The following is a 576,716-nucleotide window of genomic DNA, read 5'->3' as shown; positions in this document are numbered from 1 at the left end:
TAAAAAAGGGTTCTACTGAAATGGCAGAAAAGACACAGGCTCTCTAACAAGAGCATCAATGCTTTTCTCTAGATGCGGGTCCTATCAATTTATCTTGACTTGGGTCTTGCCGCTGTAACTTCCATGCTTTTTATGCAGCAGTCCATATATATCAAAAGATGTGCACTTGCACATGCACTTATTTTATTTATTATTATTAATCATGTTTATTACAGTAGTGCCTGAGGACCAAATAAGAATGGGGACCCAGTGTGCTAGGCAAACCTAAAGTAGTAGACAGTCCCTGAATCCAAGAGTTTACAATCTAAACACGTTATCTACAGAATTGTCTATTTTGCTGCTGACTGCTTTTTCTGTTTAAGTTTAACCAACACCTTCATACAATTTTAGGTATGATTTCATTATTATGACAGTAATTGCCAAAATGAGGGAAATTGGATACTTATATGGCTGTATGGTGACTGGCACAATGGGACCTGGATGTTCGCTGGACACCTAGGTGCAGTTGTAAAACCAATAATAAGGACAGCAGTGCTCTAGGAAACATGGAACAAATAGACTAAAACATTAATTAAGAAATATCTATTTTATTTGACTAAAATCCACAGAATTCCAAAATCCCATCAGAGCATCTTCTATAAAGCTCAACTTAACCCAACGGTGTGCATCTTTCAATACCGCAGGACTTGGGAAGAATGAACTTTTCCGAGCCAGGGGGTCTGAGAGAGTGTTTGTTTGTTGCAAGGAGACACCTGATTGAGATTATGATCTGCATATTTACAAGTGACTGATTCTGGGTGCCTCCATTTTTGTGTGACTAACTTGCCACACTTTAAAGGGATCTGATTTTCATCAGTGCTGTGCAAACTTGGGCCCCTTAAGTCTTTCATGTGGGGCACCCAAAATCACTCGCAATTTTAGGAAATGTCAGTGTATGTATATATACACACAATAAAACGTATGAATTGAACTGGCAAACAGAAAATAATACAAGAAGAAATAATGCTGGAAACATTCATATAAAGGCAAATGGTTAGATACAGGGCACCATGAGATAGTCACAAATGCTTTATTTTAGTTGTTTTGTTTGTTGTTGCCGAATGACTGAGCTTGAGAGTGAACACATTTTCATGCCTTCATTCCATAGCTAAAATGTTGGAGAGGATTTTTCCTCCATGTCCCCCTACTGCCCTCTCCCACACTTAGACATATTAGCAGATTGCTGTTGTGGCAGAGTTCCCCTCTCTGTGTGGAAGAGTCTCACAGCTTCTCCTAAAGCTACTGGTAAGTAGATCTATTGGCAGGAGTGCTGTAAGGACCATGTGGTTGGCAATCTTTTCCACAGATGTAGTCTGTCACCTGTCTATCCCATCCTAATTTTAGTCAGCATGGGAAACAGAATTTTAGGAGTTCACACTCTTCTGTTCACCAGCACTTCACTTGTACAATGTGGCTTAGCTAAAATAGAAATGCATGCCACATTCATCTTCCACAGGGTACAGATACCTGTCACAGGATGTTAAGGTAGGGTCTTTAATCTCTCAAACTGTGCTGAGCAAGGAAAGGAGTAGAACTTAAATGTTTTTAAAGCTTATAGTTTATATAAGTCCTCACTCAGACCACAAAGTAAATGCTTTGAAGGATGATCAATGCATCCAGAAATAGTCTTTTGAGAAGGTAGGTTATCTGAAAGTCAAGCTATTTTCTACAACAAGAAAGAGTACTTGTGGCACCTTAGAGACTAACACTTATTTGAGCATAAGCTTTCGTGAGTTACAGCTCACTTCATCAGATGCATACAGTGGGGAGATGACTTATATACACAGATAACATGAAACAATGGGTGTTACCATACACCCTGTAACGAGAGTGATCAGGTAAGGTGAGCTATTATCAGCAGGAGAGTTGGGGGGGGGGGTTGGAACCTTTTGTAGTGATAATCAGGGTGGGCCATTTCCAGCAGTTGACAAGAACATTTGAGGAACAGTTGGGGGGGGGGAATAGTTTTACTTTGTGTAATGACCCATCCACTCCCAGTCTTTATTCAAGCCTAAATTAATTATATCCAGTTTGCAAATTAATTCCAATTCAGCAGTCTCTCGTTGGAGTCTGTTCTTGAAGTTTTTTTTTGTTGAAGAATTGCCACTTTTAGGTCTGTAATCGAGTGAACAAAGAGATTGAAGTGTTCTCCGACTGGTTTTAGAATGTTATAATTCTTGACGTCTGATTTGTGTCCATTCATTCTTTTACGTAGAGACTGTCCAGTTTGACCAATGTACGTGGCAGAGGGGCATTGCTGGCACATGATGGCGCATATCACATTGGTAGATACGCAGGTGAATGAGTCTCGGATAATGTGGCTGATGTGATTAGGCCCTATGATGGTGTCCCCTGAATAGATATGTGGACAGAGTTGGCAACGGGCTTTGTTGCAAGGATAGGTTCCTGGGTTAGTGGTTCTGTTGTGTGGTGTGTGGTTGCTGGTGAGTATTTGCTTCAGGTTGGGGGACTGTCTGTAAGCAAGGACTGGCCTGTCTCCCAAGATCTGTGAGAATGATGGGTCGTCCTTCAGGATAGGTTGTAGATTCTCGATGCGTTGGAGAAGTTTTAGCTGGGGGCTGAAGGGGATGGCTAGTGGCGTTCTGTTACTTTCTTTGTTGGGCCTGTCCTGTAGTAGGTAACTTCTGGGTACTCTTCTGGCTCTGTCAGTCTGTTTCTTCACTTCAGCAGGTGGGTATTGTAGTTGTAAGAACGCTTGATAGAGATCTTGTAGGTGTTTGTCTCTGTCTGAGGGATTGGAGCAAATGCGGTTGTATCGTAGAGCTTGGCTGTAGACAATGGATTGTGTGGTGTGGTTTGGATGAAAGCTAGAGGCATGTAGGTAGGAATAGTGGTCAGTAGGTTTCCAGTATAGGGTGGTGTTTATGTGAACATCTATTATTAGCACCTTAGTGTCCAGGAAGTGGATCTCTTGTGTGGACTGGTCCAGGCTGAGGTTGATGGTGGGATGGAAATTGTTGAAATCATGGTGGAATTCCTCAAGGGCTTCTTTTCCATGGGTCCAGATGATGATGTCAATGTAGCGCAAGTAGAGTAGGGGCATTAGGGGACGAGAGCTGAGGAAGTGTTGTTCTAAGTCAGCCATAAAAATGTTTGCATACTGTGTGTCCATGCGGGTACCCATAGCAGTGCCACTGATTTGAAGGTATACACTGTCCCCAAATGTGAAATAGTTATGGGTGAGGACAATGTCAAAGTTCAGCCACTAGGTTTGCCATGACATTATCAGGGATAGCGTTCCTGACAGCTTGTAGTCCATCTTTGTGTGGAATGTTGGTGTAGAGGGCTTCTACATCCATAGTGACTAGGATGGTGTTTTCAGGAAGAACTACAATCCATCGGTGATTTCTCAGGAAGTCAGTGGTGTCTCGAAGATAGCTGGGATTGCTGGTAGCGTAGGGCCTGAGGAGGGAGTCTACATAGCCAGTCAATCCTGCTGTCAGGGTGCCAATGCCTGAGATGATGGGGCGTCCAGGATTTCCAGGTTTATGGATCTTGGGTAGCAGACAGAATATCCCTGGTCGAGGTTCTAGGGGTGCGTCTGTGCGGATTTGTGCTTGTGCTTTTTCAGGGAGTTTCTTGAGCAAATGGTGTAGTTTTTGGTAGCCCTCAGTGGGATCAGAGGGAACAGCTTGTAGAAAGTGGTGTTGGAAAGCTTCCTAGCAGCCTCTTGTTCATATTCCGACCTAGTCATGATGATGACAGCACCTCCTTTGTCAGCCTTTTTGATTATGATGTCAGAGTTTTTCTGAGGCTGTGGATGGCGTTGTGCTCTGCACAGCTGAGGTTTGTGGAGCAAGTGATGCTGCTTTTCCATAATTTCAGCCTGTGCACGTCGGCGGAAGCACTCTATGTAAAGTCCAGTCTGTTTTGACCTTCAGGAGGAGTCCACCCAGAATCCTTCTTTTTGTAGTCTTGGTAGGAAGCTCTCTGTGGGTTAGTATGCTGTTCAGAGGTCTGTTGGAAATATTCCTTGAGTCGGAGACGTCAAATAGAATTGTATCATGTTTGTGGGGGTGGAGGCGGCAGAAGGAGAGGTCCCGAGATAGGACAGAATCTTCTGCTGTCCGGAATCTAAAGGACTGATCCAAAACCTGACTTTGACAGGTTTGGATTAGGCTCCGAGGCCTAGGGGTTTTTTGTTTTGTTTTGTTTTTTTTAAAGAGGTATTTAAGAGTTGCTCCATTCAACATTGCAAGGCCTCAATTCCATTTACAAAAGTTACATAGGGCTAGATCCACAAAGGGCCTTAGGCACTTAACTCTAGGAAATGATTCATCGCTGTGAATCCTGAGTGAAGATTGGATCATAGGGAGATGCCTGAGTTAGGTACCTAACTACCTTTTTAAGCAGCTGGACTTAGGCCCTATCCCTGCCTTTCCCCTTCCCCCACCCCCCAACCCTTGGCTAGTTTAGGCAATTTCCCACTCAGCTTCCTGGTTCTATAAATCCCTTTCTTAGGTGCCTAATTCTCCCTGTGGATTGTATAGGGAACCTGGGCACTCAACTCAAGGCTGTAGATTACACTGTGTGGCAAAGCACCTAAATGTTAGGTATTGCAATGCAAGTCCTTTGTGGGCTTAACCTCTAGGACCCTAAGTTTCAATGAAAGTCAACTAGATTTAGGCTCCTCAGTGCCAAAGTCACTTCTGAAAATGGTTCTTAAGTCTTGAAATGCAAAGAGCAATGCCTAAATACCTTCTAAAAATCTGGCCATCTATATATTCATGTATCAGTTTGCCTCAATAATAAACAACTATTCTATTATCTCACACTATTCCAGAGTAATGGAACATGAATGACATCACTGAGGGCAGAGACCTAATTAAGCTGGTATTTTACTATTGCAGCTGCCATCTTGTGATCCAAGATTTCTTCTTAAAATAACAATGTATTTAGTCCTCATGCTTCCAAAGATGACTTTCAAATGGCAAAATTAATGTAAGCCACTGCAGTGACATCTGCCTGAGTCTGCAGATAATATAGCTGGCCCCAAGGTGTGAGCTATCCTAACTTATCTGAATGGGCTGTTAACCCTAAAACCTAAATATTATCATTTAAATATGAATATTCTATTACTGTTGACCAATGCACAAAAAGTATGATCATGTTAAGAATATCTGCACAGTCTCCATGGAGTAGAATTTCATTCTGGTATTGTGAATAGGCAGAGCGTGGACAAGCACCCCCATTTCCTTCCCCCCACCCCAGGCTAAACCCTGCTGTAGGGAACTACAACTTGACACAACTCAGTTTTCACAGATGTTGCATGCTGAGCCTCACTTTATCTTAACATGAAATTAAATGAAAGCATAAACAAAAAATGATTTTTATACCAGACTTTTCTAATAAGTTGGAAGCAATTAATGGTCCCTATTTATCCATGGTAAGTACAAATTAGTGAAATGAGGAAGTTTTCCAGTACTAGAATCTCCTTGCCATCCATGGTGTCCTCCCCCATTAATAATGTCAGAGAAGGATGCATTCTAGGATAGTCTGAGTGAATTTTGGAGAAGAAAATAGTTTTTTAAGCTTAAAACGCTTCTGTGCTCAGCATGATAATGCAAACACTCAGCACCTACCTGTGTACTTATCTCAATTTCAGTTTAGTTTTGCAATTTATCTTTAATGTGGCAGCTATAGTATGCACCTAGCATCCAAGCATAATGTATTTACCTAGTAAAAATATGTTTTTGAAAGGTTGCCATTATCACTTATCTAACTCCTTTGGTGCACATGGCTCTAAGCACTAGGGGCTAGATCAAAGGGTCATTGAAGACCATGGAAAGACTCCCACTGACTTAAACGGGCTACCTCCTAGTGTGAATTTTACCATTGACTTCTATGGGACAAACTTCCACAAGACCAGGATTTTCTCCCAGAAGAATTGTTACAAACTAATAAAAAAAAAAAAACTTGCAGGCCCAGGGGATGAGGGGGTGCAATCTGGTATGATACCCTAACAAACTCAACCTGTCAAATGACCACTGTAGTCAATGGCTCCTCAGTGGGTGGATGATTACTCAATGCAAGTCTCTAAATAGAGATTATTTTTAAAACTGATATAATCAAATGCATTTGACGATTTGATTTATTTTCTGTGGACGCATACATAATAAGTGTGCCAAATTGCCAGTACGATTATGATGGGTCCTGCGCTTTGTTGTTGTGGGGGGGAGAGGGAGGGTTTGGGGCACAGTTTTCTGCCCCTGAACTAGGGTATCTACTGACCCACAAGTAACCCAGAGAAAGATAGTGGAGAGGGAGAGACCCGGGCCCGCCCTCTACTCCGGGTCCCAGCCCAGGGGCCCTAGGGATAGTGGTAAACCACTTGAACTGGTGCTTCCTTCCCCTGGGCTACTTTCCTCTCCTGCTCTTCAGCTTGTGGGGCTTCCCGCTCGCGCGCGCTCTCTCCACAAGCCAGGTGTCTCTTTACCTAGGGTCTTGGTCTTCTAGCCAGCCATGGCACTCCTTCAAACTGCTCTCTGCTCTAACTCCTTTCTCTGGCTGATTGAAGCAGGGGGGTTTTATCGGGTGACTAGCTTCAGGTGCTCTAATTGGCTTCAGGTGCTTTTAATTAATCTATAGAAACCTTTCTTCCCTCTACAGTGAATAAGGCTTCTCATCCTGGGACTTGCATATCTCTCCTATATCACTCTCCTGCCGCCTTCTGGCCTTGCTGTATATCATATCCTCCACCCCCCGGCTCAACACCATGGGGTTGGGCTACTTGGGATGAAAGGCAATGCTTTCGTGACAAGCCATCTGCATTGCCGTGTTGGCTTCCGGCCCTATGCTGTACTTGGAAATGAAAGGGTTGCAGAGATGGGAACCATCTAGTCACTCTTGCATTCTTCTCCTTGTTTCTGTGCATCCACTGGAGCAGGGCGTGGTCTGTCACAAGGGTAAATCGCCGCCCCAGTAGGTAGTAGCAGAGAGTTTCCATGGCCCATTTTATCACCAGACATTCCTTTTCAACCACAGCATACTTTTGTTCTCTGGGGAGGAGCTTCCAGCTGAGGTACAAGATCAGGTGTTCCTCCTCCCCTACCATTTGCAAAAGGATGGGTCCTAGCCCTACTTCTGAGGCATCTGTTTGTAGGAAAAATTCTTTCTTGAAGTCTGGGGCTATGAGTACTGGATGGCAGCAAAGGGCTATCCTTAAATCTGAGAATGCTGCATCAGACCATTTCACTATTTTGGGGCCCCAAACCTTTATCAGGTCCATCAAAGGCCCCGCTCTTGTGGCAAAATGAGAGATGAATCTCCAATAGTACCCTACTAACCCAAGAAATGCTCTGACCTGCTTTTTACAGACTGGCCGAAGTCAATCTTGTATTGCCTCCACTTTGTTCCGTTAAGGTTTTACCAAACCTCTCCCTACTACATACCCGAGGTGTATGGCCTCAGCTAGTCCTAACCCACTTGAGAGGGTTGGCAGTGAGGCTGGCCTTCCACAGGGCATTTAGTACCGCTTCTACTTTACCTAGGTGCATTTCCCAGGCAGGGCTATGGATGACTGTCTAAATAGGCGGCAGCATACCTGGCATGGGGTGGCAGCAATTTATCCATAAGTCATTGGAATGTTGCAGGGGCCCCATGGAGTCTGAAAGGGAGGACAGTGTATTGGAACAGGCCAGCAGGTGTAGAGAAAGCAGTCTTCTCCTTGGCGTTGTTGGCTAGGGGAATTTGCCAATATCCTTTGGTCAGGTCCAGAGTTGTTAAGTATCAGTCCTTGCCTAACTGATCAAATAGCTCATCGACCCATGGTATTGGATAGGCATCAAATTGGGATACTTCATTCAACTTCTGGAAGTCATTGCAAAACCTCAGGGTGCCATCAGGCTTGGGTACTAGGATGATAGGGCTGGACCACCGGCTGTGGGATTCTTCAATAACCCCAAGTTCCAACATCATCTTCATTTCTGTCCTAATTTCCTCTCTCTTAGCTTCTGGTATCCAATATGGTCTTATCGTCACCCTTATTCCAGGCCTGGTGACGATGTGATGTTGGACCAATGTCGTACTGCCCAGCTGCATACAAAACACATCTTGGTTCCATTGGATCATATCAATGACCTCTGTTTGTTGTTCTGGGGCTAACTCGGGGGATATCCTCTCCTGCTCCTGTGGGTTGTCCGTCTGATATGGGGTTCTCTGAATGACCAGACACATCTCTCGGTCACGCCAGGGCTTCAGTAAGTTTACGTGGTAGATCTGCTCTAGTCTTTGGCAGTCTGGTTGTCTGGCCTTAGTCCACTTCCCCAATGGCTTCTACTATCTCATATGGCCCATGCCAGCTGGCCAGGAGTTTTCTTTCCGCTGTCGGCACTAGCACCATCACCTGTTCTCCCGGCTGAAATTTCCATACTTTTGCCCAGAGATTGTAAGATGTCCGCTGGATCTCTTATGCTTTTTTCCAAATGTTCTCATACTATAGGGGTTACTTGAACTATTCGTGCTCTAATCAGTGTCATGTGCTCAATGACATTCTTTCCTGGGTTGGGTTGTTCTTCCCAGTCCTCCTTGGTGATATCTAATATTCCACATGGGTGGCGGCCGTATAGTATCTCAAAGGGAGAGAAACCAGTGGATCCCTGGGGGACTTCCTATATTGCAAACATTAGGTATGGTAGAAAGGTATCCCAGTCTTTTCTGTCCTATGCTACCACCTTCCAGATCATACTTTTAAGGGTGCAGTTAAACCACTTGACCAGCCCATCTGTTTGTGGATGGTAGACTGAGGTCCGAATGGCATGGATGCGGAGCAGGTTACATAAGTCCTTCATTAATTTCAACATGAAAGGGGTTCCTTGATCAGTCAGGATCTCCTTAAAGATGCCCATTCTGGCAAAAGTAGTTCTTTTGCTATTGCCTTGGATGTGGGGTTTCTTAAAGGAATGGCTTCTGGATACTGTGTGGCGTAGTCAAGGATGACTAATATATTTGGGTGGCCCCGTGCTGATCTTTCCAGTGGGCCCACTAGGTCCATGGCTATCCTTTCAAAAGGGACTTCAATAACAGGCAAAGGTACTAATGGAGCCCAAGTGAGGTCAGGGGCTATGCAACTGGCATTCTGGGAAGGAGGTACAAGACCATTGTATGTCCACGCGTATTCCTGGCCAATAAAATCTTCTTAGGATTCTATCAAGTGTCTTGTCTACTCCTAGTTGTCCCCCAAATAAATGACTGTGAGCTAACTCTAGTACTGCCCTTGTATGTTGCCATGGAACTAAGAGCTGCTCTACTTTCTCCCCCTCGAATTTGCACTATTCGGTACAAGAGCTCACATTTGATCACATAATACAGCCTTTGGTCTTTCCTTCTATGGGTATGCCATTTACTTCTTCTACCTCCTCCCTCACATTTTCATATAGTGGATCATTGGCTTGGTCCTGCCCAAAATTCTCATGTGCGGTACCAATTTGACCTAACTCCATGGGACCTACTTCTTCTCCACCCCTTAGGTTGGCCCTACTTGGGGTAGGAATTACCTCTGAGTCCTCACTGGCCTGAATTGTCTCCTGGCCTCCTGAATGGATTTGCTTACCAACAAGGGCAGCTTTCTGGTTCTCTGCTAGAATCCTGGTCCCTAGCCTTTTATCTGCCTAGACTTTTTCGGGGTTTCCCAGGGGATGAAAATAGCTCTGCTGCAAATTCAGCAAAAATTGAGGTGAGGCTATCTGTAGGAGCCTCCGTCTCAGCCTGAGGGTTGCTACGCTCTACGGGTGGGAGTAAGTTCTCAAACCCAGGGAAGTCTCTACCAACTAAGACCGGGTAGGGGAGCCTAGGGATCACCCCTGCAGGTACCCTGGTAGTGCTTCCCTGGATCTCAGTCCATACTGGGAGTGTGGGGTAGAAATTTACAGTGCCATGAACACACATTACCCCTGTGGTTTTGGCCCAGGTTAGGTAGTCTTGCCCCACCAAGTTTCCTGAGACTAGTGTGACGGCACTCCTGGAATCTACTAATGCTTTGGTCGCAATACCATTCATCTTTACTGACCTTGTATACCCATGTGAGGTCATTACAACCCCTACCAGGCAGATTAAGCCACGTTGTTCCCCAGGATCCCCCAGATTGCACTGCATAGGCTCTTCCCTGTTTGGGGCATTGGGCTGCTATATGCCCCAATTCCCCACACTCGTAATACCGACCCCTTATCCCGGTTACCGCCCTCTGCCTGAGGCTATTTGGTCTTCCCCCCCAGTCCTCTCTTCCCAAACCCCCAGGTCCCTTAGTGGCCTTGGGCCATTCCTCAGAGTCTTTTCTCCCAGTTATGGTTCTTCCGTAGTTCTCAACAATCCAGGGACTTGGGTTTGGGGCTGTCTTCCTGGTTTGCCATGACTTACCCCCTGGATCTAGAACAGTTCACAGGCTGCCAGCTGTCTTTCCACGAGGAAGACCAACTCATCGTAGGTAGAGGGGGTCATTCTGGCCAACCCAAGCCCGAAGGCCTGGTGGTATCCCCCTCATATACTGGTCAGAGCTGAGGGCCTCAGGGCACAGTCATTTCTGGGTCAGGTGGATCAAGTCAAATTGCGATCGAGGTGTCTTGTCCTCTGTATACTACCATTCATGAAACCTCTGGGCTCGCAACGCTGTGGTCACTCCAGATCTGGCCAGGATCTCTGCCTTCAGCTGGGGGTAATCCTCAGCAGTTTCTGCAGCCATATTGTAGTAGACCTTCTGGGCCTCTCCACACAGGAACGGGATGAGGATACCAGACCACTGACCTTGGGGCCAGGCCTCCCTCAGGGCTGCTCTCTCAAATGCCAGGAGGTACACCTCTACCTCATCCTCCCATGTCTTTTTTTTTTTTTTTTTTTTTTTTTGGTAGGAAGCGGCTGGCCCGTATAGTCCGGGTTCTGGCTCCATTGTGGTTCCGCTCCATTAGGGCCTTCATCTGGTTTGCCAGCTCCTGTAACAGAGCTCTGTCCTGGGCAGCCTGATTCATCAACAGCTGATTAGTCTCTTCCTGCACCTAAGTCTCCTCCTGTTGGGCGGTTGCTTGGACCCAGGTAGCCTCCTACTGGGCTGTGGTGGCTTGTATTAGAGCTTTGACCACATCATCCATCTTGGGGATGGGATGGTTTTGGTTAACCCTGGTTTAAGTCCCCAGCGCAGAGATCCCACTTCTCACACCACGTGTGGCAAATTGCCGGTACGATTATGATGGGTCCCACGCTTCCTCTTCTTGGGGGGAGGTTCAGGGCACAGTTTCCTGCCCCTCAACTAGGGTAACTACTGTCCCACTACTAACCCAGAGAAGGGTAGTGGAGAGGGAGGGACCCAGGCCCGCCCTCTACTCTGGGTCCCAGCCCAGGGGCCCTAGGGATAGTGGTAAACCGCTTGAACTAATGCTTCCTTCCCTGTGCTACTTCCCCCTCCTGCTCTTCAGCTTGTGGGGCTTCCTGCCCTCTCTCTTCACAAGCCAGGTGTCTCTTTATCTAGGGTCTTGGTCTTCTAGCCAGCCATAGCACTTCTCCAAACTCTCCTTTACTCCAACTCCTTCAAACTGCTCTCTGCTCTAACTCCTTTCCCTGGCTGATTGAAGCAGGGGGGTTTTATCAGGTGACTAGCTTCAGGTGCTCTAATTGGCTTCAGGTGCTTTTAATTAAACTGCTTTCTTCCCTCTACAGGGCATAAGGCTTCTCCTCATCCTGGGACTTGCATATCTCTCCTATATCACTCTCCTGCTGCCTTCTGGCCATGCGTATCACAGAGGGGATGTACTTATGTATTTCTCCTCCTCTTCTCTCACTTCACTTGATTTCCTTCTCCCATGTGTGTCTCCCCATATATAACCTCCCATTGCAAATTCACTGAGTCCTTTATTGCCTCCAATATAGACTAATATGTAGTAGATTCACCTCCCATAACAATAAGGTGAATCCTATTACACTGTAATATTTCAAAGATCCAAAGCAACCCAGTACCAATCGACTCCAGACTCTATGGTACAAATTCAATGGCTCTACATGTTTAGAGGTGACCTATGCTAGACTGACTAAACTCTCATTGATGAGGTAGAGTCCTTCTTGTTTGCTAGTGTAGGCATCCTTCCTCAACTTTTCTTTTGTTCAGCTCAGTGGGAAGGGAATGAAGACAACTAAACACTAGTGTTCAACGTCCAATTGAGCACAGTACACTGCAGAGCGACTCGTAAAGCTGAAAATCATCAGCACTGTCAAGAGGTTCTGAGTATTGCACAAGGTCCATGTGAATGTTTTGTTACTGAATATGATGTATATGGCACGGCTATATTGAGAAGCTAGAAATATGAAACTTAAGCAAAATGGAGCCACAAGATTCATATTCTTGCCCAAAACATTATGGGCTCAGTGTAGCTGTCTATATCTTGTGGGTTTTTATATATATGACAAATATTGAGCTAATATGGTGGCTCATTTTGGTCTTTGTTCTTTTAAAGCAGCACTGTGTTCTTTTCAGTGTGTTTCACATGTGTGCACAGAATGTCAGTGTTTGATCCAAAATATGTTTTATTACTTGCTTCCTTTTCCTTAGCATATTAGTAGCTTTTCTGTCAAGTACTGACTCCCTTTAAAGGCTATCAGAACAAAGATTCTAATCTTTACTTCAGGCATGTATACTGTAGTATGCTGGCCCTACCTTTCCATGATGAGCATTTGATCTTTGTTTATAAGCCTTCACAGAGAAGGAAAGGACAGATCCACAAAAGCCTACCTTTAGGCAGCTGGGTCCACTATCTAGGTATCATTGATCTTCTCAAAACCACCATGCAGCTGCTACTGAACCTAATAGGTTCCAAGTCCCCTATGCATCTTAGTTTCTGCTGGCCAAGAGGTGCAAAGCCACCTAAGAGCTGCTGCCACCCCACAACTAACAAGCTGCACTGAGCCGTCGCTGCAGCTCCAAAGCAGATTTCTCAAACTAGACTTTCCCCTCCCTATCTTAGGGCTTAAAGGGGAGAAGGGGTCTTCACAAGGGACTGCAGACTGGGAAAAATAATAATTCAATAAAAATCAAGTAGATTTACACTGAGGAGTTTGCTTTAAGCACTATCTTACCAAAACTGTTGCTTCCAGATTATGACAGGTCCCACCACACACACACATGCACACACTTTTTTTTTTCAGACCACTTTAAGCACTAGCCTATTTCACCTGTTGGGCCTGATCCTGTAGGAGCTCTTGGAGCATGCCTAATAGCTGCAACAGAAGACAGCCAGGTTCAAACAAAGTAGGGATTTTTTTGTGTGTGTGCCTAGTGGTTAGAGCACTGATCTGGGGTGCAGGAGACCCAGGTTTGAATCCCTGCTCTGCCTGACTTGGAGCAGGGGCTTGAACCTAGCTCTCCTACATATTAGTCCTTGCACCACTAAATGTTTGTTCAAAATGAAGCAGTTCCAACAGGAGTGCTTATGAGGGACCCCTAACAGATACCAAATAACATGGTGGTTAGGCCCTCACCCAGGCTATGGAAGAGTGGGGTTCAAGTCCTCACCACTAGGAATCCTGAACAGGGTGAGGTGTGTCCCTCTGACCAATGAGTCAGGTGCCTAGCAGCCTAAATAAATATGAATTAGGTGCCTAAGTAACCTCGAGGGTGGGGCCAAAGCCCCACTTCATTCCCCTGGATTGTACTCCTGGCTAGTTTAGGTGTCTCCCTGCTCAGTTTCCTGGCTGTTAAGGACCCCTTCCTTAGGTGCCTAATTGTCCCTATGCATTGTATAGGTGCTCAGGATCACCAACTCGAGCTGAGGATTTCACTAAGTGGCACAGTGCCTAGGGGTTAGGTGTTGCAAGCCTAAGCATCTTTGTGGAGCTGTCACGTCCATTACAGATGGCAAAGATCTATCAAGCAGACCAGTCCACCTTGTTGTGCTTGCTCTGTGACCACCTCCTTTTATAGATCATATTCATGCCTGTGTATCATGCAGAGAGAATAAGTGGCTGCATAAGCTTGCAAAATATCAGGGATGGAAAAAAGTTTGTGGATCTGTGGATTCCAAAAGGCTTAAATTCTATTGGGAGTGGGAAGTGTGATGGTTCTCAAGGTACCCAGGCCTGTGTCACCTTGTTACTCCCTGCCTCCAGCATAAGTCAGTCTTGCCTGTGTTTAGCTGGGTATCCACTCTCTCTAACATCACCAGTCTGTTAGCCACTCAAGCATTCTCCTCTGGGCTATGCCAGGCTTATTTTACCTTTCAGCTTAACAGTAAGTACACCCAAGTCCTTTGAAGCATTCCCCTGTAATATCCAGCCCCTGATACTGGCTAGTCTCAGAAATACCAGGCCTGCTGTTCCCAAAGGATCAGTATTTTGCTTAACACTACAGAACTTGGGTATATTTTTAGTGAAAACAAAACCAAGTTTTATTATCAAAGGCTAGAGATTCAGGATATAGTGAATATGGATATAAGAAACAAATGGTTGCATATAAAACCTAAATCATAACACACTTTCTAGAGACTAAACTTAACTGATTACCCTCCTATCTAAAGAAGCTTTATCTCACCCAAAGTCCTCTTCTGTGTTTCAACATATGTTGGCTGAGATCCCACTTTCATAAATGCAAACACATGGCCCATTTGCTGTTTTGGTGCAGGGCCTGCCTTCTAGAAATACCCCCAACACTCATTGTTGCTGCTCTTAGACAGGGTATCCACCCAGGGCTCTTCCCCCCCCCACCTCTGTGGGCTGCCTCCCATGTCTTAATTAACAGTTGATTTCATATGTAAATAGGCATTCATTCGTTAGCCTACCCTGTTAATTTGCATCCCAAAAGAGGGTTGGGGTTTTTTTAACACCTAGCTGAAAGAAAAGCTGTTTTTCACCTTTGCTGCTGACTAATGCCTTCAGCGAGACTTTAAAAACATATTTCATGTGAAGAGGGAGCAGCAGAAGAAATCACCCTGCTCCCCACTATGTCACCTGGCACAGAGGGGCAAGGTCCTGGGGTGTTTCTGAATATATATATAATACACGCACACATGCATAATTTCTTATTGTAGCTGTAGATACAGTTCACAACAATATTAATGACTAGTGTGACACTAGCTTTCATTTGAGACAACATATACCAGAATCAGGATGTTCCCATAACCCCCTTGCCAGTGGGCATTAAGAGATTCTTGGGTCACAGGAGGTGCTTATTGGAACCAGCATCAGCTAGACTATTGCAGATCCAAGTGTCAACTGGTGCATATACAACTGGTAGCAGAATATTTCATCTAGTTGTCTAAACAGTGTTATGGGGTGGTGCTAAGTATGTTTGATTTACTTACTGTGCTGCAGAAATCTCTCAGCTTGTGCTTCTGATCAGCAAATCCTTTTCACAGTATACAAGGGCACTAAAAATTTACAAACCCTTGTGTCTTAACTGAATATCTTCAAACTTGATATCTGGTGACTTTTTCTGTCAGATTGAGTCATTCTTTAACAGCTTTCTGACTTTCAAATATGAGTTCAGCAGCTGTGAATGTTGCCCTTGAATTAAGGCATAATAGCACAATACTAGCTGATCAGTTCTCTCTCCATGGATAAAGTGTGGGAAAGCTTTTTTTAATATATCTTTCAGCAGATGGCATAGCAGCAGTAATGTTGAATAATAACCCCTATTTCCTAGGTCCAGGTCCCCTGCAATGGTAGGAATTGATTTAGTGAGAGTTACTCAAATGATCCTAGCAAGTGACCTCTGGGCCACACTGCAGAGAGAGGTGAAAACTCCAAAGGTCGCTGCCAATCTGACCTGAGGGAAATTCCAAATATGGTGATCAGTTAGACCCTGGGCACATCCAGTGTCCCATCTTCAGCAATGGCCATATCTGATGCTTCAGAAGTAGGAGACAAAAAAAAATTACTTGAGATGGTGGGGGGAATCCCTTCCTAATCCCTGCAGGTAACTGCCTAAAGCCCTGAGGCATGAGATTTTAGGAACACAAGACATGAGCTGGAAGGTGTGATGGGTTGGGTCACAGAGACCCCTTGGGACTGTCATTTGATGTGCTGAGATTACCCCTGAGCCTGTTTTCTCTGCCAGTTTGGGCCTTCAGAACCCTGCCTTGTTGAGCCAGACATGCCGGTCTGCTCCAACACAGACCCAGGGTCTGAACCACACCCCCAATGCTGCAGGCTTAACTGAAAACAGCTTAAGAAATGCTCCTGTCTCCAGCACCCAGACACCCAACTCCTAATGAAATCCAAACCCCAAATAAATCTGTTTTACTTAAGCTTATACAGGGTAAACTCATAAATTGTCCACTATAACATTGATAGAGAGATATGCACAGCTGTTTGCTCCCCCAGGTATTAATCACTTTGGGTTAATTAATAAGCAAAAGTGATTTTATTAAATATAAAAAGTAGGATTTAAGTGGTTCCAAGTAATAACAGAAAGAACAAAGTAAGTTACCAAGCAAAATCAAACAAAACATGCAAGTCTAAGCCTAATACATTAAGAAACTGACTACAGATGAAATCTCACCCCCAGAGATGTTCCAATAAGCTTCTTTCACAGACTGGACTCCTTCCTAGTCTGGGTCCAGCAATCACTCACACCCCCATAGTTATTGTCCTTTGTTCCAGTTTCTTTCAGACATCTGTTGGGGGTGGAGAGGTCATCTCTTGAGCCAGATGAAGACAAAATGGAGAGGCTTCTAGGGCCTTTTATATTCTCTCTTTTGTGAGCAGAAACCCCTTTGTTCTTCTGTGCAAAGTCACAGCAACAAGATGGAGTTTGTAGCCACCTGGGAAAGTCGCATGTCCATGAGTGATTCCGCTTTTTGCAGGCCTACACCATTGTTTACATGTTAGTTTGAACATTCCCAGGAAAGCTCAGATGTGGATTGGCGTCTCCCAAAGTCCATTGTCAGTTAAGTGTTTCTTGATAGGACTATTCTCAGTAAGTGCCCATTCTCAAGAAGCTGACCAAATGCTTCACTGAGGCTACTTAGAATCATACACATTAAGATACAAGTACATAGCCAATATTCATAACTTCAAATTCAAAAATGATACACACATGGAGACAACATAATCATAACCAGCAAACTACAATCTTTTCATAGACACCCCACTTGGCCTCCTCTGTACAAGACCTGATGTAACCATAGGACCCTGGTTGCAACAATGATCTATACGGTCACAGTTCATGTCAATAATGTAACAGAAGGGACTCCCAGGGCTGCTGAGCCCTGTTCCACCCCGCTTCCCATCACAAGAATACAGTCCCACTCATAAATTTATATCAAGATGTAACTAATGAAGTTGTTTGCCCCCACCGACCCCTGTTGCAGTGGTCTCCAAAATGGGGTGCGCAAGACCATCCTTGGGGGTGCGTAGCAGAAGGACCACTGCCAAAGGAGCACCGCCAGCACGGCGGCAGCAGCAGCACTCCTGGACCTTTGATTCTTTGGTGGCACGCCAGCGGCAGCTCTTCTTTTTCTTTTTTTGCTTCCCTAGAGCTGGCCCTGGGGGTGCACGATCCAAAAGTTTGGAGACCACTGCCCTGTTGGATGGCTGTTCCAGAATCTCACTCCTCTGATGGTTAGAAACCTTCCAGTTTTTAGACTAAATTTATTTATGACCATTTTATACCAGTTTGTTTGTGTGACAACATTGTCCGTTAGCATACAATTCTTCTAGCTTCTTGGTATGTTTCTAGAGAGCGATAGTATCCCCTCTCAGCCTTTGTTTTGCTAGGCTCAGCTATGTGACGGTTTGGCCAGAATTTTCAAAAGTGATTTTTGGCTGCCCAACTTGAGATGACATAAAGGGTCTTGCTAATGGTCATAAATCTGAGGAACAAACAATGGACATGCTTTTCAATCAAGGAGTGTGAAATAATTTCTGCTTTTTTTTTTCCTTCTGGTTTGCATCCGATAAGCTGCATATATAACCACTTAGGCTAAGTCTTAGCCAAATCAGTTTCATTCCAGCCCTGGCCAGACACTGGGTAAGTTGCTCATCTTGCACACTCATCGCCTCTCTGACACTGAAGTCTCCCAGAAGTATCCGCCTTAGACAGTTCAGCACCACTGCATAAAGAAACTCAGTCAGCTCAACTGATTGCTCAGAGATGCAGTATAAAACTGCAAAAGCATCTATGAAGCCTAAATCCTATTTTTATAAGTACTTAAGAAACTAGGAGTCTAAATCCCATTGAAAATGGGACTTAGTTTCTAAGTCGCATAGGCTTTATAGATGGAAGATAGAAAATTTTACCTACAAACTTTAGTCCCATTTTGAATATGAACATTAGATGGACATACTCTCTTACATCTGCTTATGGAGTTGAAGATACAACGACGGTATCAAACCAAATCATGCTCTTTGGTGGATTTTTCCAATCAATGTTTTAGTTTATCCATTACTAATGACAACTCCTAGTAGAATGTAACTCGTATCTCAAAACTATTCTTGGAGGTGCTTGGATTTTTTTTTTTTTGAGTAAGCTAGAAAATTTGTGTACTCATATCTAGCAATCTTTGCTCAAAAAGTACCCCTGAGGTCATGTTGGAGGGAGAGTGAGAGAGAGAGGCAGGTGGATGTCTTCCTTCTTTCCTTCCTTCATCTATCAAAGGTATTTCAAAAATTCGTTTAATTAAAAAAAGGAAATAAAATCCTTTATATAATAGAGGGTTTTTTTTAAATTTCCAATTATTGAATGTTCTGTAAGGATTTTTCTTTAATTTTTAAAAAGATCAACCCAAACACCACTTTTAAGAACAAAAGGTGAGAACTCATGTACCATACCACCGATATATGTTGCCATGATAAGAAAGCAGGATGCAAAGCAATAATAAAAATTAGAATAAAAAGTTGAAGATACAGTTTTATTTGGCTTCGTTCTAAAAGAGACATCCTATAACATACCTGCACAGTAAAAAGGTACTGCTGATCTTTCAGTGCTGAAGTTCCAACATTCTGAGCTTCAGTAAATCTTATTGCCACCTTCAACTTCAGAGTTCCATTATCCCTTTATCTTCCAGCTGTAGGAGAAATGATAAAATCACTATCACACAACCATGCCTTCTGTTTGAGATAAAAAGACATTGTCTTGAAGCTACACATATGTGCTGATGCATGCTAGCACGCTTCTATTCTGTTGTATCAGAATTTATATACCACCATACATTTTTGGTACCTGAATTGTTAGGTTGAATAGTTTTTGTCAGAATAACCCAACACTTAGATTTACAAGTGAAACATGTAGGGTCCTCTGTGACATTTGTCCAAGGTTGACTGAGGATATTTTGCCTGGCATGGGATTATATTAAACTCTTATAGCTGTAACATTTGTTGCCCTTTAAAATCTCATGCATCCATTTCCTGGAAAACTGGATTGTCTTTCTCAGTATCGCAAACTCACTTTCTGACTTGTACTGTGAACACAAATGAATTCCAGCTCAATTATTATTTCTCAATTATATAGTCCCATGCGGTGAATAACATATTACAAATATAAAAGAAGTAAACGTCCCTTCCCTGAGGTGCTTGCATACTAGTATCTGAACTGCCTTGCAAATGCTGAAATAGCACAAGGAAAAGGGTTTGGTAGTTTTTGGTTGGTTTTTCTACTTCCTCTTTTTCAGCAATATAACACCATCCTTGTATGTAGGAAAGGAATCTGTTAAATTATCACTACCACAATGCAGACAAGTAATGAAATATCAGAGAAAGGGCTACTACTCGTCAAAAAAGAATCTGGTAATTAAAGGCCATTAGGAGCCTAAAAGTGAAGTTTGCAAGGTCAGTTATCTTTTCAATTTAAGCTTAGTCATTGTGCAGGGCCATATTTTTCATATGTAAAATGCTTAGTTACCAAGAGAAAGTGGCAAGTTCACTGAAAACAAACTTGAATTCTTCCACCTCAGAGTTTTAAATGAATCCATATACGGTTTGTACATTACATAAGTCGGGCTATATGCAATATTTAGTTAGAACTAAGGATGATTTTCCAATGCATGAGGGTTAGGAATACTTAATGTTCCAATTTTTCTTTAATTCAGTGTTCCAAGACAGCGTATCAATATAACTCTGTTGTAGAATAAATAACCAGTGAACACCAACCAGTTACTGGTATCTTCACATTTGCTTCTCAAAATTCGATAAAGGGAAATATCTGTATGCTCTCCTACTGCGCATCATGTTCATTCAAGAAGATGGAACGTAACAATTCAATTGGTTTGACCTCAAGGTTCTGTAATACAGAAGAATTTTAATAAACTTAAGATGCTGTGAAAGTTCAATTGCTAACTGGACTGGAAATGGAGGAATATGGCTGGTCAATAATCAGTGCAAGCAAAACATAATTCCCTGGTCAAAGATTAGATGCAAATCTTGAATATTTTTAAAATGCATTCTGAATGTAAGCTAATCTTACTTGAATAGCCATGTGTGGAAATGATCTCTAACAGCATAAATTAGTTGTAACTGTAATTTTAAACTACCATTATTATTACTAGGTACCACCCAAACTGTCCATTTATTTCAGCTGTACCTACTTATCCAGCATACTCCAACATATTTACAACCACCAACAATGAAATCTTCAACACACAATTCATCAACAATAAAATCAGCAGCAGCCAAACAAATGCTAAGGAACCAAAATACTGAAACTCAATCAAGCAAAAAGCATCAAACCCCTTTAAAGAAACCCCTCAGGAAAAGCCTGGATTAAGACCTCTGTCTTTGAGCGCTCCCTGAAGGGCAAAAAATGCAGGTTCTTTCAGGATGGAGTAATGGTGACTAGTGAGTTCCAGAGTTTAGGGCCCTCATTAAGAGTGCCTTCCCATTACTTCAGAGATCTACCAGTCTAGGGAGTGTTTTTGCTTTTACATCCCAGCTGATCTCATCACAGGGAGCAAGTCCTCATTTACAAAGGAGTAAATCAGGAATAACTCTAGTGAAGTCAATGGAGGTAAATTACAGTAGTGTAAAATCAGTGTGAGGAAAATTAGGTCCTCAGTCTCCAATATGTGCATGATGCAAATCCTAAAGGGCTTTGCATATTTAAACCAACAGCTTGAATTGCATCCAGAGATGAATTAGAAGCCTTCGCAGTGTATTGTGTAAGGTACCTCCTGCCAGAAGCATCACTGTGTAAGAGGGCAGCTATGATCTGTACAACTTACTCATTGATTACCAATCAGAAATGTAATCGGTCTGGGGCACACAAATCTGCACCACTCAATCTCAGAGGCATCAAAAGTGTGGGTAGTAGTGAGGAGGTCCACATCTAGAAATGAAGATTTAAACTTCCTCGCTAAATGTGAATTTTCAAATCCACTGCTGGTCATGACTCACTGTTATGATCACATCCAGAATCAGCTGAGAATTTAAGACTCTCTTATGGAAGGAAAAGCAGAGCACAAAAGTTGTTCCCATATTACTTAAACTAATTATTTGGTAAGGTGAAAGTAAACAAATAAAAACCTGTGTATAATGTATGCAATACCCTGACAGGGATTTGCGCAGTTCATATAACAGACATGTATAGGAACAATTTTATAGAAAGTCATAAATCCTTGAAAAATTCCGAATGTATTCATGCACACAGAAAAGAGCAGTGGGCTTTGTTTTGTTGTTTAGGACTATGATTTGCTACTTCGGGGGTACACAAACTTTATAACATTGAGGTCTGCTTCGGCAACCTGCCAGGAGTCTACTGGTTGACCCTAATTAGCATAATTTTTATTAAATTTGGTTATATCTGTATCATCATTGATATGGAGGGGCCAAATCCTGAGCTGGTGTAAATTGAGGTAGCTCTGAAGTCAATGGAGCTCCAGCAATTTACACTAGCTCAGCGTCCAGTCTGGTGTTTTTAATAAAAAGGAATTTTGTAGTTTGGAGCCACAATGCAAATAGATGTCAGTGTGTCTGATATGAAGTACATTCATAACAAAGAAGGAAGTTCTTTTCCTTTAACAGTGTGACCTGATGAGAGAGCTCCAGGTTATAAAATCTAGCCTTGCCAAAGGCATTGTATTCTGATGCAGCTTGCAGTGTGGAGCTCCCAGAGCGCTTGTGGAAAAGCTGAGTGAGGGGTTTGTTTTTTTTTTATCATCTTTGGACAAAAGGGGGTGGGGGAACTTCTCTAGACTTTTTTTCTTCTTCTTCTTTAATAAGCCATCCTCATTTGGCAACTTCAATCTGATTTCAGGGCTCTGTTGTAACCCAAGTCATGATAAGGATGATAGCGGTCCCGGATTTTGAATTAAGTGAGGCAGATCCTGTAAATATTTAAGAAATTGCAAGACCATGTTCTTTTTAACTTACAATAGGTCCAAATACTGTCAGACTTTGAACTAACAACTGTGATTACTTTGTGGATATCAGAGCTATGTGCACAATATGGAATTTATAATTGATTTAATTATTTTAATTTCTTTTCCTGCTCAGTGAATATCCACAAGTAGATTGCAACTTCCGTGCATGTATTTGTTCTTCGGATTTATTTGACTAATTCCATTCAGAATTTTTGACTTTATGGACTGATTAGCAATTGAACTTTTGTGCTTGGTGGTTGTGACAGGTGAGAAGAAAAAGGGTTTTATTTCTGTCCCTGGATTGAGAGACCACACAAGCACTTGGTGTCATTGCTTGCATTGATGAATTTAAAAGTTGGTTTCTACAAATACTCATACATGTGGCTTTCATATATACTTTCCATGAATTGTTGTGCCAGTAAAATTCTATGGTTTAAATATTCAAGAAAACTGACCATAAAATCTTGCAAGCAGGTTTCAAGTGACTTCATTTAAAAAGATCAGCAAATAATTGCAGATTTAAAAATATTTTCCTAGCTCAACAGACCACACAGCCTGACAAAATCTGAATGGTGATGTCAGCCATGCTTCAAAAGTTAAAAGTTTATATCAAGAGCCAGCAGAATCATTTATAGTCCGACCTGCCAAAGTGCAAGAAAGATTAATGAGAACTGTTGTCTAGTTTCCTATCTTACAAGTTTTCACCCAATGAATCCTCTTTGCATTGCTCTTCCTTTGTGCAGGCCACTACTGTGCTAGCAATGCCATTTTATCCCAGAAAATGTGTATCTCTTTGTAAAGCACTCAAAGCTTGGCAGGGGGAAATGTTGCTGTGGTGGGCTTTTTCTCTGAAACTAATCACTCCTGATTCTCTTTTTTCTTTCTGTGTCAGGGGGCTTGCATCAGAGCTAAACTCCTTGAGAATGAGAAATAATGCCTCCTTTTCTCTTTGCCATCTATAAAACTGTGCCTTTATCAAGATAATTTAAGAGTGGAAAGTGGTGTTTCCTCAACCCCATTACCTCAAGGGGTTGGGCGGGAGGGGGAGCTGACCAGGTTCCTATAACAACTCCCCATGTATACTGGGTCAAATTGTGTTATGCCTGAGATATAGGGTCACACTCTGATTAACTTACACTGAATAGCACCTGACTCCATGAATAGTTCCATTTACTTCAGTGTGACTTCTCATAGAGTAAGTAATTACTCAGTGCATGTCAGAGAAGCAGAACTGTCCCTCTATAAATATTTTTCACTAAAAAAAGCCTTGTTTAATCTGATCAATTTTATAATCATCTTATTTTATCATAGGGGGAGTAAAAGTGAGTCACAGACTAAGGTTGTCTAAAACTTCCCATTATAAAAAAAAAAAAAAAGTGTGAGTGTGTAACAGGGACAGCTGGAAGGGGCCCCTGCAGTTTGGTAGCCTAACACTTTCCATTACAAAGGAACCTTGCAACCTTGCCTTTGACAAGCTTTCACACCTTCATTGTTTGCACCAGGTCTTTGATATTCAGCGGGGGGCGGGAATCCCCGCAGGCTATAGAAATGCCTTTTATTAGAATATTTGGCTGAGCTATGAAATGCTTAGAAATACTTTTCCTTTTCTGAGTTGTATATTTCAGGAAAATTTCCCCCATTTTGAGGCTGGGCTCACACTGCTGCCAAAGCAGCAGCAGCTGCTGCAGCATATCCTGCACTGGGAACACCAGGAAGCTGCCAGAGCAGCTGGGGGTAGGGAGGAGCTGGGCTGGGCTCCCCCAACATCCTGCCAGAGCCTGCATGTTGCATCAACAACCAATCCCCTCTCTGGAAAACACACATGTGCTAGGAGGTTCCCCCAGTTTCTGGGCGGGAAGAGGTGGGCTTCCACTCCAGCCACCTTCTGGATCCAAAAAGAAAAGGAGTACTTGTGGCACCTTAGAGACTAAGGTGCCACAAGTACTCCTTTTCTTTTTGTGAATACAGGCTAACACAGCTGCTACTCTGAAACCTTCTGGGTCCAGCAACCCATCCACCCCCTCTCTTGGAAAATAGCCTTCTGCTATTAGTGCCTTGGAATATCTCCATATTAGAAACTTTTGCCAACATATGTTACATCGGCATAAAGCTCTTGCAGTTAATACCTCACTTGTGCATGTGCATACTTGGCTGCTTGCATCAGCGCTGCGTGTCCTCACCAGGAGTGCTTGTGTTGATGCACAGTGTGGTGTGCCATGGGTATGCATCCCAACTTGCAACTCGCCACTGTCTAGTGCACTGTCTTTTGGGAAGTTTCAGTAATGCCTGGTGGGGCAGAAATGAGTCATGCAGGGGTGACTGGGAACCAAGGGGTCAACTTCCCAGCATGCAACCTTTGCCATCCCATAATGTCATCTCTATCCCATCATTTCTGTGCCTTTTTAAAAAAAAAATCCCATTAGCCTGGACAGCACTTTTCGCTGTCCGCAATCTGACAGAAACATGGAGCATGCACTATTGTTATGATCGCTGCAAGCACGGGACGCACGATCCTTGGGTATTTGTGGCACCACAAGAAGAACCAAATCAGCATGGAACATGACAATTTCTTGGAGGACAGATTGCTGTGGGACATAGCGAGCACCAGTTCAGGGTTGGTGGAGGTGGTCATGGAGCAGCTGCAGATGATGGAGTGCTGCTTCCGGGCCCAAGAAAAGAACACTGACTGGTGGGATCCCATCATAATCAGTGGCATTGAAACAATTTTTAAAGTGGAGGTGCTGAGAGCCATTGAACAAAACTGTAAGCCCTGTGTATGATGGAAACCACTTCAAGCCGAGGGTGCTGCTTCACTCCTTGTTCCTACACCACTGGTCATAATGCAGGTTTGGAATGATGAGCAGTGGCTGCAGAATTTTCCTGGATCTGTGTGCCAAGTTCACCCCAACCCTCCAGCGTGGAAAGACCAAAATAAGAGAGGCACTGGCAACGGAAAAGCGAATGGCAATCGCACTGTAGCAACTTGCAACACCAGATTGCTACTGGTCAGTGGGAAATCATTTTGGAGTTGGAAAATCCACTGTGGGGACCCTTATCATGCAAGTGTGCAGGGCCACTAATCATCTTCTGTTATGCAGGACACTGACTCTCAGCAATGTGCAGGACATAGTGGATGGCTTTGCAGCAGTGGGGTTCCCCCATTGCAGTAGGGTGATACATGCCACTCATATCCCTATTTTGGCACCAGACCACTTTGCCACAGAGTACCTCAACAGAAAGGACTACTTGTCTAGGGTTATGCAGAACGTTGACTGGTGAAGGAAGATGCAAGATGCTTGCATCTTTAAGAACACAGGACTGTTCAGAAAGCAACAAGCAGAGACATTCTTTCCCAACCAGAGGATTACCACTGGTGATGTTGAATTGCCAACAGTGATTCTGGGTGACCCAGCCGCCACTTATTCTTATATGGCTCATGAAGCTGTACACCAACATCACCCAGGTCAACAGCACCAAGGAAAGATTCAGCTACTAGCTCAGCAGAGGCAGAATGATGATTGAATGTGCTTTTGGTAGATGGAAGAATCATTGGTGATTTTTACTCACAAGATTGGATCTCAAGGGGGGAGGGAACCAATGGTTATAACTGCCTCTTATGTCCTGAGTAATATCTGTGAAGCAAAAGGGGGAAAGTTGCTGCTGGAGCAGAGGTGGAGTGGCTGTCTGCTGAGTTTGAACAGCCAGACACAAGAACTATTGGAGCTCAGCGCAAAGCTATGCAGCTCATGGAGGCTCTGAAAGTGCACTTGAACTGTGAGCCACAGTAATGCAGTGTGGTATACTGTGCTCTACCTGGCCTGCTGTTTTGGGGCTTGTTAGGAATTGTGTGATGCATCATGCACATCTCTGAATATAACGCTGTCCATGTGCCTATTTTTGTGGTGCTTGCTGTACCTGTATGATTATTACACTGTCACTGATCCTATGAGTTGTCACGCTGTACAACAACAAGGAAATGGCTGCTTTCAGTACCACTAGGCATTCTGCAGCATAGGGTGAGACTTAATAAAGATGAATTATTTTGCAAATAGAATTTTTATTGAGTAATGAAAATGCTGCAAAAAAAATTATGCACAAGTTAAAATCAAATACATCAAAAACTTCTGGAACAGAGCTTAAGAAGGGGAAAGAACAGGCATGTCCATTTCTGGCTACCCATACAGAAACCCTGGCTCTCACTAGTCAATGTATGTGAAGCTGTGGTTGTCCTTAATGTCCTCCAGGATGGAGTGGTAAGGGCAGGGATACAGTCCCTGATGCCAAGGGGAATGTTGATTTTGGGGGGAGGGGTTGTTGGGAGATGCTGTAACAGAGTTCTCCATGGACTGCAAAGGGAGGCGAGCCTGCAGTCGTTCAGTCTGTAGGTCTACCCAAGTCTTCAGCATCTGTGTTTGCTACTGGAGAAGCCCCATTATGTCCTGGTGCATCTGCCTCTTCTTTTCCTGCTGGGAGTCCTGGGCTTTTCTCCTGTCTGCTCCTTCCTTCTCCACACAGCCTGCAGTGTTCATCCTCCAGCCCCTCTGCCCACAAATGGATGCAGCACTGGCTGGCAGGATCTCACTGAACATGTCACCCCAAGGGCTCTTCTTTCTCCTTGTTATCTGGCTCAGCTGTGGAGGGGACAACTCTCAAGATTGCAACAACAGCAGCTACAGATAAAACACAGAGGTACCACTGTCAGTATGGTCGCAATGGAAAGCAAAAGTTAAGCTCTGGAACTACACTCCCGCACTACCCTAAAGTTGTAAACAAGACATGCGCATTGACAATTCTGCTTTGGGGTGCTTGTGCATGGCGCCATTCATAGCACCAGCCATGGTGAGTATGGCCCCACAGAGCTGAAGGAAATGAGGGAATTGCTCAGTTGTATGACTCTATTAGAGTATAGGGCAATGGTGCTGAAAACTGGCCCTATTTTCCATATAGGGTGGTGATTTCTAGCTGATACCTCACTCCTGAGGGTGACAAAGGCACAGGAAGCACAGCTGCAGCTGGTGTCCCCAAGCTGCCCAGGCCTGCATGCTGCTAATCTGTTTACTGCAACGGTGATTGTTGAAGTTATTGCCAACTGGCATGGGGAAGTGTACTACCGTGGAGGAAGAAGGCAGCCCTCCCCATGAAAACTTTGGGAGAGATTGCAGAGTACCTCCATGAATGTTTCATCGGGAGATCTCTGGAGGGTCCAAGGAACAGCCCTGTGTACATAAACAAACTACTCTACCTGGTCTCTTCCCCCCACCTCGTCCCACTAACTGACAGGAAAAGCAGATCGCACCTCTACCTCTCATTGTTGAACCACTACCTCTTCTAGTATGAGTAAATTTAATTAAAAGTCAATAGCTGTGTGCAGCACTGGAATGGGAAATACATTTACACGCTTACCCAAAATTCCTTCCCCTCGCCCATGCTTGACTGCCGGGACTGAGTGGACTGGGGTGGAATTTCAAACAGGCTTTGGATCACAGCATAGCTGGACACACACACACCCCCTCCCCAGTCACATGTCCCCCATACTTGTCCTTGCTGTTTAGGGCAGGAATCTGTGTCCCAGGCTCCCAGGCACTATCCACGGTGGTGTGTGGAGTGCTGGTGAGGGTCTCTGCCAACTATGGCATTCAGCTCTTTGTAAAAGCAGCAGGTCTGCAGCTCAGCACCAGTTTGATTGTTGGCCTTCTGGTATGCCTGCCCCAGTTCCTTTGCTTTTGCACAGCACTGCTACTGATTCCTGTCAGACCCCTCCTCTGGCATCCACCATGTAATCTGCTCATAGATGTCCACATTTCTACAACTGATCATTAGCTGTGCCTGCAAAGCCTCTTCTCCATACAGGCCCAGGGGATCCAATATCTCCTGTCTATTCTAGGCTGGAGCACATCTACATCATGTAGCCAGCATCGTCAGCTAGGCAACGGTACATAACAATGGAGAGCTGCTAGGTGGGCTCACTAAGATGGACAACTAGAAAAAAGCATTTCAAAAATTTGTGGGGCTTTAAAGGAGGGGGAATGGGAGCTTCCAGTCTCCATGACCCCTAGGCAATGGAGTTGACAGCTGTGAGCAAAGCGGTCAGTGTCAAGCATTGTGGGATAGCTGCTGGAGGACTGTTAGCGTCAACATAGATAATGCAGTGTCCACACTTGCGCTGCCTCAACCTCTGAGGTTCTACTGCACTGAGTTACAAACGCCTCAGGAATGGAGGTTGTCCATAACTCTAAAGAAGAGGTTACAGACTTCAGCCACATGGAGGTTGGGGCTGCTGCCTTCAGGATGGGGGGAAGGGGTCTGAATGGGGGCAGAGTCAGGTCTTCTAACCCTTAGGGCTCCAGGGCTCTGGGCAGGGGGCTCAGGGCTTCTGCCTTGCAGGATCACTGGGGCTCAGCACTTGAGACTTAGGGGGAGTGCTGGGGTTTGGGGGAGGCACTGGGGCTCAGGGCTCCACCCACAGCTCCACTCTCAGCTTCAACTTGTGGGGGGGTGCCAAGGCTTGGGGGCTTTAGCTATGGGGGAGCACTGGGGCTGAAACCAGCACTCCCCTCATAGCTAAAGTCCCAAGCCCCAGTGCCCTTCATGAAGCTGAAACTGGGAGTGGAGTTGCGGGGCTGAAGTCCCAAGCCCCAGCACTCCTCCAAGGTTTAAAGCCCTGAGCCCCGGTGCTCCCACAGGGCAGAAGCCCTGACCATTACTGCTGGTGACAGCAGCCCCAACTCCCCTGTGGCTGAAGCCACAAGGCAGTACAGTATTTGCTTTTGTTGTTTTTTGTCTGTGCTGTTGCCACAGGATGTCTGGTTGACCGGTAAGTCCATAACTGGTGTTTGTATCTTTGAGGTTCTACTGTACATCAACCATAGGTCGATGCTGCTCGGAGAGGTGGTGTTACTGTGTCTCCATAAAGGGGCGCTTAAATTGGTGGGAGGCCAATTCAATGGTAGACATATGCACAACTATGTAGACACAAGGTGATTTATGTCGTTATAACTTTGTAGTATAGATCAGGCCAAATACAGTTAGTCCTGTAGCTGAAGCAGTAGCAGGCTTTGCTGTAGTGCTAACAGTTCAGGGCTCAAACTTTGCTGTGATGACGCATGATGTGAGGGGAGGGTTGTCACATTTGCACATACTAGAATGTTTTTTACGTTTTTTTCTTTATAAAAACAAAATACAGCTCTGTTTAGATTGAAAAATCAAGCACAGGCATGTTAGGAAAAAATAGATTTACAGTTTCCTGTGCAGCCTTAATTCTCCCCTCCCCCTCCCCTGTGCATATGCATTATGATTGTGAAAATGAAAATTAATTTTAAAATAGGACCTTCAAGACATTTTCAGCATCTTAGCTTTTTCAGACCCCTTTGGCTAAGAAATGGATTTTTTTTGTCCTTCAAACTTTCCATGTAGTTAACATGCCCTGCCAGTGAATTTGAGCCAATATTTGAATATTTGAAGAAATTCGGTTATAACTAAGAGTTATTAACAATACTTTTTCCTAGCTTCCCCATTATAGGTACAGTTTTCCCTTACTCAGAATGGCCACAATTTTCCATAACTTGCAATGGAACTGAAGCTGCTCAATAGGATTGAAACTGCTCATGCCCTCAGTAAAGATCTCCACTACTTAACTAGTTGGAGGTACCCATGGCCATTGCACCAAAGAGACTGATGTCACAGTGTGACATTCCCCTCTGGTTTTATCTGGACCAGTGATCTGCTAGGTCACTCCAATCCTTGACTCTTGGAGCCAGCGTTATTCTGCTCTGCTGTGAGAACCTCCACTCCTGGGCTGTTCACACACAGTCTCCGGCATGTAACCTGCTCCCAGCTACTTTCAAGCGAATGACACTAACTAATATCTCCAGTCCCAGAAACAACCCTAGGAACCTCTGTCTTGCAGTGTCCAGTTATGCCCACTGGATGCTGGACACTTATGAGTGTCAATTTAACAAAGAAATTGATTTGTACCAGGCTTGTTATCCCAAGAGGAGTCTCTGACACACTTCAAACCAAACGCACTGCTTCAGGTAGAATAAACAAACAGATTTATTAACTATAAAGATAGATTTTAAGTGATTATAAGTCAAAGCATAACAAGTCTGATTTGGTCAAATGAAATAAAAGCAAAATGCATTCTAAGCTGATCTTAACACTTTCAGTCCCTTACAAACTTAGATGCGTCTCACCACAGACTGGCTGATTGCTCTTCAGCCAGGCTCTCCCCTTTGATCAGCACTTCAGTCACTTGGTGTGGTGTCTGTAGATGTAGGTGGGGGGGAGAGAGAGAGAGAGAGAGCATAGCAAATGTCTCTCCCTTTTTTATCATGTTCTTTCTTCCCTCTTGGCTTTGCCCCTACCCCTTCAGCAATAGAGTCAGGTGAGCATTATCTCATTGTAGCCCCAAACTGGCCAAAGGACTCACTCGAGAGTCCAACAGACTCTTTTATTGCTGCCTAGGCCAGCGTCCTTTGTTCCTGTGAGGCTGGCCTGGGTTTGTTCCATACCTTCCCTGATGAGATGTGAACTGCCTCTCTGCTCTTGGAGAGTTTTTGCCTGGGCTTATTTAAAGCCACGAGGATACATTTTTGGCCTCTTAACTACATACCTGAAATTATAACCTAGAACATTACTATAACATTACAGTAACAACAATGCTCAGTGCATCATGAGCTTTCCGAAGACACCCGATATGACAAACTTTGCATTGGATACCACACCATCATTTTACAAGGATGAACATGGAAGCGTAGAGTGTTCCCCGAGGTATAGGCATCACACACAGGCTCCTCTCAAGGCAGATAACACTGACTTTAGTGCACTGGAGGCTATCATACCTCTCAACTTTTAAACAGTGTGTGTGTGACAGAAGCAATTGAAATGTGTGACCCATGACAAAAGACTAGGCCATCTGTGTTTTGTTGAGCATCATGCCATAATTGACAATTTGAATGTTTTATCACAATAAACTCCTTTTAAAAGAATATTTTCTTACTGTATGACTAAACAAATTACTTTGTTTTGTGTGGGGGTTTCTTTGTTTTTAGAAAATGTGAAAAATGGGAACTCTGTCCTGTGCCCCTCCAGCCCCTCCCCTCAATCAGGTCCTCAACAGAGTATGAAAAGTGGATCTTCATCTCCTTCAGCCAGAATACTGCTCCAGTTGCTGGAATAACTCTTATCCTTTATTTGGACTGGAAGGAGGCATGGCACATTTGGCTAGTGGTAACAGGTGTTTGCAAGACAGCAGCAGAATACTGGGAATCAGAACTGAGTTATATATGCTCTGGAAAAGGAGTGGGGTCTAATGGCTAGTGCAGGAGGACAAGGAGATGGGACACTGAGTTATATTTCTGGCTTTGGGAGGAAGTAGGCATTCATTGATGTTCAAACAGAGAGCTTCCTTTTTTTCCCCCTTTTCCACCAACTGGGTTTATCCCTCCAAAGCTGTCTTCATTTTTAAAATCACCTTATTACCGATGAGACAGCTAAAATAGCTTCTTACAGTAGGTGTCTCCAGTCAATGACTGATTTGCATTGAGAGAGATATGACAGCAAGTGTGAAGAGGCAAGAATGATCATTTAATATTAGAAAAATTCCACATTCATTTCAGAAATGATTAGTAAGCAGAGTGTGTGTTCATACATAAATTATTTCTAAAAATGGGAAAAGATTAAAATGCTAAACATTTTCATATCGCAGGAGTAGGCAGGCTCTAGCCCAGAAGCTGCATGTGGCTCAGTCATGAAAATGGTGGGGCTTTGTCCACACTCTAATGAGAAAGGCAGACAAGTAGGAAAGGTGCATTCCTTGGCTCAGGGCACTTCTATGCAGAGCCAGCCCAAGCTGGCTGCATCACTAGTGGGTCCTGTTGTGCTCAGGAAGTGAGGGGGGAGAACACTGCAAGAATAGAGCCAGTGATGGGAGGGAGGGAACCCCTTAGGTGCCCCTCACCTCCAAGCAAGAGCCTGATAGGTATGAGGTCCCTTCTGGAATGGAATAGGGAAGCAGAGAAAATGGCATCTTTATGCTGTTATAGAACCTGTAAAAATACAGTGGTTTTGGTAGTAAGATGAAAGTTATTGGGTCAAATTCAGCCTTGGTGTAAGCAGGTACAACTCCTTTGACTTCAATAGAGGTGTGCGCACACATGCTATGCCCCAATAACTTTAAGGGAATTCCCTCTTCAGGTATTTTACAAAGAGGAGGCAAGCTTTTCACTCTGACCAAACAGGCTAACTTTGTACATGGTGTTGGGCATTGCGCATGTCTCCTTGGACACTCGTGGGGCATGTGTTTAGGAAATAAATAATAAAATAAAGTTCCAAAATAAATAGATTCAAGAGCACAAGGCAGCCAATCATCATTGTTGCTATTAGCAACCCAGAGGCAACTGCACATAACACACCACAACTGTCAGAGGGATGTGCCAAAGGCCCAGATGCCAGGTCCTGAAATGAGTTCCACAGCTTGGCAACTGAGAAAGATTAGCAATGATTCAGTGGGCTGGGGCCTGGCATCAATAAAAGGCCAGTTTTTTAACAATGTACTGTCTTGTTTATTTTAATAGGACAACAAAGGACAGACTGATCTCTCCTCTCATTATGCAAGCTGAGAAATATGGATCTGCGAAGCAACAGAAACTAAGGCCCCAATCTATCCTGCAGTCTATCCTGCAATAAACTCCTGCACCCATGTGAAGCCTCACTGAAGTCAATGCGGCTCTGGGCAGACACTGGGGCTGTCCATGCAGGGCTCTTTGCAGGATGAGGGTCTAGGAAGGGAAACAGTCAAGTGACAACAAACATAGGTATTTTTTATTATAGGATCATTAAAGCATATTTTCAGGAGTTTTACATTTTGCATATGATCTCTACATGCCAATAAGTGACACAGAACTCCTATGTTACAGACACTCATTTAGGCAATGTCTTGACCTTTGTTTCTATCCCCAGTTTTATTTCCAAGCAGACATTGCAAGGAAATTCTAAAAGAATATACTATTAATCACTGAAAATTTCCACATTTTTACACGATTTAAACTTTCCAGACACATTTGCCCTCAGGTAGAAGACAGTCCCTTACTAATCGCTTAGCTCAATGCATCAGAATGTGTGTTTGTTTGGGAGCATTTAATATGTAGTATAAATTTTGATTTGTCAGTCTAGGTTGGTAGGGAGCAGGGGTCAGGTCAGCTATGATCTTAAAATGTTAAGGATTTTATTTATAAAGAAGCTAAGTTCATAGCTAATAAATAAAGAGAGGCTCTTGCATGAAGATTTCTTTCAAACACTACAACTTGTGTTATCTGACATTTTAATTAGCCTTGCCTCATTGCCTAGGAAACATCCTGTCTGCCTTCATTAGTGGTCCCAGAAGTGTTTGACACACTTCTGCTTCAAAGCATACTAGAAAGACAGCTAGCCTTTATTGAGCTTGACTTTCTTGTTGTGCACTAGAACGCCACTACTTGACATATTTGTTCCACACCTTGCCTAACTTCCCTCAAACCTAATATGAAGCTTGTTCCTGGCTTCAGTTTGAGGAGCAGCAGATTGTTGTGTAAGCAACCATCTCCATGTACCGATGAGGTCATCTTAGTGGATTTTGTGCTTCTAAAAGGTGCCAGGTGAAATGTTGATGTTAACACCTCTAGGACTCAGAGCTGGGGCCCTAGGTATGCACCTGTTGTGTGTATGCCTTAATCCAGCTCTGTCATGGATGTATGTATCTGAAATCCCCTGATGAGGAATGAAGCCTGAAGAGGCCCATCAGAGCTCAGTCTACTGTGAGTGGCCTCTCATTATGAAGTCTCAGGTGGGCAGAGTTTAGAAGAGTACCACTACTTTTATTTTTCCCAGTTTGAGGCCTGATCTTTTCTCCTAAATTTGGCTGCGCTGCAGCTACACTGTACCAGTTAGTGAACCCATTAAACAAGGAAAGATTAAAATGGTTCTCTTCCTGTTTTCTTTCCAGTTCAGAAGATAAAACACTGCAGCTATTTAATTAAATACCTCCGATACCCTATCTAGCAGCGTAGCATCTGAGCACCTCGCAGTCCATGATGTATTTATCCTCACAATACCTCGGTAAGCTAAAGAAGTGCTATTACTCCATTTTACAGATGGAGAACATAGGCACAGAGAGACTAGGGACCAGATTTCCAAAGGTATTTAGACACCTAAAGATAGAGATAGGCACCTAGGAGAACTTGTCAAAAGTGCGTGAGCACATTAGACATCTAACTCCTATTGCAATTAGTGCTGCTTAGGCACTTCTGTAAATCCCACTTGGTGCCTATCTGCATCTTTAGGCACCTAAATACCTGTGAAAATCTGTCCCTAGGGCCATCTCCACTACAAATTTTGGTCTACGCAAGCTATGTCAGCGTACAGCTACTGCAGTTAGTATATTGCTTGTGCAGATGGTTACTTGGCTGCTTGCTTCACATGTTTACCAGGCATGCTTGTGTTGATGCAAAGTGCAGTGTACCATAGGTAGGTATCCCAGTGTGCCACACACCACCATCCAGAGCACTTCTGGGAAGTTTTGGCAATGTGTTATGGGATAGATATGAGCTGTGCAGGGACCTCTGAGAGCTAGGAGTCAAGTTCCCATCATGCAGATTCCTCCATCCCCTAATGCTATCCCTATTCCACAATTTTCATGCTTTTTTTAAGATCCTACAAACTCATGTGACACTCAGTGTCTGCCATCTCTGACAGAAGCATGGAGCTTTCACAGCTCTATACTAATGTCATGAATGTTGCAGCATATGATTGTCCAGTATTATCAGAGCTTCAGAAAGAACTGCAACAGTGGAGGACATGGCGATTTCTTCAAGGTCCAGGTGCTGAGGGACATAGTAAAAAACAATTCAAGCTTGGTGGTGGTGGTCATGGAGCAGCTGCAGATGGTGGAGTGCTGCTTCTGGGTCTGAGAAACGAGCACTGATGGGACTGCATTGTAATGTAGGTTTGAGACAATGAACAGATTTAAAAAGCCATGTTCCTGGATCTGTGGGCTGAGCTCAACCCAGCCCAACAGTGCAGGGTCACCAGAATGAGAGCTGCGTTGACAGTTGAGAAAGAAGAGGCTAGGAGCTCAATTCTTGTAAAAATAATGAGACAGCTAGAGAGTCTTAATAGAGATAAATTCCCAGACAAAACTAAACTGAATTTAAGGATTGAAAACCCATTTCAGTTAGTTAAAGGTTACATTTTTTACAGTGACATAATTATTTAATAATTTAGAATTAAGAAATAAATGTAAACAAAATCTAAACATTTGAAAATAAAAAAATATTCAGTTTAGGCACCCAGCCACATCATTCTCTGAAAGGCACTACACAGCACCCATGAAAATGGGTGTAAACCAGGGATTTAACAATATAGATCAACATTAGTTTGGGCCTTTCCTACCTGTTTCTTCCTGTGGTTTAATTTTATTTGCTAGAACTAAATGCTACAGTGACTTGCATGCATTTAAACTCATGGAGATTGGATGGGTTACAAACAATGCAGAATTTAGCCCTTGTGCTTGGAAAGGAATTTCTAATCACTTATTTTGCTATGTGTAATCTTGGGCAAATCACTTAACCCACATGTGTCACAGTTTCCCCATCTGCAATCTGGAACTAATACCTATCCACAAGGTGACAGAGGATTAATTAGTTAATGTTAATCATTTGTAATACTGTTAAATTATTTTTACTGAAAGAGGTGAATAAATGTCTGTGTTAAAAATAAGTAAATTGTAATTTGTATGGCATATTTCCATGTATGCTGAGTAGGTAACTAAGCTCTGGAGAAACAAAGTAGAAAACTGATCCTGTTCTACAGACAATGCCCTGCACCCAGCAAGTCAAGGAAGAGTTAAACTCAATCTCTGTAGGAAGGGACAAAGGCTATGCTTCATAAAATCAAAAAAATGTAGGGCTGGAAGAGACCTAGAGGGGTTATTTAGTCCAGCTCCCTATTCTGAGGCAGGACCAAGTAAACCTAGACCATTCCTGAGAGGTGCTTGTATAACCTGTTAAAAACCTTCAATGAGGGGGATTCCACAACCCTCAGAAGCCTATTCCAATGCTTAACTATCTTTATAGTTAGAAAGATTTTCCTATTATCTAACCAAAATCTCCCTTGCTGCAGATTAAGCCCGTTACTTCTTGTCCCACCTTCAGTGGACATCCTCCTTGTAACAGCCCTTCACATATTTGAAGACTGTTATCAGATTCCCACTCAGTCTTCTTTTCTCATGCCTAAAGATGCCCAGGTTTTTTACCATTTCCTCTTTGGTCAGGTTTTGTAAACCTTTCATCATTTTTGTTGCTCTCCGCTGGACTCTTTCCAATTTGTCCATATTTTCCTAAAGTGTGGCACCAAGAATTGGACATAGGACTCCAGCTGAGGCCCCATGCATGCCAAGCAGGGAAAGACAATTATCCCCCATTTTTTATACAGCACTCCCGATAGTAACCCAGAAGGATATTAGCCTTTTTCACAATTGTATCACGTTATTGACACTCATTCCATTTGTGATCCACTCCCAGATCCTTTTCAGCAGTACTACCGCCTAGCCAGTTATTCCCCATTTTGTATCATGCATTTGATTTGCCTTCCTAAGCGTAGCGCTTTGCCCTTGTGTTTAATGAATTTCATCTTGCAGATTTTCAGATCTTTCCTAGGATCTGCCAAGCATGTAGGGAAGATCCTCTAGCCGAGTTCCTTGGGGACCAAATATTAAAGAGGAGGCAGTGTCTGACCAGCTTTTTTACAGTGGGGAGAAGCTGAATCTCTCTCTATACTGATTGGAGAAAGCAGTTTAGGGGCCTGATGCCAAAGGACAGAACATGACCTAATTAGGTCAGAAAGGTTGACGCACTGTTTATTTTGAATCTGACCAAACCAGGCACTTCCCTGAGAGAAAAGGGACGGCTGTTTATACTTGCAATGTAGATCTACGGGATCAGCCAAGTTTATTTTTCCCAGCAGACAAGGAACTGTTCTACTTACATTCCTTGGACCAACAAACCAGGTCTGTTTATTTTCACTACTCTGAAGGAAGTGGTTCTGTTTTGCTTTATTATTCTGAAGCCAGGGACCAGTTTGTATTTCTTACCCAGAAACAAGGGCAAAACTGGTTATGGCCTTTAAGTGCTGCCACAATAGAAATGTTGATTATAATAATAAATGGATTTGTATAAAGCACTATGGAGTAGGACACTCTTCAACAAAAACATTTTCCAGAAGGTGTAAGAAATCTGTCAAATCTCCCAGCTGGATGGTGTCCAACCTTGGGATGTGGAGCAGGTCATACCCACATCACCCACAACATGTCTCACCTGGACCTTGCAGCTACAGAGTCAAGAGTTTGAAAGTCCTTTTTTTCAGCATAGTCCATTGCTGCTCCATAGTCCTTGCATCATCCTGTGATTTGTAAGGGCATATGAAAGCTACAGCACTGCAAAATGGGGCCCTATATGGAAAGATAAGAGGAAAGTATTCAAGAGTCATCACATGCACCATTTATTCAGATCAATGGCAGCCAGTCAAAAATAGGATTAATTTCTTTGTAGTATATACTAATAAACTGCTTATTAGTAGCACCCTGGTCACTGATGTTGCTTCAGCATGAAGAAGGCAGCAGACCTAGTTATGAGCAATTAAACGCTTTCTGTTGGGGGATTATGAGCACCTGGATGGTAATCACTGGGCTAACGATGTAATTGGGAGAATATAAATGGAAGGACAGGAAAACCAGGAGAGTTCAGAAGGAAAATTCAGAGGATGAGTCTGGGCTGATGAGTGAAGGCTGCAGGGAAGCCTTCCCTTGCTGTAAGCCTGCATTACACTGATAATTTTTAAGAAAAGAATAAATACTCACTTGGTGAAAGGATAACAACCTGCTGTGTGTTGTGATGGTGTGAACTGGCCAGGCAGTGAAGTATATTGAATAGCAGTGGAGATTTCCAGTGACATGCACTTAGCCAAAAGTTTCCCTGCAACACCACTTCAGCCTTTCCAAACATTTGCTTGAGCTGGCTTTATATTTAATTATATAACAATGTCAAATCCCCTTTTGCTAGAGATTTATTAACAGGATTTGTTTGCATGCTTTGAATTTTTTTTTAATTATCTCGGATGTTCACAAAGCCTTTTGGTAAGATTTTTTGCTGATAAAAAGGCTCAATTATGAAAGATGACTACTTAGTGACAACATATTTGAGAGAGAGAGATTCTCTGAAGCAAAGTTGTTTTCAATGGTCTATTAAATTATTTGGATAGTGGTTTATTTATTTTACCTTAAACCTAAATTAAGAGTGTTTTCCAATTACCTGACCTTAAAAATTCTACAGAATCCAGGCAACTGCAAATAACATGTATATTCTAATTATTGACTAAATTCAGCAGAAGAAACACTGCGGAATGCACTGAGCACCAGATAGAATGATGACTGAAATGTAGGACAACAAATGCTGAAGATGTGTAACAACAAAGGTACAATGTTTTCTATACGTTATGGCACTGCCAAAATAAGCCATTTTAGGGTGTATAATCGTAATTTGGAATATTGATCATACTCCTCTCATACTCATCATAACCATATCCCTGTTATCTTGCGATTCTCATTAGTTTGTTGAATTCACTTGTGTCTTGTCTTATAGTTAGATTGTAAGCTGCTCAAGACCCGGTGTTCATACAGTCCCTATCAGAGTGAAGCAGGGATCTCTAGGCACTACTTCAATGCAAATAATAATAAGACTGCATAATAGACACTGTCTTCTCTAGGCTACTGTAACTCCATTGAATCCCATCTCATATAAAAATGAACAAACCTCTCCTTTTAAACATGCTACTTACTACCAAAAGACTGATCCTCTACAAATGGAAATTCCTCCCCATAATAGGGAAGATAATCCTCTGGTTCTGTGGTTTTAAGTAAGGCTGCCAGTCTCGAAAGATTACTTTTCAGCGTAATGATGGATTAGATGCTTTCCAAGATATCTGGTCAGACTTCTTGAAGGTTTAAGTGTAGCTAATAGAAGACAAATTATACAATGGTGTTCACTGATAGCATCCGATGAAGTGAACTGTAGCTCACGAAAGCTTATGCTCAAGTAAATTTGTTAGTCTCTAAGGTGCCACAAGTCCTCCTTTTCTTTTTGCGAATACAGACTAACACGGCTGCTACTCTGAAACCTGTCGTTATAACTTCTGTATACTTCCCATTTCTTGCGAAATTTCTTGCATTTTGGAATCATCATCAACATTTCTGACAGAGTAATTTAATTGATGTGCACAATTCTCTTTTATTATTAGAAATTTGTCTATTGATTTTTAAGACTTTTTTTTTTCCTTCCCTCTTCTGTTTTCAGTAGTGCTTTTTATTTGTAATCAGCCAGCTTTGTTGACAAGGAAAAAAACACCTAAGGAAAGATAATTTCCTTTGCAGAATTTTCTCATATAGAAAACCGGACAGTCCATAAAATTATACTCTTAGACTTTCCACTTACATGTTCCAATAGGCTGGCTGCATTGTTTGCGTCTCCCTCCCTCTCTCTCCTAGCAGCAGCCCCAGGGAGGGGCAATCTAATGCAGTGATAGCCAGCATTATCTTACACATTAAGGCCCTGTTATACTGAAGTCTATTGCAAAATTCTGAGGCTTGTGCAGGGAAGGGGTGGGGAACAATTTTGTGGAAGCAGCATTCATACTACTCCTCCCTCCTCAAGTCAGAGTCCCCTTTGCTCTCAGAAGGAAAAAGGATGAACTGGTCTCATAGGCATATTTTAACTAAATTAAATACAATTCTTGTAAACAGTTGGTTTTTTTATATTGTAGTCTGAGCATATGATTGAACCCTCCCACACGTAGATCTGAGTAGACCTGTTTCTTTTAAAAGTCATAATATTTATTCTGAAGTGTATTTTTTTGCCCTTCTTAACAATGATGAATAGCTAAATACCTGGTCAATTCTGCCACCAGACCTACAAGACATCAGGCAATATGAGGGAGGCAGAGGGACGGCAGAGGAAAGCTGATAGAAATATCATTACAAAACAAAAATAGCAAATGCAAATAACAATTGAATAGATTTGATTGAAGGATAGAGCAGAGGGAAACCAGTCCAGACCAGTGATAGGCTGTGTCACCACCTGCCCTGCAACCTGGGGTACCTCACAGTGCTTTGCTCCAGTGGCTCCCAACCTGGGCACTTCACAAACAGCCAGGCAGCATGTAGGTCACACCCTGAATGTCTATGTATAGCCACAGCCCTGGTCCAGCAATTCTGACCCCAGCAGCCTGTCAGCAAACACCAACCACACTCTGGCATCCAGCAGCCTTGATTACTACATGTAGGGTGACCCCAATGCATTGTCCTGGACTTTTCCCCGAAACCATGTGTTCTGTACTGTCCAGCCCTTTCCTGGACAGTCCAGATATATTAGGTCCATTGCTACTTTAAGGGGATCAAGATACAACAGCTTGCCACCTTAAGTGGAGTTACCCAAACAATTCACAACACTGGATTAGTTTTGATTAGATAAATTTATATTATTCTTTAACTACAAAGAGAGGTTTTAAGTGAGTACAGGTATTAAGGCATTAAGGTCAGAAATGGTTGCAAGATCAAACACTTTTTAGTACTAAACTTAACAAACTAGAGTTGGTTCAAGGTGAAATTCTTATCACAGGTTTTCATTAGCATTGCTACTGAAGTTTCAGGACAGGATCTGCTCTCAAGGTCCAATAGCTATTTCTTTTGTCCTCTTATGTGAAAAGAGAGAGATGGGTAGGGAAAGATAACTTGGGGCAGTTTTGCCCCCTCACTTTTATAGTTCATTCACCCTTTGAAAAGCATTTTCTTGAGCATGATCCCTCATTAAATTTCTTTCCAGCTGAGAGCAAGGAGACTGGGAGCCTAGTGTAAAAAGGAGGCTTCATGCAGTTTCTTTTCACCTGTGTATGCTGAAATGCAGACTCTTTTCTTCCCCATCTAGCTGTCTGAGGACTGTGTGTACAACCTATTTGCAAATTGAGGTAAGAACATATCCCTTTCTTTAAGACAAGCCTTCTTGACCAGTTCTATCTAATTGTGACTACATGAGTTTGAACATGTACCTTTAACATCATACAAGGGAATTTCATAACTTTACACACGTTGGTACATACATTTCACCATGATATTATTCACCAGTGAGTTATTTGTTTTCAAATGATACTTCACAAGGCATATTTTGTGCAAAGATTATTACAATAGTGTGTAGGGTGTGAATGTACCTCTATATTCAGTCTCACATATTGATTGCCATCGTAAATGACAAGCACTTTGGTGCAGGAACCAGCCCTATCTTTGTTTCTACAGCAGAGCAACCCCTATGCACTTACCACAAACAGGTCCCAATTCTGACTGGGGTATCTTTGTATGCTGGGCCCATACGGCTACATTCCAGATCACTGTGTTGTATAAATTTAATTGCATTTTTTTTAAACCAAGGAAAAATCTTGCCAATATATTTTCACTTTCCAAGAAACAATCATTCCACTGGGTGGTTGCATTACTGTAGGACCTAGAGGCTCCAACTGAGCATGAAGCCCCATTGCTGTGGGGGGGGGGAGAGAGGGGGAGAGAGAGAGAGACTACCCTAAAGAGATTACAGTTTAAATAGACTAGATAAAATGGGTGAGAAAACAAGGGCACAGAAAGGTGAAGTGACTTGCCCAAGATCACAAAACAAGTCATTGACAGAGTCAGGATGAGAACCCTGGTCCCCTAACTCCAGTGCAGTATGCACTGGACCACACTGACTCTCTTCGTATGGTCTAATTGTGTTTTTTAGATTATTTATAATATGTTGGAGTCCAGGTAACAAAAAAGTATCTTGCAAGCTAGAAGATAGAAGTGTGGTGAGGATTAATTAGTTAATGTCAGTACAGTGCTTTGAACATATAAAGAGCTATTATTAATGATCTTTGGATTTATTTTTTAAACACCTCGTAGAAGGCAAAAAGAGCAAAAAAGTGAGAGAATATAAATTTTCATTGATTTGAGAGGAAATAAGCTATGTATAGCCACTTTTTTTTTTAAAGAACATCCCAGGAAATTAGTATAAATTTGACATTCAAACGTTTTAACAGCAACAGAGGAATCCATTTTTGATATAGCAAAAATCCCGTACACGAACAGGAAGGAATACAGGACTATGATTAAACTCATGGTATCGCAATATAGTGACATCTGTGGCAACTAGTAACACTGCATTCTGCAATTCTTTGGCACTTTTTTTTTTATTTCATTTATTTTATTGGGAATGGGTCCAACCTTGGAAAATGTAATGACGATTCAAGCTAAGGGTATCTTTAGAACACTTTCCACTTTACTGCATGCTGTTGCGTCTTTTAGTGTTTTTGCTGTTCTGCTGTTTGTGCTTTAATGACCTTGCTCATGTCCAAACTCAAAGCAGCTTCGTGTCAGAACTATCAGCTTTTGCTGTCAGCTTTTTACTTACACGATATACCGCCTTGAAAACTGTCTTGTTTCTAGAAGGCTGTTTGGAAAACAGGCTAGAAAACATACATCATAATAGAAAGATGAGAATAAGCATAATAGAGCTTTTCATGACTCTGAAGACCTTTTCAATGAAAGTGCCTGCCTAGGTTTTTAGTACAAAACCTCTTTCAGTGGTGATGTCATTAAAAATGTCTCAGTCTTTTGTGGCTGGCTATGCTGCTGTGGATTGTGAGAATAAACACAGGACACCTCTTTCCAGAGCTAGTGGAGGTCAGAGAAGTGCAGAGATACAGTAGCTGGCTTGGATTCCAAAAGTGAATATTCTCAGCGGGCTGTTTCAAAGCCTTGACAGCTACTTCACGTTGCCTTCCTCTGCTGAAACACACTGCCCATGTGCAAAACACCACAAGTTCATTCAAGTGAGTTTTAGTTGATGGAACATTAACATTCTTCAATAGGCAGTCTGTTTTGTTTTGTTTTTTTCAAACATAGGCTCCTATCTGTTAGCTCACAAATTTGAGAACAAAGCCAAGGCTGAGCTAATGAAGACCATTATCCTATGTGTATGTATTCAGAATGAGTAGATGAACACCTAGTTCAGAGGACCATCTGAACTCTATCTCAGCATGTTCGAGTTTCAAAACTGGATAGGGATTCCATGAGGATGGGCTCTTTTTTGTGAATTTTCCAGCTCCCTCTGCTTCCAGGTGAGCCAAAAATACTGGGAGAGCACATTTCAGTCTGGTATTTCAGCAATTTCATGTCCAGATCCTGCCTGAAGTGCAGCAATCTGCACAAATAAGAAGCATGGGGAAAAGTTGAATGATCTTTTTAATGGCCAAAGAATGGGAGGGGTCAAGTTTAGTTTCCAGGGTGATTGAAAGATCAGGAGTTCACCCAAATATACACCATATACGCTACTAGTAAATATGCTTAGTCAGAAAACCTAATATTTACAAATTAACCAATGATTTCTGACAAATTGAAACTGAGGGGAGAGAGGAGTACTCTATAGCTGGGTATGTTTATCTACCAGAGATTAGGTACCTGTTTTCTAATAAGACGTAATTTCATGGCATTGTTCAACTGAAAAGTGTTTCAGTGCTTGGAATTAGCAGTGCCACTATGTGAAGTATCTAATATGCTGCAAAACATCTTGTTCTCTCTGACTCATCAATATTCTGATTTTGCTGCTAAGGGAAAAAGTAAACACACTAAGCTAAGGCAAAATCTTCTCCTATAATAAAACATAATTATGGGATAATGATACTGAACCATCAGTTGAGGTTTTCAGATAGTTTGTTATAAGCCTGATGTCATCAGCATTCCTCATCTGTCCAAGAAGCACCCTTTTACTAAAATTTATCAAGGTATAGTTCCTAACCAGAAAATAATTATTTCAAAGTTTGAGGTTTATAAGATGAGCCACTTTTGAGTAGTGCAAGGCTGGGGGAAAGTGGTGGGTTTTGCTTTTTGAAAGTTGTTCTAACTTTTAGCCCATCACGTCAGACGCTGCCTAGTGGAGCAAAGGTCTAAGCTAGATGTAGGATTAGGACTGGGCCAAGGGTGGTGCTGGAATTGAGATCTGTAGACAAGCAAGAATCAGCACCGTGGCTGAAGTCTCGGTGCAAACTGGGGTCAAAACCAGGTGGTCAGAGTCCAGACACAAGCCAAGTCAGTACCGCAGCTGGGGTCCAGATACAGGCCAAAGACTGAAGCCAGGTGGTCAGTCTGATGGTCAAGAAGTGGAGGCAAGGCTGGAGTAGGTCAGTACAGCTGGAGTGAGGCCAGAGTAGGGCAAGGACAAGAGTGGAAGAGGGCTCGGGCCAGGCTGAGGCAGGAGCAGGCTAGGAGTCTCAAGACGAGTCTGATGCACTGTGACACAGCAGGAAGGTTCCTGGCCAAGTAGGGTTGTTGCAAAGACTGATCTACAGTTCTGATGAGATTGGGGAAATACCTAAGCCTGGAGGTCATCTGACCCAGGCTCAGTTCAGGGACAGACTGCTGCCTCATGCCTGAGGGGTGAATCACTGCAGTCTCTGTTAGAAAGGTAAGTCAGTGCAGCAGGGTAGTTCCTGCATGCCTGAGTGGTGACTCACCTCAGCTCCATTGGGGGAAACCTATTGAGCATCTGAGCATGGGCGGGCATGAACCTGGCCACATCTAAAGGCCCTTCTCCCCAGCCTAAGGGGAGGAGCTACTGGACCAAAATTTCAAGCAATTTCAGGGAGCAACAACTGATAAAACAAGGATGGGAGTGAGGGTCACAGGGTCAAAAGCAGGGAGCCAGAAGAGGACACTGAGCAGAGAACCCCAGACAGTGCCCACTGTTCCTCAAAGGTGTCTAGGGAGCCTGTGGACATGGCCCAGAGGCACTCTGCCTGGATACATGACTAAAGAGAGAAGTGGCAATAGCTCCCACAGTCGCAGAGCACCTCCCCGTGCAGTATCCTCCTCCTGTTATGGTGGATGGCCACCTTGGCCAGCACCAGGAAGAGGTTGACGAGGTGGTTTCGTGACTTCATGGGGCCGCAGGCAGGGTGTTCAAATATCAGGAGGTGCAAGGAGAAATTCAGCCAGAACCTGAGGAGAAGGTTCTGGAGGAGTCAGAAAAGGAACTTCAACCTGGCACACTCCATGTAAATGTGCACAAGGATGTCCCTCATGCCACAGAAGAGGCAAGTATTGAGAAGGGGTGAACTGCACTAGGTACATGCCTGTGCTCATGGCTCTGTGTAGGAGATGCCAATTAATATCCCTGGAGGGCCAGAGGACTCCATTTGAGGGGGGGGTCAGATGAGAGGCCAGCCCTGGTATGGCTGTGGGTTTGCCTCACATGTCGTAACTGAAAAATGACTTGAAAATTTCCAGAAACTTCTTCACTAATCATAATTAATAACTAGCGCGTAGGGACTACATTTACCAATTAGACTATAAAAAGTTTCATTACTAGCGGTGATCTCTACTTTTGTTATAGCTTCCTTGAGAGTTCTGGGAAATGTTGTAAGCTCATCTCCACCTAATTTGAGCTTTCAGTCATCCACTGTGCCTGGAGACTTCAATTAAATTAATCCTCCTTCCTTGCTCTTTTTCTCTTTCAGATAGAGAGTAAAGTCTTCACTATCTAAAGAGAGTTCAGAAATCCACCTTTAACCTGTCCACTTCACATGTTGTTTGCAGACACTAGCACTCAATACACCCAAAAGGGGCTTTATTTCTGCCACTCTCTACATGGAAGGAATGTGATTTATCCTTTACTTGTAGCTTCCAGTCTCATTCAGTGTCCCTCAGCTACCATTTTCAGTCTGTTACTTCAAATCTCTTTGAGTCCTGTCCTGAAGGGATCACTTCTAGAGCTTGCAGGAGCTAGAATTCCCATGAAATATTTGAGACTTCAAAATTTGTTTTTGTTCTGAATAGGAACAATTTTTTTTAACTTTCAGATAAATGGATTTTTTGTTTTAAAAAATCAACATGGGTTTATCAAAGTTCTGTTTTGATAAAATTGAAACATTTAATTCTGATTTTGATTTTTTTAATTGAAAACAAAGTTCTTTTCAAATGAAAAATATAAAACATTCCATTCTGACAATGTCAAAACAGAATAATTCTACAGCATTGAAATGCTTCATTCCATGTTTTTTCCTAAAATGAAATTTAATCAAAATCAACATGTTCCCATGGAAAGTTTTGATTCTGATGAAATAACAGTTTCCAATTGGAAAAAATTCCACTGGAAAATTTTCAGCCTGCTCTAATCAAAATACATCCAGTGCATCTTCTGTTCGTTTGCCTACTCATTTTTATGTCCTGCATGTTGCACATACAGAGACAGTTGGTTATCACCAATCAGCTGTTCACTGTCTGAAAAATGTGGGGGCCCTCTGGAACAGAAGTCCTGGATCCCGAAGATTCAAGGCTCCACTCTTTGGCCCCAGGAAAGAAAAGCATTTAAGAATGTGTTTAAATGTTTTGCTGAATCAGAGCTTTTTATCAGTCCAGACCTTCCTTCCTTTTCTTAATTAATTACCATAGGGCCTAGGAGACCTAGTCATGGACCAACACCCCATTGTGCTAGGGCACTGTACAAACACAGATGAAAAAAACAATCCCTGCCCCAAGGAGCTTCTACTTGATACATAATGGACTGTAGGGCTCAGGGTGTATTATGCTATCATACAAAATAAAAATGGGATGTATATGCTCAATAGGGCAGGCTTAAGTTTCATGTGGCTAGAGTCTTCAGCTGCATTCTTACTGTTTGGTTCACTTTTATTAAGCTATCAGTTTCTAATAACATTGTTTTAAAGAGCTGAACATTCTCACTCCCAATTCTGTTCTAAAGCATTTTGTCTGGGAATTTCTTTGTGGGCTACAACTTACTCTTGTCCCTCCCCGCTCACCTCCCCCGAGATTGAACTAATTGCAAAATCACTGTTACCTACAAGGTGAAATTATGTTCAGTGATGTACGTGCAAATAAATTGTGAATTTTCAACAAATGTTGAAAGCCTTATCAGACAGCTCATTTTTTATTTCATTTAGATATACCTGTTAATTTGGCATTATTCTAGCACAGAACTAAAATTTGCCACTTTGATAACCCAAAGAAAAGAGAGCAGGAATATACTCACTAAGATTTGATGTAAAATGTACAGGGTACCATAAAACAACATTGCACTAGCATTAGTTCGTAATGCTGGCAAAGAACAAAACTTTTAAATTTCAGTGGCTGCTGGTGATCCTAGTCTTGCAAATGTAATTATGATATTATGGCATGTCCCTTAGCATCTTTATTCTGATGAGAGATTAATTTACTGTTTCTTCCTTCTTAAATTAGAGTTTAGCACATATTATTATAGTCATCATAGTTCAGTATATCACCAGATTCTCCAGTCCACGAAATTCATTTCCCATTATATAAGTGATGTAAACCAATCCAATGCCCCCTGGTGAATTTCCCCAATGAAGGGGTGTCATAAATATAAAGGGAAGGGTAAACACCTTTAAAATCCCTCCTGGCCAAAGGAAAAACCCTTTCACCTGTAAAGGGTTAGGAAGCTAGGATAACCTCGCTGGCACCTGACCAAAATGACCAATGAGGAGACAAGATACTTTCAAAAGCTGGGGGAGGTGGAAACAAAGCCTCTCTCTCTGGCTGTGTGATGCTTTTGCCAGGGACAGAACAGGAATGGAGTCTTAAAATTTAGTAAGTAATCTAGCTAGATATGCGTTAGATTATGATTTCTTTAAATGGCTGAGAAAATAAGCTGTGCTGACTAGAATGGATATTCCTGTTTTTGTGTCTTTTTGTAACTTAAGGTTTTGCCTAGAGGGATTCTCTATGTTTTGAATCTAATTACCCTCTAAGATATTTACCATCCTGATTTTACAGAGGTGATTTTTTTTCTTTTTTCTTTTATTCTTTTAAGAAACTGAATGCTTTTTCATTGTTCTTAAGATTCAAGCGTTTGGGTCTGTGATCACCTATGCAAATTGGTGAGGATTTTTATCAAAACTTCCCCAGAAAAGGGGGGGGGTAACATTTGGGAGGATTTTGGGGGGGGAAAGAAGTTTCCAAACGGACTCTTTCCTAATAATAATAATACCGGTTAGACGTTTGGTGGTGGCAGCGAAAGTCCAAGGGCAAAAGGTAAAATAGTTTGTACCTTGGGGAAATTTTAACCTAAGCTGGTAAAAGTAAGCTTAAAAGGTTTTCATGCAGGTCCCAACATCTGTACCCTAGAGTTCAGAGTGGGGAAGGAACCTTGGCATGGTGGCAGAGTGGTGGGATTAACTTGAAATAATTTTGAGATCAATTTGAGATTTTTTTAAACCAAAAGCATCACACAGCCACAGAGAGAGGCTTTGTTTCTCCCTCCCCCCAGCTTTTGAAAGTATCTTGTCTCCTCATTGGTCATTTTGGTCAGGTGCCAGCGAGGTTATCCTAGCTTCTTAACCCTTTACAGGTGAAAGGGTTTTTTCCTCTGGCCTGGAGGGATTTTAAAGGTGTTTACCCTTCCCTTTATATTTATGACAAGGGGAAACCTCTGTCTAGGTAAAGCTGCTGAAAGCAGCATAACCACCTCCTACTCCAGCTTCCCTCGGTGTAAGCAGGAGAAAGGAATGTGTCAGGGGCTTGGTGGATCTGAGCTCCACCACACCTGACCCTTGGTCCATAATCTCCAGAGTTTATGGCAGCAGGAGGCCTCCTACTCCTGCCCCAGTGGAGGCTAGACAGGGATCAGGGAGTCATAGCTGGGTTCCTGTAGTGACTCCTGTTCCCCATAATGGGGAACTGGAAACAGAATCTTTATCTGGATAGAACTTGTAGTCAGATAAAATAGCATAAAGCCATTGTAGATTCATGGTCACCCAGACTTTAACAAAAAAGAAGTTTCTTTGCTTAGTGCTCACTTCTGCTATACTCAGCTGAATAGTTACCTTACTATGAACACAGTCCTATAGATTTCAATGGCACTACACATGTAGTAAAGGTTTGGCCTTGTTCCCATTGAAGTCAATGGAAAAAGTTCCATTGATTTCCATGATGCAGGATCAGTGTATCAGGTACTACTCGATGTCAGTAACAATGGCAAAACATGACCCTGAATGATCTATAGCAGTATAGATTCTCAGTCTTTGGAAACTCTGAATAGGTTACAACAGGATTAATTGGAGGTCTCTGAATCACAACATTTAAATGAGTATGATTTTGCTAAGAAGGCACCTTGGAAAAGAACATTAGTACTCCTTTTTGCTTATGTTTTGGCTGCTTAAAAATAGCCATTGCTAGTGTCAAAGGACTGCTGCCCTCTTTCCCTCTGCTGAATTACTGGAATTGGTTAATTGTGAAGACAGTTATGAAACACTGAGGGAGAAAGTGGAATAAAACTGCAATAGCCTCTTACACCAACATTGATAGAAACAAGATGGCAGGTGTCACATTAGATAGACTTAAGCTATGATAGCATTCCACTAGGTCACTTCATTAAAAAAATGAACAAATTTAAGCCCATGGAGTAATATAATTGACCTCATTTTGTTTTTATAACGCTGCCTAAAAAATTCAGAGCATATCTGAGGAACATGAATTCAAAAATAAGACTGGATATAAGTTCTATTTTTTTCCTATACCATAGTCATAAATGAAATAGACCCTAGGTTGAAAATCAGAAATCCCATCAAGCTGTTAAACATTTAATTAGAAAATAATCCATTTTATTTTGAGCTTGAGAGAGAAGGCATAATTAAGTGAAGGAGTACAATTTACCTTGTGTCTTCTGTTCAGCTGATGTTGCTATATTTTAAGAGATCATTTGTGAAGAACACTACCAGTTCTTAAAAGCCTGGGATTTTGAACTACAACCCACCAATCTGCCCTGGATTTCTCAGGATGGTAGATAGTCTAATCAATTTTCTTAAGGAAAACTCAAAGGATTTTTTAAAATCTCCAATAATTTCTTAGGCCAGGTCTACATTTAGAAGGCATACTATACCAGCAAAGTGCTCCTAGTGTGAACAGTTTGTCACCAAAATTGTGCTTTTGCTGGTATAGCTTGTACCAGCCCCTCCCTGAACAAAATAAGCTTATACCCTTAAACACATACTGATGTCTGTATTACTGTGTCTACACTAGGGGCTCTTACTGGCACAGCTATGTTGGTCACAAATCACAACTTATCACTGACTGACATAGTGATGCCAGCAAAAGTTTTTAGTGTAGACCTGGACTTGATTAACTTGTCTCTTATGCAGACATAAAGAAAATCTTTTCAGTCATATCATCAGATAAGAGACTTCATTGTTAAACATTATCAAGGTCTTTTAACTCCACAACTGACAACCATAGAATAACTCTTAATATTAACAACAGAAATCAATGTATATTCAAATTGTAGGCAACCCTAATAGCTTTATTAGATGAAAAATATAAAGGGTGAAATCCTGGCCCCCTTGAAGTCACTGACAAAATTGCGCTTGACATCATCCAGCCAGGATTTCAACTCAAGTGTCTCCAAAAGCAGGGAACAGACATTTGGCAAGATTGACTGGAGAAAAGTTCTATGCACATTACACAAAATCAACCTTCAATTGATATGCTTGGATTCAATATTTTATTGCCCATAGATTATTATAACTCTTACAATTGTTAATAAAGTAGCCAAAGTTCCTTCCACTAGCCCTAAATATTTATTTCTAAGGATGCATTTTATCACTGCTGAGGGGAGCATCTTGATATCATAACTCTTCATGCTCAGAGTGACACATTATATTCAGACATAACCAGAGACTTTCTAGCTTTAACCTCACTAATATTTCTGTTAAGCATAAACATGTGATGTGGCATATAGTAAGGAAGGCTGATCGTTAATACTATTTCACAGCTTGCCAAGAAATAAAGTATTAAAACCAAGCACAGAAAATTGGAAATGAGTTAACTAATTATTTACAATTAGTGAATATGACACACATGCTAAAGGGCAAGCCTAATAAATTTTATGAAACCCTTGAATCTGGAAGGCTAGAATTATAAGGCAACATCAGGAATATAAGGAACTTTCAACAAAAATGAACTGCCCTTTAGAAAATTATTCTTTCTTTTACTGAAATGTCCTTTTGTGCTCATATGGTCTTATCTGAAGGTTTGTTTTCACTGCCTGGCAGTTCAGACTATGGAGGTGTAAATAGCAGTGCACACCAAAGTGCTGCACTGCAACCCCCGCCCCCCTCACTGCGGTTGCTTCAGGTCCAAACTAAAAAGTTCCTAGTTCATGCTAATGTAATCATCTTCAGAACAGGATTATGTTAATGTGAACCGGGAACATTTTAGTTTGTACCAACAGCATCTACACAGGAGAGTGCAGCACTTTGGTGTGCACTGCTGTTCACACTCCTGTAGTCAGAACTATAGGGCAGCTAGACATAGCCTTAGATGCACAGTCCATCGCAGGATGAAACGTGGTTCCTCTACCTAGAACTCTTGCATTAGGCAATATGGATAGAGCTATGTCTGTAATGAGGATCCGGGAAGGTGCAGCTCTCAGTCTGCATACATTCCATTGCAAGAGCGGGCCCTAAGGTGTTACACCGAAGTGGTGTGTTTGACTCAGATATAGTTGTTAAACTTTGCATTAAAACTTGCAATGCTTTACCCAATAGGAAACAATGAACATTTTTTTTGTTTTTAGGTAATATTTTCTTTATTATAAGTGAAAGGATTATACCAAAAAATCCTTGGGAATCAAACAGGCAGCAGACAAACAATTTTAACAAAATATAAATTCAAACAAAATCTAATTGAAATATTATTGTGACAATCATAGAAAAATATCTCATACTAATTTTATCAAAAGTGTCAAAACAGTGTTACAATACTCTTCACAAGGATAATTTCCTTAAAAACTTATCATTAAACATGATCTGCACTGGAAGAAATTTTAAAAACCTTAAACAGTCTCTCACACAGCATCTCTTCAACGTCAGTAAAACAGACAAACTTCAGCGCTAGTAAATTAGTTACCACAAATTAAATCAATCCTTAGAAAAATTAAAAGAAGCAGCTGCAAAATAAAAATTTTAAAACCACAGAGAAATAGTCTGAAAAATATGAAGGCCAGTAAAGCAGCTGCATAATAAAAATTAATAGAGCCAGGGCAGCCAGTCCTAAGGTTTCAGCCCTTGCAAATACAAGCCAAAAAGGAAAAATGTCATATCTTTGAATCCTAGGTTAAAGTGCCAGCAGATGTTATTGAAAACACCTGGTTTTGGTGCAACTGAAATACTGAAGTCTTAGCACACCATAGATCCTGTAATGCCACCATTCTATTCCAGGTATAACAGCTGGTACCTGTAGAGTTTTAATGGAGATTACTATGTGATTTTGACATATTTTTAACTTCAAGATTTGACTATTACAAAACACTTTACTGACGACTACCCCTGAAATACACACACACAAACCTCAGCTGGTTCAGGAAGTAGAGTGCAATGAACTACTCTATACTCTGTACTCTGCCTTTGCTTCTGTGTGCTTCTATGGTTATCATCTTAAATCCTTTTGTGGTATGGAACCCTGTTATCTTCAAAGTCTCACCTTTTCTCCCCAAGTCCTATCACAGTGGTTGCAGTATATTGGCTCACTTTTGCTGTATTTCCTGGGATTGAACCTCCAGACCTTAGTAGCCAGTTTTCCTCAGGGGACGGGTCATGGCCCACATTCACAAAAGTACTCAGGAACCAAAGTACCTTTGTGAATCTGGGCCAATGTCTCTAGCATCTGCTCCCTCTGGCCAGGATGGATTAAGGCTCTATAGATCCACAACTCTAGCTCCAGCTCCTGGAATCATGAGCTTATGTCAGTCGCAGCTTTCCTTTTGTATTTTTTAATGGTTCTAGTCCTCATGGTTGCAAAGAAAACCTTGAGAAGATGACCAGAGTGTAACGATGCAGTGATGTCTGCCAGTCTGGAGATGGCCTGAAACACAGTCTGTGAGAGTGGGGAACTGCCTCATGCATCTCAATCGGCTGTTAAATACAAGACTCACTCTTTCTGGAGGGTCCTGCTAACACCAGTCTAAAAAAGGGCTCTGTGTGTGGCAGGAGACCAGTACAGTGGACCCAATCCACCCACAGTGACTGTTCTAAGGTAAACAGGAAGTGGTTTGTACTCTCTGGATGAAAACTATTATATATGTTTACAGAGCAAAAATGCTTGTACTCTCTGCTAAAACGCAGCTACACACCTGTGCCTGTGTTCTGGCAGGTAAGTGGATGGAGTATCAGTATGCAGAGATGGAATATCTTTGGCTTGTTCTTAACTCCTTCGGCCTGTGAAACAGAGAACATAGTGGTAGAGCATGTCCTCCGCATGAACCATCCGGTCTGCCGCAGCAAGGCAGAATCTCTTCTCCATCAACTGGCTTCTTTCCTTATCTCCCTACACCACACCCAAGCACTTGCTAGTACTGATGGAGGCACTCTTTGACCACCTTCTCTTTCCACCAGTTGGCTGGCAGGATGGAGACATGAAGCTCTGGAAAACCAATAGGCTGGCAGACAACAGAGGCTCTGAAAAACTGCAAAGACTTACTCCTGCACGCCCACACCCCTGCTGATACATTCCCTTCCAGGTTCCCCCATATCAAGTGCCCTGATCTTGTAACCAGTTGTGAAAACTTCCCCTAAATGTGCTATGTGAGTTACTGACCTGGGGCCCCACACAAATGACTTTGCACAAGATGATACAAAAACAGGGCCAGCTCTGATTAAAAATAATAATCATTGTAAAGTGATCTTCCCCCAACCCTTCAATGGTGTAGCTAGGGGAAGTGGACAAAAAGTTAAAATATAATCAAAATATTAAACAAATTTTCTAACTTTTCAAAATTAATAAACATTTGAAACAAAAATGAACAACTAAAAAGCAAAAATGAATGCTACCTTTAGAAGGGATAGAAAACACGGCTTGTAAATGAACTCCATCATTTGCTGAGGCTGCCTCATAAAGAAGACAGCTACAGGATATGCCCCCTTCCTCAGTCAGCTAGGAAAATCTATCTTTAGTAAAGTTACAGAATTTAAAGACAAGCTTTGCCAGCTTGCCCATAGCATAAATTAAAGAAGATACCTGTGTATATCCAGTTTCTTTGGGTGATTCATCTGCAATTCAAAATCTTGCAAAATGTTGCTTCCAGTCTGTCCATTGTGAAGATTTGTCAAAGCTGAATTTCTCTGGGGCATTGAAGAGAGGCGTATTCGTGAGATCATGCAATCTTTGTTGCTTTGTTCCTTGTGGCTGCAACCTGTGTTGCTGTTTTCCTTCTGTTTCTATTCTTCGTTTACTCCTGACACCATGTGACATTCGTAAAGTACTTCTGTACCAGATATGGACTGGCTACAGACTTGTTCATACTCACCCATTCATCATAAGATCCTTTAATGTTCTGCCAGTTACAGCTGAGGTTCATTTAAATCCGGTATTTTATATAGAGTGCCACATACAGGTTGAAAAATATTATGCAATTTAGCATTCCATTACAGCAGTTGGTGATAGCCTGGATTTACACCTTGCGCTACCCAAGTGAAAGTAGTGGGGATGAACAAAGTCTAAGTCAGGACAGCATTGGACCCACTGCTTCCACCTATCAAAGATGTAGAGTGAATCCTGGTAAGTTGCCCATGAATGCTTAAGAGTTTAGTTGAAATGTCAGAAATAAATCTCGAGATAACGTAACAAGTGTTGATCTCAGTCACATTTGTATAAATCCAGTGTACTTTTTTCAAGTCAATGAAGTTACTCTAGATTTATACCATTGTAACAGAAGTTAGAATCTGGCCCAGTAGGTCCCATTTTGCCCTTTGTTGCATCCATGCAAGACCCTTAAAGGCAGGAGTTTGTCACTGAAATCCAATTGGTTGCATAAGTATAATGGATGACATAATATTGCCCCTTGCGTAAAGTGCAAGAGACATTAAAATGTGAAGTGGATAATACTACATCTTAAAACAATAGAGAACAATATTACAGCCAAGAATCTTTTTGGTACTAGGTGTAAATCAGATATGATATTAAATCCATATGGCTAGGGTCAGCTTGTAAGACCTATTGCACATTGATTGCAGCATTTCAGCACTGGCCCATTTTTTCATTCGTATTTTATTGACTTCTATAGAGGTAACAGTAGTGAATATACAGTACTGAAAAATGAACTCCAGCACCAACTGATAATGCAAGTTTAATAAAAAACCTTACTGCTGTACACTTTTAATAAAAATACACAGCAGAGTTCCCAAACAACAAAACTAATCCCCCTTTCACACACACAAGAGGGAAATTATCATGGCAAAAAGAATCAGGGCAGATCTAGCAGTAAACTCATAAAGCTGGTAGTAAAATAATGTAGCTACGAAGAGGAGAGCAAAATCAATAGCAAAAATGTACATTACGTATCTTCTCCATGCCCCTGTCTCCAGTGCTGGCAAAAGCAGGGAATCTTTCTGTTTCTGGCTCCATTTTCTGGAATTCAGCTTTCTCTGACTGACGCAGTTGCCCCCAAATCCTGGTGCTACTACAGTAGATTAGGTGGGGGAAGCAGGAAAAGTGTTTTAAAAAAATCCAAGGACTCAGTCAAAGGGATTCTGGGTCTAAGAGCAGACATCTCTTGGTGCCGCCCTCCCTGAAGCCATAATGACCTATTTTTCCCCTTATCACAATGTAATAATATACCAGACCTCCACAAAGAGGCTTCCCATCATGGGAGAGCCAAAAGCCCAGTAAACTGAAGCTGAGATTGACCTTGGGTAAGTCACTGCCCCTTTCTGCACCTCAGTTTCCCCACCTGTAAAATGGAGATGCTGATACTGGCCACCATGTAAAATGCTCTGTGATCCACTGATGAAGCATTATATAAGAACTAGGTATTATTATTTTATTTATTATATTTGTGATGCTGAAATGTGGTGTCACATAGTGTAGACTATGCAGATTGTCAGGATATCATCCTTCTTTCCTGCATGTTTCTTCTGTCAGCTGTGAAACAGTTAATGAGGTTGATTTTGAATTGGCACCACTAGGCTTCAGAGTATTTCTTGAAATAAAGAGGAACAATTTGTAACTCTCAGAGCTAGTGATTCAGGCTAATGTCATACTCAGGAGAAATCTCTGCATTGATCCACATGTGGTTCACATTTTGGAGATTTTCTTCTCAAGCTGAAGACTTACTTTAAAAAAAATAAATAAGTGAAAGTAAATTGGAGTCTGGAGCACAAGATGCAGCCATCAAGGGGAAAGTATCAGTGAGGCCAGTTTGACCCAAGAACAATCTGACTAGTTCCTCATTCAACAGGAATGGTCGCAGGCTTCTGGCCCTATGAAAATAGTAAGAGGCTTTTTTGGCTACTGATATTTGTGTATCCAGGAGCAGCAAAGAGTCTGGAATACTCCAATACTCTGAACCACCTCAATGATTGGGGAGTAGATACAATCAAGCATGAGAGATGTGATTGTTTTGGCTAGTTCTTCAAAACGTATTCTTTGTCCCACAAATATCACTTCTGCCAAACAATCACTCTACTGTATTTTGTGAGTGTGCCCACTTCGATTAATTAAGGTTAATTGTGTATAACAAATTGCCATTCGATTTATTCATGATGCTAATGAGTCTTCCTTTTCAGGGGATTTATTATTTGAAAATGTGAACTTTGATCACTTGTCTTTTAACTGAGCAAGGTAATGTGCTTGAAATTAGAAGATGCATTAATTCGGAGGAGAAATGACAGAAGAGAACTTTAGAAAATAGCTAGAGCAAATTGGCTGGTTGGCCCTTTTGGAATTCCCTGAGCAAAAAATATGCGGAGAGACTGATACAGCTATTTTCATATAAATTAATTTATCACCTGCTTTACGACCTTGAATATAAATCTCAACTCATTATATATTTGCAATTAGAATACTGCAGCTGTATCCACTTGTTATATAGAGTTTGTAATATTTACAGGAATACTAAACTAGTCAAACTAATCTGCATTTATCTCCCATGGACTGCCATCATATGACTTAATCTAATTTATGAGAGCATGTGACAGGGCATATCAGACCCTCGGAGTCCCTCTGCTGGAGGCCTCGTGGCCCTGCCATACCCTGCTCCCAAAAAGGCTGTGTCGCACACAGCCAATCAGGACCCAGCAGGTCAGTCAGTATAAGAAGAGCTGCAGGGCCAGTAAGTCCAGTTCCTTGCTAGAGTTGGAGGAGTGTGGATGGTGTGTGGCTGACTGAGGGAGCTGCAATGCCTCAGATGGGGTGGTGTTGCCAGAAGCTGAGGAAAGCAAGAAGAAGCCCTGAGCTTGTTGCTGGGACTCCATGAGAACAAGGCCCTGAGGTAAGGGTGAAGACAGCGCAGGGAAGTGGCCCAGGGAATTAGAGCAACTGTGCAACTTAGATAAAGGGACCCAGCGGATGGCTGCTATCTACAGGGTCCCTGGGCTGGGACCTGGAGCAGTGGATGAGCGTGGGTCCTCCCCACCCACCATTAGTCATTGAGGGAAGTGGCCTGGACATTGAGGCACCCCAGAGGGTGAATTGAACTGCAGAAAGGCCCTAAGAGGGTGAAGACTTTGTCACCATAGCGGGAGCCCTGGTGCACTGCTCTATCCTGGAGAAGGGACAAATTGAGGGACATGTTACAGAGGGCACTGAGAGAGACCCCCTGTTGGACTTGTATCCTGGAAGGGATTTTACTTTGTTTTTATCTCACAGATAGACTGTGTGTGACTTGGGCAGAGGGCTGAGTCAGCGAAGGCACTCCAAAGAAAGAGAGTGCAGGCACACGCGCGCCCTTAGCTGAGTGCTTCCGAGAGGTGAGTGCAACCCCATTACACAGTACTATCATGGAAGACTGTTGTCAGCAGTGGTAAGCCACTTTCCATTCTGGTGTGTGACAGTTTTGCCAGTTAAAATAATTTGGTGGTTTAAATATTGTACATTAAAGTTAAAAACGCACCATCAATGTGAAAATTGCTTTGCTTGTGAAAATGTTTTACCTAGTATTGTTCTAGAATGAGGAACAGGCACAGGTGCCGACTTGTGGGTGCTCCAGGGCTGGAGTACCCCTGGGGGGAAATCATGGGTGCGGAGCACCCACTGGCAGCCCCCCTATCAGCTCCTGCACATACATCCCGGTGCCTCCCACCCATCAGCAGCCCCACAGATCAGCACCTCCCGCTCTGTCCCCTTGCCTCCCACCCACCACAAACAGCTGTTTCGCAGTGTGCAGGGAGGCTGGGAGGGAGGGGGGAGGAGAGGGGATGCGGTGCACTGGGGGGAGGGAGTGGAACTGGGCAGGAAGGAACAGGGGCGGGGTGGGGCCATGAGGAAGGGGTGGGTGGGGGCAGGGCTAGGGGCAGAGCGTGGGGTCGAGCACCCCCCAGCAGTTTGAAAAGTCGGCGCCTGTGGGAACAGATAAGATTTTTAAATTATTAACAGATAAGATTATTAAAACTGAATAGTTAGCAGAGAAAAAAATGTTTTTTTCCATTTGTTTGCTTTGTACATATGACAACATTTTGTGTGTAGTCAGATTCCCTGAACACAGCTATCCACGGAGAAACTGGCTAATGGAAAGGACCCTTAATAACATTAACAGGGAAGCAGAAAGACCCTTAAAACATTTTAAAGATTTTTTATTATTATTATTTAGGACCTACATCTTACAGGGCACTATCAGAAAATGGGTTTTTTTAAAAATCTTTTTACTCTTCTGATTTTTAGAGTATGATAGCATTCGAGTAAGAAGAAAATGAATCTGACATTGAGCCCCATTCTCGTAAGTGATGTCACTTTTCAGCAGTAGAGTGTCTGCCAGAAGATTCTGAAATGCCAGTTCAAGTCAAAAACTTTAACATTGACTTTAACATAAACTTTGACAGCTTACACCCAGTGAGATGTTTTCAAGAAGTGAACTTTAAAGGGTAGTCTGAGCAAAATGCATTCAGTTTTCTCAACTCTATTGACATTCTTTACTATCAGAATTCTTTGTAATTCAGGCATGTTCCATTTTGGTTCAGCTTCATACAAGTCTTTAGCAAACAGTTTTTCAATGGCCTCATGCATCAGAGAAATTCTTTATTTATTATGTAAAAACAAGGTATCCTCCTGCACTGCTGTAAAGTGGAGAGGGCAATGTGATAGACAAGATCTGAGATGTAGATCAGGGCAGATTTGTACAGGGGCTTGAATGTGAGAATTGAGACGCTTAAACTTGATATGCTGAGCAAGAGAACATCAGTAGAGTGATCCAAAGAGGAGACTGACATGGTTTGACTTTGAACAACATTTTAGTGGTAGCACTTTGGTTCATCTTGCAGGAATGGCAATGATATTACCAAGGACACTAAAGAGGAGATGGTTACAATATGAGCAAATGATTTACTCAGGGGAACATACTGGAAGAGTCTGCTTTTTTTATCTATTCTGTGGCATTCTTTCTTACCAATTGGTGATTTGCTCTAATTTAATATTTTGATGGACTGCCTTAATATTTAAAATAAAGCAAGCAAAGAATTTACTAAATAGGAATGGAATGACTCACCCTAGTTTTCTAATAAATAGGCCTCCTAAGAACTTACAAATACATTTTAAAAGCACTTCAGAAGAAAAAAATGTATAAAGGTAAATATTAATAAACTGGGGTTTTTTTTAATACGTAAGAAAGTATGTCAGCTGGGATATCTCCTTCACACACACTTGCAATAGAATCCATGGCATTTTCCCATTCCAGGAAGATTTTTGTAACTGGCATTTTTCTTCTACAGCATTTAAGATTATTATTTATTAATCATTTGTGTTGCAGTAGCACCTAGGGCCCTATAAGGATCAGGGCCCCACTGTGTGAGGTGCTATACAAACATATGTAAAGATACAATTCATGCCTAGAAGAGTTTACAGTCTCAGAAGTGAATAAAATAAGTCATGAATACAGTGGAAACACACTTGGTTCTTATACAGATGCTTTTGCATGGTGTTTACCGTACCCTTGTTTAGGCTGGACTGGCACATGTGATCTCAGCCAAATTCTGCCCTAACACAAGTGTATGCTGAATAAGGCTGTACAAGTGTACGTGAGGACAGAATATAGCTCTGACGATAGCCAGCACTTTTTAAAGATATATTAAAGGTACCTGATGCTTTATGAGAAATGAGCTATGTGGCACTTTCAACAATTTGAGTCTGATTGTTAAAAGGGGATGTACATTTTGTGGCTCAGAAGGGGGAGAAAGGGAAAAGAAAAGATCCCAGAAAGGCACATTAAAGCCTTCAAATACTGTATCCTGCCAATAACCCTCTGATTCTTCTAAGTCACTCCCACAGAGCCAAATCTTGCCTACCTTATTCATCTAGATACTGCTTTTGCTTTCAGAGGGACTGTTTACCATGACTAATGAGAGCAGGATTAGACTCAGTCAGTTCTAGATGTTTAGATGAGTATCCATTTTTTTTTAAAAAAGCCATTTTTGTTTTCTCCTACTTAGGCCCTCTTCTAGTCTTAGTCTGAAAATACCTCCCTGTTGTGTGTGAAGCAATAGTAATTAAGAACACACAGATGAGTTCATAAAATAATTATTGCATTTAATAAAATGCTAAACTGAACTATGCATGGTGGGGGGAAAACTTCTCTGGGCACCCACAGAATTCCACCCCCTTTATATTTTGACTAAAAAATACGAGTGTAGGAGGAAGAATAGTGCAGTGCTTAGACCACTAGTCTGAGCGCTTGTGTACACTACCGCTTAAGTTGATGTAACTTGCATCACATGGGGGTGTGAAAAAGCTCCCCCCAAGCGACGCAAGTTACATCAGTTTAAAGCGGTGTCCACACCACACTACGTTGGTGAGAGATGCTCTCCTGTCAACATAGCTTCTGCCTTTTGTTGTGATGGAGTAATTATGCCAATAGGAGAGAGCTCTCCTGTCAGCATAGCACGTCTTCAATAGATGTGCTACAGCTGTGCAGTTGCATTGGTGCAGCTGCACCAACATAGCGCGATAGTGTAGACTAGCCCTGGCAGACCTAGGTTAAATTCCCTGCTCTACCACAGACTTGCAGTGGCAAATCACTTAGCCTTTCTGTGGCTCAGTTCCCCATCTGTGAAATGGGGATAATTTGGTTTTCCTATGCCATACGGGTGTTGGGAGGATAAATACGTTAAAAATAGTTATGTGCTTTGAGATCTAGTGACAAAAAGTGCTATATAAGAGTTATTAAAGTGGATTATTTTATTCAAGCAAAATCATGCAAAAAATGCAGTGACCACAGCCATCTTGTTTCCCTTCTCCCAACTCCACGCATGTAAGTTCCCTCTAGCGTTCTCAAGACTGTATTGTAGTTATTCTGTCCCACTTTATTTACCTAGCAATAGATGTAATCCACACCTCAACCTCCCATCCCAATGCTCTCTGGCAAGTAGTAATACACACAGCCAACAAAACAAGCTAGAAGCATTACATCACCAGAACAGGTTTCAGAGTAGCAGCCGTGTTAGTCTGTATTCGCAAAAAGAAAAGGAGTACTTGTGGCACCTTAGAGACTAACAAATTTATTAGAGCATAAGCTTTCATGAGCTAAATGCATCCGATGAAGTGAGCTGTAGCTCACGAAAGCTTATGCTCTAATAAATTTGTTAGTCTCTAAGGTGCCACAAGTACTCCTTTTCTTATCACCAGAACAGGTTTCAGAGTAGCAGCCGTGTTAGTCTGTATCCGCAGAACAAACTCACATTAACTGATCAAACCCTGAGGGCATGACACTGCTTCCAGCAGCTTCTGAAAGCTAGCACTTTCAGACTAACCCTTTCATGTGTACCCTGTATATCACATATATACTGGATGAAAGAAGATAAATATCCTTTATTCATGTCATCTTAACAATAACATGAGTTGGAAGGTTGTGTTGCTAGTAAAGAACTAAGATACACCAAGAGCAAACTATATGCTGACAGTAAAGTATCAATGAAAGACCTACCTTGATTAAGTGGTTTCATTAATTACTATATTGCAGTCTTGTTCCAGGCTTAAAAGATTTTAGCTATGAAAATCACAAGAGCAAACTAAATCATCTAGCACTTATGCCATAACACCAGCAAGCAAATTTACTGTAATATAATATAGTTATAGAACAATTAAATTGTAAGATTAATGTTTGTAGGTAGTAAGTAATCAGTTATGCCTTATTCAAAATATTATTTGATAATTTGCAGCTCTTAACAGTATTTTCTAAGTCAGTCTGATACTGCAAGTCAGTCTTTTATGAAAGAGTCTCGCAGTCCTGACAGGAGTCTGCAGTGATTCTCACTAGCTCAGTAGAAATTAACCATGATGTGGTGGCTGGGACTCGTGCACTCCAGAAGAGAGAATCACTGATATTAATTTCAAGGAGTGGGTAACTACTGGAAGGATGACTAGGTATGCAGGATACAAATTGGTGGTCCATGAAAAAGGCACTTTAATCACTGACCTGGGAAACAAACGTTTGGTAATAAGAAATACATAACACTTCAAAGTCAGACACAGACCCTTGACAGTTGAGGAGAGGAGGAGGAGGAGGAGATTTAAGCAACTCCCAAGACTTTGACATCTCCTCTGAAGCATTGTCCCAGAAGATAAACTGTAGGTCTCTGTGATGACTGATCAATGACTCCACAGAGACAGTGACATGGACTTTATGGCTTGTTTCCTTTTAGGTTGTAAGTTTAGGGGGCAGGAACTGCTATTTACTATGTGTGTATACCCTGCCTAGCACAATGGGCTCCCAGACTGGTTGAGGCCTCTAGGTGCTATTGCAATAGAAATAATAAATATTATGCTATTGTTGGGACACAATTAAACAGTGTGACTATTTTGTTGCTAGGATTAGTTTCAATGGTGGAGGTATCCGTTTTGTTATTGGTTCTGGGCTAGGGCTTAACAGTCTGCAAGCTACTAGAGGTGCTGGAGGTGCTGTCGTACCCCCTGGCTTGAAGTAGAAATAACAACCCAAATACATGGTTTCCGCCTTCAGCACCCCTACTATAAAAATTGTTCCAGCACCACCGCAAGCTACACAGAGTGCCGTGGAGCTATAAGGTCCAGACATGTCCTTTGCAGGTGAAAAATCCCCTGTGTTTACACTGAGATTCTGAAATGCTGTCTCTTCTCTATCAAGAGGGACATTAGTGTTTTCGGTGCTACTTGTCAGTACTTTATGATCTGAGCTCGATGGCTTCACTTTTAATGAACATTGCTCCAAATTCCAAAATATATACATTGTAGCCACAGGATTATAACTTCTGTATGTACATATCTCTTGGTCATGAGATCCTTTGCCTTGTAATTTCAGCTCCTGCATTTTATTGTACAGTAAATAACTGAGATGCTTTGCAAAACTTAGCATCTAGCATTACTGGCTAAGATATGATTTTGCTTTTAAAAATGTGTTGGAGAGACTTTACGCTTCAGTGTCCTTGATGTTTACTATGTTTATGAATTGTTGCGGTGTTCCATAAAATACAATATTCTGTTTCTATTGTATCAGTAGAGTTCTCAGGCTCTGTTCCCATGACATCATTCTAATTAAGCATTCAAAAGTTGCTTAGCACTGCCCCATGGAACCCAGATTCTGAGCTATTAGTACCTCTGTCTAGCACAGAGAAAAATGCCACTCCTCTCGTATCTGGAAGGTGGCCCATTAACATGATGTAGTAATGAATAGCTCAGCTGAGCATGTTCACAGAGAATTATGCATGTATGCATAAATGGAGAGGAGACGGCCCCCTGAGATTAAGGATTGATTTCCTAGAGTTAAATCTTTTCCTGGTGTAATTCCATTGGCTTCAATAATTTGGATCTTTGTGTTAAGCCAAATACACATGGTTCTCTTATCCTTATCCTTATCTGTGCTTTAATAGAGCCAAATTCTACACTTAAGGGCCAGTTATGTAAGGAAATTGACCCATTTCTTGACAATGATTGTCAACAATGGAATCCTCCTGGGACCCTTTCACTGATGCTAAAAATTAGTTAGGCCCTTGTATAGAATGGACAAAAAACATTTTCAGCTCCATTATAGAAAGTATGATTGAGACCTGATGGAATATAGTGTCTATCATGCTTTTTATGGTGTGATTTAGTCCAACACATACTAGCAAATAAGTAATTGTAATACCGGTTGAATTATCACAACAAAGCATTTTCCATGGGCAAATGGACCCTCAGTTGCACAGGTGCAATCCCATTGACTTGAGTTGCATTGCACCGAGTACCTGAGAGAAACTTTTAACCGTTTTTTTCTTTTTCCTGACTGTGTCAATCCAGTTCTGTCTCTGGGCTGACAGGGGGCTATGAACTGTGTGTGGGGGAGGGAGGGGGGGGTAATTTCACCTCAGCAAACAACACTTTCCTCCTCAAAACGCACACATGTTCTTTCTGGCAGCTATTTGCCAAGATTTTATTTATATATATATTAAAGAACTAAAAATGATAACTTGAGCTGAGTGAATAGTCCAAAATAGTGCTCACAAACAGTTGGATTGAAAATCATGAGTTTGCTTTTATATTCACAGCCTTTTTGGTTCATTCATTGTAAATATATTCTTTGTATGAATGTTTGAAAAAGCCAATGTCTTTGTGAGGTCATCTTGAAATCTCTGATTTCTTTCCTACTGTTTATAAGAGATCCAGTCATATAATTAGGGAGCAGAAACAATACCATGGGATTTACATGACCACTTAGACATCAGGAATAATGAACAGCAAACAGAAGACAACACAGTATTATTCCATGTAGGGGATTGAGAATATAGTTCTGCTGTCACCTCCCCAATTCTGTGGATCTATATCCCAAATTCACTATTGTATTTTGAATTTTCATTTTTTAAAAATTGATTCTTTAACTTTCTGGAGCTAGTTTGAATAAAGAAGATGCCCTTTCCTACGAAATCGAGATGAAACTAAATAGGAGCCAGAGTAACTACAGTTTCAAAAAAGGACCCATCTGTGCCAGACGACTGATCTTAATATTTGGTAATCCCATGTATCCCTTAGTTTGCTGCTGTTCTTAATTTTTCAGTTTAACTCTGGGTCTTTTTTGTCCCGTTTGAAATTTTTTTATCATGTTCATCATTTTAAGTAGCTTGGAGGAATCTTTAACAGGAGCATATTGAACTGGCAGTTCAACGGAAGGCCTGCAAATATGAATACATGCCCATCCCAAGAACATAAATTAACTTTGTCTTTGTGTGAAAGTACTGTAAATCCCCCTTGGCTGGTGGCCTATTTCTTAGGAAACATGTATAAACCGTGTGTAAAACTCTGTTGCAGTCATAGTAGAATGTGACATGCATCAGTACTGGTAAGAGACTGATCTTTATTTCTTGGGCTTCAGTCAGGAAAACAAAAGATTACACACTATTCGTATGGCAGGAGTCTGTAACCATTAACTACAGTGACAGCTGTTACAAGCACTACACTGTGCATTCATTTGTTCCTTATTGCCCCTACCTGACATGGGGCTGGCTATGTCAAGCTATATTACAAACATTACTGTTCTGTTATATTCCTTTCCTATGCGCTCAGTGCTTTATAACCTTATTATTATCCAATTGGTCATATGCAGACAGTATAGGTGTCACTTGTTGTCGTGTCTCATGATAATCATATCAAGCCATAAAGCTTGAGACTCAATTTGGCAACTCTTACACAGTCCTGTGTCAGGGCTTGATCCAAGTTGTAGAATCCAAAGAGCTTCTCTTTCCTTACAATATGACATTCAAAAGCATGGGCAGCTGTTAAAGCCTGCTCCTGACTAAATTTGCAGAGTGGATCCCACTCCACTGGTTCCATCTCTATTGCTTTTCATTTCTGCAGTGTGCCCTGTCTGCAACCTCATGAATGTTGTTTTCCAAGATGCTTGATATTGATCAGAGGATCTTTAACCTTTCAACCATTTATTTCAGCTAATATTTTCCTTAATACGGTGTCAATATCATCGACTGTTGTCATTCCTACCTGTGTTTCTGACTTTCCAATTTTGTCCAGATCATCAGCTACCTCAATTCCGTATATACCAGTGTGTGATGGAATCCACTGAAAATGCAATGTATTTCCTCGCTTTCCATTCTTCTGAACCTCCTGATGAATTGCATTGTTGATAGCGTTCTGGTTTCTTCTAAAGGAACCAAGGATCGTGGCCTATGAGTCAACGAACATCATAACACCTGCCTCTATTTCTGCTCTGTTTATTTCTTGTAGCACAATGAGAATTGCTTTCATTTCAGTCATGTAACTCAAGCTGCTATATCTCTGACTAATGCTCTTTCTAGTTCTGTCTCTATAAGGCCACTGGATGAAGACACCACAAACACCATTCTTGAAGGATTTGTCTGAGGAACTATCACTGTACATAGCATCTGTTTGCATTGTGACTGATACTGTTAGATGTTCTTTTCTGCAATTTTCTTTGGTGTAGCCAAGTCCAAATATTCCTTTGAGCAAAGTTCCAAAAGGCAACTAAAGTAAATAGGTTAATGTGGAGGAATTACTGGGCATACAAGGTTTTTCATGCACTCTACCCTCGTAACATCATCAAATGCTTCCATTTATTCAGTAGTATTTATACACCTTTTGAAACGAGATGATAATTTCAGACTTGATTTGATTTTCCATTTCCTGAATAGATCGGAACAATGATGACATTCAGGTAGGGAATGAAGATGATTTTCAACCAAATTAGCTGTTCTTTTCTTTGTCTCCTAGATTCTAAGGCCAGAAGAAACCGTTGTGATCATCTAGTCTGGCATGTGTTTTATAGGAGGTCATAGAACTTCCCCCAAATAATTCCTAAAGAAGGTCTTTTAGAAAAACAGCCAATCTTTTGATTTTTGTCAAAGACGAATAATCCACTACAAACCTTGGTAAATTGTTCCAGTGGTTAATTATTCTTACCCTTAACACTTCACTCCTTCTATTCAGTTTGTATTTTTCTAGTTTCAACTTCCACCATTGGATCCTGCTATACCTTTTTCTGCTAGATTGAATAGCCCATTATTAAATATTTGTTCCCCATGTAGGTATTTATAGACTAATCAAGTCATCCCTTAACTTTCTCTTTGTTAAGCTAAAGAACTTGAGCTCTTTGAGTCTATCACTATAAGGCATGTTTTCCAATCCTTTAATCATTCTTGTGGCTCATCTCTGAACCCTCTCCAATTTATCAGTATCTTCCTTGAATTGTGAGCACCAGAACTGCACACAGTATTCTAGCAGCAATCCCACCAGTGCCAAATGCTGAGGTAAAATTACATCTCTGCTCCTACTCAAGATTCCCCTGTTATACATCCCAGGACTGTATTAGTGCTCTTGGCCATATGGGGCGCACATGTTCAGTTGATTATCCGCCATGATCCCCAAATCTTTTTTCAGAGTCACTGCTCCCTGGGATAAAGTCCCCCACCTTGTAAATATGGCCTTCTTTGTTCCCAGACTTGAGTCTAATGATCTGATATTTACATTTAGCCATATTAAAACACATTGTTTTCTTATGCCCAATTTACCAAGCAATCTATATCTTTCTGAATCAGTGACCTGTCTTTTTCACTATTTACCACTCCCTCAATTTTTCTGTCATCTGCAAACTTTATAGGTGATTTTATTTTTTCTTCCCGGTCACTGATAAAGATGTTAAATAGCATCAGGCCAAGCACCAATCCCTGTGAGAGCCCACTGGCAACAGGCCCGCTCGATAAAGATTCCCTGTTTACAGTTACATTTTCAAGAGGTTTAACATCAGACTTCTGTTAACAATTTGCTGTTGAAGTAGATTTTACAGCTCCAGTTATCGTGTGAACTGTGTACACCTGCAAAACGTTGATCTTGGCAAGATTACTGTGAGCACTATGTGACTAGACAGGTAAGGCATATTCACATACTGAGCAAACTATCAAGCAGTGTGCTGTTTTCAGTGTCCTAACACATGAACCCCAATTACTGCCTGTGATATATCCTAGAAGATTCAGTCTCTTTTTTATTTTGGCTGCTGGTCCAAACCTTAATTCTGTGTCAAAGGTAACTCCATGGTATACTGGATTCCCTTCAATGTCAATATCTTCTCCATTTTATGCCATTTTTCAGACTAGTTGAATGATCTCTTGTGGCTTGTAGTAAAACAGGTGGACTTTGTTTTTGCTGGATTCAGCTGGAATTTATGTTCCTTTGCTCACCTAGTTACATTTCTGAGTCCTCATTCAATTCATTTTTCAATATATCTGTTTCACGACCCATGATACGAAGCGCAGTATCATCTGCATATGTGTTTACAGATTTCAAGCAACCTGACAGTCCAGAGGATTACAGCAGAAAAAGAAGAAGACTTAAAACTGAGCCCTGAGGAGCTCTCACCCTGAGTGGCCTTGTCTTCGAAAAAATGTCATTTAGGCTTACTGTGTTTTTGCTATGTTGGTCCCAAGACATGGGAGAGACAAGGTGGGTGAGATAATATATTTTATTGCACCAGCTTCTGCTGGTGAAAGAGTGAAACTTTCAAACTCCACAGAGCTCTTCATCAGGACCTGATAAAGAGCTCTGTGGAATTTGAAAGTTTGTCTCTTTCACCAACTGAAGTTGGTCAAAGTCTTACCTCACTCACCTTATATGTATCATTTAGTTTTACTGTTGTGTTTTTCTTGTATAGTAGAAAAATCTCTTATCCAGAGGAACATTTTTTTCATGGATTCCCATCTCACTGAGTTTCACTAAGAATTTATCATGCCACACTCTATCAGATATTGCACTGAGATTTAAAAAAGACTCCTTTTGATGACTGTGGTAGCTTTTGTTGGAAATCATTGATATTAGGCTGACAGAAGACCACCAGTAGGTCTGTAGTTGAATGCAAAGGCCTGTATACCATTTGGGTAGCTTCTATCTTCTCTCTTTTTAGAAGTCCCCATAGAAGCCTTGATTGTACTATCCTTTCTATTATCTTACATAGGTGAACTGGTTAAAAAATACAGGCCTAGAGCTTCCCAGAGAAGAGGGATTTCTGCCAGTCTTAAGAAAAGGAACAATAACAACTGCCTTCCACTTTTTAGGTACCTTCCTTATTGTCCCATGACTCATTTATGATGTCCAACAACCTTACTTTAGTCTTCTAAAACTGGTCTATCATATAGCCATAAATGAGGTCCAGTCCAGGGGATTTTCTTCATCTGAGCTTCACGATTGCATCTTCTAGTTCATCTATGAGAGATCTTTCTGAAGCCAGATATTCAACTGGATCTGTACACACTTTTATATTCTTTCTTTCCTCCTGAGTAATCCATTTGTGTGTTTTGCAATGTCTCTATCCTCATCTTTTTGTGTGTGCGCCCTAGACTTGGCGTAATATTCAACCAGCATATTTACAGACTTTGTCACTGAATGCCTCTATAGCTCCATTTTTCAGGAGGTTGGTGTTCTTTAGAATGTAACCTTAGTCTGATTATTCTTGATTCACTTCAATATCATCCATAAATCTTTTTTTCTTGGAGAATCAAGACTTCCACAAGTCTCTTCCCAATGCCTTCTACATTCAGCTATTTTCATGGTGACTTCTTTCAAGACTTCATTCCATTTTCATCTGTCCTCTTGTGTCTCCCAAGTTCCATTCAACCACCAATCAAACTTGACTCCTTTCCTTAATAAGATCCATTGCCAGTATCGTTCCAATGTGGGACCCATTTCTTCCTCTTGGGATGCTCTTTTTTTGCTAATTTCTGCATGGCAGATTCAGAAAATGTAACATTTTCTGTGACATCCTGTGACATTTTGGAAACTACCCAGACCAGTAAGATGAGCTGCAGTCATGTATTGAGGGTCCTTAGATGAGACCAAAGACCAATTTCAGACCTGCAGCCCTGTCCACAAGTACCACAGATGAAGACAATTGTAGAGGAATGTGTGCTACTTTTAGCTTTACGTCCCATATGTCTCTTCTTGATTGCAGCAATCCATGATCTTTCAAAATCTTTCAGTCCGAGATGCCAGAGCTGGCACCATCAGATTTTGTCATGGGCTTAGAGCTCCCAGGTGTTGAGGTCAACTTGGAAGACTGGACATTGGCCTTGAAAGTATCTTTGTAATATTTTCTTGGTCTGCACCTAAAATGAGTTCCAGACTGCCATTCTCTGTCAAAGATGGCCTTCAGTATTCCATATCAAATATACAGACCGCATGACCACACCGTCTCAGCTGCGCTCTCACTATATAAATTTCAATTCCTGTGAGATTACAGCAGTCAAGTGCATTGGTGTTTGGCACCAAATCTTGCAATTTAAATCCCATTATCTTCTATAGATACTGTAGGTGAAATTGGTTCACGGTGTTTTATGTGGTGTTAATAAGTAATCCACATATTGCAGCTATAGAGGAATGTGGTGATGACAACGGCATGGTAAACAATTTTTGTTAGCAATCTGCCACCATGTTCATTCTAGAGATTATGCTGATTTTTTTTAAGGCATTGCTGGCTGCACCAATGTGCTTCGTAATGTCATTATCAATCATTGCACATCATGAAACCACACTGCCTGGGCAGCAAAATTTGGCAACAAGCTTGAGTGGTATATCATTGATGGACACAACTGGAGTAGTTGCAGTACATCCCAGTCAAGGCTGGACTATGACTTCTGTCCTCTTTAGGCTGATAAGTCAAAGTGCTTTGCTGCACATGCAAAGCAGTCACTAAGCACCTGAATGCCCCTGAGTTTGTGGGCCAATAAAACAAAATCATCAGCAAACAGTAATTCATGAATAATTGTCTTTGCATTACTTGTGTGAGAAAACAAAAGTTACAGATTCAAGACACCTCCATCCATACAGTACTGCATATAAATGCCACACTGTCTGAATGCATGTACTAGAACAGCTGCAACCATGATGCCAAATAATATCAGACCAAGAACACAGGCTTGTTTTACTCCATTGGTGACAACAAAGGGAGCTGAGAAGTAGCCGTAGTCAAGAACACGAACCTACATTCCTACATGAAAAGATTTAATAATGTTGACAAATGTATCAAGGCAACTGAACTTGCGGAAGACTGTCTGCAGGCCATGTCGATTTACAGAATAGGAGGAGATTTACGGATGTAGGAGAAGGCATGAACTTTTAAATACAGGTTAACTTATTGCCCATAGAAGCACAAGATGTTTAGGTTGCCCTGATACTCTTGCACTTTTCCCCCTTCTAATTCCTGGATGATATGAAATGGAAATACTAATTAACACAAATATCACTAACATATGATATACAAAACATTCATTATATCAGCTATACTTCTGATACCACATCTCAGATAAGAATCTGAATAGTAGCATCCTGTTGGATGTGGTATTGTGCAGTTACAGGGAGAGAAATCCAGCCTTTGGTTTTACCTCTCTATCCCAGAGGGAAGTGATAAAAATTGAAATTCTAGGAGGACTAGGAATAAGAGAGCTAGGAGGCTGAGGAAGTAGGCAGTCTTTGCTGCCTCTCCCTTCCAATGATATAATAATCAGTTACTGCTGTTATCCTAAGCACGTGTTGAGTGCCAGTGTATAGTCCTTGACACTGCACAGTTTGAAACAAACACTGCAATTTACCAGAGGGAAAGATACAAAGGCTAATGAAGTGGAAGGATTTTCCCTGCTTCCCATGTATATTTCCTCATACTTTATGAGGAAGTAAAGTAAATTCTGCAGATAAGAAATTAGCGTTTTTTGTATTGTCATAAGAAAGGAAATGTCCATGGACACATCAGAAACTTTGTTATGGTCACTTTACCTCAACAAAGATATAGCAGAAATAGAGGATTCAGAAATGGGTGACAAAATAGTTAACAACATGGAAAGATTTCTACATGAGGCAAGACTGAAAAGGTTAAGACTGTTTAGGTTAGAAAAGAGATGAACAAGAGAACATGCGAGAGATGCATAAAATAATGAAGAGAGAAGATGGATCAGGCACTCACTATTTACCCTTTCTCATAATACAAGAACAAGGAAACTTTCAATGAAATTCAAAGACAACATATTTAAACCTGATAAAAGAAAATTCTTTTCTACATAATATATAATTAACATGTGACATGCATTGCCGCAACATACTGAGGCCAAAAAATTAGGATTTTGAAAAGATTAGGCATTTATAAGGACAGTGAGCGCAGCTAAAGTGATAGTAAATAGTCTGAATGCTTAAAGGCATAAGCCAATCACTATACTAACTGATAGGGTTTAGGAAGAAATTTACTGTATGGTCAAGTTAGTCCGTAATTGTTTACTGCAGAGCATAGGTGCTGGAACTAGGGGTGCCGCACATCCTGGCTTCAAATAGTTTCCATTAAACACAGGGTTTACAGTTTGGTTCAATGGCTCTCAGCGCCTCACTGTAAAAATTGTTCCAGCCCCCCTGCTGCAGAGTTTCTTGTACCTTCCTCTGAGGCATCTCGTGCTGGCCACTGGCAGAGATAGGATACTGTATGAGCTACTGGTCTGATTGAGTAAAGCAATTCCTGTGATCATGGATAGTCACCATAATCACCCCATGAGGAGAGACAAGACATGAAACATATGTATGTTGCTGGAAATATCTAGAGATGACCTCTTACTGTGAACAGAGTTTTTCTTTATGCCTTATGTAGTTGTTCAGGAGTGATATTTTCAATATTATACTCTTTTACTTTATTATTTACATAATCTTTAAAGGTCTGAATGTGTTTTTCCTTTTTTGCTTGCATGTGGTGTTCAATTTCACTATCTGTTAGTACAGTAAATCTTTCTTCTGTAGACAGGGACTGCTCTGTTACAATTACCTCCTGTCATCTATGGTTCCAGGGAAGGCACTGCCAGCTGGAGAGAACTGTAAAGCAGCTTGAGTGAATTCCCCAGGTTTTAAGTTTTACAAAGATTAGGACACAATTATTTCTCCTTCCACATTAGGAGAATGATCATGTGATAGTGACCTACTGTAAGTCTGAGTATCGGGCAGTAAGAGCTTGGATGCTTACCAAACTTCTGAGGTTTGTTTGACCTTTTTATTGTGTATAAATACTAAATTTCATATAAACTGATAATCATATATATGAGGTGTAAAATGGAATATGAAAATATATTTCATCTGATACTTAGCCACAAAATAATAGGAGGAGAATCTATTAACATGTTTCAGCGTCGGACATGAAGGGCACTTCCCTCTAGGGATTCACACATACACTCTCTTTGTAAATACAATGGATAACTTGTGACATATGTACATTTGAAAATAGTGACAGCCACTGCATATTTCAGAATTCATTTTCACAAAGGTGACCTGAGTGAATTTTGTCACAACTGTATATAAAGGCCTTCTGCTTTTTTAATCTTGACAAAATAAAATCTTGCAACATAACCACACTGTTTCCAAAAGAGTTGATCTCAGACCAAAGGGCAAATATGAAATAACTGTGGCCAGATGATTAAATTCAGAAAAGACAACTGCAAAAAAAGAATCCCAGTAACTGAACTATTGTTATAATGTTAACAGGTGAGGTTCATCAAAGTTTATTCCTTTGGTCCATTCTGGCACTATAGGAACTAACCTTAGCCACACTGGGTATCTTTATCTGCCTTAGTAAGACACAGAAATTTGCTTTGTAAAGTTGTTTTCTCAAATTTTTAACCAGTTTCCAGTGAACTGATACAGTCCAAAAATGCTAAATCAATTTTAAAAACATTTAAATCAGTCTCTGCTTAATAGCCTGTTCCTTTTATATGTAGCTAGGTTAATTGACAGTAATAATCACAGTATTTGTTTTCTTGCTCAGACTACATCTATATACACACAATAATCGAGGAACTTTAGCTTTTGTGGAAACCTAAAAAGATCTCCATAGTTTCCTAATATTATGATTACCAAACATATCACTGTTGCAGATCATTGTAAGATTTATCCATTTTATCTCTCATTTACTTGTTACTGGTGGATAAGATGGCTTTGTGCCCCTCAGAAATATTAAGATTAAACTCCTACATGCACTTCAGCTTCATCATTTTGTGCTTGTGGCCATGACTGCTGTTAGCTGCAGTTGGGAACAATAGTCTGCCGCCTTAGAAAAAATCTGTATCCTTGCACATCTTCATTAGAATGAATAATCATCTGCATCAAATAGGGAAAAAGCATTAAAGATACGCAACCTAGAGCAATGAAAAAGAAAATTAATTAAACAGTAAGCAGACTATTTCTATCCAGCTTAGCTATAACTGTATTGTCTCCAAATAACAAACTGAAATTTACAAAGTTGGAGTAGAGCTCAATCTTTAACTTAAAAATTGAAAACCACACACTACAAGGTGGAATTCCTTTAACTTAATTATATATTAAAGAGAATGTTTTCAGAGGAGAAAAATGAGATTTCTCCAACAGTAGTTTATGTGCATTTTAAGGAACCTTGTGGTAATCTTCTGGAGTTGGGCTAGCAAAATGTTTTCAATTGGTCCTATATGTCCCACACTTGGGATAGTCATATATACCACTGCTAAGTGAGTGCAAAAATCTATCAAAGCAGTGGCATTTTATACCCACTTCCTGCTGGTGTAAATAACTACCTAGATGCAGGATAATGGTGAATGGAGTCTATCGTTCTGAAAGGGTGGGTTGTTGGGTTTTTTTAATTTAAGAGGGTATGTGGTAGCTTTTGTCAAATTAGTAGGATACAATGAATAGGTGCTGGGAGTGCTGCTGGACCCCCTGGTTTGAAGTGATTTCCATCATAGAGAGTTTACAGTTTGGTTCAATGGCTCTAAGCATCCCCACTATAAAAATTGTTCCAGGACTCCTGATATAAGGGATAAGGGGAGAGCTCCAGCAGCAATTCCTGGAGTCCATTTTGCGTGAGGATACAGACCGCTAGAATGCTTCTGGGGTCACAGGATGGGTAAAGCATGCAGGAGCAGCAATTGCTACATCTCTTGAAAGGTTGCAGATTATGCTCCAGAACCAATGCCACTAGCCAGTGCAAAAGGAAAAGTAGGGCTATAGTGGTGCTAAAATACACCCCTTCACATATTCACAAAGAGCAAGTAGAAAGATTCCATCTGCACCTATGCCCTGTCTCCTCAGCCCTGCACAAATCTGTAAGGGCAGCCAAAACCTGGCCATAAATATTTAGGAGCTCCATTTTCTAACTAATATTTTTATTATGTGATGAATCTGCTAAGCAGGAAGCTACCATTCCCCATCAATCTCTCTTTTCACTAATCTGTGGCATGCAGGCACATCCTCTTCCACTGGCCAAGCAAAAGAAGGGGGCAGAAATGCCATGGAAAGACCCTGACCCAGGAAGGAATCTGGACTTTGAGGAAGCTGTGGCAGCATGGCAAGCCAGAAGCAGCAGAGAAACTGGATGTAGGGGGAAACTGCTGAGGATCTGTGCACCAAGCAGGCTGCAGCAGAACCCAGGGAACCATGCCTGAACAGGGTGTGACTGTATGGCATTGTAGGCAGGTTCAGGTCTGTGTGGAATTTGTGGGGAAGCAGTAGAGACTGGGCAGGAACAAAGACACACCTCTAACTGAACCTGGCGTAGAAGCCTGAAAGCTCATATTTGTTTTAATAGAAGACTGGATAGAAGAGGGCACCCAATCACTAGGCCTGAAGAACCCTAATTCTCTGTTGGGCTGCCCCTAGGGACTCAAATAAGAACCATGAGTGGTGGGTAGGGGAGGCAGTGCCTCCCCAAACAGCCAGGCATGGCCTTGCCCACACTCTGCCCCCAGGGCCCCACTTCAGCGGAGCTGTGCTGGGCTCCAGTCCAGGGGGCTGGAGTCCCCTTGTTGCCAAGAAGGCTAACGGCATATTGGGCTGCATTAGTAGGAGCATTGCCAGCAGATCGAGGGAAGTGATTATTCCCCTCTATTCGGCACTGGTGAGGTCATACCTGGAGGTTGTATCCAGTTTGGGCCCCCCACTACAGAAAGGATGTGGACAAATTGGAGAGAGTCCAGCAGAGGGCAACAGAAATGATTAGGGGCCTGAGGCATATGACTTATGGGGAGAAGCTGAGGGACCTGGGCTTGTTTAGTCTGCAGAAGAGAAGAGTCGGGGGGATCTGATAGCAGCCTTCAACTACCCGAAAGGGGGTTCCAAAGAGGATGGTTCTAGACTGTTCTCAGTGGTGGCAGATGACAGAACAAGGAGTAATGGTCTCAAGTTCCAGTGGGGGAGGTCTCAGTTGGATATTAGGAAACACTATTTCATTAGAAGGGTGGTGGAGCACTGGAATGGGTTACCTAGGGAGGTGGTGGAATCTTCATCCTTAGAGGTTTTTAAGGTTCAGCTTGACAAAGCCCTGGCTGGGATGATTTAGATGAGGTTGGTCCTGCTTTGAGCAGGGGGTTGGACTAGATGACCTCCTGAGGTCTCTTCCAACCCTAATCTTCTATGATTCATGCCACCCGCCTTCCTGGGACTGGGGAGGCTGCAGCAGCAGTGCCACGTGCTCTCCCAACGGGCGCTGGGGAGGTTGCGCACTCTCCCTCCCACAGCGCTCTGGGGTTGAGGCGGAAGACTGAGTGCACTAGCCAGCCTGGGACGGAGGCCAGCGGCTGTGGTGGGGGGTTCTGGGGTGTGCGGAAGGGGCTGGGCAGGTGGCTTGCCTCCCCCAGCCAGCGGTTCACGTGCCGCCCATGATAAGAACTGGTATTGCTTCACTTTGAGTTGTAACAGTTATGCCTCTGTAGCTAGGGTATTTGCAGTCTTTCCCTTTCCTGCCAGCCTTAGTAAAATACCCCTTCACTGTAGCCACATATCTTAGTACAGTGGTCCCCAAACTTTTCAAGGTCATGCCCCCCCTTTACTCCTGTCCATGCCCTCCTGGAGCTGGGGCTGGGAGTGGGGCCACTGCTCTGCGGGGAGGGGAGTAGACAGAGGTAAGGGGGCTGAGGCTGGGCCCACAGCTGAGAACAGAGCTGTGCCTGGGGACCGAGGCTGGGAGTGGGGCTGGGGCCAGGAGCGGAGCTGCGGGCAGGAGTCGGGGCTGGAAAGGAGCTGAGGGCAGAGCATGGCTGGATGGCGCTCCCTCCACGCCCCCCAGGGGGCCTGGCCCAGGGCACGCCATGCCCCCTCAAACATTCCTCTGTGCCCCCTTATAGGGGTGGGCCGTGCCCATGGGTTGAAGACCTCTCTCATAGTGGTTATTGAGACCCACCAGGACTAGCAGCTTTGGGGCTTGCCTGTGAGTCCTAGTCCACTTGGTGCACTACTAGAACACTAGAGGTTTAGTGTACCACAGCATTGAGCAGGTATCAGAATGACAGTAGTAATCTTTAGATAGCACTTTTCAAAGTGGTGCCCAAATATTAACTGTAAACACAGCAGCAGACCTTGTCTTTAGAGGGGGATGAATGTACTTATTGGCAGGAAAGCTACAGCGTAAAAAATATTTAAAGAGCCAAGATCCAGTCCTCCTTTCTATACATGGGCAAAACCCCCCATTTATTTTCAATAAAATTTTACCTTAGTAAAGGTTTGACATCTCTTTAGTAAGAAAAGCCTTTTACAGTAGAACTTCTTTATTATGGGCCAATGATCTAGAGATCGGGGTTCAGTTACCAAGCTTATGTCCTAATATCCTGTGGAATGAGGAAGCATTGCCTTTCAGGCTGACTGAAGCAACAGCATTGATGGATTGAGAAGGAGTTATATCCAAGCATCCTTGGAATAGCAAAGTTCATAATAACGTAAGGCCATGATAGTGGAGCACCTTTAGGGAAAACATGGAACCTTTTATGATACCAAAATGTGGTATCAGTGTTCTGTTTATAATCTTCCTTTTTTGTTTCTTAAGGGTAATAAAAGAAATGACAGGAATATGTGTTTGTGTGTCTGTGTATATATATAAACAGGTGTTGCTAGACTGGTATAAAACCTAAGATACACCATTACTATTTTACAGTAATAATAAATATTCCTTTGTAGAAATTTATATCTCAGATTTATAATTGCAACTCTGTAAATAATTCTTTTGCCCCAATTGCAATTTCTGTTCCCAAAAGAAATTAACATTGCTTAAGAGCATGGCTCAGGCTTTTTTGAAAGTACTGTAGTTTTTAGTGAAAAAGTAGCTTATTTTTAAGTACATGTATACACATAGGATTCATTCCCACATGGGGATGTGCAGGGATATTCCTTGCATATCCCCTGTAGCAGCCTGCATGTACACCACCACCAACCAGGCTACTCTGTGTTGTACTACCAAACCCCTTCACAACTCTCTGACCTGCCACTATCTGCAAAGAAAGAAAAGGGGGCATATAGGAGGTAGAGACGCACACAGAAAACTTCTATACATAATTACTTCTGGTGGGGGTCCAAAGTCAGAGAATGTACAGCTCCTGAATACACATATCCACTAGAATGAGCTCTAAAAGCAGGTTGGAACAAGCTAACAAGTCTGCAGCCGAAGGGTACCTTATGCTGCAGGGAGATGTCTGCTTCAAGCAGTGGGGATTTTTTAACTGTTCCTATTACTTTAAGATTTATTGGTTTACCTGCTAGTTTGTAAAGTTGCCATTCTGGCAGTTGGTAATAATTCTCACTGGTGCTAGACAGGAAACTCCAAATTTAGTAGATAAATAAAAAAATTAAAAATAATATGAACACAAACCCCTCTACTTGGGCATCAACCTCTTCCTGCTGGCCACAGAAATAGGGTTGCCAACTGTCTAATCGCACAAACCCAAACACCCTTGCCCCACTCCTTCTGCCCTGCCCCTTTTCTGAGGCCCTGCCCCCACTCACTCCATCCCGCCTCCCTCTGTCACTCGCTCTCCCCCACCATCACTCACTTTCACCAGCCTGGGACAGGGAGTTGGGGTGTGGGAGGAGATGTGGGCACTGGGCTGGGCAGTGAGACTGAGGGGTTTGGAGTGTGGGAGGGAGGTGTGGGCTCTGGGAGGGAGTTTGGGTGTGGGAGGTGGCTCAGGACTGGGACAGGGGCTTGGGGTGCGGGAGAGGGTGAGAGGTGCAGGCTCCGGCCAGGTGGCACTTACCTTGGGCAGCTCCCAGGAAGCGGCGGGCATGTCTGGCTTCTAAGCTCAGGGGTGGCCAGGCAGCTCTGCGCGCTACCACCCCCACAGCTCCCATTGATTGTGGTTCCCGGACAGTGGGAGCTGCAGAGTCGACGCTCAGGGCAGGGGCAGTGCACAGAGACCCCATGGCCACCCCTGCACCTAAGAGCCCAGAGGGATGTGCTGGTCACTTCCAGGAGCCATGTGGAGCTAGGACAGGTAGGGAGCCTGCCTTAGCCCCACTGCACCACTGACCAGACTTTTAGCAGCCTATTAAAATCTCCCAGATAGGTTTCAGTAGCCATTGGGAGATCGATTCCGATTCCGGGAGACTCCTGGCCAATCTGGCAGGGTTGGCATCCCTACTTTGACAGAAATGAAGCTGGTGACTGGTACAGGATGTAACATGGGGGAAATGTACATACCTCCCATTATTTGGGCTACTGAGGCTTGTGGGTAGTCTTCCTAGCAAGCAGAGATAAACATATATCTGTCTGTATTTTTAGTTGTGGGAGGGAGTAGACTTTTTCCCATGCTCACAAATAAATATCTAGATTTTTTAAACACAGGATTTGGCCCATAAGGATTTTTCTAGACTTTTGTCAGTTTTGGTATTTGGCAATTAAATGCATGTTCACTAATCAGCACACTTTAATTTAAAAGGTTGTTTTACATGTTTAGTTACTTATATTTTTAAGTAAGAAATGCATAGGGGATATTCTGATATGAAATTTTAAATGAAATGTTTTTATAGTTATGTAAACAGGATTTCCCACTAAAATAAATTGGAATGCAACTCTCTTTACTTAAAGTAAAAATGACTGTGTAAAAATGGCAACTCCTTACTCAGTAGATCTGATCATTGCATGTATTTTGGTCATATAGTCTAACCGTACTGACAAATGTGAATACTGGCTATTTGTTACTCCTACTATATAGCCCACACAGTTCTGGAAGAGTGAGCAAAGGTCTCTTTCTCTTCATGAATCATGAATATTAACAACTGAATTCCAGTTGCAGAATCCTTATTACTGATTATTAGAGCTGAACAAATAAGTGAACTGAAGAATCTGGAAAAAAACAGTAGGCTAGTTCTGAACCAAAACTGAATTTTTTAACCAAAACAAAAAACAAAAACAAAAAAATTTTCTATGGGTCAAAACGAAACATTTCAAATGTTAATTTGAATTGACATTTGAAAATGAAATGTTGAATTGAAATAATATTATCAAAACCGAATGTTGAATCACAATGATATTCTTGACATTTTTCATTAAAAATGTCAATTTGAAATGACATTTTGTTTAGAAAAGTTTCATATTTTTCAAAACAAACCATTTTGACATTTCCAAAATTTTTATTTTCATTTTTTTTCAGACAAAACTGTTAATTGAATTTGACCCACATTCACAAATAGTTCCAGTGCCCTAGAAATGTATTTTTGACAAATTTATTATTCACCAAAATATTTTTACCCAGGTGTCTTGCTTATACAAAAGCCAGAAAAACAGCCTGACTTTCAGATCTCAAGTTGATTTTGCAGAGCTGACATCTGATAAATGGACAACATTGGATATGGAAATCTCTGAGGGACAATCACCATGGAACCCCATAGTGACATTTTTACAGTCACTTTTCAGATTAGAACATTAAAGTGACACTGACAGGAACTCCAAGTCCTTTGGGGCCCAAAGTTTTCCTACACAGGTGGACTCCAACAATCAGAGTTAGTGGTGTCCATCAGATTCAGGTCACTAGAACGGGGCTAAAAAAACAGTTGGCAATCCAGCAGAACATATAGAATTAAGATTTATATTTCCAAATCTCATATCCTTATCAAGTCAGGTGGGTTCGTGGGAGTGACGCTCATGAGTGGGGTTGGGCAGACAAACAGAAGTCCCTCCCTCCAAGCTGTGGGAAAAGCAGGTGAGTGCCTTGCTAAACCTGATTTAATCAGGACAAGTGAAACTCATTACCTAATCAGGAGCTCATTTAAAAAAAAGTTTGTGTAGAAAGAAAACCTCAGTATGAAGAACCTTCAAGAAGAAAATCTCCATGGCTCAAAAGAGGTTGGTATGTTCCTGGTATATCCCTAGCGAGACAATATATAATCCTTTTTGTTTGTAATTTTCTGTTTATAATATCTTTGTGATGTCTTGCTAACCTTCTGAGTTGAACTGCAACAAATATATAAGATTAATTACAGACAGAGATGCCCCACCTTATGCCAACCCCTCCTGACACCTTGACAAAATCTCTTATGCAGTATGTTGGATGGTTTCCAGGCCATAGGCAGCTTGTAACCCAAGATAGTTTTTATGTTTAGAAATCAATCATCTTAATAGTAAAGGGAAAATTTTATATACTACTGTTACAACTTTCATTATTTGTATTTTGTATTACTTCAGCTGTTAAAATCTAGAGATGTTATAGGGGGTTGTATTTTTTTTTTTTAAACCCCTACCATAAGTATGTAAATATGGTATAGGTAAAGAGGGTATAATGGTTCTTAGAAATGACTGCTCACAGGTAAACTAGGGCTATGTCTACACTGCACACTAAACCTGGGCTCTGTGACAGGTTTCAGCCCAAGTCCCACTTCCATCCAACAGAAAGTTGTCTGATTCAGGCCAGGAATTCCTCTGGATTCAGGCCAACAGATCATGCCAGAGGGGTGTATCAGAGCCCAAGTCCTGCTAAGATGCAGCTCCAAGCCGAAGCATTTTGCAGTGTGGAAGCCACCTGTTCACCAGACTTGGAACAGTGGTTCTTGGCCCATGGGCCGCTTGTGGCCATAGCAGCACACTGCTGCAGCCCATGTGACATCCTCAGGGCTATGCAGGCACTATTCATATAGTGTGGATGCGGCCCACATAACACAAAGAGAGCTACTTATGTGGCCCACAATGGTAAATAGGTTGAGAACCACTGGTCTGGAGAGTACACCAATGCTATCACACAATCCACTGGGGCTGTGTTTCCCAGCACTTCCATCCCAAATCTTCCCATTCACTTCCCAGGAACTGGAAGCAACATCTTGGTTCAAGAACAGCTGTAGGCATTGAGCAGTTCATGTGGAAATGAAGAATTAAACTGGAAACACAGTCAATGCTCACATGTATTAGCATGGCCAGCACTAAGAAGTTGCCCTGCCTCCAGCACACTGCTCTCTGGCCACACACAACAGGATTCTGGTTCAGCTCTGGGGTGAGGCAAGGAAGATGTTCCACTTCAGCAAGAGTACAGGAAGTAAATGTGTCTACAAAGGTATATCCAAGCTGCGGGTGGCATTGAGGAGTGACCAGACAACTGAACCACGGAGAGAGCAAATCAAGCGGCTGAGGACAGACCACTGTAAAGTTAAAGATTCTAACAGTGCTTCTGGGAACTGCCCATTTTTCTGCCTTTTTCACAAGAAATGGGAATTGTGGTGAGACTGCGCCCACAGTGATGCATGACAATATGCTTGGCAGCAATGGCACCCTTATAACTCCCCAGTCACAGACATCACCAGAGGAGAGTCAGCCACTTGATGAAGGGCAAGAAGAGACACTGGTGCTGAGGCTAGTAACCGAAGAGGCTATTCTGCTGGAGCAGGTTCAACCCATCCGGGTCTGTACTTGGAGAAGCTGTTTGGGAATAGCCCTGGGGAGCAGCCTACGGTAGAACTGGCACCAGAGCAAGCGCTGGAGCCAGAGCTGATGCCTGGGAAACTTCTGCCACCATAATTATAAATCTCTCCCATCCATATATTAACATCTTACGGCCCTAGTAAGTTCATAATACAAGCTGAGATTTTGGTGGGCTTCCTTTCAGGGCAGAACCCATGCCATTCCCCAATATCACACCCTCTCCATCCCTTCCCTCCTCCCCCCACCATATGGGATTCAAAATAGACACCATGAAATGGGGGGGAAAAGTTACACAAGCAACTGTCATGAAATTTTTACTAGTTACTCATTGATCGTTGTAAGTATGGGTTCAGGCACCACAATTAATAGCCTTGGGTACCCCACCCATCTAATAGAGTACATCTTATAAATTGGCCATGCCTGCACTGCGCCAGACCACCTGTAAACAGAGTCCCAAACAAACCTAGTTGTTACAAGTCCAAACAAAATTGGTTTGTGTATTTGGCTTAAATATGAGTCCAAATTATAGCAGAGGGTGGCTGTCTGTCTGTGTTAGGAGGCTGTACTGTGTCTCCATGCTAAAGCAGCATCATGTTGGGTTGTTTTTTGTTTTTGTTTTTTTTTACCATGAATTTTTACTCATTGCTTGGTCATGATGAAAGCAAACTTCTTACAGAGTAGCAGCTGCAGACAATCTGTTATATTCTGGGGCGGTGCATACTTATTAGTGTCATCTCTGTCACTAATGAGCCCGCTCCCTTCTAAGATTTGCTGGTCAGTCACAATCAACTAAATATCTCCTTAGCATAGATGGATGGCTCTTCTCCACTGGCCTGGAACAAAAGTTCATGCTTCCACTTGGGGACCTCCAGAATATCAGTGTTCTCCAGAGACTGCCCTGCCTGAAAGGATTGAAAAACCATAGCTAGTGACTAGACCCCTCATAACCCCCCTAAAATGAAAGAGACATAAAGTTATTTCAATTTGATTTCGTATGTTTCTTACCTTGATATGTGATGGCCTTCAGTGCTGCTCCAAAGGATATCTGAAGTGGACAGTAGTTTTTGTATGAATAAAATAAAGCCCATAGTTACTTTTTAATCTTTTTTTTTTTTTTTTTTACCTTGAATTAAAACAGTCCCTTTGAAAATGTAACTTGTTTTATCATGGCCAGACAATGTGCTGTTGCTTTTTTTCCTTTCAAGCCCCTTCCACCTCTAAAGGGTAAACACAAAGCAGCACGAGCAAGTTTTATTATATTTAATGTTAAAAGTGGCACAAACATTAATATGTGTCATCACATGCCCATTCTGAATACATTGATAATAAAAATTTTAAAAGTGCCATCACTCTAATCCATGAACTGTGAGTTGAAGTACATAGGCAGTAGAAACCCTGGGATATGATGGTATACACCAACAGAAACTAAAGTTCTGACTTGGGTCTGCCATCTGGATGCGCCAGCTCAGGTGCAAGGCGCATGGTTTCCAAAAAGTGTGGACGCTCAAGCACAGACTTGGAAACACCGATTCTGCAAGAGCAGGGCACCTAGATCCAGACTTAGTGTGCCGTGTAGACGTACCCCTGGTGACTCTGGGAAAATAAATTCTTTATTAAAGAGAGGGTTTAAACTTGGAGGCTAGTATAAAGAAATTAGAATTTGAAGAGTCAGTTGGATATAGACAGAGAGGCAGCACAGAAGGCATGTATGTTACCTAATCTGGAAATATTAGAAGGGTGGACAGAAAACTTGTAATGGAGGAGTGTGAGGAATGGGCTGCAGATCAGAAAAAAACAGACTGGAAAATACAGGGAAATGCATGAAGAGTATTAAAGTTTAGAGGGAGATTCTTGAACTGGCCTCTGAAATGGACAAAAAGCCAGTTAAAACTTGTGGATAAGGGTGGAATGTTCTCATTTATAGGTGTGAGTAAAAAGAGGATGCAAATCTTTGAACCAGCTTACGAGTTGGTCTTAGGGATACCATAAAACTGCAAATAACAATTGAGGATGTGTTTGTGTATTTAAAAGTGAAACAAAGACACAGGAATGTAAGAGTTGTCTCTCAAAAGAATACTGACTATTCAAATCCAGTATCCCTTCATATGAAAGTAGCTGGAACATTAGTGTTCCTCAACAAGAATTCTTATTACCATACTGTGAACCAAATTAAGGCTCCTAAAGCAAGAGCTGGAGTATGTGATGGAAGATGAAGACATGTGTCATGAAACTGTGTGTGTGTGTGTGTGTGTGTGTGTGTGTATCAGAAACTGCAATTATGCCTGAAGGGATTCTGGGAAAAGTATGATCACCAGCAGCCATTGCCATGTTTTTAGCAAAGAGGTAACATGTACCTATCCAGTGCAGCCCTTAATCTTCTTGCTGTTGTGCAGGGTCGAGAAGGGCATGGCCATGCCTTCACTTCATCCAAACATCCATTTCCTTCCTTCTCTTCCTCCTTTCCAAGACACAGTGTAGCAGGCAGCACTGTCGTCGGGCAGTGTGGACAGCCAAATTATGAATGTCTCTTGCATTGGAACACAGAAGGTAAAGAGGGGCTCTGAACCTTCTTTCCCTATGTCTTAGTTCACCTGGACTGGAGCAGCTGTTACATTGTTCCTAAATATACTTACTTATGCTACCTATTCATACATTCAGCAAAGGAAGGGGGAAAAAATCCCTGTAGAGGCCACTGGAGCCTTCGCTGCATTAGGGATCTCACCAGTCCTGCCAGCAGTCAAGCTGAACCAGAGGGGATTTTTTGGTAAAATTCCCTAATATAATCATGGTCTAACTACTCACAGAGTGCTGACTAACTGCCTAAAGTTCTGTTCCAGCATGCATTGGGCTTACTGAAAAGGATTCTGGGGGTAGATTTTTTTTTTCCTTGCTTGTTCCAAAGTTACGGTTAGGAGTCTGGACGGAATACTCACAGGATGTTAAAAGAAAAGGAGTACTTGTGGCACCTTAGAGACCAACAAATTTATTAGAGCATAAGCTTTCGTGAGCTACAGCTCACTTCATCGGATGCATTTGGTGGAAAAAACAGGAGAGATTTATACACACACACACACAGAGAACATGAAACAATGGGTTTATCATACACACTGTAAGGAGAGTGATCACTTAAAATAAGCCATCACCAGCAGCGGGGGGGGGGGGGGGGAAAGGAGGAAAACCTTTCATGGTGACAAGCAAGGTAGGCTAATTCCAGCAGTTAACAAGAATATCAGAGGAACAGTGGGGGGTGGGGTGGGGTGGGGGGGAGAAATACCATGGGGAAATAGTTTTACTTTGTGTAATGACTCATCCATTCCCAGTCTCTATTCAAGCCTAAGTTAATTGTATCCAGTTTGCAAATTAATTCCAATTCAGCAGTCTCTCGTTGGAGTCTGTTTTTGAAGCTTTTTTGTTGAAAGATAGCCACTCTTAGGTCTGTGATTGAGTGACCAGAGAGATTGAAGTGTTCTCCAACTGGTTTTTGAATGTTATAATTCTTGACGTCTGATTTGTGTCCATTCATTCTTTTGCGTAGAGACTGTCCAGTTTGGCCAATGTACATGGCAGAGGGGCATTGCTGGCACATGATGGCATATATCACATTGGTAGATGCGCAGGTGAACGAGCCTCTGATTGTGTGGCTGATGTGATTAGGCCCTATGATGGTATCCCCTGAATAGATATGTGGACAGAGTTGGCAACGGGCTTTGTTGCAAGGATAGGTTCCTGGGTTAGTGGTTCTGTTATGTGGTGTGTGGTTGCTGGTGAGTATTTGCTTCAGATTGGGGGGCTGTCTGTAAGCAAGGACTGGCCTGTCTCCCAAGATCTGTGAGAGTGATGGGTCGTCCTTCAGGATAGGTTGTAGATCCTTGATGATGCGTTGGAGAGGTTTTAGTTGGGGGCTGAAGGTGATGGCTAGTGGCGTTCTGTTGTTTTCTTTGTTGGGCCTGTCCTGTAGTAGGTGACTTCTGGGTACTCTTCTGGCTCTGTCAATCTGTTTCTTCACTTCAGCAGGTGGGTATTGTAGTTGTAGGAATGCATATAGAGATCTTGTAGGTGTTTGTCTCTGTCTGAGGGGTTGGAGCAAATGCGGTTATATCGTAGCGCTTGGCTGTAGACAATGGATCGAGTGGTATGATCTGGATGAAAGCTAGAGGCATGTAGGTAGGAATAGCGGTCAGTAGGTTTCCGATATAGGGTGGTGTTTATGTGACCATCGCTTATTAGCACCGTAGTGTCCAGGAAGTGGATCTCTTGTGTGGACTGGTCCAGGCTGAGGTTGATGGTGGGATGGAAATTGTTGAAATCATGGTGGAATTCCTCAAGAGCTTCTTTTCCATGGGTCCAGATGATGAAGATGTCATCAATGTAGCGCAAGTAGAGTAGGGGCATTAGGGGACGAGAGCTGAGGAAGCGTTGTTCTAAGTCAGCCATAAAAATGTTGGCATACTGTGGGGCCATGTGGGTACCCATCGCAGTGCCGCTGATTCACAGGATGTTGCATCCCTCTTTTTCCAATAATGTAAATTGGCTTCAGTTCATGGATTGTAGCCGTTTGAAATGAACTGGTGGCTTTCACTCTGTGTTGGGAGATATCACTGGATGTTACAGGACAGCTGAATGCAGGTAGAGGTCTTGTAGGTGTAGGCAAAAGAGAATATATCCCTTCAAGAACTGGATTGCAGTGAGGAACTAGTAGTACCTAAAGGAGGAAGGTATGGAAGGTGACCTTGCATCCATCTGTCCTAACGATCACTTCCATACACTGTTTCTAGAACTGGTATGAATCAGGTGATAGTGTGTGGATAGCTGATTGTGTATTTTGGGGAGGAGCCCCCATAATTGGCATTTTTGCTTTTGTGGATGGAAAAGTGCATACTTTCCCTTCCCTTCTCTTCACCCCTCCCCCCCACTAATTCTGCATCACAGCCTTAACTATGATGAGTCCATATGAATCTGTTTTATTCACAGGTATTTTTAGTAAAGATCACTAGCAGTAAACAAAATTCACGGCCTGTAACCTGTCCATGACTTTTACTATATACCCTGACTAAAACTTGGTGGGAGGCAGCTCAGGGGCATGGCATGGGGGGGTGGGGCGTGGGTGCTGGGGAGGCATGGCACAGGGGGTACCACGGGTGCTGGGAGGTCAAGGCCCGGGGGGGGGGCGGCCACCCTGGCTGTTCGGGGGGAGGGTTGGCAGGGCTGGGGCAGGCTCCCTACCTGGCTCCTGAGCTTCACACGCTGCCTCCCCTCTGCCCCAATCCCCGGTTCTGCAGCTCCCATTGGCTGGGAACCTTGTCTGAATATATAAAATAGAGACTTCAGAAAAACTTCCTACAAGTTGTCAGGGCTTACCTACCAAAAGTCATGTCCCATTGGCAGGACAAGGATGGCGGAGAGGAGGAGGAAACTGAAATGAGATCAGTGACAACAGCAGTGAGGGGAAGCTGGAGGGGGGCGTAAACAGAGCTGTGTCGGGGAAGAAAAAGTGAGGGCAGAAGGGAAAAAGAGCAAGAACAAAAGAAAAAACTAACAGATCCATGGGGGGTGGGGACGACAGGGGGAGAGAGACGGAAAGAAACAGACTGTGAAATCCTCCTGGAAAGATCAGAAAGATTCTGTCTTCCTGCTTTGAGTGGATGCAAGGGCTTGAAATGCTGCCTGGGGGACCCATCCTCCTTGTTTAAACATAAAAATGAAGACTTTTTCTCATTATAGAAAATAATCTAAAGCCCTGATCATGCAACCTGATCCATGCAGGCAAATCCCTGTCAACCATGTGGGCTCTTGTAAACTCAGTGAAGTTCTGCATAAGCTCAGGGGTATGACTGCATGGATCAGATTGAAGGATCAAGGTCTAAGCCAATTCTGCTGAGGTGTAAATGGTTTCATAAGAGCAATGACACTATTTATACTGAGATATTTGGGTAACATGGGGATTTGGAGTTACAACTACAACAACCAGAATAGGAAACAGTAGGTCATCTGTGTCTATTTATGGTATCTGGGTACAATCCCAGCCCTCCAGTAAAAGCACTCCTAGACTCTTCCTTAGATCTGCAACATCCTTGCAGTCTTGAGGATGTTTGGTCCAGTATAGGCTATAAAGTTTCTAAAATAAGCATAAAACTTGAATTTCCTGTATAAACTTCTACATAATTCCTTCCTTTACTCCATAATGTCAGAAAGTGAATGTCTTCTCCTGGGGGACTTATGTCCCCTATCTGACATTGCTCTGAATCCATCACAATGTAGAATAAACAGACAACAAACATCACGAGTCTTCTCTGAATGTGGACCTTTACATTGTTAGGGAAATGGAAAAATATAATCTTGGCAGTACAAAAGGGAGCAAGTCATGTGGTATGAGATCGCACAGATCCCAGGGCACTTCACACACACAAACACCCCCACCTCCACCCCCGATGGAGCAGCAAATCATTAAGGCAAATGAGGACAGGAAAACTTAAAAAGTTGGAGACAGGAGCCTGAGTGTTTCCACTGAGAAACATGTTAATTTGTAAAGTTTTATTGGGGTTTTTTAATGCAAAGATTTCTAATCTTTGGTTTGTCCAGTAGATAGGGCATTGATAGGGTGCCGGCAGCCTTTGTTCTGACCCTGGCTCTGCTATTGATTCACTTTGGGCTCTCTGGCTCTTGATAAAATAAAGATGATGATGCATACCTACTTTTCATCTCTACTTTGAAAATTGCTTCACAAGTGCTTATTATTAATGAAAACACTCGAAGGGGGAAAGTATTGTTTAAATTTTAAAACAAAGCTAATTAGCATGTTCAGTTTTATAAACCTCTATAGAAAAAACATTTTGTTTAATCAAGTTAACATCCAATGGACCAAAATATGAAGCAGTGAAAAACTGACATAGGTTTTGTTTATTCTTATGCTCAGAATCTTGACACTTGTAATTAGCATGGTTGCCTTCCAAACTATTATACAGGATTAGACCATTTAGTCCAGGATCCTGGCAATAGGAGGTGACCAGATAGCAAGTGTGAAAAATCGAGAGGGGTTGGGGAGTAAAAGGCATCTATATAAGACAAAGCCCAAAATATCAGGGACTGTCTCTATAAAATTGGGACATCTGGTCACCCTAGCTGGCACTAAGAGTAGCCAGTACCAGATGCTTCAGAGGAATAAGCTAGAATCTTCAGAACTGTGCTGTTTTGAAATTGGAGAAGTTTCTTCCTAATTACTGTTAGTTAATGTTTTTGATTTATGCCTGAAACATGAGGATTTGTATATCCCTCTTCTTTTAATATGTAAAAAGTTCTCACACACGTTCTCATTAAAGACATAAAATTTCGATCCTTGCCTGTATCTGGCTAAGTTTAGCTTCAACATTATATTGTAACGATGTATCCCAAAGATAAATTATGCATTGTGGGTTTTAAAAAAAAAAAAAAAATCTATAGGTTTTAAAATTTTTGCCTTTCAGTTTCATTGGATGTCACCTTGTTGTTTTATTTAATAAACAGGATAAATAGAAGCACTTGTGATACACCTTCTCTATATTATTTATTGCTATATATGCTCTTATGTCCTTTTTTTTATTCATCTTCTCTGTAAACAATCCTAATCTTCCACCTCAAATGGAGCCTTTCTATGCCATTTTCATCAGCTGTCTCTGATTTCCTTTCTCCGTTCTACCTTTCTTCAGATATGGTGACCCAAAAGGAATGCACTGTTCCAGATGAGACCATACCATTGCATTATTTAATAACTTTATATTTTCAGTATCTCTGTCTCAATCTTTGTACATCCTAACATGTTTCATTTTACCATTCCTGCACATTGAACAGAGGTTTATACCCAGTTTTTTTCTCAGTGATTACAGTTAACTTTGATCCCAGAGAGGTGCATGAGTAGTTCAAACAATTCTGTCCAGTATGCAATACATCGAATTTCATCTGCCACTGTACTGCCCAATCACCTAGCTTTGTTATCCCTCTGGATCTCCTCAGTCTTCTAGTCTTAATTATCCTAAATAATTTTCTCATCTGTAAACATTGATACTTCACTGCTCATCCCCTTCTCCAGCTTCTTAATTATATTAATCACTTGTCCTAGTACTCAACCTTGGGCCATCCCACTACTGATCTTTTGCCCAGTTAAAAACTAGTCACACGTCTACATTTCATTTTTCTTATTTAATTTCTGATTCATGACAAAACTTTACCTCTTGCCCCCCTGACTATTGAGATTCTTTCATAGCCACTCAAAACCTTTCAAAGGTTCTAAAGGAGAATCAAAGTTAGTTGGATTTTTATCTCCTATTTGGAAACACTCAAGTTTTCTTTTACAGAAACCACACTTTTGTCTTTATCAATCATATTCCCCTATGTCATGGTGTCTTTTATCTTTCTGATTGTTTCTTCTAGTTTACCTCATCGTGAAGTAAGGCTTAGAGGTATGTAATCACAAGATTGCCCTGAGCACTTGAATCTGCTTGGCTGTCTAAGCACAGAATTTGGAGTCAATACTGGATTCTAGTTCCAGTTCCACCATTTACTTGCAGTGTAACCTGAAGTAAATCACATAGCCTTTCTGCACCTCCCCACTGCAAAATGTGAATAATACTTAATTACCTCATAAGGATATTTGGAAGCTTAATTTATTAATGTTTTGTAAAATGCCTTGATCCTCATTGACTAAATGCCAAATGTCAGTTTTTGTAAATATTTTTCATTAATAACATAGTTTCTCAGTTTCAGTTGGACTGTCCTAATTGCAAGGGAATTTCCCCCAGAGAACCAACTTTGTCAAAGAATCCTTCATATTTACCACATTACAACTTTCTGCCTCAACTGCCTTCATCTTTTCTTGCTCTGATCTGTTCCTCTGAAGGGGCTTTAGAAACACAGGTAAAAAAGTTTTGTCAAACATGCATCTATTTTGTTAGGAACTTATCCACTTGTCAAATCCAGAGTGTTAGTTCTAGCATGAATGCACTGGTGTGTTAACAGTTTAAACTTCATATTTATAGAGAGACAAGGTGGGTGAAGTAATATCTTTTATTGGATCAACTTCTGTTGGTGAGATCAGGGATGCTGGAACAATTTTTATAGAAGGGGTGCTGAGAGCCACTGACTCAAACTGTAAACCCTGTATATAATGGAAATCACTTCAAGCAAGGGGGTGCAGTAGCACCCCCAGCATTCCTAGTTCCATCACCTATGGGTGAGAGAGTCAAGCTTTCTCACCAACAGAAGTTGGTCCAATAAAAGATTACATCATGCACTTTGTCTCCCCAATATCCTGGGATCAACATGGCTACAACAAAACTGCAACAAACAACAATACTACTTATTTATAGACTATTCAGAAGAATCTGAATAACTTAAACATTTTTTTTCTCTCTAGGCTTTGGCCCAGACTTTTTTTATATTGGTTTTGGGCTTCCACAGGCATAAACCAGTGCACGTAGCCCTGGAGGCAGAAGACCTGCTAAAGGAGGTTTCAGTAATACAAGGAAACCTCAGCCTTCTTGAGCCAGCATTAGGTATAAGCAGACTAAGCAATTGGTTAGGCCCATGAGCAGCTTGAGGGGATTCCCTATTAATTATTAGTATCTGTTGGGGGGGATATTTATGCTTAGGGCCCCCAATGGGTTAACTTTGGTTCCCTCATCTGGGAGAAGAACAGCCTGAAAGTATGACCATATCTAAAGAAAGGGCGTGGGCAGAGCAGCCAATGGATTTGTTGAATTGGTGCAATGACTCTGCAGCCTCCGCTGATTGAACTCCAAAGAAGTCCTGGATGGAAACTAATACCGTTCTCTTTGGTAGATCTCCCGAGAAAAGAAGGCAGTGGAAAAACAGGCTGTGCCCTGTGTTTGGGGGTGAATTTCACCTGTAGTACAGAAATTATCCTCCCTACACAAGCAGCATTGAATATGTCTCATGTCTTCATCAACATTACAAATCTTAACATTGAGGCTTACCGCACAGGAAAACGCAAGTCAATATTTCACAAGAAATAACCTCAGAAATACAACGTAAGATGTATGACCATCTGTAAAGATGCTAAAGGTGCCACATGCCAAGAAAATAGCTTCCACATAATTCTCCTTTTGCAGGGAGAAGTTAGCAAAGCCTAATGGAATTGTTTATGCTTACTCTTTTGAACCAGTTATCTTGCACATTTTGTAGTTAGTAAACGGATTGTGGTTTACATCAGTGAACACATGACCCAAGTCTTACAATGCCTATGAAACATCTTTCACTGCAATAGTACTTTACAAACTATGGGCTCCAATCTGCAAGATGCTGAGGATCCTAGCCTACTGGAGCTCCCAAGAAGGTGGTAAGCAAGGACACCATTTTAGAAAAATTCTGAGTGGGGTAAAGTTGTGTCACATATAGAACATTCTCTATCCTGAATAGCATCATGAAAGATAAAAATCTAGGCAATTATTATTTTCCTAATGACTGCATACAAAGTTGGGGGGGACGGGACATAGAAGACCTATGGCCCACCTTGATTATCACCATAAAAGGTTTTCCTCCCTTCCCCCCCCTCCCCCCCGCTGGTAATAGCTCATCTTAAGTGATCACTCTCCTTACAGTGTGTATGATAAACCCATTGTTTCATGTTCTCTGTGTGTGTGTGTGTGTGTGTGTGTGTGTATAAATCTCCCCACTGTATTTTCCACCGAATGAATCCAATGAAGTGAGCTGTAGCTCACGAAAGCTTATGCTCAAATAAATTTTAGTCTCTAAGGTGCCACAAGTCCTCCTTTTCTTTTTGTGAATACAGACTAACACGATGCATCGGATGCTCCTTTTTCTTTTTGCGAAAGGACTTTCAGTTCATCACCTAAATCACTCGCATGAATATCACGCATGTCATCACGTGTCAACATTGTCTCTGGTGCCCTGCATTGCTGGTGTAGGTCTTCTTCAGGTATAGTGAGGAGTTTTGGAATATCCTACAACATCCCAAATATACTACTGTGTTCCTTGAGCTGCATGAAACGTTCTTCAACTGACTGTATTGCACAATCTAGCACCTGGTTAAAGAATTCAATTTGAATTGTTGTTTGGGGTCTCCTATGGGATTATCCTGTGCCTCGTAATCAAAATGTCATCTTCTTCGGTGACTCTTGTATTCTTGAATGGGTGGGAAAATAGCTTCAGTGTGAAGTTCCTCTGCCAATTTCTGTGCACACTTCAGAACGTTTTGAAATCCCTCACCTGACCAGTAAGACTGTAGGTATGACTTTGCTTTGTCCAGTTGTTCCATTGCTCCAGATATATCAAGGTCAACACCTTGGAGTCTTTTGCTTACAACATTTATTTCAACCAGTATATCATGCCACAACACAGAAATTTGAAGCTATGTATGTTTCTGGTGATTCCATTTCCCTCTGCCACTGTTCTCCCACGAACAGTTCCTGTCATAGCATTATCCTCCATAATGGCAACTGTGGCATCATCTATCTTCCCAATTTGGTGTTTGATAGGCTTTATCACCACCATTCGACTTTCCCATCATGTGGCACTCAGTGGTTTCAGTGTCAGAGGATGTTCCCAGATGTTGCTTCAAAATTTGCCATTAATGAGTTGATGCAGAGAAAAATACATTAAAAAAAATTCAGCAGCTTCACTAGAAGCTGCTGCTGCATCACTGACCACCAAGTTCAATGAATGAGAACTGCATGGGACAAAAAAAGCTTGAGGACCCATGGCTGTGCTCCTTTGTTCTTGCCTCTCATGTTGGCACCATTATCGTAGCCCTGACCTCTCATGTCCGCTATTGCAATTCCCGTATCTTCCAGCTTTTTAAGAAGCACATTTGTCATACCACCTCCTGTAGTATCATCAATGTCAATAAATTCTAGAAAATACTCTGACAGTCACCTTTGCAGGGACATTTTCACGAGGTTCTGTTGATACAAAACGCACCATTAAAGTCATTTGTTCCGTATGGCTGATGTCAGGTGTGCAGTCCAGAATAACAGAGTAATATCTTGCTGACTTCAGATCTGCCACAATCTTCTGTTTGACTTTTGTTGCCAGTAACTATATGGTCTCATTTTGAATTGTTTTTCCAAGGTAGTGTTGTGTGTGTGTGTACATTTCTTGGGTGGTGACTCTTCTTAGATGCTCCTGGAGTACAGCATCAAACTCAGCCATCAGCTCCACAGTTTTAAGGAAGTTTCCATTGTTTGGCACATACAGCTGATCTGAAGTGCCACACAGTGCTAGGTTTTGGGTAGCAAGCATTCTCAAAATGGCAATGAGCCTTTTCAGAACATTTTGCCAGTAAAGAGACTCTGATGCAGTCTTCTCTTGATGCTGATCATCTATGGTGGCCTTTACCTTTAGTCTCATCTCAAGCTCTTTCTACCTATGGAATGCTCTCTGGTGACTTGCTGCCTTCTCATGGCATGCCAGATTTATAGCCAGATTTTTCCAGTTCTTTGTTCCTGTAGAACCCAATGTGGCTGGAACATTAGACTGGAAGTGTTTGCAACAAAAACAGTATGCAGCATTCTGGGTTTCTGAGTACATAAGCCATGGCCTCTCCACTTTTGTCACCATTGGGGATTTCACACCAGTAATGTGTTGGATGGAAACTTCTATTTTTCATTGTCTTTGAGAAACATGAAGTTTTTCACTTGCTGTGGCCCATGCAGTACAAGGAAGTCCCTCAGGCTACTGCTCAAGTGGGTCCACAGTCCTGGATCATCTAGATTTAAGGAACTAAACTCAGCAGCAGCTGTTTCTTGCGCCTCCACCACACTGTTCTCTGACCTACACTTTTCTTCAGGAATGTGCATGGTTACATCCATTTGAGATGGAGATATGGATGCTGCAGTGGCTGCCAGGTCCCCTGCACTCTGACTAACTGGAAGATCAGGCATCTCCTCACCACTCACATCCTCACTGGGGCTGGAAGGCTCACCGTGAACATTTGTATCTATGTATCTCAGGAGAGCTCCTTCCTGCTTAGATAGAAAAACTTCCTTTGCTTGCTTTCTTTTTCTGAATGCTGCCCCAGAGGGGTGTTTTCTTCTTTCACTCATGACTGCTGTTCTGTGCCAGCTATTGTGGCTCTCAGCACTCAGTTGAAGGGGACAAATAAGCAGGCTGGTAGCAGGGCCTGAGCGATGGAAGATATCAGCGTCTTAAGGGCCTAACTGGCTCCTACTACTTCAGTTTTTTATTTGAGCATAAGCTTTCGTGAGCTACAGCTCACTTTATGCTCAAATAAATGTTAGTTTCTAAGGTGCCACAAGTACTCCTTTTTTCTTTTTTGCGAATACAGACTAACACGGCTGCTACTCTGAAAACTACTTCAGTTGACTGCCTGTTCTCCTCAAGTGGGTTCAGGGAAGCAGCAGGAAACAGAAAGCTCTCTGAGAAGCTGGTGTTTAATCAGTCCAGGCTCCTGGACTTGGGGTGCTAGAGAGGTACATAAGAGGCTCCTCCTCCTCTCTCTCTCCCTTCAGCTCCTGCTGCTTTCTTTTATTCCCTCTCACCTTTTCTCCTGCCTGCCTGTTATGTCTCTTGTGCCCTCCTTCCTTCAGCACAGCACTCCACCATCTCTGTGCATCTAGAGCAGAGAGAATATATATGCCCCAGCACCAGACACAATTTTCTACGCTCTGGGTCCTAGCGCTGCCCCCCTCTCTCAGTCTGGCACCTGAGGCAGCCGGCTCAGTTCGCCTCATGGTAAGACCAGCCCTGGCCATCGTACAGTTCTACTACACTGAACTTAATTTCTCAATCATCAGTCTATAGTGACTGCTGTTACAGAGTTCAAAGGTGTAGTACTGTAGTGTGAATTACAGTTTTTTTGTAACTTTTAGTAGCTTTTCTTAAAACACTAGTAACTAACATCAAAATTAATAGAGTAATTCACTCCCTTTAGAATCAATCTGAATAACTCCGATGAGCAGTATGCAAAAGCGAAGTAAATAACTGCAGAAATGCAAGCTGGTGGCTGCTTAATCTTATAGACATCAGCCTATGCCAGTTAATACCCATGAGTCCTCTTCCAACTTTGAATGGTCCAACACCATATTTCTTGACTCCTGTGTATTAGCAGAGCCATTTATATTTCTTGCTTGCCAGAACAGACACATTACATGATTTAAGGGTGAAAATCTCTTTTTGTTTCCACAGACTGAGTCTCAAGTCAGAAAAGATAAGAATAGTTTTTTTGTTCAATCTCTCTTTATGGGCCACTGCCTGCACTTATCCTTTTCTTACAAGTCCAGTATACTGTGCCAAAGATTGAAGAATTAAAAGGTTTGGTCCTGCCTGCTGAACCAATGGCAAAAGGCCTTGGCAGTATAAAGTGCAACCCTTTTTGGGTCCCATTTCAAGAGTTCACTTAGCAACTCTTCCATAAACATATGGTACAGAGGAGAGCAAAAGCAGACTAGAATGGGTCAGGGAACAGAGAAGATGGGGAGTGACACCTCCTTTGCATGTTCTTAAGCTGTCTGTGGGACCTTTACAGCAGCCTCTCTCCTCCCATTCTAAGGTTTGGGACTCTGTACCATAGAGAAAGAGGGGAAGCAACAACTATCTTTGGCATGCTCACTACAGACCATAGTGGCTATTGGTGCAAGATTTATTGTTGCTTCTACCTGTGCCTCCCTTATGAGAGGGGCTATAGTATTATGTGGCCAGAAGAGGAGCCCAATAGGTGCAGATCATGCTGGCATGGAGTAATAGAAATTGGGAAGCATTATAAAAATGCGGATTCAGTTGGATACACCAGATGAAGGCCTCCAGTCCTGCAGACACTTAAGCACATGGTTAATTTTACATATGAGCATAGTCCCAGTGAGTTCCTTAGGGCTACTTTATGGGCTTGATCCTTCAAGGTGTTGAGTATATTGGCCCCAAGCCAACAAAGCACATACTTTAAGTACACGAATAGTCCCAATGATGTCAATGAGACTACTCACATGCTTCAAGTTAAGCACTTTGGTGGACTGGGGCCATCATGCTTAGCATGTTTCAGGATTGAACCTTATGTATTTAAATGTCTGCAGGATTGGGACCCAACTTGCTACTTGGCACTTTTACAGCCACTTCCCAGAAATGTTCCTTACCCCTCAAAGAATAGTAGAAGTGCTTAAAATTGACCTTGCATCAAATAAAGACCAAAAGGGAATATTTAATTTTTAGTCAAGAACTAATTTAAATCCTTCTTTTTCGTATGATTGCTCATGGGATTATTTCTTAAATTAATCTTATGCTATACTTAGGGCTACTGTGTCAATTGTGAAAAGAAAAATCAACGCACAAAGAGAAAAAGGTGAGGGGGAAATCAGACTGAGTTGTAGCATTATCTCTAGTAAGCAGAGCAAAAGAAGCTACCAACTTTCTATTATTTGTCACTTGAGGTTAAACCTGAAGAAAAAAGGCAGAAGGAGGTCTTTTGATACACTCCTTATCATAGAGAAAATTCTGGATTTGCTACAAAATTTTAGCAAATTAGACCTGAGGCATTAAATTTAAAAAGACTCGGTTTCACTCTATTAGAACAAGAGTATAAATTCTCTAGTGAAATTAGTTACATTTTCACACTTAGGTCTGGAACCTCGTCACTGTTAAACTTAGGCAAATATTTTTATTCTTTTTAAGTTAGAATGTAAATGGCAGTACTAATTATCTACCCATTATACCTGCAACAAATAATTTGTTGCAACATTAGTTTTTGGAGAATGAGCTTCAGCTTTGAATATTAATGGTAGCTATGTGATTGTAATTATTGTAGGTACAAGATTTGAGGCCACTTTCTTTTCCCTAATATGTCCTTAAGACAGCAGTCTCAAACGGTGAGGCTGGCCATTCCAGATACGCCCTTCCTGCTTGCAGGAGAGGTGCAAACAAGAGGTACAAGCAAGTCTAGGAAAAATGGAAACTTTTTCTTAAGTGAAATCTATTATGACTAAACAGGAAGACCATTTTCTTGAATACTGTAATTACATGCAAATGAATCTACATCTTTCATTACATGATCACATATTGGGTTTTTTCCTCTGCCTCACTCTTCACAGGATGGGTGGAACTCAGGGAACAAGGTAGCTATTCCAATATTTCTCTTTTATCTTCATCATTCAATGTGTGGCACTATGCCTTATTTGCTGCACATCATCCACGCGCTGTACCGAATAATAAATTATTCATTTTTCTCATGGTCTCTTCTAGGGTGCTTATCACCATAGCATGAGTGCCTCAAATGTTGGACTTCCTGGACACTACGGTGCTAATAAGCGATGGTCACATAAACACCACCCTATATCGGAAACCTACTGACCGTTATTCCTACCTACATGCCTCTAGCTTTCATCCAGATCATACCACTCGATCCATTGTCTACAGCCAAGCGCTATGATATAACCGCATTTGCTCCAACCCCTCAGACAGAGACAAACACCTACAAGATCTCTATATGCATTCCTACAACTACAATACCCACCTGCTGAAGTGAAGAAACAGATTGACAGAGCCAGAAGAGTACCCAGAAGTCACCTACTACAGGACAGGCCCAACAAAGAAAACAACAGAACACCACTAGCCATCACCTTCAGCCCCCAACTAAAACCTCTCCAACGCATCATCAAGGATCTACAACCTATCCTGAAGGACGACCCATCACTCTCACAGATCTTGGGAGACAGGCCAGTCCTTGCTTACAGACAGCCCCCCAATCTGAAGCAAATACTCACCAGCAACCACACACCACATAACAGAACCACTAACCCAGGAACCTATCCTTGCAACAAAGCCCGTTGCCAACTCTGTCCACATATCTATTCAGGGGATACCATCATAGGGCCTAATCACATCAGCCACACAATCAGAGGCTCGTTCACCTGCGCATCTACCAATGTGATATATGCCATCATGTGCCAGCAATGCCCCTCTGCCATGTACATTGGCCAAACTGGACAGTCTCTACGCAAAAGAATGAATGGACACAAATCAGACGTCAAGAATTATAACATTCAAAAACCAGTTGGAGAACACTTCAATCTCTCTGGTCACTCGATCACAGACCTAAGAGTGGCTATCCTTCAACAAAAAAGCTTCAAAAACAGACTCCAACGAGAGACTGCTGAATTGGAATTAATTTGCAAACTGGATACAATTAACTTAGGCTTGAATAGAGACTGGGAATGGATGAGTCATTACACAAAGTAAAACTATTTCCCCATGGTATTTCTCCCCCCCACCCCACCCCCCACTGTTCCTCAGATGTTCTTGTTAACTGCTGGAATTAGCCTACCTGCTTGTCACCATGGAAGGTTTTCCTCCTTCCCCCCCCCCTGCTGTGGGTGATGGCTTATCTTAAGTGATCACTCTCCTTACAGTGTGTATGATAAACCCATTGTTTCATGTTCTCTGTGTGTGTATAAATCTCTCCTCTGTTTTTTCCACCAAATGCATCCGATGAAGTGAGCTGTAGCTCACGAAAGCTTATGCTCTAATAAATTTGTTAGTCTCTAAGGTGCCACAAGTACTCCTTTTCTTTTCGCAAATGTTGGATGGTGTCTCCACATCTCCTCTATGACATCAGAGTGTTGTTCTCCCTATTTTACTAATGGGAAAACTGAGAAACTTGGCTGAGGCTACAAAATAAATTACTGGCAGACACAGGATTAGAAATTAGCACCTCCTGACTCTCAAATCTGTGCTCATTCCACTAAACCAAACTGCATTAGTGCCAGAGGTGCTGAGCATCCACTGATCCCATTGACTTTAATTATAGCACTTGGGCAAATTTAGGCACTCAGAATGAGGAACACAGAATTACTAGCCACCTGTCAAAATCTTGATTTAAATGACTTGTTCAGCATCACATAGAAGTCTGTGACAGAATAGAATTGTGTTTGTTTGTCCATATATATATAATATGCCACTTTTGGTGCACATGTTCCCCAGACACTTGAGTTTGGATTCTTTTGGCCAACAGTGTCTGTTTAGGATCTGTGCTTGTGCCCTGAGTGTCCTCATGCCTCCACCTCATGGTGGAGAGGGTGGAATGACCCCCGCTGACTCTGTCCCATAGCTACAAGTTGGAAGGTGGGGCGTCCAAGCCTTTTCACTCACAGTGTGGTGTATCAGTTGTTTTGTAAATAGATAGGTACTTAGTCATTAGTGTTAGTTCAGAGATCTTTTGTTGGACTGGGGCCAGCATGCTTAGCATTGCTTATTCAGGATTGAACCCTATGTATTTAAGTGTCTGCTGGATTGGGACCCAACTTGTTACCTGTTGCTTTTACAATCATTTCCCAGAAATGTTCCTTACCACTCTCAGAATAGTAGAATTGCTTAAAAATGACCTTGCATCACAAAAAGTAGCATGGTATAACCAGATCATTCTGATTTTTATTTATTTATTTATTTATTTTTGGTAGAAGGCCTTTTCCTCTGTAACAAGAGTAAAACCTGTTTTATTTTTGTGTGAGAATCTGCCCTTGTATCAAGACAAGTCATGACTGAATGCAAACCTCCAGGCTTTAAGAAATGCCTTTTATGTGAGCTGGTAATGCCTCTTAATGATGAACTCACCAGATCAGAGGTGGGCAAACTACAGCCCACAGGCCACATCCAGCCTGCGGGACCATCCTGCCCAGCACCTGAGCTCCCAGTCAGGGAGGCTAGCCCCTATCCCCTTCCCCGCTGTCACCCCTCCGCTACAGCCATTGCTCTGGCCTGCTGCTCCTGCTGGGCAGCACAGTGGGGGCATGGCTGGCTTTGGCCAGGTGGCGGGGCTTTGCTGCTCTGAACAACATGGTAAGGGGGGGTTGGATAAGGGGCAAGGGGTCCAGGGGGGGCAGTCAGGGCAGTTGGATGGGGCAGAGGTTTGGGGGGCAGGCAGTCAGGGAGCAGGGGGGTGTGGATAGGTGAGGGAGTCCCGGGGGGGCTGGGGTGTGAATAGGGGTCGGGGCAGTCAGGGGACAGGGAACAGGGGAGGTGGATAGGGAGTGGGGTCCTGGGGGGTGGTTAGGGGACAAGGAGCGTTGGATGGGTTGGGGCTTCTGAGGGGGGCAGGAAGCGGGAGAGGGCGGATAGGGAGTGGAGGCCAGGCTCCTTGTGGAGGCACAGACTTCCCTACCCGGCTCTCCATATAGTTTTGCAATGCCGATGTGGCCCTCAGGCCAAAAAGTTGGCCCACCCCTGCACCAAATGCTTATTGTGTTTGGGTGAGGGACTATAAGATGGGCTATTTGTAAATCTTTTTCAAAGAGCTGAAGATGTTCTTTTTGGAGAAGTCAATGCATTCCTCTTCAGCCTCTGGAGTAGCTAGTGCAGAAATTCCGAGTATTCATAATCAAAACGTGCTCCTGCTGGCTCCTCTGCTCACAGAATTGAAATAACCACTCTTAAGATTTGTCCTCCTTACCTGATAAAATCTCAGGAGCTAGGAACTAGCACAAAGCCCACAAAAGGAAGTTATTTGTTTCCTTCATGAGATCCTTCCTTAAGGAGCCACAAATCCTGACATATCTCAGCAGAAAATGATCCTAGATAGGTTCTTCTGGCAACCATTCAGGCACCAGTCACTATGCATCTAGACCAGTTTCCTCAGTATCATAGACATCCCCTGGTACCAATAGCCGTAGTACCAGAAATAAGTGGTGGAGACTACCCCAGTATTAACACCATCTAATCACTTGACTTATTTGATACCAAAATCCTACATGGCTTCAAAGGACCTATCCTATAGTTTCTTCAGTAGTGGGCTCCCTGCTGTTGGCAGTAGTGAAGTTACCTCTGGTATGGACTATTGTTCCTGCACTAGTACCAAGCACATCAGCAATACCAATCAGAGCACAGCCTTCTGGTTCTCCCAGTACTCCAGATGGAACTGCTCCTCCTCTCCAAGTTCATTCCTTGGCATCTAGACATTCAGGGCATTACACACCATTGAGAGTGTAGAGTAGAGCTAGGTGGGAAATGGTTTTTACATCCCCTGAAAATTTTCACCATATTGAAAAGCTTTCCCATCCTGAACTGGTACAACTAGTCTATCTCAAGTTTTCATGAATCAAAAATCGGGAGGGGGGTGGGGATTTTGGTTTGGGTCACTTGAAACATTTCATTTTTGGTTATAACCGCTTATTTCAACCATTTATTCCCAACTACAATTATCTTAAATTATTAAACAAAAAGTCTTTTTGAACAGGAGAACCCAAATTTGCTTAAAAAATGTTGAAATGAGAAGTGTTGATAACTTCAAAAAACCCAATACTTTCCCATGAAAAATTTTAGTTTAAATGAAAATTCATGATAAATTGATCCATTTATGAAAGGGATTATATGATTGGGTTGCCTGGAATACCAGGGGACTGGATTTGATGCCCCAGGTGGTCACATCCAATCCTATGAAGGTCAGACTAGAAAGCCAACATCTGCTTCCCAATCCAGGACTAGATCCATTTCTCTATCAGTTCAAAAAGGGCATTATAGCCAGAGAATCTGCCCCACTGCCAATTGAACAGAGTAGTCATGGCTTTGTTGAGGAGTCCTAGGCAGAGAATTATCCTGACCCAGTACCTATCTCTTTATCTCCTGGTGTGGCTGTGGAACCCATATTATCTATCTCAATCCAGCTGAGTACAAGACGTTCTAGACTTGCTGCATAGGAAGGCTGATCCACTGGCAATTCCAGTGGAAGATAACCAAGAGAAATTGCAAAAGGTTTTGGATATCTTTCACACCTCTGTGCCTGGATATCTTGCAGTGCCCATCAATGAGGGGGTTTTAGACCAGCTAAATTGCTCTGGCAGATGTCTGCTTCTCTGATGCAAACATCAAAAATTGCAGATCATTGCTATAAAGTGCTTTTCCAGGGCTTTGAGCAATTTTTTCACGACTGAGTCACTGGTTGTCACAGTGGCTAACAAGAGGTGTACATATAATCAACAGAAAGCTACGCCTCAAGACAAGGAGCTCAAAGAAGCTAGATTTATATGACTGGAAAAATATCTACATCAAGTCACCAATTACTAGGCCTTACTGATGAAGTACAATTTAAATTGGGACTTCACCTGTTCACTGGAAGACTTCTTCAATATATCAGAGAGGAGCTTAAGGCCTTGATTTTCAAAGGTCAACTTGAGGTGCATATATCCCTCCATGTGGCCCTGCATACTGTTTACACAGTTTCTAGATCCCTGGCAACCTCAGTTATCATAAGGAGACCCTCATGGCTCCAGTCATCAGGAGTTACAAGATACAACTGAGATTTTTCATCTGAAGGATCTAAACTTTTTTTGGCTTTACACTCTCTGAAAGACTCTCGGACAAGACTGAGGTCCATAGGGGTCTATGCCCCTACACAAAAAGCAGAAACACTTTACGCCTCAACCACAGCATAGGCAGTCATTCTATACCTGTGTAGACAACCTGAACCACTCAGGAAGCACCAGAAATCTCAGAGGAGGAAATAATCTGGCTTTACACCATGTCGTCACACCAGTCGCATCATCAAGGTAGCAGGTAGAAGATTTGACACCTTGGTCAAGAGCAACATACAAATTCTGTTGATCTTCCTGTTATATCCCTTCCATTATGAAATCATATTTTTCGTTTCTATAGGATTTGGAACACCACCACTGTAGAGATGTTGGAAAACACAGAGGTGGGCTATCCAAAGTCACACCCTCCCTAATACCTTCCCACCTTCCCCATCCCTTTTCAGGGACCCCTCTGACAAAACCATGTTACATCAGGAGGTGCAATCACTTCTAAATATTGGATCAGTGGAAGTAGTAACTCAAGAACATAGGGAAGGGTTTCTACTTTCTTTACTTTCTAATCCCCCCTCCCCCAAAAAGGGGGCTCATGCTCTGTTCTGGATAACTGAACATCTTCATTCACTGGCGCACTTATGATAGTAACTCTAGCCTCAGTAAATCCAACCCTACATCACCACACCCATTTGCTTCAAGTGTCTGGTTTCCAACTCATCAGCATTGTGCAACACAAGACTCTGCATAAAATAACTAATTCAAAATAATGTGGCAAAAGCCTCTTAAAGGAACAGTTCTCCACACCTTTCTTCCCCAGCCTAATAAAACAATTAACAATCATTATTAACAATATATGTATTTGAAATTCTGTATTACCAACCTGCTAACTAAACAATTGGTCTCTGAGGTGTCCTATACTGTTATATGAACCTGCAGATCTCCCCTGAGACATCACTGTTGGCAGGAGACAGTAAGACCATTAGTTATGCTTGTGTCATATGATGGGACTCAGCCCTCTGAACCCGCTATGGTTATTGTCTCTCTGAGACCTTCTCAGGCAAGATGGCCAACTTAGTGCCCTTTATCTCCCTCTCTTCTGCAATTTGTAGAAGATGTTACCTATTCATCTGCAGTATGTATTTGTCTGGGGTGACAACCTCATGATCATGGGGAAACCTCTTGTGACACCACTGCTATTTGCAACCATTGTTTCCCATAATAGACATGCACAGTGTAATTTTCATTAAGCAGCCCCCAGAACCCCAGTTTGTTTCTTTTGCCTCATCTGTCTCTTTATACATCTGCAAATCCAATGACTCTGGTATCAGTTTCTAACACTGCAGGCATCCTTGTTTTAAGGTTTCTGTTGAACAGAATGTCAGCAGGCGACAACCCATGTTTCCTTGGTGCCATTCTGTAATTTAATAGTACTAAATAAAGATCAGAGTCCAACTCCACAGCCCTTTTCAATAGGCTTTATTATTTTGACAGTTTTACACCAATGCATTGAGTTGGGAATAATAGGGACTGGGTCATTACCTATCTAAACCCATAGGTTTATGAAATATGCTTAAATTCATGCCCACTAAACTGTGGCCCATTGTCAAACATTACCATGTCAGGTATACTGAGCCTAGCAAAAATAGATTTTATATGTGCAATTGCCTAACTGTAGTTTCTTCTAGTAAGGTTACCTCAGGAAAGTGAGAAAACAAGCCTAGGACAAGAACATAGTTTTTTTCCAGCCAGTATAAACAAATGTATGCCTACTTTGCTCCTGGGTGTCAGTTTTTCCTACGTCATCAACATGGGCTCTTTTGCTTGACTTGGCCTATATTTTTGGCATATGTGACAAGTCTTAACAACATTCTCAATATGTCACTGTTTATTTGAGGCCCTTATATTATGTCTCAGGCCCTTCTTGTAGATTTTTTGTTTCTCAAATGACCTCCATGTGTCCTTTTTAACATTTTTCTGTGACATCTTAGGAATCATCATCCTGATGCCTTAAACAAAGTCTCATCTGGGACTGAGAGCTCCTCCTCTAACTGATGATAGAAGCTGGGAATATGCTGTTCCAGCCAGCCTGTGTGCTAATAGCCCTTATTACTTTCTGATGTACACCTCTTTCACATTCTGACCACTGCCTCCCCTTTGCATTTAAGTCAGGACACACTTCTGATGCCATCAGTGTACAGGGACCCATAAATTTTGTTTGCTCATGGAGTTTGCACCCTGACACTATACTGTGCAGTTTATGGCTCCCTATCAGTGACCTAATAGGCCATTAAGATTATTTCTTATCAACAATTCATATACAGATGAAATATACAAGTTGGAGAGCAAAGTATCAGTGGCACTGTTGTGCTCAGACAGAATCTGCATACCATGCATATGTTCAAGAGAAAAACATTCTGGGGATGTTGGTTCTCCACCATAGCATTTGCAATCTGCAGAAATGCTCTGGGAAGTGGATCACCTAGTAATCCAAGCATCTTGTGCCCAAAAACAGTTGGCTATTTCATGCTGCAAGGCATTTTCTACTATAAGGTCAGTTGGATTCAGATCAGATTGGCCCCCTTCCTTGTATGTGAACCATCGCAGAAGGGGACAAATGTAAACTCTTCTCAACCACTTTTATTAAACAAACTTTAGTGGGTTCTGCTGTCAAGATTCAACCAATAATTTTTAAGTTAGACCAGGTGATGCTGGTAGCTTGGGAAAGCATTTGTAGAATATGTTAAAGCATATATCCACTTTTTGTAAAGATTTTCTGTCTGAGGTACTTTTAGATCATCGATTGTTTTGAGTCACTTCTCATCATTACTTCATTTGCTTATTTCAAATGATGACTGATAAATTCTGCCTAGTGTGTAGTTATTCATCATTTGCAACCTCTTGACCATATTATTGCAAAGAGCTCTGCTTAAGGCCATTTGTGAAGACCACTCAGCTGCTTCTACTAGGGCAGAATTTGGAGGCTCACCTGCTTAGCAGTGTGAACTTTAGGGAACATAAAACCTCCTCATTAAAGGCTTTACTGGCTTCATTTTTGCTTCCAGATACAAGTCAAGATGCTGATTTTCATCTATAGTTTGGGCCCTAAATACATCGAGGTGTCTCACTCCATGTATTACCACAATGCTGGCGATGTAGTTGCTTTCACTGTTTCTTTTCTTTTAACTATCTGGGGACAGCAAGCAGGGTGTTCTTGGTGAAGGGTCCTCAGTTCTGCAACCTCCAGCAGCAGCCAAATCTGATTTTCAGAATATCGTGTGGGATGACTGTATGAAGGTCATCTTACTTAATGTTAATTAGTTTTAATATCTGCACATGTGTCTAGAGCTTTTTTAATAAGCTTTTTTTTTATAAACAATAATATTTTCCCTGGGGAAAAATCTCAGAACTCCCTTATAAATGCTTTAGCTTCCTTCTGAAAACTACCTTTTCAAACTCTGGGTAAAAAATACCTGTTAAGCAATTTAGAATATGCTTCTGCATAGGGGTTTTTAGACTTCCAAAAGGTTTATGGAACAGAATGTACCAGCCATTAGCTTTTTTTAAATTTGAAGCTCACTCCATACTTGACACCTTACTACTTTATAGGTTTCAGAGTAGCAGCCATGTTAGTCTGTATTCGCAAAAAGAAAAGGAGTACTTGTGGCACCTTAGAGACTAACAAATTTATTAGAGCATAAGCTTTCGTGAGCTACAGCTCACTTCATCGGATGCATTTGGTGGAAAAAACAGAGGAGAGATTTATATACACACACACACACACACACACACACAGAGAACATGAAACAATGGGTTTATCATACACACTGTAAGGAGAGTGATCACTTAAAATAAGCCATCACCAGCAGCAGGGGGGGGGGAAAGGAGGAAAACCTTTCATGGTGACAAGCAAGGTAGGCTAATTCCAGCAGTTAACTACTCTGAAACCTAAGAATATCAGAGGAACAGTGGGGGGTGGGGTGGGGGGGAGAAATACCATGGGGAAATAGTTTTACTTTGTGTAATGACTCATCCATTCCCAGTCCTCTCCAACACATCATCAAGGATCTACAACCTATCCTGAAGGATGACCCATCACTCTCACAGATCTTGGGAGACAGACCAGTCCTTGCTTACAGACAGCCCCCCAATCTGAAGCAAATACTCACCAGCAACCACACACCACACAACAGAACCACTAACCCAGGAACCTATCCTTGCAACAAAGCCCGTTGCCAACTCTGTCCACATATCTATTCAGGGGATACCATCATAGGGCCTAATCACATCAGCCACACCATCAGAGGCTCGTTCACCTGTGCATCTACCAATGTGATATATGCCATCATGTGCCAGCAATGCCCCTCTGCCATGTACATTGGCCAAACTGGACAGTCTCTACGTAAAAGAATGAATGGACACAAATCAGACGTCAAGAATTATAACATTCAAAAACCAGTTGGAGAACACTTCAATCTCTCTGGTCACTCGATCACAGACCTAAGAGTGGCTATACTTCAACAAAAAAGCTTCAAAAACAGACTCCAACGAGAGACTGCTGAATTGGAATTAATTTGCAAACTGGATACAATTAACTTAGGCTTGAATAGAGACTGGGAATGGATGAGTCATTACACAAAGTAAAACTATTTCCCCATGGTATTTCTCCCTCCCACCCCACCCCCCACTGTTCCTCTGATATTCTTGTTAACTGCTGGAATTAGCCTACCTGCTTGTCACCATGAAAGGTTTTCCTCCTTCCCCCCCCTGCTGTTGGTGATGGCTTATCTTAAGTGATCACTCTCCTTACAGTGTGTATGATAAACCCATTGTTTCATGTTCTCTGTGTGTGTGTATATAAATCTCTCCTCTGTTTTTTCCACCAAATGCATCCGATGAAGTGAGCTGTAGCTCACGAAAGCTTATGCTCTAATAAATTTGTTAGTCTCTAAGGTGCCACAAGTACTCCTTTTCTTTTTGCGAATACAGACTAACACGGCTGCTACTCTGAAACCTGGGATTATGCAAGGCACTGAATTTAGCCGTATAGAGTGGAAATCTGTCAACTTCATGAAAAAACTCGCACAGATACAGACAGACATCATCTTCCTCTCCAAATGCAAACAGATGGACATCATACCGAAAGGACTGAAGGTAAAAAATCCATTACAATCTACATACCACACAGACTATGCTGACAGCTTGTGCCACACACTCTCAAGGAAACTGCGGAACCACCTGATCAACATCCTCTACAGCAAACAGGGAAAGATTAAGAATGAGCTCTCAAAACTGGATACTCTCATAAAGAACCAACCTTCCACACAAACTTCCTCGTGGCTGGACTTTACAAAAACTAGACAAGCCATTTACAAAACACACTTTGATTCTCTACAAAAGAAAAAGGACACTAAGCTATCTAAACTACTATATGCCACAAGGGGCCACAACAATGGTTCCCGTAACCCACCCAGCAATATTGTTAATCTATCCAACTATACTCTTAGCCCAGCGGAAGAATCTGTCCTATCTCGGGGCCTCTCCTTTTGCCCCTCCACCCCCACGAACATGATACAGTTCTGTGGTGACCTAGAATCCTATTTTCGACGTCTCAGACTCAAGGAATATTTCCAACACACCTCTGACCAACATATTAACCCACAGAGACCTTCCTGCCAACACTACAAAAAGAAGGATTCTGGGAGGACTCCTCCTGAAGGTCGAAACAGCAGCCTGGATTTCTACATAGACTGCTTCCGCCGACGTGCACGAGCTGAAATTGTGGAAAAGCAGCATCGCTTACCCCATAACCTCAGCCATGCAGAACACAGTGCCATCCACAGCCTCAGAAACAACTCTGACATCATAATCAAAAAGGCTGACAAAGGAGGTGCTGTCGTCATCATGAATAGGTCAGAGTATGAACAAGAGGCTACTAGGCAGCTCTCCAACACCACTTTCTACAAGCCATTACCCTCTGATCCCACTGAGAGTTACCAAAAGAAACTACAGCATTTGCTCAAGAAACTCCCTGAAAAAGCACAAGAACAAATCCGCACAGACACACCCCTGGAGCCAGGACCTGGGGTATTCTATCTACTACCCAAGATCCATAAACCTGGAAATCCTGGACGCCCCATCATCTCAGGCATTGGCACCCTGACAGCAGGATTGTCTGGCTATGTAGACTCCCTCCTCAGGCCCTTCGTTACCAGCACTCCCAGCTATCTTCGAGACACCACCGATTTCCTGAGGAAACTACAGTCCATTGGTGATCTTCCTAAAAACACCATCCTAGCCACTATGGATGTAGAAGCCCTCTACACCAACATTCCACACAAAGATGGACTACAAGCCGTCAGGAACAGTATCCCCGTTACTGTCACGGCTAACCTGGTGGCAGAACTTTGTGACTTTGTCCTGACCCATAACTATTTCACATTTGGTGACAATGTATACCTTCAAATCAGCGGCACTGCGATGGGTACCCGCATGGCCCCACAGTATGCCAACATTTTTATGGCTGACTTAGAACAACGCTTCCTCAGCTCTCGTTCCCTAATGCCCCTACTCTACTTGCGCTACATTGATGACATCTTCATCATCTGGACCCATGGAAAAGAAGCTCTTGAGGAATTCCACCATGATTTCAACAATTTCCATCCCACCATCAACCTCAGCCTGGACCAGTCCACACAAGAGATCCACTTCCTGGACACTACGGTGCTAATAAGCGATGGTCACATAAACACCACCCTATATCGGAAACCTACTGACCGCTATTCCTACCTACATGCCTCTAGCTTTCATCCAGATCATACCACTCGATCCATTGTCTACAGCCAAGCGCTACGATATAACCGCATTTGCTCCAACCCCTCAGACAGAGACAAACACCTACAAGATCTCTATCATGCATTCCTACAACTACAGTACCCACCTGCTGAAGTGAAGAAACAGATTGACAGAGCCAGAAGAGTACCCAGAAGTCACCTACTACAGGACAGGCCCAACAAAGAAAACAACAGAACGCCACTAGCCATCACCTTCAGCCCCCAACTAAAACCCCTCCAACGCATCATCAAGGATCTACAACCTATCCTGAAGGACGAGCCATCGCTCTCTCAGATCTTGGGAGACAGACCAGTCCTTGCTTACAGACAGCCCCCCAATCTGAAGCAAATACTCACCAGCAACCACACACCACACAACAGAACCACTAACCCAGGAACCTATCCTTGCAACAAAGCCCGTTGCCAACTCTGTCCACATATCTATTCAGGGGATACCATCATAGGGCCTAATCACATCAGCCACACTATCAGAGGCTCGTTCACCTGCGCATCTACCAATGTGATATATGCCATCATGTGCCAGCAATGCCCCTCTGCCATGTACATTGGCCAAACTGGACAGTCTCTACGTAAAAGAATGAATGGACACAAATCAGATGTCAAGAATTATAACATTCAAAATCCAGTTGGAGAACACTTCAATCTCTCTGGTCACTCGATCACAGACCTAAGAGTGGCTATACTTCAACAAAAAAGCTTCAAAAACAGACTCCAACGAGAGACTGCTGAATTGGAATTAATTTGCAAACTGGATACAATTAACTTAGGCTTGAATAGAGACTGGGAATGGATGAGTCATTACACAAAGTAAAACTATTTCCCCACGTTATTTCTCCCCCCCACCCCACCCCCCACTGTTCCTCTGATATTCTTGTTAACTGCTGGAATTAGCCTACCTTGCTTGTCACCATGAAAGGTTTTCCTCCTTTCCCCCCCCTGCTGTGGGTGATGGCTTATCTTAAGTGATCACTCTCCTTACAGTGTGTATGATAAACCCATTGTTTCATGTTCTCTGTGTGTGTGTATATAAATCTCTCCTCTGTTTTTTCCACCAAATGCATCCGATGAAGTGAGCTGTAGCTCACGAAAGCTTATGCTCTAATAATTTTGTCTCTAAGGTGCCACAAGTACTCCTTTTCTTTTTGCGAATACAGACTAACACGGCTGCTACTCTGAAACCTACATTCCTTCTGAAACTGCTTGTGCGATTGCTACAGGAAACGATTTTGACCCTCCTGTGGAGTGGGCAATAAATGGCGCTTGAAATGGCCATTTCCCTGAACTAAGAGCAAAGCACCTGATAATGCGGCGGGAGGGCTGTCACCTTCGTTGCGATCCCACGTCTCTCTGAACCGCCTTCGCCTTGCCGTCTGGCAGCGGTCACGGCTACAAAGAGATCGGGGAGAGTTTCCTCTTTCCCCCTCATTTGTCCCCTCGGGCCGCTGCCAGCCCTTGCTGCACGGTCCGTCTTGGCCGGCTTCCCTGCCCTGCCCTGCCAGCTTCCTGGAGGCGCCTGTCAAACCCCAGCGCCGGGCCGAGGGACCAGCCGCTCTCAGCACCGCTGCGCTGCCCGTAGCGCTGAGGGCGAAGCCGCCCAGCCCCGCGGCTCCCATCCCCCTGCTTCTCAATGGGCCACACACAGCGCGCGCCTCGGAACCCGGGCAGGGAGCGGCCGCGGCCCCGCCCCTCCCGAGCTTCACATGGGAGCCGACTCCCTCCGCTTCCCATGACGTTATGTGGGACCGCGGCGCGCCTGCTCACAGGCCGCAACCCCAGTCTTCTGGAGTAGTGGGCGTGGCTCTGCGCGCGAGGAGCCCGCGTGCGTGCTCGCTGGGGGACGCGCGCCTGCTCGCTTGCTTGACGGACTGGGAAAGTGTCGGTGGTGGTGCGCGCGCCCGCCGGAGTGCGGGTCGGGCTCGCGCCTGCCAGCCTTCCCCCCCTCCCCCTCCCCCTCCAGCGCGTGCACCGCGAGGAACAAGGCGGCGCTGCCTGCTGACGCTACACCGGCCCCTGCATGGTGCCCGCTCCGCCCTGCTAGCCCGAGCCGCGGCCGGCGGAGGGAGGCGGGGTCGCGGAGCCCGCAGCCAGCGTGAGCCGCGCGGGGCGGCCGCGGCCCGCAGGAGGAGCGGGAATTCCCGGCGTGGCCGCGGGAGCCCCCGGGCGGCGGCTGGGATTGAAGGTGGTGCCCGGCGGGGAGCGCGGAGGGGATCGTGCCCGCGGGCCCCCCTCCCCCAGGCCGCCTCTCCGGCGGGTCCCCCCCTGCCTGGACCATGGCCGACGACGACGTGCTGTTCGAGGACGTGTACGAGCTCTGCGAGGTGATCGGCAAGTAAGTTCCGCGGCGGCGAGCGGCCCGGCCCGGCACGGCCCGGCACGGCCCGGCCCCTGCGCGCGGGGAGAGGGGATGCTCCGCTCGGCGCCCACCTGAGCCGCCGTGCCCGTGTGTCACCCGCGCCCTCCGCTGCGTGCGGCGGTGACTCCGCGGCGGCGCCCGCCTCTCGGGGCATGGGCGCGGAGGGGAGAAGCTCCCCGGGTGTCCGTGGTCCGCCAGCTCCCCTGCGCCCAGCCCGGCCGCAACAGCCGCCGCCGCCGCTGCTTTCCCCAGCCCGGGTCTGTGGCTGCCGGCTGGGCAGGGGTAGGGGCAGGCTCCTCGGCAGAGCCGCCTCTCCGTGGGGGTATCTGCGCGTTGGGGCGTCAGGTGCCTTTCTGTGCCTTGCTGCATAGTAACCGGCTCGTTAGTGGCAATGCCGGAGATACTCCGTCTCAGGTAATGCTCAGTTCCCGTGTGAAGCCCTGGCGGTGCCCGCCATCCGCTCGGAATAGCGACGCAGGAGGAGAACTTGGCCTTTTTGAGGCTTATTATGCAACTGCTCTTACACGGATGTTCAAGGCGTGCATCACGCCCAAGTTGGGATAGCTGTTAACGTGGCACCGCTGTTTTGGCTCACCAGTGTGGTAGGGTGTATGGAACTGACCGTCCGAGTCCCCCCACCTTTTTTATCTGTGTTGTGTCATTATACTAGGAAAAATGCAGAGAATCAGTCTGATCGGCACGTTGATGGAAAATTGAAGCTGAAGTTCCCCCTCTTCTGTGACTATCCAGTATTGAAACCCATTTTTATCAGCCTTCTCTCACATTTCACATCTTCAGGGCTTAGATGTTTTGGTTGCAGAATGGAAATGAAAGGGAGATGCACCATATTTGAAGAGACTTATAACTTCCTCATTTTATGCATATTTCTCATTCAAAAATTGATGTTGTAGGTGTTCAGTAGTGAAGCTGTTTTCCGTTTTTTGATGACAGTGTCTTGTGGAAGCCTGGTGTAAGGATGACTAGTTACAATATTCTCTTGATTTTAAGCAGAGTGGAATTTTATTTTTTTGATTTATTTTGCACAACATGACTGTTAGCTTAAATGTCAGTGGTTGTTTGACTTGAAAACCAGGGCTAAAATAATCATCTGTCTTAAATGACTGTGTTTCCTCAGAATTACACTAACATGTCAGTCTCAAGATCAGATTGCTTTGTTCTTAATTAAATACAAATATTTGGGCACTTTTCATTGTATTGTTTATTATAGGGCACCATTGTCCTAACATCTATTGCTTTTATAAAACACCTTGTCAACTATAAAGCTTTAAAGAGGCTTGTTGGTTTGCACAAGAAATGGTTTAACTGATGTTACTTAATGCTTGTCAAATGGAGAAAAGCTTCTATGGTTAAGAAATTCGACAAAACTGGCACTACCAGTAGGAAGAACAATTTCTTATGTTCATGTGATTTCTTCAGGTGGTGATATTGTGTGTGAATTTATAGTACCTAGTGTATTTTACTCAGATGTGGTTAGGGTTAGTAAAAAGGGCATAGTAAATGTGCCTATATTTATGAATACCTTTCAAAGGGGGTTGCTGTAAATATTTTGAAGTATAAAATGACTCTCTTATTTTGTATGCAAATGCTTCTGAAAAGATAGCACAATAAGCTGTAAATTACTTATAGAACTTCAAAGTGAATAGTTCAGTTGTTTCTGAATCATGTGATCTGTTAAAACTGTTCTTTGTGATGTAATAGGTTAATAGTGTAAGAGTAGTGCTAAGGTTACACAGCCTGTAGCAAGAAACAGGTTGGGTCTTTGCGCTGCTAGCACTGCTAACTAGTTATGCTTGCTTAAGCTGTGTTTACACTGCCATTCGGCGCTAAAACTTTAGTCGTTCAGAGGTGTGGAAAACATCCCCGAGCGACAAAAGTTTTAGCGCTGAAAAGCGCTAGTATAGATAGCGTTTTATTGCCGGTAGCGCTACTACCCCTTATTTGGGGTGGATTATTTTTTTATCGCCAGGGGATAGCTCTCCCAGTGATAAAGCATGACTGCGCTGCCGCACTACCCTTAGTTGCCTTCTTTTGTAGAGATCAGAAAGATGTCATTCCTCTTAAAAAGAAAAGGAGTACTTGTGGCACCTTCGAGACTAACAAATTTATTAGAGCATAAGCTTTCGTGAGCTACAGCTCACTTTCATGTAGTGAGCTGTAGCTCACGAAAGCTTATGCTCTAATAAATTTGTTAGTCTCGAAGGTGCCACAAGTACTCCTTTTCTTTTTGCGAATACAGACTAACACGGCTGCTACTCTGATTCCTCTTAAAGACCATTTTAATAAATTGGTGGTACCTTTTGGGGGCTATAGTTGAAGTTCTTACTATGTACCACCTCAGATCTATGAAACTTATTCATCTTTGAGCCCTCCGAGGAAGGCTAGTGTAAAACTGATTTGTATTGCTGCATATGCATCTTGCTGAACAGCTCTCAGTAAACCATCAACTAAGTGTCTATGTGTTCCTGTGACTTATTACTGATTGATACAGTAATTTAGCTCTTGCAAAACAGCACACCTGGCCTTGATTTGCATTTTAGACGCATGAAATAATTAAAATATGTATAATTTCTTTTTCCAAATAGATGGTTACCACTACCATCTTATGTAGTCTCCCTGAAAACATGTCTTTCTATGGAAAGGAGAATGGTAACATTAGTGTTACACATCTTCAGGGGTTGAACAAATCTAGAAGTATATCCTTATATTTCTCTTCTGTTGATCTGCAAACCTATTTTACTTGTGATTTAATCTCCCAGCTAACACACAAAAATGCAGTTTGCTGTTAGACTTCTTTTAAACTCTGAGTTAATACAATTTGAATGAACAAGTACACTGGTAAGAATAGTTGATTTTTATCTGAACAGACAAATACTTTTAGTAGCTTTTAGCCTGTTGGAATACGTTTCATTGCAATTTCATACTAATTAATTGGTTGAAATTAAGGTTGTGTTATAATAAACAGCCTTACCACCTCCTGCTTAAGTTCTGTTAGTAGGCATTGTTCATGTTGGGTGGATGTTGGAGGAAAGGAGTGTAAGGACAGTGGAGGAATAGATGCATTCATAAAAGTGTATCTACCAGAAAACACTTGAAGGGAGATTTTCACTTGTATACACCATATCATATGCTTCTTTATCCCTAAAAATAAAACAAGTATTACATAGACAGTCGGAACCATAAACTTTGTTGCCTTTAACTTAAAATTCAGTGGTGTCTTTTAGGAAACTAGCATTGGTCATGTTACTGTGCCAGTCCTAGGTTAAATCTTGGATTGTTGACAAACTTGTGCACATCCAGATGCACTCTGATTAGGGCTTGATTTAGAGTAAAGAATTAGGAAGTTTCTGTATGAGCCTTCACAGATGTGTTAATCTACCTCAAGTTAACTGGCAGTGAGATGAGTTTATAGACAAATCTTTAAGACTTTCTATGTAAAGCTTTACTTGGAAGCAACTCTCTTTTGCTATTGAGAGGGATATATACTAAAATATTTAAGTGTTTTCATTCTAATGGCAAGGCAGTGAATTAGATTCATAATTCATAGATAATTACGCTAAGTGCATATATATTTTTTTTTAACTTAAAACCTTAATTCTGATCGCAACATATGGTAGTCTGTATGCCACTTAAAGTGGGTGAAGAGGTTTTACCACATGAGGTGTTGCTATGAAAATCATTGAGCTCATTCTTTACTATATGCAATAGTTTTCTTTAGGCTGAAAATAATGCCTAGTTTCCTTTTAATGCAGAAGGGGGACTATGGGTACAGAACATACAAGACCAAAACATGTATTTTATGTTCAGTATAGTTTTGTTTTCAATCCTTGCTGTGTAAAGATTTTGTTTCAGCTTTGATTTTCTGGGCCTCTAAGATTCACATTGATTTATGGCACTCATTTAATGCTAACATGGAGACTACTTTGTTGGGAACATCACAGACAGACTACGGGTTGCTTTCATTGCAGTTACTTCTACTGTTGTCTATCAGAATGCATTAATTGTAAATATTTCAGTCTAATGCCTTGCACTGCAGTAAATTCATGTTAAATGGACATTTGTCAAGATTAAAATTGTATTTTTTAAAAATTCCTCTTGTGTTACTAATGGCTTAAACTATTCAGATCTGAGAATCTTTAAATAATGCAATTTAACCTCTGTCTTCAGTTTCTCATTTGTTTTTACTTACACAAGGCCAAGAATACTACTGGCTCTCAATATGCTTTCTGCTACTTATACCAGTTTATTTTCACATTTCACACACAAAAGGATGGTAAAGAAAACAATTAACTGTAATGACACTTTTTAACAAACAATGAAAGGAAAGCTAAAACCGAACAATAAACAAAGATATTCAACAACCCCCCCCCCCCCAAAGAAATTTAAAGTGTGAAAAAAGCAATTAGCAATTGCATCTTTCTGTCTAAAATACTAGTGCACTAATTCTGAGAACAATGGAGATATTTAACGATACTGACTGGCACACTGACGCTGATATGGAAGGGTTGGTAAAAGAAGGCTTGGATGTATGCTGCCTTAATACTAGCTCTGAGCAATGGCAAGATAGCTGATATTTTGGCACAGGTACCAAGCACCATCCCTTGTGGGGTGATAGTCTGTAAATACTTTAGCTGATTTCTCCTTATTACTCTTTCTCCAAAAGACATTAGTATTATGTATTAAAAAGGTGCATTGCATTTTGTACTTAAACAAAAGCCCCAGAAGTTGTTGATGACTTTTATAGTCCTGTAATATTTCATGTAGATGTCATGGTACAAGTTAAAGGTAATCAAGCCATATTAATCCTAATATGCTGTTAGCAAAGGTCAGTTCTTAATATCCAGTAGGCATGTCAAGTATAAATTTTGCTCTGAAAAACATTTCCTTTTTAATGTCCTTCATTTAACAACTTGCATATATTCAAGCATTACAATTTGTATCTCTGCTACTGATTGATATTTTCAAACTGTTTAATGTTTTACTGTATAGGTTGTACGTGTAGGCAACTGTTAATCCAATTAAGATTACAACTCAGTTTCCATTTTAAAATGAATTTTGGTACCCATCTAAAATCCACAAACTGATATTGTCTTCAAAGATAGGCTAGGTTTGAGGTGAAAGTAGGTATTTTGTGCCAAATGTTCAATTCATTTAAAGAATTTTCTTAATTTTGACACTAAAAATAGAGGTAATTGCCAGAGTTAGTCGTCTAAAAGTATCAATTTATAGCAAAAAAACTCACTTCTGTTCCCCACTCAACTGCATGAGTTATTGCACAAGGTCAAAGATTTAGTTGATTTGATTTTTAGAACAGTAACGTGAAAAGGGCTTATAGACCCTGAAGGCATTAAGTTAAGACATCAGAAAATTGTTGGAGACCTACTTTATTATATTTATTTTAAATTGTATCTTTCCTTGCAAATATAAATGTCCACCTGTGAACAGATCAGGAAGGAAGCTTGTCACTCAGGAAAGGGAATGGAACTTCCAGAAAATCTTAATGTAAACTTAAGTTATTGGTAAATCATGTCTCACTTTCAAGAGTGACAGTCATAAAAGTTTAAAAAAATTCTTCTAAAACTCTTTTTTGCAAGTTTGGGAATGGATTACGATGACACTTTTTGGACTTATTCATGTGACAGAAAGGAGCGCTTCCCTGGTCTGAAACTCAAGTTCAAAATATTTTGCTGGTGAGACAGCTATAAAAGTGTAACCCAAGTGTGTGTGTGACTGAGAAAACCAAAACTAAAACTCCTCCACCCAAACTGGAACTTTTTCCACAGAGTTTGGTGTAATTCTGGAAGTTATAATGATCAGATAAGGCCTTCACGTTGGGATCCCCTTTTCAGTTTGCCATTAATGTCTTTTGTTTATTCAGTAGTAGGTTATAGTGTAGCATTGTTCTTTCTCTTTTTCCCAGGTTTAGGATTTCCATTTGATAGTGTCAAGATTCTCACTGTTGTGGGCACCTGGAATAGAAAGTCTCCCTGCTGTAGGTTGGTTGTGTAGTTGTTTCCTCTGGATTTGAACTTTGCTCTGCTGCTCCACAAAGTCCTCTGTTAATCTTGATATACCCTTCTGCATAACTCCTAGTGTGCATTTCCTGTAGACTGTAAAGGTGGTTTACATGAGAGGTTGATTGGGGTGAATCTGAGGGCAGAGGAAAAAGGAAGTCTTGTGGTGGTAGACATTTTACCTCACCTGCAAACCTTCAGAATTACTGTCCTGAGAAGTTCAGCAGGGCCTTGTTCTCCAGGCCTTAGTCATGTGGAGACTCTTGCAGCATTCATTAGGAACCACATGAGATTAGGAAAATCATCAAGTCTAAATTGAGTGTTGTTGACACCCTGGAAAGATTTAGTCCTAATGTGAGGAGGAGTTGCTGACACCAAAGGTCATCCCCCATTCATTGCTTCCCTATTCTCCCCCTGTAGACCTCATCCTTCCCAGGAAGAGCTCCTCATTTCTACATGTTTCCTAAGGCCTGCAACAGTGGAGTTCCACTCCTGTGATCGTTGAAAGTTTGCAAGAAAGAGGAGATGAATACACCTTCCCACAGGTGCCATGTTAGGATTAGTTTAAAATAGGAATCCCAGAAAAAATCTAAGGTTCACTCACTTCTACATAAGAATTTAAGGGAAAAATCCTTACTGGATATTGTAGGTAGCTGAATTTATTTGCTATATTTTTTTCCTCAGTGTGAAGGTTAATTTTACATCTTAAAATCTAGAAGTTCAGTTGAAATAGCCAAGCTATACTCAGTCTTCCTGTATACCCTGAGAACATCAAAAACTCAAATTTGTATCATGTTTGATTTTGCTAGTGACCACAAAAAATAAAATCTTCCCCATAATCATACAATAAGATTCTAGTAAGTTAAACCTTAACTCTGAATTTCCTGCTTTTCAACTCTATGTATATTTTACCCCCTGCAACTTTCCTTTAGAATTTTATCTTTAAGTTATTACTGATATGTAGTTTTACTTTAACAAATGTTTTGTCAGAGAGCATCTGTTAGTGGCAGAGCATGCAGTTAACTACATATAGTAATACCATTATAACTACAATGGTTTAAATTCACACCATATCTTAAACTGGTATAACTTGTGTAGACGTGCCTTAAGGAATAAAGACAGAAGGGGACCTCTGTTTTCTCATTTAACCTTCAGGGGCAAGTTGGTATGTCCTCAGGTGAGAGAGATGTCCTTACCATGACAGCAGTTATGGTATGCTGTTGTTATAAGATACCTACATATCACTAATAGCTGTTAGTAAAGTGATATAGTTAAAGCAGTACAATCTGGTGTGAACACAGTGATTGCTGGTATAATGGACCTTAGATCAGTACAACTTAGGGCTTGGCTACACTTGCGAGTTAAAGCTCATTAAAGGAGCCCCAGGCGCACTAACTCACCCTACCTGTCCACACTGGCAAGGCACTAGAACCCTCTGACTCCGCGGCTAGAGTGCTCCTGGTACTCCACCTCGGTGAGTGGAATAGTGTTTTGTACGCCCCCGCTGGAGCACTGCGGCGCCAGTGTGGATACTCTGGTCTGTTAGTGTGCTCTGATCGGCCTCCAGAAGTGTCCCACAATGCCTGTGCTAGCCACTCTGGTCATTACTTTGAACTCTACTGCCCTGACCTCAGGTGACCAACCATCAGACCTGCCCTTTAAATTCTCTGGGAATTTTAAAAATCCCCTTCTTGTTCGCTCAGCCAGGTGTGGAGTGCTCTCAGTGAGTCTTTCCAGGTGACCATGCCTCCATGTGCCCCGTGATCCCCAGTATGGAGCAATGGCGAGGTGCTGGGCCTCATCAGTGTTTGGGGGGAGGAAGCTGTCCAGTCTCAGCTGCGTTCCAGCCATAGGAATTACGATACCTTTGGGCAGATATCAAGGGACATGATGAAAAGGGGCCATGACCAGGACGCACTGCATTGCAGGGTTAAAGTGAAGGAGCTGCGGAATGCCTACCACAAAGCCCACGAGGCAAACAGCCGCTCTGATGGTGCCCCCGCAACCTGTTGTTTCTACAAAGAGCTGGCCGTGATACTTGGTGGCAACCCCACCTCCTCTCCGAGTACCACTATGGACACTTCACAGCCCAGTTCAACAAGGCAGGAGGAAGAGGAGGAAAGCGGGAGCGAAGGTGCTGAGCCGGAGGAAGACACCCTGGAATCCCTAGATACATGCAGCCAGGAGCTGTTCTCAAGCCAGGAGGAAGGTAGCCAGTCGTGGCGGCCAGTGCTTTGTGAAGGACAAACACCAGAGAATGTTCCCGGTAAGCTGCTTTTATTTTGGGAAGGAAGTTATTTGGTGCGGGCTCTTGGGGCGAGGAGGGTTAGGGCTGCATGCATGCCAAGATGGGAATAGGGCGTTGAGGTGCTCTCTCACATCATGGCAATTGGCCTCAGTTATCTCTTCAAAGATCTCATCCAGAACTCGGGCAATGCGCTTGTGCAGGTTTCTCAGGACAGCCACTGTGGTCCTTGTCCCAGTCAGGCTAACTTGTCCGTGCCACTGTGCCATGAGGGGCGGGGGGACCATTGCTGCACACAGGCAAGCTGCATATGGGCCAGGGCAGAAGCCACATTGCAGTAGAAGACCCTCCCTTGCTTCCCAGGTCACCCTCAGCAGCAAGATATCTTCCAGGACGAACTCCTGTGGAAAATGTGGGGATAGTGTTCAGTATAGGGGCCCCCTGCCACTGTTGGCTCTCCCCAAGGCACAGAAACCCAGAGGACAGTACAGCCATGAAACAGTCATGTTTGACCCTGTACTTACTCACCGTTTTGGGGCTCCTGTGGGTTATGTGCGCTCGCTTTGGGACGGGCAAATTATGCTATTGTGTACACTGTGCTTGCCCTTATGTACGGGGGAATCACTGCTCTGCCTGGTGTGAACAATGCTGCCTCTGTTAAGTGTTACATTTTGCCTTTGCAGATGCAACCGTGAGACCTCAGCCGTTCATATTATCACTGGCTGAAAGACTCCAAAGAATCAGAAAGAGGCCACGTAGAAGCAAGGAAGACATGTTGCATGAAGTAATGCAGCATTCAAGTAATAAAAATCAAAGTGCAGGAGTGGTGGGACAGTGAAAGGAGGATCCACCAGCACAATGAGGAGCGCCAGCACAAAAGTGTGGTGCTCCGGCAGCAAAGCACTGATCAGCTGATAAGCATAATGGAGTGCCAAGCGGACTCTATCCTGGCGCTCGTAGCCATGCAGGCAGAGCACTACCTGTCCCTCCCCCCTGCAGCCCTTGTACCAAACTCTTTCCCTTGCACCCCCATGTCACCTCCAACCCACTTTCCCCAACATCCGGGTTCTTACCGCCACCAGCTGCCTCCAACACCTGTAGCTTCACCACCCAGCTCTGAAAACTACGGCCCTTACCCACTGCACTCAACCCCCATCACGATGCAGTATAGCCATCCTGAAGTGCAGCACTCCTTGCACAGCACTCCAAACAGGAAGGCTGAGTATGATAACAGGACATATGCAAACCTGTGATTGTACCGTTCCCCTCCCCACCCCCTTGCCCTCTGTGTTTCCCAAGCAGTTGTGTTTCTTTTCAATAAATGCATTTTCTTTTCATTTAAATGGATTTTTTTGCTTTGAAAACATTCTTTATTATTGCATAATGTAAAAGATACCTTAGCCCATGAAAGCAACAGGTACTGCAAGTCAGTGGATCATACATAGCAAACACAGATTCCTACTAACATTGAAACCACTGTACTTCACTCCTGTGCAGGGCACCAGACATTACTGGTGGCTTTCAGCCTCAGATTGCTCCCTCAAGGCATCCCTAATCCTTGCAGCCCTGCACTGGGCCCTTCTAATAGCCCTGCTCTCTGGCTGTTCAAATTCAGCCTCCAAGTGTTGAACCTCCTAGGTCCATGCCTGAGCGAATCGTTCACCCTTCCCTTCGCAAATGTTACGGAGGGTACAGCACGCGCATATAACAACAGGGATGTTGTCACTGGCCAGATCCAGCATCCCATACAGATAGCGCCAGCGACCTTTCAAACGGTCAGAAGCACATTCCACAGACATTCTGCACTGGGTCCGCCTGTTGTTGAACCGCTCCTTGCTGCTGTCAAGGCTCCCTGTGTAGTGTTTCATGAGCCATGGCATTAAAGGGTAAGCGGGGTCTCCAAGGATCACAATGTGCATTTCAACTTCCCCTATGGTGATCTTTTGGTCTGGGGGAAAAAAGTCCCGGCTTGCAGCTTCCTGAAGAGGCCAGTGTTCCGAAAGATGCGTGCATCATGCACCTTTCCAGACCAGCTTACGTTAATGTCAATGAAATGCCCATGGTGATCCCCAAGCACCTGGAGAACCATAGAGAAATAACTCTTCCAATTAATGTACTCAGAGGCTAGGTGGGCTGGTGCTAGAATTGGAATATGCGTGCCATCTATTGCCCCTCCATAGTTAGGGAAACCCATTTGTGCAAAGCCATCCACAGTGTCGTGCACATTACCCAGAGTCACGGTCCTTCTGAGCAGGATGCAATTAATGGTCTTGCAAACTTACATCAACACGATTCCAGTGGTCGACTTTCCCACTCCAAACTGGTTAGTGACCGATAGGTAGTTGTCTGGAGTTTCCAGCTTCCAGATTGCAATAGCCACCCGCTTCTCCACCATCAGGGTAGCTCTCAATCTTGCGCCGCAGGTTGGGGGCGAGCTCCTCACACAGTCCCATGAAAGTGGCCTTTCTCATCCGAAAGTTCTGCAGCCACTGCTCATCATCCCAGACTTGCATGACGACGTGATCCCACCACTCGGTGCTTGTTTCCCGAGCCCAAAAGTAGCGTTCCATGATGGTGAGCATGTCCGTGAATGCCACAAGCAAACTTGTGTCATATGCGTTTTGAGTCGATGTCGTCGTCGGAACCCTCGCTGTCACTTTGGATCATAAGGAATAACTCGACTGCCAAACGTGACGTGCTGGCGAGACTCGTCAGCATACTCCTCAGCAGTTCGGGCTCTATTCCCGAAGACCAAAAGGGAAGACAGCGTGTGCAGTACAAAAAAAAAGTTGAAAAATGGTGCCAAATGTGGACGGAACCACAGGGATTGCTGGGATGCAAACAGATGCATCACAGGGCCTTGGGACAGGAGCCAGAATGCCCCGCAACCCCTGCCCCCTTTCCACAAGCCACAGCACCAGAATGGGAAGAGGTGTTCTGTGGGATAGCTGCCCATAATGCACTGCTTCCAATGCCGCTGCACGTGCTGCAAATGTGGCCACGCCAGTGCGCTTGCAGCTGTCATTGTGGACAGACTGCAGCGCTTTTCCTACTGCGCTCTCCAAAGGTGGGTTTAACTCAAAGCGCTCTACATCTGCAAGTGTAGCCATGTCCTTATTCTTGTAAGTGATACTGGCATAAGGCACCTTTATACTGGTATAATTTTGTCCACCCCAGGGATTGCACTGGTATTACTAGTTTGGTACAATATGGAGATTTGACCTTAGGATATATATGATTTGGGAAGAGCTGGTAGTGGCCCCCTAATTTTGGTTGTTTAATGCTTTCTATTATTTCCTGTGACCTTTTCTTTGAGAGGCATTAACATCTCCATTATTTGCAGCAAACCTTTATGTTCAGCAAGGAAGAACCCTTCAAGCTACAGAAGTGCCTTATTTGTCCCATGAAATTCCATTTGGATTAATTTGAATCGAAATCCTTCCTGTGCTGTTAGACATCACTTAAGGCATGAACAAGGCTTTGCCATCCCTTTCTGTCCTAGGCTGCCCTTTACATGTCCTTTAGGTTGTTAAATCCCATAAATTTTCTCTTGTAGTGTTCAACAGAGGAATTCTACTGGTGTGTACCATTTGCATGATCCTCCAGCTGCCCAGTGCATGCTTGCCATGGCAGACTCCATGGCAGAGATAAATGATTGTTGAACGCTTTGCTGAATCTTAGCATTTGTTATAAATTCATTCTGTTTAACACTTAATATTTTTCTAAGGCATTTGAATTAAGAAAGTTATATGAGGCTTGTCTACATGGGAAAGTTTTATACTAGAGTAAGAGTATTTACATGGGAAGCTAACAGTAAAACTATAGCAGTTTTAATTATAGCAGCGGAAGATGTAATTTATTTATGTCACTTTGGAAGTGGAGTAAGATAAATGGAAAAAAGCTGTTCTTATTCCTGAGTAAGTGTGTCCACACATGGAGTTATACCAGTATAATTAACTATAGCCGTATCATTAAACTGCAATAAACTGTTATAGAGGTTTATAACTGGAAGAAATTCCCATGTAGACAGGTTCAAAGTGTTTAAAAATCATCATTACCCATCCTTCACTTGTGTGCCAAAATTTTCATGAGGAAATCTGCCCCAACAGCAAACATGCATAAAGATTTCCAAGGCCAGGTCCATAACACTGCCCAAAGCGCCAGCAGACATTGTGCGGGGAGTGCCTGGAAGATGCCAGAATACCTGTAGCTGGGGATTGAGGAGAGCCAGTCTGGGATTCCCCTAACAACCCCTTCCCTCATCCTGACCTAGCATGTGACTCTGGTATTCCACCTTCCGATGGGCCTGACATAGGACAGGAGCTCCCTCAACCTCCAGTGGGATGGGAGGGAAAGTCAAGCCACGCACCTGTAACCTGTATTCCCTTTAAGGTGTGCACCTGTGTGGCTCCACAGGAGGCCATGAAGGGCCATGCATGAGCCGTGAGTGCTCACACAGGTGAGCGTGGAGGATGTGTAGGGTGGGGTGAGGAGGTATGCAGGGCTCGGGAGGGTGGGGGGGAGAGGGCTCCCTCAGCAGCACTGTACACAATTTATTAAATATTGCAATTTATAGTAAGATCTGATCTTGGAGCTTACATTATTTACCAGCTTTGAAAACTGCTCCCTCTCCCACAACTGGACTATAGGAAATGACACATTTATTTTTCTTACTTTAGTACAAATCAGTTGAAATATAAAATAACTTTTAAAAATAGCTAACACATTTTAAAAAAATACATTGTTTCTGTCATTGAGAAAAATTTCCTGACCTCTGTGCTCTTCCCCTATGTTCTTGGGGACCAGACTAGTTTGTCATAAAGCTACTATTAGAGAAAGGATAGTATTAGTACTATTTATCTATTTGTAGAAAGAAACTGATGATATTTACCTGCTTCAAAAGAGTTAGTGTGGCTAAATTAATTCAAATGTATAAACTTTATCTGATGTCCTTAGAAGGAAGAGGTTCAGGAAGCTAATGGGATATGAAACTTTTTGTTAATGAGAATCCAAAGCAATAAACCAGTATTAATAAAATAGCTTTATTTAAATATTATTGTAATGTATTATGTATTGTTTGTGTTTATACTTCCTTCCGTTTTCCTTCGCTCCTTTTTCCCCTTCAGTTGACTGTATATTTTGGTGTATCTTCTCCTTTTTCTTGTTTTTCCACTCACTGGTTCATCAAACCCACACATCCGCTCTCACTCACTTCCCCACACCCATGGTCCCTCAGGCCTATAAAAGGTACCTATTCACACTCTTGGGGATCTCTTTCTGATGCTGTGGAAAGAGAGTATTTCTTGCCCCTATGAGACAAGGGGCTGCTGTAGAAAGGTCATTTTCTTTTCTCCTTGAGAGAGGCATTGAGCTAGATATTTAGGCTTAGGACACTGATCTGCACTCAGTTAACTGTGCTTAGTTTAGTTGCAATCAGCCACTCACCATGGAGTTCTGATGGAGATGGGGACAAAGGGGAGGGAGCTGCAGTTGGAAGTGGGGCAAAGGGAGGAGCAGGACTGGTCGGTAGCTGCTCTGAGGACAGGAGCAGGGAAGAGAAGGTACTAGAATCCTGAGAAGAGCAGAGGGAGGGAACTGCAGAAAGGAAAGTAATTGTTTATATTTGTCTCCCACTTGCTATAGGTAGCAGCAGGGTCTCTCCATAGGGCATTGCTTGCTCAGGTGACAGCGTATTCTTATTCATATAAACATGTAATCTTTTTATGAATGCTTATAAACTCTTGTGTACAGTTATATCTATTGGCAGTGCGTTCCACAAGTCAGTTATTCATGATGTTAAATGTTTTTCCTTTTATCAGTTTTATTAAGAGAGGGTAAAAAGCAGCTCCCAATTTACCTTCTCTATCCCAATCATTATTTTATGCAACTCTGTTATATCCTTTCTTATCTGTGCACCCTCTAATCTAAATAATCTTTCCTCGTATGGAAATTTTCCCATGACTTTCCCACATAATCCAATGAAGTCACAATAACTCCCAGATCTCAGCATTACCTTGATATTGGTGCTGCACATAACAAAATTCATTCCATGCATGGACGGAAAAAATTAGAGGGAACATTGCTTGTAACCCTGTCCCAGCAGTCCATACTTCCTCTTGGGGCATCATATGGGGCAGGAGCTCCCCCAGTTCCCAAGAGCAGAGGAGGCAAGCTGGGCCTTGCTCGCTCCCTCCCACCACCTAGCTATAATGGTGTCACTAGCCTAGTTTTCCCTGCATTCCCCCCCCACCCCCCTTGTATATCCACCTTTTCCTCTGGTCAGCTAATGTATTTAGTCTGGCATTTCAAGTGGTAAAAGTCTGCTGCAGATTCCCATGGTGATGCCTTATGGGAAGGTTGTTATACATAATAGAATTTTTATTTGTGCTTTTACAAAAACAAAATGCAAATCCCTAGGAAGTTGCATACCAAAAAACCTACACTAAAAATGTTTAGGTTGTGGAGTCAAGTAACTAAAAGTTGAGAAATATCAGATTTATGGTTGCCCATGTAACCTTAATTTGACCCTCCTTGTGTGTATTCTTTATGATCTTTAATAATGTCATCACATACTACTTTGGCCACAGGAACCGTGCCTAATTCAATGCACAGGGTGGGAAGCACAAGGGAGCCAAATTAAAGTTGCATAGGCAACTGTAGATCTGTCATTTTCTAACTTTAAGGTGCTTGATTTTGGAATCAAAATAGCATTCTTTCAGAGTGTGTGTGTGTGTGTGTGTGTATATATATATATATATATGTGTTTTATGTAGTAAGTTTTATAGACTTCAAAAAAGAGAGCTTTGATTGTTGTAGTACACTGCAGGTTCTGTGTACAGCAGTTAGATGTATAGAAGGTGCTGGGACTGTCAAGAATTCATGATGACAAATGAGAATCTAATTTCTGCAGAAGCAATTATTAGTAATGCTGTTTACTGCCACTTCTTCTGTGAGCCGCTGTGCAAAAGGATTGGTAAAGTGGTTACAGTAGGGGTCTTGAAAAACTATCCTGAATGATCATATAAGAAACCATTTAAACGTCTTTTCAGGCTATCAGATTTTTTTTTTATGTGCTACAGTGTTGGGTATTGGTCATTTCTATGGACTAACAACTTAACTGGCAGAAGGGATCATTGTTTTAAGGTGTGGGAAGGTTACTAACCTCTTCAAGGATGGAAACATCTGTGCTGGGATATCCTGGAGCAAGCTGTATTGGAAAGAGCAGCTTTTTAGTCACAAAGGCATTATCTGTCCTTTTGCTACTCACTTAGGGAGCGTTATTTTATCTTTCCCCTGATGGGTCCAAGTTCACATCTTGGTTCCAGAGAATCCACAACCCTAGGACTCCAGTGATCAGAAACCAATGGTGCTTCTGATGCCAGAGTACCTGCTGCCCTTCTCTGTTCTTCCTGAATGGCAGACTGTCACTGCGTTAATCAATAAACAAATGTGTGTTATCAGGCATCTTGTTTGAGTATTCTTGGGAATTCATTCTGCCACCTGCAGTAGTCAGTTTCATGTCTTCCCTTCACTTCCTTCTGGGAGAAAGTGAAGCCATGATATGGACTCTGGAGAACCTGTTGGCTGGATTCCTTGAACCTCCAGTTCTAGACTGTTAGCCATATTTAGGAATTTATTCTTTGCTGTTCATGTTCCTCAGATTATCGGGAGGTAAACTTGTAATCTTAGATTTTAAGTGCCTCAATTCCTTTATCTGCTTACAAGCACTTCAAATTGGAAAGTAGTCAATACTTTGTAGCTGATGTTTAGTCCAGGATATTTCCTTGATTCAATTAGTTTGTAGGATGTGCTGCTTCAGGTTTTCATTAAGCTTTCTCATCAGAATCTAACAGTTTGCCATAATTCCTTAGTGTTTTCAATAATCTGTATTGCCTCTCAATTTAATGTGAGACCTGAAAACCTTTTTCACAGATTCTGCTGACTTCAGCACCTCTAAAAATCAGGTCACTCTGTAAGGTACCTAATTAGGAAAATAGGTGCTTAACTTTGTCTACCAAGTGTGGAAACTTTGGCCAGTATGACTGACTGACCTTTCAGACAAGAGAAAATAAAATGTTAATTTTATTAGACAACCTAAAAATATTTTTCAAATGTCTTCGTGACTTAAAGTCAGAGTTGCAACAGAGTTCTATGCGAAGGGAGACGGTCTGTATAATCCTAAATGGTAGGGGGAAGGTGATTCATGAAACAACTTCTACCATGTGGTCAGTGTTGCAAGTAGAAATCATTTCTTACTGGTACTGCACTCATGGGAGGGACACAAGTGGCGGGGGTGGGTGGGAGTGGCATGTGACCTTTCCACATGACCCTTCATACGACTCCTCCCCGGGCCCCCACACTCTCCCCATCCACTCTGACACCGCCTTTCCTGTCTAAAATTTTACAACTGCATCTGTCAAACAGATGCAGTTGTAAAATGGTGCTTTGAGCCCCTGGTGCCAACTGTACTTCCAGATGTTATCGAGGATCCAGCAGCACCCCAAATTGAAAACTTCTTAAATGAAAGAGGGATAGGAAAGACAGTCACCCCACTTTCCCTTAACACACTATCTGTGCCTCTCCTATATCCAAACTAAGCTTCTGCCAGCTTACTTTTATTTAAGGATTTGTCTTCACTACCAGTGTTAAAGCGCTCCTGCGGCAGCACTTTAACGTGGCTGTGTAGTTGTGGCACCAGTGCTGGGAGAGAGTTCTCCCAGCGCTGTAAAAAACCCAACACCGCGAGAGGAGTAGCAACCAGCGCTAGCGCTCTATCTACACTGCGACTTCACAGCACTGAAACTTGCATCGCTCAGGTGGGTGGTTTTTTCACACCCCTGAGTGAGAAAGTTTCAGTGCTGTAAAGTGGCAGTGTAGATGAAACCTAAATATTGCTCTCCGCCTGGCACTAAGAAAGCGAAGATGTTGTGCCATCTGGGCTTGATGGAAAAGAGGCATAGAACTGTGTGTATCGTGTGCATCTGGATAGAACTGCAGCCCAAATTGTTTTTATTATTTTCCTCAGCCTGGTCATGCAGGAGGGGCAATCAAAATCAGCTTGGTAGAACGTTCATGAGAACTGTCTCTGGACAGATAAGTAATTGATCAAAATCACATTCTGTGATCTCTTGGGGCCAAATCCTGTTCCCATTGAAATCAAAAGAAGTTTTGCTATTGAGTTCAATGGGAACAGGCTTTGACATTTTGGAGAGGAAAGAACAAAACAACTCAAGAAAGGGCTATGTTGCTTATACCACAGGTATCAAAGGCTGCTGACTCCTATGAGAAAGTCAGCAGACATCTGATTTTTGTCCATTTCAAGAGAGAAATCAGCAATGAATAAGGCTAGAACAGTCTTTGTACCATATCCAACTCACAAGTCCATCTGCAAAAAAAGGTTCAAGGAAATATGAACGCTCCAGATTACCTTAAAGTCCTCAGTCCCTTGGTTAGAATGCTCTCATCTAGTATACGTTCATAATCCAGAGGCTGGAGCAGGAATCAAAAACACTGTTTAAACACCTTCTGTTCCTCCCACTTCTCCACTCTTGAGGATTCCTGATCAACTTAACAGCACAATACATATGCTAACAAACTTAAACCAAGCCTTTGTTTGTTAGCATATGTATTGTGCTGTTAAACCCATATGAAAATGAATACCCTCCCTAGCCCTGTTCTTCTCCTTTAAGGAGCAGAGTGCAGCTCCACCTCCCTCTGGGGGAGGGGCGGGGCGAGCCTCCCCAAGTCTTTCCAGTATCCCGTACCTGCTAAAAAATGTCTTGCCGGTACTGCATACTAGAGCGTACCACCCTACTTGCACTCTTGCATATGGTCCACTATTAGTTTGAAGACAGGTTTCAGAGTAGCAGCCGTGTTAGTCTGTATTTGCAAAAAGAAAAGGAGTACTTGTGACATCTTAGAGACTAACAAATTTATTAGACCATAAGCTTTCGTGAGCTACAGCTCACTTCAATGCATCCGATGAAGTGAGCTGTAGCTCACGAAAGCTTATGCTCTAATAAATTTGTTAGTTTCTAAGGTGCCACAAGTACTCCTTTTCTTATTATTTTGAAGACCTCCTATTTTTTTCCAGTAATACCTTTTAGAAACTGGATAGTAGGAGTTTACAACTACAGTCTCCATTGTTTGGAAGCTATACTAGCTTGCAAAATTCCGCAAATAGAATATGCGTATATTCCGTAATCAGGAAGTATTTAGGAAGATCTCTGTGGAACCCTGCCTTCCTTGACTGAAGCTTTAAGGAAAACATACCCCATGAACTTTATTTGGCCTTCTGTTTATTAAAAAAATCATCTTAGGATTTGACAACTAATTAGCATCTAGTTAATATCAAATTATTTGGTACCAGCTACATTTATGTTAATATTTCTTCTATTAAGCAACAGTTACTATTCATGTTAATAGGCTAAATTACTTTCATGGGAGGCAGCTATCCCGATGAGCTAGTATATGCATTTATTACATTTATAGAACACTTCAGTCCTTTGCATGCCATGGAATTTCATTAACCTCTTCGTGGCAGCAGGGAAACTGAAATTTTGGTACTCATCAGCAGAGATGTTGGAGGTTTGACAGAATGACCTGGACAAAGCCCTACCTGATGTTGTCAAATGTATTGTGAGTTCTTCAATGCATACACAGAGCCTGAGCTTTTAAGCTCTGATATAAAAATCCGCATGATAAACTTCAGGCCACTCTGCTTCTCCTGCGGATGAGGATCTGTCCAATCCTGATTAAAATGCTAAGCTGCCACCTCCAGCAGAGGCTGAAAGATCTATTAATAGTGTAGATTCCTCTCACTTTCTTTAAACATCAGATTCTCTCTGTAGGTCAATGTTTCACTGGAGCACACAAAGATTCTTTTCCTCAATGAGAAAAAACTGCCAAATATCAATCTTTGAGCCTCTTTCCTATCCCCAATAAATTTGGCTGTAGAGCTCTTTTTAAAAAATTGCACAGATTTTTGTCTAATGAAAAAGATTAAGATTGTATAAGGTTTCTATTCTAGCCTCCCATTTTCAGTTCATAGTTTTTTAAACTTCTTCCTACTGAGCAAAAACTTTCCATGCTTGGTCTCTCCTTGCTGAATTTTATTGTGTGAGAACTGAGCACAGTTCAGTTGTTTGGGGTTAGAGTGAAGAAACCAACAATTTAGGGATCACTACCTGCTTCCCTGTTTTTTCTGTCGCAGTGTTCTTCATATGAGCTAAGTATCTTAAGGTTTAACATGGAAGTTGCCTAAAGATTAGGCATTCAAAAGTTCCTGGATACTTAAGCACTCAGGAACTGAAGATTCAATTAAGTCAAACCCCTAAGTCACTTTTGAAAATAGGACTCAGGTGTCTAAATCACTATGGTGCTTTTGAAAATTTTATCCTAGATCAGAAAGCTGGGATTCAAAACTCCTGTTTTCTTGGTTTTGCCATGAACTTATTTTGTAACCTGGGAAAATCACTTAGGCATCCTTTGTTTACCCAGCTATGGGGGAGAGGGGAGAGAAATGCTTGTCTCAAAAAAGTGCTTGGATTCTCTTCATTAACGTAGATGTGCTGGAATGTGCAGTGATACAAGGGACAGCTACATACTCTGGTTGATGGAATGTTGTATTTCTAAATGCGTTTTGTTGAAGGCTATTTTAAACCATTTTATTCCTAATCTGCCTAAGAAAATGTTCCATAAAAGGCATATAGTGGATGCATTTTAAAAATTCACTCTGGTTATAGGTTTCAGAGTAGCAGCCGTGTTAGTCTGTATCCGCAAAAAGAAAAGGAGGACTTGTGGCACCTTAGAGACTAACAATCCGATGAAGTGAGCTGTAGCTCACGAAAGCTTATGCTTAAATAAATTTGAGTCTCTAAGGTGCCACAAGTCCTCCTACTCTGGTTATAGTTATCACTTCCAGTGGTATTGCCCATTTTAAGTAGAAGGAATGGTCTGACTCCTGTAATCAAAAATGAGCTCTTTCTGCATATCTGTAACAATAAAAGGTTTTGAGGTGAACTTCAAATCTTGTTTAAGATTTCACTCTTTCATTTCCTAATTTTGTTTCCTTCTATCCTCCTTCAATGCTTAGTGGTGGCAGAAAAGTCTTGAGCAGATCTCTAGAGGAAAGGCAGCTTGAACTGAGGTTTCCCTCCCTGTTCTGTTCATCTGTACTTGTACAAAGAGAAGTGATTTCTGCCTTACCCAGACATTTTTTGGTAGCAGGATTTGAGAGAGTATGTGTCATAAAATCAAGTGGGTAAACAGGATTGCACTGGCTCCTTTATGTCCACTTCTATCAGAAAAGATGAATGGAGCTTTAAAGTGACACACATTGCACTCCTTCCCTACTACTTTACAAATCCAACTCGGGCTAATAAACTCCTATTACTTTGTTCTCAGAGTGAGATTGTTCTAACTATTACAGTCCTACAGACTACCTTCACTGTTTGTTGGTCTTGCTGTGGTCACGTTTCAGAGGCTTCCGGTCCACTTATTCCTAATGGTTTTAAGGACTACTTTTGAAACATTACTAAAATGCCTCCAGATCATAGTAATTTACATACAATGTGACCGAAGAAGATTGTATTTTGGTGCATCTCTTTCCTCCAGGAAAAAAAACCTCATTTTTTTTTTTCCTTTCTTTGAATGACCTGCAGTGGAAAGCAAGAGATAGATTTGTCTTCCTGATTCTGTGTTTTTCTTTTTGAACTGTCAGTGCACATCTAGAGTTTCTCCCACAGTTTTATTTTCCTCTTGTCTTTGTTTGCCATCAGAACTTCACTTTGAGTCTCAATGTATTTTAATACCTTTTTATTCTCCCTTATAAATCCATGGATTTGTTCCTGTGCCAACTTTCATTCTTTTTCAGGCACTTCCTTTTTTAGTCTGCAGCTGCTTGATGTCTGAATCTGCTTTGTTCCAGCAACCTCTAGCTTTCTTCACATTGGCCTCCAGGTTTTTTTTCATAGCATCACTTTTTGTGTATTCATTCATATGAACGTACTCCAGATAATGTTACTGGAATATCTTGAGAGAGCTCTTTTGTTTAGGCTTTCCACTCACTGCTGTTCAGACATGTTCTAGGCTGTTCTCCACTCAAGGAGATACGTTCAGATTCAGCATCTTTTCTTCCTATTGCCATGCAACATCTCCCATGGAATCTATGGTTTGCTGCAGAATTGTGCTTCCAAATCAAAACTTGAATACATTTAAAAAAAAAAAAATCTAGCCCTCATGGCTGCTGGAAACAAACCCCTTGAAAATGTCAACAGTATAGCAGTGTTAGCTCTCTTTGTCGGAGGCCAGCCTGAAACAGCACTGAGATGCAAACTGCTCCCCCCCCCCAAGGAATTGGCCACACAGTGTGCAGTTTTTCTATCAGAAGGGTCAGTGGGGGGTAAACAGAATTTGTGTTTAACTTTTTTGTTTTTTTAGGTTAATTTTACAGGATTATGCCTTTGTGTATATCTCTGAAAACTGCATTTGCCCACTAACCAATGTACAGTGGCATTTCTCTCAAATTCCCTCATTCTGCTTCTACAGCAGAGTGAATTTAACAGGAAACTGGTTAACTTCATTGCTCCTGCCCAGAATTCAAAGGGCAGCAGCAAAGGTGGTAATCTTCCCCTAATGATGATGCTTCTAGGCTTATGTGTGAAAGTAGGAAGCTTTACCCTGCCCTTTTTAGTGGGTTGGGATGAGATGTGCCTGGCTTCTTACCTAAGTGAGACCTTTACAAGATTGCGTGGAGGGGGAGAGAAGGAGGGCTTCTTCTCATACACCTGCCTCTGGCTAATAAGTGTCTGTTAAACTTGTGCACAATACAATTAATGACAAGTAACAAAAATTGCTGACTTTAAGCAATTAAGGGGGATGACTATTGTGGGGGAGAATGGAGGTAGTTGGGGGAAGAATGATTTAGAAGTTTTATTAGCCCTTTACATCTTTACTTGCAGAAGTTATTTTCCCCAACTCACAAGTCATTGTTTTAACGCAGTGAAATCTTTTGTTCAAAATTGTGCTCCCAGGTTTGAAGACACTTGTTCTGTTGCTCCTAAAAGTATTAAACTTATTGCATGTTTATGCAGTTAGTGGAACCAGAAAGTAGTTGGCTTGAACCGTCATGTAAACTAAATTATTTTTAATTTATTAAAAAGTGAATTATTTTTCACTTTGAGATGGCTGTCTAAATACCATAGACAGACTAACAGTAATGAAGTAGTGAGATGCAAGCTCAGAATGCTGTTGCTACTAGTAATGAGTCTTTCACCTCTGTAAATTCTTTAATCTTCACAAGTACTGAATATAATCCCAGCATTTTAACAATAACAGCTTCTTAAAACAGCTTCTTTACCTGATACTACTTCTAGTAAATATATAATTATCATAACCGTCTATATTTCCAAACCATGCTACAAATTTCAGGAAATTGTACAAACTTGACTTTTTATATTGTACTTCAGGGCACTGGTTCTTAATCAGGGGTTCACAGCCACCTGGGAGTCTCCGAGAAGGTTTCAGAGCTTCAACTCTGAATGGCAGAGGTTCAGGGTTCAGCCCTGGGAGGCGGGGGTTGGGAAAGGAGACTCCACCCCGTCTCACATTAGTGGGTCACCCAGCCTCTCTGGGTTGCGGGGCTCAACCAAAAATTGTAACATCACTGCAGAAGAGAGTTTTCTCCCCTTGCCATCAGAAGGGTTTGCCTCACTGCCATTGACTCCACAAGCTGGCAGCAGCTAGCCAAGGAGATGTACCTCTGCTCTGCTACATCAGCATTTCATGGAGCAGGGCCAAATGGAAGGCAGAAATCTGTGGGGGGCATGTGAGGTCATGTGCCCCCACCCCACATCACCACTGGTTGGGGTCCGCTGGTTTTGTCTAAGTTTAGGGGTCACTGGATAAAAAAAGGTTGAGAACCACTGCTGTAGGGTGTAACAGCTTTACTTGTGTTTGTATCACAATGTTGAAGTGTACCAATTCCTAAGGAAAAAAGGGGCGGGGGGGGGAGTGAGGAGAAGTAATAGGGGAAAAAATTAGGGACTCTAGAATAAGCCTCATGGCATTACCTAAGGACTAACTGCACTGATCCACAGTATTGCATTTTTACACAGATATGACCAGTACCCTCATCCACTTGTCTTGTTCTTGGTCTTTCAGATTTTGTCCTTGTTTGCCTACCACAATCTGATGGTAACACAAGTCACTGGGATAGGGTACTTTTGCCCATGACTGAGAGTGCAGGTGGCACAGGTTCCAGAAATTCTTTACTCTTCAGCATCTTTCCTTAGAATTATGAGGCTTTATCCTTTGGGTACATCTGCATTAAATTATCCATAAAGCAGTAATCTTAATTTAAAAAAAGTGGAATTAAAAGGAACAGTTTGGTTGATGTAACTAGAGTTAAGCTAACTAAATAAGATATTCTTAGGTAAGTTACAGAGAGGGGAAAAATGTGGCTGTGAGGTTTCATTAATATTAGCGCTAAGCAAATTTTGATTAGGAATACTGTTTGGGAGGAATGCCACATGACTATTCTCCATTACGTCCTCTCCAGACTGGTAAACCCAAAGCCCCAGTGACTTCCATTTCCTTGGGATAAGTACAACGTTTAACTTTTGTTCTGTGCCATTTGTTCCTTTATGTAGGAGCTATCTCAAGCCTTCTGGTTGAATACTCCAAGGGCTTGTACCCATATAACTGCCCATATTAGGGGTTTTGCCACTTTTAATTTGTTTTGTTCTAAATTGATATAGCAGTACATAAACTGTGTGTAGATCAGTCCTGGTCTCAGTCTCTTCTGAATTCAGCTTGAGTGTGGATCTTTTAAAAACTTTTTAATTTCTTACCGTAAAACATAAATTACTAACAGACCCTAAATCATAGGTGTGACATTGTCTAATTAAAATATAACCATGCAAATCATTATTGCTACTGCTGTTATATAATTGCAACGAATCTTATACAAAAGATAATTCATGGCCAGAAAGGGTTAAACAGCTTGCAGGCTAACTAACCCAAAGCCGACCTTTAAATACATTTTAGAAATGATAATTAGGGCTATTCTATGGCTAGGTAGGCTAGAACTTTGAAATGCAAACCTATATTGTTAGAAATGATACTAATTGTGTGTATCTTAGATGCTACCCATGTAAACAGACAGTTCTTGTCTGTCACTATAACTAATGATTCAGAGGTCAAAAGGGAATATTAACATTTAGATGAATTTTGGGTGAAATAATGTCATTGTCTATATGTCTCTGATAAACTGCCTAATGGATAAATTTAATTGCTGGTGGTGTTTAGAAAACAGAAGGTTGCATCAAAAGCCTATTTTTTTACCCAGGACTGCATGGTCAAGTGGAAGCTAGAAAACTATAAAACACCATTAGGTCCTGATCCTTTTTTTATCTCAGATCTGCTTGAGATTTCATGCAGGGGAAGCCTGAGCCACAAGGACTGAGATCCCATTGTGACTGCTGTCCTGAAATAATACTGGACATTGGACAATAACCTAGGAACTAAATTGTAAAGGAACTCTTTGCAACTACAAAGATCAGCAGCTCTGCTATTTATCTGAGCCTCAAGAATTGAACTCGTGTCTATATGTATATTGATCTTTTACCCATATTCTCTTTTTTGTTTTTTAATCAATTTTAGTTTAGTTAATAAGAATTGGTTGTATGCGTGTATTCAAGTAAGATCTGGAATATTCATTAACCTGGGAGGTAATGTATCCGATCCTTTGGGATTGGTAGAACCTTTTCTTTTGTATGAGGAAATAAGATTTTCAGAAATCTTCATCATATTTGACTTGAGTACCTGTATGGAGGCCTGAGGCTGGGCTACTTCAAGGGAACTGTGTTGTTTGGACTTCTGAAAAGTCAGTAAGGTATAACAGAAGCTGTTTAGTGCTGGCTTGGTAAATCTAAGTATTGAAATATCCACCAACTTTGGGGTTTGTCTACCCCATTTTTTGCAGTTCACCCTAATTGAGTGACTTTGGCTGGCTCCACACTGGGACCCCAGTCACACTTGGTCACAATTAATAAGGTGGCAACCTGACTGTCATCCCTAACGTGAATTCATTTTTCATAGGCCCAAGGAAGTGGTGGCTTCTTCATTTTATACAAATCTTAGGGACTCAAATCAGAGATTGTGGCCTACTTAGTGAGAAGCAATTATAATATATATTGTACTGACTAAAAGGAACTTGTGATCAGCGGCCTTGTTGTCATGTGGTGTTTTCAATCAGTGAGGAGCCAAAAAAGTTTAAAATAGTCCATGGCAGTGGTTCTCAAATGTGTTTTACCCAGGAACCCCTAAACTTAAATAGACAAACCAACCCCCAACCAGAGGCGATGCATGGGATGGGGCACACAGGGTCACGTGCTACCCCCACCCCTGAGTTCAGCCTTCCATTTGGCCCTCCTCCCTGAAGTGCTGATGGAGCAGAGCAGTGATGTGTCTCCTTGGCTACCTGCTGCCTTCTCATGGAGTCAATGGCTGTGAGGTAACGCCTTCTGATGGCAGGGGTTCTCTCTTCTGCAGTGATGCTACAATTTTTGGTTGCGCTCCCCAAACCAGACAGGCTGGATGGCTTGCTGAGGTGAGTTGGGGTGGGGGTGACGCTCTCTCCCCGAGCCCCAGGGTCCGGGGCCAAAGTCTGGTTTATTTTGGCAGACTCCCTGACACTAAGATGACACTAAGCTGTGGGGAGAGGTAGATATGCTGGAGGGTAGGGATAGGATCCAGAGTGACATAGACAAATTGGAGGATTGGGCCAAAAGAAATCTGATGAGGTTCAACAAGGACAAGTGCAGAGTCCTGCACTTAAGAAGGAAGAATTCCATGCATGGCTACGGGCTGGGGACCAACTGGCTACGCAGCAGTTCTGCAGAAAAGGACCTGGGGATTACAGTGGACAAGAAGCTGGATATGAGTCAGCACTGTGCCCTTGTTGCCAAGAAGACCAGTGGCATATTGGGCTGTATTAGTAGGAGCATTGCCAGCAGATTGAGGGAATTGATTATTCCCCTCTATTCGGCACTGGTGAGGCCACACCTGGAGTTTTGTGTCTAGTTTTGGTCCCCCTACTACAGAAGGGATGTGGACAAATTGAAGAGAGTCCAGTGGAGGGCAATGAAAATGATTGGGGCCTGAGGCACATGATTTATGAGGAGAGGCTGAGGAAACTGGGATTATTTAGTTTGCAGAAGAGAGGAGTGAGGGGGGATTTGATAGCAGCCTTCAACTACCTGAAAGGGGGTTCCAAAGAGGATGGATCTAGACTGTTCTCAGTGGTAGCAGATGACAGAACAAGGAGTAATGGTCTCCAGTTGCAGTGGAGGAGCTCTAGGTTGGATATTAGGAAACCCTATTTCACTAGGAGGGTGGTGAAGCACTGGAATGGGTTACCTAGGGAGGTGGTGGAATCTCCATCCTTAGAGATTTTTAAGGCCCGGCTTGACAAAATCATCTGGCTGGGATGATTTAGTTGGGGTTGGTCCTGCTTTGAGCAGGGGATTGGACTAGATGACCTCCTGAGGTCTCTTCCAACCCTAATATTCTATGATTCTAAGGCTGAGGCAGCTACCCAGCTACAGAGAACTGCTGTCACACCTCCAGGGAACAGAGGCACCCATCTGTCATCCTGACATGGCATCCTGGGAGGTATGGCTGCCTGCCAAGGCCCTATATCCGAGACATTACAGAGGGATTGTCAAGAATCATCCGACCCTCTGACTACTACCCCATGCTCATCCATGTGGACACTAATGATACTGCAAAGTATAACCCTCGGCAGATCAGAAGCGACTAGGGCTCTGGTAGTAAGGGTGAAGGAGTTGGGAGCATAGGTGGTGGTCCCTTCGATCCTTCCGGTCCAGGGTAGGGGCCCAAGAAAGCTAGTGGAGACTGGATGTCTAACATAGTGAATGCTAGAGAAAATGAGGTAGGATCAGAGGCTAAAATATGGAAAGAACAAGTTAAAAATTACTTAGACAAGTTAGATGTCTTCAAGTCACCAAGACCTGGTGAATGGTATCCTATAATACTCAAGGAGCTGACTGAGGAGATAATGACTGAGCCATTAGCAATTATCTTTGAAATGTCTTGGAAGATGGATGAGATTCCTGAAGACTGGAAAAGGGAAAATGTAGTGCCCATCTATAAAAAGGGAAATAAGGACAACCTGGGGAATTACAGATCAGTCAGCTTAACTTCTGTACCCAGAAAGATAATAGAGCAATAATCAGTTTGCAAATATCTAGACAATAATAATGTGGTAAGTAACAGTCAGCATGGATTTGTCAAGAACAAATCATGTCATACCAACTGAATAGCTTCCTTTTGACAGGGTAACAAGCCTTGTGGATGGTGGGGAGTGGTAGACATGGTACATCTTGACTTCAGTAAAGCTTTCAATACTGTCTCACATGACCTTCTCAGAAATAAACTAAGGAAATGCAACATAGATGTGTAGTTATCAGTGGTTCACAGTCATGCTGGAAGGGCATAATGAGTGGTGTCCCACAGAGATTAGTTCTGGGTCCGGTTCTGTCAATATCTTCATCAATGATTTAAATAATGGCATAGAGAGTACACTATTAAAGTTTGCGAACGATACCAAGCTGGGAGGGGTTGCAAGTGATTTAGAGGATAGGATTAAAATTCAAAATGATCTGGAGAAAAATGGTCTGAAGTAAATATGATATTCAATAAGGACAAATGCAAAATACTCCACTTAGGAAGGAACAATCAGTTGCACACATACAAAATGGGAAAGGACTGCCTAGGAAGGAGTACTGCAGAAAAGGATCTGGGGGTCATAGTTGACCACAAGCTAAATATGAGTCAACAGTGTAACACTGTTGGGGGGGGGGGGGGAAAAGCAAACGTCATTCTGGGATGTATTAGCAGAAATGTTGTAAGCAAGATGTGAGAAGTACCGGTAATTCTTCCGCTCTCCTCCATGCTGATTATGCCTCAACTGGAGTGTTGTATCCAGTTCTGGGTTCCACATTTCAGGAAAGATGTGGGCAAATTGGAGACAGTCCAGAGAAGAGCAACAAAAATGATTAACGGTCAAGAAAACATGACCTATGAGGGAAGATTGAAAAAATTGGGGTTTGTTTAGTCTGGGAAAGAGAAGACTGAGGTGGGGACATAACAATTTTCAAGTACATAAATCCATAAAAGGTTGTTACGAGGAGGAGGGTGAAAAATTGTTCTCCTTAACCTCTGAGGGGAGGACAAGAATCAATGGGTTTAAATTGTAGCAAGGGAGGTTTAGGTTGGACATTAGGAAAAACTTCCTAACTGTCAGGGTGGTTAAGCACTGGAATAAATTGCTTAGGGAGATTGTGGAATCTCCATTGTTTGAGATTTTTAAGAGCAGATTAGACGAACACCTGTCAGGGATGGTCTGGTAAAACTTAGTCCTGCTATGAGTGCAGGAGACTGGACTAGATGACCTCTCCCTTCCAGTCCTATGATTCTGATTGAAGACAAACATACAATCAGAAGAAAGTAGTACAGATATAAAACAGAAAAAACAGTACACGTACAAAGATGTATTAGGTATGTAGCACGTGTGAAAAGAGACACATTTATTTCTGATTGTTCAGTTTTTAATCAAATGCTAAAATACACTTCCCCCCCCCCCCCCCCCCTTTTCATTCTACTGTTAATCACATCACTTGCATAAGTTACTCTTCCCAGTTGCCTGGCCCACCAACAAAGTTGGTAATAAGCTGGGTAGTGTGATAAACACCCCACAGGCAAATGTTCTAAATTCTGTTGTTCCATTTTATTTTGTACGTTTCCATATTGTAGTCCAATGTCAGTCTTCTGGGCTGTATTGGAGAATATCTAGAAAATTCTTTACATCTCACTAAATTGGGCTGTCTCAGTCTGTCAATTGCTTAAACATTTTTTTATAAAAATAAACCTTCAAGAGGAGAGAAGAGAAGAGATGGGTCAGTTTTGATCCAATTTGAAAGTTTCCTTCCTTTGTCAGTTTTAACTTTAATTTTGAGAGATTTTCTGTAATTACATTCTGTCGGCTCTCCTATTGTTATGGATAGGGTGTATTCTCTATCTCCTACATGCTTTTAACCTCTGTACAAGCCCCTTACATTCAAACCGGCCTGCATCTAGCAGAGAGAAGATCAGAAAACAAAATCCACAGCTACCTGACAGCTTTGCACAGATGTTTGCAATCAGTTCTGCTTACAGCATGGAAAAGCAATCGGCATTTACTGTTCTCCCCTACCTGCTCAAAAAGCAGAGGCTATTGAGCACAAATGTGATGCACCTGCTATACTAGAAACTTTTGTAACTACTTCTTGAAAATGTAGTGACTCAAGCCAATCCTGCTGGTGGGAAATTTTCCTTTGTTACATCAGGAATACTAATATGAATATCATATCCTCCCTTCTCATGGATGTATTGCAAGAGATACTATGGAATATTGACAAGCAAGCAGTCACTGGTCTATCATCTCAGATATCAAGCATATGAACAGGCATGTAGGCAGATGTGCAAAAGTCCACTCTCCAAAACTGGGAATCCAATGTGCATTTGACTATGCAGTTCTTTTCATATAGGGTTGAGAGCTAAACTTCTTACACATTGTTTTTCAGTGTTTACTTGGTGTACTCAATTTAAAAGCTACTTTTAATTTTCAAATGAGCAACATATGCTCTTAGATTAAATTAAGTTGAACTGGTTCTTCAAAATTTAAAGTTTAGAGAATGTGTTGCTCATCTGCAATGGGGTATCCATATATTATGGCTATATATATTAAAAATGTAAATTTTAAAACTTTATAGTTGCAGTATACTTAAATTGTTCTGTCACAGCCTATAATGTGTCAAGTTTATAAAATGTTCGTATAGTACCATATGTGAATCTATACACATAGTTTGTAAAAGAGATTGTAATCCAAGAACAGTAAAAACCTGCTGAAACACATTAGGAGTTTCACAGTAGGATTGGAGATGTTGGCTCTGCTGAGCAAAATGCAGCCCAGGCTGGTTGGGGATTTCCTCCACCTTCCTGGTCCGGAAGGGAGGCTGGTAGTATTGGAAAAGAACTGGTTACAGGACAAACAGCATGACCCCTCCCCCTCCAATCTCAGATTGAAGATCGCACCTGAGTTTGTATAGCCAGCACTAATAGCCACACCTCTGAGTGCGGAGTTCAGCTGCATCCTCTCCCACTGCTTCCCCCTAGATTGCGAATGGAAGGCACTGACCACGCCATGGATGCTGCCAATGTCTGAGTGCAGTAAGGGACTTTAGGCCCCAGCTCCTTCCCCCTGCTGCCACCGCTGTGGTGCACACATGGATCACACCATATCCCAGACTGAGAGCTCCCAGAAAAATAGACCTGTCTGGCCCATGCAAATCCCATGCAGTGGAGAGTAGTAGACCTTCTGTGAAGCCTGTCCTTGTGTCTCCAGCTAGTTTGAGAGGCCTAGAAAGGTTCCATGTGAGGGAGGAGAGACACAAAAGCCCAGCCTCTTTGGGAATAAGGGTGTGTACTCACCACTTCAAATATTTTCAGAGCAATCTGAGCCTGTTTTTGCTGCCCCCTTGAAAGAAGGGTTATTCCCAAAGGGGAAATGACTAAGCAATGCTGTGTCCCCTGTTCATCTTCAGAATAATGCAGAAAAGACCAAGCCATAGACATGTGCTGACTTTCTATTCCTCCTCCTCCTGACACATGTGTGCGCGCACAAAGGAAATGCCTTGTCTTTAGGGGAGGAAGGCCAGCAATTTAAATCAGCATTAGAGAATCAAATAGTAAAATTTATTTAGAACAAAAGATAGCCTGTCAGGCAAAAGTGTGCTGAGTATTGTGAAACTACATTTAGGTCTACAGCTGCCCTTCACAAGCTATAGCTGTGTGTTCCTCTTTGTGCATTCTGTGAATGAGAGGAGGATTTCCAAAGGTAAGAGTGGGAAAGTATTGGGCTATCATTCCCAGCTGCTGCTATAGGATATGATGCACTACTGTCCAAGTTATTGCTCCTAGTTTCTGTTGCAGGTTGTCATACCTCACCATCTCTTCCCACAACAATGGCTGTGTAATGATGAGATGGACAGCAGCACAGAGGTGGAAGAACTAGCTGACAGTAAAGGGGTCTCTTGGCACTCTGTGTGTGCGTGCGTGCATGCACGCGCCTCCTTTGCAGCCACTGCATTTTTTTTATCTGAGCTGCATTTTAATCAGTGTTTTGTCACTGCTACTGTAAAATAAGTGTGTGTTTTTTCTCTGAATGCAGATATTTTTATGGGCACGCAGGCTTATTTGTATCAGCTCTGAGTTATAAAACTTAAAACCAAATTTTCTGTTAAACTGCTATATTGAAATAAAATATTGTATGCAGAGGATTATCTATGGGGTTTTTTGACCTTGAGTGATAGATAAATCATTGAGCTCTTTGTCCTGAGAACCAGAAAAAGGTTCATTTGCATGACTTATCAGGATAAAATTCTACATTTAAAAAAAAAAAAAGAAAAGAAATTCTGTGTAATATTTCTAAAGCTGCACTTAAACTTTTCACAACTTTTTATTCATATATGTAGTTTCTGGAATTATTGAAGGGTGTAATATATAGTGTAACATTAGAAATAATTAAATACAGGGTAAAAGTTAGCACAACTAAACACTAGAGAAAGCTATAAGAAAACTGTTAAATGGTGACTCAATTTATTTACAAGATTTCATGTTAACTGCCTTTATTGACTTTAATGTTCACTGTCCAGTTAATATTTTCAATGAGTAACAGTTTTTAGTTCTTGGTGTTGCCATGGGTTATACCAGGAAAGAAGTGTGACAGCTTGATGTTGGGCACTTCAGTACACATGTGGGTCCTCCTGCCCATTTTGAAATAGCCTGAACAAAATCTATTTAGTTTAGGCTCTTCTTCCTGGCCTGTCATCAGGTGTCAATGGCTTGGTCTAAACTACAGAGTTGTCAACCTAAGGCAGCTTAAGTCGACCTAATTATGTCAGTGTACATGCTACAGCCTTGCTCCTGCTGGTGTAAGTACCATACTCCACCAACATAACTCCACCTCCATGAGAGGCACAGGGTTTATGTCAGTGTAGTTGGGGCAACAGTGTCTGTGTAGACGCAGCGTTACTTGTATCGGCTGTTGGTTGTCATTCTTGTCAATTTCAGAGCTCCATCCTGGAACCATGAAATTGACAAAAATGCTGGGCTGCTCCAGCTAGAGCCTGGGCTTCCCATTCCTAGCCCGGTTGCCCCATGGGTCCTGGCTCCCCTAGCCCAGCTCTTCCAGCTCCAACCTGGGCTGTGCCTGCCCAGGCTTCTAGCTCTGAGCCAGACTGGGGTGGTTCTAAATTGATCTAACATAGACCGACGTTAAGTTCTAGTGTAGACATGTCCTTAGTGTCTCTTGTTCCCCCTTCTCCACTGATCTGCAGCATCAATGCTGTCTGGCCCCATTACTACAATCTGGTAAGATCTCAAGGTAAACCGGCTCAGCTCTGGTCATTACTTAGACCTATCCAGGAAAAAAAAAATCTATCTAAAGATGATGCGAGTAACAGAATTGGTGAGTTAGAGACTCTCATCCACTTGAGATAAAAAGAACCTAAGATTGATTGCAGGCCGTTTCTAATCCTCAGTAAGGGGGAGAGAAACTGATGTAAATTATGGAGATTTTATACTCTGTTGTGATTCTATTAAATTATTTTTATTTAAATTTTATAAAAATATCAAAAGGCATATTATAGGCTCTGGATGCCTATCATATAAATCAAAATACACATTACAGTTTAATGTAATGGACTGTCCATACATAAATAAATATTCTCAATACTCTTCCAGCCTTCCCCCTTCCCAAATATCTGATGGGGTACTGGGGATTGGTGGAAAAGAGGCTTTGTAGCATGCTCACAAGGATAATAAACTTAGGTTTTGGAGGACTGTGAAGATGGGAGAGCAAGTTCCAAAGCAGAGGAGTTCTTTATAAAGAATGCCCTTCAAGGAGTCCCCTTTTTTTATATTGAAGGAGCTCTAACTTGCACATCTGTACTGATTAACAAATTGCCATAGTTTCAGGGATGGAGAGGAAATTAGAGGATATCCAGGTTCCGAACCATGTAAAATTTTATAAGTGAATTCAGCATGATGATTTTAAATCTGGAAGCTTATTAGATGCTAGCGAGCGTAAAGCAGATTTTGAGAAGCTAAAAGGAAATGAGTTATTTTAAGAGCAGAAGGTGTAGACCAGGTGGAACATCTGAAAGTACACAAACTTCTTAGCTGTTAAAACAATGTAGAGAGCTGATTATGGTCCTATTTTAGACCCTTATTCTGAAAAAATTAGTATTAGAATAAAAAGAAATAAAGTACAAGAATAAACTATATCAGGTTGAGTAAAGGAAAGAGGCAAGCAAATACATGCTAAAAGAGGCAAATTACAAAATTTAGTTTTAAATTTATAGGAGGAAAAATTGTAGGGTCACTCTTGAGAAGGGAAAGGAAACAAATTACAGGGGACAGGGAAATGGCAGAGGTTCTACAGATGTATCTTGCTTTGGGTTTACTAAAGAATTCAATAAAGTATTAAATATGAGAAGCAGTTGCTGATCAAATTGTTAAAGAATACGTGAAGAAATATCTGGAGGAGAAGGAAAATATTTAAATCAGCAGAGGCAGATGGAATCCACCTGAGTATTAAAGTATTAAAGGAATTGGCTTCAGAATTGGGACCATTATCAATTCTATTCAGTTGCTTTTGAAGGACAAGAAAGGTGCCCAAAGACTGGTACAGAGCTACTAGAGTAACAGTAGTCACAAAGGATGATGCAAAAAATTATAATTAGCACAATTCCAACTAAACATTTGGAAAAAACTAATCAGTCACTAAATGAGCATTTGTAGAAAGTGTCAGGTCATCATTGGCTTTTAAGACTGTTAAGTTATTACACAATAATTGGTTTAATAGAGAGAGGTAATACAGTGGATATTGATATCTATCTATATATCTATATATATTTTTTTGGAATGGTGTTTGATATTGTCATAGTATTCAAAGAGAAAATAAAAAAGTAAAGTCTAGAGAGGACAACTGTAAGATGGATAAATGTCTGTGCATTAGAAAGTGATAGGAAACTGTAAATTATACTGGTTTCAGAGTAGCAGCCGTGTTAGTCTGTATTCGCAAAAAAAAGAGTACTTGTGGCTCCTTAGAGACTAATGCATTTATTTGAGCATAAACTTTCGTGAGCTACAATTCACTTCATCAGATGCTGTAGCTCACGAAAGCTTATGCTCAAATAAATGTATTAGTCTCTAAGGTGCCACAAGTACTCCTTTTTTGTAAATTTATACTGTCATCTTGAGGCCAATATTTTCATTTGGGGTTTATCAAGATGTATAAAATTCTATAATCTCTATTCCTCACAGGTCAATGTCCAGTGTACATTGTCAAAGTAGCAGGTTACCGAAGAAGTTCCTCACATTATGTGGGAAGAAATTGAATAGGTAGTTTGTAACATAAAAAGAGGGAAGAGTCCAGGAGTGGGCGATATTCGGCCAGATTATCTCAAAGCAGGGGAAGATACTCTCTTCAAACCGTTGGCGCAATGGTTCACCATCTACATCAGTAGCAAGTATGTTCCAGATGTCTGGAAGAAATCGAAAATGATACTGTTGATGAAGAAAGGTGATCCAGAAGAACTGAGCTACTACCATCGGATCGCACTCCTCTCACAAATGTATAAAGTCTTCACCTGCGTCATACTCAATGGGATTAAGAAGGATCTTGAAATGCACGAAAGCAGAGAACAAGCTGGTTTCCGCTCAGGGTATTCGACAATTGATCACATCCACTTAGTTCAGTAGCTCATCAAAAAATGCAAGGAATATAAAGTACCATTATGTATTACATTTGTCAACTATAAAAAGGCATTTGACTCGGTGGAGATTAATGCTGTACTCAATGCGCTCAATGAAATCGGAATGAACCTGAGGTACGTCAGCCTGCCTGAAGAAATTAATCGCAATTGCTCAACAGAGATGATGATGATCAATGTCCCCTGCATTATTACTATGCGTAGAGAAGTCAAACAAGGCAACGCAATCTCACCGAAGCTGATTGCAGCAGTACTGGAGTCGCTGTTCAAGAAATTGAACTGGGAAGAAGGAATCAGAATTGACAGAGAACAGTTCATGCATCTTCTCTTCACTGATGACTGTGTAATACTGGCAAAGGACACAGCAGAACTGGAGAACAAATTGCAGCAACTGCAAACACTTTCACATGATATTGGGTTAGAAATGAACACGTCAAAATTGAAGTGGATGCCGAATGAGCATTGTGCAGAAGGAATCATCACCATAAATGGGAAAGAAATCGAGGAGGTCGACAAATATATTTACCTGATTCAGCAGCTGTGCAGAGACAACTCATTCAAAGGGGAATGCACTAGGAGGGGAAAGGCGGGGTGGGCAAGTTTCAACAAAATAAAGACGTCCCTAACGGATGATGAACTGCCCATGAAGAAGAGTAAAGAACTGTTTAACTCCACTGTTCTGCCAGCAATGGTATATAGAGCAGAAAGCTGGTCAACAATGAAAGCGGAGGAAGTAAAACTCACTGTCACCCAGAGAGCAATGGAAAGGCGAATGTGTAAGATATTGCTCCATGATCATGTACGAATGAGTAGACCAGAAGGCATACAGAGTTGGCCGATGTAGTGCAGGCAGTATATGACACAAAGCGAAGATGGGCTGATGGTGTAGTCTGCAGGCAAGACAATAGGTGGACAACCCTCATCAGTGACTGGATCCCCAGAGACCACCAGCGACTGCTGGGCAGACCAAAAACACACTGGGCCGATCCCAGGGCAAAACTCTTTGGCCAGAAATGGAAATAATGTGTTCTCAACAAAATAGAATGGTGTCTTGTTGACTTGCGTTCCTGGAGGGACAGATGAGGACAAGCTGGACAAAGGTGACAAAGATTTATCAAGATACTCTGCTGTATCCATGATTAATCTACTTATTAATGATCTAGAGAAGGAAATAGAAATACACAGTTTGGAGAATGTAATTTGTATGGCCTATGTGAGGTACATAATATAATCTCTAACTTGAGGAACTCCCAGGTTAAGCAAAACACAAGATGGCACAGTATGAGTCAAAATACTCAGACATGCAATGTAGGCAATATTATTTTAAGTGAGTATAGTCACTGTAACTGAATATTGAATTGTCTAAAATAAGTAGTAATCTGGTCTGACAGATGCATTTTAAAGAATGATCAGAGGACTAAATTAAATGAAGATAAATTCAGAGTAATCTGCACTGGAAATAAAGTTAAGAATGGAAAACGAGGCTAAATGCCAAACAAGAGGCTGAATACTTGAGTGGAAAGACCTGAGTACGCCAGCTGAAAAATGTGAAAATACCTAATGTAGCACTATTGTGTAGAGGCAAATGTAGTCTTTGAACATACCGTATTATGGAGGAGTTGGTAGCAACTCCATAGTAAACAGTATGTACAGGTTTTTCAACAAACTCACTGTTTTTAATTGCTTTTGACATGAAAATAAATTTTGACCATAACCAGAACTGCACCTTTTCCCCTAAGTTAAAGACTTGTTTTGTTTGGAATGTTAAAAATTCACCTTGTGTGTACATCTGAGTCAAGATTGTTATTAGAACAGAAGATCTACTCTTTAAATATCTATTATTCTAGTTGAGAGACAAAGTGGGTGAGGTATAGTGTTTTTTTTGGACCAGCCTCTGTTGATGAAAGAGACACGCTTTTGCACTTTATAGAGCTCTTCATCAGATATTAAAAAGATATTTCCTCACCCACCTTGTCTCTCTTGTGTCCTGGGATCAAGACTGCAAACAACTGTGGAAGATTTCTTATTATTCTAGTTGTCTACATCCGATGAAGTGAGCTGTAGCTCACGAAAGCTTATGCTCTAATAAAGTTGTTAGTCTCTAAGGTGCCACAAGTGCTCCTTTTCTTTTTACTTTCAGTAGGTCTTTTGAAAGAGGCAGTTAAGCCAGAGGCCTGTTCTCAAAAGCATGCGTGAATAATAAACAGGGAAAAGACTTCTTCCTTTCTTGCCTGACCTACTGTATCTAGCAACAGTGAAGGATAGCTGGAATGTTCCTAATATAACAGAGGATAATCAAGTCATAAATCCAAGTTAATTCTTGTTCTACAACTATAAGGTCTCAGTATGGAGCTGCCTTCAGTTCCTAGGTTTGATGGCCGCAGACCTCTAGGCATCTTTTCACATAAGACAGCTGTTCCTGGTATCCCAGTGGAAGGCATAATCAAGGGACTATATAAGAATCTATTAGAATGACCACAAAAGATCTGATTGTATCTCATAGTGCTTGAATACAAAGAATTTAAAGAGAGCGTACCCTGGAAAGCCATAGTGGAAAAGCTTGACTGACACCAATCTTTGCATCTAATACGTTTCAATAAACACAGTTGTAAACTTTAGCAAGTGTATGGTACCTTTTAAATCACAGGTTTTCATCCTGGGGGTGTAACCACCCTTTTTTGTCTTTGTCTAGATACAAGTAGAAAGAACTGAAACTCTGCTGTAATGTGAGGTCAAGGTATGGAAAAGGTTAAGAAGCCACTTTAAATGATACCAGAGAGTTTTTTAAAAATATATTTGCTATTTTTAATGACCTTCCCAAAGGTCTTAAACAATGAGGCATGAATTATTAGTTTTTTGGATTATATGCTGTGCCCCTCTTGTTAGACACTGACTTGAAGTCAAATCTCATGGCCAATTTCCGGTTCCTTTGTTTCTACTGGATCAGTCTGCTAGTCTTTGCCTTTAGTTTCTTAATTGATTTTAATATGGATCTTTTTAATGTGAATCTCTTTGCTTTGATTGTTTTGATTACAAAGTGGCAGGTAGTCTGCACAAGTCTGTCACCCTCAACAATATATTTTTCCCCCTTTCTTTTTAAATACAAAAATTTTTGCTGCTTGATTGTTGAGGAATTTATTTTTGTTTCTGTACACAAAAACGTAAGACTGGCCATACTGGTTCAGACCAACAGTATTTGTAGCCCAGTATCTTTTCAGAGGGAATGAACAGAACAGGGCAGTTATCAAGTGATCCCTCCCCTGTCTTCCAGTCTCAGCTTCTGGTAGGCAGAGTCACCCATGGCATGGAGTTGCATCCCTAACCATCTTGACTAATAGCTGTTGATGGACTTGTCCTCCATGTATTTATCTAATTCTTTCTTTAACCCTGTTGTTCTTTTGCCCTTCACTACATTCCCTGGCAACGAGTTCCACACGTTGACTGTGCGTTGTGTGAAAAAATACGTTTGTTTTAAACCAGCTGCCTATTAATTTCATTGGGTGATCCCTGGTTTTGTGTTATGTGAAGGGGTTAATAACTCTTCCTTATTCACTTTCTACTTAGTTGCCGCTTTTCTAAGCTGTGAACAATCTGTCTTTTTAATCTCTCCTCGTATGGAAGCTGTTCCATACCCCAGTCATTTCTGTTGCCCTACTCTGTACCTTTTCCATTTCTAATATATCTATTTTGAGATGAGGCAACCAGAACTGCACACAGTATTCAAGGTGTAGGAGTATCATGGATTTACATAGTAGCAATATGATGATTTCTGTGTTATCCGTTCCTGATGGTTCCTAACATTGTTAGCTTTTTTTTTGACTGCCACTGCACATGAGCAAATGTTTTCAGAGAACTGTTCACAGTGACTCCCATCATTTTGTATCTGTAGTTGTGATTTTTTTCTTCCACTGTGCATTACTTTGCACTTATCAACACTAAATTTCATTTGGCATTTTGTTTCCCAGTAACCCAGTTTTGTGAGATACCTTTGTAGTCAGCTTTGAATTTATTTACAATCTGTAATCTGTGTCATCTGTAATGTAATGTATCATCTGCAAATTTTGCCATCTCACTGTTCGCCCTTTTTGAGATCATTTATGACTATGCTGAACAGTATAGGTCCTAGTCAGATCCTTGGGGGACCCTGCTATTTAGCTCTCTCCATTGTGAAATCTGAACATTTATTCCTACCCTTTTGTTTCCTGTCTTTTAACCAGTTACCGATCTATGAGAGGAACTTCCCTCCTATCCCATGACTATTTAGTTTGCCTAAGAGCCTTTGGTGTGGGACCTTGTCAAACGCTTTCTGAAAGTCCAATACGCTATGTCAGTTGGATCACTCTCAAGAATTCTAATAGATTAGTGAAGCATGAGTTCCCTCTGCAAAAAGCTGTGTCGACTCTTCTCCAACATATTGTGTTTAATCCAAGTCGGATAATTCTGTTCTTTTCTAAAGTTTCAACTGGTTTGTCTGGTACTGAAGTTAGGCTTCCTGGGCTGTAATTAGCAGGATCACCTCTGGAACCTTTTTTAATAATTGGCATTACATTAGCAGTCCTCCAGTCATTTGGTACATGATTTAAGTTACATACCATAGTTATTAGTTCTGCAATTTCATACTTCAGTTCCTTCAAAACTTTTGGGTGAATACTGTCTGGTCCTCGTGACTTATTACTTATAAGTATAATTACTTATTATCTTTCTATAAATCCATGGTACGCCCACGCCTTGTATACTGTGTAGATGTAGTCACCCCATTTCAAAAAAGATTTATTGGAAAAGGTTCAGAAAAGGGCAACAAAAATGGTTCGGGGTATAGAATGGCTTCCGTATGAGGAGAGATTAACAAGACTGGGACTTTTCAGGTTGGAAAAGAGGCAACTAAGGGGGGATATGATAGAGGTCTATAAAATCATGAGTGGTATAGAGAAAGTAAATAAGGAAGTATTATTTATTCCTTCTCATAATACAAGAACAAGGGGCCACCAAATGAAATTTAGTAGGTAGCAGGTTTAAAACAAACACAAGAAAATATTTTTTCACACAACACACTGTCAACCTCTGGAATTCCTTGCCAGAGGGTGTTGTAAAGGCCAGTACTATAACAGGGTTCAAAAGGGAACTAGATAGATTCATGGAAGATAGGTCTATCAATGGCTATTAGCCAGGATGGGCAGGAATGGTGTCGCTAGCCTCTCTTTGCTAGAAGCTGGGATTGGGTGACAGGGCATGGATCACTTGATGATGATCTATCTGTCCATTTCCTTTGGGGCACCTGCCATTGGCCACTGTCAGAGGACAGGATACTGGCCTTGGTGGACCTTTGGTCTGACCCAGTATGGCCGTTATGTTCTTATGTTTGTTTGATCAGTTTGTTCAAAAAGCTCCTCTATTGACTCCTCAGTCTGGGACAATTCCTCAGATTTGTTACTTAAAAAGAATGGCTCGTGGGAATCTTCCTCACATCTTCTTCAGTGAAGCCTGATGCAAAGCATTCATTTAGCTTCTGTGCCACACAGCCTTGTCTTCCTTGTGTGCTCCTTTAGGACCTTGGTTGTCAAGTGGCCCTACTAATTTTTTGGCAGGTTTCCTCCTTCTGATGTACTTTTAAAAAACAACCACCACCTTTTGCTGTTAATTTTTATCTTTCATTGTTTGCTTTTCAAAAATAAATTTTTTGTGGCCTGCTTAATGATGTAAGAGAATCTATTTCTGAAAGTTCCAGGATTTGTGGTTGAAACCTTAAGCCTTTAACAAACTAAACGTTTTGGTCATTAGATTTAAAAAAAAAAAAATTGAGAATGAGGCTATTGGAAATTTTCACTTCTTGGCCATATATATAGGATATCGGCCTCAGGCTGTTTTTTTAAATTTCAGCCAAAATTATTCAGCTGTCTCTGCGAATGAGGCTATAGGACAATACATTGCTTAGTCAATGTTAAGTTTTTGAACCCTTTTCTTTGAAATGCTCTAGTACCCCATGCTTGCGCTGGGGCTTGAAATTTGTCAAGGTATCATGAATATGCCTTTTGCCATCCTTGGAAAAGTCCACCCAATTTTGCCAAATTCGTAAACTTTTGGAATATCTCAGTTCCATACATGCTGAGACTTTAGATATTAGCAACTAAATTCTGTCTGCCCTGGTTACACTCCAGCCTGGGGCTGAGCAGAATTTTCCTTCCAATTGCAGCTCTGGGCTGGATCTCAGTCCGGGCACCTAAAGTGAGAGCAGGGAGACAGTCTCCTGTACTCAAGCTATAGTTGCCATCTGTGCTTCTGCAGCCACACAGTTATTCAGAGTGTGCTTGCTCAAGGAGAGCTAGCACAGGCTAGGAGGCATGCTCCCAGCTTGACAGTGTAGGCAGTAGGCTTAGCCTTAGATACATATGCCTCGCTACAAAAACAAATGACTTAACTGAATTATTCTAACTCAGAAAAATGCAAAACACAACAAGATGAAGTTATTCAAAATGGAATTATTATTACCCTTTTTTAGCAATCTTAGGTTAATTTTTAAATGTGAACCATATTCAAGCTGTGATACTTTTGTTTAAGGGAGAAGCTTAATTACTACATCTTTTCTCTGTGTTGGGGGAAGAGGGTTAATGACTGCGAACCCTACTCTCCATCTTCTACTCTGTTCTGAGTTAATCTCTGTATGTCTTGTCAGTTCAAAATATAAGCACTTTCGGGTGGAGTCTGTGTTTTAATTTGTTAATGTGATATGTATACTGCCATGTATACTGATTGGGTGGTATGTAAATAAAGATATACATAATATACAGTGTTTGTTCTAGAAGATTCCAAGCCAAACAATAAGCTCAATGTTCAGTTCACTTTTTTGCTTGAATCCCAACAGGTGGCATTAGCGTGTAGCTAAGCTGAGTAATCAAGACATTTATGTAGGCTTACTAACAGGTGGCACCATGATACAGTCAAAAGTGTAGACTAATGCCTATATCGGGATTCTTGCTGGAATATTTGACTGCGGTCAAATAGTCTTGGCAAGCAGGTCGACTGATTGTGTGTATACATTATGACAGTCTCTCTTTTTTTCATGATCACATACCGTGTTTTCTCCACAGGAACCCTAACTCATTCAGTGCACAGAAGGGTGTTGCTCAATGTGTGGCCCCATGCTTTATTTATTGCACACTATTCAAACCATGTTCTGAAGACAGAATTATTAATTTCTTAATGTTTTCTCTTATTATTGGAGAGCTTCACAAACATTAATTTTCACAACACCCTTATGAAAGGAGGGGGTATTTCCATTTCATAGTTGGGGAACTGAGGGACAGAGACACTACAGTCAAAAGTATTCACTGATTTTTGGCTCCCTCAACTTGAGATATCTAGGACCTGACTTTTTCAGAGCTCTAAGCTAGCACTTAATATATTCAAGCATAGTTACCATCGACTTCAGTTTTGCAGCTGTGAGGGTTCAGTGCTGCTGCAAATGAGATTCCCGGGTCTCAGGCCCTGTATCCAGAAAGTGAAGAATGCACAATTAATTGGTGACCATCTGTGAAAAGCTTGGTTTAAGTCATTTGACTAGGGTCACATAGGCACTCTGTGGCATAGGCAGGGATAGAATCCAGTTCTCCAGGGCAGTATTCAACTGCCTTAATCATGAAACCTTTATTTCTGTTCCTGCCAGTTCCTCATTCACTCAACACCTTCCAACTTCTGCAACAAATGAGGCAAGGAACCTACAAACAGCCTCCTTGACTACATGACCCCAATTTAGTCCCAGACCAGGTCCAGCCTGTGCACTGAATGAGGTTGGATTTGAATGGAGAAAAATAGTATATGATCATATAATTATATCATAATGCATATGCACAAGAGGTCCAAATTAAGGTTGCAAATGCTATCTTAGAGGCAGCTAGAGAGGAAGGATGGTCCATTAGAGTGCTAGCCTTGGACTTGGGAGACCTGAATTCAGTTCCATGCCCTGCCACTGAATTCCTGTGACCTTGATTAAGCCACTTTGACCCCAGATTCTCTAAGATACTTGGGTACCTAAATGCCTTTGAGGGTTTTGTCTCTAGTCTCTCTGCTTCAGTTCCCATCAGTAAAATTGGAATGATCTTCTTCATCTTTCTTTGGCTATTCCTCAACGCGAGGATGATGTCTGCCAAGGGGATTCATTGGTGAGTTTTTAAGTGGCTGAGGAGATTCTTGTCCTGCAGATTTTCCCACAGAAGTGACAGGTGTAATCTTTGAGGAGACATAGTTGTTGGCTGGCGTGTTGTGCCTTTTCTTCTTTGTTGCTTCTCTGTCAGTTCCGTGCCAAGTCCACCCAGTTTGCCTCCTTTTTTAAGATGTACTTTCAGTATGTCTTTGAAATGCTTTTGCTGCCCTCCGTGAGCCCTTCTTCCCTGACTTAACTGAGAGAAGAGTACTTGCTTCAGGAGGCAAGTGTCAGGCATACATACATAGTGGCCAGCCCAGCGGAATTGATATTTCATGACCTACGCTTCTATACTGCTGCTGATGGAATAATAATACTTCCCTGTCTCGCAAGGATGTCGTGAGGTTTTTAGATATTACTGTTATGAAGGTCAGACAAGCAAATAAGGATAGATTTGACAAACTGTTTGTTGGTTAGGGTCTCTACTAGCATTCTTCCTTTTAGAACAGTTTTTGAAATTTATTCCCCCTTGCTTCTATGAAATGTTTTATAAAGGATTGGTTTTGCGGACATGTCAGATTTGTAGTGAGATGGTCAATGAAACTAACCTACTGTGTTTCTGGCAGCATACACAGTGGGCATGGTACTGTCTGTTCAGACATACATGTCATACAGTCCCTTTCCTACAGAGTTTAGTCATGTCACTTTTTAAAAAAACATTGCATGTCAGTGCAGCTGGTAAACTTTGTTTCTTTGAGTTTAATACCCTGTTTTGACTTGTTGTTTAGTTAAAATGTGGAAAGAAACATCCCTTACTACATGAAAGTTTTATTCATTGGTGAACTCTGGCAAAACTAAGCACTGTGTACATTTATGGGCTGGGGCAGAACATGGGGCAGCAGTCTTCTCCTGTATCTTTGTGTGCAGAACAATCCCATAGAGACTACAGTAGTCAAATGGCTCTGTGGCCCTTACATGCTACTCAGCTGTCTGCTCCCCTGCTTTTTGTATGCTAGCACACAGGTAAAATTTACATTATAGTGGGAGACAAGGGTTTTGCCCTTCTGACTCCTTTATTCTCTCCTACTCTGTTAGCTCATACCTATATTTAGCTGTTGCCTTACCATTTCTCCTGCCCCACACTTCATCCCACCAATTACCCCATGACTTGATTTCCCATTGACCCCATTCCCTGTCCCAGGCCAGAACCTTTTCCTAAAAAACCATCAGTTTCCTCCAACTCAAATCTCACCGGCTCAGAGCCCTTTCTTACTGTACTTAATGTATCCACAGCAAAGAAATCTTTCCTGTTTGAGGATCCCAGTCTCATATATGCACATGCAACCCACCAAGCTCAGGAAACCCATCCACAGGCTCAGAAGTCTTCCTTCAGTTCAGAAATCTTCTTACTTGTTCCTGAGTGTGGATAATCCAGGAGCAGAAGCACCAGAGAGCACATATAATTGGAAATGGCCTTGCAGAGGCCCGTGTTCCCTGCTTTGTGCCTTTGGATCTCTGTCATTGAATCATAGAATATCAGGGTTGGAAGGGACCTCAGGAGGTCATCTAGTCCAACCCCCTGCTCAAAGCAGGACCTAATCCCCAAGTAAATCATCCCAGCCAGGGCTTTGTCAAGCCTGACCTTAAAAACTCTAAGGAAGGAGATTCCACCACCTCCCTAGGTAACCCATTCCAGTGCTTCACCACCCTCCTAGTAAAAAAGGTTTTCCTAATATCCAACCTAAACCTCCCCCACTGCAACTTGAGACCATTACTCCTTGTTCTATCATCTGGTACCACTGAGAACAGTCTAGATCCATCCTTTTTGGAACCCCCTTTCAGGTAGTTGAAAGCAGCTATCAAATCACCCCTCATTCTTCTCTTCCACAGACTAAATAATCCTAGTTCCCTCAGCCTCTCCTCATAAGTCATGTGCTTCAGCCTCCTAATCATTTTTGTTGCCCTCTGCTGGACTCTTTCCAGTTTTTCCACATTCTTCTTGTAGTATGGGGCCCAAAACTGGACGCAGTACTCCAGGTGAGGCCTCACCAATGCTGAAAGAGGGGAATGATCACGTCTCTCGATCTACTAGCAATGCTCCTACTTGTATAGCCCAAAATGCTGTTAGCCTGCTTGGCAACAAGGGCACACTGTTGACTCGTATCGAGCTTCTTGTCCACTGTAACCACTAGGTCCTTTTCTGCAGAACTGCTCCCTAGCCACTCAGTCCCTAGTCTGTAACAGTGCATGGGATTCTTCCTTTCTAAGTGCAGGACTCTGCACTTGTCCTTGTTGAACCTCATCAGATTTCTTTTGGCCAATCCTCTAATTTGTCTAGGTCCCTCTGTATCCTATCCCTACCTTCCAGCATATCTATATATCTGTTTGTAGTGTATGTGCTGCAGGACCAGAAGACCCTAGTGACAGCTAGTAGGACTATAGCTTCTGAAAGTAGAATAGAGTAGTAGAATAGGTTGCAGAATAGCAACTACACTACAGTTGTAACATTATTGGACACATCCAAGCATCCGGATGAACTACTGTCAACTACAATAGGATTTCTGTAGATATGCATACTATTAAATCTTTGATTCAGATTTTCTTGACTCTGTTTAAATATCTTGCAATTTATATTTATTAGTCTGGGTTGCAGTTAGAGTGGATAAAAATCAATGATTTTTCAAAAAATCAAAAAAATCAGATTTTTTTAATATTTAAATTAGATTTTTTTGATAAACGCTTTTTGAGGAAAAAACTATCTAAAGATACATTATAGCTCAAATATATCTCATCATGGAATAGGGATTATAAATTCTAATTCTATAGTATGAGACAATAGTCATGTAATGTTTAAGAAAAGTTTTTGTAAATGAGTTCCAGTAGTTCATCGATTAGGGACACAATCTTATGGGGTTCCAGGGGCTTCTGTATAGAGTATTTAGGTCAATCTGTCTATCTACCCAGTGGGACTCTGTGCTCAGACTAGAAGATGCCATCAGAGATGCTTAGTTTTGCAGTTCTCAAACCGTGGATTTGTCTCCAGAGAGAACATGCTTGTTAATACCAAAAATGTCTCAAAATAAATAATATATAGAGGTGAGAAATCACACACCTCAACCCTATTGTCACTATGCAAATTTGTGTACACAGTCAATCCCTTTCCTCTCTCTAAAAGTGCAAAGTTTCAAAAAGTTCAGTGAATAGAATTGTTGGGGGTGGAATAGATCTGGACAAGGAGAATAATTCTGGAGATAGATGTGAGAAGCGAGGGACATATGCTTGTTTTGTTAAAATATTATATATTTGCTATTGAAGAAAAAACCTCCAGAATACTTAACATTGTTGTTTTAGTTAAATAAAACAATTTAAATGTCTCTCTGGTGGTGGTCTCCTCCTAATACAGCATTGCAAGAAAATCCTCCAAATAGTAATGACTAACCTGTTGAATTGGAGATGGTTCACCTCCTAATGACTTCATAAATATCTGCTTCAGTTACCTTTGGTAAATGAAATAACCAAACAATCATTGATTTTCTGATTATAGCTGGAAAACTAATCTGAAAAGTTTTCAAAATAAATCACTTTAAAAATGTATAGTGTGTACCTTCTAAAAATGAAATCTACATCTATCTGAGTTGTGAAGAATATGTATTAAGGTTAAAGCTACCCTTGAGTAAGACTATTTTCTTGAGAGAGAGAGAGAACGTGTTTGTGTGCACACGCGCGCATGTTTGCGAACATTTGCAAAAGAATGTTATGTTATGCTGACCACATTCCAGTTGACAAAGAAACTGGTGATGCAAACTATAGAGTTTTTCTGACAGGTAAAAATCAGTTGCTTAGGGCATGGCTACACTGGAAACTTCAAAGCACTGTTGCAGGAGCGCTCCTGCAGCAGCACTTTGAAGTGCAAGTGTGGTTGCACGCGAGTGCTGGGAGAGCTCTCCTGGTAATCCACCTCCACGAGGGGATTAGCTCCGAGTGCTGGGAGCCTGTTTACACTAGTGCTTTAAAGCGCTCTGACTTGCTGTGCTCAGGAGGGTGATTTTTCACACCCTGAGCCAGCAAGTTAGAGCGCTATAAAACGTACGTGTAGCCAAGCCCTTAGTCTCCTTTCGTACTAACGAGTTATGCAACCAAAGTCATAGGCCTGTCTGCTCAGTAGATAGAAAGATTGTGTGTATTGTAAATATAATTATATGTATATACAGTGAAGCTCTATACACAGCATGGTGGAGCAAGTTTTTTAAAAAATTTTATTAGGGCTGTTGATTGCAGTTAACTCACGCGATTAACTCAAAAAAATTAATCTATTTAAAAAAAAAGATTAATCACTGTTAAACAATAGAATACCAACTGAAATTTATTCAATATTTTGGATGTTTTTCTACATTTTCAAATGTATTGATTATTACAACACAGAATACAAAGTGTACAATGCTCATTTTATTTTTGATTACGAATACTTGCACTGTAAAAATGAGAAACAAAAGATATAGTATTTTTCAGTTCACCTCATACAAGTACTGTAGTGCAATCTCTTTATTGTGAAAGTGTAACTTACAAATACAGATTTATTTTGTTTTGTTCCATAACTGCACTCAAAAACAAAACAATATAAAATTTTGGAGCCTGCAAGTCTTCAGTCCTCCTTCTTGTTCAGCCAATCGCAAAGAGAAACAAATTTGGTTACGTTTAGGGGTGATGATGCCCGCTTCTCATTTACAATATTACCTGAAAGTGAGAACAGGCGTTCTCATGGCACTGTTGTAGAAAGCACTGCAAGGTATTTACATGCAAGATATGCTAAACATTCGTATGCCCATTCATGCTTCAGCTACCATTCCAGAGGACATGCTTCCATGTGGATGATGCTCATTTAAAAAATGTGTTAATAAAATTTGTGACTGAACTCCTTGGGGAAGAATTGTATGTCTCCTGTTCTGTTTTACCTGCATTCTGCCATTTGTTTCATGTTATAGCCGTCTCAGATGATGACCCAGCATGTTGTTAGTTTTCAGAACATTTTAACAGCAGATATGACAAAACGCAAAGAAGGTACCAATGTGAGATTTCTAAAATAGCTACAGCATTGGGCCCAAGACTTAAGAATCTGAAGTGCCATGCAAAATCTGAGAGCGACGAAGTGTGGAACATGCTTTCAGAAGTCTTAAAAAAGCAACACTCTGATGCGGAAACTACAGAACCCGGACCACAAAAAAGAAAATCAACCTTCTGCTGATGAAATCTAACTTAGATGATGAAAATGGACATCGTCTGTCTGCTCTGCTTTGGATTGTTATCAAGCTGAACCCAACATCAGCATGGGCAGTTGCCCTGTGGGATGGTGATTGAAGCATGAAGGGACATATGAATCTTTAGCGTATCTGGCATGTAAATATCTTGCAATGCTGGCTACAACAGTGCCATGCGCATGCCAGTTCTCACTTTCAGGTGATGTTGTAAGCAAGAAGCGGGCAGCATCATCTCCTGCAAATTGTAACCAAACTTGGTTGTCTGAACGATTGGCTGAAGTAGGACTGAGTGGACATGTAGGCTCTAAAGTTTTACATTTTTATTTTTGAAAGCAGTTTTTTTGTACATAATTCTACATTTGTATGTTCAACTTTAATGATAGAGATTGCACTACAGTACTTGTATTAAGTGAATTGAAAAATACTATTGTTTTTTCAAGTGCAAATATTTGTAATCAAAAATAAATATAATGTGAGCACTGTACACTTTGTATTCTGTGTTGTAATTGAAATCAATATATTCAAAAATGTAGAAAACATCCAAAAATACTTAAATAAATTTTTAACACTGATTAATTGTGATTAATTCTTTTAATCGCATGATTAATTGTGATTTAATGCTTGAGAGCCCTAATTTTTATATAAAAAAAATCTTCAACTCTCTTCTTCCGATTGGGTGTCTGTCTTCTGGAGGAATTTTAATGAGGAGAGAGAGGATAGCGGCCTTGTGGAGCAGCTCAGGAAGTGATTTCTGTATCTGTAAGGACAGCATAAAAAAGGTAGGGAGACCATTGTAGGAAAATGGACAAATGGGGAATAAAGGTTTGCATTGTTGCCAGAGCTGGGGTAGGAAAAAAGAAATGCTATGAGAGATATGTTTGTCTTAATTTGAAGAAACAGTTTCCCTTCCTAGGGTGTGCTTAGCAGATTAGGCTGTGGTTTGACAAATGAGGTGATAGAGGGATAATATGTGGTTCTTGAGGGTGGGGATACAGGTAAGCGATACTCCATAATTTTTCATAGGACAGGGTTATTTATAATTCAGCATTAATTGGTATGTCTGTATAAACTTTGGCAGTTTTTAGGCATTTCTGTTTCAAAACTGCTGCAACTTTGGAAACATCATGCAATCCAGTGGTCCTAAGTGGGGAACCCCCCCCCCCTTTTTTATGTGTGATTATATTTGCCAGGCCAAAAGAGTCTGTCGATCCCTCTATAATTATCCCCTTATTATTATAAGTATCATGCTTCAAATGGTGGTCCATTACATTACATTCTATTCCCCTGCTTTGTATACTGTTATAGTTGAAGTCATTGTGTAGCTATTTTGTCTCCTGTTTTCTTTAAAAAGTAATGGATTTAATTAAGTTGACGCTTTATAAATTTTTTTAAAAAAAAGTTTGTGCTTAGCAATTTAAAGTTATGATGAGCTAGATTATTTTAAAATACACTAGTTTTGTTTTTTTATATTTTTAAAAAGAAAACCCAAAATGTTGAAAATTAAGACCGTGATTCAGCAAGACACTTAAGCAGGTACCTAACTGAACTCCCATGAGTAGTCCCATTGACTTCATTGGAACTACTCATGCTCTTAAAGTTAAGCATGTATTCAGGTGTTTGCGTCGTCAGGATGGAAAATTGTGGGTTTTTTTAATTATCATAGTGACTTTAGATCTGTGTCATTTTCAATTTTGAAGCCTTCCTGAAGTCTTTGCCCTTCCTTCTGTCCTCTTCCTGAACTGCTGAAATGGATCCCTTTAAACTATAGATTCATAGATTCATAGATACTAAGGTCAGAAGGGACCATTCTGATCTAGTCCGACCTCCTGCACAGCGCAGGCCACAGAACGTCACCCACCCACTCCTATGAAAAACCTCACCCATGTCTGAGCTATTGAAGTCCTTAAATCATGGTTCAAAACTTCAAGGAGCAGAGAAGCCTCCAGGGCCTCTCCAATCTGCCCTGGAGGAAAATTCCTTCCCGACCCCAAATATGGCGATCAGCTAAACCCTGAGCACATGGGCAAGATTCACCAGCCAGATACCCAGGAAAGAATTTTCTATAGTAAATCAGATCCCATCCATCTAATATCCCATCTGAGGGGATTTGGCCTATTTACCCTGAATATTTAAAGATCAATTACTTACCAAAATCCCATTATCCCATCATACCATCTCCTCCATAAACTTATCGAGTAGAATCTTAAAACCAGATAGATCTTTTGCCCCCACTGCTTCCCTTGGAAGGTTATTCCAAAACTTCACTCCTCTGATGGTTAAAAACCTTCGTCTGATTTCAAGTCTAAACTTCCTGGTGGCCAGTTTATACCCATTTGTTCTTGTGTCCACATTGGTGCTGAGCTTAAATAATTCCTCTCCCTCTCCTATATTTATCCCTCTGATATATTTATAGAGAGCAATCATATCTCCCCTCAACCTTCTTTTAGTTAGGCGAAACAAGCCAAGCTCCTTAAGTCTTCTTTCATAAGACAAGTTTTCCATTCCTCGGATCATCCTAGTAGCCCTTCTCTGTACCTGCTCCAGTTTGAATTCATCCTTTTTAAACATGGGAGACAAGAACTGCACACAGTATTCTAGGTGAGGTCTCACCAGTGCCTTGTATAATGGTACTAAAACCTCTTCCTGGCTTATCATTGGCAGTTTCCCACATGGACCCTGTCAGTACAGGGACAGCTATCCCACCAAAGAGGGCCTATGCAGCATTGCTCCTCTCTTTTTCAGAGACCCTTATGCCTTTTGCCCACCAGAAGTTGCTGTGGTACCAGAACAGCGAACTTGCATGAATGCAGACGGCTGTTCTGTTGCCACAGTGGCCTATGGTGGGCAAAAGGCAGAAATGCAGCACTTCTGGGGCAGTGTGTATTTTCGGCGGGGCGGGGCGGGGAGAATTCTATGCTCAGTGCTACAGAATTCGCCAGGAGTAGAAGTTCATCATAGTACCTTGCCTGTACAGCCAGATTTGGACATAGCGGGCCACACAGGGCTGCTGAGGGGTCACAGACTGTGGTTCAGAATGGCTGGGGGGGAACAGATTGGGGCTAGTAGGGTGACAATGTTGAGTCTGGGGACCAGGGGGTGAGGGGCTGCAGAGACCCATGGGGATGGGGAGTGCTGGGGACAGGGGCAGATGTGCCTGACTGAGTGGGAGAGGCTTTGGGTTAGCCAAGGTCTGCATGGGAGAGGTTTCCCAACTCCCTAATAATTCACCCCCCCCCATATACAAAATCCATCTTCACCCACCCACACCCAACACGCTCCTGATTTGCTCCTAGGCTCCTTCCCTCTCCCTCAGCTCCTCCGTTACCCCTGACTCCCCCAAGTCTTTGCAATACTTCTGACAAGTGCAGGAAATACAGTTCTGTATTGTAATTTAAATGAATTATTCAAAGTTCTGCATTAATATGCCTAGTAAGGAACTGATTTGTCCAAATAATAAAATTACCAGAATCTGTTGGGGGGTTTTTTGGGGTCTGTATTGTTAGACACACTCGCTGACAGAGATTTTTAAATAAATTACCAAAATAATTGAAACTGGCATGATTATATTGTGTTATTTTGACAAATTAAATTTGCACAATTTTCAAATATTGCGTGCAGAATTTTTAATGATTTGGTACAGAATTCCCCAAGAAGTAAAATTATATGTGCACACTAAAGTGTGCCTTTAAAAAAATAAAAAGATAGCTGTTTTCTATTACTTTAAGAAAACAGAAATCTGCAAGTACTTTGAATATAGTTGACTTGCACATACTTTGGGATTTCAATAAATATAGAGAAGATTTACCAGTAAGAATAGGAAATAGTTCCTCACCTAAAACCTGAATACCTACCCAGTGTTCTTATCTGCAACTATAGAATTCCACTGAGCTTTTTCTTCTGGATACATACTGATTTGAACCATTTTTTAGCTTTGACGAATGTTCTACACATACTGAAATTGTCTAAAAGTAAAAGTTTCACTCCTGGGGGAATTCTGCGCCACTGCATGAGTGCATAGTTCACGGGCCATGCACATTTTTATTTTTTTTCCGCAGAAAATAGCTTCTGCTGGAAAGTTGCTCCAGTTCTGCCTTTTGCCCACCAGAGGGTGCTGTGGTGCTAGAACAGTTCAGCCACTTCTGAACGAGACCCAGCTGCGATAGGGAAGGGAAGAGGCTGCCTTCTTCACAGCGCCAGGTCAGGAGACAGACAGTGTGGGGAACATGGGGCTGCTGGGGGATCACAGACAGGCTCATAAGGGCTAGTGAGGGAGGACAGACTAGGGCAGGGGGCTAAATGGGCATGGAGGTGCAGGGCCATGGGGGGAAATGGGGGTGCAGGGCCACATGTGGATGGGGGAGGAGGGATGTGGCTGAGTGGGGTTGCAGGGCCACATGGGGATGCAGGAGGAGGGACGCGGCTGAGTGGGGGTTCAGGACCACATGGGGAAGGGGTGCAGGACCACATGGGGACGGGGCAGATATGCCTGGCTGAATGGGAGAGGCTATGGGTTAGCCAGGATCTGCATGGAGGAAGTTCCGTAACAATCCCTCCCAGCCTCGCCCTCACCTCCACCCTCACCCCCACCCCACTGCCATCTATTCCATACTTTCTCCACCCACATCCAACAACCCTTCAAGTTCACACCCAGGCTCCTTTTTTCCATGTTGCTTCCTTTGCTTAGAATGACACTTCACTTCTGTGCACCAAGAATATTCACTATCCTCCTTCACAACCCATATGAGAGCCTGATTCTTTTGATCATCCCCTAGATGAAATCTAGACCAAAATTTAGTTTATTAAGTCTAATTTCAAAAGTTATTAACTCCTGAATTTGTAATAATGCTATGGAATGTGTATATTGGCTTTTATTTTAAAATGTTTGATTTGTTTGACACAATTGAGTGGCTTATCTTTGAGGCATGTTAATGTTTTAATTTAATACTTTTCAGTTATTTTCTGTTAAAGCACCAGAGGCCTTCAAGAGCTGAATTGCTAACAAACTAATAGTATGTTAGAGGCATTTCAAAGTTCTAATGATAAACTGAAGCTAAGTTATTTTTAAGTTATTAAAGGTTTAATAAACAAATCCCCAAATAACCATTAAATAGGCTAATACGACTTATCTGGACCTTGGCACATTTTCTGCTATAAATATATCTAAAGCCAGTTCTTGGCACAGGATGCTTTAACAGGCTTTTGAGTGGTTTTATAACTAGAGCGGAGAGTGCCTGAGAGAACCCCACTTGGTGAGTAAGATCACTTTTTAAATGGAGATTTTTTTAAATAGTGAAAATTATAGGAACAGAAATAAAATCATGTTGGGAGGTGAGGGGGTAGATGAGTCCTAGAGCATGATTCCAAACTTTAGATCTAATTTCTTCAAAAGAAAAAACATACTAAAGCTGCTTCTCTCTTCTCTTTCTAATGATTTAGCTATGTAAATCGATATTCAAACATCCCAAGAACAAGTTTTCGTATATCAACTGTAACACGTTTGTGCATTGTAATTAAAAATTGTAATTTTCTTGAAAATACAAAGAGATGTAGGGGGGAAAATAGGATGTTTACGCAGCATAAAGGGTAACATGCCCTAAATTAGCCACTGAAGCAGAGCAAACAAAACATTAACCCTCTTCATGCCTGTGTTTTACACAATTGATTTGTAGATGCAAATTTTAATACTTATGCCCCTCCCTACCTTGCCTTATTGAGGGCAGAAATTGGGTAGTTAAAGGTACAAGTCCTCAAATTTGTTACTGCAAAATGGGAAGCCAGGCATCAGCCTGACTGAAAATTAACTCCTAAATATCTAAACAGAGAAACATTAATATATTCACCAAAGTATTTTCCCTTTCTAAGAAGTCAATTTAAAATTCTTACTATTTCAAAGGAACTTGCGACGCAGCATAGTGGTCCCTTTTGTACCTCTATAATATGTTAAATGATTTTGTAGACATCTCATATATGACTGGTTTTGTTTAAAAGACCAATGGAATACTTAGCTTTTAGATGGATTTATTCTGTATTAAAATAAGGAAGTCTGTGTGGGAAAGAGGTTCAATTGCAGCAGAATTGCTCTACTGCTATGCTTTAAATGTAGAAAGAACAATATATACTAAAGGGTAATTTTTCATATATGTAGACTCAGCTATGCTGTGTAATGTATTTGTTTTGCATGCTTTGTCTTACAGAGCAGTGTGGCCTCAGTTTTCTGCTTCATTCATCCATTGTGCCATGCAAAGAGCTACAGAAAGACTAAATAACTTTTGTGAAAATTGACTTTTTTATTGCTTAAATTGAGCTAAAATGCTAAAATATTATTCATGTGTCATACCCAACAGTTAGTTTTTCAATACTACTATCAGTTTAATACACCTATCTACAAGTTGATTTTACTATAGTTAATTTTTACTGAAATTAGTCGTAGCTGCTACTGGCTGACGATTTTATTTTAGAAGCTCTTTCTATCAGAGAAGTATGGCAACTTTTCTACTTCTGAATTTTACTACCCTTAATTCCCTTCACACAAATGACTTGTTTTTGTTTTTTAAAAATCAAGAATACTAGATTTCAGTGGGAAAACGGAAGCAATCAGTTTTTAACCATGTTACTTGCTTGTATGTCGGCATGTGACAATATGGGAAGCAGTGGCTGCTTTTCATTCCACTTATCTATCTGTAGTGAGCATAGGAAATGTGAGACTGTTTTGAACCTAAAAAGAAAAGGAGTACCCGTGGCACCTTAGAGACTAACAAATTTATTAGAGCATAAGCTTTCATGAGCTACAACTCACTTCATCGGATATTTGGTGGAAAAAGCAGAGGAGAGATTTATATACACACACAGAGAACATGAAACAATGGGTTTATCATACACACTGTAAGGAGAGTGATCACTTAAGATAAGCCATCACCAGCAGCAGGGGGGGGAAAAGGAGGAAAACCTTTCATGGTGACAAGCAAGGTAGGCTAATTCCAGCAGTTAACAAGAATATCAGAGGAACAGTGGGGGGTGGGGTGGGAGGGAGAAATACCATGGGGAAATAGGTTTCAGAGTAGCAGCCGTGTTAGTCTGTATTCGCAAAAAGAAAAGGAGTACTTGTGGCACCTTAGAGACTAACAAATTTATTAGAGCATAAGCTTTCGTGAGCTACAGCTCACTTCATCGGATGCATTTCGATGAAGTGAGCTGTAGCTCACGAAAGCTTATGCTCTAATAAATTTGTTAGTCTCTAAGGTGCCACAAGTACTCCTTTTCTTCATGGGGAAATAGTTTTACTTTGTGTAATGACTCATCCGTTCCCAGTCTCTATTCAAGCCTAAGTTAATTTGCAAACTGGATACAATTAATTCCAATTCAGCAGTCTCTCGTTGGAGTCTGTTTTTGAAGCTTTTTTGTTGAAGGATAGCCACTCTTAGGTCTGTGAGTGACCAGAGAGATTGAAGTGTTCTCCAACTGGTTTTTGAATGTTATAATTCTTGACGTCTGATTTGTGTCCATTCATTCTTTTAGGTAGAGACTGTCCAGTTTGGCCAATGTACATGGCAGAGGGGCATTGCTGGCACATGATGGCATATATCACATTGGTAGATGCGCAGGTGAACGAGCCTCTGATAGTGTGGCTGATGTGATTAGGCCCTATGATGGTATCCCCTGAATAGATATGTGGACAGAGTTGGCAACGGGCTTTGTTGCAAGGATAGGTTCCTGGGTTAGTGGTTCTGTTGTGTGGTGTGTGGTTGCTGGTGAGTATTTGCTTCAGATTGGGGGGCTGTCTGTAAGCAAGGACTGGTCTATCTCCCAAGATCTGAGAGAGCGATGGCTCGTCCTTCAGGATTGGTTGTAGATCCTTGATGATGCGTTGGAGAGGTTTTAGTTGGGGGCTGAAGGTGATGGCTAGTGGCGTTCTGTTGTTTTCTTTCTTGGGCCTGTCCTGTAGTAGGTGACTTCTGGGTACTCTTCTGGCTCTGTCAATCTGTTTCTTCACTTCAGCAGGTGGGTATTGTAGTTGTAGGAATGCATGATAGAACACAGTGCCATCCACAGCCTCAGAAACAACTCTGACATCATAATCAAAAAGGCTGACAAAGGAGGTGCTGTCGTCATCATGAATAGGTCGGAGTATGAACAAGAGGCTACTAGGCAGCTCTCCAACACCACTTTCTACAAGCCATTACCCTCTGATCCCACTGAGAGTTACTAAAAGAAACTACAGCATTTGCTCAAGAAACTCCCTGAAAAAGCACAAGAACAAATCCGCACAGACACACTCGTGGAGCCCCGACCTGGGGTATTCTATCTGCTACCCAAGATGCATAAACCTGGAAATCCTGGACGCCCCATCATCTCAGGCATTGGCACCCTGACAGCAGGATTGTCTGGCTATGTAGACTCCCTCCTCAGGCCCTTCGTTACCAGCACTCCCAGCTATCTTCGAGACACCACCGATTTCCTGAGGAAACTACAGTCCATTGGTGATCTTCCTAAAAACACCATCCTAGCCACTATGGATGTAGAAGCCCTCTACACCAACATTCCACACAAAGATGGGCTACAAGCCGTCAGGAACAGTATCCCCGATACTGTCACGGCTAACCTGGTGGCTGAACTTTGTGACTTTGTCCTGACCCATAACTATTTCACATTTGGTGATAATGTATACCTTCAAATCAGCGGCACTGCGATGGGTACCCGCATGGCCCCACAGTATGCCAACATTTTTATGGCTGACTTAGAACAACGCTTCCTCAGCTCTCGTCCCCTAATGCCCCTACTCTACTTGCGCTACATTGATGACATCTTCATCATCTGGACCCATGGAAAAGAAGCCCTTGAGGAATTCCACCATGATTTCAACAATTTCCATCCCACCATCAACCTCAGCCTGGACCAGTCCACACAAGAGATCCACTTCCTGGACACTACGGTGCTAATACGCGATGGTCACATAAACACCACCCTATATCGGAAACCTACTGACCGCTATTCCTACCTACATGCCTCTAGCTTTCATCCAGATCATACCACTCGATCCATTGTCTACAGCCAAGCGCTACGATATAACCGCATTTGCTCCAACCCCTCAGACAGAGACAAACACCTACAAGATCTCTATCATGCATTCCTACAACTACAATACCCACCTGCTGAAGTGAAGAAACAGATTGACAGAGCCAGAAGAGTACCCAGAAGTCACCTACTACAGGACAGGCCCAACAAAGAAAACAACAGAACGCCACTAGCCATCACCTTCAGCCCCCAACTAAAACCTCTCCAACGCATCATCAAGGATCTACAACCAATCCTGAAGGACGAGCCATCGCTCTCTCAGATCTTGGGAGATAGACCAGTCCTTGCTTACAGACAGCCCCCCAATCTGAAGCAAATACTCACCAGCAACCACACACCACACAACAGAACCACTAACCCAGGAACCTATCCTTGCAACAAAGCCCGTTGCCAACTCTGTCCACATATCTATTCAGGGGATACCATCATAGGGCCTAATCACATCAGCCACACTATCAGAGGCTCATTCACTTGCGCATCTACCAATGTGATATATGCCATCATGTGCCAGCAATGCCCCTCTGCCATGTACATTGGCCAAACTGGACAGTCTCTTCGTAAAAGAATGAATGGACACAAATCAGACGTCAAGAATTATAACATTCAAAAACCAGTTGGAGAACACTTCAATCTCTCTGGTCACTCGATCACAGACCTAAGAGTGGCTATCCTTCAACAAAAAAGCTTCAAAAACAGACTCCAACGAGAGACTGCTGAATTGGAATTAATTGTATCCAGTTTGCAAATTAACTTAGGCTTGAATAGAGACTGGGAATGGATGAGTCATTACACAAAGTAAAACTATTTCCCCATGGTATTTCTCCCTCCCACCCCACCCCCCACTGTTCCTCTGATATTCTTGTTAACTGCTGGAATTAGCCTACCTTGCTTGTCACCATGAAAGGTTTTCCTCCTTTTCCCCCCCCTGCTGCTGGTGATGGCTTATCTTAAGTGATCACTCTCCTTACAGTAAAAAGAAAAGGAGTACCCGTGGCACCTTAGAGACTAACAAATTTATTAGAGCATAAGCTTTCGTGAGCTACAGCTCACTTCATCGGATGCATTCTCCTTACAGTGTGTATGATAAACCCATTGTTTCATGTTCTGTGTGTGTGTGTGTGTGTGTGTGTGTATGTGTATATAAATCTCTCCTCTGTTTTTTCCACCAAATGCATCCAATGAAGTGAGCTGTAGCTCACGAAAGCTTATGCTCTAATAAATTTGTTAGTCTCTAAGGTGCCACGGGTACTCCTTTTCTTTTTGCGAATACAGACTAACATGGCTGCTACTCTGAAACCTGTTTTGAACCTGTTTTGATTAGGTGTGAATGGAAGTGGTTACAGCTCCCAGTTCTTGGCTTTCACTAGAAGGTATTATAGTCTGTAAACAGTCTTCAGAAGTTAATCCTCTCCCAGGCATTAAATATGTGTACTGTTGAAACAAAGCATCTTATGTATAATCAATTCTAAATTTAAGAAAGCACTACATTTGCAAAATTAATAAATTTGTTAGTCTCTAAGGTGCCACAAGTACTCCTTTTCTTTTTGTGAATACAGACTAACACGGCTGCTACTCTGAAACCTGTCAGCATAGCTATAGTTTTCTAATACGTACTACGAGAGTAGAAATGTAATTCATGGGGTGTATCATTTTGTCCCTTGGAGAATATGCTGTTACACTTCCATGAGTATTCAATATAACTTTTGAATTTGCATCAGAATGCTACAGAAGGTTGATTAAATTCACTGTTGATATAAGTGGGTGCAGTCTCATTGTCAGTGGAATTGCATCTGCTTATGCTAGCCGTAAATTCGTCCGTTTGTGTTTAAGTGAGCCATGTTGGCTACACTTTAATATCTGAGCTTCATTACAATATAAATATATACCATTGTGAATTGTACTGTATATTAAAATGTAGTAGACTGAAACTGTGATATGTATTAAATGGGGTGAATGCATTTTAAGTCACTTACCATAGAGTATAATGTATATATTTTTACTAACCTGCCACCATGGGTAGTTTAAGAAGAAATCCATTTAGGGTTTCTGTTGATTAGTTTGAGAGGTTGACTTTTTCCTCATAGCAATAATTTGAAGGAAAAGTAACACATGTTGATGCTACAATGCTACCTAGGGTTTTATTATGCTAACATACCATACTTTAGAAATACTGATTACTAGCAGAAGTAAATAGACATTAGTTATCTAGTTACTTTGTTTTTAAATGGTAGTAAACAAAATAAAAAAAGCTTTATTAGCAAGCTAATGTTCTGAAAAGCTGTTTTTTATCCTGAATATATCAACATTTTATGGTATAGTGTTTACAGTAACTTTAGCAGTTTCATTTCTTTTATTTAAGGATCTCTAAAGCCAGTGTTGTGGCCTGGACAGATGCTCCTAATGATTGACCAGAACATTTTCACTTAAGTGGAAACAGAAATGAAATGTTTTCCCATCCAGTCACCAATGACCACTAATTGTTTAATGCAAAGCAACTATACTACTGTTTGGTTACCAGCACAATGGTGTAAGTTAAAGACACAGTGACAACTTGAATGCTAAAGTTTTTTTTTCTTGTTTGTAACTGTAATTTTAAGTGAAATTTTTGTATTCCTTATGGATCTACCAATCCAATTTAAAAACGTAAAAATGGTTATAACTACACAGTCAAACATCTAATAATCATAGTGCACATGCTGTGAAAAGCTACCAAAATAGCTCTTCTTACATGCTGAACTTACTGTTGTGATGTGTCTGCAATCTTAGAATATAAGTATACCTTTCAGTGGCCCATGCATAATTACTCAAATATCAATCTAAAATGCTTACACCACAAAATAAAACTGAAATGCTTTTTATTGGCTTGCAGTCAATTCACATGGAATTTTATACGGTTCCTTGTAATATTGCCTTGCTTATATTAAACATGAGCTAAATATTTGTTAAACAGATTTTCACCTGTAGATTATGCTGAACGTTGCCCTGAATGTCTATACTCCAAGAATGGATCAAACTGCATCCAGTCCTGCAATAGTTCAAGAGATTGAGATAATATAGAGTGGACATGATGATCATAAGGAATATGTCGAGAGAGTTGTATGTTTTTACTGATGTTTAAGTGGCATCGAAAAATTAACTAGTTAATTACAGTGCAAAACCTGTGGGATGCATTATTTTGTTATGGGTGTGAAGGACTGTTTATTCTTCTGTGTTTAATAACCAAAGTCTAAATTTGATCTCAAGTCTGATTCATCTCTTGGGACTGAGCAAAGCCTTCCCAACATATTTGTGTCACTGACAGAGGTTCTTGGTGAGCCGAAGGTAAGGATACATTTACCCCCATTTGTTTGTGTACTCTGTCTCTGTTATCAAGTAGACTGCCTCGGCTCTGGTCAGTACCTCTCGGTACCTGTGCAGTTCTGTAGATAGTGAAAAATCTTCACAAAGACAGATACTTGATTCTGTTTCCAAGATGCAGATTTCCCATTCTGTTCACTTCTTGGAATAGTTCTTTTGGTCTGTAGCTAACAGATACTGTTCTAGTGGGGAAAAAATAATTTCTTATTTTAACCTGTCACAGCATAGAAATTTGAATCCCACACAATTTAGAGCCTGTCTTCAATCAACAGAATTCTAGCCTCTTGCCCTATTGCATCGTCTCTCTCAAGCTGTCTCTATAACATGATACTTGCATGGATGATGGGGCGTGTAGGCCCAGTGATATGATGGTTGTAAATAAACAAAGTTGTAGTGGTCTACAGGCATTTGAGACACGGGGCCAGTATATGGACAGCATTTTCTCTGAGTTTCAGAACTCCGTGTCTATTAGTAGCCAAGAGTGGTCTGTTTAAACAGGTCCACAGCTACAATGGGAGTGAGGATAGGTTCTTTGTGTGGTGTGTATGATATTTTTTGAAGTACAGATCTAACAATGACTGATGAAATCACCATACTCTATAACTTAGTCCTACGCCAAAGATCAAATCCATTGTGTGTTCACTTAAGTGAAATGGAGCAGAAACCAATTGGGGCAATCCTGTGGTTCTTATGGAGATCATAAAATCCAAAGTCAAAGAACAAATCTGCATAAATATTAAATAGCACTGTGGATACAGTGTTATGAATTGTATCATACGCTGAGGGTTGGTGGGTGCAAAGTCGTAGTGCCACTCAATCAGATTTGGTCTGGCCACCCCTCCGTTCTGACAAAAGGGCAGTCGGACCAAATGTAAGTGATGCTGTGACTCCGTATGCCATGTTTTAATGTCACTCACATTTGAAGAGGGTGGGTATATAGAGGCTCATGGACCAGGGGATCTGGCTAGTGGAGGTTGTGGTGGTGTGCTCCTAAGAAGAGAAAAGAAGGATCAGGTTAAGGTGGGAGGGGGCAAATCTATACCCCTCCCCCACACATTTTAAATGGTGCTCTCTACTCCCTGAATGGCATATTCATGCAAACTGTATTGATCAGTTTTTAGATAGGTCATGCAGTCAGTTATAGTTTATAACTTTTTACTAGTTAGTTTTAATATTATTATACGTTTAGGAGTTGCATTAAATTCTGCTTTTGTATTAAAGACATCTGTGCTACTCATTTCTCTAATGCTGGAATTGATAGGGTTATACAGGTATACAAATGTTTGACTAGGTTTTACCACTTTAGTTTGTGGTTTATTTGTTGTTTTGCTCTTAATGAGGTGAAATGCATTTTAACTGAGATACTTTAAAATAGAATATGTTTCAAGGTTTTCTCAATCCAGTTAATGTTGATGTTTTCAGTGTAAAACGTCTCTTAATGTGATTCATCTTAGTTTTACTAAAGATACTTAAAATATGCTCTATTAATAAACTAATGATTAAATAAGCTGCTTAACTGCCCTATAATTGAATTATCAGTACATACTCTGTTCAGTTTTGGAACTGCTGGTTTTGAAGTTCATGTTACACGAAATTTAATGCTGCTCAGGCATATGATTTACTGACTTGTTTCTCTTCTGTTCTAAGAATTGTTAGCAGTAGTACGCTGCTGATTTTGACTTGGATTCACTGACATCATTTTAAACTAGGGAAAAGTGTGCATTGCCTTTGCTCGCTTTCCCAGTTTGTTGCACTGATATTTGAAAACATTAAAAGTTCTGTGCTACAGATTCTTTATCTTCAAGCTAGTTAAATAAAGGGAGAATTGAACTATAGTAATCAACTTCTTTCAGGGCCTTCTGAGGATTTGGGGGGGGGGGGGGGGGGAAGGCAGATAGTTCTATAAAATGAATGGTGATGTCTGGAGCTTCCACTTTAAGTAAACTTTCATTTCTGGTCTTAAATTTCCAGGGCGCATTAAGTGAAGTCCCCTAACAATTAACTTTACAATGCACCATGGAAATTTAATTCCACTACTGCTGTATTTCTTACCAAAAATGCATCACCATTCACTTGGAGTGCAAAGCTACTGCTGCCGGATTTTAAAATGTTGTCCTATGCAGTTCTATCACGGTTTCCTCAGGGGGATCTCCACAGATGACTTGTCAGGTTCTGATCACTGCTCCATGGAAATTTACTTTGTAAGTTTAATAGAGTGAGAGTATGAGCATGGTCGTGACCTTATTATGTCAATTCTTTAATGTCAGTAGTATTTTGAATACAAACAACTCTCCTGTAACTACTCAGTTGCCTCTCAACTTCACTGTAAAAGAAGAAAATCTAATAAGGTAAATGGTCAAATAGCATCAATTTCAGTAAGTTCATTAGCAGAGTCCCAGTGGTATAAATGAAAGAATCCTTCTATTGCAATTTGCTAAGCTGTAGGTTCCTACAGAGTCAAAATGCTTAATAGCCTATATATCTAAATATACAAAATTAACTTATAAAGGTATGTTTTTATAAACTAACCTATACATCAAGTTATTAACGTATAATTAAAGTTAATTATAAATTTAAAAATAGATTTAATGTTACAGGCCTTAAGTATGGATGATAAGCACTTGAAAGCCTACATTCTAGTATTTATTCACAAAATCTTCTAACCTGTCTCCTTCAGTGTTTTTTCTTTTAAGTGCAATCCAGGCACGGCAGGCCTCAACCTAAGGCTTTTTTTATGTAGTGCACAAGAAGATACTTTGGATGCAGTCTTTTCATTATTGATTTCTTATAGAAATATCATGCAGTAACTTTTTTCTTTTAGTTTCAGCTTCTTTCATATATGACCATAATTCATATAATTTTTAAAAATATTACAGAACTTATGAGGTTGAAGGATAGGTCCACTGTTTTTGTGCTGTTCAGGGAATATCAAAGTATATGCTCTTTCCAAGATGAGGGCATGCATTGACATCTGTAGTTTGATTATTTAATGTGCTTTACTTTTGTTGTGCCTTTTTTGATAACTTAACTGGTCATGTAATATGTTAGTTTTAAAAATGGTGTCTATTACAATATAAATGAAAATATCTTAAATCTCAGACTAAAGAAATGCTACATCAAAAGAGCTGGATCCAGGAATGCTGTAGACTTCCTGCATGAGTTTGGCATGTCATTATATCCATCTCTGCCTTAATTTTTCCTTTTGTAAAAAGGGAATAAACAGTACAAAGGAGTGCTTTGAAAGTGCAACATATTTATTTGTAATGAAAATATAATACTGTATGAGTACTAACCTTTGTTCCAAATATACTTCTTGTGAGGGGTACCTTGTTTATAAATTATTGGAAATGCCTGGGTATTGCTTGCTTTTGGGCTTATATTTGTAAATACTTAGCTACAGCTTATACTTTTGACATCCCCTTCCAGAACTTTGCCTTCTAATGATTGCACTGTTGTTGCTCATTACACCAAAGAGCTTTTTGTGGATGAAACTAGTTTAATTTACATAGTGGAAATGCATACTCAGAAATGTATTGCTTGCAGTAGAACTCCCATAAGTCAGGTTTCAGAGTAGCAGCCGTGTTAGTCTGTATTCGCAAAAAGAAAAGGAGTACTTGTGGCACCTTAGAGACTAACAAATTTATTAGAGCATAAGCTTTCGTGAGCTACAGCATCCGATGAAGTGAGCTGTAGCTCACGAAAGCTTATGCTCTAATAAATTTGTTAGTCTCTAAGGTGCCACAAGTACTCCTTTTCTTTTTTCCCATAAGTCAGTAGATCATCACTAAACTCTAAATATGTCATTGCATGTTGTTTTCCGGGCATCATCTTGTAAGAAGGTTAAAGGCAGAACTCCAGCCTGGTATCAATGTGTTAAATGATTGCTGGAAGAGCAACTGGATTATTTTTGGAGAAATCAGAAATATACGTTCTGGACTTTTGCTTGATATGAAACCTTTGTATTGGTGCCATAAACTGACTCTGACTTGCAGTTTGGTTATGGCAGGATTTTTCTTTGTGTATTATATACTTATAATAATGCAGGGTTATTAAGCAGAAATTTTCTTGGGCTTTTTTGCTATATTTTTCATAATCCTCTTTATAGACATGTACCAAACAGAGCTTTGTATTTCTCTAACTTAACTTTTTGTTTTATTTGCTTCATAAAGTTTTCAGTAAAATATGCCATATTACATTACATATATTTTACATAATGAACAAAAGAACTTTTTATTACACATATTAAACATCAGTGGCTAACTTTTTTTGGAGAAAGGAAGTCTTTTAAAAGAACACTGACCACTACTTTATTACCTGCTCAGTTAAGCTGTATGAACCCATGGGCTGCCCTTTTACATCTTAAAGAAACAAAAACCTGCCAAATTTTAAAATATACTTTGATCACCCTTTTAATTTATGTAAGGTTCTTGTGTAAATTGTAATGATCTATATAAATATACCAATTTTCATTTTCAGAGTTGTCACAGAATCCCAGCTTCCTGCTTGGTTTTGTGGGGCTTCAGGAGACAAGTACTATATGTTGTCTTTCCTTCCTGAATCTGTAATACTACTTTTAAACAAATACATCTTTTTGTTTTGGTAGCAAATTCAGCAAAATTGCTCAGGCTTTGACACAAGACCTAAAATCAAGTGTCCTGTTAAAAATAATTTCTTGAGCACAATTGATTATCCTGATTAGATTGATACTCTAAAATGGTGGGTTTTCAGTCTCTCTCTCTCTCTCTCTCTCTCTCTCTCTCTCTCTCTCTCTAATATATATATATTTTTAAGTTAGGGGCTTGTTGGCTTAGACCAAAATGCATGTTCAACTGCATGCTTTATTTACATGTGCAGTAACGGAGTACGTTTTCAAACTGTTTTTCTCCACATTGAAAATTGTGCAGAAGTGTAAATAAAAACTCACATATGCAGTCTCAGTAACTGCACCTAACTTTGATAATTAGGCCTTAATAGCTCTTGCTTTTAAATGTATGTCTGCTTCCTTTCAACCATCTAAGTATTTATACTACATCTGTCACCATGGTATCTGAGTACTTATAAATTCTAACATGCATCTTAAGGATTTTTTATTTTGCTTCCTCTCTCATCCTCTAGGTAGTATTTTCATTAAGGTGAGAACACTAAGGTGAAGCAAGTTCTTAGTTTTTTTGTACTGAAAGTGAATGAGGTTCATGGTCTTTCTGGCTTATTGAGGAAGAGTGATAATGTTTCCCAATAAGCCATGTTCTGGCGAAGTTGGGTGCTGCACTCTGAACCTGGTGGAGTTTTTTGGAGTCCCTTTCATTCCTTGGCATAACACACAACTTTGCATTAGCTAGATCTTTGAGAGGAAAGAGTGCAATCTCATGGCCAGCTGAAGAGGAGACAATAGCAACAAATGTCTTCTAACATCCTTTGTGCGTCCTGTGCCCTTGTGCCTGAGAGGGTGAATGCAGATACTTTGTGCCAGCTAAGGAGGCTGACTTTGTTTTCCCACTCTCTCCTCTCCCCAGCCTTGCTGGTAGTTCATGCATCCATGGAATAGGCATGCCAGTACTCCTCTACCTCCACCCCTCCAGATAAGATGGTGAAGAGTCTGGACCTCATGGTGTGCAAACTGTACTCCTCTGTGACCCTGCAGTTCTGCATATCCAACTACCAAGGTTTTCTGGCGAAGTATGATTTTAATAATTATGCCAAGCTGGCAGAGGTCTTGGAGGACATTCCACAAGACTAGCATCATTGGTTCCAGGGTCCTGCAGGAGGAAGGCTGCCTGATGGCCAAGGTTGGCCTCCAAGTCTCAGTGGATGTGGTGGACACATCCTCTTGCTCCCTGGCCACGGGAGTGGTGGTGAGGCGGGAAGCGTGGCTCTAATCATCCAATTTTTCCAGGGAGGTCCAATCCAAGTGCCAGGACCTCCCCTTTGACAAGGAAAAGTTCTCTGCTAAAATGGATGATGCTCTCCACTCCCTAAGACTCAAACCTGGGCCCACCCCTTCATTGGCAAGGGCTTTTACTTCCCGGACTTTCTTATCACTGAAAAGGGCAGGGGCCTCTGCCCTATCCTCAATCTCCAATTACTCAACACCTTCATCAGGAAAGTGAAGATGCTCGCAGCCATCATTCCCTCCCTTCCCTAGGAGGTGCAGTTCTCAGCCTTCAACATGAGATGCATATTTTCATATCAGCATCCACCTAGCCTGCTGAAAATTCCTCCATTTTCACACTGGGGACAACTATTATCAATTCAGGGTGGTTCTCTAGGCTTCTTGGGTCTTCACCAAGGTCTTTGCAGTCATAGCAACCCACCTTCGCTGGCTGGGACACTTGTGTTTCCTTACCTGGACGTTTGACTGCTGATGGCGCTGTTCCTTGCTGAGACAATGACAGCCAACGCAGTCCTCTGATTTCTTCTCGCCTTGCTGGGCATCTGTGTCAATGAGGAAAAAGCTGTGCTGCTCCCGATGCAAACAATCCACTTCATTGGAGCACATCTGGAATCTGTGGCGGTGTGAACCTTCCTCCGGGCAGACCACTTTGCTGCCTTCACAACCCTCGTGACGACCCTGCACTGCAACCCGCGCACGATGGTACATTGTTGTCTCTGCCTCCTTGACCACATGGTGACCTGCAACTATGTGACGCCGCATGCTTACTTCCATATGCGCTGCCTATGGCTATGGCTCCTCTCAGTTTGCAGGTTCCATATCGCCTACCTGGACTCACCCTTGACTACTCTGAGTTGGGTCTGTGCCTCCCTCACCTGGGCAACTGATCCTACCAGTGTGCTCCAAGATCCCATTCACCACCCCTATCCCCACAGCCACCCTTATCTCGGATGCCTCCCTGGTGAGGCACACACTTGGATGGCCGTCCCACGCAGAGGAAGTGGACTTTCAGGGAATCGCGCATGCATATGCATATGAAGACTGGAGGTCTTCATGGTCCACTTGACTTGCCGCATGTTCCTGACTCTGCTTCGTGATCAACATGTCTAGATCCTCTCGGACAGCACCACCACAGTGGCATACATAAACTGACAGGATGGCAGCAGATCCCAGTCACTCTGCGTAGAGGCCATCTTCTCTGGAAATGATGCATCTGCCACAGCATCATACTCCACTCAGTGTACCTTCTGGGGGCATAGAACTCCCGGGCAGATGCACTCAGCTGGACCTGGTACTTCAACCACGAGTTGGAACTACACGACCCCATTGTCTGCTACCTCTGCTGTGCCTGGGGCACCTCTCATTGGGACTTCCTTGCCATTCAAACAAACCTCAAGTTCCCCCTCTACTATTCCAGAGAGGTTAGGGGACTCCAAGGGCAGCACCTTTCTTCTTCCATGGCATGGCAGCCTCTAGTATGCCTTTCTCCCCATTCCCCTCCTTCCACAGGTTCTCTGCAAGATCTGCTGAGACACTGTCATACTGATAGCCCCATGAGTTCTGGTTTCCTGATCTATTCAGACTGTCAGCCCGCCTATTAATGAGCCTCCGCATGCTGCCAGACATACTCACCGAAGACGACAACAGGGTTTGCCACCCCAATCTCGGCCTGCTCCAAGTGATGGCCTGGTTTTTGGTTGGGGCTTGCATGTAGACAATGCCTGTTCATTGCCCATCCACTGTATACTTACACACAGTAGACAGGAATCCATGAGGGCATGCTACATGATGAAGTGGAAGCATTTCACCTCCTAGGTGCAATGCCACCACCTTCCCCTCAAGGCCATCTCCGTACCTTTCGTCCTGGAGTTCAAGAACTCATACCTCTCACTCAGCTTGATCTGCGTCCACCTTGCGACACTTAGTGCCTTCCTCCCTCCAATGGAAAGATGTTTGGTGTTTAACCACCCTACCGCTGCCAGATTTCTGAGGGCCATGACAAACTACTTCCTACCAGTCCTTACCCCAAAACCCCTGCCCACCTGGACATTAACCTTGTGCTATCTGCCCTCACCTGGACTCCCTTTGAGCCGCTGGCCACATGTTCCCTTGCCCACTTATCCATGAAGGTCCTCTTCCTGGTGGCCATCACTTCTGCCTGGCGGGCCAGTGAATTGGCAGCCATGATGGCTGGCCCAATGTATATGATTTCCATAAAGACACAGTCTCCCTGCACCTTCACCCTAAGTTCCTCCCGAATGTCATCTCTGCGTTCCATCTCAACTAGTCCATCCATCTCCCAATCTTCCATCCTAAGTTGCACACCACTCCTGCAGATAGGACACTGAACTCCCTGGACATCCGGAGGGCACTGGCGTTCTACTTGGGCAGGATCTGAGCATTCTATGCTTCCCCATGTCTCTTTGTGGCCTTTGCAGAATGGTCAATGGGGCAGGCCCTCTCCTCGCGCTTATCCGAATGGATTTCTAAGTGCATTATGTAATGCAATTGTGCACCAATGACACACAGCCTGGCAGGATTACGGCCCACTCCACTAGGGGGCATGCAACTACTTCCACAGATATGGCAGATATCTTTGGCAAGAGATCTGCTGTGCAGCGACCTGGCACTCGGTCCACACCTTCACAGCACACCGTACCCTCAACTACTGGGCATCTGCAGCCTGGACTGTGGGTCAGGCCATCCTGCAGCAGGCCTTACCTATTGTGTCCTCGCATCCACTGCCAAGCTGATTACTGCTCTGTAATCATCCGTGTTTTGGAATACATATAGGGATTAACACTCGAAGAAGAAGAGGAACTTACTCAAAGAACTGGAAGTTCTTTGAGATTTGTGGTCCCTGTTTGTATTCCAATACCTGCCCACCATCCCCTCTGCTGAGGACTCTCTATATGGGGCCAAGTGGAAATGGTTTTCAATATGGGTTTCTCACCATAATTTTCAATCTGTGGAGTCATCTATTCCTGTCATCTTGAATTATCTGTAATCACTGAAGCATTCAGGGCTCTTGAATAGTTCTGTTAAAGTTCACCTAGCAGCAGTATCTGCCATCCTCCAATATAGTGATGTGACAGGTTGGCTCCCCCTTTCTGGGATGCCACCTGGTCAGCTGGTGTCCCACTTAGTCCTCTGGCCCAGCCAGTCTGAGTTTCCCTTGCATGGATTGCTGTTCCAGGCTCTCGAGCCCTTTTCAGCACGCATCCAGGCAAGACCACACCCAACTGCAGATCTGTGTGAGAGGATTCTGTAAGGCTAGAGTTACTATTTGTCATATTCCCTAAAATGTTCTTGGATTTCCACTTGAATTGATTTATTCAGTTACACTTACTAGTGTTTCAGAGTAGCAGCCGTGTTAGTCTGTATTCGCAAAAAGAAAAGGAGTACTTGTGGCACCTTAGAGACTAACAAATTTATTAGAGCATAAGCTTTCGTGAGCTACAGCTCACTTCATCGGATGAAATGCATCCGATGAAGTGAGCTGTAGCTCACGAAAGCTTATGCTCTAATAAATTTGTTAGTCTCTAAGGTGCCACAAGTACTCCTTTTCTACTTACTAGTGTTATTTCTAAGACTTAAAATGTCTGGTGTGTGCAGCAGTGTCTCTCCAGGGTACGAGTAAAGAGCTGTCATGAATTACCCCAATTTTGCAAAAACATTCCACAAATCACCAAAACTATTTGTTTGTATCTTTTTTTGTTAGTAAATCCAGCAAACAGGCTGTTTCAACACAGATTCAAAAAGGGAGACAGAGTACAACAGAATATCTTTTGAATTAATTAAACTAGTTCCGTAGTCTTGGCAAGCCATGTTCTACAAGAGCTCAGGCAGCGTCCTCAGCCTTATGAAATCTGTAGAGCTGCTACTTGGGTTTCCATACATACCTTTACGAGCCATTATTCTCTGGTGTCAGCCTCTAGATCTGAAGCATAGTTTGTCAGGACAGTGTTACATTCCTTATTTAAATGGACTTCTGGCACCTATCACCTCGAAGAGACAGAGGCTTGGCAGTTGCCTAGAGTGGGATCCATGTGGACAGATGTTTGAAAAACTTACTTATGGTAACTAATTCTTCTAGACGTTTTGTCGATATGGGTGCAACAGTCCATCCTCCTTCCCCAGTATTATGGAGTCCTTTAGCCTTGGGGATTCTGTATTAATGAAGGAACTGAGTTGTGTTGGACTGGCATGCCTGTTATATAATTGGGGGAAGGGCTCCAGGACACGCAGAGTGTATGTGTGGCCCCAATGGATACTGCTGGCCAAAATAATCAGATCTTGCATGCATGGCACGTACGCAGCTAGAGTGTGATGTTTTGTCCACAAGAATCCCAAAGAACCACAGATACTGTAAGATAAGTAACCATTTCTTTCACTGGTATTAAGTTTACTTTTGGTACCCCATCAGGACTAAACTAATGCATTTGATTATGCTGGGTGAGTTATCAGAAATACGACTATTCCTAATATTCTTGACAGACGGGTAAATTCACATTGTGACAGTTCATGCTCTGTTCGTTCTCTCTGAATCAGTGAGGACAGCAAATGTGCTTTTCTATAAAATACAAAGCATTAATGGTCAGTGCTCTAATGTTGAGACACAATCTAAACGCTGGCATGCGCAATAAAAAATAGCGTACAGTGTACTCTGAATTGAGTTGTCATAGCACTGAACATTATAAATATCTTAATACCAATGCTTCCAAATGTGACAGTGGCAGCTTCAGTAACTATAGTTTATAATTACTATGCAAAACTAAACATTCTGTTAAACATGTAACCACCATAAATTACTTTGGAACTGAAAATTGTTGCTCACTCTTCCATCATGGCACAGTATAATATACTGTAGTATGGTACTGACTGTATTGAATAATACTGTAGAATGGTACTGGAAAAATCCACTCAGCAGTGGCAGGAAGGAAGCTTTGTCTGGCAAGTAGGATGACCTTAGCTGCTGACATCTGCAGAATTTCAGGTTTTTTTTCATTTTTTGAAAAATATTCCAGTTTGTGTGAAGATAAACTTTCCTAATGTAAACCAGTGCAATATTGTGGTCTGCAGTTAGCTCCATTGCCTCTGCTGCTGTTCACAGCTTTCCTAAGATGTGGCAGAGTTAAGTTAAGTGATTGTTCAATTTAAGCGTGGCTATAAAGAAGCCTCTGGGTAGCAGTGATATTGACAAGATTCATATCAGTTTTTTCACTTGGCTGCTACTTGTGAAAGCCATGAGCTCCAGAGGCATACTATGGATATACTTATTGGAAAGAGAGGACCATATAAAACATAATTTATCATGTAAACTAATTTTTCAGATTGCCTGTTAATGGCATTCTTTCCTGGCATGCCACAGAATCCAGATTACATCTGCTAAGTAATGGTTTCTACCAGCAAACTGTACCACATGCTAACCCAAAATATTTAGGGAAATGGTGTCAGTAATCTTTAACAAAGACCGTGCTTAGACATTATTTTCAGCAAGAATGAAATAGTTTATATGTAGGGCCCTACCAAATTCCACAACTATGAAAAACGTGTCACAGACTGTGAAATCTGGCCTCTCCCCATGAAATCTGGTCTTTTGTTTGCTTTTCCCTATACTGTGTAGATTTCACAGGGAGACCAGAGTTTCTCCAGCTGGGGGCCCTGACGCAAAAATGAGCTGCGGGGGGGGGGAGTCAGAGTATTATCACCCCCTACTTCCGTGTTGCCTTCAGAGCTTGGTGGCCAGAGTGCAGCAACTGTTGGCCGGGTGCCCAACTCTGAAGGCAGTGCCTCACCAGTAGCAACGCAGAAGTAGGGGTGGCAATACCATACCATGTCGTCCTTACTTCTGTGCTGCTGCCTTCAGAGCTGGGCTGCTGGAGAGTGGCAGCTGCTGACCGAGGGCACAGCAGTAACGGTGGCAATACCATACTATGCCATCCTTACTTCTGCACTGCTACTGGCAGTGGCTCTGCCTTCCGGATTGGGTTCGTGGCTAGCAGCTGTCACTCTCCCTCTGCCCAGCTCTGAAGGCAGCGCCGCCAGAGGCAGCACAGAAATAAAGGTAGCAGTACCGCAACCCCCTCTACAATAACCTTGTGAAGATCCCCCCCACACTCCTTTTTGGGTCAGGACCCCTACAGTTACAACACTGTGAAATTTCAGATTTAAATAGCTGAAATCATGAAATTTATGATTTTGTAAATCCTATGACAATGAAAGTGACCAAAATGGACCTGAATTTATTAGGGCCCTGTTTATAAGGAATTGTTGAATTTCAGAGTCCTGACTTATGGGTTCCTCCCAGACTGTTGGTATTGCTCATGTTAAAAATATTTACATCCTTATTTCTAAAAGTACCCATTTAAACTATTAAAATTATATTGGTTAACCATTTAGTTGTTAACAAATTCACAATGTACCTCAGACTTGGGTGAGGTGGTGTACCCTACTCTCTCTCCTCGGAGGTGGAGTACAGTCGGCAGGGCGATTGTTTGTGTGTGCATGGCTGGGCGCTACGCGCCTTGCTCTGAACCCACCCGTCGCTCTCTTACTTATTAGATGCTACCTAGTGCAGCTAGTTTGGCGGATCGCTGTTGGGAGAGCAGCAGTGCCAGGGCAGATCCAAGTATTCTGGCAGATTCAGTGGTTCCTGGGCAGACCAACTGCTGCAGCCAACTGCAAGAGAAGCAGAGCCAGTGGGGTTGCCAGACTGCCCCCAGCAGTGCCCTCTCCGCCAGGCTGATCCAACCCTACCCTGAGCTGCGAGAGCGCTGCAAGCTCCAGTGCCCACCCAGGTATTGTGGTGGCATTTTTAATGTGCACATTAGTTATTACAATTGTAAAATAATTTCATCACAATCTATTTTAAATGTTAACTGCAATATATTAATGTAAGACTAATACTTATCGGTTAACCATTTAACTGTTTAATATTTACATCCCTAGTTAGAAATTGAGTAAGGTTTAAATCCAGCACTAATAGTCAGTTGTAAAGCTTGTTTTGCCTTCCAAGTACTAATTGAGAACTAATCTACCTACATTTTCATACTAAGTAGTAGTCATGTGGAGAAGATGAACAAAAGGAAGCATTTCTTCACTCAGTACACAAGTCAACCTGTGGAATTCTTTGCCAGTGGATGTTGTGAAGGCCAAGACTATAACAGGGTTGAAAAAAGAACTAGATAAGTTCATGAAGGATAGATCCATCAATGTTTGCCAGAAACTTGGAATGGGCTGCGGGATGGATCACTTGATGATTACCTGTTCTGCTCATTCGCTCTGAAGCACCTGGCATTGCACCTGGAAGACAGGATGCTGATTCAGATAAATCATTTTTCTGACCCAGTTCAGCCGTTCTTATGTAAAATATTGCATTTCCATTTTGGTCTAATGTGACTATATTTTATGCCTGTTGTGAATTATGAATATTGGAGCTTTTTCTGTTTAACCATGTTAGGTTATCCAGTCACAAGTTTCATATGCTTCGCTACCTGAGCATGCCTCAACACTTTTTAAAAGACATTTAAAAATTGCTCGGTTTACTTTAAGCTAATTGTTGCACCGTCTCTATCATATCTCTTTTTGCCTGGAAAAAGTCAAGTTTTCAGGAGCCATAACAGGCAGCCTTCAGTTTTTTTTAGTTTACCAGTAGTGCACTACACTAAAATTAAGCCTAAACAATGGACCAATGAACTTCAATAACATTGTGAACTAAGACGTAAAATGTACTGTAAAGGTATATTGAAACAATTTTAGCTGCTTTTATCAGGAAGCACTTCAAGGTTGCATAATGAGTTACTAAAGGAGCCCTTTTCAGTGCTTGGATAGAAGCATGGGTGGCTGTGGTTTGGGATTTTTAGGGTGTGAAAAAATGAAACATTTGTCAGACCTATGAAAAACTTTGATCAGTCTGAGGAGAGGTATTTTAAGAATACAGTACTAAATAAAAGCAGTACTTTAATAGATGAGGGCAAAGTCTTTGACTTATTTGCATATGGGTATCCATATTCCCTGTAATTTCTAACATTTGTTTAGGTTATGTAAAAAAAGAAAGGGGCACCTATCCAGGGCTCTGTGTGCATAAATTACAAAACAAATTAAGTAGCCAACAGGACATAATGCATCTCCTCCAATAAATCTAAGTTCATCCAAAAGTCAACTTCCTCAGCAACCCACACGAATGATGTGCCTTACAACGTGCCATGAAGGTCAACAAATTTGTGCTATTGTCATCTGAGGTTGGGAAGAGTTTGTTCAAAAGCTGAGAGCCTCTAACTGTACTTCCAGCCCTCCCCCCCCGTTAAATCAAGAAGAATTCAGCTCCAGTATATTTACTGATTGCAGTTGTGACAATATGAGATGAGAGATTTTTTTGAGAAGGAAGATCCAAAGCAAATTGATTATTCTGTTCAACCTTGGTAGCTCATGGAAAAAAAGTAAAAGTTCTTAATACAGCTCTCACTTACAGAAATGTAACATGATGAAGCTTTCTTAAATTTGTAATTGGCAGATGTGATCCAATTTGTTCAAAATGTCTGGTGTTTAAGGATTAAGAATAGTAAATAACTATCTGGCTGTGTCTGAAAGGAAAAAAAATCTTTAATGTTTTGGAAATAGTCCAGTCTGAACAAAAAGAAGCAACTCACCAGAAATACATTCCTTTTCTGTTCTTAGATCCATTTAATGTGAGGCCTGATGAGTTGTATTGATTTACTCTGAGTAGCAGTACACATGTCAAATGGTAGTTTTTGGCACTTTCTAGGTCTGTTTACATGTCTAAACAGTTACTGGCAGATTGCCTATCCCAGGATAGGCATGTCAGTGCTGCCTCTCTCTCCTCCTGCCTCCTTTTATCCCATTTTTATTTTTACCTTTTCTTTTATCCTTTACCTTCTCTATGAAAAGCACATTGTGGGATGATACAATATGACACTGGAGTTACGCCTCTGCTCATTCTCCTTTTTCTCCTTCCTTTTGTGGTCTCTGAATGCAGAGACTTGGGATTATATTGGATGTAAATGATCCAGTCAGCATTCTCCCCTTCTTTCTCAAAGAGAATTGGACATCATTCTTTTATACTGTACTTCCTCTCTCCTTAGCAATGGAATTGCGACATTTTTCCCTGTTCTACTCCAGTGTGGGAAACTGGGGAAGATTGTGAAATAAGAAGTTACCCTTTGAACAGCACAGGAGATCATCAGATCACCAGTTTTTGACTCCACCTCTGGAGATCACTGGGTCACTTAAAAAAATTCACAGCTATGGGTTTTTGTTTTCAAAGGCAACAGCCTCTCAAAATAGTAGATAATTGGTAAAGGCTTTTGTTGGAAATTAATTCAGCCAAATTGTAATGTAGTTGTTTTTACATAGGAAATGTTTCTGAAGAAAAACTCTGTTCAAGAGGCAGCTATGGTACCAACGGATGGGCTTTGATGTCTAGTAGACATGGAAGATTTTGCTTGTCAGTCTTACTTCATAATTCATTAGTACTAAATGAATGGATCATGGCAGGAACGGAAGGTCCTCACCAGAGAGAGATGAGCATAGTGTCCTGGTGATCTGGAGGTGATAGAGTATTATTGAGAAGTATATAGTGATAGTATCAAGAAGCAGGGACAAGTTCAATAATGCTGTAAGGTTTTGTGTTGCTTTGATTCTAAACTTTCCCTTTCACTGTGTTGAAGAAGCAAAAAATAGTTGCATTATTTTTTGTTGTTGTCAGTGATCCTAAAACTTTAGATAATTGATTGAGGCGAGAAAGGAAAAAGGGGAAAAAATGAGAAGGGCAACCCGACAAAGGTTTAGTCAATGACAGACTAGCAGAAAGTGTAAAAAAATCCATAATTGTAAGTGCTCTGCTGCTGCTGCCTGATCAGACATTGCACTTATGTAACACTGCATCTTCAAAGTGCATTACAGATGTGACTCCACGCCCTTCTGTTTGGGAGACAAAAATGGTTATGCTTAGAACACATTGAGATCTATGCATGAAAAGTGCTAGCCAAGTATAACTTGTTCTAACAGACAAGTAAACCTGAGATTTAGTAATTTACTCAGTCAGCACATCAAATCAGTAACAAATTTGAGATTAGAATTTGAGTTCCTGGCTTTGTCTCATGCTCAAGCTATTAGGCTAGGCATTTTTGTGCCTGGATGATAACAGTTACAGGTCTAATTTTCTGCATGTGGAAAATGTGTCCCATAAGTATCTCTCTAAACTCTCACTATGATAGCTTTATTCTGTTTGTCGTCTGCTTCATCACTGTATCCATCAGTCACTCATTTTGCAAAAACTCAGTTTGGTGTAACTTCGTCTCCTGATTCTAACAGCATTGTGACCTATAACTAACTACCTGGCCTGCTTGGGCCATGAAATATAGTAACTTTATCCCTCACTGTTAGAGGGAAGATCTGAACTACGAAAGACTAATTCAATATTCTAGTTTGCAGATGATCTTATTCTCAATAGAACTCTTGAGAGATAAGATTTTTTCCTTCCGAGAGAACACACATCTGGATTTCTGAAATCTTTGCAAATGATTTTGACAGGAACATAGCATTTGAACATGCATTTGTGGGCCAGATTCTCTATTTTTTTGGGGGGGGATTGGCATCCATTCACTTTCATATGATTTCCCAAGAGAGGGGAAAAAATTCATAGGCAGGAGTTGTAAACCAAGCTGGATGAGCAAGCATCTTACAGAGGTGATTAAGAAGAAGCAGAAAGCATACAGGGAGTGGAAGATGGGAGGGATCAGCAAGGAAAGCTACCTTATTGAGGTCAGAACATGTAGGGATAAAGTGAGACAGGCTAAAAGTCGAGTCGAGTTGGACCTTGCAAAGGGAATTAAAACCAATAGTAAAAGGTTCTATAGCCATATAAATAAGAAGAAAACTAAGAAAGAAGAAGTGGGGCCGCTTAACACTGAGGATGGAGTGGAGGTTAAAGATAATCTAGGCATGGCCCAATATCTAAACAAATACTTTTCCTCAGCCTTTAATAAGGCTAAAGAGGATCTTAGGGATAATGGTAGCATGACAAATGGGAATGAGGATATGGAGGTAGATATTACCATATCTGAGGTAGAAGTGAAACTGAAACAGCTTACAGAGTAGTAGCCGTGTTAGTCGGTATTCGCAAAAAGAAAAGGAGTACTTGTGGCATCTTAGAGACTAACAAATTTATTAGAGGATAAGCTTTCGTGAGCTACAGCTCACTTCATCGGATGCATTTGGTGGAAAAAACAGAGGAGAGATTTATATACACACACACAGAGAACATGAAACAATGGGTTTATCATACACACTGTAAGGAGAGTGATCACTTAAGATAAGCCATCACCAGCAGCAGGGGGGGGAAGGAGGAAAACCTTTCATGGTGACAAGCAAGGTAGGCTAATTCCAGCAGTTAACAAGAATATCAGAGGAACAGTGGGGGGTGGGGTGGGAGGGAGAAATACCATGGGGAAATAGTTTTACTTTGTGTAATGACTCATACATTCCCAGTCTCTATTCAAGCCTAAGTTAATTGTATCCAATTTGCAAATTAATTCCAATTCAGCAGTCTCTCCTTGGAGACTGTTTTTGAAGCTTTTTTGTTGAAGGATAGTCACTCTTAGGTCTGTGATCGAGTGACCAGAGAGATTGAAGCGTTCTCCAACTGGTTTTTGAATGTTATAATTCTTGACGTCTGATTTGTGTCCATTCATTCTTTTAGGTAGAGACTGTCCAGTTTGGCCAATGTACATGGCAGAGGGGCATTGCTGGCACATGATGGCATATATCACATTGGTAGATGCGCAGGTGAACGAGCCTCTGATAGTGTGGCTGATGTGCCAACTCTGTCCACATATCTATTCAGGGGATACCATCATAGGGCCTAATCACATCAGCCACACTATCAGAGGCTCGTTCACCTGCGCATCTACCAATGTGATATATGCCATCATGTGCCAGCAATGCCCCTCTGCCATGTACATTGGCCAAACTGGACAGTCTCTACGTAAAAGAATGAATGGACACAAATCAGACGTCAAGAATTATAATATTCAAAAACCAGTTGGAGAACACTTCAATCTCTCTGGTCACTCGATCACAGACCTAAGAGTGGCTATCCTTCAAGAAAAAAGCTTCCAAAACAGACTCCAACGAGAGACTGCTGAATTGGAATTAATTTGCAAACTGGATACAATTAACTTAGGCTTGAATAAAGACTGGGAATGGATGAGTCATTACACAAAGTAAAACTATTTCCCCATGGTATTTCTCCCTCCCACCCCACCCCCCACTGTTCCTCTGATATTCTTGTTAACTGCTGGAATTAGCCTACCTTGCTTGTCACCATGAAAGGTTTTCCTCCTTCCCCCCCCTGCTGCTGGTGATGGCTTATCTTAAGTGATCACTCTCCTTACAGTGTGTATGATAAACCCATTGTTTCATGTTCTCTGTGTGCGTGTATATAAATCTCTCCTCTGTTTTTTCCACCAAATGCATCCGATGAAGTGAGCTGTAGCTCACGAAAGTTTATGCTCTAATAAATTTGTTAGTTTCTAAGGTGCCACAAGTACTCCTTTTCTTTTTGTGAAACAGCTTAATGGGACTAAATCGGGGGACCCGGATAATCTTCATCCAAGAATATTAAAGGAATTGGCACCTGAAATTGCAAGCCCATTAGCAAGAATTTTTAATGAATCTGTAAACTCAGGAGTTGATCAAATGATTGGAGAATTGCTAATATAGTTCCTATTTTTAAGAAAGGAAAAAAAAGTGATCTGGGTAACTACAGGCCAGTTAGTTTGACATCTGTAGTATGCAAGGTCCTGGAAAAATTTTTGAAGGAGAAATTAGTTGAGGACATTGAAGTCAATGGTAAATGGGACAAAATACAACATGGTTTTACAAAAGGTAGATCGTGCCAAACCAACCTGATCTCCTTTTTTGAAAAAGTAACAGACTTTTTAGATAAAGGAAACGCAGTGGATCTAATTTACCTAGATTTCAGTGAGGCGTTTGATACCGGGCCCCATGGGGAATTATTAGTTAAATTGGAGAAGATGGGGATCAATATGAAGATCAAAAGGTGGATACGGAATTGGTTAAAGGGGAGACTGCAGTGGGTCCTACTGAAAGGCGAACTGTCAGGTTGCAGGGAGGTTACCAGTGGAGTTCCTCAGGCATCGGTTTTGGGACCAATCTTATTTAATCTTTTTATTACTGACCTTGGCACAAAAAGTGGGAGTGTGCTAATAAAGTTTGCAGATGATACAAAGCTTGGAGGTATTGCCAATTTAGAGAAGGATCGGGATATTATACAGGAGGATCTGGATGACCTTGTAAACTGGAGTAATAGTAATAGGATGAAATTTAATAGTGAGAAGTGTAAGGTTATGCATTTAGGGATTAATAACAAGAATTTTAGTTATAAGTTGGGGATGCATCAATTAGAAGTAACGGAAGAGGAGAAGGACCTTGGAGTATTGGTTGATCATGGGATGACTATGAGCTGCCAATGTGATATGGCTGTGAAAAAAGCTAATGCAGTTTTGGGATGCATCAGGAGAGGCATTTCCAGTAGGGATAAGGAGGTTTTAGTACCATTATACAAGGCACTGGTGAGACCTCACCTAGAATACTGTGTGCAGTTCTGGTCTCCCATGTTTAAAAAGGATGAATTCAAACTTCAATTCAAGCAGGTACAGAGAAGGGCTACTAGGATGATCCGAGGAATGGAAAACTTGTTTTATAGAAGGAGACTCAAGGAGCTTGGCTTGTTTAGCCTAACTAAAAGAAGGTTGAGGGGAGATATGATTGCTCTCTATAAATATATCAGAGGGATAAATACAGGAGAGAAATTATTTAAGCTCAGCACCAATGTGGACACAAGAACAAATGGGTATAAACTGGCCACCAGGAAATTTAGACTTGAAATTAGACGAAGGTTTCTAACCATCAGAGGAGTGAAGTTTTGGAATAGCCTTCCAGGGGAAGCAGTGGGGGCAAAAGATCTATTTGGCTTTAAGATTCTACTCGATAAGTTTATGGAGGAGATGGTATGATGGGATAATGTGATTTTGGTAATTAATTGATCTTTAAATTTTCATGGTAAGTAGGCCTAATCCCCTGAGATTGGATATTAGATGGATGGGATCTGAGTTACCCAGGAAAGAATTTTCTGTAGTATCTGGCTGGTGAATCTTGCCCATATGCTCAGGGTTTAGCTGATTGCCATATTTGGGGTCGGGAAGGAATTTTCCTCCAGGGCAGATTGGAGAGGCCCTGGAGGTTTTTCACCTTCCTCTGTAGCATGGGGCACGGGTCACTTGAGGGAGGCTTCTCTGCTCCTTGAAGTCTTTAAACCACGATTTGAGGACTTCAGTAGCTCAGACATAAGTGAGGTTTTTAGTAGGAGTAGGTGGGTGAGATTCTGTATCCTGCATTGTGCAGGAGGTCAGAGTAGATCAGAATGGTCCCTTCTGACCTTAGTATCTATGAAACTATGATTGCATTTGAGATAAAGGGGCAAGGACTGGAATCCAACCTAGATATGTTTGAGGAAAGCTAATCTATTTAGTTGGAATGGAGGTTTCTGTTTTTATTTTGGTATGGTAGAGCCTAGAGGGAATCAGGGATCAGGACTCCACTGACCTAGGCAATGCCCCAGAGACTTTACAATCTAACTAAAGGGTAGTATTTCCGTTTCAGTACCTTAACTCATGTTATACATTTTTATTGCAAGATTTGTTGATTACTGGGAGATGTGATCAAAATGAGGACTTTTTCCCACCAGGGTTATTTCAGCCTCACTGATCATATAGTGAGGTGGTAATGCTGGTTTATGTTTCAATGACTTTTATGGAGAAAAGGCTGTCCTAATTGGGAAATTAACAGTGAAACTGCATCATGAACAAAAATGCTCAGACAAAACCACCTGGGGACTAAGTGAATCTTTTTGTGTAAATGAGTATAATTATATACATCAATTTCTTCTGCGTTGAAGTTCCTTTTTGTATCTAGGGTATTCTAATATATAAAGCTAGCCCTTTGATTTCAGTTTTCCATTTTGCTGCTTTGTTTTTTCTGTCAATCAGGGTCTCTCTTTTGGCCATATGCTCAGCCAGATGTGCCATTTAAGTTGCAAGGATAGTCTGTGGCTCATCTTTCAGTTTCATGCAGTTCTCTTAAGGATTTGGTGGAGTTTGTTGCTCACCATGAACCGACTTTTTCATTTGAAGCAAGAAATAAAATTATTGTATGTTGACCATAGCTTAATGATAAGACATGGAACACCTCAGGTTGATTGAAAGTGCAGTTAGTTTCTCTTCTTAGGACTTTGCAGAGAGAGCAGATGTTCATATGGATAGCAACTTCTTATTGAGTGAAGGGTAGAACCTATCTTTTTTAGAACTCCATATTAGCATAGCGGTTTCATGACTCAACAAGCAGAATAAATTCAGAGATTTGCAGTGAAGATCATCCCTCTTTTTAGAAAGGTGTATTGTATTGCTTTTTTAAATCGGTGCAGGAAAGCAATTTTGTTCTTACCAGTAAAATTTTTTCTTCACTTTACACTGTCTCATACTGAAAGACCATACTTTTGTGTGATCTTGTTTTGGTTGATGGTTTGTGGCATAAATTTACTTTTTTCCTGATTTGAATTTCCATCAAAAGGTACCTGAGGACTCTCCAAGATATATGTGAATGGATGTTGAAAATGCTGTATTTCAGTTAAGATACCACAAAAAGTCTCAAGCATAGTTATTAAAACTGTGAAATTACATTCCTTCACAGTTTCTTATATAAAACAGCTCCAGTCTTAGGGTAAAATTTTGTCCCCATTGAAGTCTGAGAGTTTTGCCACAGATTTCAATAGGGCCAATATTTCACCCTTAAATGTTTTTGTGTAAATAGTGGACTACTTTCCCTCTAATCCCTGCTAAATATGATACCCATATATTTAAGACATCTATCTAGTTTAATCCATTTTGACTAATTTGCCTGACTTTATAGAAAGGACACTGAAAGTCTACAGCAGGGGAACAGTGCTTTCTAAGAACACACGTGAATGGAAGAAAATGGCTTTACTTATTATTAGAAAGACTAGAACATCTAATAGTGAGCTGTCATCTTGTGAACTGAGAATTATTATTGTACTATGGAGATGAGTTGAGATGAGGGTTTTTTTTTCCCATTCCAATATTGCATCATGACCATGAAGTGAATGGAAATGAAATTGCTATCATTTTAGAATTCCCTGGGGAATTGGGAAGGGATAGGCATCTGTGTTAATTTTTGTTGCAAATTCAACTGTTTGTTCCTCTTGTGTTCCTTTTTCACCCAAAAAGACATAAAAATGTTAGATGTCCAAGTACTTGACAAAGATCCTATTTATCTGCTGGTACTGTTGGACCACTATCTGGAAATAGGTTGCCGGTGGGCAGTTGCTTTCCACTAAAACTGTACTGTCAAAGTATTTATTTAACATTGTGGACCACTTTTTAAAACAGAACTCCTCTTGAACTGTTTCAGTTCCCAATCCTATACCTTCTCTGTGCCAACTGAAATGCTTTTTTGCATGCAAAACACAATGGTGAGAGAAGAGGAAAACACTCTGCCAGCTTGATTCTGTTCTCCCCGCTGCCCGCCTCCCCAACCCCTCTTTGTATTTATTTCCTTTTCCAGGAAATAGCAATACATATACATTAATCTGGGTAAGTCTCTTTGCAGTTTGGTTTTGTCTTCTAGCTTTTTCTACTCTTCCAATTTTACTATTATCCAAAACCATAGTCACCGTTCAAGTTACAGTAAAATACTCAACAAACAGCTGTTGTGTAAGATGGAAGGGGGATTGTATGAGTTTTCTTTTGTGTCCAGTTGGCTAAAAATCACTTGGAAACCATGGGTCCTGGTTTTATTTTGGTTTGGCACATTACGGTTGGAGACAGGATTTTTCACCACTTTGCAAGATGTGGTCTTAATTTGAGATGCTCCATTAGCTGGATTCTTTACACTTCCCTATTTTAATTATTATAGATTTTTCTTACTTAAATGGGATACTTCTTTTTTTATTGTATTTATAAATTAATTTACTGCATTTGTATCCTGGACTTGTAGAATTAACTTGTTGGAGTTAAAATGATCTTGTACACAGACTTCCTTAAAGTAAGCCATAATTTTCTTTCTCGTTTACTTCCCTAAATCCAAAGGCATTAACTTCAATTTGGAAGTTTCAATTTTGCTGTGGTAGTTATTTGCTCAGTTATTTCTTTTTTATTTGTATTCATGGTTCATTACTATAAAAATATCATTTTCTTCTACCTTTGATTCCTCTTAATCTTAAAGTATTATTTGCTTAGCTGGTATAGTTTTGACTCTTTAATATTTAGAGGTAGATGTCCACGCAGGACAGTAAAGACATTTCTGGAATGAAATTTCCTCTACACGATACTACAAAATTCCATACAACTTTATTACATGTACATACACAATACCATTAAAATGGTGTAAAAATGACTGTGTATCTGCAAATTTAAGCTAAGTTAGCTGCCTTCAGTGTTTAAACATATGTGTTGAGTAGACCACTTGCATTCCACATTTTAGAGCAATGAAATTGAAGATAGCAGAGGCCAAAACACAAAACCTCAGAAGTTCATTTTAGAAGAAAGCATAACGGAACTTTAAATACTGCTTATCCTTTTTTAAAAAAATTAAACCCTTTTTCTTTTTTATACAATCTTTTGAAGCTGCAAATAAAATTCATCCTTCTGTGTGTTGATCTATCGGATAGGTTCACATTATGGAATTTCTTTTTTCTGTTTTTTAAGAAATGACATTAATTGTAAACTCTTAAAATAATGTGAAGCACTCATAATTCGGCAAAAATGCCAAAGTTAAGTTTTGCAAGAACAGTCATATCACTACTCCTCGAACACTTACATTATGCTAAATCTCTTCCTGGATGATCACCTACTATTACTTTCACAAAACCATTGCCCACAGAAATCAGTGGAAAGACTACCATTGACTTAAGTGAATTTTGAATCGTATTCTCAGTGTGCAGGTTGATCAGTGAGATGAGGCAGACTTGTGCAGTGAATAGGGTCATGTGCCTTGTTAGGGTCAAATCCATTGGCAATTACAGCTTCACTTGAATTTAGTGTACTTAGTCTGAATTTACACTGGAGTAACTGAACACAGATTTAGACTGTCATTTTACTGGTTTGTAGTGAATGAGGCAGCAGTCCACTCTTCGAACAGCGACTATATAAATAAATGTTGCTCACATGCATCGTTTCACTGTCCATGCTGTCCACAGAATAAGGCAGGGGTTTTGTGGAAATATATATTACAAGATTGCATTGTTAAATACATGTACAAGGGCCACAGATGAAGGGTGTGGGTGGGCTTACATTTAGAGTTTCCTGACTCTTGAATGCATAACTTTTCAACCTTAATTTTCTTCTGACGTTTTTGAATTAATATACCAAGGTATTGATTATTGTGAGTAACGTACTAGCCTGGTTCATTTCCTGCCCTGATTTTGTATATGACTTTCTTCTACTGTTGGATACTTTTAATAATTTTTAATCTTTTTTCGTTTTTCTACCTGTCTGGTTGTGACCATTTTTCTTTGAACTCACAACTGTAATATATAAAAACAAGGAATAGGCTGATGTGACTGTCTCCATAGCATAGGGTTCAATATTAAAATGTTCTGGAATGACACACTGAGCAGTGATAGATCTAAATCCTATTCGGGTTAATTTGGTAGCCATGAAAACTTAATCATTTTTACCCTCTTAGGACCTACTGACCACATTTTGCATAGTTGGCTGATTGGATAGAGACCAGCAGATGACAAAGTCCAACATCCTTGCTCCACATTCAGTTTTCATTTGGTGATTTTTTTTCTTATATTTATAAGGTCACTGTGTAGACACAAAGGAGAAGGTGACAGCGAAAGAGTGGAACCTTTGTTTCTTTTATTTGGTGTTTCAGTGTACATTTGGTTGAAAATATTAGTTCTATGTATGAATTGAAAATAATCCAGCATAGCCAAGAGTGGTATGTTATGGCAATGTGGTGTGCGTGATGCTACACCTTCAAGCCATTCGGAAGTTGCAACTAATGAAGAAAGTAGCAGTGTGTTGGCTAAATGCTGGTTTGTGTATGGAGCAAGTTACATTGGTGCTCTGCAGTCTGCTCTGACTACTTCTGTGTTTGATGTATAGAATCCTAAATGATTTGGTTCCTGTCTGAGGATTGCCTCTTCTGCACATGTGCTTCTGTGGCAGATGAGACCATTTAAACTAAATGTGAGTAGGTTGGCAGAAGGGTGTCTTCAGCAAATGATCTGTAGCTGTGGCACTCTGGAACTAGTATCCCACTTCAGTTAACCAGAGCTTTGGATGATGATTTTTAGGACATGTTGTAAGACTCCTCTGGTTTTATTATTGTTTTCTCATTTGGAGATTCCACCAATGCAAGATTGTTCCTTACTGTACATTTTCTAAGGTTTCAGATTTAGACTGGACATAATCACTAAGGTATTGAGTTTCTGCTACTTCCTCAGGGAGGGAATTTTAGCATCTTGGTACATGTCACTGGCAGGAAGCTTTTCCTGATATTCAGCCTAAATTTGTTCCTAGTTTCATCTCACTAGTTCTCCTGTAGTTAAACTCCTACTAAATTTTGTCAGCACATCCAGCATGTTTTGTCAACAACTGATTGTTCATGGACAGCTATGTACCAGTGGTGCAGTTTGCAGGACTCGCTTCGAAGGATAGTGCAGTAGAAATTGCACTGAGTGGATCTAGACTCCCTTAGATTATCACATGATTTAGCGATTGAAATGGGGGAAGGGAAGACAGATGAAATCGGCTGGTTACATACTGCCTGAAGAGCAAGGAGACTTCCAGACAGGGGGAATACACTCAAATACTCCATCTCCCTCTCCTTTACCATGGAGGCAGAGCTTAAAATGGAAGTTAAGCCTTGCCAATGCAACAACCTTGAGTCCTGCCCTTGTAGCCTCACTACAATTATAAGCTTCACTAGCATAAACCATGGACCTCAAGGCAACTGTAAATTTTGCTGATAGAGTGCTCAAAGGTCCTATTGCATTTTGACAGAATCCAGGGGTTAGAGACCTATTTCACATGGTTTAGAAGCCTGGGCCACCAATAAGAGCCAACAGTGAGGCTCATTATTTGACTCTGCACTAACTACTGTATCTAGAACTGAGGTAGGGATGTATGTGTCTCAATGTGATTAGGTAAATGTTACTTCTTCTACAGAGCAGCCTGGGTAGACACTTACCTAGCAATATTTCTAACCTTAGTTTGTGTATGATTTATTTGTAACTATGTTCTAAAATGGAACCATGTCTTATATCCAATAGTTAAAAGACTATTAGTGTAGTCTTAACCAAAGGTCCAGGATGTTAGTCGGGCCTTCTTGCCCCAATCATCCTTAAAGGAAGTTGGAGCCTACTTGTGCATTGTGCTTCAGTAATGGATGCATTATCATCTTTTCCCTATCCAGTTGTGTGAGTGGGAGCATGTTCAAAATTCTGAAGCTTCATGGTGTTCTGTGAGCTTCAGGACAAATCACTTCTCTACTTTAATGCAACTCGGATTCCATATTTTATTTTCTGCCTCTTTCCTTGAGCTCTATGATTCTTCTTCATGTGGTTCCCCCAATGAAAAGTATTACCACTTCACATGGGCAGTGTGTCAGTGGAGGGTAGGCATTGCAGCATCCCAACTATTTTGTTTTGTGGGAGGAAAGGGTGCGAGGGATGAGAATGAAGACTTCTGCTGGTAAAAGAGCAACACCACAGAATTTTCTGCATCTGAGGGGGCCCAACTGAGACTAAGCTTCTGCTGGAAGGAAGAAAGAGGCTTGGTATCACAGAAACAAACATGTAGAAGTTGGAGGAGATGGAAGAAGAGAGACATTTCTCATTCTCTCCCTATCCCCTTTGCCAAGTAGCATAAGTAGCCTATCTCTAAAATCCGTCTTCTCAGCACCTAGGCATACTTGGAGAAGATGCTTTTTATTACAAAGCAAAACGTTTTAGGGGGAGATGGACTGTAAAGAAAGGCTTGGTAATTGCTTAAAACTCGAGTTTTTGTTGAATCATAAATAGACTCTATTTCTGAGCTCTTGCTAGTTTTCCAGTGTGTTGGCATGAACACCCCAAATGTTCAATCTTCTCTTCATTTGGTATGTGATATCAAGGAGTTATGAAACTTAAAGCTCCAATTTTCAAGGCTTACAAGATCAAGCTCTTTCTAATATATTCTCCTTCCATTACTCTGTGAGTTGTAAGTACCTACCTGTTTTGATGCCAGACTCCCAAAGGAACCTTGTTAGCTATCCTGTTCGGAAGACCTGCCTCTCTAACTGGCATTCTAGTTTCCAGAATAATTCTTGATATCCGCCCTGAAGATCCTTCTGAAGCAACAAGCACAGAAAGCTGTCACCAAGACAGTGTGTTCTGAATAGCTGGTGAAAATTAAGATTTGTAAAAATAGTTAAAAATATTTAATGTTAAATTGTACAGAGATGCCTTTTCTTAAATGCAGTTGAACTATATTACTATTGGTTGCTCAATTTAATATTGCTTAAAAAATAGCATTAATATCTAATTTCCAATATGTAAGCGAAAAAGAGCTCATAGTTTGGCGAATTGAGGTCTTTACGAATTTACTTCATTTTTTGGTGGTTTTTATCACAGCGGGTATCACTAATGATATAACATTGTAATATCAAAGTGAAGAAATCACTTGAGTTTCATAAAAATCCTTGAAACCCCTTTTCAGTTATAAACATTGGCAAGGCACAGCAATGACCATTGATCTTGTACTGTAAAAGCACAATAATAAAGGGGTTGAGACTCTAAGATTTGTACTTGTATTTTTTTTGAAGTGTGATATTCGAATATAAGATAGTGATTATCTATTTTGGTCCAAGACCTCTTCAAAAGAAAGCTACATCCCTACAGGAAATGGGAGGGAAGGATAGTTACATTGCTCATCAAATATTGTGAAAGAGGGAGTTATATAAAGAATTTTTAAATTTCATTTGGTCATATTATGCAATAAAATGGTGAAACTTCCCCAGAACCAAAATACTGCCGGTATTCTAGACTTGAGTATAATATTCCCCTCAAAACATCTCATTTTATCCAGCATTTCTGTAGTGACCCAAGCAAGCAGGCATACTCTTCCCCATCATCAGAAGTATATAGGAAACTTGTTTTGGCAACACCATACTATTGTTAACTTAATTGAATTAATCAGTTAATGCTTTAAATCAAACTTTTTTGTCTTCCAGGAAGTGAAAGCAGCTGATGGTTAGGGTGATTTCTAATATATTCCCTTGCTTTTGGCATGTTGGATTTTCACTGGACTGATTTTTCTAAAGAAAAATTTGTATAATAAAGAAACGGCAATCAGTACATGAAGTAAATCATTAAAAAATGCTCTCATATTGCAGTTGAGAAGTATTAAACAAATCTGCCATCTTGACAGGAGAAAATTCATCACGTACGTTAGCTGATTTTAGAAATTCAATGCAAGACCAGTTCCACTTTCAATAAAACTGTTACTGTATATACTCGATCATAAGCCGGTTCCTTTATAAGCCGACCGCCCCCCCCCCACCCCCCCGAAGATGGATAAGTAAAAATGGAAATTTTTTATGACCCATTCATAAGCCGACCCTATAATTCCGGGGTCGGCAAACTTTGGCTCCTGGGCCATCAGGATAAGCCGCTGGTGGGCTGAAATGGTTTGTTTACCTCAAGCGTCCGCAGCGCGGAGGTAAACCTAAGTAAACAAAGTGTCCCGGCGCGCTAGCTGCTTACCCTGATGGGCTGGGACAGCAACTGATGGGAAAATTTTTGTTGCGGGGGGAGAAGCTGGGGGTCAGGGGAGTAACCCCTGTGACCACCCCCCACATGACCCTACCCCAGCCCGGGACCCTCACACTCTCCCCATCTCATCCCTTCCCACCTTATCTGGGGAGGACCAGGGGAGGATGTCTCTGGCCTGGCTGGAGCTGCTCCGGCACACCAGGCGGTGCGGCTGCAGCGTGTTCCAGCGGACCAGACCAGGCGGCGCGGCCGCAGCCTGCTCTGGGGGGGGGGGGGGCGGGGCTGAGCGGCATGGCTGCACCCTGCTAGTCCTGGAGCTGCAGCTGCTTTGGAGGCTGGGGGGAGAGCAGCGTGGCCAGAAGCAGAGACACTCTGGCCCCGCCTCTTCCCTTCTGGCTCTGCTGGCTGGGCTGCCTCTCCTTGCTCCCTCTGTTGAAGGGAGGGGCTGTGTCCCACCTCTTCCCCCTCTCTATACTCATTCATAAGCTGACCCCCCTTATCTGATGCTTCCCTTTTTACTAAAAAAAAAAAAAAAAAATTCAGCTTATGAACAAATATATACAGTAATTTTTAAGTAACTAATACCTGGTGCCATTTCCCATTCCATTCCAGCCAGTTATTTAGGAGAATACAGAATGCTCCAGTAATCCACACCCTGTGAGAGTCTAAAGAGCTTGCTCCTGCAATGAGAGTGATGTTAGGGGGCTTATTCCTTCACCCACTTACTTCCCTGGTCCTTCTCGCATGAACAGAGAGCAACAATACCCGAAGTCCAAAGGTGCAAACAATTCGATGTTTATTGGGGTGAACTTCCAGCAAGCATGATTCCAGTTTCCTTCCTTAGTGTCCCCCTTCCCAGCTCTGACATCACAGAGCCTTACCTGTGTCCCTGTTCCCATTCTTGCCCTTAGCCAAACATGATTCCAATTTCCCCATCCCCATTCCCTGGTCCCATTTCCCCCGTTAGCAAAACATGATTCCAGTTTCCCCACTCCCATTCCCTGTTCCCATTTCTCCCCCCCCCCCACACACACACCCGCTTCCTGATGGACTGCAGACTATATAGTAAAACTTGAGTTCTGCTTAGCTATATCTTAACCAATCATTTTCCTGAAATTTAACTAACCAATCCTAACATATTGTAACATGATTATGTAACCAATTATATCCCACCATCTTAATTAGGTTACACTCAGCAAAATTAATTATACAGAAGACAGAAACAATCACAGAACCAGACAGAGATTATACAGACAATCGCAAAGTGAAAAGGAGGACTTGTGGCACCTTAGAGACTAACAAATTTATTTGAGCATAAGCTTTCGTGAGCTACGGCTCACTTCATCACTTCACGAAAGCTTATGCTCAAATAAATTTTAGTCTCTAAGGTGCCACAAGTCCTCCTTTTCTTCTTGCGAATACAGACTAACACGGCTGCTACTCTGAAAATAGCAAAGTGGGAACTATAATGACAAAACAATACAGAAGTGAGGATTTCATATCCCAGCTATTGATAAGTGAGTTCTTATCAGACAGGATGCTATCAAACTAAGTTTCCTTTTACATCTTCTAGGCACTTCCCTTTCTCTGGAGGCGATAGGCGCTATCAGGACAGGATTGTATTCCTAACGGCCCAATAGCACCTTCTTTCAATGTGACTAGGTTGGAATGTGAGGAGGTGACCAGTCGCTTCCCAGCTTATGGCTGCCTCTGCTGCTTAGCCAAAGGCCTTAGCCTAAGAACAGGGCCTTAGACTGTCACAGTAAGAGAAGGACCTTACACTGGCAGACAGTGATTTTGATTCTTTCTTTTATACTTCTAACGAGCCAAGTGATAAGAATACACGTACATTCTTAGAGTTTAGGCCTTTACAGACAGGCCTGAATATCTGAGATATCGGCTGTATTAAGCCCCATGGAAGGTAATAGGGATTTATTTGTTACAGGAGTACTCTCACATAGGCCCTGACCCTGCAAACTGCTTTGTGCAAGGACTGCAGAGTGTAATGAAGTTCTCTAAAGAATATGCAGACAAGGACAGTCCAGAAAGTTTTCTGTCCCTATAACTTTAAAGAACTTGGCAAGTTACTGTCCATCTGCTAGAAGCCCCATTATATTCTCAATATGCTTTGGTTGGTAGGCACTCCAGCAAGCAGGTAGCAGAAAATCAGTACATAAGGCACTAAAATGCACAGGGGGAAATTAAATGCACTTTGAAGACAAGACATAACAGTGAGTTAAGAGTAATTTCCCCACCAGTCTCCAAAGGGAGAGAAGAATGGTGGAGTTCCTGCCTCTTGGAATGGAGCTCTTCTGTATACCTAGTTTATTCGTGCAGAGTAAAATTTTCTTTTTAAAATATCTTTTTCCTTAGTATTTTAATAATTGAATTACGACTTTTCCCTCTAACCTTGTTTATCCTTTAATGTTGGCTTCTCACTGCTCAGTAATCCTTTTTTACTCTATCTTTATACTAATTTGCTTATAAGATACTTTTCTCTTTGTTCTCCCATCGCTTGTTCACTGCTCCTTTGTGTTGCTCACTTTCTGGCACTGCCTCCTCAGGGCAAGGGACAGCTCACTTGAGCGAATGTTAAAAGGAGCCTGAGACCAGTAAAGGGTCATTCCTCTGGTAACCACAACAGTAGTGTGTTCTGAACCTGTGACATATTCAGAGCATCATAGCACAAAAACAAGTCTGTCAAGCCATGTTTCATTGTCAGGCACTAGTGCAGGGGTTCTCAAACTGAGGGTCGGGACTCCTCAGGGGGTCGTGAGGTTATTACATGGGGGGTCGAAAGCTCTCAGCGTCCACCCCAAACCCCACTTCGCCTCCAGCATTTATAATGGTGTTAAATATATAAAAAGTTGTTTTTAATGTATAAGTGGGGGTAGCACTCAGAGGCTTGCTGTGTGAAAGGGGTCACCAGTACAAAAGTTTGAGAACCCCCTGCACTACTGGGACACTAAAGTGAGCTCACTTCAAGTGAGCAAAGTGTCTCCTCCCTTCCCTGCTCCCACCCCCAAACTGGATTTTATGCTCTAAGGAAGTCAATCCTCACACCTTGAATTGCTTTCAGTGTATGGGGTGGACCCCCATTCACCATGAACTAACTTAATGGGGTTGGTGAAGAATATAACTTTTCCCTTCCCTTCCTCGTCCCTTCTAGTTTCACTGGCTTCTACCCATGTGGTGAAGACACCTCCTGCATCACCAAACCAACTTTCAGTCTCCCTCTCTAGGACTGCTTAGAAATTGGCAGCAGCTGCAGTCACTCTTAGGGTATGTCTTCACTAGCAACATTAAAATGGTGCCGCAGCAGCGCTTTAATGTGGCTGAGTAGTCATGGCACCAGTGCTGGGAGAGAGCTCTCCCAGCACTGTAAAAAAGCCACCCCCCATGAGGGGAGTAGCTACCAGTGCTGGGAGCACGGCTCCCAGTGCTGGTGTACTGTCAACACTGCCACTTTACAGTGCTGAAACTTGCAGTCCTCGGGGGTGTGTTTTTTCACACCCATGAGTGAGAAAGTTGCCGTACTGTAAAGTGGCAGTGTAAACAAGGCCTAAATATGTCATTTTAAAGCTGTTGGGACTTGCCTCCCCTCTTGCTAGTAGTATGTATTTTGCCGCATAGACTTCTAGTGTCTGACCCTGCATCTGTGTCAGTATGGTATCGGAGAGACAGAACAGGTTGTACTCAGGAATGGTTTCAGAGTAGCAGCCGTGTTAGACTGTATTCGCAAAAAGAAAAGGAGGACTTGTGGCACCTTAGAGACTAACAAATTTATTTGAGCATAAGCTTTCATGAGCATCCTATGAAGTGAGCTGTAGCTCACGAAAGCTTATGCTCAAATAAATTTTAGTCTCTAAAGTGCCACAAGTACTCCTTTTCAGTTAGGAATGTGAAACTACTATCACTACTGTCCCACCATGTAAATAAAGGAAGTAACTAGTGCATTTCTAGCAAAAGGCTGTCATTTTTCCACTTATTTTTGGTGAGGATGATGTCCTTGGAACAGCTAACAACCTGAACTTGTGCCGTAAGGTCATGTGTTAAGTGAACCCATAGTGAGAATTCAGAGAACTATTTGTGGGTTACTTTCATTTAAGGTCACACTTTACCACCTAGCCACCTTTTTGGCTCAGGGTTTTGGGGGAGCTCAGGGATGGGGTGCAGGAGGGGTTGGGGCTCTGGGCTGGGGTTGCAGGCTCAGGGCTGGGGAGGTTGGGGTACAGGAGGGGACTCTGGGTTTGGGGGGGCTCAGGGCTGGAGGAGAGGGTTGGGGCTTACCTGCGGCGGCTCCTGGTCAGTGGCGCAGCGGGGGGGGGACAGCTAAGGCAGGCTGCTTGCCTGTCCTGGGGCACTGCTGCGCCCCAGAAGCGCCCAGGAGGTCCAGCTCCTGGGCGGGGTGGGGTGGGGAGGGGAAAGAAGGCTCTGCAGTATAAGCTGCTCTTGCCTGCTGCAGGCACTGCTCTTCCCCTCCCCCCCCAGCTCCCATTGGCCATGAACCGGCCAAAGGGAGTGTGGAGCTGGTGGTCAGGGTGGGGGCAGCATGCGCTGCAGAGCCTCTTGCCCCACCCCCGTCCACCATCTAGGAGACGACGTGCTGACCGCTTCCAGGGCACAGCATGGTGGCCCAGGACACGTAGAGACTAGCTTGCCTTGGCTTCACAGCACTGCCGACTGGATTTTTAACGGTCTGGAGGGCGGTGCTGACGGGAGCTGCCTGGGTTCCTTTTTGATCTGGTGTTCCAGTCGAAAACCGGACACCTGGTTATCCTACCTATTATGTAGATCCTCTGGAAATACAGGCTTCTACCACTTGAGCTAAGGGAAAACGTATAGTGAAATATAGAAGGGCCCTCTCTAAGCTGAAACCAGCTATCAAAGGACAAACTACTTATTCTCACAATTGTAAACGTTATGCTAAAAAATCATTAGTAACTTAACTTAATTTCATTTTACTTTCTTCTAAGGTAGTTTTTACTGAGATAACTGTCAAAAATTTGCATGGGTAGTAATGAGCAATTTATGAACTAATGGCACCCAATAAAGATTAGAAGCCCAATTTAAATTTTTGGTTAACTTATTAGTGACCTCTCTTAATATAACACAGTTTCATTAGTTTTCTTCATCTTTTGCAGAAGAAAATATTTTTAGCCTTTGGGCTAAGCCTGGCAATTTTCAGACAAAGTCCCATCTGCTAATCAGAGTTACAAGGATGGGGGTAAACCCTAAATAAAAGGGTTTACAGCAGAACCTGCTTAAAAACGTAACTATGGAAAAGCTATTTCACGATCTAACCTACCGTTATGTATAGCTTTCCTGCTACCAAAAACATCTGACGTCACTTAACTAGATTTTGTTAGCTTTGTAAATATTGAAATTCAAATAATGACAACTTGGCTTTTTAAGCTTGCTCTGACAAGGCTGATGCTGCAGTACAGGTTAGGTGCCTCACAATCCTGTATCCTCGCAAAACTCCTGAGAGGTAGGGAAGTTGAATTATCCCCATTTGTAGATAGATAGGGAACTGAGGGAATAATTGACATGCCCAAGGTCACTTAGTCTGTGGTGGAACAGGGAATTGAATGGAACCCAGATATCCAATGTTGTTAGTTAGTACCTTAGCCACTGGACATTTTATGTTGGTTATAAAATGTGAATTGTGATTAACGTTAATAGGTGTAACAATGAATTTCATGAAATCTGTGTATATATTGAAATGTAACATACTAGGATATTAAATGGCCCGATATATAGTATAGTGATTTATTATAGATGTAGAACAAAAGAAAGTAGTCTGCGGTGATAATACTGAATCTTGCATGCTTTGACTTGATTTGAATCATAATTTGTAAAGCTATAATTGTTAGGGTTTAAAAAATGGAATATTTACAGACAATTTACCGATTGCTTCTCTATTCCTATTCTACTGATGTTCACAAATTTAAATGTTAACTATAATTAAAATAAAGGCAATGTTTGAATTTTTTTAAATAATATATTATGTGGACATTGGCAGCTGATAATACTAACTGTGGAGGTTATCTTTGCTACCAGTAGCAAGTAAAGCTTCTATTATAGAAGATGGAGGGAATTTAATAGTTCTTTTCATTAGTCCCTATAAAAATCTCTGTGGACTCTCTCATTCCTAAACCTCAGGTTAGCATATGAGCATCATATTATCCCCTGTCTTATCATTATCAGTATGTCTTACTTCTGTATTTTCCTCCCCTTTCTCCTGTTCTCTCCTAAAACACACTCTTTTTTGGCTTTGTGCTCTTTATATACTGCAAAGTAAAATATACAAGAATGATGATCTCTGGAGAACAGGCAGGTCGTGTGTTAGAGACCAGACGTGATATCCTGGCTCCACTGCAGTCAAAGAGTTTTGTGACTTGAAGGGGCCCAGACTTCATCCCAGGATTCTAGTAAATTTTCACTTTCTGCCTGCACAAGAACAGACTTATAAGGGGTATAGACAGGACAATGCAGAAAGAAGTAGACAAAGCACAGGAACTGGATTTGGTCATATCACATTAGTAAAGAAAGCCCCCTGGAAAGCTGTTGGGCAAGTATTGAGCTTAGAAAATGTAAGGTAACAAGGGCAATCTAGTTGTTTGGGCTGAGATTGAGACTGGGAGTGAAGAACTCTGGTGCTATAAATTCTGGATCTGCCACTGACTTGCTGAATGCAACTTAACCCCTCTGTTTCCCCAGCATTAAAATAAAGATGCATCACAGGGGTGCTGTAAGCATTAACTAGTAAATGTTGACAAAAAGCATTAAAGCATATGAGGTTATTACAGTATTTCCAAATTGATTGGCTCTTGAGAACATCTTTGTGGATAATACATTTTAACTCTTTGCCTGTATGAGCCTTCAAATCCACAAGCATGCTCTAAATGAAAAGGTACAATATGTTTGTCAGAAATAAGAGGTATTTTAGTCTTAAATTGCAAGGGTAGTAGACCAAAAATCTGGTAAGCCTGTCTAAGCCTCTCATCTGAACAAACTCTTCTCTTTCTGCTTTCAGACAAAATAAAATCACAGTTGATGTTACCACAGATAAAAGGAGCGTTTCTACATATTTGTGTGTGTATAGGCTTGCATCCATACATAAGTACATGTAAACTGTGTGATTAATACATTTTTATAGTATTTGACAATTTTAGCTTAGTATTCTTTGGGAAAAAAAATTGTGCTATGGTCCACATATCTGTGATGGATATTTCAGCCTGCTTTGAGGCAAAAATAGACGTGTCAATTACTGGCAGAAAGGGAGTGTCCCAACCTCGAGTCAGGCCAGTTTTGTTCTGCCTCTGCAGCAATATGAAGACATCAGGAGACCTCTCTGCTGCAAAGCTGTAGGAAGAAAATCCTAAAATGCTTCAAATTTGTAATTAAAAATTTGGCTCAGTAAGTTGGCTGTCTCTTTTAGCCGTGTCCCAGGAATGTGTTTATCATTTGGGGAGTTTCCTCCCCAAGCTCTGTTTCCCATTTGCAAGGACTATGTAGCAGGTGCCCCGAGGCCTCTGAATGAAGCAAGACCAAAACAGCATAAGTTTGTTTTTATTTGTTGTTGTTTTGGTCTGCCATCAGATGTCTCATTGGGGAGCTTGGCTTTCACTGTGGACAAAATTGTGGTTTTGTCTTTAGCAGGTGTCTCCTCTGTCCATGCCCTCCATAGCTGAAAAAGAAACAGGGAGCATAGAAAGCTGGCTCCATTGGCATCTCCAGGAAGGGAGCGATGCTAGGACAGCATTCTGGAAAGAAGACTATGCCTATGTTTCTAGAGTGCAGATCAGCAGTCACAACTCCTGACCGTGGCACTCAGTTGTTTCATCTGCCTTCACTTCCCCTTGCACTGCAGCTGGAAGGGCTTGTATGTCCATGGGATCTCTTGTTGTGGGGAATCAGACAATAGGGCATCAGGCTTCTAGAGAGGCCTACGCTGCTCCTTGGGAGACTTAGAAATGGGTCCTAAAGTGGCCAGAGATACAGTAAGTTCAGCATCTTTGGCTATGTCTATACTACAAAGTAGGGGTCTGATTCCTCTGCTTGTGTACACATACTTGCATTAGCTCTCGTTGAGCTAGCATGAGTATAAACAGTAGTGGAGCTGAGATAGCATGGGTAGCAGCAGTGGAGACATGGCTGTGCTCAGTACATACCCATTAATTTCAGGTGGGTTTGTATTCGGTGCGACTCAGCTGTGCCTCTCCTGCTGTTACCTGTGCTACTTAAGATACACTGCTATTTATACTTGTGCTAGCTTGATGAGAAATAGCCGAGTATGTGAGCAGGGAAATCACACAGCTAGCTCATAGTGTAGGCATAGCCTTTGAGGGCAGGAAGAGAGCTACATGTCTGAACTTTTGTGTATGACGCTTTAGATGCTGAAAGTGCATGCCCAGGCAGTTCAGCTCCCACTTCTTAGAACTCCAGTTGGGAAACTTTTCAGAAAGCCAAGTGACAAAGTAGTCCATGGAGTCATCACAAAGGTAGAATAAAATCCTTTCCCCAGCCAGACACTGTAGAAAGGAATGCAGGGTACTTGGCAACTTGGAGTCATCCATGAAATGTAATAGGAAAGAACAATAACACTTTGCAAGTGGCAGTCTAAACTCCCAGGAAGGCAGAAACCACAGTGAGGTCAGTAAATGTTGCGCAGTGCAATCTGTGACTTTCTCCTCTACTTGATGTAGACCTTGCCATACTGATACAAGGCTCTATTACTTTGGGAGCAAATGATTCCTCTCCCTGAGGGGTCCCGACCTCCAGTTTGAGAACCCCCGCATTAAGACTTAAGAGAAATCAAAGCTAGTACACATATACGTCATGGCCTCTAGAATATCTTTTCAAAAATTTAAAAGCAAACCTATAAAAACAAGTTTCTATATCTCCTTTTTTCTATATTATCTGAGTGATTTTAAGTTGGCCTAAGGAATTTGGACACCCAGGACTCATTTACAATTATTTATCTTTTCTGTTACTCTTTTTTTTTTTCATCAGCTTAGCTAGGAGCAAAGCTGCAAGCAGTCTGAAAAGTGTCTTGTATATCTTTTACTCCCATTGCACTAATACTGGTCTGGAAAAATATTTCCTATACCCACATGGAGCAGAGAGATCTAATGAACTGCTACTATACTCTTCAGTCTCAGGGGCAGTTTCATCTCAAAGCTGAATGTTGCTCAGCTGGTGGCAGTAGTTCATATCTATCAGTAGTTCTTCTTCACACAGTGCACAGTCAACCTGTGGAACTCCTTGCATGAGGAGGTTGTGAAGGCTAGGACTATAACAGGATTTAAAAGAAAACTAGATAAATTCATGGAGGTTAAGTCCATTAATGGCTGTTAGCCAGGATGGGTAAGGAATGGTGTCCCTAGCCTCTGTTTGTCAGAGGGTGGAGATGGATGGCAGGAGAGAGATCACTTGATCATTATCTGTTAGGTTCACTCCCTCTGGGGCACCTGGCATTGGCCACTGCCAGCAGACAGGATACTGGGCTGGATGGACCTTTGGTCTGACTCAGTATAGCCATTCGAATGTTCATACATTCTTAGTTCACAGTAAGAAAAGGAGTACTTGTGGCACCTTAGAGACTAACAAATTTATTTGAGCATAAGCTTTCGTGAGCTACAGCTCAAGTAAATTTGTTAGTCTCTAAGGTGCCACAAGTACTCCTTTTCTTTTTGCAAATACAGACTAGCATGGCTGCTACTCTGAAACCTGTCATTAGTTCAGAGTTTACACACAGTTCATACCTTGGAAACAATGTCATGATTTATGCCTGAGTTTGCAAACAGCTTGAAACAAAGACTGAGGTATAAATTTCCCTATTGCTGTTAGTGTCATTGTTAATATCATTGGAATGTCAGCTCTAAAGCCCAATGATGGCACTTCAGTCTCAGCATTAACTTGATTATTTTAGCAGATGGAACAAGGAGGGGGGTGAGTGGGAATTGGGAGTGTCTCTAGGGAAGGAAATGTAGAAAACAGAGAAAACACCCAAAAACAGGAGAGGGAGAGAGTGAAGATATGGAATAGAGAGAAATAAAGGGTATAAGTAACAGTGGCCTAAAGGGGGGAGCGTATTTTCTTAAAGTTCTGAATTTGATGACAAGGTACTTAATAAATAAAAGTGTAGTTATTGTATAGAGACTGTATTCTCCCTGATTTCTGTGCAAACCATTCACTGATGTCAAGGGATTGAGGTTAATGTGAAGTCCTAGCTTAAGGTACATAGTTAAACATGGCATCTGCTCCTCTTTTTTTTTTTTTTTTTTTTTTTCTGAATGAGTAGGGCACCTCTCCTTAAGAATATTGCTGATTTTAGAGGGGCCCTTCTAATTGTGAAATCCTACAGACTGGCTAAAAATAAAATATTCTGAGTCCCAATTCATACCAAGTTGAGGACTGCTGGGGTGTGAAAAAAATCAATGTAAAATGATTTGGGTAAATTGAAATTCCGAGTCATGAAGTTAGGATATATGCCAGTTCATTGTAATATCAACAGTCAGAAGTTTTCAGCGGCCTGTCAGGTTTAATTTATATTTACAGGCAAAATGCTGTCAAAAGGAAAAACATCTGCGAAATATTTGTTCAAACTAGCATGGGGAGGGGTTGCACAATTTTTTACTGCTTGATCTCTGCATAATCAATCCCCATCTTTTTGCCACTCCTCCTCAATTTCCCACTGGGAACTAGCAGTGGGCTGACTTTCAGGTGCATGTAGTTGTCAAGTGAAAGAGTCAAACCTGTTTGATAAATACCCCCCAGGTGTTCTCAATAAATGCAGGAAGTAGTATGTATGATGTATTATGTGTGTGCAATTGAAAAGCAAGGATGGATTTGTTTCCAAGAGATTTAATTTCCCTAAGGCACAAAGAGCAATACTAGTTAATTCCCTGTTTGAGAGGTGCTTATTGTTTGGCATTTCTCATAGATATTCTGCCTATTGGTAAATTTTGTCCCTATCCTACTACATGCTTCCTTTAAAAAGAACTAAAGTAAATTTCATTACTGTTATGTGATCTTGTAAAATGATAAACTGTTGTGACACCATATGTTATTTCTAATATAAATAACTTGTGCTGAAGCTGCTTGGTGCCATTGTAATTATGGAATCCACTTGTCTCATTTTTATATCTGAGTGCTTTTCAGGGAGATAGCTTTTGTTATTTATGTTCATTTTATACCTTTCCATTTTGGACAGAGAGGAGTAGATTATCACACAGGACCTTGCAAGCGTGTGGTTGATGGTGTCTTTAGAAAGAGGTTGGTTTGAAGCTGTAAAAAGAACAACTAGTGTATGTATGTTGGTATAACAGTAGTATTACAGAAGCATTGTTTGAAGACATTACTGCTGTTTTAAAATTGTAATAAAATGTATGGAATTGTAATCAGTAGATGAGCTAGTGTTTCTGTGAGTGTAGACAGACTAAAGAATCTGTAATGACTGCTGGAGAGCTCAACGGAGTGTTCTGGATGTGCTTATCAGGCACTGTGTTGAAAGAGAAAATGTCACACCTCTGCCAAGTGGTGGTAGATTTTGGGGCCTTGCAAGTTGGTTTCCCATGGGAGGAGAAATTAGTGATGCAGACTCCCTGGGTATTTTTTTTTTCCACGTGTAACTTACTTTTATACTGATCAGTCATTGAATGGGGTGGTCACAAACAACAGGCAGACAATATGTTTCCAGGAATCTCAGCCCAAATGCCAGTCCCAGGTACCTGAGGAGTAACTCTTCCCCAAGAATTGACTCTAGTTAGATTAAGGTCATGAGCACTTTTCCTTGCAGCAGTTCCCATCACAAAACTAAAAATGCAGCATTCCTTCAAAGACTAAACAGTGCTTGTATCCTAAGAAGAAAATATCTTGTAAAACTGTGTGTAATGGCGCCATCAGGTGACTCCTTCCATAAGAATACATTTGTTTTCCTCTGTTATTTCCCCTCACTTCACCAGTTTTTCATCTCTCTTGACAGAGAATGAAGTTTGTTTCCAAAAAACTGAGATTCATGAACATTAAGGCAGGCACCAGAAGAAAGACCGTGACAAAACTATTCTTTCCAATAGAACATCTTTGAGAGAAACTCAAGGTGTGGCCAGCATAGTTGAGATTTTTCCCTAGCCCAAAAAAGCGCTTTTTTCCCTGCAAAAAACAGTTTTTATGGGAGAAAAAGATCCTCACAAAGGTTTCATGACATTGAAGCCTGGCACACACTGTGATTCCTGTTGTAAGCCTGTTTAATCTGCAAACAAACAAAAAAAAGGGCTTGTTGTCCAAACTAAAAAGCTAACAGTTCTGTAATTAAAACACAAGAATACATTGCGAATGATGGGTCACTGGGGACAGATACAGATATGTGGAATTTTTTAACCATGGCTGCAACTTTATTTATTCTATAACAGGCTACCGGCTTGTGGCAACCTGTCTTGGCAGCAGTGAAAAGAGGGAGAAGGCTCACTCTCACCTGCCAGTAGCTATGATAGAGTTCCCAGACTACTGACTCTGTACTTGTGTGCCATTTGATACAGATATACTTTAAAAACATATTTACTTTTTCAGTCCCAGCCTACTACAAAGGTTTGACCAAACCAGTAGAAAGTGGTTTAAAATTTTTAAAAAATGCATGGTTGATGCTGAGCAAACTGGAGAGAAATGCAGGCATTGAAAAACTGGAAAAATTCATAATTCAACTTGTTTGTCTTCCATGATTTTACTGTCACATTTTTCCAGTATGTTGGTTCAATGAACTGTGCCACAATATCCTTTGCATAAATGGTTTTGGAACAGAAATCTGGATTTTCAATTTTAAATGCAAAACAAAAATAAGCAAAAAGGTAGCACATCAGAAGTATGTTCCATCATGATGTTTCAGCTTCTTCATAATTTAGTCTCCACTAAAATAAGGGGAGGAACTTTTTCATATAAATGAGACCTCTCTTTTGACGGTTGGGTTGATCCATTGAAACATCTACTTATTTTTTTAGTTGTCACAATTTATACCATTTTTTAAAAGAAAAAATCCTTTGTTAAAAGAAAGCAAACGTTACCAAGATAGCTACTGAAACTGATTAACAAAGCTGAAGTTGATTTTTCTATATATTTATTTTGAGAGAGGATTCTTTTTTATGAGCGATGTTAGCAGGTTTCCAGCAGTGCCAGATTGGTTCCAATATTAGTATCTTAATAAATGCTAAAACAAGTAGAGAGGACAGTATAAAAATGAGCTGAAACAAACTTTTTGGGGGTGGGGGGGTGACTCTCATTGAAGAAAATGGCTAGATCTTAGAGCAGAGGTTCCCAGACTTGTTCCACTGCTTGTTCAGGGAAAGCCCCTGGCGGGCCTGGCCCGTTTGTTTACCTGCCACATCCGCAAGTTCAGCCGATCGCGGCTCCTAGTGGCCACTGTTCGTTGCTCCAGGCCAATGGGAGCTTCTGGAAGCAGCGCGGGCCGAGGGATGTACTGGCCGCCGCTTCCAGCAGCTCCCATTGGCCTGGAGCAACAAACGGTGGCCACTGGGAGCTGCGATCGGCCGAACTTGCAGATGCGGCAGCTAAACAAACGGGCCCGGCCCGCCAGGGGTTTTCCCTGCACAAGCGGCGGAACAAGTTTGGAAACCACTGTCTTAGAGACTCAGGCTGGGCCAGGATAAACACTATTCTATTGAGAAGATAACTGATGCTTAAGATTCATGTTTATAGATTTTAAGGGCCTACTGTGGTCATCTAGTCTGACATCCTGCATAACCCAGACCATAGAACTTTCCTCAAAATCCAGTTTGGTTTAAAAATTGCCAGTGATGGAGAATCCACCACAATTCTTGGTAAGTTGTTAAGGTGGTTAATTATCCTCCCTGTTAAAAAAAAAAAAAAAAAAAAACAAAAAACAAAAAACAAAAAAAAAACAAAAAACATAGGCCTTATTTCCAGTCTGAATTTGTCTAGTTTTCAGCTTCAAGCAACTTGATCGTGTTATAGCTTTGTTTGCTAGATTAAGGAACCCATTATCAAATATTTGTTCCCCATGTAGATATTTACAGACTGCTTTTAAGTCATCCCTTAACTTTTAAGCTAAATAGATTGAGCTCTTTGAGTCTCTCGCTGTAAGGCATGTTTGCCATTCTTTTATTGTTCTCGTGGCTTTTTTCTGGACCCTCTCCAGTTATCATCAATGTCATCCTTGAATTGTGGACATGAGAACTGGACACAGTATTCCAACAGTGGTCATATTAGTGCCAAATACGGAGCTAATGTAACCCCTCTACTTCTAGAAATTCGCCTGTTTATATATTCAAGGACTGCATGATTAGCCCTTTTGGCCATAATGTCACATGGGAGCGCACATTCAGCTGATTCTCCAAATTCGGTTTGTTTTTTTTCCAGTCACTGCTTCTGAGGATAGAGTTCCTCATCTTGTATGTATGGCCTACATTCTTTGTTCACAGATATAGAAATGCACATTACTCTGTACTGAAACATATTATTTGCTTGTGCCTAGTTTATCAATCAACCCATATTGCTCTATCAGTGACCTGGTCTCTCTATTATCTGTATCTGTTGGAGGTGGAAATGAAAGCCTTTATGGCATGTTTGAGCAGGTTATCAGCAGTGTTTAGGGAACTTGAAAGTGACAGGGAAGTCAGAAGTCTCTAACTTATTTCCATGTTGTCAGATCTTAAATTGGTGGGACATGTTCTGATGTAACTGTAACAAAAGAATTTTTTTTGTGAGTTTTGCCTAGCTTTTTTAGGTAGAGGTGGTGTACCTCAGTCAGTAGGTCTATGGGACCAGCTAGGGGAGAATAGGAGATGACAATTGAAATGCGAAATACCTGTATCTTTGTGTCATGTTATAACTTAAAGATTGTAATAGTTCTTAAGCTACAAGACTGTTAAAAATATTTTCTCATGTGTGAACAAAGTAAACTAATTCTTCTTGAAAATTAAAATCTGTCACATGCAGTCAGAACAAACTCTCTCCCTTTGAGTCAACACGAGGGTTTAAACCTTGGACTTTCAGACCCACAGTTCAGAAAAGGACTCAGTGCACACTTTTTGTGAATGCATGACATAACTGTTTGCTAGACATCAATGGCATTCTGGAGACCAGGAATTTGGGATTCTATCCTTGACTCTAGGACAGGTGTCCTTCTCACCAATATTATGATTGTTTCTTTGTATCCCTCATGGGTCTGTCTGTCTAGCCATTTGTTGTCGCTCATCTTATACTTAGATGGGGCAGTGAGTTTTTGTTCTGTTTGTATAGTGCCTACCACAAAGTGGTGCTGGTCCATGACTGGGACTCATAGGCACTATGATAATGTTAGTCCTGGGTTCTGTTCTTGACTTTGCCTACAGTGACTTTGTATAACCACTTTGTTAACGTGTTTGTAAAAGGAAGTGACAGCTCATACTTGACTGTGTTGTAGGGTTGGGGATTGATGATAATAGTCAGTAATAAATTGGTCAGCTGCACAGGAGTATAAACCACAGTCAGTAGAGATGAGATTTAAACTCATGAGTTATGGTTTCCTTTCCCAGCTTGAAGAACTTTCCTTAGACTTACAGGGGTATTTACCCACATGGCTGTGTTACACTGTCACTTTAAATTGATGCATTTCCTTTCAGTTCAACTTGGGGAAGTTAAACATTAAGCCACAGGCAAGTACTGCCTATTTATAACTCAGCATATGTGGAGCAAAGGATAGATTCCAGAGTGCTTAATTTTCTTGCAAATGGTTTCTCCCTCTCCCCCCCCCACCTGCCAAAAAGTGAGAGTATCTAGTGGAAAACTTCAAAAAGGTTAATCTTGTAACTCTTATCCTTTCTGTATCAGTCTAATTATCAAGTCACAATGAAATACTCAGTAGTACTCCAAGAATATTTTTTGTTTTTATTGCTATTTTAATGAGGCTTTTATAAAAAATAAAGTTTAAGGCTCCCCTTAAATTGAAAACTTTGGATTCAGACTTCGTGACCAACACCTCCATAATAAATTAAACGTGTGCATTTGTTGTGATGTCTCAGCACATTCAAGTTGTTTGAGGATACACACACACTGTGTGTAAGATCAAGTTCTGAAAGAATTGCGTAGTTAAATAGTAGCTTTAGCCTCAGGATATATTAAAGATAAATACTTGTATGCTCTCATTCTCTGTGTTCTTTCATTAGGTTAGTGCATAGTGGGCACCATTAGGTTCTTGACATTTCTCTCATGCAGTAGTTAAATTTACTGAGCCATCTGTAGTATTTCCTATTCTAAGTATAGGAAATACTGTAAATACCATAAGTATGTTAAAAATAGCAGTGCAGTAAACATCAAGATTTTAATGATGCTCTCAGTACCCTTTTTCATTATGAGAACTGAACACCGTGTGACTGCCGTGATGGAACATTTGTGACCCACTTGTTTCTAACTCCACTGAAGCCATTTTTATCTTACAAAAGTGCTTTTTTGGAGATTAGATAATGAGTTTAGAGTTAATGTGCTTCAGAACTTCTCTTGTTTACATTCTTCCTTCCATTTCTTTTATTACAGAGTGCTGGTTATTCTAGTTCCATGGTTTGCAACATGAATTTCTTCCAGCTTCCAAATTGCTTTGTCTTGGTTTTGCCCCAGCTTTTTCAAAATATTTCAGCATACGAATTGTTTGCTTCCCTTAGGGTGCTCAAGACTTGATAGGCTGTGGTCTCGACACATCATTTTCCCAGTATTCTTGTTTCTTGTACCCCACCTGTCAGTATTCTTCTGTTGTCTCTTGTCTTATATTTATATAGTAATCTGTTTGGGCTGGGACTTTGTTCTGTGTTTGTACAACGCCCATCACAAAGTGGTGCTGGTCTATGACTGGAGCTCTTAAATGCTACAGTAATACTAATAGACAGTTGGTCCATGCTTGATGATCAGCTCCCACCCTCGCATGAAAGTCCCCAGCAGGAAAACACATTTGTGTTTTGGAATCTTGCTGATTCCTTGCTGGTGGAATATTGGTTGCTGGTGTTCAACTGGTCATAGAACTGGTCCTTGATGTCAAAAGACAAGGAGAGTGTTGGGGCATACACACTTACAAGGTTGATTGGCCCTCAGATGTGAATGAGCGTATTGCCAAAATTCTCTCTGATCCATTTCTAGGTGGCTCAGTCATTCCCAGAAGTGAGTTCTTGATAGCAAATCCCACTCCGTGCTCTCGGGTTTCTTATGAGCTTTTCCCCTGCCAGAAAAAATTTTAGTCTTTTTCTCTGAGAGATCCGCTTGATGCTAGCCGTGTTTCTTGGAGGGATGCAATATCCATATTGTCATTTCAGCTCGTCATTGATCATGGCAGTTTTATGTGCATCACTGATCTGCTGAAGGTCTTCAGATAATCCAGTTGTTATGGTGTGAACCCTAAAGCACCCTATCTTTAAGGATGTTTCTTTCTTTTACTTTATGTGCTAGGTGCATTGGTTGTGGTCCACTTGTCAAGTTATAAAACTCTAAGCTCTAGGTACCCATTGAAGCAGGCAGACTGTGGCAGGACAACACCTTATTGTCTGGGGACTGGCCAGTTTTATGGCGGGTAATGATTGTCCAGTGAAATAATATTATCTCTCCCACCGTCAGAGACAGCCCCTGGTGCTCAATGCTACGCCAGTTGAGTAAGAGCTTAGAACTGGTGACTCCTGCCTCCTGTGTTGTGTTGATGCTCAAGGTGAAGCTGGAGTACGTCTCCAGGGTGCAAGCCTGGGCAGATGATATGGAGGCCCTGAATTGCCCATGCATCAGGACCCCCCTCTTGGCATCAACGGTAAAATCCAGAGGAGAGTAAGAACCAATACATCTGGTACCCGATCTGCTGCAAGAGTTGTCAGAAAAATACTAAAATATTAGTATCTGACCATCTTTTGGGCTCCACTCCAGATTTTCTGTCTGTTTAAAGAAAAGGAGTATTTGTGGCACCTTAGAGACTAACAAATTTATTAGAGCATAAGCTTTTGTGAGCTACAGCTCACTCACGAAAGCTTATGCTCTAATAAATTTGTTAGTCTCTAAGGTGCCACAAATACTCCTTTTCTTTTTGCGAATACAGACTAACACGGCTGCTACTCTGAAATCTGTCTGTTTACTCTCATAGCCCTACATTCTCCCTAATTCACCCACAAGGCATTGGGGCTTTTCTGTCAGGGATGGCTCCCTCAGTCTTACAGCCTCCCGGGCTACCCACAAGACTCTGGGTTTGGGTTCATGAAATTCATACATGAACTCTTAAGGTGGAATAAAGTAAAGGTCCTCTTTAATTTGGTGTTCTCTGAGAGGCCTTCAGATGAAAGTGGAATAGCTACATAATGTGCACAACTGGGCAGTACTATACCATGTACAGAAAACTTCCTGACTTTTCTAATGATTGTCTCATTATTCCCCGAAGCATAACGTTTATTAGCAATAGATAGTCTAATTGAAAAAGAAAATGGCTGATTGGACTGTAGGATGAGACTTGGAAAACAAGCCCCAAATATTTTTAGAGCAGAGCTCTCCAATAGGAAGAATAGCTGTTGCATAGTAGTGTTTTACTGGAAGAGCTCTTGTAGGGAAGCATGCACTCAGTATCTTCCAGCTCTACTTTAAAGCCCATGCCATTACGCTTACTCTCCTGAGTAGAACTTCATCCACTGAATTAAAACAAAAAAAAAAAACTAATGAATGTTTAGTATCATCCAACCTATTTACCTTAAAATGGTATATTCAAAATATATCCTGTAGTATTCTAAAGGTAATTACCCTTAATTTCCCATTGGTGCTGCTGGAGCATTAGGTAGCCAAAAGAAATGGCTTCCTGTGGAATATGCACATGTGGACAAATCTGAGGCCTCTGTAGAAAAATACAGAAAATCTATATAATTCCTGTACATCCTTCCGTGTTCGAATGTAATAAACTAGGTAACCATTTAATTAAACCATAAGCTTTGCAGAAACAGTCTTTTCGTTGAGTTGATATGATGGTCCCTCATCTTTGGGACCACTAGGTGTTACTGTAGTATGAATAATAAATAACTATTTTGGAATTCCTCAACACATCCTTTTTTCTAAAGAAGCCTAGTTCTAAAACCTAGATTTCCATTCTTCATTGAAGATCGTTTAATTATGAAACTAAAACATTATTATTCTCCAAGTGCTTTCCCTTCTGGAATAATGCTACAGGTGTATTTAGCCTTCTGGAGAAACGTAGACTACAGCTGTAAAAGTAGCTCCTGTATCCTGATACGTAAATTAGCTCTTGTTGTCAAGTATGAAAAAAAGACCATTCCAGGCTAGCATATTTAGTCACTAAAGAAACCTTCACTATAAAGGCTACAGGACTGTTAAATTTAAGTTGCATAATGTATTAATTAAGGAATGTGTCTTGCTGGTCAACTGCATTGGTACAATTTCTGTCTAAGAATCTGAGTAAAATATTTTTATACCTGTATACTTAGGCTTTTTCATTTAATAATTTTTAATAATATCCATGTTGATTGTGGCTAAAATGTTCCCTTAATAAATATTGAAAAGTAATAGGACATTCCAAATATGGATACCTATGCACCTAGCTTGGATATTAATGAGAAAAAAATTGCCTGTTTGAGCTTTGATCATGCAAACACTTTTGCACTTGTTTAACTTTACATTGCACACAGTGGGCCTTACATATGTAAGGTAAAACGCATACATGTGTTTTTGCAAGATTGAGACCTTAGCTTGTAATTTATTTTAAAAAGAGGCAGTCACACTGTTTTGTATCTCTAGCTATTCATCTGGAGGTCAGTGCAATTTGGAGGAGTTTTAACTAGAGGATAATATAATTTAGGGTTTAGTTATCCTTTTTGTGTGTTTAATTTGTCCAAGACTAAGAATATCATCTCTGATTCCTGTTACAATGTTTAGTAGGCTTCAAGTTAGACTCTACATTCTCCCTCCTCTTCCTTTTTTTAGGGTACTAATACTGTTTTAAATAAAAGACTATAAGTACTGGTAAAAGTGGATAAAATACAATTTTTAGACTTTTACAGTAGGAATCTGAAGTCAAAAATGGAATCAGGATTAAAAGAATAATTAAATTCCAAAAATCACCCTGTATATACAAGAACATCAAACTAAAATTAAAACGGTTAGTAAATAAACATATTTAAACTGAAACTATTTTTCACTTATTTTCTCTACTCTTTCCCCTAAAAAGTCTCTATTGAGAACTAGAAAGGCTGTCACTTTGTAGTCTCAGGAGTCTGAGATCCATAACCTGACTTGCAGTTTGCTGTGTAGAAGGGAAAACTTATCCTTTAACCTAAGCACTCTGCCTTTTATTCCAGTCGACAGAAAAACATGAATCTTCCATGCACAACTTCCATCCATATGCTTTAAATTACTTCCCTTATCTTTCAGAGAAACTTCTTGAATGTCAGTTTTCTTGTCAACTGGTACGTTAATTTTCTCTAGTGCGTGGCAATTTAACTTTACAAGTTGCCCTTTATTATCACTGTTAAAGAAGCAACAACAACAAAAATAAAATAAAATATACATTCTTTGTGACTACTGCCTTCTTATGTTCCCATAATCTTATCTGAAAACATGTTCTTTCATGTCTGTACTGAGTAACTTACCTAGTTAAATAGCAGTAGTGGGTAATTGCATTATCTAACATTAACGCGTCGTGGGATGCAATTTATATGAAAATATTAAAAATTAAAGTTGAGTTTTGTTGCATAGCATGTTAGCACTAAGAATGTTAAAGTTAAATCCTAATATTAACAAATTACTTCCAAAAATGTGCGTGTTGGGTTATGACACTTACGGATCAATTTTCAAAGAAATCTGTGTAGAAGCGAGGTAAATATAAACCATACATTATTGTTTGTTTGTAGCCATGTCAGTTCCAGGATATTAGACAGACAAGGTGGGTGCGATATCTTTTATTGGAGCAACTTCTGTTGGTGAGAGAGACAAGTTTTCGAGCCACACAGAGCTCTGTATAGCTGAAAACCTTGTCTCTTTCACCAACAGAAGTTGCTCCAATAAAAGAGATTACCTTGTCTCTCATCTGTATATTGTGGCATTTCTTGGGGATACAATCATTCTGGACTTAGGTTTTGGAAAACATTAAGGCACATACAGCTATTTTGAACTGCAAACTGTTTTTGCAGGATTAAATGTAGTATTGTTAGGTGTATAAACTAGGTAATCTAACAAATCTTTTATTATATGTAGCTTCTTTGATTCCATGATGGCTCTTTAAGGAATAAAGACCAGATAAAATTTTAGATGTATTTCTATATCCTGGCGTTTTAAATATAGATTAGTAATGGAAATTTCCCATGTCTCCTGTGTTGGTTTAAAGTTCACTGGCTGGTGATGTAAGCGGAAAGATTTACTTACATTTTTTGTAGGTTTGACTATTTTAAACTATCCTTTCTAAGTGTTTCTTAATGGACATTTAAAAAATAATAGAATTGAATGCATTTTTTTATTCTTTCTCTTTATACTGAACAGTACTTTTAGTCAGTCATATCCTGGATTCCTCAGTCAGAGTTTATTCACTTTTTTTTTACTCAGGCAAATTCCCACTGAAATCAATAGAATGAGAATGGACTGCAGGATTTGAGCCTATTAGAATATATATATATATATATCACAACATTTTCTAGAATTAAATGTGGTAATAATAAATCTGTGTAATATAAATAAAGGTATTTTGCCGTGTTTTTCTTACTGTATTTTGTATCATAATAAACAAATTACACTTACATTTTAGCAATAGTATGATGATTTTGTACAGGTTCTATTAATTGTATCCTTTACAAGCAAACTGTATGAAATAAATTATTTATGAACTTTTAAAAATGAAAATATCAAGTTTGTCAAATGCTGTTTACATTAAACTCTAGTAGCAATTACATTTTGTGTTGGGCAACTTGGGTGAGAGGTACACACCTTCTGCACTGTATTATAGTTCCAAAAATGTAACCTTACATGTGTTAGGAAATATTTGGAACCCTACAGCTAAACACACAAAGGAGAACGAAATAGTTTGTAATTCTTTTAATGCAGAAAATCTGACAGTTTTTGTTTGTTTTATTTTTAGGGGTCCATTCAGTGTTGTGCGGCGATGTATCAACAGAGAAACTGGGCAACAGTTTGCTGTCAAGATTGTCGATGTAGCAAAATTCACCTCAAGTCCTGGATTAAGTACAGAAGGTAAGGGAGGACTTTTAAGTAAATTCTTGCTGTTAATTTATAAAGCAGTTGTTTTTTCTGTGACTGACTTCCAGTACCTAACTGCTAACTTTGAAGATCCAGTTTGTTCGATGTTCCACATAAGTCTGAACCAAAGACTTCCTGCATCTGAAACTTGGAAATGCGTGGATCCTGCTAAATCTGCTCAAGTTTTAGTAGTTTTCATGGTTGCTGGTTATAGGACTATGTACTAGGAAAAAGGTTGTCTCAGACCTCTTGTGTCCTGCCTAGAATCCTTTTGGAGAGGAAGTACTTTTGGTTAGCAGGAGAAGATGGACATGTTTTTTTATTCGTTTATTTCCTTTCTGTACCTCTATATATTCTTTTCAGCAGTCTGGATTTAGGAAGTAATTTCTTATGAGCCATTAACTTGTTTGTGCTGAAAAATACTCAGCATAAAAGGGGCAAAAGTTATACCAAACTGATGTTTATATATAAAAGATTGCCACCAGCCCATACAATATTTCTAAAAACAAAATTCTTACCTCACCCAATCTGGTTTAGGACAAACCACTAAGCCTTTTCTGAATTAAATTTGAAAATGATGTAACTTTATTTGGGGCGGATTAGTAGTTCAGTTTCTTCCCACGGCCAAGGAAGATGATAGTATTCTTTGAACGATTGTCCATGTATATTCCACTTCTGGTACTCGTGTGCATGAGATTGGATTCTACTGGACAGCAGTGTCCCTGGATGCTCTTGTGCACCACCACCCTACCCTCCACACGCATTCAAGGACGTAAAGGGTGGAGCAAGCCCAACTATCACTCCGTTGCTTCTTACTGCCTATGGCTATAAAATGGAACATCTGCAGTGTCTGCTTTTCTGCACAATGTGCAACTTTTTTGATTGTGTGTGTGTGTATGTAGTGATATAGTCAGAGTAGTGTTCTCCTTTTTACGCTAGTTTGGGGATAACACTAATAAAGGGGTGTTATTTTTAGGGACTTCCTGATACTGGGATTTTGCTGCTTTGGCTGAAACCTGGAGTTTAGAACATCCCTCTCCTTAATGTAGCTGTTCTGTTCAATGAAGGGCACTCAAGGTGCCTTTTTCCTTTCAGAATGGGGCCTGTCCCTTATAGTTGCTCAATCTGTCGCTTTTTCTCCAAGAGGATGCAGAATGTGAGAGAGACCAATCTTAAACTTTTTCTCCTGGAGCACTCAGCGAGAGCCTCCTCGGAACCAGAGGAAGGGACCTACCAGGCCTGAACCAGCTTCCTCTGTCATGGTTCCTGTGAGCTACGCTCAGTTTCCAGCTCCTGGGCTCACTCTTCAAAGAAACCTTCATATACTGAGACAGACAACGTAGCTGTCTTCCTGCACCCAGTCATCTGAAAGGAGTGGGAAGGAACATCATGCTCACAGTAAGCACAGGCCTAGGTTCCTTCTTCCTAGGATGTAGTAAAATGAGGCATTGCTTTCTTCAGACTACTTGGGCAAAGGGTAGGTCAGAGCCCAAATCGGATTCCTCTGACACCCTGGCAAAACCTGATATCTGAACGTGTGGTACTGTCTTAGGCAGAGGTCTGCACTTCACCCAGTACTGACTGACTTGGTACCAATATTTGTGTACACAGTACCAATGCCCCCCGGTACCCAGGACGCTAGTGCTGACCCTTACGATACAGATGCTCCTCGTACTGACTTTCTCGCACCAAACTTATATTTGGTATCAAGTGATCTTGTCGTGATTGCGCAGCCTAAATCACCATTACTATCCTCAGCTATGAGTGTGCCTGTATATTACGGATAACCAGTACAATTAATGTACCAGTCACTTCTTCAGCTACAGTAGTAGGGGAGATTTAAGATGCAATTAGGATTTCCTGCCTTGATGCGAGAAGTGGACTAGATGACCTCTTGAAGTCCCTTCCAGTCCTACATTTCTATAATTCTGTGAAGACTAGCCCCATCATTAGAGGAGAAATTCTTTTCCCTTCTTCCTCCCATTCTGATCATAGTAGGGAGGTATCCTGCACCCATTCTCCTCATTCCCATGTATATAATCCCTACTGATCAGATGGAGAATCAAGGAGCTGTCATTTTAGGCATAGACCTGTGGAATCTCAAAGAGAGCACTCCTCTTTGTATCTACCCCTGTAACCCCCAGTCCTTTATGCCTGTAACGTCCAAACTTGGCCATACTGGACCCTTGCGGGGATGCAGGTGATGAGGAAACTAACTCCTCCTGACCTCTCTAGAGTTACATCTCCCTTCGCTATAAAAACTTGTAGAGTTGCACAAGAGGTACAGCTGGCACAAACTTGTTGTACACTGGGAAGAACAAGAAGGTAAGGAAGAATAACTTCAAACAGTGGCACACTTCTTCCTCACCTGATGAACCAGTTATGCACTCTACTTCCACTCAGTCTAATGATTTCAAAACATTTTAGAAACTGCTGTGTCACATGGCAGACGTGTTAGAAATGTCTGTGGCGGTAGTGCAGGAAAAATTGCAGAAGTTTCTAGACAGTCTCACTCCTCTGTATCACAAGAAAGATTTCAAGCCATACTAGATGTGTCCACTCACCCCAAGACCATCGGTGAGGCCTTTTCTCACATGGCCTCTTGCATATATGTAACTCAGCATGCCAGACTTCATCTTCAATGCATGCAAAGAAATTGAAGTCTGTATATCAGCCAAGCAGGCATCACCTGAGTGTGTCAGTGCACGTTCCCCCAGAAAGTCCTGTCATTGTTAAATTAGTGGAAAGATCCTCTTTGCCACTGCTATTACAGATGTTGGTGATAGAGACTTTCACGTTTTGTTGGGAAGCCCATTTGAACAATCTTGAAACATAAGGTTTGCGGACTCCTCAGAAAACATTACTTCACCTAAATGTTATAGAGCTAAGAGCTATTTGGTGGGCGTGCATGATTTTTCTCCTGCTTCTGAAAGACTGGCAAGTCAAATCATGATGGATAATACAAAATCCATGTTTTGTGAAAACAAATGAGGGGAGCAAGTTCCATCCCTTTATGTCAATAAGCTGTATGTCTGTAGAATTTTTGTATCTTCCATGGAATTGAAAGCAGTACACCTCACAGGATTACAGAATGTGCTAGAAGATCACCTCAGCAGACATTTCAGAAATGACCAAATGGACAGTGAAGAACACTGTCCAAACATATTTCTCAGGTGGGGGGGGGGTCATCCAACCATAGATCTTTTTGCCACCAGAGAAAACTCTGGAAATCTCAAAAGCTTTGTTCCAGAGGAAGATGCAATGAGGGAATTGTGTCTAATGCATATATGATACCCTGGTTCCAGGGCCTGAGATGTGTTTACCATATAAGTGCATTCATCCTGAACATTCTCAGGAAACTCAGGCAGGAATCACCCAGGATCATCATCAAAAGCTCTAGCATAGCAGAAGCAGTTCTGGGTCTCAGATCTAAAGAATCTCTCCATCCAACCTCCAGTACCATTGCCTCTACAGCCAGATGTAATATGGCAAAAAGACGGTAAGATCCGCCATATGGAGTCATACTCCCTGGACCTCATGGCATGGATGCTGGCTAATTTACCTCAGTTGAGCAAGTTCTCTCTACTGATGTCACAACATTCTTATCCACAGGACAAAAGACTCTACAAGGCAAACTTATTCTGCAAAGTGGTTCACTGTCTAAGCATGCCAGTTATTTCAGTCTCTAGCTCAGATACCAACATACTGGACTACCTTCTATTATTAAAGAACTCTGGACTCTCCATGTCTCCCTGAGTGTTCATCTCACAGCCCATTTCAGCTCTCTACCCTCCAGTTACGGATATCCACAGTTTCACACCATATGGTAACTAGATATCTTACAGACCCTTTGAGAGTAGTGTCCCCCTACTTGAGATCTAAATGTTGTACTGGCAAGGTTAATGAGCCCATCTTTCAAGCCATTTGCTACATGTACTCTTTCTTCTTTCCATCAAAGCAACCTTTCTGGTAGCAGTACCATTGGCCACAAAGGTGACTGAGATACTAGAGCTAATTACTCCTGGGGAAATGCTATACCACAGCACAATGCAGAATTTGTACAGAATTCCATGTTTCCTCTGCAGAATTGAGGCTGCAGAGCTGCTGGACACAACTAGGGGCTGCTGAACTCTGCAGAGCCCAGCTCGCAGTGAGTGGGATGCCCAGCCCAGTGGGGATGGAGGCTGCATGCTCTCGCTGTCTGGCTTGATCTTCATTCTCCCTGGAATGGGAGAGGGCATGGGAGACTCAGCTCTGAAAAAGGGTTTGAAAGGGGAGGGCTGCACCATGTCATGTTCCACGGTGGAACAGTAAAGAAGCTGGGGGAAGTAAAGGCTCTGGGGGTACGGGTGTCTGAGTGGGGGGAGGGGAATGTGGGTGTGTGGGTTCTGAGGGTGATTGCTGAGGTTCGGCTCTGGGGCCCCCTCCAGCTTCTCCCAACTGGAATTAATTTGTTGTAAGGAATTCTTTAACTATCTACTCCTTAGGGAATCTGTTGTTGTTGTTGTTGTTGTCTATATTGATGACATACTTGTTGACAGGTATTTTGAAATTACCAAAATACTGACGCTGGAGTGATTATATTGTGTTGTTTTAACAAAATATGCAGAATTTTAAATTTTTTTTGGCACAGAATTCCCCCAAGGGTATATGGTGTACCAAAGTTCATGTGCAAACTCCTGGAGAATATGGTCTTAATATTCTCTATTAGGAAAGCTGAGATACAATACTGCAGTGTTTCAAAAAGATTGTTCATTCAAAAACTCTTTACTAAAAGAAAAGACAGCAAATTGTGAACTTACTGTTGTACTTACTATAAGAAGCTTCAGCCTGGAGTGAATTTTTACAGAAGAATTATCATAAAGAAGACACACACATACACTCTCTCTCTTTTACTGTAGCAGTGCAAATGGCTTTGCTCTAACAAAAACAATCAAACTTTGAAACAATCCTATCGTCTCTGAATAGCAGTTGTTACTATTATAAATTGCTATGGCATATTGCCTGAGTGACTGCTGGCTTGTAAGGAAAAACCTATTTACTGCAATGTTCTTTCCAAAAGTACACTCCATATGTGTGGCACTTATGTACATGGACATAAAAAATTACTTGGTGGCTATGCACGTGTTTACAATGGTTTTATAATAGAAAGAAGAATTTCATTTAATGCCTTGTAATGGTGTCTGACACCTAATAAATCTAATATAGATTGAATTCTACTGGAGCTAAACATTAGTGTTCATGGTCTTGCCTATTGTGTTTTATCAGTCTCTCTAATGTTGTAATTCATCAGCTCTAATACAGTCTATTGATACCTTGTCACCGTTCAAGTGGCTGCATGGTCTACTGGATTAACACTGGGTCTTGTGCATAACACACTACTGCAGTATTGCTGTCATTTTGTATCCTTTGTCCTTCACAATATACAAATGTATATGAGAAGATGTAAACAATTTGAATATTTTTAAATATCAGTATAAATGAGGTTATCCTGTATTTCCACGATACAATGTTCTAGAAAATGTGAAAAATCAGTGATTCTTTATTAAACTAGTGAAGTCTTTAAAAATCTAATAAGAATACCAAAATAATCCATGTAATTTCAGATAATTGTTAATAGTAATGCTCTAAATTGTTAACAAACAGAAATTTGAACAGTGTTGTCCTTCTTTGATACTTTTCTGCTTCGTGAAACTTTTACTACGCCTTTTTCTTTTTCTCTTCTTTCTCTCATCACACTTTCTCTAGCATTCTTCCTTCTCTTTTTCTTTTCCAGTTGCGTAACTTAGTCTTTCCTGGTTTGGAAAAGTTTGAGTTTTGCTGAACCGAATGTTCTGAAAAGACACCAGCTATCAATAGGCAATGTTAACTGTGTGTTAACAAAGATGTTTGTCATGCCACTTCCAATTTTTTTCTTCTTAAACAGAAAGAGAAATGTTTATTGGTAGAGGTTAGTGGTCATATAGCAGTTGCAGTTTTCACACAGGTTTGCAACTGATAACACTATTATTGCTAGATAATTATCAAAAAGACCTAGCTTTTATATAGCGCCTTACATCAGTAGGTCTCAAAGTTTAACATCATTATTCCCATTTTACAGATGTGACGAGACACTTTTTTCTCCTCTTCAGTGCAGGGTTGTTTAGAAGGCACACAGCTTTTGTCTCTTTGCAAAGAAGTTGAGACTGAGCAAGTACCTATTAGCTGATGCCAGGGGAATGGTCATGGCCTTGCCTGTAGGGACTTGTGCTTTGATCAGTGGGAGGAATGATTATAAGGCTCACCAAGTGCCTCTCAATTTCCAACATATTGCATTGATGCGTACATGAACTTTCCTGGTTTTTAGAGGTTTGAGTTTTGCTGAACATGACATTCTGGAAGGGCATGAGATATCTCTGGATAACCTTAATTCTGCATTAATGAATGGATTTTGTCAGGGAATTTCCTAGAGGTGTGTGAGGGTGTTTAACAGAAAGAAATGTGTTATAGGAGTTAGTGGTCATTTAGATGGTTGTAGTTCTCAGGTAGCTTTGCAGTTGATAATGTGGCTCGATAATAACAAAAAGACCCAGCTTTTATACAGCACTTTTCATCAGTAGCTCTCAACAAATTTTACGTCATTATTACCATTTTACAGATGGAAAAATGAGGTGAAGTGGCTTGCCCAAAGTCACCCATCAGGCCAATGTTTCAGAGTAGCAGCCGTGTTAGTCTGTATTCGCAAAAAGAAAAGGAGTACTTGTGGCACCTTAGAGACTAACAAATTTATTAGAGCATAAGCTTTCGTGAGCTACAGCTCACTTCATCGGATGGGCAACGTGACGGCAAACGTTTAAAAAGGTTATTGTGCAGCGGTAGGCTTGGGTTGGTGCGTACTTTCTCCAGTAACTTGCCAGTGGCAACCTCTCGTCTGATATAAGGAGGAGCAATGTTGCTCAGAACTGGAAGCCCTGGGAGTGGAGTCGGACACAGGGTTCCGGAGATGATGTGCATGGTGCCATGTAACTGCATATCCACCAGTTTGGATGATCCACTCCATACTGATGCACAGTACTCCGCCATTGACTGAGGTGGCAAGAGCTGACATCTGCAGAGTTGGAGCACAGGCACTCCATGACAAACCTGCCAGTTTGCTAAAGATTGTTACACATCTTAACTTTAGCTGCTGCCTTCTTCAGGTGGGCATGGTAACTCAGTGTGCGGTCTGAGGTCACACTTGGATGGACCAGATCTTCTTCTTGTTTCACCTTCTGACCATTCAGATAAACATTCAGTCCTTGCATTCTGCTAGCACGATGAAGATGGAACAAACTGGAGACTGTTTTCATGGTGCTTGGCTGGAGGCACCAAGTCTTACAGTAGTCAGCTAACTTTACCATGTCCCGTTTTAAAATGGCATCAAGCTTGTGAAATGTCTGGGCCTGGGTACCGCAACAGATGTCGTCTACGTAAATGAACTTTCATGACTCCATTGTTGGCAGGTCATTGATGTAAACATTGAACAGGGTTGGAGAAAGCACAGAGCCCTGGAGTAACCCACTGCTCTGTCATCTCCAAGCACTTGTCTTCTCCCCCATATGGACTCTGAACTGCCTATCACGGAGGAACAGTTCAACCCCGGCTGTGACCCAAGGTAGCAAGACCCATGATACCTTCATGAGCATGCCAGTGTGCCATACTGTATCATATGCCACTGTTAGATTGATGAAAAGAGCACCTGTGTTCAAGTTTCGCTGTGAACCATTGATACTACTCTCTGAGAATGGTTTTTCCAACCAGTTATGCACCCACCTTATAGTAGCTCCATCTAGGTTGTATTTTCCTGATTTGTGAGACTGTATCAAAAGCCTTAGTAAAGTCAAGTATATCACATCTACCACTTCCCCTTATCCACAAGGCTCATTACCCTGTCAAAGAAAGCAATTAGGTTGGTTTGAAACAATTTGTTTTTGACAAATCCATGCTGACTGTTACTTACTACCTTATTATCTTCTAGGTGTGTGCAAATTGATTGCTTAATTATTTGCTCCATTATCTTTCCGGATACTGAAGTTAAGCTGGATCTATAATTCCCCAGATTGTCCTTATTCCCCTTTTTATAGATTGGCACTATATTTGCCCTTTCCCAGTCCTCTGGAATTTCACTAGTCTTCCTTGACTTTTCGAAGATAATCGCTCATGGCTCAGATATCTCCTCAGTCAGCTCCTTGAGTATTGTAGGATGTATTTCATCAGGCCCTGGTGACTTGAAAACATCTAACTTATCTAAGTAATTTTTAACTTGTTCTTTCCCTACTTTAGCCTCTGATCCCACCTCATTTTCACTGGCATTCACTAAGGTAGATGTACAATTGCTACTAACTTTTTGGGGAAAACTAAAACAAAGTCATTTAGCATTTCTGCCGTTTCCACATTTTCTGTCCCCCCCCCCGCACGGTAGAGTAACGGGCCTACCCTGTCTTTGGTTTTCCTCTTGAATCTAATGTATTTGTAGAAATTTTTCTTGTTACCTTTTATATCTCCAGCTAGTTTAATCTTGTTTTGTGCCTTGGCCTTTCTAATTTTGTCCCTTCATACTTGTGGTGTTTATATTCATCCTTTGTAAATTAACCTAGTTTCCACTTTTTGTAGTATTCTTTTTGAATTTCAGATCATTGAAGATCTCCTGGTTAAACCAGGATTGTCTCTTGCCATAGACCCTATCTTTTCTACACAGTGGGATAGGTTGCTTTTGTGCCCTTAATAATGTCTCTTTGAAAAACTGTCAACTATCTTGAACTGTTTTCTCCTTAGATTTGCTTCCCAAAGTACCAACTCCGAGTTTGCTGAAGTCTGCTTCCTTGAAATCCATTTTCTTTTTTGTGCTGTCTTCCCTTCTACCATTCCTTAGAATCATGAACTCTGTCATTTCATGATTGCTTTCACCCAAACTGCCTTCAAATTCTAAGCCAGTTCCTTCTAGTTTATCAAAATCTAATCTAGAACAGCCTCTCCCCTAGTAGTTTTCTTCACTTCTGAAATAAAAAATGGTCTTTAATACATTCCAAGAAATTGTTGGATAATCTGTGCCCTGCTGTATTATTTTCCCAATACCCAGATGTCTGGGTAGTAGTTGAAGTCCCCCATCACCACCAAGTCCTGTGCTTTGGATGATTTTGTTAGTTGTTTATAAAGAGCCGCATCCACCTCCTCTTTCTGGTTAGGTGGTTTGTAGTAGACCCCTACTATGTCATCAACCTTGAGTTTTTTTAATCCCTTTTTATCCTTACCCAGAGACTTCCAGCAAGTCTGTCTCCAATTTCCATCTCCGCCTCAGTCCAAGTGCATACATTTTTGATATATGAGCCAATACTACCTCCCTTGGGTATGTGTCAAGCATACCTGTTCAGCCTCAGCAGTCTGTTGTTGGTGCATTGTCTTAGCATGCCAGTTCAAAGTTCCCTACCTAGAGGATCCTGGCTCACATGGGTGGGAGGGTGAGGTAGGGGAGTTGGGCTCAGACCTCCTTTGAGAAGACAAGGCACCTCACATCCCAGTTAATATAGTGGTATATGGAGAGGGGCTCTGTCCACCCCAGAAATGCAGGGACACCCCCACCCCCCAAGAATCCGGCTAACATGACAAGGTGGAATGTGGGAGGTCAGATCATAGGTGGCCAGTGGCACCCCAGATCCTGGCACCCACACAGAGAGCATGACTCAGAAACTAATTGGGGGAAAAGACCCCCAGATCCCAGCTCACATGAGGGGGGGGAGCAGGGAGAAGGGCTCAGAGCTCCTTAAAGGGATGGGATCCCCAGAGCCTGGCATACACAAATAGTACAGGAGACTGGCGCTGAGAAGCTGCCCTTCACCTGTCTTCCTCTAGTTCCCCTGCTACACACCCCTATAACTCCTTTCCAGTCTCTCTCCACGTCTTTTCCCTGTCAGCAAGCATTCACATGATTTAAATTTGTCTTACAAAAATAATTTGATTATATCCCCCCCCCCCAACAAAACAAAAACAGCCATCAGTGTCAGGTTGGAGCAAGATGCATTTTTTTTCCCCCATTTTAAATTCAGATTTCCACCCTGGGTTGGATTGTGACTTAGTGGCTGGATGGTGCTTGGATTTAGTGACCATACCTCACCCGTGGAGCCACATGGGTCCGCTGATGTAGAGGTAGCTTCCCAGATGGTTAGTTTTCTCATTGCATATATACAATATAATCCATTAGGCTCATGATTTAGGTGTGTGAGACTATAACCACTTGGCACACACCTAACTAGAGAAGCAAACTTTTTAATAATATTTTAATTTCATTTTCCGCAAAGGGCTAGTAGGTGCTATGCACTCTGTTGAGGTAACCCTTAACCATGACCTTGATGCGATGATCTGAGTCCTCGTTGAGCTCCATCTGTATGCAAAAAAAAGTTACCAGAATGTGTCAGCTTTAGAAGAAAGTTGTTTTTTTCCTAGCAGTTGTGTCTTGGGAACTCCCTTGGCTAAGTAACCCCAAATTTGGATAATTGACCCTATCTGGAGCCCCGAGGCACATTAAAATTTGGTTACATGGATTGTTTTGAAATAGATTTTAGTGCACTTAAAACAGTTGAGCTTTAAAAAGAAAGCTGGTCTTAACCTTAACTCTAGCAGAAGTGCCTCTTTGCTACCGTAAAGTATTGTAGGTGTAGGTAAGGCATTTAGATATCTCAGTAGTTATAACAAAAATATTTGACTTGTGTTTTGTAAATTGCCATCTTTAGTAGGGGAGGAGGGACATAGAAGTGTCTCTGGAAACAAGGATAGGTTTATCTACAGTGGAGACTGGCCTTTTACTATTTCCTTAAAGTTTAAAGCAACAATTGATTGGATGCTGTAAATAGTATTAGTTTCCAATCTTATATAAGATGGGAAAAAAACAGAGATTGCAAAATCCCTGACAAAATTTTATGCATAGGATTTCAAATTGTGTTTGGCTTCTACTTCACTTGCAAATCTAAACCATACCAGTTATTTTTACAAAGCATCTGCTATTCCTCTGCTTTTTTCCCCCCACATGGCAGGAACTCTGGCTTTCTACAAGAAGCATATCTTTTAAAACTGTAATGTGGCTTTGATATTTAAGATCCCTGACCTGCCTATTAGCATGTTCTTTTGCTTTGGTTTTGGATTCTGTTAATATGGCGTTTTCAATCCAGAAGTTGTTTTCAGATAGGTCAGTTGATGTATTTATGCCTGCTCGGAAGATGAAATTTGTGCAGCATAAAAATTGCTCTTTCCATTCTAACCAGTGAAGCTTTATACATTAGTAACAAAGTATAGACAAGCTTGCCAATATCCTTATTCTAGTCTTAGTTTAACCACTCCAAAGCTTCAACTAAACAATGCCACAAACATCCAGGGAGATCACATGACCTCACTAACAAACAAAGGACTTAAAAGGAATATGATTATTTTATACTTTCTTCATTGTGCCAAGCTTCACAGTTCCATTATAATGGGCACGTGAGCCTGCTTGCAGCTTTAGACAGATCCGGACCTGTCAGTCACAGGAAGGAGGGAAATGCCCTTTCCTCTGAAGTTCCCAATTTTTTGCCTCCACAGCATCTGGCAGTCAGTCAGACCCCTCTGCTGCAGCGCTTTTCTGGGGAAAACTCCAAATGCCATTTCAAATTTCTGAGGGCACATCTACACTATATACTTAGGTTGATCTATGTTAGGTCAACTTACAGCCACCACAGTGTTTACTGCAGTGGCTGATGTCCACGCTACCCTTTTACTGTCAGTGGTGCGCATCCTCAGCAGAGCACTTCCACCGATTGACAAGGGGCAATGTGGGAGGCTGAGGGCCAGGGCTCTCAGCTCCGTGCAGCTTCCCACCAGGAGCCCAGCCACCCCCAGGCTTCTCGCCTCCCCACTGGGAGCAGGGGCCAGCCACCTCCAGGCTTCTCACCTCCCTGCCAGGAGTGGGGAACTGGATGGACACAGGCAGCCAAGGGCAGCTGGGCTCTAGCTACATGGCTTTGTCAATTTCATGGCTTCTTCATGGAGCATTGAAATTGACAAGACAGCCAACAGCCGATGTAAGTAATGCAGTGTCTACACATACACTGGCACACTATCTACACCGACATAAGCCCTATGCCTCTCAAGGAGATGGGGTTATGGTGTCAGTCTAGTAGGGCACTTACATCAGTGGGACAAGGATGTCGTTTGTACACTGACATAATTAGGTCGATGTAAGCTGCCTTACATTGACCTAACTGTGTAGTGTAGACCAGGCCTGACTAATAGTTTGGCTCAATATGTCTGTCTGATTCCTAGCCCTGTTCCTGGACTGTATTTTATTTTTTTGGCAAGATTGTCCCCTTAGCTCTTCTCCTTTTGAGGTGTTCGCAGTGGCTGGTGCCCCTTTAGGCTTGAGAGAGAGTGGGATGAACAAAAGCCAGAGGCAAAGGCTTGTGTCTCTCTCTTTCCCCTCTTATTGACTATCTCATTAAGGATCTGTGACTGTTTTGGGTGGAAGGCAGTTCTCCCTGTCAGCCCACTCTGGCCAAGTTTATCACAGGCTGGATTGAAAAAATAAACTCTGCTGTACAAGAAGCAGGCACCATCTTGGCAATTTGATCTGGTTAGGATTGCCTGAGACTCCAGTCCCCTGTAGGAAAGTTGCTGGCGGGCTCCAGCCTCTCCAGCAGACAGGTAGGCGTATGTGTGCGGGGCGGAGGGGAATCTTGTCCACCCTGCCTCTGCCCTGATTTCCATGCCCTCTCCCCTTGTTCTGGGGACCAACACCATCTCCATCCCAGTGTGCCCCGATTGTCCCAGCCTCAGCCCCTCATTCCAGGGACCATCCCCTCCCTCTGCCCCACCTTGCCCCGACTGGCAGAAAGGCAGGCTTTGTATCAGCTCCTCCCAGCCCGGCTCTGTAGGCAGCAGGTGAATCCCGGGAGAGGAGGGAGTGAGCGATGGGAGGGAGGAGCAAGTGGGGCTGAGGCGGTACTGGGGGGCGTGGCCTGCGGAAAGGGGCAGTGCACAGGGTGGGATAGGGTGTCCAGATTTCAGCAGTTAGAAAGTTGACAGCACTAATCTTGGCAGGGGCTGACTAGATCAGAGGTCCTCAACCAGGGGTATGCAGGGGTTTTTCCAGGAGTACATCAATCATAGGTGCCGACTCTGTGGTGCACCAGGGCTGGAGCACCCACAGGGAAAAATTGGTGGGTGTTCTGCACCCTTCAGCAGCTCCCTGTCCCGCCCCAGCTCACTTCTGCCTCCTCCCCTGAGAGCACCACATCCCCACTTCTTCCCTTTACTCCCAGTGCTCGCCACTGTGAAACAGCTGTTTTGCAGTGGCAAGCGCTGGGAGGGAAGGAGGGGGAAGAGGCAGGGCTGGGGTGGGGATTTGGGGAAGAAATTCAATTGGGGCAGGGAGGGGCTGGAGTTGGGGCAGGGACTTTGGGGAAGGGGTTGGAATGGGGGCGGGGCAGGGGCGAAGTTGGGGGGAGGGGATCAAGTGCCGGGAAAAGTTGGTGCCTATGACATCAACTCATCTAGATATTTGCCTAGTTTTACAACAGGCTACATAAAACGCACTAACAAAGTCCGTGCAAATTAAAACTTCATACAGAGACTGACTTGTTTATAGTGCTTTATAAACTATACACTGAAATGTAAGTGAAATATTTATATTCCAGTTGATTTAGTTTATAATTATATGGTAAAAATGAGAAAGGAAGCAATTTTTCATTAATAGTGTGCTGTGACACTTGTGTTTTTATGTCTGTTTTTGTAAGTAAGTAGTCTTTAAGTGGGGTGAAACTTGGGGTGTGCAAGACAAATTAGACTCAATCTGGAAAGGTTGAGAGCCTCTGGACTACATGACCCTTGTGGTCAATGCTTAATTTTTAATGAAAGAGGTGCTTGGGCTCAAGCAATTTTATTACTTTCATAGTTGACACAGCAAGCCCAGAGGTGCTGGGGCTATGAACTGTCAAGCCTAGCGGTGCCGGGGCTCAGCTTTGGCAAGCCCGGCACAAATTAAGCACTGCTTATGGTCCTTTTTAATCCTATAGGTTCTATATTTAGTTAGAAGGGAGACTCCAGTGAAGATGATAGCTTGCTGTAAATAGTTTGTACTTTTAGTTGGTTGACTGGAGAGAGGAACTTTTGGTAACCCTGGAATGTGAAGTGCTGTCTCCAAAGTACTACACTGAAACGGCCTAACTTACTTTATGTAACGTTCTCCCACTAAACTGTAGTCTTAAGATCTCTAGTTGCCAGCTTATCTTTCCTACTTTCTGTGTCCGCCAGCTTCCATATCATGAATAGACTAAAATGCAAAACAAATACAGATGTCATTAGGTTTAAAATTAATCCACTGATACGGTTTGAGAGATGTAATATTAAAGTAAAATGCATCATGGGATGATGATAATCTTTAATATGGCTTAGGGCTGCTTCTTCTGTCAAACCTCCTCACAGAACATTCTTTTCCTCCTTTCCATTTTAATCTAATTACACTTTTCTTTCATTGATTTCTTGTTTTGGATGAGTAAGGATCCAGTGAAAAATGTCTGCTTCTTTTTGCTTCCTTCACTTCCTCCTTGTTCAAATTTTTTTGTTGAGTTTAGGGTTTTTTTGCCCTGTGCTTATCCCTACATTTTTTTCCTCATTTAAAGTATGCTTTCCCATTTAATTGAAAGAATTTGTATCTAAAAATGGTTCCCTGAAAAAAGTAATAGTGGGAAACCAACCTTGCTGAAATGAAAGGGAAAAAACTCCTATAAAGGTGCCTGTATTTTGCATGAAGGGGTAAAGGATGTAAAATGAAACAAGCTGCTGCTTGAAGTGGCATCAAAACATTTTCCTGACGAATTGTGCATGTAATGGTCTATATAAAAAGAATGGGGGAAAGGTTATAATTTTCCATGTCATGTTTTTATGCTAAATGTGACCCAGAAGAGAGAAAGTGTGGTCCTCGTGTAAGCTTTGGAGGTGTGTGTAAGAAACACCACCACAGTCACTGGCCAGACTCTCTTAAAATCACCTATGTCTACACTACTGCAAATGTCAGCAAAATTTACGTCACTCAGGGGGTATAAATGTTCCACTCCCGAGCGACATAAGTTACACCAACATAAATCACACAGTTTATGCCACTTGCTCCCTCCCGTCGGCATAGAACGTCTTTGCCAGATGCACTCCAGTGGCCCAGCTGCATTAGTATGGCCTAAATCAGAAGGCTAGAAACAGTTTAGATACTTTTCTCTCATTTTCTTGTACTGTTCCTGGGTCAATTTAGATAATGTAAAGAACTTACAGAAAGAGGATTATTTTGTATTTATGGAATAGGACAAGCAATGGAAACATTGCCATACTTTCCCAGACATTTATATACCAATAACTATACTCGGATCACTTAAATTTTTTCTTAGAATATTCAGTGTAAATTTTATGTTCTCATTTGTCAATTTCTCTCAAAGAGACATAAAGTAGTGATGTAACCTTTACGCGTGACAATCCAAAATAGGTCCAAAAATGTGTGATGTGTACAAATTATTACCCTTCATGATTATAGTTGAAATCCTGGAAAAGGAGGTGCAGGGAGCAAGATGCCCAGGAAGACCCAAACCACATAATTAAAATAGCAATAATTCAGATTACCTACTCTACATCTCCCATCACAGATTAGCCATTAGAACTGTCAGCAGGTTCTCCAGTTTGAAGGTAAATTGATTGTTAAGGATCAGATAAAGTGAAAGGGAGAATGACTGATGACCAACTCATATGTTTTTCTTTTAATAAAATGGATACCGTACATTTTGAATTGAATATATGTAATAAAATATTATGATCTTCTGATAGAAGTTCCTTATACTAAAAAGTCAGCACCAGAGACATAATAATCAATAAAAAGAAAAGGAGTACTTGTGACACCTTAGAGACTAACAAATTTATTTGAGCATAAGCTTTCATGAGCTACAGCTCACTTCATCGGATGCAGTGGTTGAGGTTCTGTTGGAACTTAGCTGAAATCAAACTGTCCCTGAAACTTTTTGATTTTGATGAATCGCGTTTCGAAAACAGTTGCTGAAATTTTCCACCCAGCTCTAGTGCTGACCTTTCAGTATCAGAAATCTTTCATGAGAGCTATGTATTACTAAATATACTGAGATGATTGGATATTTAGTTCAAGAAAGTCCAGTAACCATTTTATTAAAAGAAAACATGTAGGTTGGCCTCAGTTGTTAGGTTTTTTTTCCCACTAAGGTCACCCATATTTCTCATTTCCCTCCTCTCATTTGGTCAGATTTCAAGACAATGATTCAGAAACTGATTTTCTTTACTTAATGGCCTTATTATTGTTCTGTTTTCCCTCAGATAAATTACCTACAGTAGCTTTTTTGCTGCCTTTTTGGTAGGAATTGAATAAATCAAGCAATTTAATTGTCCTTATAGCTTATGTGAAAGGCGTTGATTAGTTCTTAAAGATTCACTACTTAGTAATTTAGCCTTTTGTTATTGGTATGGTGTGGTGAGTCAGAAGTTATCTTTGCAGAGGTATTTTTGTATAAGAAGGCCTAATTATGAAAAGATTTCTTCTATTCTTTTCCTTCTGTTTTTGAAAGGATTTTTTATAATATAATATAACTCAAGTCTTTTCTTGAGAACAAGCTGTATTAAAAAGTCATACCAGATTTACTGGTGATTTGTTTCTCATGGCATTCAATTTAAAAAAAAAATTTTATTGCACCTGAACAGTTTTATACAATAATCCTTTACCTCTGTATCAGAAACAGCTCCATATGTGGAATTTGACAAGATAGTTATCACTTCTGTTTGTGCCATGTTAGTTTTACTGTTGCTTAGTCAGGATTTTCTTTTCATTTTGTAGTAGAAATACATAAGAAATTTGTAGGGAACAAAGGCCTATCTACCTGAGCTTGATTTTCTTATTACTGCAGTAAAACTTCTTAATCTAAGGCTGGGTCTACAATCGGGTCGAACACACACACACACACACACACACACACACACACACACACACACACACACACACACACACACACACACACACACTTTTCAATGTTGATCCCACTAGTTCAGTGCTACCAATGGAAATGTTGTTGTAGGTATGGCTCCAGCTGCCCACTGTGGGAGAGCGTTCTGGAACATGTAGTCATTGCAAGAGTCTGGCACTGAAAAGATAGCTCATCCATTTACAGACTGCAGTTGATGTGAATACACTTTTATGCAACATTTTGAAGCATAGAGCTTAAAATGCTTTTAGTTGTATACTGGTCATAAGAATGCCCATATTGGGTCAGACCCAAACGTCCATCTAGTCCAGTATCCTGTTTTCTGACAGTGTCCAATGCCAGATGCTTCACAGGGAATGAACAGAACAGGGCAATCATCAAGTGATCCACCCCCTGTCATTCAGTTCCAGCATCTGGCAGTCAGCGGCTTAGGAACACCCAGAGCATAGGATTGCATCCTTGATCATTTCGGCTAATAGCCATTGATGGACCTGTCCTCCATGAGAATATTCAGTGTAAATTTTATCTAACTATCTAACTTGTCCCGCAGTTTCTACCATAGCTATGGAGGAACATATTCAGATTTTATCATGGATCTCTGTTGATAAAAATTCAGTATAACAAGGGAACATTTTTAAAGGATGAGTCTAAATGACAATGTCATAATGAAAGTGGCCCATATTAGGTGTGCAATTTCTGATATTTCAGCAAAATTGGAAGCAAATGTGGGATCATCAGATTTGTAGAAACCAACTTCTAGAGAATAAATTATTCCTAACTTTAACTCATTCCATTCTTTCATAGAAATTTTCTCTTGTTCCAGTTAACACTACTCAAGCTTTTCTGAATAAATTTAAATAAAAACAAACAAACACCCTTGTTTGTTCGTCCCACATCACATAGCTGTGCTGTATAAGCGTAGACTATAATCCAACCTAACCAATTTTTATTTATATAATTGATATAATAGTGGTCGGTCTGTCTGAACTATTTCCACAGTGTTCATTTGGGCACTGTATTGCCTTGTGCTAGTGCACTGTACTGTTGCTTTCTGCATGTTGTGGGGGAAGCAGGCTATACAAGCTACTGCGTCCCCAACTCATGCAAGGGAGTGTGAGTGGGTGTAGATTTGACTACCCACCTCCCATATATTCTTGGTGGTCTAGTTACCTCCCATATATTCTTGGTGGTCTAGTTACACTTTTGTGTGCGCTGAGTAGCATATAAAGTGCTACAACACATTGGCCAATCACAGTTTAGGGGCATTCAAGAGTTGTGAGGAGGCTGGGAGGTGGGAAATTGACTCCCAGGGTATATCTACACTGCAGCGTAAGCTCATGCTTGAGCCTGGCTAACCTGTCTTGCATGTATACTGTAACTGCATTAACTCAGAGCAGGTTCGCAGGACTCTGCAGGGCTGGAGGGTCCGAGCTCGAGTCAAGCCAGGACCCAGGGTCTAAGCCCTATTGCTTTGCAGTGTAGCTGCAGCCCTGCTAGACTCAGCCTGAGAGTCAGCTGGAAGTATCCCTCAATTCCATGGGACAACTTCCTTAGTATTCTCTATCCCAACAATCCATAATCCACTCTATTGAAAACAGAAGCTGCCGCACTCCCCTCATGGCAAATGGCAGCAGCTCAGGCCAGTGTTAACCCATTCTGTTCTCATCACTGATCTGTACGCACACTATCAGAGAACCTCCTGAGTTGCAATGGAGAGAGAGCCGAGCCTTTTGCAAAGTGAGCTGCTTTCTGGTAATGTGCAGGGTGGGCAGTAAAGTTGTCCCACAGTGCACCATGATCTTAGGGCTAAAGCAGCCACATTTCGGGTGGCGGGCAGCTCAGGGGGCTCTGGGTTATGGTTATTTTGACTCCAGTCTGCACACTGCAATGTGGATGCCAGAGCCCTAGGTACAAGCCCAGGTTAGAAAAGTCTTAATGTAGGGTTTAAATATAGTGTAGACATTCAAGCCCAGGGTTCCCAAACATGGATTAGCTGACTCAAGTCCTACTAACCCTGGGCTTACACTGCGGTGTAGACATACCCTCAGTCAGTGTCTCCTTCCCAGGCTGCTGCATGGACAGCACAACATGCAGCTCTTTGCCTTGGGCTAGTTGCAAGCTGATGATCTCTCTCTCTAACGTTTAGCCAGACAGTCGGCCGTACCCATCGTTCGCCATTTGGTCTGTCCCTGCGCAACTGCAAAGGCTTGCTGAGAGCAAGAACTGAGAGCTCAACATCAGAATAGACTTGATGAACCCATGTAATAGGGGGTGATGATCTAGCCCTTTATTTTCTGTTCATTTTTTTTGTTCTTAAAAATAATTTGCTCTTATATTTATTAATTGAAATAGGTTTGATACAGTGTCTAAAGTACACCTATTATTGAAAATTTTATTGAAAGCGTTCTATGAATCATGTTGGTTTGAATTATAATTGTGTGGGCTCACATGATGGAACGGCCTTGCTCCTGTTTTTTGGTTTCTACTTCTTGCACTGGCATGTGTTTAACCCTTATTTTATGGACAGTAGTTTACTAGGGGCTATATATAGCCAATTTTAAAGGTAAAATGCAAATTTTTTTTCTGAACTCTTAAAAATAACTGATTCAGTATAATTCTTAAGAGGGAAACACATAAGCAGCTTTTGTGCAAACTGTCTTAAGAGCAAGGCTGTTGACGCTGTGTAAATACTTATTTTGATTAGCCGGTTCGGCACTTCTGTGTATAATATGAATGAGAGTGTGAGTGCTTATAGATTCATAGATACTAAGGTCAGAAAGGACCATTCTGATCATCTAGTCCGACCTCCTGCACAGCTCAGGCCACAGAATCTCACCCACCCACTCCTATGAAAAACCTCACTCATGTCTGAGCTATTGAAGTCCTTAAATCATGGTTCAAAGACTTCAAGGAGCAGAGAAGCCTCCCTCAAGTCAACCATGCCCCATGCTACAGAGGAAGGACTAATAAATTTACAGAGGACTAATACATTTATTAGAGCATAAGCTTTTGTGGGCTACAGCCCACTTCATCGGATGCATAGAATGGAACATATAGTAAGAAGATAGATGTGTGTACACACACTCACACACACACACACACACACACACACACAGAGAGAGAGGAGGTCGAAGTTGCCATACAAACTGTAAGAGGCTAATTAATTAAGATGAGCTATTATCAGCAGGAGAAAAAAAAACTTTTGTAGTGATAATCAAGATGGTCCATTTAGACAGTTGACAAGAAGGTGTGAGGACACTTAACGTGGGGAAATAGATTCAATATGTGTAATGACCCAGCCACTCCCAGTCTCTATTCAAACCCAAAGTTAATGGTATCTATTTTGCATATTAATTCAAGCTCAGCAGTTTCTCCTTGGAGTCTGTTATTGAAGCTTTTCTGTTGCAAAATAGCCACCCTTAAGTCTTTTACTGAGTGGCCAGAGAGGTTGAAGTGTTTTCCTACTGTTTTTTTTTAATGTTATGATTCTTGATGTCAGGTTTGTGTCCATTTATTCTTTTGCATAGAGACTGTCCGGTTTGGCCAGTGTACATGGAAGAGGGGTATTACTGGCACATGATGGCATATATCACATTGGTAGATGTGCAGGTGAACAAGCCCCTGATGGCGTGGCTAATTAGGTCTTATGATGGTGTCACATGAATAAATATGTGGACAGAGTTGGCATCGGGCTTTGTTGCAAGGATAGGTTCCTGGGATAGTGTTTTCGGTGTGTGGTTGCTGGAGAGTATTTGCTTCAGGTTGGGGGGCTGTCTGTAAGGGAGGACTGGTCTGTCTCCCAAGATCTGTGAGAGTGAGGGATCATTTTTCAGGATAGGTTGTAAATCTTTGATGCGCTGGAGAGGTTTTAGTTGGGGGCTGAAGGTGACAGCTAGTGGCTTTCTGTTATTTTCTTTTTTGGAACTGTCCTGTAGTAGATGACTTTTGGGTACTCTTCTGGCTCTGTCAATCTGCTTTTTCACTTCAGCAGGTAGGTATTGTAGTTGTAAGAATGCTTGTTAGAGATCTTGTAGGTGTTTCTCTGTCTGAGGGATTGGAGCAAATGCGGTTGTATTTTAGAACTTGGCTGTAGGCAATGGATCGTGTGGCGTGTCCTGGATGGAAGCTGGGGGCATGTAGGTAAGTAGAGCAGTCAGTAGGTTTCCGGTATAGGTTGGTGCTTATGTGACCATTGCTTATTAGCACAGTAGTGTCCAGGAAATGTGGATTGGTCTAGGCTGAGGTTGATGGTGGGATGGAAATTGTTGAAATCGTGGTGGAATTCCTCAAGGGCTGCTTTTCCGTGGGTCCAGATGATGAAGATGTCATCAATGTAGCGCGAGTAGGAGTGTTAAGGAATGAGAGCTAAGGAAACGTTGTTCTAAGTCAGCCATAAATATAGGTTTCAGAGTAGCAGCCGTGTTAGTCTGTATTCGCAAAAAGAAAAGGAGTACTTGTGGCACCTTAGAGATTAACAAATTTATTTGAACATAAACTTTCGTAAGCTACAGCTCACTTCATCGGATGCATTCAGTGGAAAATACAGTGGGGAGATGATTTATATACACAGAGAACATGAAACAATGGGTGTTATCATACACACTGTAAGGAGAGTTATCACTTAAGATGAGCTATTACCAGCAGGAGGAGAGGGGGTGGCGGAGAAAACCTTTTGTAGTGATATCAAGGTGGGCCATTTCCAGCAGTTGACAAGAACGTCTGAGGAACGGTGGGGGGTGGGGAAATAACATGGGGAAATAGTTTTACTTTGTGTAATGACCCATCCACTCCCAGTCTCTATTCAAGCCTAAGTTAATTGTATCCAGTTTGCAAATTAATTCCAATTCAGCAGTCTCTCGTTGGAGTCTGTTTTTGAAGTTTTTTTGTTGAAGGATAGCTTCTCTTAGGTCTGTCTCTGAGTGACCGGAGAGATTGAAGTGTTCTCCAACTGGTTTTTGAATGTTCTCATTCTTGACGTCTGATTTGTGTCCATTTATTCTTTTATGTAGAGACTGTCCAGTTTGACCAATGTACATGGCAGAGGGGCATTGCTGGCACATGGTGGCATATTGCTCAAATAAATTTGTTAGTCTCTAAGGTGCCACAAGTACTCCTTTTCTTTTAGCCATAAATATATTAACATATTGTGGGGCCATGCGGGTACCCATAACAGTGCCTCTGACTTGAAGGTATATATTGTCACCAAATGTGAAATAGTTGTGGGTGAGGACAAAGTCACAAAGGTCAGCCACCAGGTTTGCCATGATGATATTGGGGATACTGTTCCTGATGGCTTGTAGTCCATCTTTGTGTAGAATGTTGGTGTAGAGGGCTTCTACATCGATAGTGGCCAGGATGGCATTTTGAAATGTAGAATTTATGTACAGAGAAAAACCTGCATTCAAAAATAAAACACTAAAAGTTTAGAGCCTATGAGTCCACTCAATCCTACTTCAGCCAATCACTCAGACAAACAAGTTTGGTTACATTTGCAGGAGATAATGTCACTTGTTTACAATGTCACTTGAAAGTGAGAACAGGCATTCTCATGGCACTCATAGCCAGCGTTGCAAGATATTTACGTGTCAGATGCGCTGAAGATTCATATGTCCCTTCATGCTTCAACCACCATTCTAGGGGACATGCGTCCATGCTGGTGACAGGTTCTGCTCGATAACAATCCAAAGCAGTGCAGACGGACGCATATTCATTTTCATTATCCGAGTCAGATGCCATCGGCAGAAGGTTGATTTTCTTTTTTGGTGATTCGGGTTCTGTAGTTTCCGCATCGGAGTGTTGCTCTTTTGAGACTTCTGAAAGCATGCTCCATGCCTCATCCGTCTGAGATTTTGGAAGGTACTTCAGATCCTTAAACCTTGGGTCGAGTGCTGTAGCTACTTTAGAAATCTTATATTGGTACCTTCTTTGCATTTTGTCAAATCTGCAGTGAAAGTGTTCTTAAAAATGAACAACATGTGCTGGGTCATCATCAGAGACTGCTATAATGTGAAATGCATGGCAGAATGCAGGTAAAATAGAGCGGGGGATATACAATCTCCCCCAAAGAGTTCAGCCACAAATTGAATTAAGACTTTTTTTTATATAATACACACACACACACACACACACACACACACAGGATATTCCATATTGCAATTGAAATCAAAGTGTATATTATTTTTATTACAAATATTTGCACTGTAAAAATGATAAACAAAATAAATAGTATTTTTCAATTCACCTTATACACGTACTGTAGTGCAATCTTTGTCGTGAAAGTGCAATTTACAAATGTAGATTTTCTTGTTACATACATGTAATTTATTATTTATTGAAATTTTAATAAATTTCAGTTGGTGTTCTATTATTTAACCGTGCAATTAAAACTGCTACTAATCGCAAGTAAGTTTTTTAATTGGAATTAATTTTTTGAGTTAATCGCATGAGTTAGCTGCGATGAATCGACAGCCCTAATCCTGACCCAAAAGTGAGTTGCAGGAAGATCACAGGGTTATTTTAGGGAGGTCTCAGTATTTCCATCCTTACTACTGCATTGCCTTCAGAGCTGGATGGCCAGAGAGCAGTGGCTATTGGCCAGACATCCAGCTCTGAAGGCAGCTCCCCACCAGCAGGAGTACAGAAGTAAGGATGGCAATACCCTTCCATGCCACCCTTACTTCTGCACTGCTGCCTTCAGAGCTGGGTGGCTGAAGAGTGGCGGCTGCTGACTGATGGCCTAGCTCTGCAGGCAGCAGCACAGAAGTAAGAGTGGCAATACTATACCATGCCATCCTTACTTCTGTGCTGCTGCTGGCGAGGCACTGCCTTTAGAGCTGGGCTCCTGGCCAGCAGCCTCCGTTCTCCAGCTACCCAGCTCTGAAGGTAGTGCAGAAGTAAGGCTGGCAATATCATGACCCCCCAACCCCCCCCCACAACTTTACCTTCAACAATTCCTTTTTGGGTTAGGACCCTTGCAATTATGACACCACGAAATATCAGATTTAAATAGCTGAAATCATGAAATTTATGATTTTTAGAATCCTATGACTGTGAAATTGACCCAAATGGACCATGAATTTGGTAGGGCCCTAGTCATCAACTACCTTGATGTAATGATGGTCTTGGAAAAAAAAAAAATCAGGTGTTTCAGTTTTTGAAAGCTGAACAACTTTTTTCCTCATTTAATAATAGTAATAATAATAATAATAATAATTAATAATAAACCTCTGTGCACATCACCTTTAAAATAAAAAATTCTAAATTGTTTAAAAACCACAGGAAGGGTTTTGTCTATAGATCAGCAGCATTATCTGAAATGTCTTACCTCATTTGTGTGCAATAGTACCTACAATAGTTTTCCTTAGGTACGGTAGTACTTTAGATAACGTTTAAACCTATCACTATAGAAATTTAAGCAGTTTTATTGGACCTTGCACCACCCTTTAAACATTCGCACCTGTGTACTATGTAGTATTGTGAATAAATTATCTGGTAAATTGTTTTGTAAAGATATTACTATCAAGCCTATTTGCATAACAGAGTTGGAAAAGGGTTACCTAAAATAGGGTGGTAACAGTGTGGCTGCTGAGTTGGTTTGTGCTGCTCCCAGAACTAAAGAAAATGTGTAGCACCTGATCCAAGTGCCAACAGCTTCTTGTATTAAAAATTCTTATACTTACATGGTACATGCTTTCAGTAGTCTGTTGTTTGCATGTGTGCTAGTGTTAGAATGTATATGTGTAAATTCTAACACTTGTTTGTGAATGCAGGGTTTGAAAATGCTGCACAGATGTTAAAGCATATACACACAGTATGTTCAAATACCTGTGTTTCTTCAGTTTTGAGTGCAGATGAGTGGAGCCTTTGACATTTTATATCTAAACGTGTTTGGCAAAACAAAACTTAGACACATTTTTGGTGGTAATTCCATAAGAATATTGAGCTAGATCACTCTATTGTCTAGATAAACTAAATTGGGCTAGCACTGCATGTGAGGGTGGGGATAGGGTGACAAAGTTAGCATAAAGTCACTTGTGCTTCCCCAATCCTGGAAGTAGCTGAGAGTTGTTCTGATCTGCACCATATACAGCATTCCCCTGGGGTCCTTTCTGCTGACAATGGATTGCTTGAACCTGAGGGACTGCATGTCTACCTCGGCACATGCTGACATTTTCTCTTTGCTGTGAATGTGTGGGCGTGTGATGTAAAACCTGCATTAGCCAGGGATTTCCCCTTCTTCTGTGGATTTCCCATTATGGCAGCTTTAGATCCCCTTTGGTTCCCATGGAGCAATCAGGAACTGAAGATCTATCCCATTGCATTAACTAACTTGATTTAAAAAGGCACTTTTTTCTTAGCCTAGCCATACTGTCAGTGGTTTTTCTGTATATATTGAAATAGCCTTGTTGACTAACCATTGTGGATCCATCTTTCGTTCTTCATGCCTAGCCACTATAAGGCAGTTTTATTTAAAAAGAAACAAACCCTCACTAAGTCCTGGTTTGTACAAGTGACAAGAAAGTACCTATAGTTTGGGATGGGAGTGGCTTTTAGGTCAGTAGGCCAGTTCAGCTTTCCTCACAATGCATAAGAAATAGTGATGAGCACATATTTCTAATGGTATACAAGGAGAACTTTCATTGTAATTTTTCTCTCTGTACTTTGTTTTGTGGAACAAAAACCTTTGAACTCTTAACATCAAACATTCCCTGTACAAAAAAAAAAACTTAATTTAAATCTTAAATGTCTTGAACTATTGTAGCATCACAGAAGTGCATGAAACCTCAGGGGGCCTTTTAAAGGATTCCATTCCCTCTGCTGTTGGAGATAAGGTTGTGGAGACTATGCGCTTAGTTTCTAGAAAGGAAGCATCATGATGTGAATATTCCTTTAAATATATATTAAAATTAAGTTAAAATGGACAGCAACTTATTTTTGATACTTTGTTAAAGATCATCAACTGTTGCTAGCTAATTCAGAGCGATATTGATATCTGTCTTAAGGTGGCTATGAGCAAGATTGACAAAAGGATTTAGATGCCTAGCTGCCCCTTTAGGTGCTTAAATTCCAGACGCAGACCCCAACAGGATTCCCAAAGCCCCTGCTCATTTGCTGCTGAATCCTGTAAGCTCCCAAACTTGCTCAGCACCTGAGTTTTTGCAGTAAAAATTCCATAGGCATATATGTTTCTGCCTCTGAGCGTGTGCACCGCTGCCTCACTCTGGGTGTCCAGATGCCTAAGTCCCCACACAAACCAGGGGGAGATAGGTGTTCCTCTGCCTAACTTGCCTGTGGGGCCCAATCCAGAAAGTGTGATCAGAGCTCACCTACTGTATCCGGCACCTACCATGCTGGCTCCTGTAAATCCCATTCCATGGCACCTATCAGTCCCCATTCATTGTATAGGGAGCCTACATGCCTAACCCAGGCTTTGTGAATCCCAATAGCTGTCTGTCCAGATGAAGCTCAGATGTTTTGAGAAGATTATTGCTGCCACTGACTTTACATATCTCTTGTTGGTTTCTATATTGGCGCAGAAATGGGATAAGGGTATCTGCTTTAGTGGCTAAAATCACATGGCCAAATTCCTAATTACACTAGTTATGTAGTGAAACTGTGTAACTATCGGTGAAACTGCCTCTGGAGTTCCATCATGCGATATTAACAAATCATTCTTGCAGATTTCCTAACTTTAGATTGCACAATTCAGCTGTCTGAAGTTATAGTTCACAATGTAATTATATGATAGTCTTCTTTAACTAGTAATTGTGAATGCCAGAATATTGTACGTTCTGAAAGTAATGTGGTAAAGTACTATGTAGAAAATTACTATTCAATACCTTGTATCCCTTAAGCCACACATTATAATAAAATATATGTAGTTACTACTCCAGAGAACTTTCCTATCTTAAAAAATAGCAGTTACAATTTAGGTTTAAATTAGCAATTGGTGTTGATAAAATAGCCATTAATGAATTCACAAATGCTAAATAGCATTACTGAGGAACATTGTCATAAACTTCTCATTCATTACTTCATTCACAATAATGATACATAGATCAAGAAGGTATGTTCTACACAAAGAAGCTTGTGTAATAAAAATGACTTGTTAATTTACAAATTGAATCATAAAGTCCACTACTGTTGTTTGACTTGCTATAAAAATGCATCATTCTTTGCAGGTTTGGATTACAGCTTAACTCTAAGGTGACTAAACAATTTACTGGAATACCTGTACCATTAAACCTGTGAATTAATGGAAAAGCGTCATAGAATGTTATACAGAGTAGACTGCATACCTTTGGTAAGGAAATTCACTGGATGTATGTTTCTGAGGGATAAGGAATTCAGGTATGTCTTCACAGCTGATGATAAAGCACTGCCATGGCAGTGCTTTCGTGTGGCTGTGTAGAGAGCTCTCCCGGCGCTGTAATAAAATCACCTCTACGAGGGGAATAGCTACCAGCACTGGGAGCCACATATTGTCTACACTGCTACTTCACAGTGCTGAAACTTACATCACTTAGGGTGATGTTTTTTCACGCCCCTGAGAGAAGAAAGTTTTAGCGCTGTAACTGGCAGTATAGACAAGGCCTTAGTTATTGCAGTCTGGGTGGAGGCTTTTCTTTATGTGAAAGTGAAGTGTTCTTTTTTTTATCTGGTGAGTAGATTTAAGGGTTGAAGCTTGAATTAAAGTTTTAGTTTTCCCCCTTCACCTGGGAGTTTACAGAAGATCAGAACGTGGGTTTGACTGCAGAGTCAATTCCCAAGCATTTACAATTCTGGAGAGATTGGGGTGAGAAAAATATGCTTTCACATTTTGTTTATAGTTCAGTATAGTTCTCCTTTGAGAATTTCCTCCACTGACCCCCATAGATGAGGTGCCCTGACATACATTCAGAACTATGTGGAAATGTACTGTCTGTTGGGCTTTGGGCATGCCCTTTACACGAACTGTTTCATGTAAGGGAACATGCCAGGAACTGTTCCAGTTTTTTCCTGCTGCTGGTAAGCGTGTGTTGTTTTTTAAAAAAAAATTTGGATTGTCCATCCTGCTGCTGCTGGCTTCTCTTTCTCTCTCTCCATCCCCCCAACATTTGTTACTCTGTTTCTTCTTTAGGAGAGTTAATGTGGTAGACTGTCCTGCTTTGTATAACTTTTGCTGCTTACCTTGGCTACTTGATTCAGGCCCGTTGCGTTCTTTTCATCTTTGATGGTGTTGGTTACTGATTTGGCTGTTGCCAGTAAAGTCAGGGCAAAAGCACATAACTGCAGTACTTGGAATACGTTACCTGAAGTTCCTAAAAGGTCTCTTTTCCAGAGCCTGCTTAGCATCCACCACCCTACTCTCTGAGGCTCCTTGGGACTGAGAAGGTTACTGAAGTCCTTTCCAATAAAGGAATTTTTTACATGTGAAGCTTCAGCTGGAACCTCATTCTTTGTCAGCCTCTGTGAACTTCGCTTCTAGCTCCAGGACTTGATACCTTGTCCAAACCATATTGCCCCATCTATGACAGAAAGGATTCTAGCAGGCAGACTCTTAAGACGCTCTCCTCATTTCAGGAAGCTGCAGACCCCTCTTCCAAAGAAAGAGATGTAAGGGATAGACCTCAATATTGATGCAAAACTGGCTATTAATAAAAATTATTCTTATAATGTTAAAGTATTAAATATGTGCCTGCATCTTTATTGAATTATATGAGATACTTAAAATTATTTTCATGGTCATGCTTGGAGGATGATAGCTTACACGCTGATGTTTAGTTGCTTATTTAATTCTATGAAATATTCCAGTTAAGGAAATTCTTAGGAAATTTCTGCTTTGTCAACCAGGGAGAGAGACCAAGTGCCAAGGAAGATAACATCTCCTTAGTCATAAAACAAGGGATTGTTTTTAGCTTTCTCACATGCCCCTCAATTTATTTAGGAAGTATTAACAGGTTTAGAAATCCTTGCCATGTAAATATCAGAAACAAAACAATAATAATTACAACAGTGAGCTTTTGTTTAAAGAGACATTATACAGGAATACAGTCATCAGATCTCTGTTTAACAAGATGTTACCATGTTACCACATCACAGAGTGAGCATCATTCTAACACCTATGACATGTCATTTCTAGTGATTTTATTGAATGAAGTCTCTAATTACCCATTTAACAGACCAGGCAAGTCTATCCAGTGTGTCTGTTTAAAAAAAAATTGGACAGGTGTGCTCTGGTTTTTGCAGATGAAGGAACTTTGAGTATTGAATAAAAGGTAGCGAAAAAGCCAAATATCTATATGTCCTTTGTCTGTATTGCTGGGTACTTAGTGTGTTAATTTTTTCACAACAACCACCTCCCTTATCTTTTTGAACCATTCCTCTATTTTTCTATTTCCAGCGAGAGGCTATCAGTAGCTGAGCGGCTACTGGAAGTAAAGAGATTAAGTCTTCATTTCCTTTTGTGTGACTGTTTCCGCTAGGAAGACCAAAGAGGATCATTTGGTAATAATAAATATCCAATAATTTGTGATATTTGGCTATGGATTGCATCCTGATATTCATAAACTCTTGTTTCTTACCTCCCAGTGTGTTTATACAGACTGTGGAATGCAGCTGTAAGTGAGCTGTAACTCACGAAAGGTTATGCTATAATAAATTTGTTAGTCTCTAAGGTGCCACAAGTACTCCTTTTCTTTGAGTAGTTGTCCCTATGGATGCTCCATTTTAGGCATGCGTGCCCCACATGCACTTTAGATTGGACATTTTTGATAGCAGTGTTCACAGTTTCCATACCAGTGTCATATTATCCCTGTGCTCCGATCTGAAGGCATATAGGAAAGGGCGGCCCTATCACCACTACAGTTCCTTCTCAACCATCTGCAGCTAGAGACAGAGTGTTGCAGAGTCTATTAGTTTCAAAGTTTTAGCTAGCTAACTTGTTTTATTCTTACCATTTTTGTTTTAATTTGTTATTAATTTCTGGCACATGCTCTGTGCTTTTGGGAGTCCCCGCTTTTTTGTTTTTTGGGTGCACATCACATCAGACAGATGGATATTAGAAGTCATTACATCAGGCTATGCCATTCACTTCCTTTGTACCTCCTCTCCTTCCCTTTTCAGGATCCCTTCTCATGTAGGTTTTCTAAAGCATGAGGTACAATCCATCCTATTCATTGGGACAATTCAACTAGTTCTCTCTTCCCTATCTCCACCCCCTTCATTGGAAAAGGGTTCTACTACATGTATTTCCTGATACCCAAGAAAAAAGGAGGATGGAGGCTAGTCCTGGATAATACCATCACTAGATCCAAGGGACTGGTTTAAGGCCTTCGGGATGAATATTTTCATATAATAAAGCACATAGTTCATAGAGTTCCTGTGGTTCATCTTTGACAAAGATTTATATTAGTATTTAAGTGCTTCCCTTTGGCCTTGTGATTGCCCCAAAAGTCTTGACAAAGGTCCTCTCAGTCATCATAGCCCATCTGCAGCAGATGGGAATAATCCTCTTTCCCCTTTGTGGAAGACTGGCTTCTCAAGTGTTTGTTCCTTTCCTGACATACGGTCAGCAACCAGCAAGCCCCTAAGTCTCTTCCACTCTCTGTTGTTGCAACTCAGTGCAGAAACATCTACTTTGACACCTGTCCATCAACTTCACAGGGGCCACCTTGCACTTCACAGCCACCAGGGCTTATTTACCCATGGATGAGTTTGTTGCTATGTCCAGTCTCATCTCCACACTCCAGTTAGGCCCTCAAATCACAACAGAGGCCTGCCCGCAGTTTCTGGATCATTGGTAGCCTATATGTTCATAACATCTCATGCCAGACTGCATACCTGATTCCTCCAAGTCTGTCTCAGAATTGTCTACGCTCCCAACAACCACAAGCTATCCAAGTGGATGTGTATCCTTCAGAATTCTTCACTCTCAGTTGGTGGAAGGGTCGTCACAAGGTTTGCATGGAAGTCCAATTCTTGCATCCACCCTTCACAAAGAACATCACCACAGATTCTTCCCTAGTAAGGTGGGGAGCTCATCCCCCTCCTCCCACATTTACAAAGCAGATGGACTCCTCAGGAGTCTGCTCTTCACATCAATCTACTCAAGCTCAGAGCAGTTTGGTACACATGCAACAACTTTCTACCCAAGATCAAGGGTCACTCAATCATAGTTATGACAGACAACAGAGCAACTAGGTATTATATAAACCATCAAGGAGGAGTGATATCCCAATCCTTGTGTGCAGAAGTATTAGAACTTTGGAACTGGTGCATAATACACCAAATTTACATCTCACCAGGATGTCTACCAGATTTACAGGACACCTGAGCAGACAACATCCTATCCTACAAAAGATGTTTCTCACCGTGGGCTTCCTGGGAAAAGATCTCTTTGCAACACTGTCCAACACAAAATATTGGTGGTTCTGCTTGAAGGAAGGGATTCAGCCTGCAACTCTTCAGAAGACACCTTCTTCACCCTTTGGTCTCAAACTCTTTTATGTGCCTGTCCTTCAACACCGTTGCACCTCAAGTTCCTGAACAAAGTAAAGCAAGAGAAAACAATAATCCTCAACATTAGCTTGACATGGCTCCTGGGCCTGATTCACTTGTCTCTGGGACTACCGCTTCACCTGCCTCTGACAGCAGACCTACCAACCCAAGAATTGGAGACAATAACTGACCCCAAACTTTCCATGTTACAACTCCAGGCCTGGCTCCTCCATAGCTTTCAAGCATATAAATGGATTGTTCTTTTGCAGTACAGAAGGTGCTATTGAAAGGTAAGAAACCTCCATGAGCAAGACTTGCCTGTAAAAGCGATTCCATTCCTGGTGCACCCAGTTGGCCTTATCTCCCTCTGAGTCGCACCCCTCTCACATATTAGAGCAGTGTTTCTCAAATGCGGCCACCGTGGCTCTATGTGGCTACCAGGGGCTTTTCTTGCGACCACAGCCTTCTGGGTAGTTATTGATGGGGGGGGGAGGGAGCAAAGAAGTGCCCCCTCTCTGGAGACACACAAGCTGGAGGAGCAGGCAGCCAATGAGTTTCCTATCTTCCCAAGGGCGATGGGATTGGGCTTCAGCCCTGGGGTGGCAGGTGGTAGGCTCCAGCCATGGGGCTTTGGGCTCCATTCCCCAAGCTCACTACCCCTTCCCTAGTGCCCCATTGCACCTGGCTCCCGCTGCCTCGGTGCCCACCTCCCCATCCAGAGCTCAATTTGTCCCCGGGATTGCCAAGGCTGAGTAAGTCTGCTGTGAAAAGTGATATTTATGTGTGTGTTAATATCACTTTTTACAGCAGACTTAGTAGCTAGCAAGTCTTTAAAAAAACAAAACAAAAAAAAACCCCCAAGAATGTGCAAAGCCCCTTATTTGTGTTTCTATTCTATTTAGGTCCAGTAAAGAATAGAGACAATTCTACATTATTTTTATTATTGAGTCTGCAAAAAAAAGTCCTACATAAATAAATAAATTTACAATGATTTGGGCATGTATATATGCATATTTATTTGCTTTTCCTAAAGTTAATTAAGTATTTTAGGAAAAATGGACAGTGTCCACCAGCAAGAGTTGGTGGCCGCACTCTGAGGCCACCAAAAAATTTGTTGAGAACCCCTTTACTAGAGTACCTGCCAAGTTTTAAATCTCTGGCTTTGTCAGTGAGCTCTATCAAAGTCCACCTGATTGCTATTACAGCTTTTTGTTGAGGGGTGTCAGTAATCACACTCCCTATAACATCAGGGTTTATTAAGAGTCTGACCAAACTTTTGCCTCACGTCAGAGAGCCTGTGTGTTCGGCCCTTAATCTAGTTCTTAGTATGTTGATGAAATCACCCTTCGCCAACAGCAAGTTTTTCTCATTTTCATTTATCCTTCAAAACTTCATTTATAGGGGAATTGAGAACCCTTGTGGCAGATACACCCTACATGGTATTTTTCTGAAACAAGGTGACTGTACATCCCAATCTTCGCTTCCTGCCCGAAGTCTCATTGGACTTCCTCATCAGTCAAGAAATTCAGTTGTCCGTTTTCTATCCCAAACTCACACTTCAAGGGAAGAAGCTAGTCCTCTCACACTGACGTGAGAAGAGCTCTGGCATTCTACCTTGAAAACACTCAGCCCTTCACAACTTCTCCTAGATTTTTTGGTCTCTTTTGTAGATAGGATGAAGGGAGCCCCTGTGTCTATCCAAAGACTACTGAAATGGGTCTGTCCTGGTACATTTTGCATATTACAAAGCTTCTAGAATGCACCCCCCAACTTCCAGGTAGGGTGACTGCCCATTCCACTAGGGCACAATCCACCATTGTTGTCTACTTAAGAACATATCCTTTAGGGACACTTTTCCCCAGCACTATCCTATTGTTCATGCTTCCAGGGCAGATGCAGCCTTTGGTGTGGCTGTTCTTCGGTCAATAGTAGTTCTGTCTCCTCAACACCTCCTCTCATCGTTTGGGCACTGCTCAGAAGTCACATAAGTGGAGCATATCTTTTAAAATAGTATAAAACAATAGTATAGAATATTAAAACAAAAGGAGAGGTTACTGGTATAGTAACTGGAGTTCAAGATGTTTTGTCCTTATGGGTGCTTCACTTTAGGTGTACGTATGCTCCTGTGCTTTTGCTTGGAGACTTTTAGTAGCACTGTCTGTGGGCTCTGCACCTGCATCTTGTACATTCTCATGCTCTGATGCAAAGGCGCATAGGGAAGGGTAGACTTACCACTGTTCCAGTTTCTTCTTAACAACAAAATCTGGCCAAAAGCAAGGTTTGAGAAGTAGAGGGGAAGGAAAACAGGTAGTGAAGCACCCACAAGGACAAAACATCTGGAAGACCTCCAGTTAATGAACAAGTAATCTACCTCCCTGAATAGTTGTCCTTATCGCTGCTCCACTTGTGACTTCTGAGCAGTACTTTGTATAAAATATTTGATAGGAGTCTTTAACTGCAAATTGGAAATATACAGCAAATGGTAAGTTCTAAGACTGGGAACCATTTGCCAAAAGGCAGGCAAATTAGTCAGTGTCTAAGCAGAGAAAAAGACACATCCCTTTTCTGGAAGATATCAGTTTGGTATAAATATATTTATTTCAAGAAAACAGACTTTGTAAGATATTTGTTTGAGAGAGCCCTGATTGTGTAAAAGAATGTGAGGATGTTTTTATTCAGAAAATTCTAAAAACTAGTAGTAATTAGTTTACCACTAAGTTATAAAAATGGGTCTCTTACTCCTCCTTTGCAAAGAAACCCCTTAATTTAAACTCAGACACAGAATTCTAAAAATATCCTCATTGAGACCGTGCTTATGAAGTCTTTCTCCTCTTAACTTTAAGGAGAACATTGATGGTCAGGAATTCCTTGGTTAGGAATTTTTTCCTTGTGCCTTCATCAGATAAGGAAGCAAACTAAACATTAACCTCTATCACAGTGTAATGCAAAACCTTCATTGCAATCTCAGTAACATTAGCAAATATTCATAGTTGATGTACAGTTTATGCACAAGTTAAGTGTGCTGTGTTGTATGTTTGTGAGGGAAGCATAAGAGAAAATTCTTAAAGGTCTAATTTTTTAATTTTACTTCTGAATTAAGCAGCAGGGTTCGTTGAAAATCCCCCAAAAATTCAACATTTACTGAAAATATATGCTGTAAATTTGGTGGAAAAACAAAATACAAAAAACTTCATACAAAAATAAGATGAATCCTTGCTTTGAGTGCAAAAACGGAGCTCAACTTTAATATAGCAATGCTACCATGCCTCTTTAATAAAATGACCATACCAAAAGGATTGTTTAATTTAATCCATTTTTAGTACAGCTGGCTCCTCTTATGGTTGGTATGGCTAGCACTATGAGGTAATGGGTGAAGGAAGTCATCATTTCTCTGTGTCAAAACAGGTCTCGTAGAATAGTCAATGAAGCTGCATTTTATGTGCCTTAGAAGATGTAAACTACAGTCCATGAAATATTTTATGTTCAATTCCATTTCAGATTCAGTATAGATAGAAGGGGGGAGACCCCAAATACTGTGTATTTTACTACTGCTTTGATTTTTGCTTCTAAAGTCAAGATCTGTACATAGTATGCCAGCTCTTGTTCACTAAACAAATTCATTGGTTGTAATATCTAGGATGAAATTTCTTTTAGTAATATTTAACTAAAGCTTTATATTTACACTAGTATCAGTTAAAATGCATAATACACAAACAAAGATTCATTTGTCATCACTTTCCATCAGTGAATATAGGGAGAGCTGATACATTTGGTAAAGAATATTTGGGGTAGCGTCTCACACTTAGCTAATGTAAAGATATCTAATTAAATATAGGTTTCAGAGTAGCAGCTGTGTTAGTCTGTATTCACAAAAAGAAAAGGAGTACTTGTGGCACTTTAGAGACTATCACATTTATTTGAGCATAAGCCTTCATGAGCTACAGCTCACTTCATCAGATGCATTCAGTTTTTGCAAATTAATTTTCCACTGAATGCATCATATGAAGTGAACTGTAGCTCACAAAAGCTTATGCTCAAATAAATTTGTTAGTCTCTAGGGGCCACAAGTGCTCCTTTTCTTTTTGCTAATTAAATATAGTAATCCAATAACTGTTTAACTGCAGACCTGGGAAACGCTCTTAATTACATTCATATAATGTATTAGATGGATTTTAAGTCTTTCCACATAGCCTGACCAATTAAAAAATGTTAAGAAAAATAACATTTTATAATTCAGTTTAACCCTAATATTTTTTAGTGGCAGGTAATATTTTATAGTTAAGCTTGCAAAGGTATCTGGTTTTGTTTATCACATAGTATAATCATTTTATAGCTCTTGGTAAATATCAGGAAAGAATTAACTGAAAATTGCATTAGTATTTCTTCCTAAGTGTTTAATCCACTAAAAGAACTAGATAGTTGGGAAGTACTTATTTCATGTTTAAAAGGCATTATACTTGTCCTATTTTACCTGCTTAAAAATATATATTGCTTTGAGTGGTATGTCATGTATTTGCAGGTACACAGAAGAATGAGTGCGGGCACAAACTCATCATGTCAAGTTCCACTAATCCAGACTCTGGGAAATTTTGATTTTGTGTATTTATTTAACTGCTCTAAGGGATAACTCTGTTCCAGCTTTAACACACTCGTATAAAACAACAATTGCTGCTTTGTTTATTTAAAAATAATAATCTTATGACTATTTTGTACTCCAATTCTGTTCTTCCCATCCGTTTCATTTGGTATGGTAAATACTGTTCTCATTATTTTTATCTGAACCTTGGAGTAGCTGCTGACAATTTATGTTGTGGCATGCAAGACTACTTCCTTAAACCTTCTTCAGCCTCCTTGCACCTTCTAAGAACTTAAGAAATCTTTTATTTATGAATTTCAAATTAGTGTACTCTTCTGAAACAACACCTAGACAGAGTCTTTGTACAAAGGGGAAAAATAATATTTAGGAGTGTGACATTCCCCTGGTGTTATCTGGACCGGTGATCTGCTAGGTCATTCCACTCCTTGACTCTGGGAGCCAGCCTTACACTGCTCTGCTGTGAGAACCCCTGCTCCTGGGCTGTTCATGCGCAGCGTCTAGCATGTAAACTGCTTGGATTGTGCAACCGAATTACACTAGCCAATATCTCCATCCCCAGACACAATCCTAGGAACCTCCATCTTGCAGTGTCCAGTTATGCCTGCTGGTCACTGCAAGCTTATATGAGTTTGTCAATTTAACAAAGAAATTGATATGTGCTAGGCTTGTTATCCCAAGGGGAGTGTCTGACACACTTCAAACCAAACGCACTGCTTCAGGTAGAATAAACAAATTTATTAACTACAAAGGCAGATTTTACGTGATAAGTCAAAGCACAGCAAGTAAGATTTGGTCAAATGAAATAAAAGCAAAACACATTTTAAGCTGCTCTTAACACTTTCAGTACCCTTACAAACTTGGATGCTTCTCACCACAGGCTGGCTGGTTGCCCTTCAGCCAGGCTCATCTCTTTGATGAGCACTTCAGTCGCATGGTGATGCCTGTAGATGGAGGAAGAGCATGGCAAACATCTCTCCCTTTTATCATTTTCTTTCTTCCCTCTTGGCTTTGCCCTCCCTCCCCCTTCAGACTTAGGTGAGCATTACCTCATCGCAGTCCCGAACTGACCAAAGGAAGGGGGGTGGCTCACTTAAGAGTCCAGCAGATCCTTTGTTGTCACCTAGGCTAGTGTCCTTTGTTCCTGTGAGGCTGGGGTGGATTTGTCCCGTACATGCCCTGATGAGGTGTGAACTGCCCCTCTGCTCTTGGAGAGTATTTGCTTGGGCTTGTTTTAAGCCATGAGGACACATTTTCAGCCTCATAACTAGATTCATGAAATTACAACCTATAACACTACTATAACAACAATGCTTAGTGCATTATGAGCATTCCGAAGACACCCACATGACAAACTTTGCATTGCATACTACTCAATCATATTATAAGAATGAACATGGGGGTGTATGGTGTTCCCCCGAGATACAGACTGTCACAAGGATAAAGGATAAAGGAGTTGGAGGCGCAAGTGGTGTTCTCGTCCATCCTCCCCGTGGAAGGAAAAGGCCTGGGTAGGGACCGTCGAATCGTGGAGGTCAACGAATGGCTACGCAGGTGGTGTCGGAGAGAAGGCTTTGGATTCTTTGACCATGGGATGGTGTTCCATGAAGGCGGAGTGCTGGGCAGAGACGGGCTCCATCTTACGAAGAGAGGGAAGAACATCTTTGCCAGCAGGCTGGCTAACCTAGTGAGGAGGGCTTTAAACTAGGTTCACCGGGGGAAGGAGACCAAAGCCCTGAGGTAAGTGGGAAAGCGGGATACCGGGAGGAAGCACAGGCAGGAATGTCTGAGAGGGGAGGGCTCCTGCCTCATACTGGGAATGAGGGGCGATCAACAGGTTATCTCAAGTGCTTATATACAAATGCACAAAGCCTTGGAAACAAGCAGGGAGAACTGGAGGTCCTGGTGATGTCAAGGAATTATGACGTGATTGGAATAACAGAGACTTGGTGGGATAACTCACATGACTGGAGTACAGTCATGGATGGTTATAAACTGTTCAGGAAGGACAGGCAGGGCAGAAAAGGTGGGGGAGTAGCACTGTATGTAAGGGAGCAGTATGACTGCTCAGAGCTCCGGTACGAAACTGTGGAAAAACCTGAGTGTCTCTGGATTAAGTTTAGAAGTGTGTGCAACAAGAGTGATGTCATGGTGGGAGTCTGCTATAGACCACCGGACCAGGGGGATGAGGTGGATGAGGCTTTCTTCCGGCAACTCACGGAAGCTACTAGATCGCATGCCCTGATTCTCATGGGTGACTTTAATTTTCCTGATATCTGCTGGGAGAGCAATACAGCGGTGCATAGACAATCCAGGAAGTTTTTGGAAAGCGTAGGGGACAATTTCCTGGTGCAAGTGCTAGGGGAGCCAACTAGGGGGAGCGCTTTTCTTGACCTGCTGCTCACAAACCGGGTAGAATTAGTGGGGGAAGCAAAAGTGGATGGGAATCTGGGAGGCAGTGACCATGAGTTGGTTGAGTTCAGGATCCTGACGCAGGGAAGAAAGGTAAGCAGCAGGATACGGACCCTGGACTTCAGGAAAGCAGACTTTGACTCCCTCAGGGAACAGATGGCCAGGATCCCCTGGGGGACTAACATGAAAGGGAAGGGAGTCCAGGAGTGCTGGCTGTATTTCAAGGAATCCCTGTTGAGGTTACAGGGACAAACCATCCCGATGAGTCGAAAGAATAGTAAATATGGCAGGCGACCAGCTTGGCTTAATGGTGAAATCCTAGCGGATCTTAAACATAAAAAAGAAGCTTACAAGAAGTGGAAGGTTGGACATATGACCAGGGAAGAGTATAAAAATATTGCTCGGGCATGTAGGAAAGATATCAGGAGGGCCAAATCGCACCTGGAGCTGCAGCTAGCAAGAGATGTCAAGAGTAACAAGAAGGGTTTCTTCAGGTATGTTGGCAACAAGAAGAAAGCCAAGGAAAGTGTGGGCCCCTTACTGAATGAGGGAGGCAAGCTAGTGACAGAGGATGTGGAAAAAGCTAATGTACTCAATGCTTTTTTTGCTTCTGTTTTCACTAACAAGGTCAGCTCCCAGACTGCTGTGCTGGGCAACACAAAATGGGGAAGAGATGGCCAGCCCTCTGTAGAGATAGAGGTGGTTAGGGACTATTTAGAAAAGCTGGACGTGCACAAGTCCATGGGGCCGGACGAATTGCATCCGAGAGTGCTGAAGGAATTGGCGGCTGTGATTGCAGAGCCCTTGGCCATTATCTTTGAAAACTCGTGGCGAACGGGGGAAGTCCCGGATGACTGGAAAAAGGCTAATGTAGTGCCCATCTTTAAAAAAGGGAAGAAGGAGGATCCTGGGAACTACAGGCCGGTCAGCCTCACCTCAGTCCCTGGAAAAATCATGGAGCAGGTCCTCAAAGAATCAATCCTGAAGCACTTAGAGGAGAGGAAAGTGATCAGGAACAGTCAGCATGGATTCACCAAGGGAAGGTCATGCCTGACTAATCTAATCGCCTTTTATGATGAGATTACTGGTTCTGTGGATGAAGGGAAAGCAGTGGATGTATTGTTTCTTGACTTTAGCAAAGCTTTTGACACGGTCTCCCACAGCATTCTTGTCAGCAAGTTAAGGAAGTATGGGCTGGATGAATGCACTATAAGGTGGGTAGAAAGCTGGCTAGATTGTCGGGCTCAACGGGTAGTGATCAATGGCTCCATGTCTAGTTGGCAGCCGGTGTCAAGTGGAGTGCCCCAGGGGTCGGTCCTGGGGCCCGTTTTGTTCAATATCTTCATAAATGATCTGGAGGATGGTGTGGATTGCACTCTCAGCAAATTTGCGGATGATACTAAACTGGGAGGAGTGGTAGATACGCTGGAGGGGAGGGATAGGATACAGAAGGACCTAGACAAATTGGAGGATTGGGCCAAAAGAAATCTAATGAGGTTCAATAAGGATAAGTGCAGGGTCCTGCACTTAGGATGGAAGAATCCAATGCACCGCTACAGACTAGGGACCGAATGGCTCGGCAGCAGTTCTGCGGAAAAGGACCTAGGGGTGACAGTGGACGAGAAGCTGGATATGAGTCAGCAGTGTGCCCTTGTTGCCAAGAAGGCCAATGGCATTTTGGGATGTATAAGTAGGGGCATAGCGAGCAGATCGAGGGACGTGATCGTTCCCCTCTATTCGACACTGGTGAGGCCTCATCTGGAGTACTGTGTCCAGTTTTGGGCCCCACACTACAGGAAGGATGTGGATAAATTGGAAAGAGTACAACGAAGGGCAACGAAAATGATTAGGGGTCTAGAGCACATGACTTATGAGGAGAGGCTGAGGGAGCTGGGATTGTTTAGTCTGCAGAAGAGAAGAATGAGGGGGGATTTGATAGCTGCTTTCAACTACCTGAAAGGGGGTTTCAAAGAGGATGGCTCTAGACTGTTCTCAATGGTAGCAGATGACAGAACGAGGAGTAATGGTCTCAAGTTGCAATGGGGGAGGTTTAGATTGGATATTAGGAAAAACTTTTTCACTAAGAGGGTGGTGAAACACTGGAATGCGTTACCTAGGGAGGTGGTAGAATCTCCTTCCTTAGAGGTTTTTAAGGTCAGGCTTGACAAAGCCCTGGCTGGGATGATTTAACTGGGACTTGGTCCTGCTTTGAGCAGGGGGTTGGACTAGATGACCTTCTGGGGTCCCTTCCAACCCTGATATTCTATGATTCTATGATTCTAAGGAGATACTGTTTTACATATAATGAATTCCTACAACATGGGTTAAGAAATAGTTTTGACTAAACTAATGCCAGGAGCAAATTAATGTTGGCCTTATTTTTATCCTGATGCTGTGAAGAGGCTTGGCATTAAATAAACAAATCTAAGACGTATGCCTTGAGGTTCTGTGGGTCCTAATGAGCCCTATGCCCTAGGCTCTGTCACTTTGTTTTAAGATTCTTCACTGTTCTTTTGCAGTAACTTTCTAATGCAGTGAGTTCTCAAACTTTTTTTCATTTGCGGGCCTCTAAAAAATTTTGAATGGAGGTGCAGACCCCTTTGGAATTCTTCATAGTCTGTGGAGCACACATTGAAACCACTGTTCTAATACACCATCCTGTCAAAATATTAACTCTTCAGATTGGCCTCCACCAGTCAAATGCATGTATTACAGCACTGAAAATTAAAATACAGTATCAGTAGAAAGAAAGAGTGGGTTATGAAAAATGCCTACAAAGTGATCTGTGCAGTTAAATATAAAAAGTTTAGAATCCATTTTAATATCATATGTATGGCCCTTCATTTTCGGTTTTTACTTTATGTAATCCTTTCCCGGAATTTATCAGTGTTTACTACTACAACAAAAACAGGTGAAAGTCAGTGAAAAAAAGTATTAATTTTTCTGGGTAAATATTGGATTTATTTTGGTGGACAGGAAGACGTGGGAAAGTATTCAGTAGATTAATCTTTGATTAGTGGAATTCAATGTGGTTTGCTGCAGAACTAAAACAGAACTCAAAACACAATGCCACCTTTGAGTTTCAGAAAACAATACATCTCTAATCCCCAAATAAAACTTTTCATTTGAATAAGCAGTTTACTGTTGTAGATGTAGAACTATTAGGCTCTAAATATTTACATTTAATAATTGGGCCACACTATTTGCAGTACAGACACTCAACTGAGCAGGGGTTGAGCCCCCTTTCCCCCCCACCCCCCGGAACAACTGGATGCTGGCATCAGTGCTCCTAATCCATTGAGTGCGTTATGTAAGAGGTGGGACACATGTACCTGGATTCCTGATGCCTGAATTTGTGCTTATGAATATGTGACAATAATGAATAGATTGTCAGTGTGAGCAGTAAAATATTTATAATTAGTCTATTTAAAATCTAGTGTGGATGTTTTTACTGGAATTTTTTAAAAAATCACTTAGAAGACGAGATTTGGTTTTTTTTAGAGGAAGTTTGACAGCTGAATGTTTTAGGTTGGTTTTATTTGTTGAACCTCTTATGGAAAAGAGCTGAGTGAGAAGACAGGTTGCAGTTGAGTGCTGAACTGGAGAGTAATGCTTTTGTTGTTAATACTTGTATCTCTCTCTTTATATGTAGATATCAATGAACTTCACAATGATCTCCATCTATAAAACAAATTGTTTTTCAGAGAGGTTAAGTAATGCATCCAAAGTAATACAGCAAGTTACTATCAGAGCCAGAATAAGAAGACCCAAGTCTCTTGACCTCATCTGGTGTCACAGAAGAGCATTTATGCTTTTAAAAAGGGTTATATCGCTTCATCTACTTTGAAGCAAGTTTTTGTATATTCCCCAACTTCATTTTTAATGTCTCTCCTATATAGTGACTATTTTAAATATGTAAGTGCTTGTGAAATATCCTCTCATTTGGGTTTTTATGATGTAGTAGTAGTGTTGTGATGTCAGTATGACACCATCATATTGTGATATAAATCTGACACACAAGTTTAGCCTGTTAGGTAATTTTTAAAGGGGGAACACAGGAAGAAGGCATTGACTGAATCAAAAATCTGGGTAGAAGTGTGTGTATTTGGGGTTTCAGCCAGAAATCCTATAATAACAAAATATTTATAAACAGATTGTATCAAAAAAAATTGTGATGCCAAAATAAATATGATTATCAGTCTATCTTTCCTTTTGTCTTCAAAAAGCCTCTCTCTTTGAGGCCTGAAATGCTGTTGTAGGTCATGGTGAGTGCTTCTAGCATGAGGTTTTATAAAAGGTGGATGTGATCAAAGAGAGAAGTGTTATTCATCTACGATAATATTTTTTTAAAAATAGGATGCTAAATTTTAAGTTGTGTTCAGTGGTAGGGTCCCTACCATTCCATACTTTCCTAAAAGTTAATCGGTAGAACATGTAAAGCATGCAAATAAAGTAGCATCCCTCAAATATAGACTCTAGCTCTCAGAGTAATTGATAACCATCTTAACTTTTATGTGAAATGTGTGGTTGTATTTTTGCTTTTATTATCCACAAAATCATTGTTTGTAATTCCTTTTGCATGTAATAGGGCATATGGGTTGGCTTTCCTCTTCTATGTAGGTCTCTTATCACACACAACCTTGATAAAGCTCTTCCTGGCTGGATGCTTACCAGGCTGTTGTATTTGGACCTTACACACTGGGCCCGTGTGCTCATAAATTGGTGAGAGTAGCCTGTAACACTCTCTTCCCTTGACCTTTCTGGCACACTTCGTAGGCACAGGCTGTCTATTACCCCTTCAGGGAAATAAGATCATGCAACCTAGCTGCACTCCCAGGACCAGTGCTGACCTGCAGACTCCTCAGTAGCTTAAGCATATGCTTCTTCAGAGCGTTCTGGATTTACATCTCAGCTCTCCACATTCTAGTTGAAAGCAGATAGACACATCTTTTGCAAAGATTTCTAAAACAGTCACTCTCTACTTGAGCTAGCACAAGAAATATACAGATCTAGACAAAATAATAAATATATTATGTATGCATTTCCCTGCGTCTCTTTCCTCACCACTCTAAAGTATACCTTGTACTTAGGTCAGCACAGTCTAGGGAATCCGGGATCCTTCCTCTCCCCCCTCTCTTGCACCTGGGCTTCTGCTTTGAAACATGGAGTTTCTGTAGATGTAGTAAAGTGGTCACCAAAGGGTTAACTAAGTTTCTCAGGGTATCATGGATTGGAGCCGTGCTCCATTCCTCTCTTTTTCCTGTTTAGTGTGTTTTCCTGCACTCAATTATGTAGCTGAATGAAGCAGTACATTCCCAGTCTGCAGTACTGTAAGTATGGTATGTTTCTTGCATACTGAGCTGTCCTTTACAAAACTGGTCTTTTCTCCCTCTCCTTCTAAAATGGCTGGTGGGACCGAGGGCTGGCTCCAGGCACCAGCGAATCAAGCAGGTGCCTGGGGCGGCAAATGTAAAGGGGCGACAGGAGGTCAGGCTCTGGGGCGGCAATCTGCCCTTGCGGCGGCGGGAATTCGACAGCCGCTCCGTCACAGCGCGTTTCGCACTTGGCGGCAATTCGGCGGTGGGGACGTGACTCTTCATCGATCGGTGGTGGCACCATCACTCCACCTCCGTGTTCGGCAGGCAGGATTCTGCCTCCCTGTTTGGCTGCAAGTTGTGGGGTTTTTTTTGTCGCTTGGGGCGGCAAAAATGCTGGAGCCAGCCCTGTTGAAACCCTGTCTCTTATAAACTCCTATCCTTTCTCAGCTGACTCCCTAATCAGCCTCATCTGTGAGCAAACTCCCCATCCAGAGAATTTGTTGCTTAGTTACCTCCCCTCCTAAAATTCAGATTTGAAAAATTGATTGGCCCTGGGTGGTAGCCATCTCTTTGCCCAAGTGTACTCCATTTAAATAGGCAATCATCAGAGTTTAATGATCTTGTTGTTAGCCCTGTGTCACCAACCTCTGGAACTTGTTTATGATGAAGGTGAAAAGCAGGAAAGCAAAGATGATCAAAATGAATGTACACAGAGTTCCTAATCACAAACAGAAGTCATAAACTACATATAGATTCATCAGATCATTGCATCCTCTTTTTCAGAATTTTAGTGTTCTTGTAAAAGACCATACTTCATTAACAGCTAAAGAGAGCTAAGTCTCTTGTTAATTCTGCACTTGGTTTCATTTGATGGCTACCCTAAGTAAAGAAAAATCTGCTTCAAAAAGCAATCTAGAGAGAGTGAGTATGAAGCGTTCATAGCAGAAAACAGGGTTCAGTTTTCTTAAGGGCTACCACCAGATTTTACAAAAAGAAAAGGAGTAATTGTGGCACCTTGGAGACCAACAAATTTATTTGAGCATAAACTTTCGTGAGCTCAAATAAATTTGTTAGTACTTGTGGCACCTTAGAGACTCCTTTTCTTTTTGCGAATACAGACTAACACGGCTGCTACTCTGACACCAGATTTTAGTATGCAGTGTAGTTGTAGCCATGTCGGTCCCAGGATATTAGAGAGACAAGGTAGGTGAGGTAATATCTTTAACTGGGCCAACTTCTGTGGAAGATTGGAGGGACAGGAATCCAACCCAGCAGACAGGTCCAATAAAGGGTATTATTACCTCACCCACTTTGTCTATCTGATTTTAGTGTCAGTACCTGAATGTGGACTGAGCGATAGCATTCCACTGGCTTTTGAAGGATAAGCAGCACTTAGATATGCTTAGAAGACATTGGGGATCTTGCAATTCTTCAAGACTTTTCACTGTGGAACTGGGGTCTCCTAGATTTTCCACTCCCCTTCTACGTCCTTTCATTTCTGGTGCTTTTGTATACTTTGCAAAGAGCTGAACGTAATTTAGAACTTCCGTTTCTCTTCCCTGCATTAATGCTTCATACAAATGGCTCACTCCTCGCTGCTCTAAATTAGTGCGTGTTGATTGTGCATGTTTCTGAAGCTTCCTGTTGGTCACGTGTGTAATGTATCAGTCTACATTTTTAGACTGTGCTCATCATCATGGTATCTGAGCTGTTGGTATTTTAAAAGTGTCTTGGTCTTTGCTTTTTTCAGTTTCCTACTCTTTGTAAGATGATTTGGGTATGCCCTGTTTCTCATATAGTTTATGCTGATAAGTAGAGCTGGCTGGAAAATGGTAATTTTGTTCAGAGGATTTCTAAATTTGTACTACTTTTGATTTGGAATGACAAAATATGTATGCGGCCTCAGATTCACACTGGTAATTTTTGCCTCAATCATTCCATGTCTTCAGGCTGAAGATTAGCTCATGGCTCCTGACTTGCAAGATGCATACTACTTTTGGACTCTCTTTTTGGAGCCTTTTGGACTCTCCACAGCATATTTACAAAATGCCCAACAGTGGTACTGGCCCACCTGAGAAAGCAGGGTATTCACATCCACCCCTGTGTGGATGTCTGGCTGATCAGACGCAAATCACAGCAGTAGACAGTGATGAGGCTGGAACACTCGTTATTCCTAATCACTCAGCTGGGCCCTCCTTGTGAACCTATGAAAAATCATTGCTCACCCCATCATACACAATAGAGTTCAAAGGAACCATGATTGACTCCAGATCAGAAAAGGTGTACCCACTGGAGGACAGGTTCCAGTTGTTAAAATATTAATTCTCCAACTTACCGTATATACTTGTTCATAAGCTGAATATTTTTGGTAAAAAAGTGATGCATCAAAGAGCAGGGGTTGGCTTATAAATGGGTCTACACCAAAATTTGATGATTTTAAACTCTGTGAAATCATTGAGTTGAATATCTAATACATTGTCGTTTTGTTTATTTGGAGCGTCTGCAGGCATGGAGCCCCTCATTTCCCTGTGGCCGCGGTTCACCATTCTCAGCCAATGGGAGCTGCAGGAAGTGGCGCCACTTCCCACAGCTCCCATTGGCTGGGAATGGCGAACTGCGGCCACTGGGAGCTGAGGGGCTCCATGCCTGTGAATGCTCCAGGTAAACAAAACATCCCGACCTACCAGCGGCTTACCCTGATGGGCCGGGAGCTGAAGTTTGCCAACCCCTGAAATATAGGGTCGGCTTATGAAAGGGTCATACAGTTTTTACTATTTTTACCTATCCATCTTGGGGGGTTGGCTTATCAACGAACGGGCTAATGAACAAGTATAAATGGTATATAAAATCAGACTGCAATTGAATAGATTTGTCTTGCAGTGTTATGTCACATTGGCATGATTGTACTTGAGGGTGTTTGCTAGACTTATAGATTCATAGATACTAAGGTCAGAAGGGACCATTCTGATCATCTAGTCTGACCTCCTGCACAACGCAGGCCACAGAATCTCACCCACCCACTCCTGCGAAAAACCTCAGCTATGTCTGAGCTATTGAAGTCTTCAAATCGTGGTTTAAAGACTTCAAGGAGCAGAGAAGCCTCCCTCAAGTGACCCATGCCCCATGCTACAGAGGAAGGCAAAAAACCTCCAGGGCCTCTTCCAATCTGCCCTGGAGGAAAATTCCTTCCCGACCCCAAATATGGTGATCAGCTAAACCTTGAGCATATGGGCAAGATTCACCAGCCAGATACTACAGAAAATTTGTTCCTGGGTAACTCAGATCCCACCCATCTAATATCCCATCACAGGCCATTAGGCCTATTTACCATGAATATTTAAAGATCAATTAATTACCAAAATCATGTTATCCCATCATACCATCTCCTCCATAAACTTATCAAGTTTAATCTTAAAGCCAGATAGATCTTTTGCCCCCACTGCTTCCCTTGGAAGGCTATTCCAAAACTTCACTCCTCTGATGGTTAGAAACCTTCGTCTAATTTCAAATCTAAACTTCCTGGTGGCCAGTTTATATCCATTTGTTCTTGTGTCCACATTGGTACTGAGCTTAAATAATTCCTCTCCCTCTCCTGTATTTATCCCTCTGATATATTTGTAGAGAGCAATCATATCTCCCCTCCACCTTCTTTTAGTTAGGCTAAACAAGCCAAGCTCCTTTAGTCTCCTTTCATAAGACAAGTTTTCCATTCCTCAGATCATCCTAGTAGCTCTTCTCTGTACCTGTTCCAGTTTGAATTCATCCTTCTTAAACATGGGAGACCAGAACTGCACACAGTATTCCAGGTGAGGTCTCACCAGTGCCTTGTATATTGGTACTAAAACCTCCTTATCTCTACTGGAAATACCTCTCCTGATGCATCCCAAGACTGCATTAGCTTTTTTCACGGCCATATCACATTGGCAGCTCATAGTCATCCTATGATCAACCAATACTTCAAGGTCCTTCTCCTCCTCCGTTACTTCTAATTGATGCATCCCCAACTTATAACTAAAATTCTTGTTGTTAATCCCTAAACGCATAACCTTACACTTCTCACTATTAAATTTCATCCTATTACTATTACTCCAGTTTACAAGGTCATCCAGATCCTCCTGTATGATATCCTGGTCCTTCTCTAAATTGGCAATACCTCCCAGCTTTGTATCATCCACAGACTTTATTAGCACACTCCCACGTTTTGTGCCGAGGTCAGTAATAAAAAGATTAAATAAGACTGGTCCCAAACCTGATCTCTGAGGAACTCCACTGGTAACCTCCCTCCAGCCTCACAGTTCACCTTTCAGTAGGACCCGTTGTAGTCTCCCCTTTAACCAATTACTTATCCACCTTTCAATGTTCATATTGATCCCCATCTTTTCTAATTTAACTAATAATTCCCCATGTGGCATGGTATCAAACATCTTATTGAAATTGAGGTAAATTAGATCCACTGCGTTTCCTTTGTCTAAAAAATCTGTTACATTCTCAAAGAAGGAGATCAGGTTGGTTTGGCACGATCTACCTTTTGTAAAACCATGTTGTATTTTGTCCCATTTACCATTGACTTCAATGTCCTTAACTATTTTCTCCTTCAAAATTTTTTCCAAGACCTTGCATACTACAGATGTCAAACTAACAGGCCTGTAGTTACCAGAGTCACTTTTTTTTTTCCTTTCTTAAAAATAGGAACTATGTTAGCAATTCTCCAATCATACGGTACAACTCCTGAGTTTACAGACTCATTAAAAATTCTGCTAATGGGCTTGCAATTTCGGGTGCCAATTCCTTTAATATTCTTGGATGAAGATTATCTGGGCCCCCCGATTTAGTCCTATTAAGCTGTTTGAGTTTCGCTTCTACCTCAGATATGGTAATATCTACCTCCATATCCTCATTCCCATTTGTCATGCTACCATTATCCCTAAGATCCTCTTTAACCTTATTAAAGACTGAGGCAAAGTATTTGTTTAGATATTGGGCCATGCCTAGATTATCCTTAACCTCCACTCCATCCTCAGTGTTTACTAGTCCCACTTCTTCTTTCTTAGTTTTCTTCTTGTTTATATGGCTATAGAACCTTTTACTATTGCTTTTAATTCCCTTTGCAAGGTCCAGCTCTACTTGACTTTTGGCCTGTCTCACTTTATCCCTACATGTTCTGACCTCAATAAGGTAGCTTTCCTTGCTGATCTCTCCCATCTTCCACTCCCTGTATGCTTTCTGCTTTTTCTTAATCACCTCTCTGCGATGCTTGCTCATCCAAGTTGGTCATATGAGATTAAGTCTCTTACTAGTTGTTGTTTTTTTTGTACTGACAAAATTCATTATTTATCTGAAGTAAATTATCACACATGGCTGCTGGCTCTGTAGCAACTTAAAGCTTTTTTCCACACTAGAGATTGTTAATGTGGTTTCATTGATTTTAATAGACCTCTGTTTGTGATGAAATATTTAGAATATGAATATTATCAGTACTCTGAATAGGAAGCTAATGGAGAGCTGGCAGTTACAAAAAGCAATGAAATTGAGCAGTAGGAGAAATGTATTTGGCAGCACAATCAGTAGAGGGTTGTCAGTTTTTTTTCATTGTGAACTGCCTTTTTGAAAGATTTATAACAGGACATTTTAATTGTCTTCAAAGTTAAACTTGGCATGTAGATTCTTAGACATGTGGCAAATTTATTTTTGCAGAATTTAATTTAAATTAATTATTTTGGAAAATACACCTCTTTTTCTTGCTCATGACCATAATCTGATTAGGGTATTGTATTTATTGAAAAATGAATTTTTGCAACATGCCACACTTTTATTCATACGATGTCCTAAGACAGCTTGAGTGCCACTTGAATGGAATTGTTTGTAGTAAAATGAAAGTTTTTAAATAGATTCTGCTATTGTTACTGTTTTCCTGACTTGGCTTGAAGAAAGCAGAAGACAAAATGGAATAACAAAATAAACCATATTTCAAGATAAAACTTTTTCTGCTAAATAATAGTGAGCAGCTGATAAATGTGGTGATTTAAAGTCCCATCTACTTTGTAATTACCTTCATATTGGGAAACCCAGTTACAACATGGTAGTCCTCTAATATATTAAAACATAGTGTTGGTTATGCAGCATAGACAGGGAGAGAACCATGTTGTAGCACTGGACGTCAGCAAGGCTGTAGAATAGTTCAAAACTAAGGTAAGTCTGTCATGTCTTCACTGCAAGACTAAACCTCATTTTCACCTAGTAAAGGGACCCCATTATGTTATGCCACCACATGGTGGTGGTTAGCGTAGCCAGACCCATCTTTTTTTTTTTTTTTTAGCTCTTGGGGAGAGGAGATTAAGATCCTTTTTTAAAACAAAAAGTCAGTTAATTATGTTTCCCTTTCAGCATTGTGGTTTTACAAAGCAATCATTATTTTAGTGCTGAAGGTGTGAATTATTAGCTGCTACTTGGTTTACTTTTATAAAATATACCCAATCAATGTAGTTCAGAATGCAGGTGCACAATCTCTCTCTTGTGCATAGACTTCATATCAAAGACAAAAGTGAAAGGACAATACCCCAAAAAACAATTCTCCACCCTACCTTCCCCAATCACCACCTTACATTAGAGTGGGCCTTGTGCAGCCTTATCTAGCCCGAAAGGATTAAGAGTTGAGAATGTTGTCTTTATATACAAATTGCAAGTTGGCCAGTTTATCATAAATAAAATGGCTTCATTAATAAAAATGCACTTTAACTTAAATGTTGCTTTCTGTACTTTCTAAAATGTTCTTTCCAGTGTTCTTTTGAATTTCTCCTCTTCTTCAGTCATTTAAAGTTGCCAGTGTCTCCCTTCTTCTGACATAGTACCTACCATCCCAACAAGCTCTGACTTCCCTCCAAATTTATTTGACCTTTTATTTAAGTTGTTGACTGCCACCTTCCCCGATAAATACTGTTGATAGGAGTAAGTGGAATGGTGGAAAGTTACAGGGGAAAGAGGGAGACTTATCTAATTTTCAAGTAATGGAATAAAAGTACTTATTTTTGAGTGGTGTGCCCATCCCTTTTTGTTCTGGTTGGATGCATTGTAAAAAATTGACTCTCTAAGATTTGTTACTTGCATAATGACAGGTTTCAGAGTAGCAGCCGTGTTAGTCTGTATTCGCAAAAAGAAAAGGAGTACTTGTGGCACCTTAGAGACTAACAAATTTATTAGAGCATAAGCTTTCGTGAGCTACAGCTCACTTCCCCCCTCAGGTATTTTTTGCGGGGGGGGGGGGTGGAGTTAGCTTTCACCCTTGGAAATTTCCTCCTGAGTATGCTCCAAGGGTTTGACTACCTACGCATCCTGCACCCCCATCCCCTGCTAGCCCAAACTGACTGAAGTCAGTGGACAGCTGCTGCACTCTTCTGGCAATAAACCTGACTGCTACCATTTAAAGGAACAGTGATAGAAGCATGGGTTACATATGCGTAGCTGGGTATTACAAAACTAATGAACCTTAGTATGCAGTAAAGTAAACCAATTTTTCAAAATATGGTGTATAGTGGTTTGGGTTTTTTTAAAATCAGTTAATTCTGTACTTTAGAAAAAGAAATAACCTCACATAAGAATTTATGAATGATTTACTTTTTGCTGCTGTTGTGCTTTCCCACTAACAGATCTGATTTTGTGCCTTTACTCATGTTTCAGAAAAATTGTTACCTCTTTCCAGAAAAAAACACTCTCAGAGAAGAGAAAGCAACTCATTGCTCTCTTGCCAATTTTGGTTACAAAGGCTATAGACTATTTTGGAAATAATGTCAGATGTCAACCTTCCAAAAGATTGTGTCCTTTTTTCTTTACTAATGGATCTTAAACTTCTTGGTTGTGTGCTATCAGTGCTATCAAGGCAACTAATATAACACTTTTAATTATCTTCCACAGATCTGAAGAGGGAAGCCAGTATCTGTCACATGCTGAAGCATCCCCATATTGTTGAATTATTGGAGACATACAGTTCAGATGGAATGCTTTATATGGTTTTCGAATTGTAAGTTTCTTTCTTGGTTTTTATCATGGTTATTTGAGTAATGACTAGAGCTGGACAAAATTTTTCAAGTGAATAATTTTTGCCAAAATTACAGTTACAGGGCAACCAGAATTATTTGTGAATTCATGTAGAATTCAGTAAATAGTTTTGGCTTAAAAAAAAAAGGAATTTTTTAAAAGTCAAAGCATCTTTTCAACATTTTCAAAACAAAATGTTTCATTTTGAAACATTTTTAGAAATGTTGCTGGATTTATTTAAAAAATAAAGGGTAAAACAACTGGAAATGAAAAGAATCAACAAAGAAAAAAATTGCTTAGCTGAAACAAAACCATTTTTTAAATTTGTTTGGTTTGGCCTGCAAACTGAAAAATGTATTACTTGCTCAGCTCTAGTAATGACATATATGTTAAGCATAAAACATTATAATCTAAATCATTCCCAATTTAAATTTTGGTTGTAGATTTAAATTGAGATTTCTCAATTCTTAGTGAGTAGTTCAGTTTTTGATGACACTTTCTTTTAAAAGCAGCATGTTTTAAGTATAAAAGTTAGTTTTGTTTGTTTGCAATGCTTCCTTGAGAGGTATGCAACAAAATTATTCAGTTGAATCATCGTCCAAAAATTGATCCAAATTCACTTTACAGCAGACTGTTTCTAAATTATTTTTTAAAATTGTACCTGGAAAAAAGCAATTGGACAACATTTTTCAAACCTAGATATCTGTTTGTCTCTTCAATACATAGATGGCACCTGCATATGTGACCTGATTTTCTAAGACATTGAGTACCTATAGCTCCCATTGACTTCACAAGTAGATGAGGTTGCCCAGCACCTTTGAAAAATTAGGCCACGTGTTTAGGTATCAGAGTCTGAATTTAGGAGTTTGACTTCAGTTTAGGCACTCCAGTTTGAAAATATTGGCCGTTTCTTATCAAAATTAAGGCTATAGTACAGATCGGTATAAACTGCAAATTTTCACATTTTTTTTCAGAGGCTTTGAATTAGTTGTGCTCAAACACTTTCAGGACTTCACACTTCTATCAACAGACTTGAGAGCAAAACAGACGTTTACAGTAACTCCTCACTTAGTCGTCCCAATTAACATTGTTTCATTGTTTTGTCGCTAATCTACTGGAGAACATACTCGTTTAAAGTTACGCAATGTTCGCTTATGTCTTTTGGCCGCCGCCTGCTAGTGGGTGGGAGATTGGAACCAGGGTGAGCTGGCAGCCCCCCATCAACTCCCCTCCACTCCACCCCACTCCCCCAGCGCCTCCTGCCTGCTGACAGGCCCCGCAGATCAGCAACCCTCCCCCCCTGCGCCGCCCACCCGCAACAATCAGCTGTTTTGTGGTGTTCAGGAGGCTATGGGGGGGATGGAGGAGCGAGGACGCAGCGTACTTGGGGTGAGGGGGGTGGAGTGGGGGCAGACCTGGGGCAGAGCTGGGGGTTGAATACTCCCTGGTGCTTTGGAAAGTCGGTGCTTCTGCAGTTGTGCGTGCACCGTCCAGAGAAGGGAGTGATGCGCTTCAGTGGGATAGCGTGGATTCATCATCACGTTCAGTTTCCACAGGGAAGTGTTTGCAGCCATTGCTGGGCTGTTTCTCCTCCCTCCCATGGTGCTGCCTTGTAGAGTGTGAGGCTACATTAACAACATGTTAACATTTGAGGGCTCAGCCAAGTGCTAGTTCATCATTTAGCAGCAAGGCATTCCCTGGGAAATATCCCACCTAATATCAACACAGTTGCTTTAGGAGAAGCTCAGGGAGCTCATGAGCAGGTCCCCAGACAATCCTCTGATTAGAACTTGTTTAAACTTATACGATATATGTATATAATGTCTTTTATCTGGCGAAAAAAATTTCCCTGCCGTCTAAACCTCCCTATTACATTAATTCTTATCAGGAAATTGGATTCGCTTAACATCGTTTTGCTTAAAGTTGCATTTTTCGAGAACATAACTACGTTAAGCGAGGAGTTACTGTACATAAAAATGTAGCTTTACATTTCTTTGTATTCTCAATGTAGAGCTAAATGGGCAGGGAAGACTGGTCTTAGCCTCCAACTTGCAAGTGACCACAGGAAACAAGACACATAATTAGGGCATGATATTAGCATCACACAAATTTCACCATTATTAAAATAATTGGTTTTTGTGGTTTGTCATCACATATTAGACTATTAATTTAAATGTGTAACGTCACGAATGTATATAAAATCCCAAAAAGCAAAGAAATGAAGCAGAAACTGTAATGTGTACTTACCTAAAATGAATTCCTGCAAACTTTCAGCAACTGTTGAGACTACTTTTTCTGTCCACTTTTGACATGGTTTTTTTTTTTAAATGTGAGGGAAAGTTTTGCTAACATAATGAAAGTAAGTTTGTAAAATGCTGTTACCTAATGGTGGGAAACACTTTTTCAAAGTGGGAAAGTTCATAATCGGATGAAGATGACAAAAATTACACTTCATTTGTTAATGTGTGTCTACCTCCACCTACTGGTTAGAAGAGATGTTACTCAGGAGTCTGGAGTGGTATAGGAGTATTCAGTTTTCAAATATACAAATACATTTCTGTTAAGTACAAATATTATATGGGGGTTTTGGATACAAAATAAAAACATGGAAGTATTTCTTTAAATCCCCTGTAATAGGGGTGGCAGTACTATTCAGTGCTGGGTGTGAGGTTCTTAGCAGGGTGCACCTAGGAACAAGCGCCCCCCAGTTAGGAATCTGTTTATTGGGTGGGTTCTGTATTTTGTATAATGGGGGAGCAGGAAGGATGACAAAAGGGGAAATAAATATATGGAAACATCCTTTTGACTTTAGTTTGAGGCATTGTTCATAACTCTAAAGCTATAAATTTTCAAATCATTTGTGAGCATTTTTTTGTTTTTATGTTACTGGTTTTAAAAAAGAAATAAAAGTTTACTGAGGCAGTTTAGATACTTCTGTTAAATTATAATACAGTTTCACCTCATATGAAAATATGTATTTGTTTTTTTTAGTTTGAAGATAATCAGTTTTCCCATATTGATTTATGGAAGAGCTAAGAAATAATTTTTTTCAGCAATTTACAATCTTCTTGCTCAACAATAACTTTTTTTAAACGACTGAGCCCCCCTAGACATTTTTGTTATGACTAGTTCTCATCAGTTAAGTCTGATAGCTAATTTGGCGGGGGGGGGGACTCAGTTACAAATGGTAGAAAAATCACCTCTGAAAAATGCTAAATTGAGCATTTTCTACAAGTTTATCAAAGCCTGCAGAGTTTGTCCTCTGTTCCAAATGGTAGTATCCCTTCCTAGTCTGACCAAGGACTGGTGAGCACAGGAGTTATGGTTTTTAGGTTTTTGGGATGATATTCAAGAGGGAGGGAACACACACAGAGTAAAATAATGCCTTTGCTTGCTCTACATCTTCTCTAAATCCTTCCAGGTTCACCTCTTCTCCCAATCCTGTATACATAGAACAATGGGGATTTCATTTTCTCTCTAACCACTCCCCTGCACGCACATGCCATGCATGTACATATGCTCTTGCCATCTGCTGTTTTCTTTGTCTCCCTGCATTTTATTGATCCATGTTTATGGTTTAGGCCGCTACTGGTCTACCCTGCTTACAGTAGATCAAGCCACATAATTTCAATGTGTTGACACCCCCACCAATATCTAGAATTGGACTTCACATATGTGCAAATGGAATCACCTCCATGTATGATATGGTTATCACTGATGACAAGAATCAGAAGGTAGAAGGACAGTAAAGATGGGGCCTAAGAAATCAGTGCCTTAGATTGTTTTTTTTTTTTAAAGCCATTTCTGTTAAATTATGGTATGTTGATTGCAAAATATTTTTTCTTTCTAAGCAATAAATTACATGCAGTACTGATGTGGTGCTTTATTTATTCTGTAAAAGTCCCAAAGCATGGGCCAAGGGACTTAGTTACACTATTATAAAATGATTATGTAAACCTTAGGGACGCTCATTGTGGTAATTAATAGGGATTTTAAAAAACTGGAAATGGAAACAAGGGTTTACATCTATTTTTACCATTCCAGTAGCTCAGAATTATAGTACAAACACTCTTAATTGGCTTTTTAATTACATAATCTTATTGCTATTTAATATTAATATACAAAATCTTCACTGTGAAATAGTTAGGTTTGCTACACACACAACATAGCTGACTCAAATCCAGAATGGAAGGAAATGAAAAGAGAAGTCACCTAAAAATATATACCCTGTCGTTCATCCATAGACATTCCGTACTGTCACCACAACTACTGTACACTGCATGTGCTGTAACTGTAACTCCTCCCTTCCCTCTAGTGTCCCTTTTCCATATACTCTTTGCAAAAGTACACAATCCTAACACTATTTTTTGTGGATGTTTAGTGATGTAATGTGTTGTGCTGGTGGGGGGTGGTAGTTTGCGAAAGATGGGTAATGGAAGGCTGGCATCCATAGCAAGTTAAGATTGCGGTGTGTGGTGTGCAGTATATGGTAGTTGTGGTAATGGTAAGGTGTGTGCCAATGGGTAGAGGAAATGAGGAGGTTTACTGTTTGGTCATGAGACACTGTACTCCATGTTCTTCACAGTGATAATATGATATAATTATGGCATAATTGTGATATATTTTGTACGAGGTGGGTCATTTGAGGTGTCATTTGAAAAGTTATGATTTGCTGAATGAATATCCTATTTATATGTATGTATCATTTTTGTATCTGAAGTTATGAATATTGACTAGGGATCTGTATTTCAAATGGGCTTACTCTGGAAAACACCCACAGCCAGCCTTTCAGGTATAACAATAAAGAGGCCAGACGGGGCTGATGGCCCATCAGCAAAGACAATGGACTCTGGAATAGCAGAAGGCAAGGGAAAAGGATGAGCAAGGATCAAAAAAGAGCCCAGGGACGTATGGTAACCCTATTTTTTGTGATCTCGCAACCCCCCTACAATAGCCTGTGACCCCCTTTTGGGTCAGGACCCCCAGTTTGAAAAATGCTGCATGAGGCCATGCAGGAAGTACACTTACTTCCCTGCAGGCCTGATACTTGGGAGAAGATTGTCCCAGAGGGTCTGACGATATTTTTGGAGTGGTGGTATTATGGTGGTTGATTGAGATGGAGTAAGGAGTTTACAGTGCTCTCTACGTGGAAGTGAGTTAAGCTTATGAAGAACTCCCAAGAAAATTCTAAAGCTTGTGCTGATGAAGACCTAGAGTCATAGAAGTGTCTGGCTGGAAGGGATCTCGAGAAAGCTTCAAGCCCAGCCCCCTGTGCCGCGGCAGAACGAAATAAACCTACACCATCCCCGACAGGTGTTTGTCCAACTTTTTTTTAAAAGCTTGCAGTCATGGGAATTTGGCAATCTCCCTTGTATAAAAATATCATAGTTATGCCATAATCATATAACAGTATGAAGAATATGTGGGACTAGTGTCACAATATGTATATTAAAAACAATTTCCTAACAGAAAATGCAGTGCAGACAGAGCCTTAATATTTAAGATAATGAACACAGTAGAACTGTGCTAGGAGCAACTTGTGAATAGACCCTAAAATTGATCAGTACTCTAGAACAGTGTTTCTCAAACTCTGACTCCTTTATATTTGTAGATGTACTAATGAAATTACTTAAGACAGACTGATGATTCAACACGTAGAAGACACAGCCCACATTGAAATGTTACATAAAACATAGTGTTACTCAAAGCCCTGCTACAGAGTGTTTCCTATTCCCTATATGAACACCATCTCATGCCATCAAATATTTGAGTGCTGGGGTTATACAAGGAAGTGTTGCCTTTCAACTACCCTGACACCTTTCTTTCCACATCATCAATGTGTGTCTAGGACTCTAGCTTGTGCTTGTTTTTGTCTTAATCAAAACAAAAAATATACATTTTAATAGAATGTAGCATACGTTGGTTATTTTCAGAATTTTTAGACAATATTGCATGCTTGGACATCAAGGTGTTCTGGTGTGGTGTTGACATGGCCTATCCCAACCTAAAAAAAACTGGGGGTTAAGACTTCTTGCACCTCTATATTTTTCCAATATCTCAAGTCCTTAATACCCTCGTAAAATACAACTTTCACGTAGTGAATCCCTCTGGTTTCTGCAAAAATTGTCTTTTAGTTGAAGTACAGGTTGAGATGTTGCTCTAATGATTGGTTTACTGTCTAAGCACATTTAATTTTCTGGGGTTTGCCATAATTGAGACCAAGATTCCATCTAACAAACTCCACAGTAACAAAGACTTTCATAATAAATTTTAAACTTCAAATTCAGCTCTTACAGTAAGCTTTTTTTCATGGAAAGCTGTTCAGTTAGTCTCAGTGAGAAAAAAATACAGACACAGTATGGTTGTGTTAGTGAGATTGATGTAGTTGAACTGATTGAATAAAATGTAGAAAGCATTGCTGCTCACATGCTGTAGCCCATTTTAACAATATCAAGACAATTTCAAATTGACTTTAATTTTCAAAAATAAGGGAGATTTTCTTCTCACTTTTGAAAACTGCCGTTTATTTGTAGGAAGAGTAATAAAGTGAGCACATTTATTTTTGGAGTAATACAATCTTAAAGATAGGAGTGTATAGGAGAAGAGCTTTTGAGGACACAATGTATTATAGATGTACATATTATTTTTAAAGAAACTATTACTTGATGCTTTGAATTTTGCTGTCACCCTGTGTCGATCCCTCTTCTTGGGGGAAGTCTGTTTTTAAAAAAGTTGTGACTGGACAACTCTGGTAGTGTAGGGAATCTTCAGATTTCCCTCACCTCAGTAAATAAAGTTTTAGGTATGGCTATAGGATGGAAACTGGTGGTGGTATTTAATTATTTACACTATGGGCACTAGTCTATTATCTCATCTTAGTTATACATGAGGGAAATGTGTCCTAAGTGATTCTTTTAGCTCTGACATTGCTCTTTGACATCTGTCTTTGATACCACTGATTTTGATTCATCTGCAATTCCTAGCATGTCTGGATAGAGTCACTCTTGTGTGGCTTCTATGCTTCTTCATGAGAGGTCTAAGTAGTTATTCTGAAGAATGTCATGCCAAAGATCCTTCAGGGTTCTACTTCGTCACTTGTCTAGCTCAACATAGACCTGTAGGAGGGTTAGAAGGAGACATTGGCAGAGGTGTCTCAGGAGAGCTGACGCCCAGCTTTACATCATCTGCATCATATCTGGCTATGGCATTGCAGTACAGAGTGCCATGCATGACTTTCTCTCTGTAAAAGATTGGGGTTTGCTTAAGGGCAAATTAAGACTGACAAGACTGATGTAATATTGCAGTATAGGGGAAAACTAGAAATACCCTAATACAGTTTTACAGTTTGTAGGGCTAGTTAACTCTGATGTTGCTACTGGATGCTCAAATAGCAGCTGTGGCCAATAGGATTTTTTCCTGGTAAGATGAGTGCAAGTTTCCTTTGATTGCAGACTTTTTACAGTTATCCATAGTTTTGTCCACTTACAGCACACTCTACATATGGGTTCATCCTAGGAGTTGAAGTTGTGTAGGTTACATCTGTGCACTTAAGTGGAGCTTTGTGTTGAAAGCATGGCACTGTGATCTGAACTGGATGCCTTTTAGTTTCTGGATGGCTTGGAAAACTGGATGCCTGAAAGTCTGCCTCTCCCCTGATGCAGTGCCTCTGTAGTTATGATCAGTTGGAGGTGCTTGAATAATCATACCTACTCCACTTTCAACTACCCTTACACTTCAGCCTCCCTTTCCAAAGGCTTAAGAAAGACAGGCATCTTCAATTGATCACAACTGCAGAAGCACTGCATCAGGGGAGAGGCAGGCTTTCAGATCTGTAACTCGCTAGTTCAGAGGTGGGCAAACTACAGGCCACATCCGGCCCGCAGGACTGTCCTGCCTGGCCCTTGAGCTCTCGGCCAGGGAGGTCTAGCCCCTGGCCCCTCCCCTGCTGTCTCCCTCCCCTGCAGCCTCAGATCGCTGCACCGCCAGTGCTCTGGTCTGCCACTCCTGCTGGGCAACACAGCGGCGTGGCTGTGAGCTCCTGCTGCTCTGAGCAGCATGGTAAGAGGGCAGGGGGTCCCGGGAAACCTGTCGGGGCGGGGGTGGAGGTTCTGGTGGGGGCGGTCAGGGGGCGGGGAACGGGGGCGTTGGATAGGCCTGTCAGGGGCTGGAGGTGTGGATAGAGGTCGGGGGTAGTCGGGACAGGGAGCAGGGGGGGTTGGATAGGGGGTGGGGTTCCAGGGGATGGATATGGGGTGGGGGGATCCCAGGAGGGGACAAGGAGCGCGGGAGAGGTTGGATGGGTCAGGGATTCTGAGGGGGCAGGAAGTGGGAGGGGCAGATAGGGGACGGGGGCCAGGCTGTTTGGGGAGGCACAGCCTTCCCTGCCCAGCCCTCCATACAGTTTTGGAACCCTGATGTGGCCCTCAGGCCAAAAAGTTTGCCCACCCCTGCACTAGTTTAAATGATAGTAAGGAAAACTGCTTACAGGTCACTTTCCATAAAGGGTCTTCTATGCTGATACTTGCGTCTCTCTTGGTCTGCTAAAGCTTGGATGTGTAAACTTTGTTGACATGCTGTTAAGCAATGGATGTAAATAATATATAAATCTCAGTCAGTCTCCTTAGTTCTAGAGAATATTGTACTGCTGACAAATGGAAGCTTATTTATAGTCTGATGTGTATAAAAGCAATGTTATCCATGAATCCACAAGTGACTTTCTACGTCTCATTGAAAATTAGATTACCGTAGGGCTTGTGTACACTTACAGCGCTGCAGCGGCGTTGCTGTAGCACTTAGTGTAAACACTACCTAGACCAACAGGAGAGCTTCTCCCATCAGCATAGGTACTCCACCTCACCAAGAAGGGGTAGCTGTGTCCACAGGAGAAACCCTCCCATCGACATAGCCCTGTCTACACCAGGGGTTGTTTGGTCGGTATAACTGTGTCACTCAGGGGTGAGGATTTTCCGCACCCCGAGCAATGTAGTTATACCAACATAAGTTTATAGTGTAGACCAGGGCTTAGAAAGTATAGGCAAGTAGTTGTAGCCATGTCAGTCCCAGGATATTAGAGAATATCTGAATACCTTAAGAAGAGCTCTGTGTAACTCGAAAACTTGTCTCTCTCTCTCTCTCCAACAAGTTGGTTCAATAAAAGATATTACCTCATCCACCTTGTCTCTCAGTGGGCAGTTAGGTAGGGGAAAAGACAGGGAACCAGTGAACAGAGTAAACAATGCAATGTGCACTGCAGTTGTTTGCAAGTGCACCTCAGGGAACCTATAGGGGTGCTAAACTATCTGCTTGACTTCTACATCATCCCTATGAGAATACTAGCTGAAGAGACTGTTGCCTTTTTGGAATATATGGCTGAAAGTTTCTATTTAAAATTCAGTTTGAATAGAATTCCCTCCTTGGAATACGGTATCGGAATGAGATTGCCTTGCATATGACTGCAGTCCCTGGTGTAAATACAGTTACACTTGTGTAGCTTCATTTTTTCCTATGTGAAAGGACTTGTAGGATAATAATGTGTAACTGGATGTTTGCTTTGAGGGCCCTGTTGTGTATGGTATCATAAGATTCTGTCTTTTTCACACCTCTTGTTCAGCGTATATACAAGAGCAGTAAGGGAGATGCAGTTTTGGTATGGGTTGCACTACCACTAGTATTTTGCGAACACTGCTGTGTGTCTTCGTTTAATTTGACTAATACTGTGGTTGCTTAGCTTCCCCTGTCTGGCCAAGGTTGAGGCTTGAATGAGAGCTAGATCGCTGAACCTAAATCTGGATAAGATAAAGTTGATGATTTGTGGGGAAGATGGAGTACTGGCAGATGTGGTATCTGCCCCTTCAACTAAGAGTTGGGATGTGGGCCTGCAATTTGTTAGTTTCTAATCTAGGTTTTTATCCCACTCACCGCTAACGTCTATGTCGTTAACTACTTTCTATTTCAAAATTTGTTCCAAGATCTTGCATACAATTGAAGTCAAACTAACAGGCCGGTCGTTTCTGGATCACTTTTTTCCTTTCTTAAAAATAGAAACTATATTAGCAATTCTCCAGTCATAGGGTATGACCCCTGAGTTTACAGATTCATTAAACATCCTTGCTATTGGGCTTGAATAATTTTCATAGCTATAATTTAGCCAAGCTATTGGGCCTAAATTCCTTTCTTAGGCCTGGTCTACACTAGAAAATTAGGTTGGCATAACTGTGTCACTCAGGGTGTGAAAAGTCTACACTCCCGAGTGGTGTAGTTAAGCCACTCAGGTCCCCATGTACACAGCTGTAGGTCAACAGAAGAACCACCACCTCTCGGGGAGATGGATTACCTGCACCAATGGGAGAACCCCTCCCGTCAGCATAGGTCTGAACTGGAGTGTTACAGTGGCACAGCTCTGCCCCTGTAGTCCTTTAATTGCTATAAACTGGCCATCAACAAGTTTGGGCTTGAAATTAGGTGAAGGTTTCTAACCATCAGAGGAGTGAAGTTCTGGAGCAGCCTTCCAAGGGGAGCAGTGGGGGCAAAAAACCTAATTGGCTTCAAGACTGTGCTTGATAAGTTTATGGAGGAGGTGGTATGATGAGGCTGCCTACAATACCATGTGGCCAATTTGCGACTGCTAGCAGTGAATATCTCTAGTGATGGGTGATAGGACACTAGATGGGGAGGGTTCTGGGTTACTACAGATAATTCTTTCCCAGGTGTCTGGCTGGTGGGTTTTGCCACATGCTCAGGGTCTAATTCATTGACATATTGGGGGTTGCAAAGGAATTTTCCCTTGGTCAGATTGGCAGAGACCCTGGGGTTTTTCACCTCCCTCTGCAGCATGGGGCACAGGTCACTTGCAAGTTTAAACTAGTGTAAATGGTGAATTTTCTATAACTTAGTCTTTAAACCATGGTTTGAGTACTTCAGTAATTCAGCCAGAGGTTAGGGGTTTATTTCAGGAGTGAATGGGTGAGGTTCTGTGGCCTGCAATGTGTAGGAGGTCAGATTTAGATGGTCATGATGGTCCCTTCTTAACTTAAAGTCTGTAAGTTTTGGGCCCTCCAGCTGTCTATCCAACTACAGATAGCATCAGTAGCCAAGAGGGCTTTTTCCATTTGCTCTGAAGTAGGAGATTGCAGCCATTTGTCCTGGACATGGATCTTGCCATAGTCATCCATGCCTCTATTTCCAGCTGAATTACTGTAAAGAACTGTACATTGGGGTACCCTTTGAAGATCACTTAGCTTAAGCTAGTGCAAAATGTGGACACCTGTCCTTTTTAAAGGAGCTTCCCACATGTTGAATATTACATCATCAGTGCTCCAGAACTGTGCTGGCTTTCTAGTTCATTTCTCAGTGTTCAGGTTATTGATTTCTAACCTATAAAGTCCTTCTATGGTCTGGGCCTGTGTACTGGAGAGACTGCATCTAACCGTGACTGATTAAATCAGTTGGATTGGCTGAGCAGACAAGTCCTTTGGCCCTCAAGGACCTGCTGGTAGGATGCTTTTGTTGGCAAGATGTTGGTTCTAGAATTAGTTTCCCCCCTAGGTCTGACTGAGCCTGAATCTGTTGTAAAGTGGGGGGGGCCAACGTACAGCCCACAAGAGCATTTCAGAAGGCCCACAGCCTGCTTCAACACTATATATTAATGTTTGATTCATTAGCAGTTTGTCGTCATGTTTACGTCATTTTACTTTACACAAATGTATAAATAAACAATACTGTACATAAGTTGTTTCTATCTAAGTACATCTGAAACAAGCTGAACTTAAAATATAAATCAATACAGGTGACTTTACATCTTACTAAAGTATGTAGAATCTGTTTGACCCACACAAGTTCATTCTTAGATTTGTGTGGCCTTCCTGTGCAAAAAGTTTGTGCACCAATGCTGTAAAGGCTCGCTACTTTCCCAGACTTTTAATGCAGTTGGGGTAGGAGTGAGAGTGTTGAGCACCTGAGATGTTTTGGGTTGAATTTTTAGTTGACATGACAGTTTGGATATAGTTGCTAAATGAGTTTTGTTTAATTATGAATTGTACATACATCTAAAGCACTTTTGATATGAGCATTATACAAATGGAACATATTTCTGAAATATTTTAATGTAGTTTGACTTGGCAGCCTATTATCTGTTTTCTTACAAGAACATTTTTCATCTTTCTACCCACAGTATGGATGGAGCAGATCTGTGTTTTGAAATTGTAAAGAGAGCAGATGCTGGTTTTGTGTACAGTGAAGCCGTAGCCAGGTATGTACTCTAATTTTTAACTAATCCCTCGAGCTAAAGAGGAGGAGGTGGAATAAGTCATTTCAGTTGCAGTAATTTGTGGTTAGAAATAGAAACACTATAAGTCTGTTTACACAGATTCTTATAGGGCAGGGGTTCTCAAATTGGGGGTCATGACCATCTAGGTGGTCATGAGGTTAATATGTGGGGGTCACGAGCTGTCAGCCTCCACCCCCCAAACCCTACTTTGCCTCCAACATTTATAATAGTGTTAAATATAAAAAAAATGTGGGTTTTTTTAATTTATATGGGGGGTCGCACTCAGAGGCTTGCTGTGTGAAAGGGGTCACTGTACAAAAGTTTGAGAACCACTGTTACAGGGAGATCTATAGTAGCGTGTTTTAAAGGAAACTGTAGCAGTCCCTCATACATGAGCTGTGCTTCTTAATGGTTGATGTGATTGTTGGATAGCATGCTATTTCAAAGTCAATATTTAAGACTTTGCCTTTTTATGGGTGTCACACTGAGTGGGATTTGATAGCTAATGGGCCTGGTGGGACTAAGCATTTTGTTTTACTGCTGGCACATTCAGCAGCTTTTAGTAGTGTCACGCTTATCCCTGTAACTGTGTTTCTAACCCATTTAATTTTTTAATTTTTGTAGTTGCATGGTAGCCTAAAATGAAAGTGAACTCAAAGTTGTTAAAGGACAAAGAAATCCCATATTGCTAATATTCAATTGAGTGTTCTTTTTAAAATTTACCTACTTCCATGGACTCCTCTTGGGTACCTGTAAAACTCTCACCTGCCGGATGCCCCATTTTGGCCAAGTATTTTAAAAAACAGTCCTGAACAACCTGAGCTGCCAGAGGTTTCACTTTAAACCCTGGTTTCCTGCCATTGTTCTGGAGATGAGGCACACCTCTGACTGCTTCTTCACTCCCTGCCTCAGCATAATGCTTTTTTGGCTTCTCCGCTGAATTAAACTGCAATAACTTGCAGCACCAGGATTCCTTTCTTGCAAATCATAACAGTTCCATGCATGGAAAAGCGATGGAGTAGGGCTGAGGAGGGAGCAGAGCTAAGAATGAGAAGGTATGGAGCTGTAAGGGAGCAAGTCGCAGGAAGGGCTATGTGCAGCAGCAAAGAGTAGAGGGGACCCCCTGTGGGTGGCTAAAGAGCATTGAGTGCCTTTCCCTGCTGTAGCACTGAAAATTTTACTGCCTTTTCCACTGGATAGATCTGCTATGGTTCTCAGCACCAATATTCCACTCTAACAAGCCATAGTAGATCTGTCAGGTAAAGAAAAGTGTTCCTGTCCCCTGCCTACTTATTTACTAATGTGTTCATCCTGGCATGCTCTGCTCCCTGTAGCCCATGCTGGGCTTAGTCGGCTTCAGCAATCATTGACTCCTGCTCCTTTCTTCTGTGCCAGGAAGCCCATAGCAGAGAAACGTTCTCCATCTGCTTCCTTGATATCTGAAAAAAGTATGTCAGATACTGTCATATCTTTGTTTACACTTCACACTTTTTCCCCCAAAATCCTACAATGCTGGTATGTTTTACAGGATTAGCTAATGCAGAAAATTAGAAATATGTAAGTGTTGAAACTAAGCCATGCAGACACAAAAACATTAGACTTATTGGGGGGGGGGGGGATTCCAAAATAAATTATTCATGTTGAGAATTCTAAGCAAACAACAACTGAATATACTGTGAAAATTATCTAGAATACTGATGTTTATCCTCTTTTAAATTTATGCAAGTTTGGCAATGATCTGTGTGAGGTTTAACAGTAATTTAAGGGATTTAAACTCTTTTGTGAAATACATAATACAGTCTTAACTATGGAGCTGCTGGGATGGTCTCAGCAACTACTTAACAGCACTCAATAACATTATGCAACAGTTTAGAACAAGAAATAAATTTTAAAATATATTGTGTTCAGTTGAAACAATAGAATTTGGAAGACAAGGAAGCAGTTATTCAGACTATAATTTAGCCAGGCTGTTGGGCCTAAATTCCTTACTTAGGCCTGGTCTACACTAGAAAATTAGGTTGGCATAACAGCGTCGCTCAGGGTATGAAAAATCTACACTCCCGAGTGGTGTAGTTAAGCTGACTCAGGTCCCCATGTACACAGCTGTAGGTCAACAGCAGAACCACCACCTCTCAGGGAGGTAGATTACCTGCACCAATGGGAGAACCCCTCCCGTCATCTTAGGTCTGAACTGGAGTGTTACAGTGGCACAGCTCTGCCCCTGTAGTCCTTTAATTGTAGACAAGTCTTTAGAATCTTTAAGGACCACAGTGCGTAAGGACACTAATTTTACTTGTTCGAAAATCAGCAGCACTTAACACTCTGCTTGGCATTAGTTCGGTGTAGGGCAAGAGTGCCACCTAATGAATCAAACTTATAGGGAAAGTGCTTGTTTTAAGCATAGGTAACATAGGCAAGGTAGCCTGAGGCAACAAGTAAGCAAAATGACAAGCAACATAGGTTGCTTCCGTTTGCAACTTTCTGTGAAAAGAGTTTCAGGCAGATTTACACTGACTAGTATTAGTCAGTTTTTATCTGTATCAAGTTCTTTATACTGAAAGTTAACTGCAAAGACCTTGCAATAATTCTAGTCAGTTTCTTTTTGCAGTCAGCTCTGCCAGTAAGGCCTTTGAATCATGCAGAAATTGATATTTGCTTTGAAGTAAAGGCTATTATAAAAGTTTGTCCTGGAAGGGGCTACAGAAAGAAACTGATTAGGATCATAGAATCCTTTGCAGTGGAGTTTAAACTTGATTTAGAATGAGAGAAGAAGCCAGCAGGGAGGTTCCAAGGAGGCTGACATGATCGGAGGGTTGGGAAAGAAAAATAACTTTTAAAATTGAGTGTATTTGAGCTGTACAATAAGAGACAAGGATGCTGGAAAGGAGAAGGTTATAGTTCTCTAAGTGAGAAATGATAGCATGCAAGAGTTTTAGCAGTGAGTGTGATAAAGTAGCAAATTTGGGAGCTATAAGAGGAGAAATTTATGCACTTCTGTGCAAGTCTAGATATGAGAAATAAAGGAGGTGAGTAGAGTTGAAAATGACCCAGAGCTTGACCAGGAAGGTGATGAAGTTGTAAAAAAGAGAAAGTGAAAATAGAAACAGGAGATGTTTTAAAAGAAGACAAGATGCTTAGTTTCACTTTTGACTTGAAAAAATGGTGTGATGTCCAAAAAAATATAAATGAGAAAGGAAGTGATATGAGATTGGACCAGAGGGGCCAAGTTCAGGAGTGGAGATGAACAGTTGAGTTGTCAGCAAAAGATGGTAACTGAAACTGTGGGCATAGATTTTTGTAGAAATCTGTTTGAGTGATAAGGCAAGTCAGTTAGTTGGAGTTGGGAGTGGAACTCATAAGTTCTGGGCTCCTAGTTTTGGGCTCATTTTTCTAGACTTTGTAGCTTCATAAAATCTTTGTTCAGTCTTTTGGATTCTTAAATGTACACACAGTATTACACATATAAATAAAAGAAACATACTTCATAGTTCACTGAATAGCCAAAGCCTCTGTAGACTGAGCAGAAAACCTAATAGCGGAGTCTGCTGTGGATGTGCCCCCGAGTTCTAAAACTGTAGACACCAAAGAAATTCTGTTGTGTACTGAAGTGTGTGTGTGTGTGTGTGCACGCACAAAATAAACCTTTACATTGAAATTCTCCCTGATCTCGATTGATTGGAATTTAAATGTAGTTCTATCTAATCATAGGACTGGAAGGGAACCCAAGAGGTCATCTAGTCCAGTCGGCTGAACTCAAGGCAGGACTAAGTATTATCTAGACCATCCCTGACAGGTGTTTGTCTAACCTGTTCTTAAAAATCTCCAGTGATGGAGATTCCACAACCTCCCTAGGCAGTTTATTCCAGTGCTTAACCTCCCTGACAGTTAGGAAGTTTTTCATAATGTCCAACCTAAACCTCCCTTGCTGCAATTTAAGCCCATTGCTTCTTGTCCTATCAGAGGTTAAGAACAACAGTTTTTCTCCCTCCTCCTTGTAACAACCTTTTATATACTTGTGTAATCTGACGCTTCTCAGTGAACTATTTGCTGCTTTGGAAGACTGTCCTTTGGAGAACTGGATATGTGTTGACGTGAACATAAGGCCTGCCAAAAAGTGGCTCTAAATCCCCACCATGTTGTAATAAAGTGAATTGATTGACAAGTATTGGAAAGACTTGTTGTTTCCCTAGAAGATATTATTTTATAATGTGGTGTCTTTTCATTAATATGCCCTTTAAATGTGCATGATATATTGGGTTCTGTGAGAGGTCAAAGTGCTAAACAGATGGGATAATCACAGAATTTGAGGAACCAAGATCAGAACTTGTGATGAATCCTGTGTTCATCCGTTGGATGTCTATAAATAAAAGGTATTGTTTACTTCTTAATATAGACTTCTTGAGGCTGTGACTGTCCCTTCCTCTATTTTGTAGGAAGGTTGTCAAGTAAATCATTTTAATATAACCTCATTTCTATCTTAATACTTTTGATTTACAAAATTTTATGTATAATTGATTCTGACAGTAGTGCATATTCTGTGTTGTGATGGTCATGCAGTCAAATAATAGCTTACTTAGCTTATTTTAAGGTTTTAACTATCCAACCCTAAATTTTAAATTGACTCAATTTCAGAGACTAACGTTCAAAATATTTGTCCTTACTTGGGTGCTTGCCTAACTTTCTCACTGTGTATAGACTCCAGTGAAATAAGTATGTGATACATTTCTCCTGCTTGAGACAAATACCATGTGCAATTTGCAAAGAAGTGTGAGAAACTTTTAAATAAAAACAGTTCCTTGCTAAGTGGGTGTAGATTTTAGAATTTATTACCTCAGTGTACATGGCGTCTCTGCTCATGAGAACTGCATGGAAGCTGATAATTTGTCCCTTTGCTACAAGAAGATCCTATTACTATATTGCTCTCTCAAATACAGTGGAAGATCCAAAAGTTTCTTTACTTGTTTAGCACTTTTCATACAGTTACTTAATTCAATTTCTAATTTAGAAACACAAGATTAAAATAAATTGCAGATAGGGTTGCCAACTTTCTAATTACACAAAACTGAACACTCTCGCCCTGCTCATTACATTCTCCCTCCCTCTGTGGCTCACTCTCTCCCACCCTCAGTCGCTTTCACTGGGCTGGGGCAGGAGGTTGGGGTGTGGGAGGGTGTGAGGGCTCTAACTGCAGGTCCAGGCTCCGGTATGAGTCCAGAAATGAGGGGTTCAGGGTGCGGGAGGGGGCTTCAGGCTGGGGCAGAGATTTGGAGGGGGTGAGGGCTCTGGCTGGGACTGCAGGCTCTGGGGTGGGGCTGGGGATGAGGGGTTTGGGGTGCAATAGTGTGCTCCAGGCTGGTGGGGAGGCGAGGGATTTGGAGTATGGGAGGGAGCTGCAGGTGGAGGCAGGGGGTTGGGGTGCAGAAAGGGGTATGGGCTCTGGACTGGGGGTGCAGGCTCTGGGGTGGGACTGGGGATGAGGGTTTTGGGGTGGAAGAGGGGGCACAAGACAGGGGATTGGGGCACAGGCTTACCTCGGGTGGCTCCCAGTCAGCGGTTCAGGGGGTCTAAGGTAGGCTCCCACCCTATCCTGGCTCCGCACAGCACACCAGAAGCAGCCATCAGATCTGGCTCCTAGGTGGGGGGTGCCAGGAGTCTAGGTGTGCTTTTCTCTCCCGCAGGCACTGCCCCCCCTGTCCCCCAGCTCCCAATGGTTCCCGGCCAATGGAAGTGCGGAGCCCGTGCTCGAGATGGGGGCAGCTCATGGAGCCCTGTGACTCCCCGCCTAGGAGCTGGACCTGCTGGCCATTTCTATGGCACAGCGTGGTGCCAGGACAGGTAGGGACTAGCCCGCCTTAGCCCGCAGCACCGCTGACCGGACTTTTAACGGCCCGGTCAGCGGTGCTGACTGGGGGTTCTGGTTGAAAACCAATCACCTGGCAACCCTAGCAGAGTATCAAAGCTGTTAACACCTATGGAATGAAAGACTTCAGAGGCAATTGCAACAAGTGCCTTAGGGAAATGTCCTAGGAGTGAACTACTAAAAGCTAGTAGCCTGATCTTCAAAGGAGATGAGCATCTGTAGTCTCCATTGACTTCATTGGGATTTACATGGGCTCATCACTTCCGAAAATCAGGTCGCAGATTTATTGCTTGTGGTGCTGATGATCCACAGACAAGCCTGTAGCTGAGCAAATCAATGCATATCTGATTTGTACATGATAGAAAGCCTTTGTATTCTTTTGCTGATATAAACTTGGCATTACAAAGGAAATGAAAACAACTGAAGGAGTTCAGCTTTGGGATCTCAAGAGTGAAAAGCTCTGATCCAGGCTGAATTTAGATGGTGCAGCAATGAATATGGGCTCCTCAAATAGAGTCCAGGCCAAGTTTAGATCACATCTCTCTTATTGTGCAGTGCCCCAACCACTGCCTGGAACTTGCTATTCTGTATCCTTGAAAGGATTTTCATTAACTTAAATCCTAACATTTGAAAACTCTTCCAAAATAAATTCAAATATTTTCAGTCCCAAAAGATGGCAACTTCAAGCCAAGATTTACCTAATTCCTTGAAAACATTAGTTAATCCACAAACTCTATCAAGTCTGATGGTCAGCTGCTTTTTTTATCCTAAGACTGGTTAGGTCAGGGGTGGGCAACTACAGCATGTGGGCCGCATCCAGCCTGCTAGCCGTTTTAATATGGCCATCAAGCTCCCACTGGGAGCAGAGTCAGGGGCTTGCCCTGCTGTGGAGCTCCAGCTGGGGAGCAGGGTCAGGGGGCCGCTCCACGTGGCTCCCAGAAGCAGTGGCATGTCCCTCTTCAGACTCCTATGCATGGGGCAGCCAGGGGCCTCCACTCTGCATGCTAGCGTCGCCCTTGCAGCTCCCATTGGCCAGGAACAGCTGCCAATGGGAGCTGCAGGAGCTACGCCTGTGGACGGGGCAGCGCACAGCAGAGCCTCTTGGCCGTGCCTCCGCGTAGAAGCCAGAGGGGGGACATGCTGCTGCTTCCCAGAGTTGCTTGAGGTAAGCACCGCTCTCAGCCTGCACCCTGAGCCAACTCCCTGCCCCAGCCTTGATCCCCCTCCCACCCTCCGAAATCCTCAGTCCCAACCCGGAGCACCCTCCTGCACTCCAAACCCCTCATCCCCAGAGCCCCACACCGTGCCCATGCCCCTGCCACAGCCCTGATCCCCCTCCTCCCAAAGCCCTTGTTCCCAGCACCCTCCTGCACCCCAGCCCAGAGCCCCCTCCCACACCCTGATCTCCTCATTTCTGGCCCTACCCTGGAGCCCACAGCCCTAGCCAGAGCCCTCACCCCCTCCCGATCCCAACCTCAATTTCATGAGCATTCATGGTCCGCCTTACAATTTCCATACCCAGATGTGGCCCTCGTGCAAAAAAGTTTGCCCAGGTTAGGTAGTGGTGTGAAGGCCTCTGTTTTGACTTTATCTGAGTTGTGCGGAGTGGGAAGAAAATGCACAACATACTTTTCATTGTTTCATCATGCACTAATACGACTTCCCTTGTATGCTCTATGTTGTCTCTAGTGATAGAGTTTAGGTAATGTATTTTGTAAACTTGAATTTTTACCTCAGAATGCTGCCAAGTAGCTTATCGATTTGACTTTTACTATTGACGATTCTAGTAGAAAATCAAGCTAGCATGCTGTGTCCATTGTGGTTAGATTAATTTTAAGGGGCATTCTGCAGAATCATGTTGCAAAGCAATTGAGTGAAGTGAGAGGTAGAGTGAAAATCTAGGACCATAAAATCTAGAATCGGGTATAAAAGCTTTTGAGAAAGGAAAGGAAGGGGATGAGTTAGAAACAATTGTCTGAAGCAAAATGATCACTTAGTTAAAATTACCTAAAAATACTAATAGTTCCCTATACAATTCAGTATAATTTTCATTGCTTATATAGAGTTACATAGTATTGTTCGTTGATAGATCTGAAAGCACATTATAAAGGTGAATAAATATAAAAAATATTTATTTCACAGATGGGGAAACCAAGGTGTTGAGAGTTTCAGGCCAAAATTTAAAGAAGGGTTCCCAAACTGAGATATGCTGACAACCTACAGCCCCTACTGACATCAGTTGAATTTGTGAGTGCTTAGCACCTTGTGGGTATCAAAATCAAAAATTAACTTAATGTATTTGAAACATTATTATTTGCCCTCAGTCATTCCAGTGAGCCAGTGGGAGAGCTCAGAATGAATCCAGGTCTCCTGACGCCCAGATCAGGGCACATTAGGGTGACCAGATAGTAAGTGAGAAAAATCAGGACAGGTGGTAGAGGGTAATAGGCAACTATGTAAGAAAAAGCCCCAAATATCTGGACTGTCCTTATAAAATTGGGGCATCTGGTCACCCTAGGGCACGTTTTCCGAAGAGATCTGCAGAATTGAGGAAGGGACGTTCTGTAGAATTTAATGCAAGTTTTTGCAGAATTCCTGTGCCCCTATTATTAGCATTCATTACTGTTCCATAGGAATAAAAAAAAAAGTGACATTGAATCAGGATTACAAGTCTAAAATACAGTCCCACAGTCTGAAATGAATCCTGCTTGAGGTTATAATTTAGTGTATACTAAATGTAAAATAAGCAAATATAATGCCCATTAAATGTATTCATGGATTTGGCAAATTCATGTGTACATGTATTGTCTTCACAAAAGTATTTCATGATGTAATTGTTGTAGCTGGCTGAATGATCCTTTACTTAACTAGTTGATTTTCAGTTTTCTTCTGTACCTTAGCTGTTAACATTTTACACAACATTTTGATCTTTTCTTTGTGTATTTGTGATTTGCATGTATTGCTATGCAGTGTGTTCATTCCTATACCTGTGATTCTGTTTCTTTTTTGGATGAGTAGAAATAATTGAATATTCGGAAAAAGGAATGTGAACTTTAATAGTAGTAATATTGTACTCTATTTTGTTAGCATAAGCCTATTTTATTATAAATTACATTTTTAACTGTGTGGGTGGGTTTTTCCTAAAAAAGTACTTTTTAATGGTCAAAATACCCCTCAAATTTTGAAATTATTAGAAACATTTGTGTTCACAATTTATTTTTATTATTCATTCTTTTAAATACATAATTCCCACTCAAACACTTGGCATTTTTATAATTGAGGGCTTTAAAGGTAAGTTTTGTAATGATAGTTTTGTAGGTGGGAGGCTTAAAACTGAGTGCACCATATTTATATAGTATTTTTTCATAAGTTTGTTATATAGTCTTAGACATATTTTGTTTTTACAGTCATTACATGAGACAGATCCTGGAAGCTCTACGTTACTGTCATGATAATAACATAATTCACAGGGATGTGAAGGTAAGTCTTTTCTCATTTCCACAATAAACATATCCTGCCTACTTTGAAAGCTCTCTGTAATTTAGGGTAAAATGGGTGTTTGTATGCAGGAGAAACATAATTGGTGCTAGTAACATTGATACTTTAAGGAAAATCTCTTGATTTTTGTCAGCATAAAAATATTTAATAATTCTTTATTCACATGTTAAATATGTATGTGACTGTAATTTAATTTGAAAGTCATTATATGGCTTCCGAGTACTGAATATTCATATAATTTCTGCTTGTGAATTTCCTGTTAAAGAAAATTTGAGATTTACTAAATTGTATAAATTAAAATGAAATTGGTAGGAAGATTTAATTACTTCATCTTTGTGACTCTGTTCAGCAAAAACTAAATCTCCAGAGATGTTTGTGCTTAAATGAAATGTCTGTTATATTACCTTTTTTTAAGGTAGCCAACTAATTTAAAATACTCTTCTAAACATTTCCCCAATTATCAATAGATCCTTTACATGTGCACACATTATTTGGAAAAGTAAAATTTTTCATTTTAAAAACAATTTATGTATATAATCAAAATTCCATGTTTTCCATGTTCATTAATCTAATCTTCTGGAGTGAGTTTTGGTCAGTTCCAGTTGCCTAGGCAAGGAGGGCCCTGATTATGATCAAAGACTCTGGTCATTAATGGTACATAATAACTTATTGGTTGCTATTCACATAAACGGTTGTGTTAGTGAGAAATTTTTAACAGGAAACCTTTTTTGCGAATTTCATTTTTAAGATGGCTATTTCCACCAGTCTTCCCTAATAGGTTGTTTCCATCCATACTGAGACAATGGGCAGTTTGAGCACTTTGATGTGAACATAGAACTGTAAGCCATCACATTCTGCTTCCTGACAGAAACTTCATTCCAAACCTATGTAGATAAAACGCATCAATTCAGGAACTGTACATTTGTTGACCCTTTGTGTAACATACAAACTGTTAAGGCAAGCAACTTTGATAGTCATCACAGGAAAAAAAAAGAGCTGCATCTATGTAGAACTACATAGCTCTTCAGATATTGAGCATAGTTTGGTGTGGTGGTGGTAAGTCATACAAAAAATTCTCAGGTAAGACATGTTTGACTGTTTCACTTCATTAACACCATCTTTCTGTACTGGTGAGGAGAACTGAGGAGTGAAGGAAGGGAAAGGGAGGATAAGGAGAAGAAAAAATGAGCAAAATGTGAAGGGATATCATCCAAACTTGTTTGTTTGTTATTGAAGGACCCCCATGTGGAACACCTGTTTTTTCTGATAGGTTTCAGAGTAGCAGCCGTGTTAGTCTGTATTCGCAAAAAGAAAAGGAGTACTTGTGGCACCTTAGAGACTAACAAATTTATTAGAGCATAAGCTTTCGTGAGCTACAGCTCACTTCATCGGATGCATTTGGTGGAAAAAGCAGAGGAGAGATTTACACACACACACACACACACACACACACAGAGAGAGAGAGAACATGAAACAATGGGTGATCACTCTCCTTACAGTGTGTATGATAAACCCATTGTTTCATGTTCTCTCTGTGTGTATAAATCTCTCCTCTGCTTTTTCCACCAAATGCATCCGATGAAGTGAGCTGTAGCTCACGAAAGCTTATGCTCTAATAAATTTGTTAGTCTCTAAGGTGCCACAAGTACTCCTTTTCTTTTTGTTTTTTCTGAAGGATTCATCTGCAAAGGATTAGAACATACAGTTTATTATAATACTTAGTCCTGCCATGAGTGCAGGGGACTGGACTAGAAGACCTCTCAAGATCCCTTCCAGTCCAATGACGCAGCTAGGTGGATGGAAGAATGCTTCCGTCAGTTGGGGATGTGGAGCTCCTGCAGCTTTGGAAGAACCCCTTCCAGTGCTGTAAACTGAATCTACGTTACTACAAGATTATGCTAGTATAGCCCAGTACCACAGCTGTCACTGTAATTTGTTCAGTGGCCTAGGTTGGGAAACTGTTTGGAATTGTGGGATAAGCCTGTTAACTGGATGTCTTTGCTAAAATGCTGGACACTGAAATAGCTGACAACTAAATAGTATCTGTTTTGGTTTCAGAGTTTTTTTTAAAAAAAACTAATTGAAATGAATGGGGCTGTTCAAACCTCTCATAGCTACTTTTTATATGATATGCAGACTCACAAAAACAACGCTGGGTCAGTTTTCACTGACTCCATTCTTGTTTTCAGTTATCTAGAAACAAAAAAAGCTTATATTCCACAGAAAAGGAAAGGGCAAGAGGTGGCATGGCAATCTCTGCCACAGAATTGTGAAATTTCTGTGACTCTGGTGATATCCTTTTAAAGCCTGAATAAGTCATTCGTGGGTGTGGGTGTGGGTGGGTGGTGGTGGTTAAAGTCAATAAGGAAAAGAAAGACTAGCCATTGTGTGCAACATTAACCTCACCTTTAAGTGTCCCAAGTATAGTAATCTGCTCTCTCTTTGTTTTCGTGACAGAACTGTTCGTTTTTAGTATTCAGGGGGGAAATCTTGACATAAAAAATTATGAAGCACTGAGGGCCAGATTCAGTAAAATAACCATTTTCCATGTCATCTAACTTTAAAACTATCAAAATCAAGCAGTGTTTTTATTGAATCTGGTCCTGTGTTACACAGTATATCAATCAGATTGCATGGTTGGTTGAACATTTCTAGTGTTCCCATCTGCCAGTGAATGTAATTTACACTTTACCCAAAAGTTCTTCAAGAAGCTATTGTCGAAATATAGTAATTTCATGTTCAGGGGGTAGAATCCTGTCATAGATTTAAAACATCTAAAAAATAAATGAACCACTCTCTTCAATGCAGAGTGGTTAAAAATGAGGTGTTCCTAAGATTGTTACTAACATATGCAGTGTGTTACCTGTTCACCATCTTCTACATTTATAAAATAAAGTTAAGTGGCAAGATTTGTCAGCACCACATAATTATCTAATTAGTAAAATCTATGGAGGAGAGTAAAGAACTGCAGAATGATGAAATAAACTGAGTGACTAGGCAATGCTGTTTCCAATAAAGTTCACCATAGACAGGTATAATTAACTGGAATAAATAATTTAAACTGATTTTGCATATTAAGTTCTCAGTTAACTGCAATACCTCAGGATAGAGCTCTAGGTGTCGCTATACAGATAATGTTGTTTATAAAGGAAGCTAGCAGTCTAAGTGACCAGTGTCCATTTTAGCTGAATAAGATTGAGTAAATGTTGTCCATAAAGTGGAATGAAGCGCATGTGATTTTTGGTAAATAAAGTATTGAAGAATGTAGGATTACCAGTGCTCTATCCACTTTGCACTTTTTAAAGTTTGCAGGTATTGGATTACAACTCACTCAGTAAAACTTGTTGTACACTTGAAAGTTATACTGGTATAACTGTTGGGTAGGGATATGATTTAAAAAATAACACCTTATATAGGTATACTGGTACAAGCCCTAGAGTGGATGCAGTTATACCAGTATAGTTATTCCCTATTCTGTGTGAAAATAACTGTGCTGATATAAAGTGCCTTTTTACCATAGGCATAATTTGACTGCTATATTTTAGGGGGCAGGCAGCATGCATGCTCACCAAAACCAGTTCCCCTTGCTCACTTGTTCTCTTCCCCCTGCCTGGAATGGTACCTGGACTGCCAGTGCTGGGGGAGGGCACGGGCCAGCTTAATGGGAGAGCCCAAACTGCTGCTATCCACTGTGGCAACCTGAGTGCAGGAGTTGCGGCCACTCCAGCACCAGCTGTTGCAGTGATGCTGCCTTACTGGTGCCTTCAGGTGCTGCTGCTGTGGCCATCTTCCTGCTGGGGCTGCTGCTGCTGCCACTGCCAAGGGGAGAATGCATGCTGGGCTCCCGCTTCTCCCTACCACCCCCCTTTTTCTCTCCACTGTCTCTGCCTTCGCCCCCTCCCCCTGTGCCCCATTCCCCTATTCTCTTCCCCATCCCATCTCCCTTCCCCACTTTCTCTTCCTCCACCCCACCCCTTTCCCCCGCTTCCCTTGCCCTGCCCCCTTCCTCCCCCTCCCCCCCCCGCCACAGGCACTCACCATTGTACAGGAAACAGGATGGTGGCCATGAAGGATACCCATAGAAGGCAATGACAATGGGCACTAGGACCTGGCAGGAGGCGGCGTCCAATTGCAGAGGCAGTGACCCGGAATGGCCACCCTCGACAGAAGAAGCAGCTCTGTCCTGCCCTCTCTGCTCCCCACCCGGCCCTGGCTGTTGGGGAGAGGGGCCGAGCGAGCCAGAAACATGCCGGCAGGAGGCGCAGTGTGGAAGGGCAGAGCCCGCAGCGGGGCAAGCAGAGCAGCTCAGCGCTCTCAGAAATCGGGAAAGGGTAGTCACATGCCCCGCATGCACCCTTCGTGCCTCACTTCTGTTTGGGGGGCCAAACTATTCCTATGATATCACTGTATCCACTGACACCACTTTAACTATATTGATATAGTTAAAGCAAAACAGCTTTCTAGTGTAGATAGGGCCTAACAGTTACAAAGCCTCTTATGCATCCCAGGTGAGATTCTGGGTTGTGCTTCTAATAGATGCAGCAGCGAACTTTTGGCCCAGAAGGAGTATAGGGCTAAAGTAGCTTCAAGACACACTTGTACCTTCCTGATTCTGGCCTGTTCTGGGGGCTGACGTGCCCCTATCATAACTTAGCCCCCAAACGTATCTAAATTATGGCAGCTTGTTTCCAGCTTCCTATAAGTAAGAGTGCTACCCAGAATCTCTGCAATGCTATGTGCCACACCCCAACCTCAATGCCTCCAGCCACATCCCCTATTCCAAGAGGTAAGAGTGGGTCCTCAAAAAATAGGCTGTGGCTGTCTTCCTCATTTCATGCAGCGAGGGGACATCACCAAATGCAGATAACATCAAGAGAGTATGTGCTGGGGTATCACCTTGAGCATGAATCAGTCACTGGAGGCTGCAGGTATTTAAGGTATAAAGATGCTGTTAAAACCTTCATCCGGTGTATTGATATGCATAAAGCACTCAGCTACTATTATGTCTCTGCACAGTACACATGTTTTATTCCCCATAAATATTGCCTTTTTTTGATGGGTTTCCCAGGAAGAATGATGGGAGGAAATCCATCCATTGACAGCATCTGAGACTACCAGATGTTTCACAATTAAGTCTACAAAGCAATTGAGCATAGGTCCTAGATGCTAGGCACTAAGGCTTACCCCAAGATTTAGCGACAGGGTTGGGCGCAAGCCACCAAAATGATTTCACTATGTTCTCAATAATTGAAATAAGTCTGGAATCTTCCTCTAAAAGCAGGAAATACCAGGGCGACTCTTCTGCAATTCATAACTGTCAGAGATATAGCTAATTTAAAAAAAAATATAACTATTCCTTTGTCTGCCTCCACAGTCTTGTGTTTCTCATTAACAATGTTGGGATTTATAATATTGAAAATAGTACTTGTATTACTAAGGGAAGGTCTACACTATGGGGGTTAAGTCAAGCTTAGTTACGTAACACCAGTTACATGAATAATGTAGCTGGTGTCAGTGTAGCCTAGGTCTACTTATTGCGGTGTCTACACCACACTGGGTCGACAGGAGAAATTTTCCCATTGACTTACCTTATGCTTCTCGTTCTGGTGGAGTACCAGAATAGACAGGAGAGCGATCAGTGGTCAATTTAGCGGGTCTTCACTAGACCTGCTAAATCGACCCCCAGTGGATTGATTGCCATAGCATCAATCCACATAAGTGTAGACATGCTGTAAGTTATAGAAGAACTCTCTCTCACATTCAATATTTAAGGCAGTTAAAAGAATGACATATGCAGTAACAAAAGCTGCACATTTCGATTACTATATTTTTGTGACCTTGAAGATTTTGGAGTTACATATTTGAGTGTCTGAGATGAATTCATCATGAAGTCTTGACAGTTCTATTGAGTCATATCTGAATAGATGGAAAAGTTTGTGAAACTTGATAAAACAAGATGCAAGCTGCTGATATGTCTTTTAAATCTGAAAGTGTTCAAGCAGTTATTGAAGAGAAATAGTGATTCATCTCAAGTCTGGTCTATGCTACTGAGCTAAGTCAGCGCAGTGCAGCTTACGTTGACCTAACTACGGAAGTGTCTACACTTAAATTTTTCTCCCTCTGATGTAACTGCCCCGCTATGCTGACTTAACTCCACCTCCACGAGTGTCTAAGCCCTGGTCTACACTATGAGTTTAGGTCGGATTTAGCAGCATTAGATCGGTTTAGCCCTGCACCCGTCCACACTACGAAGCCATTTTTTCCGACTTTAAGTGCTCTTAAAACCGGTTTCTGTACTCCTCCCTGACGAGTGGATTAGCACTGAAATCGACCTTGCTGGGTCCAATTTGGGGTAGTGTGGACACAATTCGACAGTATTGGCCTCCGGGACCTATCCCAGAGTGTTCCATTGTGACCGCTCTGGACAGCACTCTCAACTCAGATGCACTGGCCAGGTAAACAGGAAAAGCCCTGCGAACTTTTGAATTTCATTTCCTGTTTGGCCAGTGTGGCGAGCTGATCAGCACAGGTGACCATGCAGAGCTCTTCAGCACAGGTGACCATGCAGTCCCAGAATCGCAAAAGAGCTCCAGCATGGACCGAATGGGAGGTATTGGATCTGATTGCTGTATGGGGAGACAAATCCATGCTGTCGGAACTCAGTTTGAAAAGACGAAATACCAAAATATTGGAAAAAATCTCCAAGGGCATGAAGGAGAGAGGCTATAACAGGGACCCGCAGCAGTGCTACGTGAACCTTAAGGAGCTCAGGGAAGCCTACCAGAGAGGCAAACAGCTGCTCCAGGTCAGAGACCCAGACATGCCGCTTCTATGATGAGCTGCATGCCATTTTAGGGGGTGCCCCTACAGCTACCCCAGCCCTGTGCGGACTCTGTCGATGGACTCTCGCGCAACAGGTATGCGGATTTTGGGGACAAGGAAGATGAGGAGGAGCTTGAAGCACAGCGAGCAAGCGGAGAAACTGTTTTCCCTGACAGCCAGGAACTGTTTTTCACCCTGGATCTAGTACCCTCCAACCCACCAAAGGTGGGCTCCCTAGAAGAGGGACCTAGAAGGTGGAGAAGGGACTTCTGGTGAGTGTACCTTTGTAAACATAATACATGGTTTAAAAGCAAGCGTGTTTAATGATTAATTTGCCCTGAAGACTTGGGATGCATTCGCGGCCAGTACAACTACTGGAAAAGTCTGTTAACGTGTGTGCGGATGGAGCGGAAATCCTCCAGGGCCATCTCAATGAAGCTCTCCTGCATGTACTCCCAAAGCCTTTGCAAAAGGTTTCTGGGGAGGGCAGCCTTATTCCGTCCTCCATGATAGGACACTTTACCATGGCAGGCCAGGAGCACATATTCTGGAATCACTGCATAACAAAGCATGGCAGTGTATGGTCCTGGTGTTTGCTGGCATTCAAGCAACATCTGTTCTTTATCTCTCTGTTATCCTCAGGAGAGTGATACCATTCATGGTCACCTGGTTGAAATAGGGAAATTTTATTCAGAGGTGGCCGTTGCTGCTGGGCTGTTTGCCTGTGGCTGAACAGAAATCATCCCCGCTGTTAGCCACGCGGTGGGGGGAGGGGTAAAGCAATTATCCCAGAGAATTGGGTGGTTGTGGGGGGGCATTAGTTGGGTTTGTGCTGCACGTTAACCCGAAAACCGCAGCCCCTCCTTTTAAATGGCCAACCCATTTTAAAGGGCCAACCCAACGGGTGCTTGGTATGTGAAATGAGGGTGCTGCTGTTGGAAACCATTCTCACATGTTAGGAAGGTTAAAGAAGCCAAAAGACTGTGGCTTACCATGTCTGCCTGCAAGCCGAATTCTGTTGCCTGCCGGCCCTGCGTCTGTGATCTCTCACACCATACTGGCAGGCTCTTGATATAAGAAGCAAAATGTGACCTTGTAAAGAAAGCACACGTGCTATGTAATGTTAACAGCTTGGGTCACTGTGAAAGAGACTACCCACTGTTCTCTAAAATGTCTCTTTTTAAAGACTAATCTTCCTTTTTTCCCTCTCGCAGCTGCAACTGTTTCAACACTCCATGTATCATCTCTGTCCCAGAGGCTATCAAAGATTAGAAGCTGGAAAAAACGCACTCGCGATGAAATGTTCTCTGAGTTCATGCAGGCCTCCCACTCTGAAAGAGCCCAGAAGAATGTGTGGAGGGAGACAATGTCAGAGTCCAGGAAAGCACAAAATGACCACGAGGAGAGGAGGGACGTGCGAGAGGAGAGGTGGCATCAGCATGATGAGAGGAGGCAGGATGCAATGCTGAGGCTACTGGAGGATCAAACTGATATGCTCCGGCATATGGTTGAGGTGCAGGAAAGGCAGCAGGAGCACATACCGCCGCTGCAGCCCCTGTGTAACCAACTGCCCTCCTCCCCAAGTCCCATAGCCTTCTCACTCAGCCAAGAACATGGTGGTGGGGCCTCTGGGCACCCATCTATTCCACCCCAGGGGACTGCTCAAGCAACAGAAAGCTGGCATTCAATAAGTTTTGAAGTGCAGTGTGGCCTTGTCCTTCTGTCCTCCCCTCCTCTACCACCTCACCCGGTGCTTCCGTCCTCTCCCACTCCTCCCGGGCTACCTTGGCAGTTATCCCCCCATTTGTATGACGAATTAATAAAGAATACATGAATTTGAAACAATAATGGCTTTATTGCCTTTGCAAGCAGTGATCAAAGGGGAGAGAGGAGGGTGGTTGGCTTACAGGGAAGTAGAGTGAACCAAGGGGGCGGGTTTTCATCAAGGAGAAACAAACAGAACTTTCACACCGTAGCCTGGCCAGTCATGAAGCTGGTTTTCAAAGCTTCTCTGATGCGCATCGCACCCTCCTGTGCTCTTCTAACTGCCCTGGTGTCTGGCTGCGCGTAATCAGCCGCCAGGCAATTTGCCTCAACCTCCCACCCTGCCATAAACATCTCCCCCTTATAAACTAGTGTCTAGCTCTCCGACGATTGTGGAATTATTTTTTCAGGAAGTGGCCAGAAAACACACATCTCACCTCTTCTCCCAACCTAATACCTTTCTGAGTGAAACTAGTTTGAACTGGCCTCATCTGATTACTGCAATTGCTACTCTCACAGATATTGTGGAGCACACAGCAAGTAGTAATAAAGATGGGAATATTGGTTTAGCTGAGGTCTAACCAAGTTAGTAAACTCTGCCAGCGCGCTTTTAAGTGTCCAAATGTACATTCTATCACCATTCTGCACTTGCTCAGCCTATAGTTGAACAGCTCCTGACTACCGTCCAGGATGCCTGTGTATGGCTTCATGAGCTATGGCATTAAGTGGTAGACTGGGTCTCCAAGGATAACTATAGGCATTTCAACATCCCCAACTGTTGTTTTCTGGTCTGAAAAGTCAGTCCCTTGCTGCAGCTTTTGAAACAGACCAGAGTTCCTGAAGATGCGAGCGTCATGTACCTTTCCCAGCCATCCCATGTTGATGTTGGTGAAACGTCCCTTGTGATCCACCAGTGCTTGCAGCACCATTGAAAAGTACCCCCTTTGGTTTATGTACTGGCTGCCTTGGGGTCCGGTCCCAAGATAGGGATATGCGTTCCATCTATGGCCCCACCACAGTTAGGGAATCCCATTGCAGCAAAACCATCCACTATGACCTGCACATTTCCCAGAGTCACTACCCTTGATAGCAGCAGGTCAGTGATTGTGTTGGCTACTTGAATCACAGCAACCCCACAGTAGATTTGCCCACTCCAAATTCATTCCCAACTGACGGGTAGCTGTCTGGCATTGCAAGTTTCCACAGGGCTATCGCCACTCACTTGTGAACTGTGAGGGCTGCTCTCATCTTGCGCTTCAGGGCAGGGGAAAGCAAATCACAGTTCCATGAAAGTGCCCTTATGCATGCGAAAGTTTCGCAGCCACTGGGAATGATCCCAGACCTGCAACACTATGTGGTCCCACCACTCTGTGCTTGTTTCCTGGGCCCAGAATCGGCATTCCACAGCATGAGCCTGCCCCATTGCCACCAGGATGGCCAAATTGCCGGGGCCTGTAATTTGAGAAAAGTCTGTGTCCATGTCCTCATCACTCTCGTCACCGCACTGCCATCGCCTCCTTGCCTGCTTTTGCAGGTTCTGGTTCTGCATATACTGCATGATAATGTGCAAGCTGTTTACAATGCTCATAACTGCTGCCGTGATCTGAGCGGGCTCCGTGCTTGCCGTGGTATGGTGTCTGCAGGAGAGCAGAGTTGCAGGGGAAGGGGTGGTTAGATGACCAGTTTTGCAGACCTACTGCACTGTTTACTGCCAGGACACAACAGCTGAACTGCTGCACACTTGCTGTGGTCTGGCGAGATGAGTAGCCGAGCAGAGTTGCAGCAGAAACAGCCCTGCGAGACCAGCAGGAGAGCAGAGTGCCAGCGGAAGCGGTGGATGACGACGATGACAGATAGCAGTCCTACTGCACCGTCTGCTGCCAGGACACAACAGCTGAGCGGGCTGCATGCTTGCCGTGGTCTGGCGATACAAGAGCAGCCGAGCAGAGTTGCAGCAGGAGCGGCCCTGCGAGATGAGCAGGAGAGCAGAGTGCCAGCGGAAGCGGTGGATGACGGTCATATTGAGGACCTGTGAGATAGATTCATAACATCAGGAGAGCAAGAGAGCAGAGTGGCAGTGGAAGTGGTGGATGACGGCAGTCCAACTGCTCCATCTGCTGAAAGCAGTATGGCGTCCGCACGGAAAAAGTGTGAAACAATTGTCTGCCATTGCTTTCACGGCGGGAGGGGCGACTGACGATGTACCCAAAACCACCCGCAACAATGTTTTTGCCCCATCAGGCCTTGGGATTTCTACCCAGAATTCCAATGGGCAGTGGAGACTGCGGGAACTGTGGAATAGCTACCCACGGTGCAATGCTCCGAAAGTCGACGCTAGCCTCTGTACTGTGGATGCACTCCGCCGACTTAATGCGCTTAGTGCATTAGTGTGAGGACACACACAATCGACTGTAGAAAATCGCTTTCTAAAAAAACAACTTCTATAGATTCGACCTAATTTCATAGTATAGACATACCCACAGAGTAAAGGTCGAAGTAGTTAGGTCAGTGTAGATGCTGCATTGTATATATCGACTGTTACAGGCTTTCAGGAGCTGTCCCACAATGCCCCATACTGACAATACAATTGATACAGGCGCTTGTGGTGACGACGCGCACCACCAACACAAGGAGCAAAGTGTGGACATGCACAAAAGATGTAAATACTGCAGTGGCTGAATGCCAGCATAAGTTAGGTTGACTAATTTTGTGGTATAGACATGGCCTCAGGGAAAAATGAGCTATTGCTAAGTATTGTATAATCATGTTGATATATGCTATTCATATAGGCATAATCTACAAAGAGTTGTATTTCTTTAATGTTAGAAGCACATATAAAATCTGTTTCACAAGCTGTTCAACAGAATTTTAAAATGTTTCTGCAGTAAAACATGTAAGTTTACTGTTGATTTGTTTAACATATATATTTTTTTCTCAAACTAAGATATAAACATATAGCATTTTGTATTGCTGCATATTGTGTAAAAGTATGTAATGAAAATACCTTTTAATAGTTCAAACATAAGAATGGATTAAGGTCATAGCAAGAACCTTAACAGTAAATTTCCAGATTTTTATTAGTTTGTTTTGCAATTAAATGCTCAGATTTAATGTGGTACATAGAGTGTGGGGGTGGGGCTGGTGCATGTGGGGACATGCATGTATGTTGAATAAAATAATAGTGTACAGTTAGATTATCTGAGTGTCTTGGATGACACCCAAACCATCAAACGGTTGATTTTTGTCAGATGAATTTGGCATTTATACAGAGATTTGATTTTGGTAATGAAAACAAATTGAATGTAACCCTGAGTTGAGAAGGTTTGTGGTTGTTTAAGCTGTGCAAAAATCCAAAGAGTGGCCAGTGAAACAGATAAATCTGAAAGTATAATCCACAATGTGTAGGCTCCTGCCTTCTTCAGATAGCAAAAGATGCATCTCAGTAGCTCTGAAACTGATGGAACAGAAAATGTTTTTTTCCAAAAAGTACGGCTACTTATTATACTGTTACATGGCACCTCCAAAAGCCCATATTTGAGGCAATGGATTATTGTATACAGATGGAAGTATTGTTTTTTGTGTTAAAGTTGTCAGGACAGTATTTTAAGATGAGAGAACCAGACTTTTTTTATGTTGAACAAGTCCTGCTGCTTTTTTGGTGTCTAAATCTAGTATAGAGGTCACTGTAAATATATATACAGTATACTTAAGAAAAATCTTTCTTTAGTTTAAAAATAATTATCTTTGGCAGATTTCACTTTTGTTTTCTGTACTTTGGAGGCAGTTAGATGTTTCACTGATCACCAGAGTTGAAACAAGCTGAACATATGAAGGGATTGGTTTTGATGCTTCTCAAAGACAGGATTTTGTTATGTTCTCGCAGTGAACATTGGCATAATATATCTGAGATACTAATAATTTTGCTGTAGAGGATTTGATTTTACTCCTGTTTTTTTGACTGATGTAAAACAAAAGAACAAATACATTTCTGAGCTTCACAGGGAACAATTTTGAGAAAAGACACAAAGAAACAGTGTTTGTGGATTTCAGTGATGTGGTGGTGGTTCTCTTGGAAATTTCTATTATAAAAGACTGTTCTCTTAGTCTCTACAGTGAGCATTATAAAGTAAATTACTAGGGGAAAGTATTTAATCCAGCAAATAATTGTTTTAATGTGTTCTAATCGTTTGTCAAAATTGTAATTTAAAATTACAGCCCTGAACTAAAAAGATGAATATAAAAAATCAAAAGGAGAATGTGATTTACTGCTACTTTACAGAATATTTGTTGTGTTCAGGGAAAATAGTGTGAAGTTTGTAAGAAAACAGTTAACTTCTGCATGTACGTGTATTTTGAAATAACAGGGCATCAGTACTTTTACAAGTGATGGTGATTCTGCTAAAATGTTAGTCCAAGCTAACTGATATGCCAGCCATATTTCACCATGAATAATCCCATACTCTCCTCCTGCATCTTCATTTTTATTTTGCCTATTCATTTTTATTTATAACATGTAGCGTGATAATTTGTTTCCTTTTGTGTTCTTACTCTTGGTAAGAAGAGAGGAAAATTAAAGTATCTCTTTTATTATTAATTTTGTTTATAACTGAATGACCTGTCTGTATCAGTAATGCTAGTTTATTTGTATCTATGCAGAAGGTCTGGAGAAGCCTTATCCTTTTCAGCACAAGTGAACTTGTGACCTGCTCAGAGTTATTATTCATTTTTGCTCTTCAATAAGGTCTTTCCTTCTAAATTCTTGATAATCCTATCCCCAGGCTCTCACATCAGACTCCTTCCAATATTCTGACTTCAAAGGAAACTTTTTGGTTTTTCTAGGGATGAGTGGTTCTGGTACCAGCTACTATGTGAGACTTTTCCCCCCAAAGATTATTAGATTTCCAGATCAACAATGTAATTTGTCCACTGTGTGTGTGTGTGTGTGTATAGATATAGAGTTATATCTTAAATTACACAGAAACTGTTAAAAGAATGTTAAAGTTGCAAAGTCTAGCACTCAAAAGGTAGAAAATGCCAGAATTAAAATTCCTCATGCAACTGCAGTTTGGCCCCCTTGTGCATTTGCTTAATTTATTTAATTATTTAATTACATGATTATGTAATACTTTTTTCCATAGGCCTCCTGCCTCAGTCAGTGCACAAGTTGGATGAAGCTCACTGAATAAACAGCCACTCAGTATTTTGTATTGTTCCCATGGTTCAGTGTCATAGACCTTATTTGCTGCACATTATTTAAACCCTGCTCTGAAGACAGAATTAATAATTTCCTCATGTGCTTTTCTGTAGTATCTTCATAAAGACTAATTTATTCTCACAAAACCCCTGTGAAGAGAAGGGGTATTACTCTTCCATTTTGCAGATGCGCAGCAGAGGCATAGAGATTAAGGCCAAAATTGTCAAGTGTCCTCTAACTTTGGGTGCCCGATTTCAGATGGTTAGGACCTAATGTTTTCTGAGTACTTACCATTTTATAGCACTTTTTATGTTCAAAGTACAGCCTCTCAGTGATTTCAGTTGCCAGAGTGAGCGTACAGCCCCCTGGTCTCAAGTTGGGCACCCATAAAATGAGGAAGATAGACTACCTCTGAAAAGTTTGTGACTTGCCCAGGATCACTCAGGCATTGTGGCAGAGGCAGGGATAGAATCTATTTCTCCAGAGAAACATTCAACTGCCTTAACTATGAGACCATCTTTTCTCATCCTGCAATCCCTGCCTCATTTACTGCACACCTTCTAACTTCTGCAATGAATGTGGCCAGAGTCCTATGTTGCACAACCCTGATTACTCCTCAGAGCAGTCTCATTCTGTGTGGTGTTGACACAAATATGTTGTGGCTAATAAGGTGGATGCATGAGCCAGCTTTGTGTATCTATAATTTTGTTTGACTTCTGTCATTTGAAATTCAGACACGGTTTCCTCTCCCAAAGGATGAGTTCTTTGAAGTACATAGACCCCTCCTGTGAAATCACATGACCTGCCACTTCCCCTTCCCAATCCCTTCTTCTGTCCTTTGGTCCCTCTCTTCACACACAATTGAGACTGGTGTCATAAACAAATGGAGAAGTCTTGAGTTGTATGGTCTACCACACCAACCAGTAACCTTCGGTACCTGACCCTGTAACAAAAGTCCATTTCCGTCAGATACACTATTCTAATAATGTTTTCTACAGAAGGGACCTACTGCATTGAAATATATAGAGAGATATAAATAAATTCCATTATATTGCAGAAACATGGTTGGTGAGGTAATATTTTTTTATTGGACCAGTTTATGTTGGTAGAAGAGACAAGCTTTCAAGCTACACAGATCTCTTCTTCAGGTACTCCAATTATCACAATTAAATATAGGGTGGAACAGATGGTTTAGAATAAGTGGCTAATTTATATTCTAAGAGACCATTCAAGGTGAAGTGGCCCGTTAACCCTTCTCCAGTCATAGGAGAAAAAAGGGAGGCTAGTGGGTTACAGATCGTTGTAATAAGCCATAAATGTGTGTCTTTATTAAGACCATGATTTTTAGTGTCTTTTGAAGGTGTTGTGCAGGTTTCCTTTGAGAATGAGGATTGATGGGTCAGATATGCAGTGGTATGCAGTGTTGGTTTTAGGAGTTTAGAGAGACAAGGTGGGTGAAGTAATATCTTTTAGAAGACGAGCTCAGTCTAAATCCAGAAATTAGTCCAATAAAAGATACTAACTCACCCACCTTGTCCCTCTAGATATGGAGTGATTGTTTTGCGAAAAGTGTTCAGTCACGACTGATATGGTGTTTTTGTCTTTTATCATTTTTTCTGTGTGAGTTCATTCGCGAGCATAATGATTTATCTGGTTTCACCCATGTTGTTGGAGCATTTAGTGCCTATCAATGTGATGTAGCTCATTCACTGCAAGTGTAAGACCCATGGATCTTGAAAGGCATGTTGAGGTGGGGAGGCATTGGTCAGGGGGGTATTGATCATTGTAACAATAGAGATATGTCTGCAGGTTTTGCATCTGTGTCTGGTGCAGCTTTGACTTGGTGGGTCTTGGTGTGTGTGGAGCTTGCTTCTGGTGATGAGTTTGGTGAGGCTGAGGGTGTTTGAAAGCCAGAAAAGAGGGGGTCAGGAAAGACTTCTTTCAGGATGTGGTCCCCATTGGGTATGGTTTGTAATTGCTTAATGATACCCCCAGATGGGTTCCAGGATGGGAGGGGGAGGTAGGTAGCAACTAGGGGTGTGTGGTTGGACGTTTTCTTTCCTGTATTGAACCAGGTTCTCTCAGGATATTTGGATGGCTTGTTCCATGATGCTATCTGCTTCTCTGTGGAGGGTCCTTGTGTGATGAAGACAGTTTTAAGTGTGTTACGGTGTGTATCCTGGGCTTCTCAGTCCTCATCCGCAAAGGATCAGAAGAAGAGTTCTGTGTAAGCTCCAAAGCTTGTGTGTCTCACCAATGAAGTTGGTCCAATAAAAGATACAACTTCACCCACCTTGTCTCTCTAATAACCTGGAACCAACACTGCATATAAGAAAATGACAGACTTCTATATTTTCATTTTCCAAAATGAGAGAAATGCAAAAGTGAACATATAGTATAAATTAAAAAATTGTGTAATTTAATATTTAAATTATTAAAACAAAGTATTTTTAAAATCTAAGATACTGATTGTAATATCTAAGCAAATTTGTTCTTAATCTGATTTTTAACCACTTTAAGAAATAGAGAATGTTAATTGTTTGTCTTAATACAAAAGCTTTTAATGGTTTACAGTTAAAAATGCAAGCAGTAATCAAGATTAGAATTAATATCCAAACAGATCAAGTAGTGCAATTTCTTATTTACTAAACAATACATATACATTCTGTATACTATTTTCACTATATTCCTCTTGTTCTAAAAAGTGCACAAACGTTTTCTTTAATTATTGGTGTATTAAAACACTACTCCTTCTCCTTCCCCCCCTCCCCCGCCCACCCCTGTGTGTGTGTGTGTGTGTGTGTGTGTGTGTGTGTGTGTGTGTACGTACACACAGGCTAGATCTGGAAGCCATTGCAGCAAACATGAAATCTCATAATATATTTTTACATGTTCTATTTTAAGGGCTTAACTGCATTTTATAGTCATATTAGCAATAAAGACTGTTTTCGAGGGAAGCAATACTGGGTGGTTGCTGGTGAGCAGAAACTCAAAGTGAAAGGGACAGCAGATGTTGGAGGGAAAAGAGGAAGGGCATGGGTGTGTAATTTTTTTTAAACCACATATTTAAAGCGTAATGAATATTTTGTGGATTTTTTGTACTGCCAGGCCTGCAATCTGAGTCTGGGATCTTGGGACTTGAAATCTAGCTTGATATTTTTCTGGTTTATATGCCACTATTATAAAGGTTCTGCTGTCAGGGTCCATGTCTCGCGTGCACACACACAAAAATGGAGATGACAACTGCATGCAGCAGTTTCAGTTTGATTTCCAGAGAGATGTTCTTATTCCTCCAAATTGGCTTTAGCTTTGCCGCTGTTGCTGTTGTTTGCACAGTTCTTGCCAGAAATATGGCAGAATTTACAGAAAAGTTCCCTTACGGCACAACTTGAACAGAAAATACAGGTAGTAGAGATGAGATACTTTCATAAAATCCTGGGTATCTTCTATTTCGATCACGTCACTAATGAAGAGGTCCGCAACATTGTCACCCAATGCACTGGGTCATATGAAGACCTCCTGACGACCTTGAAGAATCACAAGCTGAAGTGGTACGGCCATGTAACAAGATCATCTGGCCTATCCAAGATCATCCTCCAAGAGACAGCACAGGGGAAGAGAAGAAGAGGTACACAGAAGAAGAGATGGATTGACAACATAAGAGTGGACAGGAATGGACTTTGCGGAGACTCTAGCACTGACAAACAGTCATCAGGAGTGGAGACGATTGATTGCTTATCGGTGATGGTGCCCCAATCACCAATGCAGTTATGGGAGGGGTGGTGGTGGTGATGATTATAAAGGTTCTCTAAAGAAATTCTTCTCTCTGGTAAATATGTACAAACCCACTATCTTGAGCAAACCTAACAATAGTCCCTTTTTGCAATATAACCACATTTAAGAAAGTGTCAAAGTCATGAAACAATTTTCATTCTGTGTGTCATTTTGGGCATTGTTAATTTAATTATTTTAAATTTTCATAACTTTTTCACTTAAATTGTGTTCTGCTGTCCCTTGAATGAAATCCTGACCCCGTGGAAGCCAATGGAATTTTGCCATTGATTTCAGTTTAACCAGGATTTCAAACCTGGACTTTTATGCTGCAAGTTATCTGAACCAACAGCAGATGTTGCATTTCTAGAGTGTCCATTACATGGATATTCTTTTTGAAAGAGATGATATTGTATTGCAGTTAAAAGTGGCTACTCTTCATTTTACACAGTAACAATGAATATACATTCAGTTAATGCTGAACATGTTAGATGCTATGTTTTTGTATTTTACAGTGGGTTTGTGTTGCCTACTGTGAATTAGTATGGTGGAAGAAGTGCAGGGGGGAAAAAACTTTTAATTTCAACAAGAAATCTAAAGATCCTCTGTTTATCATTTCTTTAAAATTGCTACTTAATACCATTAGTTTTTCTCCATGATCCTCAAACTTCTGCAAGCTTGCCTATGAGAAACCTCATAGGCAAGCTGTGTTCCAGCTAGAAGTGTACTCTTTGATTACCAGTTGATTATCCATTAATTGTATTGTTCAGTCACATTGTTAAATGCGTTTATTTTGTCCATCCTTAAATGATGATCCTTGATGAAGAGTCAGTGTCATCCTAATTAAACCACACAATTTACCTAATTTAAGACTGGACAGAAGGAGACCTGTAGTGGCAGATTGATTAGTGGAGGATTATCTGTGGGCTAGTATTTGAGTTCAGGCACACTGTGTGTGCGCTTTGCTGTTCTCTATTTTGCTTAAGCTTAGTTTTTGTATACATTAGGATATGTCCGAATATTGTACATATTTTATTTTATGCAGTCTTGTTATATATGTATATAAATCATCTCTTTGGTTATGATTGTTCTTGTATAAATTAAATGTTTTAGATTAATCTGTGTGGTAAGACCAGCTTTTGACGTGAGACTAATAACATTCATTATTAATTATTTATGTAAGAGTAGGTGCGTGAGCACAGTATTTTGCAATAAATTCATTGTCTCAAAAACAGAACTATGGCTGCAAATGGTAATTCAAGGGACACAACTGCTATGGATGGGCTTCTACATGAGGCTATCCAGAACAAACTATAGAAAACATCTAAAACAATATGTCCCTCATTCCGTCTTCCAGATTTCTTCCTATTTCTGTGATCTGTTAGCCCCATAGGTCAATAACCACCGTCAAACCCTTCTCAACCTTGTGGGTGTAATTGTGTAATTTCATCCCATGCTCCCTGTCTGAGGTAACAATAAGACCATTAGTTGATCACCCTGTGAGACTCCCAGCCTTTTAATACAACCCTATTATAAGCCTCCTTCCACTGAGTCTGGGATGGGGCCTCATATGGTTCAGACAATACCATTCCTAGGGTGATGGACAAAGTTTAAGTAAAGAGTAGGAAGAATGTTTCTTTAACTCTATTCTAAGAACTCAAATATCAGACTAATCTCCCCTCACACTTCTTGTCAGTTTCATTTTTGCAATTTTTGCTCAATCCATGTAATGGACTCATCCCAATAGACAAGGAAACCATCTTCCTCCCCAGTACTTTTGAGCAAAAAAAACCAAACAATCCTGTTAATTCCAAATTCCTGGCTACACCTCTCTGCAAGTACATCTATATTTCTCAGACACTTGATTTACTTATACCATAAAAACTACCTATGTCTAGTTTGGGGGTTTTTTTGTGTAATTTTTGTCCTTATAATTTAACTAAGGGAGACCAGTGTCTGAAACCTTGGCATATTTATGTGACGATACAGTAGAACCAAGTTATTACCTTTGATCTATTGTCTGCTCTCTTCACTTTCCTTATCTTTGGTTTCTCCAAATTGGAATTAATCAATGTGTATAGTTCAAACATAAAATGTAATCCCTTTTTTCATTTTGTGTAAGCAAAATGATAGTGCACAATTCATTGTAAGAGGTATAAAGGTTCATCAAGCAACAGCAAAGTTACAAACATGAATAAACAGGTCTAATGTTCATAAGCAGTTTTTTAAAAATTCTATAAATTCATCTTTTACCTGTAAATTTCATTTTCATTGTGGATGGAAAGAATTCTTCTGTTATAGGTAGTTATGTTTGGCAAAAAAGTTTTTGTCCTAAAGTATGTTAAGATTTTTACTTATTCCTTCTTCACATTTGTGTAATCTCTTCAATATTAGCTGTATGCTTGTGATCTTGTGATGAGGATTTTCTGAAGCGATTGTATAGACTCTTCTTAAATCTTTTATCTAATAAAAGATTTACAACAGGGTCTAAACTACTTTTGGCAGCTGCAAGACAAATAAGAAAGTTTTTTGCTTCCACTAAATAGTTCATCATCTGGCAGTCTTCACTAGCAAGAAGTGCATAAGAAACTGGCCTGAAAATATGATATGGAAGAAAGCAGACAGTTAATATAAGCAGGATGACAAAAATGTTTCTTTTGACTGTATTGTAAATTAGATGTTTCTTTCCAATGCAAGTATTTTTCTGTATTTTACTCAGGTGATTGACAAGGGAATAGTATGAGAATAATACTGTTATAAAAAATAAAAAAAACCATGCAGTAGCAATAAGAACTGTGATCTTTGAAGTGAGTTGGCCATATTCTGCCTTCCAGCTGTAGCATCTGTCAACTTGTTCATGATCAGGCTGTACATGAAAATCATACACTATAACTGGTACAGTTACACTCAGTACAATGATCCATATACTGATGCACAAGTATTTAGCAAATTTTGGCTGCCGAAACTTTTCCAGTAGACATTTATAGAAGAAGTTTTCATTAATTGATGGAGAATATTGTGTGTGGTCATTATTTTTCATCAGTGTTGCATACTGACTTACAGCAGTCCAACATAAAATTGTAATGCTGACATACATACTAAATTGCATAACCAGAGTTCCAAAGTAGTTTACTGTTTTACATAGCACAGAATCATACTCCCACTGATAGCCATCTGCAAAGTAGGCAGTGAGAAAAGGCATCGTAAGGCATACAAATAAATTTGCAATACCAAGATTTGTCAGGTAGATGTTCTGTGTTCTTTTTGTAGATATGTGCTTTGAAAATATCCACCAAGAGAGAATATTTCCAAAACCACCTGTAGTAAATAGGAAAGAATAGATGATTGGCAGAGCTACTGTAGAAGCCAATGATGGTTGAAGAAGACATGTTGAATTTTTCATTAATCCCAGTTTTTCTTGAAACAATGCGCCCTGAGCTGAAAAACAATTGCAGGAGTTATTTTTTTCTGTAATCTGTATTTAATGGCTGTCATATTTACTAATCTCATAATTTTGCTAACAATTTCTTTTCCTTCCCTCAGACTCTTGAATATTTATATCCAGCAGTTAGCCTCCTGGAAGTTGACACAGCAAGATAGTGGAATTGCAGTAGTATAACATTAAATATCCAAGGTCTTAGATCATAAATCCTGAGTCCAATAACATAGCGCATAGAGACTCAGACTCGGGAAACCTGGATTTTCATCCAAATTCTGACAGTAATTCATGATTGTGGACTAATATTTCAATCTCTCCATACCTCAATGTCCTGAATTATAACATGACAATAATCTGCTTCTAGAGCATTTTAATATTGTCAAATCAAAGATGCTAAATACACGTAAAGTAGTATTTTGTGGATTGCGGAAATGCAGAGTAGCACTCCCTTGTCTCCACGCAAATAAGTACTGGAGATGTACTATGACACTAAAATTCTGGCCACATAGATTTAGTTTGTGGTGAAAGAAAAAACTTCCAGTATTCTTCACCACTCTGTTCTGAGCCCTGGTCGTGGCAGCTATAGCTATCGCGTTCAGTCTGGTCTGATTTTAAAATATTTTCAAACTTGATCAGATTTTTCAGCAATCATTCCACAAGTTTAAATTTTGGCCAGTTTAATTTAGTTTTTGTTTTGTGTTTACCAGCTGTAAATAAGGAATCTAATGCATATGAGCGGTGTTAAAATACTCAACAGTGACAGCATGTCTTTCTGCCATTTAAACTGATGTTTCAACTTGCTAGTGTTGAGGGAAGCAGAAAGAGTTGGAGATAGCTGTATTCTCCTTCGTGCACATCTTACTTGTTAATGAACTAGATCCCTAATGAGATTTTATTTAATTTATAAATTCATGGAAAAACGTCATACACATTCCAAAGTTATAAAATAAGATATTTGTGTATTAAAACTTTTATAAAAAAGTTAATAACCACAGTGAGAAGATTTTGTATAAACATGCAAAGCTACAAAAGGAAGATACAAAAAGCTAGATATACAATGTCAGAAAAACAAAAAGTTTCAAAAGACTTGTTTAAAAATGATGTGGTGCAAAACTCCTTACAGCCCTGGTAACTCTCAAATGAAACTAACTTTTATGTAACTGTTCCCCTTTAGCATCTTGTTAATACTATCTGGATTTTTAAAGAAACTGAGCTAAATTCTGCTGTTAAAGTGAAGTAAATCCAGAGTAACTATTGAAGTCATTAACCCACAGTCTAATTCTGATATTTTTTGTAAGTACAGATGAAAAAAAATAAGGAATTAATAATTAAACTTACCTATGAAAACTGCAAGCACCTTCCACCTCAAAGACCAGATGTTTCTGTTTGAAGCATTTCCTTTTCAGTCCAACCCACTGTCTGAAAACTGCCTTCTGCTTATTTGCTTACTTTTGTGGAGGTAAGGGGGTGTTAAAATCAGAAAAAAGGATCTGTTTGTATTTCTTACTCATCAGTTCTCAGAATTTATTGTACTTGTCTGCTATAGTTGAGGTTAAGACCAGCTTTCTGTTTAAAGCTTGACACTTGTAAGTGCTTTAAAATACTCATAGTTACTCAGATTGCCTTGAAATTAGGTGAGCCTCTGGGGGAAAGGAGTAGAGTTAGTAATGCATATCTGGGATCATTTGACCAAATGATTCTGAGATAGTCCTTCCCCCTCACCATCCAGTAGGGAGCTGAGAACAGGCATGTTGGGAGCATGCACCAAGAACAAGACTGGGGTGAGCAGTTGAGAAACGGTCATGCTTGATTCATATTGCAACTTTTCTTAAGGCTGACCTATTCTGTCCATATATTTTTTCCCCCAGACTTGAGGATCAAACTAGGGTTTTGATCCTGACACACAGGTTTCCCTCACTTGAGGGTTATGCTCAGAGAGTGCATGGCAAGCACTGCTCCTTTGGGTGGTTCAGTACATTTGCCAAAGTGTTTAGCTGTCATTTTAGGCTCATGCCTAACAATCACAAGGTAAACTGATAACTCTGAATGTGCATGGACGGGGAGCCAAGGGGATTTGTAGCCTCAAAAAGTTCACTGAAGCTGGATAATACAAGGGGATAAGCAATAAGCTTTTGATCCTGACCCTTCCCCCACCCCCACCATAGCTAGTGTCAAGTCCTACCTAGGGCAGAAATCTGGAAAATGTTTGAAAGCATGTTACTAAAATCTGTCTCTGCAAGGCGTGGGGGTTAATTTTGGGGGACTGTAATCAATGTTTTGAAGGGGGGAGATTAAACATCCAAATGCTTGCTTGGAAGGGGAGTATGGGGAGAGGTTTGGAGGTTGCAGCAAGGGGAGGGAATAAATGAGGATGGGTGGAAGGGGAGAAGGGCTGGTTTAAGGGAATAGGGACTAGGTGGAATGGGAGGGCAGGGACAATTGAAAGGAGGAGATGAGGTGAGGGGAAGGGGGGCAGGGGTGCCTGTCAACCCAACATTCTTGCCTGTATGTATATATCAGTATCTAGGGAGCTGCCTCTCTTGGGAGGGTTCTGAACCCCTCTCCCTACCTTTATGTGTGTTGGGATCTGGGGGGAGAGGGGACTCTGCCCATCAACGGTAGTCTGCCCACCATAAGGTGAACCAGGTTTGAGATGGGGGGCTTGCCCTTCTGGGGAGGTCTAAGCCCTTCTCCCTACCCCTCGTGAGCTAGGATCTGGGGAAGCCCTGCCCCTCTGAGTGGGGGGAGCTGAGAACAGGTGTTCTGGGAGCATGCACCAAAAAGCATACTGTTGAGACTGGGGTAAGCAGATGAAAATGGGCATGCCTGCCACATACCACAGGGTCTCTAGCACTGAGGAGAGGGATCAGAACACTCACTGACATGAATGGAGCAGTTCGCTTGTCTCAGAGCCATTGTTTCAGGCTGTGTTCATCTCCATGAGTTGTGTTCTCTCATCTGAGGCCATCTCATTGAGGTGAATGAGCCACTTAATACCTATCTGAGCCTCTTTTGCTACTAATGGATGTGTAGAGCCCCTTCCCTCTATCAGTCCAAAAATGTCCCCATTTCAGCATTATCCTGTGCTGGGGATTTAGATATAGGAAAGCAGTTGCTGATTAATTTCATACAGTAGTATAACAGGGCTCTTTCTACTTAAAGGATGACTCTTCTAAGTCCTCTAAAATCCAGATGCTTACATGGATACAAACCTGATCTGAATTTGGGGTCATTTGAGCAAGAGGTTCCTGAGATACAACCCTCTGGGGGACAAAAACAGATTTCATAAAGTTCAGATTCTAGCAACTTTGAAATTTGAAACCCACCTTGAACAGAAATCTGAGAATGAATTGTAAATATTTGGAGGAAATCTGCCTTGGTTCAGAGTTTTTTGTTCTTTTATATATCTGTTTTGGAGAAATGTAATCTGGGTACAGCAGATAATTCAGAAGGTACTCAAGCTAATTTTGAAAAACAAATTACACATATGAATATGTGCTCGGAGGCAATGGGTAACTAGGGCTACAAGAGTAGATGGGAATAGATTTGAGAGTTTGGATATGCAGTAAGGGATGGAGATCTGAGGAGGAAGATACGTGGCAATGGGTAGTGGGGAAAGGAAGAGAAATGGGGGCTCAAGAGAGGGGGTAGGAATTAGAGGGAATGGAGGGGAAAGAATAGGATGGGTTGGACAATGGGAGAGGTGTCAGAGGAAGTTGGGAATTTAGGGCTGGGGGTCTATGAATCCCAAATTCTCCCCTTACATAGGTGTGGTGGTCTCTTGGGGAACGCTACCACTATGTAGGGATCTGAGCCCTCTTCCCTGCCTCCTGTGGCTATGTCTACGGAGTAATTCAACACCCATCGCTCGCCCAGGTCTGCTGACTCAGGCTCATGGGGCTTGGGCTATGGGGTTCTAAAATTGGGGTGTAGACATTCAGGCTTGGGCTGCAGACCAGACTCTGGAACACTCTCTTTTCACAGAGTCCAGAGCTCTGGCTGCAGTCCAAGCCCAAACATCTACACTGCAGTTTTACAGCCCCACAGCCTGAGCCTCACAAGCCCAAATCAGATGACCTGGGCCAGCAACAGGTGTTGAATTGTTGTATAGATATACCCTGTGTGTCCTGGGACCTGGGGGGGATCCTTCCACTCTAAGTGCCAAAAGTGAAATCCCTGCCAGCTGCATGGAAACTTTTTAAAGACACCATAATAGAGGCTCAACTTAAATGTATACCCAAAATTAAAAAACATTGTAAGAGAACCAAAAAATGCCACCGTGGCTAAGCAACAAAGTAAAAGAAGCAATGAGAGGTATAAAGGCATCCTTTATAAAGTGAAAGTTAAATCCTAATGAGGAGAATAGAAAGAAGCATAAATTCTGGCAAGTGAAGTATAAAAATATAAGTAGGAAGGCCAAAAAAGAATGTGAAGAACAAGCTAGCCAAAAAATCAAAAAGAAAAGGAGTACTTGTGGCACCTTAGAGACTAACAAATTTATTTGAGCATAAGCTTTCGTGAGCTACAGATCACTTCATCGGATGTGAAGTGAGCTGTAGCTCACGAAAGCTTATGCTCAAATAAATTTGTTAGTCTCTAAGGTGCCACAAGTACTCCTTTTCTTTTTGCGAACACAGACTAATACGGCTGCTACTCTGAAACCAAAGAATCAAAGTAATAGCAAAAAAAATTTGTAAGTATATCAGAAGCAAGAAGCCTTGCTAAACAAACAGTGGGGCCACTGGACGATCAAGGTGCTAAAGAAGCACTCAAGGACGATAAGGCCACTGCGGAGAAACTAAATTAATTCTTTGCATCGGTCTTCATGGCTGAGGATGTGAGGGAGATTCCCAAACCTGAGTCATTTTAGGTGACAAATCTGAGGAACCGTTCCAGATTGAGGTCATAAAAGGAGGTTTTGGAACAAACTGATAAATTAAACAATAATAAGTCACCAGGACCAGATGTTATTAACCCAAGAGTTCTGAAGGAACTCAAATGTGAAATTGCAGAACTACTAAGCCCTGGTCTACACTAGGCGTTGAGGTCGAATTTAGCAGCGTTAAATCGATGTAACCCTGCACCCGTCCACATGCCGAAGCCCTTTTTTTCGACTTAAAGGGCTCTTAAAATCGATTTCCTTACTCCACCCCCGACAAGGGGATTAGCGCTGAAATCGGTTTTGCTGGGTCGAATTTGGGGTACTGTGGACGCAATTAGATGGTATTGGCCTCCAGGAGCTATCCCAGAGTGCTCCGTTATGACCGCTCTGAACAGCACTTTCAACTCAGATGTACTGACCAGATAGACAGGAAAAGGCCCGCGAACTTTTGAATTTCAATTTCCTGTTTGGCCAGTGTGGCAAGCTGCAGGTGACCATGCAGAGCTCATCAGCAGAGGTGACCATGATGGAGTCCTAGAATCGCAAAAGAGCTCCAGCATGGACCGACAGAGTAGAAGGATAGAGGCCATAACAGGGACCCAAAGCAGTGCTGCGTGAAACTTAAGGAGCTGAGGCAAGCCTACCAGAAAACCAGAGAGGCGAATGGCCGCTCCGGGTCAGAGCCCCAAACGTGCCGCTTCTATGATGAGCTGCATCCCATTTTAGGGGGTTCAGCCACCACTACCCCAGCCGTGTTGTTTGACTCCTTCAATGGAGGTGGAGGCAACACGAAAGCAGGTTTTGGGGACGAGGAAGACGATGGCTCACAGCACACAAGCGGAGAAACCGGTTTTCCCGACAGCCAGGAACTGTTTCTCACCGTGGACCTGGAGCCAGTACCCCCCGAACCCACCCAAGGCTGCCTCCCGGACCCACCAGGCGGAGAAGGGACCTCTGGTGAGTGTACCTTTTAAAATATTATACAAAGTTTAAAAGCCAGCATGTTTAATGATTAATTTGCCCTGGCATTCGTGGCTCTCCTGGATATACTCCCAAAGCCTTTGCAAAAGGTTTCCGGGGAGGGCAGCCTTATTCCATCCACCATGGTAGGACACTTTACCACTCCAGGCCAGTAGCACGTACTCGGGAATCATTGTAGAACAAAGCATTGCAGTGCATGTTTGCTGGCGTTCAAACAACATCCGTTCTTTATCTCTCTGTATTATCCTCAGGAGAGTGATATCATTCATGGTCACCTGGTTGAAACAGGGTGCTTTTATTAAGGGGACATTCAGAGGTGCCCGTTCCTGCTGGGTTGTTTGCCTATGGCTGAACAGAAATGTTCCCCGCTGTTAGCCACGTGGTGGGGGGAGGCAAAATGCGACCTTGTAACGAAAGCATATGTGCTATGTATGTAATGTTAACAGCAAGGTTTACCATGAAAGAGTGTACCCATTGTTCTATAAAATGTGTCTTTTCAAATACCACTGTCCCTTTTTTTTTCTCCACCAGCTGCATGTGTTTCAAGGATCTCAGGATCTTCTTCTTCCCAGAGGCTAGCGAAGATTAGAAGACGAAAAAACCACACTTGCGATGAAATGTTCTCTGAGCTCATGCTGTCCTCCCACACTTACAGAGCACAGATGAATGCATGGAGACAGACAATGTCAGAGTGCAGGAAAGCACAAAATGACCAGGAGGAGAGGTGGCGGGCTGAAGAGAGGGCTGAAGCTGAAGGGTGGCGGCAGCGTGATGAGAGGAGGCAGGATTCAATTGCTGAGGCTGCTGGAGGATCAAACTAATATGCTCCAGCATATGGTTGAGCTGCAGGAAAGGCAGCAGGAGCACAGACCTCCGCTACAGCCCCTGTGTAACCAACCACCCTCCTCCCCAAGTTCCATAGCCTCCTCACCCAGACGCCCGAGAACGCGTCCGGGGGGCCTCCAGCCACTCCACTTCAGAGGATTGCCCAAGTAACAGAAGGCTGGCATTCAATAAGTTTTAAACTTTTAAAGTGCTGTGTGGCCTTGTGCTTCCCTCCTCCACCACCCCTCCTGGGCTATCTTGGTAATTATCCCCCTATTTGTGTGATGAATTAATAAAGAATGCATGAATGTGAAGCAATAATGACTTTATTGCCTCTGCAAGCGGTGATTGAAGGGAGGTGGGAAGGGTGGTTAGCTTACAGGGAAGTAGAGTGAACCAAGGGGTGGGGGATTTCATCAAGGAGAAACAAACAGAATTTTCACACGGTAGCCTGGCCAGTCATGAAACTGGTTTTCAAAGCTTCTCTGATGCGTACCGCACCCTCCTGTGCTCTTCTAACCGCCCTGGTGTCTGGCTGTGCATAACCAGCAGCCAGGCGATTTGCCTCAACCTCCCATCCTGCCATAAATGTCTCCCCCTTACTCTCACAAATATTGTGGAGCACACAGCAAGCAGTAATAACAGTAGGAATATTGGTTTCGCTGAGGTCTAACCGAGTCAGTAAACTGCACCAGCGCACTTTTAAACGTCCAAATGCACATTCTACCACCATTCTGCACTTGCTCAGCCTGTAGTTGAACAGCTCCTGACTACTCTCCAGGCTGCCTATGTATGGCTTCATGAGCCATGGCATTAAGGGGTAGGCTGGGTCCCCAAGGATAACTATAGGCATTTCAACATCCCCAATGGTTATTTTCTGGTCTGGGAAGAAAGTCCCTTCCTGCAGGTTTTGAAACAGACCAGAGTTCCTGAAGATGCAAGCGTCATGTACCTTTCCCGGCCATCCCACGTTGATGTTGGTGAAACATTCCTTGTGATCCACCAGTGCTTATAGCACTATTGAAAAGTACCCCTTGCGATATATATACTCACTGGCTTGGGTGCCAAGATAGGGATATGGGTTCCGTCTATGGCCCCACCATAGTTAGGGAATCCCATTGCAGCAAAGACATCCACTATGACCTGCACATTTCCCAGGGTCACTACCCTTGATATTAGCAGATCTTTGATTGCGTTGGCTACTTGCATCACAGCAGCCGCCATAGTAGATTTGCCCGCTCCAAATTGATTCCCGACTGACCAGTAGCTGTCTGGCATTGCAAGCTTCCACAGGGCTATTGCCACTCGCTTCTCAACTGTGAGGGCTGCTCTCATCTTGGTATTCTTGCGCCTCAGGGCAGGGGAAAGCAAGTCACAAAGTTCCATGAAAGTGCCCTTACGCATGCGAAAGTTTCGCAGCCACTGGGAATCGTCCCAGACCTGCAATACTATGTGGTCCCACCAGTCTGTGCTTGTTTCCCGAGCCCAGAATCAGCGTTCCACCGCATGAGCCTGCCCCATTAGCACCATCCTGCCCACATTGCCAGGGCATGTGCTTTGGGAGATGTCTGTGTCCATGTACTTATCACTCTCGTAACCGCGCTGACGTCGCCTACTCACCCGGTTTCGCTTTGTCAGGTTCTGATGTTGCATATACTGCTGGATAATGCGTGTGGTGTTTAATGTGCTTCTGATTGCCAAAGTGATCTGAGCAGGCTCCATGCTTGCCGTGGTATGATGTCTGCACAGAAAAAAGGCGCGGAACGATAGTCTGCTGTTGCCCTGACAGAGGGAGGGGCAACTGATGACATGGCTTACAAGGTTGGCTTACAGGGAATTAAAATCAACAAAGGGGGTGGCTTTGTGAGAAACTGAATGGCCGCCTCAAGGATAAACTCAAAACCTCAAGGATAGAACTCAAAACTGGGTTTAGCAGGCCGTTGATTTCACAGAGGGAGGAGAAAATGAATACAAAACAAATCTGGTCTATTTCTTGTTTTGAGGCACTTCATCTATCTTTATACATCTTGCTGGCAACAGACTGTGCAGTACAACCGCTAGCCATCGTCACCTCCTGGGTGCTCAGCAGAAGACCGTTCAGTATGACTACTGGCCATCATCTTCTGCTAGCAGCAAATTAAAAGACTCAATCGGAGTAGGACTCAATCGCCATGAGACGAAACAAGGGAAATGACCTGGCTGAGTCACTCCCATGTTTGCCCAGGCGCCCGGTTAAAAGAGCACCCAGGACTACGTCAACGACTGCTACCAGTCATACTGCACTGTCTGCTGCCAAAAGGCAATAAACTGCTGCTGTGTAGCAATGCAGTACCACGTCCGCCAGCACCCAGGAGACATACGGTGACGGTTAGCTGAGCGGGCTCCATGCTTGCCGTGGTATGGCGTCTGCACAGGTAACTCAAGAAAAAAGGCGCAAAATGATTGTCTGCCCTTGCTTTTACAGAGGGAGGGAGGGAGGGAGGGAACGGGGGCCTGACGATATGTACCCAGAACCACCCGCAACAATGTTTTAGCCCCAGCAGGCATTGGGATTTCTACCCAGAATTCAAATGGGCAGTGGAAACTGCGGGAACTGTGGGATAGCTACCCACAGTGCAAAGCTCCGGAAGTCGACTGTTGCCTCGGTACTGTGAACACAGTCCGCCGACTACATGCACTTAGAGCATTCGTGTGGGGGGACACACACTCGACTGTATAAAAATGCTTTCTACAAAACCGACTTCTATAAATTCAACCTAATTTCGTAGTGTAGACAAACCCTAACTGTGGTTTGTAACCTATCATTTAAATCAGCTTCTCTACCAAATGACTGGAGGATAGCTAATGTGACACCAATTTTTAAAAAGGTTCCAGAGGTAGACCCAGCAATTACAGGCATGCGAGCCTGACTTAGTACCAGGGAAACTGGTTGAAACTATAGTAAAGAACAGAATTGTCAGACACCTAGACGAACATAATTTGTTGGGAAAGAGTCAGCATGATTTTTGTAAAGGGAAATCATGCCTCACCAATCTACTAGAATTCTTTGAGGGGAGTCAGCAAGCATGTGGACAAGAGGGGTGCAGTGGATGTAATGTACTTAGATTTTCAGGAAACCTTTGACAAGATCCTTCATCAAAAGCTCTTAATCAAAGTAAGATGTCATGGGATAAGGAGAAAGGTCCTTTCGTGGATTGGTAACCGGTTAATAAATAGGAAATAAAGGGTAGGAATAAATGGTCAGTTTTCAGAATGGAGAGGGATAAATAATGGTGTCCCCCAGGGGTCTGTACTGAGACCAGTCCTATACAGAGTATTCATAAATAATCTGGAAAAGAGGTAAACAGTGATGTGGCAAATTTTTCAGATGATACAAAACTGTTCATAGTTAAGTCCAAGACAGACTACAGGTGAGTCGCATCATACGCGCATTTACACGAATTCAACTATACATGCTCAGCAAAAAAAAAAAAAAAGAAAAGAAAAATAAGATACCTGTAAATAGTGCAGGCGATTCTGCCCACCATTCCACTCAATGAGCGAATGCCCCGAAGTGAGCCTGAGATGAGAGACGTGAATCTGCTGTTCCCTCAGTTGGTCTCAGTTCCAGCATGCCTCTCATAGTTGGAGCATCTCGCCGCACTGAGTGTGATTCTAGTGTTTAAAGATATGTATTTTTCGTACAACATGGCCCTTAAATGCAAGCCAACTACTTCATTTGGTGCTCAGCCGAAGAAACAGTGATCTGTTCCAACGCTGGAGGAAAAACTGGCTATGTTGGACTTATTGAGAGATGGTATGTCGGTATGTAAATATGGCCGCAACGAATCTAGCATCCATGCCATCAAGATTCGAGAGAGAGAAATTCGTCAAGCCATGGCATCAAGTGCTCCAATAACTGCTAAAGTGATGAGCCAGGTGTGTGATAAGACTTTAGTGAAGACTGAAAAGGCATTAAACTTATGGCTGGAAGATATGAACCGTAAACGTGTGCCTATCGATGGCAACATGTTGCGAGAAAAGGCTCTTAGCCTCTACATGCTGTTTAAACCTCCCGCCAAAGAGGGATAGCCTTCTGATGAGAAGGAATTCAAAGCCAGCCAAGGTTGGCTTAACAGTTTTAGGAACCGCTTCAACTTCAAAAACGTGACGACTACTGGCAAAGCTGCATCTGCCAATGAAGAGGCAGCAAAAGCCTACCCTGAACAATTAAAGAATATCATAGGAAAAAAGGAACAAGGTTTTTAATGCTTACGAGACTGGGCTCTTCTGGAAAAAAATTCCCAACCGCACTTCTGATTTCAAAATCAGAAAGACAAACCCTTGGCTTCCAAGCAGCTAAAGACCGTGTGACTGTGTTGTTTTGTGGCAATGTGGCTGGGCATTTAATAAAGCTGGGCTTGCTCTACAGGGCTGAAAATCCCCATGCCCTAAAATGCAAGAACAAAAATCTCCTGCCTGTGTTCTGACAATCAAATAAAAAGGCTTGCGTGACGGCAGCACTATTTCTGGATTGGTTCCACAAGTGTTTCATTCCGGAGGTCAATCAGTATCTCGAAGAGAAAGGACTTGACTTTAAAGTGTTGCTGATCGTAGACAATGCTCCTGGCCACCCTGCGGCACTCCGGTTTGCACATAACGACGTTGAAGTAGACTTTCTCCCCCCGCCCAGTACCACCTCCAACTTTTCGGCCAAGGCATGATTCGCTGTTTCAAGGCCACGTACATGAGGCTTATGTTCTCACGAATACATAGCGCTGTGGATGCTGATCCCAATCTTAATGTGATGGAGTGTTGGAAGTCCTTCAACATTGCTGATTGCATCACTTATATTAAACAGGCAATGGATGCAATCAAGCCTGAAACAATCAATGCGTGTTGGCGAAACCTATGGAAAGAATGTGTGAATGATTTTAAGGGTTTCCTGACCATTGACAAAGAAGTGAAACACATTGTTCAGGTTGCCAGGCAAGTAGGTGGTGATGGCTTCGTTGACATCCTTGAGGAAGAAAGTGAAGAATTAATTGAGAGCCATAGAGAAACATTGAGTAACGAAAAGTTAGAGGAACTGAAAATCGTCTACAGAAGATGAAGATGGCAACGAACAGGAAGAGCCAGCAAGTTCGAATCTTCATAAATTTGCTGAAGTGTTCCAAGCAGCGAAACATTTGAGTTATTTAATTTCTGAATATGATCCCTCTATGGAACGAAGCCTCAAAATCACACACAGTATTACGGACGATTTGAGACCGTATCAAGAAATGTTTGAGCAGCTCAAGAGACAACAGCAACAGTTGCCGATCACCATGTTTTTCAAGGAAAAACAAGCAGCAGCAGATGAGCCTACACAATCAACTTCTCGAGCTGAACCAGAGCCAACTTCGTCTACAACTCGTTCTCCATCATCCAAACTCTCCGTCACCTCCCGTTTCTTGGATCGACATCAAGCCCTGATGACCCCATGTAATTAAAAATACAGTACTGTACTGTAAAATATTTTGCCTATGTACTCTTTATTATGTACTGTACATTGCTGTATACATTATACATTTATACATATTACTGTACAGGGTTGTATACACAAAACCATGTACAGTATACTGTACTTTATGGGTGATTTAAGGGATTTTCAAGGGTAATTTTGACTCTACGCGATTTTCGCCTTACGTGCTGACTTTAGAACCTAACCCCCGCATAAGATGCGACTCCACTGTATAGCTCTTAGCAAAGGGATCTCACAAAACTGGTTGACTGGGCAACAAAATGGCAGATGAAATTCATTGCTGATAAATGCAAAGTAATGCACACTGGAAAACATAATCCCAACTATACAAATCAAATGCTGGGGTCTAAATTAGCTGTTACCACTCAAGAAAGAGATCTTGGAGTCATTGTGGATAGTTCTCTGAAAACATCCACTCAGTGTGCAGCAGCAGTCAAAAAAGCTAGCAATGTTGGGAATCATTGGGAAAGAGATATATAATAAGACAGAAAATATCATATTGCTTCTCTATAAATCCATGGTATGCCCACATTTTGAATACTGCATGCAGATGTGGTTTCCTCATCTCAGAAAAGATATATAAGAATTGGAAAAGGCTCAGAAAAGAGCAACAAAAATTATTAGGGGTATGGAACAGCTTCCGTATGAGGAGAGATTAATAAAATTGGGACTTTTGAGTTTGAAAAAGAGATGCCTAAGGGGGGAATATGATAGAGGTCTATAATATCATGACTGGTGTGGAAAAAGTAAAGAAGGAAGTGTTATTTACTCCTTCTCATAACCAATAGGTTAGGCCCATGCAATGTGTTGGAAATTGAGTGGCATCTGGTCTCCTTATAGTCATTCCTCCCACTGATCAAAGCACAAGTTCTTACAGACAGGGCCATGACTGTTTTCTGCATCAGCTAGTAGGGACTTGCTCTTTCTCAACTTCTTTGCAAAGAGATAATAGCTCTACTGAACGGGTATCTGCTGCACCACTTCTTCTAAATAGCCCTATGCCTAAGAAGAGAAAACAGCCTTATCACCTATCAAAAACCATAGCAGCAGCCCAAATAGTTCCTTAAAAAAGGGGTAGTCAATTATTTTTTTGTCAAGATTCAAATATCTTTGTCGAGGTCCCAACTCCAGAGAAACGTTTTTCACACTGCAAGTGCTCCTGTTCAACAAACTCGTAGAATGCTGTGCATTTTAAACCCCTTTGCTTATATTTCTAGTGCATTAAATGAAAAATAAAATCAAACCACTGTATAACCTAAAAATAACTTCCAAGAAAGGTGTAATAAATTACATCTGAGACTTTGAGAAAGTACATAGACAAAATGTCAGGTAGATGCAAATATTAGCATTAAAACACTTTCAGACACTTTCAGTTTACAAAGAGTACTGGCTTTGGTTTTGTCAAATAAAATTATTGTAGGCATATATGTATATAGATATGAATAATTACTGTGAAATACCTGTTAAAACTAGATCACTACTGAAAATGTAATTTTGTATGGCAATACAAATTATAAATAAAATATACATGAATAATATAGAATTATAATAGTCACCATCAGTGGGAAAAGGGACAGGTCCTCTGCCGGACAAAGGCCTTGACGTTTGGAGTGAGTTAAGTCAAGGCAAGATTGAAGCAATTGTACAGATGAGTATCAGGCAAAACGGTGCAATTATGCAATTTTATGTTCGTTGTTGAGAATGCTGACTCTCGCACATATGTCAAGCCAAACATAGTCAAGATGTTAAATGCCACCTTTCTCAACTTTGGTTACTTGGAGTCCAGCACAAGGGTTGTCCAGAAAGTTTTTCAGATGTAGTTTGTGTGACGCACCTTAAGCACTTCATTCACTTGTAAATCAGTAAATTCCTGCTGTAGTTTTGCTTTTTCAGCATCTGGAAAGGATACTTTTGCTTGATTGCACCAAGTGCCATTTGCTTGGACCATGAATGGGTTCTTAACAAATAGGATGATGTCTTTAACACTTTTAATTCTTGGAATCTCTCCTGGAAGTTTTGAAAAAGCCTGTCCAGAGAGTACACCATCTGATTCGTATCTGCAGTGTCCCAGCAACTTAGCAGTGTCAGGAAATGTTGCATCTCCCCAGTTTCCAAATTACTTTTGAAGAGACTCAGTTTGTTTTGAAATGCAGTGATGAGGTAGAGATCCACTATGTTTGTATTTTGGCCCGTAGCTTTAAGTTGAAATAATTTAAGTGGCCTGTCAAATCAACAAGGAAGGCCAGGATGTTCATGCTTGTGGCATTCCTCAAAAATTTGTGTAGCTTTTCTGCCTTTTTCCCTGGACTTTTATGTAGCTATTCTTTCACATTAACTCCAATTTGCCATCGCCTTCTTAGTACTTGCCCTCTGTTCAGCCAACGGATGTCGTCATGAACTGACAGGTCATTGTAATCGGCACATACTTCAGAAAGAAAATTTTTGAGCTGTGTTGCAGTGCTGACTTGGACCGAAGGAAGTTGACAAGTTTTATCACCATTGACATTACATTACCTTACTCATGCTAAGCTTTGCACAAAGTGCGGTTTGGTGGATTACAGTGATAGAAAATCAAGTTGGGATGCAGTACCAATCATGGCAGGTGCGCTATCTGTTGTAATAGACCCAATCTGAGTCATGTCTAAACCTTCATTAGACAAAGAAGTTTGAACAGAATTAAACAAATCCTCACCTGTCATGGGATTGTTATGTGGTATAAGGGGCAACAAATCCTCCACAAATTTCTCTCTGTCAAAAAAAAGTCTGAAGGTGTCAACATCTTCTCTGCAAAAAGGGTTTCAGCTGTAGTAGTCATACGCTGCTTAATAATGTCCACATCTGTAAAAGGTTTCCTGTGTTTTGCCATTTCCCGCACACACCTCAGTGAAGCTTCAGTTGCATTTTCCTGAGTGCAAGTAGCTTTTGAAATATTTGTGCTCTGAAAGTATTCATCTTTTAATTAAGTGATCTTGTCTAATCTTAAATGGGAGCCCGGTGGATATTTGCAGTTAAAATCCATATGCTTTGTTCCATAGTGCCGTTTGATGTTCCCACATTTAACAACCACCACAGTCTCTGTACAACTTAAACATACTGGTGAAGTCTTTAGATGTTGTGGCAAAATAAAACAGTAAGCGTCAGTCCACTCTTCTTTAAATGAACAGTTTTTGGTGTCAACTTCCCTTTTGTTTTGTTTTGTTTTTTTTGTTTTTTTCCTCTGCCATGTTTAAATACAGTACCATTAAATGTCAAACGCACCAGAGGTAGGACTACAGCTTTCAACAGTGTAAATGAGCCTATGAACATTCTCTTGTTTTTTTATTGGCAGAAAGTGATGATAGCGCAAATTAAGCAAATAAAGAATTAAGGAATCAATCATTAATTCAGAGTATTGGAAATCGCATTGTGAGAGAATGAGAGGGAGCAGTGGAGTTGAGTATTCTTTAAAACTTTAAGAATCAAAAACCAAGAATCAGCATTTCCTGGTACGTCCTTCTAATGTGTAGTACTAGTACCAATGTGTAGTGCCACTTGCACAGATGCTCCAAACTTTGCCGGTACAAAGTTGTTAAATGATGCATTAATTGTAATTTTGATCATAATGTTTTTCTTCTCTGCAGCTGGGTAGCCATTAAAAACATTGTGTTCATTGGGAGAAAATATTCTGCCCTTGCACCCATCTGATTTTGTGATTTATGTTTTCTAACTGTGCTCAGTAGTGGCACTATAGGTTTGTCAGCATAGCAAGACATCTTTTTAGATGGTTTATCTGCTGTAATAAAAATGAATTCTGTGCTGAAATTTAGCATATGAATTTTTCTGTAAAGGCATTTTTGTAAGGAGAAAAATCTTTTTTGTGCATTTGTTTCAAATATTTATTCCTTAGTACAGTTTGAGGCCTTCAAATATTTTTTACTTGCTGTTGATATTTAAAAATTAACTGAATTGATATTCTGAGTCATATTCATTAATACTATAGACACGTATGTATATAATTAGAAAAGCTCCTTACTATGTGTTATGATCTTATCTACCAAGTGCAAAATATGCATCTACATTTTTTTTAAATATGCATTTATATAGGTTGCAGAGGAGTTGGTCTGATTTATTTATGTTGGCTCATAACATTCCAACAGATGTTTCTGTAAGTATTATGTTAAAATGTTTACTGCTTTATTACCACCACCACCAAAATCAAGGTACAGTAACATTTGGGAAATGAATAATGGTGATGAAAGATGAAAAATAGATAAGAAACACAAATATTTGTATTTATGGCTTCCATTTTCAAAAAAGGAAAATGTGAAAAGAAACCAAAACATTTACAGAATTGCTTTGAATATGGAAATTGAAATCAGAGCACAGTCACATTGATTTTTCTGAAACACTAATGGCAGTAGGAATGGCAAAGAAGGAAGATTCATAGGTTGCTTCCAGATGGAGAGCAGTCAGGTGGGACTCTGGGATACAAGTTGTTATATGTTTGAGACAACCGCAAATTATAGTACATGTAATACTGATATTACTTAACTGAGTTCTTATATTATAGATAATTGTATTACTACAATTTAAAAAAAAATTAAAAATACACCCAACAGTAAATATCTTCACCGAAATCCACAAAAAGAGGGAAATTCAGAGTGGAAGGATAGCCTTTGGCTTGATAGTCTTACCTATTATGCAATATTATGTATAGCAGTGGTTCTCAAACTTTAGCAACCCCCATTTTGATTTAAAATTTTTCACAGACCTGCCAAACCAACTGCTTATTTTTCTGGGGGTATTCAAACCCCACTTAGTCCCAGGCCTGCCGCCACTCCACCTCTTCCCCCCCTCCATCCCTGCCCCTCCTCTTCTCCACCTCTTTCCACCCCCTCCCCTGAGCGCACTCCATCCCTGCTCCTTCTCCTCCCTCCCAGCGCCTCCTGCACACCACTGAACAGCTGTTCCGCGGCATACAGGAGGCACTGGGAGGGAGGGGGAGGAGTTGATCAGCAGGGCCAGGGCCTCCGGATATGACTCGCGAACACCTGGAGTACCTTTGTGGACCCCCGGTGGTCCACGGACCCCAGTTTGAGAACCATTGATGTATAGCATATGCAAAATCGGAAAAGAATTTTAACACGTTTTAAATTGGTTATAGTTTAGGATGTTTTGTAAATATAGGGCCACTAATAATAATCTCACAAATATGGATTAACTACTGTGGAGCTACAACTCTGATTATGCTTCCAATAGAACAGTTGCATAGCATGTGTATTAGTGTAGCATCTTGTGACTACTGATGCTTTAGTTTAAAAAAAAAAGGTAGTAAAATTGCAGGTTTGTTTTATTATATACATATATATATATGAATCAGAACTGGGCAGGAAATTTCAAAAAAATATTCCTTGAACGTGTACGTACGTGTGTGTGTGTGTGTGTGAGAGAGAGAGAGAGAGAGAGAGAGACACTCTCTCCCCCTCCACTCCCTGCCCCCAAGAAAATCTTCCTGATGAAAGTTTTGTCAAAATGACAGACATTTCCTGACCAAAAAAAATTTACATCAAAAAATTCCTGACTAGGTCTAGTATGTAATGCTGTTAGAAGTGGCATTTCAGCAAAGTACTTAGATACCTCTTTAAGTCCTGTTGAAGTCAAGTGCTTTGTCGACTGAGGATAGAGTGAGGTCTGTGACTAAATATTTTGCTCATTTGGGACCAGAAATGTGTAGACATTGCTCTATTGATGCCCATTAATAATTTTGCAATTTCCAGTGGCTTTGGCTAAATTTTATCATTCAAAAGTGAAAGTTAATATATTAATTGATTGATATAACTGCATGCAAAAGTGATGGGCACAGCCCATAAAAGTGTGTTGCATTTTTACTGTCCACAGGAGTGCATGGGCAGGGATATATATTGTAGCCAGATCTTCATAACCCGCTATGTAGTTATAAAACAGGAAAATAAAGCAGGTTGTTCATTGTCCAGTGCTGTCCAGGTATCTGGTATACACAATACAGGTAAAATAATTTTCCTCAAACATTTAAAAAATCTGCCCCAAAGATGCTTTTGTGTCTATCTTAACTTTAAAATTTTTTTTTGGTCTTGTTTAGGATTCTGGTAATTAACACTAAATAGTTTCCAAATTATTCTAGTGAAATTCTTCATGCTGCCTCCAGAGCTCTCATTTTATCATACATGCAAAACAGGAGGGGGAGGGGAGTTTATATTGATTATGAAAATGTTAACTTGAGAATTCAGTTTTTCCATTTAAATTATATTTGGAAGTGGTAGTCACAGAAGAAAATTTTCACTATATTCTGTTATATTACAATTTAATTTGAATTTGGTTTTCTTCAATTTATATGCATCTGTGTACAATAGGATTTTTGGTAGAATTGCCAGAAAATTTTTCCCACATAGAGAATTTTTTGTAGGTTTTGTGAAAAACAAGAATTAATGTAGTTTTTCGCTAGCGTTAATCATTTGCAAAAATAAAACTTAAGTATTACAGTGAAGATGAAGGTGAGGTCTTTCACAGGAGTGGGTGGGTGAGATTCTGTGGCCTGCGTTATGCAGGAGGTCGGACTAGATGATCAGAATGGTCCCTTCTGACCTTAGTATCTATGAAGCTGATAATCAAAGGGGTAAATTCTGCTGACTTCAGTTTTTTGCTTTTGCTTTTTCTTTCTTTGCCTGCTGACTCTCATTCCACTGTGATCAGCAGTGTTCACATTCGTAACAGGGAGAGCTCGGAGATGAGAGAGCTATATGCTGTATCTCAGGCAAAAGTATTCCGAATTTATCAGACTTTTCATTGTCTGATCTTGCATATCATGATGATTTTGCATTCCATAAATTTTAGTGGAAGGAATAGTTTGTATATGTGACAGGCTGGACTCCCCACCCCTTCTGGGATGCCACCTGATGTACTGAGCCCCTCTTGCTCCACCACCTGGACTCCCTTTCCCTGTTTTGCTGAAGTAGGCTTCTTGCAGTGCACGTGCGCGTGCACACAGAGAAATAGGGAGGGCTATCTATGGGAGGGCTTAGCTAGGAAATTGCCTAGCACTCTCATGCCCTTCCCTTTTGGGATATAAACCCAAAATAATATTGTCTTGCATTGTATAGAAAGATCTGCACAGTGCAAGCTCATAAAAATTGCCCTCTCCCTCAATGTGGAGAGAGAGATGCACAGCTTCTTGCCCCCCCCCCCGATATGAATTGCAAAAGCTGGGTTATGTTTTAAACAAGAAATTAGTTTATTAACTACAAAAGGCAAATTTTAAGTGATTATAAGGGATAGCGAACAGAACAAAGATTACTAAGCAAATAAAACAAAAAATGCAAGTGAAGCTTGATTCGCTAAAGAAACAGGTTATAAAATATAATTTCTCACCCTACATGTTGACTTAGGCAGGATGCAGAGTTTCTGTAGCTTAGAGTTCGTTATTTCTCTTATAGAGTAGACTTCTGTCCTTCTCTCTTCAGGTACTTTTAGCAGTCATTCTTCTTGGGTGGGAACGCAGTGAAGGAAGAATCTTGATTGCCTTGCTTCCCAGCCTTAAATAGAATTTACATAGGGCGAGAAGTCTCTGTTTCCAGTGGAAAAGTACCAGCAGTGTCCAAGGTGGTATTTTGCATTAGGTGATGGTATCACCTGACATTGCAGTGTTGAAGCAACCATGAAACCAAGTTTATTTGTAACATCCACAGGAAGGAACTCCAGGAAGATGGGAGATCCACACCTTTTTCTAATGACCCATCCAGGCTGATTGCCTATTGTCCGGTGGACATTTCCCAAGTACACACACAGATGTAATTGTTACATAGTTAATATTCCTAACTCCAGACACAGAAATTATTCATGCATACAAATTGGAGAATCTCATTCAGTAAATTATAACCTTTCCAATAATACCTTACAAGACCCATCTTGCATAAAATTTATCTTAGGCCATATTCATATAACGATATTTTTATGAAGAATATGGAGTGTCACGCCACAGTATATTTTTCTCCTTTTGTTAAAATATGAAGACTTAAATTAAAGCTCTTTTGCCGGATAATGCTATAAAGTGCCAGCCTTATTTTTAACTGGAGTCAGAAGTGACAATATGCCAATATCAGGATAGAATTTTGAAGTGGGCGCATAATGATTACAAAAGACAGCACAGGCAGTAATATGTTGTGGCATTGCTTACATCACTCTCATTAAGATTGTGAAAGCTCAGTATTATAACCGCCTCTTGACTCTTGTTTAAAAATGAAAATTAGTGCTGTTGATTAATCGCAGTTTTAATTGCACAGTTAAACAATAGAATACCAATTGAAATTTATTAAGTATGTTGGATGTTTTCCTACATTTTCCTACATATTGTATTTCTTGTATATTGTGTGTGTGTATATACAATATATATATATATATATATTGTAGTTGAAATCAAAGTGAATATAATTTTTATTACATATATTTCCACTGTAAAAATGATAAACAAGTACTCTAGTGCAATCTCTTTATCATGAAAGTGTAACTTACATATGTAGATTTTTTTTGTTACATTGTTTTGTTTTTGAGTACAGTTATGTAAAACTTCAGAGCCTACAAGTCCACTCAGTCCTACTTCTTGTTTAGCCAATCGCTAACACAAACAAGTTTGTTTACATTTACAGGAGATAATGCTGCCCGCTTCTTATTTACAATGTCACCAGAAAATAAGCACAGACATTTGCATGGCGCTTTTGTAGTCAGCATTGCAAGGTATTTACATGCCAGATATGCTAAACAGTCTTATGCCCCTTCACGCTTTGGCAACCATTCCAGAGGACATGCTTCCATGCTGATGACGCTCATTTAAAAAAATGCATTAATTAAATTTGTGACTGAACTCCTTGGGGGACAATTGTATGTCTCCTGCTGTTTTACCCGCATTTTTCCATATAATCAAGTTACAGCCATCTCGGATGATGACCCAGCACCTGTTGTTCATTTTAGGAACACTTTCACTGCAGATTTGACAAAACACAAAGAAGGTACTGATGTGAGATTTCTAAAGATAGCTACAACACTCAGTGCAAGGTTTAAGAATCTGAAGTGCCTTCAAAAATCTGAGAGGGACGAGGTGTGGAGCATGCTTTCAGAAATCTTAAAAGAGCAACGCTCTGATGTGGAAACTACAGAACCCAAACCACCAAAAAAGAAAATCAACCTTCTGCTGGTGGCATTTGACTCAGATAATGAAAATAAACAGGCGTCGGTCTGCACTGCTTTGGATTGTTATTGAGCAGAACCTGTCATCAGCATGGACGCATGTCCCCTGGAATGGTGGTTGAAGAATGAAGGAACATATGAATCTTTAGCACATCTGGCATGTGAATATCTTGCGACGTCGGCTACAACAGTGCCATGAGAATACCTGTTCTCACTTTCAGGTGACATTGTAAACAAGAAGCGGGCAGCATTATCTCCTGCAAATGTAACCAAATTTGTTTGTTTGAGCGATTGGCTGAACAAAAAGTAGGACTGAGTGGACTTCCAGGCTCTAAATGTTATTTTTGAATGCAAGTTTCTTTTTGTACGTAATTCTACATTTGTAAGTTCAGCTTTCATGATAAAGAGATTGTATTTAAGTACTTGTGCTAGGTGAATTGAAAAATACTTCTATTTTTGTTTTTTACGGTGCAAATACTTGTAAGCAAAAATAAATATAAAGTGAGCACTGTACTTTTGTATTCTGTGTTGTAATTGAAATCAATGTATTTGAAAATGTAGAAAACATCCAAAAATATTTAAATAAATGCTATTCTATTATTGTTTAACAGTGCAATTAATTGCGATTAATTTTTTTAATCTCTTCACAGCCCTAATAAAACTTTAAAAAAAAAAAAAAGTCAGTTCAACTGTGTTTCTCATATTCCAGTAACATTGCAGAGTTTCAAGTGCTATTGGTCCCTACACCCAGCCAGGAGAGAGAGAAAGTACTTAATTTTCTGATGGTGATACTCTGGTTCTGGTGCTTTGGGAATTGAAGAGCTGTCTTCTCCTTCTGATATCTGTGCATGTCATCTGTCCCTGTGTACATGGTGTGGGGGCCCTGTTATATTTGTGGTTCTTTCATCCCTTGCCCAGACTCTATGGAGAGCCGTCAGTTGGTCCAGGGATTTGTGGCGGGGGGGGTGGCGATAGGGCTGGCAGGTAACAGATGCACATTGTTCCCACTACTTCTGCAGGGAATATGCAAGAAATTTATTTTGGTCTAGTGAGGCTGTAGTGTCTTCTCTGAGGATCCTTTCCATACTGTTCAACACATGCATCCTTTCTATGTATAATTTCAAAGATAGTCTCAGGCTAGGTCACTGCTGGAATTTCCCAGTGCAGGAAGTGATCTACCCCTATTAGTTTGTTGCTGAAAACAGTGCTTCAAGGCTGTTCTTTCTTTTGGGGGTTTCAAGACTAAATTCACTGTTGTTTAGGAGAAGTTACTTATTCACTTCAACTCTTAATTATTCTGGTGATTCAACAGTATATTTAACATTTCACTTCTCCCATATTCTCCTCCCAGTAAACATGCTAATTTACAAGTTAAAACTAGGAGTGCAGTTAAATTGAGTATGAAAACAAAAGTTGTTTACTAGAGCCAGAAACATTTTTATATGCTGATATCTCAAGCCTGGCTTTTATTCCTTAAATTTTGAAGACACTTTGCTGGTCTTTAAATATGTTTTAGAATAGCTAAGCTATTAAAGGATTTGTCAAGTTTGACAGGCCCAAAGTGGAATACACTCAAATGTTTCCTTCCCTACCTTCCATGTGTGTGTAATATATAGTGTGAAACTACATGTGTATTTACACAATTTAGCCCTGGTCTACACTAGGCGTTGAGGTCGAATTTAGCAGCGTTAAATCGATGTAACCCTGCACCCGTCCACATGCCGAAGCCCTTTTTTTCGACTTAAAGGGCTCTTAAAATCGATTTCCTTACTCCACCCCCGACAAGGGGATTAGCGCTGAAATCGGTTTTGCTGGGTCGAATTTGGGGTACTGTGGACGCAATTAGATGGTATTGGCCTCCGGGAGCTATCCCAGAGTGCTCTGTTATGACCGCTCTGAACAGCACTTTCAACTCAAATGTACTGACCAGGTAGACAGGAAAAGGCCCGCGAACTTTTGAATTTCAATTTCCTGTTTGGCCAGTGTGGCAAGCTGCAGGTGACCATGCAGAGCTCATCAGCAGAGGTGACCATGATGGAGTCCTAGAATCGCAAAAGAGCTCCAGCATGGACCGACAGAGTAGAAGGACAGAGGCCATAACAGGGACCCAAAGCAGTGCTGCGTGAAACTTAAGGAGCTGAGGCAAGCCTACCAGAAAACCAGAGAGGCGAACGGCCGCTCCGGGTCAGAGCCCCAAACGTGCCGCTTCTATGATGAGCTGCATCCCATTTTAGGGGGTTCAGCCACCACTACCCCAGCCGTGTTGTTTGACTCCTTCAATGGAGGTGGAGTCAACAAGAAAGCAGGTTTTGGGGACGAGGAAGACGATGGCTCACAGCACACAAGCAGAGAAACCGGTTTTCCCGACAGCCAGGAACTGTTTCTCACCCTGGACCTGGAGCCAGTACCCCCCGAACCCACCCAAGGCTGCCTCCCGGACCCACCAGGCGGAGAAGGGACCTCTGGTGAGTGTACCTTTTAAAATATTATACAAGGTTTAAAAGTCAGCATGTTTAATGATTAATTTGCCCTGGCATTCGTGGCTCTCCTGGATATACTCCCAAAGCCTTTGCAAAAGGTTTCTGGGGAGGGCAGCCTTATTCCATCCACCATGGTAGGACACTTTACCACTCCAGGCCAGTAGCACGTACTCAGGAATCATTGTAGAACAAAGCATTGCAGTGCATGTTTGCTGGCGCTCAAACAACATCCGTTCTTTATCTCTCTGTATTATCCTCAGGAGAGTGATATCATTCATGGTCACCTGGTTGAAACAGGGTGCTTTTATTAAGGGGACATTCAGAGGTGCCCGTTCCTGCTGGGTTGTTTGCCTATGGCTGAACAGAAATGTTCCCCGCTGTTAGCCACGTGGTGGGGGGAGGCAAAATGCGACCTTGTAACGAAAGCACATGTGCTATGTATATAATGTTAACAGCAAGGTTTACCATGAAAGAGTGTACCCATTGTTCTATAAAATGTGTCTTTTCAAATACCACTGTCCCTTTTTTTTCTCCACCAGTTGCATGTGTTTCAAGGATCACAGGATCTTCTCCTTCCCAGAGGCTAGCGAAGATTAGAAGACGAAAAAACCACACTTGCGATGAAATGTTCTCTGAGCTCATGCTGTCCTCCCACACTTACAGAGCACAGATGAATGCATGGAGACAGACAATGTCAGAGTGCAGGAAAGCACAAAATGACCAGGAGGAGAGGTGGCGGGCTGAAGAGAGGGCTGAAGCTGAAGGGTGGCGGCAGCGTGATGAGAGGAGGCAGGATTCAATTGCTGAGGCTGCTGGAGGATCAAACTAATATGCTCCAGCATATGGTTGAGCTGCAGGAAAGGCAGCAGGAGCACAGACCTCCGCTACAGCCCCTGTGTAACCAACCACCCTCCTCCCCAAGTTCCATAGCCTCCTCACCCAGACGCCCAAGAACGCGTCCGGGGGGCCTCCGGCCACCCAGCCACTCCACTCCAGAGGATTGCCCAAGTAACAGAAGGCTGGCATTCAATAAGTTTTAAACTTTTAAAGTGCTGTGTGACCTTGTGCTTCCCTCCTCCACCATCCCTCCTGGGCTATCTTGGTAATTATCCCCCTATTTGTGTGATGAATTAATAAAGAATGCATGAATGTGAAGCAATAATGACTTTATTGCCTCTGCAAGCGGTGATTGAAGGGAGGTGGGAAGGGTGGTTAGCTTACAGGGAAGTAGAGTGAACCAAGGGGTGGGGGATTTCATCAAGGAGAAACAAACAGAATTTTCACACGGTAGCCTGGCCAGTCATGAAACTGGTTTTCAAAGCTTCTCTGATGCGTACCGCACCCTCCTGTGCTCTTCTAACCGCCCTGGTGTCTGGCTGTGCATAACCAGCAGCCAGGCGATTTGCCTCAACCTCCCATCCTGCCATAAATGTCTCCCCCTTACTCTCACAAATATTGTGGAGCACACAGCAAGCAGTAATAACAGTAGGAATATTGGTTTCGCTGAGGTCTAACCGAGTCAGTAAACTGCACCAGCGCACTTTTAAACGTCCAAATGCACATTCTACCACCATTCTGCACTTGCTCAGCCTGTAGTTGAACAGCTCCTGACTACTCTCCAGGCTGCCTATGTATGGCTTCATGAGCCATGGCATTAAGGGGTAGGCTGGGTCCCCAAGGATAACTACAGGCATTTCAACATCCCCAATGGTTATTTTCTGGTCTGGGAAGAAAGTCCCTTCCTGCAGGTTTTGAAACAGACCAGAGTTCCTGAAGATGCAAGCGTCATGTACCTTTCCCGGCCATCCCACGTTGATGTTGGTGAAACATTCCTTGTGATCCACCAGTGCTTATAGCACTATTGAAAAGTACCCCTTGCGATATATATACTCACTGGCTTGGGGCTCCGGTGCCAAGATAGGGATATGGGTTCCATCTATGGCCCCACCACAGTTAGGGAATCCCATTGCAGCAAAGTCGTCCACTATGACCTGCACATTTCCCAGGGTCACTACCCTTGATATTAGCAGATCTTTGATTGCGTTGGCTACTTGCATCACAGCAGCCGCCATAGTAGATTTGCCCACTCCAAATTGATTCCCGACTGACCAGTAGCTGTCTGGCATTGCAAGCTTCCACAGGGCTATTGCCACTCGCTTCTCAACTGTGAGGGCTGCTCTCATCTTGGTATTCTTGCGCCTCAGGGCAGGGGAAAGCAAGTCACAAAGTTCCATGAAAGTGCCCTTACGCATGCGAAAGTTTCGCAGCCACTGGGAATCGTCCCAGACCTGCAATACTATGTGGTCCCACCAGTCTGTGCTTGTTTCCCGAGCCCAGAATCAGCGTTTCACCGCATGAGCCTGCCCCATTAGCACCATGCTGCCCACATTGCCAGGGCATGTGCTTTGAGAGATGTCTGTGTCCATGTACTCATCACTCTCGTAACTGCGCTGATGTCGCCTACTTACCCGGTTTCGCTTTGTCAGGTTCTGATGTTGCATATACTGCTGGATAATGCGTGTGGTGTTTAATGTGCTTCTGATTGCCAAAGTGATCTGAGCAGGCTCCATGCTTACCTTGGTATGATGTCTGCACAGAAAAAAGGCGCGGAACGATAGTCTGCTGTTGCTCTGACAGAGGGAGGGGCGACTGATGACATGGCTTACAAGGTTGGCTTACAGGGAATTAAAATCAACAAAGGGGGTGGCTTTGTGAGAAACTGAATGGCCGCCTCAAGGATAGAACTCAAAACTGGGTTTAGCAGGCCGTTGATTTCACAGAGGGAGGAGAAAATGAATACAAAACAAATCTGGCTATTTCTTGTTTTGAGGCACTTCATCTATCTTTATACATCTTGCTGGCAACAGACTGTGCAGTACAACCGCTAGCCATCGTCACCTCCTGGGTGCTCAGCAGAAGACCGTTCAGTATGACTACTGGCCATCATCTTCTGCTAGCAGCAAATTAAAAGACTCAATCGGAGTAGGACTCAATCGCCATGAGACGAAACAAGGGAAATGACCTGGCTGAGTCACTCCCATGTTTGCCCAGGCGCCCGGTTAAAAGAGCACCCAGGACTACGTCAACGACTGCTACCAGTCATACTGCACTGTCTGCTGCCAAAAGGCAATAAACTGCTGCTGTGTAGCAATGCAGTACCACGTCCGCCAGCACCCAGGAGACATATGGTGACGGTTAGCTGAGCGGGCTCCATGCTTGCCGTGGTATGGCGTCTGCACAGGTAACTCAAGAAAAAAGGCGCAAAATGATTGTCTGCCCTTGCTTTTACAGAGGGAGGGAGGGAGGGAACGGGGGTCTGACGATATGTACCCAGAACCACCCGCAACAATGTTTTAGCCCCATCAGGCATTGGGATTTCTACCCAGAATTCAAATGGGCAGTGGAAACTGTGGGAACTGTGGGATAGCTACCCACAGTGCAAAGCTCCGGAAGTCGACTGTTGCCTCGGTACTGTGAACACAGTCCGCCGACTACATGCACTTAGAGCATTCGTGTAGGGGGACACACACTCGACTGTATAAAAATGCTTTCTACAAAACCGACTTCTATAAATTCAACCTAATTTCGTAGTGTAGACAAACCCTAACTGTGGTTTGCGAGAAACTGAATGGCCACCTCAAGGATAAACTCAAAACCTCAAGGATAGAACTCAAAACTGGGTTTAGCAGTCCATCGATTTCACAGAGGGAGGGAGGAGAAAATGAATACAAAACAAATCTGGTCTATTTCTTGTTTTGAGGCACTTCATCTATCTTTATACATCATGCTGGCAGCAGACTGTGCAGTACGACCGCTAGCCATCATTACCTCCTGGGTGCTCGGCAGAAGACGATGCAGTATGACTACTGGCCATCGTCTTCTGCTGGCTGCAAATTAAAAGACAGTGCACTGCCGGTAGGACTCAATTGCCATGAGATGAAACAAGGGAAATGACCTGGCTGAGTCACTCCCATGTTTCCCCAGGCGCCTCGTTAAAAGAGCACCCAGGACTACATCGATGACGGCTACCAGTCATACTGCACTGTCTGTTGTGTAGCAATGCAGTACCATGTCCACCAGCACCAAGGAGACATACGGTGATGGTTAGCTGAGCGGTCTCCATGCTTGCCATGGTATGGCGTCTGCACAGGTAACTCAAGAAAAAAGGTGCAAAACGATTGTCTGCCCTTACTTTTACAAAGGGAGGGAGGGAACGGGGGTCTGACGATATGTACCCAGAACCATCCGCGACAATGTTTTAGCCCCATCAGGGCACTGGCATTTCTACCCAGAATTTAAATGGGCGGTGGAGACTGCGGGAACTGTGGGATAGCTACCCACAGTGCAAAGCTCCAGAAGTCGACTGTTGCCTCGGTACTGTGAACACAGTCTGCCGACTACATGCACTTAGAGCATTTGTGTGGGGACACACACACTCGACTGTATAAAAACGCTTTCTACAAAACCGACTTCTATAAATTCAACCTAATTTCGTAGTGTAGACATACCCTTAGAGAGAGACTGAGACACAGTCATGATGTTGCACCCATTGAAGTCAATGGAAAATTTGCCACTGACTTCAATAGAAGAGCAGCATGAGGCCCATAAAATGCATATAGAGACATCTGCAGGAATCCCACTGAAATCAGTGAGGGTATCGCAATCTGGCAGTTATGAGGAATTGTACTTCAAGAATAGTGGTATTGAAATCCATGTACTACTCAGCATGATTAAGGGTGACGGAGTGGGTATTGTACAATGCCCACTAATATTATTGGTTGCCATCTTTGGGATGAAATGTAAAATAGAGGTCCAAACTACTTGTTGTTCAAGTCTCTTTTCATGTGGCACGTTTCACAGGTTTGAAGGGAATAATCCTGGTGGCTTAGCCAAATTTCAATTTGAGTAATTACAGTCTGCCTGCTTGGATTGTCATGTATAGAAATTTGTCCACCAGAATAAACAAGCATCAAACACATTATATAAAGGCGTTTTGAAATGTGATTGTGATATCATGATGTAACTTTCCACAGATATCCAATGTTGTTTCAGGATCTGTTGTTGTTTCACAAGGTTGATTTGCAGAGCATGATGTTGTACCATCCAAACTGATATAACTCAATCCGAGAAAAGAAAAAGTTGAAGCTTATAGCCTACCTGAAATTCTCTTCCAATTTAATGAGATAAGATAGACACTTCCTGTTTAAAAATGTCAACTTGTCTCTTTGTTTAGAAGTTGCTACCTTCCACTTCATACTATGTGTGTTTATGTACTAGCATGTAAAGTACTTTGCGGTCCCCTAGAATGAAAAAAGTTGTATAAATGTAAATTTTTAACAATTAAAATGAAGAAACAAAACAATTGGAATTTTATTTAAAAGCAATACCAACAAACACATAATACTCATCAAGAAATAAGTACAGATTTGTGTGTTTACCTTTACTTTAAAGTTTCCAAGATTTATCAGTACACCATAATAGAAAAAATTTAAACAAGATCACTGGTTAAAATCTAACAAAGGTCAACATTGGCCAACATCATTACTATCAGAAGTCTTTTTAATTAAAACAGGGTGACTTTTTTGGCCACAACTTTTTTGATCGAAAATTCAGATTTGGGTTTAGGGAAACATTTCAAAGTTGTCTACTTTGCCAAATTGTTTTAGTCAGAACAAAACTGGGAAAAAAATCATTTTGACATTTTCTTTAAACTAAACATTCTGATTTTTTTATTCAAAATGACTTTTTGAAATTTATTTGTTTAAAAAATTAAAATACAAAAATATTGGATGGTAACCTTTGAATGAGGTTTCTGGATTTAAATTAATATACTCTTAAAAAAAAATAGTTTTTGTTCAGTTCCCTCCATGCCTGGTGAGTAAGAATGTACAACTACTTTCAACCTGTACTTAACTAAACATTTTATTTTTGCTTTTCATTTCATTTGTAGTTTCTGTTAGCTACTTCTGGTCAGAAAAGAAATAGAAATGTATAGGTAGTTTGATTTGTTAGTGTTCTTGAGAGAATGATGCAGTTTCTTGTGGATTCATAGGCTAGAGTGTGGAAACAGCAAGGAGACCATGTGACCTGCTGGTTTATAGACAAAGACATAACTGTGAGCTATGATTGTCTACCAGCTTTGACATTATTTCTATACATTCTGAAAAGCAGATTAGAAATTGCTATAAGAATCCTTCAGGAACTACACTAAAATCAATCTTAAATATTATTTGTATATGTTAAAACAATCAATAAAAATGCAAAAGTTGAGACTGTAAGTAAAACTTAAAATTACAAGAATCACATTATTTCTAAAGAAGATACAAAAGATACCAACAGCTTTGAAATGTAATATATGGTTACCAGTAATTGTGGTTTAGTGAACACATTTATATCCAGCTGCAGCAAACCCAAACAATAATAGATTCATAGAAAAATACACTAAAATGATGTCCAAAAGTAAAAGAAACAGTGTGTGAAATCTTGGTTCCATTGAGGTCAATAGGAGTTTTGCCATTGACTGGAACCAGGATTTTCCCCAGTATTGAAAACATGCAAGTTTAGACATGCAACATGATGCTGTCAAGGTTCCTTCCCCACTCTGAACTCTAGGGTACAGATGAGGGGACCTGCATGAAAAATCCCTTAAGCTTATTTTTACCAGCTTAGATTAAAACTTCCCAAGGTACAAACTATTTTTCCTTTTGTCCCTAGACTTTATTGCTGCCACCACCAAGCGTTTAACAAAATATAACCGGGAAAGAGCCCACTTGGAAACATCTTTTTCCCCAAAATCCCCCCAAGCCCTATACCCCCTTTCCTGGGGAAGGCTTGATAAAAATCCTCACCAATTTGCATAGGTGAACACAGATCCAAACCCTTGGATCTTAAGAACAAAGAAAAAGCAATCAGGTTCTTAAAAGAAGAATTTTAATGGAAGAAAAAGTAAAAGAATCACCTCTGTAAAATCAGGATGGTAAATACCTTACAGGGTAATCAGATTCAAAACATAGAGAATCCCTCTAGGCAAAACCTTAAATTACAAAAAAACCCCACAAAAACTGGAATTTACATTCCATTCAGCACAACTTATTTTATCAGCCATTTAAACAAAACAGAATCTAACGTATATCTAACTAGATTGCTTATTAACCCTTTACAGGAGTTCTGACCTGCATTCCTGCTCTGGTCCCAGCAAAAGAAAACACACAGAGAGAAGCCTTTGTTCTCCCCCTCCCCCCCAGCTTTGAAAGTTTCTTTTCTCCTCATTGGTCATTTTGGTCAGGTGCCAGCAAGGTTATCTTTAGCTTCTTAACCCTTTACAGGTGAAAGGATTTTTTCCTCTGGCCAGGAGGGATTTAAAGGTGGTTAATCTTCCCTTTATATTTATGACAGATGCCTTAGGACCCAGTCTTGCAAAGATGTAGTGAGCAGTCACATGAGTATTTTCATCAACTTCAATACAACTACTCACTTGAATAAAGTTACTCAAATTTTACAGGATTTGACCCTTTATTTTAGGGTTTAAAACAAAATTCAAGCCTGTCCAGCATTGTGGCCTATCACATTAGAGATTCAAGTTCCATTCTTAGTCCAGCTCCCTCCCTCACTCACCCTAATCATCAAGGCTAGTTTAACTTTGTTAAAAAATTTTACTCAGCCTGCACACATTAACTGCATACATCTGCTTGGTTTTAATCTTGAATTGGGCTATACAGTATGCAGTCCACATTTAATATTTTATTGTTATTTGTATAACATCGTTAGTGAGTGCGATACTTCAGTCATGTAAAAAGATACGGTCTCTGCCATAGGGGTATTATATATGAAATAAATGGTTTTGGAAATATACAAGTAGATATTAACCTCAAAACCTAGGTGATTGGGATTGAACAGAGACCAGAACACTGCTCATTTCAAATCCTCCCACATCCACAATAGCTAGCTTACTTTTGTGTTTACAGTTTATATAACTGTCTTTCGTTCTGAATTTCTTATCTTTGTTGAGATTTTGGCATGCATGTATGTTTTGAAAGTATTAGATTTGTCAATAGAATTTTGAAACAAATCTTGGATAAAAAGAAAAGGAGTACTTGTGGCACCTTAGAGACTAACAAATTTATTTGAGCGTAAGCTTTCGTGAGCTACAGCTCACTTCATCGGATGCATTTGGTGGAAAATACAGAGGGGAGATTTATATACACACACAGAGGACATGAAACAATGGGTTTTATCATACACACTTTAAGGAGAGTGATCACTTAAGATGAGCCATCACCAGCAGCAGGGGGGAGAAAGGAGGAAAACCTTTCATGGTGACAAGCAAGGTAGGCTATTTCCAGAAGTTAACAAAAACATCTGAGGAACAGTGGGGGGTGGGGTGGGGGGAAGAAATAACATGGGGAAATAGTTTTATTTTGTGTAATGACTCATCCACTCCCAGTCTCTATTCAAGCCTAAATTAATTGTATCCAGTTTGCAAATTAATTCCAATTCAGCAGTCTCTCGTTGGAGTCTGTTTTTGAAGTTTTTTTTTGTTGAAGGATAGCCACTCTCAGGTCTGTAATCGAGTGACCGGAGAGATTAAAGTGTTCTCCAACTGGTTTTTGAATGTTATAATTCTTGATGTCTGATTTGTGTCCATTTATTCTTTTACATAGAGACTGTCCAGATTGGCCAATGTACATGGCAGAGGGGCATTGCTGGCACATGATGGCATATATCACATTGGTAGATTCGCAGGTGAACAAGCCTCTGATAGTGTGGCTGATGTGATTAGGCCCTATAATCAGAGACTGCTGAATTGGAATTAATTTGCAAACTGGATACAATTAATTTAGGCTTGAATAGAGACTGGGAATGGATGAGTCATTACACAAAGTAAAACTATTTCCCCATGTTATTTCTCCCCCCACCCCACCCCCCCACTGTTCCTCAGATGTTCTTGTTAACTGAAGGAAATAGCCTACCTTGCTTGTCACCATGAAAGGTTTTCCTCCTTTCTCCCCCCTGCTGCTGGTGATGGCTCATCTTAAGTGATCATTCTCCTTACAGTGTGTATGATAAAAACCCATTGTTTCATGTTCTCTGTGTGTCTATATAAATCTCCCCTCTGTATTTTCCACCAAATGCATCCGATGAAGTGAGCTGTAGCTCACGAAAGCTTATGCTCAAATAAATTTGTTAGTTTCTAATGTGCCGCAAGTACTCCTTTTCTTTTTGCAAATACAGACTAACACAGCTGCTACTCTGAAATCTTGGATAATCCCCCTTATCCTGATGCCTCAAAATGTGAATTGCGTACTTTCCTGTATTTTCACTTTTTTCCCCTGAGTTAAGATTGGCGTTTAACATCATGAAGGTTCTAGAAGGCTTGTTAGAGGATTTCAAAAGTAGTAGTTGAATGTTCTAATTTTGCTTAATAAACAAAATATAAAGCACATTTTTCCAATAAATGAACTAATAATTGTCTTGTTTTTTATCTTCTGTGGAAGCCACATTCATAATAGAATATGATACATTTTGCTGAAAGGGTTAGTTTAATAAATGTAGTTAAGATGCTGATTTATTTTTGAAGCCTGCTAAAATATATTTTTTTCAAAGACAGATTTATAAAATCTGTAATACATCATTTTCATAGTTGGTTTGAATTAGATACAGATAAAGATTTATTTGTGCAAAATTCAGCCTATCACATGTGCATAGCTAGTAGTGCTAATAAATGTATACCAAGTATTTTGGTATGTAAAGCTTCTTGCGCACACATCAAGGTCACATTTTGAAAATTTGTTTCTGAAAGAAAGTGCTCTAGATTAATCCTGTCCTAAATGAATCTTTAAATGAAGGTTTCAAACTTCATATTGATTTGTAATAATAAGTTAAGCTCTTTCTCATCAAAAATCATTTTTAATTTGTTTAAGCAGTTGAAGTATGACTTGTAAAAAAGGAACGAAAGGAGGGGGGGAAGGCTTTTCTCGAGGCAGTATTACCAGCTCTGTATTGTTGTACATTCCTGTATCCATGTACATCCAGTGTCAATTATCTAGTAGATTATCTGTATTTGGGAAGCAGTTGTCCATTATATTTAAGCAATCAGATGAGGGAATTTTTCTTTAAAAAGCTTGAATGGGGGGTAATGGTAGTCGCAGTATCATGACGAGATTGCCCAGGTTTCATTTCTGAAATACTATCACTCACACATGAGTCCCCATGAAGTTTTCTGCAAATAAGTCGGAATACAGTCTTACGAACACTGCTGGACATTAAGAAATACATAACGGGATCTAAACAGCTGTTGAAAGCTGAAAATACAAGCATAATCTCATTGCATTTGTGAATTATCTTCTTCCAGTAACAAGATGTGTGTTGTAATTGTGATGTAATGTAGATAAATCGGAATATGTGATATGGAGAAAAACACAGGGTGAAAATAATAAGTACAATGAAGGAATTCCTTGCTGTGGTGTAGTACTTTACGGCATTGGGAAAATCTGCTCTTTTCTTGGAAATTTTCAGAAGGTTCTTCGCAATCTTAACATATGAAAGTATTAGTAGAAAGAAAACTATCCAAAAGACTATAACAAGAATATAGTTTAAAATTGCTTCCATTTTTGCATTCTGTTTATCTCTGTAATGGAAGCACATAGTCGAATTGTGTTCTTCTCTCTTAGCAGACTGAGCAACTGTCATTATGAGTCCTATTACTGAAATTGTCCACAATATGCAACAGGTACATCTGCTTCGTGTAGCTGTTAACATTTTTGGACGTCTTATAGACTTATTAATTTTTACATAACGGTCCATGCTAATTAATCCCAGGAGTATGATGCTAATGTACATGTTCATATAAAATAGGGTTCCAACAATCTTGCAGAAAATCAATCCCAACATCCATGTGTTTTTGTTAATATGATATAGTATACGGAAGGGGAGGCAGAAGATCAGTAGAAGGTCTGCAATGGCTACATTAAGCAGGTAAATCTGGATAGAATTTCTTTTGTGATTAATGTACAAAAAAGCAAACAAGGCTATAATATTGCCAACCAATCCAATGACAAAAATAATGGAGTAAAAAATGATGAAAACAAGAGACAATGAGCCTTCTTCCATGGAACAGACAGTAGCATTTAGGGTTTCTGAAGAGAAGTTTTTGGTTCGCTCAGTTTGGTAACTCCAGAAGACTTCCTTGTATGGAGAAGAGTTCGGGAACTCAGTTGAAGTTGCTTCCATAGTCTGTTGGAGCTTTCTTACACTGTCCTATAAGGATGCAAAGGGAAATACTTAAGAATTGTTCACTGTGATATTAATTTTGTATGTTACATTACTTTGTCATAGGCACAGTCTTAAATCAAATTATTTATAGATGTTTAAAGGCAGCAACAGTAATAACAAATACAACTATCTATAATTTATTAAGTACCATCAGTTGTGCAGAAGAACTTTCAACCACATTTCAAAATTATTGAGGCATTTGTGTGTTATAGCCTCTTCTTTTCACACTTCCCCTCTGTGCAAAAGCAGATGCCTGAAACAAAACTCATGCAAATATTCATTTATAGTTACGTTGTAATTACTTTTTAAAATATAACTCTTTTTGTATGTTGTTTGAAAAACACTTTCTGTGAGGGAGAGAGAAGACAAATTATACTTACAATTTTTTATTTTGTTGTGTATATTTATATTTGTTCCATGGAGTGTTGAGTTATTTTCACACCATCTCTAATTTTGAGTTTGTTGTGGGGCAGGAAACCACAGTAATAGCAGAAGACACAGGTTCGGCCTTGGCTTCACAGAGTTAAAAAAGATATTTTTAATAGAAATGTCTAAAATAAATGTTTTCCTGAAGGGGCAAAACAGCAATGAAAATAATAGAATGATGTACCTTTGATCAAATAAGTAATTGACTAACTTCTTCACTTTTGTATCTGATTTGTATATGTATTTCAGTATTCTACATATTTTGCTAATGACACTATGTAGTCTGTTAAGTCTCTCTTTTGACCTTACTTAATTTATTTGAGTGCTAATGGGTTCTTTTGTTTTTGGATTTTTTTTGCATAAGAGCATCTGTCAAAATATGGAAATTAAAGTACTGGGTTACATAGAGTAAATGACAGCTTCACTGAGTTCAGGGTTTGTTTTTTTAAGACAGATCTTTAGTTTTGATAAACTCAGTTTTACACTTGTTTGTATTCTTATAACTCTAACAGAACAACAGATTTTAGGGGGTAACAGTGGGGGGGGAAGTATCCCAAATTCCGTCTTACAGTAAACTTTCATTTATGTATTAACTCTTGAAAATGGAGACTATAATTGAATATGGGATACAATTTTAACAGTGCAGATGGCAACAATATAATACAGAAGAAAAAATCTGAATATTGCTAAGAGTTAATAACATGCATAAAGACATATACTTGAAAGATTCAGAATAATTGAATGGAAGATCTAAAATATTTTTGTATACCATGTTGGCTGTTCTTATGATAATAGTAAGTAATATACTGAAAATGATGTTGTCATACTGCATTACTTAGGCTACAAACTATTGTAAAAGAAGTAGGTTTGAGCTAATAGAGAGCATGTTTATTTCAATTGTACTTTTCAAGACCATCTTTCACTTTGCTAATTTAAGCGCTGTTTATGGGGGGGGGGACCTTGATACTATGATTTATATAGTTAGTTTTTAAGCAAAATAGAGAAGTGAATATTAAGCAAGTTATAGAAGTATTGCAATCAAAGTTCTTCTCAGCTGCCAGGACAAATACTATCACAGATATCAAATCAGACATAATCTACTTAAACTTTGAGTCTTGTAACTAAATGTTTTAAGTTCCTGAATGGTCAGTAGTACCTTTATAATCTAGATTTCATCTGAAATTTGATTTAGCATATCTTTAATTAAAAGGGAAATACTCACATTCTGGTTACTTATGGACCTCTTCTGCTGACTGTTTTCTAAAACACTTTAAAAGGAAAGAGGAAGATAATGTGCACGTCTTATTAGAAAGCTATAGAAAAAACTTCTCCGCGATAAGAATAAGCCCTGTCAGCTAGATAAACTTCCCGTGTTGCTGTGGTGATGTTTCTGGCAAAGGTTTGTTGTTGTTTTATTTTTTTGTTTTTGTTTTTACAGCTTATAAAATTGAGTCTCAGTTTAAAATAGTAGTTTTGTTTTTTGCCAAATCTTAATCAGTTTTTCTGTATGTGTTTTATCCAAAGCTCAATACAAGAGTAATTGGACATTTTGACTTTTGTCTAGAAACTTTTGATGGCTTCCTTTTGGAAAAATAATTAAGGTGCTGTTGGCTTGGATGTAGCTGCCTCCAAAATTCTGATAATCAAAAACTACAATACCCCATCCATAATTTGATTGGGTGGGAGTCAAGAGCTGCCTCTGGAATCTTCAGCTTTCAATTAGGCTAATTAGGAAGCTATATCTTCTTATCAGGGGCTATTTTTTTCTTAAGAGTTTGAGTTTTATATAAAAAAATTCATAGGATTTATGAGAGAGTTCTTCAGGTTCTATGCCAATATGGCTCCTTTTTGCTGCTCCAATGCCAAAAGGCTGAAAGGGTCATTTAACAAGCTATCTGAAGATTCTTCCAACACATGGTTTTTGTAGCCAGGGATAAGAGGACATGTCTGCAGTATCACTGCACTCCAGCAATTCCCAGCTGCTAGAGCAGCCCTCTTGGGACCATGGGCAGCCAGGCACAACTTAAAACATCCCTGAATCTGCTCTAAGATGTTTTTTGGCCTTCACTGATTCCAGAACTGGGAAACCACAAAGGTAGCACAGGTTTCAGAGTAGCAGCCGTGTTAGTCTGTATTCGCAAAAAGAAAAGGAGTACTTGTGGCACCTTACAGACTAACAAATTTATTTGAGCATAAGCTTTCGTGAGCTACAGCTCACTTCATCAGATGCATTCAGTGGAAAATACAGTGGGGAGATTTATTTGGTTTAATGGGTTTTGTTAGTCGCACAGGAAGGTTGTTTTAAATAAGCTGTAATATAGTTTATACTACTTCTTAACAACTGAACCATGGGAGAGCATTAGAAGCACATTTGTACATCTTTTTTTTATCATATGCTGATATAGAAATACATCCCAGGGATAAGGGATTGGGGAATGTAGGGTGATGCTTCTTGGAAAAGTATTATTGACTGGGATATGGAAGAAGGTGTTTTCTGCCATGTGGTTTTCTTTTAATATAATCCTGAATTAAACAGAATATTTTAATGTAGTAGAAATTGTTGAGCTTTATCAAAAAGAGCCTCCAATATAAAATAATGTTCATGTAATTAGTCCTTATGTGTTTCTGGCCAAAGTAGATTCTTCCATAGTTGCACTCCTCTATAGTGTGTTCAGCCTTGCATTTTGGGAGGTTGTGTAGCATCTCTTCCAGATTCAAGAGGTCAAGTTCTTTGTAACCATATATGATGACTGATAAATACTCCATAATTAGTTTATTAAAATGCACCAGGAGCAATAAAAATGACCTGTGTAACAAAGTGTCCTCTTCAACAAATCTGTTCCATTTGTGCCGGAGGTTTAAGCAGATTAATGGCAGTGGCACTAACATTAATTAAACCTGTCAGTTTTTTATTATACAAGTTCCAACCTTTTCCACAAGTTTTGTATGAGAGAGCAAGGCTGAGTACATCTGGCACTACATTCCTGGAAACCCCAAAATCACCCAACGGGCTGGGGAGGGATAGAGACGTTGCTCATCAATAGCTTTCAGTTTTTCAATTTCTGCAGTAAATTATTCTCCAAAAAGCAATATGTAGTTTTGACATTGATCCATTTAAACATGCTAACCTTAATATGATTGGTTTGACAGTTGTGAGGAGACACAAAAAATGCTCCAAGAGTTCATTGTGCATGTGGAGGAATTTATACTCCCGGGGGAATTCTGAACCAACAAATTAAAAATTCTGCATATTTTATTAACATAACACTATATAATCATGTCAGTTTCAATTATTGAGGTTATTTATTTCAAAATACCTGTCAGCAACTATGTCTGTAACAATACAGACACACACAAAAGTTCCCCCAGAAATAGAGAGTTAAAGAAACCCATATGACAAACCAGTTCCTGTTTCTCTGTCCCCTCCCTCCCAGAACCCAGGCAGGGGGCCAGATACCTTCCAGAGCTCAGCTGCAGGGCCACCACCCAGCCCAGACACTCTCATCCCCTACCCTCCAAAAGCCCAGGGATCCTGAGGGAGAAACAGTCTAATGCTGGGTTCCAGGATTGTATAGAGTTTCCTGCATGCTGCCTCCTTCCTTCAGGGCGGGGAACTGCAGCTTCCAGGAACCCTCCAGCTCCCTCCCCCTCCCACTGGCAGATTCTTCTGTTGGGGAGCTGGACTCTGCAGGTCCAGTGGCCTCCTAGTGGCGGCCAGCAGCTCTGCAGACCATTTCTGTGGCGAGGGTGGGGGAGAAAATTGTGCGCAGACCATTAATTCTGTGCAAATTCTGCATTGCTCAATGGTGCAGAATTCCCCCAGGAGTAAACTTAGCTAGATGTATTAAATACTGCTTGCTGTTCCATAGCAGGTTATATAAATAAATATATATTGTGGCAAAGTTCCTCCTCTGCCTTGGTGGCTCCTGCACTTATTGGTAGATTTGCTAACCTCAGAGGTTCACGGCAGCCCTCAATTTGGCCGTTTTCATTGCTCAAATCTGCCGTTCACTCAGTTAGCCTCATCACTGGCCAGCATGGGGGAAAGGAAGAAGAACAATCCCCGCAGTCTCTGCTGATCCACCTGGTGGATTGGGGAACAGGCCAGAGACCTTCAGTCCAGTCCAGTTCTACTCCTCCGGTATGAAGTAGGGAGTTGGAGGGATGAGGGGAACCCAGGCCCGCCCTCTACTCCATGTTCCAGCCCAGGGCCCTGTGGATTGCAGCTGTCTACAGTGGCTCCTGTAACAGCTGCGTGACAGCTACAACTCCCTGGGCTACTTCCCCATGGCATCTCTCAACACCTTCTTTATTGTCACCACAGAACCTTCTTCCTGATGTCTGATAATGCTTGTACTTCTCAGTCTTCTAGTAGTACGCCTTCTCACTTTCAGCTTCTTGCGTCTCTTGCTCCCAGCTCCTCGCACGCACACCACAAACTGAAATGAGCTCCTTTTTAAAATCCAGGTGCCATGATTAGCCTGCCTATCTTATTTGATTCTGGCAGCTTCTTGATTGGCTGCAGGTGTTCTAATCAGCGTGTCTGCCTTAATTGTTTCCAGAAAGTTCCTGATTGTTCTGGAACCTTCCCTGTTACCTTACCCAGGGAAAAGTGATGACCTTAACCTCGGGTTAATATGTCTGCCTTCTGTCACTCTCCTGTAGCCATCTGGCCTGACCCTGTCACAATATATATACAAAAAATAAATATGCTGTCAAGCAATTAAGAAAATTAATCGCGATTCATCGCGCTGTTAAACAATAATAGAATACCATTTATTTAAGTACTTTTGAATGTTTTCTACATTTTCAAATATAGTCATTTGAATTAAAATACAGAATACAAAGTGTATAGTGCTCACTTTATATTTATTTTTGATTACAAGTATTTGCACTGTAAAAAAACAAAAGAAATCATATTTTTCAATTCACCTAATACAAGTATTGTAGTGCAATCTCTTTATCATGAAAGTTGAACTTACAAATGTAGAATTATGTACAAAAAAACTGCATTAAAAATAAAGCAATGTAAAATTTTAGAGCCTGCAAGTCCGCTCAGTCCTACTTGTTTAGCCAATCGATCAGACAGACAAGTTTGTTTACATTTGCAGGAGGTAATGCTGCCCGCTTCTTGTTTACAATGTCACCTGCAAGTGAGAACAGGTATTCTCATGGCACTGTTGTAGCCGACGTCGCAAGATATTCGCGTGCCAGATGCACTGAAGATTCATCTGTCCCTTCATGCTTCAACCGCCATTCCAGGGGACATGCGTCCATGCTGATGATGGGTTCTGCTCAATAACAATCCAAAGCAGTGCTGACCAACGCCTGTTCATTTTCATTATCTGAGTCAGATGCCACCAGCAGAAGGTTAATTTTCTTTTTTTGGTGGCTTGAGTTATGTAGTTTCCGCATCAGAGTGTTGCTCTTTTAAGACTTCTGAAAGCATGCTGCACACCTCGTCCTTCTCAGATTTTTGAAGGCACTTCAGATTCTTAAACCTTGTGTTGAGTGCTGTAGCTATCTTTAAAAAATCTCTCATCAGTACCTTCTTTGCATTTAGTCAAATCTGCAGTGAAAGTGTTCTTAAAATGAACAACATGTTCTGTGTCATCATCCAAGATTACTATGACATGAAATATATGGCAGAATGTGGGTAAAACCGAGCAGAGGACATACAATTCTCCGCCAAGGAGTTCAGTAACAAATTTAATTCACGCATTATTTTTTTTAATAAGCGTCATCAGCATGAAAGCATGTCCTCTGGAATGGTGGCTGAAGCATGAAGGGGCATAGGAACGTTTAGCATATCTGTCACATAAATATCTTGCAATGCTGGCTACAAAAGTGCCATGCAAATGCCGGTTCTCACTTTCTGGTGACAATTTAAATAAGAAGTGGGTAGCATTATCTTCTCTAAATGTAAACAAACTTGTTTGTCTTAGCGTTGGCTGAACAAGGAGGAGGACTGAGTGGACTTGTAGGCTCTGAAGTTTTACATTGTTTTGTTTTTGAGTGCAGGTATGTAACAAAAGAAAAAAAATCTACATTTGTAAGTTGCACTTTCATGACAAAGAGATTGCACTACAGTACTTGTATGAGGTGAATTGAAAAATACTATTTTGTTTTATCATTTTTACAGTGCAAATATTTATAATCAAAAATAATATACACTTTGATTACAGTAACACAGAATACAATATATATGAAAATGTAGAAAAACATCCAAAATTAATAAATCAGTATTCTATTGTTTAAAACGGAGATTAATCGCAATTAATTTTTTTAATCAAGAGTGTGTGTATATATACATATATATAAAATTTTTGTATTGATACACAAAGATTCCCTAACCTGCCCCAAAATAGTTGCATAATATGATTAATTCCTATATTTTCCAGCTCATTATTACTGTTGGTATGAATTGTGGAAGAGTAGAAGCCCAAATGCCATACAATGAATCCGTGTCAACACCTGAGTTGTTTTTTTATTTTTTTCCCGAAGATCACTGTTTGCTAGATATCTCATACAGGCAGCTTGCTTCCCTTTTGCAGGTTGAAATTTGTGCTGATTATGTTGGGATGGGCTTGAGCTCCAAAAGAAGGTTGTATGTTGTTTATGTGAAACATAAGGTCTCTCAGAGATGGAATGTTTCTGCTGGAGAACTAGAGCTACATCCTGATGGAAAAGTTGGTAGACTATCATGAAGTTCTTATTCTTCATATTGTCATGACTTCAGGCTGTGTTCTCTGTGAGTACCAACTAGCCCTGATGAGGCTTTGTTGTGTTAAGACAAGACCAGAGGGAAACCGGCAAGAGGTGAGGTGATTATTCTGTACCAAAATAAAAGTTTGAAATGAAGAAGTAAAAAGATGCCAAAGTGGACTCCATTCCACAGACAAAAACTTAAGCTTCTTTTTAATATATTACAAAGATATTTTCAGTTATTCAAGCAAGTTGGATTTTTTTGGTATTATAATTATGTCTGCTGGGTTTTCTCTTTTCAGCCACACTGCGTGCTACTTGCTTCAAAGGAGAATTCAGCACCTGTAAAGCTTGGTGGTTTTGGGGTAGCTATTCAATTAGGGGAATCTGGACTAGTAGCTGGAGGTAAGAATTTTATTTTGTGTTTTGGCTTCAAAACCTTAAGCTACTGAGTGTGTGTGGTGTGTGTATAGTGCTATAGCATTAAAAATGTACATTTCCAAGAGGAACATGCCCTACAAATAAAAAATTCTGCAAATATTTTAGTATGCAACTCATACACTAAAGGTTTTATGAACTGTATAAACACATACTTGATTAGTCTAAATTGTTAATTAATTAATAGCATACCTATAATGTATTGTGTAAATATAAAGAGAAATTCCCTTAAAAATTACAAGTTTAATTGTTTTGATCAAGTTACGACTGGAAAAAAATCAGGAATTCTTCCATATCAGTATGTCCTTTCATCACAGTTGACACACAAAAAAGAAACAAAACTGATATTGACTGAAATTAAAGCCAAGGAAATTGAATTAAGAGTTACTATAGCTACCTTAATGATGCTGTGCTGTGCCTAGGTGTTGTAACACCTACACTTTCCTGTCACATATTATTGTCACATGAGTTATAACCTGTGAATCTTTATAAATTGTAATGCTGTAGTACAGGTGTTGCATACGAGTCTATTTCTTGATATTTATATATTTACTGACAGAATGCTTACGTTTTTCTGTGAATTTTATTTCCTCTAGCTACCTTCCATATTGTTCCAGACAATAGGGTTATGCGATATTCAGCCTGCACAGATGAAGACCTAATCAGTTTTCTGATGACTTCATTGCCAGGGTAGGGGATTGGTGCCAAGGATTTCATTAGGTTTTCTTTCTACAACAGAGGAGCAGTTGCTCTTCACCTCCAAGCTTCTTGAAGTGCTGCCTCAACTTTCTCTCCTCTAATGCTTGAATGGATCTATTGCAATCTGGCTTCTGTACACTCCACTGAAACCACTGACACTGACTACTGTTAGTCTCTTCTGGGTGTGTCTGAGATCCTCTTCTCTGTACTTGTCCTTCTGAGCCATTGTTTTTGAATAAGATAATTATTTCCTTCTGCTACATTTCCTTTTTTCCTGAGCTTTTTATGTCTTTGTGCTCTCTTGGTTTTCACCTTTTCCAGCAGCTTCTTCTACATCTCAGCTTCTTCCCCTTTTTCAGTGATATTTCTTGGGCTTCTAGTTTTGATTCTTTCCTTTTTCTCCTCGGTCACGGAGTGACTTTATCCACTCCTTTTGTTTCAGCTGTCATTACAGTGCTGCTGGTCTTACATGCCTGACTCCTTCAGACGTCTTCTTCTGGATGTCCAACCATTATCCCAAGCTCCACCTGACAAAAACTAAATTTCTCCCAAAAGTTCTTTTGCCCCTCCATTTTCTGTCACCATATACAATTCCATTATCCACCCATGACTTATTTCCATCCACTTAGCCTCTGTGATATCTTCATCTCCTATCAGTCCTCCTCCCTGTGCTACTGTTGTTTTTAAATCCTGTTGGTGGCTGTTTTGAAGCCTCTCTAAAATCTGTCCTCCTTAATCCTCAGTGTGAAAATCTTCCTCTATGTCTTGGTCATAATTTGCCACATCTAGCCTTTTTGCTGGCATCCCCTCACCATCAGTTTCAAATTCAAATCGGCTTCTCTTCTTCTTCACCTTCCAAGACCCTACAAAATTCCACTCCACCTATGTGTAGTATCAAGTCTTATTTGTACTACTCCTTCCTCCCAAGTTTCCCTCCTTAAGAGACTCCTTATCTTTCTCCTCTCATCTTCATGCCCTCTTTTATCCTGTTCCTTATTCTTTGAACAGCATTCCTCATGTCTGGCAAACATCCTCTTCCTCCTCCAGAAATCTTTCCTTAAAGCATACAGATTTGGAAGGATGACTTCTGCAAGAGTTCTTCTCTTCAACCTTATGTCATCCACTATATATCTTACGGGTCTGAACTGTGTTGTCTGTAATCTCCTGGGAGCAGATTATCTACCTGTGTATTTGTTCAGAGTTTAGTATGATGTCAGCACTCAACAATAAGCTCTATTTGTTCTTCTAGTTTTATGTACTGTAAATAAGTTCTGTCTCCTCATCTGTCAGGAGTCTCCTGTATGAATTATGGGAGCTACAGACTTTATAGAAGAACAGGAAATTTATCAGCTGCATAGCATCAGTTCCAACTGTTTGCAGTCACAGATGTAATTTTGAAATAGAAAGTTGCAGTTTCTTGAGTTCAAAAACTAACTCTGCTTCACATAAAAAATATATTTCTCCTCAGATGCAGTATGCTATGTATGTGCTGATTTTTTTTCAGCCAGATTTTTTAGAAGAATTGTTGATTTTAGGCAGTACAGTCCCCACACTTTCTTGCTTCTGCCGGCTTTCTAAAGTCTGTGTGTTCCTGGCCTTTAGTGGTCTTCAGTAAACCTTAAAAATGTGCAGTAGCAGAATTGCTGCAGATGCTAGATGCTCACTGACATTCACAGATCCATAGGGGAGCAGCAGAAACTAGTACCATATATACTGCATGCTTGTCTACATGGGGAAATTTACTGACAGAACTATGTTGGTATAATTATACTGTTATAATTATACCAGTATAACTCCCCAGGTGGACATTCTTATTCTGGAATAAGAATGCCTTTTTCCAGAGTATATCTACGCTGCCCATGTTACAGCACGGCCACGGCAGCGCTGTGACATAGGCAGTATAGATATGCTTTATCATGAGAGCTCTACCCCGGCAATTAAAAGGAAAAACCACCCCGAACAAGCTGCGGTAGCTTTATCACCGGGAGCACAGCTCTCGGTGATAAAGCGCTGTCTGTACCGGCACTTTTCAATGCTAAAACTTTTGTCACTCGGGGTGTGTTTTTTCACACCCCTGAATGACAAAAGTTTTAGCACTGAAAGTGGCAGTATAGACATAGCCCCAGTTTAGTTTGTCACTTTGAAAGTGGTATAAGATAAACCGCTGTAACTGTAGTTGTGTAAACTACACTGTGTACCAGAATAAGTATAGCAGTATAATTATACTGGTATAGTTCTGCCAGTAAATTTCCACATGTAGACAAGCTGTTGTTCAAAAGCCCCTCAGTTTACATGTAGATCAGTATTTTTGCAGTGATTTCTCTAAAATATATATAAGTATATACATTTGAGTTCTTCAGATTTATTTTTTCTTTATTTTCATGGGAATGTTCCTGTTTTCTCTACATTTTTTTTACAGTGACATGTCTGTATCTGACAAGCCCAAATTGCACACAATCCAGGAGAACACAATTGGAGAGAGCAGTTACTGCCTCAAAATCTATTAAGCTTGCCTTTGAAGGAATAATTTTTACTTAGTAAGGCCTTGAATCTATACTGTTACCAAAAAATAAACTTTTTACCACTGTGCAGGATTTTTTTTAAAACAATTCTGTAATTCTACTGGTCAAGACAGTAAACTCAATTTCCAGGTACTTGAGATCAGGCCAGGCTTTTACTCTCAGAAATTCTTCCACTTCTTAAGTTAGAGTCCCTTTTGCTTTGTTTGGAGGAGCCTAATCCAGCTAATTCATCCTGTCAAACTGACAAAGGGTCATTAACATAAAAGCCTGTGAGGATGTTAACACTAGACAAGTGCATACTGGAAATAATTAACAAAAAGATTCACTCAAGACTTTTTAGAAACACAGCTATGCAATTTATTCAACTCTCAAGTCACCAGAGATTATTTTTAAGAGTTTGACCATTAAGGACCCAGTACAAAATCTTTTGGACATTGAAGTCATAGTTCATTTCAGACTAGGCCAAAAAGAAATATGTGGAAATACCAATGTGTTCCCTTTAGTGCCATTAGGAAGAAGCAGGGTGTATTGTGTTCTGAATTCACAGTAACCAAGATGGAATTTTCTCTGTATAGAGAATACATATGGATTGTCATACATTGTGAACAGCAGGCTACTTTCATAGAGGAAGATGTCCATCAATATGTTGGGAACAGTTAAACATATTTGCATGGTTACAATGTGATGCGGAGGCAGGTGGAACATAACAAGTTAGTGATTACATGGATGTAAACTCACGTCCGTCTGATCTCTGCTTCTTTTCTAGGAAAGGTGTGTCTCAAAATACTTTCAATGATGTATATTTTCAGCAGCACTAACTGTAGATCAGATAGCAACGTGGCTTGACTGTCAAGTACCCTGGTCTTTCAGTGAGGGTATGGGTAGAAGTGTGACAGAAAATAAGCCCTGAGTCCACCAGTGATTTTTTTTTCACTTAGCTTATGTATTTTCTCCTAGGTTGAGCTAGTACCGTTAACAAAAATAGATAAGTGCAAAGAAGGTAAACATATTGGTAGTTCTACACTGGCTACAGAGATCTTGAAACTCAGTGTTCATCTGGATAACAATTCCATTCACTTTGTTACTAGGAAACAATCTTCAAGGCCTGTTGTGCTATCCCAGTCCAGTACTGATTTTGCTCAAGGCATAACTGCTAAATATTAGTTACCCAAGAAAATGTCCCCCAGGATCATGAAATATCCTCATAGATCAAAAAAATTAGCTTCATCTTACTAGAGAATATGATGTGGTCTCTGCATAGGGTCATATGCAAAAAGTCAGTTCTCTTGGTGCTTCACCAGCTAGCATTCTAGAATTCTGACCAAAATGGCTGAGTAAGAGACTATCATATAGTTCCCTGAAGATCAGACGGTGGCTTTTGGAACAGCCTGAGAAGTCCTGAATATTGATGGTTTCCCATCTATATATAATTATATTCTTGGTGGGTCTAAATGCTCTAAATTAACTTTCTAGAATTTTCAGAATATTTTATTTTATTTCCATATAGACTAGATTTTTAGTAGCTATTTGCTCTACATTATAATGTTCAAATGCTGTGTCACACTGTTCCTTACATTTTTTTTAAGGACAAGTTAGTATTGTAAATGCACAGTTCCTTCATTTATCCCCAAAGTTTTCTTCTTTTCACCGAGATAGTGCATTAACCCACTGTATGCTGAGAAGCCTACATAAACTAGATTTTAGGAGGAAAATAAAAATTTACTTTGACAGTGCTTTGACTCTGACAGACTTTGTTTTATTCAAAAGATACAAGTTGCCAAAAGCTCATTTCTGCATCTAGGTGGATTTCAGAGTGCATACTGCAGACCTGTGTGTCTAAACAAAAGTCTATTCCTGAATCAATTAAGGATCAGTCTACTTCCTTTATAGCAGTTTCGTTGGCAAAGAAGGCCCGTGCATCAGTTATTGTAACTTACTGGATACCATGTGATCTTTTCTTTTATACGTTTTCTGGAGCCTACAATCTAGATGTCCAGTTGATACATCTTTCAAAATAAGGTTTCTTCAAGCAGTAGTCTCAACTGAAATAGAATAGTATTTTTTTCATTATCTAATCATCTCCCTTGCACCTGCTTTAAAAGTTTCTATTGTCTGGAATAATGTGGAAAGGAATTAGAGGTAGTAAAATTTGACCAATCTGATCTAGTTTGTGTGATTCCTTTATTCCTTCCACATTATTCTAGACATCCCACTCTTTTTGGAATTCCTTAATTTAAAAACATTTTACTCTATTATGAGAGGTCAGATGGTGATGTTTATTAGTACCTCACATTTTTTTTCCCTAAAAATTATTTGTTCCAGTTGTTTCCTTATACATCGTTCAGACACTACTGGTGTTGAAAGAATCTCCTACTGATATCTTGGTCATCAGTCCCCTGCCTTAGGGATGACAAAATCTGATTGGGTCTCTATATATACTCTTCTTGTGGAAAGCATAAACCTAGTGTCTGGAATAATATGGAAAGAGTCATAGAAACTAAATGATCAAAGGTAAGTCGAAATTTATCTTTAGCACTTGTGAATGGTTTTACGATTGGCAACACTGGAGACTGAAGCTCTCTGTTTATCTACAGAACACACAAAGCAAAATTATCAGTTGTGCAAGCTTCCTCATACTACATTGCAATGTGCCTCAGAACTGATTGATCTGGAAGGCTCCCCTTTAATGGTGAGAGGGCATAAGTCCAGACTTTGCATTCTTTGCTGAAACAGGCAACATAAGATCATTTTGTGATGTGGATATTTGTCAACAGGAGATTGGACAGACTGCCATCATATTCAGCACATGCCACTGAAGAGCTTTCAGATGGTAATGACCTTCAGTTACTGATCTGATTTGAACTAGATCAAATTAGAGTGTGGCCTAGAAGCACAAAGCTATGTTATCCATTGTAGTCTTCCAGATCATTCAGGCCCCCAAATATTTTCTTAATTGTAGGGTATATAATGCTGCCAACTGTCATGGAACACTCTGATTAAAAATTATATCATCTGTGCTCTAATATCATGGACGTTACAGGGAAGCCATAATTCTGAATTTCCTCACTTTGATCTCAGTACTAATGTTCTAAAGGGGTGTTTTTGCTAGTTTAGTGTCTTTTTAACAGCAGTCCAAATTGCAGTTTCATCCTTTTGTCTGAGTAAAGGGGTCTCCATAGACTTGCTTGCATTAAATATCAACTAAGTTGTGTATAGCACAACTAACCTTTAGGGTTACTGGGTTATTTATATACTGAGGCACTGAGAACTCCTTACATTCTTCTTTTTTACAATTGTTTTTAAAAAATTAAAATAAAAAACATTTTCTTATGTTTATTTCCTGGATGTGACGAATAATGAAAAATAAAATAAAATGCCATGTTTTTCTTACATTTACATCAGTTCATTGGGAAAAAATGGAGGGAGGGCTCAGCCTGGTTATTGGATGAAAGAGTTCCTTGTGTAGCAGAAGGAAGAAACGGGTGTTATCTGGTGTCTACAAAAGGAATAAGGACTCCTGAGGGCCAAAGAGACTGTTTCATTTAGAGAGGAAACAGGAAGGACCCTAGTGTGAAGATTGTTTTATTGGAAAAAAGTCCTATATTAGAGTATATAAAACCAGAAATTATTTTATTTAAAGATGTGATATTTGGAAAGGTACTTGTTTACTACATAGGCAGCCTTCTTTCTCCAGAGCTATTAAATGTAAACTATAAGTGTAATATCACCAGAAAAGGAGCTGCAGCATTTTATCACATTAAATATGAGGAGAGGGTAGCACCTCGCTTACTTAAAAAAAAGAAGTTAGCAAATATCTTAAGTGTCCTTTACCCTTTTTAGGGCATTCAGCACATAACCTTTAAAGTTTCAACTTTAAAAGGTGTTTTGCATGGTATACAGTTTTTTTAAATCTGCTTTGCTGACATAGCAGCAACACTGTGAGGCAATGTTGAAGACCTAACTTTGGAAGCATAACCTCAGTTTCATTTCCTCTTCTGATAAGGACAAGAACAGTTGTAGCCTAATGGGGAAAATGCAAGTTGCCCCCCACACACAATTTATACTCTGTTACATACTGTTGCTAAAGTTCATGTTGTTTTTTTCCTGCCTTCTAGCTTAAATGTCACAGTCAATCAGGTTGCTATTTGTTTTGTGTGTGTTCTTAAGTACAGGGTGAAGTATGTAATCCTAAAACAGGGTCCCTAGATTCTTGAAGGCTCTTCAACCAAAACAGTTTGAGGAAACAAATAAAGAGATTTGTTATGTGCACTGGGGGCTTTCTCCTGGCAGCTCTTTGACAGGTTCCTTGTCAGCTCAGCAATGACATGAGCTGCTACAATAGCCAATGATATGAGCTGCTCAGGGATGCAGTCTTTTCTGTCAAGTTCTAAAATTAATTTATGTAGCTCCCATTTCAATGAAAAGCTTTTTCTTTCTGTTTTATGTAAATACATAGTACTTACCTAACATCTTTCATCCAGTTATCTCAAAGTGCTGAACAAAATAATTCACAATATCCCTGTATAATAGGGAATTACTGATGTGCCCATTGTGAAGATGAGGAAACTGAGACATTTAAGCATTATGACTTTGTCCAAGGCCACATAGCAGGTCAGTGAAAACAGGGTAGGGAATAAAACCCAATAAGTTTGACTGCTTGTCTACTACTTGACTACTGCTGCCTATGCTGAAAGCTCATAACTTCATTTGAGGTCACTTGTTAATACTGAAATTAATAGCAAAATGGGTGGGTACTACACTTAAAAAAAAACCCTTGCATATCATGGTTGCAGCTGCAGTTCTGACAACTGCAAAGTTCTACATGTGTTTTTTATTTGTCTTGTTTGTTGTTATGCCATAGCTGTGTATTTTTTGTACATACTAACTATAATTAGGAAGACAAGGGGGCCATTTAGAAACCGTTACCCAAGCATTGTAACACTTCCTTCAGAAAAAATAAGGAAGCTGATTAGTACATCAGTTTCAAGTCCATACTCAAAATGTTTCTAGATAATCATTTCTGGTTTTGGTCATATTTTTTGTAGTGCTAAGTATATTGATCAGAATATGTAAATAGCTTTGGGATTTTTTTGTTTAGGGTGTTTGAGCATTAACCACTAATAAACTTAAATATATTGTTTGGTTAAGTGGAAAAAATGCTAAAAGAATATATACTAGTACTTTCTTGTAATTGGAGGATACTGTTGAATATTTTTTATGAGGTAATAATTAAAGAAACGTAAAAGATGAGGTTTGATATTGAGAATATACAAACAGGCTGGCCTTACCATGAGACAAACTGAGGCAGCCGCCTCAGGTGCCAGACTGTGGGGGGGCCACTAGGACCCAGAGTGTATGCTGGGGCATATGTATTCTCTCTGCTCTAGATGCACAGAGATGGTGGAGTGCTGTGCTGGAGAAAGGAGGGCACAAGAGACAGGCAGGCGGAAGAAAAGGTGAGAGGGAATAACAGAAAGCAGCAGGAGCTGCAGGGAGAGAGAGGAGGAGGAGCCTCTTATATACCTCCCCAGGAGCCTGGACTGATTAACACCAGCTTGTCAGAGAGCTTCCTGTTTCTTGCTGCTTCCCTGAATCCACTTGAGGAGAACAGGGAGTCAACTGAAATAGTAGGAGCCAGTTAGGCCCTTAAGATGCTGATATTTTCCCTCACTCAGGCAGGCCCTGCTACCAGCCTGCTTATTTGTCCCCTTCAATTGAGTGTTGAGAGCCACTATAGTGGCACAGAACAGCAGTCATGAGTGAAAGAAGAAAACACTCCTCTGGGGCAGCATTCAAAAAAAGAAAGAAAGCAAAGGAAGCTTTTCTATCTAAGCAGGAAAGAGCTCTCCTGAGATACATAGACACGAATGTTCACAGTGAGCCTTCCGGCCCCAGTGAGGATGTGAGTGGTGAGGAGATGCCTGATCTTCCAGTTAGTCAGAGTGCAGATGACCTGGCAGCTACTGCAGCATCCATATCTCATCTCAAATGGATGTAACCATGCACATTCCTGAAGAAAAGTGTAGAGCAGAGAAGAGTGTGGTGGAGGCGCAAGAAACAGCTGCTGCTGAGTTTAGTTCCTTAAGTCTAGATGATCCAGGACTGTGGACCCACTTGAGCAGTAGCCTGAGGGACTTCCTTGTACTGCATGGGCCACAGCAAATGAAAAACTTCATGTTCCCCAAAGACAACAAAAATAGAAGTTTCCATCAAACATGTTACTGGTGTGTAATCCCCAATGGTGACAAAGTGGAGAGGCCATGGCTTTATGTACTCAAAAACCCAGAATGCTGCATGCTGTTTTTGTTGCAAACTCTTCTAGTCTAATGTTCCAGCCACATTGGGTTCTACAGGAACAAAGGACTGGAAAAATTTGGCTAGAAATCTGGCATGCCATGAGAAGGCAGCAAATCACCAGAGAGCATTCCATAGGTAGAAAGAGCTTGAGATGAGACTAAAGTTAAAGGCCACCATACATGATCAGCATCAAGAGAAGATTGCATCCGAGTCTCTACTGGCAAAATATTCTGAAAAGGCTCATTGCCATTGTGAGAATGCTTGCTACCCAAAACCTAGCACTGCGTGGCACTTCAGATCAGCTGTATGTGCCAAACAGTGGAAATTTCCTTAAAATTGTGGAGTTGATGGCTGAGTTTGATGCTGTACTCCAGGAGCATCTAAGAAGAGTCACCACCCAAGAAATGTACACACACCACTACCTTGGAAAAACAATTCAAAATGAGACCATACGGTTACTGGCAACAAAAGTCAAACAGACGATTGTGGCAGATCTGAAGTCAGCAAGATATTACTCTGTTGTTCTGGTCTGCACACCTGACATCAGCCATACGGAACAAATGACTTTAATGGTGCGTTTTGTAACAACAACAGAACCTAGTGAAAATGTCCCTGCAATGGTGACTGTCAGAGAGCATTTTCTAGAATTTATTGACATTGATGATACTACAGGAGCTGGTATGACAAATGTGCTTCTTAAAAAGCTGGAAGATACGGGAATTGTGACAGCTGACATGAGAGGTCAAGGCTACGATAATGGTGCCAACATGAGAGGAAAGAACAGAGGAGTGCAGACACAGATTCGAGAGTTAAACCCTGGAACTTTTTTTGTCCCATGCAGTTCTCATTCATTGAACTTGGTGGTCCGTGATGCAGCATCAGCTTCTAGTGAGGCTGCTGAATTTTTGAATGTAATGTAATGTAAGCATCTATGCATTTTTCTTTGCATCAATTCATGGATGGCAAATTTTGAAGCAACATCTGGGAACATCCTCTCTGACACTGAAACCACTGAGTGCCACACAATGGGAAAGTCAAGTGGAGGCGATAAAGCCTGTCAAACACCAAATTGGGAAGACAGATGATGCCATAGTTGCCATTATGGAGGATAATGCTATGACAGGAACTGTTGTAGGAGAACAGTGGCAGAGGGAAATGGAATCATCAGAAGCATACATAGCTTCAAATTTCTATGTGGCTTAGTGTTGTGGCATGACATACTGTTTGGAATAAATGTTGTAAGCAAAAGACTCCAAGGTGTTGACTTTGATATATCTGGAGCAATGAAACAACTGGACAAAGCAAAGTCATACCTACAGTCTTACTGGTCAGATGAGGGATTTCAAAATGTTCTGAAGAGTGCACAGAATTGGCAGAGGAACTTCACACTGAAGCTATTTTCCCACCCATTCAAGAATACAAGAGTCACTGAAGAAGAAGACATTTTGATTACGAGGCACGGAATAATCCCATAAGAGACCCCAAACAACAATTCAAAGTTGAATTCTTTAACCAGGTGCTAGATTGTGCAATACAGTCAGTTGAAGAACCTTTCATGCAGCTCAAGGAACACAGCAGTATATTTGGGATGTTGTAGGATATTCCAAAACTCTTCACTATACCTGAAGAAGACCTACACCAGCAATGCAGGGCACTAGAGACAGTGATGACACATGATGACATGCGCAATATTGATGCGAGTGATTTAGGTGATGAACTGAAAGCCCTTTCAAAACGCATTTCAGCAGGATCAACTCCAAAGGCTGTTCTGGAATATATGTGCACAAATAAGACGATCGCCCTCTTTCCAAATGCTTTTGTTGCTGTGTGCATATTTCTAACACTTCCTGTAACAGTTGCCAGTGGGGAACGCAGCTTCTCCAAGCTGAAGTTAATAAAAACACATCTACCCTCCACAATAAGACAGGAAAGGCTGGTCAGCCTTGCAGTCATCTCAATAGAGCATGAGCTGGCCCAGACTGTGGACCTTCAACAGGAAGCCATTCAAATCTTTGCAACTAAGAAGGCACGGAAAGCACCCCTTTGATTATTCAAACAGCTAAAAATGCCAGTGTTTACTATGCAGACAAGAAAAGTTACATTTGCTGTTCAGGCGTTTGAAAGTTAAGTGTTAATTAACATTTTTGAATAAGGCATTTTAAATCGTTAGTTCTCCTTTATTGGAGTAGGTAGCAGAGCAGTACCATGAGAGGAGTAGACCAGGAAGAAGACAAAATTGAGTTTTGCAGAGGATTGCAAGGGACAATAAGAATCGAGAGGACTTTCAGCCAGATGGAACAGGGGATAGACTGGAGAATCACACCATTGCCAGGAAAAGGGAGGTGTACATGATTTGGGACTCATTGCTGAGAAGAATAGACAGGTCTGTAACAAGAGCTGATCCAGAGAACAGAAGGGTGTGCTGGCTGCTGGCTGCTAAGATATGGGATGTGGACCTGCGGCTGAAGAGGATCCTAACGGGAGCGGGAAAGAATCCATTGATTATCCTTCATGTGGGAACAAATGATACAGCTAGATTCTCGCTGGAACGTATCTAGGGAGACTATGCCAGGCTGGGGAAGACGCTAAAGGAAATCGAGGCTTAGGTGATCTTCAGTGGGATTCTGCCTGTTCCTAGAGAAGGGCAAAAATGTGTGACAAAATTATGATGCTCAACAGATGGCTCAGGCAGTGGTGCTATAAGGAGGACTTTGGGATGTATGGCCACTGGGAAGCATTCATGGACAGAGGGCTGTTCTCTCAGGATGGACTTCACCTGAATAAGGAGTGAAATAGACTTCTAGGATGGAGAGTGGCGCAACTGATCAAGAGAGCTTTAAACTAAGAATTCGGGGGAGATGGTTGGGAGATGTCCAGGTAATCTCCACGCCAATTATTCTTTTTGAGAGGGAAGAAAACAAAGTAAGAAAGGATACAGCCATGGGTAGGAGAATGGATATAAGGCAGAAGGGCAGTGTACATACCAATCTAATAGGTAATATTGGCAGTAGAATGTCTGTGCCCAGTTGGGTAAAGAACGTGAGCAAAGCCAAATGGCAAAAATTAAGATGTGAGGAGCCTAGGTAACAAAATGGAGAAACTAGAGCTACTGGTGCAGGAAGTGAAACCAGATATTATAGGGATAACAGAAACATGGTGGAATAGTAGTCATGGCTGGAATACAGGTATTGAAGGGTATGTGCTGTTTACAAAAGACAGAAATAAAGGCAAAGATGGTGGAGTAGCATTGTATATCAATGATGAGGTAGACTGTAAAGAAATAAGAAGTGATGGAATGGATAAGACAGAGTCTGTGTGGGCAAAAATCACATTGGGGAAGAAAGCTACTAGAGCCTGCCCTGGGATAGTGCCTGGGGTGTGCTATAGACCGCCGGGATCCGATGTGGGTATGGAGAGAGACCTCTTTAATGCTTTTAAAGAAGTAAATACTATTAGTAAATACTAATAATGGGAATTGTGTGATCATGGGAGACTTTAACTTCCCAGATATAGACTGGAGGACAAGTGCTAGTAATAATAGGGCTCAGATTTTCCTGGATATGATAGATGATGGATTCCTTCACCAAGTAGTTGCTGAACCAACAAGAGGGGATGCCATTTTAGATTTGGTTTTGGTGAGCAGTGAGGACCTCATAGACGAAATGATTGTAGGGGACAACCTTGGTTTGAGTGATCATGAGCTAATTCAGTTCAAACTAAATGGAAGAATAAACAAAAAATAGATCTGTGACTAGGATTTTTTATTTCAAAAAGGCTAACTTTAAAAAATTAAGGAAATTAGTTAGGGAAGTGGATTGGATTGAAAAACTTGTGGATCTAAAGGCAGAGGAAGCCTGGAAGTACTTCAAGTCAATGTTGCAGAAACTATCAGAAGCTTGCATCCCAAGAAAGGGGAAAAAATTCATAGGCAGGAGTTGTCGACCAAGCTGAATGAGCAAGCATCTCAAAGAGGTGATTAAGAAAACGCTGAAAGCCTACAAGGAGTGGAAGATGGGAGGGGTTAGCAAGGAAAGCTACCTTACTGAGGTCAGAACATGTAGGGATAAAGTGAGAAAGGCCAAAAGCCATATAGAGTTGGACCTTGCAAAAGGAATTAAAACCAATAGTAAAAGGTTCTATATCCATATAAATAAGAAGAAAACAAAGAAAGAAGAAGTGGGACCGCTAAACACTGAGGATGGAGTGGAGGTTAAGGATAATCTAGGCATAGCCCAATATCTAAACAAATACTTTGCCTCAGTATTTAATGAGGCTAATGAGGAGCTTAGGGATAATAGTAGGACGACAAATGGGAATGAGGATATGGAGGTAGATATTACCACATCCGAAATAGAAGCCAAACTCTAACAGCTTAATGGGACTAAATCGGGGGGCCCGGATAATCTTCATCCAAGAATATTAAAGGAACTGGCACATGAAATTGCAAGCCCGTTAGCAAGAATTTTTAATTAATCTGTAAACTCAGGGGTTGTACCGTATGACTGGAGAATTGCTAACACAGTTCCTATTTTTAAGAAAGGTAAAAAAAAAACAATCTGCGTAACTACAGGCCTGTTAGTTTGACGTCTGTAGTATGCAAGGTCTTGGAAAAAAACTTTGAAGGAGAAAGTAGTTAAGGACATTGAGGTCAATGGTAATTGGGACAAAATACAACATGGCTTTACAAAAGGTAGATCATTGCAAACCAATCTGATCTCCTTCTTTGAGAAGGTAAGATTTTTTAGACAAAGGGAACGCAGTGGATCTAATTTACCTTGATTTCAGTAAGGCATTTGATACGGTTCCACATGGAGAATTATTAGCTAAATTGGAAAAGATGGGGGTCAATACGAAAATAAAAAGGTGGAAAAGGAACTGGTTAAAGGGGAGACTACAGCGGGTCACACTGGAAGGTGAACTGTCAGACTGGAAGGAGGTTACTCGTAGAGTTCCTCAGGGATCAGTTTTGGGATCAATCTTATTTAATCTTTTTATTGCTGACGTTGGCACAAAAAGCAGGAATGTGCTAATAAAGTTTGTGGATGACACAAAGCTGGGAGGTATTGCCAATATAGAGAAGGACAGGGATATCATAGAGGAAGATGTGGATGATCTTGTAAACTGGAGTAATAGTAATAGGATGAAATTTAATAGTGAAAAGTGCAAGGTCATGCATTTAGGGATTAATAACAAGAATTTCTGTTATAAACTGGGGACGCATTACTTGGAAGTAATAGAGGAGGAGAAGGACCTCGGAGTATTGGTTGATCACAGGATGGCTATGAGCCGCCTATGTGATATGGCTGTGAAAAAAGCTAATGCAGTGTTGGGATGCAACAGGCGAGGTATTTCCAGTAGAGATAAGGAGATGTTTAGTACCGTTTTACAAGGCATTGGTGAGACCTCATCTGGAATATTGTGTACAGTTCTGGTCTCCCATGTTTAAGAAGAATGAATTCAAACTGGAACAGGTACAGAGAAGGGCAACTAGGGTGATCCGAGGAATGGAAAACCTGTCTTATGAAAAGAGACTCAATGAGCTTGGCTTGTTTAGCCTAACTAAAAGAAGGCTGAGAGGAGATAATAATGCTATCTATAAATATATCAGAGGGATAATTACCATGGAGGGAGAAGAATTATTTAAGCTCAGTACCAATGTGGACACAAGAACAAATGGATATAAACTGGCCATCAGGAAGTTTAAACTTGAAATTAGATGAAAGTTTCTAATCATCAGAGGAGTGAAGTTCTGGAACAGCCTTCCAAGGGAAGCAGTGAGGCCTAAAGACATATCTGGCTTCAAGACAAAGCTTGATAAGTTTATGGAGGAGATGATATGATGGGATAGCCTAATTTTGGCAATTAATTGATCTTCGTCTACTAGCGGTAGATCTGCCCAATGGCCTGTGATGGGACATTAGATGGGGTGGGATCTGAGTTACTACAGAGAATTCTTTCCTGGGTGTCTGGCTGGTGAGTCTTGCCCACACGCTCAGGGTTTAGCTGATCGCGATATTTGGGGTCGGGAAGGAATTTTCCTCCAGGGCAGATTGGCAGAGGCCCTGGGGGATTTTTGCCTTCCTCTGCAGCGTGGGGCACAGGTCACTTGCTGGAAGATTCTCTGCACCTTGAAGTCTTAAAATCGCGATTTGAGGACTTCAGTACCTCAGAGATAAGTTAGGGATAAGGGTTTGTTACAGGAGTTGTTGGGTGAGATTCCGTGGCCTGCGTTGTGCTGGAGGTCAGATTAGACGATCATAATGATCCCTTCTGATCTTAAAGTCTATGATTCTAGTCTGGGACATCAGAGTAAGGAAACCCTTGACTCTTTGAAGGATTCCACATAACCCTCCCCTCCTTGTGGTCGGGATTCTGTGGCTGATTGGTTTGGCAGATGGGTGCAGCATAAGTCTATTCACTCCCAGGCACCTCAGGGAAGGTTTAAAAGCCTTTTCACCCTGTCCTGAGACACCAGTCTGCACTAGGAGTAAAGCTTTCCCTCTCCCTCCCATTGGGATTAGAGTAGGACTCTGGATTTCTGGGCTTTGTTGTGGGCACTAGTCTCCTTTTTGGGTTCATAAATTAATTTTTCCCTCAGTACCACATTGGCCTGGGCAAGGTGGGTTTTTTCACCTTTTTCTCAGCAGCCTGGGGACTGGTGGATAGGTTAGATTGTAAAATTAATTTCATTACAAATTGGCACGTGCCCAGTGCAGGTAATCATTCTGTAGGGGCTCTGGTTCCCTGATGAATCGGAATTGGAAACGGATAAGAAGGCAGCACTTATAGAAGGTGGGGAATGGGTTGGGGTTCCTAACATCTGAGACTTTGAGGAAACAACTCCCTCTTCCCCACCCCTTAGCCCTCATACAAAGAGAGAGTGGCGGAGTCCCACCAGTGGTTCTGGTGCCAGATTACATGGAGCAGGGGCAACTCTCCACCACCAGATAGATGGATTACAAAGGAAGGATGATCTGCACTGGACAAGTTATTGCCAGATAGTTCTCAGATTTGTTACTTTATAAAATTGTACAACCAAGTTAAAGCATATTCCTGGTGTTTTGTCATCTTGTGGTGCCCAGGAAACAGCAGTCCAGCAGAAGTCTTTCTTCAAGGCAACTTTTAGTAGTGGTAGCATTAAATGTTGATAGCAGTTGAGTCCTTTAGGTTGTAATCCCTATAGGGCAGAGAGCATCTTTTCATCTGAGTTTGTTCAGTACCCAGCACTATGGGCCTGACTCAGGCTTTTGGGCACTACCATTGTCAAGTCTGGGCACATAAATGATGATAGATCCAGTGGTAGCGGTAGCAGCTGTTAGCCAGACTCGTGATTTTCCCCAGATGTTACCATCAGTGCCTGTGAAGTCCTAAGGCTGCTCATATAGTACAGACAAAGCTCCTATTGCCTTGAAAATTACGTTTGCGGTTCTTCTGTAGTTCCTTTGCAACAGGGACCATTTGGGGATGAATGTACAGAGGGCAATATAATGCATTTTATTACATTTGTTCAGTTTAACACATCGTTAGTGATTGAGCAAAAGTAATCCTAAGAAAAAAGATTTTTACTCCCTTGATCATAAAAATTGTTTTCATGGTCCTCTGTTTAATCACTAGTTCAAAACCTGCCCCCAAAACATTAGCATCTGATGTGAGTTTGTGTTGTAAGTATAATTCTTCAAGGACAATGTCCACACCATAAAAACATTAGGCACTGTTTGATACCCTTTAGCGAAAAGGACATGGAGCCTGAACAGCCATCTCAGCTCTAGAGGTGACTCCTTCAAATCAAAGTTAAGAAACGTTGGTCAAGAATTTAGGGGGGAACAGTCTTCCGTTGTACCTGTTCTGTGGATAAATAGAGAGTCTTGCTTTCCATGGCTGCCAATACTTGTTATACAGCACATTTCACCCAAGGATCTCAGAGCTTTTTTAAATAACCTTTAATTGCATGACATCTTTGGAAGGTAGGTAAATATTTTACCCAATTTATTGATGGGTAAACCAGGGAGCGAAGAAATTAGTGACTACTCCATCCTGACACATTTCACAAATATTGAATATAGAAAAGGAAAATATTGTCTTTTAAAAAAAGTTTAATCCGTGAATAAAACTTTTCATGAAAACTGTTTTTCAGTTTAATGCAGATTAATTTCTTTCCTATTCACTTTTATTTTCATGTTTGAAACACATCACTTTACTCAGTTTTGTTTGTATTTCCATTTAGGACGTGTAGGAACACCTCATTTTATGGCCCCAGAAGTAGTAAAAAGAGAACCCTATGGGAAGCCTGTAGATGTTTGGGGTTGTGGAGTGATCCTTTTTATTCTACTAAGTGGTTGTTTGCCTTTTTATGGAACCAAGGAAAGATTATTTGAAGGCATTATTAAAGGAAAATATAAGGTAAATGACAGTGTTCATGATTACTTTTTCACTGAGGTAAAACACTGCTGTAAACATTTCTGGAAGTTGCTTTCTATATTTTGGCTGCTAATTAGCCTGACTGAAATTTGCAAAATTCCACAAGACAAACAGCTCTCTATGTGCAAATAGAGATAATTATATTATTATTGATCCATTTTTCCATGGTGTATGTGTTTAACGGTCTCTGCCATTTAGATTACCATATCATTTATCTAGATTAATCAGCTAAAGTAACATCAAATTGGACCCTGATCTTACAGTGAGTTCAGGGAGACTACATACATGCATATGTGTTTTTGTGGTTAGGGCTTCAGTATGTACTATATGTTCTGTGTTATCTGTATGACTGATATATACATAAACTCTTATATGTATTTCTCCATTTTATAGAATTTCTCACATTTGTTTGTAGTTCTAAATGCAAAATGTGATAGCTAAAGAATGAACTCATGAATTTAGTTAAAATATTTGTGGTTATCTTAGTGTACAAATGGTATTATACTTTTGCATATTACACTGTATAGTAAGCTATGAAAGAACTGATTACTTACTAAGGGAGCTCCTGGTAATTGATAACAAACTACAGTGTATGAGGACAAACCTGTTTCATAACACTTTCCAAAATCATGGAGTCATTATGAGGAAGGCGCTAAAGCCCTTTCATTTCATTTCATTTCTTCTTTGCATACATCAAAATCACACCTTTAGTACATTAGCAAGGTGATAAGAATATTGCCCAAAATCTTGCTAAAGCTTGATGGTCCTATAATATGTAGTATTCTTTGTATTAATTGACCAGGATATGTCTACTCTGCAGCTGGGAGCCTCAGGGAAAAAATGCTTTACAACAACAGTAAGATGCTTAATTGAGTGTGCCTATATTGGTAATCCTCTCTTCTTGAACAGCTGAAGGCACAAAGCTGGTCACACTTGAAATGTGTGATTATACCATACATCACATTATATGTTGTTGCTTGCTTAGTATGGTTCTACTGTGAAACTGACTCTTAAAAGTGGCATCGAAGTGTACATTTGTTTGTCTCAATGATTTCCATATCATATGTGCTCTCAATTCTGAATTAAATTCTACCCTTGCAAGAAATAGCGAAAGGTCTCCTGAAACCTTTAAACCTTACACTGGCCTTGTGGAAGGAGCAGTTGTCCACAAAGTCCTCTGCATTCCTAAGAACCACAGTGTGGGAGGGGTCATGGAACCCTCTTATTCAGATCCAGCAGCTCAACACTTCACTGTGGTGTAGAGTGGCTGCACTGCAGCTCATAAACTTGTCCTTTCATCCATTTCATTTCCACCGACAAAGCCTGATTACTTTTGCTTTGTGCAGGGAAGGGTGAATTTGATCTGTAGGGAACATTACATTCAAAAAAGTAGGTGGAAAAATGGGTACCGTATTACCAGTTTTATAATCATCGAGCACTGTATGTAATGTTTTAGTTTTTAAATGGTGCACAAGTCTTATGTGTACGTTCATAGTAATAAAATATTGACAGTAGTACCAATGTCACGTAACCTTATACCTTAGTTGCTCATTGTACAGAATAACTGTATCCTGTAATGTTGTACTCTGTCACTTGCTTTAATTTTTTTCTTCACTTACAATCAGATGAATCCCAGGCAGTGGAGCCATATCTCTGAAAGTGCCAAAGATCTGGTACGTCGCATGCTTATGCTGGACCCAGCTGAAAGGATAACCGTTTATGAGGCACTGAATCATCCTTGGCTGAAGGTAAATAAAGCTAACAACATAACATCTCAAAAGTTCATATCCTTAAAAACATGGAGTTGATTTTTTGCTCTCCAAATTAGCCATCAACTTGCAGAAACATTTAGATGTGCTTAAGTGCTTTACTGGATTGGGGCCTGAGTGCTCGACACCTTGCAGGATTGAGCCCCCATATGTGCCTCAAGAGGACTGTAGGATGTAGAGTAGTGCTGTGTGGAAGATGATTTGGGGAGCATTCCCACCTCTTCCTGTGGCCCTCCTGGAGTCCAGATGGTAGAATTCTATGTGAATTTTAGAAGCTTTATCTTCCATCTCTTCCTCCTTCCCCTGCAGGTGACCTGAGAAGGCTCAGCAGCTGCTTTTATCAGCCTTCTGGTATGAAAATAAATATTTTTCCACTGAGAACCCTTGCTAGTGATAGGAGTTACATTTTGAAGCCTATCTCTACAAAGAAAGGTGGGAGCTTGGGGAGAATGTAAGCAGAGCTCTCCAGCGGTCCCTAGGATATCCTGTGCTAAACTCACTAGAGCTGGAGGTCCGTAGCAGTATTCCGCATTCAGAAGTTAAATTTTTGGTTCTGGGCATTGATACTAGCTAGAATCTGGTTAACAAAGTTTTATTTTTCTCTTGCTTTCTATTTTGCGTTTTGTTTTCTGTACTGTGGCCAAAGGAAAGTTAGACTTTTTGAACTGTAGTGAATGCCTCTGTCGTTAGGGTGTCATAGCTGAAGAGCTTAATTGTCCAAATCCCTGCAAATTTTGCAGAAAAATGTAACCTTGGCCCTACCTGCACATTTTGAGGCTGATCTAACTTTATTTTGTGAACTTAAAGTCAGGTGAGAGGCTTGGGCAGGCAAGAAGAGACAAAATTGCGTTTGTAATAGATACTTCCAAGCATAATCCTGAAGTGGCTATTGGCATTCCCTAATTCAGTCTTCTCATATATCTGTCTTACTAAGCTAAACTCAGCCTTCCTTTCCTGAGTCAAAATTACATTAATCACATAACAGCCATGAGTCATTGGCAGCATGCGGTATACACAGATTATTAGTATGAATGTGATAGTGAATGTCATTTGTGGTAGATGATGCTGTCTATCATATGGCTCTCCAGAGTGTATTTTTTAATTAATATAAATGTTTTACAGAGCCACTACATCTGTTTTCCTTATATTAAAGCTGAAGTGTAATATTGTATGGTGATATAGTCAAATATTCTTTGATAACTTAATAGTAATGAAGAAAGGAGTCTGCAGTTACACAAGCCATTCTAAATATGATCAGTTAATACTGATATCATAATTATTTGTGTATTTAAATGTTGAAATGACCAACATCTTAAAGCTACTTTAGTGTACTAAAATTTTAACCAATTAATCTTAAAACTGAAAGAGATCAATAAGATTGTCTCTCCACTCCTTTCAGTAATACATACAGTTAAATGGCTTTAAATTGCCGAGATGCTCAAGTATTCAAATTGTGTTATGTGTTTAAGAATGTTGTTAACAAGAAGGGGGAGCAGCAAACATACCTGCAATAATTGCATTATTTCTGACTTTGCATCAGATATGTTTTTTTAAGACTCTGCCTTTTAGGAGTTATAATCTCTGGTATTGAATAGATTGCATAATTTTTTTTCATATTGTGTGTTTTCTTTTTGTTGCTGTCAAAACTTTACTAAGTACAGGAAGTAAAAATCCAGCTTAAGTGAAGCAGCTCACATTGGGGGTTCCATGTTATTTAACCTGAATTCTTTTGTAATTTGCCAATTTAGGAAAAACTCTTACCCAGCAATTTACAGAATCTGTTCCATTAATATTCTACCAATTGACAATAGATTTCAGCCACAGGAAGTGACAACACAACACCTGCCTTTCTCCCATTCTGGAATCCAATCATCTTGATTTCTATAAGAAATTTCCTTAATTTCCGGGGTTGGCAACCTTTGACACGTGGCCCATCAGGGTAATCCGCTGGCAGGCCGTGAGACATTTTATCTACGTTGATCATTCGCAGGCACGGGCCCCCCGCAGCTCCCATTGGCCAGGAATGGCGAACCGCAGCCCCTGGGAGCTGCGGGGGGCTGTGCCTGCGAACAGTCAATGTAAACAAAATGTCTTGCAGCCCGCTAGCGGATTACCCTGATGGGGCCCCATGCCGAAGGTTGCCGACCCCTGGTTTACATCAATGTAATCAAATCCTAACTTGCTGTGTGATAGTTTAGTATCTAATGCATATCTTGGCCAATTTTTAATGTTTTTTGTCAGAGCAAAGTTTGAATATTTTTTTATTATTGTAGGAGAGGGATCGCTATGCATACAAGATTCATCTTCCAGAAACAGTAGAGCAACTGAGAAAATTCAATGCAAGAAGGAAACTAAAGGTAAAAGGAACCTGACATTAAGACAGATATAATTGCATTACCTTAAATTTTGTATGGTTTTCTTTTGGAATTTTGAAAATATTAGAAAAGAAATCTAGTACCTAATTCTATGTGAAAGAACTTTGTTATTAAGTGTCATAGGGCTTGTTTATATGCTGTGACAGGGCACACCAGGAAGGTATAAATAGTAGAGTACTCTAAAGTGTTGCGCTCTAACTGCCCCTTAGACCCTGCTGACATGGTCTACAAGGTACCTAGTGCATGTTGATATAGTCCCAAACACGTACACTAGGAACCTTTTAGAGCACATCAGTGGGATCCACATAGGGCAGTTAGAGCACCACACTTTAGAGTGTTATACTATTTACACCCTTCTGGTGTGCATTTCTGCACCATATAGACAAGCCATGTAGACTTTTAATACGAGTCAAGAGTTCTATGTATTTTTTTTAAATATTAAAGATTTAAAGTTGAAATAAATACGTAGAATGGATTAGTTTGCTGCTGTGTCATGCTGCAGACACTCGTCCCCTCCATTTAGTCTTTTGGTTTCATTGAGTGTTTTTTAGTCTGAAATATCTAGAATTATGAGGTCAGGAATCTTAATTAGTCTAATGATCATTGATTAATTATCTTGACTATAAGATGTCTTATTTAGATTGTCTTGTCATGCATTGACCTAAATGAGATTTTGGGACAAACTCAAACCAAATGCACTACAGTTGAAATACGAGGCAAATATCTCAAGCTGCAGAAATAGGGTTTCTTTACAAAAGTATTCTTTTCACAGGTGATCACTGCTAGAAGGTTGCATTGTTTCCACTCTGTATGGTTATGATAGCCTCGCAACATTCCCCCTCCATCGCCCCTAATACTGCTGTCTGTATTAGATCCCCACTATAATTGCTGTTCCTATGGTGCATGCACTTGGCACCAGACTAGCATACTGCAGACATTTCTAGAATACATCCTTTGAGGTTGTGACTATAAGGATTTGGGGTGGAGTACTTATTTACTGAGCCAGAATCTGCAACCATCTGTTCTTTATTCTTTGCAATTGGAGAAAGTGTGTCTTTTTTGTGACTGGGTGGGAGGGAGACTACTGTTTTTTTTCCTAACAGATTCTAAATATAATTTCTAAAATGTGAAAAATATTCTTGTGGCCTGTTTTTGCTTCTTTAGAGAATAGCCAGTTTGTACATTTTTGAGTCACTCCTGTGCCACAGCATAATTTAATTCCTAGTGCTTAGTTTCATCTATGTTGTTCTGTTTTTTGTAATCAGTTATGTCAACAAAGGATAAACATTCCACTGGCTTCAACAGTCATCAAATATGGAGGGCCACCATAAGTTGTTCATAAAGGACAATTATGATTGTATTTGCTTTTCTAGGGGTAGGTTATAGCTCTTTGCAAAGGGATATTCTTAAGAATGTTCCCTCAGCCTTTAGTTATATATAGGAGCAGTTTCCAACTACACCTCTATCCCGCTGTAACACAATCCGATATAACACTACTTCGGATATAATGCGCTAGTGCAAAAATGGTTTTCTGTCTCGTCTTCAAAATTCGTTCTCAAACTGGGGGTAGCGACCTGGTTATGTGGGGGGTCGCAAGCCCTGACCCCAGCGCGCGGCTGCAAGTTGCGAGCCCTGACTCTTGTGCCAGGCTGTGAGCCCCGACCACGACACATGGCTGCGAGCCCTGACCCCTGTGTGGAGCTGTGGGGCTACAAGCCCCGACCTCGGCATGCATCTATGAGTCCCGACCCCAACCCCTGTGCTGGGTTGTGAGCCCCGACCCCAACAGGGAAGTGCAGCTGCAAGCCCCGACCCCGGTGCCGGGCTGTGAGCCCCGAATCCAACAGGGACTCAATGGCTGCAAGCCCCAACCCCGGTGCCGGGCTGTGAGCCCCGAACCCAACAGGGACTCATGGCTGCAAGCCCTGACCCCAGTGCTAGGCTGTGAGTCCCGACCCCTGCATTGGGCTGCGAGCCCCAACCCCGACAGGGACTTGCGGGTGCGAGCCCCAACCCCAGGCTTGATGTGAAGGACAACATCAGATGCACCCTGTCTAAAACAACTCCAAGAATAAAACTTCTTTTGTCAAATATTGTATTAATAATGGAAATGCTCGAGGCCAAAGCAAGTTCGATACAACGTGGTTTCACCTATAACACGGTAAGATTTTTTGGCTCCCAAGGACCACGTTATATCGGGGTAGAGGAGTATAGGGAAAAGAATGTTGAGATCCAGCTGAAACATTGTGTAGTTTCCACTCAGAATCATAAGTCCATTGCCTCTCTGGTGGGGTTTTACCTGAAACTTGTCCTAGGTTCATCAAAAGATTCGGGCACCCTTTTGGAAAATCTGTGCCAATTGTAGGGTTTGTAAAATGCAAAATCAGATTAATTTTAACTAGTTGCCTAATGGAAGTTTTGCATAATTCTAACCATGTCTAGCATGTAGGATTGGAATAATCCTCATGCTTCTGAACAAGTTAACAGCTTCCCCCTACATTTAACTATGATCAGATAACACGTTATTAAACACAGCTTGCCTACATGAGGTACAAAGTCCTATTTAAAATTGCATTAGTTAAAGCATTTTAGCTAACATCTTTTTAAACAATCTATTTTTCTGGTCTACACATAAGCTTCAATCTTTACTTTATAGGCAATTCTCCACTCTTAGCATCTTGTGTTTATATACATTCAATACCATATTATACTATACCAACCTTTTCACTGCCATTTACTTTATCCATGCTATTGTTTTTCAGGAGGTGTTCTGAAAGTACTAATTGTTCATTGCAATGCACCCCACACATGAAACACTATAAAACTTGTACGTTAGACCCTATTTTCCTGGAATGAGCAAACAACAAATTGTCCTTTTAACACTGGATCAGATACTGTTAGTATTTCATTATTTTTTCTAACTTTGAAATTCCTCACATAACAACTACCAAGGGGTCTAAGATTATCATATTTTCATATTGATACATCTGAGTCAAATACCAGAGAGATTCCAGTGTTGTTTTCTGAATTTTGCCAGAATTGAAGCACATCTCCTAACGGAAAATGTTAATTTTACAGTTATTTGATTACCATATAATGTACTGTAACCTTTGTAACCAGAAACAATCATTGGAACCACTGCTTGTTTCAGAATTCAAGGAGTTAGTACAACTGTCCCAGTTTTTTAATATCTTCCTTGTATTGATCCATTAAAGTGTTAATTTTCTCTCTAGGGACCAGATCATGCCCAACCCTGCACAAGTGAGAGAATTCAGAGCTTTCTTTCCCACTCCCTGCACCCCTGCTCAGGGAAGCACAGTGGCAATCCTTGTGCTCAATATAAAGAATGCTTCAGGTTGCCATGTATAGAGGTGCTAGCCTGCCCAAACAGAGTAAGGAGAAAAGATTCTATGATAGCAGCTGCTTTGTTTACCCTGTGCTCACAGAGCCACTGTACCTGTCTCAACTTGATGCATTTGGGAGATCTGTATTAGGGTGGCGCTTTTCCATACCATCGTTGATGTGGCTTAATACCACTGTCTATCCCGGTTATTTTTTCCTTATATACTGGTTTATATACCATGGTATTTGATCTTTGCCCAGACTATTGGGGACATTATGGGAGACTCACAAACATATAGAGCATTTTTGCATCTTAGAATTATCATTTTTATCAGAACTACCTTGCCAACTAAAGAGCTCAGGAATTTATTCCTTATGTCTCTTTCTCTATACTTATTTCAAATAAAATTGTTCTGGTATAATTGTTTCAAATCTGTATATACTCCCAAGCATTTACCTGTCTTACCTGAATAGAAAAGCTGCCAAATTCCCTTCACCTAGTTTATGTTTTATACATAGGGTCGTACTGTGGCTGGCTATGTGCAGATGCACAAGAAGGTATGGAAGCTTCAAAAAACCTTCCCTTTCCCCCATGCAGACACCAGTCACAGTTGCAAGCCCTAAGCTCTCCTGAGCACAGAGACTTCTCCCTTTTATATCCTGCAAGCCACTCAAAATGGAAGTAGATATCACTACAGCTGACTAGCCTCAGAGGAATGTACACTACAGTCTCTTAATAGGTAAAAGAGCAGCAAATTTCACCTAATGCACCAGATTGCTCCCTGAGGCACAGTGCCACTGCTCAGAGCCCTATCTGGGATGCTGAGTTCAGCTCTTTCCTCTGCACAGCCCTGTACTTTAAAGGCAGTATCTGGCCCTTATTCTGGGAAAATTTTAGATATTTACAAGTTTAGATTGTACAGTTTTAGGCTTCATTGCATAAATTAAATATCTTCTGCATTCTGAGAGAGCTTCTGGGATTTTTTTTTTATATCAGAGGCTAGTTGATCAGGGTCATTTAGCATCACTTGAAACCAGTTAGACACTAAAAACATAACTTAAAACAAAAATTAGTCCTTCATTAAAATCACTTGACATTACGTGAAAAACTGTGGTCTCAATGTGGTTTTGAGAAGACAGCTATTTTCATACTTGTTACTGCATGAGATCTGCTCTAAACAAAAATGCTGTCTTTGCTGTCTGTGAATCTTGAATGTTACCTTTTGGCATTTTAAAGCTGAAGTCCAACAATATTGCAATTCTCATTTGACACAATGGATGTTCCAAAAATAAATAGGGTAAACTAATGTTTCTCATTTCCAAAGTCAAGCTTTGCCCTTCTTCCTTGATTTAGTTAAGGATCAGATCTTTAACTTTCATAAACATACAGAACTACAAACCACAGGTTTCCTGCTTAATGCATTTGAAATTGTTTTTAAATTTCCCACTATAGCTGTCTTAGATGAAGCAATATTTTATCAGTAATATTTCAAGTAATAACTACATAAAAGGTCTAATGTTTTCTTAAACTGTTGGAAGGTTTCTAAAGGCATAATGCAGAATGTCACCAATTTAAGAAAACTGTCAGCTGGCTTTGCTCTCTTGAGCAATACCTGTGAATCACAGTTGCAAACCAAAAAGGCAAAAGAAGCAGCAACACATCCCTTTTCTCTTTCTCGTAGTATACATCTTCACAGTTCTATGTTATATGTTAATAATATGTTTTATTGATTCTTCATTGATCATCCCTTGATATTAATAATTGTTAACATTGTCCACATCATGAGGTTAACCTATTTTAAAAGCCTGACTTTTATCTCATATGTACCAGCGTTTCAAAGTAGTGTGAGGAGTCCAAAAAATAAATGCCCATAAATTCAAATATGACTGCTACTTTAAGCAGTAAACTACATATATCTGGACCACAATTGTATTAAAGTAATTTGTTTTCTGAAATTATTATTTGTGGGTGGGTGGGTGTGTGTGTGAGAGAGAAAGAGAGAGAGAGATCTCACATAATTAAGAAACATACTGGTAACCTCAGTGACACATCAGTAATAGATTACCTACCACGTGATTTGAGTGGAGCAATCCAAAAATTCTTAAGTGTTTTCTTTTTCCAAATAAGACAGTAAGGTGCCTAATTTATTTCAGTCTAAACATGGCAAGACATTTTAGGGAGTAGAAAATAAACAAGGGATACTTTATCATCATCATCTTCATAGCTCATTCTCTCTGGTTCTGAGTGTTATTTTAAGGCCAGTATGTACAGTATTTATGTATAATGTCCCAAAATACTTAAGTGATAAGCTTTTTTAAGGTTTGTGGGAAGAGGCTAGTCAGTGTCAGGAAAAAATTTTTCCTGGTGAAGAAAACATATGTAGTATCAGAAGGAATGATGCAGGCCACTGTATGCTAGACTACACTCCTTGCCTGCTAATTTGTAGATTAAAAGTAGGGTTGGCTGAAAAAAGCTTCTCCATTGCTAGACAGCAGCATACCCAAATAACTATTGATTGTGTGGGGTGAATTAGATGAAACTCATAGAGAGCATTTAACACATTCCAAGGATACAGTTGTGAAAGAGCCTACTCTTGAGGTTTGTTTTCCTGCTTATGACGAAGGCAGAAACTTCTCAAAGTTCTAAACCTGTATTTCATGCCAGCTTCTGTAGTGGAATATAGTTGACTCTTAATGCTCTAGCTGCCAGTTTCTTTTTGCCCATGTAAAGTGAATGAGTTCCTGGGGGCGACTATCATTGCCTTGCCAGCAGGCTTGCCTGCTTTCCTCATCAACTCATCCAGTGTATTGTTTTTTGAACATCCTTTCTTCTCTTCTGATACTTCAAGACTAGATTTGTCCATTCAGGCTCTTAAAAAAAAAAAAAAAGAAAAAAAGAAACGAGCTCCATTGGAGGATGACATTATCTTTGTCAGTTAGGGCTTTGAGCCTTGCAGTGCCTGTTACATCGGGGGCTTTGGTTTCCATTGTTCTCTACTCGTGCACTAGTGAAAGCTGTGCTTTGGGGCATCTTGTCTTTTTCTCCGCTACTCTTCATTACTCTGAAGAATATGGGGAAGCAGCAGCAGCCCAATAATTTAAAAATAAATGCTGCACTTTCACCATATCCATCACAGAGAGGCAGGTTGCCATATCCAATACTTTGGAATGGTGCATGGCTGGCTGTGCTGTGAGATTTTTTTTCACTGCAGCAGTCAGGTCATTGATGGAGTGCATGAAATCTCTCTCATAACTCCAACCAGAAGAATAGTCTGGGAGGGCTTGGGGCCTTCAGTCTTGACTGATCCACAGTGTTTGGAAACATGTTTTGTTGACCTACTGCTTATGACTGAGACCTTGTCTTGTTTATCCAGGGGGCAGTACTAGCAGCAGTATCAAGCCACAAATTCAATTCCTTCTATGGGGACCCCCCTGAAGAGCTGCCAGACTTCTCTGAAGACCCTACCTCCTCAGGTAATTTCACTGAAAGCATATTTACCTTTCATATTGAATTTTAAATCTTTACTGGCTTTAGTCCCATATTGTTTGCTGATTTCCCATAGTGTCATAGAACAATATGTACATTAGAGTTTGTGTGAGCATTTCACTACTATTCATTTATCATGGTTCTACAAGGGAGTGTCCAGAGAATGCTTCTTCAGAGTGATATAGATCCTCCTGGATTTTTATTCAACCTGACAGTGTTTCATTACAAAGACTGGCATAACATCATATCTATCTGTTCACTTTACTTGAGTCTGAGACCTTTTTCAAATTGTGCCCTGTACCCTTAGTGGGATTCTTCTTCCTGCGAATGTTTTTCATTGTGTATCTTTGTATAGTTAAGAGCTTGTTGGTCTCCTTTTCTGGAACTGGATTTTTTTATTTTATTTTTTTTAAATCTCCTCTTAGAGGGTCATTGACATGTCAAAGGTGTTCCAGAATGTAGGTTTTGTATAAATATGCTTTTAGAAAACATGAGACCAATAGAATTACTTCTGCTTTTTGTAAATTACCATCTAAACAAGTTTTCTTAACAAATAAACAATGGTTGTAATTCAAATGTTGCAGCATGTGTCAATGTGACCGCCTGAAAGCTTAGTATACTAGAAAATGTCTCGGATTTAATTATGTGTTTTGGATTGGTGGGGAAGGGTGAGTTCTCATTCCCTCTCCTAATATTTCTATAAGGAAGGAGGTAGAGGGGGCTTGCAAATGTTAAGTATGGCAGAGAAAAAATAGTGGAAAAGTAAATTTTTTACATTTTATTTACATAAAGTTGAAATATTCAAATATAGGTGCCCAAATAAAAAGGTTGATTGTCAGATGTTTTTAACACTCACAACTTTCAGTGAAGTCAATAGGAACTTCACACCACTCATTTAGATGCCTAAATATGGACATGGGCACCTAACTCTAGGCACTCAGATTTGAACATTTTATGCATTGTACAGAAGGGGATCTGATGTATCATTTTACAGAGAGATTCATAGATACTAAGGTCAGAAGGGACCATTCTGATCATCTAGTCCGACCTCCTGCACAACGCAGGCCACAGAATCTCACCCACCCACTCCTGCGAAAAACCTCTCACCTATGTCTGAGCTATTGAAGTCCTCAAATTGTGTTTGATGGGACATCAATTAGGATTATTTGCAGTGTTTCAAAAGGTACTTTTTGTTTCCTTCTGCTTCCTCAGTCATAGTCACAGAAGTAGGGCACATACATGTCTACAATTTTTCTGTTACAGGAATAGTAAGGTTCCTCATTTCAGCTTCAGGCTTACATCAACAGGATGTCTCTCTTCCTCATTTGGGTTTGAGGTTGCAGATACTGTCACAAGCACAGGTTCTCAACTTTTTTCTTCCATGAACCATGTATCCAGATATTTACGTATGTGCTCTCAGCCCTTTTGTGCTGGATTCTTTGGAACCTCTTATTAATTTCTTGAGGAACTGATGCAATGGTTTGAGTTCCTCTAGGAGGAAGCTGGAACAGGCTCCTGCTCCAGGACAACAGTTGTTGATCTCCTTGGAGGTTGCAACCCAAAGGTTGAGAAACTGCTCCCAAGGGATATTTTTATTGATGCCTGATTGACTAATTTAAATTGTTTAGTTCAGAGAGCTCCTCACTTAGATAATTAATTTAGAATAAACATCCCGAAGCTTTGTGGAAAAGAACCATAGTGCAACTTTCAGCTTTCTGAAATAACTAAGCCGGATAAAGAACTTGATCTCCCTCTCCCCCCTCAAAAAGGCACTTTAATTACATATTTGCTGTGTTGTCAAATGTTTGAAACCTGCTTGTAAAGACTACATCAGTTCTTAACGATGGGATTTTTCAAAAGATCCTAAAGGAATTAAGCACCTGTCACAGGTTGGCTAGCCCCAGTAAATGGAGTAAAAGCCAAAAAAGCTAAAGCAAGTGCTCCCCAAAGCCAAAACAGGTGCTCATATTTTAAGAGGGTGTGAGCAATCTGATGAGCAGACTGGGTTAGTCAGGGGCAGGTGAGAGTTGCCTGAGACCAGGGGATTGGAAGAGTCCCAAAAAGAAGTAGAAAATGGTTCCTGGGAGAAGACTTGAAGACAGGAGAGCTGCAAAGATTGATTTGCTGACTGTCATCCGCAAGCCAGAGAGCTAGGGATGAAGGCAGGAGAAGCAGAGGGAGTTGCCTGCCAGCTCAAACCTGGAGGGCTGGAGCTGAGGGCTGGAGAGTTCTGAAGGCATGGGAGCAGTGGGGGAGCTTTTACCCACTGACATCTCCGGTGTCCAAGAGCTGGACCCAAAGGAACTGAGAGGGCCTTTGGGGAGTAAGGGATGCTCCCCTAGCAAGGATGCTTTCAGTAGAGAGGCTGTGGGGTTTCTGCTGTGAACAGCAAGATTGCATTCCAGTTGGAAATGCTGGGGAGGCTGTCCTGGTACAAAGACAAGAGAGGACTGTGCTGAAGAGCCAGGACCTGGTGAGAGATGCTGGGGCAGTATGTTGCATGTACTCTCTGGACTATGATAGGGGGAATCTGGTCTATGGTTGTGGGACTTTTGTTTTGTTATATGTATGGGGTTCTTGCAATAAATGAAGCCCACAATTAGTTGAACTACTTCTGGGCACTCTGAAGGAGGGAAACTGAACAGGCATGTCTGTCGTGTATCATGAAGGTGTTCAAGGCAGAGCTTCTCTATGACAGCACCCACCTTCCATTGAATTTCAGTGGGAAGTGGACATCTAACTCCCTTGGACTCCTCTGTAATTCCCGCCTAAGTGGTTATGCCTTTTGCATTTTGCAATGATGAGATTTCAGATAAGAAACTCCAAGTTGAAGATTTAGTATTTAAAATGCCATTTTCCTGTTTGTTTAGCTGTTTGATAAAATCCCATGATTTGAGAAATTTGTCGTCAAAAATAAATGATGGAGTAGGCTGAATGATTCCGGGACAGCATTTGTCCTGGATTCCCTGTGGCACCACTCCACGCCTGCCCAAAGCTTAGGATCAGTGCCAGCCTCTTCCGCCGGAAGGGGCCGGTGGGGGAGGGCAGTAGTAAGAGCTGCCTGGGGAGACTGGGTCACTATAGGGAGCTCCTGTCCCTCCATCTGCCCGGGGAAGTGGAGACAAGGGTGCTCTCAGGTACCCCGGCACCCCACCCAGAGCAGGTGGAGGGTCTGGGGCTCCCCATAGTAACCTGGGGAGCTCTGGCTCTGGCATCTGGCCTGGCCAGGAGGCAGCCTCAGGGGGAAGAGGTGGAGCCAGGGAGCAGGGCCCCTACATGTGTCCCACTTTTGCCTTTTGAAAAGTTGGTTACCCTATTTCAGCTCCATGCTTCATCCACGTCAATCTGTTACATTGCTCTCCCCTCCGTGAAGGTGGGCCCTACTACAAAGGTATGGGGGCACTTTGAACCTCCACCCCATACTGATAGAGTAACAGCCTTAGAGTTTAAGGCACTGTATTCAGCAAATAGGCAATTCTCCAGTAGATGCCAGATTACACTGGGTGCTGTCCAGTGATCAATGGCAAAACATACAAGTGAATCAAATAGAAATGAAAAGGGAGACACTACTAGTTTTATATGGTTTATTTCCCCCCACTTTAAATCTCCCTTTCTTTCCTGCTCACTGGACATTGCAGTGGGTCTTGGTCCAGCCAGCCCACTGGTCAATATATAATCATTTCCCTAATGTCCTGTCCTGTTTGGGATGACTTGTTCCCTCCTTCATCAGCATGTCTCCTCTAATGACCAGATGCCACAGGTGGATGAACCAAACATACAGGAAGGAGGTGCAGAAGAGAGAGGATGAGACAACAATACAAAAATTATGCAACTTTGTAGGTTATCTGCAGCTTGCTACTTGCCTAGCTGTTATCAACTGACAGTGTTCTGTAGGTAAAATTGCAGAAGTGAGTCTTGACAAATTTGAAGGAGAATAATAAAATAGTGGCTTTACAGATTTTTCTGGGATACATGTTAAATTAAAATGCCTCCTTAACAGTGAATATTTACATTCAGTAACTCCTACTAGAAATAAAGCAAGCTTCTAAAATTAGACATTTTATGACTGTTTCTTATTCAAAGTTAAGGAACACATATATTTCTAATACTTAGCACCTTCAAGATGTTATGTGAGAGTCAGTCTTCCAAAAATAAAAGACCCTTGCACTAACAAACATTAAAACCTTGTTTTTCTTTTTACATGATGTTGCTACAATAAGAAGCAGTTCATTTCTGCTAAGTCAACTTCCTCGGTCATCTACTGGGCAGCAGACCATAGAAAGGTCAGGGAATTGCTTGAACTGGTGTTAGCTCTGGAAGCTGAACTGGAAAGAGATTTTGCTGCTGATGGATACTTAAGTTTTTTACTTGAATTCAAAATTTCAAGGTTTACGCCCCACTGTAAGCCCATGTGTTTAGCCAATAAATAGAAAAGCCCATAAAGATAACAATGTCAGCTCTAACTTTTTCATTTCCAAGCACCTTTTTGAAGCTTTACTTTCAGAACTGTTGAGCAACTGCAAAACCCACTGAAATCAATGGGTGCTCACCAACTTTGAAAATCAGATAATTGATTTTTAAAGAAAAGCATAGTTTATCGTTTATTGTGGAGGACTTATAAATACACATTTGAGCTATTCAGTTGTAGTGCTCATGCATTATGAGGGTCATTAGTCATTTCACAGTGACTTCATACGTTGTTTTGCAGTTGTGTGATAGCTGTGTTGGCCCCAGGATATTAGAGAGACAGGGCAGGTGAGGTAATATCTTTAATTGGATCAACTTCTGTTGGTAAGAGAGACACACTAATGACTTCATATTTCATTATTAGTTACTTTTGTCCATTTCAAATAGTACTGGATTTTCTTGTAAGACAATTTACAAATGTTGCTTTTAAACCACAATAAGGTACAGCAGCATATATCTAAAAGGGTTATTGACCAAGTGTACATGTTCAGCTTGCATTGTACAGCTTTTTGCATTATTTCCTGAGTATCTATTTGCTTTCTGAGGTCTGTGGTAAATATTTAACTTTAATGCAAGCAGCAGGTTCCCACAGAGCATAAAGCTGACATTTTAAGACCACATCAGGGTTTTTGGATCCTCTGCATAAATGGCATGACAATGGCTTCATATAGGCTTCTGTTTATAAATGCAATTTGAAAATGACTTTTGCCTCAAGATTATTGTGGGTAAATATTTGTTCTTTTAGAATCTATTTTGTCATAAAGAAAAGGAGTACTTGTGGCACCTTAGAGACTAACAAATTTATTAGAGCATAAGCTTTCGTGAGCTACAGCTCACTTCATCGGATGCATTTGGTGGAAAAAACAGAGGAGAGATTTATATACACACACAGAGAGAACATGAAACAATGGGTTTATCATACACACTGTAAGGAGAGTGATCACTTAAGATAAGCCATCACCAACAGCAGGGGGGGGAAAGGAGGAAAACCTTTCATGGTGACAAGCAGGTAGGCTAATTCCAGCAGTTAACAAGAATATCAGAGGAACAGTGGGGGGTGGGGTGGGAGGGAGAAATACCATGGGGAAATAGTTTTACTTTGTGTAATGACTCATCCATTCCCAGTCTCTATTCAAGCCTAAGTTAATTGTATCCAGTTTGCAAATTAATTCCAATTCAGCAGTCTCTCGTTGGAGTCTGTTTTTGAAGCTTTTTTGTTGAAGTATAGCCACTCTTAGGTCTGTGATCGAGTGACCAGAGAGATTGAAGTGTTCTCCAACTGGTTTTTGAATGTTATAATTCTTGACGTCTGATTTGTGTCCATTCATTCTTTTACGTAGAGACTGTCCAGTTTGGCCAATGTACATGGCAGAGGGGCATTGCTGGCACATGATGGCATATATCACATTGGTAGATGTGCAGGTGAACGAGCCTCTGATAGTGTGGCTGATGTGATTAGGCCCTATGATGGTATCCCCTGAATAGATATGTGGACAGAGTTGGCAACGGGCTTTGTTGCAAGGATAGGTTCCTGGGTTAGTGGTTCTGTTGTGTGGTGTGTGGTTGCTGGTGAGTATTTGCTTCAGATTGGGGGGCTGTCTGTAAGCAAGGACTGGTCTGTCTCCCAAGATCTGAGAGAGCGATGGCTCGTCCTTCAGGATAGGTTGTAGATCCTTGATGATGCATTGGAGGGGTTTTAGTTGGGGGCTGAAGGTGATGGCTAGTGGCGTTCTGTTGTTTTCTTTGTTGGGCCTGTCCTGTAGTAGGTGACTTCTGGGTACTCTTCTGGCTCTGTCAATCTGTTTCTTCACTTCAGCAGGTGGGTACTGTAGTTGTAGGAATGCATGATAGAGATCTTGTAGGTGTTTGTCTCTGTCTGAGGGGTTGGAGCAAATGCGGTTATATCGTAGCGCTTGGCTGTAGACAATGGATCGAGTGGTATGATCTGGATGAAAGCTAGAGGCATGTAGGTAGGAATAGCGGTCAGTAGGTTTCCGATATAGGGTGGTGTTTATGTGACCATTGCTTATTAGCACCGTAGTGTCCAGGAAGTGGATCTCTTGTGTGGACTGGTCCAGGCTGAGGTTGATGGTGGGATGGAAATTGTTGAAATCATGGTGGAATTCCTCAAGAGCTTCTTTTCCATGGGTCCAGATGATGAAGATGTCATCAATGTAGCGCAAGTAGAGTAGGGGCATTAGGGAACGAGAGCTGAGGAAGCGTTGTTCTAAGTCAGCCATAAAAATGTTGGCATACTGTGGGGCCATGCGGGTACCCATCGCAGTGCCGCTGATTTGAAGGTATACATTGTCACCAAATGTGAAATAGTTATGGGTCAGGACAAAGTCACAAAGTTCTGCCACCAGGTTAGCCGTGACAGTATCGGGGATACTGTTCCTGACGGCTTGTAGTCCATCTTTGTGTGGAATCTTGGTGTAGAGGGCTTCTACATCCATAGTGGCTAGGATGGTGTTTTTAGGAAGATCACCAATGGACTGTAGATTCCTCAGGAAATCGGTGGTGTCTCGAAGATAGCTGGGAGTGCTGGTAACGAAGGGCCTGAGGAGGGAGTCTACATAGCCAGACAATCCTGCTGTCAGGGTGCCAATGCCTGAGATGATGGGGCGTCCAGGATTTCCAGGTTTATGGATCTTGGGTAGCAGATAGAATACCCCAGGTCCTGGCTCCAGGGGTGTGTCTGTGCGGATTTGTTCTTGTGCTTTTTCAGGGAGTTTCTTGAGCAAATGCTGTAGTTTCTTTTGGTAACTCTCAGTGGGATCAGAGGGTAATGGCTTGTAGAAAGTGGTGTTGGAGAGCTGCCTAGTAGCCTCTTGTTCATACTCTGACCTATTCATGATGACGACAGCACCTCCTTTGTCAGCCTTTTTGATTATGATGTCAGAGTTGTTTCTGAGGCTGTGGATGGCACTGTGTTCTGCATGGCTGAGGTTATGGGGTAAGCGATGCTGCTTTTCCACAATTTCAGCTCGTGCACGTCGGCGGAAGCAGTCTATGTAGAAATCCAGGCTGCTGTTTCTATCATGCATTCCTACAACTACAGTACCCACCTGCTGAAGTGAAGAAACAGATTGACAGAGCCAGAAGAGTACCCAGAAGTCACCTACTACAGGACAGGCCCAACAAAGAAAACAACAGAACGCCACTAGCCATCACCTTCAGCCCCCAACTAAAACCCCTCCAACGCATCATCAAGGATCTACAACCTATCCTGAAGGACGAGCCATCGCTCTCTCAGATCTTGGGAGACAGACCAGTCCTTGCTTACAGACAGCCCCCCAATCTGAAGCAAATACTCACCAGCAACCACACACCACACAACAGAACCACTAACCCAGGAACCTATCCTTGCAACAAAGCCCGTTGCCAACTCTGTCCACATATCTATTCAGGGGATACCATCATAGGGCCTAATCACATCAGCCACACTATCAGAGGCTCGTTCACCTGCACATCTACCAATGTGATATATGCCATCATGTGCCAGCAATGCCCCTCTGCCATGTACATTGGCCAAACTGGACAGTCTCTACGTAAAAGAATGAATGGACACAAATCAGACGTCAAGAATTATAACATTCAAAAACCAGTTGGAGAACACTTCAATCTCTCTGGTCACTCGATCACAGACCTAAGAGTGGCTATACTTCAACAAAAAAGCTTCAAAAACAGACTCCAACGAGAGACTGCTGAATTGGAATTAATTTGCAAACTGGATACAATTAACTTAGGCTTGAATAGAGACTGGGAATGGATGAGTCATTACACAAAGTAAAACTATTTCCCCATGGTATTTCTCCCTCCCACCCCACCCCCCACTGTTCCTCTGATATTCTTGTTAACTGCTGGAATTAGCCTACCTGCTTGTCACCATGAAAGGTTTTCCTCCTTTCCCCCCCCTGCTGTTGGTGATGGCTTATCTTAAGTGATCACTCTCCTTACAGTGTGTATGATAAACCCATTGTTTCATGTTCTCTCTGTGTGTGTATATAAATCTCTCCTCTGTTTTTTCCACCAAATGCATCCGATGAAGTGAGCTGTAGCTCACGAAAGCTTATGCTCTAATAAATTTGTTAGTCTCTAAGGTGCCACAAGTACTCCTTTTCTTTTTGCGAATACAGACTAACACGGCTGCTACTCTGAAACCTGTATTTTGTCATAGTAAATTATAGACATTTAGCAATATTAACTCTTGATTAAACTCTTGATCATTAAAACTGAAAGGAGAAAAGAAAGAAAGCCAAACCTTCCAGCCTGTCACTGTGGGAGAGAAGGATAAATGGTTAGATTTAGGCTCCAGTGCTGCAGACATACATGTGAGTAATTTTATGCACTTGAGTAGTCCCGTGGAACTCTATGGAACTACTCATTGCATAAGTGTTTCTAGGCTAAGATCTTAGTCTGCAGTTCAAATACTAGTGGTCTCCATCATTACCAGGTGCAATATAATATATAAAAGAGTTAACAGTGCTAAATTATCATCACCAATTTTGCAAATTCTTTAGTTAGCAATTTTTAGTCATCAGTGTTTGAAAAATTCAAGTGATAGTAGTAAATATAATATTAATACAATTACAAAGTCTGACTGTCTTTTCTTGCCTTACTTGCTTCTGTGTACCATAAAAAGTTTTGAATGGGGAAGGAAATCACAGAAATTGAAGGAGAAAGTGTAACATGTTCTCCACTCATTGAGAATTTTACATTATCTTTTTTCTGATGTCCTGTACAGAGTCAATGTTTGTTAGGATTTTCATAATGTTCTGTTTACTGGTGTTGGGTTTGACTACTTACAAGAGACCTATTTCAGTTATGTTTTTATTCCTCTTTCAACTATTTGAGTGTGTTTTATTAACATGGAGTTGACATTAATTTCATAGTATCAATGTGCCTGAATGCTACTCATTAAAAGTGGAAACAAAATGTTTGTTTTCCAAATGGTCCTCATAATTTTAATCTAACATTTTTATAAAATAAATTGGACTCAGTATTACACCTGCAAAATTTTTCAATAATAAACTTGCATCCTAAAAACTAAACATGCAATATGATACCATGCTTCATTTACAATAAGAATATTTTGAATGAATTACGAAATAGTTCAAAACAGCAATATTCTATGAATACTACTTTTACAAACTAAAGCAGCCAGTGTCCGAATACCGGAGTTTCAGATACCCTACACTGTGCAAATGTGCTACCTGCCCCAATCCCAAATGTTTTTTTTCAAGTGCCGTTTGTCTCGCATACAAAGTTGTTGTTGTTTTTTTTTAAAAAAAAAAAAGTCTTGAGTTTGTTCATACTATTTGTGGCTAAATTAGTGTGCCAAGTTGCAGCTTTATAACTTGCTTGTTCTGAAATCTTCATACTGTTGTTATTTGTCCAAATGCTGCCTTCCTACTAGGACTTCTAGCAGCAGAAAGTAGGTACCCCTTTGTTTTCCTGTAAGGCTTATCATTCTGTTTAAGTGTGTGGCTGTGCATGTTTAATACTCAGGATTTTTCTCCTTAGCTTGTCATGCTTCAGTTTTAATACTGCCTGCAGAAGAAAATTAGAACAGCCCATGCATATGGTAGTAACTCTGTCCACAACTTTTCAAAGCTGAGCAATCAATATTAAAATTTATTCCATTAAAATGTGATATGTTAATTGAGAGGCAGTATTAAAAATTTAGTATTCTTTGGTTTTAGTATTTATAATAATATATAATCTAAACTCTAATTTACAACCCAAATAAAAATGCCATTAAGTGTTGTTAAGAAAAGGACAAAATGTCTAACTTTCGTAGCTTGATTCCCAAATTAATTATCAGGGAATACTGGATTTTTCCCTGAATAGCAGCTATTTATTATAGTACTAGACATATATTTTTAAATTACATTTTTTACTGACTTTGCATGATAGAATTTTTTGTTTTGTTTTATGTTGGTGTGTTATGTAGTATATGTAGATACATTTGTTTATGTGTATAAAACTAATCTGCCTGTATGCCGTATATGTTTATATATTTAAATAATCATATCAAAGAACGAGGAGGATTTTTTGTGTTACAGATTAACAGCATGCTTTGAGAGAGGCTGAAACCCAAGTGCCTCCAGAACCTGCAAATAGATGATACTGGTCAAAACAAATAAGTTTTGCAGGGATGAGGGAGTGAAGTTCTAGTTTTCTGAGTCACTGAGAGAGTGGTTCCAACCCAAACCACAGCAAATTCAAAGGGAACAAATTCAAAATCTGAAATTGCAGCTAAAAATGTTGGTGTCAGCACAGTATAAATTTTGGGGTCACCAATTATTTTTGCCACCTAACCAGATTTAAGTCATGGTTTTATGTCCCAGTTTCTCTACGTCCACTCGCTCATTTGTGGATCCCTCCCACCCACCCCCCGAACTGACCTGCCACACTACTTCAGAGTTCCCAGACCCCTGTTAGCTTCCAAGCCCCACCTGCATACAATGCAGGAAGGAAGAGAAGAAATCTCTTGGTATCCTACCACCACCACATATTTTGAGTGGGAAGGCTGGTAAAGATCCCTCCCCCAGCAGCCAAACAGCAGGGAGAGTGGCCTTTCCTCCAGCAGGCTAACAGGAGTGAGAGCAAGGCTGCCCTCCCAGCAGCCAGAAGGGGGGAGCTCATTTGTGGTTGCAATAGGAAGAAAGAGACATGGCTTCATACAGGGGATGTGGTAGGACTTTGTTAGAATAGTTAAATTAGCGTTTTATAAATAACTTTACTGCTTGTGGCTTTGCTGCTTGTTAATGTGTGGCACTGCTCTGAAAAGTGATTGTGTAAAATGCTGCACCTTCTTACCCAACATATTGACTCCCTCTGTGTCTCATGCTATCCCTGGGTGAGTCATCATCTAGGGGCAGATTTAAGTAAAAAGTCTATGTGGACAAAAGAACTAGCAAGACTTAGTGGAGAGGCCCTGCATGGGTCTGACAGAGAGAAGGACAGCCAAAGATTTTTTTAAATTAATATATTTTTAAGACTATCTTTAAGATAATTTTTTTCTTTTTGTTGCTTTAATTCCTTTCTTCCTGTTTCTTTATCCATTTTTTATCCCTTCTTCTCTACTTTCTCTTTTCTGTGTTCCTATGATCATCAAATTTCTTTATCGCCTCCTTTCTATTTTTATACTCAGCTCTTCCTGTATTCCTACCGCTACCTATTTTCTTCTCCCTTTCCCTTCATTTCCTCCCTCATCTCTTTCCTTACATTGTCCATACTCATCTTTTTCTTTCCCTTCCTTAGTTCTCCTGAGTTCTCTCCATCTTCCCCAACATGTCCGTTTTCTCTTCCTCATTCACTTCCCCTCTCTGCCTCCTGCTCCCCATGTTTCCACCTTTCATAGTTATTTTTCACTCTTTTTTAATTTCAGCCCCATGCTGCTTCTCAACACCCCTTATTTCTCACCTCTCCACCTTTTCAACTTTTTGTCTACACTCCCCATACTTCTTCACATACATTCATCCTCTGTCTATCCCATTAGGTCTCTCCCCATGCTGAACCTTGTGTTTCCCAGTCATTTCATTCTATGACACCTTCTCAATAGCATCTACACAATATGTGCTGTGTAACACGCATTCCTGATACCTCATCCCATGGCCACTATGCGCCTACACCTGCCACTTGCTCACCGTAGAGTCACTCCGTGCACTCACATACACAGCTGCTGTAGAGTGAAGATCCCTCATAATGCCACATATGAGCTGATGCTCCACACTGTCTTTCTGAACTTCTATGAAGTTCAGGGGCCAGGCTTACAATGAAGAGGAGGAGGAGATAGTGATGCTGAAGATCCAGATGGGGACTCAGCTGTCCCTCAGCTAGATTTCTCTTAGTTCAAAGGGATGCAGCAGTGTAAGTGGATTGGGGATGGATCCTCTTAGTGCTTGCCAATCTATCCACTGCCTTTAAAGGGAAGAGTATGTTGATACTGCTTTTTATTTGTTAGCCCTGCAGAGTCAGCACAGATAAGAGACAGTGAGCTGGATTCTGTTCCTACTTTTGCATCAGTAGAATTGAGTTTTTTCCATAGATTTTAAGGCCAGAAAGGACCATTAGATAGATCATCTATCCAGTCCAAAAGTCCCAAACTTTTCGGCTCAGAACCAATTTATAAACCTTGATGGCCTGTTGTGATCTAGTAAATAGACCCAGAAGGGTGGGGGAGTCGGGGCCCTGCCCTCCTGTGGTGGGAGGAAGGCCCTGTGTGTTTTTTTGCAAAGCCTGCCCTGCACTCACTCCACAGCAGCAGAGAAGTTCTATTTCAGATTTCACTGTGGGAGGGGGAGCAACTTTCGGCAGCTCTCCAGGGTCCTCTGAGGCCCCTGGAAGCGCTTGTATTTTTAAATGGCCAAAAAGATTATTAGTCCAGAAGTTACTTGGATGACAATCTCCTCCAATTCTGGTGTGAACTCTAGGCTAGATTCCTATGTCTGCCTTCCTCTTTACTCCCCACTCCATTTCACCAGCCAGTTTCTCCGCTGCTTCCCCTGCCTGACGACTCTGGGATTTGTGTTGCTTCTTTCAGGCCTTGTCTCAGGGCTCCTACATGAGCCAGTTCTCTTCTGACTGACTTCACCTGGGAACTCGCCTTACTCCTCTCCCCTTGGTCCCCTCCTCTGACTGCAGTTCTCTTTCCTATTTATGTAGTTCTCCTTGACCCTTCCACATCTAGGATCACTAATTGTAAGTGAGGTAGGATTGCCAGCTTTCTAATCGCACAAAACTGAGCACCGCTGCCCCAAGGCCCCGCCCCTACTCTGAGGTTCTGCCCCCATGCTCACTCTGTCCCCATCACTCACTCTCCCCTACCCTCATTCTCTTACACTGGGCTGGGGAAGGGTGTTGGGGTGTGGGAGGGGTTATAGGCTCTGGGCTGGGGGTGCGGGCTCTGAGGTGGGACCAGAAATGAGGGGTTCAGGGTGCGGGAGGGGGCTCTGGGCTGGGGCAGGGAGTTAGGGTGCAGGAAGGGGTGAGGGCTCTGACTGGAGGTGTGAGCTCTGGGGTGGGGCTGGGATGAGGGGTTTGGGGTGCAGGAGGGGGCTCTGGACTGGGGCGGAGAGGTTCAGAGTGCAGGACGGGTCTCGGGGCAGGGGGTTGGGGTGCGGGCTCTGGGAGGGAGTTAGGATGCGGGGGAGGGGGTTCTGACCTGGGTCAGGGGGCACGGGAGGGGGTTCAGGGTGCGGGTTCTGGGCAGTGCTTACCTCATGTGGCTTCGGGAAATGGCCGGCATGTCCAGCTCCAAGGCAGAGGGGCCAGTGGACTCTGTAGGTTCCCGGCCAATGGGAGCTGCAGAGCTGGCACTTGGGATGGGGCAGCACACAGATCCTCCGTGGCCACCTCTGAACTTAGGAGCCAAGCATGCAGGCCACTTCCGGGAGCCATAAGGAGCCTGCCTTAGCCCCTCTGCGCCACGAACTGGACTTTTAATGGCCCGGTTAGCAGTGCTGACTGGAACCACCAGGGTTCCTTTTCAACTGGGCGTTCCAGTCAAAAACCGGATGCCTGGCAACCCTAAATTGAGTTCATATCAGGGGCTAACTGCTAGGTCACAGACAAGGCTGAGCCTGACTCCCCTTAAATGGCCAGGTAGCCTGTGACAATCACAGACATCTTTCATTACTTATGAGAATTATTCTTACCTGTCCATGTCTGTTTGCTGTTAAACAGGCATGTCAAATATCAAGATGTTAAAGGCCCTGCAATATCACACAAACTACTGTGCAAGCAAATCCCACAGTCTTGCACTGAGGAGGAAATCTGTACATCTGCCCCAATTCCCAATGACACCTTACTAGGGAACAATGTTAAATCAAGAAAAAGTAGCACTTTTCCCCACTTGCAGGCTTCATGGGGTAGAGCAGAAAGACAGTTGTGGCCTGCCTCTGTCTTTTAGCGTGTTAGTGGTCCAAGTGGTTTTTTTTTTTCTTTTAATGGCTGACTGAAACCTAATTGTTCCCTGTTCTCTCTCAAGTCTGCCTGTAGAGCAATTTTTGACTAATTTTTCTTAGTCAGTTCTTCTTAGAGAAAATATATTGACATATGATGGTATTGTAAGAAATCAGAACTTTGATCATGGGGAATTTTAATTACTCAGCTATTCAGTGGAAAATGAGCCAGACAAAACATAAGAAGCAGAAGCCTGTTTTGTAGGGATATTGCTAGAAAGTTTCTAATACAGTTCATTGGGCAGCTTACCCAGCCAAAGTCTGTTATAGTTATTAGCTTAGAAAATGAGCCATGTGCAATATGATAAATAAAATTACAGCTGGAGAACATTGAAGATTTGATCACAATATCATTAAATCTGAAATACTCAAGGGTTGAGACTAGCCAGAGCAACAAAAAAGTATTGGCTTTAAGAAAAGTGACTCTTTAGAGGCAGAGTTAGGGCCAGTATTATCACTCTGACTGCACTATTAAGTTTGGAGGACTTTTCTTCTGCCTATGATGTACAGCCCAGCCACTCAGGCTGCATGCTGGGGTCTAGGATGTGGGTATTTGTGTATATTTAAACTACATGCTTTTCTGTAATTCTAGAGGCTTTTATATATATTATTTTGTAGCACTATATTCATATATATTGCATAACCAAATAATGAAAGTACCCATTGTAATGCAAACATGCAAGGGGACAGAGTTATGGTTGTGGGAGCCTAAGATACCTGTGTGTGTTTGTATCTGTACTTAAAATATTTCTCATCCCATTAGTTTTTTGTATATAGTTATGTAATATATAGGAAATACACAGAAACAACTATGAAGAAATCAATGACCACATTACAACTGAAATTCCTTTTCACTGTTCAAGTAGGGTAAAGGACAAAAGATACCATGTGAATAAGCTGTAAAAGTGAAGGGAGAAATAGCTGAAAGCTTTTGAAAAATCAAACTTACAGGAAGTAAAGTTTTTGTAGACTTACTATACATAGGTAGAATCAGGATAGAATTATAACAAGAGGCAAAAAGTACTTTTTTTTCCCCCCAAAGAAAAAAATATTCCAACTAGTAATGATTAGCAGTGGGTTAGTGCAAGCATTAGGTTTTGAAACCCCTTATGTTCAGAAATAAGTGAATTATTTGAACAGCAGAAAATGTCAAATATCCTCTGCTAATACCAAATTTGGATTTCTTGCAAATAGTAAAAAACAATTGCAATTCAATTTAGATGCTTTTAAGTGTGTAAACTAGTAAATGGGAAAAGTACTTTAATAGAACAGTGTAAAACAATAAACTTGGTGACCAGCAAATATAGAAGACTGTTTTAAGGTGCAGCATTCTGACTGCAAAAGAGATTTTGTCTCTCCAGTCCTGCAAAGGGAACCATATTGGCTTACCCCACGCTCATGCAGAACCCCACTGAAGATTTTGAAGTCAGTGGTGCTCCACACAGGTACCAGGTTTTGCCCATCAAGTTCCATTGGTAGGATCAGGACCTTATAGGTTAGTGTGACAGGCTGTACCCTGTGATGAAGCTAGGAAGCTGTTGGAACTGCTGTTCCCCATAACTATTCAGGTGGATTGGCCTCTCCCTCTGCTCTGTTGGTGACACACAGCCAGCCCCTCTGGGCTCTGTTATCACCCAACACAACAGCAGGTGGCTCCACACACTCAACTGAGTCACCTGAATGCTTTATTTAAGCCACTCAAGGACCAACAATGGAAACACCAGCCAATTTCCCAGCTCCCCAGCCTTGCATCCTTACTGGAGTATAAACCCAGAATTATACTGTCTTGCACTGCACAGGGATTTGTATGATGCAAGATCACTAATTAATCCACTCCCCCCTCGATGAGGGGAAGTATGTACCCGCCTGTCTTAACAGAGCTAAGATTTTCTAACACTTCACTCAAAAACACACTGGTTAAGATAAAACATTTATTAACTACAGAAAGATAGATTTTAAATGATTATAAGTGATAGCAAACAGAATGAAGTAGATTATTTGGCAAATAAACAAAAATGCAATCTATGCCTAATATACTACACAGGATTTGAATCAGTGTCTCACCCAGATAGATAGTGCAAGCAGTTTGTTGATGTTTCATACACAGGCAGGGTTTCCTTCTTTCCTGCCTGGGACTAGCACTTCCCCAGTTCAAAGTCTATGTTCCTGTAGAGGTATCTTCAGGTGTTGAGTTGTGGAGAAAGTGAGGTCCTTTGGTGATGTCACTTCCCTCTTTTATAGTTTTTCCATATGGTGGAAATCCCTTTGTTCCAAGATGGGTTCCCAGCCCAGTTTGTGAAAAATACAGGTACCAAAATGGAGTTCAGTATCGTGGTCTGGTCACATGCCCTTGGATGCATCACTGAGTCATAGCAGCCATTATTCATAAGCTGTCTGAAGTGTTGCCAAATGAGGACAAGCCTTTCCATGGCCCATTGTCTTTACTGATGGTCATTCCACTTGACTAAGCCATTCATGATGTGCTGACTAGCCTGAGTGCAAACGAACCTTTGAGTGTTACCAAGAAGTAAACGCATTTGCTATAGAAATACCTAGTCAATATTCATAACTCTAGATACAAAAATGATACATTCATACAAATAGGATAATCATATTCATCAAATCATTACTTTTCCATGGATGCTTCACATGACACATTTGCACAAGATGCGTCATAATCATATCATCATTATACCACTATGATGAATATGGGGCAGAGTGTCACAGTTATCATAAGGATACCACCCAAGTGCACAGTTGGAAGGGTCTACTTTTTTTTAAATAAGATTGTTGGAAGCAGAGTTCCTGACCTGGATGAATAGAAATGAATATTCTCCTTCTTATCACCCTCTCTGTTAAAATATTTATATCATTTTCCAGCAGCAGAAGTACAATTATTGCATATCTTCTTCTGCCTACCCAATTCAGGCCCAAATCCAGCAAATCACTTAAGAATGTGGAATTCAATTAAACTTAAACACATGCTTAAAGTTAAGCATGTGTTTGTTTTTTACTAAGTAGGGATTGACTTAAGCATGTGCTTAAATACGTTGCTGAACTGGATGTAAAAGGTAAAATAAATCATTGGGTTAATGAAGAAAACACTATTCACTTTTCTATAGTAAAATGTTTATCTGCTCACTATTTAACAGAAAAATTGGTATTACTGGAGAAAGGGTTCGAAGTTTTCAAATAAGTGTTAATCATTTTTTCTTCTTCGAGTATGCATCCATGTGGATCCTATTTTAGATGCACGTGCATCTCATGCACGAGATAAATTTTTTTTTTTAATAACCATGTCTGTTGGGGCCACTCATGCACTCTGTGCCACCTCATACTCCTGTACGAGGACATGAAGGGCAGAGGGGGACACAAGCTGGCATGTCTGACGCACTAGGTCTTAGCTTTGGCTAAATTGCTTTTAAACCCTTCATAAAAAAACCCTCAGAAGTCTTCTGATTTTTGGACATGCACCTACTGTGAACAATATCAATGCATCTGTACTGAAGATTGATACTCGGACCCCCAGTACAGGCTCTCCCCCATAAAGGATTTCTCAAAATGGTAGATTCAAACCCTTTGGGTTTAAAGCCCTGCCTGTCCTGCAATGGGCTAATTCCACTGAAAGATGGATACAGCAACAGCTCTTCTCTTAGGAGAATGCCACACACTGAGTAGATGTTAAGTGTGCCTTTCATTCTCCATGAGAACCCACAAATTGCAAGACACACAGTGGAATCTTCATTTATTGGAGCAATCTATAAAGATATCATCAGATCCTGAGGAGACGAGCTCCATGGTCCAGGTAGCAGAAAAGCCAGGCTCATCCAGCACACCATCTCACAGACAAGCATCTCTGAAGACAAGTGCAGAGAAGATGATGCCAAGGAAAGACCTGGCACAAACACAAACATCAGCACTGATACCCTGGCACCAAATCAGACCATACCAGTTCCACAGATACTTCTGATACTGAAGTCTGACATCAAACGGGCTGCTCCAAACAAAGAGGCAGACACACCAGGCACATCTCGGTATCCTCCCACAAAGATAGACCACCTAAAGCCTCGGGACAAAGCCACCAAGTCCTACATGGCATTGAGGGCTGGTGAGCCTGCATTGACTCCGGCAATGCACCCCTCGGCATCGATACCTATAACAGAAGATGAGTCGCCAGGAAAACATGACCGTCATCAGTACTGAGACAGCTGCCAGTACTGAGACAGACCCTGCTACCAAGAGCACTGTGTTCCTCAGCACTGCCTATGGAGAGGTCTAGCTGTTCTCTCCATCGCCAGACTGTACATTCTCACCACCTTCAAGCAAAAAACCTTTCCTCTGAGGACCAAGGTTGACATCACTGAAAGGCCTGCCAGTCCTCCCTATAGGGCTCAGGCACCCTTGTGGCAGGAATGGCATTAGTCAGTATCGAGATTCCTTAAGGGCCTTCTGAATACTTGCTCATCTGTTAGAGACCTGATTCCTATGTAGAATCTCAACATCTTCCTCCTGAAGCTCTTATAGCTTTCATTCAAGCTGCTATTAGACTGTTTGATTACATCACCCTACCCTCAAACATCTTTCTAGTGGCCGTCACCTCAGCATTGAATATCAGCAAGTGCCATGCTCCTCATAGTCAAATCTCCTCACACATCCTTTAGTAGGGACAAAATGGTAATGAGACAGCAATCCAAGTTCATCCTTTAGGTGTCCTGGAGTTTCATCTGAACCAGTTGATTCAGGAGGGTGGTGAAGCACTGTAATGGGTTACCTAGGGAGGTGGTGGAATCTTCTTCCTTAGAGGTTTTTAAGGCCTGGCTTGACAAAGGCCTGGCTGGGATGATTTAGTTGGGGTTGGTCCTGCTTTGAGCAGGGGGTTGGACTAGATGACCTCCTGAGGTCTCTTCCAACCTTAATATTCTATGATTAATATTCCCCTGGCATCAAGTGTGGCTTCAGGAAGAAAAGAAGCTACTTTTCTTTGGATGTTCCCAGAGTCTTGCTCTATTATCAGAAAGTCCTTTAGACTGTCTCCTTATTGCTTTCTTGCTATATCTGACTCATCAAAAGGTCAAGCCAGTTCTCATCACAAAGAATTTCTCTGTGGGTCATAAAGTATTTCCACCTACTATCAGTTAGCTAGTGAATGTCAAGGTGCGCTCCACTGGGACACAGGCTTTGTCTTCAGCCTGCTTCAAAAATGTGCCAGTATCTGAGATATATAAAGCTGACTTTTACAAGCATTACACTCATGATATGGTAACTAGTTCTTTTGCCAAATTTTGGAGAGAAGTACTCCAGTCATCATTTGACTGAGACTGGTGCATCTTAATCCCACCATCCAGAGAAGATAATTGTTTTCCAGTCACACATGTTGGGATCTATACGGATATATTCTCAAAGAAGAAAGAATGTTTACTTACTCTACAATGGCTGTGGTTCTTTGAGATGTAGTCAGTATGGATCCCACAACCTGACCTCCATTCCTGCTTTTTGGAGTCCTCAGCAACACAGGCTTTGAAGTTCAAGAGAACTGAGGGAGGGTTGCAGCCACCCTGCCTTTTTATGCCTTCAAATGAAAGTATGGAGTGCATGTGCAGACCCAGTGGACACTGCTATTTAAAAAAAATCTCATCTTGCAAGCATGAGGCACATGCCCACCTAAAGTGGGATCCACACTGACTACAATATCTCAAAGAACCACAGTTACTGTAAGGTATGTAACCATTTTTTATAGGTACAGAAGGCTCTTCTAACGATATCACATGAGAATTACAGCCTTTTCTCCACAGTCACACCTGTATATTTTCATAGAAACCGAACAGACAAACCCATTAGTTGTCTAAACCCTAATCCAGCAAAACACTACAGCCTGTGTTTAAGTGTATTGCTGGATCGGAACAGTCAAGAGGATGGAAGTGATCTTACAGGTTCCAGTTTTTATGGCAGTATGACAGTTGGAGCTAATTGAAAATTTTACAGTTGAACAGTTTTCTCTCAGAAAATGCTAGTTCTGCATTATCGGAACGTTCCACCACGTCTACTCTCACTTACTGCCGTCTTCAAGTGAGCAGGGCTTGCTTTTTAAGCTCCTTCCTGGAGACCTACCTCATGTTCCAGATATCTTAATTTGGGCTAATAGGGCCTTCAATTGTCCATTAACCCCTTCTTGACTTCCATGGAGGCTTGTGTGCCCCATTACACACCCACCCTCTTAAGAGTGTACCTAACAGGGCTCTATATGTTTCTTTCCCTGGGGTTTTGAGATTTCCACACGCTCTCTCTAACTCTCCTTCAGGTTAATTAACCATCATGAGCAGATGACCACTCCCAGAGTTGCCTGATGTTCCACAATCAGCTGTTCTTTTTCTCTCAGGGTTGCTTGTGGAGCGTGTTCTGTGGCCATGAGTTGTTCTTGCAGAGGGGCTGTCCCCTGACTCCCCTTCCACAAGAGAACACTATTTTCACCCCAGCCACCCACATAGGCCGTAGCCTGCTTATGAGGGGCTGTAGTGACCCACATAGCTCCTGCTTCTGCATGAGGTACTGTCCAGATTCCTACTGTACACTGTTCAGTCTCTATCATAAGATTCCACTCCTTGGCATTCTTCCCTGCCTGGAGCCTAGCTAATTCTTGCTCCAGCATCAAGCAGTACTTTTCCCCATACTCCGCCTAGACCAGGGATGGGCAAACTTTTTGGCTGGAGGGCCACATCGGGGAATAGAAATTGTATGGCGGGCCATGAATGCTCACAAAATTGGGGTTGGGGTGCGGGCTCTGGGGTGGGGCTGAGGATAAGGAGTTTGGGGTGTAGGAGGGTGCTCTGCGCTGGGACCAAGAGGTTCGGAGAGCGGGAGGGGGATCAGGGCTGGAGCAGGTGCGCGGGAAGGGGTGTAGGTTCTGGCTGGGGGAGCGGGCTCTGAGGTGGGGCTGGGGATAAGAAGTTTGGGATGCAGGAGGGTGCTCCGGGATGGGATCGAGGGGTTTGGAGAGCAGCAGCGGGGCTGAGCCGTATGGTCTAGCCCCCAACCCAGTGCCCTGACTGGAGCGCCAGAGTGGGGCCGAGCCACTGGTGCGGCCCCTGACCCTGTTCCCCAGCGGGAGCTTGTGGGCTGTAGTTAGCCCACCCCTGGCCTAGACTCTAGATTGTGCTAACTCTTGTTTCAGTTTTGTCATCTGTTTAGTGATCTTCTCCTGGGAGGTGCTTATGCTCTCCAGCTTTTGTTGGCAATCTTTCAGCTGTTTCTGTACATTTTTAAGATGATGAAGGGTTTTATCTCTGCCCCATCATCAGTCTGAACTTGAACCTCCCACTTCCACTCCTCTTCCGATGGACTACTGATTTCTAAGCTGTTGCTCTGGATTCATGACACCTTTCCTCTCCACCAGCTTGGGTGCTACTTTTCTCTACATCAGGGTTGGGAAACCTTGCCAGTCACTTCCAAAGCTCACAAGCCATGGAAGATCCTTTACTACCCTCTCCAGCCCTGTACTCCCAGCTCAACCTCTGCCATGAGTGGTGGTAGACATTTTCTCACCAGGTGCCACAAGCAACATGCATGGGGAGATGCCAGTCCATCCTCTTTACCAAAACTCCATTTTCCGCAAACAAGAGTGTGCCTGCAACCTGAGTTCATGAGATATTTCACTGGCATGCCTGCAGCCAAATCGTTACCACATACCGCTGAGTCCCATTGCCATTTGGAGAGGACCCCAGGCCACAAACATGGCTGTAAGAACAGCCCAGGTAATCATATTCTCGTCTGATATTCCTATGCTTGAGCATCTGAAGCGCATCATTGGACTTCCTTGACCACATCCAGACGTGCTTCTGCTAGACTGTAGGAGTGACTGGGGCCTTGGTAGCTCCTGTGCATCCCCCCATTTTGGGCTATTCAGGGACCCCCTCTTCCAGTCTCCCCAGGGGCCACTCCTAGTCTGCCATACCATTCAGGCCACTTGGTTCCTTTGGCCTCAAAAGAGATTTCTTCCCACTCGGGGGCCACACCTGCTGAGGCACGCTAGAATTGCCTTACCCAATTTTGGGCTCCCATGGATAGAACCTTCAAGAACTGTACTAGGACCACTTGGTCCACAATTTTCCCTGTGGAACAAGTCCTCTGGGATTTCGCTGCATGATGATTATGCCCATAACCTCTGAGCCAGTACCCTTGGTTGTGCTCTCTGCAGGAATGGTTTAACCCAGAAAAAAGCTGGTATACTTCCACTGTCAGTCCCCATGTATCCAAGAGAACAGCCTTTACCACAGGATTGGAGCCTGCCTGTTTGTCAGTCACCATGCAGTAGGTTGTTTGCATCTCACACATCCAAAATGGTGCTCTAGGGGCTTCCAGGTAGACTCTTCCCAGCCCACTGCACTGGCCACTTGTTCAAAGGTACAGAGAAAGATCCTCCTGGTCAGGCTCTGGCCCCACTGTTGTTGCCAGGTGAGGGACCAGTTTGCCCAAGCTACTCTCTCCAGTACCAGCCCAAGCCGCCGAAGCAACTTGGTCAAGCTGCTTCTACAGCCACTCTTATTGCTGGAAATGGGCCTCCTGCTATGGTTGTTGAGTGGCAAATTGTGCCTCTTGCTGTTTCTGCAGGCTCTCTATCAATTGCAGGAGCAGCGTCTGTGTCTTTTTGTGCTGTTCCTGCTGCTACCGTGGCATGGCTGTCTACTGCTACTGCACAGTTACCAGTGGTACCACCTTCTACATCTTTTCTAATTATCCAGGTTGGGAGGGGTGTCGGTCAGTACTTGCAAGCATCAATTTCCCCTCAATTTCAGGGGCTGATCAACTATTTGCATTCTCTACCATGTGTTACTGCATGTCTTTACTAGAGCACTCCTTTCTGGCATTGTGTGGTGCAGCAAGCACTTGCTTCAGTTTTCCAGCTTGTCCTGCTCTGCCTATGCTCTGTCTTCTGGGTTACAAAGACTCAGCCTTCAGGCTAGTTCTCTGACAGTTCTACTCCTTCCAGGGCATTCAAAGTCCAAAACAAGTGTAAAGCAACATAAACTAAATTCCTTTGAAAGAAAAGGAGTACTTGTGGCACCTTAGAGACTAACAAATTTATTAGAGCATAAGCTTTCGTGAGCTACAGCTCACTTCATCGGATGCAGTTTTTTTTTCCACCAAATGCATCCGATGAAGTGAGCTGTAGCTCACGAAAGCTTATGCTCTAATAAATTTGTTAGTCTCTAAAGTGCCACAAGTACTCCTTTTCTTTTTGTGAATACAGACTAACACGGCTGCTACTATGAAACCTGTAAATTCCTTTGGTAGCTCTACTAGGCATAAGTCTTCCCCACTCCCTGGGCCTACCTAGCTTTTTCTTCCACAGTGCTTTCCATCTGCTCTCTCTGCTTGCCCCTTCCAAATGAGCAGGGATTTTCTTTTTAAGCCCCTCCCTGGAGGCCTACTTCCTGCTACAGGTGTTTTAACTGAGGCTAATTGTCCTTCTGTAGCCCATTAACCCCATCCTGCTTTGCGTAGAGGCTTGTATGCCCCGTTACAGACCCTTGCATGGAAAATTTCACATGTCCAACTTTTGTTCCAATTCTGAATGACAAGAATTTCAGACATGAGAAATTTTCTAGATGACGGAAATTCCTGTTCTGACAGCACTCTAATGACAATGTAGATTCAAGGTTATTGATGGAGGGTAGCTGTAGCACACAAGTTACATCTACACTAGGAAAATTGGGGCTTGTACTTCTCCACTAGTATAACTCCACTGGGTGTAGTCATTATGGAAATTATATTGTAAATAGGATTCAGGTTCTAGTGATATTTATCTTTTATTTATTTCTTTAAATTTAAGTAATAGTAAAAACAGATCTATAAAAGAGATTTAGGAGGACCCTTATAATCTTACAATTGCATAATAAGCCAGCAGCATTAAAAAACAAACTTTCAAACACAAACTAATTCACTGGGAGGTTGAGTTGAGTTAATTAACTACAGAAAGTTCCTTTCTACTCATTATCTCCAGGAGTATAATTTTAACCTTCTCCAAAAAGCTAGAAATAAATGGTTAGATAAAATGGTGGTGAAAATACCTGAACCCTGTCTGCACTACCCCTGTGCTGTTTCTTCTACTGGTGGAATGCTAGTGTAGATAGGCTTTGGGGTACATGTTCTGGGTCCTTCACCACCACCTTGATAAAAATTGTTTAAAAATGTTTAAGGATGCTTTCCATATGGTAAAGAGACAGACTGACTCTTTCTAGGGATTGGTGAACTAATTCAGAAAAAATAAATATCTACCCGAACCTTCCTATCACCACCTCTTGGGATGGTCTCTCGATGAGCCTCAGTTTCTCCTGACTGGCCCACCTTAGTTTGCTCTGTCAGGTCAGTTCCTGGACCCTCATCTCTAATTAATCCTATCAGCCCTTCACTTTTTGGGCTTGTAGTTCCCTTTGGTCTCCTGGAGGCAGCCTGGTATAAAGCTGTCACCACCTTGCTATCCCAGTCCCTTGTGTCTCCCTTTCCTTGTCTGTACTCTCCCCTTTATAGCAGCCTTGTTTCTTCTATTGGCTGCAGCTCCGTGATTGACAGCTCTAGCAGCTGCTTAGGGGTGTGATCAAGCTGCTTGCTTGTAAACAGGAGACTGTCTATGCTCAGTATGGGGTTTGTAGATCCCGTTACACTTCCTCAATAACTCTCTCAAATCTTTTTAGGGTCTGATAAAGCTGAGTTAACATTGTGTGCTTCTAATTTTCATTCATCTCTCCATTTTCTAGTTTTGGGGAAAAGTGGAAATATTATGAGAGGGGCTACTTTCACAGTATTTCTGGCTCTTGTGAAACCAGGTATTCTAATAAGAGATCTTGAATCTCATAAGACTTCTGACCCAATTTCCAAACTATAAAGAGATTTAGACATGTTTGTAGACATCTTTTTGTGGTAAACCCATCATTTTCTCTGATGTAGAAGATGCAGAAATAGTTTCCTGATGCCTGCGACCATGCTGCTCTACTGCCTCAACTCTTTTGCAGGCAAGTGTGGGGGGAGCACATATATTCAGTAGCATGGCATGATGGACACTTAGATACCATGGCAGAAGGCATAGTTTAAAAGCCTAAGTCGAATAGAACACACGTACAATGATTTGGGGTGTCAGAGGAACCATCTGCACATCTCAATCACACACTTTCCAGATTTATGGTGGGGGAGAAATCCTTGGGGGTTGTGGATTTCCCCTCCCACGAAAAACAATAAACAAAAAACTAGTTCAGAGAGATGGATGGATGGGAGATGCAAGTATTGTTGGACAGGGTAAGGAGGTCTGGAACTTTCAGACATCCAAGGGATTGTTGATAAGCCATTACTGGAAACCCGACAAAGTAATATCTTCCTTTTATTTCAAAAAGTGAATAATGTAATCCTCTCACTATTCTCTTGCATGGAAAACTGTAAGGAAACATCTTATGTTAAGAATTGCACTTACTGTGATGTGAGGTTCCTTATACCACTACTTTCCCACTTTTTGTCCATTGAGCCTAGAAATTCTTAAAGTAGTCTTTTGCATGTTCTAATATGAATGATCCCAGTTTTTCAAGGATTTTTTAGGAGAAAAAAGCTGGACTAATTGATTTTTAATATTACTGAAAAAGAGAAATTTTTAAGACAACCCTTTTTAATTGAATATACATTTTAAAAATTCAGACTTTTTTACACATTCTGTATGTTCACTACTGTATGTTGGCAAATAAGACTATAAAAGCAAGCAGCATAAATGAACATTTTGAGGAGAAATGAGGGAAATATAGAATGACAATGCAAATGATTGGGATTTACCAATGATTATTCGGCTGTTCCTCATTTACCAGTTCACAGTTTATGTTCATACACTTTTTTTCCTAGATAAACAGCTGGATAAAGTGTCAAATCTTCAGATATTTTCAGCTAATTATAGAAAAATTCAAGAAGATCTGTAGGTTGTGAAATGAAGCAAATGCAGTGTGAGCATTCTGGTAATTCACCTAAACATCCATCCCTATTGTTAACTGAGTTTTAAAAATAAAAAGACATTCTTAAAGCTCTCTTAAACTGTTGCTTGTGAATAAATGAAGATGTATACTATACTATTAAATAACATTAAGTTCATTCAGTGTGTTCTTCAATAAAGGTTCTAGCCTTTTTAAAATCCTCTTTTAGATAGTCACAGTGAATGTAGTGTGAGATTCCTGTTCCAAAGGTCAGTTTACCATGAGTCTTTGCTCTACTGGTTTATTTTTCTGCTTGTTTGCCTGCAGGAGCAGTCTCACAGGTGCTGGACAGCCTGGAGGAAATTCATGCGCTTACAGACTGCAGTGAAAAAGATTTAGATTTTCTACACAGTGTTTTTCAGGATCAGCATCTTCACACACTACTAGATGTAAGTATTTTTACAGAAGAAATTTGAATATATTTTCTTCTTTAATAACTAAATATTTCTCTTCATTTTTGATAGAATTTTAAATTCACTGTGTAGTATTTGCTTCTTTTTTGTGTATCCTGCTTGCTTTTGATTTTGTTACCAACAAGAAAAAATATGAATTTAATAAGTGGTAAATGTAAGAAATTACTCAAGGAAGACTTGATATTAAAATACAACTATTATAGTTTATCCTACTGCATAGTGTGACTTTTAAAAATATGATTTTTTTTTTTGCACAAGTGATTAATGACTTGGTTTGTGAGTTTACACGTTGAATAAATGGATATAGTGTTAAAAATATTCTGATTCACAGAACAACATGGCTCTCTTGTTGATGTCTGACTTATATTTTGTATTAAAAATTTGAATTATGCAGATTTATACTCCTTTTTAAAGTGATGTATTCTGAGACCTTTTTACCAAAGTCTTAGTATTTGCTTGGGACAGTGATTCCCTAACAGATGAGGAAGTGGAGCAAATCCTTTTCATGCATAAGAAGATTATGATGCAACCCGAATTTGAAACTAACTTGCACAAGCCAGGTGGTAGCCTCAATACTTTAAATGAAACTTCTGCAAGTCATTGGATGTCAGGTCTCATGTTCTTCTGTACCAAATATGGACTTGCTTATACGTGTCAGGTGTGTTCATCATAAGATCCTTTAATGCTCTGTCTGGTATGGCTGAGGTCCATTTAACTAAAGTATTTTATACACAGTGCCATCTATGGGCTGAACAGGGTAATACAGTTTAGCATGCCATTACACCTCCTCCTTTAAGCTCTACGTTCCTACCATTTACAATATTTATGCTTTTTTACGCTATCCTGCTGTCTTTGAGGTTCATTATGAATCAGTCTCTCAAATGTCTCTGAATAATACTGGTTTTCTAATTACACAACCATAACGTGTAATAACTTGGGTCACCTGGCTGTCCATTAGTGGCAACAACTGGCTGTGGTCAGTTTGGAATCTGAGTCGTCATCTTGTTCTGCATCCACCATCTGTAGATTTTTTTTTTTTTTTTTTTTTTTGCTGATGATTTTTTCTGAGGAACAAACTGTAAATGTCAGCAGTTTCTGTTGAACTCTCCACTGTTGGTCTCGATCACATATGATCTGGGCAGTGAAGTCTTTTTTTTTTTTTTTTTTTTTTTTAACAACAGCTGAAGTTGTCCCTCCTTTTTCTCCATTGAGTTTGACATGAACTTGGTCATCAGTTTCTAGAGCTGTCAGTTCTCTAATTGAGTGTTATCTGTTGTAAAAGTGTCTATAGGCTCTTTTTGCCTTTTTACCTGATTTGGCTACTCTCTTCACATTGGACCACTTTGGAGATAGTTTCTGTTTCAGAGCTGAAACAGTAGTTCTGAGTTGTCTTTCCATGACAGACTGTGCTGAACTATATCAAGTAGCTGCTATTGGTGTTGATTTGTAGGTCAGAAGAGCAAGAAATGGATCTTCCTGTTGTAGGATTTTGTTGGCTGTCTGTACAGCTCTCTCAGCCTCTCCATTCGTTTGTGGGTAATGTTCGGAATGAGTTAAATCTTGCTGCAATTAATTGTGGTTTTGTCCATCATTAGTTGTTCTGGAATACCAAAATGGGCAACATATTATGTCTTTAAAGTATGTTGTTTCTATATACTTGGAAAAATAGTTCACAATGACCAGGTAGTGATGTCCTCTGAATTCACATAAATTTGCAACTAATCTAGTCCAGTGTGTCTCTGATAGAAGTGCTTGTACACTTCATGATCAACCATTGTCTCTTAAGTTGATCTATACTGGATCTCCTTTCAAAAGTTCTGTATAATCAAATCCTCCATCAAGTTCTTTCTCCTTTCTCACTAGGCCCCTCATGGCTGCCACACTGTGGCTGAAAAGATTGTTGGTCTTTGATCCTTTGAACACATGCACTCTGAATGCATAGTTTTAGTCTTTGTAAGCTGTTTCTGTGGTGAACTGGCCTGTGCAGTTCAGAATACCTCCAGGGCTAGTCAGACCTGTGTCAGGTGACTTTAACTCTGGGTGGGGTTGAAGGTGACTGAAAGTCCCTTCTGGCATGACTGTGAAATTTCAGCTCCAGAGTCAATTTTGAAGCCAATAGTCTTGCCATGGATATTCGGTTTCATTCTCCAGGCAGGCTCTATATAATTGCAAGTGATAGATCAGAGAAAAAATGGCTCTGGATTGTTTGTAATATTAGTCAATTCCCTGACTTTCTTTTGTGTGGCAAACAGCTGCAAAACACCCTTATTTCAAGCATTTATTACAGCATGCACCTCTGGCTGGATGTGCATCATCTCTGTGGATATGACTTTTTCCACAATTTGTGCATGTAGGCTGGAGTTTGTCCCTCTTAGCCTGGGAGTTCTCACTCCTTGCCTTAGGGGTGTTATGATAATGACTTTTAACACTCAAGTGTCTATTTATAGCTTCTAAGCTAGCTTCAGGTTTTTCAAGTTGCTCCTGTCTTTTGTTCTGTGGTTTGACTAATTCTGACAGCTTTGCTACCTGTAGAGCTGTGGCGGCTAGGGTAACATCTCTCTCCATTTGTAGTTGCTGTGAAAGGCTTTTATCTGTTAACCCAATAACCACCCTATCTCTGATAATTTCATGTTTTGCATTCCCAAAATCACAGTTTTCAGCCATTGTATGCAGAGCTCTTATAAAATATTCCCCCTGGTTCTTGAATTTTCTGATGAAAACATGCTTTTTCATACACCACGTTTCTCTGAGGTATAAAGAATACATCAAAAGATATATGCATATCATCAGTTTCCTTGTGGGGCTTCGTAGCAATATGAAATCTTGCAAAATATTTTTTCCAGTTTGCCCATTCTGAATGTTTGACAAAGCTGAAGTTCTCAGTGCATTGAATAAAGGTATGTTGGTGAGATCCTGCAGTCTTTCTTCCTTTTGTCTGCAACCTTTGTTGCTCTTTTCTTTCTGTTTCTGTTTTTAGTTTACTCCTGACACCATACAGTGTTCTTCTGTACCAGATATGGACTGGCTACAGTGCTTGCTTTTACATGCCAGATGTGTCCATCATAAGATCCTTTAATGCTCTGCTAGGAATGGCTGAGGTTCATTTAAATAGGGTATTTTACACAGTATCACTAGTGGCTGAGCCGTGTAATACTGTTTAATATTCTACTAGAATGGAAAACACAAGGAGCTGGCTGCATTTGTCACGGTACTATCTGAATGCCTTCCAGTAGGCCATCCAGTGACTAACATCTGTCACGTGGCTTTGTGCTCTCATTCTCTCCCCATCGGAGAATTGTGTTTTACAGTGGTGTGTTTTGTTTTGTCTTCCCTCTCCCTATGGACACATCAGTAGCTAGAAAAATATGTACCAAAATTTATGCTAACCCTTTAAATTCTTAGAAGAAAAAAGCCCAAATATCCAGGTCCTCTCTGATCTTGGCCTTTATGCTGATGTGATAGTGGGGTGGGTGACTGTCTATTACTGAATATAGCTATTGGAAGAACATGCAACTAGATGCAACTATTTTACCTGAGAAGGCCTACATGTCCAGGAACACTTTCGGTGACCTAAGTACGAACTTTCAGGCCACAAGTACCCCCATCACAGGTTTTTCTCAGTTTACATACCTTTTTGCAGAATGGGAAAACCAAACTTTGTAACAGATCAATAAAAGTGGTACTGAGACCTTTTCATTTTTAATTAGGGAATACCTAACTGCTGGGTCAGATCCTAAAGTGCTACAAGGAACATTAGGCAGTTCCCTCATAATCTGGACCACCCTTGAATAATTCTTGTGGCTGTTTTCTGAAACCTTTTCAGTTTTTTGACATCCTTTTTAAAGTCCAAAACTGGACAAGCATTCTAGTAATGGTGTAACAAATGCTGTATAAGATTTATATGTAACAAAGGACTAGCATGTGTTCTTGTCTCTCAGAAGTTCTTTTCAAAAGCCTGGGTAATTCTGTGAGTGAGTCTGAGACAGAAAAGTTTCAGTTGAAAGGTACATTAAGATAGTGTTTTAATAGAGCACCATTCTACCAGAATGTAGTTTAATTTTTTACTGGAATATGTTGAATAAGGGAGAAAAAGACCTCACCCATTACTAAATCTTTGGGGAGCCATGCTGACACAAGTCATACAAAACAAAAATTTTAATAAAAGTTTAAAATCTTGAAACAACACAGAACAAATTCTTTTTAAAAAAATTAAGCTTTTTATTTCAGTAAGGCAGATTAGGCAGTTTGTACATCTGCATTGATATGGTACCGTTTTGCCTCAGGGAAGGTCATGTTCTGTGTTTCACTGACAGTCTGTCAGGAAGAGTTTGTTCTCCTTGGAATGGTTTGGGTCAGTGAGAATACCAGAACAAACTTTCTGACCCCTTATCTTCTGCTGAGTAAGAATTTTAGGATCTGTTGTGAAGTTCTTAGTGTCAAATCAAAATGTCAGTTGAATGAAAAACTGTGCTTCCCACTTCTTGGCCTTTTTCCATATGTTAAATTTGTTCACATGTTCCTCCTCTTTCTCCAGAGTTGTTCTTATTTTTAGACTAAGCATGTGATTTATCATTCCCTCTATTAGAATCTCTTCCCTGGCTTAAATTAAATCTTCTCTAAAGGCAAAAGAGACTATACAAAGGAATGAAAGTCATCCCTTCCCTTTTAATTTCTCAGCTAATGAAGATCATACATCAAACGGGGATTCTTTCTCTCTTTATAAAGTTACTCATGTAGGCAGGACGGCAGAAAAGTGTGTTTTCTGCTATTCCACTGATTGAATTCATTTATATATGTCTATTTTAAAAGCTATATTAAGAAAAAGCTCTTCTTGCAGTGTTAAGAAACTCATCTGTTTAGACTTATTCCAGTGGTGAAGGAGTTCAGAAACAAAAATGCCTTTTTATTCCTCTTAATTTACAGGATAATCCATGCAACATAAAATATAGATCTATGAACTGAGATGTCTGAACTGTAACTGTAGCCTTTTAATTATGGTCATATTTTTCCTAGAACCAAAACTGTATACTGTACCTACTCTTTGTTGAATCACCTACTCTTTAAAGGTCACCAACAAGTCTAATTAGCTTATTTGTGTATGTTTTTAATATTACTTTTTCTCCAATAGTTTTCTAAGTTCCGATCATAAACTATAGACTAGTACGTTTTGATATAAATAGAAGCACTAATCTGGAGAGTGGAAATCCAACTTTTTTTTTCATTGCTAAGTAAATATCTGTGAAACTCTCAGACATGTATATATCATTTGTGAGCTAAAATATCAAATACAAATTCAAACAAACAGCGTGTGCAACCTTTGCTATGTCACAGCAACGTAGATCTCTTCCAGTTACGTTTTCGTGTCTAAATTTTTGTGTACAGTTCAGAGGAAAAAACATCTGAAATTGTTTTTTTCGTAGTGACCAATTTAGATGCATATGATGAAGTGTATAATTCAGCTCGTTTCCTGCAGATAGTCAATTACAAATGTAAAACAGGAAAGCTACTGGATGTATTTTTTTAATGCGGTTTTTGTCCCTGTTAGGGAACAGTTGTCATTCTCTTTATGTAAAGATCAGGATCCTGCACTGATTTTGGGCCCAGTTCTGCAAAGCACTAGACCCTGGAAGGGTCTTTCAAAATACACCTCTACCCCGATGTAACATGAATTTGGATATAATGAGGTAAAACAGCGCTCTGTGGGGGGGCTGCGCGCTCCTGTGGATCAAAGCAAGTTCGATATAATGCGGTTACACCTATAACGCGGTAAGATTTTTTGGCTCCCAAGGACAGCTTTATATGGGGGTAGAGGTGTAGTTTCCATTGTATGGTTGTCAGTAGTCGTACAGAATCAAAACTAATTTTTTCAGAAATAGTTTGATAATTCCAAAAACCCCAAATGATTCATTACAAAGGTATTAATGTGTTTACAATAAAGAAAGGGAAACAGCCATTTTGGGGAACGTACAAACAATACAATCAAATTTAATACTTGATTATTTTTTAAAGAATAACAGTGGTTTTAGATTGGACAGTGTCAATTGCATTACACAGGGAAACATGTCCTTCCCTCTCTTTTGGAAATGTGAAGTTAAAAATTCTAATGAATCATGCAGCACATTCCTGCATCCAATTCAAGTAGATATTCCTATTTTTATGCCTATAGAAAGCTTTATGGACTGATTCTGATGTCCAGTTTAGGTCATAATGAATGTAGCATTATTAATAAAAAAGTAACAAAGATAAGTAAAGAATACAAGTTATTTAATGAAAAAGCATGGCACAATTTAATGTAGTGGAACAGGTTTTTATTTCTACCAGCAGATTTTAGATACCTTATCAAATACGTTGATTAAAGTATTTTATTGACTTTCATGAGATAGATACTGCTAAGCATTGCTCATTGTGTATGTCAGCAGTATTGACACAGCATATATGTAGTTACTGATTTTGGAGATATTCACGAATGGCTATTTTTTACATCAATGTGACACAGATTTTACCCTAATGATTAGTTGTTTTAAAGAATACCTTGGGCATGACGGCTTTGCCTAACGGAGGTTCTTAGCAGAACACATTTCATCTATATGGCTAGCTGAAACAAAGGCAGGTTTGCTAGAAGGTAAAACCAGAAGCTGCCATTACACAGCAGCCTGCATTGAAGGCTACAAGTAAAATCTGTCTCTTGTTGAGTCAAGCAGTTTGGTCACCTCTCAGGGACAGCTTTTGTGGGTGATTCTGAATACAGATGTCATTCAATTTACAAGTGAAATTTTCACTCAGCAGGAGAACAATATCAGCTTTTGTGTGTCTCGGACCAGTCTGTGCTGCTAGCTTTGTCTGTCTGTCTTAAGCCAGATAGCTCTAGGCAAGTTTATTAATTACTTACCTAAGAAGTTTGTGTTTATATCTGCAAACTTTAAGGTAAGTGGTGTTTATGTTTCTGTACTTATATGTGATAGAAAAAATTGCTGTAAACTTCAGTGGAACTTTATTAACCTGTTTGCTAGTATATCACATAAAAATTAGTTTTTGAGAGATTGAATAGCCTTGATGTATATATTGTAATGTTACCAAGTATCTGTGTGTACTTGACTTTGGTCTGTAAGTTGTAGCCATTTTATTGCTTTCAGAGTTTTTTCATTTATATATATTAATAATGCATATGTATAAAATACATTGATTTTAAGGGTTCTTGCTCCTGTATCTCTTCTTTTATGTAGTTAATGATAATATTTCAAAGAAAAACTAACACCGCACATTTATGGAGTTCCTCTGATAAATGTATACTTTTGAAGACTATGTTTGGTCTTTTGCTGTTAGGTTTTGTTCTTTGTTTATTTTTCCCTAATCACAGCCTGATGTTAGCACTAATAAATTTGAAAGTCTCTTCCAAAAACAGTAGTCATATAGCTTTCATCATTCCTACTTTATAATGTATTTATGCATTTAAAAATGCTTTTAACCCTGCCTACGTTTATCACCAAGATTATTACATTTTCTGAACAAAGCATAGTATAGTACCAAATTGTGCATTTTGGTGAGAGATAAAGTGACAGCAATAAGTTCTGTTTCCAGAGAGGAGTTTTCAGCGTTCATCCCTGAGCTTAAAAGAAAGTGAAAGAGAATATCCCTCAATACCATTTTACTAATGGATTTCCTAAACAATACCGAAAATAAAAACTGGTACATTCTGGTTAACCTTGAATGGTAATGTTTGAATCTGTTCTCATTAACTTGACCTTATTTTTGTGTGTTCTGTATTGGAATCACACTCTTGTTCTCCATGTAATCACTTTGTGTGGTTCAAAGTCATTAGTTCAGCATTTGTTTTCACTACTTTGAGTGGTGTTCATGTGTTAGATGTCATAAACAGGGCATGTTTTAAGTGGGTCATTAATACACTCTTTTTGTGTAATTTGAGGCACAAGAGCACTTGCATTAATGGCACTTGCTAAACCCCATCTGGAATGCATGCATACACACCTATATTTTTCTTTAAGTTATCCTTTCATTAAGTTGTAAGTTCACAGTAGAAAGGAAATAGAAAATATTTCTGTTTTAAAATTAAAACCAAAACCAAAATGTGATGTATTGACAGGACAGCTCAGTTATTTGGGGAACTTAGTCTGTGTTTTTTATTCCCAGCCTCACATTGTGGGGGTTACTCTTTGTGCTACTTTAGAAGAGGTGTTGACAGGCACGAGAGCGAGTTGCTTGAAGGTTTCCTCAGATTCAATGATTGAATGATCACCGCAATGAAAGTTTTATCTGGAGGTTAGGAGCATAAAATTTAAATGAAGTCTGAAGCAGGAGTGCAAATTACGCCATACAGAGCAAAAGAAACAGTAAAGACCATATTTACAGACTTTTTTCCCAACTGAATATAACAATTATTTACAAGGTCTTCATTTTTAGCTTCTTTGAGCTTCTATCCTCCCATCTTTTTTGATGGTTAAAAATCCAGGTTTTTTATTAAAAAAAATAATTTGTGTGTAGATCACCTCAAGGATTACTCATGGGGGAATTGTGCACCAAAAATGCAATATTATTCATATTTTATTTGTCAAAATAATGCAATATAATCACACCAATGTCACTTATGTTGGTCATTTATTTAAAGAAAAAAATCACAATAACTGTTCATCATTTCCTAAACACATGAAAGTTAAGTTACAAACACTTGGTAACCGATACCCTACATTCCAGTTATAATCCTGGATTTTAATTTAATTTACATTACTTTTATTTTGGTGTTTGGTGTTCTGTAAAGTAGAATGTCACTTTAAATTGCTCAGACTTTCACACATGAAAGTCCTACAGTTTTGCTAATCATTGTCCTGCATTTTTTTTAATGGATAAGTAAAAAAGATCCTGAGCTGTAATCTAACTCCATTGTGCCTCTCTGTCACAGGAAAATAGCAAGAAAGCATATAGACCTGTGGTGGGCAACCTGTGGCCCGTCAGGGTAATCCGCTGGTGGGCCGCAAGACAGTTTGTTCACATTGACTGTCCATAGGCATGGCTACCCGCAGCTCCCAGTGGCTGCGGTTCGCCATTCCCAGCAAATGGGAGCTGCGGGAAGCTCTGTATGACTGTTGTTTTATTTATGATGATTCTCAGCCCTCTTATTTCTTAATAATCTATTGGGTTTCTAAAGCATTTATCAACATAAAATCTAGGCAGTGACCTCATAAAATCTAACTTTATAAAATATATATTTAAAACAAAACTAGCATTATTTTATTTAACCTCTCTCTCCTGGCCTGATGTCATCTCTTCCTGCATCCATTATATGTTGTTCTTATGTCATTAGAGTGACAAGGTGGGTGGGGTAATATCTTTTATTGGACCAACTTCTGTTGGTGAGTAGCACAAGTTTTCGAGCTTACACAGAGCTCTCTCTCTCTCTCTCTCTCTCTCTCTCTCTCCAACAGAAGTTGGTCCAATAAAAGATATTACCTCATCCATCTTGTCTCTCAGATATCCTGAGAGCAACATGGCTATAACACCACTGCATATATCTTTGTCATATCTAACTTAAGGCAAACCCTATGTAGTATAATGCGTAGTCCCTTTGATTTTCATAAGTGTTTTCAGGATTGGGCCCTTAGATCCCAAATTTACAGAAACCCATTCAGTTGGCTCACCTGTACTCACAGAGTTCCTTTGATTTTAATGAGGCTCTGTGCACAGTTCATCTAGATGTTTCCTTTGCAGGTTTAGGGACTGACATTGTAAGCTCCTCAGTGCAGGGACCATGACTTTTTCCCCTCTAAAGCTATACTGCAAACCCGAATTGTTCAAAAATCATGTCAGGCCCCAAAAAATCATAGGATTGACTGAACAAAGGTTCAGACAGACAGAGAAACTGGTTTGGACCAGGAATGTATTCTGACTGAATTGATTTGCTCGGTTATACTTTGTCTTTATACAGGTGCCCTAGTGCAACTACAGGGATCTCACTGTTGTTCAAAGTCATCTGTTATGTTGAGTACTGGGAGAGTTGCATTGTTTAGTGGGTCACTGGTGTCTGAATTAATCAAGAGATTATTGGGGGTAGAAGAAATGCAGAAAGATCACAGAGAAGGAAGCAGGCTTGAAACAAAGATACTGATGCAAATACAAAAGAGACAGTGGGAGGAGGAATTGAAAAATGAATTAGACATTTGTGAGGAAAAGGCTACCTGGAGAAGAGTATGGGAGGAGCCCCAGAAAGGTGGAAAATGTAATAAAGAAGAAATGAAAAGTGTGTCTGTGATGGTTTTGATTGCTTTAAATTATAGCTGTCAAAGCTTGCAGATCTATTCACAGTAATGTTCGCTTGATAGTTCATTTCAACCATCTTTGGCCAAGTACCCAAAATATACATTTTAATGCTGCTGTCTGAGTATTTAATACTAAACTGGAAAACTTATCAAATTTATAAAATATTTAATTACTTGCCATTGCCGCAAAGCCACTCGTGCATTTTGTTCTTAATCCCCAATATTCACCAGTTGAATATCGAAATAGATTTAAATGAAATGAGTGTGCTTTGATGGTCAAATCTGTGGTGCAGCACAATAGTGAAAATAAATGTTATTTTCATATAGTGTGAAAGAAAATGTGCATATTTTGTTTCTTTCAATACATTTAAGAGATTACTACACTACACGATATCACGGGTGCAGCAGTGTTATGTAGCGTACATCATGTTAAGAAGTTTCTTTCAAACAGTGTTTCTGCAAGTGAAATAGCTAACTCTAAATATACTGCTTTTGAGATTGGAGATTCTTATTTATTGGGGAAAGAAAGCAATTAAAATAATGAATTTTATAAGCTGGCTTGCTACCCCTTCCTTTCTACCAATTGCTTTTGTCCTGCTTTTGGGAAGTTGAAGTCCAAATCTGGCAGCATCACCTAGTGGCAGTGATCTGGTCTGTAACGCCTAGTGGTGAGACTTGGTGGCTGGGTGTAGGGGAACCAGCCCTCTCTGCTCCATTATGTTCCAACCCAGGAGCCTGTGAGTAATAGCTCAAATATGTGACCTAGGGGCCAGTGCCCTTACAGCTGTTCCATGGCCAATTCTTACCCCAGCTTTGGTTCCTCCATCTGCATCATTGGTCTCCTTCTGGATTCCCCCTGGAGTCCTTTCTGATCATGCTCCAGAGCACCTTCTCCTATCAGTAGGGTTCTACCAAATTGACAGCCATGAAAAACATGTCACAGACCATGAAATCCTGTGAAATCTGGTCTTTTGTGTGCTTTCACCCTATACTATACAGGTTTCATGGGGGAGACCAGTGTTTCTGAAATTGCGGGTCCTGACCCAAAAGGAACTTACAGGGGGGTTGTAAGGTTATTTTAGTGGGGTTGTGGCATTGCCACCCTTACTTCTGCGCTGCCTTCAGAGCTAGGTGGCCAGAAAGCAGTGGCTTCTGGCCAGGTGCCCAGCTCTGAAGGCAACGCCCCACCAGCAGCAAGGTTAGTCATACCATACCATACCATGCCACCCTTACTTCTGCGCTGCTGCCTTCAGAGTTGGGTGGCCGGAGAGTGGCAGCTGTTGACTGCAGGCAGCAGAACAGAAGTAAGGGTGGCAATACCATACCATGTCATCTTTACTTCTGTGTTGGTGCTGATGGTGGCAGCTCTGCCTTCAGAGCTGGGATCCCAGTCAGCAGCCACCATGCTCTAGCTGCCCAGCTCTGAAGGCAGCGCCACCACCATCAGCAGCGCAGAAGTAAGGGTAGCAGTACCGCAACCCCCAGTACAATAACCTTGCAACCCACACACACATACAAACATAAACAACTCCTTTTTGGGTCAGGATCCCTACAATTACAACACCGTGACATTTCAGATTTAAATAGCTGAAATCATGAAATTTATTATTTTTAAAATCCTATGACCATGAAATTGACCAAAATGGACCATGAATTTGGTAGGCCCTATCTATCAGCCCATTATTCCTAGCATCTGAGGGATGAAGTGTGTATGGTGACTTGCCAGTGGGGCCTGGTCTTAGCCTCATGGAGTTTTGTCAGTTTCTCTGCAGGAGATTGCAGCATGCATCTGTTTCCCTGGCTGCTCTCCTAGACTGAGGTGAGCTGCTCCCTTTTGAGCCCAGCCTCCAGTGTGAGCATGCCTAGCAGGTGCGGCTAGGTGGGGCCAGCTGGGCCCAGAGCTGTTTTTTAACCTTTAGGGCACCAGTGTGAGGCTCAGATACCCCATCACACCTACATAGAAGGAAATTGAGAGAAATGGGTGTATTTGTGGGGTGTTCTGATGTACAAATGTGGTATGAATACAAATTAAGGATATAAGAGCAAGATTGCAAAGTCAGAAAGTTTCAAAAGTTAGGATAGTTTTGGAAACTTGGCTAAATTGCATATTCTATATATTTAAGGATATAAACAGACAACACATTAATACATTAAGCTTGAGAGAAAGGGGAATAGAAAATACTACATGTGTGTAACCTGATTGAAAGAGAGGCCAGAGCAGCTGCTGTTTTTGTTTTGTTTGTTTGGTTTTGGGTGGTTTGTAATTAAGGAAATCAATTGTTGGTCAGGTTTCAGAGTAGCAGCCGTGTTAGCGCACTCTGGTTACCGTGTGTATGGTAACAGCCATTGTTTCATGTTCTCTGTGTATATAAATCTCCCCACTGTATTTTGCACTGAATGCATCCGATGAAGTGAGCTGTAGCTCACAAAAGCTTATGCTCAAATAAATTCGTTAGTCTCTAAGGTGCCACAAATACTCCTTTAATTTTTGGTCACTTTGCTTAAACTTCCTCTCCCCAAAAAAGTTCACCTTTGGACTGAGACCAACCTATGGAATGTTTCAGGTTTCAGCTCCAAAGGAATGTGTTTGAAAAGGTTATGAACAACTGAAAAAAGGAAGAGGTGTAGAAACTCCTTAGAGTCCATTTAATTAACATTGTGGCATTTTCTCTTACACAAACAGTGGTAGTTGAATCCATAAACAGTACCTCTGCCACTGCTATTTTTGAGCCAAGGATTCATTTAACACATGTATTGTTCTGTTTAAAAAGTAACACATTTCAAATATATGGCAGTACAAATGGTTGCTAAAAATAAATTGAAGCTGTCTTGTCTGTGCAGAGAGAAAATCCTGAAAAAATGGAAGAGTATATGCACTCCAGCTGTAAAATATAGGTACTTTGAAATAGCAGGAATTCCATCCTATGAACATCAAATTTACAAGATTGATGATGATTCTGTGGAAATGTATATGCTAGCAGAGGAATTTTACTTACATAAAAGATAATGTAGATGTGTGTAAACAGTTACATTAAATCACTGGGGCATGTGGTGGTGGAATGATAAATCTGTTTTTTTTTAAATGTGTTATGATGGTCCTATGACTTATTAGCTTTTATTCTTTACAACTCTCCTATGTATTGTATAACACTTTAACAATTAATTATATTTAAAATGTATGTCAAATTTAGATTCCCAATTCTTGTACAGAAAAAGCTTCAGTACATTTGCAAATAGCATATGCGTTTTAAGTTGCACACATTTTTTGTAAATCTACTGCCACCGTTGATGTATGGGGGTCTCTGCTAAATTGTTTTAGACCATTCTCTTTCCACCTGTTTTCAAAATGGAAACTTGGGTTTACCTTCTCTTACACAGTTGAAAAAGCCTTTGTATGAATTTAAAACATAATATTGATTTCAGAATGTGATCCAAGTGCAGGTAAAAGAGATTTCTCACTGCTCATCCTGGATGGATCATCTGGGAGATGACTGTTATGCTTTGGGGCAGGGCTTAATAACCTTAAATTTATTTCAAGAACCAACAATATTTTTTAACTGTGAGTTGAGTCTCTTGCAGAAAATTTCACGTGTGTTGGGTAAAATGTATGCTTTCAGTTTAAAAAAATGAAATATTTCAAGTCAAAATATCTTCTGTCTATTAAATCCCTTGTTTATGACCAGCTTTGTGGTGTAGCAGTAACACAATACTTCACTATGCAAGACATATGAATATAAGGTTTTCTCTTCCTCCCCAGTTCACATGTGTACCATAGAGAAAAAGCACAAAACTCCTTGGGACGATTTGATCAGCTTCATTGGCACCTACTATCTGTCTAGAGGAGCAGAAGGTAGAGTTCTAAAAAATAAGCGTGGGATTCTAATGGATGGTGTGGCTATAGGATGCAGCATACAATCCTACCAGGATAGGAGTATGAGAGCATAGCTGCTGAAATGATGGACTAGGCAGGTACACTGCTCAGCGAGACAAAAGGCTGGTTTAAAGGGAGTAATTGCTTTTTAGCAAAGGCTGAGAATAAAGTCCCAGCTGTCAGTTACTGTGACGCATGATTAGTGCATCCAACCTCAGGATTAGTTACTCTGGAGGAAGTACTTGTGTGCAGGCATAAATCTCCAAGGAAGCAGCCAGGGGGCTGAAGATCAGAGTTCTTGACCAGAAGAGGGAAATGGTCAAAAAATAAGTAATTAATTCCAGGTCTCAAACTGCAGAAGTGTGTTCTGTAGCTTAGAACCAAAGTTCAGCATAATAGTTTGTTTGGGTTAATTTAAAACATGATACAGAATTCATCTTTTGCACTTCCCACTAGAGTTCCCTTTTTGGTAGTTGTAATGCAGCCAGGCAGAATCCTCTTACTATGGGTGAACAGGTACTCCAGTTGGGTCAGATACTGTTACAGCAGTCCTCACTATCATATCAGCATTCTGCTAAATCTGAAAACAACAAATAGCCTTCAGCTGGCAGGTTGTGTTGTGGAGATGAACAAAGAGAACTGATGGAAATTACCATCCACCTACAAACATATCTGAAACTTCCCCTGTACCGTATTCCATTACTGTGTGCTCACCGCAACTGTGAGCTGCTCGTCATTATCCAGCTGGCCAGAAGAAGAGAGTTTGTTGCCTCTCTAAGGGCTCCCTGTGCAACTACTAGTAGACAGGGAGGAAGAGAAGTTTACCCGGACAAAACAGGTAGGAGTAGGAAATGGCTGGCTGGACCAGGTTGGGGGAGGATGGTGGCACTGCCCCTCCTGCTGACGGGAAAAATGAAGGTGGTATTTATATCTCATGCACTCCTGGAGAAGCCCTCTTTAACCAGTATCAAGCTGGCAGCACCCCCCGGCCATCCATGAAATCTGAAAAAAAGACTGGGTTCCTCCACTGTGGGCACTACACTAGTTGCCCCTTTTTTCCTTCACTGTCAGATTGACTGAAATGACGTGTGTTTTTTCACCTTCCCCACAGGGTGATTCAATTATAATGTCACAACTTAGTATGTAAAATTAGTAGTAGATTTTCAGTGTGTGAATATTGTGCACTGGTATGGAGCAGATGCAGCCACCCCCAACTTGTTAACACCCAGCTGAATACAGTGATGCAGTGCATCACTGGAACCCTTAAGTCAACTCCAACCCCATGACTACCTGTTCTAACATCATTCCCCCACTTATTCGCCAAACTGCTGCAACACTCTGCGAAGCTCAGTGAATCCAGGCAAACACATGTCTTCCTATCCACCAAGACATCGACATTGCTCCTCCCCACCCCTCCAACATGTTAAGTCTTGCATGCCTTTCTGGGAACATTCATTTAGCCTCATGCAATCAGGCTATGATCAGAAGGAGGCTTGGAAAGCAGACTGGGCTAAACAAGACTTTAAAAATAAGCACCTTGTGCCGGATCCCACACAGAAAGTTCCTGGGTTCAATCTTCCACAGATATATTGGTCAACTCTGAACCGAATCCAAACCAACCATGGTAGATTTGGGCATCTAATGCACAAATGGAAGATCAAGGACTCCCCAGCATTTGAGTGTGGATCCCCACGATAGACCATCAAACATATCACCACCTTTTTATAAATAAATATGCCCAATTTATAAATATGAAGGAGACATTACTAAAATAAAGTCTGCTATTCCTGATGTAGCCATCTGGCTCGATCAACTTCAGGTGAAATTGTAGTTGCTGCTCTACATCAGCAATACAAAAGAAGTGCATGTAATTGTTACAGAAGGGTACAGTCATTGGATAAAATGTACTGGGAAAGGATTTAAAGGAAAGCATCCTTTAAAGGAGCTTCAGAAAGGAACGAGGGTTCAGAGCTTCTGCATCTGGAAGAGGAAGAGCCAACACCCATCCTTTTAAATCTCCTTAAACCTTATAAGTGGGGTGGGTGGCAAGGTCCCAGCAACGGGATAGCTGGGATCAGGTTGGGGATTATCTGAAATAAGAGAATGATCATGACCTGCATTGTACAATTTATAGGCAGATTTCCCCGCATCTTTTAACTTAATAAAATTGTGGCCTAATTAAACCACATTCATTGCCTCCTGTCTTTCCTCAGGCATGGCTGGGCAGTATGGAGTAGCGGGTAGTTTTAATCAGTCCCCGCTGTTATATATAAGATGTGCCTTTAGGTGTATTTTTCACACAGATTTTTTTCTCCAACCGAAGAATGTAGAATCGTTCATTTTCTACTTTTTCCTAAGTAAATTAGATAAGTATTTTTTTCTAGCCCCATTTAGTCTCAGGTATTTGGCATCAGGAAATAGGTCGTGGAAGATTTTTATAAGTTAGGATGTTCCAGAAATGTGATATTGATTTCAGAATGTGATCCAAGTTCAGCTTAAAGAGATTTCTCACTGTTTTTCCTGGATGGATCATCTTGAGCAGTTTGTGATGCTGCTGATTAAAAGATACTGTCTGCTGTCTTCTTGATGCACCAAATTCTGGGAAGTAAAAACTTTCACTGGGCCTTGGAAAAAAAAGGTTTTCCCCATTCCTGCTTAAAGAAATAGGTTTAATTTTTTTTCTTTGTTTTCATATTTTGAAGAATGAATAAAGAACAAAAACGTACAAGAAAGACAGTTGTAAAGATTAAAAATCTTGCTTCTATGAATGAAGTTAAAATTCTTAGAATATTGTTTTACTGTAGCACTAGCATAGTTGTGAAAGTTCTGGCAATCTGTAGACAAAAGATTAAACTAGCCTTACTAGCTTACTAGCTTGAAGCTCAAAAAAATATGAGAAAAGTTGTTCATATGGAAGTAATTTCAGTGCCCTAATAATTTTAAAAGAAAATGGCCTGTTCTCCATTTTGGTTACTTAATTTAAATGCTACCTAGAGAATTGCCTTTGCTATGAAGTTCTTCTCCAGTAGATGACTTTCTCATGGCTTTTTTCTACTTTAAACTGTTTTCACAAGGATATTTATGTCCTGAAGGATGGATTCGATTTGAGTTGGCCTTTTCATACCCTTTTATTAAAATTATTCTTGTGAGTTGCCAGAAGCCTTGTTGTCCAAGCTGTAAACTGTGAAACGGCCTTCCAAGTATTGTATATTGTGTATTACTGTTTTAATATTTAGTCTGTAGCTACATATAATTTATAAAGCATTTAGTTTTTATCCGTAGCTGTTAATTACCTTATTGGAGCATGCACAGATATGGGTGGGACACTGCACCCGCTCTGGATCGAACGACAAACATAACCAATTTTATTTGAGCGTATGGTTAAATTATGCTCTTAATTTCACTTATGTAACTGCAAAGTAATTCCATTGAGTTACTCGGGTATAACAGAAAATGAAATTTGTCCAATATTTGTAATTCTTCTGCAAAACAGTTAGATGTTTCTGCAGATTTATGTGCTATATAATGTCACAAGAAAAAAAAAATTCCAAGATTACTATTCAAACTTCAGTGTTCTAGTTCTAGAAGTGGTAGCATTTCAGTGTCCAAAACTGCTCCTGTGAGAGCTGTCCATACAGTTCTGTCAGAATCTCATTTCATATTTCTCATTAATTATCCCTCCAGTAACCAGACTGGACAGATTAAAGATGGGATAACTTGTTCTTTTATTTGGCAACTCCTGTGGTAATGCCATTTGTAGTGGGATCTTGCTTCACTCAGTAGGTCATTTTAAGTAGTGTTGCCAATTCTTATGGGTCTCACAGTATTTGGGGATTTTTTTAAAGTCCCAACTCCTGGAGACAAATGATTAGGTGAGAAGCTCAGCTTTCATGCTTAAAAAAATAAGGGGGGAGGTTATCTAGCCCTCATAGTTGCAGAGAAAAGTTTGAAAAATGTGACCCTAGGGCATCCTAAAGCCCAGAAACCAGAAAGCAAATAAAAAGAACTTTAAAATTTGTTATTTTAAAAACTCATTATTTTGTAACGCTTGGGGTTGGCAATGCTACACATTTTGCTTATCTCTAACTGAATTCCTTCCAGGATACTCAATCTCATATTTCTTAGACAACTTCTGTTCTTATTAACAGATTTTTATTTTCTTTCATCATCATGGTTGCTATTGTGTCAAGTCCAGGGAAACCTTCTCCTGGTCTGCCACTGTAACTTCCAGATTCTGGACTGATAAAATACAGTTAATGATTCTACTGCCTAATCTGCCCTTGTGAATGACTCCATTATAGATTAGACTAGCAAGTGAATCTAAATTAATATATTCTGTGGTGGACTTCAATTTTTTCAAGATACTAAAATGTTTATTTTCTCCAGATGACATGACAACTTTTGTGCAGAGCAAGGAATTTTAAGTTAAAAGGAATCTTTGCAAATTTAAATTGATAGGATAATACTTTCCATTTCAGACTGTTTGCTTGAAAGTGGAAAGTGAACTGTGTCCTGGATTTTTAAGTCTCTCCAAGAAGCAAGCTGCTTTTATACAGACAAGCAGTCAGAAGCTTTAACTTCTGGGAGATAGTTAGTCATCAGACATGGACAGGTTAATTTGTTGTTTGTTTCAGTATTTGTGTGTACCAAGAGGCACAATTTGTTAAAATAATTCTTGCGTTTTTAAGAAACAGCACCCTTCAGTTAACTTGCTATAACGACAATTTTGTTTTTACCTTAAATATCTGCTTTTTGCTAATGCATGGATTGCAACTGCTAGCCTTTTGGGGGCTACTCATTAATCCCATAAATTTTTATTTTCTATATAGTAAATGCAGAAACCCAATGTTAAATGTTAAGATTGTACGGTCAGGATCTCAAAATTTAGGAAATTTCTAAGATTGTAATTGCCATGGCATTTTAAAACAACCATATTGTGCATTCTGTGTTATATGTTGTAGACAGAACATTTTATAACAGAGTAATGTATTCTTAACATTTAACCAGGGAAAAAAGAATCGGAAAAGTGCAACTTGGTTGAGTTAACATTGCCTTTATTTTTGAAATTTCCTGACTTACTAATTCTTGGTCATATTACATTATTGCTAGGTTTTTTCACTTAATTTCCTATGACTTTAAATTATAGGTTAAATTAGAGAGAAAAAAGTAAGGTAATCAACTAGTGCACGTTTCAGTCTCTGCTGACTTCGGTGGATCTTGTAAGTCCTTTGAACCAAGAATAAAATTGGGGCATACTTCCATCAGGCTTACTCACATTGAGTAGTACATGCAGTAAAGTACTAAATGTAAAAAGTGGCAAAACTTCATCCCTTAGAGAATTGTGTGCCCATGTGTGTGATAAGAACATCTACTGCCTGTGATCGGTATGCAGTTTTCAAATGGTCAAACCAGTATCTATTGCTAAATTAAAACAGATTTTTTTTCAAACCAATTAAAGGTAATATTCCTCAATGGGCACTGTGCCTGTACGAAATGTCAGTCTTCAGTCATTAGACTTGGAGTGGATGGGTCATTACACAAAGTAAAATTATTTCCCCATGTTATTTCTCTCCCCCCACCCCACCCCCCACTGTTCCTCAGACATTCTTGTTAACTGCTGGAAATGGCCTACCTTGATTATCACTATAAAAGGTTTTCCTCCTTCCCCCCCACCCCCTTCCTGCTGGTAATAGCTCATCTTAAGTGATCACTCTCCTTACAGTGTGTATGATAAAACCCATTGTTTCATGTTCTCTGTGTGTGTATATAAATCTCCCTACTGTATTTTCCATCTAATGCATCCGATGAAGTGAGCTGTAGCTCATGAAAGCTTATGCTCAAATAAATTTGTTAGTCTCTAAGGTGCCACAAGTATTCCTTTTCTTTTTGTCTCTTTCAGACTCGTGTTCTTTTCTCTTCTCACCCATTTCTCTGACCAGTATGGAATAGTTATTGTTGATGGGGCTTAATGTGTTTTTCTGACCACACATAATTACATAAATGCAACAAACTTCTGCCCAAATCTAGCAGTGTGGCTATTAGAGTTGAAAGTCAGAGATCTGAACCAAATAAAGTATTTGATTCTACTGTCCAAATATCTGAGTGTGCATTGCCACATGAAAATTTAGAGACCACCTTCATATCCAATCTGTTGTTTTTAGGGCATGAAAAAAAGTAACAGCTGAAAGTAGAAGGTGTGTGTACATGTTGTGACAGGGTCGGGCCAGATGGCTACAAGAGAGTGATAGAAGAAAGATATATTAGCCCCAGGTTAAGTAGGTCCCTTTTCCCTGGGTAAGGTAACAGGGAAGGTTCCAGAACAATCAGGAACTTTCTGGAAACAAGGCAGACAGGCTGATTAGAACACCTGCAGCCAATCAAGAAGCTGCTAGAATCAATTAAGGCAGGCTAATCAGGGTACCTGGGTTTAAAAAGGAGCTCACTTCAGTTTGTGGTGAGTGCAAGGAGCTGGGAGTGAGAAGGCACACTGCTGGAAGACTGAGAAGTACAAGCATTATCAGACATCAGGAGGGAGGTCCTGTGGTGAGAATAAAGAAGGTGTTGGGAGGAGGCCGTGGGGGGAGGGATAGCTCAGTGGTTTGAGCATTGGACTACTAAACCCAGGGTTGTGAGTTCAATCCTTGAGGAGGCCATTTAGGGATCTGGGGCAAAAATTGGGGATTGGTCCTGCTTTGAGCAGGGGGTTGGACTAGATGATCTCCTGAGGACCCTTCCAACCTTCATATTCTATGATTCTCTGAAGTAGCCCAGGGAGTTGTAGCTGTCACGCAGCTGTTACAGGAGCCACTATAGGCAGCTGCAATCCACAGGGCCTTGGGCTGCAACCCGGAGTAGAGGGCAGGTCCAGGTTCCCCCCATCCCTCCATCTACCCAACTCCCTACTTGATACGGGAGGAGTTGAACTGGACTGTGGGTTCCACCAGAGGGGAAAGTCTCTGGCCTGTTCCCCAATCCACCAGGTGGATCAGCAGAGACTGCGGGGATTGTTCTTCTTCCTTTCCCCCATGCTGGCCAGTGATGAGGCTAACTGAGTGAATGGTAGATTTGAGCCACGAAAGTGGCCAAACTGAGGGCTGCCATGAATCTCTGAGGCGAGCACCAATAAGCGCAGGACCCACCAAGGCAGAGGAGGAACTTTGTCACAATGTATATGCTTGTTTGTGTGTGTAAGATACTATGTAAAAGGGAGGCGCATATGTTTAAAAAAAAAAGTTAAAGTATTTAAAAATTAAGGAATAAAAACTAGCAGTGATGCTTACATTGTGATTAAACTATTATAGTTAATTTTCAAAAATAATATTAATAAATGTGCAACAATGAAATGCAATAAAGCATATCTAAATGTCTGTGTACATCCAGAGTGAAAGCACCAGGCTATCTGCATCATTGCACACTTCATAACATGGAAGGTATCCCCACACTAGCCCATATTGGCCAGTCTGTCGTGGTCATGGAGGTCGTCGAACATACTGATCCACTTGATCCAACAACACATGTAAATATCATGAAGGTGCTGCAGATCTTGTTCCAGACGATAAAGTAGATGGAATATTAGCTGCTGTGGCTTTGTTGCAGCCTGTCACCCTAACCATAGTTTTGGTGTGAATTTGAGAAATCTCACACACTCTTGTGCTCCACCCTTAGAACATCTCATTGCTCAAGCTTTATGTAGGTGGAGTGGATTTCATCCCCAACAGATTAGTAATTTAAAAAGCAGAAAAAGAAAGCAGACCCCTTCCTCTGTTTGGGTTATTGTGAAACAAAATAGCATCCTTTTCCAATGCTGCTTCATTTCATATTTTTAAAGATGTGTATCGTTGTTATGTGCTCTTACTTTAGCTGAGGCTTTATTATCAAATCTTTTAGTGCAGCCAAAACAGGAACACATCCACTATTAATCTCTTGCATAAATATCTAATCATTATTTTAATCTTCGTTGGAGATCAATTTAAAATGTATAAGGAAGGACAGCTGAAGTTAGGTGATGGGTGGGTGTATGTCTTACACTGTTTAACATGTGCACAACATAATATATATTTGTGTATATATAAATCAAACTGAAAAACAGCCAGGTCTTATCAAGTTGTTCTACCCTCAAAATGTAAATATACACAGTTGTGCAAATCTTTATAACTTTATAGCTAAGAACATAGACTCGAAGGGACTTCCTGGGTCACTGAATCCAGTCCCCTGCTATCACAGGCAACCAGGTCATATGATCTCTTAGAAACGTATCAAGCTCCATCTTAACACCAGATAAGTTTCTTGCCCCCACTACTCCTATGGAAGACTAACCACTCCTCTAATGGTTAGAAATGTAGTCTTCTAATTTCCAATCTAAATTTACTCCTGGCCACTTTATACCCATTTGTTCTTGTGCCAACGTTGTCCTTTAGCTTAAATAGCTCTTCTCCTTCCCTGAAGTTTGCCCCCATGGTGTGTTTATAGAAAGCAGTCATACCCGCTCTCAGCTTTCATTTTGCTAGGCTAAACAAGCCAATCTCTTTCACTTTCCTCTCATAAGCTAGGCCCACCATTCTCCTGATCATCTTGGTAGCCCTTCTGTGCCTCTGTTCTCCAAATTTGAATTTATCTTTCTTGAACCTGGGTGACCAGAATCAGACACAGTAATCCAGATAAGGTCTTACCAGTGTCTTGGACAATGGCATTAATATTTCCCTCTCTCTAGTGGAAATACCTCACCTGATACATCCTAGGACTGCATTTGTCTTTTTTGCAGTTACACCACATACTTATTACCCTTTGATCGACTAATACACAAGGTCTTTCTCCTCTGCTGTTGTTTCAACTAAAGAGCCCCCCATTTTATAGCAGAAATTCTTGTTATTAGTCCCTAAGCGTATGACTTTGCACTTTGTACTATTAAATTTCATCCCACTTCTATTACTCTAGCCCTCAAGGTCATCCAGTTCTTCCTGTAAAATACTGTGATTCTCCTCCAAGTTGACAGTGCCTCCCAACTTTGTGTCATCAGCAAATTTAATTAGCGCACTCTTTTTGTGTCCAACTCACTAATGAAAATATTAAATAAGATCAGTCCCAACACCAGTCCCTGAGGAACTCCACTAGTAACCTCCCTCCAGCATAATGCTCCCCTTTCAGCACTACTCCATTGTCCTCTCACTTTTGGCCTGTTTCTTACCTACCTTACAATTCTTGTACTAATCCCCATATTCTTCATTGTTACTAATAATTAAGGCTACATTTTAGTCATGGTATTTTTAGTAAAAGTAATAGGCAGTAAACAAAAATTCATAGATACTAAGGTCAGAAGGGACCATTCTGATCATCGAGTCAGGTCAAATTCCCTGTGACCTGTGCATGACTTTCACTATATGCCCCTAACTAAAACTTGGGGGGAATCGTGGGGGGGCAGTCTGGGGGCGTGGCCTGATACCCTGTCTGATGCTGGGGGGAGAGAGGAGTTTGTTGCTGGTGCTGGGGGCGGGTTTTGGGGCTTGCAGGCTCCCTACTGGGTTCTGAGTGTCCCCACATCTCCAGCCAGGGAGGCTCCTGCTGTTCCCGCCACAAGCACTGGCTCCAAAGGCGCAGCTCCCATTGGCTGGGAACCACAGCCAATGGGAGCTGCAGTGCGCAGAGCCCCCTTCTCCACCTATGCCAGTGGGAGCCGGGGAGCATCCCCCCACCCCCACGAAGTAAGTGCTTACCCCTAGCCTGAGCCCCCTCCCACACACCCAAACTGCTGCCCCTGAGCCAGCAACAGCTGCCACAGAGGTCACAGAAAGTCAGGAATCCATGACAGGCTCCCAGACTTACTAATAATTTCCAATGTAGCACTGTATCAAATGCTTTACTGAAGTCCAGATATATTAGGTCTACAACATTTCCCTTGTCTAGAGAATTATTTACATTATCAAAGAAAGATATTGATCAGGTTAGTCTGGCGCTATCTACATTGGATAAACCCATGTAGCATTTTATCCCATTTTCTGTTCATCTCCATGTCCTTACTTATTCTTTCCTTCAAAATTTGTTCTAAAGCTTTGCATACTACTGAGAGAAGAGTAACAGATCTGTAGTTGCCCAGATCCTTTTTATCTGTTTCTTAAATATAGATACTACATTTGCTATTCTCCAGTCATATACGACCACCCCTAATTATACAGATTTATTAGAAATATGTGCTACTGGACTTGCAGTTTTATGTGTCAGTTCTTTTTGTATTCTGGGAATACTTTATTTTGTGCATTCTCTTTCATACACAGTATATCCCAAAAATTTTAGAGAGTTCAGTAATGCATGACACTATGACAGAGTTTTTGGAAAACATGTTACACTGATTTGGCAAAGTAGGGAGTATACCTAGTATACCTAGAAGGATCCTCTTGGAGAGATTTGCTGAGATTGTTCCAGTTCCCAAGAGCACTCCTACCTCCCCACCTCATGGAGCAGCCAAAAGTTTCACTTCCTGAAACCATGGATGAATCTGATCCCAGGGATCCAAGGCGGCCAGGTTTGTTATAGGTTCTGTGCCTCCATGCTTGCTCCTGGACCGCCCACCACTCGGTCTGTCTAACAGCATAATGCCAAAGGAGGGAATCATCAGCTGGTAGCTGCCCTGAAGGCCTGAATTTAAAAGGAGGGTGCTACCAAAAAGTTAATGTGGTTTTGATTCATTTTAATCTTCTGTTGTGTTTTCCTAGTGCTCTCCCAGGCTCTTCCCCTCTTGCTGCACCTTAGAGACTAACAATGCAATGCATCCGATGAAGTGAGCTGTAGCTCACGAAAGCTTATGCTTTTTTTTACATGGCAAAACAAAAAAAGACAGGCCAGTCCTTGCTTACAGACAGCCCCCCCAATCTGAAGCAAATACTCACCAGCAACCACACAACAGAACCACTAACCCAGGAACCTATCCTTGCAACAAAGCCCGTTGCCAACTCTGTCCACATATCTATTCAGGGGATACCATCATAGGGCCTAATCACATCAGCCACACTATCAGAGGCTCGTTCACCTGCGCATCTACCAATGTGATATATGCCATCATGTGCCAGCAATGCCCCTCTGCCATGTACATTGGCCAAACTGGACAGTCTCTACGTAAAACAATGAATGGACACAAATCAGACGTCAAGAATTATAACATTCAAAAACCAGTCGGAGAACACTTCAATCTCTCTGGTCACTCGATTACAGACCTAAGAGTGGCTATCCTTCAACAAAAAAGCTTCAAAAACAGACTCCAACGAGAGACTGCTGAATTGGAATTAATTTGCAAACTGGATACAATTAATTTAGGCTTGAATAGAGACTGGGAATGGATGAGTCATTACACAAAGTAAAACTATTTCCCCATGTTATTTCTCCCCCACCCCCCACTGTTCCTCAGATATTCTTGTTAACTGCTGGAATTAGCCTACCTTGCTTGTCACCATGAAAGGTTTTCCTCCCCCCCCCCCCCCGGTGCTGGTGATGGCTTATCTTAAGTGATCACTCTCCTTACAGTGTGTATGATAAACCCATTGTTTCATGTTCTCTGTGTGTGTATATAAATCTCCCCTCTGTTTGTTTTTTCCACCAAATGCATCCGATGAAATGAGCTGTAGCTCACCAAAGCTTATGCTCTAATAAATTTGTTAATCTCTAAGGTGCCACAAGTACTCCTTTTCTTTATACTATAAACTTAAGTCGACATGCAGCTGCCGCAGTAATTAAGTCAGTAGTGCATGTCCACACCAGTGCACTGTGAGTAGCTTTACCACAGTGCAACTTGCCTCAGGGGCTTTTGGGAAGGGTTGCAATGCCTCATGGGACCAAAACATTGTCACAGGGGAGTCTGGGAATATGGCTTCAATGTCCCATGATGCAGTTTTATCACTCCCTCCCCAATTTCAATTGGAACCCATAATTTTTTGCGCCATTTTTTTTCAAGAGGCTGGCATAGGCACACATATGCCATATCCCAAGAAGCATGGACCCCGCTCTGCTGTGCACTATTGTGAGCATTACAAATATCATGTGCCTTATCCTGCAGTATTTCCAGAGTCAGGAGGGGAACTGCTGCGCAGAACATGGCAATGTCCTTCAAGCAACCCTGCTGGAAACCACAGAATGAAACAATTCCAGTTGCTGTTGGCAGTCGCGCACCAGCTGAACACAGTGGAGTGCCATTTCTGGTCCTGGGAAGCAAGCACTGACTGATGGGATCGCATTGTTATCCAGTTATGGGACGACAATCAGTGGATGCAGAACTTTTGTATGTGCAAGGCCACTTGTCAGAAACTGTGCAGAGCTCTCTCCAGCCCTGCATTAAAATGAGACCTGCTCTGACACTGGAGAACTGAGTGGCGAACACTGTGTAGAAGCTTGCAGTGCCACAGACTGCTACTGATCAGTGGGGGAATCAATTTGGAGTTGGTCAATCGACTGTAGGGGCTGTTGTGATCCAAGTATGCAGGGCCATTAATTGCCTTTTGCGCAGAAGGGCAGTGACTCCGAGCAATGTGCAGGAGATACTGGATGGTTTGGCCGTAATGGGGTTCCCTAACTGTGGTGGGGCAATAGATTGTACGCATATGCCTATCTTGGCACCAGACCACCTTGCCAAAGGGATACTTTTCAATGGTGCTGCAAGCACTGGTGGATCACGGGGTGTTTTACCAACATCAAAGTGGGACGGTCTGGGAAGGGGCATGCACATGCATCTTTAAGAACACAGGTCTGTTCAGAAAGCTGCAAGCAGGGACTTTCTTTCTGGAACACAAAATAACCATTGGTGATGTTGAAATGCCAATAGTGATCCTGGGAGACCCTGCCTACCACTTACTCCCATGGCTCACGAAGCCGGACACGTGGACAACAGCAAGGATCTCTCAACAATGGGCTCAACTAGTGCAGAATGGTGGTTGAATGTGCCTTTGGTTGTTTAAACAGTCACTGGCACAGTTTGCTCACTAAATTAGACTTCACTGAAAGAAATATCCCCATGATTATAGCTGCCTGCTGTGTGCTCCATAATATCTGTGAGGGAAAGTTTCCACAGGGGTGTGGCAGGAAGGCAGATAGTCCTGCTGATTTTGAGCAGCCAGATACCAGGGCTATAAGAAGAGCTCATCATGGAGCACTGCATTAAGGAGGCTTTGAAAATCCATTTCAGTAATGACCCACAGTAATGTGTGCTGCCTTCTGTATTGTGCTTTCTTATAGTGTGAACCTTGCTATGTCTGCTGGATTTTTGTCTCCAGCACATCCCCTCCATTGCCTCAGTTTTCCTGACCCTCTCCTTCCCTCCCCCCCCATTTTAAATGAATAAAGATGAATTCATTCTCAAAACATGGACTTCTGTTGACAAACATACTGAAACTTAAAGATCACAAATAGAATTAAACATTGGAGACATGATGGAGTAAAATTGGGAGGGGAAAAAAACATTCATCTTTTTTTTAAAAGCTCAGCGGCCTCGCCTCTCATACATCAGCATATGTGCACCGGCTGTTCTTTGTGTCATCTCCTGCCGTTGAATGAAAGGGATATTGCATTGTCCCCCTCGCCTAGTGGAACATGTGTGGGGGGAGACGGAGTACGGTGATGCAGGAATACCGTTCTGCAGGGGCTGCAGAGGGAGTCGAGCCTCAAGGCGTTTCTCCTGAAGGTCAACTAGACGCCTCAACATGTGTCTGTTCTTTCAGAATCCCCATCATTTCCTGCTGTGTGCCATGCTCATTCTCCTGGGCTGCACTCCTGCTCGGTGTCCACTGTCCCAGAGGCGGTCATAATCTCATTAAACACGTCATCACTATTCTCTTTCGCTTTCGTCTTACCTGGGAGAGCCTCTCCACCCTCGTGGAGGAAGACCTGAAGGCCACACTTTCAGCTGTAAGCCATGGAAGAGCAGAAAGCAACCATTGTCAATTTAGACCCAGGATCTAGTGCAGAGTTGTTATATTTTTAGCACTTTATGTCTGACTGGAATTTTAGGACAAACAAAATGCAATTCAGTAGATCAAGGGGATTCCCCTTGTCAAATATCACAGCTTTGCTGAACACAAGAGGTGTGAGAGTTTCTTAAAGATTAGGTTGCCAGAATACTTTCGTAGGCAACCTAAAGATAGAGTTGCTTCCAGCTCCTCCTAGAATACATGATGGATTTGTGCCATATAACTGGTTTGTGGGCACTTGTCTAATGTCCAAACTGCATGCCAGTAAAACACTAATGCTATAGGCGCTGATTCCATGGGAGCTCCATGGCTGGAGCACCCATGGGAAAAAAGTAATGGTGGCAGCCAGCTTCCCCCCAGTCCTCCCACCCTCCAGTAGTCCTGCTGATCAACTCTTCCCCCTCCCTTCCAGCGACTCCTGCCATCACGGATCAGCGGTGCAGGAGGTGCTGGGGAGGAGAGGTGGGAAGAGGTGGGGTGAGGTGAGGGCTTGGAGGAAGGGGTGGAGTGGGGCGGGGCCTGGGGAAAAGTCAGGGTGGGAGAGGTGGGGTGGGGGTGGAAGCGTGGGGGTGGGGCTTGGGGTGGAGCAGGGGTTGAGCACCCCCTGCGACAAGGAGGAAGCCAGCTCCTGTGCCTAATACCACGACTCCATGTATTTTGTAGGTCTGTGAATATAGAGTACTTTTCTATGTTTATAAGAGAGCACCTTTCGTTAAAAATTTAGTTAAAATATGCTGGATCATTTCTGTTTACAAAGTCACATTCTATACGCATAATCTGATGGAGCTGGGGATTATTCAGCTCTCAGTCAGAAAAGATTTCTGTACCTGTGTTTAAAGCAAATACGATATACTGAATGCTTCTGGTTGAAGGAATTAAATATATGGTTTATTCATTTCTGAAATATATGGTTATTCCCTTAAACCAGGCACACTTTGAGAGGACTGAACATAGGTAGTAAGCTCTTCCTTGTCTTTGTATTTTTTTATTTAGGTTTTTCAAAAATATTTTCTAAAATAGATGAGAAGTGAAGGTCTTCAATTTCATATTTAAACATGCTGGTATTGATGCTGTTGATAGAAAATCCTGGTAAAGAGAGGATAATCCTTTGTGTGAACATTCCTTCCTGGAGGAAGTAATTTTACACTTTTCCCAAGACTTGGGTTTCTGTAGCAATTAATTTGAAAAGCTTTTCTGTCTGGAGGGGCATTCTCTCATGCTATGAACTTTAGTTTAAATTTATATAATATTTGGAGTACTTGACATTTGATTTGTTGGAAAAAGTGAGAAATCTGGATTAATTTAAATATTTAACAACATGTATGATTTATCATGAGCTATAGTGCCACTTATTCAAAGTTCCCAGAAACATTTGAACAAGTGTTATGGTTCCCAGAGTCTCCTATTGAAAATGCCTGGGAAGCACAGAAAATCCCACAACCTCTCTCAACTTTCCCATGATATCCTGTACATTTTGAATGGATGGCACTGTGTTCAGCTCAGGAAATGTTTTTTTTAAAAAAATAGTTTGTTTGCTAAACTAGGACATAAAACACGGTGAGGCTTGTAGTTTAACACATTTTAACCATGTTATTGTATATAGGCTGTTGGATTCAATTATGTTGAACACTAACAAAGTAGCACATGGTTACAGTATTCTATTTCCTTTTGATTTTAGCTTTATGACAAAATTAACACAAAATCTTCACCGCAAATCAGGAATCCTCCAAGTGATGCTGTACAGAGAGCCAAAGAGGTAAGTGGTTTTGAAATGCATTTCAGACTTTTATTTTGTTTGTTTAATGTGAAAGTTTCATCATAGTTACAGTGCCGATGCTCTGTAAATGCTCCTAAATTTGACTGACTGAAAATGTTTTTACCTTTGGTTATATGGCATGCTTTGTAAATGTATCATTTCCCAGATTGTAAGGAATGTTTGTATTATTAAGCCTCATCATATAACCTCTGACTTGTCAGTAGGGATATGAAAAAGAGGAGCTATGTCCTTGGACAAGTGCGATCATTTGCATATATTTTATATTCAGTAGGTTTGAAGGCAGCAAAAGTTTGAAGCTTGTATAATTTCTCAAATAACATTTTTCTTTATAAATGTCTATTAATCTAATCCGGATTTGCTTGCTTTTTATTGTATCTCCAACAAAATTTTAATGCCAAAAAAGCGGGGAGGAGGGAAATCTGATGCAGAGCAGTAGGAGGTATGACTCAAAATGGCCAAAACCAATAAAAACGGAGTTACTGAACTCTTATGCCTGTTAAACTTAGGGCAAATTCTAAGTACAGAATTGTAATTTATAGTGCCAGTGAAAAATAAGTGTTAGTTATTTAGCATATGATGGCTGAAAAACATTGCTTACAGTAATGCTAAAATTCAAATGAGAAAAGACATTTTTACTGACAATATGCAATAACTGAAGTCACACTGATATTTCCCTGGAAGGTTTCTCTCCTATTTCCCTAACTACTTTTTATTGAAACATGCCTTTGTGGCCAGATTGGCAGACTTTAACAGCCCAGTCATGCCTTCTGAGCAGCCCTCACAATTTTACCCAGTGAGACATTTTATGTCTTTGTCCATCCAAATCTATCCCTTCTCCCACTTCCCTACATCAATCTTGTATACCTTATACACTTTCCATCAAATTACTCTTATCTAGCCACATTAATGCTTCTCTGGAACCATGTGGAGGAGATTGGGGGCTGCTGGTTCCAGGACCCAAGTCGTTCCAGTGTAGCACAGCCAAGTCTGGAAGATTAACTGCTCCTAGAGCTGCTACAGGTCAGGAGCCTCTCAGAGGAGCCTGTGCTTGCAGCTACAGGCAGAGAAAAGGAGATAAAGGGCCCACAAAGAGGCACCCCTACCAACTCTGTAGAGAGCATTACTCAGCCTCCCTACAGCAGTGAAGAAGTGGTGAGCTTGTTTCCTGCAAGGGGATGGACAGAGCGCGTCTGTGGAGGGGGAGCTGGACATACAGTACAATGCAGGCACAGGGGTTCTCCCTGTGTTAGAGGGAGCAGACAGGTCCACTGACAAATGCCTATAAGCCCTGCAGCACATTTTATACCTGAATGCCTTTGTGACCGGGGTGGGGGCCACACTAAGGTTACTTAATCAGGGCGAACTGCAAAGAGTGAGGAAGACAATCCCCAAAACTGGTGGATGTTCCAATACTTAGATTTACCAAGCCTAGCACTAAACAGCTTCTACAATACCTTACTGGTTACAGAGAAGCCAAAACACAGTTTCCTTAAAAGCAACCCAGCCTTTGAGCTTCCTCCCAGAAAGCCAAGTCAAATGTGAAAGTTCTACCAATCCCAAAGCATTGTACACATTATCTCCAGGTTAATAAATGTTTCAGATATTACCCAAATACATGTTTACATCCAATTCTTATTAACTAAAATAAAATTTATTTTAAAAAGAATGAGAGAGTGTATTGGTTAAAAGATCATTATACATACAGACATGAGTACAGTTCTGAGATCAGTTTCATAGTAGAGATGGTGAGCTTTGGAGTTGCAAAGAGATCTTAGAATTAGTCCATAGTTTCAGTCCAATGTTTTATATCCAGGGCAAGCCAGATGGGACTGGAGATTTCAGTCTTACGACTCAAACTTCCTCCGAAATAAAGCTCAAGCAGATCAGAGATGAAGGGATCAGGTCCCAAGAGTCTTTTATACAGTTTTCTGGGAGGCTATGATAGCCTCTTCTTGGGTGAAGAATAGCAGCTTTGAAGTAAACTACCTGTTCTCTATGCATACCCAAGTAACTAGTTGCATTCAGCAGCATAAGGTAATTATCCATTAAGCAGTTTATAAACAGTTAACCACAAACCTTAAAGTGAAATGTAGACAATGACATTATCACACCTCCGTTCATCTAAATGTTAATATTTCCTTTTGATCTCTGAATCAGTAGCTGTAATAATACACAGGAACTGTCTATTTACATGATTAATATCTAACAAGATACAAGTAAACACACACAATTAGTATTACCTCCAATTCTCTAACAATACAGGATTGCATTTCAAAACTCTAGTCCATTTAACATAACTAGGTTAACTAGTTCTAAGGAATGGTCCTAATTACCATGTATATACTTCTCTAATATGTCTTTAAAGGTTGAATCTGCAAGCTGTTAAACCCTTTCTGGCCATGTCTCACAGCTTTCATATACCTTTAGTGATCCTAATTTGGGTTCTCGGTATTTTCCTACAAAACCAATACAGCTTGGTGAAAATGTCCCTACACAACCAATACCTGAGGGCAATAAAGTATGCTCTGCAAAAATCAGACTGGGCTGGGACATTACTAGTAGTTGCTTAAAGGTAGATGGTGTGAAGAAATACTTCCTTTTGTTTGTTTTAAACTTGCTGCTTATTAATTTCATTTGATGACCCTTAGTTCATGTGTTATGAGATGGAGTAAATAACACTTCCTTATTTACTTTCTCCACACTAGTCATGATTTTATAAACCTCTATCATATCCCCCCTTAGTCGTCTCTTTTCCAAACTGAAAAGTCCCAATCTTAGTAATCTCTACTAATATGGAAGCTGTTCCATATCCCTAATCATTTTTGTTGCCCTTTTCTGTAGCTTGTCCAGTTCCAGTATATCTTTTTTGATATGGGGCAACCACATCTGTATTCAAGATGTGGGCATACCATGGATTTATATAGAGGCAATATGATATATTCTGTCTTGTCTATCCTTTTCCTAATGATTCCCAACATTGTTAGCTTTTTTGACTGAGGAAGTCTTCCTTCATCATCTTTCCTGGTTACTAGCAAGGAAAATCCCCTCTCCCCTACAGCCCACTGCACCCCATCCACCATCTGCTGGGTAGGAGAATCTCCACTTGCATTCTCTGTTACTAAACCATTTTTCTTCCTTCCTCCAGCTGCCTGGAGGAAGACTGCTCTTTCTTTCTAGTTGCTGAGAAGGATGGTTTCCTTTTCCCTTCTTCCGTCCCCCAGTGAGCAAGGCAGAGAGGGACTTTTCTTACTTTTTCAGATACCAAGAAGCAGACAATGCCCCATAGTGGCTGTGTCCCATCTCACTTTCTTAAGGGAGGAAGAATAGTCTTGAGGTTAAGGTGCTAGACTGGGATTCAAGAGATCTGTGTTCAGTTCCTGGCTTTTCCACAGACTACTTGTATGACTTTGGACAAACCAGTTAATCTTTCTGTGCCTCAGTTCCCCATCTATAAAATGGGGATAACAATTTCCCTAACTCAGAGGTATTGTGAGAATGAATCCATTAGTGTTTGTGAGGTGTTCAGATTCTATGTTCATGGGAACCAAATACATACCTCAATATAGATAGATTAATAATACAGCAAGTTTCCACTATTGAAATTGAGGCACAAAAAGTAGAAGTGACTTGACCAAGGTCTAGATTAGAATGAGGATTAAAGAAACAACTTGTAGGTAGTAATGATAGCTGATATTAAATATTGAAAGTGTCAAATAACTCATGGGTACTATAAAACTTATTGTGCTTATAAGATACCATACCATCAACAAAACTGCTCAGATAAAGTGTTAGGTTTCTGATTTTGTACTGTTAGTATAATTGATATTGGAGGAATTAAGGCAGATATATTTTACTGTAAAGGGACATACTTTCAAAAGTTGGCTTCCCTTTTTCCGGTACAGTTTGTTGGTGCAATTTTACGTGAATTATTTTTTGGCCCAGAATTGCAGTCAGCTGGATATTTAAGTAACTGACTTGCAAGTGTAATTAAGTACTTAGATAGTCAAGTATTCTAAATTGCATACACAGATAACTATTGGAGTAAAGTTATGCATGCAATTATTTGCGCTTGCAATTTTGCAGACACAGTAAAGGTGAGGCTGAAAGTTTAGCCCAAAATGAATGTTTTAAATAGATGATTACCACAAGATGAAGGCTTTTATGCAATATACAATATATCACATGAAAACAATCCAGTATTCCTTTCCCAGCTGATGTTATGTTTTACCAATTTTGATCTTAATATACCTTAAAAACAAGCAAATTATCTCTTACCAGGCACTAAAAGAATCTTTGCAGGCACCAAATTAATCATTTCACAATTTACTTAGAAAAAAGAATGGGAAGATTGTAAATATCTGAATTCCTTTAATTTTGTTAATTCCAGGATGGTGCACATGTCTGTTTTTAGCATAGAAAAATAAACATACTCAGAGTTAAGGTAGCAACTCCAGTGTGGAAATAAGATTCAAATGTGCATTTCAGAAGCTTCTAGAGAGTATGGAATCTATTCTCTTTTTAAGTCCTGTGTGGTTTATACATGTAACTACAACCTACCAGGGCCTTATGGATAGGCGACATGGGCGATCGCCCAGGGTGCCATGGTTGGGGGCACCATCCTAGTGCCACAAGCTGGCGGGCCTGGGCTGAGTGTGGGTGAGCCAGGAGACTGGAGCCCCTGGCCGGCCAGGCCAGGAGGGCGGGAAGGGCCGCCTGGAGCCACTAGCCTGGCGGGGAGGCGCAGGCAGCGGGGCTTGCCCCTGCAGACCCAGCAGGCCAGCCCTTGGGTTCCCCCTTCCTGCTGGCTCTCCTCCTGTTAGATGGTTGTGAGGGCATGGCCAGGGGAGCCTCCTGGCTCAGAAACTCCTCCCTGTGCAGCCTGACTGGGCTCTGGGGCCAGGAGCTGGTCCTCGCACCCTGCACCCCACGCTGCTGGTCTCAAACTCAAAGAAAGGTTTCAGAGTAGCAGCCGTGTTAGTCTGTATTCGCAAAAAGAAAAGGAGTAATTGTGGCACCTTAGAGACTAACAAATTTATTTGAGCATAAGCTTTCGTGAGCTACAGCTCACTTCATCAGATGCATTTGGTGGAAAATACAGAGGGGAGATTGATATATACACACACAGAGAACATGAAACAATGGGTTTTATCATACACACTGTAAGGAGAAAAGAAAAGGAGTACTTGTGGCACCTTAGAGACTAACAAATTTATTTGAGCATAAGCTTTCGTGAGCTACAACTCACTTCATCGGATGCATATAAATAAATTTGTTAGTCTTTAAGGTGCCACAAGTACTCCTTTTCTTTTTGCGAATTCAGACTAACACGGCTGCTACTCTGAAAACTGTAAGGAGAGTGATCACTTAAGATAAGCCATCACCAGCAGCGGGGGGGAGGGGAGGACGGGAGGAAAACCTTTCATGGTGACAAGCAAGGTAGGCTATTTTCAGCAGTTAACAAGAACATCTGAGGAACAATGGGGAGTGGGGCGGAGGAGAGAAATAACATGGGGAAATAGTTTTACTTTGTGTAATGACTCATCCATTCCCAGTCTCTATTCAAGCCTAAATTAATTGTATCCAGTTTGCAAATTAATTCCAATTCAGCAGTCTCTCGTTGGAGTCTGTTTTTGAAGTTTTTTTTGTTGAAGGATAGCTACCCTCAGGTCTGTAATCGAGTGACCGGAGAGATTGAAGTGTTCTCCAACTGGTTTTTGAATGTTATAATTCTTGGCTTGGCTGTAGACAATGGATCGTGTGGTATGATCTGGATGAAAGCTAGAGGCATGTAGGTAGGAATAGCGGTCAGTAGGTTTCCGATATAAGGTGGTGTTTATGTGACCATCGCTTATTAGCACTGTAGTGTCCAGGAAGTGGATCTCTTGTGTGGACTGGTCCAGGCTGAGGTTGATGGTGGGATGGAAATTGTTGAAATCATGGTGGAATTCCTCAAGAGCTTCTTTTCTATGGGTCCAGATGATGATGTCATCAATGTAGCGCAAGTAGAGTAGGAGCATTAGGGGCACAAATCAGATGTCAAGAATTATAACATTCAAAAACCAGTTGGAGAACACTTCAATCTCTCTGGTCACTCGATTACAGACCTGAGGGTAGCTATCCTTCAACAAAAAAGCTTCAAAAACAGACTCCAACGAGAGACTGCTGAATTGGAATTAATTTGCAAACTGGATTCAATTAACTTAGGCCTGAATAGAGACTGGGAACGGATGAGTCATTACACAAAGTAAAACTATTTCCCCATGTTATTTCTCTCCCCCCCCCACCCCACCCCCCACTGTTCCTCAGATATTCTTGTTAACTGCTGGAAATAGCCTACCTTGCTTGTCACCATGAAAGGTTTTCCTCCTTTTCCCCCCCCCTGCTGCTGGTGATGGCTCATCTTAAGTGATCACTCTCCTTTCAGTAAAAAGAAAAGGAGTACTTGTGGCACCTTAGAGACTAACAAATTTATTAGAGCATAAGCTTTCGTGAGCTACAGCTCGCATCCGATGAAGTGAGCTGTAGCTCACGAAAGCTTATGCTCTAATAAATTTGTTGGTCTCTAAGGTGCCACAAGTACTCCTTTTCTTTTTGCAAATACAGACTAACACGGCTGCTACTCTGAAACCTGTCAGATGTTCTTGTTAACTGCTGGAAATAGCCTGCCTTGCTTGTCACCGTGAAAGGTTCTCCTCCTTTCCCCCGCCTCCTCTTCCCCCCCCCCCCCCCCCCCCGCTGGTGATGGCTTATCTTAAGTGATCACTCTCCTTACAGTGTGTATGATAAAACCCATTGTTTCATGTTCTCTGTGTGTGTATATCAATCTCCCCTCTGTATTTTCCACCAAATGCATCCGATGAAGTGAGCTGTAGCTCACGAAAGCTTATGGTCTAATAAATTCGTTAGTCTCTAAACTCAAAGAAAGTGCACCAAAATACAAGTTTGCCCAGGGCGCTATTTTTCCTGCTGACAGACCTGCAACCTATAATGCACCAGTAAGTGAGTCTAGATATAAAAATGTGCAAATATTCAGAATAACTTATTCAGCCCACAATAAGTATAGTACTCATGCCCATGTGACAAAATTGAGTTGTGCATCTTGCACATTCAACCACAAGAGCTAAAATGCAGCTTTAGCAGGATGCTGGAGTTTAAAAATACACCCTGTTTACCCTTCTGTGGAAAGATGAGAGTGTGTGATTTGAGGAGGAGATCCTACCCTGAGTGGTGGGAGGGAGTGTTTGTGCCAACCACATTGCTCTGCAGAATTTCCTAGCAATTAATCTCTGGAGCCACTGTCAGAAGCAGAGTGCTCTGTTTCCACCATCCAAACAGCTGACTGTTGAGAATAAAAATGAAAATATCAGACTGTAAGGGACTGAGTTAAAATACATTTCCTTTTTTGCCCCAGTTATGAAATGAAATGCTCTTTTCTTTTTATAGAATCTTGAGTTTTGTGGTGGTATAACAGATGGACTGTCTACGGTTCATATTTTTTAACCATTTAATTTGCAGAAACAGTGTTTTAATCTGGATAATTCAAGATTTTATGCATGTTTTTAATTCTATTTTAATGTTTCTTAGCCCCTATTTAGGCGTGGAAGCAGAAGTTGATAAGAGCGACTAATATAGTTGCTGGTTAATACTTTACTTCTGCAGTTGCAATAATGACCTTTTAAAGAATATTGTCAGTTTGAGAAGAGAGACTCTGCTTTCTTTAAATCTGTTCTTTCATTTAGCAAAAAGAGACCTCAATATGTAATATTTTATTCTGCTTGAAAAAAGTTCCCATTCTCAAAGACCCTTTACTGTCATAACCCATTGATTGTGTTGGGCTACAGGGATTATGACCAACCAGAGTAAAGTATGCTTTTTACAGTTTTGTGACAGAATAGAGAGCAGTTAGCTTTACTGACATTTGTGCTGTTTGTTTTGCAGGTATTGGAAGAAATTTCATGTTACCCAGAGAACAATGATGCAAAAGAGCTAAAACGTATTTTAACACAACCTCATTTCATGGTAAGGAAACACTACTTTGGTTGTTCTTAAATACATTCCTCATGGAACGTCAACCAAGAATGTACTACCTAAAGCCTATAAGCAGCAAAACAAAAGTATAGTTAACTGCACACACATATATATTTAATCAGCATTTCTAATGTGCTAAGCTAGCACAGCAGCTGATATTATTATGGGGCTAATGCATAGTCCTTGCTACACTGAGGGACCATTGTTTGTTTGCTGCTTGTCATGATAAGAATTGCAGTTTGCAGTCAGAGCTATTTTGCAGGTTTGAGCTCATCAGATAAGTGTTATTCCTTCAAATGTTTATTTTTTAAAAGAAAATAATAAGAGAAACTAGTAACAGAAATCTAAAGACACTGACAATAAAGGTAACACACATCTAACATACATCAGTAACATTGAGTGAACCTTTTGTGACAGTCACAAAGCAATGGAACTGTTCATTACGAAATCTTACAAAAATAGGGTAGAATGGAATCCTTTTTTAAACAAAATCAGTTTGTGTTAACAGTGACATTCTTTGGCTCAATAGCCTGTTAAAACTATTTCACCCAGCCCAGTAGCTCTGTGGTTTGTCCTTCATACTACTACATGAGTAATCTAGGTTAGATTCCCAGTTCCAGGGACTTGTTTTGGGAGCTGAGAGGGATGTAAAATGGAGAAAGGAACCTGTGGATCCCAGGAAGACATGGTGAGATCCTCCTTTCTTCCAAACCTATGTTGGGCAAAGATGTGTTTGTTCGCTTTTAGAATGTTTCCTATATTTAAATCTAGATTGGGGTGAGTCAGACAGGTGGTACAATTGAGTGAATTTGGAGTTTTGTACCTAAGACAAACTCTCTGATATATTTCACACGTTTTTATTTTGGGGGCAGTGATGACCTTATGTTCAGGGGTCTGAGCACCCAAAACTCTCACTGAAATCGCTGTGTGAGTCTCTTACCCAAAGAATGAATGTAACGAGTTCCCAAGATTTTGCCCATCTTAGGGCTGAATTGGCAATTTGGAGGGAAAAAAAAAACCCACAACCACACAACACACATAACCAACCAGAAAACAGCACCAGATTTCCATAAAATAAAGCAAATTGCAACCACCTTAATTTAATAGGCAGATAAAGCCTGCAGAGGCTACAGGTTCCAGCACACAGCATTCCAGCTGGATTCTTTGAAGATGAGGTACAGGATTACTCTGAACTGCGTGGCGTGCCATTTTCCATATGGCCATACCCATTCTGATAATGGTAGCAGAACCAGCTCTGCTTTAGTAGAGGCAGTTGTTTACAATAGAAAAAATGAGACCGTATGACTGCCGAGCTTATTGTGGGAAGGGAAGGAAGCAGTAAAAATAAGAAATGGTACTGACTGTTGCCCAACTTCTCTGTTAAGTGGCTTATCCTGATTCAGTGTTTTTTTTCCCCCATGTAATACGTATCTTGGATTTACTGCAAAGACATCAGAAGTAAAAGCAGACAGAAGTCAATAATGTATGTGATTAGATGGCAGTTTGGAAGTCTAGCTGATCAGCTTTTATGTGCACACAGTTTTCAAAGTAATCCCCAAATAATAATAATCTATTAAAGATTTTTATATTGAGTCAAATGACAGGCAAAGTGTTATGCATCAGAAAACTACTTTTATATAAAAAAATTATTAAGCTAACGTGCTCATAGACATTTTTTAAGACCAGCTGTCAGAAAACTCTTGCAACAATTCTTTTTAAAATGTTTTTGATGTGGAATAAAAGACTGATTTCCCTTTTAAAGTGTTTAAATTATATTGATGGGGGGTTAATTCTAAGCAAAAAGAAGCTGTAAAAATCTTTATTGCAAAAATGAAATGCTCCTTATTTGTGAAAAATGTAAATACTTCTCCTGCAGTTTAGGACATCAAGATAGATGAGCTAAACCCCTAGACACCTCATCTGTGTCCCAGTGGACATAAGTCAGTAGACCTCACGGGACTGAGCAGAAATTATATTTAAACTAGCTGTAATTCATTTATTATATAGCCAGAATCTGTAATTTTAGTCCCTACCTTATGCTTTTGTATCTGCCTTTTGGTTTTAATTTATAGATAATTATCTATACTCTGAACATTTTAAAGAACTACTATAAACAAACATGGTATACTCTGACTAATATTAAAGCACATTAACAAAAACAAGTTATTAATCCTAAAAAATGCAATCCAGTGAATCATTTTGGGGCTACTGACCTTATAAAAGAAATCATTTGACACATAATTGGCACTCTGCCATGCTTCGTTGACACAGGAAGACCCCATTAGGTAATGGTAGAGTGAGAGAACAAAATATTTGAAAACATGTTAATTATTAACACTGTATGTGAGCAATGTAAGTAGAAATAACAGTACAAAGTGTTAGACTGTCAGCCTATTTTCAGTATGCTGTTTGAAAGCATAATAAAATATATTCTAGTTGCTACATCATTGAAGTCTAATGCACTGAGAGTTAGGACATATGGTATAGTCAGTAGGATCACATGGCTTAAGCTAGTGTGTGTTTAGGTTGTAAGCTTTAGGCTTGTACGCTTCATTATCTGAGGAATGTGATACCAGAATCAATCATTTTTAACAGAGGCCAAAAATTAAGCTAACAAAGGTAGGTCAAAACAGCATAGATGGTGTTGAACATGAATGCCCATGGTTAAATCAAATATTTTTCTAACTTCTGGCAATCAGTCATGCAGTAAAGTTTTTTAACTTAATGCTCAATAAGGCCCAATCCTGCAAAGACTTATGTTCATGCTTAACTTTTAACACTGAGCATTCCATGTGGACCATTAATTTTAAAGAATCTTTTATTTCAACCACAAGCCACTGCAGCAGAACAAAAATCCCAAGGCAGAAGTTGCTGCACTTCAGAACATCACTTTCTTTGTTTATTTAAGAGAGCACAGTCATTTCAGGTACCTAATACAAAGACATCTGGCTTTAGCTGGCTACTATATCCAACTTTTGTCAAAAGTTAACAAAATTTGTAGTCTAAAACTCATTAATATACATTTCCACATTCATTGCCAAGGGACTCTTGTGGGTCTGCTCAAAAATAATTTCTTTGAAATGATCTTCCAGCAGGACAGATGCTTGCTAATCTCTGATATGGTTCCTTAAGTAATAACTTCCTAGAATGCATACTTTTATCTGGTTGTATTTTTTACAGGGCCTATATATGCATTCGTGTCTTTTTAAGTACTTTATTACTTGGGGAGGTTGACTCAAAGTTATCCTTTCATATTTCTCATTCTGGGAGTTTTTAAAATGTTTGTTTAACCTTTGCCTGCCTAATGATTACAAATGAAATAATTTAGCTACTGCATAGTTGAAGCCTGTTTGAATGTTCTTAAAATATGGATATAAATTTTAAAAAATATAACCAGATAAATGTTGGTTTTAAATGTATGCTTTCTAGGAAGTGATTAGTTTAGGAACCATTTCAGGGATTTGCAAGTGTGTGTCCTGTTGGAGTCATTTCAGAGAGATTATTTTCTTCGTACTGCTATAACAGTAAATGTGAACGGCTGTGATATCCGCAAAGTGGACTGTTCTTTTGCATCTATTCATGTGGCAACATTTGAAATGTTTTCCCGCACAGGGGGATTTTGCATTTTATATATTTAGGTATTTATAGTGCATCCATCACTATGTATCTTCCTTCATTGTTCCTTGCAGTGAATGACACAGAAATGTAGTGGGAAACAACATTTATAACTGTTGTCCCAGTACTTAAAATTCTTTCAGGACCCATTTGGTCCACAAAGGGAAAAGAGCCAGGAAAATATGACCATACTGTAACAACAAACCATAACAGAGGAAACTGTAGTTTAAAGGGAAACTATGCTTTAGATGAAATATTTTGGTGAAATGCTGTTTAGTGCAATACAGAAATAGATGTTCTCACAATTGTATTATCTGTGTGTGTTTATGGAGGCACAGATGTAAATCATCAAATATAGTAACAAACCTTGCAAATATTTATCATCATTTATTTTGCCTACGCACAAGTATTGTATTAATCCGATCATTAAAAGTTAATTGTTCAAATCAAATACAATTATGTTATGATGTTTTGGTTTAATGTTGCTTTATAAAACAGAAATATATCACTGGGAATCTTGTTAAGAAAAGGCATTGTTAGGGGCAGGGCATATAATGGACACAATCAGAAGTGATGAGAGATGACTCTACTTGCTGATTTGCCTGAACAGATATTTCACCATTAGAACAGAGGATAGAAAGCAATCTTTCACTAATTGGGTTCAGGAACCCATAGCAGACTATTCTGTTAAAGATCATCTATGCACAAAGCCAAGTACACACCCAAAAACACACACTCTAGAAAGATAGCCAAAATAAATGCCTACTTGCACATAAGATATGTTTTTGTCTCCTACTCAGGGCTGCTTGTGACACTCAGTCAAATGGACAGTTTTCAGGAATTTGTGGGGATAAAAATGAAAAAGAGAATCTGGTCTTGTCAGTTATGAAATTCAGCTAAATTGATATGTCACTTACAAGGCTGCTTAAGAGTGACCACACCCCTCTTTGCACCCAGTTTAACTAAATCAATTTAAAAAACAATTTTAGTTAAACTGATTCAACTTCTGTGTGTAGTCAAGATCTCTGTAAATCTAGATAAAATGAACAGTCATATAAGGTATGGAGCACTGACAGAATATCTGGAAGTATGAGCCCATTGTTGGAGTTTAAAAAGTTAATAACAGAAGCACATGCCATTAAATATTTAATTAAAAATAGTGTTTGCACTGACAGTAGGTTTGAAATGTTAGAAAAGTCTGAGAATTAGGATATTCCTGTTTTGAGTATCTTGAGCAATAGGAGTTACATGCCCCATCTCTCGAGATACTCTAAACAGGACAGCATCAGCTTTATAGAAAGCCAAATTCCCCAAATTAGTTTTAAAATTAAGGAAGGTGCCTTAAAAGTTTATAAATGCTCTTATATAGTGCATGTTAAAAATGGTGTGGCGTTTCAGGAACAAGAGCAGAATTTTGTAGGTAGCCATAAAATCCCAGCCATTGTCTTAGTCACTCCTGAGAAATAAGTTTTGCATGGATGCTCTTGAAAATTCATTTTCGATTTCTAAATCCTATTTAAACACAGAATATTCAAATGAACTTTTTTAATCAAAAACGAAACAGCCACAGGAACTCTTTCATCTGTCAAAATAAATCAGACATGCTAAACTCAAACTGTTGTGATTCATGGGTCTTTCAACATGCAAGTCATGGGTCTATATATTTTTAAAGTGGTAGCAATACATGCTTAACTACAGAGTAGTGTGACCAGTCTGATGCAGAGATCTATAGAGTACCAGACACCGTAAGGAGCAGAAAGAAAAGGAGTACTTGTGGCACCTTAGAGACTAACAACACTCTAAGGTGCCTTTTCTTTTTGCGAATACAGACTAACATGGCTGCTACTCTGAAACCTGTAAGGAGAAGGTTTGCTTTTTCAGCCCTCATCCCAGCGGCACAAGCCCTGAGGGAAAGTAATCCTTCTCTCCAATCTTTGACAATCTTTGGGATGATATAGGAGCAGCATTAATTGGTTTAGTGGTAAATCCTGTCCAGGCTTTTGATAGAAGGTTGTTTATAAGACAGGTTCTTAAAGAATGGTAAGGTTAAAAAAGCAAACGTGAAATAGAGAAACTCATCAAGGCCCTGAGACGTCCCCGAGGAAGAAGAGGGATGTCATGCAGAGTATAAACCTGATACCGAATGTTTTTTCAAGTACTTGAGAAATGTTTAGATTTTATCTAGATTATAACTCCTGGTAATGTATAACACTTTTCACAGTTAGATATGCTAACTGTCTTTGATGCTGCATCTATAAGTAACTAGAAGGGTAATTGATATGCTTATCAAGTACATTTTGATAAGTTTAATCAACTACATGTGATACTGTACAATATATCAGGAAATGTAGAGAAAAACTGATTAATTAGTACTTTAAGAATTTATGGTCTCAGGCTGTGATTTTATTAGATGTCTCAAACTAAACAGGATTGTGCTGCAACAGTTCTCTGTGGGAGATAAATAAAAAACATGGTGCTTATGAAAGTAGTTATGTTGGCAATTGAGTAAGGCCATGTGTCCTGTCCTCTGAGTTAATATAGAACTAGTTCCTCAGCTAGAGGACACTGTGCCAGATATTGGAGAGGTTGTCCTCAGAATATATGTAAAATAGAGATGGAGAAAACTTGAAGTCATCAAGTTTTGTTTTTTTCTCAAGAGAAAGGGTGCTAAACTCAAGTGTCCTGGCCAAATTCTATCTTGAAGTATTATTCTAAATACCATTTTTCTTGCCGTTTCAAATGAATATACTGGTCATATTCCCTTTCTATCCAATGGTCTTGTTGTGTTACTGTTTGTAATCAAAGGTTGCCTATTTCCATCCCAAAACTCACTTTCATTTCAGTGTTGGAAGAAGTGATACCTGAACATGTGTGTGGCTAAGCTTTTCAGACCTGTGTGCTTAAAGTAAGGACACATGGAGCCCACACATGGAATTAGAAGCCCAAATAAAAGTAGGTTGATTTTGAAATTTGCTTAACACCTGCACTTCCCAGTGATTTCAGTGAGACTTTTGGGTGCTGAGGACTTCTAAAAATCAAGTCATTTATCTTTAGGCAGATAAGTGAAGAGCCTAATTTAAGCACTCAAATTTACACACACATACTATAGTTTTATAAAATGTATACTGTGTTTAGGAATCCTTGGAGGTAAAAGGCCCTATATAAATGTAAGAAAGTAATATCATGGGCATGCTTTAGCTTCTAGGGGAAATATTAAACCTTCTGTCAAGAATGAGAAAAAGCACCAGAAATTATGGAAATCTGACTACTTCTGTAACCTGTAGGCCTTACTTCAAACTCATGATGTAGTGGCACATGAAGTTTACAGTGACGAAGCTTTGAGAGTTACACCTCCTCCAACCTCTCCATATTTAAACGGAGATTCTCCAGAGAGTGCCAACGGTGACATGGATATGGAGAATGTAACACGAGTCCGACTGGTACAGTTCCAGAAGAACACAGATGAACCAATGGTATGTAGGCAACAGTACTGTTCTCTTAACTCTGTAAAGAGGATGAGGTGACAAACTGTCTATTTTAGTAGCTTCAAACCACAGCGTTTATACACAAAAGTTGTACTGCTTTAACTGTATGAGTACAGTTGAAGTGTGGTACAACCAACCTAATGTGGACACAATAATACCAGTTTTAAAGTGCTTATACCAGTATAGCTTATTCCCATATGGAAAGGGGAATATGCTGTACCGGTATAGTTACATAAATGTTAGAGGCTGTACTGGTACGTAGTCTGATAAAAACAAATCACACCTCTAACTGAAATAGTTATACCAGCACAGAAGCAATGTGTAGACCTGGACTTAAAATTTAAAATAGTACTGGATAGCTTGCAGTTTAATAAATTATTTTATTTAAATAAACTAATGATTCTTATGGATTGTTTGTACAGCTGTTACAATCTTGAAGAACTATAAAAACATGATAAAAAAAAACCATGTTAGTGGAGTTGCACAGTTTGACACTCCAATTGCATAAGTCCAAAAATAGATTCCCTGTTAAAATTTTGTAAGGAGGAATGTATTTTGAATACACTTCTCCAAAACACTGTTATACTGTGTAAAATTTTTATTGATTATCATAAATAGAGTATAAAATATGTAAAAAGAAAAGGAGTACTTGTTGCACCTTAGAGACTAACAAATTTATTTGAGCATAACCTTTCGTGAGCATCCGATGAAGTGAGCTGTAGCTCACAAAAGCTTATGCTCAAATAAATTTGTTAGTCTCTAAGGTGCCACAAGTACTCCTTTTCTTTTTGCGAATATGGACTAACACAGCTGCTACTCTAAAACCTATAAAATATGTAAAATTCTTTTATGCTACAGCCAGCATACTAAATGACTGTGTCTTCATCTTATAAAGAATCATTGTCTTTACTGGTAGCTAAAAATGCATCTGTGTTATAACCAAATTTTATCAGTTTTTTAAAATGGGAAGTTAGTTCAAATAGTAAAAGGAAAGACCTGTAAAAAGAATATTACATCTCTGGAAAACAAATGGTATGCTTTGATTTTTGATGGGGTTTGAAAAATAGCAAAAGGGGAAACTGTGTGTATGATCAGCATCTGGAATGTTTCCCTAATGAGTTTTATGGTGGTTACTTGATCTCATAAGAGCAACAGTGTATAAATTCATAAACTAAAGGTGAAATTCTAGCCTCTTTGAAGTCAATGGCAAAACTCCCATTGATTTCAATAGGGCCAGGATTTCCCTCTAAAACATAGCTTCATCTCAAGCTTGCAGCAGAAGTGACCATTCTTAGCAGTTGAAGCAGGTTGCTGAATATTTTTTCTTAATGATTTAACAATTTCTTTTACTAGGGAATCACTTTAAAAATGAATGAGCTGAACCATTGCATTGTTGCAAGAATTATGCATGGAGGAATGATTCACAGGCAAGGTAATCTTGGGGTGTAAATGGTTTTATTCTCAAATTGGATTACTCCCATAATCAAATACATTTTGTGTAACAAGTGAGACCCTGATCCTAAAATGTACTGTTCTACACCAGTGGATCCCTGTGTCTGCAACGAGTCCCATTATGGGGTCACCACTCAGGTGCAAGGGTCTGCTCACCTGGAACAAGTTTCTGGAAAGGGCCCTGAGTGTTTAATTTTGGCTTTAATAGGTAATGATGCAGGTCATCTCAAATTGCTTCTACAGAATGTCAGTTCTAAAGAGTATGTAATTTTGGAAAGTCGTATTTATCTCATTCTTTTCTAAAATTCTCAGAGTAAGCAGAATATTTTTTCTTGATATATCAAAAGTCTCTGTTCAGCAGAAATTCCACATTTCTCCATGTATTGTCACAGAACTTCTGAGATTCTTGGCAGTTTGACTGCTGAGGTACCTAAATGTGAATCTGGAACCAAAACTTTTCTCACCCATGCAGCTTGTATCTTTGTGTTTGGCTTTCACTGCTCTGAGCTATTGCCAAACCTTTAGACCTGTGCCAGTTCCACTCCCATCCTGTGTGCCCAGATATATATCAAAAGTAATTAATGGCTGAGCTGAGAGTTACCTATTCAGTAGCGAACTAACTCTGGCAGACTGCAGGTATGAGTTGTGTCTCTAGAGAAGTTTGCAATTTGAAAACTGTCATTTTGTAACACTGCTCAAACTTTTCTTAAAAGTGGCAGATTTGAATTTGTGTGACTTGTATATTTGCTTAAAGGGACACATCAGCTTGAATCTAGTCAGCTTTTTTAAAATGAGTAGAAAAGGAGATTTGGCATATAAGAGTCACGGTTGCTTTTTTGTCATTGACTTCCTTTGGGATCACTTAGATGGTAATCATCCTCCATGTAGTAAATAGGTTATTACTTTGTATAGTAGCCAGAGGTGCTTCCAAAATCAGGGGGATAGATCCTTTTTAAGTTGTTATAGAATTTTCCACTATACCCATCAGAGGATGGTGCCTTGCTATTTTTAAATTACTGTACAGCATCTAGAATTTTTGAAACTTCTAGGAGGTATTTAAGCTTTTCTGTTTGTGCTTTATTTAACTTTGGAATGCTTCTGAGTATATTTAGAAGTCTTGAAATGTTGCTACTTTTTTGAGTCTTCTGCATATAAGTTTAGGCAAAATGCAACAAATGCTTTAGCATTTTCATTACTCATTCATTTTTCTTAAATGTCTATTGGTGTTTTAATCTGATATTCCCGGAGTCTGCTGACTTTTTATTAATTTATTCAAAATTTCTTTGAGTTGTCCAGTTTAGCAACTAAAATGTAAGTTGCCAGTAGTTTCACGTGCTACACCAACCCCTGAATCCCCTGACCAAATTTTGTGGGTTTACCATCACATTTTCTTATTTTTAAAAATTGTTTCTTTTCTTCTATTAATGTGAGGAAGAACAGAAGGCTTCCTAACTAAACAGGAAAACTGACAATACACAGAGGACTGTCAAATACTCCACGTAAACAAACTGGAAAAATAGCAAAGTATAATTACCCCCATTTTAAAGATGGGGAAGCAGAGGTTGGAAGCTGAAGTTTCTTGCTCAAAATGAGTAAGTGGCAGAGCTGGAGTTAGATCTCAAGACTTCCTGACACTCCATTTTCTCAGTGTGAGGCATTTTAATTAATCATAAATTAATCACTGAAATAATTAATGTGTTGGATTCAGATCCCAAAAATTCAAGGGGAATAAAAAGGTAAAATAGTATCTTTTGAAATGCTGTATGAATTTGTATAGACTTGTGTATTCTCTTAAAGGGACAGCACCAGCTGGAAATCTAGTTGGATTTGACATAAAAGATTAAAGGGATACTGTCAGTTTAATAATGGGACTTCTATTTGAACTTACCTACTATTACAAGAAATTTAAGATTACTAGACATGAAAGAGATTAGAAACAATGTTTACCCACCTCTAAAGGGATTTGCAATGTCTATTGTGCTTTGAACAAAAAAAATAATTATATAAGTGCTTACTAATAGGTTGTTCTAAAATAAAAGGTGTATTTTTTTTATAGAAACAATTTAATTGCCAAAATGTCTTTTGTCCTCTCAGGAACAATTTGTATGTAGGTATTTGGTTCTGTAGTTCCCATAGAACTGCTTTTAATCAAAAGAAAATGTAATCTCAAAGTGGAGATATTTCATTATGCGTTATAGCAATAGTGGATTATTAACCAAATATAACAATAACAAAAAAACTAACTTCCTTGTTCTGTTTTATGAGCCTGACTAAACATTGGTAGTAGTTTTTATTTCTAATAGTCTCCTGCAATCAGTGATCAAATATAATGCATGTGATTGTATCATGTAATGTTCTGTCCCCTGTGTGGCTTATTAGCTCCAGCTGGATATCATTCCATATATTCAGTATTCAGCCAAATGCTATAATTTATATATTCAAAACACTCTTAATTTCCCTGCTGTAGCTCTCAATGGCTGCATGTCAGTGTCAGTTTTCTCTTCTTCATGAGTTGGCAATGTGGCAGGTGAGCTAATTTTTGTGCTCTCACCTTTTTCTTTGTCCTACATAATCAGTGTTTTCCAAGCAGGGTCAACCTGTGCAAAGACTCTTTCATCCTTGCTCCATGTGAACTGGTGGTAACACCCAAGTTTCAATCTTTAAGAATTGTACACTTTTGGGATAAGTGCACACATTGTATTTTAAATTCTTCCACAGTGGCTTATTTATGTTTGAGCTTTTGCCGTTTGTATCAGTACTTTAATATAGAATACTTGTGGAATATAGAAATATTTTTATACATCTTTAATATAGAATACTTCTCATCCGGAGAATATGTTTACACTCCAAATGGTGTTAATGCATTTTTCTTGCATCTGCTGTAATACAGCTAGACTTCCTGGCAGCTTCAAGCATCCAAAACCCAAATGTCTAGGTTTTCTGCTGTTAAAGTTTTTGTTTTGGCAAATTTGTGTCAACAGGTGTATTCATTTTAAATAGGGATTAGGCACCAATATGCTACTGCTGACCCAGGACACAGACTTCCTGCAGAAGACATGACACTGTAGGTTGCCTATCCATATCTGTAAGAAAATGACTTAATTTGGAGCTCCCGCAAATAGTTAAACCACGAATCTGTAAACACCTATGCCCTAGAACAACTAACAAAGCATTTTGTGAGCAAAGATGATGCTGTGTTATAACAGCATGAATATGATTACATGGTGAAAAGAGACTACTGTAGTGTACATGGACTGCCTCCAGCTTTGCCAGCTGCAGAACTCTCTTCCAGCTGCAGAATTTGCTTCCTCAGAGGAAACTGTTCCCTGTTCTGTCCACCAGGGTGAGGGGTGTCTCCGACTTTTATACACAGCAAGAGCACATACTGGCTGATGCTGTGCTAATTTGGGTTAGGTGAAGGCAGAGGAAGGAGATTGCCAGCCCAGGGGCACCCTATTCTTTATTATCGTAGATTTATTTATATATTGCCACAGACACAGAAAAATACAAAATACAGTTGGTAAAATAGAAAATACAAAATACAGAAAAGCCCCTATCCAAAAGAGCCCAGAGTCCAAAGTCTGAATAAATACAATACAGATAATAAACAAGGGGCAGGACAGGGTGTCCTGAGCAGATGTAAACCATGGTATGGGAGTCATTAGGCTGGGGAGAAGGCACCACATGGAGATGCCAGGAACATAACCTCCCAACAGAAAAATGAGGAGAGGTTGTCCCAAAATGATAAAAGCCTCAAACCTTCCTCTCTCTCCAGTGACCAAGTCTGACCCCTTTCTCCCAGCTACTAACCAACCCATCTCTCCACCAAGACAAAAGTTCAGAAGTCTGTAAATCCCCGCTCAGTTGCACACCTCCTACACACACCAACTGCTACCGTCCAGTTATGGATTGTCAGTACTAGCTTCTGCCACAGAGTAAAATAAATGGAAAACATTCAAAAGAAGGGATTGTATTTAACTGTATTATCAAAATGACTAGCCTGAGGAGCGTATTCATGATATTTATTTCAATTTTTCATTCAATCTTAATTCGTGTTTGGATGTTTCCCAACAATGTTTTTACACTGTTGCAGAAAGTATAGCATGCCAGGGGATATTGTGCATTATTGTGCCATAATGAAGGTATCTGCATGCAGAGCTTAGTTCCAGCATGGTACAGAGCTCTAATTATTTTGGAATCAAATGTATTTTTGTAGAAGGTGTGAAGGGCTGAGAAAGTTTGCCAATGCTGAACTTGTATAACTTTTTGTTAGAGAGTTAGGTCATTAATACGCCAGCTGTGAGCTGTTTTCATTTGAAATTCAAATACAGAGCTTCTGCATTCACATACAGTAATCTACTAACTCTGATGAATCCTGATTAATGTTCCACAAGGCAGGACAGAGGAATTGCACTGGAGTCCCTACCCCTTTTTGCTGTCAATAGGAAGCTCCTGTGGAATTGATTAAAACATTTTCTGTGGGATGGAGGACTTGCTCCTGAACAGATTAAAAGTTTGAGAAATCCTGTTCTGTAGCCTTCTGGGAGCTTTAGTGGTCCACAGGGCTGTGTAGCAGTGTCACAGACTAGAGTCCAAAGGGTACTCAGGCATTGTAGTTCATGATAGTGCCTGTTAGGACACCTCTAGTTAAGTCAGGTTCTCTTACTGTTATAAAGCACATGGTTTTGGAATTCAGTATTTCTGCCATTTCAAATCAAGCTGAAATTTAAAACTCAGATCATTAGTATGAATGTATTTTTTTTCTTCAATCAATATGGTCATTTTAGATTTAGCAATCAGCAAAAACACCATTCATAGTTTAGGTGATTTATTTAGCATTTATTTATTTATTTATTTAGCGTCCGTTTCCAGAATGGCTTCATTTTGAAAATAGATTGGCAGCTGTTGGTTCTTCAAGTAAAACTAATTGTGTTTGGTAAAGTATTTGGAAAAGGATACTTGGAAAAAGAATTTAGTTAGTTCACAAAACAAAAAGTAATATAGTAAATGTATAATGAATGGAATACCTATGTAGAATGATGGCCTTGCTACATAACAACCACTAGCAACCACATTATTTTACTGTAAAATCTTTCACAATATGCACATTTTTCTTAGCATCCAAAGCTGCATTGGAATGGACAGCACACTTGTACCATTGATTTTAAAGAGACTTTGTGTGGTAAAAACTGTGTACAGTTATGCTCTGTAAAGAAAGAAAAAGATATATTTAATAACAATTAAAAAATCACGGTTTCTAGAGTAGAATTGTTCACTCTGACTTCCACTGCTTTGTGGGTTTCAGCTAGACACTAAATCCTTATTTTTACATTTTATTTTAATGTCTTTGTACTGCCAATCTCTGTTTGAGTTTTGGTATTATTTCACAGTTATATTATAAAAGTACACATTAACTATTTGTTTTGTTAATTCTGCAGGTACGCTCCATGTAGGGGATGAAATCCGAGAAATAAATGGAATCAGTGTAGCAAACCAAACAGTGGAACAACTACAAAAAATGCTTGTAAGTCCCTAAAAGTTTATTGACATTGGTTGTTTAATATTTTTTAAATAAACAACAAAATTGATCCTTTTTTCTTTTAACAAAGCCTCCCTAAATCACAGTGTTCTGCTTTGTCCTTCCTTTCTTGGTAGCTTACCTGATCCCCCAACACAACCCCTTTCCCCATCCTAACTTCCCCCCAGAAAATCATCTAACCAATTAAGCAGTTCTGTAGCAAACCACAGACTTCTCCAGAGTTTCTTCCACTGTGCTCTTCGTGCATGGAACCCCCTCCCTGAACTAATCCATCAGACCACTATCCTCTCCTCCTTCAAATCCTCTTTTGTGATGCCTCCAAGTAATCACCACGTGTTTGAATAAATAGGCCATGGGGCAAGTGGCTGAAAGGCACTTGGCATAGATCCATACATACTTATTGGAGACAATCCAGTATAACACAAAGAAAAAGGCATATTTCAAAATTGTGTTTATTAGATTGTCTCCATCTCTCTCAGTATCTACCATATATATGTTACCTGTCAGCTAAGATTATAAATTCTTCAGAAGTAGGAATCATGTCTACCTCTGTACAGTGCCAAGCACAAGGACAGTCTTCTTTTTTGTGACTTTTATGATCATTTCAAAACCCTGTTGTAAGAAGCATACTGTAAAGCATAAGATTTCATTATCTTTATTATTATCTTTGCCTTCATAGCTACAGATGTAGTTAATTATCCAAACTTTTTAAAATCCCACCACAGTATTTGACTCCCAACACCTTTTTCAATAGTGAACTTCACAGGCTTGATGCTAATTAGTATAAAATAATATTTTAATTTGTCCTGCCCATTGATTTAATCAAGTGACCCTTTGGTCTCATTACTGGGCAAGGTAAAGAAAAGGGGATTGACATTAGCCCCTCTTCCCCCCCCATCCCCTGCACAGCTAGCAGGAGGCTCCCGGGAGCAGCTGCAAGGCAGAGGGCAGGAGCAGCACATGGCAGTGGGGGGAGGGACAGCTGAACTGCCAGCAACTGATAGCCTGCTGGGCGGCTGCCAAACAGGGAATTTAGGGGGGCGGGGAGCTGATGGGGGGCTGCCGGCCCACCCTGGTTCCAAGCCCCCACCAACTAGCTCCAACGGGTTGCTCTTCCTGCAAGCAGTGGACAAAGCAGGCAGCTGCCAAACGACTTTATAAGGGAGCATTGCGCAACTTTAAACGAGCATGTTCCCTAATTGATCAGCAACCTAACAACGAAACAACATTAACTGGGATGACTTTAAGTGAGGCCTTACTGTACTTCACCATAGGATGCACGCACCCATGTGCCCTCTTGACAGGAATTTGAATTAAGTGTCCATGAGTCCATACCTGCATGTCACAGAGCCTTGTGCTTTAGAGCAAAGGCATATAGAAAGGAGTGGACCTGCTGCTACTACAGTTCCTTCTCAACTGGCTGCGACTTGAAACGGAGCAACTGCATGACCACTGCTTCCTAGCAGATATTACCAGTTTTTATTTGTTTGCTTTCTTCTTTTCTTTATTTTCTCTAATATTTAGTTTAAATTTTGTTTATTTTTTTCCCTTCTTTCCACGAATTTATTACATTTTAGAGAGGTTCCAGACACCATCCTCTTCCCAGTTCAGAACCAGTTCCTTGGCTTTTCCACCAGCCTTACTCTGGAAGTATGACGAAAGCCCCAGGATTTCATAGCCTTCCAGACCTGTAGTAGGTACTTTCCCCAGAGCACTGGGCTTTCTAGCTGTATTCAGTGTCTCAGAGACTCTCATATCCCACTGAAGTGCACAGGATTTAAAAGGGAGATGAGATTGAAGCTTCTCCTTATGGAACGCTCTTGAAGACCTGCAGGGTCAGAGTCCCCCCGCCCCTTCCCCCATTACTTCAGCAGTGACCGAGGTTGCTTCAGAGACAAAGGACTCGAAGAAAAGAAAGCTTCCTTCTCCTAACAGAACTCCCAGGAAAAGAGAGAGATTACCTCTTGGAACTGAACCTGACACCGTGTTCCAGGATGAGTACCTCCAAGGATCCTACAGGCACCAGCACCTGGGCTTTGGTATCATCAAAATCAGATAACTCAAAAAGATAAGCCTGCTAGTAAGCACCATAGAGAGCCAATTATTCCAGCACCATCTAGGCATCAAGACTGCTAGAAGCCTAAAGACTTGAGGAAACCTAAGGCACCAGCACCATCTTCAAATAGTATGCACCCAGAGCATAGAGATGTCACCTCAACAACCGCTTCAGCACCATCCTCATAGGTGCCTCATTTTGTATCTCCAACGAGGGCCCCAGTACCACCCCTGGTCCATCTACACATTTCTACAGCCCTCTGGCACCTTCAGGGTTCTTGTCACAAAAGGACTTATCTGCATCAGAGGAACTGGAGTCCCCCCCCTTGCAGGTACCAAGAGACGTTCCCCACTAATACCAGTACTACTATGCCAGCTAGGCTCTCTCCTCCGCTCTCAGCAGGTCATCCGATACCTGTCCATGAGCACCTGTGGTAATGCCTCACCCTCTGATGTCATCTCCAACACCAGTGCCCAGAGCCCCTCCTTTGCATTCTCAGTACAGGGCTGCTCAGCTTACTATTTGACACCTTGGGCGGTGTACCTGGACAAGGACACACCAGAGACTAGACAATACCTCAGACCCTCCAAACACGTATAACCCTTCCGTACCCACAACCCCAGTGTGCCTACTGGAATCCCTGGACTGCCTATGTGGACCAATTCTATAGGGTTCCTGCCCACAAGATAACGACTGGAAGTTCCACAGGCCTCAACAACCACCAGCACTGCAGCTGCAGTCACCAATACTCCGTGGTTCTCTGGTATGGAAGGAGGATCAGGAGGAGGATCTACAGCCACCTCCAGAGGAGAAGATTTCTTCTTCTCATAAATCCTCCTCTGCCCCGGAGAAGGCAGTGGTGCCAATAACCTCCCTTGTATGTGGATAATATTAGGTCATTTCAGGACCTAATGAAGAGATGTACAGGATCTCTCTAGATCTCGACAGAAGAAGTGCAAGAGTTCCAGCACTCTGGTGTTATTCTTCACACCACCCCACAGAACACAATAGCACTGCCCGTTAATGAGGCACTTTTATCTCCAGCCCGTAATTTGTGGCACATACCTGCCACTTTCGCACCTACATGTAAGTGGATGGACCAAAAAAAAATTGTATACCAGCCAAGGGGCTGGAATATATCTTCTCCCACCCCAGCTCCCTGGTGGTGGATGCAGTTAATGAGAGAAAATGCCAGAGTAGATCAAGATCCACATCTTCTGACAGAGGCCTCTTTGGTAGGAAGAGTTATTCTTCTGCTGCTCTTCAGTTCCAAGAAGCAAATTATCAAGCCATGATGGCAAATATGACTTTACTAGCCTATGCCAAATTCACTAATTTTATTAACAATTTGCGACAGGACAAGAGGGAGCAATTCTAGGCCCTCACTTCTGAAGGACAACTGATAGCCAAGACCTCTTTATAAGCTACAACAGTTTAACCATCTTTAGCTGTTATGTGATGAGGATTCTGGCTTCAATCATCCGGTCTGTCCAGGAAGGTACAGAATACGGTGGAAGACCTCCGTTTCAAAGGGCTGAAGCTGTTCAGCAACAATACTAACGCCTCGTATTCTCCCAAGGATGCAAGAGCAACCCAGAGGTGTCTCTGGATCTATGTACCTGGAACAAAGAGATGTTTCAGCAAATCAGACTGCACAACGATCACAGCTATTCCAACATCAACAGTACCAGGCTTGTTCCCGACCTACTGAATCTCCTAGAAGGAGGCCTGGGCCTCACAAGAAAGGGCAACGATCTCCCTACCTGGACCTCCCTCCAAATGACCATTATGGCAACCTGGTCAAGGGACATGAACTGTGCCCTTCCCTGAAGCCACTGTGCAAGCCTGTCCTCCACTCCACCTCCCTTTGGAGACAGCCTATCACAGTTTCTACCTAATTGAGAACTTATCACCACAGACAAATTGATTTTAGAAGTAATGGCTATGGGATATTCTACCCCTTCCTCCTCTCTCTTCAGCAACTCTTCTCATGAGGATCTCTTAAAACAGGAGGCCCAGTTCCTCCTCAGTATGAGAACAATAGAGTCACTCCCCCCAGAATTTGTGGGAGGAGGATCCTAGTCCAAATATTTTCTGGTTCCCAAAAGAAATAGCATTGGAAGCCGATCCTTGACCTCAGGAGCCTGAACACCCATATTCTTGCACAACACTTCTGGATGGTGACTATGGTTATCATAATCCTTCTTTGAGTCAACAGGTTTAGTTTACTGCCCTCAACCTTCAAGACGCACATTTTCACATTGTAATGCACCCTTTCCACAGACATTTTCTGCACTTCATCATTGACTTAGAACATTATCAATACCATGTCCTTCCCTTTCACTTTCCACAGCCCACACAGATTTTTACAAAGGTCCTCTCAGTAAGTGCAGCTCACCTACATTAAGACAATATTTCAGCCTTTCCCTGTTTAGACGATTGGTTTTTCTAGGGATGTTCCACTTTGGATGTCCAATTGGCAACCAACAAGGCTCTAACCTTGCTTCAGTACCTGGGTCTTTGTATCAACCTAGAAAAACCCACACTGTCTCTTGTCCAGAGAATAGAATTAATTGGAGATTTCCTGGACTCTCAGACTGCTAGGGTCTATCTACCTATCTCCATTATATTCCATCTGGTCACTACCCTACAGCTAAGTCCCCAGCCGACTTCAGCTCCTAGCTCATATGTTAGCCCTGTCATTCGCTACACTACACGCGGGACTACATCTTCAATGTCTTTGGGCCTGGCTCAAAACCTCATACACACCAAACAAACACAGCCTTACCAAATGTGTTTCCATATTCCCCACACACGCGGGTGCTGGGCTACCACAGATGTTGAAAAGACCTCAGATGAAGGTCTGTGTGGGAACCCCATTCTCATGGCTGCTACCAGCATGAATCATCACAATGGATATCTCCCTTCTAGGCTGGGGAGCTAACTTACAAGTTTCCACAAACAAGGCAAATGGTGTCCACAGGCAATGTTGCTTTAGAGAGAAGGACAGTTTATGCCTGTGAGGTCTTTCTCCACACATTTAGGGTCATCATGTCAGAGTAATGGTAGATAACAGAGCTGCAATGTCCTATATAAATTGACAAGATCCCAGTCTTTATGCACAGAATCCCTAAAATTGTGGAACTGGTGCATTGCCTTCACGCGCAGATCTCTGTGATTTTCCAACCAGGCCTCAAGAACGTGGTACCAAAGGCTCTAAGTAGAAATTTCCATCAGGACCACAAATGGGAGCTCAATAGTGTGATCTTTCAGAACATCTGGAAAATATGGGGCCTTCCCTTAGCAGATCTCTTTGCAACCCTGACCAATACAAAATGTCAACTCTTTTTCTCCAAGGGGAGACTCAACTGCGACTCTTCGGTAGATGCTGTAGAGACCAGGACAGGGGTGGTCAAGCCTAATGGTCAGAGCTGGGGTCAGAAGCCAGGAACCAAAGCCAGAATCAGAATCATGCCAAGGTCAGGGCTTAAGTCAGGGTCAGGAGTCACACCAAAGGTTGAGCCAGAATCAGTGTCATGAGTCACCCCAAGGGTCAGGACTGGAATCAGAATCAGACAGCCATGCCAAGGGTCAAGCTGGAGTAAGGAACCAGGGAACAGTGCCAGGGTCAAGAGTCGTCAATATCAAAGATCAAACCAAAATCAAAGAACAATGCCAGGGTCAAGCAAGAGTCAAAGTTCAGAACAACAGCAGGTCAGGAGTTCACTCAGTTGCTCAGACAACTTCCTCTATATTATTATGGCTTAAATAATGCATCTGGGCCAGATTTCTCTTCCAATGAGTAGCTTCCTAAGCAGAGCCTATGGTGGGCCAGAGTTCTGCTAAACCCCTCCCATGCTCGTTCTGCAGAGCTGTCAGATGACTGTCATGGTCTATGAATTGTTTGGGGACCCATGGGCCCATGTTCAAGACCCACAATCCTTCACAGGGGCCCTACTAGTCCCAGGGCCTCGCTCTCTCCTCTGTTCTTACCTCCAGTGCTGTTAATTCTCAAGACATTGATCACACTACAACAGCAGCAGGCGAGAATCATCTTGATGGTGTCTTTTTGCTCCAGACAAGTGAGGTATTCAGATCTACATCACCTTTCAATAGAGAGACCCTGATGCCTCCCTCTCAGATCAGACCACCTGAGGCAGAACTCTGGCACCATGAGACACCACCAGCCTTCTGTCCCTGAACCTTATGGCCTGGCTGCTCTGTGTTTCTTCGTTTTAGAGTCAGACTGTTCAGCAGAGATACAATCTATATTCCTGAATAGTAGGAAATCCTCCACTCATAAAACTTACTTGCAGAAGTGGAAACATTTCCTTTTCTGGTGTTCCTGTCACTCTATATCTGTTTCTGAAGCTCTTCCTGCAAGGATCCTTGATTATTTGTTTGAATTAAAAAAACAAGAACTATCTATGAGTTTTGTCAAGGTAACACCTAGCAGCTATTATGGCCTTTAATTCACCTATCCAGGGCCCCTCAGCTACATTCCTCAAGGGTTTAGCTAATTGTTCCCATGTATCTGGAACCCCACACCTCCGTGGGACCGTAACTTTGTCCTCAGTGTCTTAAGGAACTTTGTACTCGAAGCTCTGGGCACGTTTGTTCCTTTAAGACCCCCTTCCTGGTACCCATCACCTTGGCTAGAAACGTGGAAGAAGTTGGAGCGCTTTCGGCTGACCCACCTTATGCTATCTTCTGCAGTGACAGAGTCATGGCCACACCCTCATCCTCTGTTTAACCCTAAAGTTTTGTCAGACTTCCATATCAATCAGGATATTCATCTGCCCGTATTCTTCCCCAAACCACACTCCTGGAGAGAAGAGGCAAGCCTTCTCACCTTAGACATTCGGAGGGCACTAGCCTTCTGTCTGGACCCTTCATGGTTCCCCTAGACTGGAGCTGCTGTGGCCATGTAATGAGCAGATGCAGACCTTTGGACACTGGTAATTCAAATCTCTGGACAAGAGCTTACAGGCATACATTCCACCTACAATGGAGCACCCATAGGGACAAAACATCTTGAACAGCTCAAGTTATTGAAAGATAAGTAACCTCTCCCGTATATAACATGTAATTTGAATGGGAAGAAAAATTAATTTTCTTCTACAACAAAGGCACAATGTAAATCACAAAAAATAGATGAGGGGAATGGAAATGAAAAAAAACTTACTGATGTGTACTCAATTCTCATTTAAAAATACAGCTATAATCTCTAGACTTCTGAAGACTTGTCATGCTAATTCACTAATGGTAACATACTAATGGTATGTTTGGTTTTATGTTAATAAGAGACCATCTGAATGTGTTTGGTTCTAAGTGAAACCACATGTTATAAAAGCTTTCCAGTTTATTTCTGAATGTTTATTTTCGGAAGAACTGCTGCTGCTCTCAGAAAGGTTGTGCTGTTTCCTTACAGATATTAGAGTGGTTTCTTGTGTTTTATCTGCAACGTCTTGTTTTTTTAAAGAAAGAATTTTCTTTCTCCAGAGGGAAATGCGGGGGAGCATCACGTTCAAGATTGTGCCAAGTTATCGCACTCAGTCTTCATCCTGTGAGGTAATAAGTTTAATGAACCATTCCCATCCTTTGTCAGTCCTGTAACTAACTGCCTGCTGATGGCTGAATGTTATTGCTTTCTGGGAAATTTTCTGCCTGTGCTGTTAGATCACGCACACCAATTTTACAACAAAGATAACGGAACAGGAGTAGGTCCCACCCACCTACTCAGCCCAGCCTCATATTCATCTCATCAGCACCTTAACTAACCCTTTACAGCCCATGATGTTAAAAAAAAAAAAAAAAAAAAGGGAAATCTCTCAAGTGTCTCTTCAGTTAACATGGAAGTATGGAGTCCCCTGTTCTAAATTTCATTGATTTAAAATACTTTCTCCAGGAAGTCCATTTGAGTTCCTAAGTTAAGGAGCTTGAATAAATATTTCTGCTCTGTTTAATATGAGAAATGTATGGATTGATTGATTTGGGCTGTTAAGGGTTAATTGAAGATCCTGTTTCTGTATAAATCTGTTCAGGTAAATTTGTGTTAATTAAATGTCTGTAACAGTAACATGTGGCTAAATATTATGTTTCTATGCAGAATTGGTAATGTATCATTATTCAAGAAAAACAGGTTTGTAATTCAGTACTCTTTGAATTAGCAAAGTGATGCTATGGTTTTGCAAGTTTATATAACTCTTCCTTGCACACGCAGCTATTTTCCATGTGTACCTGAAAGGAATTAAAACAGTGAAAATGGCTATTAGGGAAGGATATTCTTCCTATTTGGGCTTACAGATTGGCATAAGCACTGTGTAAGCAATGCTATTCTCTCCATGGTGCATGCTTGGTTCTTCAACAGGAGGCAGACTCGGTATTACACCAGGGTGCAATAGAGAGCATTCCACCTCAGTACCAAGGGAGTGGGTTCTATTCCCCATACTTCCTAATCCCCAAAAAGGGCAGGGAGGGTGGAGATTCATCCTGGACCTTCAGTAGCTCAACGTCTTTATCAGAAAATTGAAATTCAGGACGATTTCACTGGCATCTGTAATCTCCTCCCTGCAGAATGGAGTGTGGTTCACGGCCCTCAACATGAAGGACTCGTATTTCCATGTGGATATTCATGCATCATAAAGGCAGTTCTTGTGGTTTGTGGTTGGACAGGAGCACTACCAGTTCTGTGTCCTTCCCTTTCGGCTTGTGATGGCACCCAGGGTGTTTACAAAAGTATTCACAGCAGTAGCAGCCCAGATAGATGCCAGGGGTTTATGGTGCTCCCATACCTGGTCGACTGGTTCCTGGTAGGAAGGTCTCACCAAGAAGTTGTCTCAGCAATACAATCGCTTCAGCATCTCCTTGCAACCTTGGGGGTGTGTGTGTGTGTGTGTGTGTGTGTGTGTGTGTGTGTGTGTGTGTGTAAACGAAGACTAGTCTGTTTTGTTACCCACAAAGACAATACATTTGATGGGGCACAGCTGGATTCCATCTCAGCACGAGCTTTCCTCCCTGAAGACAGCTTTTACACTATGAGCACCTGTTCTCTTGCATTATCCACAAGCCTCAAACTACAGTGCATTAGTGCCTCTTGCTGTTAGACCATATGGCTGCAAGTATCTATATGACACACTTCACCAGACTCCACTTTGTGGTGCCTACAAGCCTGGCTCCTCCTGACCACAGAATCATTGTTCCCTCTGCAGTTCTCAGCTCCCTTGCTTGGTGGTCCAACCCAAACAAAGTCAGGGTGTGGACTCCCTTCAGCCCTCCCACAATGGCTACCATCTTGATGGATGCCTTCCTCACAGGATGGGGTGCTCATTTAGACTACCATACAGCCCAGAGTACATGGACCCCACCGGAGGCCTGGCTCCATATAAACCTTCTGGAGCTCAGAGAAATCTGCCTAGTCTGCAAGGGCTTCCTCCACCTCATATGCTCACTTCATGTACAGATACTATCAGATAATATCACCACATTGGTCTACATACCAAACAGAGAGGAGCGAGATCTTGTCCTCTCTTCCTTGAGACATTTGGGCAGTGGAACTGGTGGATCAGGAATCAGATTGCCATACGTGCCACATACCTCCCAGGCGTTCAGAATTCCCTGGCAGGCAGACTGAGCTGGAGCTTCTGTACAGACTGCAAAGGGAAGTACATGACACAGTTCTAACCAACATCTTCGCAAAGTGGGTACTCCCCGATAGGAGCTCGTCACGTCACAGTCAGAGGGAAAGCTTCCCATGTATTGTTCCAGGGGAGCCATATGCAGAGACTCCCAGGGTGATGCTCTCCTCCTCTCCTGGACAGACTGTCTCAGCTATATCGTTGCCCCTATTCCCCTCATACCTCAGGTTACACGGAAGGTACTCTGCAACAGAGTCACCATCATCTTCCTAGCACTCTACTGGCTCAGGCAGTTCTGGTTCACAGACTTCCTAACAATGTCCATGTGCCCACCCATCAGGATCCACCCATTTCTGGATCTCCTAACCTGAGACGGTGGGACATTCAAGCACCCAATTGTGGGCTCACTCCACCTCACGGCCTGGTATTTGGATAGGCATCGGAGATAGAATGCTCCTGCTCTGCCCTGTCCCAGAAATCCTTAATCAAAGTAGTCTTTCCTAGAGCCTGCTACAAGGCTAAATGGTGCCACTCTTTGGCCTGGGCACAATACCACCAACATTCCCTTGACACAGTGGGCATTCCAGTTATCCTTGACTACCTCCTTGCCTTAAAGAAGTCAAGTCTAGCTCTTAGCTGGCTGCAGGTACTCTTAGCAGCGTTTAGCACATTCCTTCCTCCAGTGGAGGGACATTTTGTCCTCATGCATCTGGCCATGATGCAATTTATCAGGGCCTTCCCGCCAATCATCAAACCTGTGCCTCAATGGGATCTTAAACTTGTCCTGTCAATGGTCACAGGCCCGCCCTTCAAACCTACCATGACATGTGCCATGACACACCTCTCCATGAAAATGGCGTTCTTAGTAGCCATCACTTCAGCCAGAAGGGTCAGTGAGCTAGCAGCCGTGATGGCAGCCCCGCCTTACACAGTATTCCACCAGGAGGAGGTCTCCCTTTGGTTATCTCTGAATTCTATATCAATCAAGCAGTCTATTTGCCTGTATTTTTTTCTGAAGCCTTACGCTTCTCCTGAAGGCAAGAGGCTGCACTCCCTCACCATCAGATGTGCCCTGCCATTCTAGCTTCAAAGAACCAAAGCCATTAGGAAATCTCCAAGGCTTTTTGTCTCCATAGCAGAAAGGTCATGTGAACAAGCCGTATCCTCACAGAGAATCTCTTTGTTGGTCTTCGGATGCATATTAGAATGATACAAAATAGCAAAGCTTCCCCCCCCCCCACGGGGGTGTTATACCCCACTCCACGCAAGCACAGGCAGCCTTCATGGCATCCTTATCAGATGTCCCGCTGCAGGACGTTTTCAAAACAGCAACTTGGTGCTCTGTCCACACGTTTATGGCACACTACACCCTGAGTCAAGTGGCAGCTGTGGATGCAACAATGGGAACAGCAGTATTGCAAGTATTGCTGCTGTCAACTTCCTCACACCCTCCTCCAGGCTGAATACTGCTTGTAAGTCACCCACATGAAGAAGAACTGGAGATTCCTTACTGTAGCTGGAGGTTGTTCGAGATGCGTGGTCCCCTATCTGTTTTCTACTACCCACCTTCCTTCACCTCTTCTTCAGACCCTACTACATTACAGTAAGAGGGGGGAACTAGAGAGGGGTCAACCTTCATTGCCCCTTATACCCTTGGACAGAAGCATGCAAGAAGATACTGCACATGTGCATGCCAACGGACACTGCTTGAAAGAATTTCTGAACTCTGGCACATGGCAACCATGTGTACCCACATGTGGAAAATAGATAGGGACCACATATCTCAAAGCACCTCCAATTACAGCAAGTAACCTCCATTTATGTTCATCGCTTTACATATAATGTTATTACATACATTTCACCATGATATCATTGACCAGCAAGCTATTCATTTTCAAATAATACCTCACAAGGCCTATTCTATTTCAATATTATTACAGTGGTGTATAGGGTATGAATACAGGGGTCCGTTCAGTCACAATCTGGTCTTAAAATAGTAACATAATCTACAGAAAAGCTATTTTAGTAATTTTTGTGGCGGTTTCTAAGATTTATTGTTCTTCCTCCTCCAAGGCATGGACAATTAAAGTCATCATAGTGCTGTAGTCTAGCTTTACATCTAGAGGAATACAAAATTGGTGCCGCTAAAATTTTTTAAAACTCTAAACCGTTGATCATATGAGTCAGATTTTTCTCCACACGTGAATTACCCTCAAATAAACAGAATTAATTGTTCTTAAAATCAAACATAATATGCTAGTATTCCTTTAGATATAAAGGCATATTATTTTTCTACATTTGATAAGTACCACTTTTGAGTACCTGAGACTTGCAGCTGTCCAGTTATATCTGTCCTAATATGTGGCTCCTTAGTAATGTTTAATGGAGTGCTTGTTACCTGAACATTAAGCCATCAGTAATTGTAGACATATCATATCCCTTCGTGTCGGCTGTAAATGAAGTTTGACCCTCTTATTGTGTAGAGTCTCCATAGTTAATCACTTCTGAATCAGTGGTTACTCATAATGAGATTTAATCCAGGCTGTTGTTATATTTGGTTGAGATTTTCAAAGGCAGGTAGGGGATTTAGCTACAAAATTTGTTAGTTTCAGTGGGTCCACTTTGAAAATCTCAACCTGAGATTTATTCCAAGCTTGTTCAGATCTCTGGCTGTCACACAGTGCATATGCTTCGCCATCTTGTAGCAGATTTCTTCATGCATTTCTCAAGGCATGCGGGACATAGGCTCCTGAATCTTGCTCATCCATGATAAGGTAAAGCGAAGTAGGTTTGGAATCTGGATTTTATTTCACTTGGGCAGAAGGCTATCCTATTCCTTCAGATTTTTCTTCACCCAGGGTTCATTAATTTTTGGAAGAACTAGTTGAGATGCTCTAGAAGGACAAAAACAGGACTAAAAGACAAGCCAAATCCCTGATGCCTACAAGAAGAGTTACCAATTAAGGCTAAACTATGTAGTGAGACATTAATATCCCAGAAGGATATATTGGGACATTTCCATGCTTTCACTATGGTAATAGACACTGTAGAAAAATCAAAGACAGAGAAATTGTATTTAGCGTTACTGGATTAGCTAGAAAGGCAGCTCTGACTAGCATGCCAAATTCCCTACTTCTAATTACTCCAGGGAAAATAGAAGCCAGTGCAAAGACATTGGTTTCAAGAGTAACAGTAGGCTGGCAGTCTGCCATCTCGCTGGGCATGTATTTGAGGATTAGAGACTTAATTTCTAAAATGGAATTTTTATTTCCTGGCTTAGATTTCGCTGACAATATACTGTTCCTATAATTACTGTTGTGTAAACTATTGATTATTCATCTATTTAGGGTATCTGCCATCCAGTTATCAAAGTGGTACGCAGTCTGAATCCTACTGATACTCACGTAGTGCAATGTCCAGAAATGTCTTTTTTCCTCCTTTGGCTAGCCAAGAAATTGCACCCTTCCTCTTAGACACAGACTCTAGCCACAGTGATCACTGCAACACACTCTACCAATGCTTGATTGTGAATACCATGCAGAAGTTTTAGCTGATACAGTATATAGTATCCCATCCAAAATAAGACATGAATAGAGCATATCATAGTGGCATTCCATGTTCTGTCTTGGCTCCCTGTCTAATTCTTTATCTACTTCAAGTTCCTGGTCCAAATTGTTAAGCCTCTCAATGGGATCTTTCACTCGCACATTCACAAGGAAGGACAGTGACTGACAGCTGATTAAAACATTTTTGGTAGAAGTACTTGTGTTGCGGAACTTTTAACACAGAAGATCAGAATGAGTTTGAGTCTCACCCTTTTCAGAACACAATGCAAGACTCACTTTGTTACATAAATCTTCCCTCAGTAAAGATATCTCTTGTTTTCTCCTGAAAAATCAACCAACAAAAATGAATTTTAGAAGTGCAACAACCTAGACAAGGATTGAGAAAAGAATTATTAGTCAGACTTCTTGTACTTGCCACCTAGACTAGACTACTATTCTGAACTATACATTTGTAGTGATATACTGGTCAAATACTCTGTTTCCATTTATACAAGAACCTGAGGAATGACTTTGTCTAGGGTGCAAGAGAATGCTGACAGAGGTACATATTTGCAAGTGACTCTTCTCTGAAAAGAACAACTTCTAAGTCTTTGAAACTGTCTATGTGAGACACAGGCAATCATTAAAAAAACTGAATTGAGTGGTAATTTTTAGTGGACTCGGAAACACTTAATAGGAAGCATTTCTTCCCCCTGGAATGTGTCATTTTTGGGGCCATTTGTAATGTATGCAACTCTAGGCCTTCCCAGAATCCTTCCTGTAAAATTACAGAAAAATCTTTCTAGGTTTATCCATGAAAACAGGACACCTTGCACCAGATTGGAATTGAAATATGTTTGTAGATTCTGACACTCATCTCGACATACATTGTGGGGTTTAGTCTTATCAGATGTGAAAATAGAACCATAACCTGGCTGCTGTTGCTGGGATCTGGTTTGAAAAGGGATTAATCAAATAGCACCAATAGTGAGTGCCGAAGGGTCACTTCGCTTCAAGTCACTAACCAACACCTTACCTCCGCCAACACTTGGAAGTGGTGGGGATTGTCTCAGTTAATGATGAAGATATGGTGGTAGAGCTGAAGAGTCCATCAAAATCCAGGAGCAGTGTGCCCTTTTGTTTGTTCTTGCTTGGCTTAGGGGTGACATAGAAGTGTCACTTCACTTCTTTCTCTCCTTAACGTAGTGTTTGTTTAGGTGGCCTAAGCAGGAAAAGTTTGGGAAGTCCTGGGGTTTAGGTAGTACTGCCTTAATCTAGGCTGTTGAAAGCATCCAGTCCAAACTTGTATTAATTCTTGCCTTCTTGGAACACCTGCTCCATCCTGGGTTTGCCTCCTCTCCCCCAAGAGGATTGACATTCTTGGACACTTTATACAAGATATAATTCTCCCCTTGAGCTGTTTTCCAGATAGAATCTGAATTTTTCTAGTTCTGAGCAGTCCTGGTATTCTAAGAAGAGGTCAATTGTATCTGCTATTTTCCAATAGGCTGTATGAAATGCACAATTTTGCTGTCCTAGCTTGGAGTCTTTTCTTTTAGAAGAAACTTCCTAGACATTAAAATTGGATGAGTGCCTCTTCTAGTTGGGCAAATCAAGATAGCCCTAAGTTCATAGTTTCCACCATTCCTTTTAGCTTTTTCTTAGACTCATAGACTTTCAGACCAGAAGGGACTATATGATCATCTAGCCTGACCTCCTGCACTTTGCAGGCTACAGAACCTCCTCCCCCCGCTCCTGTAATAGACTCTTAATTACTGAGTCCTCAAATCATGATTTAAGTTGCAGAGACTTTACCATTTACACCAGTTTAAATCTGCAAGTGACCCATGCCCCAGACAGCAGAGGAAGGCAAAAAACCCCAAGGATCTCTGCCAATCTGATTGTGGGGAAATTTCTTCCTGACCCCAAATATGGCAGCCAGATAAATCCCGAGCCTTTCTGCAACACCCAACAGTCAAACACTTGGGAAGGAATTCTCTATAGTATCTCAGAGCCATCTCCATCTAGCATCCCATCACCAGTCGTTGGAGATATTTGCTGCTAGCAGTCGTAGGTCAGCGACATGCCCTTGTAGGCTGTCTCATCATGCCATCCCCTCCGTAAACTTACCAGCTGAAGCCAGTTAGGTTTTTTTGCCTCCACTGCTCCCCTAGAGAGGCTGTTCCAGAACTTCACTCCTCTGAAGGTTAGAAATCTTCATCTAATTTCAAGCCTAAACTTGTTGATGGCCAGTTTTATAGCCAGTTGTTGTTGTTGTCCACATTGGCGTGTAATCTGTATAACTCCTCTCCCTCCCTGGTATTTATCCCTCTGATGTATTTATAGAGAGCAATCATATTTTCCCTCAGCCTTCTTTTGGTTAGGCTAAACAAGCCAACCTCTTTGAGTCTGCTGTCATAAGGTAGGTTTTCCATTCCTTTGATCGTCCTAGTAGCCCTTCTCGGCAACTGTTCCAGTTTGAATTCATCTTTCTTAAACATGAGAAACCAGAATTGCACACAGTATTCCAGATGAGGTCTCACCAGTGCCTTGTATAACGGTACTAACACTTCCCCGTCTCTACTGGAAATGCCTGACCTGATGCATCCATCCTAGGATTGAATTAGCCTTTTTCACAGTAGCTCATAATCATCATGTGATCAACCAGTATACCCACGTCTTTCTCATCTTCTGTCACTTCCAACTGATAAGTCCTCAGTTTATAGCAAAAATTCTTTTAGTCCCTAAGTGTGTGACTTTGCACTTTGCTCTATTAAGTTTCATTCCAGTTTTCAAGATCATCCAGATCTTGTATGATATTCCGGTTTTCCTCCATATTGGCAATTCCTCCTAACTTCGTGGCATCTGCAAATTTTATTAGCACACTCCCAGTAATAAAATGTGCTAAAGTCAGTAATAAAAATGTTAAATAACTTTGGTCCCAAGACAGATCCCTGAGGAACTCCACTAGTACCCTCCCTCCAGCCTGACAGTTCAGTTTTCAGTATGACCCATTGCAGGCTCCCCATAAACCAGTTCCTTATCTAACTTTAAATTCTCATATTAATCCCTAAATTCTCCCATTTAACTAATAATTTCTCATGTAGAACTGAATCAAATGCCTTACTGAAATCCCGGTTAATAAATCAGTATCCTTCTCAAAGAGATCAGGTTGATCTGGCACAGTCTACCTTTTATAAAAACAATGTTGGATTTTATCCCAATTACCTGTTTATTTCTATGTCCTTAACTAATTTCTCTTTCAAAATTTGTTCCAAGACCTTGCATATAACTGAGTTCAAACTAATAGGTCTGTAGTTTTCCAGATAACTTTTTTTCCCTTTTTTAAAAATAGAAACTATATTACCAATTCTCCAGTCATAGGGTATGACCTCTGAGTGATTCTTGGTTCCCAATGTTGGGAAGCGGGGGCACTTTTCAAAGGGGTACCAAACTTACTCAAGGCATTCTTTTTAAAATTTTGCTTGGATTTGTGATAGTTTCCAACCATTCAGCTGTTCAAGGGGCACTATATAGATTTCATGGAATCCCACGTAGCCCACAAAACGTTGACTGCCTAATGCTACTGGAAAGTCAGGACAAGACACAGTCCTCTGAAGCTCCTCATAAGTAAAAGCTGGTCAGTGGAGCATTACACTGAGACAGATCTCAGAATATCCTCAGGTCCACAGGCCTTTGTAGTAGGCCAAGAAAACTTCCTTGGGGAGAGATGCTGTCAAGAGCCTGTGTAGCTATGTGGTGCCTTCTGCCTCCATCTGGACTTTTTCTTACCCAGGTTAGACAAATAGGCTGTGTCTGCTTCTAGCACTTCCCAGAAAAATTGCCCCTTGCCAAGCTGTCATTTGACAAGCAAACCAAATCAAAGGTACCCAAGTTAAGCCATATTCCATCTATACTAGACAATCAGAGAGGTAGGGAGAGTCAACAGTAGATGACCACATCTGAGGGGACGAATGACTCCTCCATATGACTATCATAATTTAATGCTAACTGGAAAGGGTCTGCTGTAAGTGGAAGGAAGCTCTGTATGTAGGAGAAGGAAATTACAACTTTTTGGAAGGAGAAGTGTCTTTTACACACCATCTAATGTTACTTAAAGGGGCAGATGATAACCCAAATACAGCAAAATAAGGAAAATTCCTTGAAGTATAGATAAAAATATTTTAATACAAAGTAGCTTATTTGGCCTCATTTGGATAATTGGAAGTTGTTGCGCTTGAAGATTTTTACAAAAAAAAAAATAGATGTGTTTCTGCCAATCTGTTAAGTACTGTCAATGACTAAGGCAGCCAAATGAATATATATTTCTCCAAACCCATCTAGTGGAAATATCCAGAGCTATTTGGTTTTAATGGTGGATTTTATTGAGATAAAAAGATCTTAAAGTGATAAGACTAGCAAACTTGCAGCTCTGCTATTTCACGTCTGGAGCTCCTCTAGGTGGCTACTCATGGAATTTCATCTTAAACCATACCCAGTGAGTCAAAACTAAATCCTGAATGCTATGTTGAGTTTATATAGCACATCAAACAGTACGGGCAGCAACAACAAATAGTGCCTGTTATTTGAACTATTCATTCGCGTTTTGGGATAGTTATGAGTGCTGTTATATAACTTTCTTGTATATGTTAATACATTGTTAATGATGAAGTCTAATCAGATAAATGTTGTCTCGTGAGCAGTGTAGGTGGCGTCCTGGCTTCTAATCTTCTTGTTAAATGCACTGTCATTTGATAAGCTATACGCAAAGGATTTCAAATTTTTTTTAATCTGGTTTTTCTCATGTTGTTGTCTGTAACGTTATGATGCTAACAATTGAACATATCTAAAAGGATTTTAGATGTGGAACATTACAATTCAGCACTCTTGATTTTTATACAATGTGTGAATTAACTACTTTGTTTACTGAATAAGTATCCAATTAGTGCTTGAGATTTCTTTGATGATGAGCTCATATTGTAATGTACTGTGCGCTCCAAATATCAAGGGTAAACAGGAGGTTCAGCAATTATCCCTTTTTTCCCCTATACAAGACCCAAAATCATGACAAATCGCCATTTCCCATTCCATAATATGTCCCAACATGCGCTTTGCAGATAATGTTTCAACCACCATGGAACTCCCCTGGAGCATAGAGCCATCCTGCAAGGCTCAGGCAGGTGGTGGCTTTTTTGTTATATGGAATCACAGAATAATAAAGTGCAGGGCTGGAAGGGACCTCGAGAGGTCATCTAATCCAGCTCCCTGTGCTGAGACAGAACCAAGTAAATCTAGACTATCCCTGACAGGTATTTATCTAACTTGTTCTTAAAAAACCTCCAGTCATAGGGATTCCACAACATCCCTTGAATCATAGAACATCAGGGTTGGAAGGGACCTCAGGAGGTCATCTAGTCCAACCCCCTGCTCAAAGAAGGACCAATCCCCAACTAAATCACCCCAGCCAGGGCTTTGTCAAGCCTGACCTTAAAAACCTCAAAGGAAGGAGATTCCACCACCTCCCTAAGTAACGCATTCCAGTGCTTCACCACCCTCCTAGTGAAAAAGTTTTTCCTAATATCCAACCTAAACCTCCCCACTGCAACTTGAGACCATTACTCCTTGTTCTATCACTGCTACCACTGAGAACAGTCTAGATCCATCCTCTTTGGAACCCCTTTCAGGTAGTTGAAAGCAGCTATCCCCTCGCTCCCCCCATTCTTCTCTTCCACAGACTAAACAATCCCAATTCCCTCAGCCTCTCCTCATAAGTCATGTGTTCCAGTCCCCTAATCATTTTTGTTGCCCTCCACTGGACTCTTTCCAATTTTTCCACATCCTTCTTGTAGTGTGGGGCCCAAAACTGGACACAGTATTCCAGATGAGGCCTCACCAATGGCAAATAGAGGGGAGTGATCACATCCCTCAATCTGCTAGCAATGCTTCTACTTATATAGCCCAAAATGCTGTTAGCCTTCTTGGCAACAAGGGCACAATGTTGACTCTCATCCAGCTTCTCATCCACTATAACCCCTAGTTCCTTTTCTGCAGGACTCTGCACTTGTCCTTGTTGAACCTCATCAGATTTCTTTTGGCCCAGTCCTCTAATTTGTCTAGGTCCCTCTGTATCCTATCCCTACCCTCCAGCGTATCTTTATCTACCACTCCTCCCAATTTAGTGTCATCTGCAAACTTGCTGAGGGTGCAATCCACGCCATCCTCCAGATAATTAATGAGGATATTAAACAAAACTGGCCCCAGGACCAACCCTTGGGGCACTCTGCTTGATACCGGCTTGATGTCCAACTAGACATGGAGCCATTGATCACTACCCATTGAGCCCGATGATCTAGCCAGCTTTCTATCTACCTTATAGTCCATTCATCCAGCCCATACTTCTTTAACTTGCTGGCAAGAATGCTGTGGGAGACCGTATCAAAAGCTTTGCTAAAGTCAAGGAATAACAAGAAATCCTATTCAAGAGCTTAACTATCCCTATAGTTAGAAAGTTTTTCCTAATATCTAACCTAAATCTCCCTTGTTTCAGATTAAGCCCATTACTTCTTGTCCTGCTTTCAGTGGACATGGAGAACAATTGATCACTGTTCTCTTTATAACAGCCTTTAATATATTTGAAGACATTATCAGTTTTTCTTCAGTCTTTTTTTTCCGCCAAGACTAAATATGCCTATGGTCAAGTTTTCTAAATCTTTTATCACTGTTGTTGCTCTCCTCTAGAGTCCCTCCAATTTGTCTACATCTTTCTTAATATGTGTACCCAGAATTGGACACATTACACCAGCTGAGGCCTCCCCGGTGCTGAGTAGAGCAGGACAGTTACCTCCTGTGTCATATGTAAGACAATCTTTTAATGCATCTCAAAATATTAGCTTTTTTGTCAATGGCATCACATTATTGACTGATATTTAATTTGTGATCCGCTATAACTCCCAGATCCTTTTCAGTAGTACTACCACCTAGCCAGTTATTCCCCATTTTCTAGATGTGCATTTGATTTTTCCTTCATAATTGTAGTATTTCACATTTGTCTTTATTGAATTTCATCTTGTTGATTTCAGACCAATTCTCCAATTTGTCAGTTGTTTTGAATTCTAATTCCGCCCTCCAAAATACTTGCAATCTCTTCCAGTTTGGTGTCATCTGCAGATTTTATAACCATACTTTAACTCCATTATTCAAGTCATTAATAAAAATATTGAATAGTATTGGACCCACGACTGACCCCTGTGGGGCTCCTCTGAATGCATCTTCCCAGTTTATCAGCAAACCATTGATAACTACTCTTTGAGTACAGTCTTTCAACTAGTTATGCACCCACCTTATAGTAATTTCATCTAGACCACATTTCCCTAGTTTGCTTATGAGAATGTCATGTGGGACAGTGTGAAAAACTGCAGTTTAGCAGTATTTATTCTGAATGTATTTATTTATTAGAAATGTATTTATTTTGGAAAAAAAATATATTTATACCAATGAGAGTATAAAATTAAAAAAAAACTGGAAACTTTACAAAGCCATGACATAAGATGCAAAAGAAAAACACAAAAAAAAAGTCAGTTACCTCATCTGACCCGCCAGCTCTAGGCTCCAGCTAGAGTCCTCCAGAATGGTTGAGGCAGTGTGCACAGGGACATTTCATGGAGCAAGAACAGATCATTCCCACCATCAGCACACCTAAATGACTAGAAAGTTTGTTCAAAATCAGTTATATGCTGAAGACTGCTGTTGCCCATCCTATTTAAATTGTTCAGCATATAATCTTTACTGTTTTTGTGAAAGATAGCTGCTGACGTGCAAGATCATTTTGATTGCCACATGAGGCAACGCTTAAGAAGTGGTCCCAAATATTGGGAAATTCAGAAAACTGACTCCTGAGATAGTAGTAATATTTAATGTATAGGATAAACAAGCAAATCAATCCAAATATCAAAGTATGAAAAACTATTCCTTATTTTGGGATACTTGTGCAGTTTATAGTGTGGAAACTTTCTCCAAAGAAACAGCTGAAGAAAGTATTATAAAGCTGTGGATGTAACTCTTCTTTTAAATATATCTGTGTTCCCGTAATAGTGTTGTGTGTTAATGAACCTTGTGTCTTATTTCAGAGAGATTCCCCCTCTACATCCAGACAGTCCCCAGCTAATGGTCATAGCAGCACTAACAATTCTGTTTCGGTAAGACCTCCAGTTCCAGACAGAGAAAGTGTGCAAATTTTGTTGGTACTTAACTACCATTACTGTTATAGTTACATGTGTTCAGTGGAAAATTATGTTCTGCTGATATAATCAAGGCTACTACAATTATAACTCCCCATTTTCTCATTTTAAGGTTTTTGTTTTCAACAACATATTCTCTCATTAACATTAAATTAATTAAATATTAATAAGTGTAACATGGCAGGTCACTCATCTTTAAAATGTTCTTAGCGATCCCCTGGTCCTAGTTGCCTCAAAACTAAGCAAGGATTTAAAGGGGAAGCATTATTTCCATTCTAAACTTTTGAAGCAGTGTTTCAAGGAAGAATAATTGCAGAGCAGGTATTTCAGGGCTTTTCCAACCTTGGAGTTTTGAGAGACCTCTGGAATGTGTATTCGTTTCCGCTATCTGAGTTAAGGAATTGGTGTGCCCTCTGCTGTTGTGGTACGTGCACCTACTTTGTGAAATATGAGCCTTGCCTGGGTATGGAAAGCAAAAGGAAGTGGCTTTAAACTGCACTACAAACCAAGCTAGTATCATCACATCTTTAACACAAAGTACTTTCAGCATGTATCCAGGTAGAAGGTGCTCTTGATTTCAGATATTTCTCAATAGATGTTGAAATTTGTATTGTTTATCATATTTGTCATTGTCGTGATTTATATGGCAAAACATTACAAAGCATCTGTATCTGCAAGTTCCTTCTGTAAGATTTCTGTAAGAGTGCTGCTGACACTCACAGTTGGGCACATTCTGATAACTTCAACAATGCCATCACTTCATGGGATTGTGTATCATCTGAAAAATCCAGACCAGGGCAACTATTCCATCAACTATTAAAAGTAAATTATAGTTTAGAAATGATTAGCTTCAAAGTAAAGTATTTTAATTATAACAATGAAAGATAATTATGTGGATGGAGAACTTCAATAAATTTCTGTGAAAAATACTGAACTTGCAACATAATAGACACACTCATAAATTTATTCCTGGTCACAATTTAACATTTAATATCTTTTTAAGATAAAATTTATTTCTTATTTTCTAGAAACACATCTAATTTAAGTATCTATTAAGTTGAAAAAGGCATTCTTATAGAAAGCCTCTTTCACTTGCAGGTGCTTTTGTGTTGAAGATGCTGAATTATTTATTTTAAAAAAAAAAAAAAAAAGCACATTTTCTGTCTGCTTAAACTTTTACCTGCTTTCTTCAGCTTGCTGCTAAACAGCCTGGGTTTGATCTTCTTTAAGAAATAAGAACTTCTAAGAAATGGGTTAATGTTTTATACATATGTACATGTAACATTTTGCTGTAATGTAACAAATTATGTTGTATACTCTAAAAAAGTAAAATGAAAATTTCTTCTCCTGGGTTGGCTTTGTTCTGCAGGACTTGCCATCAACAACACAACCAAAAGGACGACAGGTGAATAGATATCCTCCATGGGAACTTTTCTAAATTTAGCTACTAGTAGCCAACCCCTTTTTACCTTTTTCCATTCTGTATTCTGTATGTGCTGGACTATAACATTTAAGCTTGAAGAATGCGTCCATTTTGTTTTTAACTCATTGTATATGGCTAATTCACAGTAATGTTTTTTGCATCCATTTATTTGTGTGTGAGAGACACTGGGAAGTTCATTGTAATTTCAGACTGTGTCATTTTAATTATTAAGAACACATTAATAGATATGTACAGCACTGTTCAAATTTGAAACCTGGACAGGTTTTCACTTTGGAATAAAGTACAGCTTTATGCTGTGCCAGAAATTTAGATCAAACAGAGGCAAATAAAGGAAGCTTAAAATAACTTAAAACATCATTCTGAGAAAACTTTAAAAGTTGTTCAGTATTTTAATTTAGTTCATAACTAGTTATTAATGTTTACTAAGTGCTAAGGATTACTTTTATGAAGGGCCACTAAATCTGAAGTTACCATCCCATTTATAAGGCTAATTTACAACCCCATACCCTAGCTTCACCAAAACCAGCATGCTGCAAATTTCATGCACCACATTTCATTCCAGGGTGCAGATTTCTTTTGGAAAATTTTGAGCAAATTTCACAAGGAGTTTAAGTGAAAGAGATTATTTTTGTTTCTGATCTCTTTTCAAATATTTGTATAATGTTTAGCTCTCATCTCTGTAAACTGAATTACAGTCCATTTTTCCTGTAGTGCTTACAGAGCACCTTGGTTTAGTTAGATATTTGAGGGTGTGTAAATATCCAAACACAAGTAATTATATTTTATATATATAATATGCACCTGAGTTTGTGTATTATGTGAATGCATCTATTTGAAATACATGCTGCATAACGTATAAATACATGCATGGCTCCAGCAGCACTTTGTCCTCAATGACAGGTGTCTTCTTTGGGCTAGGACCTTTCTTGGCTGTTTATGGAACAAAGTAGTACTCTGAGTGAGTACGTAGGGCAGAATCTAGCCTACTAATAGCAGCCCCTGCTTTTGCGCAGGTAGAGGGAGCAGAGGGCCCTGGCTGCATTGGATCCAGGTGATATGTGAAACCGTCCTGCACCACCAGCAGAGAGGGAAAAGGAGCTCAGCTGTTGGTGCAGGTTCTCTCTCAGAAGTGCCTCTTGGGTCAGAAGAGCAGGAAGAGCCAGGAGGCCCTCCGTTATTTAATTTTTTTTTTTTTTTTAATCATAAGGCACTCAAGGGATTTTTCAGTCCCTTCTTAGCCTTATGGTCTAAAACAGTCTTACATAGTTTCACAGGCCAAAGCAGGACTTTTCCCTCCCAAGAAGATTCCAAGAAACTCCTTTAAGGGTTCTGCAAATGCTTCCTAATGATTCTCCTCTGCAGTTTCAAGGAACTTTTCTTTGTTTCAGCTGCTATGCCATCTTGTAGCACAAGAGGCCCCAGATCCATCTTCATCAGTGACTTCTTGTAGGCCCAACCTTTCCAAGGTCTGCCTCTGAAGAAGGGGAAACTTCCTCTGAAATGGAACTAGAGATTCAATCCCTAGCTCTAGCAATCAAAGATTTGGAAATAATTTACAAGGAATATCATTACAACTATGAAATTCAAGGAACTTCAGGATCAACAGATTTTGTAAAGGTCTTTTTTTAACAGGCTCAGTCAGCAGGGGGACCTGTTCAAGCAATGGGTTATTCTCCTTTTGGTTCCCATTTTTGAAGTCCTGCAGTTTCCTTTTGTTCTCTAGAGGTCCCAAGCTGCCAGAGTGTAGTCATACAGATGCTCTGTGAAACATCCTTTAAGACTCTGAATTCAGCTGACTTTTGCTTTCCTTCCCTTGAAGTATTTTTCTTAGTGTCCATCAGTTTGGCCAGGACAGTGGAAGAATCACCATGGGCCCAGAATGAAGTTGGACCCAGTCTAGGTTTTTGTAGGACTCCTAAGATGTATTTAAAGAAGTCCAAACTTTTCCATAAAGGGCCACAGCAGTCTCTGGCTGGAGACATAGTGCATAGGGAAGAATCATACTAGAAGTAAGAGGGGAAAAAAAAGAAGGAAGTTCTAGGGGTACAAATATTGATCACTATTCTAGCCTGTTTGTACCAGAGATGGGGAAACGCAAGGGTGACTACAATAATAATCAAATCACAAAAAACAAATTAGTAAAAGCAATGAAAATGTTTTTAAATCCCCATTTTACAGATGTGTCCACTGAGGAAAGAGAGTAGGTGACTTGCCCAAGGTCACACAGAGTCAATGGCAGTGAGGATAAGATTTTAAAATATTGAAAATCAGGCCTTCTACTCTGGCACCTGTCATCAGGTGCTATCATTTTAAATAGATTTCAAGTATGAAGGGCGATGACTGACGATATTAACATTGCAGCCAAGCATATGGTAGAAACATTGTTGAGAAAAAGAATTGGGTTCTGTAGTGGCATAATGCTTAGCATCCAGGTGCTATTACTAAACTGTTACAGCTTTATTGGAGCTGAATTTGAAAGGAAGTAAGATGGATAAATGTAAATAAAAGATATTGCTCTGTCTTACAATCATTTATTTAAAATGCATATGATTTAAAGTAAGCAGAGCAAATTGTGCTCAGAAAAGCGTCTGTGTACAAACAGCTCCTCTTTACTGTGTGTATTCAGAGACATATCTGCTTACTTTTCTGACCAAAAACACCTATTAACTTCTTTGTATTGCAGAGCCAATAGAGTTATCACAAAGTGAGCTATATCTTTTTTCTGGGTTATATGGCACCAACAGAATTGTTAACTAAGTTCCAATTGCAGAATTTTTCTTACTAGTGAGTCTGCAAGAGCCATAAAGATCCCAGGTTGAGTCTTCAAGGCTGCCAGTTAGGGAAAAATATCTTACTGGCAAACCAAGCACATTTGATGTGGAAGGTGGTATTGTGCCAATAAACACAAAATTCCACAGTGCTGTTTTTACAGTCACTTTTCTGACTATAATCAAATTTTAAATGAGGGAAAGGATGGTGTCACAGACCTGATAGTGCATCCCTGTTGGACATTCACCAGGCTGCTGAGTTTGGATCCAAATTCTGGATCCTGCATGCTGCTAAGCCTTCTGAGGTAGAGCAGCATCCAAGCACAGTCTCTAGCCTCTCAGGCTTTCTCTGGGGATACAGTTTCCCTGTCTAGTACCCCTTGTCAGAAGTGGGACCCCACTGCCCTAGGTCCCTAGACCAGTTCTGTACCCAGGTCTCCTGATTATATTTTCCAGAGCCCCACCCTCATGGGTACTCTGGTTTAGTTTAACCCTTTAGGAACGTGACAAATTTAGCAATCAACCCAGTGGCTTTTCAGAGTAACTTCTTAAAAATACATGCATTATTCCTAAGGAAAGTGTAGAGATTTACAGATCCGTACACAAATAACAAACCATCATCACCACAACCATTGCAAATCCCAAAGGGACATATCCTCCTTACATATTGAGTGCCAACCAGACTGATCTCTATCTAGGTCCTTAAGACAATACAGCTGGATGTTACATCTGTGTCCATCACTGGCAATCTTGTCGTACCATTGAAATGCTTAATGACCACATAATTGTCAGCCGTGTAGCAGCATTCCTTAGTAACCACACTTTATAATTCATTGGTCTTCCATCCTAAAAATATGTCTATACCAAGAAAGCTGCCAAAATTAAACCAGTGCTGATGGAGGTGGTTGTGGGAGTCAGCCACGAATATTCTCGTTGCTAAAATTGTCCTGCCACTTAATATGGACCAGCTGTAGAAGACAACAAGAAGTAAAAACATCAGTCACCACTCTTCAGCCTTCCTTGGTGCCCATGTTTCATTGCCATATGATACAGTTGGCATAATCATAATCCTGTAGATCCACAGCTTCGTAATAAGCCTGATGTCCCAGCTTCTCCACAGAAACCACTAATGAAAGGCCTGGAATGTGGCAGCGGCTGCTGCTATACGAGAATCCACTTCTTTCAAATCACAGCAAATCTTGCATGCAAAAGCCCTCTCTCCGGTTTCCTCACCACTCCAAGTACCCTGTAGGGTTTTGATCAGTCCTTTCAGGGTCTTAAGAGTCTTCTTTCCCCATGCTCAGCCTTCAGGTTTTTTCTCTCTGCCTTATAACAATTACGGCAGTCAAAAGGTTCTCTCTAGCTGAGAGAGCGTGTGTCTTTTTAACAGCAGCTTCTAATACCTCTTCCTTTGTGCTGCCTTTCTCCTGAGGATTTCATTGCTCCAGCCCCCCACTGCATACAACCTGAGATCACCAGTTTCCTTTAGCTTGGCCAGTCTCTTTAGCATATTCATTGTCCTTTTTGTCAGGGTGCATGGTATTTGACATGGTTCCTGTCAACGAGTAGCTGATTCAATCTATGTTGAGGCTTAGTTATACATAGAGTTCATAAAATCAATCAGAATTTATAAAGGTGTACATTGACAGATTTCCCAAACCATCACATCTCATCCGATGAAATGAGCTGTAGCTCACGAATGCTTATGCTCAAATAAATTTGTTAGTCTCTAAGGTGCCACTAGTACTCCTTTTCTTGTAACACTAACGTAACTCTGGAAGTTAGGATATCTCTTTTCTATTCTCAGTTCTGTCACACATGTTTTGTGTGACCTTGGTCAGGACATTTAACACCTTTGAGATCCTCTGATTCATGGCACTAAATAAATGGAAAGCCTTATATTATTTAAAACTGAACAGTTAAAAACTTCATGTCTGCTGTGTGTGCTCCTGAAAGCATACCCTTTCCAGACTAGTCATTTTAATACCATTGTTCTAGGATGACACACAAAGTAAGAAACTGGATTGTAAGAACTGCAATTGCCTATCATTATTGGTGCCTATGAGTGTATATACAACTGAGAATGGATTTGCACTAATTTAAACTATATAGAGATTACCTAGATTCTACCCAAGCAAATATATTTAATAGGGACTATACTGGGTTTCTTCTTACGTCTAGTGAGAATTTGGTTTAGTCTAAAGGAGTACTGATAATTATATAGTAATACTTCTTAGCATTAAAATATAATCCAACTTGAAAATGTGTTATGTAGCTTTTGTTGAAGGTAAAGTACGGTTCAAGCCATGAAATGTGGTATTGACCTTCAACCTGTAATTTTAGATGACTGCTAATAATATACAAATTTAGATTTCAGTTTTAAATGTTCAATAATTCGAAAATCTATATTAAAGATTTGTAGATAAGATTCCACACAGAATGCAAACATTTGCTGTTACTCTTAGACTTTACAATATGTAGAAGTCACCAGTATTAAAGGTAACATCACATTGTCTCCATTGTTTTCAACTGTCACTTATGCTTTCATCATTGTTTCTTTCTCTGCTTGTAAGCATACAGTGTGTGGTAGATGTGCAGATCAAATTTTCACCTACTATACTTAATACCAATGCGTGGTAATATGGCAATGTCCTTTACAAACTCCTGTTTTATAGATATATGTAAGAGCACAATTTGAATATGATCCAGCAAAGGACGACCTCATCCCCTGCAAAGAAGCTGGCATCAGATTTAGAGTTGGAGACATTATCCAGATCATTAGCAAAGATGATCACAATTGGTGGCAGGGTAAACTAGAGAACTCCAAAAATGGTACTGCTGGTCTCATTCCTTCTCCTGAGCTTCAAGAATGGTATGTTTTTTAGTTTTCTATAAAAATGAATTTATCCTTGTCATATTTACCTTGGTATAGAGCAGTGTTCTCAACCTTTCCAGACTACTGTTCCCCTTTCAGAAGTCTGATTTGTCTTGCATACCCTGAGTGTCACTTCACTTAAAAACTACTTCCTTACAAAATCAGACATAAAAACACAAAAGTGTCACAGCACACTATTACTGAAAAATTGCTTACTCTCTCGTTTTTACCATGTACTTATAAAATAAATCAATTGGAATATAAATATTGTACTTACATGTCAGTGTATGGTATAGAGCAGTGTAAACAAGCCATTGTCTATATGAAATTTTAGTTTGTACTGACTTCACTAGTGCTTTTTATGTAGTCTGATTTAAAACTAGACAAATATCTAGCTGAGTTGATGTACCCCCAGGAAGACGTTTGTATACCCCTGGTTGAGAACCACTGGTATAGAGGGCATGCTGGATTGGGAGGGGTATGTCTCAGTGGGGGTGCAACATGCAGCAGTGTAGAGATTTTGGCTGGCACTGCAGCCTATAGGGCAGCCCCAGGAGACTGCTGTAACTTACCCAGGTCTTCGCTCCTATCTAAATTATGCCAGGGCATCTGCAGACCCTGAAGCAGCCTAGCATCAGGGACACAAATGTGGTTTAAAGCCATCTTAGTCCCCTCTTTCTCCTGGGCTGTGAGCTCTAAGAACAGTCCTGATAGCAATGCACCTATAAAATACATGTGTTAATATTCATCTCTGTAACTGAACATCTTTAATTTAATAAAAGAAAGTTTTGAGAAGTCTTGCTCTACACTCGTAAATTAAAACAGCCTTCTTTTTGAAGTATCACATGTCCTTTTAAATACATGTTTATAATAGAAGAGTTAATACTTCAGTGAACAATGGATACTGTACTAGGTTGTCCGTAACAACAAGCTAATTAGTTATTTTTTTCCCCTTCACATGCCAGGCGAGTAGCTTGTATTGCCATGGAGAAGACCAAACAGGAGCAGCAGGCCAGCTGTACTTGGTTTGGAAAGAAAAAGAAGCAGTACAAAGACAAATATTTGGCAAAGCACAATGCAGGTATGAGAAGCAAGGGTCTTTGAGACCGGGTTAAAAATTGCTTTGCCAGCCAAACCTCGTTTGTTGTTTGCCAGCTGGCACTGCCATGAACCTAGTGAGTTATATAGGAAAAATTAAGTAAAGCTGTAGCTATACCAGCAGTTCTACTCTGATTCTCTATCCAGTATTTAAACTTATAGTTTAACCAATAAGATTGAATCCAAGCAATCTGCAACAAGATAAATTCACCATAACGTATCCAACAGTAGTATTCTACTGCTCTGGTTTCAGTGTTTCAAGAAACTGTGGAAGCTAATGAGATATAACTTTAGTAGTCTGTATAAAGTGTTTTATACCATATTATACTTCCTGTCTATAGAGGACTCTGCCGCAGCATCTAGACATTCTTGTCAATAGAGATTGTGTAAATTAAAACATCATTTGCAAAAGGGTGTTTTCTTGAAGCTTTACAGCTGAAAGAAGAATAAATGGCACTATGAAGTTAAAAAAGTGTGATTTCACAGTTAAACTTCCAATAGAATAACATACAACTTCTGCTCTGTTCTCAAGTTATACCGTAGATTCAGCTTTAAACGTATATAACCTTGATTGCATTTAGCTGAAATTAGACAACTCTTGGAGTTATTCCCTTAATGCCTGCAGTTGGCTGAGTTCTGAGGACTGTATTCTATCTAGAATGGTAAAAAAAAATTAAGTGTTTTGATAGACTTTGAAAAATTTTGAAAACTGAAATATTGCAGACTCATAGGGCCTGATCCAGCAAATCTCTCAATAACTTCAATGAGAGTTAGATCAAGCCAGTAGTTCTTTATGTGGATTTGAAGTATCTTGCTATTTTTAAAAAAAATTAAAACAGTCAATATGTTGAATCTGTTTTTACTGCATTTTTATTTATGTTGCAAACTATGATGGTAATACATTATGATACCCTTGTCATTAGAGCTATTAAGATTTTATCAGAACCACAGGATACATATCTCCAACATTTTATAGTGAAGTGTCTTTATGTATTACATTAACTGTAGCTTTTCCAGTTGTGACCCTCTGGTGTCCAAAGCAGAAAAAGCCCATTACAGTGTCAGTGGAAGCTTTCAGTTTTCTCAAAAGATTAGTCACAGTGTAATGTCAATTGCCATGTCAGTACAGCTGATGTCCTACTGGCCCTCCAATAGAACATATGGTACTAAATATAAAACCACTCGTTCCGAAACCCTTGCTGTACTGTACCTAAGCGTTAAAAGACAAGATGAATACAGGTTGAAAATCTTTTAATTTCATTTCTTTAATTGGTTTGAGTTACTCTTACCGTTTTAACATTTGCATTTAATTAAAATAGTGTTGCAACCATCTTACAGAAATTAATAAGAAAACTAGAGAGAATGAGAAATACATGCCAGACTTTCCTAGTGACTTGTTATAACAGAGATATTTCAGGTTACAATTGAGGTGTGCTGGCTTGCATAGTGTTTGCCTGTATTACTTCTACCTATGGCCAGTGCTGTTAGCCTCTCACCTCCAAGAGCACCATATTTCTCACAAAATATAAAAATAAAAATAGAAGATCATCATCACAAATACAGGTTAAAAAAACCCAATATCCTTGACATAGTACCATTGGTACATATGCCCATAAACAATGGGCTAATCGGACTATGGGTTCTAATTAGGGTCTGTTTGGAAAATCTTGATTCAGTTTTAGTGTCTTTGATTTAGAGGAATTAATTATCTAATGCAGGAGATTTCAGGGCACCAAGAGGTTAACTAAAATAATATTATACCTATAAGACATAATTAAGTTTGGTACATGCAGTACTGAATAGAGCTACCCTCAAATATTACAGTATTCTTTTTCTTGTATATGATTAGATTGATTTCCTGAGGTGTATATCGCCTTGTGAAAGTGAGTAGAGCTATAATAGTTTGTATTTAACCTATGTTCCTGCTCGTATCCTCTGAGTACCAATAGGACAAGGATAAATTGTTCATCTTCGTAAAAAGATAAGATTATAGTGTGGGGCTAATGAACAATTAGGGTTTGGAAGTGTGGTTGCCAGAATCTTATGAGCAGTTCTTATAAGATTTGGGCCTCAGATGGCAGTCATGGTCCTGTGAGATTTCTCATCTTGAAAGGTAGACATTTTACAAGATCATCTGTTTGGAGATTTCGACCGTTTTGAATCATGATGTCACAAACTGGCTGTTCTCACAAGATTTTAGCAACATCTGCCCTGGAACTGGAAAATAGGCCCTTTCTTGTTTTGGATCTTACTAGGAACAAAAAACAGCGGAGTTAGTTTGAATCTAAGGAATCTAATTCAAACTCCATAGAGGGAGTTACACAAAAGCATCCAAAGGTAGAATTTGCTCCTCTTTGTGGTAGGAGCATTCCTACAACATGTTGTAGGAAATTTTTAACATACACATTTTTTAAGTCTTAAGCTTTCTGAGTATTTTCCCATGCTACTATTTTATTGAGGAGAAAAGGGTGCTGGAATGTAGTTGCTACAACAGCCTTGCAGGCAACTAAAAATGTATGGTTTCTAAATATTTAGGAAAATAGCTTAGATTTTGGTGTGATTTGCCAGGATATCAGCGGTGCTTGTCACCAGATTGCTTTGCAGATCAAACAATTTATGAAGCCATGGAAAAAATAGTGTAATTGCTTATTATAGTCAAAAAGACAGAATTTTCTCCTTTGCTGCAAAGATAATTGCTGTCACGCCTCACTTTTGTCCTTAATCAGTTCTCAAGTCTTGGGCCAAGTCCTCAAACAGTGTACAGTAAGAACATGACAGATCTTTCAGAAGTCTGTTTTAAATCAACCAAAGTTGACATTATTTAATAGTTTGTCTTTATTAGATTCAGTTACCATTTTCAGGTGCGTTGTAAGATACATTATAGTGATATTGAAATGTATTGGGGAAAAAAATATTTTTTTTATTTTTTTGCAGAAATGCTATTGCAGGACTTTGTAAAATATCATTCCTCAGATTTAAGTTGTGCTTCACAGTATGCATAAAATAATGACTATTGGAATACTGCCAAGCTTTTATAAAATGTGTTTATCATTTCTTAATGTTATTTATTTGCCTTGTGTTTAGAATATTGCATGGGAAAGTTTATTTTGTGCATATACTTTTTATTTTACTAATATATTACAAGCCATATCTCAATGACCCCTGTACATTTTTCATGCTGTCTTACTCCCAATGGCCTCTGTGCATGTAAGTAACCTGTCAAGTGACAATGCCTCTTTATTTGCTTCTTACTGTTTCCTTTCAAATAACTCCTTTTCTTTCTTAGCTAGTTGCACAGAAACATTAAAAGTTGTTTTTAAATGTGTCCCTGTATTCCTCATATCTTGTGTACAAAAAATCATTTTCCACTTGTATATGGAAACCCTACAGTCATTAGGTAATCCTGTTCAGACTAAAGCATTATCTTCTCCATGCTTCTAGTTTGTGGTTAAGACATGAATATGCACCATTTTTGTTCTTTGTTTGTGGTGTTTGTTGCTGATATGTATTTCACTTAAGGAAGAATAAAGGCTAGATTTTTTTCCAGTGGGATAAGTTATTTGAGGGTTAGATAGTTAAAGTGGCAGAGCCAGTTAGCACAAAATAGATACACAGGTCTTCTTAATATTGAATAAACTCGTTAGCTAATTTAAATCAATTCAAGTTACAGCAGAGGCGTACTCCATCTTTGTAGGTTCTTGGAGTGAAGAAAAATATAGCCAGAACCTTCCTCTAAAAGTACATTTTAATATTTGGAGAAACTTTGAGGGGCATATTTTTCTTTAAATTGAATTCAGAATGTTTTCTGACAGACTAACAAGTTTGCAAATCCATATATTTTCTAAGTTAAGAAGTCTTAAATAACTAAACTGACCAGTTTATAGTGTGACTAACAGTGTGTTGAAGTAGTTGTACACAGGTTTCTAAGTACATTCAATGGATCTGAATTGCAAACTACATTACTGCAATGACTACTAGGATTAATTAAAGCCATAATATAGTAGGCTTCTTTCCTTCCTTCCTTTTTAAGACCAGGATTGTAATACTGGTAATTCTTGTTAGAATGGATCCCCCTTCTTTTTCATAATAGCTGATTGCCACAATCTTTATCTCTAAATTAAAGCATTCTTCTTTATAATTAGCAGCCTCCTGCCTCATTCCTTCATTAGGATTTTACTGAAATGATTGTGTTACCACAAATATTCTATTATTGGCTATAAGGCGGAACAGCCTTATTTTAGTGGAGAAAGCTTGATTTGACACACATACTGTACCTTGGCAATTGACAATGATCAGAATAGGCACTGCAGCAAATATGCATTTCAGTTAAATTAAGATTTTACTAAAATGAGATTTTTTTAAAAAATAAATAAGCCCTCAATATGGTAGAGGTTCTTTCTTGTGCAGAAATGTCATCACTTTTTGTTGCAAATCTTCATTCAGTGTCAAAAGTTTTAAAAGCATGTGAATAAAAATAGCATGTGTTTGAAGAGAACTCTACTTATAATTAACATGGTAGTTGTTTAAAAAGAAAACCACAAAACTTGAATTCAAGCTACTTGCTTATGCATTTCTCATAATTCTCTGATAAAACATGATTACTAAAAGTAGCCTCTACCTTTAGTGTAAATAGATGTTCTCATATTGTATTAATGTTGGTCACTGTCTGTATACTTTATTTAGTACTGCTAATTTCCTAGGCACGCAAAAAATGTGATAGCATGCCATTTTAACTAGTTTTGATGATCTGCTGAATACTGCATGAAATGACATGCAAGATGTTCTGAGACTTTCAATAGCTTTGAATGTTAATACGTTTTTAACCATTTTTGTGGATTTAAAAATAATGTTTTTATTAAACTTGCAACCATAAAATGTCTAATTAAAATACATTTCAGTATTGTCAGTTTATATTTTTTAGAAATATGGTTTTGGAATGTACATTTAATATTACTACTAAAATTACAGTTTGGCATAAATGAAAATCTATTTCTTAACTCACTTCATACACGTTTTTCTCTTATCTTTCTATTTTGTGTTGTTTTAGTATTTGATCAATTAGATCTCGTCACATATGAAGAAGTAGTAAAACTGCCAGCATTCAAAAGGAAAACACTAGTCTTACTAGGTAATTTTGAGTATACCGTATCATTCTAAACAAAACAGTAATTTTAACAGTATGTTTTGAATCTCTTAATGGTGATGAATATAAATTTCCTCTTTGTGTTGTGAATTAGGTGCACATGGTGTTGGAAGAAGACATATAAAAAATACACTCATCACAAAACACCCAGACAGATTTGCATACCCTATTCCACGTAAGTAGCAATGTTAAATATAGCACAAAATTATATGCATTACCTATATGATGATATGCCCAGTTCAATGTTGCATGTGTAATTGTACTCTGTTAAAGCTTAAGTATAAGTTAATGGTGGTTGAATCATAATACTGGGGAGGAGAAGGAGGATGTGGTATGGAAAAATACCATCAATTTTTGCACCTAAATATATACAGCATCCCTTTCATTTGGAACATTTTCATACTGTTCACATAAAACCTTCCCCCAGATGTTTAGCATTTTAAGGTTTAAACCTAACAGTCACTTTATTCACATATATTATCTTTTAAATATTTAGTTTGTGTCTGGATCAGTCAAGACAGGAGAAGGTCTTCAGGTCACAAAATTCCCATGAAAAGAAATGTAAATTGGATTTCGATTAAACATTTTATACATTTACCTTATTTAACTGTTTTACATTACTCTATACAGCCTTGAGGACTGTTACTTTAAGTTCCCGTAGAATTATCCAGAGCTGAGAATAAGAGCAAAGCGCAGTTCATTTTACTGTTTGCAAATAAATTGTTACCAGAATCCCTGATTCTCCTTCATGACCTTGCTGCCACAGATCCCCACTATAAGATTTGCATGCCATGCCGCAGGAGCCACAGAACCCTCTGCAGTGTAGTTAACTACTTTGGAGCACACATTTATTCCTCAAATTCAGCATTTTGAGACCAGGGGCATAAACACCTCCACCAGCTAGATGTCCCCAGTTCCACGCCCTTCATTGCTGTGAAGGGCCACAGAACCCAACAGGTCCCCTTCATGGGTGCTCAGACATGACAGTGATAGTTGTGGCATAAGAACCTAGACAGATTTATACCTTGTTACCTTTTTATTTTATAATTAAGGTTAGATGAGTTGTAGTTATGGGAAGTTTGTTGTTTTTATAGTTAATGGAACCCTCAGTGTTAATTTTTAGAACCTGTCTGTGCTGGTAGACGCAGTAGCTCACGAAAGCTTATGCTCTAATAAATTTGTTAGTCTCTAAGGTGCCACAAGTACTCCTTTTCTTTTTGCGAATACAGACTAACACGGCTGCTACTCTGAAACCAGAAAAATCATATGGGTTTAAGAAAAGAAGTTCTTTTTTCCCACAAAATCCTTGATTGTGCTGGTTACTCCCACTGCCTCAATTGCTTCCCCACTAAACTCCCTCTTAGAACCCCTTCGTTATGGCTTCTACCCTCTGCTTTTCACTGAAGCCATTTTTACTAAGGTCACCAATGACCTTCTCATTGCCAATTTTACAGGGCTTCTCTCTTTCCCTGCTGCTTTCAGCAATCAGTTAATTCCTCTCCTACCACTCACTCTTCACCTGTGGCTTTTGGGATTCCGTTTGTATGCTTGTGATTTTCTGACTATTCAATAAGCCTCTCCCTGGGCAGCTCCTTTTTCTCTGCACTGCAATCATGCTGTTGTCATTCATGGCTCTATCCCAGGTCCCCTCCTTTTCTCCTGTACGCACGCTGGCTCTCTCACTGGCAAATTGATCCATGGTCATGGTTTAAACTACTATGTTTATGGTGATGACTCCTAAAAATCCTTCTGTCACGCTGTCTGGAGTGGTTCACAACCATGAGTGCCAGCCTCTGTCAAAAAGCAGAACAGACACCCCAACTTTTGGTATGTTCTGTAATTAGATTTCACCAACACAGTAGCAAATGTGAGCTTGTGGATCACTGTAAAAGTCTTACCATGGGGTCACCCTTGGCCACTCCAGTCTGTCTTGCCACTCAGGCAAGCTGGACTTAGTGATAAATGGTCACTTACATAAAAAAAAATCACAAAATATTCAGGTTGTTGCCAGTCCCAAGAGACCAGTCACTAGGGTTACCAGACAGCAAGTGTGAAAAATCGGGATGAAGTGGGGGGTAATAGGAGCCAATATAAGACAAAGACCAAAAAATCAGGACTGTCCCTATAAAATCAGGACATCTGGTTACCCTACCAGTCACTTTCCCCTCAGATCAATTTGCACTTTAAATCTCACACTAAAGACAACACTGGTAGCCAATCTTATAGTAAACTAACTAAGGATTTATTAACTAGGAAAAAGAAACGAGAGAGTTATTTACAGGTTAAAGTAGGCAACATATAAGCACAAATGAGTTACAATCTGTGGTTCTGAAAGGTGACAGAGATGTTGTAATCTGTCCACTGAATGTCTTTTAGGGCTAACCCAGCTTGACCCTGGGGATCTCTGTTCTTATTTCTTAGCTCCAGCCCTTATGAGAGTCCAAACAGCAAAGAAAAAGCTATTTCTTCTTGTAAGCATCTTTATATGCCCTTCCCCCAGAGTTCAGACCATTGGGATGATTGCTCCTGCACTTAACGTCATGGGTGGATTGAGCAGTCAACAAAGTTTTTGTCCTACATTGGCTCATTTAGTTTTGATAGTCCTTCTTGATGGGAAGGGGAACCACTCTTCCTGCCTAGGTTCACAAGTTCAAAGCAGGCATTTTTACAATTATAAAACAAAACTTAAAGGAGTACTTGTGGCACCTTAGAGACTAACAAATTTATTTGAGCGGCACAACAAGTACTCCTTTTCTTTTTGCAAATACAGACTAACACGGCTGCTACTCTAAACCAAAACTTGCATATTTCTTAAAGCATGGGATACAGCCATTATAAGTTACATTAATGTATTTAGCAACTTATGGACATCTTTATAAGTCTAACACCTACTTTGAACAATATTGACCTATGGGTGAGCTGATCTGGTTTCCAGTTATGAATTTCAGTACTCAGTTGACACCTACAGCCTTGGCAATTGCTAGCACCTGGTTTACCAGCATCACGCTCTCCTCTCCCCACATTCCTTTGCCCAACAGCCCCTGGCAGCTGGGAGAAAGAATTGCAGTGAAAGTTCTGCACAGACCCTACAGCCCTGTGCTAGAGCAAGCTCAGTGGAGAATCTAGTTGCCAAACTCTTCACACAGGCTCAGAAGAGAGGTGTTACTGTGATTTTTTTCAGAGGCTTCTAACTTGGCCATATTTGGGTGAATTGTCATGAATACACCAAAAGACACATCCCTGACATTAGGGTGACCCCACCCCCTGCCAAATTTCATGTCCCTGTTCCAAAGCATGGAGATATGAGAGCTTCTGATCTAAATGGTTGTTAAATCAATAAATAAATAAATAAATAAATAAATAAAAATTATAAGCAATTGAAAACAGGGTTGGGCAACCTTAACTACAGCTCCGTCTATAGTACCAAAGGATACAAAGTTGAGGAAAGGGAACTAGAGGAGAGAGGAAGCGGGGGAGGATGAGAGGTGGTGAGGAAATTTGGGGAGGATGGGGCCATGGCCTTAGAGGTGGAGAATCAGAATGATGCCTTGAAGCCCAAGATCAGATTGAGACAGGAGAGGTAGGAAGGAGTGCACTGGAGACCTCTTTCAGAATTTATCACGGTTTGAGGAGGGAGTTGAAGGCAGACAAGAGTCACTGGGGGTTGAATATGCAAGTGTCTATCATGAGGGTTTGTTCACCAAGAACGAAGGAAGGCTTGGAGGATTTCAAAACTCCTTTCTCTTCCCTATGCTTGAAGCATAGTTGTGATACAAGCTCCAAAGTCAATTGAGTTACTAGTGTCTTCCACCAAACTAATCACCATTCTGTGCTAGCAATTATTCAGAAATGGGATGGGGACACACACCTTACAGAATGCCCTCTCCCTGCACCTTTGAAGTTTAAAAGAATTATTTAAAATAATAATTGATGGTTAATTTAAGCCTTGGTTCAGCAAGTGAATAAAACTTTGAAAATATGAAAAATATAATCAAGATTTAGAACAGTTTGGGCAATGGGTTGTTACATGAATTACTATTACTAGGCCAACAAAAATTAAAATTTAGATTGTGTTCTTTTGCATTCCTTGACATTTCAGACACAACCAGACCTCCCAAGAAAGATGAAGAAAATGGAAAGAATTATTACTTTGTATCGCATGACCAAATGATGCAGGATATATCCAACAATGAATATTTGGAATATGGCAGCCACGAGGATGCAATGTATGGGACAAAACTGGAAACAATACGGAAGATCCATGAACAGGGACTAATTGCAATACTTGATGTAGAACCTCAGGTACTTATTGGAAATGTATAAAAATGCAAAGCTTATCAGAGACACCTGAATTTTATTTTGTTACATTCTATTGCCAGTCATTTTTTGACCTTAGAATTTAAGACATATAACTCATCTTACATTTAATGTGAAAAGTTTTTAGTATGTGGGGCAATGGTTCCACACAGGGACTTCAGTGTATGAAATCATCATCTACTGATTATTAGGGTAAAACTAAAAAGTAGAAATGAGCTCACCATTTGGCTTGGCAAGGGACCAGTACTGCTATGAAAATCTGCTTACTGCACACTTTAATATAATAAGGGAAATTATTGTTACATTATTGTTCACTGCACTTTGCTGTCCATTGAAGCATCTGATTGTCTGTGCCAGCCAGCTGTAACATATTAATATGTTCAGCCCTAGATTTCACTTTGATAGCACACCCAGGAGGGAATTTTGTTCTGCATTGTCCTCACTGTCCCCTACTTCCCTGCTGTTATTGGGGCAGCAATCTCAGAAGTAGCATTCTCTGTCATCACTGATGCTATAGGAAGGTGTTGCCTATAGAATGGCTACAGCTGTATTTATTAATATCTGTGTGTGTTATAATAGCATCAGTGAGTAGGTAAATTCACAAACTCAAAGAATATGAATACTTTATTCACAGTGCAATTTGTGCAATGCAATTTTGATATAAAATCCTAAATGGAACTTTTAGACTAATTTCCTTTGGAACCTCCCACGTTGATACGAATTTCAGTTGATGGCCTAGAATTTATATGTTTTATTTTTAGCTGTGGTGCCTTTGAATTCATATTCAAGCAGGTTAAAGGACATGGGGAAACAAGAGACCAGTCCTGAAATAACTTTAAGGAGCCAATTAAAAATATGAGCTGCTGAGCCCAGAAGACAACAAGCCTGACAGTTATTTTCCCTGGGTCATGACCTCTCTGCATTCTTTCTCACCAGCCACTGCTTTGGTTTGCAGGGCTCATCCCTCTGTGAGCAAAATTAAATAGTCGTGACCAATATTGTCTGTTTTCTCTACACTGGCTCTTCTCTTCTTTTGTGGCGGAATTCATGAGATCACAGGTTTGGTTCTGGACAGTGCAGTTGATGGACTTTGTTTCACCTAAGTGGAGACTTTCAGATCAAAAATAAGACGTCTGACTACATTGTATAATGCAACTCACCTAATTTGTTACAGTTATGGTAGTACTTGTCCATGAGCCCAGTTCTACTTAATTACCTGTTTCTGTATTCCAGGTTCAGGCATCCTCAGTTCTGTGAGCTTCCCTGACTCATGTAACCATGTTTTTCTGTAGAAACAAAGCGTAACTGATGATATCTGAAGGTGGATTTCAAGCAGCAGAGAGGGACATAAACTCAGCTGGCTGTCCGGAATGTTTTTAAAAAAGGACCTCTTTGTACTGCTTTGAAGTGGAATATAAGTGTCTTTCACTCTACATTCTGCCCAGACAGTTGAGATCAGCTAGGTTATGTATGCTTGCTACCTACCCCAGGTTTCAGTCTGGATCAAGCCAGGTGGAGTGACTCATTTGTGGAACTACCTATGTCACTCATAAATCATTACTGTTTGAGTCAGGTTAATCATAAGCATTGTCTTTACATTTCCCTTCTGCATAGAGGTAGCTTGGAGCTTCTCTAGCAAGGCCATTGGTCTCAGTTTACGATTATTGAATTATTAGTATTTTCAGTGCCCTCACATTTTGAAAGCTTCATAGTTTTCACATCAGAACATTTTTGCTTCAGCAAAAATAAAAATAAGTTTTTATCTGTAGGTTGAGCAATATTCGCAACCATGTTTTGTTATGATATTTTAGTCAGCGTTTACTATAAAGTACAATTTACATTTTGACCCATTTACAATACCATAGCAAAAGTTTTTCTAGCTAATGCAAATTCTTCAGCCTAAATATAAACAGATTTTTAGAGTTTTCTGTAGGAAAAATATCCTGCATGTGAAATCTTGGATGCTTTCAATACCATTGCAATTTTTATGATGATGAACTTACAATTTGGGCCCCAATCTTGCAAAGACTTAGTGGAGTAAATGGGACTGTAAACTTAAGCATATCTGTAAGTCTTTCCAGGATCAGGGTCTTAATTTTTAATATTTCTCGGTTATATTTTAAAACTGATCTAGAGTCTTGTTAGTTCTTCCCTTTGTTTGTATATTTAAACTTGTATCCTGTTGATTGATTTGTTCTTCTTCTCAAGTATTTAATGTTTTTTACGTAGGCACTGAAGGTCCTGAGAACTGCAGAGTTTGCTCCTTTTGTTGTTTTTATTGCTGCACCTACGATTACGCCAGGCATTAATGAGGTAAGGCTTATTACAGGTAAATGTTTTTATCAGGAGACACAATTAAAGGGATGATTCAGTATGTGAATAAGATCAACATTTTATCTGACCAGTTGTCTTTTATAGTGGGATCAGAACACCACTGAAGTTAAGATTGAGATGATTTTACTGAATAACAGATGATTTTTCCTATGTTTAGATATAAACTTGAGCTGCAAGGATCCATGCACTGTCACTACTAGGGAAGCACTTCATAGTACTCTTAGCTCTTCACATGACAACTTTAACATCAGCTGATATATAGATCAGTACTGATCATTTGATATCCTTTTAAAATATATTGTACAGTTTTATTTCCTCCCTACCTAAAAGAATTGTTTCCAAAATCCTTGCTATGGCCATTGAGCCAACTAATTGGTCAGCTGTCCAAGAATTTCCAGTTTCTGAGTCATTCAATGTACTTCACTCTTTCCTCCCCAAGTAGAAGGAGGAAGGAAGCTGCTATTAAGTTTCATCTTTGAGAAAAGAAATCCCAAAGCTACATACCAGAAACTGGTTTATTAAATTCAAATAACATTGTGATGCTCAGGATTGTGAACAAAAATGGAATGGATACCTGCTTGCAAGAAAATGTTAAGTGTTCATGATTCAAAGAGAGTTTATGTAAGGCTTTCTCAGGATTTAGCTTAAACCAGAACAAACAAAACATTTATAACCAGTTCCTTCCTTTTTTTCACTCTAGAAAGGTGCTAATTGTATCTGAATAAGAACTTTCTCTCTGTAACAAATCCCTCTTCCATCTCTTTGATCCTGCAGGGAAGTGATAATCCTGTGTTTGTAGCAACAGTCGGCTTCCCCAGACATAATGTGTGTGATAACACAAATATAGAATTAGGACTTCACTACAGATTCTTGCAGATAAATGATGGGCCATAAAGGATAAAGATGTTCAAACACAAATACCATAAATAATTAGTAAAATGGCAAGAAAATTATGAAAAAAAAGTAAAACAAAGCCTTTTTGTTTTTCAAGTGTTACATTTCCCAAACACGGAAATGAAGATGTCTCAGAACATTCTGATTTTAGCTATGTTAAAATGATGTAGTGATCATTCCTCTGAAACATTGCTGATGTTATCATTTACTGTAAATTTATATGGACAAATATTAAAATGCTGCATCTTAGTCCCCTGTAATGGTAGATATTCTTTTGCACAGCAGATTGCATAACTGTTTAGGGCGGGGAGCTCAAGAGCGCAAGAATCGGTCCTGGATTGTTATGCAACTTTTCTGATTATTTTAGCTGGAGTTGTTGTACAACTCACTGTAAATGCACAAAAGCCCCTGAAGATCTTCAGTACTATTTTTGCCTTTTAAAAAAAAATCCATGCGTCTTTTGGCCCAAAGTTATTACAGAATTATCTGATTGCTCCAATGTGTTGTTTCAAATCTCCTACTCTGAAATACCAGTGGTACTTTTCTTTTGACCATTCAGAAGTTCATGTTGTAGAATGTGAGATGGGGGAGAACTGGGAGGGTTAATATGAGAAAGTAAATTGCTGTTTTGGGATGTACTGAGCTACAGTGTGAGCACATGCAAGATTGGGCTTTTTTTTCCTCATTGGGATGGAAGACGTAGGGGGAGTTAAACCAAAAAAGGTTTAGGGTTCAAATATTTAGTCTCATTATTATGCTCTTGTGCTGTTTATTTTTTATGGCCCAGATCCTGCAATTCGATCTGTGGGACATAAAAATTCATCCAGGTGGACTCCGTTGCAAAATCGGAGTCATGCTTTAATATTTTGGATATTTGCTAAAACTGTCACTGTCTGTGAACCACTAACACTCGCTTTAAAAAACAAGTAATAAGAGTGGACACTAATGCAATCTGGGTCCTACTTACCTGGATCTATTGTGCTGCATGAGAGGGAATGGAATATATACAGAAGCTGTGGTATGATGAGTCTCAGCAAACTGGGTTTTTGTGTGCATGCTTTATATTTCTCATTCATTTTTACTTTAAAAAAGATTCATTTGCGTAAAGAATAGCCCTTTCTCTTGACCTGTTTATCCTGCTTTGTTTCATTTTTACAAACACCTGACACAAACACATCTGTAAATGACAGTCTTTTTTCCTTATGTTTTTTCTTGAATTATCATCTTTGCCTTTCTTTTCATTTTCCTGCGTTTGTATTCATTTTACATAGCTGCCAAAATGGTGCAGAAAATTGCCTGTAAGTACCAGCTAGAACCCGATAAGATGCAATCCTGACTATTTTAATAGATTTAGAACGTAGACATCCTTGTTCCCACTCAACATTACTTTTGCCGTTAGAATAAAAGTATTAAGTAATAAAGATCTCAGACATCTGTGCTAAAGCTCATTCAAATGGAAGGATTATTCATTGGCAAAAAGAAAAAAGTTAAAAGGATAGCCTCAAAAACAAGTGAACCCAGAGACTTTTATTCCTACTCTAGGAAATGCACATTATGACTTTGTGGTTGACATGGTTCAAACAGCTTTATCCTTCAACGCACGGTTGAGCCATTTTAACCAACTGTAGAATACATGTGCAATATCTCCAATTTAGAGGGATTCCACTGTGACTGAGTAAAGACACAAAATACAGTGCCTTTCTGGGTAAATATTGCATGGTTCTGGTGATTTTATGAAGCACAAAGCCAAATGCTTGCTGTCATCAACCACAAAACATGTAATAATCCCCAGAAATGCATGACCTGAAATGTGTTACTGCCTGGTACAATTAAAAATACAAATTTTAGAGATTTCAAATGTCCTTGCAGATCTCTAGTTTTAAAATTTTAATTTAAAAACAAAAAATGATACAACCCGTCTGGTTGCCAAGCTAACCTTCACAATGTAAAGAGAAGTCTTAATGGGATGTTAGCTTTGAAGCCTGATTATGGCCACTTACATGCTAAGTGACATAAATCCTTTAATTGCTAATCACCTTACCAGAAATATTTAGCGAAAGCTGTTATCCAGTGTGGCTGTATATATATCTTGCATTCTGATATTCAGGTTTTTTTTAAAGAACATGTGCACAAATAGTACTGTAAATTTGGAATATGCAGGTCGGAGATAATTCTGTCATATATTCAAATTAGAGGTGGGCCCAAACCAAAAACCTTGAACTGGCTCCTCCTCCCCAAACTTTGAGGAAGTTTGGATCCACTTCAGAATTTTGCAGCTCAGGTCAATCTTTAATTCAATAATGTAAAAGACTTACTATTGTTCTCAAGAATGTGGGAGAAAAAGTACTCCTGGGGGAATTCTGCATCACTGCGCATGCGCAGAATTCATGTCCCCGGCAGATTTCTTTGCTTCCCTGCAGAAAAATGACTTCTGGCAGGGAAGCAAAGGGAATCTGCAAAAGCAATCATCCTCCCCTCCCCGGCAGAGCAGGCAGATTGGTTCTGGTACCTGGAGCAGCCAGTAAAGATGTAAATCACTGACAAGGCGGGCGGGGGGCTGTAGAGTCATGTGTGTGAAAGAGAGAGGCACTCTGTCCCTCTCACTTGCTATTGCAGCTTGCTTGGCTTGGAGGGGCTTCAGGGTGTTTCTGAGGAGGTAGGCATGGGACAGGCACTGTCCCATCAGGCAGAGCAGAATGTAGCAGCCTGCCTGCTTAGTGAATTGTTCCCATTCTCTTTGTGAATTCCCCCAGGAGTATAAAACAAGTGTAAATGTCTTACGGCTCCTTTACATTGCCAGAGTGGTGTAAAGGACAGTATGGCCTTATAAATGCTTATGGTGCTTTAGTGATTAGAACTGGTCTAAATTTTTGGACTGAAAATTTTCCTATCAGCTCGATAAACTGTTTCCTACTGACCTTTCTGGAGATGGTCAGTAGTCAATATAAATTGTGAGTTTGATTCCCCAGCCTTCACTTGCTCTTCAGTTGCCTATGTTGTAATACTGACCATATGGCTGCATGTGTTTGTTGACTAATAACTAGAAATAAAGGGTCAAACCTAGTGACATTACTGTTAGGCAAGGGGGGTTGGGAATTTCCTACAATGCTCCCCACTTCAATTCTCCATCCATTGTATTGTAGTTGAAATAAATTACCAAAATAATTGAAACCAGAGTGATTATATTACATTATTTTGACAAATAAAATATGCAGAATTTTATAATATTGTGCCTAGAATTTTTAATATTTTGCTGCAGAATTTTTAATTTTTTGGCACAGAATTCCCCCAGGAGTAGGTAAAAGTAACATTTTACATTTCCATGGGGGTAAGTGTAAGTAGTGTAGGTCTCCCAAAATGCAGTCTCTTTAGTTGTCTATAAAATATTACTTAGGAGCAACGATGATAGTTAAATGTTATAATCTAATAGATATTTTTGAAATACCATCTTTGTTTTTGCAAAATCTAGGGCCAGAGCCAAGTAGAAGTAAAGATTTGAGAACAACTCTTCTCATTCTTTTCCTGTCTTCTTTTTTTGAAAGGAAATACCCACATGTTTTACAGATTCCCTGCAGATTTCTATTATCTCTCCTAATTTATCATTATTAAATAGGAAGTGTAGATAAAAATTTATATCCATAAATTTACTGCATATTGCTGACACAGGCATGAAACTGACTGTGAAAACCTACATTTGTGTCCCAAGTTCTAAAACTTTTTATATTCTGACATACAGTATTAGACCAGTGGCTTCAGATGTATACTCATTTGAAATATACAGTGTCCAATACTATATATTTTTAAGAACATTAAGGTTACAGACATAAAATGTACCATGTACCTTTTAATTAGATATCTTGAAAGTGCAAAAAAAGTAGCACTTGTACAAATATAATTTTTCACTTTATAGATTAAACACAAGGGGTCAAATCCTTAGCTGATAGAAATCATAGACAGGTTTCAGAGTAGCAGCCGTGTTAGTCTGTATCCGCAAAAAGAAAAGGAGGACTTGTGGCACCTTAGAGACTAACAAATTTATTTGAGCATAAGCTTTCGTGAGCATAAATAAAATAAAATAAAATTAAAATAAAATTGTTAGTCTCTAAGGTGCCACAAGTCCTCCTTTTCTTTTGCAGAAATCATTGGAGCTCTGTTGAAGTCAGTTGAGCTATGGTAATTTATGATAGTTGAGGATTTTGCCATGGTTGCTGCTGTTTTAGATGTCCCAGTGGTGTATTTAGCACAATCTAAGGTCTCTCTTTGTCAGTAGTTGACTTGAGAATAGCATAGGACAAATCTGCACATATCATTGTTTTTCACAGAAGCCTCATGTGCTTGTTTGGATGCATAATACTCCTTAAAAGGACATTCTCTGTACACGTCTGTGTGAGGAGCACTTGGCTACATTTATGTTTGAATGTAGTTTTCAAATATGGAGAGAGTGGGTAACCTTCTGTTGACTAGTGGGGACTGTACAGTTTGAAATGCTTCAGGAAAGCAGCAGCTCCTATCAGGATCTAGAATTGTACTCAAGGAAATGGTTAGTTTCATGGTACAGGAAAGGAAAAGTGCCTCATTCCAGTTTCCTCCCACGGAATGCTGATTTTCGGATTCCCCAAAAGGTGCAGCCTCACATCTTTTTTTTTATTCAGTGCAATCCCAGATACTTGGTCGGTTGAAGAAAGGGAACCCAGTTGACCTCGTAATATGAAGACTCTGGAAATCAAATTTTGTGACCCAAATAACTTCAAGTAAAAAGACCAGTCAGTGCTGCTCTGTGCTTTATAGCACTGGAGTGCTGGGCTGCATCTCTTAGTACATAGAGAACTGAACCATTGCTAACTGAACTGGTGGGATAACACCAGGGTAGGTACTAACAATGCAGCATGACCACACTGACCATATTGTTTGGGGAGTAGTTTTGTCCCATTTCCGTATTGCACTGTGCAATTATATTTCATTTGCACTGCCTCCTGGGCACCTATTCCACAGTTCCTAGAAGCAATGGCTTGTGGGAAATTTCAGATGATCTTCTGGTATCCCTAGGGAATTGTGAGAAGAGAGTTTAAACTCCCATCATTCATTCTCACCACAGAACCGAGGCAGCAGGGGGAGGGAGAGAGAGAGTCATCCATAGCACAAGCCTCCTGCAACACTGCTCCATTTGGAAGCCCAGAATGTGAGCAGTACTGGCCTTGGAGGAGCATGGCAGGAGCACCCACAAAATATGATTCCAAAGGCTATATATGATAACCTGGCCTCAATTTAGGGCAGGTTCCCGACACAACTCCCAGAAGAGGTGGAGGTGGTAACACTGGTGCAGCTATTCTTGGTGGGCTTGAATTGCACCAGTAGAATTTAGAATTAGAATACAGATAGACCATAAGATGTTAGAAGAGAGTTGAATAATGAAAGAGAAATTAGAAATTAATAGAGTGAGAATTTCCTTAGACTGTCCACAGTAACTATTTATTAAAGTAAAAGGAAGTGAAACTCGAAGACTGATGCTGAGTAGTAATAGATATTACAGAAATTGTCCAAAAACAGCTGATACTTGAAAACTCATCCTGTCATGCTTCCAGTATCAATGTCTGGATAGATGCCAAACAGCTTGTATTTGTGAACTGGTTATGTTTTCATTCATGAACTGACGCTTTTTCCATGTTTGTACTGGTTCTTACTTTTATTTTTTGTAATCCTTATGCTTTAGCCCATGTCTGTTTAACCCTTCCCACAAATTAGATAAGTGTCCTGATGTGTTTTGAGTAACCTCCGTTGATGGATTGTGATTTTGTGTAAAGCTACAAGGGTGAAGCAAGTTACAATTTCTTCCTTGTAACATGCATGGAATTTGACATTATGTAGGGGGCATAAGTCATTCATGAATCCTTAGATTAGGTTTTATTTTTGCTGTTTCCTTCTCCGTAACCAACAAACAGAAAACTGAAAAAAAGAATCTAATTTCTCTCTCTTGCTTTCTTTTCCAATCATTGTGCAGGATGAATCTCTTCAGCGCCTGCAAAAGGAATCTGAAATCTTACAGAGAACATATGCACACTATTTTGATCTAACAATTATCAACAATGAAATTGATGAAACAATCAGACATCTGGAGGAAGCCATTGAGCTTGTTTGTACAGCATCACAGTGGGTTCCAGTCTCCTGGGTCTATTAGGCCTTTTACCAGATAACTGAAGAATTTTATCAATACTGGGAACCACCTCATACATGGAAAACCTCTTTGTTATTGACCTTGTGTCAACAGATCTTGGCCCCTAGAGACTACCTAGATGTAGTGTGACCTAAATTTATAATTATTGTCATGTCCTAATAGATAGGAGGAGAAAAAAAATTAAACACTAATTTAAAGAGACAGTATCTTTTTTTAATCAGTTCTCCTAAACTTTAATAAAAAGTATGTTTCAATATATGTATTATTCAATCCTTTGGAATGTTATATTTTTGGAAATCATAGCTTTTTATTTCAAAGGCCCCTAAAAACTGCACAAAATAGATGCTGCTTTCTATAATCTATTTTATAATAATAATAATAAATGATTCTGTTACCTTAACTTGGGGGTGGAACACTACATTCTATTTAGAGTCTGATTTTATGGATTGGGATACCTTGCTTTCCTTTATTTATTTGAAATAATTAGTCTAGTGATTACAAAACAAATTCATAAATTTTAAAGGCCTTTCTTTGCTCCTTTTTTTTTTTAGAATAGTACTTTTATGTAACATCCAGATAATGTGATACTGTCTCTTTGAAGAACTCTGTAAACCTTTTAGAGATTTGAAATTGGGTCTTGACCCTTAATGCATGTGGACAGTCGCAAGCGTTCATGCCGTTGGTGTATCTGTGTTGAAAAAAAAAACCTGTAATCTACAGCAAAATACATTCCGTTCATGGGAAAACGTACCCAAGGGAATAAAATAAAATATTATTATGACTAAGTTGTAAACCTATGCACATCCCTTGCATTTTGGGCAACTTTATAAAAAAAAATGATTTTTATTAATAATAATCATGTAGTGAAACGTGTTTGTAATTTTGTCTCAATTTAATTTGTTGTAAGGTGGGCGGGGGAAATTACTGGTTTCACCATTTCAGATCTGTGTTGTCTGAGAGTATTAACGTTTTAATTAAGTTTAAGCAAAGAAATGCTGATTTTTAATATGTATGTAATTGTTTAAAAAATGCACACATTTTAAGAGAAAATCCTGTGCAATGAAGAAACCAGTTTAGGCAATGCGATTAACTGGCTATTCCAAAAGACTCATCTACAACAGCCCTGTAAATTCCTTAAAAATGGTAACTGACTCTACAGTCTGACCAATTTTTTTTATTTTAAATATACTTCCTTTTATGTGTTCAACAATTAAATGCCTTTGGGTCCTTCATTTCATCATAGATTTCTTCAAGTAGTTCTGAAAACAGTCAGCTCACTCTTAGATTTTAAAAAACCTTTCTTGACCATACTTGAATTAATCAAAGGCTCTGATGTGAATACATGTCTATCATGGGGCTCTGCTGAGCACATAAACTTCATAAACACAGCATGACCAATTTATGAACAAGAGCAAAGCCCAAGAAAGAAAATTCAGCCATTTATTCACTTCAGAGCTCTGTGGTTTCTGTTTCCTCATCTCATTCCCCTTGGCGTGGTGGTTTACATTTCCTCTTAAAGTAGCTGAGCTAAACTGAGCATCATCACCACAATTCATGACATCATAAACTACCTGATTACAGACGACAGACATATGATGATCCAGAGTCTTTCTCCTAAGAACTCAGTTGTCTGTTTTATTGTATAACATGAATTTTAACTTGTGTGTTAACCCTTTCCTGGCCATGTTATAATTTATCCTCAAAGTTAAAATGTGATTTACCTGCAGATTGTTTCAACTGCTTGTGAACACTGCATATAATCAAGGTATGTTCTCACTGTAAAACCTTTTCTCAAGAGACTAAAAGCTTTTAAAGTATATAGGATGATACTGTCCTTCCTCCTGCCCCCTGCTGCACAGACCATGCTGATTCTGCTCCCTTTTCTCCTTGTAAAGTCCTTAGACAGCAACAGAGTATCTTAGGGTCCACCAACACTTCAGATACAGCTTGATGAGCCGGGTTGCCACATGGCTATTCTGTGAACCAGTCACAACACAGTTCCAGTCTGTAGTGTAGATGGAACCTTGATCCAAGGCTTTACTCCAGTTACAGGACCCATCTACAATATACACTAGAATTGTGTTATGTCCCAGTCACAGAATAAACATTTTGTAATTGAGTCCTTTGACTTAGTTATATTTGCAATGTTTGTATACAGGCTGTTGGAAATCTGCTAACAAAAAGGTTCTTATGGACCCTCACCTATGTAGCCCCAACAAAAGCATGACATCGATCGTTTAACAAGGGATAGCAAAAAGTGTATTGTTGGAAGTTGTTCATCTACTCTGGCCTTAGCATTTCCAGAATGTTTTAAAAATAGACTGTGACCCTGGTAGTAAGTGAAAATCCAGAAACAATTGTCTGCATTCACTAGTGCAGTACCACTGTAATTACGGTCACATTTGAGCAGACATTCTTGCAGACCAACTCTTCATATGGTGGCACGAGCCACAGCTCAGCTCAGTGCTAGGTCAGGACACTCTCAGTCTACCTATATGCCTGATAAAGCACGAAGATGAGCAGACTAAACAAAATGCAGCCAGGAAGAATTCCTGTTCTTAGAAACACAAGTCGTCTTCTGTGGTAAGTATCTATATCTCTGACTTCATTGACACCTTCTTTATCTTCAGTGTTCGTAAAGTTAAACAGGTATTTGTAGGGTAACTTGGATGCTATTTAGGCCATAATTCACCAGAAAGAAAATTGGACTAAGCAGGACATTCTGGTTCTGTCAATTTGAATTACTTGGAGATTCTTTACAACCAGCCTCCTAGAAAGAGAAGTCTACTACTTTATATATTATTAATAAGCAGTGATTTAATGTAATTGACTTGTGGGAGGGAAGAAAGTGGAGTCCCTCATTTAGGCAGTGCTATACAGTAGTCTCTGTCTCAGTAAACAGATCGTTGGATAGATTTGTTTCTTGATGCAATATGTCCAACCGAGATCAGCCTACCTTTAAGGAATTCTAGATCAGATCTAGATGCCTTTTCTGTTCCATTTATGCCACTCACATGGCAAAAAGAGCCGAAAGCTGCCAGAGCTCCCCAGCTGAGGGTTTCCCTGGCATGGGGAAGACGAACAGCTATAGAACTAGTGGTGAGGGGATGCAGCTCATTGCGTTTCAGCTGTCCCCAGCTGAAGGGTGGCCCCTGACATTATGTCTACACTGGCAGGTGCGGGGAGAGAATTGCAGCAGTGAATCTCAGAGCTTGAGTGTGCAGACTTGGACTCACACTACGACACTAAAAATAGCCAAGTAAACATTCCCGCTTCAGCTCTGAAACTCTGGGAGGCGGTGGATTCAGAGCCTGAAGATGCTAATACCTTATGTGGTTATCCTTACATAGAAAGAAATCCACCCCTTCCCCCAGTTTCAGAGCCCCAGACCTAGTGGGAATGTCTACGTGGCTATTTTTAGGGCTGTAGCATGAGCCCGAGTCTGTATACCTGGGGTCTGAGTCTCACTGCCCCATGTGTTTTTTTTTTTTTTTTTTTTTTTTGCAGAGTAGACATACCCTTAGGGGCTGTAGCCAGCCAACCTAACTTAAAGCGGACATTAGGCTACTTTAAATTATGTTAGGACTGACTCAGAAGTGGCCCTGGAATAAGAGAGTTGTACCAGTCTTTGGCTCCGATTCTTTATCATTCTTTAAGTTATTTGTGCACTGGGGCTCTTAGCATCAGATGGTTTATTAAGTAAATATGATCCTTCCAGTATGCTGCATTTTCCATCTGCCTCTTGCCTGTGGAGTTAGAAGTTGTAGGATTCTCTATTAAATGTTCTTTTAACATGTTTCCATTTCCGTCATAAAAACAGAACCCTTGTTATTTTATGTTTCAGGGTGATAAGATTATAGAATTGTAGCAGTAGCCAGTTAGGAAGTTGTGGCAACTATACACATACAGCTTTTTAATAGCAGAAGGACGTCTCCTGTTCCCTTCCCTTCTAGATTTAATCCTTGGACATTGGGTGGGTTTTTTGGTCAAGAAAGATGCATTGCCATGTTCTCTTAACTTCAGAGATCAGTAGCTTCCTGGCACATTTAGCAGTATGTTTTAACCTAGGAGATTTAAAATATTTGCTCCATTTTAATGCTTCTCAGATATGTTTCGTCATTATTAAAAATGAAAGGTGTGTCCTCTAAATTTCACCTTAAATATGGCTACTAAAAATCACAATAGGAAAAATACTTACATATGCAAACTGTAACTTGTTGTTTATTTTTCATTCTTTGCTCAAAGAAAACTGAAAACCACCTTACTGGAAGCTGAAAAGTTGCTGAACATAAAGTTGACCTTTCAAAATGTAGATAAAAATATCCAGTCCAAGTACTTTGTGGTCTTGCTCTACTCTACTAAGATTAAGCCTAGGTGCTCTTATTTAAGGCAGTTAAAACCTGGATCTAAGCAGTAACATGTTTGATATACAAGATTTTCTAGAGAACAAGGAAACCTACAAAATCTTTCTAATGAATTCTAGATGAATTAGAAGTAAAATATACTGCAACTCTGCTGCTTACAAAATATTTTCTTAGGTCCAGTCAAGCAGGTATAATGGGTCTGGTATGGGTGCGGTTCTGCAGCGTGGAGTCGTTAGTGGCTTGGCTAATGTGGGACTGCATGTGCGTGAGCCAGGATATGGGGACACATGCAGTGTAGACATACCCTGGGGGTTGCTTCACGTAATAGCACCCAGACACCAGGGTGGTGGGCGCATTAGGTTAACTAAGGGAGAGCAATTTTTTCCCAATATTATATAGAAATATTCTAAGCAGGTTACAAATATAATTCTTGACATTTTTTCTTCTGGCTTTCAATTAAGTACTATTAGTGCACCCAGCAACAATTTTTGCTTTCTGTTCTACTCCAATCCTTTGTAAGAGGGGTTAGAGTGCCGAGACAAGGAAAGAAGCTTTTAACCTCTGATTATCTAGCCTTGGTCTTAAAGGCTTTTCTAGCTCTTTTCCCAAGCCTGTACATTACAGAGAATTTTAGTTCTTACCATGGAAAGATGTTTCATTTAGCAGTAACCTCAGCCAGGCATGCTGGGGACTTACCAGCATTAATCACAAATAGCCTTTTCTTAGTTTTATGAAATGTAGTTTTCTTAATCCTCTAGTTCTAGAAAGAAATGAGATTTTTTTCCCATGCCATATCTATTACTGGCCACTGATATAGGGAAACCGATGCCATGGCAGTAAGTGTCTGTATTTTAGCAGTGCTGATGTAAGTGCTGGACACTCCCCCATCTTGAAGTGGTTTCAATCATATACAGGGTTTGTAATTTGGTTCAATGGGTCTCAGCTCCCCCACTATACAAATTGTTCTAGGATCTCTGAGTGCTGAGCTGCCACAATTCCAACTGCAGTCACTGGGAGTTGTGGGTACTTGGCATCTCTGAATGGCTGGCCCCGAAATGTGATGTCCTGTTTCCTTAAAGTTGTCTGTTTCTTTTGGAGATGAGATAGAATGAAGAGATTCACCAGCTATGCTAGGTGAGCCCAGAGGGTGTATTCATGTTGAACCAGCGGTTAGTATTGTTCAAGAGATTGATCTAGGTGCATCTTCTCATGGAACATTGTCATAATGGTTTGTGTTTGGTATTAGCGAAGTATGGCAGTTGCAAAGTTAATATGTCCCTGGCAAGTAACCATCACTAATTTTCTCACCAGTGCAGAGGAAATAAGCCAAAGGAAGTGAAGGAGCTGGTTTGTGTTTAAGTGTAACTCACCTTTAACTTCAGACTGAAGGAGCCTTCACTTTTACTGCTTTTAATTAAATAGTCCAGGATAGTGAGGAGGAGAAAACATGGTTTCTGTGCGGCAGGAGCTACATTGGGTATGTCTACACTGGCGAAAAAAAGTGCATTCTTAAGTGAGCTAAACCATGTTAACTACCTCAGGTTAAAATAGTGGAGATGCAGCAACTTGGCTGTTAACTCTGGTTAGCAGGTCAAGTTAAAGCTTACAAGGGAAACTGGGGTTGAACCTGAGCTGTTAACCCAAGCTAAAAGCTGAGTTGCTGCGTCTTCACTGCTATTTTAATACATTAGCCACCACAGGTTAGCTAACCCAAGTTAAGAACACGCCTTTTTTTTTGCAGTGTAGATGCAGCCTTAGAGCCATAGATGCCACCACAGGGAGTGCCCACCTTTTTAAAAAGATACACAATTTGAGGGATTTGTGGTTTAAATTATCTTCTGAAAGGTCACCTGTGACCAGGACAGCTGTGGATTGTTTTTTGGGAGAGAAAGGTTGACATGCTAAAGTAGCACAATTACCTTGTGCTAATACCAGGACATCCTGTTTGTTTAATTGTGGTATGGACACATTACAATTGCAAACCTGATTCTAGGATTTGTTTTTCATAAAATGTTCCCATCCCTCCTATTACTGCCTTTTTATTTAAAAAATAAAAAGTTAGTTTTGGAAGTATTGTCTCCGTGATAAAAGGGAGAGTTGGGGATATTGTAAATTGCACCATATCCAATTTAAGTAGTAGAGCAGTGTATTATTAGCAGTAGTAGAGCATGTACAGTGACACTGGTGTTTGGAGGTTGTCCTTTACCACCAGAACTAAGGAGAATTTTAAAAACTTCAAATTCTTCATACACCTCCTGCTTTCTCCTAAATGTGTATCTATTTATGTACCTTTGGAACACGTGAGCTCGTGGCTGTTCCTCTGCCCGCTTGCCAGAATAAGTATAAAACTGATGTAATGACTAAGTGTCTGAAGCATAAGTAAATGAGTCAATGAAGCACTCTATGAAGTTATCCATTGCACGGAGGGGATTAGAGAAACTCCATATTATTTATAGACTGAACACAGGAGACTGAACATTGGAAACTTTAGAAATGGGCTTTTGTCATTTCAGAGTTGGAGAAAATAATCCATAAATACAATGTATAAAAGGCGGAAAGGACATTTGTCTAAGCAGGTGGCTCAAGATAATTCAGTTATGAGATGATCCCTAAAATAGTATGTAAATAAGTTTTTTGCTCTTTTTACTCCAGATGTAAGCTGGTGTCTAATTCAAGCACACTGGGTTTTTCCTAGGACTCACCTGGAGGAAGAGGGAAGAAATATCTTACTCATTCTCTCTCCTGCTGCCAAAAAATAGTTCATTGTTGTTCATTAGAACAACACTGCTGTAGAAAAGTGTCTGTCACCCTGTTAGTGCTGAGTTCTGTTTCTGGAGGGTTTTAATATCTCTGCCAAATCATAACCTGATGTGACAATTTGGGGATTCCTCTGTTCTAGAGCAGTTAATTTTATTTTTACAGTATGTAAACTAATGTAGCCTTAATTATGCTGATTTCTGAAGGACAGCAGGAAAGTGTTCCAACTCTCCTGTACATGACTTTATGCCACACAATGAACTCAATGACTTTTTTTTTTAATGTTGTATTTGCAGACACCTAAGGCAGCCTGGTCTTAACCCACTGAAGCCAATGGAAAGACTCCCATTGTCCTCAATAGGCTTTGGATCAGGCCCTTAATCCTGTGTGTGTACTGGTGCCTATTCACATTTTTATTTACTTATTTTTCTGATTTCAGGCAGTTAGTTTGAAAAATGGCTTCTGCGGAAGTGCAGTAATTCACTTTTCATAGTTGTTTGTTCCAGCTGTGCATTCCATTTTTGCCATGGTTTGAGTGCTGTACAAATCTTCACATTGTATGGAATTTGCATACTTAGCTTTACCTCAATAGGGATTTTTCAGAATTGTCAAGTGGATCAAATCCTTCTCACCAGACACACACAAGCTGCAGTGGAATTCCAGATGTGAGTCCGGCCTGAAGGGTTTAGTCAGGGCATCACTACTTATTAGAGTTTACAGGGCAATAAATGATATTCCATGCATTCTTTTCTAGCTGCTGAGAATCCCAGCAAATGAAGCCAAGTGCACTAGTTGTGATTTCTTATATGTCGAAATTGTGCTTAGCTCTGTTCAAGACACAGGAGAATTAAGTTCCTGCCCCAAGAAAATTATTATCTTATGGCCTACTTCTGAAAATCCAGGTTCATGTGAGCAGTCCTATTGAAGGAACTACTTGCATAAGTAAAGACTATTAACGCAGGTAAGGATTTGCAGGATCTGGCCCTAAATATGTAATAATAGGTAGAATATGATGTAATGGCCTGGAAAAAATGTGAAGTTGTAACTGCAACCAAAAAAAAACTTGGTTAAAATAAAATTAAGCATCTGTCTAAGTAAGGCACAACCTCGGTGACTATAGTTGTGTTCTGTGACTCAGCTCAGAGAGCCAGGCAGTGTTTAGGCTGCAGCTTTAACTCTGAATTTTCTTGCCTTTAATGGTTTGACAGTCCCTGAACCTTACGTAAACACTCTGCAGGTGGAGATGTCTGACATTCACTCCCCGCCAGAGCTGGACTGATAGTGTGTCTGCAAAGTAGAGAGGATATATTGGTATTAATTCAACCAACAGAAAAGTGGGCTGCCTGTGGAGAACAGAAAGTATGCAATGGTCCTGCTGACAGGGCACTGGTCAGGAGACCTGGACTCTGTTCTTGGCTCTCCCACTGACCTGCTGTGGTGAACCTGGGTAAGTCACGTCACCCCTCTGTGCCGCTGTTTCCTCTCCCATTCTATTGTCTGTCTTGTCTATTTAGATTTAAGCTATTTGGGCCAAGGTCTGTCCCTCACTATGTGTTTGTATGCCACCTAGCACAATGGGGCTCTGATCTCAATTGAGACCATTAGGTGCTACTGGAATAAAAATAATACTTCTGCTGCTTAAAATTGCCCACTAGGCTGAATGACCCTGAAAATGGGCCTCTGGGTGAAATTCTGAAGGATGGGGAGGGTGATTTAGGGTTTATGGTGTATTCTTTTTGTAACAGTAACATCTCAAGGCTCTGATCAGGATTGAATTAGGTGCTGCACACACACAGAGGAAGACATGGTCCCTGCCCGGAAGAGCTAAGTCTAAAGGAAGTGTGGAACATTACACCTGTTTGCTTGCAGTAATTGGTTTGAAGAGTACCCAGAAGTTACCTACTACAGGACAGACCCAACAAAGAAAATAACAGAACGCCACTAGCCATCACCTTCAGCCCCCAACTAAAACCTCTCCAATGCATCATCAAGGATCTACAACCTATCCTGAAGGACGACCCATCACTCTCACAGATCTTGGGAGACAGGCCAGTCCTTGCTTACAGACAGCCCCCAACCTGAAGCAAATACTCACCAGCAACCACACACCACACAACAGAACCACTAACCCAGGAACCTATCCTTGCAACAAAGCCCGTTGCCAACTGTGTCCAAATATCTATTCAGGGAACACCATCATAGGGCCTGATCACATCAGCCACACTATCAGAGGCTCTTTCACCTGCACATTTACCAATGTGATATATGCCATCATGTGCCAGCAATGCCCCTCTGCCATGTACATTGGCCAAACTGGACAGTCTCTACGTAAAAGAATAAATGGACACAAATCAGACGTCAAGAATTATAACATTCAAAAACCAGTCAGAGAACACTTCAATCTCTTCAGTCACTCGATTACAGACCTAAAAGTGGCAATTCTTCAACAAAAAAACTTCAAAAACAGACTCCAATGAGAGACTGCTGAATTGGAATTAATTTGCAAACTGGAGACAATTAACTTAGGCTTGAATAAAGACTGGGGAGTGGATGGGTCATTGCACAAAGTAAAACTATTTCCCCATGTTTATTCCCCCCTCCCCCACCCCCCACTGTTCCTCAGACATTCTTGTCAACTGCTGGAAATGGCCCACCTTGATTATCACTACAAAAGTTCCCCCCCCCCCCCGCTCTCTTGCTGGTAATAGCTCATCTTACCTGATCACTCTCGTTAGTGTGTATGGTAACACCCATTGTTTCATGTTCTCTGTATATATAAAAATCCCCACTGTATTTTCCACTGAATGCATCCAATGAAGTGAGCTGTAGCTCACGAAAGCTTATGCTCAAATAAATTTGTTAGTCTCTAAGGTGCCACAAGTACTCCTCTTCTTTTTGCGGATACAGACTAACATGGCTGCTACTCTGAAACCAGTAATTGGTTTGTGTCTCAATTTGAATTGATGTACATTTTGAGGTTTTTTAAAACAATTTTGCCTTCCTCATGTTGTAACAACAACTTCAGAGTTTTTCTTTCTAGTATTGCTAGTGTTCTCTTTTCAGTCTTGTCTTCATATTAACTGCATATCCTCCTTCCAATACATAGGTTACTCATGAGAGGTTTCTGACAAAGGCAAGGCCCCATTTTAGTGCCTGTGCAAATGATTTTTTCATGACAAAAAAGCAAAGCTCTGCACATGCTGTCTTGAAAACAGCCCCTTGGCTTTTGTTTGATTTTCGTCCATGAATATCAAAATGCTTGCCTCTCTAATGTCACATCCTTGCAACGTTTGTTTTTAAAGCTTAGTGCGCTAGTGTTAGTGTGGCATAAAAGCGTCTAAAGCCTTGTATCAGCTCTGCTTTTATTGCTGAAAACAGAAAAAATATGCACGGGGGGCATCTACTGAAATCATTTTGGTCACATCATATCTGAACTGAGCACTTAATTGCTATTTATTTAATGGTGCCCAGAGGTCGTGATCCAGGATCAGGGCTATGTTAACCAATTCAACCACAATTGTAGATGTGGTCTTCATCCAAAAGAGTATATACCATGTAAGATTAATACCTAATTTCTGAAAGAGACTTTTTCAAAAGGCTGACCTATTAAACCCCCCAAATTGTGGTTTATATTGAAAATGTCAATTAATCTAGACTATAACATGGCAGTCACTACCAGGCAGCATACTATTACGTGGACAAGTATCTGTGATGTCCTACTGCATATTATCAGCAGTCTAGTGATCAATCAGATGTAAACCAACAGGTCAGACATATTGGAGTGGTCGTTTTTAGGCTTTTAAGGAGAAGTAGTAAAGTGTGTAAGGTAAAGCAGAAATGAATGAATAAAATACCAAAAGAAAAAAAACACCAAGAATAGTAAGCATGGAGAATGCCCGTAAACCTGAAAGGTAAGGTAAAGCCTAGTAAAGAATATTTTTGGTGTTTGGTCCTTACCCTGTGGGCTGGGTGTTCGGAGTGAAATTCTTCCCTCTGCCAGAGGACCTGCACAAGACATATGCATTAAGCATTCAAGATAAAGTTTCAGTGGGATTTAAGAGCTACATGGAGGGAAAATTCAGTCCCCATTGAGAGGGCATGACAACAAATTACAGCCATCACCACTGACTGGTGCAAAGCACTTGCTGAATTTTTCCTGAAACAGGATTTTTTTAAGCAATTGAAGGGGTTTAAGTAATGCCCTCTGACATCTCCTCTATATGACGTTGGGCTGTAAATACAAGTTTTGTCTCTCTTCCTCCTTTTAAGGCAAAGAGTTTCTCAAAGTGGGGCTTGGGAATTTGCATGCAAGTCTGATTTCATGATCATTTGTTTAAAACTTTTCTTTCTGTAAGTGTTTCTGTTATTTCAATATGTCTTTACAGCTGGTATTGGAGCTTAGTGTCAACTCTTTAATAAGAGTCTATTTCATACAGTTACGTTCACCAAATAAATATAATTTATTTATAGAAGAAAACTATCGCTAGGAATAGGTATTGGTCTGCTGCATTGTTTACCTCCTCAGTGAGAATTTGAACAACGTTAGCCATTTAAATTGGATCCACATACTTCAGTACAGTTAGCTGATTAGATTTAGCTACATATTGCAGCACAGGTCCTCATTTATAAACGAGAGGTTCACCGCACAGCTTAGGAAGTGAAAAGCCAAGGTGGCTTTTGTGCTCCCCTGATCCTGGGGTTGACATGGACCAAGCTGCTCCTCTAGTGTAAGTCTCCTGAAGGCTTCTGGAAGTTACAATGACATGGGCAGATGCCATAGAAATCTGGGGTCAAAGGTTGATGTCCATAATCAACACAGTTCTTCTTTTCTACCCTACTCAGCCCCTGCTCTCGCATAGTTTAATAGCTGCTACTATTAAAGACAGAGGAACATCAGCAAAGAAGTATATACTAGTATTTATTCACTTATTAAACTGAATTACCACTTATGCTGCCAAAAATCTTGCAAGAGCCTGCATACCTCACTGTGAGAGTCTGATGCTTTTCAGCTGACATCAGTGTAAACACCTCTTCTAGCCTACTTTAAGGACAACAGTACACCTTGACTATGTGCAACAAGGAAGAGGAACATCTGGGCTCAGTGAAGGCCTTAAAAGGATCCTGTGGGAGAAGTTTTCTCCATAAATGTGCAGAATAAAGTAGAGCTGGGCTTGATCCCAAGCCCCATATTAATGTTGGACGTATCTGAAATCCAGAGCTAGATTTTGCAAATAGTATCTATCATATAATGGCCCAAGCCAACATCCCAGATCTCATCAACACCCAACTTCGGGGTTGTTTTCCATCTAGGCAGGGGCGCTGGAACAATTATTATAGTGAGGGTGCTGAGAGCCATTGAATTGAACTGCAAACCCTGTATATGATGGAAACAACTTCAAGCCAGGGGGGTGCAGCAGCACCTATGCATCAAATTTTGCAGCTTGAGCCCATCCCTAGAACAAAGTCAAACTATTAGAACCAAAGTTAAGACTCCATTTTAATTTGCCTCCTACTCAACAGAAGTTATCATTTAAAAACAGTTTTACTGTTACTAGATGCCTCAGTGTATTACTCTGTATGTTAAGAACATAGGGTCTTAGAAAGAAGCTTGGTGAAAGGTAAACAAATAGGTCATGTATAGCCCAACACATGCTTTAAAATCCCCATGATGCACTGAAATCTCCTTCCAGGCTTTCAGTTGCAACTACTGGTTAATGAAACATAGCCCTTTATTTTCCAGACTTCTTCTTTGCTGGGGGAGGAGTCACTGTTAGGATAGAGATATTCAGGCCTGTCTGTAAAGGCCTATACTCTAAGAATTTAGGTGTATTCTTATCACTTAGCTAGTTATAGAGGTATAAAAGAATCAAAATCACTGTCTGCCAGTGCAAGGTCCTTCTCTTACTGTGACAGTCTAAGGCCCTGTTCTTAGGCTAAGGCCTCTGGCTAAGCAACAGAAGCAGCCATAAGCTGGGAAGCGACCGGTCACCTCCTCACATTCCAACCTAGTCACATTGAAAGAAGGTGCTATTGGGCCCGTTAGGAATACAATCCTGTCCTGATAGCGCCTATCGCCTCCAGAGAAAGGGAAGTGCCTAGAAGATGTAAAAGGAAACTTAGTTTGATAGCATCCTGTCTGGCAAGAACTCACTTATCAATAGCTAGGATGTGAAATCCTCACTTCTGTATTGTTTTGTCATTATAGTTCCCACTTTGCTATTATTGTTTGTCTGTATAATCTCTGTCTGGTTCTGTGATTGTTTCTGTCTGCTGTATAATTAATTTTGCTGGGTGTAAACTAATTAAGGTGATGGGATATAATTGCTTACATAATCATGTTACAATATGTTAGGATTGGTTAGTTAAATTTCAGGAAAATGATTGGTTAAGGTATAGCTAAGCAGAACTCAACTCATATTTACTATATAGTCTGCAGTCAGTCAGGAAGTGGGTGGGTGTGGGAAATGGGAACAGGGAATGGGGGTGAGGAAATTGGAATCATGTTTTGCTAAGGAGGGGAATGGGAACAGGGGTACAGGTAAGGCTCTGTGGTGTCAGAGCTGGGAAGGGGGACACTAAGGAAGGAAACTGGAATCATGCTTGCTGGAAGTTCACCCCAATAAACATCAAATTGTTTGCACCTTTGGACTTCGGGTATTGTTGCTCTCTGTTCATGCGAGAAGGACCAGGGAAGTAAATGGGTGAAGGAATAAGCCCCCTAACAGTCACCAAGTCAGTCAGCCAGAGTTAAGGAAGTATATTAACAATGTGAATCAAACTGTTTCAAGTTAATGAATTTGCCTGTGTGTGTACATACACATACTATGGCCTCTTCTCAACAGAATTAGAACTACTCAACTGTGTGTCATATTCTCTATACTGGTAATAACATGCCAATTGCTTTTTAGCTGAGGTAGGCTTTTCAACTGGGAGAAGATGAGCTCTGGCCTTTGTGGTGCAGTGAAGTTGAGTGGCTACACTGTACGGCATATTAACAACTATAAAGTTCCTAAGCAGCCACAGATTTATTACAATATTGCAGAAAAAAGCTTTCTGGGAATGGTAAGACTATTTGGCTACCTAATTTGTAAGGAATTAAGACCACTGCCCCAGCACTCTGAATTTCTAACTGTTGTTATCAAGCAGTAAAATGTCGTTTGTGGTGGCTTGTTCCTCATCCCACATTATTGTTTCTCAGATGTCACAGCTGAATCATAAACTTTGAGTTGATTCAGATTCAGAGCTTAACCTGCCTCTTCGGAATTAAAAAGAAAGACCTTTGAAGCAAGAGTTAACTTGAAATCGACATTCTGCTTCCCTGTAACAATTGCACAATAAGATGCCCTTCAGTTTTTGTGTATCTTGGAGCAGAAAATAAAAATACTCAGTTCATACAACAAATATCTATCTGTAGGAAATGAAAAATAACCACTGTGCCCAGTGCACTAGCAACTTGTGTCAAATTTCTATTGATAAACCTTCAGTGACAGGGTGAAATAATGCTCCTCTAAAGAAATCTTCAACTTAGTCTACAGCATTTGGCTGGTAAGGTTTTGAAAAACAACCATTTATAATCCACAGATGAATTTAGCATTTAAGAAGATTAATGCATTCATAAATAGCCTGGAAAGCCAAAGTCATTGAATTTAAGGCACCAAACAGGTCAAACTGGCATTTATAAAACCATCTGGCATCCTCACTGGGAAAAAAATTGAATATAACTACAGAAAGATCAGGAGTTTACCTCCACTAACATGATTTAATTTGGGAATATTTACCACTCCACCAGAAATTGCTGGCTGTTAATTGTCATGCAGTTGTTTTTCTTTGAAAAGGTGGGGTAAATAATACCAGAACCCAATAGAGTTTATCATTAAGCCACGAGAGACCCCTGTTTTGGCTGGTACACTTTACTGAGAAGGAGATCCTTCTGCTTTTAGAAACCAACTGGGCTGGAAGTTCATGAGCTGAACAGTCATTTTGCATGAGCTAAATGGCCATGATTTCTCCCATCTCCCATGAAACTTGCAAGAGGACTGGGTTTCCTCATGACCTTCTTGTGGGCATAATGCTAGTCCCGTTTTTTCACTGGGGGCTGGGCAGGAATCTTTTCCTCATTGCCCGTGTGGCCAAGACAGGGTGGTTTTTTTCACCTTTCCCACAGCAGATCTGGCACCCAGTACAGTGGGGTAGGGAGGTTAAGTCATAATATCACCCTTTAATAGGTAAAACTTGTGGCAGGTGTCCAGTGCACATACGCATTATGGAAGGGTCCAGTCACCCACTAAAACAGACAGAAAAAAAGATCTGAAAGAAAGCATCGTTAAGGATTCTGAGGAAGGGGTTGGGGGGGGTTGGAGTTCCTATGTCTGGTACAGCAGAGAGCTGACTCCCCCCGCCCCCTTCCCCCCCACACACACTTTTTTCTAGCTCCCTTTAAAGAAGCTGAGGAAGGACAGTACTGGGCTCCTGTGTCTGGAACAGCAGGGAACCAACCCCACTTCTTAGAGTCCTCTTTTACCTTGTACAAGAAGATGGTGGCAGGGTCCAGCACTGGGACTGGGTGGGAGATTATTTTGAAATGATTAAGGAAAGGATGGTGACCTGCACTGTACAATTTACTGCCAGATATTTTAAGTGAATAAAGTTGTGGCCTAATTACCACATCCATTGCTGCCTTTTTTCACTTGTGAGGGGCTCGGCAGAAACGAGGAGTGGACCTGTTTAACTCGGAATGGTCACATTCCTTGAGGACACAACCACTAATGAGTTGTTAAATAATGGCCCAGTGGAAGCTATTGTGGTTGGCCTGTGTGACTTACATGCAGAATCAGTCATATTTTTAAGCCCCTTTTAAAACTCTCTGTTTCCCCAATTCTTCCCGGTAATAGCCAGTCACAGATTTAAGCACAGGGAAACTGCTAAAATTAGTTTTTGTGTGGTGAAGTCCTGTATTACACACCATCATTCAGCCATTTATTCCCCAAAGTCTCTTGTCTATTTTCCTTTTAGTTTTTTCCTCCCCACAGAGTGGGGGGTTGGTTTGTGTTTGTATACCCACATACAGGCCCCAAAGAAATTACCAGGTCAGGGAAGCCTGCTTTAAACCCATATTTCTTCAGGTGCCCCCACTGTTGGTCTATCACCAGCACAGCTCCACTGGTATTAGATGGGAGGGCTAATATAGAAAGGCCACTGGTGGTTTTGCCCATGTCATCTAAATCTGCTCTGAGGAGGGTTAGACAACAAGTTGGAAAAAGCATTGCTACCCTCTCTACATGAGCGTGCTCACTCTTCCTAGCACCACTGAAGCTGTACAGGTGCTAGAGCAGTGTTTCTCAACCTTTTTGATACTAGGAACCGGCTTGCTGCCTTTCTAAAATGCGTCAGGACAATCACAGGGACTGGAACCAGTCCACAAACCGGTCATGGAAAAACACTATGTTAGAGCAGCAGTGGGAGAATGAGAAAAATGTAGGCACAGTCAAAATGGCTTGCTTTTCCCAAATGCAATTTCTAATGTGACTGATAAACCACAGACCTTAGCGCAGGGCTACCGACCTTCTCACTTCCCCCCTTCCTCTTGGCATTGTGCACACTGTGTAGTGCAGCAGGTGTGCATGTTGAATATAATAGATCTGATTCTCCTCCCACCTTGGTGTAAATCAGAAGTAACTCCACTGAAGTCAATGGAGTTATAGCAGCATAAAACAATATAAGCAAATGATCAGGTTCATTATGTGTCTCAGGATCTATGGGTGAGGCTCACAGTTTAGAGCCCAATCCCTGCACCCATGAAAATCAATGAGAGTTTTTCCAGAGACTTGCAGGGAATCAGGATTGGCCCTCAATGAATATATGCTGCAGTGCCGTCTTCAGTAAGGTGCCCTTTCAGTTCACATTTAGCGGAGGAAAGCTGCTGTCCCAAAGACAATAGTTTGCTCAAACTCCTTATTGCTGCTGTCTCATAATGCTCTGTCAATGTACATGGGGTTTTACAAACACAAAAAAGATAAAATCCCTGCCTCCAGGAGATTAGTTACTTCCAAAGATGGGCCCAAACCGAACTCCTGGACCCAAACACCCACTGTATTGCCGGGAAATTTGGAGTCAGATCAGCATCTGAACTCTGCAGCATCGGCTCCTCTCTAATGACTACATTCTACAGAAACTCGGTTCTTAAATAGCAACGTGCTTGAGGCAGCCCTTGGGTTATTTACTCTGCAGAACCATCACTGCTTGAGCTGTAATGAGTGCCAGGAGGTGGAAAGAGCAGGAGATAGTATATTCCCCCACCCCTGAAGAAACCTCATCACCTAGCCTGTCCAACAGGGTGATGTTGGTTAATACTTCAGAGGTGTTTGCCATCCCCTCGGGAAGGCCCTCCTGGAGCAGAAGCTTGGAGATAAGGTTGCTGAACTTGCTCTCTGTGGTAGAGTGAGGCTCTTCAGTCGGGGTTGGGCTGTATGACGTGACGTTTAACTCCACTGGGTCAAGACAATAACCTTCAGGTGATTTGTCAAATAGCACATCCGCCAAGTCAATACCAGCTACTGAGGAGGGGGAGACACAAGGAATATCTCTGACAAGTCTGTAATTCTCCATCCACTCCTTCAGCCATTCAAGCCTGCAGTCACACTCCCAGGGGTTCCGGAAAAGATAGAGCCTTCCCAGGAAATAGACTGGCTGGAAGACAGAAAAAGACAGGGTGGTTAGGTTGTTACTGTTCAAATGCAAAGAGACCAGGCTGGTTAGGTTTTCAAAAGCCCCTTCTTCAATGTAGTTGACCCTGTTTCGGTCCAAGTACAGAACCTCCAGTTCAACCAGGTCCCGGAACCAGGTGTTGGACACGTTCCTGAGAAAGTTCCCACCAAGATTGAGCATTTTCAGGCATCTCAGCCCATCAAAGGAGTTTTTCTGGGAGGTCACTAAATAAGTTGTCATTCAGATAGAGATACTCCATTTTCTGACAATCTTGAAAGGCTTGGTCATGAATGACATTTATTCTGTTGTCTTGGAGGTTAAGATACTTCAGCCTGGTGAGGCCTTGCAGAGAATTATAGGCTACAGCTTCTATCTTGTTTCGCTCCAAGTAAACATGGGTCAAATTCTCCATGCCTCGTATGGCTCCAGGGATCCTTCGGAAATTGTTCTGGAAACAGAAGAGTTCCTGAAGGGCAGGGAGCTCTATGAAAATCCTGTCTGGGATGTTGAAAAGATTGCAGTCAGCCAGGTCTAGTCTGACAAGCCTTTTGAGGCCAGTGAAAGTGCGAGTGTGCAGGTAGCGGATGTATTCGTTGTGAGCCATTTTAAGCTCAGTCAACCTGGGTAGCCCTTTGAAAGCCCCGGGAGTGATGAAGGAGATGTTGTTGTGCTGGAGTGAGAGAGATTTGAGGGAAGGCAGGGTCCCAAAGGCCCTCTCTGAGACAAATTTAATACTGTTTTTATCCAGGTTGATAGAGGAGGCTTCACAGGGGAAGTCGCTGGGGATCTGAAGAAGGCCGGCACGGTCACACAGGACGGAACAGCTCCGCTCCTGGGTGCACACGCAGTTGGCGGGGCAGGAACGTACGCAGGCCCACACAGCATGGATGTGAGGGATACATAGAATGACTGGTAGTGGGAGCAATACAATTGCCACACAGGTAACGGAGGGGGAAGAGGAGAGAGAGAAACAAGAGCAGTTAGTAAATGTTAATTATGACCAAAAGACTAATTTATGCCTCAGATCTAGCCAGACCGCTAATAATGACCCATTAAAATACAGTTTCACTAAAGGAGAACCAGGAACTCTCATGGAAGAATCCTACAGAATTTACTCAAGAAGGGTTATTTTGCCCTAGGGCCTCCTGTGGAATTCTATAATGGATTTAATCTCTCTCAAATTCTGTCGGTTCCTATATAATCCTGTTGAATTTATCGCTACTACATTCTTTTAGGAATGTTTCTGCCTTTTGTCAGTCTTTCTCAGTATTACCATAATTAATGTCTAGGTAATGTCCCACCTTAGGACTGATCCTGGGATGCTTTGGGGGTTGGCAGGTCTATCAGCTGGGCGGGAGATTGGCTTGTTTGTTTGGGAGAACTGCAAGCAGGTTTGCCAGCTAGCAGGAGGAGTGGTTAGTTGTCTGAGGCATTGCAATGTCCATAGGTTTTGCCTCTTTTTCCTGGGATAAGTCCATTCATTTTGATATTTATTCCACTAGTGACCTGGGTAGGTGCTTTAATATAAGGAGAACTATCAGCAGTTAAAAGTAAAGTGTAGTATTTAAAAAGCCATTCCTGCAATGGATTTGATGGAAAAACATGAGGGAAAGGCAGGCTCAGGAATATCTTTGAAACACATTTTTCCTCAGACTAGACATTCCATATTAAAGGTGATGCTCTGAGCCTCCAGTTATGTGCTTGCTTTGCTCTACCCATTGGTTACTATTTCCTAGCACCCTGGCTGCCCTGCAAGTGTGCGGCTGCCATGGTGTTCTGGCTGTGTAGTTAGGATCAAGCAAAAGGATGTACAGTGATGAGGAAGGTGAAAACTCCCTGGTTCCACTCAAACAAGAGGAGCAGGAACCGGAGGCAGTGTAAGCAGTGACAGTTGAGGCTGTGTGTGAAGGGAAAGCCTACACAGCTGGAAGTCTGAGAAATACAATCTTTAGGGAGAGAACTGAAAACAGATTTCATTTTGTACTTGCTCTCCCAAGGTGTGTCCCACCTCCTGTTCAACTGGAATGAAAAAGAGCATCCGCAAGCTCTTGACTTTGTCATTAGCAGGGTGTCACCTGCTGAATGATTTTTCTGTTGCAGTTTATCAGCTCTCATATCACTGCTACTTTTTAGAAAAAATAACTTGGTGTCCTCCTCATTGCTAACCAACTCTCTCACAGGACTCCCTGCCTCACGAGTTTCACACTGGGCCCTTGAGTAGCAAAAGGGGCACTCACTGGTGAGATTGCCCATTCCTCAAAGGCAAGCTGCAAGACTAAATGGTGCCTGGCCAGATTTGCTCTCCGCGGGGACTAATGGTGCAGTGATTGCTGCCTTTGCCTGCTCTTCTTGTGTGGTGGTTTGGAAGATCAACCATTTGTTGTGGTGATTTTGCTATAAAAGATTAAGTTTCAGCAGCTCTCCATCTTCTATATGACTAGACTCTTTGGCTTTCCTATACAAATCAAATTGTTGTTTGAAGCTTTTTGGGGTGTTCTGAGCATTTCCATCCCTTTTCAAGGTGACCTTGAAGGTGATAGAAATGTTTTAAAATTGGGGTTTGTGCCTTTTTTAAATCCTTCTTTGGGCCCCAATCCTGCAAAGCAAACTGCCTGACAGAACCCTTTAAAGTCAATGGGATTCCATGAAGGCATTGGGGTCTGACCACATGGGTCTCTGGAGGATTGGAGCCCTTATGTTGTATAAAGAAAGCCGCTGAACATGGGAGCAGGGTGCATCCCCACCAAAAAAATTCTGATTGTTTTTTACTTTAGAAATTACCCTGGAAGCTGTGTGGGAACTGGAGAACTAGCAAAACGGAGACACTACAAGAATCAAGTCAATGAACGTAGAATAATTGAAAGGGGGGAGGAATTTTATTCAGACTGTTTTAAATTCCTTTTTATTTTGTTTTTCTTAACACCCCATTTAACTGCAATAACTAATTAACATTTTGATAAAGGAAGTCCTTTCCTAATTCAGCAATCAAATCCCTTCCATTACAGCTCCTTCCGGCAAAACAAGAGAAGACCTGATTTGACTTTCCTGATAATTCCAAGGTAAAAAACAAGCATACTATTGTTTTTAAAAAAACACTTTTCAGACTTTGTAAATTATGAAGAGGAAAAAAAGCCCAAACCTAGTGAAAACTTTCCTTTGCAAGTCATCGTAAAGGCTGGTGGAGGATTTACAAATTTCAGTCAGGGTTACACAGCAGCCATTTTAAATTAATTATCTCTATTACAAAGATGTGTAAACTGACACCGAGAGAGACTAAGTGACATGCCCAAAATCATGCAATGAGTCAGTGGCCAAGTTCAGTACAGACCCCGGCTCTCCTGACTCCCAATTTGCTCTTTAATCCCTTGACTTGCAGAAGAAAACATCCCGAGTTCAGATCAAGCCAAGTCACTTCCTAGATCTGATGAGATTCTAGTAACGACCAGTTTTGTTGCTCTGCTGAATGTGGATCTACCGCTAGCAGATTTTCACAACACAAATAGGTTGCCTGTCTACAAATAAATCTCTCTAGTCTGCATAAAATATTGAATCCATTACTGGGGACAATCCAACCTCAGAAGACAATGTCCTCCAACAACCTCCCCCCCCCAAAAAAAAGCACAGAACCCCTCACTATCAGAAGATTTGCAGTATTTTTTCCCTTATTTTTTTAGAGTTAGGTCCTGCTAACATCCTTCATCTGAACACCACCAAATTCTGAGAGGGCACAAAATCCAAACCTAGTTGCCAATCTGAATTTGCACCTTGATCCCATTTCTAGTCTCTTTTGACAGCAGATCTGTATTCAGAGCACTGACGCATTTATGCTGTTGTTATGCAAATCATTTTAAAAATGATGAATGTGTTTAAATCTCAGCTGGAAACAGGAAAACTCTGTTTGTTCAAAACTTTTTTTTTCCCCCCAAAAAAATACATTTGCTCCTTGGACTACATCTGGTACAGTTCAGGGTCAGCTATACTGGCCTGGAACTTTTATCTCCTTGCAGCTCAGACAGAGAATCTGTGGTAATATTGGTTGAATTAAATATGTGTAATATAAAGAATGAAAAAATATTGTCAGTTTCAGAATATCACCAAATGGTTCTGTGATTGAGACTGAGAAGAGAGGGTGGGGGAGGGGAGAATTTTTTTTCTCAATTCAATTTAACTGCAACATTATTTTAAATAACTTTAATATTTGCACAAATGAATGAGAAGATCTACAAGTTATTTGCATTGGGTTTTCAGCAGCACAAGCCAACAACATTTGAAATTATATAGTTAGCCAAAAACATTCAAGTGATTGGTCTAATCCTAGAAACTACTATTGGCTTTCACAAAATAAAAATACTACTCACCATTTAAAATGATGACAAACATCACCTTGATTATTCACTTGTGGCATTTCAGGTCTGGCAAGTAAACTTCTGGGATCTAAAAGTAGACGGAAGGAACGGAGAGCGTTTCAGTCCATTGTCATTTACACATATCATCATCCCATTATAGTGTCTGTGTCTAGAAAGGAAGATTGAAATCCACAGGGAGAGGTTTTTCTAAACCGACTCTCTCCCCTAAGCTTCAGACCATTGTATTGATTTCTTCCTTTTATTTATTTTTGTCACTGACCTTTTCAGTGCACGCTTCAGTTTTGTACTATTCTTCACAGGGCTTTTCAGCAAGGGCTTGCCCAAGTCTTTAACATGAGGTGAACCACTGAAATGTGCCTAGATGGATGGGAATAAGGAAAAATCATTAGGCTGCTAGAGACTGATCACGTAATCAGATCTACAGATACTTTTACACAGCAGCGTTATTGAACCAGCAATGAACTACCACAATGAACCCTTAATAAAATAACTCATTTATTCATGGTTACATCACTTACCTAACAGAGCAATGGCTGCATCCTCCATCCTTCTCTGGACCCTGCCATTAGTTCTACTGGTCCATCTCTGAAGACTTGGCATTTTTTCCCCTCCAAAGCTATCATCTAATGGCAGGAAAATCCTCTGTATCAGAGGAGGATTAGCGGAGCTGGAAGAATGTTTCTGTCCTTTAAAACTCCAAAGCAAACAGGGATGCTGACAAACCAATCTGCTGCATTCTCCCCACCACCACCATCCCACAAAAAAATCAGCCTAGAATTGGCTCTCTGCCATCAACATAGCATTACTAGGTAACTAAAACAAAGCCATTACATAACGGGGGGGGGAATGTAATTTTATTTTTGGGCAAGCACAGGCTTATGATTTCAGCTAATCGAAATAGCAATGGCTAAACTAACCAGACCAACACAGCAACCTCAACTTAAAAGCCTCCCAAACTCAGGGATATGCTCCAGTCCAAACCACAGGCCCAATTCTGATTTCTCATCACTTGTTCAAAGGTACAACTCCACTGACCTGAATGGAACTTGCCTCTAAATTACGTAGGCATGAATGAGAATCAGATTCAAGCCTCCCGTATCTTTTGCACTGATACAAAGGCTCCAATGAAACCTGGAGGAGAGGACAAGAGGACCAGGGGAGATGCACAGTATATATTACTCTTGGGAGAAAACACCCATTCTGTCTAACAGTATGTTCTGCTTGCCAGGCTGATGTTTGTGTGTAGAATTGTCAGTACAGGATCTGTACATGGCAATACTGTCGCATGCAGGACGTGAGGCAATATTTAAAGCCTCTTTTGACAGAATAATGATGGTTTCTTTAGGGTGTGTTAGAATAAAATGAGAGAGGCTGGGATCACTCACTAACAATGCCTGGGGAGTGGTGGAAAAACCCTTTGCCTTCTTTTCTAGTGAATTAATTTCACTCTTTCAGTAAATGAACTGCAGCTGGAGCCAGTTAATCTGAGTTTGGGAGCAAAGCCAGCATGTCCCCTGGTATCTTCAGTTGGCATCTCCTCTCCTCAACCCTCCTTACACTGAGATCCTGGCCTACCTTCCCCACCTCTTTCTCCTTTGTGTGCCCATCCCTCCTGCCCCGCCATATCTCCAGTCTGTCTTAACTCCTTGCACACTGCACTGTACTTCCTTCCTGTCTCTACACCAAGCCCTCCCTTTGTGTTTGCTCTCTCCCTGCACCCTCCTCCTTTCGTAGCAGCCATAGGCACTGACTTCTGCTGATGCCGGTGGGTGCTCGACCCCCCTCTATCCCCAGCCCTGCCCCAACTCCATCCCTGTCCCATCCCCTCCTACCTCTGCCCCACCCTCATTCCAACCCCTTCCCCAAATCCCCCCCCTCGGCCCTGCCTCTTCCCCACCTCCTCCCCTGAGCGTGCCATGTCCTGCTCCTCCCCCCTCCCTCCCGGAGCTTGTTACGCTGTGAAACAGCTGTTTTGCGGCCTCAAGCGCTGGGAAGTAGGCAGAGAAGCGGGGATGTGGTGCACTCAGGGGAGGAGGCAGAGGTGAGGTGGGTGGGGAGGCGGAGAGGAGCTTGGCTGCTGGTGGGTGCAGAGCACCCACTAATTTTTCCCCCTGGGTGCTCTCAGCGCCCACTGCTGTTGCTGGTGGGGCCTGCGGCCTCTCTCATTTGCTGCTGTTTCCTGTGTGCTGCAGGTGCTGCAAGGAGGTACAGGATAAGGGAACAGGGAAAGGGGCAGTGAGAGCTGGGAGGAGGAGGACAGGCAGGTTCTGTGTTCTGCCGAAAAGCTGAAAGAGCGGCTCCGGGTCCCCCAGACAAAGGCAACTCAGTGAGGCCTGTGACTCGGGGCTAAAATGTGAGTGAAATCGGGAGTGCTGGTAATACACTTCTAGCGGAGGCACTCAGGTGACAAACAGTTTGGTCCCACTTCCTTTTTCCTATAGAAGGGATAGGGTAGACAGCCACCAGTTTCTTTCCCCTCCCTGCACTTTCCTAGACAGGGGGTGAGTAATTCAGTCATCTCAGGCACTGAGCGTCAGGGGGAGAGAAGCTGGCACTGGAAGTACCAGTACTGACAATAGTGGATTATTCTTTAAACTGGTAGGGTATATTCCCAATATCCACCCCAGGGTCTAACCACACTAGATAAGCATTTGAGCTTCATGTGCCTACTAAAATAATCAGTGAAATAGTTAACAGTGCTGACCTCTAATGGGGCATTAGGCTTGAGAGTAAACACATTGTTTAGATGGTTTGACTAAACACAAAGTTGTTAGTTCACAATGAGAAGCCCATCTGACTCTATTACAACCCATATGGCTTAGTACTTTCCTTTGGAGTGCACTGGAATGACTGTAAGTGAGCAACTCCCAAATCACCAGGACACCTTTCTCTGCCTGGAGCTAGCTGTGATGTTACTGGGTCAGCCTGCCCATTTGTGAGCATCAAGCTCTGTGGACAGATGAATTGCTGTAGTTTTGTGGTTCACATACCATGTTGCCAACTCTTGTGATATTTGGGGGTTTTCTGGTTGTCCCAGCTCCTGGAATCATGTGAATATGTGAGACTCTCAGATGTGTATTTTATTTATTTATAGTGAAAGTGCCTAGCACTCATGGCTGCAAAGAAAAGAAAAGCTGTAAAATGTGAACTCTAAAGGTTCAAAACCAGAAGGCAATTACAAATTTTATTTTTGTAAGATCATGATTTTTAAGGCAATCCTGTGATTTGACGGGGGAGGGGTCTGACTCATGATTTAGTAATGTTTGGGATTGGCAATACTGCTAGAGTAAGTATGGGAACGTCCATGGTGGCTGCTAGTGAGCTGAAACTGTGCTTAGAGTTACACAAATTATTGCTGTGCTGTGTGAGTGTATTTTTGGCTACCGGGGCCCTTTGCCAGGAATCATCCTGTTGCCTTGTTTACCTCCTGAAACTCCACTAAGTCTGATGCCTGGATGCAGCTGAGATCAGAATTTGGCCTGGTTTCTCTATTGCACAAAAATCTGTTTACTTCAGTATTTGTGATCCTCCTGGAAAGAATCTAGAGAAATTCAGTAGGTTACTCAATCTAGTGAGGAATCAGTTCAACTCCTTCAGTGCTGCACTGGTGAGGTAACCACTGATATTGCTCAAAAGCTGGTGGTGGGGAAGTGATACTTCCAGCATAACCCCCACCAGTATCCACATTGAGATTGCTTCTAAATATGGCTCTTTCTTGTGTGGGTGTTTTGATTAGCATGACAGTTATGGGTTTCTTTGCATATCATTATGTCTGTCAGTAGCGGCTGAATGGATTTTAAGTTGTCACTTGACAGCACTAATTACTGCAGTTAAAAACCTCTTTCAATTTCTTTTAAACCTACCTTTGAAAATAAGGGAATTATTTTAATGGAACTTAATACCCTAAGACACCTCCAGCCAAATTCTGTTCTCCGTTAAAGCAGTGAAAATGCGGAGTAACTCCACGGTTTAAATTTTACATCCAGGCTCCTGGGAGCAGAATTTGGCCCTGCTGCCTTTACAAGCATTGTATGCAGTATAGCTGTAGCAGTGTAGAAGTTGGTCCAATAAAGCTATTACCTCACCCACCTTGTCTCTTTACAAGTAATAGATTCCTCAGGTTTGTGGTATATAGAGATCATGCAACTGTGCACTAAGATTATTTAACGGTCTGTCTACATTAGAGCAGTACAGTTACTGCAGTGGAACTGTGCCTATGTAGCACTGTAATGTTTATGCTTCCTATGTTGACAGAAGGGTTTTTCCCATAGATGTAGTTAATCTGCCTCTCCAAGAAGCAGTCACTATGTGGAGGGAAGAATTCTTCCATCAGCCTAGCCGCATCCACACTGGGGATAGGTCGACCTAACTACGGCACGCAAGGCGTGCAATTTTTTCACAGCCCTGAGCAACGTTGCTAGTTCGATCTCATTTTTAAGTGTAAATGAGGCCCAAGTCTCTTGCTGACAACTTGCAACGTATTTCATTTCATAGCCCTTCTTGTCAGCAGCTGGAGCTGATATATTTTGACTTAGTTTCTATTAGACAGAGGTACCTATAGAGGTATTTTTGTAAACTTCATCTGACTTGTTGCTGTGCAGCATGCATATAACCCCTGTGGTGTGCTGTTCAAAGGAAATATAACACAGCCATCTTGCTAATCTTCACCTGGGCTCCTGGATGTGGTTCAGTGCATCATGGCCTGGGTCCACGCCTGAATTTATCTGGATAATAGAGCTGCTGTACAGAGGCTGGTATGCAATTTGCGTTGAGAGACACTTTCTGAGAGCTCTCGCTAGGAGACTGCAACATTTCAAATAAGCAGAACAGATGGAGGCTGCAGCCTCGGGCAAATGTTTTTACAAACCTAAAGGGGATGTTTCAAAAATGCGTGTGTGAAGTTTATTTGGCATGTTGGGCTATTAAACTATTTATTTAAACCTAGGAAATGACCTACGCAGGGCATTATGTACTGCCACATGCACCACAAATACACTCCAAATTGCTCTGCATTCCAAACCCCAATTTAGCACCTAGCCCGGTTCCCCCACAGGAAAATTTGGGAAAATAGGTGAGGCCTGCAGCTTTCGTTGAAGGTCACCAATTCTGTCAGATGAAGGGAGGCGGGGGGAGATGTCACACCAAGCCCTTCCCATTTAAAAACCATTGGCTATTAGCTTGGCATCTCAACTGATTACAGCTGACCTGGTATCACAAGGTTGTCAGGACCCAAATCATTTAGGCCAAACTCACCTTAAACTTCACCTGGAAATCAATTTGTAGTCAATGCAGGGCATGGCACATAGGGGTAATAGGCTCCCAATTTGAAATGCCCCTTGGTACAAGAAGCAACTGCATTCAGTTGCAATTTCCAAATAGATTTCAGGTGTAGCCCTCTGCAGTGCACACAACTAATCTAATCTCCAAGAGGAAAAGGCCTGGGTAGCCCCCAAAAGAAAATCACATGGATCAAACAGACTCTTAGCAGCTGCTGCTAACAGGACATGCAGAAGCAGCTGGAGAACACATGAGGCCTCATGTGAGTAACAAGTTACTCAGCCAACCCCAGTCAAGGAAACTGATCTCATCTCTGGCATTTCTTTGTGTCGTCTCCCCCAGCTTCAAAGCCCCAACTCAGTCTTATTCGGAACGAGTCTCCACTGGCTAGTTCTCACTCAGGCCTCAGCCACTGCTGGATACTGGGCAAGCTTTAGTCTACTGTTTTTGTATCAATGTAAAATTGAAAGTAACTAGTCAGAGAACATTTCGACTGGCCATATCTCCTGCACTGGCCGTGTCAGATGAGCTAGAAATAGAGGGCCAGACCCTGAGCCTAGTTAAGGCAGCTGCAATGCTCTGGTGATGCAAAGCTGCCTAAAACCTGACTCAGCTGGCCAGGGAATAATTCCTTCTATATAAGGAAATCATACAGGAGCACAGAATTACCAAAGTGGCGCCCATGACACCCCCAGTGGCCTCAGCAAAGAAGTGTGTGGCTGGGGAAAGGGGATGTTGCCAAAGCATCTCTGCTTGAGTGAACCTTGACTGCCAGCCCAGCCCCTGGGGAACAGTGGGAAGCTGTTTTACTTTACACCAGAGATCAGGGTTGGTGTAGCTTGGCTCAACATGGTTGAGGGAGGGTGTATAGGTGGCTTAAAGCTGCTATGATGCACTTGAAGATCTGGCCTATAGAGATGGGTTTATCTATATAATGAAAGCACTGCAACCCCCCACCCCAGCAGCCCTGCTTATCCACAGTCATAGAAGGGAACCCTGGTACACCCTGCAAATGAGTAATTAGCTGTTGCTGTCTTCTGGGATGTCTGAGAAAGAAAGGAATGGGCTCACTCCATAACACCTCTTTCTACTTCCCTAGGCTCTCCAAGCTGGCCAACACCTCTTTATCCTCCATTGTCTCAAAGGCACCCGACAGATCTAAAAGAATCAGCATGGAAAGGCCATCTTTATCCATCCTCCAAACCACTTGATAGCCAGCCAATGTGGTCTTAGGGCTGCCAACTTTCTAATAGCACAAAACCAAACACCCCTGCCCTGCGGTCCTGCCCATGCCCTGCCCCTTCTCTGAGGCCCCACCCACTGTTTGCTCCATCCCCCCTCCCTCCATTGCTCACTCTCACCCACCCTCCCTCACTTTCACTGGGCTGGGGTTTGGGGTGCAGAAGGGGACTCTGGGCTGGGGCAGGGGGCTGGGAGGTGTGGGGGGATGTGAGGGCTCTTGCTGGGAGTGTGGGCTCTGGATGGGGCCAGGAATTAGGGGTTCAGAGTACAGGAGAGGGCTCCAGGCTGGGGCAGGGGTTGGGTACGCGTGTGGGTTGTGAGGGCTCTGGCTGGGGGGTTGGGGCTGGGGATGAGGGGTTTGGGTGCAAGGGAGCTCTGGGCTGGGATCAAGCGGTTTGAAGGGCGTGAGGGAGGCAAGGGTTTGGGGCCAGGGAGGGGGTCAGGAGTGCAGGCTCTAGGCCATGCTTACTTCAAGCAGCTCCTGGGAAGCAGCGGCATGTCCTTGCTCCGGTTCCTATGAGGAGGCGCGGCCAGGTGGCTCTGCATGCTGCGCCATCCATTGGCACCCCCGCAGCTCCCATTGGCCATGGTTCCTGACCAATGGGAACTGTGGGGGTGGCGCTTGGGGCAGGGGGAGCGTGTGGAGCCCCCTAACTACCCCTGTGCATAGGAGCTAGATGGGGGGACATGCTGCTGCTTCCCAGGAGCCATGCAGTATGGAGGCTAGGAGGAAGCCTAGCAGCCCCGCTGCGAGGATTCCTTTTCAACCGGGTGTCCTGCTCGAAAACCAGACACCTGGTCACCCTATGTAGGCTCTATATGGCAGACTTTTAAAATAGCTGTTCCCTGGCTGAAGTATTTTCTGTTGTCCTTTTGAGGAAAGCAGAGAGCACTCTGGGAAAGAAGCAACCCAGAATGCTTGCCGCTTGCACCACAGTGCTTCAGCACTACGGCTCCATCTTCAGGATGGGGGAAATGTTGCAGCCTTTCTGAGAAAGAGGCATCCCTTTGGGATGCAGGCCCTGGCAGATGTACACAAGCTGAGGGCCCCAATTCCTGGTGCGTTAAAGAAAGCTTTATTAGAAACAATACTCAACTTGCTGGGTAAAGTTACTCTGTCCAGGCCCCCTTTGGAGTCTTCAGGGACATTCTTAAATTCCTGTGTAATAGGCAGAGCTGCTTTTTGCCTAATTACTCACCATATTGCACATTCTGAGCCCTTCTGTTTGCAACAAAATGTTTAATTTATTATCTAGCAATATGCATACGCATTCAGCAACCCTTCACAACAACTAGTAGCTCCTAGCTTAGTTGGAACTGAGGCTATTAATCCTCGTAAAGCTGCTGTAATAATTGCACACAGGCAATTTACAATGAAATCAGACAAATCACTGAGAAGCTCCTGTTGAAACATCCCTGCTATGTTAAATGTGTATGTTCCAAGGCATGATTCTTCTAGAAGTTGGCCTCAAGGGTGCTGGAACAGGAGGGGTCAGGGGGCCATGGCACCACCACTTTTAAAAGTGCTGAGAGCCGAGGGGTGGGGGGTAGGGGCTTGGGAAGTAGGTGTGGTATGGGGGTGGGGGCTTGGGGGAAAGGCCAGTGTGGGCAGGGGCTCAGGGAGAAGAGTTGATGTTGGGGCGGGGCCATGGTTCAAGCACTGGTGGCCCCCACACACTTTTAAGAAGGTTTCACTGCTCCTGGCTGGCCTGCACTGTATGTGTAATCAGGAGATGTATGCTCTGTTCCCTTCACTGCCATGGTCTTGCTTCTTTTGCTGTGGGCAAATACTAAAGGTATGTTTATGCTACAGTGGCACAGCTGTAGTGCCGGAGTGTAGATACTTCCTACATAGATGGGGGTGGGGGGGGGCGTTCTGTCGATGTAGTTAATCCTCCTCTCTGAAAGGTGGTAGCTAGGCTGATGGAAGAATTCTTCTGTCAACCTGGCAGCATCTACATGGGGGTTAGTTCAACCTAACTACAGCGCTCAGGGTGCAAACTTTCTCACAGCCCTGAGCAATGAAGCGAGGTAAATCTAAATTTGTAGACTAGACCTTAACCTCTTTGGTGTCACCCCTGTCCATCCTGAAAATGGGGACCATACCATCCTTATCCCATTGGCCTCTGTAAAGCACTTTGAAAGCCAGTTTGGGGCTGTGTGTTCACATATGTTTGTACAATGCCTAGTACATGGGGGCTCCAATCCTGATTGGAACTTCTGTGTGCTATTGAACATGAAATAAGAAATACTGTATTGGAAAAATTTTCTGGTATAAAACAGTGATCTTTAAGTAATAGCTGATGAAGAGCCACTTTTGTCATCTACCATAGGTGCAGGGAGCAACAAAAGAAACCTATTCCCATATCAAATCACACCTAACAAATGTATACTAAATTACAAATGTTAACTAAATTAACACTCTAATCTTAAGGTTACAGCATTATATATTTATAACTTATTTTGGGGATTTACAAAATAAGCTTCTCATGCTTCCTTGAGCACACGTACAAAACTGAAACGCCTTAGCTGATTAACAAAATGGCTATTAACAAATTGACCCAAAGTCAGTTATGAGACTTGGCCAAAAACCCAGCAAAAGAACTTAATAAAATCCTCACCCTAAGGTGATATCCACCACATTATGTACAAAGCTGTGTCTTTAAAATGTGTTAACACCCTTGTGTGTAGACAAGGTAATTTGTGTTTTAACATATATTATCTGTTACAGGTCAAACCTAGGTTCCCCAGTTCCCCTCTCCCCCCAGAGTTGGTCCCCTATCAGCTAACCGGTGTTAAAAAAAAAAAAAAATTACCTTGTCTACACACAAGGATGCTAACACATTTTAGACAAGGTCATTTTTTTTTTAACACCAGTTACTGATAGGGGACCAACTCTGGGGGAAGAGGGGAACTGGGGAAACTAGGTTTGACCTGTAACAGCTAATATATGTTAAAAAAAAAAAAAAAAATTACCTTGTTTACACAGGAGTGTTAACACGTTTTAAAAATTCACCTTTTTAACTGCATCATCACCCAAGTAAATGCTTTGTACAAATAGCTGCATCAGTGGCGTGCCCTAAAGATCAACAAACATATTTGTTGGACCAGTCAGAAGGGATTTATTGGTTTCTGTGGACAAATTAACTTTGGGGGGAAACAATGGTAGAGCCCAGCACGAAGCGTAAAAAAACGTGATTAAACCGGAATAGAGTTTTTCTTTGGTCACACTAAGCTACATGCATCCGATGAAGTGAGCTGTAGCTCACGAAAGCTTATGCTCTAATAAATTTGTTAGTCTCTAAGGTGCCACGGGTACTCCTTTTCTTTTTGCGAATACAGACTAACACGGCTGCTACTCTGAAAACTAAGCTACACTGTGTTCGGCACTCCACACCCATTGCTGACATCAATTGTCAGCAATGGGTATTTTTCCTTACATAGACAAAGATTGTGTGAGCAATATGAGGGTATCTGCAGTAGGCCCTGTGCATGTTTATACTGCAGCTGGGACTGAGTCTCCCTCTCTGGATAGACTGACTTACACTAGCAGAGCTTGAGGTGGCTCGCTAAAAGTAGCAGTGGGGATGGTCAAGCTCAAGCAGAAGCTTCAACTCCCAAGCTCACCTGACCCCCTAGGCTTCGAAGCCCAAGCTGGAACATCCGCAGCACTATTTTTCACATGCTAACGCAAGACCTGTTAGTGTGAATCTGTTTATCTGGGCTGGGAGACTCACTCCCCGTTGTAATGCAGACATGCCCACAGGTTTCAAACAAAATAACAGGCCTAGGTGGGCATCTTAGGGCTGGTCTACACACAGTTTTTGTACCAGTATAAACAGAGGTTCCAAAACTGTGAGGTGAGGTCTCATAGGGGAACATGGTGGGCCTGGGCCAGGCCCCCCTCAGTGGAGGAGAGGAAGCACCACCCAGCCCCACCCCACCCACAGTTCTGCTCCAGTCCCGCCCCCACACCTGGCCCCATCCCAGACTCAGCACAGCTTCGCACCCACTGGGGGCCCAGTGCCGACCCCCACTGTGGCCTGGCCACAGCTCTGTTCCCAGCCCACTCAACTGTGGGCCTGGCTGCTGTCCCCCATTGTGGACCAGCTGCAGTTCCACTCCCATCCCCAGCCTCAGCCCCTGGGGGGGACACAGACAGGGGTACAGGGCTGGGGGGGGAATGCACAACCCTGAAAAGTTTGGGGACCACTGCAGCATAACTATATCAGCTAGGGGTGTGATCGTTTTAACTAAAATAGTTATATTGATACAACCCCCAGTGTGGGTGCAGTTATACTTCTATAAAGATGCTCTATATTGCTCTCGTTTATTCCCTTCTTTATATGGATATATAAGCTATACTTCCATAAGCCCATTTATACTGGTTAAACTGCTGCCATGCTAAGGGGGGTGTACTGGTTTCATTATGCTAGTCCAGCTGAAGTGGTACAACTTTTGAGTGTAGACAAAACCTTACATTTCCTGCCACACATGGGAGGCCATATTGGTCCAAGAGCAACAGTCGCTTGTGCCATTTTATTTAACAACCCCCAGAAGAAACAAGACCTCCGCCTGATGACAGTTAAGGTGTATCCTCTTGCATAAGAGCTGGACTGGTTCTCAAGTCTAGCAGCAGTAAGGCCAATAAGGTCCTGGCCACCCAGATTAAAACCACATTATCAGCTGCATGGTTCTGGTCTGGTTCCTTGCAAACCATGCTATAACCATATTAATAAACTATGTTTTAGTCTACAGTCCCCCTCTGTGGTCCACTTCAGGAGTGCCCAGTCAGATCTATCCTCATATTGACTGGGTATATGTCACCTCAGGAAGGGATACACAGCTAAAATTTCTAGACACCATTAACTACTGCAGTCTTTATCTACCCCAAGTTCGTTCTTTGTCTTTTGGTCTCTGGAAAACCTAGTTTGAAAGAGTAGATGCAAACCACCTGGGGCGATGTATCACTGGAGTTGTTTACAGTCTTAGTGACTCATCTTAATAACCTCTCCCCTACTGTTTTTAGTTCTTGGAGGAGCTATGGTAACCCTCTCCCATGGGGCAGAACAGTCTTACGTAAAACAGTCAGAAATTTAATACAATGGTCCCTAAAGATAGTGCATGTGGTTGCAATATCGGTTACAGGGTTTTCTATTGAACAGTTTGGTTAGCACAGTCTGAAGGGAAAAATCTCTCTCTACAGTATTTAGGAAAACTACTAGCACCAGCTATGCTTTAGCAACAAGTGTGTTTAAACTTGTTTGATTTTAGCACACTTTAAGCCATTGTGGAAAACTGGGACTGTCCCAGTGTGTGGTAAGTGGGGTGAGCTGACACTGCCCTCATTGGAGATTTCCCAACACACCGGACTAATTGCCCGCCATGCAATAGCAAACTGGGGTTGCAAGCTTTCAGATGGCAGTCACCACCCGTGAGGGCAATTCTCATCATGCTGGTGCCTGTGTGCTGCAGGGCTGGGTGGAGAGCTCAGCACAAGACTTGAGGAATGTGCCCTCCCACTGAGGGCTCTGAAGACACTGCTAGTCATCTCAGCTTTGCATCATGATCCAGCCCCACCACTTGGTGCTTGGTTGGGCACAGGCCCAAAACAACCATGTGCAACGAGTCAGTGAATACCTGCAGTAGCTGCCTGGTTAGTTTTATTCACTGTCCACTCATCCTCAGCAGTGGCAGATAAGCCAGTGGGCCAATGGGGCCTGTGCCCAGGGGCCCCGACCCGCTTCACCTACCCAGCGCTCCTGGCAGGTAGTGAGTGCGGGGGCTTCCCTGCTCCCTGGCAGGAGTGTCAGGCGGGCAGAGTGGGGCAAGCCCCCATGCCCCAACCCCATTTCCCTAGCAGGAACGAGAGTGGGAAGAGACTGCAGGCGGAAGGAGTGGGGAGGAGCCCCACTTATTCTGCCCCAGGGCCCCACAAATCAGTAATCTGCCTCTGCTCCTCGGTACCCTGTGTCTGAATGCTAGGCTCATCAGTACAAAAGATTCACCTGCCCTGCCCTTCAAATGAACGAGAGCATTGCTGCTCTCTGCTGCTTCCATGTTTCTGGCAGTGAGCTAGAAAATGGCATGAAAAATAGGGACGAAACCGAGGGATTTATGGGAATTTAACTCCAAACTCCCACCATTCCCTAAAAGGCGTGAGGGTATTGAGGTTATACAGGAAGTCTGTGACAGAACCAGGAACTAAACCCAGCTCTCCTGAATGCCACTCCATCTCTTCACCACTCTATTCTGATCTCTGTGCATAAAGTGCAGCGTTAAACTCCCTGCTATCCATTCAAAAATAAATCCTCAGTCATGGCTGTATTGTTGGGTTTTTTACATTTGTACAAAAGTGAGATAAGCCAATAAAGCTTAACCAGAGACTTAAAATGTGGTTATTGGTTATTACAAAATTGAAAATTACGAGCAATTAGTCTCTAATGTGCACTAATTGCTTACAGTAATTAGAGGGGATAAATTAAACTGTCGAGAATTTGGAAAAGTGACCGACTCCAATGGGATTTGGTTCAATTAACTATCTGAGAATGATAGGTTTCTGTAGAGGCTGTTACTGCAATGGTGGTGCATGTGTTCTCAGAAAGAAAATCCCAGATATTTTCTTCTGCCCACACTGACATGCTGATTTATTTTCTTCTCCTTTGGAAACAAAAGAGGAAGAGCCACTTAATGGTAGCTTATCATGGTGGTTTCTCTCCCACGAGGCTGTAGTCTAAGATCTGCATACGTCATTCTTCCAGCATGTTTGATGTTACCCCTGACCAAAAAAAAATTAGATCTGCAATAAAATGTAATAAATAATATTTAATAATAATTAATAATTAATAATAATTAATAAAAAAATTTAAAAAATCTGGGAGAGCAGGAAATATCAAGTTATATAAAGAACAGGTTTCAGAGTAGCAGCCGTGTTAGTCTGTATTCGCAAAAAAGAAAAGGAGTACTTGTGGAACCTTAGAGTTAGATGCATCCAATGAAGTGAGCTGTAGCTCACGAAAGCTTATGCTCAAATAAATTTGTTAGTCTCTAAGGTGCCACAAGTCCTCCTTTTCTTTTTTATATAAAGAAGTTTCCTAAGCATGAATGGTGTCACAGCCTAATTAACAGACCCTCCTTCTATCCTTTTTTAGTAGCAGACAGGCGTTACCATACTTGCTCAGAACCAGGATCTATTTAGTCCAGTATGCAACCTCTGATAGTGGCTAGCACCAGATGGCTCACAGTAGGTAGATGTGGGATAATCTGCCCTCCACATTAGGCCTTTGGATTTAGCTTTTGGAACCAGACAACAGTCTTATTCAGCTTTGGATTCCAGTTACATTTAAGCCTGTTTGTCAGTTCCATTTGAGCTTAATGGGAGCCTGAGCTGACCTATTGCAATTCTGACACAGGTTTGTTTTCCTTTGCCATTACAAGTGCAAAGAACACCCAAAGCAATATGCTTGAATGGAAAACCACAAACGAAAAGCATTTGTACTGCACAGCAGTGACTAATTTGTGCACCTGTACTGGGTGTAGCTCTGAAAGTGAACTACAGTGCATCAGATTATAGGTGGGGCTGAATGGTGCAGTCACACCTGTACCCAGTTAATGAGCAAACTGCTTCTATTTAAACTGGGATGGGTGCTAAGGAAGCCAAACTAAAAGAACAGAGCTTTAATTATTTCATAATTAATTAAACTCTGCTGCTCATTTGTAACCTATTTCAGAGCTTATCATTTTTCCTGGCAGGGCTCAGATAAGCTTTGTTATCAAAACCCACTATCCACAAGGAACTCTGCACCTTATACTTGAGCGGCAACTGGAAAACAGCTGAAAGTCAGTTTGACTTGCAGAGTTCCAGTTACAGATCAAGCTCTTCTCCCTTGGAATGCACTGGGTCGTGTGCAGATATAATTCTGCTAGTTGACACACATACAGTAACAACAGTGCTGAATCACAAAGATCAACTCTTAATTCTCTAAAGTCAAATAAGGCCACAGCTCAGCCCATGATGTTCCCTAGTCTCAGTTCTTAAAAATAATAATTTAGTTTATCATCCTTTCCAAACTATACCTCCAACCTCGCTGTAATTTTCAACCACTTTCATTCAGTCCCATAACCTAGAAGGGGTCATTTCGTAAACAGCCTGAGCTGGTCCCAGAATGCACTGGGTTCAAAGTAAAAATTGGGATTTTTTTTTTTACTGTATCTTTTCTCTGGTTACTCGGGAAACTGGCAGGGATCTCCCCACGCTGTACACACGGCTTTCTTTTATGTTTGTTTTCACTGAAGTTTCACTGCCACCCAGGTACAGCAGAGATGGGCATCTTATAACTGCAATACATCATAGCCATCTCTATGCTAAAACCGCCCAGTACACCTTTGTTTTTAGTTTCATTGACACAGCCCTGATTCATTCCCTGAATATCCTCCAGCTTGTGCACTTAACCAGGCAGAGGTTCTGTGGAAACAACAGCATATGATCCTGTAATTAAAACATCTGCACCAGATCTTTGATGGATGTAAACTGGAGTGGTGCCATTTACATCAACAGCACTATGGCAATTTACACCAGCTGAGAATCTGGCCCATCATCACAATGCATGCACATAATTTCTGAGAGCTTGACTTTGTAACCTTAATAATGTTCTTTTAATTAGGTTGGGGTTTGGTTTGGTTTTTTTGGTATGTACTAAATAAGCTGCATCCTCATTCTGCATGCAACAAAAGCATGAGCTTTCTATTGTAGCTGCTTTGTTTCTTTGTTTTTTTTCTTTTTCCTGAGTGACAGAAACTAGGCAGTTAGGAATGCACCAAGGATGAGTGAATATGCTGGAAATGAAGATTGTAGGCGCATGTTAATGTACCATATGCTTGATTTAGCTGCAAAGCAAGTAAGAGCTATTTGTGTCCTTGCTGATTAATAACAGCCACATATCCCTGTGGCCTTGTTTAGAAACTAGGTCCCTGTGAAATAGATCTGGCATTGGAAAGGAAAGCCCCGTCAGGTGAATCAGCAGTATGTACAGTGATTAACACGTTTACTGAACAAACAAACAAAAAGGAAATGTTGAAACTGCCTGATGAGTGTAAGGGTGCTGGAGCCATTAACATAACAAAATAAAGACTTGTCTTACGCTGTGTTTGTGTGTGTGTGGATGAGAGAGGTGGGCCCTGGCCCATTCTTTTAATTCACACCTCTTTGTATTGCAGCTTCAGCTAACTCATGGATACCTTCAGAATATGCCTGTCAGACACGTTTACTGTTGCGCCTTCCCCTCACCATATTGAGTCTTTGGGCAGGTCTACGCTAGAAGCACTACTTCGGTGCATCTGCACCGCTACAGCACATCTGGTGAAGACGCTTTCTGCCGATGGGAGAGTGCTCGCCCATTGGCATAATTACTCCACTTCCTTGAGAGACAGAAGCTGTATTGGCAGGAGAGCATCTCCTGACGACAAAGCACCAGTGTGGACAGCACTTAGGTCGCTGTAGCTTGCGTTGCTCATGGTCGGGGGCGGGGGAGTCTGTTTCACATCCCAGAGTGACATAAATTAGCTCGACTTAAACTGTAGTGCAGACCTGCCCTTTGTTTTTATAAGTTACCATTGTTGACTTGTACTGAATGTAATTTAAAGGTGATGCATAAAGAAAAAAAAATTGGATGAGTGCTCTTTTCGCTTCTTTATTAGGTGAATCGGTGGCCAGAAAAATTTCTTTTTTCAAAGCATTTTTCCTGTTCATTTTTACCTGAGAAATTCAGGTCGTCTTGCCCTGTTTTTCCTGAAAGCATCTGTGGAGAACCATGAGGCTGCTGGCATCAAGGATATTGTGGTATGCAACCTGCTTAACGGAGAGAAATTATTTTTCTTCAGGCCATTTCAAACACTTTTGTTGTTGTTAAAACCTACTTAACACAAATATCTAAGAAACACAGGAGAAAATAAGTCTTTAAGAATCCAACACTCCTGTCTCTTTGATTAAGGTCAAGAAATTTCACACTCGCATCTGAGACCTCCCATGCTAAATCTATGTCTCCAAAGGCTACCCAGCAAAGTCAGGGGAGATAGATTTGACTTGCCTCATTTGAGGGTGGGGGGTTAAAGAAAACTTTTTGAGCCTTCTGTATAAATCATAAACAAAGTAAAAAGGAGAGAACCAATTTTTCCCCCTTCCTTTTCATCTTTAATGTCTCAGCAAGCCTGGAATACTTTGTACTCTCATCTGGTGCACAATTCCCATCTCATAGAAGAATTGAAAGTTACAACTAAAGATCTCAAAAGGAGAGTAGATGCAGCTTTAGGTCTCAACGGCCCTAGAATGAAATCTATTTTACTATAAATATTTAAATAGTTTAGCAAAGCTTTGACCTCAGCATCTCTTTATTTATAACTGCCTGGAAGGTCTTGGAATCTGCTTCTTAGCTTTCATTCCTCTTTCCAACATGAACAACCACTCATTAGTTGTTGTAGGGTTTATCATAAGTACATTTGGTCTGCTGGCACTGATTTTTATTAAAAGGAATGATTAAACATTTGTTTTGAGATACTTAGATTTTTTTTTTAACAGGTATAAAAAGGAGGTTATATTTGGGGCCTATCCTTGTTTGGCTCTTTTGCCTGGAATTGAGCGTCCCACCCAATCTAAGATTTACAACCTAGAAACATCACTGTGCTGTTTTATATAAACTCAGAATATTCCATTTTAGCCCTGCACATAGAGGGTAACATTTTTCAGTAATGCTGTCGTTTTATTTTATGGCCCTTCCTTTTCATCTGCAGAACACAGTTCTCCAAATAATGAAGGGCTGCACTTTCCTTGCTCTGATATGAATATGCAAAGTGATGTATTTACAGTAGAGGTGACAGGACTTGAGTTTCTGGAGCCGCTTCCAATGTTGACTCCATCACCCTAGAAAGGGCTATTGTTGTGTATTCTTTCACTCAATCCCCAGAGCTGAGTGCAATTTCGCAATTGTCACTTGGAATATTTTAAAGAGTTGCTTTCTCCAATTCCAAACACATTCAGAAACTACAAGATCGATCCAAGGTGAATTCCCCGCAGTGAACAATCTTGCAGCCTTACCTCTGGGTGCACATTGCAGCTGTAGGTAGGAGGGTAGAGAGCTAAGTCCAGTCCCAGCTGGAGCTCACAGAAATGATTTCATTTATCGGGAAGGATTAAAATGAAGATTTAATTAATCTCTGAATTTCCAGTGCGTAGGCTCCCTTAGGGATCTCAATACTGCAGTGCCAAGGCAAATCATGAAGCAACATTCATTTATTTTTCCCAACCCATGAAATTCAGCAATTGAATACTAGAGTGTCAGACTACAGCTTGTCAACCAGGGTTATTTAGAGGATATTTAGGGGAAGTTGGCATTGACTAAAAAGAAATAGCCGACTAACACAACACTTCTTGAGAAGGATGCATAGAAGCTCATATTACAAGGGATGTTCTTCTCTCTGGACCTAAATTTACCTGCATCCCACACAAATCTGGCATTATTTCCATTTGAGTGCTGTGAACTGTTTACATCTGAAATGCTGAACTATGAAAGTGAGGAGATAGAAAATGTCATTTGGCATAAGAAAAGGAAGTGGGAGTTGGCTGGCGCCATGGCAAGACAGGCAGCTAAAAGGTGATTTGGGAAGGATTTAGAATGGTGGCCCATGGATGGCAAAATGAACCAGCACAGCTGTGAGCCAGATACAGAGCTGCAATGGCAACGTAGGTACGAGTTCTTTAGGGCAGGGACCGTCTTTTTATTTTGTGTCTGTACAGCGCATAGCACAAAGGTCTATGATTTGTATTACCAAGAAGCTATGGTAATACAAATCATAAATAATTTTGGGATGGGAAGAGCACAAGACTCACGAAAGTTGTGCTGAATGCGGGGAGCCTTCATCCAGCCATGGACTGAAAAAATCAATAATTAGAGAGAAGAAATGAATCCTACATTGTTTAAAGCTTCCTGCTCTAATAATAAGAACAGGTTTGTGTCTGTCTTTCTGGAGATTCCCCTCTCCTATCATGACCCATATTTGGGCCTTGTAGAACTGAGAGCATCTAGATACCGTAAATACTGACACAGATTAGATAGAGACGTGTACATAGAAGAGAAGCTAGGTAAACAATCCTAAGCCCTTCTAACCATGCATACTCAGATGTACAGAACAGGGGCTTTTGGGTGGCCTTTATGATACATTGGGCAGCCTCCTGGGGCCATACAGGGCAAGGGGCTGAAGAGTGTTTGTTTGCTACTCAAACTTTCTGCTGTAGATATGCACACAAAAATAAATGTGGGTCTACATCTAAATTGGATTGATGGAGGGGAAAAGATGCTTGAGAATGTCTCCTTGGATCAAAGTGGCACAGTCAGATATTGAGTTGTCTGTGCCAGATCAAGATGAATTCATCTAAATTATAGATTGTTAGAACTGGAGGCATAAAGGAATCTCTCTCTCAAATCAACTATAGTCTAGATTTGGTTAGAATTGCATTAATTTGTTTGTCATCTGAAAGATGCCTGAGCTTTGGCCCTGGGGTTTTTTGCATTGAGAAGAGAACAGCTTTTCATTGTTTTATGTACTGAGGATATGCCTGGATTCCTTAAATCTGAGTTAGTGACTTTTACAATACACTTATGCCCACTGTAAGATCCAAAAATAGGGAGGCTGAGGTTTTGAAATTATCTTTAAGGATTAGATCCAAAGCCCACTGGAGTCAATGGAAAGACTCCTATTGACTTTAGTGGGCTTTGGTTCAGGCCCTACATGTTTTTGCCATTACACTACAACCACAATGAGTGAGGGAGCGTTCTGCTTTCCTAGATTCATTGATTATAAAGCCAGCAGGGACCACTGTAATCTCCTACATAACAATGGCCATGGACTTTCCTGAATGAATTTCTGTTTTTCCAAAAGATAAGATCGAGTTCAAACATCCAATCCTGATTTTAAAATTGACACTGATGGAGAATCCGCTATGCCCTTTGGTAAGTTGTCCCAATGGTTAATTACCCTCACTGTTTAAAAACTTGGGCCTTATTTCAGTCTGAATTTATTTAGCTTCAACTTCCAGCCATTATTATACCTCTGTCAGCTAGCTGGAAGAGCCCATTATCAAATTTTTGTTCCCCATATAGGTACTTATAGACTGTGATCAAGTCACCCTGTAACTTTCTTTGTTAAACTAAAAAACTTGAGCTCCCTGAGTCTATCACCACAAGGCAGGCTTCCTAATTCTTTAATTATTCTTACAGCTCTTCTCTGAACCCTCTCCAATTTAACAGTCTCCTTGAAGAGCGAACTCCAGAACAGGACACCGTGTTCCAACAGCAGGCGCACGAGTGCCAAATACAGAGGTAACTTAATTTCCCTATTGCTACTTGAGATTCCCCTTTTCAGACAGCCAAGAATCTCATTAACCCTTTTGGCCACAGCATTGCACTGGGAGCTCATGTTTAGCTGACTGTCCACCATGACCCACCCCCCAAAAAATCTTTTTCAGTCACTGCTTCCCAGGACATAGTCCTCCATCCTGTAAGTATGGCCTACATGCTTTGTTCCTAGATGTATACTTTTGCATTTAGCTGTATTTAAATGCATCTTGTTACCTTGGATCCAGCTTACCAAGCAGTTCAGATCAATCTGTATCAGCGACTTATCCTCTTCCTTATTTACCACTCCCTCATTATTTATGTCATCTGTAAACATTATGGGTAGTGGTTTTATGGTGTCTTCCAGCTCATTGATAAAAAAGTTAACATGCATAGGGCCAAGAACAGATCTCTGCTGGACTTCACCAGAAAAACACCTGCTCGATTATGTTTCCTCATTTACAATTACATTTTGGACCCAGTCAGTTAGCCAGTTTTTAATCCATTTAATGTGTGCCATGTTAATTTTGTATCATTTCAGTTTTTTAATCAGAATGTCATGCGGCACCAAGACAAATACCATACAGAACCTCTAAGTATATTACATCAACACTATTACCCTTAGCAACCAAACTAGCAATCTCCAAAAAAAATCAAGTTAGTTTGACAGACTCTATTTTCTATAAACCCATGTTGATTGGAATTAATGATATTTAGGCTTGGATGGATCAGATTTTTAGAGTTAAATGTTTGTAAACATTGATTTCACTGTACACACCCAAACAGAAGAAAAATATTTCCATTGATAATAATCAAAATGTACAGATAGGCAATGAAGAAAAATGCTGCTTGAGAATGTCTTAGAGTTTGATTTAAGGATTTTTACTTTGTATATTTTGACATGTGATGTGGACAATTTACTGGTTATTCAGCTTTAACTTGTTGAATCTTAGCATCCACGGTCATTAAATAATTGTCTGGCCTCCCTCACTGTCTGACCCTGCCTCCTCACATAATATCCCACAACTGTGAACATTTAAATTGAAGGCTGGCATTGTGGTTGGTTACACTGGACTGGGATTCAAGATGACCTGGATTCTATTCCTGACTCCTTGGGTGACCTTGCCCACTCATTGAATCTTGCTGTGCCTTGGTTTCCCCATATGTAGGCTATTCGGCCTCTTCAAGGTCCTCCCCAGCCTACAGTGGCTTGCTTAGAATTCAGGAGACAATTCTGGCTGGTTTGGTGCGGAGGATCCTTCCAAGGCTTGAAGGATGGGGATCCCACACTCACAATCACCTCCTGTCTTGGGAGGACCACTGGAGAAAGCATGGGTTGGTGTATGGGGCAGCTGCAGGCCTAGCTGCCAGTGTTATACTTGGCATAATGTATATTTTTAGATCATGCCTGTGACCCTCCGAGGTGTCATGGTATGGGAGAAAGGGTAGCTCCAAAGTCTTTTCTCATTAGAGTAGCAGCTGTGTTAGTCTGTATTTGTTAGTCTCTAAGGTGCCACAAGTGCTCCTTTTCTTTTTTCTCTTTAGGAATCTCATGAAGTGAACACACAACACTGAGGCCAGAGGAAACTGAGAATAAGACTGGCTTGGTGCATGTCATAGGCACACAGTGCTGAGAATGGGGCACGTGGTAAATGCTATGGGCATAGAGCACTAGACGGTGTGGGGAACTGAGAACATGCAGACTTGGGGCATGTCTCCAGGCTTCAGTTTCCCCATCCGAGGTTTTGCGCTGGGCGGATCTCTTCATTTAAGCAAAGGAAAATGCTCTGAAGCTGTGTGAAAGGGGAGCTGTTATCCTTCTGTTCTAATCTGATTTGTCTCACCCCAGTCCTTGCCAATGCTAACTAATCCAGGATATCTTCTCCACCCACAAGGCTGATCAAGCATATCCTCCAACCTCCTGCCAGCATGCGAGTGTCCTCAGCCAGCTACCTGAGGTGCAAAGGCATGCAGCTGCTAGCTCTGCCACCTCCCCATGAATTGTTACTGACTCCCTGCCTTTTCCCTCTACCAATCCCACCTCTCTCTCTCTCTCTCTCTCTTACACACACACACACACACACACACACACACACACAAAGGACATAGAACTAGCGGGATTTTTGCTTTTCCTCCATCATGTGGGAAAAAGTAGTTAGTCCATCAACATCCATTCAGAGCTTTGTTTGTGTTCCCATTGAAGTCAACTGAAGTTTTGCTATTGACTTCAACCGGTGCAGGATCAGGCCTCTGTCTGTAGTGACAAGACTGAATTGTCCCTCTTTGCATTAATAGAACTTACCACACTTAGTGGAAGGCTCTGTCTAATAACCCAATAAATAGTAACCACTAAGAGTAATAATACTTGGCACTTGATGTCTTCAAGGCTTTATACAGACCTGTCTTAATGAAGCCACACAATAGCCATGTGAGGTGGGGAAGTATTACTATCCTTGTCTTACAGGTGGGGAAACTGAGGCATTTCAAAAGTCCAGTGTTAACCTAACTCGCCTCTCATTTAAGTCAGTATTTAGCTCCCTTTTAGTTAAGTGAGAGCAGAGCTACGCCAGCACTGAGCACATTGGAAAATCCAAAGAAAACAGATGGTTTTACAACCTTGTGTTAAAACCCTGGTTCAGACCTCAGCACGATCAGCTACAATACACAAAGGTAGACAAAGGTCTTGTTCAAATGGGCCCATAATATATGGAACTACTCCTGTTCTCATGAAGCCAAAAGTAAAACTGCCTTTGACATCACGGGGAGCAGACCATGTAAGCCAGACAATACACCAGCTGCTGAGATGAAGCTCCGTTTTCATCAAATGGTGCCAATTTTACAAAAGGAAAATATCAAATGATACAGAGCAATACGTGTGAATAACAAGACAGAAATTCCAACAGCAGAGATGCACCTTCAGCTCTGTAGAGCGTTTTCCAAATCTGGAGCAAACTGAGCATCCCATTCGTTTCTGTTGTTAGCTGTGACCCACTCACTAGCACAGAACTTCAAGTGCCCTGAATTGTGAACCAGTGACACCGCTTCACCCAAAGAATTTTCATGTTACAGCACACCAAATAAAGGTTTCAGAGTAGCAGCCGTGTTAGTCTGTATTCGCAAAAAGAAAAGGAGTACTTGTGGCATCTTAGAGACTAGAAAATAAATTTGTTAGTCTCTAAGGTGCCACAAGTACTCCTTTTTTTTTCACACCAAATAAAGTATCAGGTTACATTCTGAACGCACAACTTAATTCTAGTCAGAAAAATGAAACAAGAACTGACGCCTAAGTCAAGAACTCAGGAACTTCTCTTTAGAGATTGTCTGATATTTTTGCACTATTAAGAGTGTATAATGACTTATCTGGGCATACAGCTGATGTCTCCTGCAGAACTGCCTTGATTTGAGAAGTATTGATGGGGTAAATTGCTTATTATGAGGATTTGGGGGTTACTATGTGTAAATTTGTCAATCTGCATCAAAAATATGTCCCTGCACAATTAGTGGAAAATGACTTAGCTATCCCACTAATGTACACAATTGAGGTCTGACAAGGCAGTTACATGTTCTTGTTTGTGGCTAATGATTTCTTGGTTGTATACCATCTACTGGCATTTAATTGTTTGGGGGTGTTTAGGTTTTTTGGTGTTCTACTTAAACAAATCCTTACAATTAAAGAAATGTAGGTGCTAGAAGAACATATCATGGGAAATATAAATCCCTAAAAGCCTTGAAAATACAAATGTATCTACACAGAAAAGTTTTAAAGTGAAAAATCTAGCTAGTGTCTATAACTTTTCCCCATCCACAAAAGACACAATTTATTTTTTCTGCTCCCAGAATTTTGGCCAGTTTCCTTTAAAGTGGTTTATACCACTTACTACTGATGGCGTACAGGAAATTTGTTTTATTTGTGCCACTTTTTTTTCTTAAGACAAAAACAGCCCAAATCTGCCCTGATCCCAGCACGGACAGGGCTGAAGCATTGATGTCCAGTGCTCGCACAAATGTGTTACTGATAAAGACCCTAGTTTAAGACAGCACTTAAGCACATGCTTAAAGTTAACTGTGTGTGTAAATCCTACAGCATATGCTGAAATGCTGTCCTGCTTAAGGACACTTTCCTGAATTGGGGCCTTGAAGATACCTGGTGATACTAGGGTTAACTCCAAGCTCCAGCAGGTTTGAATTAGTTGCTATCTTAAACAGCTCATTTGCATCAATCTGTTCCTCTCCTTTGAGAGGCTTATCTACCCCATGAGCTTCCCTCTCCACTCCTGACTTTTGTTTTACTAAAATATGTAGGTCATCAGCAGACTTGGTTAATCTTTCCTCGTAACTCAGATTCTCAGAATCCTGGCTCATTTCATTAGATTTCCTTCTGCTACACCTTTTCGCCTGCCTTAATATCCTTGATTATAATATGGTGAGTGAACAATATACTCTGTGCACCCTAAACCCACACAATTAAATTCCTCTAGCCTATCCCCTGTCCATTTAGGGGTAATCTCACATGCTCAATAATTTTCAAACATCTAACCAGATTTCAGCTTTCTGCTGCTTTTTACTCTCTCTTACCCTGAGATGCTCATGTGAATTCAGTGCTTAGGAAGGCAATAGATTAAGAGACCTGACACTTTCTGTTTACCCACAGAACAGGCAGTAACAGTGCCAGCTTCCCCACAACACTTTAAGGCAGAGGTCCCCAAACTGTGCGGCATGCCCCTCGGAGGAACGTTAGGGGGTGCTTGGCGGACTCCAGGCCAGCCCCCACGGGATAGGGAGTGAGCACCACCCAGTGTTGCTCAGACCCCCGCCCAGCCCAGCCACGGCCCCAGTTCAGAGCCAAAGACTGCACGTCTTTCTTCTTATAATGTGCATCTTTTTCTCTAATCTTCCGATCCAGCAGGCTTGGATCCAATGTAATGGGATCTGACATATCTAAGCAATGCTTTCTGGCCCCGTGGTTGGTTCCTTAGTTTTCTGTTGAGCATACGTATCTGCTGAATGTCTGCCTTATGGATTGATTCTGAATACAGAGGCTGACACTTGTGCTCCTGTGTTTAGGATCTGCTGATTTTGGATCTTCCTTCAAAACTGGTGTTTGGTTGACATGATTTTCAGAGATTATGTTGGCTTTTATTGCTAGGTGAATTAGAGGCAGAGGAGAGTCTATGCAATCTTTTGGCTCCTCTAAGAGGCTCAGACCTTACTGGGTTGGCTGCCAATGCTTCCCATAAAAATATTGCTTGCAATCTATTCTGCCTTTTTTTGGGAGCCTTCGGCATGAAGGTTAAACTAATGAAGCATCTCGATGGACTGTGTCCTTCAACATGTCATCGCCTTGTAGGCCTGCTGGACTCCAAGAAAACCAAAAGGCAGAAGGCACAGTGATTAAAACCTGCTTGATTTGAGGATGTCCCATCCCAGAACTGAAGATGATCTTATACCTAACTATTTACACTAAGACTTCAAAACATACAAAGACATATGTACTTCTATCTTAAAACTATTTCAAAAGGACTGAAAAGAAGAAGCAGGTCCTGAACCATCAGTCAGATGTGGTAAGAAAACTGATTGTCCTTCACATGGGAACAAATTATACTGCTAGATTCTTGCTGGGATGCACCAAGGAAAACTATGCCAGGCTGGGAAAGATGCTTAAAGAAATGGAGGTCCACATGCTCTTCAGTGGGATTCAACCTGTCCCTAGAGGAGGAGAACAAAGGTGAGACAAGAGACAGGATTATGAGGATCAATAGATGGTTCAGGCAGTAATGCTATAAGGAGGGTTTGGGGATGTTCGACCACTGGGAGGCATTCATGGACAGAGGACAGTTCTCATGGGATGGACTCCACCTGAGCAGGGAGGGAAATAAATTTTTGTGATGGAGATTGGCTCAACTGATTAAAAAGAGCTTTACACTAGGAATTTAGGGGAGATGGTTGGCAGATGTTCATGCAATCTCCATGCCTTATTCTAACACTGAGTGGGAGAAAAATCAAGTGAAAGAGGATACAGCAATGGAGAGAGAATCAACAGAGGGTAGGAGAATGGACAACAAGAGGAAAGATTGTGCCAGTACCACTGATGGTAACAGCCAGGTAGGTGATACTGGCAGTAAAATGACCTTACCTAATCTGGCCAGGAATCTGGGTGATGCCAGGCAGGAACAACTATGATGTCTATACATCAGTGCAAGGAGCCTGGGTAACAAACTGGAGAAACTAGAACTACTGGTGCAGGAAGTGAACCAGATATTATAGGGGTAACAGAAACATGGTAGAATAGTTGTGATAACTGAAATATAAGTAGTGAAGGGTATGTGCTGTTCTAAAAAGAGAGAAATAATAGTGAAGGTGGTGGAGTAGCATTGTATATTAGTGATGAGGAAGATGGTAAAGAAATTTGAATGGATAAAACGGAATTTGTTTTGGGTCAAAATCACTTTGGGGAAGAATGACAGCAGAAGGTCCCCTGGGATAATGCTGGGGGTCTGACACAGACCCCCAGGATCCATCGGGATATGGATAAAGATGTGTAATATTTTTCATGAAATAAATACTACTGGGAATTGTGTGATTAGGGGAGACTTTAATTTCCCAGATCTAGATTGGGGGACAAATGCTACTTATAATGGTAGGACCCAGATATTCCTGGATTTAATAGCCAACAGATTTCTTCACCAAATAGCCACCAAACCAACAAGAGAGGATGCCATTTTAGATTTAGTATTTGTAAGTAGTGAGGACCTCATAGAAAAACTCTTTGTAGAGGACAACCTTTGGTTCAAGTGATCATGCATTAATTCAGTTGAAACTAAATGGAAGGATACATAAAAATAGATCTCAGAGTGGTAGCCGTGTTAGTCTGATCTGTAACTATTGAAATCTGCCTTGATTTCAAAAAGGCAAACTTTGAAAAATTAAGGGAATTAGTTAGAGAAATTGACTGGACTGAAGACCTCAAGGATCTGAATGTGGAGGAGGCTTGGAGTTACTTTAAGTCAAAGTGGCAGACACTATCTGAAGCCTGCACCCCAAGCAAAGGGAAAAAAATTAATGGGAAAGGATTGCAGACCACACTGGGTGAACAAGCATTTCAAACAGGCTTTAGATAAAGCAGAAAGTCTACCAGGAATGGAAGAAGGGATGGATCAACAAGGAAAGCTCCCTTCCAGATGTCAGAAATTGTAGGGGAAAAGATAACTGCCAAAAGCCAAGCAGAGCTGGACCTTGCAAAGGGAATTAGAACCAATAGTAAAAGGTTCTTTAAACATATAAGGAACTGGCACATGAAATTGCAAGCCCATTAGCAAGAATTTTTAATTCATCTGTAAACTCAGGGGTTGTACCGTATGACTGGAGAATTGCTAACATAGTTCCTATTTTTAAGAAGAGTAAAAAAAGCGATCCGGATAATTACAGGCCTGTTAGTTTGACATCTGTAGTATGCAAGGTCTTGGAAAAAATTTTGAAGGAGAAAGTAGTTGAGGACATTGAGGTCAATGGTAATTGGGACAAAATACAACATGGCTTTAGAAAAGGTAGATCGTGTCAAACCAACCTGATCTCCTCCTTTGAGAAGGTAATAGATTTTTTAGACAAAGGGAATGCAGTGGATCTAATTTACCTCAATTTCAGTAAGGCATTTGACACGGAAACATGGAGAATTATTAGCTAAATTCAGAGGTGAAAGTAAGCCGGTACGCCCCAGTACAGCATACCGGCAAGAGCCGGTGCACCGTACTGGGGCAGCCCGGCTTTCCCCGGGGGCAATTTAAAGGGCCTGGGGCTCCCAGCAGTGGCTGGAACCCCAGGCCCTTTAAATTGCCTCCAGAGCCCTGCTGCTGGAGCCCTGGGGTAGTGGCGGCAGGCTCTGGCAACTATTTAAAGGTCCTGGGGCTCCCCTGCTTCTACCGCCCTGGCCCTTTAAATAGCCGCCGTAGCCCTGCCGCCGCTACTCCAAGGCTCCAGGGACTATTTAAAGTACTGGGGTGGCAGACGCAGCTGGTGCCCTGGCCCTTTAAATAACCCCTGGAGCCCCCGCTACCCGAGGGCTCTGGGGGCTATTTAAAGTGCCTGCAGCTCCCCTGCTTCTACAACCCTGGTCCTTTAAATAGCCGCCAGAGCCCTGCTGCTTCCCCAGGGCTCTGGAGGCTAATTAAAGGACCAGGGCAGTAGAAGCAGGGGAGCCCTGGGCCTTTAAATAGCCCCTGGAGCCGCGGGCTGGTGCTGCTACGCCAGTGGGGGAGGAGGAGAAGGAGGGTCGGGGCACTTACCTTACAAGTTGGGCTGGGGCTGGCTCTGACCCCCTCAGCCCCGCCCCTTCCACCCTAGGCCCCACCCCTTCTGGGGGCCAGAGCTGGCCCCAGTGAACTGGTAAGTCGCTCAACTTACTTTCACCCCGGCTAAATTGGAAAAGATGGGGGTCAATATGAAAATTGAAAGGTGGATAAGGAACTGGTTAAAGGGGAGACTAAAAGGTCACACTAAAAGGTAAACTGTCAGACTGGAAGGAAGTTACTAGTGGAGTTCCTCAGGGATTGGTTTTGGGACCAATCTTATTTAATCTTTTTATTACTGACCTTGGCAGAAAAAGCGGGAATGTGCTAATAAAGTTTGCAGATGACACAAAGCTGGAGGTATTGCCAATACCGAGAAGGACCGGGATATCATACAGGAAGATCTGGATGACGTTGTAAATTGGAGTAATTGTAATAGGATGAAATTTAATAGTAAAAAGTGCAAGGTCATGCATTTAGGGATTAATAACAAGAATTTCTGTTATAAACTGGGGACGCATTACTTGGAAGTAACAGAGGAGGAGAAGAACCTCGGAGTATTGGTTAATCACAGAATGACTATGAGCCGCCAATGTGATATGGCCATGAAAAAAGCGAATGCGGGTCTTGGGATGCAGCAGGTGAGGTATTTCCAGAAGAGATAAGGAGGTGGTAGTACCATTATACAAGGCACTGGTGAGACCTCATCTGGAATATTGTGTGCAGATCTGGTCTCCCATGTTTAAGAAGAATGAATTCAAACTGGAACAGGTACAGAGAAGGGCTACTAGGATGATCCGAGGTATGGAAAACCTGTCTTAGGAAAGGAGACTCAATGAGCTTGGCTTGTTTAGCCTAACCAAAAGAAGGTTGAGGGGAGATATGATTGCTATTTATAAATATATCAGAGGGATAAATACCATGGAGGGAAAAGAATTATTTAAGTTCAGTACCAATGTGGACACAAGAACAAATGGATATAAACTGGCCATCATGAAGTTTAGACTTAAAATTAGACAAAGGTTTCTAATCATCAGAGGAGTGAAGTTCTGGAACAGCCTTCCAAGGGAAGCAGTGGGGGCAACAGACATATCTGGCTTCAAGACAAAGCTTGATAAGTTTATGGAGGAGATGATATGATGGGATAGCCTAATTTTGGCAATTAATTGATCTTCGACTACTAGCAGTAGATATGCCCAATGGCCTGTGATGGGACGTTAAATGGGGTGAGATCTGAGTTACTACAGAGAATTCTTTCCTGGGTGTCTGGCTGGTGAGTCTTGCCCACATGCCCAGGGTTTAGCTGATGGCCATATCTGGGGTCGGGAAGGAATTTTCCCCCAGGACAGATTGGCAGAGGCCCTGGGGTTTTTTCACCTTCCTCTGCAATGTGGGGCATGGGTCACTTGCTGGAGGATTCTCTGCACATTGAAGTCTATAAACCACAATTTGAGGACTTCAATAGCTCAGACATAAGTTAGGGGTCTGTTACAGGAGGTGGTTGGTGAGATTCCATGGCCTGCGTTGTGCAGGAGGTCAGACTAGATGATCATAATAGTCCCTTCTGACCTTAAAGTCTATGATTCTAAGAAAACAAGGAATGAAGAAGTGGGATTGCTAAGTACTGAGGACTGAGTGGCAATTAAAGACAATCTAGGTATGGCCCAACACCTAGATGAATACTTTGCCTCAGTTTTTAATAAGGGCACTGAAGAGCTTGGGGGCACTGGCAGGGTGTCAGAAACTGAGATATGGAGGGTCATGCCTAGTGGTCGGAGCAGTGGAAGTCTGGCCTAGTGGTCAGTGCAATGGCAGCAAGGACAGGAACCAGAGCCAGAGACGGGGTTGGAACAAGGCAAGAGTAGAGTTGGGAGCTCTGCTGGAGCAGGCTAAGGCCTGTAGAGTTTGTCCACTATAAGTAGGGGAAAGCTCCAAGCCATGAAGTGACATTGAGCTGCTACTCTCCTGTGAGTCTTGCATATTATTCTATTTCAGCTCACCATAAAACCCCTTTTTGGGAAGTCTGTCATTGTCCATCCTGACAACATGACCTGTCCATCTAACCTGAACTTTAATGATCATTGTCCCAATGCTGATTGATTTTGGTCTTTCAAGGATGTTAATATTTGAGACTTTGTCTCATCAGTGAACCTTCAGAATAGAGTGCAGACAGTGCAGATGACATTTTTCAAGTTGCTTAATGTGTCTGTGGTAAACTGTTCATGTTTCGCATAATTAGAAAAGGGATGCTCTCACTGCTGCACTGTACATCAGTTTTGTTGACTGTTTGATTGTGTGCTGACTGAGTATCCTATGGTAAACTCTTCCAAAGGCTTGCCTTTCATATTCTATTTACAATAAAAGCTTTGTTATCTGGCATGTTGGAGCAATGGGAGGTGCCAGTTAGTTAAAAATTCCAGTTAATCAAGAGTTATACTTGCCAATGGAATACCAATTTTCAAAGAATTAGAAAACAATAACATTAATAAAGTATAAAATAATATACAGGTACTCACCAATCCAGTATTAGTACTGCAATGCAGAGTGGTTGGTTTCTTGAAGCACTTAGGTGTATACAGGTAAAGTTTTCTATACAGTAGAAACAACCAGGAGTCCTTGTGGCACCTTACAGGCTAACAAATGTATTTGGGCATAAGCTTTCATGGGCTAAAACCCACTTCATCAGATGCGTGGAATGAAAAATACAGCAGGCAGGTATAAATACACAGCACATGAAAAGATGGGAGTTGCCTTATCACTTGGTAGGCTCACATGGTAAGGCAACTCCCATCTTTTCATGTGCTGTAATATATATACCTGCCTACTGTATTTTTCACTCCATGCATCTGATGAAGTGGGTTTTAGCTTACAAAAGCTTATGCCCAGATAAATGTATTAGTCTCTAAGGTGCCACAAGGACTCCTTGTTGTTTTTGCTGATACAGACTAACACGGCTACTCCCTCTGAAATCTACACAGTAGGTTATCTTATGACACTACATATCACTGTGGGCAGTGCATGGTGTACACCCAGATCACTAAAAATACACTTAACACTAAAACTATACTGAATATAATTTAAACTTTTTTTTGATGATTCAGAAGGCACTTCAGGATCTTGCAGTGCCTGAGGGTCATCATTATCAACATCAATTATCATTGTAGATGTAGAAGGTGTAGGAGATTGGGCTGAACCTGTAATGACCCTATGACACACCCTGGAAGCTGCTTTTTTGAATAAATCCTTGATATCAGGTTGCTTACTTGTCTTCTGCTTCTTTCGCATAAAAGTAGAGTGCAGAATGTACAACTGTATAACTTCCTTGGCAGTATACTAGTCCTAGTTACTAGATTGAAGATTTGTATTGGGAGATATCAGAAATGCTGGCTAATAGAACTTTCTGGTTGATAAAGTGCCGGATAACACAGCTTTTACTGTAATATTTCTTGATCCAGGGAATCATTACTTGAGATGGTACTGCCAAGGTATGAAAAGTGATTGACACTCTTTAATTCTGTACCATAAATGGTGATGTTTGGCTCAGTGGTAATGGATGATGGAGTATGTTGGAAGAGGACTTCAGTTTTTTCCAGGCATTTGATGGTGAGTCCAAACTCTTTAGTTGCCTCTTAGAAACTGCCAAGGATAAACTTAGGTCACTTTTATTATGACTAAGTTGAGCACAATCATCTGTAAAAAAGTCTTATGGGTTCCTAAGCCTTCAGAGACTGAAGAGTTTTCTATCAGTTCTGTGCCCCTTATGCAGATGCCATTTTGAAGATTGTCCAATTGCATAACTCAGAATAGCGGCAAAGAGATCAAAAAAGGCTGGTGCCGGTGGTACACAGCCTTGTTTCATCCCATTAGATATGGGAAATGGTTTAAAAAGGCCACCACCTGAGTGTACTTGACCAGTCATGTATTTATATAATTGACATGGTGTTAATGAATTTGATAGGACAGCCAAAGTTTTCTAGAATTTTTCAGAGCCCACTTCTGCTCATAGTGTCAAACACTTTTTTAGATTAATGAAGGATACTTGCCTACTTTGTAAAGTGCTTTGAGATCTACTGATGAAAAACACTAGAAAGATCTAGGTATTACTAGCAACCAACTAATACATTGACAAAACCACAGGTGCAATCTATTCTCAATGGGTTTAATGAAAAAAGATACTAGCTGAGTGGAAGCCTCAATAGGCAGTATATATAGTATCTCTAATGAGTTTGCAAAACATGTTTTCAGTGATTTTGTACACGAATGCACTCAAATAGCAAATGTTTTACAGGGTTGGCCTGTATACTAATGAATCAGATCTACTCTGACCAGCCTCACTAAGGTCCATGCAGCTGTGCATAGAATAGAATAGGAGAGTGTAGGTAAGGATTACTCATTTCGCAAGCGTAGAAGCATTAAAGGAGATGTTATTCTACTGATTATTGTCCATGATGAATTACAGATCTAACTCCCAGGATATTCTGCGTTCTACACCAATGAATACTAGCAAGGACGAATAACACTTTTTATGGGAGGAGTCGCGTACTGTCGGAAGGCTACAGGTGCAATGTAAAGAATTCCCACTGGAAATCATTAGATAACTCTGACGTTTAATTCAGATTACCAGCATCCCCTTCAGGGTGTAAAGTCCTCGAGGCAACAGCTGTCTTTGTTTGTGCAGCACCAAGCACTCTGTCACTGCCCTATATATACTATATGCCCTATATGCTATCAAGACGTTGACTGCTGACTCTGCTCTGCCAACAAAGCCATTTGTCAAATTTTCTAAGAGGTACTGTGGTGCGTTCTGGTATGCAGCGTTTGTGACTATTAGTCTATATAATTGGTTCCTACTTAAAGATTAACTATGAAAAATAAGTTATTTTTGATAATAAATGTTATAAACAAGTGCAAAAGAACCATTAAGACTAAATTAGTCCATACCAAAAGGCCTACTGATATAGCTCAAGGACTATGTTAAGATTGGACTTAATAATTAAAAAAAATAGGGCAACCACATTACTTATTGCCAAATTTGGCTTAATGGAAATGGATTTAATTAGTAAACAAAATAATGAGGGGATGAACTATGCTGCCCACTTTGCCCCACCGCTTTTTTAAAGGAGACTTTGAAAAAGCATCCTGGCTTCTCAGCTAATCTCATGTTCCTTGACCCCAAGACAGAAGGAGCAGACCAGAGTGAAGGATTTTCTTCCCAGGAGGAAGGCCAGCAGGCCTTGCTCTTGTTTAAGGAGCTTTGTTTTCATCTGTGAGTCATGGCTGCTACTCTGAAACATGAAAGTGTATGACCATGACATTGAGTCATCAGACCACTGGGGACACCTAATTGTCAGTACTGCAGTCTGCAGCCGAATGTAAGACCCTGTTCTGTCTCCCTTCCCTTTAGTGCTACTTTCCCCTGCCCCACTGTTTTTTTACTCTTATGCTTTCTTAGCTTTTCAGTGGATCCTGACATCAATTGCACTGCGTGCGTTACCACAGTAAAATGAAAAAAAGAAACATTCAGCCCTGCCCTTTTGAGGGAAAAAACAAACAAACAAAACAACTAGACAATATCCCTGACTGAAATGTAAGCCCAAGTTCAAGCAAAAAATGTCATGGCCGACGTATCAACCTGATGCTTTGCCTCCATCCGTGACTGGACAGCCATCTGTGTTCCAAGAGCATCCAAAAAAGCCATATTTCCCCCACCCGTTGTAACCTGTCTCTTCTCCAACTTGTCTGGTTATTAAAAACAGAAGTAAATACACTTCACACAAGACTGAGTAAAATTAACTCTTTCCTTTTCACAAAAAAAAGATGCGAGTAAAAATTAAAAAACTCTAATAATTTGCCTCCAAAAGGAGAAAAACTTTAATAATACGTTTTAATTGTTTGAAATGGAATAATTTTGCCAACCAGTTTCAGTGTAAATGCTTGCTTTGATTTACTGTTTTTCCTTGTGTTTAATCAATACAGTTCCAACTTTAAAATGTATGCTTTTAGATGTTTGCCAAAAAAACCCAGCATCTCTGTAGAAACCTCCCTCAACTTTTGTATCACTATTTTAATGTTGGACAATTTAAAAAAAGTTTATAACACCTTTAACATCAATGCAACAGGATTACTCCTTATGCTCAGAAGTCCCCATAAAAATCCACATGGCAACACAGTGTCCCTCAAATACTGCCTTAAAACTGCTCTCTGTCATAAAATCTATGAAGGCCCAGCAGCGGTTAAGCAGTGGGTGTGTGGTGACCACAGCTTATCACGTTGGTCATAATCCTTCCATTGTTACCTTGAACGCCTCCCATTTGTCTGTTATCCACCTGTTGCCACTCATCATATATTTGACTTGTAACCCCTGAGTTACAGGGAACTCTCTCTTCCTTGCATGTTTATATGATGCCTAGCTCAATGGAGCTGGGACCTCCTAGAGCAGTGGTCCCCAAACTTTTTACCTTGTGCCCCCCACCCCTGGAACCAGGGCCAGGAGCATGACCATGCCTCTGGGAGGGGGGGAGAGGATGAGGTAAGAGGGGCTGGGGCTGGGGCAGGACCAGGAGCAGAGCTGAGGCTGGGGGCGGAGGCTGGCAGCTGGGTTCAGGAGCAGAGCCATGGGTGCTGAGTCAGCAGTCAGGGCCTCAGGCGCGGGGCCAGAAGTGGAGCCCGGGGCTAGCAGCTGGCTGGCAGCAGCAAGAGTGGAGTGGGGCCAGGAGTGGAGCTGGGTGGCACTCCCTTCCCGCTCTCCCATGGGGGCTGGCCCGGGCCCCAGTCGCGCCTCCTCTGCGCACCCTAAGGGGGTGAATGCCCCACAGTTTGGGGACCTCCGCTCTAGACATTAGAGTATTACAAATAAGAAATAACACTGATAATTAGAAATCAATCTTTTAAAAAAATAATATACCTGCATGTTAGTGCTTGATTTAATTCAGTAAATGAAACCAGCTTTTCCTTAGCTTCCTTTTTGGGATGATTTCCCCCCACCCCACCCTCAAAAATCCTTTTCCCAGCTGCCATAATGAGGAGAAAAAAACAGTTACCTACCTCTCATAACTGTTGTTCTTTGAGATGTGATGCTCATGTCCACTCTACGTCCATGTCAGGTGCGTGCACTTGCCACATGCACCGGTGCCAGACGTTTTTCCCCAGTGGTATCTGTACGGCCGGCTCTAGTGCCCTCTGGAGTCATGCGCGTATGTGCTGGTATAAGGGGCACTGTTGCCCCCCTCCTTCAGTTCCTTCTTGCCAGAACTTTGACAGAGGGGAAGAAGGATGGGCAATGGAATGGATGTGTGCAACACCTCTCCAAGAACAACAGTTACGAGAGGTAGGTAACTGGTTTTTCTTCTTCAAGTGCTTGCTCATGGTCATTCCATGTCAGGTGATGATCCTGCATTTGTCAC

The 576,716-nt window shown here is 41.1% G+C and overlaps 4 protein-coding genes and 1 long non-coding RNA gene across 23 annotated transcripts; 2 read left to right on the top strand and 3 right to left on the bottom strand.

The window, feature by feature from the left end:
• Window positions 1-112,969: 112,969 nt before the first annotated feature.
• CASK (calcium/calmodulin dependent serine protein kinase) lies at window positions 112,970-520,145 on the top strand. 18 transcript variants are annotated; one of them, XM_038393355.2, is made up of 27 exons: window positions 112,972-113,487; window positions 225,387-225,499; window positions 277,237-277,342; window positions 289,529-289,606; window positions 298,892-298,964; window positions 362,543-362,645; window positions 380,421-380,596; window positions 382,240-382,362; window positions 384,657-384,740; window positions 391,475-391,574; window positions 401,474-401,491; window positions 418,292-418,413; window positions 448,198-448,275; window positions 456,235-456,315; window positions 463,224-463,412; window positions 464,778-464,856; window positions 470,315-470,400; window positions 477,974-478,042; window positions 491,780-491,848; window positions 493,260-493,295; window positions 498,778-498,974; window positions 499,943-500,058; window positions 505,138-505,203; window positions 505,313-505,393; window positions 509,318-509,520; window positions 511,765-511,848; window positions 518,762-520,145. In XM_038393355.2, the coding sequence occupies exons 1-27, from the start codon at window positions 113,429-113,431 to the stop codon at window positions 518,936-518,938; spliced, it is 2,766 nt and encodes a 921-aa protein (XP_038249283.1). In that variant the 5' UTR covers window positions 112,972-113,428; the 3' UTR covers window positions 518,939-520,145. The 18 variants fall into 18 exon arrangements, with proteins under 18 accessions (XP_038249310.1, XP_038249327.1, XP_038249352.1 ...); XM_038393345.2 differs by having other exon boundaries at window positions 112,973-113,487; window positions 505,123-505,203; XM_043505967.1 differs by lacking the exon at window positions 112,972-113,487 and adding an exon at window positions 113,821-113,925 and having other exon boundaries at window positions 505,123-505,203.
• GPR82 (G protein-coupled receptor 82) lies at window positions 318,528-321,384 on the bottom strand. Its single transcript, XM_038393482.2, has 2 exons — window positions 321,311-321,384; window positions 318,528-319,971 (listed from the first exon to the last, which is right to left on the bottom strand). The coding sequence occupies exon 2, from the start codon at window positions 319,934-319,936 to the stop codon at window positions 318,899-318,901; it is 1,038 nt and encodes a 345-aa protein (XP_038249410.1). The 5' UTR covers window positions 319,937-319,971; window positions 321,311-321,384; the 3' UTR covers window positions 318,528-318,898.
• Window positions 353,725-356,911, bottom strand: GPR34 (G protein-coupled receptor 34). 2 transcript variants are annotated; one of them, XM_038393461.2, is made up of 3 exons: window positions 356,758-356,844; window positions 355,490-355,622; window positions 353,725-355,094 (listed from the first exon to the last, which is right to left on the bottom strand). In XM_038393461.2, the coding sequence occupies exon 3, from the start codon at window positions 355,065-355,067 to the stop codon at window positions 353,931-353,933; it is 1,137 nt and encodes a 378-aa protein (XP_038249389.1). In that variant the 5' UTR covers window positions 355,068-355,094; window positions 355,490-355,622; window positions 356,758-356,844; the 3' UTR covers window positions 353,725-353,930. The 2 variants fall into 2 exon arrangements, with proteins under 2 accessions (XP_038249389.1, XP_038249398.1); XM_038393470.2 differs by lacking the exon at window positions 355,490-355,622 and having other exon boundaries at window positions 356,758-356,911.
• Window positions 520,146-534,513: 14,368 nt separating the features above from the next.
• On the bottom strand, window positions 534,514-539,013 carry NYX (nyctalopin). Its single transcript, XM_043505502.1, is given in 3 exon segments — window positions 534,514-536,967; window positions 536,969-537,669; window positions 538,836-539,013. Coding segments are annotated over 3 exon segments (1,578 nt in total). The 3' UTR covers window positions 534,514-536,268.
• Window positions 539,014-571,857: 32,844 nt separating this feature from the next.
• Window positions 571,858-572,430, top strand: LOC122457711. The gene is made up of 3 exons (XR_006277385.1): window positions 571,858-571,909; window positions 572,025-572,028; window positions 572,295-572,430. It is a non-coding gene; the product is annotated as an uncharacterized LOC122457711 (long non-coding RNA).
• Window positions 572,431-576,716: the final 4,286 nt, after the last annotated feature.

Source organism: Dermochelys coriacea, chromosome 1, assembly GCF_009764565.3.
Source record: "Dermochelys coriacea isolate rDerCor1 chromosome 1, rDerCor1.pri.v4, whole genome shotgun sequence".
NCBI lineage: Eukaryota > Metazoa > Chordata > Testudines > Dermochelyidae > Dermochelys > Dermochelys coriacea.
Note: the sequence above shows the minus strand (reverse complement) of the source record. Positions and strands in the feature narration are given on the sequence as shown.

Excerpts from the sequence above, each read along its gene's own strand:
- GPR34 (XM_038393470.2), bottom strand. The coding sequence starts at position 355,067 with ATGGAAGCAACTTCAACTGAGTTCCCGAACTCTTCTCCATACAAGGAA.
- GPR82 (XM_038393482.2), bottom strand. The coding sequence starts at position 319,936 with ATGAAAAATTCAACATGTCTTCTTCAACCATCATTGGCTTCTACAGTA.
- CASK (XM_038393345.2), top strand. The coding sequence starts at position 113,429 with ATGGCCGACGACGACGTGCTGTTCGAGGACGTGTACGAGCTCTGCGAG. Across the intron at positions 500,059-505,122 it reads TTTGGCAAAGCACAATGCAG|TATTTGATCAATTAGATCTC; the intron begins GTATGAGAAGCA and ends GTGTTGTTTTAG. Across the intron at positions 511,849-518,761 it reads TTACGCCAGGCATTAATGAG|GATGAATCTCTTCAGCGCCT; the intron begins GTAAGGCTTATT and ends ATCATTGTGCAG.